Source organism: Monodelphis domestica, chromosome 1 (genome assembly GCF_027887165.1).
Source record: "Monodelphis domestica isolate mMonDom1 chromosome 1, mMonDom1.pri, whole genome shotgun sequence".
NCBI classification, from domain to species: Eukaryota; Metazoa; Chordata; class Mammalia; order Didelphimorphia; family Didelphidae; genus Monodelphis; species Monodelphis domestica.
Genome location: NC_077227.1, coordinates 122,635,114 through 123,174,016, shown reverse-complemented (window position 1 = coordinate 123,174,016; position 538,903 = coordinate 122,635,114). Strand labels below are relative to the sequence as shown.

At 36.8% G+C, this 538,903-nt stretch overlaps 2 protein-coding genes and 1 pseudogene across 5 annotated transcripts; 1 reads left to right on the top strand and 2 right to left on the bottom strand.

Annotated features, from left to right (window-relative positions):
* Nucleotides 1–17,075: 17,075 nt before the first annotated feature.
* CTXND1 (cortexin domain containing 1) lies at nt 17,076–116,318 on the bottom strand. 2 transcript variants are annotated; one of them, XM_056806050.1, is made up of 2 exons: nt 115,920–116,318; nt 17,076–21,208 (listed from the first exon to the last, which is right to left on the bottom strand). In XM_056806050.1, the coding sequence occupies exon 2, from the start codon at nt 21,152–21,154 to the stop codon at nt 20,975–20,977; it is 180 nt and encodes a 59-aa protein (XP_056662028.1). In that variant the 5' UTR covers nt 21,155–21,208; nt 115,920–116,318; the 3' UTR covers nt 17,076–20,974. The 2 variants fall into 2 exon arrangements, with proteins under 2 accessions (XP_056662028.1, XP_056662022.1); XM_056806044.1 differs by lacking the exon at nt 115,920–116,318 and adding an exon at nt 115,633–115,903.
* Nucleotides 116,319–268,072: 151,754 nt separating this feature from the next.
* ARNT2 (aryl hydrocarbon receptor nuclear translocator 2) lies at nt 268,073–536,219 on the top strand. 3 transcript variants are annotated; one of them, XM_056806028.1, is made up of 20 exons: nt 268,250–268,613; nt 269,351–269,393; nt 330,748–330,859; nt 338,573–338,620; nt 361,391–361,604; nt 366,990–367,203; nt 423,396–423,498; nt 433,229–433,294; nt 433,450–433,535; nt 463,070–463,146; nt 470,737–470,871; nt 472,157–472,231; nt 483,223–483,374; nt 502,072–502,144; nt 503,432–503,555; nt 509,843–509,942; nt 517,410–517,548; nt 518,748–518,913; nt 528,362–528,498; nt 530,816–536,219. In XM_056806028.1, exons 3-20 carry the CDS (start codon nt 330,750–330,752, stop codon nt 530,912–530,914), a joined length of 2,118 nt encoding a protein of 705 aa, XP_056662006.1. In that variant the 5' UTR covers nt 268,250–268,613; nt 269,351–269,393; nt 330,748–330,749; the 3' UTR covers nt 530,915–536,219. The 3 variants fall into 3 exon arrangements, with proteins under 3 accessions (XP_001367955.2, XP_056662006.1, XP_056662013.1); XM_001367918.3 differs by lacking the exon at nt 269,351–269,393 and having other exon boundaries at nt 268,073–268,613; XM_056806035.1 differs by lacking the exons at nt 268,250–268,613; nt 269,351–269,393 and adding an exon at nt 318,637–318,722.
* LOC103104828 (proteasome activator complex subunit 1-like) lies at nt 426,904–430,062 on the bottom strand (annotated as a pseudogene).
* Nucleotides 536,220–538,903: the final 2,684 nt, after the last annotated feature.

The window sequence follows — 538,903 nt, the reverse complement described above, 5'->3', positions numbered from 1 at the left end:
CTTTCTTTCTTTCTTTCTTTCTTTCTTTCTTTCTTTCTTTCTTTCTTTCTTTCTTTCTTTCTTTCTCTGTCCCTCCCTCCCTCCCTCCCTTCCTTCCTTCCTTCCTTCACTTTTTAAAAATTTATTTTTCTCTCCCTCCCCCATCCCCAAGAAGGCAAGTACTCTAATCTAGGTTATACATATGTTATATAATACATATTTTCCTGTTCATCATGTTATGAAACAAAACACAAATGGCTTAATATTTGAAAGCCTAGTGTGAGTATAATAAAAAGAAAGTTTCCTGCCTAATGTGGAGGCAGAAAAGGACACCTGTAATACTTTGCACAGCAGATTTCTCCTCCCAGGATACAACTGCCCTGCCATGGGAGCCACCAAATGGAATGGAATCATTGCACTGAAAATTCTATAGGTGGAGTTTATATTATTTCCATTGGAATTTATTAAGTGGAGGCAAGGGAGTGACAGAGTTTGATGCATATTTGAGGAAAATCATTTTTAAATTAATTTACTTAGTCAATTTAGAACATTATGCCTTGGTTACAATAATCATATTATTTTCCTCCCTCCCCTCCCCCCTTCCTGTAGCTGATGCACAGTTTCACTGGGTATTACACGTGTCTTTGATCAGAACCTATTTCCATGCTGTTGGTGTTTGCACTAGGATGATCATTTAGAGTCGACATCCCCAACCATATCCCCATTGAACCATGTGATCAAGCAGTTGTTTTTCTTCTGTGTTTCTGCTTCCACCGCTTTTCTTGAGGAAAATCATTTTTGAAGGTGAATGAAGGATGATATAGAGTGGGAGAGATGAATCAAGGATACTAATTAGAAAATTACTGCAATGATCGCAATGATAGGTGATGAGAGCATGAACTTGGGGCTGGTAGCTGTGTGGAATGGAGAAAAAAGGATATGTACAAGAAGTATTGGGAAGTTAGAAAGGACAAGAAATGGCAGTAAATTAGATATGTTGCAAGAGTGAAGAATTAGGAATGACACCAAAATTATGGAAGTGGGTGCTTGGGAAAGTACAAATTACCTTAACAGTGATAGGGAAGTTTGAAAGAGGCAGAATATGGTTTAGGGGAAAAGACAATGAATGAGATCTGTTTTGCACATGCTGAAATTGAGAAGCCTAGAAGATATCTAGTTTAAGACATCCAAAAGGCAGCTGGTGAAATGGAGACTGGAATTCATAAGAAAATTTAGGGCTGGATCTTATAGATTTGGAAATCATCCAATTCAACATATGAAAGCAAATGAGATTTCAGAACAAGGAGAAAGCCTTGGGGGATACCCATAGTTAGTGAGCATAACATGAATAATGACCCAGCAAAGAAGACAAAGAAGGAGTGGTTAGGAAGGTCGAAAAACTGGAAAAGAATTATATCATGAAAACCTAGAGAAGAAAGAGTATTCAATCAGTCAATGAACACTGAGTAAGCACCTACCATGTGCCAGTCACTATGCTAAGAAAATAAAAAAGAGGCAAGAGACAGTCTTTGACCTCCATTAAATAGAGGCAAAGTTAGTCAAGTGTCAAATGCTGTAGAAAAGTCAAGAAGAGAATTGAGAAAAGGCCATTAGGTTTGGTAACTAAGAGGTCATTTGCAACTTTGCAGAAAGTAGTTTCAGTTGAATGATGCAATTGGAAGAGAAATTGAAGAGGATTTAAGAGTGAATGAGATGAGGAGTGGAATAGGCTTTCTCAAAAGCATAGTTGAGGAGGGGAGAAGAGATATGGGATCATATCTAGCCAGGATGGTAGGATCAAATGAGGATATTTTTTAAGGACAAGAGAAACATTAGGTATTTTTTTTCTTTTTTGGCAGGAAGGAAGGAGCCAGTAGATTGGAAGAGGCTGAAGAAAGAGTAGGGATGATGGTGAGGTATTCTGCTAGAGAAGATAGAAATGCATGGAAAAACCACTAATAAATTTGTTTTATTATTTGTTTTATTAATTAACACAGCACAATTAAATTCAATAGCTTTGTGAGAAAAGGAAAACCAAAAAAATTCATTACAGTTTTTTTTTTATTTTAGAAAAGAAAAATAAGCTATAGTTAAGACTAGAGAGAGGCGAATAGAAAAGTAATTTTAAGTCTGCAACCCCTTGGAAGCCTGAAGACAGTTTAAAAAAACTATATTAAAAGCCCAGGATTAATGATATGGATAATGCTTAAAAGATTTTTAAAAAGCATAGCTAATTGGCAATGACAAAGAGACTATTGCAGGAAAAATGTGTTTTTGAAAAATAGAAAAATAGGCCAGGTGAGAAGTTGGTAGTTATTTATGTTTGGGTCATTTGATGCAAATTAGGTAGACCAAAAATCTCTGAAGACTGACAAGGGATTCCAAAATATATAAAAGATGTCCTGGAAATCCATTTCAAGAAGAAAAGCAGCTTTACCAGAAAATATGAAAAGTATGCGCTCAGAGACAAAAAGAAGACAGAAAGCATAAGGAAGTAAAACATTTCTTTTACTAGGTTAAGAACTGGATAGCTGGAGCTTTTAGGAGCCAGGGGCTTTGTGACAGGGGGCAATTTCCTTTCATGGTGGGCAAGATAAGGAAAAGTTTGAGGCACTAAAGGGACTTTATAAGAATGAGAAGGCAATGTAGGGATTGGGGAAGGACACTGTCATTTTTTTATTCCTCTCTTTGTATCTCTTCTCCTCCTGCACTGCTTGTCTCTGACTCCTTCCTCTGCATATCTTTTTGTCTGTTTGTAAAATGAAATTAAATAATCTTTTTGTGATGAAGTCATCGGATCATGGATTTAGAGCTGGAAAGGACCTTAGTCATCTTTTACAAACCCCCATTTCTATGCCTGAGAAAAGTGAAATGTCAGGGAGGCTAAGTGATTTGCTCAAGGTTACAAACATAGTAGTGGCAGAGCCAAGAGTTAAACCCATCACCTCTGACTTGAAATTCTGCATTCCTTTCACTGTATTTCAGTACTTAGTAAGTTTTTACATTATCTGTTAATTTTTGAAAATGACTATATTGAACCTTTCATGGTTTTTTAGAAATATGCATCTTTCTAAGAAAAAATCTAAAGCATAACAAAGAAAACAATTTAACATGTGCAGTCCTGATATGTTCTTTCCCTTTGTTTTAATGGCTCTTGAGCAAAAAATAAATTTTTTTTAAAGTTGGCCTTCTTCAGGAAACTATCTCATTAATAAGGCATTGATTAGAATAGTGGGAGGACTTAGAAGAAAGACTAATTTGGTTTTTCCTCCCAGCCAAGTTGGGATCATAAATAATGACAGTTTGACAAGTCATCCTAAGTAAAGGTCAGACTGAATGTTCTATTGGCTGCTGACTGATTTAGTGATGTGGGTTGATGCCAAAACCCACCAGTAAGAGCTTATTACTCACTACAGAGCCAAATGCAGGAGATGAGGGCAATAAAACAGAAAAAGTCAAATAATGATTTATTATGCAGCAGATTGGAAACTGAGCTGCCAACCTGAATAGAGTCGTGATTTCAGCAAATATGACCCAAGTGGCCTGTGAGCGTGGTTTTTCTCCTATCTTTCTTGTTAATAGAAATTGATTAGCATTTAGAAAGAACTAATAGGAAATTAATGAGGGGTACTAATGAGTCTGTTGTGACTGATGAGATGGATGGAAAGAGAGAATTCCTTACATGGACCTTTAGTATCCATCATAACTTATACCTTAAGTCCCGAGGGCATCAAGGAAGACTCCATGATGGTACGAAAAAAGGTGAGTAAATGGAGGGAGAAGGTAGGAAAGAGTAAGAATTAGATTGCAAAAGAAAAGAGAAAAACAAAACTGCTGATAAATAGCACTCATTATTTCAGAGGATTCCTCCTGACACAAAGATCCTGGTTTCACTTTGGGAGACATTTTACTTTTCTAGCTTGTCTCTATCCAGATGATCTTTAGTATGTGATATCACAAATCAGGAGGTACAAACAGCTTTTTATTTCTTTTTGAAAATGTTATTTAATTAGTCAATTTAGAACATTATTCCTTGGTTACAAGAATCATATTCTTTCCCTCACCTCCCCCACCCCTTCCCATAGCTGATACGCAATTCCACTGGGTTTTACATCTGGACTTGATCAGAACCCATTTCCATGTTGTTGATGTTTGCACTTGGATGATCATTTTAGAGTCTACATCCCCAATCATATCCCTTCGACCCTTGTAATCAAGCAGTTGTTTTTCTTTGGTGTTTCTGCTCCCACAGTTTTTCCCCTGAATTTGGAGAGTGTTCTTTCTTGTAGATCCCTCCAGGTTGTTCAGGATCACTGCATTACCACTAATGGAGAAGTCCATTACATTGGATTATACCACAGTGGATCAGTCTCTGTGTACAATGTTCTCCTGGTTCTGCTCTTTTCACTCTGCATCACTTCCTGGAGGTTGTTCCAGACTCCATGGAATTCCTCCACTTTATTATTCCTTTTAGCACAATAGTATTCCATCACCAACATATACCACAATTTGTTCAGCCATTCCCCAATTGAAGGGCATCCCCTCATTTTCCAATTTTTTGCCACCACAAAGAGTGCAGCTATGAATATTCTTGTACAAGTCTTTTTCCTTATTATCTCTTTGGGGTACAAACCCAGCTGTGCTATGGCTAATCAAAGGGCAGGCAGTCTTTTGGTGTCCTTTGGACATAACGAACAGTGTTTTTAAAGGCTTAAAATATGAACAGCTTTACTTTGATGTTAAGGAAAATTATTAGGACTCATAACTGGAATCCATAGAAAATAACTGTACCCACCAATTAACAATACTTCCCTCAGAGACCTAAACATTTGCAGTTATTTACTATATTGCCATGTCCACAGCTACAAAGGAGGTACTTGGGATTTTCCCTTCCAAATGATTGTTCTCCATGGTTTCCCTGTTTTCATGGTATTACTCTTTCTAGCAGCCCTCATTCTTAGTCTCTCTCAGGAGACATCACTTATTACTGCTCACCATAATTTCTCCAACTTGCTGTTCCCACAATATTACTTCTTGTAATCTTCACAGCTTCTAACAGGAGGAAGTGTTCTTTATAAACTCCATTGTCTCTCTTTTGCACCTTTCTTCAGATTTCAGCAGTCTTTATGCATATCACTGCAATTATTCCTCTCATTCTTTTCAATCTCCAGCAGGTGGTGCTTATTTTCTTTTTCAGAGGACCATTTCATTAAGAAGTATCACTTAGAAAAGTGCAAGGGACCTTCTGAATTGGCCAGGTCTGTTTACACCTCGAAATTGAACCTCTACCATAATGTTTCCATTCTTCTGATTTTTTTGGGGGGGAGGGCACAATTCCATCAGCCTCAGACCTTGAACTTAAGTGACTTCCCTAGGAACCAGAGACATCTTTTCCTCTTGTACAATGCCTCTACCTAGTTTTATGTAGGCTAATGGGAACTTGTTTCCTTTTGTGTCTTTTCTTCTAGGGGATGAGTCTAGGAGTTCTTGGGTGATGTATCTCCTACTTATCATTTCCTGAGTCTAGAGAATTGGAAGGGAATATTCCACTCTGACTTTGGCTATTCCTCCATCTTTTTTCCTTCATCCTGGGAATCTTGACTGGGTCATTTGAATTATCCAAAACTACTTCTTAAAACATTTCGAAAAGGGAGTGGAAGGGAACTGTGTAGTCTTTCCTAAACTACTGAAAAGTGGTAGTCTCTATTCCAACAAGAAACCACAAGGTAATTGCAGGGAAAAAGTAAAAGAGTAAGAAGATACTAAAGACAACTTTGGCAAAAAAGCCAAGAACCATGGTTCTGACTTGGTGGTGGGCTATAGCCATAGTTCTTCTCTAGAAGATAACTACTTGAATTGGGCTACTAGGTTATGTGATTTTTTGTTTGGAGGTCTCTATCACTGGTGCCTGGATTGTGAAGGGTTTAACAAGGCCTCCTTTATCAGAGTTAAAGTGTTAAAAGTGAAAAGATCTTTCCAAACTGTAGAACTGGGTAAGGATGAATTTTCTACTATATTTATTCCTGCCTATATCTGAGAGTTACTACCTCCTAAGGCTTATTTCAGGCTTCTTCAAACTCAATAAAGAACTACCTCTATTTCAGATTTCTGTATTATCTCAGTAAGCCTGCAGCCATTGAGCTCTTACTATGAAGTACCAATCAATCATTTAAGTCTTTGAACATTACAAGAATGAATGAACTCTGGGGGAAGAGTTAAAAAATGAATGCACAAATTATCCTCCCTCTTTCCCACCAAATAAAGAGGATCAAATGCTGAACCTTGGTACATGTCCACAGACAGGGACAGTAGGAGTTGGAGTCAGTGCTGGAAAAAGAGAAAACATTTGGAGAAATGGAAGGAGAGCTAAGACAAGGTAGTGTCATAGAAACCAAGGGAGGTGAATCCTAAAGAAGGAATCACAGAACTATAGATACAAAGCAGGAAGAAACCATTGAAGCTACCAAGCCAATCCTCATTTTGCAGATGAAAAAAAGTGGGACCTAGAGAAGTTAAGTCACACAGATGAGATCTGAGGTTTAAAAAACAGGTCTTATGACTCAAAATTCAGTGTTTTTTTTTCCTGCCCACAATTACTCAAGGCAGACAATGACTTAAAGTACTTAGCAGTGGTGAAGGAGAATGAAGTTAAAAATTTTTTGGTTTTGGTGATATGGAAGTGGTGATCTTCTAATGAATAGTTTCAACTGATGAATTCATCTGATGATGAGAGACCTCAGCAGTCTGTATGACAATTGGGGGAATAGTGTTGTTGTAATGGTTATGGTTGTGGTTATAGCTTTTACAGAAGTGTCGACATAGAATCTAGAAACTCCAAACTTGTAACCTAGTAAGATCTGATGAACTCCAAGTTTTAGGACTAGCTTGTAAGTTGGAGACCCCAAAGCTTGTACTGGTTCCCTGTTCCTGTGAGAATCCATACTGAAGGGAATCTCAGGCTAGCAGTTTCAGACTAAATAATGGACCTTAAGGTAAAAGATAAACCTTGTCAGGTGAGGCTAAGCATAAGCCAAATGCTTTCTTAGTGCATTAGGCAGCACTTCTGTCTCATAAGCTGAAGTTCCTGAGTTCCATCCTCAGAAGGGGGATGTGGTCTAATGGGAGAAGCTTCTGAGGCAAAAAGAGGCATTTAGCTTATGCTTAGCCCCACCTGACAGGGATTGTCTTTTACTTTAGGGTCCATTATTCAGTCTGAAACTGCTAGGCTGAGATTCCCTTCAGGGTGGACTCTCATAGGAACAGGGAACCAGTACAAGCTTTGGGGTCTCCAACTTACAAGCTAGTCCTAAAACTTGGAGTTCATCAGATCTTACTAGGTTACAAGTTTGGAGTTTCTAGATTCCATGTCAACAGAAGTCAGAGTTGGGGGATATGATAAGGCAGGACCAATTTAGTGACCCAGACATGAGTTAAGGGTATGCATGAAGGTGATGGTTATAGGAAGGGAGGGAAAGGAGAAATGCCAGAGATACTGTGAGGAAACCAATGACATGATACTTCTAATTAAATTTTAAAGTTCATCCAGATACTACCTGTATGACAAGCACATTGTGTCTCAGAAATATCACCCATCTTATTCCTTTTTCTGAGTGTCTCAGAAGAATCACTGATTTTTTTACTCCTGTCTGCCTCGGTATCGACAATGTGCCCACTGAGCGTCTGGCTGATGTATTCGAAAAGATCCCAATTTAGAATATCTGGTAATCAGCCATTGCCCTTGACAAGACCTTGATTTATTTAATATCTTTCTCTCAAGAACAACAAACTGCTGATAGAATCATAATGGTATAAAGACACCCATCCTCTCTCTTGAAGTAAAACTGCTTTGTAACCTTCTCTGAAGGAAGAAAATTTGCCACCTTAATTCTCAAGTTCTCTTCCCTTAGGATCAGAGATTTGAAGGTGGAATAGATCTTACAGGTTATCTAAAGTATGCCCTCATTTAACAAGTGAGAGAAATTAGGGCATAGAGAGATGAAGTGAGCTGCTTGAAGTCACAAAGGTAACAAGTGACAGAGGTGGGATTTGAACCTGGGTCTTTCAATACTCTAATTCTACCCACTCCAGTTAAGGCAGCAGCCTAACTCAGTATTTTGGTGGCCCAAGTTCCTCCCTTTTCATTAGAGCTTGACTTTCTTCAAGCATTATCACATTGTGAATTGGCATGTGTCTTGGATTTTAGAATCATAGATGTGAAGCCAGAAGTGATCTCATCACACATGCACTTTAACAGGCTCTTTTCACCATGGTTAACAGGAATAAGCATTTCTATAGCACTTATATATAGCCAGATCCTTTTTTATAAATCTTATCTCATTTGATCCTCACAACAACCCTGCAAGATAGGTCCTATATTTCCATTTTGCAGTTGAGGAAAATGAGACAAACAAAGGTTAATTGACTTGCCCAGAGTCACAAAGTAGTAAGAATATGAGATCCAATTGGAACTCAGGTTTTCCTGATTCCAGGTCTTTCTACTACACCACTTCACTGGTGTCAAGATCTCTGCTCTTCGCAGTGTAGTGTAAGAGATTTCAGCAGCATGCATGACAATTGGGGAAAGAGTATTATTGTGGTTGTTGCTTTAAGCCAGTAAATGCTGTATATATTTTCATATCTTTTTCAAGTCTTTGCATGTGCTACTTTGGGATTTCCAAGAGTCTGACACTCTGAACCACATCTATCTATGAGATCTGTTTATACTAGATTGTCTTGACAGCAGGAATCATGAACATGACAAGATCTATATGAACTGATGCAAAGTGAAGTGAGAAGAACTGGAAGCATTGTGCACAATAACAGCAATGTCATAATGATGATCAACTGTGAAAGTTATAGCTGCTCTGATCAAAATGATGATCTAAGACCAAATTCCAAAAGCCTCATGTTGAAAAATGATATCCACCTACAGAGAGAGAACTGATAAACTCTTAGTGCAAACTGAAACATAATTTTTTCTTTATTTTTCTTGCTTTTTCTGGAAATATGGCAAATATGGAAATTTGTTTTGCATGATTGCATGTATATAATTTGTATATTGTTAGCTTTCCCAAAGGGTGAGGCAAGGAGGGGGAGAATTTGAAACTCAAAATTTAAAAAGAATGTTCAAAATAAATATATTTTTTAAATTTTATAATATTTTATTTGATCATTTCCAAGCATTATTCATTAAAGACAAAGATAATTTTCTTTTCCTCCCCCCCAACCCCCATAGCCAACACGTGATTCCACTGGGTATCACATGTGTTCTTGATTGCCATGTTGTTGTGTTGTTAGTATCAAAATAAACATTTTTAAAAAGAGAAAAAGTCATCTTAATAATATACTAGGACTTGCATCCAATCATATTCTAAACTCTCTTGATTAATCTCTGATAATCTGAACTGTTTTATATTTTACTAGTGCTCCCCCATGCCTCAGAATGTCTCCTTACATACTAATTTACATTTGAAATGATGCTTCTTGAACTCTGAGTCTTTAAAAGTCTACATCTCTAATCCAGTAAGTTCTCTCTACAGCTATAGCTGCCTACATGCTTCCTGAGTCAAGCCTTTTATCAGTGACAAAGGTAACTGATTCAAAATGGGCTATATAGAATATGAATGTATTTTTCAACCATGAATTAAGAAACCTGGAGGATTCCTCTGTTTTCCAATCTGATGTTAGCTATCATCCTACACTTATATGCTGGGTATGTTTTGGGTAGTGAGGAAAGAGACATTTGGTCTAAAAAGATCAAGTCATGCACCTCATCTCAGCTCCAAGTTGCACTAGAAATTCATAGTAAATTTTCTGTGTGGACTGGAAAACTCTTGGTTGGCTGGTTAATTGATTGTCTTTCTAAGCTAGATTACCTCCCTAAATGTTCTTTTTCACAGTTATTTCCTTATGACAACCCCCTGGGAAGGAAGTGGTGCAGGTCTCACTTTGAGAGCTCTAGCAAAATCTCTGGCTCTCAGCCCAGTCTGCTCTCTGGACCAAGTTAGTCTCTGGAGAATTGCATAGAAGGTGTCTGCTAGCTATTGCTCAGTTATTAATGAGGACTGACCTGATTACACATGGACTAATTATATTTTACAAGAACTAGGGGATATATATATATATATATATATCCTTTGGACTCCAAAGCCACATGAGGGTACACCGTAGATGAAACTGCACAAAGACAATAGTCATTCTCGGTCACCAAGAGACTACCACTACTATATATATAATAGACAGAAACCAACACATTTTTGAAATCTGGTAAAACTAAATGCAGGTACTCTAACAGATTGAAACTTATTTGGGAAGTGGGAGTGACTGGCAAGTGGCATAACAAATATAAATCATTGTACTCCTTCAGTTGGAGTGGAACAAGAGAATTCATTTTCTGACCTCCAGGGGTGTCAATGATGAATAACTAATATGATTTCTAATGTAAATATGTGGCAAATACAACCCTATAAGCTTAGGGCAAACTCCCTTATGTGGTCATAGATTTAGAGCTGGAAAGGACCCCAGAGATCCTGGGGAAACTTAGGTGATTTGCCCAGGGACATGCAAATAGTAAACACTGGAGATAGCATTTAAACCTCGATGAGTTCATGCTCTTTCTACAATACCTTCTTCCATAGTTCCCCAAATAAGGACATATAGGGAAGGGACCTACTAAACATACCAGGAAAAGGAAAGCAGAATCACAAAATTTGGATTACAGAACTCGTCTAATTTTCACATTTTAAAGATGAGGGAGAAGGTGTGATAATAGAATCAGGGATTTTATATATATCACAAAACTATTTTGGCCATCAATTGATACCTATGGACCCTGTCTCAGAAGAATGTTTTAAATGCATAAAATGTAAAGGAGTCCAAAGGAAACCAACTGTGTTGAAATGCATTTATCAAAATATTAATGTTTAAAAACTCTGCTATTAGATGTTGCATAATCATTAGATATCCTTTAAGGCAAGAACTGTCTTTTGCCTCGTTCTTTATTCCCAGTAATTAGCATAGTACCTAGTACATGGCAGGCCTTTAATAAATATTGATTAATTGATTGATATCCAAGGTTCTTTGACCTCTAAATCCCTTGAGAAGAGATAATGAACCAATGTGTTTTAAACTAGGTTAAGTTGGCTCTTGTCTGAAAGGGTAGCTTTGGAGTATTCTATCTCACTCATATCATGTATGAGGAAAAGTATCCTCATGAAGGAAGCTCATTATACTTTTATTGATACTGTTGAGCAAGGAGTTAGGATATATGTTCTCAGCATCCTTAGATTCACGTGCTATTATTGCTTAACTCATAACATATTCCCCCTCCCCTCAGTTACCAAGATGATGCTCTGTAGTGCCATCTGGCTGGCTCACCAACTGAAATATTAAAATATGATTGAAGGGGTTTTAGGGAAGAAACATAGAAGGAATATTTAAATATTTTTATTTTATTAAACAAAGAAAGGGAAGGTAAAAAGGGAAAGAAGGGAAAGAGGGAAATCTTAAACCATAAAATCTTAATGTAAATTCCCAACTAATAATCCTGTATTCCTACACTAAAATCCTAAAGGCCAGTCCAACAGAGTCCTTGATGGGCAGTTGTTGATATCCAGATGGAGGTCTGCTGAGGTCCAGAGAATGGCAGAAGCCTTCCTCAATCTTCCCTTTAGTTCACCTAAAGGTATTGGGAATCTTCTGCTTACTCTTTAAAAAAATTTTTTAAACCCTTCCCTTCTGTCTTGGAACTAATACTGTGTATTACCAAGATCCAATGGAGTCCAGGAGAGAGATGAGATTCTCCACTCTCAGGTTTCCAACTCCAGCTGGGACAAACTGTCTCTCCAACAGCCTTGGAATCTTCCCCTGTCAGCTCTGAAGATTCTGTCTTGAGGACTTGCCAATCATGCTTATTCACTACTTCCATTGAAACAATAGCCAACATCTATAGTACTCAAGGTATTTTTCTGGTAATGGAAATGGATTTATACTGACTCATCCACACTAGCTCATTTGTTAATCTGTGCATTGGCTAACTGGATTGAGATAGATCAACCATGAGGACAGGATAAAGCTCACTGACCCACATGGAATTTGAATTTATGGATTTATCTGCATTAGCACCATACCTGGACTATTCAACAAAGGGATAGTTATTTTTAAACTTACCATGTCCTTTTCTACTTTCATACTGGGGCTCACAAGATCCCATCTACAGGAAATTATTTTTTTCTTTTATTTTTAAGTAGATGGGAAATGTTCAATAATTTATACCCCTCATACATTCAGACTCAGTTGCATTTGCTAGATATTCACAAAAAATGCTGCTGATATTATTCAATTATTGGGTCATCCATTGAGAGTCTTAAAAAAATAATCAGGATATTTGTTTGACTTCCTTCTCTCACTGACCAAAGCAGAGCAAATGACAAATTCTTGGCTCACTTTCTTAATGACTTCATTCTTCAAACTATGGGGGAAACATAGAGAGGAGCTACAAGTCTGGACTTGATTGTCATAAAAACAAAGCTGCTGAAGTAGAAATATTGGGAAAGTTGGGGGAAATGACTGCTTTTTAAAGAATTCATGATAAAGGAGAGATGAAGCTGGACTTCATCTGGCATGCCCCACAGATTTGAGGAAAGCCTATTCCAAAGAGAAAAGACAAGTGGGAGTCTATGGACTAAAATTTTATAAGGTGGTTTGGCCTGGGAAGAATGGGAAATTCTCAGGAATGAAATTCTGAATGTACAAAAAGAAAGAATTCTGATGAGAAGGAAAGGGGGGGAGGTTGTCTAAGGGGCCATGGTAAATGTAAAATAAATATATCCGCTCAGCTTAGTTTTTTTAATGACATGGAAATTCTCTTCTTATTTGGTGTTTGTTATGTTTAGAATGAAAAACTAAAAATTCATATACATAAGACATATAAAATATAAAACCATGAACCAGTACTCTAAGAACAGAGCCAAAAATGTTCTAGAATGATATGTCTGATAAGCACAATAGATAACAAAGGAATTTTTTATAGGAGATAAGGATAAAAGATCTCTTTGAAGTTAAGGATGACAAGAAATAATGGAGAGAAGGCAGGAATATCCAACTTTTATTTAATGATTTTTTCTTTTTCCCTCTTAACAAAGACAAAATGAAAATGATAAACTTTCAGTAGACAACCAAGTCAAAAAGAGAGATAAGAGTTCAGGTCATCAAAGCCCAGCTAAACTACATTCAATGGTACTGCAAAAAAACCTGGCAGAATAGTTGTTGAATGAGTGATGACTGAAAGAAACAGAGCAGATACTCATCTATTGGGAAGTGGCTAAACAAATTGTACTACATGAATAGAATGGAATATCACTCTGCTGTCTGAAATTATGATGAATACAGAGAAGCAAGAAAAAGCTAACATAAATTGATGCAAAGTGAAGTAAGCAGAGCCAAAATATACACACATTGTTTACAAAAATGAAAACTGAAAGAATAACTACAAAATAATAACAATGAATGTTGTAAAATTGTTTTCTTAAAAAAATAACACCTGTTAGACCCCAAAGAAAAAACTATGAGAAGAAATCTCTTCCTTCTCCTTTGCAGAGGTGTATAACATTAAATATAATAAAAGGATTTAACATTTAACAATTTTTTTCTTTTATTGATTTTTTTCTTCTTTCTTTTTTATTTTTGAAAAAAAATGTTAAATGGGTTAGCTTTCTGGGAGAGAATAAGGTAAAGAATACAGAGAGAAATTTAGGAAATTAATGACATTTTTTAGTGTGTGAAAATGAGAAGGGCCCATAGGACTGGAGAACAAGTTTTGACTTAATTCTTTAAAAAAGGAAGAGGGAAATCTAAAAACTGTAGCCCAATGAGCTTGATTTTGCCTCCTAGAAAGATTATGGAACATATTATTAAAGGGATGACTAATAAAAATTTGGGAAAGGAAACTAATCAGTAAAGAATCAGCATATCTTCATCAAGACAAGACCATGCCAAGTCAATTTCATTTCCTTTTTACTAGAGTAGTAAATCAGGGGATAGATACTATAGATCTAGTTTACCTTGATTTTAGCCAAGAATTTGATAATGTTTTTCATGATATTCTTGTGGAAAAGGTGGAAAAATGTGGGCTCCATAATAATAAAGTTACATGGAGTCACCATCAATGGCTCAATGTCGTCTATTCTTGGGCCTTTAGTATTTAAATTTTTGTGTCAATAACTTATATAAAGATATAAACACCACAAATAAGGAAAGGATAGCTAAAATTCTGGATAACATAGTCAGGATCCAGAAATATCTATCAGATTGTTGGGTCAAATATGGCAATATGCTACGCTAATAACATTAAATGTAATTGTACCTGGAGTCAAAAAATCAACTTCACAAGGACAAAAATGGAGTATACTTCATTAGAAAGTATAGAAAGTTAGAAAAAAATAAGGTTGGTTTTTTAAAGTGAATCTCAGTGTGATGTGGCAGTCAAAGTAGCTAATGCAATCTTAAACTATGTTAAGAAAGACATAATATATAGAAAAGAGCAGATCTCCTTGCACTCTGCTCTGGTCAGATCATAATACTCTATCTCCAGATCTGGGCAATAATTTGACAAAGGATAGACTATAAGACATAAGATTTAGAGTTCAAAGAAATTATTTTACAGATGAGGAAACTGAAACCAAATAAGGTTAAGTGACTTGCCCAAGGTCACATGGGTAATAAGCAGAGGAAACATGATCTGAACCCAAGTTCTCTGACTGTCTATCCAATGTTCTTTCTTATGACACATAGCTGTAACAAAAGCAAGACAACCAATATGGTGAAGGACTTCTAGGTTATATTGTTATATGAAGAACAACTGAAGATACTGAAGATTTGGGGCATGGAAAAGCCTTAGGAGGAACATGATACAAACATAAACTTCAATATTTCAGGAAATTGGAAAGAATTCAGGAGATGGCTACTTCATTAGGGAGCTTAAACATCTGAGATAGTAAATTGAGACTGTAGAGTTTAATGTAACCAAGAAAACCATCTTAATTCTTTGGAAGCTTTGATGGGTCATGGGAGGCAAGGCAGAGTCAGTCTAGGTCAGTCATTAGTCTTCCCCTTACCCACAAATTGTCAGATCCACAAACACATAGATTGCCTAGTAAATGGTTCCTCATTCAATTAGCTCCTCTTTGGATTTAATGTGCAGGATTTTCTCAACTAAGGCAACAGACTCATAAATTGATCATATTTTACAAAATTAAAGCTACTGAAATTGGGTAAATGGGCAGTGCTGATGCATATTTGACAGGGGCAGAATTTCTGAAAAGGGAGATTGTCAAATGGTTATTAAAAAAAAAAAACAAGTCCTTGGAAAACCAAGAGAAGCATTCTGGAAAAATCGAAAAATGACCTGGGAAAATCAGAATGTGTGTTTGTCCCATCTCTTCTATTCACTATTCACTGTGTGACTCTAAGCAGTTAAAATTCTGGAACTCAGTTTTCTTATTTAAGTGCAGGAACTAGAGTTCATGATTTATAAGTGAATTACAGATCTGGCATCCTCTGAATCAGTGATTCCTGGTTGTTAATTAAAATTTCATGAAGGAAGGGAGAAAAATTCTCTTGCAGTCAGGTAGTCTTATGACTAGGTTGATGGAAGGCAGAAAACCTCCAAAGTTGAAGATTCTGATTATTTCTGGCACCAAAGAGAGAAGGAAGAAAAGGAGGACTGTGGTAAAGGACAGTAGTCAGAATTGGAGCAGATCATGCTTCAGGACAAGACCTTTGCAATGGTATATGCAGAACTTTGTGATATTAACTCTTCTGGGTAATCAAGGACACAACTGATACATTGTGAGAAAATTAGATTATTAGCTGTATGGAGAGGAGAGGAATTTTGGGGGGCTAGCACTTCCCCTCCATTATACAATCTTGTCTTGCTGTTTGCTCAGATCTTGTCTTAGTTGGATTTGTAGCAGCACCCAAAATAGATGCATAAAGATGAGGAATCTTCAGGTCAGAGAAGTTAAGAGCCTTGCCCAAGGTCACCCAGGTAGTAAGAGGAAAAGGCAGGATTTTATTTCTCTCCTCCATTCTCTATCTATTATCAAAGGAGCCTTTAGAGACATCTGAATCCATGGTAAAAGTAGAACACAGAAAAAAGGGGCTGGGGAACTGAAAATTTAGCTTTTTCATGGTCAACTGTGCCCTGCCTCTCCCAAGCTTTGTGTAATCCTTTACTTGTGTTTTCACTGCAGTAATTTCTTTTATCTTGTGGGTCAAATGGGTGGCTTTGTGAGAATTTGCTGAGACTCTGAATATAGTGTGCTTTCCATTGCCTTGCCTCATGAGTCAAATTCCAATGACTATTAGACTAGGAGCTGCTAGAAGTCATCATTCTATTCTTTACAGGACCCAGTTCAATTGCCAGTTGCTAATGTTGGCTAAATTAATGAATGCATGAAGGTGACTGTGTAGGATCTGGGTTCCAATTTGGCCTCAAATACTTCCTAGCTATGTGATTCTGGGCAAGTCACTTAACCCTCACTACCTAGCCCTTACTGCTCTCCTGCTTTGGAACTAATAAAGAAAGAAGGTAAGGGAGCAGCTAGGTAGCCCAGTAGATTGAGAATCATGCCTAGAGATGGGAGGTCCTAGGTTCAAATCTGGCCTCAGATACTTCCTAACTATGTGACCCTGGGCAAGTCACTTAATCCCCATTGCCTAGCCCTTACCACACTTCTGCCTTGGAACCAACATTAAGTATTGATTCCAATACAGAAGGTAAGCATTAAAAAAGATAGAAAGTAAGGTCTTTATAAAATCCTGTATTACAAATAATTTCAAGATATTTTGTATTTATTCTCATTCCTCCACCCACCTTCTCCCCCCATGCAAAATGTAAGCTTCTTCAGGACAGGGATTGGTTGACTTTTTTTTCCTTATATCCCCAGAGCCTACTTAGCACAATTTCTGGCACTTCATAGACTCTCAAAAAGTGTGTGTTGAATTGAATTAAGCCTTTGAGAAATCAATAAATCAGAACTCAATTGAGAAGGGGTATCAGAGAATCAGGGTTGGGGCTGGGGATTGACAGACCACAGTTTTCCAATTGAAATGGTTAATTTTATTATCTGATGGTACATCTATTGTTCATTTAAATGAGTTACTCAGAATGCATCTCTTTCTGGAACAGAATAACTATTGAAAACCAAAATGACGACTCAGCAGAGGCACTTGCTACATGCACTGAAAATAACAGCAAAAAACAAACAGCTCACATTGGCATCATGTTTCAAGGTTTACAGTGTGCTTTCCCCACAACAACCCTGTGAGGTAGGTTAGCAGTCCATTGTTTCGTAGAAAATGTATCTCTATTGGATATGGGTGAATGAGCATCATGGTAAAATATCAGAAGCATAGAAGGAATAATTTTTTTTATTTTTCTTCTTAATTTTCCTGTTCTTACATAAGTAATCTGTTTGCCTTGGTGGATTTTGGGAAAGGAAGAACTGGAGGAAGACAGGTTAGGATAATAGAAGATAAAACACACTTCTCTGCTTGAAAATCAGATTCATTCCCCATTAGGAAAGAGCTTATGTGAGAGAAGTCTGTAAGGAAAGTATAGACAGAGAATGAAAATGTCAACTTTGTTTTAATCAATGAAAATTCATTCACATAGACCACAATCTTTAAGAAAGAGAGAGGTTCATTCTTTAAAACAAGGAAGTACCACTTAATAGCAATACAATGCCATAAGTTTATAAACGTTGTTAAAGAAGTTTCCATGTTGATCTTCCAAACAGAATTCTGCTCCCCTTCAATTACTACATCCACAGGTATATCTTGCTTTATAGAAATCCCTCTTTTGGAAGTACTCTAGCTGGGAGGTGAAATTCTAAACTCTGCTCATCTCTGGTATCTCCAATCTCCCAGCTCTCTACCCTCCCTTCCATTTTGGGAAACCTTCTCCCTAACTCCCTTCAGGCTCCAAACACTCTTCTGGTCATAATAACACTGCCCTGGGGAATTTGTACTTTCAAAGCTCAAAGCCTTTATCTAAAAAGTTCTGGATGTAATGGTAGAATTTCAGGCAATGGCCAGTAGGTGGAGGAGATGTTGTAGGCTTCACCTGTAGTCAATTTCCTACTCTGTTTAGGACTAAGACCTGCCCAACTTCAGGATGCTTATGCCCATGCCTCTGTTCTGTCATGTCCCTAGCACAGAAGTTGTACTGACTCCTAAGAAATTCATTTTATTTTCATCTGTTAGGACTTCGATTGTACCCTTGGGAAATTCTTGAATACTGCCCACTGGTATGTTCTCTTCTTTTTAAATCAACAATTCATAGTAGATTTTTAGTAATTAGACTTTATTTAGAGTGCTTATTTCACTGAATTTTACCAAGTTGGTGATAACTATTTCATTAATCCCCATAATAGCATGCCAGGTAGGTGGAGGGCAGACATTTATTTATTTATTTATTTATTTTTAATTCAGGCACAGTGAAATCAAGCAAGTTGCTCTCAATTCCACAGAGTGCTATTGAGGGAGATAGTGCTTGAATCCAGGTTTCTGCCTCTGATTTCTATGCTCTAGTACCATGACAAAATGAGAATACTCCTTCTTTCTTAAAAAGATCTCTAGGCACTGAGATATCACTGTTAAATCTAGCAATGCTGTGAAGTTTTTAACAAGTGGAATTATCCAAGATGTCCAGTTAGAGGGATAAATGCCCTAGTTCCAGCAAGGGGAAATGAGGCAGGTCTCAGAATTCCTACCTGCATTTGTTTCTTTTTTCTTTGTTATTATTTACTGCACTTTTGTACACAAATCACCATGGCAAGGGAATCAAGAACAGAATGGAATAATTAAGCCAGCCTTCTTCAGCAGAAAGGCTACCCAGCCAAGAACTTGGCAGGTGTTTCCTCTTTCCTGGAGCACACAGAGCTGAGATTTAGTACCCAATTTCCAGCTTCCATCTCTCTATAAAACTCCCAAATGGATCCCAGTTAGAAAAGCTGCAGGAGAAACTCATCTTACCATCAGCCAGAACTGCATGTGGGTGGGAAGATGAACCCCAAGGGTTCTCCTTTCCTCTCCTCTAATCATGAGAAGATATTTATTTACAATACAAATTCACAAAAAATGGGCCTTTTTTCTTAGAAGGTGCTTTATTTCTCCGAGGTAGACTGCAAACTTGAAGGCTGCTGCATTGGCTAAATAAAGATTTTTTTCAGTGGCAGAGGAGAAGGTCTCCCCCTCTGGAGACCTCCCCCCTCTTCATATGAAGGGTCAAATCTGGAACATTCCCTGGGACTTTGCAGCTAGGTTGACTGCCTTCAGTTTGTTTGTGCTTCCCACAATGGGTGGGTGAATGGCCAGATGTGTGCCCTAGAACCACTGTGTATACAGCTGGGCACCTAGTCAGCTATTGGCAGCTGTCACCAAGTGGTGATGGTGCTCTGGGAGGCTGCTTCCCCCTTGAACCCAGATTCCCAAATTGGTTTGTAAAAGCTAGGGTGGCTAGAATGCACCTTTTCAAGCAGGTGAGAAGCTATGAGCCTATGTTATGATCTTCTGCTTCAGATGATCTCTACAGGTGATGAAGAGAATGAAAGCTGTGACCCCTCCTGGTTAAAGAAAGGGTGCCCAGAAGAGTTGTATATTTTGGCTTGATCCAAAAAAACCCCAAAATAAACAAAAAAATTTGCTAATACTATGGATCATTAGAATGACAGTCACAACTGCACTAATAGGTCCAAGACCCAGAAGTGGCTATAAGTTTACCTGCTGACCCATAGGCAAGCCCCTTGGAATAGCCTGGGGCCATAGACACTTAACTAGTTGTGGGACTGTGGACAAGTTACTTTACTTCTCTGTGCCTTGGTTTCTTAATTTGTAAAATGAGAGATTTGGACCTGATAACCGCTGAGATCCTTTCAAATTCTAAATCTGGGAGGAGTGGTCAAGGCTGATAAAGTCCTATTAGAAGCTATGATAGAAGAAGGCGCAAAGGAAGGCTTTTGATAAACGCCTACCTTCCAATCAGTCCAGACTCCTGGACACCCCTATATTATATAGGTGGGGATGGGAGAGTCCATTCTTGTAGATGGAGGGGCAGACCTGAGCACAATTACTCTTGGGATATCCTTAGCTCCACTGTATTGCCTTTAATTCTAAAGCATTTTTACATTGATGATTTAATTTTATCTTTATATCCTTGAGAGGTGAAAAAGGGTAAGGTGTATTTTCCCCATTTTACAGATGAGGAAACTGAGGCACCAGAAGCAGAAGTGACTTGCCTAAGGTCACACAGTGAATGAGTGGCAGAACCAAGATGGGAACCTCAATCTCTCAGAGTTGTACTTCTTTCAGTAAACCACTCTCCCTCCAAAAGCCTAAAATTGCTGCTTGAAGAAAGCCTTGATTATCATTGTCCCTCGATTATCATTCAGCTATGGTTCTTCCTGTTTGTTTTCATGGAGGGGCTGAGTTCTCACCCTCAAATTCTGAGAAAGAGAAGCTAGTTTCCAGAGGTAATGCCTTCCAGTCAGAGCAGAGCCTAAAAGGTATATTGTAACCTCAATTGACAAAATATTCTACTTCCCTCTACTCCAGCATTAAGAGAAACATCAACCCTATGTAAAAATAGCCAGAAGGAACTTGGGGCTACTAACAAAGGGATTCATAAGATCTCTTAGTGCAACCTGAAAATAAATACAAAACATTTATTGGTCCACCTAAATGCTCCTTTAGTCTACCTACTTGCTAGAAGGTACATGGGGAAAAAAATAATCTTTTTAAGTAACTATTCTAGCTTCTACATTTGGTCCAATCTAGGACTTTCCATCTTATAAGCAGCTATTTGCAAAGGTTTGCATTCCTCTTTGTGCTCAAAGAACTATCACTTGTCAAGGGCTTGTAAAGAGCTGGGACTCTCCCATGGCTTTTTTTTTTTTGAAAGAGGAGGCCTTTGATATGAGGCCCCAGGATGATGCTTTCAGTCATCCAGATGCTGCTCTTCCCAGGTAGATGTGGGGATGGCACTATAGGGGTCCATGATGACTTTGGCACAGCGAATAATCATTACAATGAGGAAGAAACAAAGGAAGACAAAACAGGCCAATGCCAATCCTTTGTCCACATCGACAGGAACAGGCACTGGGGTTGGTTCTTCCATTGTGAGGGGATCTCCTCATCTGGTTTTATTCTGACTGGTAACATCCTTCTATTCCTGCAAAAAAAAAAATCCCAAACATTACACAGTGCTTCCTCTAGCCCAGGGTAAGAGTAATAATTACTGAATAACACTTGGCTCTTAACTAGTTTTAATTATGGGAGAAATTTTCATATATTCACTGTGTAGTTGTCACCTCGTCCTCGGAAACTGGGGTGAGGGAAATTCGCTTTGTTTCACAGATAGGGAAACTGACATTCACTCTAAGCATTATAGATAGATTTAAGATTAGATTATCAGTAAGTGCCTCTAATGCCGACCTATTTTGTTGGACTGGGAACATCAGCCATGAGTGATATCATCAAGTGTTAGAGTACATAAGAAGTTAAATAGTTAATTCTTTCTATTTCCTTCATATTTACCCCTTCCTCTGCCCACCTCCAAAGGGCAAGCAACTCTATATTTAACTTAATGTCTGACTTCTTATATTTGTTGATTGACCTTGCTGATTCTTTTCATTCTTCATCTTTTTAAAGATATGTATTACACAATGATCCAGGACAGTTCTAAGGAACTTATAACAAAGAATGTTATCCATTCTCCAGAGAAAGAACTGTTGGAGTCAGAATGCAGATCAAAGCATATGATTTTTCCATTTTTTTTGGTGGGGTTTGTGTTTTGGGGTTTTGGTTTTATAAGATTACATACAAAAATGAAAAATATGGAAATGTGTTTTACATAATAATACATGTACAACTCAGATCAAATTGCCTGCCAGCCCTGGGAGGGAGCAAGGGAGGGAGGGAGATAAGTTCAATCATATAACTTAGGAAAGCTTGTGTGGAATTTTGTTATTATATGTAATTGGTAATAAATATTTTTAAAATGTATTAAAAAGAGTCACTCTTTGAGAAACAGAAGGTAGAGGGGAAAATATGGGCTTTGTAAATCAAAATGAAATCAATAAAAGTCCATTTTTTAAAAAAGTCTCCAGATGCCCTTGGCAACCAAAGAAAAAAATATTATCCAAAGATGAGACTGAGAGCCTCTACAAAATAGGTGCATGTTTAGTTTGGGGTATTGGAGGGACATCCTGGTGGATATGTGATGATAACACTAGACAAAGATTTCTTATCTTTCAGTAGTCTGATCTTGGAGTAGAATAATCAGTGAACACAGTTTAATTTGTTTTCAAATTCTGCAATTCTCAAACTCTATCCCATTGGTTCATCTTGGAATAGCACAGGAAGGAAATGATTTGCAAGATAGAATAGGTCATTCCTTCATACAGAGCTGTTGCTCCTAACATGCATTTTGAGTCAAACTATACAGTAAGGAGAGATGAAGAATTTGGAGCTCATATCATCTGGATCTCCATCCTTCCCTATCTTATTTAAATGAAAGGAATTAAAGTTTGGTCTGTAACTACCTTTAGCTGACCCATAAAGATGGGACATAAAAAACTGAAAAGAGAATAGGAAAGAAGGAAAGAACTCTGTCTTTTAAAAAAAATTCATGAACTTAACTTGTTTTAGGTACAAACTTGTACATAGGGAATAATAGTATGATAATTTGCATAGTCACGAAGGGGCCATCTCTTATTTTTTAAAAAACTATCACTATAGAAAACTAGGTAAAAAAAGTTGTCTCCATCCACTCTGGCTCTAGTTTTTATTCTTTCAATTCTTTCCTTTTACTTTTTGCTCTTGAAGATCACCAACAATCTCCAAACCCAGTGGCCTTTTTTCACTCTTTGATCCCCTTGAACCATTTGATATTGGAGATCATCCCTTCCTTTGGGACAATCTTTCCTTGACTGTAAAGATAGCATATGGCTAATCTTGGTTATCCTTCTACCTTTTAATCTTTACCTCCATCTTTAATACTTTGTGCCATCTAAGCTTCTACCTCCCCCCCCCTCTCTGTCTCTCTCTCTCTGTCTCTCTCTCCCTCCCTCCCTCTCTCTCTCTCTCTCTCTCTCTCTCTCTCTCTCTCTCTCTCTCTCTCTCTCTCTCTCTCTCTCTCTCTCTCTTTCTCTCCTCTTTTCTCTCTCCCCAGGATCTCTCATTTCCTCTCTACTTTCTCTCCTTTCCTTCCCTCTTTCCTTTTCTCTCTCTTTTTCCCTCTTCTCTCTCTCTCTCTTTACTCCTCTCCCTTTTCCTCTCCTTCCCTGCCTCCCAACTTTATTATTTATACAGATGACCCTCAAATTGTTATCTCTTCTGACCATCAGCACCTGAAACTGAAAAGGCCCCAAACTGGGCTTATCTTTTCACCTAAACCTCTACTTCCTTCTGAATTTACTATTTCTATTAGTGGTACAACCATTTGTCCAGTTTCCTGTCTTCAAAACTTATTATTATCTTTGGGTTAAGGAATAATATACTAAGAAGAGAGAATAATCAACCAGTTAGCAAGTTCTTTTCATTTTATCTCAGCAAAATTGGGTGTTGCATTCTCTATTGCTATTGCCATCACCTTTTCCTTATAGCTCTTCATTACTACCAACCTGGAGTACTATAAAAACTTTCTAAAAGGTCTTCTTACCTCCATTCCCTCTTCCTTCAAAGAATTTCAAATCTGGCAAGTCATTTAATCTTGTTTGCCTCAGTTCCTCATCTGTAAGATGAGCTTGGCAAAGATATTGAAGCTGTTTACATTTATTTCTTCAGTTCATCTTAAGCCTTAAAAGTCCCACCCCCCCAAATTTGCAAAGAGTTGGACATAGTTGTAATGAATGAATAGGAAGAAAATGGTACAATGATAATGGACAATAGAAAAAGGCAGAACTTTTCTCTTGGTTCTGTCCATTCTTCTCATGTGATCTGCACAACAATGCTGTTGTTGATGTTCTGTTGTTTCAGTTGTGTTCAATGATGTCCCCATTTTTAATAGATTAGGAAACTAAAGATGAGAGAAATCAAATGACATGCACAGGATCAGACAGAAAATATACAAATATATACAAGATATATACAAATATACAAGATATGATTACAAATCAAGTCTTATCAACTCTAAGTCCCATGATTTATTCATAATTATTAGCTTTCTAGAATAATAATGATGGTGATAAATAACATTTATATTGTGCCTCTATGTACCAGGGACTATACTAAAACTAGATCTTGTATTACTGGAACAGGACAAGTCTTGATTTCCAAAAAAGGTAGATTCTATAAACTATAGCCTAGCAAGGGTTACCTTCCATTTCTGTCAAAATTCTAGAATGTATTATTATTTTTTAATTTTAATTTTTTCCAAATCTCATATTCTTTCCATCTCCCCCCTCTCCAAGAAGGCAGGAAATATGATATAGTTCACAATATATATTTATACATGTGTTTATTATTAATGGGATTATTCTGAACATCTAGAAAGGGAGATAGCAATCACTAACAGAAAATGCAACATTATAGAGAACAGATTGTACTAGACTAACTTCATTTCTTTTTATGCTAGGGCAATTAGACTGATAGAAAAGGGTAATACCACAGAAAATATACCTAGAAATGGGCATGTATTTCCCATGCCTTTTGTGTAGACAAGATGAAGAGATTGGGTTAGATGATAAAACAGGACCTGAAGTAGTAGACTGGCTTTACCCATAGAGTAATTATTAATGGGTTGAGGTGAACCTGTAAGAAATCTCTAGTGGAGTGACTCAGGGACACATCCTTGTCCCTTGTTATGTAATATTTTAACAATGATTTAGATGATGACATATTCATATTTTCACATGATAAGAAACTGAAGAAGACTAAAAATGGTTTCTAATGATAGTTGCCTTAAATTTTGTGAAGTATTTTGCATATATTATTTCAATTGATCTTTACAATAACTGCATCAGGTAGGTGCTTTTATTGTCTCCATTTTATAGATGAAGAAATGACATTTTAAAGAGTTTAAGTGATTCATCTCTTACCATTAAATGATTGTAAGAGAGACAGGATTTATACTTTCAGTGACAAGCAGTTCTGCCTAATTCTTGAATCTATAAAGCTATTAAAATTTTGTCTTCTAGAGACTTTGAGGATTTGAGGGTTTGGGGGTTTTGCCCTGTTGAGCCATAAAGAGTAAGTGGCAACATGGGAAATCCATTTAAGTTTCATCTTTCTTAAGTTGTATATGATGATAGAGAACAAGGCAACCTCTTCCCAGTCTGCTCTTGTCCCACAGTCAAACATTCTCCTTTCTTTTTTTTAAACAATATTTTATTTGGTCATTTCAAAACATTATTCATTAGAGACAAAGATCATTTTCTTTTCCTCCCCCCCCCCCCATGGCCAACGCTATTCCACTGGGTTTCACATGTGTTCTTGATTCAAACCCATTTCCAAAACATTCTCTTTTCTTATGATCAAGTCTTTCATATAATAGAGCTTTCCTCCATATTTGATCAGCTCCTATCTCCATCCCTCTCAACAGCTTCTATTGGGCTGACCAGATTTTGAGCATTTCAGCTCTGGTGGCATAAGTAGTCTATGTTTTGTCTTGGGATATCTTGGCTTCTGGAAGAAGATTCCCTTCTCAGCCTCTCTCATGTATCTCTGATCTCTCTTCTGAACTTGGTTCCTTGTTTCCTGATTTGATCTGGCTTCAGATTTTGTATCTAATGCCTCATTTCAGTATCTCATCTCACATCTAGTGCCCCATCTCTAGCTTAGATTGAGAAACCCCCAACTCCACATTTCTATCAGATATGACACAAATAGCTATTATACAATGATTCCCAAACAATTCTTTAATGTCATTTTCCAGCAACATCCTCCAAAGTTCTGAAAACAATCATATTCAAATGAGTAAACAATGTGCCTACTGCCATCTCCACCAAATATTGCCTCTGAGTAGCCTGCTTTCACTCTGGTTCTCTCAGAACTCTCCTTGTTTTCTCAAGTACTTTTATTCACTTCAGGGCCTGCTTGTCCTCTCAGGTTTGTTTTTCCAAACTGTTTTTCTCTAATTCATACCATGTCCCTTTTTCTATCCCTTTCAATAAATAAATTGTTCTACTTAGGTTTTTTTATAAGTTATCATAAAAGGTTTATAAGTTATCATAAAAAGGATTCTTTGAAATAGAAAATAGAGTCATGATGCCTGCATTTAGACTCAGGTACGATATTGGAATATAAGAAAGATAGGGAAAAACTCTGTTTTTTAATCAATGACCTTTGAATTTTCCTGTCTGAACTCCCAGAGATTGCTTGCCTGTTTTGTCAGTTTGGTAAATGGTTGATTGCCTGATTCCTTGCTTATGGAAACAATTCATGAATATCCCAGGTATTCATTTCTCACTGCTCAGTTTTTTTAAATGATCACTTCTTTCTTCTAGTTCAGATCTTGTTCTAGTTAAGCACAATGTGTATTTTGAGGGGTTTGGAAATATGTCTGTTCAGTAGTTCAATTCCACCACATAGAAACAAAGGTAGAATTATGGGGATCCAGTGCCTTCTGCGGGACATAAGCTCTCCCTTTTAGTCAACATTTCTCAGCCCTAGCCTTCCACAGCCTCCAGGGAGAAGAAAGGGAGGTGGAGTAGAAAAGGAATTGGAAGACTAGAATTCACACTCCAGCTTTGCCATTTAATTCCTTTGTGGACTTGGACAAAGAATTTTCTCTTGAGATCAATTTCTCAATCTGAAAAGGGACAAATTGGAATCCCTTAACAGTACAACTTGTTTTAATCTGCTGTAACAGAAGATCTAAATTCTTTTGGTCATGAAACACTTCAGGGTTTAAAATATAATGATAGAGCACCAAAATCCAAATCTGAGGATCCTAAGAGTAAAGGGTTGAGGTGGAGTGGTTAGGAAAATCTGGGAGGTAATTCAACTGTATCTAGAGCATTGGGACTCAAGTCAGAAAGACCTGATTACAAACCTAGCCTCAGGCTTTTATAAGCTTTGTGACCCTGGGTAAATCACTTCATTTCTGTTTGCCTCAGTTGTGTGATTAATAGCCCCTACTTATCATGGTTATTGTGAATTTCAAGTGAAATGTTAGTAAAAATGCTTTGTACAATTCCAGGCACATAGTAGGTACTATATAAAACCTTATTCCCTTTCCTCCCCCCCCCCCAAAAAAAAAGCCATCTGTAGAGGGGAGCTATGTAGGTGCTTATTGGCCTGAGAGCTAGGCATAGAGACAAATCTGGCCTCAGACACTTCCTAGCTGTGTGTTCCTAGGCAAGTCACTTAACCTCCATTGCCTAGTCCTTACCACCCTTCTGCCTTGGAATCAATACACAGTATTGATCCCAAGATGGCTGGTGAGGGTTTTTTAAAAAGGCTATCTGTAATAAATGCTTTAAATATATAGTTTCATATCTAGTATTTTAGAGGGAAAAATATTGCTTGCACCAAAGTCTCCTGGAACTTCTAATCCGGTTGTGGAAAATATTGGGCTTCTGAAGTACATCGATTTTCAGAAATTGCTTGCTTGTTATAGTCATGTGATATCAAGAACTGAATGGGACCTCCAAATTCATCTATTTTACCCCCTTCCCCAAATTTTATGGATAAGGAAACTAAAGTATATAAGAAGGTGAAATTAACCCAAATTGCCAGAGGTGGTACTAGAACCCAGGTCTGGTGATGCCCAGAATTGCTTCCCCATCATGCTACTTATATACTTAAATGTGCAAGGGTGCATGTTTTTTTGTTGGCCTTGGGAACTCCCTCCACCCCAGAGATTATAACTCCTCGTATGACTTAGCCATAAAATCTTGGGGAGGTATCTGTGTCATAGAGGTTAAAGGATCTACTCAAGGGCTAGTTGTTTGTCATTCATTTCAAAGAAAATCAATGACATCATGGAGTGATAACTTGATTAGTGCATGAATTGAATTTAAATGAGACAGAGTTGCACAGTCATGAGCCTTCCTCTCTCTTCCAGAGTTTCTTCAAAGACCTGTGGCAATACAAAAGTCAGGATGACTGGGGATGGCCTGGGTTGCAGTGGATGACCTTGGCACCTTTGATTTCTGACTAAGCTCTAAGTGTTTTTTCGCAAATGCTTCAGCCACCTCCATGACTCGAAACATATTGTTTTTATCTGCCCATTCCACCAGGTGAAATCTTCACATGCATGAGGCAGACATCTCTCCCTACCTCATCCAAAGCTCAAGGCCTTTCAGTTGCCCTCAGGCTGAGTTAGCTCATTTGCTAAGAGGGTTTTACTGGGATTTGTCTGCTGTGCATGCTATGTAGGAGCCACAGGTGAGAGTTGAGTGAAAGGTGATGAGCAACCCTGAAAAGGGCTCAGCAAACCCTCACAACACAGGAACTAGTTCTCTTCCAAAGTCACACACTGCTTCCCTGGCCATTGCCAGTCAGCCTGACTTTTGTCTTGCCACTGGACTTTGGTGAAACTTTGGAAGAGAGAGTGAGGCTGGTGACTTTGTCAAACCCTACCTCACTTAAATCCAATTTATGATGAAGTCAAGACATCACCCCATGATGTCACTGATCCTCTTCAGAAAAGGACAGACAACAAGAAGCAATGGCAGTATTGGTTTGATTGTTGTTCTCAGAGTAATCATGAGGTAGAAGGGGAAAGGATAGAGATCAAGCCCAAATTTGACTCTTTCATCTACTGCTCTTGGTTGTGCTCCACTGGAACTGAGCAGAATCCATCTAATCTCTCTTCCCTGTGACAACCCTTCCCCCAAACATTTGAACAGAGCAATCTTGTTCTCTGTAATATCATTTTACTTAAGAAAGGCTTTTAGTTAGACCCTCAATAAGTGAATTTAATTATGAAAAATGACCTATTTTATAAGGTGATAACATCAGAAGCATTGTGAGTGGGATAGAGTGAGATGCCTGCATATTAGTCTAAACCAACCCAGTATTATGATTTTGCCTTGATATACATTCTAATGTGACTAGATCGATCCAAAATATTGATTATGAATTGAGCATATTGAATGCTAGAGTGCCATTAAATATGTAGACACGTCCTACAATTTAAGGGACAGAAGATAGATGCAGTCCTTCAAATCTCCTCTCCCCAACGAATATTTATTCCTTTGTCTCTACGTGCAGGTTTTTTTTTCCTCTTTGGAGACATAATGGATGACAGCAATTAAAGTTTCAGGCTGAATGCACGCAACTCCATGGCCAACAGTGCAAATAACTCATCTTCAAAACTGTACAACCCCTTTCTCTGTGTAACTTCCAAGAATTAAAGAATGTCGGCACTGCCAAGGACCTTCCAGACCTTCTGTTCTAAAGCCCTCACTGTATAGTTGAGGATTGAGACCCATAGAGTTTAAGGGATTTGCCTGAGGTAATGCACATAACTGGAAATCAAAATTGAGTTCTCTGGGATAGGGGGATGACAGTACCATTTGCCTCTGGTAGCAGCATGCTAGTGGAGATGGGCTCAGAGTCCCTAAGATGGAAGCTGCCTCTATCTAGAGGAGACCGTTTTCCCTTGGAACAGGGGTTCATGTTTTCTCTGAGTTGACTCCTTCCTCTTGGCCCAATCTGTCTGCAGTTATTGTTTCTGAGCTGCTGATATAGCTATTATTGTATCATTTTCAGCAGCGCCTTCTTGTGCCCTTGGAGCATTTCTTTTGCTACTGAGTGACCACCCTTTCCAGTGCTGCAGTCAACCAGCCCTGGAAAATTCTCACTTTCCATCTGCCCTATCTGGGAGTAACAGCAGTAGGGACAATCATCCATGCTCCTTCCCCCCTGAGAAATGCACTTCCCTTCTTCCTGAGCCTGGCCATAGAATGATAGAGCCCACTAAACTATAAACTTCTTGAGGGCACATTGTATCTACCTAGGATAGATGGAAGTTATCCCATCATCCTCTGATTAGAAAGCAATTATACTGGATGTATGAATTTTAGATTTACTCCACCATGCTCAGTCTAACAAAACAGGAATGTCTACATCCCTACTTAAGGATGACCTATGACAGACATGTGCTAGCAAATGACAAATCAGAAACAACTGACAGACCCCTGGGCTGTCCTAAGTCAAGCTTAAGCTACTATTGGTACATGTGAGATGCAGGAAAGTGATGTAAAATGGTCTATATATTTGGTGTCACTTCCTCTCTCTGGCCTCTTTGCATGGAGAGGTGGCTGGCGGCAGCATGCTGAGTATCTTGATGTCTTGGTGTGGCAGAAGCTATTGTCTGAGTGTCCTTGATACACTACTGGGGAAGCTTAATAACCTAGTTCAGGTGAGGTGTTTTCTCTGAGCTCTCTCAGAGTTTAGGCTGATTTCTTCCCCCTTTACCTTCCAAAACACTATCCTCTTAGGAAGCCTCTAATCTTCTGAAAAGATCTCATGGCAGAGGTCTTTTAACTTCCCCTGGCACAGGCTAGGCTGGAGAAATCCTATACCCTTTCCCTCTCTCTTCTTCTTAATTCCTTCCCTCTATATTAATTAAACCACCATAAAATTTCCAAACTGACTTGGGTATTTTATTTGGGATATTCCCTGGTGACCAATTAAAATTAGATTAAGTCACAACCCTAAAATTTACACTTACAGATGAGAATTCTACAAGTCCTTCAGTGCAGAGGGCCATCCAACTGGGCAGGAGGTGGACATATTTTCTAAGTGTTCCTCTCTGCCTGTACCAGTGGTGACTGATGCCCCTTAGAGGTCCAGGCACATTCCTTCTGCATACTTATTCAAAAGGCTACATAATAATCCCCTCAATGGATCCCTGCTACAGCAAGGAGAATCCAAATAGAATTCCAAACTTACCTACTAACAGGACAAGTGGATTCAGTTACATTAAACAGCAAAACAAGATCCAATAAGCCCTGAATATCGGAGAGACTCCCATGAAAAAGAATTAAGTACTAAGGATTGATTTCTTAGGATTTCTAGGAAGGTACTTAGCCTATATATTGCATTTAGACCTTTCAATAAAGAAAGGAATGTAGGTCTGTTTAAATACAATAAGAAATATGAACATTTATCAACTAAGCACTATTAATTTATTAATGCAAACTCCATACTTTTCATATGAGATTCAATTAGTATTTAGAAATATAATTATTAATATTTTAAACAATGAATCAATGGATGAAAAACTTTGTAAAATAATCATCTCATCCAGCAAAGGAACACACACACACACACACACACACACACACACACACACACATTCTTCATGTACCATTACAATCTAAAAGAATTTTGCTGGTTTCCATAGAATCCCACAAACAAGATCTCCACAAGTGAAAATCCTCAGTAGACAGGGATGGATAGGTGGCTCAGTGGTTAGATAGCCAAGCCTGGAGAGGGGAGGTTCTGGGTTCAAATTTGACCTGAGGCACTTTCTCACTGTATGACCTTGAAGAAGCCACTTAACCCCAATCACCTAGCCTTTACCTTTACTCTTCCGCCTTGTAACCAAAACTCAGTTTTAAAATAGAAGAGTTTTTTTTTTTTAAGTTTTGGGTAGAAAATACATTTGGAGGTCTAAACAAATATATATATATATATATATGTATATATCCCAATTTTATCCCAGATGAGATTATATATATATATATATATATATATATAAAACAGAGTGCATCTGATATATATATATATATATATATATATATATATATCAGATGCACTCTGTTTTTTACTTCCATTTCCACCTTTATTTCTCAGCATGCTAGGGACTCTGAGAGGCTTGTGAAGTGTTTTTCCTCTACTGTCATTGGCTCTAGCCCCAATCATTTGTGTTTCTCCCATTATTAGAGGCCAGTGACTATCATCCCAGTTCCACATAACCACTTAACATCAATTAGATTTTACAAATTGTTATTTGCTTCAAAGATATGGAAAGAGCAAAAGTGTGACTAGTTGATGCCCAGAACTGGACACAGTACTTGAGATGTGATCTGACTAAGAGTGAATTCAATGCAGAATCCCATCTCCAGAACCGGTTTGATATTTTTAGTCCTGATATATTTTCAAGTAATGATATCCTTCTTAAGTGAACAGTTGATTCCCCTTCGGGCTGTTCCATCAACCTAGAATGCCCTTGCTGTCCTCTCTGCCTTCAAAATCATTCCCACAGTTCTAGGACTTCCTCAAAGATTACCTAAAGGTAAAATTCTATGTCTGGTTAAAAAAATAAACTTTATGAATACAAGATGGTTATGTGTGAGAGTGTGTCTGGAACAGCAGTTTCTATGAGAGACATTGGGGTCTTAGTAGGTTGGAAGTTCAATATGAATGAACTATGAAATATGGCAGATAAGAATACTAATGAGACCATAGGCTGCATTAAGGGAAGCAAAATGTCCAGAAGCTTTCCCAAATGTTCTTGGACAGAAAGATGCTTACCTCTATCCCTATGTTCTGTGACTGCAAAAATGTGGGTTTCAAGACTTTGAATTGCCCAAACTGTAAAGATAATTTTTATTGTCTTGATTTAAATAAAAAATAAATGATCGCCATGGGAAAAATTCCCAAATATGAAATACCCAAGTCAGCTAGGTTTTATGGAGATTTTAATTAATGCAAATGAAGGAATTAAGAAAAAGAGAGAAAGAGAGAGAGACAGAGAGAGAGACACAGAGAGAGAGAGACACACAGAGAGAGAGAGAGGCAGAGAGAGAGAGAGAGAGAGAGAGAGAGAGAGAGAGAGAGAGAGAGAGAGAGAGAGAGAGAGAGAAGGGCAGAGGAAATAGTAGGAAAGGGAGCTTTAAGAGAGACTAGTCAGTCCTTAATCACTCACCACAAGATTTTGTCCCAAGCAAAACTCCAGTTCTTCACTGAAATCCTCAACTCCTGAACTGAGTTCAGAGAGAATCCTGACTCCTGACCTCCAATTCAACTTCCAAAGCTGAAATAACTCCAGAGACCTCAAGCTCCTTCCTTTTAAAGAAAAATTTCTCTTGTGCCACCTCTCCTAAATTTTCACATCTACCAATCACAGTAGACGCTTTTCTTAGGACTGCCCATTCTTACTTTTCACCACTCTTTAGTTCCCACCTTCTCTGGGTAGATTATATCTTCTGAGTACTTCACACCTCTTTGCTAAGCTTGCCCCTTGCAAGTTGCCTGACCTTTTAGTGATTAATTTGATCTTCATAGGTACTTAGCACTCTTTTGTATTAGATCTAAAAATAGACCTAGCTTAAGGGCTTTTGCCTCACTATAAGTATGGGTTGGGGACTTTTTCTCATTGTGCCATCAGGAGTTTACAACTTTATCTTCCCCTAAAGTATGCCTAAGTATGGGTGGAGTAATGTAAAGTTCTCAATAGATTCCTGACCAAGTACCTTCATTATTTAAAATGGGGAATAGCCTTAACCAAATGTTCCAAGGTAGAGTCTGAGAAATTTTAAGATTCACAGTTCCCATAGCATTTTATATTTTTCCCATTATTCTTGCATTGGGTATTTGGGTACATGGTTTAGGACATGTATTAGATTATTCCTCCATGATGGGGACTGTGTTGTAATAAGAATAAGAGTTCCCTGTTGTCCTCAAAGATTTAGAAGTCATTATGTCTTTATAATCAGGCAGCTAGGTGGTACAGTGGGTAAAGTACCGGGCTTAGAAAAGGAAAACTCATATTCATGAGTTCCAATCTGGCCTCAGACATTTACTAGCTATGTGACCTTGGGCAAGTCACTTAACCTTCTTTACCTCAGTTTCCTTATCTATAAAGTGAACTGGAGAAGGAAATGGCAAATCCCTCTGGTATCTTTGCCAAGAAAACCCCAAATGGATATCCATTTGGATGAAGAGTTGGACATGACTGAACAACAATAACAAATTCCTTTTAATCATGTGAGGTAAGTAGTTCAGGTATTATCCATTTAACTTTTCAAATGAAGAACCTGAAGTTCAGTGAGATTATGTTTTTTTCTCCATAATCATACAAGCATCAGAGAAGGATTCAAACCCAGGTATCCCAACTGAGGATAGCACTTTTCCCTATGTGACACTGTGTCTTCCAATATACTTTGTTTAAAAAATATAACACTTGCCCTCTATCTTAGAATTGATACCAAACCCTTCAGTTGGGGAATGGCTGAACACATTGTGGTATATGTTGGTAATGGAATACTATTGTGCTCAAAGGAATAATAAAGTGGAGGAATTCCATGGAGTCTGGAACAACCTCCAGGAATTGATGCAGAGTGAGAGGAGCAGAACTAGGAGAACATTATACACAGAAACTGATACATTGTGGTATAATTGAATGCAATGAACTTCTCCATTAGTGGCAATATAATGACCCTGAACAACTTGAAGGAATCTACGAGAAAAACCACTATCCACATTCAGAGGAAACACTGTGGGAGTAGAAACACTGAAGAAAAACAACTGCTTAATGACATGGATCAAAGGGACATGTTTGGGGATATAGACTCTAAATGAACATCCCAGTGCAAATATCAACAATGTGGAAATGGGTTCTGATCAAGGACACATACAATACCCAGTGAAATTGCACATCAGCTATGGGAGGGGTGGGGGGAGGGGAGGGAGGAATAGAAAATGATTTTTGTAACCAAGGAATAATGTTTGAAATTGACCAAATAAAAAATTATGTAAAAAAAAAAGAATTGATACTAAATGTCAGTTCCAAAGCAGAACAGCAAGGGTTAAGAAACTGGGGTTAAGTAACTTGCCCAGGGTCTCACAGCTAGAAAGTATGTGAGGTCTGATTTGAAACCAGAACCTTCCATTTCCAGGTCTGGCTCTCTTTCCACTGAACCACTGAACCACCTCGCTGCCCCTCAATATGCTTTTCATTGTTGTCTGCCCCACCTAGTCCAGTGTCTTGGTTTAATGGGTGCTCAATGAATATTTTCTGAGTTGAGCCTTAGAGATAAACATACAATTCTAAATCATCTTTTTGCCAGTTCTCTGCTGTCATCGGTCTTGAATTTGGACATATATGAAAAAGGAAAGAGAACAAAGTTGCTAAAACCTCAGGCTAACTCATGAGAGTGACTCCTCGTCCTCTGGGACCGATAACAAGCATCATTAACCGTAATGTGACAAGAAAAAGATTATTAGCATCTTTCTGGACACTTTAGCCAAGGTGAGCTCCATTGTGGCACATGGTAATACCCAGGCTTCAACTGGAAGTCAGAGCTGATAGAAGCCATTTATGTGTCCCGGAGAAGGTTGAAAGATGAAGAAAAAGGATTCTCTGTGTATTCCTGTCTACCAGGGACTAAGAACCTTCACTATGACACACATTCAACTTAACTCATCACAAATAGTTGAAAGCTAAGAAATAGCTTTTATGGAGTTTATGGTTCAGTAGGGGAGTAAGACACGAACACTGATAGCCAGGGAATGATGAGTCAACTCTACGAATTAATGTGGATATGTGAAAAGCCTGAAACTCAGTTCAAAAAAGCAATTTCAAAAGTGGAGAATGGAAAGAGGCTAGAAAACAACTTATGTGAAAAAAAAACCTAACATTTATGGTAATTATGTTCAGGATTGTCCAACTTTTTGTGACTCCATTTGGGGGCTTTCGGGGCAAAACTGAAGTGGTTTGCCATTTCCTTCTCCATCTCATTTTATAGATAAGGAAACTGAGGCAAGCAGGATTAAGTGACTTGCCCAGGATCACACAGCTAATAAGTAGATGAGGCCGAATTTATATGCAGGTCTTCCTGACTCCAGGTTGAGTACTTTATGCATTGTACCACTTACTTGCCTTTGATGATGATGATGAGGAGGAAGAGGATAGCAACAACTAGAATTTACATAGCATTAACAAGTTTGCAAAATGCTATACATATGTTTTCTCAAAATGACTCTGGGAGGTAGATATAATTATTATCACCATTTTTCAGATGAGAAAAATGGAGGCAGATGGATACTAAATGACTTGCTGTGTCACATAGCTAGTAAGTATCTGAGGTTGGATTTGAATTCACCTTCCTAACTCCAGGTTCAGCTTTCTTGGCAGTGTACTTAGCTGTAATGGATTAGTTACTGAATGTGTCAGCAGTGTGACATGGCAGCCCAAAATAAAAGCTAATTCAATTTAAAAATGTATTTAGTTTCATTATATTTATTTATTTCAATAGTTTTATTTATTTTATTTTAATTGTGTATTCTTAATAAAAAGATCATAGTATGAATTGTTTCTTGTGCTCCAGATAGCTAGCTACTACCTACCTCTGTTGCCTAACCACAAGTCAGCCAACAAGCATTTATTGTATTCCTTATGTTCCAGGAACTGTGCTCAGTGCTGGTGATACAAAGAAAGATGACAATATGGTATCTAACCTCAAGGAATCCACATTCCAGTGCTGGCACCAGTGACAGGGAAACAGAATTTTGGTCCCAAGTCTCCCTTTAAAAGGCTATATGACCTTGGACAAGTCATTTCATCTCTTTTGTCTGAGACCTTTTTCTGTCAAATTAGAGGACTGGCCTTGACCATTTTGATATGTACATTATGATAATTCAAAAATGTCTGAGAAAACTTTCTCACTTTCTTCTGGTCCCAGCTGGAATGCACTCATTAAGCTTAATTATTTTGATGGGTAGTAATCAAATCCAGTTTAATTCAAATGGGAGGACACCCAGTGAAAGGCACATTTAAATTCAGCTGATGTTTAGCAGGAAGTGAAAAACTGTCCAGTTCCTGGCCCCTCATTTGGTCAGCGTCCATTCTGTAGAATAATCACTGACTGACATAATTGCAATGTCCTTCAGCAAAAAGGCAATGCGTATCAGAATTCACTTTCTACTTCTTTGGGATCATTTGATCCAGGAAAGATTGTGATTCTGAGGGATTTATTTACTTGGGAGAAATGGTTTGTTTGGGACAGTGTCAGAGAGCAAGTTTTCAGCTAACTAAAAAAAAACAAAACCAAAAACAAACAAAAAAAAAAACTTCTCTAAGTGGCATAGAAAATGGGCCATAGAAGAAAAGCCAAGACTAGGAAGGCATAAAACAAAACAAGTCTTATGTGAATTCAGAGATGCATAAATTAGAGAGCACAGATATTGGAGAAGAATAATGAAGAGCTTAATGTGTCTGGCTCAAAGGGTTCAAAAACAGCATCTTATACTAATAGAACATATTCTGCCCAGGAATCTTTTGATCTATGTAGTTTTTAAGCAATAAGAATATATATATATATATATATATATAAATATATATATATAAATAAATTTTGTTTTCATATACTCATTTTTCAGTCATATCCAGCTCTTTGTGACCTCAAGGATCCTAGAGTGGTTTTCCATTTTCTTCAGGAAACTGAGTTAAATAATTTGCCCAAGGCCAACTAACTAATAATGTCTGAGGCTGGATTTGAACTCAGGTCTTCCTGACTTCAGAACTAGTCCTCTATTCACTGAACTACCTAGTTGTCCAAGAATATATATTAGACATAGAAAAAAAGTTATGGGACAAAAAGGGGAAGGTACCAATGTTAATAATCTTATAGTACTGACAAGAAATTAGAAAAATCTGGGGTTCATTCTTGGCTTTATTACTTTCAATTCAAATCAACAAATATTTATAAATGCCTGCTTTGTACCAAATACTGTGCTAAGTGCTAGGGATACAAAGACAAATATGAATTTGTCTCTGCCCTCAAGAAATGACTTTTACTACTCTCCAAGCTGAACACTGGATGTTTGTTTTCTTCTGCTCCAAAATCATTTTAATTCTGGAAGCTCTCTAAGGTCTTGGATTTCACACAAAGGAAGTACTCCTTTGTTCCATGGTCTCTTGCTCTTATTGGATGGTTCCTCCCCAAACCTCCATTTAAAGAGGGTGTTCATCTCATTCTTCTGCAGGATGCACTTTGGACTTTATTATCCCCCTCCTACTTTTTGGTTTCCACTTGTTGTCTTTCCCTATTAGAAAGTCAACTTCTTAAGATCAGGTAACACCCTTCTTTTTTTATTATATTTGAATTCTCAGTTCTTGACACAATATCTAGCACATATGAGAGGATTTCTTTTTAATATTTACTGAATTATTTATCAATTTGAGTTTTCAGTCCCTCATCCTCTTTACTTGTTCCTTTGTGTCTTACTCAAAGAATTTCTCCCATTGTAGAAGAGACAAGAAAGTAAGGTTATGGGAGAAATTGTGAGATCTGCCTTATTCAGTAAATAGAACCAACTTGTGCTAGATGTATCCACATGGAGCACAACTGAGACCTTGAATCTTTCCTTAAGAATCATTATAGGGGTCAATCTTGACTGGGCAGAATTAGATTTCCACCCCAAGAAATAGGGGGGCATGAGACCTAGATGTGACTATCCTGCCATCACCAGGGGATGAGGACAAGTTGGGAGTTTTGATGGATCACCTCCTCACTGACTATTTAGCAATCAGAGTTGTTTTGGGGTGTCCAATTGAGTGTCTGAACAATGAGCTTCTAAAATTGTCTGTGGGTATGAGAGGAAATTTTCATCTCTTTGATCATTGAGAGAGATCACTGACTATTTATTGGTTAATTCCAGCCTAATCAATAAGTTGGTATTCTTACCCAGAAGCTAATATCTTGGAATTTTTAATTGTCTCACATAGTAGACGCTAGATAAATGAATGCTACTACATTTATTGGCATTCTACTACTGATCAGTTGGTTGCCCACTGGCCATTATTCAATCCCAAAAGCAGAGTTTTTACTGTTGGGCAACACAATTGACATCAATAATGTGGAGACTTTCCAGAGGAAAGCAAGCAAGATGGGGGTGCCTCAATGTTCATTTTTTTGGAAGAACTATCATGGGGAAGAGAAATTAGATTTATTCTAAGTGACCTCATAGGGAAGAACCAAGAGAAATGAGTAGAAGGTATCAAAAGGAAAATCTTTGGAAAAATCACAAAAGTGGTGTTTTAAAAGAGCCTCTTTTTTCTGGTGAGCAAGATGAATACAATTCTGACATTCCATGCATTAGTGAGGATCCACTCCATCTAGCCAGCTCCAGAAATGCACGATTACCTTCCCCTGGCCCTTTCCATCTTTTACCCAGGCCACAGTAAGTCAATACTACCAATGTTTCTGTAAAATGGTGCTTCATCTGATTAATCTATATAGTGCCACTCACCATTCTTGTACCTTTTTTCTTCCCTAACCACAATTCCCCTACAGAAGTTGTCACTCTCTATTAGAATGTTAGCTCTTTGAAGGCAGAGACTCTTTCCTTTGTATTTGTATCTTAACTTCAGTTGTTTTTAGTCATGTCGGACTCTTCATAACCCCATTTGGCATTTTTTTAGCAAAGATACTAGAGTGGTTTGCCAGAAAATATTCCCCAGTTCATTTGATAGATGAAGAAACTGAAGTAAAAAGGGTTAAATGACTTGCCCAGGGTCACACAACTGGTAAATATCTGAGGCCAGATTTGAACTCAGGAAGATGAATCTTCTTGACTCCAGACCCAGGACTTTATCCACTGTGCTGCATTGGTGCCCTGTATCCTCAGTACTTAGCTCAAAGTCTGACACATGGTAAATGCTTAATAAATGCATTTTCATTCATTTTATCCAGGCACAGAAGCATATTAGAAGGTTTTAGAACAAGATGCTAATGAACCTTATGGCATTAATTGGAGCTGTGAAGTGGGGTAGGCAGGGAAACTCCAGGTGGCATTAAGTTCCAGCTGATCCCCTTTAAGGCTATCGTCAATGCTCAACATGAAGAATTGGGTGTAAATGTGAGACTTGCAGACCCATAGTCTAGAACATAGGTTAGTATAAAGAGTTGGTCAATGTGGAAAGTGCTTAGGAACCAAAATGCCCTTGACAAGTCCCTCCCAATCATTCTTTCATACAGTATGTCTCTGTTATTGCCTAGAGCCTACCAACCTTAGCCTTTATCCACACTGCATCAGAATTGCTTTTCCAAGGAAGGAGAAAGTGTTATTAGATTTGTCCTACTCTTAAAGCTATACAAATTGGCAGTCACAAACTTAGACTCTGCTAGGAGGCTGCTTACTTAACTGTCCTTGGCAATACCATAATTAATAGCTCATACCCAATTAATTACCTTCTACCTGATTGGTTTGGGGAGGCAGTAGAGGTCAGCTGAGAACTTTTCTCCACTCCTCTCCTAGAAGTCCTCTCATTGGAGTTTTGGGTCATTATATGATCTTGCACTATTTTTAGATTTTGATTGGAGTAAGGCCTAAGTAATCTGGCCATGGCCCAAAACAATATGGCCCCTGACAACCTTTCCAGCTGGATTTCCCATTATTCTCTTTCTGGAACTATAGGGTCCATTTGAGCTGGTCTTACTCTTCTCACCCAGATTTCCACCCCTTGCTTCTGTTCCTTCTCACTCACTTTTGTATCTTAGAATCCTTTTCTTTCCTCAAGGCTCAGTTCAAGCACCACCTTTGACATCAGGGGTTCCTAACTTGGGGTCCATGGAGAGATTTTGGGGTATGAGGGGTCTATGAATTCAAATAGGAACAATTTACATGTTTAATTTCATTAATATCCAACTGAAACTAATGATTTCCTTTAATTAGGAAGGTAGGTAACAAACACTTTTCTGAGAAGGGGTCCATAGGCTTGACCAACCTGTCAAAGAAAACCACAACACAAAATAAAGGTGAAGAACCCCTGTTCTACACAAAGCTTTTCCTGATTCCCTCCTCTTTCTCCTTCTCCCCATCACCAGGCTTCTAGGGTCTTCCTTCCAAAATCATCTTGTCTCTATTTTTGCACAGTGGTTTTTTTGGTATATATCTAGTTTAGATGATAAACTCCTAGGCAGCTAGATGACTCAGTAGATAGAGAGTCAAGCTTGGAGACAAGAGGTCCTAGTTCCAAATCTTGCCTGCCTCAGATTCTTCCTAGCTGTATGATCCCAAGCAAGGCATTTCATCTCAATTGCCTATGCCTTATCACATTTCTGCCTTCGAACTGATAGTTATCAGTTCCAAGATGGAAGGTAAGGGTTTAAAAAGTAGAAATGCCATTCAACAAATATACATTCTTAGAACATATACAGCTACCATATGAATTGATACTTCATGTTATTATTAGGTATAATTAAGAGCTAAACAGTTTCTCCTATGGTTTGGAGAACAACAGGGATGAAGTATAATATAGTTGATTGATCATTTCTTCACTTAAAAACAATAGAAATGGGGGGGGGGCAGCTGGGTAGCTCAGTGGATTGAGAGCCACACCCAGAGACAGGAGGTCCCAGGTTCAAATCTGGCCTCAGATGCTTCCCAGCTATGTGGCCCTGGGCAAGTCATTATCCCCCATTGCCTAGTTCTTACCACTCTTCTGCCTTGGAACAGTATTGATCAGTATTGATCCCAAGATGGAAAGTAAGGGTTTAAAAAATAGAAATGCTTTCCTTTGAGCAGTGGAGAGTGATAGCTTAAACTAGTTATGCCCCTCTACTTAGAGTCTTTACTCAACTATAATCCCATTTCTTACCTTAATCGTGGAATGGAGATGACTCCAGGTGCTCAAAGACTATGCCAACAGAGTGGAAACCTTGGCAGATCTTGCCAATTTAGAATATAGACCTACCATCTGAGGACCAACCTGGTCAATTCAGAGAGTGTCAAAGGACTGATCCTAGAATGGTGATTGTGACAACCTCTCCAGCTGGACTTCCCATTATTCTCTTTCTAGTACTGTACTTATTTGTTATTATTCTTGGAGACTGCAATGATAACTAGTGTGAAAAATTACTAGTATGTGTGTACATATACACATCCACATTCCCTTAATGTTTGCACAGCTCTTTACATACATGATCTCATTTGAGCCTTACAATGACCTGGAGTGATAGACTACTAGAGGCAACACTGATGTCATTTTTCAGATGAGGAAACTGAGCTTATAGAGCTTGAGTGACTTGCCCATGATCATCCAATAGCAAGTGTAAGAGGTAAGATTGCAACTTAGCTCTTCCTTGCTCCAATTGGGTCCCAGAATGATGCAGCCTCTGAGCCAGGAAGATCTGAGTTCAAGTTCTATCTCTGATATAGAATGTATACGGTATAATGTATGACCCTGGGTAATTCACTTAACCTTTTAGTACTCTTAAGTTGAGAAAATTGCAAGCTGCATGGGGAGAGGAAGTTTCTAACCAGGAGCTCCCTACCCCACTGAAGTCCCTATACTCTTCTGCCACCTGCCACATTATATAGAAATGTATTCTGTCAATGAAGGGATTATTCATACTGATAAAATAATTAATTCCTTAAACATTAAGGTGTTTTTAATCTTTAAAGTTTGTCAATCTCCTAATTCCCCCAGTCTAAAAATTATTGGAAGCCTGAGGCTCTGCCTCATCCAAATTATTCAACTCTAATAGTATTTAATTCAGAATCATGTAGTCTTTCATTCAGTTATTTCAGTTGTGTCTGACTCTCAGTGTCCTCATTTTCAGTTTTCTTGGCAAAGATACTGGAGTAGTTTGCCATTTTCTTCTTTAATTTATTTTACAGATGAGGAAACTGAGGCAAACAAGGTTAAGTGATTTGCCCCTGGTCACATGACAAATATGTGTCTGAGGCTGGATTTGAACTCAGGTATTCCTGACTCCAGGCCCAGCTCTATCCATTGTGCTATCCAGCTGCCACTCATATAGGCCTTAGGAAAACAATAAATACTGGCACATGGTCTTGATTAGTGTTCACCTACACTCATACAAATATTCTACAAAGATAAAGAAAATCAATTTTCAAAAGTAGACCACTTATATTGATAAGCAAAAGTTAGTTCTTGGAACTATAATAACATCCATGTGCACTTGGGGTAAAAAAAATGGGATCATAACTAACCGAAGTTCAGGGAAAGAGAGTATGTGCTTATGAATAGAATTGAATCTATTTTGAATGATGATTTGTCAGAATCCGTTTTCCAGCCTACAAAGGAGTCAAGTGGGTGATGACTTCCAGTGCCACTGATTTACAAATACCATTAATCACACTATCACACAGAATTGAAGATAGCAGCTTTGTATCTCTATGAGAACAATTTTTAAAAGACTGTCAGGTGGAGAATATATATGTTAACATGTTATTAAAAACAATGTCGGCTTCTTTGGCTGGAAAGATTAATGAAGTAGAATGGAGTCTCATTTCCTGCAATCATTGTAACTAAATATTCTGGCTCAATCATTAGTTACTTTCCCCATATTTGAATTGATAACCTTTAAACAACCTTCAAAACTTGCTACTGAGAAGCTAGACAACATTAAACAATATATTTTTAGACATTAGTTATGAAATAAAATGTTTCTATCACCATAATGTAATTTCATTTCAAATTTCTATTATAAATTATTATTCTCAGTACAAGACAAGAATATAATTTTAACAACAGAGCATTTACATGCAGCATTATTTCAAAACAGATGGAGCACTTTCAGAAGGTAACTTTTTATTCAGATGATATGTTCCTATTTCCCTCATTTCCCATCCAATTTGGGGACTTCTTTGGAGAATAAATATTAATCTACTCTTTGCTGATGGTCAGGGAGATACTCCCAATCAGGTTGTTTCAATATAGTAGAAGCAGATGTTCTGAGAAAAAAAAGTAGAAATTGAGAAGAATTTCAGAATTCAGGATCTTGAATACAGTTCCATGAAATGATGAGAACTGAGGGATAACCATGTGGTTGTGTAATTGAGGCTGATCGGAATAAAGGAGGTAAAGGAGGTCAAGTGGAATGTCAGCTTCTTGAGGGGAGGGACAATTTCATTTTGGGGATTGTGTTTCTGACATCCAGTTCAAGAATAAGAACATAGTAAATGCTTATCAAGTGATCATTCAATTGAGTTATTCAATTATTCACTTGAATTAAGGTCATTGAAATTAATGAGGTTGAAGAGTTGACTTGAGATTATAATGTTAACACTTATTGATAAGAATAATGAATCATGATATCTGACAAAGCCAAAGTAAAAATAGATCTAGTTAAAAGAGATAGGGAATGTTATTACATCCTGATAAAAGGTGGTATAGACAATGAGGAAATATCAGTACTCAACATGTGTGCACCAAATGGCATAGCATCCAAATTTTTAAAGGAGAAACTAGTGGAGCTCAAGGATGAAATAGAAAAACTATACTAGTGGGAGACCTGAACCTTCCTCTATCAGAACTAGATGAATCAAACCAAAAAATAAATAAGAAAGAAGTAAGAGAAGTGAATGAAATCTTAGAAAAATTAGAGTTAGTAGATATGTGGAGGAAAATAAATAGGGACAAAAAGGAATACACCTTCTTTTCAGCAGTACATTCACAAAGATTGACAATGTATTAGGGCATAAAAACATTGAAAACAAGTGCAGACGAGAAGAAATAATAAATGCAACCTTCTCAGACCACAATGCAATAAAAATAATAATTAGTAAGGGTATAGGGTGAGGCAAATAAAAAATTAATTGGAAATTACATAATACAATTCTCCAAAATCAGTTAAAGAACAAATTATAGAAACAATAATTTCATTGAAGAAAATGACAGTGAAGAGACATCCTTTCAAAATCTATGGGATGCAGCTAAAGCAGTACTTAGGGGGAAATTTATATCCTTGAGTTCATATATTAATACACTAGAGAGGGCAGAGGTTAAGGAATTGGGCATGCAAATTAAAAATTAGAAAGTGAACAAATTAAAAATCCCCATATAAAAACTAAATTAGAGATCCTAAAAATTAAAGGAGAAATTAATAAAATTGAAAGTAAAAGAACTATTGAATTAATAAACAAGATTAGAACCTGGTACTTTGAAAAAACAAATAAAATAGACAAAGTACTGGTCAGTCTAATAAAAAAAGGAAAGAAGAAAACCAAATTGGCAGTATTCAAAATGAAAAGGGAGACCTCACCTCAAATGAAGAGGAAATTAAGGCAATCATTAAAAACTATTTTTCCCAATTATATGGCAATAAATATGGCAATCGAGGTGATATGGATAAATATTTACAAAAATATAAATTGCCTAGTTTAGCAGAAGAAGAAATATGAATACTTAAATACCCCGTATCAGAAAAAGAAATTGAACAAGCCATCAAAGAATTTCCTAAGAAAAAATCCTCAGGTCCAGATGGATTCACAAATGAATTCTATCAAACATTCAAAGAACAATTGATTCCAATACTATCCAAACTATTTGACATAATAAGCAAAGAAGGAGTTCTACCCAATTCCCTTTATGACACAAATATGGTACTGATTCCAAAGCCAGGCAGGTCAAAAACAGAGAAAGAAAACTTTAGACCAATTTCCTTAGTGAACATAGATGCAAAAATCTCAAAAAGAATATTAGACAAAAGACTCCAGCAAGTGATCAAGAGGGTTATTCAATTATGATCAGGTAGGATTTATATCAGGAATTCATGAATCAGTTTCAATATTAGGAAAACCATTCACATAATTGACCATATCAACAAGCAAACCAACAAAAATCACATGATTATCTCAATAGATGCAGAAAAAGCCTTCGACACACTCATTCCTATTGAAAACACTAGAAAGCATAGGAATAGATGGGTCTTCTCTAAAAATAATAAACAGTATATATTTAAAACCATCAGCAAACATCATCTGTAATGTTATATGTTCTTCTTTTACATTTCTACTCAAATAATTCTTTCTCTCAATGTGGTTTCTTGTTCATTCTTTAATAAATATTCTTGAATAAAAATAATAAATTAAAATAAAAATGAAGAATAGTGAAGTCCCAGGAGAAGATGGGAGTGGATTGAGTAAATCAGTCAATAAATATTGATTAAGTGCCCTCCACATTCCAAGCATTGTGCTAAGTGATTTCAAAGAATAAGACATCACAGTCTAATTGAGTCCAATGACTAACCCACTAAGTTTTTTGTAATTTGTAAGACATATACAAAAGACATATAATTATGAGATAGAGATAAAATAATCAATATCTTAAATAATTTTAATAGCACACAAAACCTTCTTGCACTAGAATTTATTGCTAGTGTTTTCATGTGGGAGCAATATGATTGAATATGCTTTGTTATTTTTGAAAAAAACATATGTTCTGGAGAAAAGGAAGGACTGATAAGCAATTGTTTCTTAGTAGTTATTCATATAATTATATCAATGTAGGTAGACAATCAGATTAAATTTTTAGTAACTTTTGAATTGACAGACACAAACTAGAATGCTTGATAAAATTACAGAACATGAATCTTTGTTCCATGAAGATAAACATGTGTCCTGACATTTCTGAGAAGACAGAGACTGTGAGAAATCATATAGCACTATGGCTGCTTTGAAGAGGATTGGCAGCTAAAGATGACTGGAGACAGACTCTAGTTCAAATTGTTGCCCTTATCCAGTGGTAATAAAAGCTAGCTGGTCACATTCTCATTCTTGGAATTCCAACCTGGGGTTCACCAGAGTAGACCTTTGTTCTGGTGGAAGTCTCTCTCTCTCTCTCTCTCTCTCTCTCTCTCTCTCTCTCTCTCTCTCTCTCTCTCTCTCTCTCTCTCTCCTTTTTCCACCTTTGGGAACAATAATAGCTAACCAGAACAGAAGTACATGGCAATGGTAAACAGAGAGAGTTCAGTGATGTGCTTCTGGACCCTCACTTATTGTTCTGAGAAGAGAGAAGAGTTTTTCCCTCCCCAAAATTCTCAGCATAATTCTTGTAGCTAGACTTCTAGACAGAGAAAAGAGAGAGTCTTTGGCAGTACCTACTATGGAAATTGCCTTGTGGATTGCCTCCTAGAAGATTTTCCACATTAGATTGCATCATGGAGAAGGAAAGATCACCAACATGGTCTCTGAGGTTGGAAGTCAAGAGGCATGTTGTAAGGAAATAGAACACAGGATCTTGACAATCCTCCTTGATGATACAATGGGTTGCTTCATCATTATGGCTCTTATGGGAAAGAGTATTGCTTGATAAGCAGTGCTTATTTCTCCCACCACCAAACTGTTTCTGGCAAGGGATGAGAAAAGTCTAATGGGTTACTTTGCTTTATGGTTTTGTATCTATTCATGAGGTCCTGTGTCTCCTCCATAGGTTTTTTTTTTCCTGTGGAGATGCTCTGTGCCCAATACCCAAAATGAATTATATGTCCATGTTGGAGTTAAGGGTCTAATTACTCATACTTGGGGAAACTGAGATGTTAAATCCAGTTAAACTTTATTTTGGAAATTCCTTAGAAGAAAACTGTGGGGAGCTGGCCCAATACTCTTTCCAGCATAGCATTCTAAGAAAATTATGACTCTATTTTCTGAACTGTGTTTTCTACCATGTCAAACCAATACCAAGAAAGTTAATATGTTCATAAAAATTTGGGAGGTGTGAAGAAAGGAATTGCTTCCCCCCATGTCAACCAAAAATAAATTTTGATCCATGGATTTTGTCCAATGAGGTTCTTAATCTAGGGGGCATGAACTTTTAAAAAAATTATGATTATTTAAAAATATTTCATTTTCTTGGTAATGCTATGTATTTTATTTTATGCATCTAAAATGATTATTCTGGGGGGGGAGGAGTGTTCATATACTTCACCAGACTGTCAATGACATCCATCACACAAAAGCATTTAAGAATTTTTCCATTTAGATTTTCTCATAATCTAAGCTGTCAGTAACAACAGTTTCTTATAGGATTTAGAGATATGGCATAGTACTAGTAGTAGACAAAAGGAAATTCTTAAGAAATACCTGAATCTAAATCCTGCCTCTGACATAGACTAGTTGTGTGACCCTTGGCAAGCATTTAATATGACATTGATGTCAAGAAACTCTCCAAGATGAGAAGTAGCTGATCTAAGAGAATAGAAGGTATTTCTTTGTTATGAATTTTCTGATGAATAACCATGAAATTATAGGTCTAGATTTTTTTAAACATAGGATTTTAAATCTAAGCAATCTTAGAGATTATCTACTTTAACCCTTTCATTTTGTACTTGAGGAAAATGAGGACCAGGAAAGTTGCTCAAATAGGTAGAAATGCAGCAAAGTGAGAGCTTAAACTCATATATTCTGATTCTTAATTTCATGCTTTCCCCACTCACCATATCATTGCATTCTTTATTTTAAATATTTCACAAGCTTCCTGAAATAAAATATTTGTCAAAATTGAGACAAACTTTTCTTTGTCTTTGTATTTCTTGACATGGTGTTTATTTCTTTATGTACACTAAGTATTTCAAAACACAGAGCCATAAAAGTCCAGTCTTTCAGGAAGAGTGATATCGATTGTGGTGAAAAGAAAGAGGATTGAGATGTTCTACTGTATAGAGACCTTACTGCCATGCCTTGAAAGGATGAGTTTGGTTGGTTCCCAGACAACATTCTTGGAGCAAATATAAAATGATACTGTTTATCATGCAACAACACAATGATGGAAAGAATATTGACTTCAGATCCAGTAGCTCCTCTGTCATTACCTGTTTGACATTGGTTAAGTCATTCAACCTCTTGGGTCCTCAGTTTCCTCATCTATAAAGTAACTTCTAACTCTTAATCTATTAGCTAATCGTTTGTGAACCTTTCTAATAATGCTGTGTGCTGCTTGTTGTATAATTGAGTGAAGTACAGTAAACTATACTACCATCTCACTGACATTTCTGTCTCTAATACCAACTGGAGAAATCCAAGTAAAAACTGGTTGATAGCAAATCTCTTCTTGTATCTTCTTGTAGTCTGTCTCTACATTTTTCTTCTCTAATATGAAATAATTTTTCTTCTCTAAGCTTGATTTATTTTTAAAAAGTCAATTGATTTATACCTAGACTATTTGGCAAGAACTGTCCAACTTAATTGATGCAGATGCACTGACAACCATGGAAAGATCTATATCAAAATCTTCCTTTTGAATCATTTAGAAGTAATATTGGGACAGGGATATTGGATAGTATCTGATTATAAATATTCTATCCATCATTTTAAATAAAAATAATATACCCAGGATTTTCATTTCCTATCTCCTCCTTCCCACCCCCACATAATTTTAGAAATGTCCCTCATGAAATGCTCTATTTTTCCTCTCTTAGGAACAATTGTAATAACTTTCTTTTAAAAACACAATGGCAGAAGCATTTCAGAAATGATGCTCTGCCTTTGCTTCATTATATTTTTAAATAAAAATAGTTTGTTAAAAGGAGAAAGAGAATAATGAATGAGGCCAGATTCTTCTTGAGACAGGAGTGAGAATTCAAGAATTACTAGAGCTTTTTGATTCATTATTAAACGAACAGATTCATATGTACTCTCTACTTCCCCCTTCATCTTTACATGTGGAAATAAAAGAAAAATAAAGTACATGCTAGGGGTGTCTCTCTTCCTCTAATGCTTAAAGGCAAATAGACTTCAAGGGATAAAGGTGTATGAGTGCCTTGATAGACAAGGAGACAGGTCATTATTTGGGGATGTAGAGAACATACGCTGCTGAGGCATTATATTTGATGTGGAGAGAGCATTTGTTCAAAGTTGGAGTGAATGCTGCAGAAAGAAACTAGGAAACCAGGAAGTAGAAGGTATCTGTTGTGGATCTTGGATCTCTTCCTATCATACTGCCATTATGTCATATGGAGATGTTTGTCAGTCCAGAACATACCTAGTCGTGTTATTTAGTGGTATGAGTAGTAATAGACTGTATTAATAAAGAGATCAAGTAATAAAGTCAGATTCAGTCTATCTGCTTTCTCTTTGAATTATGCTGGCTAGCCTTGAGGTAGTGTTGAAGTAGAAAGAAAGCTAGTTTATGGAAAACTAAAATTTGGAATTAAAAGACTCTGGTTCAAAAATTGGCTGTCACTTCCTACCTTTGTTACCTTGGGCAGGCAATTTCAGCTCACTGGACTTTAATAATCTTATCTGTAAAAGAAGGGAGTTGGAGTTGAACTAGAAGAGCTCTGAGGTCCCTTCCAATTCCAACATTCCATGCTCCAAGATTTCCAGGTCCTTTCACCAAGACAGAGTGTTAATGATGGCCACTGGACATTTTTGAAAATGAGGTCACTTAACCTAGGAGCCCAGTAGCCCATCTGCTCCAATCCAGAGTTATCAAATCTACTGGCAAGAACCTAGTTGACACAACCAATTTACCAAGATGAGCAGATTAAAGATTCTTCCCTTCTTTCCTCTCCTTCCTTTTATCTTCTTTTATCTGCTGTCTCCCATTCCCAAAATGCACTCTCCTGACCTCTGACTCTTCTTTCTTTCCAAATACTGCTCAAGCACTACCTTCTTCTTAGAGCTGTTCATACTCTATGTCAGATGTAGGTAAAATATTGGACTTGGAGTCAGGAAGCCCTGAGTTCAAATCTGGATTCAGACACTTAGTAACTATGTGACCCTGGGCAAATTACTTAACCTCTCTGTGACTCAATTTTTTCATCTGTAAAATAGGAATAACAGTAGCACTTATGTCTTAGTTACTCCAAAGATAATATGAAATAATATTTATAAAATTCTAAAGTCCTCTATAAATACTAGTAGTATTATTTTCCACCTAGATTCTAATTTCCTACCCTATCCTTCCCATTTTTTTACCTAGTATATATTTTCTACATATTTTTGTGTGTATAGTTATGTAAGCTCCTCAAGGCAGGGGCTATTTAATTTTTGGTTTTGTGTCTGCAATGCCTAATGCAGTGCCTGAGGACAGAAGTTACTAACTGGGTAGTTAGGTGGTACAATGGATAGAATGCTGGGAATTAGTCAGGAAGACCTGAACCTGCTTCAGACATTTTCCAGCTAAATGACAGTGGGGAAATTGTCCAACTTCTCTGGGATTTCATGTGAAAAATGAAGGGGTTGGATTTGAAGGTCTTTTCTAACACTAAATCTATAATCTTATTAAGGGATATTAGCAAAGAAATTGGGTTCCTAGGCTAAAACCTCTCCTCTATGGACCTCAGTTTCCTCATTTGTAAAATGAGGGGACTGGAATGATCTCTGATGCACCTCCTGGCTTTAAAAGTCAATTATTATTCTGTACTCTATTATAATGCCTTTATTTTTTTACTTCAAAAAGAAAACAAGAAATTATTTCTATTGTCTCTTTTATGAGCTCCCACACTCCTCATCCTCAAGGGTTCTGCTGGGAATGAGCATCTGTTAAGTGCCTTGAGTTTCTTGAGGAAAGACATTAGAATCACTCAAAATGATTTATTTTTTGGCTTACACCTGTAATTTCACTGATGTGGGAAACTCCTTGTGAGCCAACTCCAATTCAGATAAGGAACAATTCTTCACCTTAGAGAATGGCTTGGGAGAGCTTAAGCAATTTGCTTGACCTTGAGGTCCCTGAGCCAGAGTGTGTCAGAAAAGGGACTTGAAACTAGATTTTCCTAACTTGGAGGCTGGCTCTTCTTTACTTTGCCAAACTTGCCAATATGAGGTGGTATGGGAATAGCATGCTATTTGACATTATTATTGTTGGATTTTGTTCTGTGGTCATCTAATTGAAAAACAAAAAATGTAAAATTTTTAAATCACTGGAATGGAAGTAAAAATAACTTTTATGAAAATAAACCCTTTTTTCAAGCAGTCGGCACACATTTATCAAAACACCTACTAAACACTAGGCACCGTAATAAATCCGGGGGACACAAAGAATTGCATATACATATTCCCTCCTCTTTAGAAGTTCATATGTTAATGGGAAAAATAATATGTCAATAACTCTATACATACATGACACATACAGCATAAGTAGAAGTCTATTTCAGAGGGAAAGAACTAGCAGTGAAAGGAATCTGAAAAGACCTTGTGCAAAATGTGGGATTTGAGCTGAGGCTTAAAGGAAGCTGAGGAAGCTGAGGAGGAGGAAGAGGAGCTACAGATGAGGGTCAGAACATTCCAGGCCTGGAGATGAGCCAGTGAAAAGACAGAGTTGGAGATTGAAAGTGGTGTGTGGCACAGCAATAGGCAATTTACTTGGATTGTAGACAGTGCTGAGGAGAGTCGTATAAGAAGACTGCAAAGGGAACAGATAATAAAGGGCTTTTTGTTCAGTCTTTTTTTAAAGTTGTGACCCCATTTGGGTTTTTCTTGGCAAAAATATGAGTAGTTTGCCATTTTGGGGGCTGATAAGGAAGCTGAGGCAAATTGGGTTAAATGAATTGCCTAGGGTCACACAGCTAGTGAGTACCTGAAGCTAGATTTGAATTCAAATCTTTCTGATTCCCAGCTTAGAACTCTGTGTACTGCATCATCTAACTGCCCCACAAAAGGCTTTAAAAACTCTTTTTTTTTTCAAACTAGAAATAAAACAGAAAGAACAATATCTTCAACACCATCCAAAATATTTCCATTGTGCATTTTTCTTACTGACTTGGGACGAAGTACACTCATTATAGAGGTTTCCAGGCTTTTTTTAATGGCTATAACCTTGAAATTCTTAGCAACCTGACAAGGAGTTACAGATGGGTTGCGTATATCTGTCTGTCAGACTTGAAAATTAGTAGAACGTTAGCTGAGGAATACAGATTTGATTCTCAGAATCTCCATGGGGCTTAGTACAAAAGAAAGTCAATTCATGGAAATGGCATTTCTCTAATGGTGCATAAAAACAGCTCCTAGAGATTCTAAATTTAGCTTCAATGGCTTCTAATCACAGGGATATTTTTACAGAGGTGCAGCATCATTGTTATCACCACCATCATCATCATCACATGTATGCCAGGCACTGTGCTGGTTTTCCAGTTCTCTTGAAGTTATGAGGAGTGTTCTTGCTAGGCTGTTGGTGTATAACTTTGCATGCCAATAAAACAAAGAAACAAACATCTCTGTACCCCCAGAGTGTCATGGTGAGGTAGAAAGAACAAGAGAGTTTGAAAACCCAGGTTAGAGTTCTAACTCAATGAATTACTAGCTGGGTTATTTTGGGCAAGTTCTTTAACTTCTTAGCCTACTTCCCCCTGCCCCCTCCCCCTTGTTAATTTGTGAGTGAGGATATAGCTCTGGGTCCTTCTCAGGAATGTTATGAAGACCAATGAGATAATATACCTGAATGAACTATGGGAATTGCCAAGGTTGGAGGAACTCAGGACTTTATTAAATAGTTTGATCTATTTTTCTACTCCCTTGGAGGTTAGATTGGGATTCATTGAATAATTTGAGCCCCATGTAGACTTCTTCAAAGTTACTTCTGAGGACATCTCATAGAATTTTCTTTAAGAGACAGCCTTGGAAAAGCATTTTGTTTTCCATTCTAAACTCACACTGAGTAGGTCCACTAACTAGGGAACTTATTTCTTGGGAGGTGGTATAGGACTGAGGAATTACATTGTCATAAAAATATTGTCACATTCTCCTTCCCCCACAAGCCACCAACTACATAGAATCTTCTGGCATCTTTGGCTATACTGAATCAAAGAAACAGTGTCAGAGACCAGGACTATGAAAACAAAGACAAGGCTAGGTCAAAATTGGAAGTAGGCTAGATCCAAGACATAAATGGGACTTGGGCTTTGACACTCAGGATAGCAGATATGAAACCAGAAGCAAGGAGAGTTCTGTCTTGAGTCACTAATGCAAGTAAAACTTTTATATGCCTGCTGATGAGTGAGAAGCCAAGGATAACAGGATTTAGAGCTGAGAAGGAACTGAGGAGATCATCTGGTCCCGTATATGATGAAAATGATCCCCTAGAGGTCAAGTGATTTACCCCAAATTGGGCAGATAATAAGTAAGAGATCTGGAGTTTAAATACTGTTTTTCTGATTCAAATTCTGAGGCACGTTCTCCTGCCTGATGAACAGTAGCGTCTATAAGGTGGGGAAAAGGTGTATTGTATTTCCATAGTGGTAAATAAAGCAACCCAAAAGAAATGGGAAGTGTAGGGCTGGAGATAGAGCAAAAACTAACACTCATTTTTAACTCAGATAAACAAATAAATGTTTATTAACTTCCTGCTATGGGAAAGGCAGCATGACATACTGCTTAGGTTCTGGAGTGACTTGCACTTACTAGTTGTAAGATCCTGGATGAGTTTGTTGTTATTGCAGTCATTTTTCAGACATGACTGATTCTTTGTAATCTCATTTGGGTGTTTGGGTTTTTTTTTTAGATATTGGCTTGCCATCTCATTCTCAAGCTCATTTTACAGATGAGGAAACTGAAGCAAAAAGGGTTAAATGATGTAGGTTCATACTAGCTATTTCTGAGGCTAGATTTGAAATCAGGAAGATGAGTCTTCCTGACTCTAGTGCTAGTGCCTTATCCACCTAATTGGATACTAAATATCCAGTGGGCCTCAAGACATTCTCTAGGATTTATCTACTAAGTCAGAAGTGTTAAACATGCCGCTTACCACCACATGTGGCCCACAACTCTCTACAGCTGCCAGAATCAGATTAAAATTAATTGGGAAGTATTAAACCAAATAAATAAAAATTCAGTAAAACATAGATAAAGTTACCTTTTAAAATTAAATCAATATGTGGCCATCAGGGATGCTTGTGTATGGATTAGTGGCTCCCTTTTCTATTTGAGTTTGACAACACTATATTAAATCATAAATTCCTTAAGATCTATGTAGGTAGAAAGAGCTCTCATACCAGGGGAAGTCTGGGGGAATAGAAATAAGGGTTGATTGTCTGATTGTGTGCCACCTTCATAGACATCTTAAAAATCAGAGGGAATGTTGGTTATGACCCTGTGATAAAAGCCAATTAAAATTATGTTAAATATTTCCTATAACTTTTCCCAATAGCTAAGTAAAATTCTGAGAGAAACTGGCAAAGGTGCAATAGAGTCCTGCAATCTTAGTGCTAGAAGGAAAGCATCATAATGCTACTAACTTTGGACAAGATATTCAAATTGTTCATCTGTAAAATATTCAGATTGTTGATCTGTAAAATAAGGGAGTGGAACTAGATGAATTCTGAGTCTCATATGGCTTTAAATCTATGATGCTTTGACCTTAAAGGTTCTTTAGTTAAGTCAATTAGCAGTTATTAAGCACCCACTATGCGCTAGGCATTGGGCTAGGTATTGGAAATACAAAGACGAGACAATGATCTAACTAACCACTAATCTGAAACAGATAGTTGCCCCATGTCTGCACATTTCAATTAATGGGGAATGGACCATCACAAGTTTTATTGTTAGGCAGCTCTAGTTAGAAAGTTCTAGCTTTTGTTGAGCTGAAATCTGCCTTCATGGGACTAACCCCATTAAACTTGGGTCCTTGCAAGTCTGTGCTGAATATGTAACTTTACTTGTTAAATAATTCTCCTGTCAGCCAGGAAGTTTTACAGTCTAGTTTCTGACAGAGACAGCTTGCCTTTAAAGAAACCAGGCCTGCTTTCAAGAACAGAACATTTTAAAACACATTCCAACGGCCCATAACAAGGTTTTAAAACAAAGATAAAATGCAACGTTTCTTCAAGCATATTATTTCGACAATAGTTTCTGCCCTGATGGAAACTTGGCATCCACAATAGTTATCTAAGAAACAGAAGAAAAAAAATGAAGAGAATCAGAGAAAGCAGTAACAGTAAGGGAGAAAAATAGACATGTGACAGCTTTTAAGATGGCCCAGAGCCTCTGTCCATCTTAGAAATGGTTCTGAATGTTTGACCTATATAATCACAGACTTTGGAAAGGAACCCCCAGGCCTCCTAATCTCACCTCCTACTTTTACAGATGACAAAACTGAGGTCCTGAGACATTAAATGATTTGTCCACAGTCACATAGATAAGTCATGTCACATAGACATGACAAGGATTTGAATACACATCTTCTGATTCCAAATCTTTCTAATCCATAATGCCACAAAGCATCAACAGTAGCCAAGCAAATTCAAGATTTTCTAGGCTAAGTGGTTAAATAGGATTGAATAATATACAGTAAATATAATATAATATAAAAATATAATAATTGACAACATGATTAGTTGACATAAATTTCAATGGGATTGTTTATTCAAGATTCAAAGGTATTATCACTGTTATTATTTGTTTTGCCCTAAGGGAGGGAGCCTGGACTTCAGACAGGAACAAATTGCAGGGCAAATTAGGAAGTGTATATTGTGTTCCCCCTCTATTGTAAGTTCGAGGGCAGGACTGTCTTTTTTTCTCTCTCCTTATTTGTATCCCCAGTGTTTAGCACACTGCCTGGCATATAGTAGATGCTCAATTAATGTTTATTGACCTTGACTGCGACTATGAACCATAGTACTTTTTACCTAAGTCTGGAAGGGACAACAAAGGTTGGGTATTTCCAAGTGCTATGAGGAAGATAAAGGAATAGAGAAGGGTAAGTTGGAAACTGGATTAACAACTCTACCTCAGGACTTGCTCTGTGAATGCTTGGTAGCTTCTGAAGGGGATATTATTCATGTTCAAAAAACACTTATGAAAGTTACTGGACCAGGGTTTTAGGGATAAAGCAGTTTACTTTTTTTAACTTTTGAAAATTTTAATTTAATTAATTAATTTAGAATAATTTTCCATGGTTACAAGATTCATGTCCTTTCCCTCCTCTTCCCCCAAGCCCCCTCCCATAGCCAACATGCAATTCCACTGGGTTTTACATGTGTCATTGATCATGACCTATTTCCATATTATTGATATTAAGCAGTTTACTTTTATAGAAAGAAGGAAGAAAGGAAAGGAGGGAGGGAGGGAGGGAGGAAGAGAGGAAGGAAGAAAACAAGAAAGGAAGAAACCTAAGAAGGAAGGAAGGAAAGAAGATGGAAGGAAGAAAGGGAGGGAGGGAGGAAGAAAGGAAGGAAGGAAGGAAGGAAGGAAGGAAGGAAGGAAGGAAGGAAGGAAGGAAGGAAGGAAAGAAGGAAGGAAGGAAGGAAGGAAGGAAGGAGGAAGGAAGGAAGGAAGGAGGAAGGAAGGAGGAAGGAAGGAAGGAAGGAAGGAAGGAAGGAAGGAAGGAAGGAAGGAAGGAAGGAAGGAAGGAAGGAAGGAAGGAAGGAAGGAAGAAAGGAAGGAAGGAAGGAAGGAAGGAAGGAAGGACTTATTAGGTGCTTACTATAAGCCAGGCACTGTGTTGAGTGCTTCATAAATATCTCACTTAATCCTTAAAACAATCCTGGGAAACTAAATGTCAGTGCTCTGAGTTGATAGCCTGGGACACAAGGTAACAGACGACTATTTCTAACCAGGCAAATGCCAGCAGATCATCTGTGCTGATGAAAGATGGTAGATAACTACCTACATGGCAGCAGGCACTATGGATAAGTAGCATCAAGGTTTCCTCACCACTGATGATTGCATCCATGCCATCTGTCCACCCACAAGGTGGTGGTTAGATATTTTCTACTTTTTGGTTCAGTCATCTCTGACCTGCCACCAATAATTGATTGTGCACAACAAGCTATGCACCTGGCTACTTTCTTTTCTTGAAGCTAATTGGTGCCTTTTCCTGGTTAAACCCTCGGTTCTTGTGTTCTGCCTCAGGTCTTGGTTGGAGATTATATTGCTAAATACTTGCCACTTATGTGAAACATTCAAATAACATGTGTAAAAGGAATTATAATATTTGCACTATCTGCCTTAGAGTATTGCTATGAAGGGAAAGGGTTTTGTAAAACAAATCATGACAAACAGTTGAGCTATTGCTTTTAGTTGCTGGGACTGAGATGAAGCAGGGGAATCTTCCCAAGCTATACCTCCAGCCTGTCATATATCTGGATCTTGCCTTTGCCCCTATAACAAGCTACCTAGTATTATCCCAATTTATGTGCATGCCATACCTCCTTTATTGTTAGAGGGAAAGAATGCTGGCAAAAGACAAATAGCTGTGTGGGAAGCTGTATGTTTCAGGTGCAGTGAAGTATACTTTTAATGCTAGTGTTTTAAGGCTTCAAGGAGGAAAGTAATCTCTGGATATGGTGAGGGAGATTGTGGACAGGGAGCTAATGTTGTTCAGGGGAGTAGAGACAGACAGACAGACAGACAGACAGACAGACAGAAACAAAGAGATAGACAGAGAGGGACACACAGAGAGACAGAAAGACAGAAACAGATAAATACAGAGACACAAAGAGACAGACACAGAATCAGAGACAGTCAGACAGAGAGAGGGAATAAATATTAGATGGCAGCCCCCAGAGTTGTGCCAGGGGAATCAAGTGTGGTTCCTTGTTGAGCGGATTATAAGAACCACACTGGGAGGATTGGTGCTTGTGAAGGTTAAGGTCAGCAGCCCCAGTATGTGCAGATTTGGTTTGAGTTAGGTAGCACGGTTCCAGCTCTATTGAGAGTCCCAGTGTTCCCTCATTGTGTCTATGCTGAGATTGGGCAGACGACTCTCAGATTCTGTATCTGAATGGCAGCCTTTTGGGGTCCCTGGAGCCCCTTTAAGGTAATAGAGTGTGGTTGGTGTGGGTCAGGACATCAGGAGTTTATAGAAGAGATTTATAGCTCAAGGCAGAGACAGTGATGTTGTTGAGGCTAAGAGTTAACTACCTGCTAAGCATCGCCTTCTTGTGTCACAGGCATCTCAAATGCAACACGTTCAAAACAGAACTGATTATCTTTGCCCCAAATCCATTTCTCCCTTCTTTCTTTTTGTTAAGGGCCCTATAATTATTTCAGTCACTGGGGTTTACAGCCTTGATATTGTCCTTCACACTTCCTTCACTCTCTGACTACTTGGTTGTCAAATTTAATAGATTTTACCTCCACAGCACCTCTCAAATCCACCCTGTTCCTCTAATAAAATGGCCATCATCATAGGCCAGATTTGCTCACTTTTGCCATCACCTCCTAACTGGTCCTCTACTTCCATCTTCACTTCTCTCTAACTTATCTTCTAAATGGTATCAGACTCAAGTAGAAACAGATCCTGAGGGCTGCACATCAACTTAGAAAACCATAAGATAACATTATCTATATTGTTTATTATGTTTCTATGTATTTTGTAAAAATACATTTCCCAATTACATTTAAATCTAGTTCTTGTCACACCTGTGTGTTTGTAGCCCATTTGTGGGCTTTGATTTTGACCTGTTTTATACACTTCTGTTTTATACATCTCTGTTCTATATACCTATCATCTATCTATACACCTATATACCTATCAAACTGATAGGCATTCATATCACTCCCTTGCTCTAAAAGCTTCAATGGCTCCCCGTTGGCTTTAGGATAAAATACAAAGTACTTCTGTTTGGCACTTGAAACTCTGTACATCCCTGCTTAAAACTGCTTTCCAAACTTATCTTATGTTACTCTCCTTCAAAAACTCTGTGTTCTAGCCAAACTGACCTCCTTATATACAATGCCCCTCTTCTACCTTGATGTCTTTGCACAGACTATTCCCATAGTTTAGGAATATTCTCCTTCCTCATATTTCCTCTTGGTATTGCTCTAGCTCTCTGTTCTTCCTCCCCCCTCAAACACATTTTCTTGTCTTCTCCTCTGTTGTAGACCATTGTTCAACTGGATAAGCACATCCATCAAGCCAGCAAGAATGTCAAGGACCTCACAGTTACTACCACCTCATTGACACTCATCTCAGAACTGCTTCTGCTCTCCTACCCCAGGCACTCTCTTCTCACTTATGGAAACTGCAGGGAGAGGTACAGAGACCTGAAATTTAAACATTTTAAACCCTTACAGTTGTCTTAGAATCAATACTAACAATCAGTTCCAAGGCACGAGAGAGGTAAGGGATGGGCAACTGAGGCAGGGTCACACAATTAGGAAGTATCTAAGACCACATCTGAACCCAAGACCTCCCATCTCCAGCCCTGGTTCTCTGTCCACTGTCTCACCTATCTGCCTCCACTCCCTGTACATTAGCTCCCTTTCCATAGTTTGGATTAATTTTTTAATAATATTTTATTTGATCATTTCCAAGCATTATTCATTAAAGACAAAGATCATTTTCTTTTCCTCCCCCTCCACCCCCCATAGCCGACGCGTGATTCCACTGGGTATCACATGTGTTCTTGATTCGAACCCATTGCCATGTTGTTAGTATTTGCATTAGAGTGTTCATTTAGTCTCTCCTCTGTCATGTCCCCTCAACCGCTGTAGTCAGGCAGTTGCTTTTCCTCGGTGTTTCTACTCCCACAGTTTGTCCTCTGCTTATGGATAGTGTTTTTCTCCTAGATCCCTGCAGATTGTTCAGGGACATTATGCCGCCACTAATGGAGAAGTCCATTACGTTCGATTATACCACAGTGTATTAGTCTCTGTGTACAATGTTCTCCTGGTTCTGCTCCTTTTGCTCTGCATCACTTCCTGGAGGTTGTTCCAGTCTCCATGGAATTCCTCCACTTTATTATTCCTTTTAGCACAATAGTATTCCATCACCAACATATACCACAATTTGTTCAGCCATTCCCCAATTGATGGGCATCCCCTCGTTTTCCAATTTTTGGCCACCACAAAGAGCGCAGCTATGAATATTCTTGTACAAGTATTTTTCCTTATTATATCTTTAGGGTATAAACCCAGCAGTGCTATGGCTGGGTCAAAGGGTAGACTTTCTTATATTGCCCTTTGGGCATAGTTCCAAATTGCCCTCCAGAATGGTTGGATCAATTCACAACTCCACCAGCAATGAATTAGTGTCCCTACTTTGCCATATCCCCTCCAGCATTCATTACTTTCCTCTGCTGTCATGTTAGCCAATCTGCTAGGTGTGAGGTGATACCTCAGAGTTGTTTTGATTTGCATCTCTCTGATTATAAGAGATTTAGAACACTTCTTCATGTGCTTATTAATAGTTTTGATTTCTTTATCTGAAAACTGCCTATCCATGTCCCTTGCCCATTTATCAATTGGAGAATGACTTGATTTTTTGTACAATTGATTTAGCTCTTTATAAATTTGAGTAATTAAACCTTTGTCAGAGGTTTCTATGAATATTTTCCCCAATTTGTTGTTTCCCTTCTGATTTTAGTTACATTGGTTTTGTTTGTACAGAAGCTTTTTAATTTGATGTAGTCAAAATTATTTATTTTACATTTTGTGATTCTTTCTATATCTTGCTTGGTTTTAAAGTCTTTCCCCTCCCAAAGGTCTGAATGTATACTATTCTGTGTTTACCCAATTTACTTATGGTTTCCTTCTTTATGTTTAAGTCATTCACCCATTTTGAATTTATCTTGGTGTAGGGTGTGAGGTGTTGATCAATTCCTAATCTCTCCCACACTGTCTTCCAATTTTCCCAACAGTTTTTATCGAATAGTGGATTTTTGTCCCAAAAGCTGGGATCTTTGGGTTTATCATATACTGTCTTGCTGAGGTCGCTTTCCCCCAGTCTATTCCACTGATCTTCCTTTCTGTTTCTTAGCCAGTACCAAATTGTTTTGATGACTGCTGCTTTGTAATATAGTTTGAGGTCTGGGACTGCAAGGCCCCCATCATTTGTGTTTTTTTTTTCATCATTTCCCTGGATATCCTTGATCCTTTGTTATTCCAAATGAACTTTGTTATGTTTTTTTCTAAATCAGTAAAGAAATTTTTGGGGAGTTCAAAGGGTATGGCACTAAATAGATAAATAAGTTTGGGTAGGATGTTCATTTTTATTATATTGGCTCGTCCTATCCATGAGCAGTTAATGTTTTTCCAATTGCTCAAGTCTAGTTTTAGTTGTGTGGAGAGTGTTGTGAAGTTGTGTTCATATAGTTCCTGTGTTTGTCTCAGGAGATAGTTTCCTAGGTATTTTATTTTGTCAAAGGTGATTTTGAATGGGATTCTTTTTCTAGTTTTTGCTGCTGAGCTGGATTAATTTTTTTAAAGGGAACTCCTAGAAAAGGAATTTTCTAATTCTGATAAAGGTTGGCACTTTCTTTACAAAGAGAGCTGCCTAGGTCTCTAAGAGGTTAAACTACTTTCTTATATGATCACAGAACAAATATGTATTGGATTCAAGATTTGAACTCTAGTCTTCCTTGCTCCAAGGTCACTTCATTACCTACCACATATTGCCTTTCACAGGTATCTGAAAAATTATCCTTCAGATAAGGCATAATCACCGTGGCTCTCACTATTAGTATGATAATTAAAATTACTGACATTGATAGAGTGCTTGCTTCAAGATGTACAAAATGCCCTATGTATGTTATCTGATTGGTTATTGATGCTTTGGATGAGTGCTAATATGAAAAATGAATAAATAAAAACCATTTATTTAGCTTTGTAATGTACCACATATTATAAGGGACTATATATAAGGAGCACATATGTATATGCATATATATATATGTGTATGTATTACTAAGCACTAGAAGTAAGAATATTTCCTACCCTTATAGTCTTTACATTCTAATGTCACCACCACTACCACCAGCCCCGAATCTCCATTCCCACCTTGGATCATTCATGTGGAATCCTTGTACAGCCACTGGATAATACTTGAAACCAGTCTTCTCCCCATAGTGATTCTTTAAAAAAATTTTAAATTATCATGTATTTATTTATTTCTTACTCTCATCTATCATGGAACCATGGAAAAAGAGAAAAAAAGAAGGAAAAGGAGAAAGAAGGAGAAAGGAAAAAAGGAAGGAAGGAAGGAAGGAAGGAAGGAAGGAAGGAAGGAAGGAAGGAAGGAAGGAAGGAAGGAAGGAAGGAAGGAAGGAAGGAAGGAAGGAAGGAAAGAAGGAAGGAAGGAAGGAAGGAAGGAAGGAAGGAAGGAAGGAAAGAAGGAAGGAAGGAAGGAAAGAAGGAAGGAAGGAAGGAAGGAAGGAAGGAAGGAAGGAAAGAAGGAAGGAAGGAAGGAAAGAAGGAAGGAAGGAAGGAAGGAAGGAAGGAAGGAAGGAAGGAAGGAAGGAAAGAAGGAAGGAAGGAAGGAAGGAAGGAAGGAAGGAAAGAAGGAAGGAAGGAAAGAAGGAAGGAAGGAAGGAAGGAAGGAAGGAAGGAAGGAAGGAAGGAAGGAAGGAAAGAAGGAAGGAAGGAAGGAAGGAAGGAAGGAAAGAAGGAAGGAAGGAAAGAAGGAAGGAAGGAAAGAAGGAAGGAAGGAAGGAAGGAAGGAAGGAAGGAAGGAAGGAAGAAAGGAAGGAAAGAAGGAAGGAAGGAAGGAAGGAAGGAAGGAAGGAAGGAAGGAAGGAAGGAAGGAAGGAAGGAAGGAAGGAAGGAAGGAAGTTTTTTCCAAACCATTCTGTTCACTTCACTTAATGGTGCCTCTTATACCACCACAACACATTCCAAACAAACTATTGACATTTTCCGTCCACAGACCCAGCAGCTAGTTTTCTCCTAGAAACCTACGAACCAACTTCCATGATGCCCATTAAATAACTTAAATCTTTACAGGGTATAATTGATAGTACCAAAAAAGAGGAGTGTGTGGCGGAGAGGGGTTAAATCAGAAGTATAGTCTGGTAGAGTGGTTCATTCAATGAAAGCATCTATAGAGATCTATGAATAGATATAGATATATTGGTAGTTCTCAGTGGATAGTTTGGAGATTAAATAAACACTATAAATATTAAGTGTTTACTATAAACAATTAATAACAAGCATAAATTAAATTCTTAGTCTTTTCTAAGTGTTAAAGGCACTGAAAAGCATCCATGCTAGGTGCTGGAAATGTAAAAACAAACAAATAATGAAGTCCTGCCTTCATGGAGCTTATATTGAAATAAATGGAGCTTATATGATTTCAGGACTCTCAGTTAGAAGAGCAATATAGCCAGCAGCAATTACCCTTTCTGAGACCGATTCTAGAAGGTGGTAGAATACTGGATTTGAAATTAGGTAAAGGCCTAGGTTTGAATCCTGCTTCTAATATTTGTTAAGTGTATGAACACAGGACAAGTAGCCTCTCTGGTCTTCATTTCCTCATCTCTAAAATGGAAATAGTTATACCTGTATTTCAAGGATATTGTGAGAATCAAATTAGAATTCATGTAAAGAGGTAATCTAGGTGGCTCAGTGAATTGAGAGTCAAGCCCAGAGCAAGGAGGTCCTGAATTCATAAACTTCCTAGCTGTGTGCCCCTGGGCAAGTCATTTAACCTCCATTTGCTAGCCTTTACAGAGTATTGATTCTAAGATGGAAGGTAAGGGTTTAAAAAAAAATAAGAAAATGCATGTAAAATGCTAGAGAATTTTAAAAGTTAATATAAATGTTAGCTATTATTGCTGCTCTTGTTTTCCTCAGCATTGGAACTTTAGTTTCAATATGCTGTGTGTCCACGGTTAATTTACTCAGCCTCTGTGAGTGACATTTTCCTCATTTGTAAAATAGGTACTCTAATACTTGTATCAACTGCCTCATTGCTTTGTTGGAGGACAGGACTTTGTAAAACTTTAAAATGTCATATAAATTGTGTTTTTATTCTTATTACTACTAGTCACCCTTCTGCCCCCTCCTCTCCAATCCATCCCAGTCACTCAATAGCTCAGGGGCTTCACTGCCTTCCTTCTCTCCCTCTACAAAAAGGAGCTCTCTCCCCTCGGGGCTTTTAGGATGTAAAATGCAACCAAGTGATGCTCTCACCACCACCACTCCTGCTGCCATACCAAGGCATGGAGACCCTGCCCAGCCCCCTAAGTATCATGGGAATTTCTCAACATGCTGAGCAAGGGCACCAAGCCCCTGAGCTCAAGGAACCAGCCCTCCTCCTGACTCCATCCCAGATGATGCTGCCTATGGCATCTGGATTTCCTCTCCAAATGGGATTGACTTCATGCTACACTAATCATTCACCTGACAAAGGAAATTCCATGAGGCATTTTGGCAGCTGTTGCAGTTTCAGGGCCTTTGGGCAAAGCAGCCTTCTTGCAGAAGATAAAAGTTGCCTGCTTTCCTGCTTAACAACATGAAATTTACATTTTAAAAGATATTTGACAAAACCTCCCCTTTCATTGGAAAGCACAGCCTAGTGTATTCCCCACACCCTAGAGAAGTTGCCCTAACCAAACTTCCCCCTAGCTTTTGTCTTTTGACAGCTACCTTGGAGGAAGATTTATGCTGACAGGTGGCTGGGTGACACTTTTCTTTTCATAATACTTTTCCCCAAATTAATGCAAATTCCATCTGCATTGATATAGCATTCTTCTCTTGTAGCAGAAAGTAAGAGATGAAGAAAAAAAAAGCCCAGATCTGCTGACTATAAAAGCCACTTCATCACAAAAGAATAAAACTTGTTTAAAATATTGGCATTTGCTCTCAGCAATGAATAAAGGTAACATACCAGAACCTATCACGATCATTTCCCAAAGAAGGTTTGCATTTGTTAAAGACCCAACAGGGATCTGAACTCCCAGAGAGAAAGCTGACACATCCAAATTGCTATAATAATAGAGATGAAGTATAACTGCTACCCACTGTAATCCTTAACCTTTTCCTGAGGAAAGGAGAGGAAATAGCTTATATTTTCTTCTTTAAAAAATAATCCCCCCCAGTAGAAATGCAAAAGAAAACATATGATTTATCATTTGTTTGTGGGTATATGATTTGGAGTTTTGGTTTTAAAAGATTACTCAATTTCAAAAATGAATATTATGGAAATTGGTTTTGAGTGATATGTATGTGTCACTCAGTAAAATTGTTTGTGAACTCTGGGAGGGGAGAGAAAAAAGAGGAGGGAGACAACAAGAATTATGTAACCATGGAAAAATTAAATTTAATTTTAAAATGGAAAAATAATTCTCCATAAAAAAAGATCACTCCCCAGCCTTTGTATTTTGTCGGGGGTAGAGGCATAATTGGGTCCCCATTTGGGGGAAAGAGCTGAGAGCGGGAAAACTAAAATAAGGTTGTTGCATACTAGGCTAGAATTGGAAGTCAGGGAGACCTTGGGATTAAAGAATAACAAAGCAGATATAAGTAGGTAGCTCAGTGGATAGATAGCCAGATCTGGAAATGGGAGGACCTTGGTTCAAATATGGCTTCATATATTTCCTAGCTGTGTGACCTTGGGTAAGTCACTTAATCACAATTGCCTATTCCTTACCACTCTTCTGCCTTAGAATAGATACTTAGTATTAATTCCAAGACAAAAGTTTAAGTTAAAAATATGAGAAGACTGTAAGAACCTTGAAGAAGCAAATATTAGAGGGAGTCAGTTAATGAACATCCATTAAGTATGTACTATGTGCCATACACTGTGCCAAGTACTTGGGGTGGGGAGAGAAAGAGAGAGAGAAAGGAGAGAGAGGAAGGGAGAGAGATAGAGACAGAGAGACAGAGACAGAGAGCCAAAGAGGAGGAAGAGGAGGAAGAAGAAGAAAGAGGAGGGGGAGGATGGAAGGAAAGAGGGAAGGAAAGGTAAAGAACAATTCCTGCCCTTAAAGAACTTAAGATCTAATAAGGGAGACAATAAACAAATGTACAAACAGTATGAAACATATATTTGCCAATGGCATAGCATCCAAGATCTTAAAGGAAAAGTCAACTGAATTACAGAAGGAAAAAGACAGTAAAATGATACTAATGGAGGACCTCAACTTTTTTAGAGATAAATAAATCTACCCATAAAATAAATGAAGAACAGTAGGTGGCTCAGTGGACACAGAGAGCCAGGACTGGAGACAGGAGGTCTTGGATTCAAGTTTGGCCTCAGACACTTCCAATCTCTGTGACCCTGGGCAAGTCATTTAACCCTAATTGCCTAGTTCTTACTGGTCTTCCACCTTGGAAATGATACTTAATATTGGTTCTAAGATGGAAGGTAAGGATTTTAAATAAGTAAATAAGAAAATTAGAACATGAAAAGAATTTTTACAAATTAGATATTATAGACCTCTGGAGAAATGGAAAATTGAAAGCAGCATACCTGTTTCTCAGCTGTACATGGCATTCAGTGGCACCTAGAGTGTAATGTGTGTTTCAAGAAAACTAGTACCTGTGGTATGAGGGCTTCCAGAATTCTTTTCAGGGCCTCTCATCCACCTGTGGTGTGTACCTTCACCCAGCTCTCACCTGTGGCTCCAAGAAGCTGTGGCCACACCTGGGTAAAAATATCTAGGCAGAAAGCTAAAGCCAGCTGAGAGCAACTGATGTGAAATGGGTAAGTAGGAAATAATGAACAGGAAATGACCTGGAATTAAGAAGGGTGGGGAAAGGTTTTCTATTGAAGATGAAATTTCAGTTGGGACTTGAAGGAAGCTAGGGAAAGCACATGGCGGATATGAGGAAGGAAAACATTCTTGGAGGCAGCTAGAGAAAATGTCTCAGTGTTAAATGGGAGGTAGACACTAATTTAGATTCCGATGTGGACAACTTCTGTGTGACTGCGAGCAAGTCAACTTCATCTCTCTGAGTTTCCTCCTCTACAAGATGGTGGGGCTGACAGTTGCAATATGTAGTCCTATGTGTGTCTTAGAGGCTACCAACAGGACAACGCTTCATGAATTTTAAACCATTATGCAAATGTGAGGTATTATTTAATCAAAACCATTTAATATGTATAAGGTACTATGCTTTTTCATATGCTCATCTCATTATTTTTAGATGGAGTTAAGATAGAATGGTCCTGATGGAGATCGATTTCCTGTTATTATTCATGTAACATTTTGAACTAAATATTTTTATTGGTATTTTCGGATGCCCATGTATAAGAAGACTTTCTTATGAATAAGAGCTTTCCTATAGCTTGACAACATGCTTACATTTCCACAGGGAGGAGGCAGAAATGGGCATATTACAGAATGAAATGAAAGGTAGTGATTTAAAGGCAGGAAGAAGACGAGCATTTATTAGGCACCTAGTTTGCGCTAGGAACTGTGCTAAGCACTTTACGAATATCTCATTGAATCCTCAGAATCCCTTGGAGTTTGGAGCTATTATCAACTCGTCTAATCATTCACACACGTTGGCCCCATTGCAGAGGGAATAGGATAGAGATAGATAAACAACGAAAGAGCAATCTTTGCCTCATCCTGAGCTGTTTCTTTCCTGGGTGTTGTGGAGAAGAGAGACGTTATAAGAGAATTTACAAGACATGCAGCAAGACAAGAAGCTGTCAGTCAAAAGGAAGATTCCTTTTGGAATGTTACCTGGAGACAGTTGGAGTCAAGCCAACAGCTGAACTGGGCTGAGGGGCTTTTAGGCTTTTGGCTTTTGGCTGATGGTGATGATTGAAGCAGAGGTTTTTGCTGGCTGGCTGATTTGAAGGCAGAAGGAAGAAAAGAAAGACAGTGGTCCTCATTTCTCTCTGACTCTGTTTCACAATAGTGACTGGATTGTCATTTCCCTCAATATCCTCCTAACCATCATTTGCAGAGAATAGGGATATCCCACTCCTCTTACCTTATTCTCTCTATCCTTGTCCTGTCTTCCCCAAATAAACCCTTACTTGAGAAAAGAAGAGAAAAGAGTGATTTGAGGGAGACTGAAGAAAGGGGGGAAGGGGGAAGCTGAAAGGCTTCTGTAGAGGGAGGAAGAGGGAGGAGGGTAAACAACTTGATCCATTAGTTATCTAGTATCAAATCAATATATACACCCTAAATTATCATCTATTACAGAGTCTAACTGGAGGCTAGCATAGGATTCCATAGATTTAGAGATTGCTGGGAGGAATCTTGGACACTGTCTATTCCAACTTCTCATTTCAAAGATGAAGATCAAAGGCATTTATTAAGTGCCTAATGTGTGTCAGAGGATACAAATGAAAACAAAGAAAATGGTCCCTGCCCTCATGGAGCTTGCCTTCTTATAAAAGACAACATATTTGGAATAGTGATGATCAAGGAGTGTTTTGGATGAGGAGGTCAGCAGATGGTGACTAGAGTCATGAAACTATTGATCAACATATATTTTTCAGGTAGAGTAGTATTGATTTGATTACTTTGAAAAGGGAGATGCTCACACATGTTATAAGGATGATGAGGAAATCATGTAGTAAAACATGGCACTAAACTGGAGTCTTTTTCTCCTTCTTAAATCTGTGAAGGTTTTCTCTCCAAATAGATCATCGAAGGAAGAAATTTCTTGCCAAAGAGTTGTTTAATGCTGGAAAAAAACAAGAATAGTTATGGTTTCCATGTCCCTGGAATTTTATATGAATATATATCTGATAACATCATAGAGTTTAGGGTTGAAAGGCATCGTAAAAATCATTTAGTGAAATCCTCTTATTTGACATAGGAAGTAAACTGAGGCTATTTTATAGCAAAGAAAGGGTTTGAATTCAGCTCCTCTGACTACATTTAGTGCTCTTTGTACAAGATATTACCGTAAGACTTGGGAATAGGCCTTAGACCCTGTCTTGGAAAGAAGCCAAGAAATCCTGTAGAGTTCTGATTGGCTCTCTATTATTATTAGTTAAGAAAGTGTGTGTGTGTGTGTGTGTGTGTGTGTGTGTGTGTGTGTGTGTGTGTGTGTGTGTTGAGGTAAAGGGAGCTGACAGAATGGGTCTACATCAATGTTTGATACAAGAAAATGTATTTTTTAATAATGTGATCCAATATTCATTTTGAACAGCCAAAGTAACACCAGCATTCGCTTAAAAAGGCTCTTCATTTTTTAATCAATAGTCCAAGTTGCTAGCCTGGCTTTCTAACTGAATTTAATTTAGCAGTAATAGAATCTATTTTCTGGGTGAGAAAGCAAGCAACATCCATTTCACTTTTTGTATTGTATCCATTGAATAGGTCCCTCTCCAAGTACTTAAAGTAACAGAATTCTTATCCATTTCAGAAAAGTTTCTGAAGTTTTAAATATTTTTTATTGAGCTAATTAGATTTTGCATTAACAGAGCAAAGTAAAGTCTCTGAAATTTCTATATTTCCTTTTGGTTTTTTAAAGAATGAAGCTGTATCTCTAATTAAATGGGTTGTTTTGAGATCCTTGTTTCATGTGCTAATGAAATGACAATCACTCATGCTTTGGCACCATTTCCTACCATAGGCCAAAAGGAAGGAAGGGTTGAGTAACTAGAAATCTGAACAAGATGTCCTCATACCCTGATTGGAATTTTAAATATATTTGTATTATTTAGCTTTTTACTTAAGAAAAGGAAAGGGAATTTACCTTTCCTTTAAAGTTATTTTAAAGTTTATGGTAATTTCATAAATGACATTTTGGAAAATTTCTAAATAATTTTTAGTGACTTTTATCTTAGTCACTTTTAGTGACTTTTAACTTCATAAAAACCCAAACTGCCCACAAATGAAGATCCTTAATGAGTGGGAACTCACTTCCCTGGAAGATAATTGATTTCTTATCATTGGAGTCCTTCCAGCGGGGGGTTAGTCAAATATATATCAGGGATGTTCTGGAAGTTATTCCTGTTTGGAAATGAGTTTAACTGAATTCTGTGAGCCTCTAATTCCTATTATCATTATTCATAAATGTCTCATATCTGTCCTCCTAAAATGTAGGGCTCTGGAGGGATGGAACAACTTTTTCTAGATTCCTGTATTTCCCACAATGCTTTGCAGATAATGTCATCTGGATCAATTTGAGAAAAGCAGTATCTGGAAAAATGAAAGAGGAATGAGTAAAGAGAGGGAGGAAAGGATGCCACTGAGTATGTCATCACTCTAACCCCTCTCCTGTAAATATCACACGTTATTGATGACTAAAAATGAACACAAAGACTGGGAAATAAATTGCAAATATCAAATACTGGGATGGGAATAAATAGCAAAGGGTAAAGCATCTTCAAGGACTTCAGATACTTTGTTAATGCTAATTGTTTTCACTTATGTATCTATTAAGTCTTCTGAAAACATGAACTAAAGAGTCAGGGTCTGAGGGCATTTAGGCAGCTCAATAGATTGAGAGCCAGTCCTGGAGATGAGAGGTTCTAGGTTCAAATTTGACCTCAGACACTGGCCACAGAACACTGTGTAGGGACCCATGCTGAGTGCAAAGACCCTGTTTGACCCTAGGCAACTCACTTGACACTCTTTGCCTAGCCCTTACTGCTCTTCTTCTCTGGAACCAATCCAGAGAATTGATTCTAAGATGAAAGCTAAGGCTTAAAAAAAAGAATCAGGGTCATCTTTATATCAGGTAGAAATAAGCATTTACATATAAGCTGTTTTATGAAGGTCTTTCTCAAGTTTCTTCCCACTCCGAACCATCTTCCATTCCACTGTCGAATTGATCTTTCTAAAATTTAGATCTAACTCTATCACTTTTCTCTTCAATAAAAGTCCACTGGCTCTCCAGTACCTCCAAGATCAACTATAATGTCCTCTGTTTGACTTTTAAAGCCAAATTCAACTGAAGTCCCATCTTCTGCAATAAGTCTTTCCTACTCTTCCTACCTCAATGTCTTCCCACTGAGACTATCTCCAATTTATTCTGCATATATCTTGTTTGTGGCAGCTAGAGAAAGTAGTAGATAGAGTGTTGGGCTTGGAATGAGGAAGAACTGAGTTCAAATTCAGCCTAAACACTTACTAGCTATGTGGCACCAAGCCAGTCACTTAATCCTGTTTGCCTCAGTTTCCTCATATGTAAAACGAGCTGGAGGAGGAAATGGCAAAACACTCTAATATCTTTGCCAAGAAAATCCCCAAATGGGGTCACAGAGAGTCAAACACAACTGAAAATGACTGGACAATAACAAATATCTTGTTTGCACACAATCATTTGTCTCTTATCTCCCTCTTTCTACTATTCCTCTCCCCCACCCATTTCAAGCATTTGGAATGTATTTCTCAATTGTTGTGTTCTTTATTAGTTATCCATAAAGTATGGTATTGACAGGGGCAGGACTAGGTAAATGTCTCCCTCATTAGACTGAGAGCTCCTTGAGAACCAGATTTTTTTTCTCCTTTCTTTGTATCTCCAGCACTCCCCAGGGCTAGTGTCTGGCACATAGTAGGTGACTGATCATTAAAAGGCCTTGCCCCTAAAAGATCTGCCCCACTCAAATGTCCTCCTGACTGAAATTTTACCAGTCATTGTCCCCCTTTTAGATAAGGGATTTTCCTGTTAGAGCTTAGTCCTTTTAAAAAATGTAAATAGCCTGGCAAGGAAGAAATCAACACACATTAATTGAACACTGTGTAGAGCCCCACGCTGAGTTGTGCAGAGAGGAGATAAAGATGAAAAATACAAGGTTGCTGAAAGACAAGGCATGAAAACACAAGAAGTTAAGTAATACTAAGGACAGAAATATGACATTAATTTCCCAAATGAATGGTACAGACGAGTCATGTTCATTCAAATAAGAGAAATCGGTGTAAATTGTATTTGCCTGGGAAGGTATCTTTGAGGAACAGGCACTTGAGCTGTGGTGTTTCTTAAGGAATGGGGAGCATTTTGATGGAAATAGATAAAGAAAAGCATTCTAATGGGAGAGATTTGGCGAAAGTCCAATCAGGGAAGCAGACCTCTTCAGGGAATAGAGAATTGTCCAGATTGACTAGAACACTGTTAGAAAACTAGCCATATGGAGGCAGTTAGGTAGCTCAGTACATTGAGAGCCAAGCCCAGAGGCAGGAGGTCCTGCATTCAAATCTAACCTCAGATACTTCCTCACTGGGTCACCACCAGTAAGGCATTTAACCCCCATTGCCTAGCTCTTACTGCTCTTTTGCCTTGGAACCAATACAAATTATCAATTCTAATATGGAAGGTGAGGGTTAAAAACAAAACAAAATACTAGCCATTTAGAATATTGGGTTTGCTTTCTAATAGACTAGATCTTCCTTCTTCTATTCACTGTCACCCCAAAACTATTCTTCACAATTGAATGAGCTTATTTTCCTTATTCATAGATCAGATCAAGTACCTTCTCTGCCCAAACTTTTCAATGGCTCCCTCATATTCTCAGTGTAACCAAACTCTTTGACTTGCATTAAAAAGTCTCCATAATCTGGAAACATTGTGCCCTTCCAGCCCTATTTAATGTCAGTCATATCCAAGTTCTCTAGTCAAATAAGACCCTTCACTAATTAATATCAAAGTGGACTTCTCAAGGATTGCAGATTCTGGAATAGAATGTTTACAAAACAATGAAGAATGGGCCATGGATCCTGAATTTTCTCCTTTGCAAAACTCAAGGTACTTTATAAAGATATGTAGTGGATATATGAAAGCCAAACAGACTTTGAAGAATTTTCAGAAAAGATAATAGATTATTATTAATTATGGTACATTAGAATAAAGGAAAAGGTCAAAAGACAAAGAGGATTGAGAGTCATCTTTGGCCATAGGAAGCCCTAGAAGCAAGTCCTACTCCTATTAAACTACTGGCAATTTACTTAATGTCTCAGTGCTCCAAGGCAACTAAAGACAAGTTGCAAAGCAGCTGCCAATCTGTATTAGTAGAGAGAGTTTCTTTTTAGGAGTTCTATTTATTTATTTGTTTGTTTATTTTTTTAAATTGTTTAAGAGTTCTTTATACCAATAAAACCACAGGTGTAAGTTAAAAAAGATTTGTGGAATGACTTAAAAAATGATATTCAACAAAATGCTTCTCATAGAAAACAAACTGAATTCAGGAAGATGTAGATTCAAAATGAAAGGCCAGTTTAAAATTTGCTGTATTACTTCCAAATCAGCAAAGATGTAAAAGACAATAATTACTCTGAACAAACCAGAAGTAATTAAAAGGATAAGGAAGGAAATAATATTATAGTAAAATATTCCATACCAAATGAATATATTACACTTAGATATGTATGTGTCTCATTATTTTGTAGCAAAATTACATATTCATGGAAGAAAACCTCATACCCTTCTAAGGAAATGTTTCACAAAATAAGGAACTGACACATAGCTATAAAACTAGAAACACCACCTTCCAACACAGACCCCTCCCATGGTAAAAGGAGACAGTAACAGACCATTTATGAGAAGAAAGTGCAAGCTGCTAATGATATCATAAAAGATGCTCAAACTCTTAAATAATAAGAGAAATAAAGATGATATGAAGATGCTACTCTGTAGCCACTAAGAAAGCATCCCAACCCTTCTACCCTTCCCTCCAGTCTCTATAAACAGATCCACTCTTTATTGGAGTGTGGGGAAACAGGTTCTCTAATATATTATTGGTGGGACCCCAGATGGTAGAAACATTTTGTGAAGCAATATGGCTAGATGCAAAGTTATAAAACTGCTCTGATTCTTCAACATAGTGATTCCATTGCTAGAATTCTATCCCTAAGTCATCCTATCTATATGGAAAATATTCTGGCTACTCTACTTGTAATGGCAAAAAATTGGAATAACCCAACAATGAGAGAATGATTGAATAAATAATGCTATACAAGAGAAGCAACATGGCCAACTGGATGTGGAACTGGTCCTGAAACCATCTTTGATACATACCAAACACTAGGTATGTCATTTAAACTCTGAGTGCTTTTGCATTGTTCTCTATGAATTGCAGAAAAGACATGTCCGGTTTTTTTTGCCTTTCTTTGTGTCTCTAGAATTTTGTATGGAGTTTTGAACACAGTAGGTGCTTAATAAATGCACATTGACTAATGATGTATATAGCTAATAATCCTATATTGACATATAGGGCATTTCTTAGAGCAAAAAAAAAACAATAAAAAAACAGTTCCAGTCCCTATCTCCATTCTATATTCATATAACAAAATATTATTTTGCTATTAAAAGGAAATACATAACATTCATTGAAATATGGAAAAGTATATGACAAAATAAAATTAGCAGAATTAGATGTGTATCCAAATTGACCATAGTATATTAAAAAAAGAGGAAAAAAGAAAGATGTAAGGAAAACAGGGCCAAAAAGTGACTGACCTATGGTCAGGTCTCCTGAGAGACAGAACAAAACACATTTTCTTTATTTTGTTTTGTATTTTTGTAAATTCCTGTGACTTCGTGTTGTTAGAAACTATGGGTTTGGAAGTAAGACTGTGTGTTGTTTATTTGATTGTTTTGGTTGATTTATTAGTTTTTTAAGAATATAGTGTAATTACAATTGTAATTTTAAAAACCTTACCTTCTTAGTAACAACTCTAAGACAGCAGGGCAAGGGCTAAGCAAATTGAGTTAAGTGACTTGTCTGAGATCAAACAGTTAGGAAGTATCTTGGGCTGGATTTCAATCCAGATCCTCTGTAGTTGTATTTTGAAAGAAAGTCTAACTGACAATCTTAACTTGAAACCTGTGAATTTGAAAAAAAAAAGATTTTGATACTGTATTTCCACAAAATTAGCTTCTTTTATATATTTTTGTATATTTTAGCTTTTGTATTTAACACCATTTTTCTGAGAAGGGGTCCATAGTCTTCATCAGACTGCCAAGAGGTGCAGGACACATAAAAGGTTAAGAACCCCTTATAGGGGGGCAAGTAGGTGGCTCAATGGATTGAGAGTGAGGCCTAGAGATGGAAGGTCCTGGGTTCAAATGTGACCTCAGCTACCTCCTAGCTATGTGACCCTAGACAAATCATTTAACTCCCATTGCCTAAGGTCAAGCTCATGCTCTGCTATTTACTAGTTGTATAAACCATCCCTTATTGCTCTTATCCCTTGGACCAGTATTGGAATAAAGTATTGATTCTCATATATAAGGAAACCATAAAAAAAAACAACCCTTATAAAAGCAGTGAATGAGAGGTAGTAGATAGAAAGCTAGGCACAGACTTGGGTTCAAATTCCATCTCTGATTAGATTAACAAGAAGATTCTAAACCAGATATTTAATCTGTGTGTGCTTTAGACCATTCCCCAAATCTTATCTTAAATTCTAAACTCCATCTGCTCTACTGAGGGGAATTCTGGTACCTGGAATTCCCTCTGAAAAGAATTAACAGGATCTGGTGATTGGTAACCCAATAACCCAACAACTAGCACTGCTGTATGAATGACTTTATCAGCAATTTGGGTGACAGTTATAAATGGCACATCTTGAAGGAGCTCTGAAGCCAACACTCTTTCTGCTTCTTTTTTCAGTTTTCCAACCTTACCACTTGGGATTAGTTTACCATAGAGTGAATTTTAAACTCATTTCATTCAAATTTAGAACTGATATATAATCCCTACTCTTTGGGTCAGAAGTCCTGGGGTCAAGCCCATGTTCTGCTATTTACTAGCTGTGTAAACCCCAATGAAACATTGGAATCTCTCTGTGCCTTTTTTTCTCATCTCTAAAATAAAACAAGGAAGCGAGACTAGATGATCTTCAAGGTTTCTAACAGTCTATGATTTCATGATCACGATGATTAGCAAGGGTTGTTTCCTGTCCATTTCTTCATGGAAGTTTGTGTGATTATCTGACGTGTTCTGATATCCTGGAAAGTTAGAATCTTTTGGGGAAGTATGTATTAATTTTTTATAAGTAGATTTGGATGGAATAATGGAATGAGGGACCAAGCCTTCCTTCATCATTGTTCTAATGATTCATAGATTTGATTTTTAGATTTTCATCTATAATTGCTTAAGTTTTTTGGTGTCACTCTGCCTACCCTCTGACTCTCTTATAAAGGAAGTCACTCTCTTTCTTAGAGAGGTGGTCAAATAAATATGACAATCTCCTACCACTTGCTCCAGTTCTTATTCATGATCCAATCTGCTACTATTTTCATCCCTCAGAGCTTTAATCTTCACAATGTTAAACCAACCCCTTCTCAAAAAATAACAGCTCCAGAGAAATGTCTGAATCAAAGAGCACACCTTTCATGTAAAGCTATATCCTTTTCAGTTGGTTAGTTACTAGATAGCTGAATGTTTCTTCTGCCTCCATCTTATAATATTTAAGGTTTAAAATTTCATTCTCTTCTTGATCAATCAATAAACATTTATTAAACATCTACTGTATGCCAGGCACTGTAATAAGTCTTTAACTGACTAACAAAAGGTAATCTATCCTCATTTTCCTAGCCAATACAGTTTGCCCAGCTATTAATAAAATATAGGGGAAATTTCCTGGATCAAACTATCCAATCACTCATGACTCTTTTGCTTCTATAAGACATTTTCCCCAGCAAATTTTTAAAAATAAGAATTCAACTATAAGACTATTACAAAATCACCCTTTCAGAAAAATCTGAATATGCAAATCTGGGCCTAAACTAGACTAGTCTAGCCTGGTGATTCAGTCTTAGGGGTTAAAATGTCATAAGGAATCTGTGGATCACAAAATGAAAAAAAAATAAACTTTACCAATAATGAGAAAAAATTATAAAACAACTTTAAATATTAAAAAAGAATATATAAAATGCTATTCCCTTTCGACTCTACAGAAATCAGGTCTGGTTCTCAGAAAAATAATCCTCTCAGCTATAATCTCCAATGCATTATTCCCAGGGTTGGGCTCCTTATATTTTAGTCAAGAAACCCAATGGCCCTGTCCCATCAAAGACTAGTCCAGATCACCCAGTATAAGTCACTAAGTGAGAATAGCCAAGGAAAAGGGGGAAGGTGATAAAAGGGGTTTGAGGTGAAGGAGAAGCAGAAAGAGGCTCCTGCAAAGGCTGAGCACCATGAACTTCTCACACAAAACAAGCACAACTCCTATTACATAGAGTCATAGCCCATGTTACCCTCCCTTCCAATTCCCTATAGAAGGACAGAAAAGAAAGCTGATCTTAGAAAGAATCCCCAAAGAGGATATTTCACTGGAGGAAGGACTAGATGGTCTGTAAAAATGGCATATGCTGCTCCTTCAGAAGCCTCTTGATCCTGCAATGTTTAGACAGCTCAGAAGAAAGAGATCAAACCTCAGTAAGGACCTTTTAGAGTGATGAGGGCTCTAAAGGAAGAGATTTGTAAGAGATAAACATATTGGAAAAGGAAGTCTTGGGTTTCACTTATTAGTGTCTAGGGTTAACACAATTAAATATCTGAAAAAGGTTACATAGTTACTAGATTTAAATATAGATACATGCATATAATTTTTAAAAAGTCTTACCTTCCATCTTAGAATCAATACTGTATATTGGTTCCAAAGCAGAGGAGCAGTCAGGGTTAGTTTATACAGCTAGTAAATAGCAGAGTATAAGCTTGACCCTAGTCAATGGAGGTTGAGTGACTTGCCCAGGGTCAAACAGCTAGGAAGTGTCTGATGCCAGACTTGAAACCAGGACCTCCCATCTCTTGCCTAGGCTCTCAATCCATTGAGCCACCCAGCTACCCCCAGAAGACAATATGTTTTTATAGCAGTGGATGATGGGGAACAATGAAACAGAAACTATGGAGATCTCTCAAAGATTCTGCCAGTATGAGAAAATTCACTAGTCTGGGAATGTAAATGATCTGTCATTCAACAAGCATTTGTTAAAACTTAGTCCAGGCACTGTTCTAGGCATTGGGAATATAGAGAAAAAATAAAATAAGACCAGTGCTCAAGGAGCTTACATCCTGTAAGTAATTTAGTATGTGCAAAATGTAAATAAAATAGATGCAAGATAATTATTGGAGGGAGGGACAACCTAGAAGCTGGGGAAGACCAGCAAAGGCTTAATGCAGTACTTGAGGAAATGGCCATTGTGACTTCTTTGGGATTTGTGTATCACAGAAGTACAGAATCCCAGAATCATGGAGGTGGAAGGGGCCCAAACTGTTATTTAATTCAACTCATATCTGAATAAGCGTTCCCTATACCAACAGACATAACAAATGATCAAAACTGGAAACTGTTTGTTGTGGGATATATTATGTTTATTGGTTTTCTTTTAATAAGCCTTCCCATTGAAACAAGTAATAGGTAGCATTTATATAGAACTTTAAGGTTTTCAAAGCACTTTATTACTGTTATCCTCATTTTATAAATGAGAAAACTGAAGCAGGTAGAGGTTAAATGACTTATTCTGAGTCAAACAGGGACCTTCATTTCCTAAAGCTGATTTTGAACTCTTCTTTCTCTGACTCAAAGTCTAGCACTATGAAGCTAGTGGTACAAAGGATTGAGCATGAAGCCCAGGATCAAGAGGACCATAGTTCAAATCTGGCCTCAGACATGGACCAGCTGCATGATCCTAGATAAGTCACTTAATCTCTGTTGGTCTTAGTTTCCTCTCTGTAAAATGAGAACTTACCTCTGAAGAAGACCAAATGAGATAATAATTATAAAATATTCATGAAATAAAATTATTATAAAATATAGAATTATAGAATTATTCTACAATTATAATGCCTGGCATATAGGAAATACTATGTAAATATTAACTAGTATTATCATTCTACCACCTAGCTGCTATAATGTATATAAAGTACTTATATGGATTTTCCCCTGCCCAGTCCCATCCTTTAGGAGCTTAAAAGATTGAACAAAGACTTGTTGATAAGTAGATACTTTTCAAGATAATTCAAAGATTTACTAAATACAAAGATTCACTAAAATCATAGAATTGTATTCTTGTAAGTAATTGACTTTAGATATCATAGTACATTTTAAAGATGGGGAAACTGAGTCACAGGGAGAGTAAGTGACTTAACCAAAACTGTACAGTTAGTGTCACAGTGAGAGTTAAAATTCATGTCTCCAGAATTTCACAACATCACACTGGCTCAATAATCATAATTATTAATAATATTAAGACCAATAACATTAATGGCTAGTAATTAGGGTTCAGGAGCTTTCTGAGATTGACTAATAGAACTGGGGAAATGAAAGTAATTATTCTTTATTTTTAAAATTAGGAGACTTATTTGTTAAGCTCCAAGAAGTCATACACAAATAATTTGTTAGCTAAAAAGACAGATTATGTTAAGTGACTAGTTAGGGGCTGATTACACATTCAAGTAGTGTGGTGATGAGACAATAATATAAATCTGTTTCACATGAACATTCTTCAGTAAATAAGGCTTAGCTAATTATTTTCCAGGCTCCTTTGTAGAATAACAATAACAAAAGTGTTTATATGATCAAGAGAAATTTGCTTCATTTGACTGTTTTGTGAGTTTGAACCTTTCGGAAATGAAAAGTCATGAATGAAATGAAAAGAGTGATTTTGACTGTAAACTCTGGTGTGAACAGAGATTTGTCTTCTACTAAGTCAATGTATGCCCAACCATAGCCTGTATAAGGTATGAACTCCTGTGGGACCCTGGGCAAGTCATTTACCCCTAATTTCCTAGCCCTTACCACTCTTCTGCCTTGGAACCAATGCTTTTAGTATCAATCTATGATGGAAAGTAAGGGTTTTAGAAACAAACAAACAAACAAACAACAAAAAGGACAAGATATGAACTCAATAAATAGTTGTTGAACGAATGGATCAAATGAATGACTTGTCACAGCAATGCCCTGGCCATTAGGTTTAACTATGCAGAAGGTATTGAACAGGATAAAGATTGTTATAGAAAATTATTAAAAAGACCCAAAATATGTCATCCCCTTATGCCCTGAATTATAAAAGACCTTTATAGTTATTAAAATCATGGTATGGTAGAATGCAGTTGCTTGGAGTCAGGAAGACTCTTCTTCCTGAATTCAAATCTGACTTCAGATACTTACTGACTGTGTGACCCTGGGCAAGTCACATAATCCTCTTTGCCCTAGTTCCTCACTTGTAAGATGAACTGGAGAAGGAATGTCAAACATTCCAGTATCTTTTCCAAGAAAACTCCAAAGGATCACGAAGAGCCAGACATGACTAAACAACTACTAAACAATAGTAGAATGAACACTCATCTTGGAATAAGAAGATGAGTTTGGTTCACCCTTCACAGGCATGAAACCATGGGCAAGTTATTTAGCATCTAAATGCTTGTTTTGTCATCTGGAAAATGGGGCCAAAATACTCACATTTTCTACGTCTCAGGGTTATTATAAAGAAAGCCCTCTGTAAACTCTAAAATGCATTTTGAACTTGAGATATTATTAGTCACACAAAGCATAACCTGCCCAGGAGTTAAACAACTTAAAGAATTATGTTGAAGATGTCAAAATACAAGAAATGCCTCATCTTGAGCTTCTATAACCAAAGAACATTCTTGCCCTTCCATTCTCAATGAGTACATACATAACAGGGAAAATGAAGGCAAAAGCCTCTTGCTAAGAAGTACTTTTGAGTTGATTCTTCTGTAATCCATGACTAGTGGTAAGAAAATACAGAAAGATTTAGGAGTTCTTTCTACCAGTGATATATTTCCTTCTCTGGGCCACCAAAGAAAGATCTCTGACATGACTTTTGGGAAAATGATACCAAATTTAAGTTTCCCTTTTCCACTTCTCCTTTCAAACTGCTCAAGATTTTCTGTCACATCCAAACATTAATAAACATCCTCTAAGCCCTTAGCTGTGAAAGGGACAAAAACAAAAATAAAAGAATTCACCTCTGTTGGTGGAAATGAGTTTGGGCATAGCTAATTAAGTACAAAAACACAAAGTAAACACAAAATAATTTTGGGGAAGAGAGCCACTGGGAAAGTACAAGAGATACATGATGGTTTCTCATCATTGTGTGTCTTTCTGACCTGTGGTTGGCTATAACCTGTATGAATCCTAGTCCTTCATTGTTGCAGATTGGATGCTTTGAGATCTTTGAACCCATGGCCTTAAGGAAGATTCCCACGTTGTTTGTCATGATCTCATGTGGGTCTGGACATTTTCTTAATTTAAATATATCACATATTCCCTGGGAAGTTTCTCTGTATTTGAGTCAATCCTGAAAGTTCTCAGAACCCCAGAGAAAGTAGGCCATTTTCAACAATAAATTTGGTCATCCTTCCTATGGTGCCTGAAGGAAAAAGAAGTTTTCCTCAATAATCCTCTAAACCAGAGTTAGCACAAAAAGAACTTGGAATGAACCATTTTGGCAACCATGAATTCTTTTGGTCTATTCCTTTTCTCCAGTTCCACAGGGTTATTTGGGATCAATAAGTCCTCAGGAATGTTATTTTATGACATCCTTCCCAAGTTTTATGATGGGGAATGATGACAGAAAATAGCATTACTGAGCACGTCCAAGAGTATACTAGAGCCAGCTCTATGCAACTGAGGAGATTTTATTGTTAAATTTTTAGTGACAACATTTATATCATGGCAAATGCTATAAAACAGGGCTTTCATTTATTGATTTTTAAAATTTCTAGATTAATAAAATAACAGAGAAAATACAATGTGAAAATAATGAAGATTGAAATTAAATGTGTCATGGGTACATTTTGGGGGGGAGAGCTAATTTAATTTATTAAACATTTACTAGCACACTTCCATGTATGTCCAGTTAGGGGCTTGTAGTTTCTTGTGAACTGACTTATTCAAAGATGAGAACTTAGAGATCAGCTAGTCCCCTGTTGGCAAACCTATGGCATGAATGCTGGAGGGGGCTGCTTCCCTCCTCACCTGAGGATGTTTCTCCTATCACCCACACCTCTGCCTAGCAGCCCAATGGGAACACTTCTTCCCTCTCCTGCCTGGGGCAAGGGGGGGGGGCTTACGTGGGGTATGAAGGTTGCAGCTTGGACACTTTGTCTCTAAAAGGTTTGCCATCACTGACAGTCTAATTTCCTCATTTAGAGCTGAGGAATCTGAATTGCAAAAGAAGTGTAACCTATGAAAAGTCATATAGCTATTTAGCAATAGTTCAGTTAGATCCTAGACTTCCAGATTCCTGGTCCAGTTTATTCATTTGTGTCACTTGTGCTTCAAAGCACAAAATCTCCAAAGTCACACCACCATTTGGGGGTATTTCAGAGCTCCCCAATTTGTGCTTTCAGAGTACTCTATTTCCAAATCAGTTTCTGCTGGCTGTAGTCAATTTGATAAATTATAAAATCATGGAATATCATATCTGGATGGATTCTTAAAAATGCAAACTGATGCAAAGTGAAATGAGCAAATCCAGTGGAATATTGTACCCAGTAACAGCAATATTGTAGAGTGAACTGCTGTGAGCGACTTAGCTGTCGTCAGCAATACAATGATCTAAAACAATTCCAAAGGACTTAAGCTGAAAAATGCTATCCATCTCCCAAGAAAGAACTGATGGAATCTGAATGCAAATCAAAGAACACTTATTTTAAAACTTTCTTTTTCTTTTTTGTAGTTGTTGTTCTGTGTTTTCTTTTGAAACTCAGATAATAAGGAAATATGTTTTTCAGGACTGCATGTCTGTAATATATATCAAATTGCTTGCCTTCTCATGGAGAGATAAGTAGGGAGAGGGAGAAATAGAATTTGAAATGCAAAATTTTAAGAATCAACTATTTAAAATTATTTCATGTGAAATTGGAAAAATATATAACAAACTAAAAATAATAGTTCATCAGGTCCAATCCTTTCATCTTAGAGGGGTGTAGTGTAGTGAATAGAATGGTAGTCCTGGAGTTATGAAGATATGAGTTCAAATTCAGTCTTATACATTTATTTACTGTATAATACTAAAAAAATCACTTAATCTCTGTTTGCCTCAGTTACTTCATCTGTAAAATGATGATAATAATAAAACCTACCTCAAAGGGTTGTTGTGAGGATAAGATGAGATAATAGAAAAATTCTTTGAAAACTTTAAGGTGCTATGTAAATGCTAAATATTATTATTACATTAAAGATGAGAAGATTGGCATTAAGAGAAGTGCAAAGTGGTACGCTGAAGTTTACATAGTTTAGTGGTATAGCTAGCGTTTGATCCCAGGTATCCAGTTCCTAGTCATAGGATCACACAGAGAGCTGGAAGTAGCATTATAAATCATCTGAAATAATTTCTGTTTTTATAGATGAGAAAACTGAAACCCAGGGAAGTTAAGTGACTTATACAAGGTCACAAGGGCCATCATATCAGAGCAATGATTTTAATTCATATCCTCTGACTCCAGAGCTAATGAACCTTTCATTCTACCATGCTTCCAGTTTGTTTTCTCTACTTCCTTCTACCTTTTCCCCAACTATAACTTGGTAAAACTCTAGTGGTTGTGGTTGTGTTTATTCATTTGTGTCACTTGTGCTTCTGGTAATAAGTGGCAAAACCAAGATTCAAATGCAGATTTCATATCTGTTATCCCATTTGACCCTCAGAATAGCCTCAGAGTGTAGAGATTATCAAAGATCCCTTTTAGTGGAACAGTCTATATAAAACTATGAAGTTTATTAAAGGCTGACCTTAGATTTGGGGAATCCTGGGTTCAAGTCCTGCCTCTGACACATACTAGTGTGGACAAGAGAAAAATTATAAGAAAATGAACGCAAAGGACAGAATCTGGAGATGGGTCAGCTGTCAATCAAAGGAAAATTCCATTTGGAATGTTACTGGGAAAAGCAGTTTGGATCCAAGCCAACAGTGACTGTTTTTTTTCTGGGCATTGGGCTGATGGTGGTGACTTTGAAGGAAGAAGCTGGGTTTATCTCTGGGACTTGGGATAATCAAGTTGGAGGTAGCCTGGCTGATTTGAAGGCAGAAGAAGGAGGATAATAGTCCATATCTCTCTCTCTGAATGGCTCTGTTTCATGCTAGTGACTGAATTGCCATTTCTCTCAATATCCTTCAACTTAAGTCTAATTGTAAATAATAGGGAAATCCCACCCCTCTTACCTTATCTTCCATATTTCCTGTTTCCCCCAATAAACCCTTACTTGAGATAAAGAGAAAAGAGTATTTCCTCTAAAGCATCATAGCTCAGCCTTAGTGACTTAGAAAGGAGGCTGAAGAAGAAGGGGGAAGGGGAAACTGAAGGGAAGAAAAGGGGAGGAAGGGAGATTGGAAGAGGGGAGGAAGGGAGGTATAGAGGAAGGAGGGTAGGCAAAAGGAAGATAACTACCTGATCCATTATTTATGTAGTATACCATTAAATATACCCTCGAATATCATCTATTACACTAGCTATTTAATCATGGGCAAGTCACTTTTCAGTGCTCTCGGGCAAAGAATATAAGTTATAGGCATTAATTCCCTCATCTGTTCTAGAGAGAAAATCCAGAGAGGGTGTTCCTTTCACTTAGGAAATCACAGATTTGGACCAAAAAATAAAAAAGAAGAACCTATATGTGCCAATTTTACAAAGGAAAAAACTGAAGTTAATACATTTTTAAGCATAGCTAAGTGGCACACTGGCCTTGGAGTCAGGAAGAACAGTTCAAATCCAGCTTCAGACACTTAGTAGCTATGTAACCCTGGACAAAGGACTTAGTAACTCTCTGCTTTAATTTCCTCAACTGGAAAATGGGAATGATAATAGCATCTACTTTGCAGGGGGTTGTTGTGAGGATCAAATAAGGTATTTGTAAAGCACTTAGCCTGCTACATGTCAGGTGCTTGTTAGTTTTGTTTTTTGTGTAATTATTACTTATCCAGACAAAAGCACAAGATGAGTTAACAGAAGAGCTAGGACTAGAACCCAGCTGGGTCTTCTGCCTCCAAGTTCTTTGCTGTCATTATAGCTGTTTATTTCCCAGGGTAGACCATCAGCATAGTTGTCTTTGGCCATATTTAATTGTCAGAATGAAAAAGAGGAGGTCTATTACTGTCCTTGGATTTCCATTTAGTAGTATAGATGAAATGACTAATTCTGACTGTTTTCAGATAGTGCTGAGCGATCAGAGAGCCTGAAATGAAAAATCACATGTTGCAGTTTATCTGATGGGACTCAGGAAGCTGATACAAGCTGTTTGGTGGCCAAAAGGGTGAAGATTTCAGCCTTGTGTGCTCATCCTTCTCTCTATCTTTCTTACCCAAATCTCTACTTGGAAGTGACAAAGAAGAGACATCCAGGTTCCTTCACTGTTTGGGGTATATTTTCCTTATGACCAACTCTGTCTAGTCAGTTGACTTTATAGATTAACTTCAGCTATCTTTTAAACCCATCCTTTGCTTCCTTCTTCCTGCAGAAAATATTCTATTCTGTTCAAAGCTAGGTCTTTGAAATATGGCAGTATAGGAGCACAGATTTAGTATTATAAGAGATTTTTGAGATCATTGAGTCCAACCCTCTCATTTTATTTCATTTTAACTCATTTAAATTAAATTGTATTTTTTCGCCTATGAGCAAGGCATAAATCTGCCTACCACCACCCCCCAACTCAGAAAAGAAAAAAAGAATATCAAAACCCTTATAATAAATATGGATGGTGAAGCAAAACAAATTTCAAACTGGATGTTAACCAAAAATGTATTTCATTCTATATATTGAGTCCACCACCAATCCCTCAGGAGGTAGGTAGACCAACCCTCTCATTTCATAAAATGAGGAAACTTAAGGCATGAAGAATTTAGGTGACAACTAATATCTGAAGCACAATTCAAATCTAGTTTATGACCCCAAGTCCAGCAAACTCCATTATATCATGCTGCCTCTGAAGCCTCTAGTCACTGCAAAGTTCAAAGTAGTAAATTTTGGACAATTATCCACTGCTGTGTTTGTGGACAAAATTAATCCATCCATAGCATCCCAAGACTATAGATTCAAAGCTGAAAGGGATCTCAGAAATTCTCTAGACCAGTGATGACAAACCTTTTAGAGATGAAGCTCCAGGCCCCACCTTCATCCATTCCCTCAAATGGAGTACCGTTCCCACCCCCCAACCCCCGCAGACACTGTGTGCTGTGCCCCTCCCTCCCACCAAGTGCTATGTGTGTCCTGCCCTACCTTACCCCACACAGGGGAGGGAGAAAGTGCTCCCATTGGGCTGCTGGGTGAAGGGGTAGGTGAAGTGAGGAATGTCCTCAGTGAGTGTAAAGAGGGAGAGAGGAGTGATCCTAGTGCTCTGCTCCCCTCTAGCACTGGTGCTGGTGAGCCACCCACCTTACATCCTGTGTGTTCATATAGGGCTGCTGGGCAGAAGGGTGGGGAATGTGAAAAAAATAAATTGTCAGGTGAGGAGGAGAGCAGCTCCACCCAAGTCCCTCTGCCTTTCTAGTAATGAACTCTGGGGGTGGGGAGTGGAGGGATGGTTGTATGTCCACAGAGAGCTCTCTGTGTGCAATCTTTGGCACCTGTGTCATAGGTTTGCCATCACTGTTCTAGTCTATTTCATTTTACAGATGAAGAAATCAAGAAGTAAGTAGGTGAAATGACTTGCTAAAGATCACATAAACATCATAGGTCAGAGCTGACCCCAGTCTCGATAACTCAAGAGCCAATACTTTTCACTATACCATACTGCCTGCCCAATTCCAGAAGCACTGATTAAGTACCATCAGGGTATTACTCTCATTGTTCTCATATTAACTAAATGCTGCAGAGCTAGAAAGCAGGGCTGGAGTAAAGAAGACTCAGCTTCCTAAGTTCAAACATAACTTCAGACAACTTATTAGCTGTGTGGCTCTGGGCAAGTAACTTAATCCTGTTGGCCTCAGTTTCCTCATCTGTCAAATATGCTGGAGAAGGATATGGCATAACTACTCTAGTATCTAAGACAAAAAATAGAGTATTATCCCTCTGCTTGCTAGTGCTTTAGGGTGAGACAGAAGGAGAGCAGTGTGGGTAGCAGGAAGCTGCCATCACCAGACCATATTGCCCCTGTGGTAGCAGTGGATTAAAATACTAACAAGGCATAGGACTGACCTTTCTAGGGAATGATCTTCTCAATCAGGGTCTGGACCATAAATAATCTAACCACCCCTTCTGAAGCCCAAGGCTTAAAATGGTGAGCATGGCAGTTCTTCATTTAAAAAATTGTTGGTAAATTCTAAGTCATTTGGATGCAGTATGAATTCCTACAAGGGTAGCCATACACATAGTGAGTTTCACTTGCCTTTCACAGTGGGATGTGGTAGAAACTGTATAATTTAAGTCCTTGAATGGAGAAGATATAAGTTTGATCACTGTTCTAAACCTGACCTGGCAAATGATGATAATCCCTTAATCTTTGCTCTCAATTTCCTTACCAGTATAATGGGGACAAAAGTACTTATACTAACTGAATTTCAGGGATATTTTGAGGAAAGCATTTTCTATGCTAGAAGAGGTTGTTCAAACATTATTAGTGGCCAAAAGTCAGCAAGTAAGGACTATATTCAAACATAAATGGGTTCAAAAGCCAAATTGAAATGGTTTTTAGAATCTATCTTTTACCACTTTTTTTGGGTAGAGATCAGTAATTCTTAACCCTTTGGAAGTTGTCATACTCTATTATTATCACTGCCAGAAATAATCAATAATTACCTGTAGTTTGTATAGCCTTGAGCTACAGGAAGTTTTTTTCTGGAAACACCTTTTATTAAAAGACTGGAAATATGATCACCAAAGTCCTGAGCACAAGAATGATAGCAGCAAAAATAGTAAATTAGTAGGACATAGGAGGACAAATTTATAATTGGAAAATCTCATTACAATACAAAGACAAGCACATTTATTTTGGGCTATACTGGCTTGGGGATGCAAGGGAGACCAGCTCCTCCTTTTATCTTCCCACCTGCCCCAGCCAATATGTTGCAATATGACCATGGGCAAGTCTCTTCAGCCTTTTTTGTCTCTTTTGCCAGCTAAAAATAATATTGACCCACTTTCTAAAGTAATAATCACTTACATTTATAGCACTTCACAGTTTAAAAAAGCATTTTATTATATTATTTCATTTGTTCAAATATAACAAATATGATTATCTCAATTTACAAGAAACTGTACCTCTAAGAAGTTGTGACTTGCCCCAAGCTGCACTGCTCATGTAGGGCTGACTCATGGGGCTAGATCCCATGTCTCTCTTAGTTTAGTTGCCCAATGTTCTTTCTATCCTATCCAAAGCTCTAGACAAAAGCATGAAATGATGTGCTTCCCTTTGCTACTGTGATAAAAGATCCACATAGGAAGAGATCTGGTGCCCAGAATGGGAAGAAGTATAATACACAGTGGAAAAGATACTGCCCTAGGAGTCAGAAGACCTGTTGGATTCTGGCTTAACCATTTGTCATCTTGTATGACCTTTGGGCAAGTTACTTTGCTTATCTAGGTCTCAATTTCCTCATCTGCAAAATGAGAAACTTAGACTACTTGATCTTTAAGAATTCTTCTAGCTTTAAATACTGTGACTCATGATATCCAGTGTTCCCATAGGAGTGATGTTTGAAATCTTATCACTGCAGTTTTACAATACCAAAAGTCTTGAGTAAACGTTAAACATGACTCTGATTATTTTCTATTAAGGCAAAGAAATCTAGTCAAGCTCTAAGAGATCATGATTTTTATGAATTATGGAATGTCAGAATAGAAATGGCATTTAATGATGATGCAGTCCCCCCCACACACCCAGTTTAACAGATGGGGAAACTAAGGAACATGAGAATTTACCTTATGGAAAACCTCCTAGTTAGATTTTGGACATGTTCTGTTATACATGTATTCTCCTACCCAGCATGTTCTACCTCAGTCTGCTTTCTTTTGTGCCTTGAAATAGTATCTTCTGCCTGGGAAGTATAATGGTTTTTGAATTAGAAGATGAGTTCAAATCTTGTCTCTACCAATCTTTTTTTCTTTATCTTTGTGACCTTGAATGAGTCCCTTTGCTCTCTTTGCCTCAGTTTTCTTATTTGTAAAAATGGGGAATGGCTCTATGATCTAAATCTTACACTCTGCCTCATGGTCAAAACCTGCTCTCAGTTGCCTGCCTTTTGACAAAGTTCTAAGACTCCAACACATTAGGATAGAAATGACTCATAAGGACTTAATAGGTTAATTCTCCCAGGGACAAACCTTAACCCTCAAAGTGAAGGCTTTCTAGTAGCAGAACTTTAGGTTTCTGTGACTGCCTTGTGAGGAATGGAAGGAAGAAGCCATCCTGTAGCTCCTTGAAGCACCCCACATGAGTCGCCATCTATTCAGCTTAGTTACAATGCTCATTTTTCTGCAAATTGCTCAGCTACCAAAAAATCATGGAAGAAAGTGATGTGTATTTCTCTGGGAGTAATTAATCTTTCTGTAATTAACAGCCCCTCAAATTCAGGCTGTAATTGTCTGAGATTCAAGACTAATTTGCATCTCATAAGAGCTACTTCTTATTGATAAAGAAAATGTACTAAGTAGGCTGACCTTTATCCATTGGGATTGAGGGAACAGACCTAAATGATTCTGTAAGTAATCAGGGAACCAATACTCATTTCAGCTGAACTCCAAACTCACTGCTAATCTCATCAGGTCCCAGAAGGGATGGAAGATGTCATTCCTTTAGAAACTGAACCACTCCACCACTAACTAGCTAGGCATGTGACCTTGAGTTAAAAAAAAAAAAAAGCATAAGCTCTATGGACCTGGTTCATCATCTGAAAAATGAGATTTGGATTTGCTCATCTCTAAGGTCCTTTCAAGTTCTGACTGTTCTGGAAAATAAATAATCCTAGGTGATTAGGTGTATCTTTCAGAGCTACTTTTCTTTTTTATTACTGCAACAAAATTCAAGAAACATTTATTAAGCTTTTACAGGTGCAAAGTACCGTAAAAATGGTGTCCTCTAGTAGAAGGGACCTCTCCTTCAAATATCTGATAGTACCTTGCCTGGTTCTCTCCTTTGTCCTTATTCTGTCCGGTCTTTCATTATAGATATATGTTTACATGTTTTTACCCCATTGTATGTAAACTCTTTGGGCAATTTTTTGACTCCTAGTACCCAGTAGTGTTTTGCATCTAGTAGACACATGCTTCCAACCCTCCCCCCAGAATTGTGTTTCCACTTCAAGACTCTAGTAGTGTTCAGAGAAATAACTATGGGCTTTGCCAGAGAAGAAGTGCTCTGACAACTCACTCTTCAAATTAGTATGGGGCCACTCACTCTGGAGCTGAAAGAAATATGGTTTGACTTAAAGCAGTTGTAGACTCAGCATTGGAAAGGACCTTAGAAATCATCTATTCTAATTCAATCACTTGTCCAAAGAAAGAATCTCTGAATGATGATCATCTAGTCTTTGCTAGAATATCTTAGTAAAAAGAAACTCAATTGATGTAAAATTAATCAATTTATTGAGCAAACTTATTATGTACCAGGAATTGTACTAAGAACTGGGAATACAAAAAGGGCAAAAATAAAGCTTGGCCAAGTGGTAGTGGTGTACTGCATTTCCATTGTGTATAGTATGGCATTCAACTGTAAAATCCTACAATATAGCGAAAACTCCACGATAAAGAATTAGATATATTCTTTAAAAAATACACAATACAGTGAAGCTATAATAAGTGAACTGTGATATAACAAGGGATGAGTATATAAATGAATGTCATTATGTCAAGAGTCATTTTAGTAAAAAATTATTGAGTTCAATCCTGTGTTAGATATTTACTAGGTATTTGACCCTGGCTGAGTCACCTACCTTTTTTGAACCTTGATTTCCTCCTCTGTAAAATGGGGATGATAATAATGGTGCTTACAAGGTTGTTATGAGGGTCCAGTGAGGTACTGTGTGTAAAACATTTTGTGAACACATATATTTTCAGTGACTACTTTTTATTAATACTGTATCTATAACAATAAAGGGAGTGGAGAGATCATAAAGAATTGGTCATGAAAGAGCACTAAGGCAAGTATGCCAACTCCCTCTTGCACAACTGAGTACAATTCCACAGGAAGTGCTAATGTGATGGCTTAATTTATGTTAATTGCAACCAGTAGGGTCATTCATGGAAATCTGATGTTAACTTAAGGAAAGAGGGCAGCACATTCATGCGAAATGAGATTTATGCCCTAACTTAACCCAATGTACTCATGGAAACCAGCTGTAAAATCAACTTGGAAAATTTACACTCACAATCCAAGCATAATGGGCTACAAATGTCCTCAGGCACCATTCTGAGTATGATGGCTGGCGTCATTGCTTTTCCATTTCAGAAGGATTTGATCCTAAATTGTGTTCATTTGCATAAGCTAATAGCAAACATAGCTGCATATTTTCTGCTGACAGTTCAACTAGTGACAACATTCATTCCTGGCAAGATGCAGTTAGGAAAATGAAGCCCCGAATTTCTGTCTTCAGCTCTGACCCCTCTTCTGTGCTCTAGTTTCTAGTCTCTATTTCTAACTTTTGGACATCTTAACTCTTAAACATGTCTAAACCCAAACTCATTATTTTTACTTCCTCAACCTGGTTTATCCATTTCTATTTATGATAGGGAGAAAAGAATACTGCATTCAAAGTCAGAAGGACTGCATTTGGGTCCTGACTATTACTTGGTAGTCTTGTGAACTTGGTCAAGCCTTAGTTTCTTGATCTGTAAAGTAGGGTTTGGGATGGGATTTGTAGTATGAGTTGGAAAAGAGAATTCTTTGGTGATTAAAATTGACTTTACCAATGTATATTTGTGTCTTCTCTGCAACTTATAGTCTTAAAAAGCCACCTAGAACAAAGAGAGGTTAAAAGATTTGCCTAGAGTCACAAAGCCATTGTCAAAGGTGGGATCTGTAACCAGGTGTTCCTAGTTTTGAGATCAGTTCTCTAATCCACTATGCTAAGTTCTTTCTCATCTATAATATAGAGATAAAAATTGTATTCTACATAGTACCTACCACAATGCCTTTCTTACTCTTAGAAGATACTAAATAAATATTTGTTGAATGAATATTATTCAGAGAAAGATAAACAATGGAAATATTGGAATTAATAATTTAAATATTGGATTTAAATTATTTAATATTGGATTTAAGTATCATCACTTCTTTATCAAAGTTATTTTGGAAACCATAATAGTAACTAGGTCAAGTTATATGGGACTTGGTGCCAGGTTGCCAAAATTTAGAATGTGTTGGTTGCAATTGTCTTCCTTGAACAATCAAGGGAAAGAAACTAAGCTTAATATCTAATATCAAGAATAATCAGTTTAAATAGGAAACTACCCGATGGCAGCATTTCCTACTTTGCTCACCATACCTTATGTGATCTTCTCTCTAGGATGGCTCCATTTGACTTCCTTTCCCTAGTGTAGTGTAGCTTCCCCAACTATGATCTCAAAGTGTCCTGGAAAACTATTTACAAGAGCCAGTGGTCTGGGATTTGTCTCTGCCCCCATGGGAAATTATCCTAGGAGCTCTCCTACTAAAGGTCCTTCTGTCCTGAGGTCCAGTGTCTTGGCCCTTTTCCCACATTATTTGATATGTCTTTTGTGTCCTTTGCCCTGGGCACCTGAAGTAGCAGTTATAGCTCTTTGGGGAGCTACTATATTAGAGTAGAAAGGAAACCTACATTTTTCTAGAAGAGCAATTCTTAAATTGGGTTCCATGAATTTGGATGGGAAAAAAATAAAATTTTTGTTTTCATGAATAAATTTAGCATTTCCTTCAAGTATGAATGTTGTCAACAAACATTACTCTAAGAAAAGTCATATAGACTTCACCAGCCTTCAAAAGGAGTCCATGACCAAAAATAAATGGTTGAGAGCCTTGTTCTAGGGAATTTAGCCAAGGAGTCAAAGGAAAATCTATTTTTAAAAGTTTCTTGGCCTTAAGATTGCCTTCAGTCTTGCTTCTCTCTTACTGAAGTAGAACTGGAAAACAGGGAAGTTCCTGGACCAGTCTTTGAGAAATAGAGTGAAAATTTTCAGTTTTGAAGATTTGAAGTCAAGAGTCTTGACTTTAAATACTGACTTTCCTTTCACCTAGAGGGCAAGGATAACACAAAATCAATGATTGACTTAAGGGTATCTCTTTCTAGGGGATATTGTATTTCATTAGAAAATAAAACTTTAAATATCACTTGCTTTCCAATCTCCTTCATTTTTCCTCTCTTCCTAGTTACCTCTCCATTCCCCAGAGAAGAATATATTTAGTCTCCTCCCTTCCCAACCTATAGTATCTCTCAGTATTTTTTAAACTGAAAGGAATGTAAAATGGAATTTCTAGTAACAGTGAGTCAATTAATTAGGAGACACTTTTTTGGACTTGGGAAGGGGAGGGAAGTGGCACAGGAGTAGTATGATGTTCTGGAACCCTTAAAATTCTCCCATTAAGTGCCTTGGTTCTCCCCTTTGCTTGAAATTTATAGCTTCAGCCTGGTTTCTGGTAGGCACTCATAAAGGGAACTCTCATCTTGCTTTGTATGGCAGTATGGCAGCAGCTTTCAGTATTAAGGGGATTGAACTGATTCCTAATCACTGTCTCAAATGAAATGTGGTCCTACATCAGTGCCCTTCTGGAAAGGCTGAAGTGATGAGAACATTCCTGATGTTCAATAAGGGGAAAAGGTTTTTAATGTTGATTTATTTCTCTATTTCATTTATTAGGCCTCTTCAAAATGCATCTGCTATACAGAGATTTTAGGTGCAGGATATAAAAATCTACCATAAATATCACAATTTGATGAAAATAAATCCAATGATGAAAAAACTAAAAGTGTGTGTGTGTGTGTGTGTGTGTGTGAGAGAGAGAGAGAGAGAGAGAGAGAGAGAGAGAGAGAGAGAGAGGGGGGGGGGGGGAGAGAGAGAGAGAGAGAGAGAGAGAGAGAGAGAGAGAGAGAGAGAGAGAGAGAGAGAGAGAGAGAGAGAGAGAGAGAGAGAGAGAGAGATTCTAAATTACTCCAAACCATCACTGGGTTCAGGAAAATCAGAGTAGAGAGGAGTGGGTTCTTTATTCTTTTAGTAAATGTTTCCTATTCTTCAGAGTTATGCTAAGTGCTGTGATAGAGACATGAAGAGAGAGAGAGAGGTTTTGTAGGACTTGTGGACCAAGATGCAAGAACCAGGATTCCAACTGAAGGTTCCCAGGAGTGGTAGTTGGGGGTTTGCTGGCCACACTCTGAGAAGAGAAACTTGGGTTTTTGGATTTGGTCTCTGACTGGAAGTCACACTCTTTTCTCTGGAGGTTGGAACCTGGCTGAAAGACCTTTGTGAAGCTGATTAGGTTTTTGGGGGTTTCTCTGACTCTGAGCAGTTGAAGTTGACACTGAGAAGAGAAACTTGGCTTTTGGGACTTGGTATTTGTCTCTCTGGCTCTGAGCAGTGGAAGCTGATCAGGGGAGAAGCTTTTGAGTTGGTGGTCTATAAGAGAGTTGAGCTGGCCAGGAGAAAAGGAGAGATTTTGAACTTTGTTTCTATCTGGGTTTAAGCTGAGAGACTTTACCGATTTGTGAAGATGAATAAAGAAGAGTTTGAACTGTTGTCCTCCATCTCCCTGTCTCAGAGTCATGGTTTGTGATTTGAATACTCCCACAATCCTCCCTAAAATTATCCCCGTATTTTAGGGAAATCCTCATCCCTCTTACCTCAGTTTCCCATCCTGTTATCCCAATAAACCCCTTGACTAAGAAAGCAACTAAAGTATCTTTATAGTTTACTCAGGAGGGGGGGAAGAAGCAAAGGCTTCAAGAAGATTTGGGAGGTGAGGGAGGCAAAAGGGAGAGGTTGGCTAAGGGAGGGAGGGAGGAAAGAAGTTAGGAAATAGATTGATCCATCAGCAATCAGTAGGGATCAATAGACAAACTCCTGAGTAAACCCCAGAGTAAACCCCAGAGCAGTCCCTTATAAGTAGTCCCCTGTGTACTAGTTTCCCTGTGTGTGGCATCCCTCAGCATTTCTCTGATCTACATTCATTACCACCAAGCAGTTTTAAGTCCCTGTAGCAGCTCTCTCAAGTCATAAGCCAGAGAACAACAGTCATTGTAGGAAGAGAACAGCAGTTTCTCCCTCAGTTTATCCTCTCTAGTTCAATCAGTAATAGTTTCCCTTCAGTTTATTCTATTTCAGTGCTGAAATGAATGGATAAGTTTGTAAGAACTGTCTCATCCCCTAGAATCTTACAATCTTGTTGAGAAGCTAAAATATACACTCATGAAACACATAAGTTAGGAGACTATTGGTTAAGTGGCAAAATGAGTGCTCTAGACAACAAGTACCCTAGGAATTAAGAGAAAGGACATGAGTTCTGGCTGGAACGAAAAGAGAAGACTCCCATGGCAATTGAGTTGGAGTTTGAACTGTCCCTTAAAGGAGAGGTAAGATGGGAGTAGAGTCAGAGAAAATAGCCTGTGGAAAAGAATAGTCATATGTAAGTATTGGGGAGGGATGAGGGGAAGTTCTAGGGTTGATGAGTAGACTAAACTAATTGGAGGGGTAGGCTCCTACAAAGAAAAAGTGGGAGACAAGGTAAGAACACAAAGAACCTTAAACACCAGGATGAGGAGCATATCTCTTATTCAGAAGGCAATTGGGAAACTCCATTGAATATTTCTAAGTAGGATAGTGACAGGATGAAATTGATGTTTTAGGAAGATTTGTCTGGAAGCATTCACAAGATAAATTTGTGGGTCAGGCACAGATTAGAGACAAGGAAGATAGTATGGAAAGTCTGGACTAGGGTATGGGCAGTGAATATGAAGAGGAAAGGACTGATTTACAAGGAATTTCAATAGAAAGATCAATAGGATTTGGTGACTGACAACTATAGGGGATAAAAGGGAGGAAGGAATAAAATGCCATGGTTTCAAGCCTGGACAATTTAGACAATGGTGGAGTGAGTGATGGAAAAAAAAGACTAATTGGAAAGCAGCATTGTTGGATGGGGACAATAGGTTCAGTCCTAGATAATGTGTACTGCAAAGTAAAATACTACCATCACTATACTAGAAGGAAAGTAATCTCACTTATTTAATTAAGTAGAATTACACCCTCTTTCAGAATGTCTTGTTCCCTATTTGGGAATTTCCTATTTGGAAAACTTTCCTGGTAAATAGATTCCAGTAGATATAGACAAAAAATCATGGATTTAAATGCAAAAGGTATGACTTTGGGTTTGGACTCTGACACTTGCTAGTTGTGTGACTTTGCAGAAGTAATTTAAATACCTTGAATTTTAATGGCCAAATCTGTATAATGGGACTTATACTATCTACCTAATTGGATTGTGATGAGAAATGCTCATGGTAAACTATAAAGTTCTACATAAATGCAAGCTGATTATGTTTTAATACTATTTTGTTATAGGTTGGTAAGTATGTGTGTGGGGACTTATGATTGCCTTTGTGTAAAACTTCTGGCATATTAATTACCTTTTACCTCAATTAATTTATTAGAATAATTAACAAATTTGGGGGGTTATGCTGTGTACCTCTACTTTTCCTTTTACCATATTCTAAAGCCTCTGTAATCTTCATTTCAATTTCATCATTCAATTGAAACTGCTCTCTCCAAAAGTTACCAATGCTCTCTTAATTGGCATAGCTAATGGTCTTTTATCAAACATCATCCATTTCGAACTTGATCATCTTCTCCTCATGTATTTTCTCTCCTCTCTGGATTTTCATGAACATGGCTGTCTCTTTTTATAGTTATCCCCCTATCCTTCCCACTCTCTTTTGTTACATCTTTATTTTTGTTATACCTCCTAAATGTCCTCCAAATGGCTCTTTCCTGGGCCATCTTTTCCATTCTCTTTATCACACTTGGTAGTCTCATCAGTTCCCATAGGTTTAATTGTCACATCTCTTTGGACAATTTTCAGAACTATATATTTACCCCTAGTTTCTCATCTAAGATCCAGTCCTATATCTCCAGCTGTTTATTAGACTTCATGAAATGGCATCTCAAACAACATTTCCAAAACATATCTCATTATCTTTGCTTTAAAATACTCTTCTGAACCCCCATTACCATTAATGCTGAAGGTATCACTATCCTTCCAGTCACTCACATTAAAAAATTTACCATCATCCTTGACTTCTTACTCCCAGTATCCCTATATATTTGATTAGTTGTCAAATCTTGTCATTTCAACCTTTATGACTTTTCTAGAATTCCTTCCCTTTATCCAAACAGCTACTATTTTAGTTCAGACTCTCATAATCTCACTTCACCTAGATAATGACAGTAGACTTAAAAACAATCCCTTACTTTCTGTCTTAGAATCAATAATGTATATTGGTTCCAGGGCAAAAGAGCAGTAAGGGCTAGGGAGTGATTTGCCCAGGGTCACACAGCCAGGAAGTGTCTGAGCGAAATATGAACCTGGGACCTCCCATTTCTACACCTGGCTCTCAATCCACTAAGCCACCTAGTTGTCCCCTTTAGCCATCTAACTGATTTCCCTGTCTACAAAAATGATTTTCCTAAAGCATAGCCCTATCTCTTCTCTGTTTAATAATCCAAGTGGCTCCTTGTTAGCTCCAGGATCAAATATAAAGTCCCTTGTTCACAACCTGGCCCCTTCCTACTTTTCTAGACATTTTATATTTAATTCCCCTTTATTCCCTGTGATCCAGTGAAATTTACCTACTTTCTGTTCCTCCCACATGATAATCCATTTCCTATCTTCATACCTTTGTAGTGTCTTTCCCCCATGCTTGAAATGGTTTTCTTCTTTAACTTTTCCCCATTAACATTCATGAACCCTAGCTTCCTTTAATGTGAAACTCAGCAAAAATGGCACCTTCCTAGAAGGTCTTTCCCAGGTTTCTAGCCACTTGAGCCAATCCCTTTGCCTTCCTTGTACTCTGTATGTATCTTGCATCTACCTACTTATTTATGTATGTTTATGCTGTTAGAATGTATGCTACCTGAGGACAAGAACTTTTTTGTGGATTTTCCTTTTTCTATAAATCCAATGCTGAGTAAAATGATTGGCCTAAGGAAAGGACAGAGATAAGAAGAGAGAATGGACCTGTGATTTCATTGGAAGAGGAAACTCTCAAGTAAGGGAATTCCTTCTACCAATGAAAATCCAGCAATTACTCATTTTAGAAAGATGCCTCCAATGTTGAAAGATTAAGTGATTTGCCCAGGGTCTCACAGCCAGTATATATCAGGGACAGGACTTGAGCCCAGATTCTGTTAGCACCCCGGCCAGCTATCTATCTACTTTTCCACGCTACCTTTTCATTACATAGTGAATACTTATTGAATTCTTATTGGTTAAATGACTGATTGTCACCAACAAGGATATTAATAACAATAATAATAGTCTTTTTGTGGAAGGCTAGGACTGGCGGTGATACCTAGCATCATTGATCATACTGAATCCTCCCCTCCCCCCCATAAAATTCCTCTCCCTTTCTCTTACAAAGCATATAGCAAGAGTTTATTGAGAGTTTTTGTGTCTGAGTGGAATGGAGTCAGGGTGAGGGGTGGTGTGGGGAATCTTGTCTTAATTCTGTATAAATGAATACAAGTCACTGTGGCCTTTCAAACCTCAGATTTCATTTCTACAATGAAATCATTTGAGAACAGAATATTTCGTCAGTAGTCAATTAACATTTATTAAATGCCTGATGTGAACCAGATACTGCTGAGTACTGAGTATAAAAGAAGAGGGATAAGACAGTCCCTGCCTTCTAAAGCTTAAAACCTAATGGGAGAGAAGACAAACAAATATATACAAACAGTGCAGGAGAAATAAGAAATAATTACGGTAGGGAAGGCACTATAATTAAGAGGCTTTAGGAAAGATTTTTGTGGAAGATTTGATTTTAAGTGGAACTTAAAGGAAGTCAGGGAAGCCAGTAGACAGAGATAAGGAGTCAGAGTATTCCAGACTTGAGGGACAGCTAGAAAAAAATGGCCAGAGCTGAGAGATGGAGTCTTGTTTGTGGGACAGTCAGGAGGCCAGTCACTAGATAGAAAACTACATGAAAGGGAGTAAGGCATAAGAAGACTGGAAAGGTAGGAGGGAGCTAGGATATGAAGGACTTTCAAGCCTTAGCAGAGTATTTTGTATTTGATCCTGGAAGCAATAGGGAGCCACTAGAATTTATTGAATATAAAAGTGGAATGATCACCACTGTGCTTTAGGGAAATCATTTTGGGGGCTGAATGGGGGACAAACTGGAGTAGAAGAGACTTGGGACAGGCAGACCATCCAGCAGACTATTACAATGGTCCAGGTGTTAGGTGATGAGAGTCTGCTTCAGAATGATGGCAGTGGCAAAGGAGAGAAGTGGCATATTTGAGGGATGTTGCAAAGGTAAAAGCAACTGGCCTTAGCAACCACTTGGATATAGTAGGTGAGAGAAATCAAGGAGTTTTTGACTCATAGGTTGTGAGCCTAAGGAACTTGGAGGATGGTGGTGTCCTTTACGTTAATAGGGGACATAAGAGGAGGGGAAGGTTTGAGGGGAAAGATAATGAGTTCTGTTTTAGATATGTTGAATTTAAGATGTTTACTATATATCCATTTTGAGATGTCTGAAAGGCAGTTGAAAATATGAGATTGTTAGGGCAGGACAGGTAGATTTGCAAACATCATTACAGAACTGGTAATTAAATTCATGGGAGCTGATGAGAGCAAATGAAGTAGCATAGGAGAAAGAAGGGGATGCAGGGCAAAACCCTATGTGACACCTCTCAGATCTAACAATCTATAGCGTTCTGATTCTATGTGATACTGTGATAGCAAGCTATACAGACATGGCCCCTGCCCACTCAAAGCATAAAGTTGTCCATTTCATTATAGATCTTAGTCAAAAGTCTGAGAAATAGTACATGTCAAGGCAACATAATGACCTGCAAATTCACATGTCAAAAGTTAATGATACCTAACATTTATATAGTACTTAGTCTGTGACAATTGTTATAACATTTGATCCTTACAACAGCTCTGGGAGGTAGGTGATATTATTACTCCACATTTTATAGATGAAGAAACTGAGGCAAATAGAGGTTAAGTGACTTGCCAAGGGTTACATAGCTAGTAAGGGTCTGAGGCTGGATTTGATTTTAGGGATGGGTTACATAAGTAGTAAAGATCATATAGGACCCATTCTTTCCCCATACTATAATTCCATCAAAGGCTGGGGTTTATGTTGTGGGAGGAACTGGTTTCAGCCTGGAAACAGACTCCTGAAAGGAAACCAAGGCCCTCTCTTTGTGTGTAGGTACATCATCATAGAAATATCAGGTGATAAATATGACTGACAGACCTGGATAAGTCCCATAGGAATGAAATGCCTGTCCAGTTTGGAATGCTGTGCAAATTGGAACATGCTATACCATATGAGGAGGTTCTGTGGAGTAGAATATACCTAGCCCTTGAAATGCTTCAAAAGGAATATTAAATTACATTGTATTTGAATCAACTTGAGTGGAATTGAGTTCCTATGCCTTGGATGTAGGTAAACCCATTGTCAATGAACCCTAAGGAAAATGATGAGTTACTGAATTCTAGATTGGCCATTGTTAATTGTGAGGTAATCACCAGAAAGAAAATTTACTCTAAAGAGAGGAAATTGAAGTTGAGTTCTAGAGTCTAATCTTAGTTCTCTTCCACCCAGTCTTCATTGTCAGAAATGAAAAAAAAAAACAGAGATGACCATCACAACATCACTGAAATGAATCAGATTCTCCCATAATGCCCTGAAGACAAGTTAAATACCTTTTGAAAGTTATGTTATCTATAATAGGCCACCAGAGAATTCTTATTTGAATTAGATATATAGCACAGGAAAAATTCTATCATATTTCAATGAACCTAAAGAGACTAACTCAATTTTTTGGATGTACTGGAATTTTATTATTTTGGGGATGACTTAAAATAAATGGACCATTAGTTAGGTCTTAGGGAATCTTTATACTTTACTCATATTTCCCTTAACATTGTATTTTTTGTAACAAGATTTGACCATTAAATATAAAAACTGTGAATTTGTTCTCCTAACCTCTAAGGGCAGCTACATAGCTTCTGTGTCTTTCTTTCCTTGGCTCCTCTCACTTTAGGACACAGTAGACAGTGCTGCTTTGTTTGTCACCAAATGCAAATGGCAATTAACTGGCCTTATTCCCACTGCCCACTTTATCTTCTGGGTACTTCCTTGGATCTCTGGAGACCTTTAGGCTGTCCCAGAGGTGTGAGTCCAAAGTGTGGCAAGCTTGGCCATTCTGAGTTGGCCTTTTCTAAGTCATGTTGGTGGTACTGTTCCTGAACACCCCTGAGATTCTGATCCTCTTGCAGATGAAGGAGGAATCTAGATGAGCCACTCTACTCAAGGGTATTCAGCAATTCATCTGCTATCACTGTCCTCCACTACAGCCAAATTGGCCTCCTTTTTATTCACCCAAGCCATTGCCTCCTCCTCTATTCATCTGATGAATCGTGATCCATCCTTTAAAACCCATCTCAAATGCCACCTCTTCCCTAAAGAGTTCCATGAACTCCCTTGTTAGAAATGACCTTTTCCTTTGTAACTCATATAATTCTTTGTGCTGTAACTCTCTAAGGCATTTATCACACAATAGTGTGTATTATAGTTTTTCTATTGGTATTTTGTCTAGCTATTAGGAATTATACTCTCCATGGAGACAAGAATGATGACTCAGTTAAAATCTAATATTTTCCCCAGGACTGGGCTTAATAAATGATTGTTGAACTAAACATGGCTCTCACCCATAGGTGATATTAATTGGTGCCAATATCATGGTGTCAGATGGCACCATGTGCTCACATTGAGCAAGTATTAAGTCAGGTGCTCACTCAAGTCATTGCTTTCTTGGCACAAAGTGGCGGTACACCAGGACACTGTGGGACTGCAAGAGAAGGATGTGAGTGGGAAATGGTGGGGAAACAACTCAATAACATAGGAACAAATAAGTGGACCCTCGAAGACCTGAACAAAAACACTTTTCAAAGTCTTACTCTGCAAGAGTACTTTTCACAAAGTAAAAAACATATTCACAGCATAATGCTCATTATTTAATTAAGCTCTTTCTGGTAGGGATGGATGATCTAGTGGATAGGAATGGGATAAGAAAAGAACAAGAGACTACAAGAAGATACCAAGTGCAAAGATTTTGTTTTTCTGGTCACTAAAGGAATATGCCTCCAACTAGTCCTGAGAGGTAATCTTGGAGCAAGAGGCTGCCTGAGCAAGCTAGACTAAAGGAAGTTAGGCTTGTGGTATAGAGTATGTCTCAGATTAAACCGAAGACAAATTCAGAGCTGATTTCATTCATCGGGCTCTGATCACTCCAGGGTCTCCTCCACTGAGGCTCAGATGTCTGAACCAACCAGATGAGATCATTCTCACTCCCTCCTACACTGGGCAATACAAAGTTCTGCCCTGAAATGAAAACTAGGTTGGCTTTCTTCCTAGTTAAAGACCTAGAGTCTCAGAGATAGCAAGAGCTTTAGAAATCTTCTAATCTAGTTCTTTCAGTTTCACAGACTAAGAAACTGAATTTCAAAGAGGATCATAGGAGGGAACAAATGCCACAAAATAGAGAAAAGCCTCTTTGTAACTAGTGTTTATTAAGTAGTCTTCTTTCACACAGATTCCTTGAAAAGGTTTGACTGCTTTTCACTGAATTTAATCCTGTTTATACTCTTATTAAGTAGAAGTTATTAATGTAATGTCCTAGAAGTTTAAAAATATTTTAATAACTGTATTTCAATATAATTGGTTTCCTTTGCAATCCTCTGTATTTTATTTTATACATATAAAAACTATTCCAAGAAGGGGTTTATAGGTTTCAGCAGACTGTCAAAGGGAACCAAGACACAAAAAAGTTTCAGTATCTTTATCTTAAAGCTACTTTCTTTCATGGGAATTTGCCACCATTTTCCAGCAATAGAAAATAGCTAGTTGATCACCCATATTTATAGGTTAAATAATAACTTAAACATTTTTATAAGTTGTGAAAAGCAGTGTGGTACAGTAGGTAGAAAAGTGGCCATAGAAGCAGGAAAACCTGAGTTCAAGTCTTGCCTGTGATATATTAGTTTTGGATAAGTCACTTAACCTCAGGAACTTCTACAAAATTCTTTATGCACTAATGAGAGGATTTCCACACCAGGAGTTCTCTAAATCAAAGAAGTCACAGGATGGTAAAAAAAAAAAAGCCCCAAACATTCATGATATAAAGGATAAGAACAATTCTGTTATATTATAATAATCATAATTATACTAAAATATAAAAATAATACTAATAATATACATTTATATAAGGCAGTGGATATAGAGTTAGGCTGAGAGTTCATGCCTCACTTCTGACACCTACCAACTTTGTAACCTTGGGTGAGTCTTTTTCAAACTCTAAATTTCAGAGATGTCAACGAAGATTGGTAAGAGTTTCCTTAATTAGCAAAATCACAGATCTAATCTCAACCTAGACATTTATATTGCTAATTAAATAGGTCATTTCTTTCATAAATAGGTCATATCAACAACTCTGCGAAGTAGTTACCACAGGCATTATTTTCCTCATTTGGCAAATGAGGAAAATGAGAATTATAAATATCTTTGTCCATTTTCATTCATCCTTTCATATTTTCTTGACACTTGATATAACCCTCTAACCATATGATGTACCATCACTCAAATGACATGGTGTTTTATTCCCTGAAGTACTTTAAAAAAAATCACATCATTGCTTCAGGTAACATCCAATCCCCTCATGTAGAGCTACTTACACATGGGACCATGGGTAAGTCACTTCTCTCTTTTTTTGTTTCAGTTACATCTAACTATTTGTAATCCCATTTGTAGTTTTCTTGGCAAAGATACTGGGGCGGTTTGCTATTTCCTTCTCCAGCTCATTTTACAGATGAGGAAACTGAGGCAAACAGGGTTGAGTGACTTGTCCAGGATCACATAGCAAGTGTCTGAAGCTGGATTTGAGCTCAGGTCCTACTGACCCTAGACCTGGTGTTCTATCTACTGTGCCACCTAGCTGCCCAACCCTGTTCTGGTTTTTAGCTTATCTGTAAAATGATCAGCTTAGACGGATGCAGCACAGTATAGTAGAAAGTGTTCTGAATTTGTAATGAGAGGACCTCTGTTCAAATCCTGACTCTACTTCTTAAAAAGGGAAATAATTGTCCCTCAGGGAAATCATCAAATCTCCCTTGCCCTTAGTTTCTTCATCTGTAAAGTGATAAGGTTGAACTACATAGCCTTTAAGTCTATACTTTTCCAGCTCTAAATCTATGCTATTCTGACAAGATAATCTCTAAGGTCCCTTCTAACTCTAAATTCCATGATATCCATATAGTAGATATTAGAGCTGCCAGAATTTATTAGTTAATGCAACAGAGAAAGTAACATGTCTTGGGCCCAAGTCTCCTTGGTTCTTCTCAAGGATATAAAATGTACACAAATACTCAAAACTAAGCATAGTGGATTCTAATGCTTGCAAATAGGTCATGAGTTAATTTGAAATAAGCCTAAAAGGAAGGACTGAGATACAGAAAGCAATGAGTCCTAAATGATCGATACCATGTTGTCCTTGATCCTTGGGAATTCATCCAGGAGAAAGTAAACTGGCCTTTGGAATGTCTGCATAAGGCAAGTTTGTAGAAACTTTGGGAAACACCAAGTCTTGTTCTCCTCCATTTTCAAGTTGCCCCTACTAGGAATTAGACACAGAAGAGGATTCATTCATCCTTTCAGAATGCTGCTGCATTAATTATTACCAGGATGCCAATATTTTCAATACTTTTCCTAGAATTCCTGAATCTTAGAGCTCTAAGGAAATCTGAGTCATACTGCAATAGAATGTTGATTGAATCCAAGCTCTTCATTTTACACATGGAGAAATTGGGACCCAAGAGGTATAATTTGATCAGTCAAGAAGCATTTATTAAGTGTTCACCATGTATGCAAACTGTGCTAAGCAGTAGAGAGGTTACAAATCTGGAAGACCCGAGTGTCGGGCACTTGCTAGTTGTGAGACTCTGGACAAGTCACTTAACCTGTCTGCCTCAGTTTTCTCAATTACAATATGGAGATAATAGTAGTAGCCACCTTAAAGGGTTCTTATGAGGACCAAAGGAGATAATATTTGAAAAGTACTTAGCACAGTGCCTAGCACATAATAGATGCTTAATAAATACTCATTCTATCACCTTTTTCCCCTACCCAAGAAAGGCAATATATATCTATGTGTGTGTATATATATATATATATACATATGTATATATATTTCTTGTCCTCAGTGTTCACATTCTAATAGGAGAAATAATATGCAAAGAACTATATGTATTTAAGATATAGATAGTATAAAATGGAAAATGATTTCAAAGGGGAGGCACTAGCATCTGGGAGATTGGAAAAAAGCCCCTGCAAGAGGCTAGGGTTTGAGCTGATTTTAGAAGGAAGCCAGTAGTAAGCCAGGAGGCAGAGGTGAGGAGAGAAAACATTCTCAGCATGGGAAACAGCCAATGAAAAGGCACAGAGATTGGAGTTGCAATGTCAAGTGGGAGCAGCAAGTAGGTCATGGTATTGGGATTATACGTGGAAAATGACAAAATTTATTGAAAAGATAGTAAAAGTCTTATGTGAAGGGCTTTAAATATCCAACAGAGCATCTGCATTTGAACCTGAAGGTAATAGGGAGCCACTGGAGTTTACTGAGTTAGAGAGTGGTAATAGTCAGACCTGCATTTTGGGAAAATCACTTTACCAAATGATATAAATCTGTAATCACTTTACCAAATGATATAAATCTGTAAGAATTAATTAATAGAAGAGGTGGGATTCAAAACCAATTTTCCTTACTCCCAGTCCAATATCCTTTCCCATACATCATACCTTGTCTTAGCTGAAGCCCATTTTCTTTTGTTTTTCTTTATCCTTGGAATGTTTCTTTCTCTTTTTCCTGTCACCCCCATTTCACTCTTAAACTTTTCTGATAACCCTTTTGGGATGTTTCTTTAACAATGCTTCTGCTGGGGCTCATCCAAAGTATTTTAAATATTTATTTTATTATCTTTTTATCATTTTATTATCATATTTATTATCTTCTCATTTTTATAATAATAAAAATAATATTATTATATCATATCCATTATATGCTAGGCATTTTACAATTATTATCTCATTTGATCCTCACAATAACCCTGAGTAGGTGCTATTATTTTTCCCGTTTTACAGATGAGAAAATTGAAGCCAACATAGTTTAAATGACTTGTCTAAATCATTTAACTTGTAAAGATCTATAACTGGATTTGAACGCAGGTCTTCCTGATTCCAGGAGATGGATTATATCCACTGTACCACCTGGATTCCTACTTTCCTTTGCTTATGTATGGAATAATCATTAAATCTTCATATGTAAAACTTTTATTTCCAGGTTCTCACAACTTCAGTAGGTTCTATGTCACTCATTTCTTCAAAGTCACTTTCAAAAAACCATTTACTTTAGACCTCCTCTAATCACCATTCTCCCCTATTCCCCCAAATTGGTGTTCCTCCTAACTGGCAGCCCCTATGTTAAGAGACTGTGTGATGAGTTTGACTTGAGGTCACAATAGCTGGCATTAATTCTTGACTTTAATGCTTACAGTTTGTGACCACAGGTGTGTTTCACAATCTCTGAGTCATCGGTTTATCATGTGTAAAATGAGGATGAGAATACTTATAATATTTACTGCATGAAGTTGATGCTAGAAAAGAACTTTACTGGCTTTAAAATGACATATCACTGCCAGTTTTTATTATTATTATTATTATTTTGAGCAAACCAAGCATCCACTATGTGTAAGGCCCATTGCAAGGAGCTATGAAGCATAAACAGATGAAGAAACATATTGTCTATTTTCAGGGTCCTTTTACAACTTAAATAAAGTTTTGTTGTATTTCAGAATGTAAAAGCTATTCTTAGCTCACACACTATATAAAAACAGATGGTCGGATGGAGTTGGATGTTGGATCATCCATAGTTTATGGATCCTTGATCCAGGAGAGTATCTTCTAGCTGGGAGGAGGGGGGAAAGTGTAAATAAATTAATAATAAATTATTTATATATTTATTAAACAAAAAATTAATTAATAAAATTGAAAGCCAAATTAAAATGAGAGAGGTACAGAGTGAAATGATGTGTTCAGGAGTGGAAATAAAAAAGAAAGGATTATCTCTGCTTGGAGATCCAGACCTGAGTTTTTGGAGGGATAAATACCCTGCCCAGAGTCACCTGGGAAGGGGGAAATAGAGAGGAAGGAAAATTTGAGTTAAGCTTTGAATCTTGGATAAGAATGGAAATCATGGAGCATAGCAGGGAAGAACACCCCCACACCCTGATAACATGCTAGATTCTAATATTATAAGAGTTGGTGGTAATTGATTAGGTATTAACACTAATGCCAAATATTTCCCCAGTTGAGGTGCCATAAATGTCTGAAATGACTGAAACTGTATTAATTCCTTTGATTCACTTTTTATTCCTTTCCCTTTAAAGATACAAGTACTCCCAAGTTGGATAACATTGTATTCATTCACAATAAACTGCTAGTGGGGCAGTAGATAAGAGACTGGATATAGAGATAGAAGACTCATTTTCCTGGCTACAAATCTGGTCTCAAATCCTGTGTGATCTTGGGCAAGTCACTTAACCCTGCTGGTTTCAGTTTCCTAATCTATAAAACAAACCGGAGAAGGAAAATGGTAAATCACTCCAGTATCTTTGCCAAAAAAAACAACCAAAATTAGGTCTCAAAGAGTCAGATACAACTGAAATGACTGCACAACAACAACCGAACTGCTAGTAACCAAATAGAATCAGGCTCTTTTCTTCTTTGCAGGAAGGATGCCAACATAAGAGAAAGGGAAGTGGGTAGAGTCCCCTGAAAAGTTACAGAGAGGTGAAATTAATGCCACCAAAAACAAGCTTTATATGTGTCACTATTGCTTAGGGCTAGTCTTGAGTATGGGCAAAAATGACCCCTAATGTTGTATTTATTTTAAGGTTAACACGCTTGTAATGATGCATAAACACTGTTTAACAGCTTGCAGAGAGCGTGTTCATTCTAGCCCTTCCCTTTAATGGATTTATAAATCATAGAATGTTTTTTGCTAGAAGAGACCTCAGGGACCATCTAATCCCACCACCCAATTTTTCACATGAATAAGCCTTACACCTAGATTCCTTTTCTTCTACTTCCCCTTTCCTGCTCATATTTTGAGATGGATTTTCATTTGTATAAAAATATTTTGCCTGTATTACTTTCCTGATGAATATTTCCTTCTAACAGTGCATTTCTATCCCCACTCAACCACACACACACACACACACACACACACACACACACACACACACACACTCAAAACAGCAATTATACTAGGAAGAAAGTATTCACTAAGAGAAACACTCTTTGACTTTGCCAGGAAAGTCAAAGGATCATATTAAATGACTATCTGTATTTTGGTCTTAACTTAGATTGAAAAGGGGGGAAAAGAACCCCTTGAACTTAAAACAGCATCAAACCTAAGAAAAAACAGTACAAACTGAGGCTTCTGTAGCTGTCTCTTCCTCCTCTGGAATGAAGAAAAGTCAGACTTTGCAAACCTGCACTTGAAAAAGAAGGGAAATATTAAATGGAAACACCAAATTCAACTATTTTCAAATCTTTTCCTTCACTCCAGGAGCCTATATTCTCTTACTCTAATCTATTTCCTAAGAAGTTTTGTTTTTGCAATATTTCCCTCCCCACGCAAATAACATTAATAGCTGAAATTAAGTAAAATTTAAGAGATATGCTTCTAATTAATTTTCCTACCAACAATCCTCGTCACTATTTTTCAAGAAGTGGTGATGAAGATATTAGCTACTTTTGCCAAGGGGAGCATTCTGAGTGTTCTCCCCTGGAAATTTTAGGACCAGAATTTGCAAAAGACAGTGATAGAGAGAGGAATGATACAAGATTGAATTATGTAATGGAGAGAGCACTGTACTTGGAGTCAAAAATTATGCCCTAATTTTACCTTTTACTTGCCCTTCATTAGTTTAATTTTCTTCATCTGAAAAATGGGATGATAATTCTCACACAACTAACTAGATGGTTGCAAAAATGACTATATATAAGTATATATATATATAAGCTCTTTGCAGCTTTATAGTCCAATACACCCAATTGGTCCAAATATTGGCTATACTCATGAAATCATATCTCTTTGAAAGAAAAAAGTATAGATATACCTTTTAAAAATTACACTTATAAACTTCATTTAGATCAGATATGGGGGAGGAAAAGTAGGGCTTGTGTTTGGACTAATATAATGCGTGTTGGCTACAATATATTATCTTTTTTTTCCCAAGGAGTGCAGGGATTATTTAATTAAATGCTGTCACCATCAACGACTATTACTACACTAATGTTTAAAAACACTAGAAATTCAGAGATTCCATTTAAGTTCAGTCAGAATGGTTAATTTGCCAAACACTATAAATTAACACTGGGAAGAAGAGAATTCTTTCCAAATATCATCTAGTAAAATAGGGTTATAATTGGATTGTCATCCTTTGAGAGGAAAAATGAAGCCAAGTGATATGAGCACAGTGCTCCTTGTGCATTGCCTTCATTATTAGAAGGTATTTTCTGTTTACCCTTTTTCTGAAGCTACTGTTAAATCCTACCCTTCTTTGTAGGTCATGAGTCATTACTGAATATAATAATGTCCCATTATATTGCTGCTCTTGATGGCATAGTATATTGCAACAATATGGGTCAAATCACATTCCTCAAAACAATTACACACATAAGAACTGCATAACACATGATCACCTTTACAAGAGGTTCTCAATCCTATACCACAATACTATATACCCATCTACAGTATATATACAGTATATAAATATATATGTATATACATTTGTATATGTATGTATGTGTGTATTGTACTAGTATATGTAGCTATATAGTTTCTCCCCCCTCCAAGGTTTCTGATTTTTTTAATAACTGGAAAGATAGTTCACTCTCCTTTTCATTATAGAAAAGAGAGAAAGAGAGATCCCTGTTCTAAAACAAAGAAGTATTTTAAGGTTCTGTCTATACCTCACCCATTCAAAGACCACTTACAAGACACAACCTTAATTGTTCAAAGCAATCAAGATCTAGGTAATAAGCAAAATCTAGGAAATAAGCCTCTAAAGAGTCAAAAGAGATGCTATAGATTCCATACACCAGAGTTCAGACCTTTTTCTCATAGGGGAGCCTCCTGAAAGTCTCTTTATTTCTCTTTTGTATACAGTTATAACAAACTTTTTTTTTTAATCAGAATTCTTATTTCACAAGATGATTGAGGAAGGAAGCATTTGAGGATTCAGGATGTATTCCAAAAGAAGCTAGAAGCAAATGATGGCCTCAAAAAATAAGAAGAGATAGGAGAATTATTTTTTTGAATGGAGATAGGAGAACTCAAATTATAAATAGAGCTCTTTAAGGTAGAGGGCAAATGACCCTATACACAGGTAGGTCAATGAGCTTTCAAGACATTGTGTACTGTGCTCAATATGGAGAGTGCCATTCTTTGTATTTATTAATTATCAAAAGAATTTCTATTAATGCAATATAGTATAAGATTATATGAAATCTTGAATTTATCAAACTGCTTTTCTTTTCTGTTTTAGAACAGATAAATAAGGAAATCTATCCCTTCATTTTATACATGAGGATATTAAGACCCAAATTAGTAAAATGATATGTCCATGGTCACTCAGGTAGCAGGTAGCAATCAGGATTTGAACCCTAATCCTCTGACTTCAAATCAAATCCTTTTTCTACTGTACTTTGTGATAATGTCCCTTGAGCCAATTATGTATATGTGTGTATAGATATAATTAATACTCACAATACACACACATAGATGTATACATTTCTAATGTTTAGCATATATAGCAAAATAGTTGCTATATATAATAATGTATATTTAAAAACCACAGAAATATGTCATATTTTAAAGAAAATTTCCATTGCAAAACACTTTTTAAAAACCTATTTTGGCACTTAAAAGGATAAGCTTCAGTTATTTAGAGCATTCACTCATGTACAGCAGCTCATTCCTCAATCAAGACAGAAAAATGAGGCATTACTATACTTCATTGGCCTCAAATCCTTATTAAAATAATTAAGCGCAGATTCTTGGAAGAATGACAATTTTATAAATAGTGTCCTTTCTATTATGGCAGGGCAGATTAACTAAAGCTCTTTCTTCTCAGAGTTCCCTGCAGTACCCCCAGATTCAAATTTAGTCATGGAAATAATGCTAAACTTGACCATTACTTTGTCAAACATATGGTTCCTATAGATTGAATTATTATTTGTATTCCTTGAATGTTTGAGAGTAGAGATACTGGTTGGAGATAGACTGGGAGCAACAAGCCAGCATGCTCAAAGGGAATGTCTATTTCTATTAACCTTGCTGAAATGCCTCAGGGATGTACGCTTTTTTATTTGCAGTTTTTTGCCTGTGATTTTGTTTGCTTTGATCAGTGTTTCTTTTTCTGAACAATTAAGGTTAAAGCTGGAAATGTTTATTTTTGTCATAATTAGAAGTCTGTACATTTTGTATCATGTCCTTTAAAGCTCAAATTTCAGGATTGTGCCATGATCAGCTGTATTTTGATCTCAGAGAAAAGTCAGTTTTCATTATCTATAGATAATAAAATTTACATCATGTCTAAACTTACTATTTTACCTACTAAATAATGACCTTTCCATATTTAACAATATACAAATGATGTCGGTTGCTCAGCTCCAGGCAAGTCATTTTACTTTTCAATACCCTGTACTATTCACCAAGACTATAAATTGCTGAATTGTTGAAATCTCCTTTAATAGAAGGCATCTCCTCCCTGGGAGTTCCTCACACCAATGAAATCTCAAGTTCAGCTCAACATACAAAAGTCAATGTGGAATTCTGGATAAGGCTTCAGAATTAGTCAGGGAAACTCGAGTTCAAATCCTGCCTCTGACACATACTGGCTATGTGACATTGGGCAAGCATTTAACTTCTCAGCAAAGGACTCTGGGAGTTCCTTACACCAAAGAAATTATAGGTCTAGCTTATATATGCACATATATTTGTATATATTCACACATACATACATATGTGTATAATATTTATATTTATGCACTACACTTGATATATATACTATACATTATATATACATATTAAATATAAATACATGTTACTATATATACATCTTATACATTTATACATGATACATTATACATACAATGATTTCATTGGTTTAGAAAACTATCCATTTAGTTTAGCAACAAATTAGAGTTAGCAGCTCATTTGTAATTTGCCCATGGTCACAGCTAGTATGTGTCAGAGGCTGGACTCAAACCTATGTCTTCCAAAATCCCAGATTAGTCCTCACAGTGCTGTTTCTCTCCTAGTATGCACTGTGCTAGAGTGGAAAGAACACTGAATTGGAGGTTGGAGGACAGTGGCTTAAATCCAGGCTCTGCCAGTTGCTTTTTTTTTTTTGGATATTGGGTTTCCAAATCTGTAAAATGAGGGGCTGGAATGAATATGTGGGTGAAATGATCTCTGAAGTAATTTCTAGCTCCAAATCTCTAATCCTAGATACAATCACATAAAGGTAATAATTAGAGCTAGTTTAGAAATCATAATCAGCCAATTTATAGTTCATTTTAATTCAATACTGATTTGAGCATCACTTGCAATAATGAAAAGATTTAACCAAATTTTTCATCTCAGAGAAAATAAAAATCTATTGGTTCTACAGTGGGTTCCCAATATAATCTTGTCCTGTGTGTAACCCCTAAGGGTCATATGTCTTGAACAATTTCAGTAAGACATCTTTAGAAACAGTCTTAGTCAAAACTAAATTAATAAATCATGTTCATGGCTAAACTTATAATGTTTCAGATGGTAAGTGAAGTTTCCAGGAGGACTAACAAATCACTTTCTGATAGCTTTCCAATGACTGTTTAAATGAGAAAAAAATGATAGGGTGAGGGGAAGAGTAGAAACCTAAGAAAAAAGAAAAAATTCTCTGACAATAGAGTCTAATGAAACTAATGCTATAATAAATCTTTGCTCAAATTAAAAGCAGCAATATTAGATAACTTTGAACTGGAGTCTATCATCAGTTAGTTTATTTAGTGCAGTGGTAAAAACACTGGCCCAGGAATCAGAAGACTTGAGTCCAACTCCTCATTCTTGGGCACTGGGTGACTTGAGGGAAGTTGCTTAATGTTCCTGAGCCTCAGTGTTCTCATTTGTAAAATGGAGCTAGTCATACTTTCCCGTCTTTCTCTCAAGCTGTTGGTTAGAATAAAATGAGAACACATTTGTGAAGCACTTTAAAATTGTAAAACCCTATGTGAATCTGTGATATTACTGTTATTGTTATCATAGCAAATGTAAACCTGAAAAATAAAACTATCCTATGAATGTAGAAAAAAAAAAGATTGTGTTCCCTAGGGAGTAGATCTCTCATATACTCTTAAGATTACTTATGGTTTGTGCCTATGTATAAGTCTTCCCTCAAATTCAAAGCAATAATTCTATCACCCAATAATATCTCTATAAATAATGCAGAAAAGTGGTGGGACCAGCAATGATAATAAATAGCCAATGGTAAATTAGAGAGAAAAAAACAAAGGAAGACTTTTCTCCCCTTCCTTGGTGCTATTAGGATGAATCACTATAACCACTGAGCAGAATGGGAGGCAGGGCCATGAAGGGAAAGTTCAGACTCTCCTGATTTTTTAATTCTCTGCATTTCATGGTTTCATTTTCTTTCCATGACTTAAAATATCATTTTACTTTATTCAGGATACTAGAGAAAACTTATATGCTCAGAGGGTCAATTTCACACCATACCCATAAGAATACCATCATAGACGTGAAACATTTTGGGGTAGGAAGGTATCTCAGAAGACATGTAGAGCAATCCCTACTCAAAGCATGAATCTCTCCCATATTCCCAGGAAATGGTCATCTAGCATCTGTTCAAAGATTTCTCACCTAATGCAGCATCCTACTTCACTTGGTACAGCTGTCCTTGTTAAGAAGTTTTTCCTTATGTTGAGCTGAAATTTGCTTCCTGATCACTTCTACCTACTGGTCTTAATTTTTTTTCTGAGGTCCAGCAGAAGTCTAAAATCATTCTGTCATATGAACTTTCTCACACATAGAACTTGAACCAAAATGTCTATGTTTGGTGTCGATTACAAGGCAACAACAGATTTTCAGCTGAATGAACTTTCCAGTCAGGAAAACACAGTTACACAAATTGTACTCTTTGCTTGAAGTTTATTCCTAGAACTAAAGTAATTCCCACCTTCAGTGGAAACACTGGAGGGAAGAAACCTGCCTGATATTGTTAAAAGCAATAAGGTAGGACAAAATTTCATAACCTCCACTGGTCTTGAAAAATCATTCAACCTTTGTCCAGTTCCACTTGCAAAACCAAAACGGCAGCCAGGTAGACGCATCAAGGCTGGTGGTCAGCCAAGACAATGATGGATCTACATCATTGGATCTACATCATATGGATCTACATCCATAGCACACATTCACTATGCAAATGTAATGACCATTAGCCCTCCCAGCACCTTGCAATCTCCCTTTTAGAAGATGAAGTCATTTATACCAAGGAGTCCACATTCAGAAAACTAAGCAAAATCCACAGATTTTCAAAAGGTTTAAGTGATCTTGTGCCTGTCACAGAGCAAAGCCCAAGTGCCTTAGGTTCATTATAAATAAATGAGAGCTTTAACAAAGTTCCATCTGTGTTTCTAAGCTGTCCAGCCAAAACCACTTACCAAAGTGTCAGAACACAAGGCTGGCGCAAAAAAAAAGTGCCTCTTCCAATGAGGGTTACTGTAGTGTCAGACTAGCCCCTTTCCTACAGAAATCTAGAAAGCTAAAGCTGATCCTGGTCCAGCCAAGTGAACACAGATACTGTTTGTTACCTGTCCAATAGCTATAGCAAGTCATTCATACTACAGACAGCTAAGCTATATGCCTGCTGCTTTTCAGTTGCAGTGTCCAAACTGAGTAGATCTCAGTGCCAGTATGAAGAATAGTTTGCAATGGATTATAACGCATAATAAATAATCAATATTAGTGGGCAGTCTGGTCATCTCATCAGAGCAAACAACCATTCTTCACATGTGTATACACACACACACACACACACACACACAGAGAGAGAGAGAGAGAGAGAGAGAGAGAGAGAGAGAGAGAGAGAGAGAGAGAGAGAGAGAGTTAACTACCAGAAAGACTGAGAGAAATAACTAGAGAGGGCTACCGACCTAATAGTTCTTGTTCAGTACAGGACCAGCCAGCGCAGCCTTTCCTCTGCAATATACAGGCAAATGTAGCTGGAGATGCCCAAGGCTCTCTGAATCTCAGCTTAGTTTCTTCCCACAGATCCAGATCAAGGAGAAAAGCCCAAAGCTCTGGCTGACAATGTCCTCCCCTTGCCCAATCTCACTTTCCTCGAGCCCCTTCCTGGCTCTCTCCACAAAACTGCAAGGCTTCCCTCCCCAGCCAACCCAAAGAAACAGCCCGTGCCTGCTGCAGTATCCCAGTAACTTACTGCAATGCTTTCTTAGCTGTGTGTAAGTGGCTCTTCTCCCAAGCCCCACATGGCTCTGTCAGCTGGCGAGTGGCTGGATCCAGCACAATTCAGCTCCAAAGGATCTGCATGTTGAGTATAATTGCATGCGATCTTGACTGAGAAATTCTGGCTGCAGTGACTGCTCACCCTATCCATAGCCTCTGGTGGATGCTAAGTAAGCAATCCACTGGGTCTTCATAATGAACGAAAGAGAGGAGGCACAGCTTTAGAGACCAGATAAGAGGGTTTTCTATCAATAGACACAGACAGCATCCATAACATTTTAAAGGTAAAGAAGCTATATTCCTCTCACAATGTGTTGCCTGGCTGAATCCCCTAAGAAACAGAAGGGCAGACCTCAACATGAGTGGCAGAAACAATTTTTGAAAAATGTTATCTGGGAATTGCCTGGCAGCATTTTAACAAATCAGCCGAAGAGTTATATGTTAGTACATACTTTCAAAATTTTACCCTTTCGGAAGTGGGACAATAAGTACAAGTCAGTGGAATTTCCCAGAGTTATGACATTTCTACATGGGCTTTCTCTAGCCTCATGCCTGGTGACAATTCTGTGGAGACATCTTTTCCTAACCCTTGTCCGAAATTTCATCAATGAGTTTCATAAACTAAACAATGTGTGCTAAGAGTTACTTCAACTATGGTAAACTTTTTTTTAAAACCTCAAACTAATAGAGAAGGAAAGCAAAGGTTCCCTGAATTTATGCTTTGAATATGACTTCAACTGGAACAGAGGCTTATCTCCCCTGCCCTAAGTAACAGATCCTAAATTCCAGATAATTTGCCATGTGTCGCCAGGGTCTAATGGCAATTGGAGATCAATTGCCCTTAAAAATTAGGGTGACACCTTTTAGCAAAAGATTTCCATTCTGGCGTGGTGGTGGTTCTAAGTCATTAAAGCTAAGCTGTGTTCTTAACAGTGATCTCTTCTTTTTGTTGTTTTTTTTTAAACTTCAGTTCAGAAAAGAAGTAAACTCCATAGCAAAGGAATGTGTCTCATTGTGTGAGGACAACAAAGGTTAGACTATTCAGAATCTGACCACTGACACATGTACCACATGTAATCCTTTTGTATTCATTTATTTCCCTTTGGTGGAATCACTCTGCTGATGACTTAAAAACTCACCCCCCCCCAGTTTCACTCTCTCCCAAGTGTCAAAATCATTTCTAAATCTAAAATTCCAAGTTTATGATTTTCAGCTTCCTGCTGGGTATCTTCATATAGATGTCATGTTGACCCCTGAAATTCAAAATGCCCAAAACAGAACTGAGATTAGCTCCAAAAAAATCCAGTATCTCCTTATGACTCCTCTGTTTCTATGAAAGACACCCAATGAATCAGGCTTAAAACCTTGGAGCTGGCTTTTGATTTCTCCATCTTCCCCACAATACCACATTTAATCAATTTTCAAATTCTGTTAATTTTACCTCAGTAATATCACCAGAACCTGATGCTTCTTTCCATTTCTTCTGCCCTCATCCTTGAGTTTCTCATTACTTCTCAACAGGACAATTATAATAGTTTCTTAGTTAATCTCCTTCAGTTTTTTTCCCTTCTCCCAATCCATTCTATATACCACTGATAGATTAATTGTAGATAATCACACATTTTAGATGCAGAAAGGCCATCTTGTTCTATTTTCTCATATAAGGCCCGGGGAGACTAAGTGACTTATCCAGGAAAATTATCTTTTGACACAGGTAATAAGGGCAGAGCCTGGATTTGAAACTGGGTTCCCTATATTCATGGTCCTCTATATACTGGGTCCTATATATCCATTACTCCTCTACTGTATCACACTATCTCTTCCTAAAGAAGCATAGCTTCAATAGTATGCTTGTCCTTTCCAAACCCTCCAGTACCTCTCTATTTCCTGTAAAATAAAGTTCAAACTCTTAAATCAGTCATATACTATATACTTTGGCCTCAGTCTACTATCCTTGTTTATTCTCTTCTACTGGATTTCAGAAACCATTCTTCTTTGTAGCTCCTATATCACCCAATGAGGTGCCTTATTTGGGGGAAATATTCGTTAAGTATTTCTACATTCAATGTTATAGATGTTGGATAAATAGCAATTGTGGAATGGTTCCCATTGATAGTGCTTGGACCATTACTAGTGCTTTGGTTCATTAGAACTGACATTACAGATTTTGAATCCCAAGCCTTAGAAAATCCACCTATTTTTGATTTTTAAATGCTAAGAATCTAATAGTAAGATAGGAGATTCATCTTGACTTCCATATTCCTAGAGTTCTAGTTACTCCCAATTTTTCTATCTGTAATAAAATACAAAAAAAAAACCCACAAGAATGTTTTACTGGCCCTTATGGTCCCTGTAACTGGAAACTGTGATAAAAATGATGGGTGACTGAACAGGAAGAACCACCCACTCAGTAGGATTTGAAGGAGTAAGATCTTCCTTTTTCTCTCCTTCCTTCTTTTTTCTCCTTTTGAATATACAGTTCAAGACTGTAACAGCCTTTTCTTGGACTTTGGGGGGGGGTGTATTTTTCTTTTCCCCATGCCTAGAAAGACATATGGCATAAATGACAGTGAGAGCATGTATTTGTCTAGATAAGCCTGAGTGAGTCTGGATTTCAAGTCCTTAGCTTTTTCTTCTCATTTGTTCTTTCCTTGCACATAGGTGACTGAACAGACCTAATAGAGATATTCCTAGTCTTGGACCATGTTCTGTCTAGCTCTTAGAACTCTGATTCTTGCTCACCTGGAGCAAAGGGGCTTTACTTAACATCATGATCCCTTTCCACTCAGATCCACTCAAATAACTCATCAGCTCCTCAGAAGGGTAAACTAGAATAAATATAATTTGAAGTTTGGGGTTGTACTCTTGGTCAGAACTGATGGAGTTAGAACTAGAAGAAACCTTAGAGACCATCATTTCAGATGAAGAAATCTGGGAATCCCAGAAAGGTTAAGTGAATCCCTTGGAGTCATTGTTTAATCTTGAGTTTAAAATTGAGATTGAATTACAAAACAACTTTAAGGCAAAATTGAAGTTTGTATTTAGGCCCTCTGATTCCAAATCCAGCACATTTTGCACTGCACTGCAACAACACTTCTTTGCCTACACAAAGAATTGCTTGGATAGTCAATAATTGTAGTTGACTGTCTCATGATAAGGTATAGGAGAAGATTATATATCTATTCAACAAATATTCAATGAGCCCTACTACATGCCTAGCACTATTTTAGGTTATATGAGAATGATACAATATCCCCTACTCCTCACAAATCTTCAAATACAGTGCAACCCTAAGAGAAGCTTAAAGAAATATCTTCAATCAATTAAAAAGAAAATAGGAAGCCTATACCAATTGCATAACAGTGATATGTATTTTAAAAACAACACACAGAATGCAGTCTGCTGTTTTCTGCACCTGATGAATCTTCCGAGTGGTCTCCATAAATCATCTCTGAATAAATAGCAGTAATTCAACACAGTAGAAATGCACTATGTAAAATTGGTTTCTAGTGAGAAAAGTATCTCAGTTATTTACAGTGGGATCTTACTGGGAAAATATTGCAACTAATATTTTAAAATAAGTGTTATTTCAGTGAGTGGAATTTACAAAGGGATAGATTTCAACCCAACATAGGAAACAACTTCCTTATCATTAGAACTGTCCAACAGCAGAATAGGCTGGCTGCCTTAGACAGTGTTCAAACAGAAGCTGGAGGACCATCTGTCAGAGAGGCTTCATAAGAGATTCCAGCATTGAATGGGTAGGAGGGGAGGATTGGAATAAATATCCTCTAAGGTTACTTTGAACTTAAAAATTCTAGGGTTCTCTTGCTCTTTCTCACTCTGTGAGATAAGAATAAAGCTATATTAAATTGGTTATCAATAAAAATGTCAATTTACTCTGACCCACCTATAGAGTCCCCTGAATGAGAGGATATAAAAAGGTGAATTCTGGTATTATCAAATTGTTTTTGGTGGCACCAACTCCACCATGCTGATTAGATTCAATGGTGTTCACATAGACATGACCTTATTCTATAGAAGTACTTCATGGGAGTGGAGAAATTGGTTCTTTATGTATTGATTAAACAGTAAATATTTTGGAAATCTTTATGTCATGCTTTTACTCCTCCTCCTTCCTCTTTCTCCTTCTCCTCTTTCTCCTCCTACTCTTCCTTCTTATCCTCTGGTATTCCTGTATTTACAGGTCCAATGGCACTGTAATCAGCCCAGATGCTTTGATCTGCTCCATTTCCAACTCCTTCTTAGATAACCTGGTGCCCCACCCCTACTCCATACTCCCAAAGGGAGGAGAGGATCACCAGATCACCATATTAATGCTGAATTTAGTAAATATACCTTTTGGCTTAGCCTACTACAACTCTGACCTCTTAAACTCAAGAGATACACCCGCCTGAATCTCCCTGGTAACAGGAATAATAGGAATGCACATCCACACTCAATTTGTCATCCATTCTTGTCACATGTTGTGTCCACTTAAGAGCACTGCAACTTTTGTGCTTATGTTGTGAGAATGCTTTATTCTATCCCAACTGAAAAAATGGAAACCAATTATAAAGTGAAATCTGTTCAGAACAAAACATTGTCCCCCAAGGATGCTGAAAAGGACTTGATATCCCTGGGTAAATTTATAATTTCTCTCTCTCCTTATCTCTCTCTTATTTTCCCTCTCTCTCCTCTTCACCAGCTTTTCTCTTTCCATTTCTTGTCATTCTCTTTTTAAGGAAATATGTAAATATTTTCTTGGAAAATCTCCAAAATATTGAGCTCTTGTTTTCAGCACACTGCTGTTCATTCTTCTTTTTCTGGGCTTCCTGCCTCAGCCCAATGACACAGCATGCCCCATGATGTTAGCACATCAATTTCGTTGTGTTAGCATGGCATATCATTAGTCAGAACTTTGGTCCTGATTCACTTTGTCAGGTAGAAAGTATAAATGTATTACAGACAAAGTTCTGGTTTGAGCCCATTTACTGGTTTTCTCTGATGGTCCATGTTTCATTTGAGATGTAAGAGTTGATGACCATTTCCTAAAGTGAAAAAGTCCAGGGAAAATGGATTTATTCATAGAATGCTCATATTGGAAGAGATCATTCAGACCATTTGTTTCCCTTTACAGAAAAGGAGACTGAGGCTTTGACAGGGGAAATGGCTCACTCAAGGTTACCAAGATAGTTGTGCAGCTAGATGATGCAATGAAAGAGTGCTGGGCTTCAAATCAGGAAGACTCATCTTTATGAATTCAGTTCTGACCTCAGACATTGACTAGTTCTGTGATCGTGGGCAAGTCATGTTTCCCTATTTTCCTCAGTTTTCTCGTCTATAAAATGAGCTGGAGAAGGAATGGCAAATTGCTCCAGTATCTTTGCCAAGAGAGCCCCAAATGAAGTTACAAAGAATGGGACGTGATTGAAAGTGACTGAACAACAACACAGATGTTTAATAGTACCCCCAGGTCTCAAACTTAGACCTCTTGACCCCTATCCATAAAAAAAAATGATTGTAATAATAATAGTTAACTTTTAAGGCTTGCAAAACCATTTATACATATTATGTTGTTTGCTTCACAATAGCCTCCTATTATTATTTCCATTTTACAAATGAGGAAACTATGGCAGAGATTGTGACTTGCCCAGAATCACACAGCTAGTATTTAAGTGCTCTATCTCATTATACGATGTCATTTCATTCATTCTGTCTCAATCAGTCTAATGTCCACACACTGGCATTCATAGCCTCCTTGAAATGATCTACAGTCATCCCTTGCTATATTGCAGTTCACTTATCACAACTTCACTGTATCACGAGTTTTTAAAAAAATCTAATCCTGTATCATGGAGTTTTCAGGATACAGGATTTTATGGATGAATACCATACTGTACACAATAGAAATGCCATATGCCACTACCTCTTGCACAAGTTTGCCAACGTGAGATTGTACATGGCACAGTATTGTCTGATGGAATGAAAGGCAACCAACCACAGTACTATGTTCTGTATCCTGGGCACTGATTGACTCAGTGTTTATAAGAGTGTGAGAAAAGTTAATCAGAGTATGGGAAAGTTTTATATGAGAGTGGGAAGGGTTTATAAAGCCTTAAAACAGATAAATAATTAAATATAACTCTGCTACTTCATGGATTTTCACTGATTGCGGGGTCTCTGGAATATAACTCCCACAATAGGTGAGGGATCACTGTATATACCAAAGCTGAGAACCAACATAGATGTGTATACTTTATTCCTTTACTCTCTTTTTAAATTTTTTGTCAATTTTATTCTAAATTAAATTAAACATTCATTAAATTATGTAATTTAATTCATAGCTTATTTTATAATTATATGATAAGATATGTCACATAATTTTGTATAATATAATAAAGCGAAAATGAAAAGAAATTCATTATATTTAAATTAAATATTTATCTTCTAAAGTTTTGAATTCAAAATACCTCTCTCCAGCCTATCACCTATGGCAAGCAATATGATACTATTAAATATGTGAAGTAATGCAAAACATATTTCCATAATAGCCACATTTTATATCCTTACTCTCAACCCTTAGTACACCATCTGTATGTAAGGAACTTGCCATCCTATGGATTTTAAAGGAGAAAAAGAAGAGCAAAAAATGATAGTCTGCCTATATATATATATATATATATTTCTATCTACTCTAATCTCCTGGTTTGCACTCTCATTCTTAGTGTGGCCCCATCTTCTACCTTCTAATTCTCCACTTTCAGGAAGAAGAAATTTTTGAAACAAAATTTCTGTACAAAGTATCATATTCAACAAAACACTTTGCCCAACATGCAAAAACCAGGAGATATTTGACAAGTGATCAAGATTTAAGGGAATATGAGGATTTATTACTGGGGTGATTTCAGTCCCACTAATAAAAAATGTGAAATTCTTCAATGGAGATAAAGAGAGCATGGTGTTCATAATACAATCAAACATTTTTAAGTCTTTGAACATTATACTTTAACTAGTTGAGGAAGCCAGGACCCTTAGTACTTTCTATTTATAAACTCAATTTAAAATTTGAGCCATCAGGATTGATAATTTTGGGGCAGCTAGATAACACAAGGATAGAGCACCAGGCTTGGAGTTGAGAGCACCTAGGTTCAAATCTTACCTCAGACACTTACTTCCTAGCTGTGTGATCCTGGGCAAGTCACTTAATCCCAATTGCATAGCTCATACTATTCTTCTTAGAACTGATACTAAGTTAGAAGGTAAGTGTTAAAAAAGATTGACAGTGTGTATTATTTACTCTGTGTCCCAAGTTGGAGTCAACTGTCTACCTGTGGGGGTAGGTCTATTCCCCTCTCGGGGTATTAGGTCCCCCATTTCTAAAATAAAAAGGGTTTATTGTAGTTTATTTTTCAGTTCCTTTCTAGCTCTTAAATTCTATGAATCTACAAATCTCCTGCTTTCTCATCTTGAGTCCCAGAACATACTTTTCATAGAGGAATTAGCAAATGTTCAGATTTCTCCCAAATGGAATCAGGAGAATTGAATGAGCTTTGAGAAAGGGGGACATTTGGAGGGGAAATTGACAGCTGTATAGAGACCTTTAAAGCTGTAAGTGAAAGCTCACAAATTTGCCCATACTGGGGTGTCTCTTGAATATAAACTCTCCTTGTCTGAGGAGGATACTAGTCACATTCTGACCAATCTGATCTGAGTAGTTTAATCAATTGGGTACTCAGCCAGAGAAACAATGAAGAAGAATGTTAACTGATAAAGAGGTGATGGACCCAATATGAAGAATGTGACAGGTTTTTGGACCTGGCCAATGAAGGAATTTATTTTGCCTGACTATATACATATTTGTTATGGGAAAGAAGAACATTTTTAGTATTAGCATGGGGAAGGTTAGAGGGAGAAAAGAAATAAATGATTGGTAATTGAAAAAAAAATTTTGTTGTAAAAAAAGCTTCCATTAAGTGTTTACTATGTGCTAAGTGCTGAGAATACAAAGAAAAACAAAAGCAATCCTTTCCCTCTGGGAACTTACATTTTAATGAGAGAGAGAACATATTATAAAAGTGTATATACAAAATACACATGAAGTAGATGGAAAATAACCTTGGAGGAAAAGGCACTATCAGCTGGAGGAACCAGAAATGGTCTTCTACCAGAAACACTGCTTAAGCTGAGACTTAAAGGAAGCCAGAGATTCTAATGGGAAGAGATGAAGAGGAAGGGAACTGGAGGCATGGGGGACAACCAGTGAGAAGGCATGGAGAAGGAGATGGGGTAGGAGATTTCCATATAAAGTATCATATTTAACAAAACATTTTGCCTGTTATACAGAAACCAGGGGATATCTGGTAGATGATTAAGATTTAACTGAATATGAGGATTCATCCCTGAGAATACGTTGTTAGGCCCTCTCATAAAAATATGTGAAATACACAAATGAATAAAGAGAGCACTGAATCTGTAATATAATCAAACAATTTTTATAGTCTCTGAACAATATAGTGTTTATAATTATATAAAAGGAATAGCAGGCAGTTCAAGATTATAAAGCATCTGGAGAAAAGTAAAGAAAGTCAGAAGGAGCGAGGAGTTGCAGGGTTTTAAATGCCAAACAACAGAATTTATATTTGCTCCTACAGGTAATAGGAAGCCACTGTAATTTACCATGACAGTTAGATTTATGGTATAGAATAATAACTTTGACAGCTATATATGAGTTGCAGGGCAGAGATTTCAGGAAGGGAAAACAATTAAGAGATTGTTTTAATAGTCTAGTTGAGAGAGTTGAATTAGAGTGAACCTGTGTGATTAGAGAGAAGGGAGTATATCTGAAAGACATAAAGGTAGAAACAACATTTGGCAACAAAGAGTCAAGGATGACACTGAGATTATAAACCTGAATGAGTGGAATATGGTGGTGCCCTCACCTTGGTAGAGAAGTTCCAAAGAGGGATGGCTTTGTGGGAAAAGATAATTAATTCTGTTTTGGAATTACTGTATTTGAGATGTCATGGAGATATTCACTCTCAGATGTCCAAGAGAATGAATGAGCATATAGCCCAGGAGATAATCTGTAGTTGAATAGATAGATATATAGACAAAGATTCATCTGGGAAACATCTACATTGAAATGACAATTGAATCCACAGTTAATCAAATCACTAAGTGAAATAGTTTAGAAAGAAAAGAGAAGACCCACGGCAGAGCCTTGGGAAACATCCACAGTTATGGACCATGATGGATAGGATCCAGCAAAGGAAGGAAAGAGCAATTAGGTAAATAGGAGAAAAACCAAGAGAGAAATATCAGGAAAGCAAAATGAAGACAGGGAGGAAGTATATAGAGGAGATGGTGTTCAATAGTGTCAAATGTTTTATAAAGTTCAAGGATGATGAGGATTGGGAAGAAGCCATTAAATATGAGTAAAGGATCACTTGTGACTTTGGAGAGTGTAGTTTCTGTTGTGTGGTGAGATCAGAAGCCAGATTTGCAGAGGGTTAATAGGAAAGAAGAGGAGGAGAGGCACCAAGAATAATAGTTATAATTTACTAATTACATTAACAAAATAATTGAGAGGCAGCCTGGCATATTGAGCAAATGGCCAGCCTTGGAGTTGGGAAGACCCATGCAAGATTAGAGCCTTGCCTTTGATACATATTATGTGTCAAACAAGCCACTTAAATTCTTAATGTGTGATACTCTCTAAGACTGTGAGTCAGAGATGATGTGTTAGATTGCATCAGTGAGAAAATTTCCACACCAGGAATTCCACACCCTGGGGAAATTATGAGCTTTTTCAAGGAGGGGAAGAAAATGATTGGCTAAGAGTGAGTATGGTAGGATTGAGTGGTTTTGTTTCTAGGATGGGTGGCATCTGCTTATCTCTTTGGGAAGTAGGGAAAGAACTAGTAGCTATGGTGATACTGAAGATTGGAAAAAGAATGGGAATGAAAATGGGACCACTCTACTAGAGATCAAGTTTATGTGTAGAAAAGAGAATGAAGGCAAGGAGAAAGGATACCTCTTTACTAGAAATTGGCATGAAAGGAGAAATAGAAAGGGAAGATATCAAAGGGATGTGACATAAGAAAGGAAAAAGAAGGAGCTCTCAGCATAGTCTCAGGTTTTTTTCATTAACAAATAAAGTGAGTTGCTCATTAGTAGTAGGAGTGTCATGTACTGCTTGAGGAAGGTAATAAAAGGTTTATAGCAGTCTTTATGATAAGTGCGATAGAGAATCAAATAGGGAAGAACATATATGATGGATTACCTTGTTGCAGTGAAGGCCCACATGTTATTAGACAATATAAGTTTGTAGAATGATCCAGTCAGCATGATTTTGTGACTTTATTCAGCTCTATTTAGCAATGCAGGAATAGGAGGGAAGGAGTCAGATGTTAAGAGTAATCCAAGGAGATAGTTTGACAAGGTATGGTTTATAAGGTAAGGGAATGAAGAACTTGTAAGTTGAGATTATTGTAGAGTTGATTCAAGATTGTGAAGAGAGTGTGGCCAGAGCAGGGATGATGGCCTGGGAAAATATTAAGGAGTAGAGACTTAAAGTCAGAATAAAGACATTGTAGGACTCAAGTATCTAAATTATAACTCAAATAGAGAGTCCCTTTAAGCCTTAAATGGTGGCAATTATATATATATATATGTATACATATAAATATACACATATATATGCATATGTGTATGTATATAAAATACACATCTGGATACAGATGAAAGAGACCTTGAAAAAAATCATTGTTGCCCTTATAATCTTAGTTTTACTGAATTTGCTCAAAATTCTTGAAGTTTCATGTAATAAAAATTATCCATTTTATCTTCTATGATCATCTCTATCCCTTGTTTTATCTTGAACATTTCTCCTACCCATAAACTATAGGTAATTTTCTCCATGTTTCTCTAATCTGTTTATGATATGACCTTTTAGATCTAGGTTACACATTCATTTGGAGCTTATCTTGGCATAAAATATGAAGTGTTGATCAAAATCTAACTTCTTCCATACTGCTGATCAATTTTCCAGGAGTTTTTGTCAAGTAGAGAGTCTTTATCCCAATATTTGGGATCTTGGTATTTATTAAATAGATAGGGCAGCTAGGTGGTACAATTGATAGTGTCAGACCTAAAATCAGGAAGATCTGAGTTCAAATACAGCCTCAGACATTTACTAGCTGTGCAATCCTGGGCAAGTTACTTAACTCTGTTTGCCTCAATTTTCTCTTTTGTAAAGTAAGCTGGAGAAAAAAGCACCCCAAGAAAATCCCGTCCCCAAAGAGTTGAATACAACTGAATGACAACAAATATAACAATCAGTATTCCTTTGTAAACCTTTCTGTAGACTTATATGTGTTCTCCAAAGTCCTAATTATTCCTATATTATTTAGCTCTGCCGTAAATGTCCATTACAGTGTTGATGTAAGATGATAAGGGCAGCAGATTTGTTTTAGACTGTCATTTCCTTGCCCCCTTTTTAGGAAATCTAGGAAAAGTTTCATTTTAAGTCTCAAACTAAGAATAACACTTCTTAATTTTACATGTTACCATGAAAATTATGATTAATGGGAAAATCTGTTGTTAATGTGTCCCACAGAATACTCTGTGCTAGAAGGCAAGAACTAACATGCATTTCAATCATGTATTGTCCATAATATTTCCTGTGTAGGACTATATTTGCATATGATCAGAAAAAAAACATTCTCCTTTTAAAAAAAATCCAATATTGAGGAAAAATGATTCACGAAGTATTGGCTGAACTACAGTTTCTGATCTTGGCCAAGAAACTGACTTCAATAGAGCACAGGAATAAATGATGTTCCTTTAATCACTGCATAAAGAACTTTTACGTGATGGTCACATCTCCTTCTTTAAGCACTAATTCTAATAGCTTAAATTTTTTAACAGAACTGGTAAATAGATCATTAAAATATTCACAGAGGAATGGGGAGCAAGCTGAAGCACTTCTCAATTACTTCTGTCTTTAAAGAAAGTTTTGTCAGCATCTCAGGTTGGGATTTTTGGTCACTAGAATTTTTATCTTTCCTTTTCATCTCTAGAAGTGAAATTTCCCTATTAGCATAGAAAAATGGGCAAGTGAAAACAACTATCCCAGTGTTGGATGTGAATTACATATCGGGGGGACCTCCAAGCCAGCCGAATTCCAGAAGGACTCACCATGAAGGTTGTGGAGTCACATGTCTGGGCTGCTGGAAGGGCAGCCAGATTCTTGACCAGCTAAAGTCCCAGAGGTCATGGAAATCTGACTGTGAAGGTTGTTGGCCAATCAAGGGATCCAGGGAAGGAGCTTGAACAAGATTTAAAAAGCCAGCCAGGGAAGTTTGGTTCACTTGACTTTGGTCCGGCACCTGGTTCCCGAGTCTCACTCTTTCTCTGAGCCATTCTGGCAGTTCTTATCTTGCCTGCCATTTCTGGCAAGCTTCAGCATGGAGGGCATTGTCCCAGGCTGAAATCCTGGACCTGATCTTACTTTAAGTTAGAAAGGCTGGAAACTTTATTTCTTTCTTTTCTTTACTGACAAATACTTATAAATTTAGTATATGGCCTCCAAGATTAATTTTTATTCATAACAAATGCATGCAACATTCTACCCAAGAATTCCTTTCTCTGGGCAGCAAGAGGGAGGTTGCATTTATCTATTTTACAGGACCATTATTGCTTTTTATTTTTAAATTAATCAGTTTCCCTTTTAGTACTCTTTCATTTTACATAGTTGTAATCGTATATTGTTCTTCAGTTCATACTAATCTCATATTTTTCCACTTCTCATCTTTCTCATTTCTTACAAAGCAATTGCATTCCGTTACTTTAGTAGATGATTTTAGCCACTCCCCAAATGATGTTCAACCATATTATTTCTAGATTTTGTCATCACAAAAAAGGGCTATTATCAATATTGTGATGTTTTTGATATTTTGTTTCTTTCTTTAACCCTCTGGGGTTTAAAGAAACTTCTAACTTCTAACTGCCTCTTCACATTGAATGTTGGTTAGCTCTTAGTCATAAATTTTTTAGGATTTTAATAATAAGCCCATAGACTAGAATATAACTTAGAAGTGATTCAGTTCAACCCCATAATTTTACTGATAAGGAGATTGAAGGCATAGAAATGAGGTGACTTCCCCAAGGAGACCCTATGATTTGAAACAGTCATGAGTTCAAAAATTTCCCCTATGCCTCCTCTTCCTATTTGTTTAAATGCCCTCACCCATCAATATACCCAAGCTCCCTACTCAGTTTAAAAAAACTTTTTTTAAAAAATCCCTACATTCCCTCTTAAAATTGAAACTGAATATTGCTTCTGAGCAATTGGGATTAAGTGACTTGCCCAGGGTCACAGAGCTAGAAAGTGTCTGAGGTTAGGTTTGAAACCAGGACCTTCCTCTCTACGCTGACTCTCAGCCCACTGAACAACCTAGCTGTACCTCCCACCCCACTGTATTTTTAAAAGTATATTCCTTGGGGTATCTCAGCTCTAGGTTCAAATCTGGCCTTAGACACTTCCTAGCTGTGTGACCCTGGGCAAATCACTTAACCCCCATTGCCTAGCCCTTACCACTCTTTTGCTTTAGAACCAATTGGTTCTAAGGTGGAAGGTAAGGGTTTTTTTAAAAAAAGTATATTCCTATCCCTTGGGACTAGATCATAATACAGTGTACTATTACATCATCAGGAAAACTATTCAATTTCATAATCATTTAGCAAGAATATATGCAATACTATTGTTACTAGTTGTTAGGATACAATGAAAAAAAGATAGCCCCAAACTGAGAAAAATTAGTTCTTAACTGGTTCATGGAAAGAGGTGCTCGTGCTCTGGGTTTTCATGGAAGAAGTGAGATTTGGCATGATAGATAATGTCAACTCAGTTTTATATCCAAAAGAGTTTTGGGGAAAAGTGGTATGTGTCTCAGATTATACTATCTATTTATTATTTAAGATCAACCCTTCGTTTGCAAAGTATTTCTCAAAGCAGGCATTGAGATAAAATCTCTCTTGAAAGCCTACTTTTGGACTCACACTTGGGATTTGCTTTTTGAAGGTGATTGTGAATTAAGTGAATTAGTGGGCCAGTTTCTCCTTTTCCTGCACCAAAAGCAAGATCTACAAAAGCTAAGAAAATGGAGGCAAATATTCAGATAATTAGGAGTAATCTCCTTTACTCATCTTCCTATCTTTTCTCTACTCCTCTTAACCCATATGCCTTTGTTTTAAGTATGTAGACATTTCAGGAAAAAGTCACTTTTCTCTTTTGTAATTTTCAAATTTTTATTTTCTGTTGTTTTCAGCCTCATTAATCTCTGCTGGTTCTTACTTTATTCCCTAAACTGATTTCCTTCATTGACCTCCCTATTTATACCATCTTTGCAATTCATCTCAATTCAAAATCTTAAAGTCATCTTGATTCCTCCCCTTTTCTCAATTTCATAAGCAAGTCCTGTAGATTCTGTCTTTAAAATGTCACTTAACATCCATTCATTTGACATTTCAAACTGTATGTCCTGTAGGTGTCTCAAACTCAATATGCTCCAAACAGAATTTATCATCTTTTCCCTAAAACACTTTTCTCTTCCAAAGTTCTCTATTACTATTCAGGGGACCTCCTCATTCCAGTCACTAGGTTTTCAACCTTGGGGTCATCCTCAGCTCTTCACTCTAAATTACCCCATATTCTTAATTATTATCAAATGATTTTTTCTATACCTCCATTAACTTCTCCTTTAGCCATCCACTTCTCTCTACTCACATTGGCCACTGCCTTAATTCAGACCCTTATCACCTCTTTTCTGAATTATTGTTGTTTGTCCTTTATTTTTTAAAAGCATCAGTGATATTATGGGGCAATGAATTGGACTCAAGTGTGACAGAGTTGCACAAAATCATTATCTTTACTTTTCCAGAGTCATCAAAGTTAAGTGGTAGGACAAATATCAGGACAACTGGTGATGACTCAGGATGCAATGAATGACCTTGGCATCTTCAGTGCTTGACCAGTCTCTAGGCACTCCATAGCTTTCACTTTAGCCTCCTTTATGACTGTTGGAACAAATTGTTCTGACATGTTTATTCCATTGGAATGAGGTCTTCATGTGCTTAGGGTAGACACCCCCCTAAGTTCTCTTTGGGTTTGAAGCCTCTTTGTTACCCTCAACCTGGTTTAGCCTGTTTGTCAAGACAGTTTTACTAAGGTGTGGCCAGGATACATGCTACTTGGAATCACAAGTGAGAGTTGGGTGAAAGGTGGACACTAAAAGTGGATGAGCAGCCTCTGACTAAGGTTAGGCAAGCCCTCACACCAAAGGTGCTAGTCCTTCTTGAACATCCCATATACCCTTTGACCTCATCAATCTCTTTTACTCAACAAATCCTCAAAACTTCCTATTGCCTTTAGGATCAAATACAGTTTCCTTGATTTTACTTTTAAAATCCTCAACTACCTTTCCAATCTTGATTACACCAATCCTTATAGTAGAGGGTCAAGTCAAGCTGCTTATTGTTGCTCTCTTTCTCTGTCTCTCACTGTTTCTCTCTCTCTGTCTCTTTCTCTCTTTACATACACACACACACACACACACACACACACCCCACTCTATCTCCCCTCTGTAATCTTTGCACAGACCACCCCCCATCCCTGAAATATACTCCTTCTTTACCTCCACTTCTTAGAATTCCGTTTCCTTCACAATTCATCTCAAACCCCACCTTCTCCACAATCCCCCAGATAATAATGCTTCCCTCCCCAATCCCTTGGATTTGTTTTGCATGTTATATATATATATATATATATATATATATATATATATATACACACACATATACATATATATCTGTTATCTCCTCCTATAGAACAGAGGCCCCTATTTCATTTATAATTTTATATTCCCTGTACTTGCCAAACAGTCAGTGCTTAATAAATGCTTATGGACTGCTCCTTGAGTACTGTGAGAGCATCCTACCTGGCTTCCCTGGCTTCAGTCTCTCCTCTACTGAAATATAAGTGTTAGGTGAATCCTCCTGAACTATTACTGTCATTGTGCCACTTCCCCATAGAAAAGCCTTCAGTTATTGTCCACTGCCTACAGATTCTAGGAAAAACTATTTCCAAGTCTTTAGCCTGAAATACAAGGTTCTTCAAGTTTCAATTCAAACTATCTTTCCAACTTTGTTTGCCATCACAAATCCTTCACACCAATTTAACAATGATAAATACAATAAAATTCAGCAAATATTTTTCGTAATATTTTATTTTTCCTCTATTACATGTAAAAACATCAGCAAATACTTATAAAGCACCTATTAGATATATATGTCCTGGTGAAATTACTTAACCCCCTTTGGCCTCCATTTTCTCACCTGCAAAATGAAAAGGTTGAGTGAAAAGTCTATTGCTGTACCTCCTAAATCACTTTGCAATGCCTCACACACTGGTTTTAACCTACTTTTCCAGCCTTACTTCATATTTCTTCCCTTTCATACTCTCCTTGCTTTTCTCAACTCAGTATTACATCTCCTGCTTAGTCCCTTCTGCAAGGTTCTCTGGCCACACTGCCATTCACCACTTCCCAACCCATGTCGGGGTTTCCCATTTCTATGCCTTTGCTTATAACATTCATTCTATGAAATAATCTGCCAAATGAACTACAAAGTCTAATGATTTCTCTTCCCTACTCAGTAAACTTACTTGGATTCCTCTTGATCCTAGAAGAAAATACAAATTCATAGGATCATAGGTTTGGAGCTGGTAAGAAGCTCAGAAGTCATCAAGTCCAGACCATTCATTTATATATAAAGAAAATGAGGCACAGGTTGGTTAAGCAGCTTGAGTGTCATAAAATTCATAAGTATCTGAGTTGGGATTTGAACTATGTCCAGTACTTTATTCATGACTCCAAAACATTGTAGCTTTTCACACCTTCCTTTTGCCTACCTTTCCTGATATTTTTCACTACTCTCTTTCACATATACTCTGTACCAGCAAAACTTGCAGACTCACTGTTGTTCCTCAACTTAGTTTTACATCTCCTTGCAGCTTTTCCTTTGCACAGACTATCCCCAGTGCCTGGAACCACCTCTTTCCTCACTTTCAATTTTTCCTCTTCTTTCAAGGCTCAGCTCAGGTACCTCCTCTTCTTCCAGGAAGCCTTCTCTCATCATCAGAGCTGAGAATATCTCTCTTTATTCAAAGCCTGTAATATATATTGTTGGGATCATTCATTTGCACAACACAATATGTTTACTAGAAAAGAGGATATATTCCCAGGACAAATTTCATTGCTGGATATTTTATTACCCGAGATATAAATAAAACACAGGCAAAGGGATACATTTTCAACACGAATTCTTTCTGTACTACCCAAGTAGGTTGTAATATCTTAGTTATTTTGACTTATTCCCTCATTTCTGGGAATATGGCCTCTTCTGCTGTGGAGGTCATCCATGATTATAACCCAAAAGCATTTATACAATTCCAAGTTGGCAAGACTGTTTGGGTACCAGAGGTCTCGTGGCACACACACACAAAAAAGGTTAGTAACCCTTGACTTAGATGGAGAATCAATTACCATCTTCTTCCTGCATCCCTGCGTGTCCTGCGGATCCTACGCTAAGGAGATTAGCATCCTCTACTTCCCTCCAGTAGACTGACTCTAGGCTTATCTTGTAGGAAGGGACTCAGTTCCTAGAGGATTTATCAAACTAGTTCCCATCATATTGCTTTGTTCCTAATGTTAACTTTCTAGCTTTGTATGTACACATGTGCATATGTTTGTATAAACACACACAAACATATATTTGTATATATTATACACATACATGCCTTCTCTTCCTTATTAGACTCTAAGCTTCTTGAGGGCAGGAACTGTGTCCTACACCTATTTGTCTTCTTGGTTGTGGATACTGTCAAAGGTTTGCGCAGTATAAATGTTTGTTGATTTGATTTGGTTTGAGGGAAACGAAAGGGACTGAGAAGCTAATGGAGCAGGAAACATTAGCACCACTAGCAAAAGCAATAGCAAATTTAGTAAAACTTAACAGCAGGCATCTGAAAACCTTAGGGAATAAGAGACATTTACACAGATAATTCAGAATAAAAACAACCGCATTCAGCCTCAGTTATTCACTTAGATCCTTAGCATGATTCATCTGTGGACCCACCTGGATCCTCAGTGTCACTTTGCATATTGCCACTAAAGGAAAACCTGATCTTTTTAGAGTGGTTCATTATATATATATATATATATATACATATATATATATATGGCATTAATTAATTCCCTCTTATACTTTGAATATGCAAACACAAGCCCAATCTGTTGTAGAGAGGAAGGAAGGTATAAGGCCTCAGTAAGAAAATAATGTTTTGTTAAATGCAGCAAAGCACAACATCTGAGTGAACTATGATGATTGCATTTAACTGAGTCAAGGTTTTTGCCTTTTTCATGGAGTCATTCTATGTCATAGCAGAAAGACCATAGATACCATCTGACCCAACATACTCATATTTTCTTGCTTTAAATCCTTACTTTATAACTGTGAATCAATATTTTTTCTTGGTTCCAAGGCAAAAGAGTATTAAGGGCTAGGCAATGGATATTAAATTACTTCTCCAAGGTCACATAGCTAGGAAATGTCTGAGGTCAGATTTGAATCCAGGATCTCCCATCTCTGGGTCTGGCTTTTAATCCACTGAGCTACTTAGCTGCCTCCCGCCAGCATACACACATTTCCAGCGAAGAAAGCTTAGTCACAGACACTAACTTCAGATCTCATGTTAAGTTGGTCGAAGTCTGGACTGGAACCTATATATCTGGTGTTTTGGTCCTATGCTCTATCAAAACATACATCGGCTCTCCTTGTGGACATATTAGGTGTATAACTGCTATTTTACTGTGGCAGGTTCCTTTAATTCTATGGAACGCAGAAGCGTATAGGGTCCACAGCAGGGAAGACCTCTGCAGTCCTGCCTATGTCCTTCCTTTGCTTTCTTGGCTCTTGGTCCAGCTCAGCTGTCCTTGCCTAGCTTCCATGCTGCTTCTCTATCTTTGTCACTTTGCTCTCTTCCTGGATTGTCTTTCAATGACCTCCTCTTGGTCCCTTCCCACAGTTTCTCTTTTTCCATTTCCTACCATCTGGAGCAACCTCCTGCATCTCTTCCCCTCATCAATTCTCTATGTGCTATTTTTGATGCTTTCAAGAGACACATGGATCCTCTCTTGCCTCCCTATGCTTCTTTCTGTCCTTCTTTCTGTTATATATTTTTTCAAAACTTCTTAAAACATCTTCAAACTTTTAGGAGACTGACACAGTGAGAAAGAAAGGCAGTTCTGTACAGTAAAAAGAGAGGAGATTCTAGCTGGTATATCACATCAAACTCAATTAGAAATGGGAGCCACTAATCCATACATAAAAATTCCTGTGAGTTGCATATTGACTTCCTCTTAAAATGTAACATTATCTTTGTGTTATTGTATTTTTATTTATTTTGTTAAAAATTTCCCAATTACATCTTGAATTTGGTTTGGGCCACATTTAATAGTTTTGTGGGTTTCATGTATTTTATTGACCCCATGTTTGACTAGTATAATAGAGAACTAGCTGTGGTTGTTAGGAAAGCCTATGAGACATTTCCTGTTTCAGTCTCATCAAAAAAGGGATTAATTATACTCGAATCTACCTCACAGTGTTGTTGTGGGGATCAGGTGAAGCAATATATGTAAAGTGCTTTGTATACCTCTCAAAGCTATATGAATGTCATTTAATTTTAGTATTGGAAAGTTCTCTGGACTTGGAGTCTGAAGATCTGGAATCAAGACTGAGTTTTTTGCATTTAGCATCTGTATGACCTTATGTAAGTCACTTTTCTTCTTTGGCACTTAATTTTCTTATCTTTAACCTATTAACTTACATGAAAATGTTGAAAGGTTTGTGAGAATCAAATGTGATAACTGAAGTGAAAGTGCTTTTAAAAGTTCCACAAATGGTGAGGAAGTATAGCTAGGTAGATCAGTGGATTGAGAGCCAGGCCCAGAGATGGAGGTCTTTGCTTCAAATCTGGCCTCTGACACTTCTTACCTATGTGACCCTGGACAAGTCACTTAACCCCAATTGCCTAGCCTTTATTGCTCTTCTGCTTTAGAAAAAAAATACATAGTATTGATTTTAAGACAGAAGGAAGGGTTAAAAAAAAGTTCCACGAATGTAAGGGACTAATATGATTCTCAGGATTATGTTCTTCCCCCCCCCCATTATATTCTAAAAGCAACTCCATCTTCTGTGGTTGGCCACCAGAACAGATTCTTTTTTGCTTGAGCAATTAAGATAAGTGAGCTTATGTGGATGGAGTTAAAATAAATGTTTACCATCACTGGATATTTACATTAACACATATAATTGGATTGACAATTTTTCATTAATTAAATTAGCATGCTTTTTAGTACAGCTGATCCCTCTTCTTCAAATTACATAAGGGAATGAGGTTAAATATAAAACAAATATTGCACTGAACCCCTTTCTAAACTCTCTAATTGTAGCCTCCTTTGCAACCAAATTTCAAAGGTCAATCTGGTTGACCTCTGACAGAATCCACTGCTCAATACTCTCCCCTCATTGATCCTTGGCAGTCTGTCAGTCAATAAGTACATAAACTTTTATTAAATGCTTACTGTGTGCTAGGCACGGTGCTAAATTTTGGGTCTACCAAGAAAGGTGAAAACACAGTCCCTGCCATTAAGGAACTCACATCCTAATGGGAAGACAAATGCAAAAATTTGTTCATTTAAAATGTATATAGTATAGGTGGCTCAGTGAATAGAGAGCCAAACCTGGAGACTGAAAGTCCTATGTTCAAATCTGGCCTCAGACATATCCTAGCTGTGGGACCCTGGATAAGTCACTTAACCCCATTGTCTAGCCCTTACTGCTCTCTTACCTTAGAAGAGATACTTAAAATGTATATAATACGAACAAAAGATCTCTTTCCTCTTCTCAGAGGGAAGGTGCTAGCATCTGAAGGGATCTGAAAAGGCTTCCTGAGTAGGCAGGATTCAAAGTGAGTTTTTAAGACAACCAGGGAATCCAGGAGGTAAAGGTGAGGAGAGAAAATGGAGTATAATGAAGGACAGTCAGAGAAAAAAGCTAATGTTGCTGGCTTGCAGAAAACATTTGTTGTTATTCAGTTGTGTCTGACTCTTCATGACCTAAACTAGAGTTTTCTTGAAAAAAGATACTAGAGTGGTTTGTAATGTTCTTCTCTAGCTCATTTTACAGATGAGGAAAATGAAACAAACAGGGTTAAGTGACTTGTAATATGGCTAGTGTCTAAGGTCAGATTTGACCTCATAAAGATGAGTCTTCCTGATTCCAAACCCAGCACTCCATCCACTATGCCACCTTGCTGCCCCTCCAAAGAATAAAGCCAGAACTAAAATGCAATAAAATGGAAATGTAGGAAGTGGGCTCTTCTTACATCAGGACTACAAATTATGGGAAACAACAGGCTCTTCTCCCCATTTGGTAGCAACATCTGTTTTCTCCCATATTGAATTGCCACTAAGGAATATATGGCATCCCCTTTTAGTCCTTTCCACATACTGTAAAGGGATCATCAGCATCTCTTCCTTTAAAATGGACTTTTAGTACCCTCTTCATATTAGACAAGTAAGCACAAGTTCTCAACTATTATCAGCATTCCTTCTAACTCCCCTTTTTCCTACCACTTAGACTTAAAACCTCTTTTCTTTACATCTTTTTTTGAGATTAACACCCCTCCTCTTTACTCTAAACCCTAACTCAAGTTCTTTGCATGATTTTGAGTGAAGAACTGAATAGCTCCTAAACACAAAAGGTTTTGGGGACTTTTTCCTAACTTCTTTTCCAGACCCTGGATTCAATTAATCAGGAGAGCTTGGTTCAAAATCCAACTCTAGCGCCAATTTGTGTGACACTGAGTGAGTGACTGTCTCTCTGTGTCTCATTTTCTTCAACTGTGAAACAAGAGGCTACAACTAAATGATCTTTAGAGACTTTTTCTAGCTCAAGATTTTATGATTTTGTGATTCTGTGAACAATTCCACTTTGGGTGAGTTTTGTTCTCTTTCTCCCATCCCATTTCCAATTTGGTTCTTACCCTTTAGGAGGTACCCTATGCCCATCTGACTATCCTTCCTGGACCAAATGTTGAGAGGATTCAGAATTGGGAGGGACCTGAGTGATCTTTTAAATCAATCCCCTCATATTTTATTGATGAAGAATTGGAGATCCAGAGAGACTGAAGGACTTGCTAAAGCTTGACCAAAAGTACTCCCTCTGTATGAACTTTAGCAATATGAAATTCTTTAAGATCCTTTGGGGGAGGTCTAAATCTTATCCTATGCTTAGGAGAGAAGGCCCATGCCTATGGCTTCTTTCTCCTCTGTTGGGTAACATTAGTATTTTAAGATTAGCTTTCCTGCTTTTCAGTGTTTTAGTCAATAACCAATCCCTGTACTGGGTACTAGAGGGCCAAATAAAAATAAAATAAATTAATAAACAATCAAATAAATATTTGGCATTAATATGTCAAATAAAAAATCAATTCAAATCAAATCCCTGCTGTCAAGAAGCTTATACTCTTAGACTTGGGAAAGACCTTTTGTTTCTGACCTTGAGATTATAATGGTGAGAATTTCATGTTGGGGGAAAGGAAGAGCAATGTTATGGCCAGTCAGTGGGGTTGATATTCTGCATTCAGTGGGGTCTAGAATCACAACTATTTGCAATTCCTCCCTATGACCACTAAGACATGTTCAGTTTTTGTCCATTGCAGATTCCTTCCTTTTTTTCAATCCATGATCAGTAAGTGCTTACTCATGAGCCCTCTGTGTTCTTCCCCTAATATTTCTTCTCCCTAGGGGTGGTAGTTTACATTTACATAGGAGAGGAAAATTCTATATGCTTTAAGGTTTTAACTAAAAAGTCAATCCTAATAGCTCCCAGGTCAATATCTCTGACCTGTCCTCTGCCATACTATTTAGTCTTACATCATCCCCCAATTTGTTCTGCTGCTGCCTCAAAGTGGACATAGTGAAGATGAAGTTTACTTTCCTTTCAAAACCTTCCCATTGTTTAATTTCCTATCCTCTGTGGCAAAAATACCATTGTGCCTGTCTCTTCAAAATAGTTGCTATTTCTAGAGCAAAATCATATATTAATATTAGCATATGCTGACATTTATAATGGACTCTGACAGGAATTTCTCTTTAAATCAAAAAGTGGAATTTACTCCTGGGTGCAACAGCAACAGTGGTAGGTACTGTGGGCATAAGAACCCAGTGCCAAAATAAGTCCCACCCACTCCCTTAACTTAGCTAGCTGGTTTATCCTTTTGTGTGTCTTAGTTTCCCTTTACCACATCATAGCAGATTGAAAGTACTTAAAAGGAAGAATAATTTGGAATCAGAGGATGTATGTTTGATCCCCAGGTCTACAATGTACTAAGCTTTGTAAAAATTAAATAGTTTCTAGTGATAAAAATATTATGTTTTATGAGGTTTATGAGGTTTATTAAGGATTATTAGAAATCAAGGAATAAAGAAGATACAAAATAAAAACCAGGTGTCCATGGCCGATTAGCCAATTCAGAATCCCCACACTTAGCTTACCACTAACTTCCTACATCATTGCAATGGCAGAGAAGACGTGTGGGAGGTGTTACTGCCAGTTAAAAACCAATTGTGATCTCACCTACAGTGGAGACTCAGGTGTAATTATAGGGAATTCTGGGAAATACCAAGGACTTCTGGGGATTGAAATCTAGGGTTCAAAATCTCCATTTATACTTGGGAATATATATATCCCCATATATATTGGGAAAATCACTAAACTTCTCTGGTCTTATTTCCTCATTAGTAAAATGATGGATTAATCTAAAATATTTCTAAAAGTAGCTTTCCAATCTGAAGCCTCTGTTCTTACCCTTCAGTGGAAGATGTGTGTGTATAAACTGAAGGAGACTGAATCAGGTAGCATAACACATTCTAGTTAGTCATTCTTCAAGAAGTCTTGGGAGGCTGGTTGAGCTATTGGTCATAAGGAATTCATAATTACAGAACAGACTCTTCCTTCATGGGCCATAGTTTCTACTGATCTCCAGGAAGAGACAAATACTTGCACAAAATGCTTAGGCCATCTGCTCCCTCTCTTCCCTTAACTTCAGTGATGATTTACCCTCAGGGAGAAAACTTCAATTAGGCTTTCTAATCTCCATTTTAACAAGGAATGCAGGGGATTCTGGGTACACTACAGCTGCAGTGAGCTGCTTTGGGGTGCAGGTGGAGGTGAGGATAGGTGGAGCCTGAGCCTATATATGGGACAAGAGGCATTGATTGAATATTCAAAATCTAAACTCAGAAGCACAGGAGATGCTGGATCTAGGCAAACAAAAGTTCAGGAACAAAGAGGGATTCTGTTTGTTCTGTTTGGCTCTAGAGTGTAGAACTTGAAGTGTCAGGTGGAAGTTGTAAAGTGGCTCATTGAGGCTTGATGTCAGGAATACTCTCTAACAGAGAGTTCTTGCAAAGTGAAATGAAATGCCTTCAGAGGTGATGAGTTTGTCCTTGAAGGTCTTCAAGCAGAGACTGGATGTCCAGTTATGAAGTATATTATAGTGGGGATTTACTTCAGGTATGAGTAGGACTAGATAGACAATCGAGGCCCCTTCTAGTTCTGAAGTTTGGTAATTCTGTAAAAACTCTTTTTGACAAAATCAGTCTCCAAGTTGAAGATTGGAGGAGTTCCAGTCTCCTCAGTGTTGCTATCTCAGGCACAAGCCTTTGAATGGAATGAAGGACAGAGCTGGGCCCTGGCTGAAGGAAGATTCTCACTTCTGTACCTCCAACAGTCTGGCCAAGAGGAATTAGGAAGTGCCCATAGGATATGACCATCAAAGAAGATATCACAGTTCTGAGAGCAGAACAAAAAATTTAAAGACATTTTGTGTTTAAGAAACAACAAAAAATTCAAAACAATTTTAAAAAATCTATTTATGTACTTATTGTATCTAGAACAGAGAACAAGATGCTAGAGAAGATACCAAGATGAAATAAAGCATAAATCCTTCACCACACTACCAGCTAGGTGGCCATCCAAATAAAGCACCAGCTCTGGATTCTAATAGATGTGAGTATAGTATTCCATCACCAACATATACCACAATTTGTTCAGCCATTCCCCAATTGAAGGGCATCCCCTCATTTTCCAATTTTTTGCCACCACAAAGAGTGCAGCTATGAATATTCTTGTACAGCCTTTTTCCTTATGATAAGAATTCTATTCTTAATGCACAGGCCTTATGATGACCCTTCCCTACTTATTAACCTTTAGTGGTTCCTTATTTGTTCTAGTAAAATACTTAGCACAGTGTCTGGCACATAGTAAATGTATGCAATTATTAACTATGATGATGATAAACTAGTAACTTCTCTATTTTGCACTTAAAATCCTCCACAGTTGGATTCTAGTCTGTCCTTTTTGTCTGATTGCTTAAAGATCGTTTACCCTGAACCTAATTGCTGTTCCCTGGACATGACATTCCCTAACTAGTCTGTGCACCCTGGTATAGGTAGTTCCCCCATGTTTGCAATGATTTCCCTTTTCACTTGAGCCTTTTGGAACCCCTTCAAGGCTCACTTCAGACACCACCTTCTCCAAGAGACCCTTTCTCATTCTCTCAGGTGTTAATATCAACATTACATTGAAATCAATTGGTATTTGTTTTGCATTTAACATGATTATTGATCTGTATGCTATTTTATCTCTCCAGCTGAATATATAAGCTCTTGGAAGATAGGCATTGTTTTACTTTTGTATTTGTATTCCCAATGTTGCCTAACAGCAGGCATGGCATATAGTAGGCATTTAATAAATGTTTATTGATTGGTCATTTGGTTCAAGTTCTAAGGAAGAAAAGTCATCTCTTCCCTTGTGCCTAGAATAAAATTATTGTTTTAGAGTATGGATTCTTAGTCACAGATTAAGACCCTTGAGGCATCCCTAAATAGATTTCATGAGGTCCATGAACTTGAGTGAAAAAAAACAATACATCTTTATTGTTACTAACCCCTAATTGTTATTTAGCATTTCCTTAGATTATGAATGTAGGCAAAAATATATAGTGGTCCATAGACTTCCCTGGATTGCCAGAGGAGTCCATGATACAATAACTGTTAAGAATGTCTGGTTTTGAAGACCATTTAATCTGCACCTCAGGTTCTTACTAGTTATCTAGAACAAACATCCCAAGTTCACTGCACATTTAAGAGATTCTGGGCACATAGGAAGGACTCAATAAATACTAGGTGACATTTAGGCTATTTCCCCCTGAGGACAAAAGGTATCACACTGCATTTCTGCTGGAGCTAAGATTAGATATAAAGGAGGTCTGAATCCCAAGGTAGTGCATGCTGCCACCTGTGGGTATGGAAAATGACAGTAATCCATTTTCTCTGTGGTTGTCAGCGGCAATCACTTATAGACTGGCAATCTGGGTATCTTGTTGACTGAAACCAACAGAAATTGACAGCTATTTCTTGAAGACCTCCATTAATCTTAACTGTTTAGTGCATTAAAGTTTGCAAACTATTTTAGAGTATTTCTTTTGAGTCTCGTAACAACTTGTGAAGTAGCTAGTATATATATATATATATATATATATATATAATCTTCATTTTACAGATGAACAAATTGAGATTCAGGAAAATTAATTTGCTTTCCTATAGCCACATAGGAAACATCTGGGGCAGGATTTGTAGTCAAGTCTTCCTGACTCAACTCTAAGATTTTACTATGAGAGTAACTAGGTGGTTCAGTGGATAGAGTGTCAGGTCTGAATATGGGAGGTCCTAGATTAAAATCTGCCCTCTGACACTTCCTAGATATGTGACCCTGGACAAGTCACTTAACATCAATTGCCTAACCCTTACCATTCTTCTGCCTTATAATAATAAACAATAAGTAGAAGGTAATGGTTTAAAAAAAGATCCTACTATGCCAAGCTGACTCTACAAGAGTATCAAGGAATCATATTTTACCCTGTGAGAGATGGAAAGATACCCAAAACATATATTGCTTAGTCTAGTAGAACATAAAAATATATTAATAGATATTCATAAAAGAACAATGTACATAACAATGCATTTGAGTGGTATGAATTACATGTTGTAGAACTATAGAGAAGGAAGAAATCACATCTGACTGAAGATGATCAGAGTCAGCATTATAAAAATGGTAGCTTTTGAGCTAGGCCTTGGAGGATGAATAGGACTTTGATATATGGGGATGACAATGGGAGCAAAGAAGTTATTTCTGGATGAAAGGAACGGCATGAGCAAAGGTAAGAAGGTAGGAAAGTACAATAAATATTTAGGAAATACCGAGTAGTACAGTCTGATTACAAGTATAGTTTGGGCATGGAAACAAAAGGAAAGAAATACATTGCATATAACTTAAAATATGTTGAATGAAAAAATTATAATTAATGAGGGACAAGATTACCAACAAGGCAAAAATGAGATTTATAGAAGATCACATTTTGTGCTGTTATAGAGAACAAAATTCACTGGAGACAATTAATAATACTAATAATAAATAATATCCTGAACCTCAAGGTATACCTAGATTCATTGCTAGATCTATTATCTCCTCAAAGTGGTCACTCCTTCCACAGAATATAACCCATCTGCAATTTGTCTATGTCTTTCTGTGAGTGCTTCATAGAGGATTCATGTTGAAGGCTTTCCTCTGTTAGTTATGTTTTCCTTCAGTTCTTAGATAACATTTTATTTTATTTTAAATATTAACATATATTTATTCATGTTTTTTAACATCACAGTTCTTTTGAAACATAGTATTACTTCCTTCCCTAATCTACACATTCTCCCTTATACATCTCCACAGGAATTGAACCATTCCTTGCAACAAAGAGAAGCTCTTAAAAAATTCCTTATGTAGCTATCTCATCTGACAATGTATACAATATTCTACTTTAATAACTTCCTATCTCTCTTCTAAGAGAAGTGAGGTAGGTTCCATTATCTATACTCCAGGAATGCTATTATTTTTTCAGTTACTCAGTTTGGCTTCTTTTTCAGGAATCCTTCATTTTCAGTGTGATACAGAGATTCTCTGGTTCTCTTACTCTACATTAGCTCATACAAATCTTCTGATGTTTCTCTGAATTCCTTGTTTCTCATTCCTTTCATCATAATGCTTTTCAGATATGTTCATGAACTATAGTTTGTTCAGTCAGTACCTCCTACTTTATTTCTAGTTCTTTGCTACCACAGACATGATACTGTTATTATTTTAGAATATACTGTAACTTTGTTTTCCTTTTACCTCTTTGGGGTACTTGCCAGTAAGGACTAGGATCACTGGAACAAAGTACATGATTACTTTTATTACATACTACCAAATGGACATACAGAATGGTTAGACCAAGTCATAGCTCCAATCAACAATCTATTAGTCCTCTTATCTTTAGATAATCTCTCCAATATTTATTGGATTTTTCATCATCTTTGTCAATTTGTAGCATGAGAGAGAAAATGCTAAAGTTTTTTCAGTTGCATTTATCTTATTTATGACTTGAAAGAGGTTTTTCATATTGTCATTTATAATTTGCCATCATTCTTTGGAAAATTCTAGTCATATCTTTGGTGGCATTTATGTATGTTTTATTATTCTGTGTACACTAAATCTATCCAGATATTCAAAGAAGTCATAGATTTAAAGGATGAAAAGGACCTCAGAGGTTATCTATTCCAGCTTCTTCATTTTACATGTAAGCAAGCTGCTTGAGGTCACATAGTGAAACTCTGGCTAGAAGCTGCCTCCACCAATTTATCCCCTCTCACTAAATATCCAATCCACTTCATTATTGTCAGATTTGTCTTGATAATGTCTTTGGTGCTACTTCTTTCATGCAAATCATGATTCAAAATGTATATGTGTAGAATTGTCTGCCTACGTTTGGTACTACTTGAAGATCTTCAGAATATAAATTAAGGGTGCATTGATTCTGTAGAAGGAAATTTTTCATAATATTCAAAAAGCAATGGATTGGGAATCTAAAGCCTGGGATTCTAGTCCTGGTTCTACCATCAATTTGTTAACTTGGACAGATCATGGCATTAGTGGATCTCAAGTCTGTGGAATTCTTCAACCCACAGGTCCTAAGATGCTCCTGATAAGTATTTCCTCTCATCTTGGTCCATTTACCTAGAGATTAATATATTAGATATCAAGGTTAGAAGATAAAAATTGGATGGCATGGATAGCAACACAGAACAAAGGGAGATAACACGGATGAGTTTTACACAGTTTTAAAAAGACATACACGAATCAAAAGCTACCTATCTGGTGAGACTGCTCAGCATTTTCCTTATTTGTGAGGTTGAATAATAGGGACAGGATGTCAGGTGATTTGGCAAATACTATGTGTTTACCTTGAGATCTTGAGAGTTGAAGTTGTCAAAAATCAGATTTACTTCATTGGGATGTTTTCTCTATAGTTACTCTTATCAGATATCCTGACAGGAAATCTGTAAAATCATAGCAGCCTTCTTCAAGAGAGAAATCAGAAATGCTCACCCAGTGAGTGTTAGCTTTAGGGACTCTCTTTATTCAACCTTGTAACTCTGTTTCTTTAATTTTTAAGGTTTTTGATTTCCAAGTTTTTCTGGAGTGAAGATGTTTTTTCTAAACACATAGGTGGCAACATTATCTTCAAGGAATTTCCAGATTGATTCTTTCCCACATAACCTCAAAAGACGATGACTGAATTAACTATGAAGTGGATTTGCCTCTTTCCTAGGACTTAAAGAAGAGACTCAAACCTAAAGTACCTTTCCAATCATCCTAGCCCTCTGGCTATTTCTGCTTTCCCATACTTCAGTGACTTTCCCTAGCTTTTGGGAAACTCATGAAACCTTTCATTTGTCCCTACATCAATCCCTCAAAATCTATTTAAACAACCCCTTTTCTTTAGTGGAAGTCCCATTATTAAGTGTTCCATGCATCTTTCCAAATTATAAGCTATTTGTTTAATTAAAGACCCTTTATTATTTACATGGGTAGTTTTACATTGGTAGTTTTGTTATTATATTGGCAGTTTTGTATTTTTTTCATTCCTCCTCTGTAAGTGATCTCTAAAGAGAACCAATCTAATATGGTGGAAAGGCATTTCAGGAAGACTGAGAATTCCAGCTATGCAATTTTGGATAAAGCATTTCTTCTCCCAGAAATTATTTCTTTATCTGTATGATGGAAAGAATAATATTTACTTTAACTACCCTGATAGAATTATTACTCTCAAATGAGATAATGCCTATAAAGGATCTAAATGTGAGTAATCATGAACTAAATTCCCTTTCATTTCTGTGAGCAATGATCTATGGGGTGAGCATAGAAGGTAGAATTGTGCTCAGCATTTTCTTCAAGTTATCCTGAAACTTCTTAACAGCATGAGGGTCAGCTGGATAGTGCATTTCAAACAACCAAATGCTAATGACATTCTTTGGAAAAATGGAGGTGAATTCATTAATAAATCTCTAAAAACAACAAAACCAACCTGCCATGCTCTGAGGAAATAAAAGCCTATTTAGCATTTTAGCTCCATAAATGCTGAATTCATTCCTACACAGTATAGTCATTACCAATGAGCTACAATTGAAATACCTTATACCCACCAGGAGCTGTCAATCCCAATATGTGTGGAGGTAGCATAATGTTTAATGCCTCCATGACTACCCACTGACTAAAAGTGCTTTCTTATATGCAGAGAAAGAACATGTTCTCCCATTCAAACCTTGAGGGAGTTGAGTCATAAATTGTATTACACCCTATTTAGTATACTGTCTTTTATATACAAAGATATTGCCTATAGTCTTGAGGAAATCACCTTCTCCTCAACTTTCTTAATCTATTTTTCTGTGTAGAAGAGTGGCATGGTCAAATCAGTCTTATTTTCTAAAGGAATTTTAATTTTATTCAAATTTGCTAAATGGAGCATTTTCTTTCTTTCAGAGAATTTGCTAATGGAAATGAGTTCACCAGGGAATCATTTTTTTCTTTTTAAATTTTTTTTTTATTTAGTCAATTTAGAACATTTCCCCCTGGTTACAAAAATCATGTTCCTTCCCTCCCCTCCCCCCACCCCTTCCTATTTCAAAACCTATTTCCATGTTGTTGATGTTTGCATTAAGGTGATCATTTGGAGTCTCCATCCCCAATCATATCTCCATTGACCCATGTGATCAAGCAGTTGTTTTTCTTTTGTGTTTCTATTCCCACAGTTCTTCCTCTGAATGTGGATAGTGTTCTTTCTCATAAGTTCCTCAGAATTGTCCTGGATCATTGCTAGTAATAAAGAAGTCCATTACATTCAATTGTATCACATTGTACTAGTTAGTCTATGTATACAATGTTCTCCTGGTTCTGCCTCCTCTCACTCTGCATCAATTCCTGGAGGTTGTTCCAGACTCCATGGAATTCCTCCACTTTATTATTCCTTTGAGCACAATGTATTCCATTACCAACATATACCACAATTTGTTCAGCCATTCCCCAATTGAAGGGCATCCCCTCATTTTTCAATTTTTTACCATCACAAAGAGCGCAGCTATGAATATTCTTGTACAAGTCTTTTTCCTTATTATTTCTTTGTGGTATAAATCCAGCAGTGCTGTGGCTGGTTCAAAGAGCAGACAGTCCCTTTGGGTATAGTTCCAAATTGCCCTCCAGAATGGTTGGATCAATTCACAACTCCACCAGCAATGCATTAATGTCCCAATTTTGCCACATCCCCTCCAGCATTCATTACTTTCATTTGCTATCAAAATCAGTCTTTTAGAAAGACTAATTTGGCAGCAACCTGCAAAACTGGTTAAAGGGTTGGGGTGGGGGAGGTTAAGTAGAGATTCTCAACCTGAATTATGTGAACTTGTTTTTGTTTTTAAATTTGATAACTAAAATTTAATATTGCTTTGCTTTGTAATCACATACTTTATTCATTTTAAAGTATTTTTAAATTACAATTTATAATTAAAAAATTTTATTCTATAAAGGGGTTCATAGACTTCAGCATACTGCCACAAGGGTCTAAGACACAAACAAAAGATTAAAAACCTTGGACTACAAACAGTGAAACCAGTCACTTTATAAAGAGGGCCATACATTTGCAAGCTGACTAGCAAAGGATCAGGGATGAAAAAGAATAGTGAATTATAAGGAAACAAATTAGCCACATAAAGATCATTTTCACTACATTGATCTCAACAGCTTTTGTGCAACAAAATTATGATAGAAAATAACTGAAAAGACTTCCTAAACACTGGAAAAATAATTTGCCAACTTCCCATTCACAGGTCATCCTCCTCTCCTTCACTGTAAGATGGGTTTACAAAGAGCTATAGCCACTTAATTATTTCTTCTCATTGTCCATTGTCAACCCTCTACCTTCTGGTGTCTGATCCCACAGGATCAGAGTTGAGCTGAGTGAGAGAAAGACATCAGAAACAGAGGGAAAGGCAAAGGGCATGCTTATTGTATTGTTCTCAGCAGAACACCAAGAATGTGGGGACTCCTCTGCTAAGGAGAGAAACCCATTAGATACAAGAATTAGCCCATGGGATATCAAATTCTTGACTTGGGTTTGAGGTCCCAGGGAGATAGGCTGATAACAATTATTTTGTCAGACAGAACATATCTGAGGTTGCTCCTACTTGAAATGAGTTGCTAAAGCTACTCCCAGTCCAGGTTCAGTTGGAACAGCCTAATCAGGATTCAGCTGGTAGGTCCCATTTCTTGAGCTTAGTTTTATTGTTAGGTATCAGAAACTCCTGGGGGGGGGGGAGGGAATGAAGGTTTGAGCAAATCCAATTAATTGTTTTAATCAGTATTCCTTTTGCTTTCTTACCATGAAAGCTACAGGATTCTCTTCCCATCATACATGTGAAGAATGACAAGCAGATAGAGGAATGCCAAGGACAGAGATTGGCCCAGAATCACATAGGAACTGGGGAAGAATTTGATCCCCTGGGGTTTTTTTTGTTTGTTTTATTGTTTGTTTTTAGGTGAGGGAAGGCATCTTGTTGGCTAATTACTGGATCTCCCTTTCATGTTATGAAATGTATATGTCTCTGAAACAAATACAAGCTAAGACTTGATTTTTATTATTTCCTCCTCAGAGAAAATGATTCTTAAAATCATGGAATTTTAGTGTTAGCACTTGTAAATTGTTTTACCTAACCCTTTATTATTTTATTATTTTATTTTTTATTTTTTATTTATTTTTTATTTATATTTTTATTTATTTATTTATTATGATAGTCTCTTTAATGAAATCATTCTTATTTGAAAAAGGTACAAGAAATAATCCATACTAAAAAACAAAATGGATAAAAATTACCCATTGTCCTCATTATAATATGCAATTGGACAGACTGTCCATTCATGCATGTATGTATGTATGTATGTACGCATCTGTGCACTTATATACTGCAGTGGCTCTCTATCACCTTCAGAATCAACTATAAAATCTTCTGTTGCTTTTAAAGCCCTTCACCACCAAACTCCTTACTTGTTATGCTTTATCTTCCTCATCATATTCTGTGATCCAGTCACACTGACCTATTTTCTGGTCTTCACAGACAACTCTCCATCTCCCAATTTCATGGCTTTTCAATGGATGTCCTCCATGCCTGGAATACTCTTCATCCCCAACTCTACTTCCTGACTTACCATTATTTCTTTAAGACAAAGCTTAAATCTTACTGTCTACAGGAGACTTTTCTCAATATGATCAGTTAATACTTTTTTTCCTGAAATTACCTTCCATTTATACTATATGTTTTGTATGGAAATAATCATTTGCATGCTGTTTCCCCAATTAGGCTTTGAGATCCTTCAGGACTTGGGATGGTTTTTTGTTTTTGCTTTTACCTTTCCTTGTACTCCTAAAATTCATCTTAGAGCTATGCAAATAGTAGGTGTTTAACAGATGTGTGAATGATTACAGATGTACAGTGAGTGATACTAAAAATTACACTAAAAGGAAATCGTAGATTCAGACCTAAAAGAGACCATAGAGATCATGTAGGTCAATTGTTCTCAAATATTCTGGACTCCCAATTCCTTTATACTTTTAAAAATTATTGAAGACCTTAAAGACCTTTGATTTATGTGGGCTATATCTCTCAGTATTTTAGAGATAAAAATTGATAGACAAAAATAATTATTAATCATTCAAAATAAATCCATTGAATATTAATGTAAATAGTATATTTTAATGAAAGCGCATATTTTCCAAAACAAAAAAATTATGAGGAGATTGTCAGTTTCAATTTTCTTCTTTTTATGGTAAATATCTTTACATTATATAATGGAAAACAGATTTTCATATCTGCTTCTGCATGCAATCCATTGGTATAGGATGTTTTGTTGATGTATAAGAAAAAACCTCAGGCTCTCATAAATATCTAGTTGAAAAAAGGATTCGTATTTTAATATGCAAACAATAGCTCAATATTATTGCAAAAATAGTTTAGACCTCACGAACCTCAGGGGTTCATGGACCACACTTTGAAAACTGTTGATTTAGTCTAGCTACTTTGTTTTACAAATGAAGAAACTAAGACCCTTATTAGAGAAGAAAGTTACTCAAAGTTATGCATAGTAATTGGCCAAGCCAGGTTTTAAACTCAGGTTCTTGGTACTCTAAAATAAGGAGTACAGCAGTCTGATGCTTTTGATGGGGAAATGTAAACTTAGAAGAATTGCACGTAACTGAGAAAGGGTAAAAATGTATGGTGGGAGTTAGTTGACCATGGCATGTGAACAATGATGAATTACTCAGAAATAGTTTTTGAGACTTCATCAACAGCATATATAACTGGAAAAGTAGGTAAGGTGGGCTTAGAACATTAATGATAGATAACAGAGAAGAACTCACTACTATCCATGAAGTACTTAAGGATTTCAAAAGTGTTTCATTGAATGTTTGTTGTATTTACAGAAATGTTTGTGTTAGAACTTTACAGAAGAAGGATGGAGAGGTTATCTCTATTTCTGAGATGAAGAACCATGGAATTATCGAGGATGGTTGCCAGTGATTGTGGCAGAGCTGGGACTAGAACCTAAACCTCTTGATTTCCATTTTAATGTCCTTCCTACTATGCTTCACTGTCTCCCAATATTTGTTGAAAGTTTTAGGGATTCTATGAATCATGTCTTCATAGGGAAGGCACTTTATAGGAGGGCTCTGCTATAAAGTTTCATGTAGTTGATACCCCACCCTTGCCTCTGTTAGTATAGAATCCTTAGAAAGAAATGATGATGACCCTCATTCTCAGGGTCTTAAAAAATATGGCATGGAGTTAAAATCAGCCAGCATACTATTCAATGGAAAAAACCTTTATGCCATTTCAATTGGTTTGTCTTAGGAGATTGTTTTTGAAGTAATTGGAGTGGTCATTTTCTTCCACCTTATTGTACAAAGGTTTTTTATTCTCTGGCCTAGTGGTATAAGCATCAGTAAATAGAATTCAGGCAAGTTAATAGATGTTGTTGGTCAGTGCTTGCGCGCCCAGTGCCAATTTTGCAGATGAGTAGAATTTTGACAAGAAGACTGTTAATGATTTTTAAAGTCCATTCATAACACTGATTTAGATGCTCTGTCCCTTACGAGACAGGGATACTTTTTTCCTGTGGGCAGCTAAGAACTCAGTTCACTCTTAATAATATTACTGTTGCCATTATACTTCATCTTTAATTCATTTTTTTCAAAGCAGAACACCTATCTGAAACTTAAAAAAAGAAAGGAAGGAAGGAAGGAAGAAAGAAAGAAAGAAAGAGAAAGCAAGCAAGGAAGAAACAAACAAAGGAAAAAAAAGAACCAGCCCCTGCTCCCTAAGTCCTTTGTTTGGCTTTCAGGACCTTCTCTCCCTCCAGTATTATTCTACCCTTGATTTCTTATTGATTTCATACCATAATTTTCACGCACGTCCCATCTGGTCATGGTGTTGGCAAAGATATTGGAGTGACTGAAGGTCTATTTATTGCTAATTCAGTAATATGGAGAGAGAGAATAAGACCACAAATATGGCTTAGCCTGATCTAGCCTAAATTAATTGTATGTTAATAATCTCTATTATTTAGAGTTTCAAGATTTGCAAAGAACTTTGCAATGTCATCTCCTCTGAGCTTCAGTATGATCTAAAGTAAATGCCATGGGTATTATCAATTCCATTTTGCAGATGAGGAAAGAGAGGCTGAGTGAGGTTGACTTGTTTATGGTCTCTCGGCTTATCCATATAAGTCTCTGGTCTGTCACTAACAGCCATCCTTTTGATTATTCCATGAATTTCTCATCTCAGCAACACAGATAGCTCTTCCAACCATTTCTTCTTATAAAGGTCTTGCACATATATTTCTGTAAATACAAATAAGCTCAATGAAACATACTAGAGGTCCTTCCAGTATTTCATATATGGCATAGTTTTTTAGTATCAATATCTTAGTACTGTGTATCAGTATCTGAAGTAGGATTTGAACCCATGTTCAATTGATTGCAACTCTAAAATATGCTACCCATTATACTACACTGCCAGTTACACTAATGAGTGAAAAATCTTAGTAAACAATACCCAGAAGAAAGCAATATGGGTCTTAAACTCTACTTGGATTAGTGTTTGACGTTCAGAATTTCCAAAAAAAAAAACTAAAGCATAATAACTTAATTTTATTGGAGTTGGCTGACTGAAATTTGTTTTCTAAATATTTATTGGATGCCTGCTTTTAGGAAATATAAATGAACAAACAGATCATATAGATGAATAGAAATTGTATAGAGCATAAAAATGTCAGAGCTGAAAGGGTTCTTTGAAATTGTCTAACCCTTTCACTTCACAGCTGAAGAGACCAGAACTCAGAAAAGGAAAACAACTTGCCCAAGTTCACACAGTGGATTTTGTGCCAAAACTAGCACTAGAACTGCCTTGACTTCCAATTCAGGCCTCTTTCAATCACCTCACATTGTTGTCTCTTTTGGTGCCATCATTTTTATATATGTCTTTCCTGAAATGAAGCATAAACCTTGAGGATTCTCTCTTGTGGTTCAGCAGATGAATCAAGTAAAAGATTTGGCATGGGCAAGAGACAGAGTTCCTTCCTTCATTTTCTTAAGTGTTTATTCAAGAACCATTTAAGAAGCCTATTGTGTGGAAGATAAAATTCCAGACTTTTGGAGAGAGATTAAGATGAGCAAGAGATGCTTCCGAAGAAATTAAAAGGGGACATGAGACATGAAGAAAAATACTTATAATACAAGGCAGAATATATGTTCATGAGAGAGGTAAGGTACAACAAAGAGGGCTGGCAGAGATTAAAGGAAGGAAAGATACCTCATCACCTTACTAATTTACTAATTTACTTCTTAGGCCACTTACTTTTAGTCTTTCTCTGCTGCAATTTATCTTCCACTTAGCAGCCAAAGTCATTAATTCCTAAGGCAATTGTCACTCCTTTGCTTATATAACTTCAGTGGTTCCCTATTGTCTCTAGGAGAAATACAAACTCCTCACCCCAACATTTAAAATCTCTTTTAATCTGGCTTCCATCTCTGTTTCCAGATTTATTTCATGTCTGTCTCTTTCATAAACTATATTGCCATGCTCTTTCCAGTATTTCATGTTTCATTAAAGTATAGTAAGTATTTGGTGAATGCCTAGATCACCCAGGATGGAAACACCCATATGGGAGAGCCTGGGGACCTGCTCTTGGGAGACAGAAGAACCAGTGCTCATATGTGGACATTCTGTGTTGTCCTACCAGGTCATTGGCATCAACAGCTTCTCTCTACTGACTACATAGTCAATCTGATTAAGCACAATTTCCCTTTTTCCTGAATTCTCAAATTATTTTAGAATCATTCACTCAAAACAGAAGAATAGGGTGGTCAGATCTGAGAGTCACCTCCTTAGCTGCCTATGTGGCCCCAGAAAATGGACTTGGGATTCAGGTCTCTATTGTTTGTCCTTTTCAGTTCTACAAACAAGTCTGGCTTCTCCCTCCTCCATTTTAGGTGATCTGAGCATTCGCCAAATCTTATTTACAAAAGATAACACATATACCCTTTTGAACTCTTACATAAAATCAATGACTTCTAAAATCCCTTCTAACTCTGAATCTATGATCCTCTGGTCAGGAGAACTTGGCCTCTTAGTGTCCTTTGGATTCCAGGATTTCAAAGATAGAATGCTTAATATAAAGGCTTTGAATATCCATAACTCACTAAAGTCACACTCAAAGATTTTTGCATTCTTGACTTGGAGAAAGAAGAAATAGGAGATTCTCAGAGGAAGGCAAGAAAAAAGTAGAAATGATAATATTCAAAATGAATCTCTACCCTGGATCTTGTATAGTTTTATGATTTCCTTCTTTTCTTCCATAGCAATCCAAGCTATATAGGTCTCAGATGCATCAGCAGTCCATATCCCAACTCCTTCTTTAGTGGCCTCCATTAAGCTTCAGAGATCTTGGGTATATCTTCTGTCTTTTTTTTTTTTAAATCTCATCTGCCATCTTCCCCTAGGGCAGCTAGATATATTTATTCAAATTAACTCAAAAGGCTGCTTCACAAAATAAATGCCCCAAAAGATGTCTGAGCAGGAGAGTGGTCCTTGACTGCTTACCTGAGCCTGAGAGAGAGAAATATTTCTTTTGCTACACTCTTGGGTACCCTTTTTGGGAATTTTCCCTTTAAACATTATTCTACCTTCTTAATCCTGTTATTAAGAAGGTAGAATAATGTTTAATCCTGTCATGGGGTGTATGGGGTGCTCAGGGAGGAGTAATATCTTTGGTATGGAGGGCTTGTCGTGCCCTCCTAGGGCAGCTCTCCAGCCTCTGACCCCCACCTGATACCCAGCTCTCACTTGTGGCTCCCAGTAGCTGCTAGCATGCAGCAGTGGCCACACCCCAGGCAATGGCTTCGACAGGCCGGCTAAACCTTGTGAGAGTAGCCATCGGGTCATTGTTGACCCCTGGTGAACCAGGGCTTTGCTCACCCAGCATGTGAAGACTGCTTCGGTGGAACAGACGGAAGAAACCAATAAGAATGTTCAACGGCTGAGATGGCGATGCAGCAAGGCACTGTGCAGTGCTCAGGGCATGGTGGAGCACAAAAGACAACATGGCCATCCAATGCAGCTGAGGAAGTCTCCAGGTGTAACGACCCAGGCTTCCAACACCGAGAGAGTGGGACTGTCTCTGTGCATCGACTTTTCCACTTAAATCTTCATGCACAAGTGTCTTTGTACACAAAAACACATAAAGACAATCGTCATCCTCGGTTATGGAGAGACTACTACCAATCCTGTTATGTTGGGCTTGGAGAGTGCAGAGGCCATGTACAAAAAATGGCTTAAACACACAGAAACATATATTTTTTAAATGGTTTATTCACTCCCTCAAAAAAGTCATAGTTATTTATCTACAAATCCCTTCCTCTTGGGATCCTCCAGCACAAGAAAGAAAATAGTTGAGTAAAATTATTTGTTAAAATAATTAGGCAACCTATGCAACAATATTCTACCCACTGAGAGGAAGAAAATGTATTTCATCCTTTGTACTCCAGGTCTGAGACTGGTCATTGCAATTAATCTGATTTAGTGCTATTTTCATTTACATTATCATATACATGTTTCTACTGGTTCTGCTTTTTTCACTTCAATAGGTCATACAATTCAATTTCTTATTATCATTTTTTCTTAAGGCATATTATTTCATAATATTCACATGCAATATTTTGTTTAATCATTCTGTAATGGCTACTCATTGTTTCCAGGTTTTTGTGGCCACCCCCATACATATATTCACATAAAAATACTGATATGAATTTTTTGGTATATATGGCACCTTTCTGTTTTTAAGCTTGTTGAACATATAGCCCTAATAGTGGGATCACTATGTCAAAGAGTATGAAGAGTATTAATGACTTATCTTGCGTAATTCAAGTGTTTTCCAGAATAGTTGAACCAATTCCCAGGATAACCAGTAGTACCTTACTGAGCCTGTTTTCCTGCAGCTCCGCCAACACTGATTATTTCCATCTTTTATCATCCTTGACAATTTAGTGGGTAGGACACAAGGCCTTGGGATTGCTTTAATTTGCCTTTCATTATTTATGAGGTGGAACATTTTTTTCTGATGACTATTGATTATTTGCATTTCTTCTTTTGAACACTATGTCTTTTACTCTCTGGAGAAATGTCTTTTGGGTTCAATTTATAGGTTCATGCCAGCTTTTTATAAATATTGGATGTTAGACTTTTATCAGATGTATTAATGCAAAGATTTTTTCCTACCAAACATTTTTATTTGTCTAGCTGTAGTATTGTATTCATGTAAAAAGTTATTACTTTTATATAAACAAAATAATCTTTTATTTTTATGATACTTTAATCCTGTTTGGTTGAAATGTTTTCCTTTAGCCATAATAGTAAAAGGTAATTTCTCTGATTTTTCTCTAATTTGTGTGTGTATGTGTGCATGCATGTAACATTTTATTTTTAGGTGATATATTCATTCTAGATCTTAAGATGATAGAATGTTGGTTGGATCTTAATTTCTATCAAGTTGATTTATAGTTCCTCCACTAATTTGTGTCCTTTTTTAGATACTTAGTATTATTGAGTTTAGTAAACAATGGAGTATTGTATCTGGGTACTTCAGCTCTTTGTTTATCTAGTCTGTTCTACTGGTTTACTTTTCTATTTTTTAACCAATACTAATTTTTATTTCAGGCAAGTAAGGAGCACAGTGGAAAGAGTACCAGGTCTGGAATCAGGAAGACTCATCTTCCTGAGTTCAAATCTCACCTTAGATATTTATTATCTATTTGATCTTGGCCAAGTCACTTCAACCTGTTTGCCTCTGTTTCCTCATCTGTAAAATGAGCTGGGGAAGGAAATGGCAAACCACTACATTATCATTGCCAAGAAAACCCCAACTGGAGTCATGAAGAGGCAGACACAACTGAAAGGACCAAACAGCAATTATTGTTTTTATAATATATCTTGAGATCTGGAAATAATATGATTCCTTCATTCCTATTTTTAATTACCTAGAGATTTTGTTATTGCTTCTAGTTCTGGAAGTAAGTTTATAGTAGTTTTTTTTTTTAAATATTATTTTATTTGGTCGTTTTCATACATTATTCACTGGAAACAAAGATTGTTTTCTTTTCCTCCCCTCCCCTCCCCCCCCCCCCCCCCCCCCCCCCCGCCTTTCCCTCTCCCATAGCCGACGCATGATTCCACTGGTTGTCACATGTGTTCTTGACTCGAACCCATTTCCCTGTTGTTGGAGTTTGCATTATAGTGTTCATTTAGAGTCTCTCCTCAGTCTTATCTCCTCCAACCCTGTAGTCAAGCAGTTGCTTTTCAGCGGTGTTTTTACTCCCACAGTTTATCCTCTGCTTGTGGGTAGTATTTTTTTTTTTAGATCCCTGCAGATTGTTCAGGGATTGCATTGATACTAATGGAGAAGTCCATCACCTTCGATTGTACCACAATGTATCAGTCTCTGTGTACAGTGTTTTCCTGGTTCTGCTCCTCTCGCTCTGCATTACTTCCTGGAGGTTGTTCCAGTCTCCATGGAACTTCTCCACTTTATTATTCCTTTTAGCACAATAGTATTCCATCACCAACATATACCACAATTTGTTCAGCCATTCCCCAATTGAAGGGCATCCCCTCATTTTCCAATTTTTGGCCACCACAAAGAGCGCAGCTATGAATATTTTTGTACAAGTCTTTTTGTCCATTATCTCTTTGGGGTACAAGCCCAGCAGTGCTATGGCTGGATCAAAGGGCAGACAGTCTTTTATCGCCCTTTGGACATAGTTCCAAATTGCCCTCCAGAATGGTTGGATCAATTCACAACTCCACCAGCAATGAATCAATGTCCCCACTTTGCCACATCCCCTCCAGCATTCATTACTTTGCATAGCTGTCATGTTAGCCAATCTGCTAGGTGTGAGATGATACCTCAGAGTTGTTTTGATTTGCATCTCTCTGATTATAAGAGATGTAGAGCACTTTTTCATGTGCTTATTAATAGTTTTGATTTCTTTGGCTGAGAATTGCCTGTTCATGTCCCTTGCCCATTTGTCAATTGGAGAATGGCTTGATTTTTTGTACAATTGATTTAGTTCTTTATAAATTTTAGTAATTAAACCCTTGTCAGAGGTTTTTATGAAGATTGTTTCCCAATTTGTTGCTACCCTTCTGATTTTGGTTACATTGGTTTTGTTTGTACAAAAACTTTTTAATTTGATGTAATCCAGATTATTTATTTTGCATTTTGTAACTCTTTCTAATTCTTGCTTGGTTTTGAAGTATTTCCCTTCCCAAAGGTCTGACATGTATACTATTCTGTGTTCGCCTAATTTTCTTATAGTTTCCTTCTTTATGTTCAAGTCATTCATCCATTTTGAATTTATCTTGGTGTAGGGTGTGAGGTGTTGATCTAAGCCTAATCTTTCCCACACTGTCCTCCAATTTTCCCAACAGTTTTTATGAAATAGTGGATTTTTGTCCCAGAAGCTGGGATCTTTGGGTTTGTCATATACTGTCTTGCTGAGGTTGCTTGCCCCCAGTCTATTCCACTGATCCTCCTTTCTGTCTCTTAGCCAGTACCAAATTGTTTTGATGACCGCTGCTTTATAATATAGTCTGAGATCTGGGACTGCAAGACCCCCTTCCTTTGTGTTTTTTTTCATTAATTCCCTGGATATCCTTGATCTTTTGTTCTTCCAAATGAACTTTGTTATGTTTTTTTCTAAATCAGTAAAAAAAATTTTTGGAAGTTCCATGGGTATGGCACTAAATAGATAGATGAGTTTGGGTAGGATGGTCATTTTTATTATATTGGCTCGTCCTACCCATGAGCAGTTAATGTTCTTCCAATTGTTCAAGTCTAGTTTTAGTTGTGTGGAAAGTGTTTTGTAGTTGTGTTCATATAGATCCTGTGTTTGTCTCGGGAGATAGATTCCTAAGTATTTTATTTTGTCTTGGGTAATTTTGAATGGGATTTCTCTTTCTAGTTCTTGCTGCTGAGCTGTGTTGGAATTATATAGAAATGCTGATGACTTATGTGGGTTTATTTTGTATCCTGCAACTTTGCTAAAGTTGTTGATTATTTCAATTAGCTTTTTGGTTGAGTCTCTAGGATTCTTTAAGTAGACCATCATGTCATCTGCAAAGAGTGATAATTTGGTCTCCTCCTTGCCTATTTTGATGCCTTCAATTTCTTTTTCTTCTCTAATTGCTACTGCTAGTGTTTCTAATACAATGTCAAATAATAGAGGTGATAATGGGCATCCTTGTTTCACTCCTGATCTTAATGGGAATGGGTTTAGTTTATCCCCATTGCAGATGATATTAGCTGATGGTTTTAGATATATACTGTTTATTATTTTTAGGAATGACCCTTCTATTCCTATGCTTTCTAGTGTTTTTAGTAGGAATGGGTGTTGTATTTTATCAAAGGCTTTTTCTGCATCTATTGAGATAATCATGTGATTCTTGTTGGTTTGCTTGTTGATGTGGTCAATTATGTGGATAGTTTTCCTAATGTTGAACCAGCCCTGCATCCCTGGTATGAATCCTACTTGATCATGGTGGATGACCCTTCTAATCACTTGCTGGAGTCTTTTTGCTAGTATCCTATTTAAGATTTTTGCATCTATATTCATTAGGGAGATTGGCCTATAGTTTTCTTTCTCTGTTTTTGGCCTGCCTGGCTTTGGAATTAGTACCATGCTTGTGTAATAAAAGGAGTTTGGTAGGACTCCCTCTTTGCTTATTATGTCAAATAGTTTGTGTAATATTGGGGTTAACTGTTCTCTGAATGTTTGATAGAATTCACTGGTGAATCCATCAGGCCCTGGGGATTTTTTCTTAGGCAGTTCTTTGATGGCTTGATGGATTTCAATTTCTGATATGGGATTATTTAAGAAAACTATTTCTTCTTATGTTAGTCTAGGCAATTTATATTTTTGTAAATATTCATCCATATCACCTAGGTTGGTATATTTATTGCCATATAGTTGGGCAAAGTAGTTTTTAATGATTGCCTTAATTTCCTCTTCATTTGAGGTGAGATCCCCCTTTTCATACTTGATGCTATTAATTTGCCTTTCTTCTTTCCTTTTTTTAATTAAATTAACCAGTACTTTGTCTATTTTGTCTGTTTTTTCAAAGTACCAGCTTCTAGTCTTGTTTATTAGCTCAATAGTTCTGTCACTTTCTATTTTATTAATTTCTCCCTTAATTTTTAGGATCTCTAGTATGGTTTTCTTCTGGGGGTTTTTAATTTGTTCATTCTCAAGTTTTTTTATTTGCATTTCCAATTCCTTGGTCTCTGTCCTCCCTAATTTGTTAATATATGCACTCAGGGATATGAATTTTCCTCTAAGTACTGCCTTGGCTGCATCCCATAAGGTTTGAAAGGATGTTTCGCCGTTGTCATTTTCTTCAACGAAATTGTTAATTGTTTCTATGATTTCTTCTCTAACTATCCGATTTTGGAGTATCATGTTATTTAATTTCCAATTAATTTTTGATTTGGGTCTCCATGTACCCTTGCCGATCAATATTTTAATTGCCTTGTGATCTGAAAAGGCTGCAGTTAATATTTCTGCTTTTCTGCATTTAAGTGCCATGTTTCTATGACCTAGTGTATGATCTATTTTTGTGAATGTGCCATGTGGTGCTGAAAAGAAGGTGTATTCTTTTTTGTCCCTATTTATTTTTCTCCATATGTCTATTAATTCTAATTTTTCTAAGATTTCATTCACCTCTTTTACCTCATTCTTATTTATTTTTTGATTTGATTTATCTAAATTTGATAGTGGTTGGTTCAAGTCTCCCACTAATATGGTTTTACTGTCTAATTCCTCCTTCAATTCTCCTAGTTTCTCTATTAAAAATTTGGATGCTATACCATTTGGTGCATACATGTTGATTAGTGATATTTCCTCATTGTCTATATTTCCTTTTAGCAGAATATATTTACCTTCCCTGTCCCTTTTGATCAGGTCTATTTGTACTTTGGCTTTGTCAGATATCATGATTGCAACTCCTGCCTTCTTTCTATCGGTTGAGGCCCAAAAGGTCTTACTCCAACCTTTAATTCTAACCTTGTGAGTGTCAACCCGTCTCATATGTGTTTCTTGAAGACAACATATGGTAGGGTTTTGTGTTCTAATCCAATCTGCTATTTGTCTGCGTTTTATGGGTGAGTTCATCCCATTCACGTTCAAAGTTATGATTGTTATTTGTGGATTCGCTGGCATTTTGATGTCTTCCCCTAGTTCTGACCTTTCTTCTTTAGCTTTCTCCTTTTGAACCAGTGATTTACTTTAGGTCAGTCCCCCTAGTCCCCTCCCTTGAGATGCTTCCCTTTCTAGCCCCTCCCTTTTTATGCTCCCTTCCCCTCCCCCCTCTCCTTCCCTCCCTTTTTGTACTCCCCCCCCCCCCTCCTTGATTTTCCTTTCTTTCTTGCCCTAATGGATAAGATAGAATTCAGGATCCCACTGGATCTAGATGTTCTTCCCTCTCAGATTTGATTTCACTGAGAGTAAGGTTTAAGTAATTCCACTTCACGCTCTCTTCCTCTCCTTCTCATATGAGAGTTCTTCCCCTCCCCTTCCCATGTGTATCTTTATATGGGAAAGTTTATTCTATTGATTCCCCCCCTATTTCTTGAAGTTAATCTTAGTATTATCATGGTTCCCCCCTCCCTTTTCCTTTTTTTGCCCCAACTTTCCCCAAATCTTCTTAATTCCCCAAACTTTCCCTATGCATGTTTCTTCTAACTACTCTTATGATGATACAATTTATAAGAGTTCCACAAAACATTTTCCCCACATATTAATATATATAATTAGATGTAAATGTAGTCCTTATAGAAGGGAGTTTGACTTTAAGAGAAAGATAAGATTTATCTCCTTTTCCCTTTCTTTCATATTTACCTTTTCATGTTTCTCTTGCTTTCTGTGCTTGGATATCGAACTTTCCACAGAGCTCTGGTCTTTTCTTAGCAAATGCTTGGAAATCTTCTATTTTGTTGAATGCCCATACTTTCCCCTGGAAGTATATAGTCAGTTTTGCTGGGTAGTTGATTCTTGGTTGGAGACCCAGCTCTCTTGCCTTTCTAAATATCGTGTTCCATGCTTTGCGGTCTCTTAGTGTATTAGCCGCTAAGTCGTGTGTGATCCTTATGGGAGCCCCCTTATATCTGAAGCTCTTCTTCTTGGCTTCTTGTAGGATTTTCTCCTTTACTTGGAAGCTCTTGAATTTGGCAATTACATTCCTAGGCGTTGTCTTTTGGGGATTTAGTATAGAAGGTGTTCTATGAATCCTTTCTATTTCTATTTTGCCCCCTTGCTCCAGAATGTGGGGGCAATTTTCTTTTATAATCTCCTCTAGAATAAAATCCAATTTGTTGTTTACCTCTGGTTTTTCTGGGAGACCGATGATACGGAGATTTTCTCGTCTTCCTCTGTTCTCCAGGTCCATGACCTTCTCAGTGAGATATTTTCTGTTTTCTTCCAATTCATTAATTATTTGGGTTTGCTTTATTGATTCTTGCTGTTTTATCATCTCACTTTCTTCGAGGTCCTTAATTCTGGTCATTAGGGACTGGATTTGCTTTTCAGCCTTGTCTGCCCTTCTATTGGATGCTTCGAGTTCTTTTTCCAATTGAGCAGTCTTATCTGTCAGACAGCTGATCTCTTTCTCCCATTTTTCTTTCCAGAAGGTTTCCATCTTTTGGATAAGTTCCAGTTTGAGATCTTCCAGAGCTTGTTGATAGTTTCCATTTTGGGAGGCGTGTTCTGAATTTTTTTGGATTTCCTCCTCATTCTCCTCTTTTCCTTGGGTACTTCCACCATAAAAGTTTTCAATAGTCACTTTTTTCCCTTTCTTCCTGGAGGCTTGATTTTGGGCCATGTGAGCCATCCCTTTGGTGGTTTTATTTCCCTTTCCTTTTTGGTCTGGGGTCTGGGTTATAAGAGCGGTTTTTCTGTGAATTTAGGTTGCTTCAGACTAGTTCTTCCCAGCCTCCGAGCCCAGGTATTCAGCTCCGCCCAGATAATCAGCGCGCGTTGTTCAGCGCAGCCCGCACCGAGTCCAGGTCCGCTGGATTCTCCAGTAAAAGCGCCCTGAGACGTTTTTTTCCTGGCAGTCCCCAGATCCCAAGGACCCTGGAGTGCCCCCCCAGACAGAGACGCTCCCCACTCACTCGCTGTCCCGGTGAGCGCTCAGGTAGCTCACTCTGGTTTAGTGGGGGAGGTGGGGTGGGGGAAGGGCGGCTCAGTTCACTTTTCTGTGCAAGCTTTTCCTTCTTGTTTTAGTGTGGAAATGTTCAAGCCCCACATACCTTTGCCTCTGTGGGGTACTGGGGAGTCCTTCTGTTCCTCCAAAGGTGATTTTATGCTCCTTTGATGTAGTCTATTTCGTTCGGTGCTGGGGAGAGGAAGCGTGCCGCGTCTAGATTGCAGCCATGATTACCCGGAAGTCCTCTATAGTAGTTTGATTAGTATAGCAATCTATAAATTAAATCTGTAAATCAAATTAGGAAGTTTTATAATTTTCATTATATTTTTATAGCCCAATTATGAATAATGAACTTTCCAGTTACTTGAGGCCTCCCTTATAAAAGTATTTTGTAGTTATGTTTTATGTAAGTCTTGAATATATTTTTGGTAGGTTAACTCCAAAATATTGGACTAATTTTGCAGTTTCTGTGAATGGAATTTTTCTTTCTTTCTCCTGGGTTTTGTTAGCAGCCCACAGAAAGGCTAATGATTCTGTGGGTTTATTTTGTATTCTGCTAACTTACTGAAGCTGTTAATTGCTTTAATTACTTTTTTCATTGATTCACTGGGGTTCACTAAATAAATCATCATTTTTGATAAGTAATGATCATTCTGCCTCCATTTACTTAGGCTCATTTCTCAATTTACTTCTCAACTTATTAGTAAAAACTAGCATTTCTAACCCACATCAACTATAAAACCAGTAGACAGCTTTTCTTTAGACCTTGATCTTATTGGGAATACATTACAAATAGTATTATCCCTCTGGTTTTATGAAATTATTTTGTTAATACTGAGCTGTGTTTTTGAGCCATCTAACAACGTTAAAGGACCTCTATTGCAGGCCAGGATAGTGACCCCTGGGAAGAACGCTAGAGGAGAAATGAACTAGTGATAGCAGTGAAAATGAACAACAACAAAAAAAGCACAAGCTGTGGATGAGAGACAATCAGAAGACCACCAAATGCTGGGGATGAAGAAGAGCTATGGCAACGTAGGGGAGAATGAACAGAAGTATCAACAGAAGTGATGGCCAGAAGTGCCTCCTGGAAACTTAGTGGAATTGTGGGAGGGAAGTATCATAACTCAATCAGGGTATACATGGAGAGGAGCTCCTGTGTGAAGTAATTAATGCTTCCTCCTAAAGATCCACCTAGGGAAATACTGTTTAAATCATGAAATGTACACGTAGCTAATAGTGATAAGAATAGCTAGCATTTACAGAGTGCTTTAAAATTGGCAACATGCAGGTGATTCCATGGACAGAGTTTAAAGTTAGGAGGTCCTGGGTTCAAATTTGCCTTTGGGCAAGTCACTTAAACCCAGCTGCCTAGTCCTTACTGTAGTTCTGCCTTGGAAATGATATTTAGTATTGATTATAAGATAATAGGTATGGGTTGGGTTTTTTTAAGATTTCCTAAATATTTTACATCTAGTCAATTCAATAAACATTTATTACATGCCTACTATGTGCCAGGAACTGTGCTAAGTGTTGAGGCTAAAAAAGAGGCAAAAGTCATTCTCTGTCCTCAGGGAGCTTACAGTCTAATAGGGGAGACAGAATACAAACAAATATATAGAAAGCAAGCAGAGTACAGAAGAAACATAGAACAATTAAAAGAGAGAAAACACTGGAATTAAAAGAGGTTGGGAAGGGTTCTGGGAGAAAGTGAGATGTTGATTGATTCTCACAGTAGTCCTGGGAGGTAGGTGCTATTATTATCCCCATTTTAAAGATGAGGAAACTGAGGCACAAAGAGGCTAAGTGATTACCATACAACTAGTAACGGTCTGAGGCTATAGTTGAACTCAAGACTTCTTTGACTCCAAGCTCAACCCTGTGGAGAAGGGTTGCTAGGTGCAAGGTATGTTACTTTCTAAGGGCTCATAAATTACTCCTATCTGCTTCTATTAATTTGAAAGCAACACTGTTTGAGTTTTGTGAACTTGTGTGCTTTTTGGATATAGTTACTCTTGGGCAATGCTAGATACAGATATCCCCAGATCATCAGCATGGGGGCATTGAGGCAGAAAAACAGAGAAGTCCATCAAAGTATACTCAAGTTATTTGTGTCAAGAGGTAGCCTCTGATAGAGGGTTATAAAAGGAAAGAGGGTACATTACATTGTAGGAACAGAACAAAGATTTTGTTCCAGGGTGAATTTCTACATAATGCAGAGGAAACTCCATGGGAGGTTGACTAACAGGTGATAAATAGCTTGTTCCTTGATGATGTCTAAGTATAGCCAGAATCCAAGGAGCTAAAGGCCAAGGGGATAAGCTATAAACATCAGCTAGCCTAGAGGAGGAAATCTTAGGCATGCCTATTTGTATCTCAGGTACCCAGCTGTGGGTATCCTGAATGGGGGAAAAACTGTCAGCTGAGGACATTGAAGCCATCAGAGAACAATATAGCTGACTTTGTTTCATAAGAGGAGGGCAGCAGGCTTCTTGTGAGAATGTGACACTGGGAAATACTCATTCTAAATTCTTTGGGTTGCAGAGACAGTTAGCCACTTGTTACAGAAAATAAAGGGCAGCAAGTTGGCTCATTGGATAGAATACTGAACCTAGAATTGGCAAGATTCATCTTCCTCAGATCTGGCCTCAGATACTGACTAGCTCTATGACCCTGGGCAAATCACTTAACCTTGTTGGCCTTAGTTTCCTCATCTATAAAATGAGCTGGAGAAGGAAATGGCAAACCACTCCAGTATCTTTGCCAAGAAAACTCCAAATGAGGTCACAGAGTCAGACATGACTGAAAAAAACAACAACTCAACAACAACAGACAGAAAATATAGCATTCCTTAGCTTATGTTTATTGTAACAAAAACCTTTGTCTTCTTTGTTGTAGTCCAATGATTTGACAATTGTGAGTTGATGCCAGCCTTCTGAAATCTCTATGGGAGATATCTCTCTAAGTTTCTAAGTAGAGAATTGAGTTGAAATAAAATTGACAGGAAGCCCTGGAATATATTTGCAGGGTCTTTGTACTTTGGGTACTCCTGACTAGCACAAGGGGTTCTTTTGTAAGTTTTTTTTAATTTACATTTTACAAAATACTTTAACATTTGGTAACAACCTCATCGTTATCATTTACAAATAAGAATATTAGAACTTGGAGATATTGATTCTTTTCCAAGGTCACATAGCTACTAATTGGTAGAGACAGGATTTGAACCCCGTTCTTTTGAATATGAAACCCATGCTTCTTCTTTACAATAGTGAACTACTAGGATCAAGAAAGACATTAGAGTATAGCTACTCCACTCCCTCATTTTGCAGGTGAATAGAGCCAGGGGATTCAAGCAACTTGTTGATAGTATTAAAATGGTAAATTGGAAAGCCAGATTAAAAACCTTTGATACCATATCCAATATTCTGTTTACCATATTCTGTTTCCTCTTTGTATCCCCAGCATAGTACCTGATTCATAGTATGCATTTAATTGTTGATTGATTGATCTGATTACTTAAAGGAGTTTTAAAATGTTGGTGAGGGTGAAGGACATGATCCCTTTAAAAAAGAGAAGTGGTTTAGGAGCCTTCCAAAGAAATTACTAGGGTGCAAATTGTATACTAATGTAGAATACTTAATAAGAATGAAGGAATCTTGTCCTTTGACTGGATCATTGATTTCTTCTGATTAGAAAAAGCTGATTAAAGTTGCTATCATTTAGAGAATGTGGTTGTGCTATAGTGGAAGGAACTCTGGACTTGGAGAAAGGAGACTTGGAGTTTGTATCATGGCCCCAATAATTTACTAGTCATGTGTGTTGGGTAAAGTTAGTCAATCTCTCTGAGTCTTATGTGTAAAATAGATTGACATACATACAGGAGTCACCTGACTCAGAGACTCAGAGACATCAGTCAGTCCACAATCAATGAGCATATATTAAGTGCCTACTATAGATAAAGGACTGAGGAAAGTATTTTTGTAAACCTTTAAATACTATATTAATGATAGTTATGATTGTTTTTGACTATTTCCAAGTTTAGTGGACTAGAAATTAGGTTTTTCTTCGATGCAGAAATACAAAGAGATAAGAATGTTAGATGGTGACAAATGCTGATCTCCCCCACCCCCACCCCTACTGGGATGGAAAACCAAAAGATTCTCAGTTAAAGTTTCGAGCAGAGGAAAAATTAAGGGATTTTAATGCCTGACTGAGTGGACCATAGAAATTTCCTAGACTAGTGATGGTGAACCTATGGCACGGGTACCAAAGATGGCATTCAGAGTGCTCTCTGTGGGCACATGGCTGCCCTCCCCATACCCCAGAGTTTGTTACTAGAAAGGCAGAGGGACTAGAGAAGAGCAGCTCCCCTCCCCACCTCCACCACACCTGATGACATTTTGCCACATCCCCGCCCCTTTGTCCAGCAGCCTAATGGGAGCACACAGAGTTAAGGTCAGCAGCTCACAGGTGGCAGAGCTAGAGAGGAGCAGAGTACTCAGGCCACTTCCCTCCCAATCTCTATACTTACTGAGGACATTCCTCATTTCACCCACCCCTCCACCCAGCAGCCCGATTAGAGCACTCTCTCTTTTCCCTGTGTGGGGTAAGTGGTGGGGGGAATGTACTTAGCACTCTGGGGGGAAGGGTCACAGCATTCAGTCTAGAAGGTGGGATGGGGGTGGGGACTGGCACTGTATCTAAAATGTTCACCACCACTGCCCTAGACAAATCTATACAAATTCAGAATGAGATAAATATTTCAAAATGAAGATTAATAGAAAAAATACTCCCTTGTATGCAAATGTTTGCCTTTATTTTATAACCTTTTATCATTTTCATATAGATGTTGTTTAGTTCATAATTTTGATTTAAAAATAGTGAGTAGCAGAGCTGGTTATGATTTGTGAATCTCAAGTGGCAATATAGTATAATAGATCAAAGGCCAGCCTTGGAGTCAAGGAGATCTGTATTTGAGTGCAGGTCCTTACATATAAAAGCACTGGTTTCATAGAAAAGTTACTTAAACACTGAATGCCTTAGAGATAACTTTCTGAGACTAGAAATTATAGATGAATTTTACCAAATCTACATCGGTGAAGGGATTTTAGATCTAGAAAATCTCCTACACTGATAAAATCACAGTTTCAAATGAAAACAAAAGTAATCACAAAATCTAAACTCTAGAAGAGACCTCTGAGTTCAACTAGACCAAAGTTGTTTTTGTTTTTAATTTTAACCAAATTATATATAGCAAATAATTCCTTCTGCAACATTCCCTGATGAATGCCTATTGAAACTGCTCTTGAAGACCTCCAGAGAGTAGGAATTCACTCCAACCTGAAGCATCCCATCACACTTTTTGGGAGCTCTAATTATTAAGAAGTGCTGTTTATCATATGTAACCTAAATCTCTACTCATTAGCTGCTACCTAGCTGTTTCTGGTTCTGCTCTTTGGGGTCTGACTGAACAAAGCCTATTTAATCTCTTTTTTGCCAGCAACTCTTCAAAATCTGAAAGACTAATATCATGTAATGTACTCCTGCCTTAAATCTTCTCTTCTTTAGTCTAAATATTATTAATTCTTGTAAAAGATCCTTGGATGACATTTTCAAGTCCTCTCACTGTACTTATTACCCTTTTGGGGGATTTTGTCCGTTTTTTATACCTTTCCTGTTATATGGACTCTAGATTGAAATGTAATATTCCATTTAGCATAATCTAGATAGTGCATAGGAAGACTACCATCTGTCCTTTCCTCCAATAGAACTCTCAAATCAGTCTTGGACATCAGGGTTGTTGTTGTGAGTTGTAAACGTTATTGTTATTTTGGGCATTGATATCACATTGTTGAGTTGTACTAAACTTGCAGTCTATTAAAAACCTAACACTTTTTAAAAAGCAAGATCTTTACCATGTCTTCTTCATCCTCAGCTAGTTTATTGATATTGTAGTATAAATTGTTTTCTTGGTTCTGTTCACTTCATTATGCATCAGTTCAGTTTCTTTCTTACAGCACAATAGTGTTCTATTCTACTCGTGTAGTATGATCTGTTCTTGATGAAACATATGGATTTTGATCACTGCTTCCCTTTCTAAATGCTCATAAATTATTCCTTTATTAATGTGGACTAGTATTTTGCCAGGAGTTGAAGTTAAGCTTGGCTTACAGTTTGCAGAGTATATATCTTCTTTTTTTAAAAAAATTGGGGCAGTATTATCTCTTCTCCAGTCCTGTGTTACTTCTCTTTCATTATCTAAAGCTTCAATGAGACATCCAGTAGATCTAGACTCTATAGTTACAGCACAAATATCACTTCACCTCATGGCTGCTTCTCAAAATTGTAGGTATCATGCTAAGAATAAAAACAATAAATATGGAGATTTTTCTTTATTTCAGAAGATACCCTGCCAATTCTACTGCTTAATGTATCTCATGTGTTATCATCTCCATATTCTCAGAAAATAATAATAATAATAATAATAATGAACACTTTACATGTTAACTCATTTGATCATTTGATCTTTGTGACAACTTTGCAAGATGAGTAATATTATTATTCAGATTTTGCAGTTGAGGAAATTAAGGCTGAGAAAGGTTAAATGATTTGCCTACCATCACATAGCTAGTTAAGTATCTGAAGTTGGATTTGAACTCACATTTTCCTCACGCCAAGTCCTGTGCTCTATATATTGCACCGTTTAGCTGTTCGGTAAATATACAGGATTTCTGTGCTCAGTGCTAGAGATAAAGCATGAAAAACAACAATGCATGCCTTCAAGGAACTTCCAGTTTGGCAGATGGCTTAAAGAGTTAAGAGCATGAAGGCAGGGTGATCAGGGAAGAAGAGCAGGAATGTAGGGCATCTAAACTTAGCATCTTCTCTTCTTGAGCTTTCAGGTTTTCTGATGGTAGTTTTATAACTTCTAGACTTCTTGGGTTCTTCATGATGAGAGGTTGGAGAAAAGGAGGAATATAGGACTATTGAATTAAGAGGACTCCAATTCCTCTGAATCCCCAGGACATTACTAATTCTTCACACTACATAGAGATAGGTATTGAGGAGAATTATGAAGAACTTGGGTAGGGGTTCTTAATATTGAAAGATGAAAATCCATAAGGCCAAAGTCTTTTACTGATTTAACTCCCTGGACATTGCTTGGTCTTAGGACAGCTTTTTAGTAACCAGGTTACCATTATTACTAATTTTTCCTCTTCTTCTTCCTTTTCATCCCCCACCTTCTTCTTTCTGGAATTTAATCAAACACTCCCTTTCTACTGCCACCATCTGTTATTATTGACCCAAGTATATATCTTCCCTAGTTTGCTGTGGAATGAAATGCAAACTCACAGATTTTCCATTAGCTCCCCCTCCCCATCCCTGAAGTAAGGAAAGAGTCTTTCTACAATTTTCTGTGAGTTTTTAATAACTTTAGGGGAAAAGTAGTAAACAATTTCTTCTTGGGCTCCTTGCAGCATTCTCTTTTTTATTTTTTAAAGATATTTTCTTTTCACAATTACATATAATAACAATTTTCCATATACATTTTCTGGAGTTATGAGATACAAATTGTCTTTCTCCCTTCCTCTCCTTCCTTTTCCTGGAGATGGTAAGCAATTTGGTCTGGCATATACATGTATTATCAGCACTCTCTCTTTAAAATTTGGAACTTGTATGAAAAAAATGAAGATGAGAAATCTTTGTATAGACCTGGGTCTGAAATAAGAGTAATTTGGTAAGAAAAGTAAAATTAGACTGTTATGGGTATTAATTTCACCATGAAGTCTATAGCAAAGTGGGAGCTTTCTGAAGAACTGATTGGAGGCTCGTAGTGAGCAATGGGAACAAGGTCTGAGAATGCAGCTGAGAACAGAGATTGAGATGGATTAGCAGCAATGGTGAAGTGAGAAAGGAGGTCTATTTCTTCTCCCTGCCTTCCTCAACCTCTTTGACACAACTTTGTTCAATATCAGATAGTGCTAGATAGATATAGGGGCTGAACCTGTTATTTCATTGATGTAAGAAGCTTTTAATGAAGAATTTCCTCTGACAATGCAGGATCTGCCACATTTTCTGCAACTAATATAGTCTCAGAGAAGTTAGTCACTTGCCTAGAGTCACAGCCAGTTTGTGTCAGAGGCAAGTCTTGAACCATGGATTCTTCCTGACTTTGAAGCCAGCTCTCTATGCATTCCAGAACAATGTTTCTCCACAAATACTAGAACAAGGTGACAAGGATTGAGAGCCATGATGTTCCCAGGCAATACAGGGATCTATTGTTGTTATCATTTGTCCTTCATTTCCAAAAAGAACCAATGGCATCATGGAGTGATGTCTTAACTTGCATACGAATTAGATTTAAGTGAGGCAAAGTTGCACAGTGGTTAGCCTCACTCTCTCTTCCAGAGTCATTAAAGTCTAATAGTAAGATAAAAGTCAAGACTACTGGTGGTGGCCTAGGATGCAGTGGATGACCTTGGTATCTTCATTATCTTACCAAGTTCTAGGATCTCCACAGTGCCTGCTTTAGTTCCCTTCTGAGTTGATAGAACAGTCTATAACTCAAGGAGAAAGGGAAGAAAATGAGAGCAGAGAAGGCTAAGGGACACCAAAATGAGGCTGTAGAAGACCAAGGGAAATAACTTCTTTTCCAGATGACTATTCATATTTTAGGGACATGCATAAGTCAGGGAATGCCTGCATCTCTTAACAAAAAGAACTCTTTAGTGATTTTAATTTGTGCATAGCCTTCAATAGATTTTCTTTTAACCTTGTGGTCTTTAATAGAAAAAATAATTCTATACTCCTAAGTTGTTCTCAGGATGGTGTGGGTCTTGTGCCAAGTATTTTGGAAATTCATTTTCCCCTCCACTGCTTTTCCCCATTTTGCCAGCTGATGTTACTCATCATTTTCTGTCATCTTTCTCTGTGATGGTTTGCAGATGTGCTTGTTTTCGAAACTGATATTGTCCTTGAATGCTATGTCTCTCTGCTTAGTGTGAGGATCACACATTACTGACCAAATTGCTTTCCAGTTTCTTTTTGTCTCCTCATTGTAGTGACTTTTTAGTTTAACTTTTCTAAGAAACCAAGATAACTTGAGAAAATGCCTTTATTTTTTCCATTTCCTTATTTTTCAAAGTTTAAATCTTGTTTGACTAAGCCACATTCAATTATTATAATCACAGTGTCTTCTTATCTTTATCTTTTCTTCTAATTTGATATTGACTTTTACTTTCCCTTTAACCAATTGATGGTCTGATTGCACAGTTGATAGGCAGCTGACTGACAGCGTCTAAGCCTGAAATAACTCCCCTGTTTATAATCAGTCACCTTCTGTCGCAATATATTCAATTTTTTTTTCTTTTGTGCTGTCCATTGTTCTCCATTTCTAGTCACAAATATTTCTGGTAATGTCCTTTATTCTCTTTCTTCTGTGTAATTCTCTCTGGGAAATTTGCTGTAATCTACTCATACTCACCATGCACCCCTTTCATTGCCTATCAGGTGATACATCATTTTTTCATTGGAAAGCAGTTTTGATCTATAACTCCACCATAAAAGAATCACCAGTAGAAAATTGTTAAAAACATGAACCTTTGTTTCAGAGAAAAGCTCAGGGTCATTAAAAGCACTGTACAATTCCCCAAATGCAACAGAGCCTACTCTTCTACTTCTCTTCAATTCTAGGCTCATTTTTTTTTATCACAATTACTGTTAAATCACTTTTACAGGAGCAACTAGGTGGTGTAATGGATAGAGCACCAGACCTGTAGGCAGGAAGATTTGTCTTGAGTTAAAATCTGGCTTCAGACACTTAGTAATGGTTGACACTAGGCAAGTCACTTAACCCTTTTGACTTTAGTTTACTCATCTATAAATAGAATTGAAGAAGGAAATGGCAAACCACCCCAGTTTTTTTTTTGCCAAGAAAATCCCAAAAGGGGTCCCAAAGAGGCTGAGAAGACTGAAAACAATAAAACTACTTCAGTGCATTGCCCATCCAATCACAAATTTTAATCTGGGTAATAGGCATTCTTCATCCACTTAGATTTTTCTGTGTGAATAGATACATTGAATTCTTTTTAGTGATTACGGATGTCATTTTGGAAACTCTGCAGTGTTCCAGAGCTTGCTACAATTATTTCAATATTATGCATAAAGAGAAGCATCTGGAGAATCTAAGCATAGGGATCAATTTTTGATTTGAGCTCTTTGTTGGACATCCTCTATGACAGTGGCAAACATAGTTGATAATTATGTCTCCCTATTTTATACATCATTTGATGTTGGTAATCAGAAATTAATCAAAATAATTTGTTTTTATATCAAAGATATGCATTGCCGATAGTGAAAGGAAGAGATAATGTATGGACATTTTTTATGTTCCATTTTGCCCATCTACTGTCAAAAGATCTGAAAGAATATTCCTAATTGTTGGGTAGATTCTATTAAAGAGTTTTATTCCTGCCTTTCATTTTATAAGCAACTATTAATTCCATATTTTATCCTCACTTATAACAAAGAAAAATAGCTAAGTGAAACTAATCAACAAAAAAGCCATCTGTAATATGCCACTCTCATTGCTACCCACTTTTCTATCAATAGGATGGAAATTCTGTTTTATCATCTGTTCTCTGAGATGGATATTAGTCATTGCATATATAAGAACTAGGCTGCTTTTCTGTCAAATCCCTGCCTGTTCTATAGATGTTATTTTCTTTTATCTTATTCCAGGTGGTCGCAGTGAGGAAGCTGTACTTCTCATCTTCCTGCTTCCCCTTAACTTCCTCTTTGACATTACATTATGCTTTCCAAACTTAGCTCTAGCACCACATACCCAAATATCCATTATGTATATTATCAAAAGGAGCTAGAGAAGAGATTAAAGGAAGGGGCTATGATAGCTGTCTTCAGATATTTTCAGATATTCTCTTGGGGGAAAATGCTTAGATTTCTTCTGCTTGATCCCAGACAACAAAACTAGAAGTAACGGGTTGTAGTTGCAAAGAGGCAAATTTAGAAGTGATATAAGAGGTTTCCTAATAGCATTAATCAATAGTTGAATGACTTCCTCAAGATGTAAGTCCCCTGACTGGATATCTTCAAACCAAAACTGGATGACTAATCACTGGTAGATAAGTAAGCATTAATTAATCTTGTACTATGTGCCAGAAACTATGTAAAGCACTGATGATAAAAAGACAAAAATCTAAAAATTCTTGTCCTCAATGAGCTCATCTTTTATAAGAGGGGGATAACCTGTACATGTATAGTATTTATAAATAAATATATATATATATATATCACTAATGCTTAGGGAAATGCAAAGCAAAATAAATCTGAGATATCATCTCATACCCATCAGAATGACTAAAATGACAAAAGGGCAAATGATAAATGTTGGACAGAATATGGAGAAATAACATTAATACAGTTAGTGAAACTGTGAACTGATCAAAGCATTTTGAATAGAAATTTGAAATCATACTCAGAAAGCTATAAAATAGGTATATCCTTAGACCCAGCAATACCATTGGTAGGTCTATTTCCCAAGGAGATAGGGGAAGAGGGAAATGAGGAAAAGAACTTATTTGTTCCAAAATATTTATATAGCTCTCTTTGTTATGACAAAGAACTGGAAATTGAGAAAATATCCATCAATTGGGAAATAGGTAAACAAATTGTAAGGGTATACTGCTGCTCTATAATAAACAATGAGCAGATTATTTTTTTAAAAGAAACTTGGAAAGAACTATATGAGAGAGTGAAAGGTGAAATGAGCAGAACTAAGAGAACATTATATAGAATATATAGAACATTATGTAGAACCAATTAGTCCCAAGGCAGAAGGTAAGGGTTTGAAAAAAGAGATGAATAAAACCTTAGATAAGTTAGCATGACATATCTGAAGAACCCCCACTCGCCTTCATGGCATTGTTTCTGATGGGACGACAATGACATGGAGAGCATAAATATCATAAATATTCTACAAAAGTCTTACTTTAAAGTTCATCAGACTATCAAGGTATTCTTGCATTTCTGAGGGGTTGTGGCATTGCTATACAAGTTCTACTGGGTGTGACTACCCTGGAAAGACTTGGTTTTGGAAAGAGTATGTGCATACAGACCATCAGAATACAGACCATACAGACTAACTAAATATAGTCCTGTTAGTGTATGTTAAATGAGAATCAGATGAGTTAAAATGTTCAAATTAAATGTTGATAGGTCTATTGTTACATTGCTACAGCAGTTGTCAAATTGTTTTTAGAAAACAAGATGGAAATATACATTAAAAGCTGAAAAGCTGTTCATATTCATTGACATAGGGATCCTATTACTAGGGTTCAGCCCTAAGGGAATCATTGAGATGATAAAAGGCTGTGTAATAGTCATGGAAACTTTGTAATGACAAAATAACTGCAAATAACAAAAATGCAATGAATGGGGGAAATGGCTGAATAGATTGTGGTATTTGAATGTGATATATTATGTTATTAGAAATGAAAAATATTAGGACTTAAAAGAAAATGAGAGAAATATGTGAAGAGATGAAAAGAGAATAAAAATAAAACATACTATAATTACCTTATGAAAAAAGCCACAAAACCTAGAGATAAAAAATTCAAGTAAAATAAATCCAAAGGGAACTCAAAAGCAGAGAATATTTATATTAGCACACATATATAATTTAAACATTTTAAACAAATACTTAAAAATGAAGTTTGAGGTCTTACACATAATTTTTTATGAACTTGTTCAATTAAATTTTTGGTGGTGGTGGTGGTTATTAAGTACATAATAAAAATTAATTAATTTAAAAAATAAGGATGGTGAAAATATCATTATGCTTCTTCTGGAATCTTTATGTATATTTTAGTGGCCCCATTTATATTTCAGCTCAACACAACTTTTTTGGGGAACAGAAGAAGCATGAGCAAAAGGGACTGGATGACCAAGTAAGGCCTCAAGTAGGAGGTATTATGTAAGCTGAGCTTCAAACTTTATGGCTTACTGTTGGGGCATGTCTTTGAATAATAACTTTATTTAATACTCCACTAACTGAAAGTTTTTTCTCTCCTACTTATTATGACTTGACTTTAAAATTCTCTTAATCTCCAATAAATAGTAGGATTTAGAGGTAGAAAAATTATTTAGAGGTCAACTAATTCACCCTCCTCTTTTATTGTTTTACAGTTAAGTAAACTGTGGATAGTTGAAAGACAGTAACTTATCTAAGGTTCCACATTTAATAAGTGACAGAGGCAGGCATGAAATTCATGTCTTTATAAGAATTAATATATTTCCTTCACTCTGCCCTGCTACCCTAAAAGAGAATTCTCATGGCTATGACTTATTTTGGGGAGCATCTTAGCAACATTTATGCACCCTTCCCTTCTCATCGAATTTCAGAGTTCTAGAGGAAATTGGAAAACAGTCATACCAGAAGAAAGAGTCAAAATAAATAAATAAATAATGAATAAATAAATAAATAAGACCAGGATGAAAAGGCTAATGATGCAAAATATTTGCCTAGGAAAGAAAGAAAGCTGATGGTGTTACTTAATCAGCTGCTACACATATAAAGGGTTATAGATGAAGAAGAGTGCAGGACCAGCTGCTTCTACACACAGATGGGGAATGCTCTGAAATTATTGTACAAATGGATATGAGTTAGCTATAAAGCATCACAACAGTTGGGGCCCCAGGAAACTGAAGTCTTCTTTCTCAGAGATTTTACATTTATCATATGATAACCAGAGATTTGGAAGGCACAATAATGATGATCTAGTCTTATCCTCAGGGCCACTGCCCCCACCCCATGTTATAACTGAGGAAATTGAGTCCTGGAGACCAAGGCTATAGAGCTGGCGGTTTAGAGTTGGAACCCAAGTCTTCTTTTTTTCTTAGAGGCAGTAGAGTCTCTTAGGGGAAAGCCTGTGAGACTTGGAGCCAGGGTTTGAATCTTGCTTCCAACCCTTACTAGCTATGTGGATGTGAACAGGGGTGAGTTACTTAACTTTTTTTGAGCCTTGGTCCTTAATTACCCTAATTAATATCTGTAGTAGTACCTAATTCCAGGGTAGTTTTGAAGAGGCGATGTGTGTAAACTATCACAAAAGCTTTAGGTACTATTTTCTTTCTAATAGATCCAATGCTTTTCACTCTACCATACTGCCTGATTTGTCCTGGTGAGGATGACCAAATTATGTTATAATGGCATTTAAAAATCTGCATATATCCTCTTTTATTTAATGAGTTTAATATATATATAAATACATGCATGCATCTGATTTATTTTCTTATATCCAATCCCTCTATTTAAAAATATTTTTACAGAAATAAGTTCTTCCTCATAATGAAATGAGTTTTCCTTCTGTGTTCATTTTTGCTACTGTATTTTTCCCTTATAGCACTTTGTATAAGAAAGTATAGAAAACATTATAACTGCAAAGTGATTTATTTTCTTCTTCCTGTCCATTGTTTATATCTTTAAACCCTTAGCGACACCTTTCATAGAATTTAACTTAGTGTTTTCTTACAACTTTAAAAAAAAATAAATCCTTCCTTTCTATTATACAATATATCACAGTACTCCCTGAGAATGCTCTTTGCAAACATCTTCAATTGCTTGGGTATCTTCTTATTTTTCTTCTTGAAATCCTCTTTGTAAAAGCCCTTTTCTTTCATCAGGAGCTGCCCCCAAGGATCACCTTCTCCACAAAGACTTTTCTGACCCCCCCAACTTATAAAGTGATCACTCCTTTCCTAGTCTCTTAGCCCTCTCTTTTTTTACCTAAATATAATATTTTCCAGCATATTCTAGTCTATTATATATTTGTGTAATTATCTTATTATACTGCTATATTATAAACCCCCCTTGGGGAGGAATTATGCTTTCATCTTTGATCTTTGATTTTCAATATTAATAATTTAAATATATTGTTTCCTTTAAAAATCTAATCTGATGCCTGATGCTGGTGTGAAGAAAGTCCTCAATTTTCTTAGTCTTCAAATAGAGTGAAAATTCTGGCTGATTCTACCAATTTATAGAGATTTCAAGAGTGAGTCTAGAGATGGGCTGTATCATTTTCATCCAAGACCCACTATTGCTAAATTGGAGAGGCCCCATCGCCAGATTAGATGTAGGGTTGAATTTTTCAGCCATAAAACCATTCTGGTAACAAAGCTGTGATCTATATCTGTGGAGAGAATACTAACCTAGAAGAAGTCACAGATCTTTGAGGCACTCATTATTAAAGCATAAGGATGTCGTGTAGAAGCAAATAGATGGTAAAGATTACAGAGTGTGGGACTTGGACTCAAGGAGGTGTGAGTTTAAATTCTTTTTTTTTAGCCTTCATTTCTTTATTTGCTAACTGGGATAACAAAAGCAGCTACTTCACAGGGTTGTTGTGTGGAGCAAAGAGGGTAACATGTCAAGGGTTCTGTAAAACTTAAGAGACTATATACCTGATATCAATTATTATTATGATTATATAACATATACTTATTATATAATATATTCATATGCTTATAATAATTACCTTTGCTAGGTTTAATTTTCTAATGTCTATTTCTTCTATCTTGTCATAAAATCTGAACTTTGGTGGAAATAGTACCAGCTCTGGAGTAAGAGGACCTATGTTTGAATTCTTCCTCTGATACTGCCAAGTTAACTAAACTTCCCAAGTCTCAGTTTCCTCATCTGTAAAATGATGGGCTTGATCTTGATGGCTTCTGGCTTCCCTGCCAGAACTATATCTATGATCTTATCATAGCTTCCATGATGCTATGACTTATTCCCTCTAATTGGTTTTCTCTACTAGTCTCATTCCTTTCTAATATTTAATTCATTGTACTCCTTACCTAAACCAAATCTGCTTCCCTTCACTTTCCTCCTCTCTTTCAGCTTTGTTGCTTCTCTCATTGCTCAATGTGTTTTCCTCCCAATATCACAGGGATTACTGATAATGCTTATTACAGCTTTAAAAAATAGAAATGCATCTTCTTGAATCTCTTTCTATATTAATTTATAACCTGGTTTACTTACTTTATTGCATTGGAAATGAATGACCTTTCCCTCCACATCACCCACCCCCAACTCAGGAGCCATCTTGATTCCTCATATTATCTTGAAAATATACCTTATCTTATATCACCCAAACAAATTCTATTAACCCCAAATAGGACAAAGTCAATAAACATGCTAGTACCTGTGCCAAGCTCTGAGTTGAAATTATTTTAACTTCATTTTTAAAAGGGATGAAAAAAGGGACCCCCTCACTATCTTGTAATTAACAGAAGCTGAAAGAGACCTTAAATACCATCTGCTCCAGCCTCCTCATTTTACAGCTGATGAGCCTGAAATCCAGAAAAGGGAAGTAACTTGATCTAAAGGACATAGCTGATTAAATAATAGACCTCCCAGGTTTCCTCTTCTCATTCCAGGGCTCTCTTCACTATTAGACTGCTTTTAATCTATTAATTCACTGAAAACTAAGTCTATTTTTTCACTTAATTATTTTTGAATTTGGGGGAGGATACAGTTTGTGAGAGGTTAAGTAGATGAATTCAAATGATCATGCTTATTTCTTGGCTCATTTTACAGTTATATACTATTTGGTTCCCTTTGAAATAGTGGTTTTTTTCCAGTACAAGGACAAATTTCCTCCATGTTTTATTACTGGTTATTTGTGGATACTTTATAAAATTTGAACAATAAATTAGAAATTTGTCTTTGAAAAATCTTCATCTCCAAGGGCCATATCTGCCCTTGATCTACAGATGCAGCTTTCATTGATATTAATGAGAATTGTTTCCAAGAACTGAGAGTAGCAAATGCTCCAGAGGTTTCCTGGGAGCAGTCATGTGCTTAATACTGCCTTTATTTCCAAATACCTCTGTGTGCAGCTGCTATCTGGACTTGAGCTTTCATCCCCTTCTCTCCAATTACACCTCTCTTCCTATCATTTCCCTCACTTTTCTTCATCTTCATGCACATCTGAAGTCAATGCATGTCTTTCAGAAACTACAAGAATCTCATAGCAATGACTAGTTTTATGTGGATGATGCAGATGTATGGGAACATAGCAATTAGCCTCAGCCAGCCAGAAAAGCTGATGAAATACAATGAACAATTCTTTTGCTTCGATGCAATATCAGTAATGGATGATTGCATGTCACATTGGCCTGAAAAGAATTCTAATCCTATAGAATTATAAGAAATAATTGCTGATGTCAATTCCTATAGAAAATAGGTGTGTATTTTTATGGATTATTTTCCCCCTTCTCAATAATCTTTTAAATAGCATTGAATTTGCCACATCTGATTTATTGGAAATCATCGATAAATTTCCAAATTTCAAAACAAAATAGATCAAACTAATTTACCAAAGAAATAAGTTTAATGGGCACTTAATTTAAATACAAATTTATTAAATTAAAATACAAAGCTATTAATCTCTACTTTACAGAAATAGCTATTATATTCTAAAAAGCTATTAAATCATTTATATATATATATATATGTTTAAATGGGTGCTTTAGGGGTATTAGACATTTCATAAAGAACATAAAGTGGTGGATTGGTACAATAGAATATCATCCTTGCCTTAAAATATGTGAATAACTGTTATCTAGAGGAAGGAATATATTTATTCTGTACTATATTCCAAGGGACAAATTTTAATTCAATGTTTGGGGTGTGTTTCTTAGGATTAGGAATGCCAAGAAATTCTGAAAAATAGAAGACTTTATGAACTGGCTTGGAATGAAAAAATCAGACCCTAGAGAATTACTTACAGGGGGAAGCTAGGTGGCTTAGTGGATTAAGAGCCAGACCAAGAGACAGGAGGTCCTGGGTTCAAATCTGGACTCATATACTTCCTAGCTGTGTGACCCTGGGCAAGTCACTTAACCCCCATTGCCTAGTTCATACCACTTTTCTGCCTTGGATCCAAAGGATTGGTTCGAAGATAGAAGATAAGGGTTTTTTTTAAGAATAACATACACAATAATAATATAAAGGAAAAGATCACAAAAAGAAGAACTCATAGTAATGGAAAAACCATGAAAAACTCTAGAGAAAATATAATGAATCCTACTTTTCTCTTATGACTTATAGGCGGGAGACTACAAAGATAAAATATTATTAAAATTGTCAGATGCAGCCTTGTATGTTTTTGCATGATTATTTTTATTTATTGAAAGGGAGAGTTAAATTTTGTAGGAGGGGTAAGAAGAGGCTGATATAAAAATAAAAGGTATAAATAAAAAAAATGAAGCATATTTTTAAAAATTAGAGATGCCCCCAAATGGAATATATTTTTTACATTGTATAGTGAGCATCTTTTTCTTGAAGTAACTCAATCTGAGACTAGACAACCATTTAAATAGGTTGTTTTAGTTGGACTTCATCTTTTGGGTAAAGGTTGAAATACATAAAAACTGAACTGCTTGGGAGTCTAACAACCTGTGACTCCAGGTTATCCTTTAATTTCATGGACTTCCAGTTTTGCAGAAATTGCAGATGCTCACATGTTCCCTGTATCAGGCAGAGGGAATATTTGCATCCCCTATATCGTCTGGGTCTATGATCTTCAAAGTCCTTTTGCTAGTCATATTGACTGTGCCACTCCATACAAATGATAAAAAAAGTGTCCCTACCTTCAGGTTTTGTTTATGAGAAAACATCACATTATGTTCCAGAGGATTTTGCTGTTATACTGAGGGTTCAGTTCAATTTAACAAATATTCGTTGAATGTTTACTGTGATTAAGACTGTACCAGAAATTCTGGAGCTTTCAGAGAGGAAAAATACATAGTTCTTGCCTTTAAAGTCCTCTCATTCTTTTAGAGGCATGGAGGAATAGACAAATATACAAAAAAAATCCTCTAAGACAGAAACACAAAGTACCAGGGAAATTGAGAGGAGGGAAAGATCATATACAGCTGGGTGGATCATTGAAGAAGATATTTTAAATGGTCATGAAGAATAAGTAGCAGTAGAGATGTAAGAAGTAAAGCATTCTAGATAGAAGAGATAGTATAATAAAAAATATAAGGTTAAGACAGCATAGGAAACATCCAGGGACCAATCAGTAGTCTAATTAGGAATACTGAAAAAAATAGAAAAGTACTAGAAGAGAGTGAAAAGTGAGGATGGAAACAAGAAATAGAAGTTGATGCCACATTATGATGACCATAAATACAAGGTCGGATAAGTTTAGGTTTAATTTTGTTGGCAATAGGGAAACCATAGATAGATTTAAAAAAATATTTTTATTTCCCCAATTACATGTAACAAAAATATTTAACACGTTTTCTGAAATTGCATGATCCAAATTGTCTCATTACCTCCTTGCCCTCCCCATTTCCTGAGATGGTAAGCAATTTGATTTGGGTCATATGTGTGTCATGAATAGTTTTTGAGCAAAGAAAAATATAATCAAGCTGTTCTTTGGGTAGACTAATTTGCTAAAATTACGAGGTTTGGTTTGAAGGAGTACAAGAAATAAAAGGCAAAGAAGTGAATTAGGAGGTGACTTTCAATAACACTGAAGAGACGGAGAATGGAAAGAAAGCATAGATATAAGAACTGATACATATATTGAATTTGCTTAATTTGTCAGCTAATTAGAAATAAGGGAGAAATGAAAGAGTCATAAATACTGAAAAGGTTTAGAACCTAGGCAACTAGAATGGCAGTGATATCATTAATAAAAATGGAGAACTGAAGAGAGAGAACTCATTGGGGACAAGTTGATGTATTTGGTTTTGGATTGAGAGATACAACTTGGCCATCTAGTATAGTCATATTGTGATCTAATTCTAGACTTCATGCAACCAAACAGACTATCTGTCGCTTGTAAACTAAAAGAGGATGTTTATTAAATGAGGGTGCAACTAAAGGCATGAGTTCCGGGGGTTCTGGAGTCTGATAAAGTCAAAAGAAGACCTGGTTTCATATCTCACCTCTGATCCTTGCTTACCTTTGTGTTTTTGGACAAGTCATTGACTTTAGATAATGTCAAAAGAGGTATATGATTTAGATATAAAAGGTGATAAAAGAAAATTAAAAGAACATGGAAATTTTACCTGTTGAATCCATGGATAAAGAATTTATTACCAAATAAGAGATCGAGATCCTAGAAAATACAATGGCTAATTTTGATTACATTGATTTAAAAAGCATTTACACAAACAAAACCAATACAGCCAAAATTAGAAGGAAAACAGACTACTAAGGAAAAACTTTCAATAAGTTTCTTTGAAAAAGGCCTTATTTCTCAAAAACATAAGGGAACAAATTTTTAAAAATATGAGTCACTCTTCAATTGATAGATGATCAAAGGATATGAATAGACAGTTTTCAGAAGAAGAAATCAAATCTATAGTCATATAAAAATGTTCTAAATCACTATTAATTTAAAAATGCAAATTAAAACTACTCCAAGATATTATCTCATGTTATGTTGGCTAATATGATAAAAATAGAAAGTGACAAATGTTGGAAGAAGATTGGAAAAATTAGAACATTAATGCATTGTTGTTAGAGTTGATAACTGGTTCAACCATTCTGGAGATCAGTTTGGAATTATACCCAAAGGCTATAAAACTGTGCATACCCTTTGACCCAGAATTACCACTACTCGATCTTTAACCCAAAAATATCAAAGAAAAAGAAAAAGAAGCTATATATACAAAAATATTTATAGCATCTCTTTCTGGGGTAGCAAAGAACTGGAAATTGATAGTATGCTCATCAATTGTAGAAATGGATGAACAAGATGTGGTATTTTGTTGTAATAGAACACTGTTGTGCAGATTGTTTTCAGAAAAAAACCTGGGAAGACTTCCATGAACTGATGCAAAGCAAAGTGATCAGAGAACATTGTATATTATAATAGCAATATTATATGATCATCAACTATCAATAACTTAGCTATTCTGATCCAATTCTGAAGGTTTATAATGAAAAATACTATCTACTTCCAGAGAAAGAACTGATGGAGTCTGAGTACAGATTCAAAGATAATTTTTTTCACTTATTTTTTTTGCTTTTTTGAAACATGGCTAATATGGAAATGTTTTACATGATTTCATATATATATATATATATATACATATATATATAACTGGTATTACATTTCTTGCTTTCTCAATGGGTATGGGAATCATAGAGATGAGAGAGAGAATTAAGAACTCGTTTAAAAAAAACATGTTAAAATAATCATTTTATTTTTTAAAAAATTAGAAAAAAGAGTAAAGCATCAAGTTGAAGAAAATTAATTCAAGGCTCTAAGCTTAGCAGTTGCCAAAAGGCCTGGAAGAAGTGGTCATCTTTGAGAAAACTGTGGATGATGGTTGAGAATTCGGAAGATAGGAGCAAGGCATATCAAAATTTTAAAATAGGGTTAAGGATAGATTGAAAAGTTTCAAGCCTAATAAGTTTGAAATTAATCTCTGACAAAATTTTTCAGCAAATTATGAAATAGTTCTTATTAGCATTTAAAAAAAACATTTCAATAGTCAGTAGGGTGATACCTGAATTCACTAAGAAAATTATTCTAAGCCGACTTAATTTCCTTTTTTTTACAAAGCTAGGTAGATCAACAATAATGATACTATCAAAAGACTATACATCAATGCCAGGAAAACATTTCAGCAAAACATTTAATATGGCTCCTAAATAATGTCTATGTATAATTGGATAAAATGTAAGCTTGACATTAGTATTATTAACATACTTGTGCCTTGAATGGTAGTCCTTTGAGACTTTGGAAAAGTATCACAGAACAGAGATTATAGTTTTAAAAAGCACTTAGAGTCTTAGTTTCTATATCTATAAAAAAGAGGATAATAATGCTTGCACTACCAACTTCATAAGGTTGATGTGAGGAAAGTGTTTTTCAAAAATTTTAAGCATCATGGAAATGTGAGTCATTATTTTAATTAAGGATACTTTTGATATAGTATAGATCGTTCTCATAAAAAAAAAACTTTATAGAAATGAGTAAGTAGCCATGTTAGTTGGTATGGCTGTTTTCTTCTTGGACATATTTTAGGATAGTAGTGTAATAATTGTATGCATTATCTCTTTTCCATTGGGGAGGTATCTTTCTTTTCTGAAAAATGTCCTAAAAATCAGTCCCTGAATACCTACAAAATTGCATTATATCTAGCATGGTTTTCTTCTCTGTATTGGTTTGGTCCACCCACTTTTCCTAGTTTTATCTTTTAAAGTTCCATTTCCCTTTCTTAAATAGCTTATTGGGTTCTGAAATATTAGAGTACACATAACTGGGTATTACTTAATCTTTGAGAATGACAAAGGCGCAATATGTAAATTATGGCAAATTCAAATTTTATTTCATTTTTTCATTTTCTTTCCAGTTTTATCCATCAGTGTTCTTGGTGGTGATGTGGCTTTTAAATACATTCTTATGCCATGTTTATTGAGACCGATTGCCCCTTCTATTACTTGAGAAAAGGAATTGTTTCATTCCTTGTATTTGTATTTCCAACATCTAACTCTGTGCCAGGCATGCAATACTTAATAAATGCTTGGTGAAGGCAATTTCTGAGGGACTTATGATAAAGAATGCTATCCACCTCCAGAGAAAGAACTGTAGGAGTATAAATGCAGATGAAAACACATGATTTATCACTTGTTTATTTGGGTATTTGTTTTGGGGTTTTGGTTTTATAAGATTATTCACTTAAAAATGAATGATATGGAAATATATTTTAGCCAGATTAAATTGCTAGTCAGCTCTGGGAGGGGGGAGGGAAGAAGGGAGGAAGACAATATGTATCAAATCACCTCGAGAAACTTATGTGGAAATTTGTTATTAAAATAAATGCTTGGTGATTAATTGAGTTACTACTTTATGAATCAATGTTGCTTGTCATCTTCTATCATCTTTTTTTCTTTCCAATAGCTAATGAAATTGTATGTACTCCAAACCCACATTATCTGGCTATTATGTCTCTCGGCTTGGCTAAGAGATAAAGTCTTTTCTGGCTGATGTCTGGCTGATGTGGTTTCTTGAATATTTTGGCCCCTAAACTGCATAAGACACAAAGTCCTTGCCTATAACTATTTTGCAGTTTACTTAGGGATACAGAACATATGAATATTTTTTAAAATGCTAAATAATGTTTCAGTTTTACAGTGAGATAATAGCCTGGAGGGCACTGGGCAGCTTAGTTTTTTTCAACTTCTGTGAAAGCAATTAAACTGTATTCCATTTTTAAAAGTCTGCAAGTCCCACAAATTTGTGAGTTTTTTCTGTAGTTCTAGGACCCTGGGACTCACAGGGTCATGTAGTCTGGCTTCTGTTTATCAGAATGACTCAGTTTTTCAGTCACTCCTTGAGTCGTGCAAGGTCAGAAAATCAAGGCTCCAAGATCCAGCATTGGGAAATTGATTTGTAAAATCCCTGAGCTAGCAAAACGTGTGTTTACCAGCCTGAGAAATGCTCTTCAGCCTTTTTCTGCTGTTTTCAGTCTAGCAGCCATGATTCAGGGAGGGCTGGAAGTAAGAATGATTCAGAATGGGGGTCCCTGTTTCCATTTTTTCATGGAAACTAGCTACTTGCTGTAGCCTAGTTCTTGTTAGGTAAAACTTAGTTTCTTTGTTTTAGAGTCCATGTTAAACTTGGGTCAAGAAAAGAAAACAAAAATTGCCATGAGAAGGTTCTGTCCTCAACAAAACATCAAAATCAAGATTATGCTTTACATCTGAGTCATACAGCTTCTAGATATGAAGCTTTACAGAGAGAGTCTGTTGAAGGCTTTTCATATCAGTATGAAGAGTATCATTTGGGATCTTAGAACCCTGGAATAGAAAGAAATGTAAATGTTGGAGATTGTCTAGACAAGCTCTTGCACAGAGGAAAAAACTGAGACTCAGAGAGGTTGTGTTGTGCCCAAGCAATAAAGGGGAATTAAATAGAGAGCATTGTATTCAGAATTTTTTCTAGGATATTAGATATACCAAATAAATGAACATACATTTTATTATGTCCTGCCTGCAAAACCCAGAACATGAAAGGTAGACCCAAAAGAGCAATTGTCGACTTAGTGATCTAGTGCTGTATTTTTCTAGTTGTATTTAAGTGGGAGTAGGATGGAGCAATGAGGCTTTCTGCTTTTGTAATTGTTATATTAATTTTATTTCTAAAATTTATAAATTTCATGATATTGATATGTATGAGACTTGCAAACATACCTACTGGGGATACCCACATGCTGGGACAGATTTTAAGAACAATAGTCATGTAAGAAATGTTTCTGGATGGCCTTATCACAAACTCAGGGCTTACTAAACAACTGAGGAAGTATCACATATAGCCACAGCTCAAAAAATGGAGAGCAGGACTAGTAGAAATTCAACAAGCCAGGATACTCCTGAAGGACTTATGAGAAAGAATGCTATCCACATTGAGAGAAAGAACTATGGGAGTAGAAATACAAAAGCAAAAGGAATGACATCACTTATCACATGTATATATGGGGATGTGATTTGGGGTTTAGGCTTTAAAAATTGCTCAATAGCAAAAATGAACAATATGGAAATAGGTATCAAGTGACAACATTTGCACAACCCAGTGGAATTGCTTGTTGGCTCTGGGAAGAGGAGGGAAAGAAAATGAATCATGTCAACATGGAACAATATTCTAAAATTTAAAAAAATTAGATGGGGAGCAGGGAGGTAAACAGAGCTACTAAACATTGTTCCCTCAGCTGCCTTCCTATGGATCAGTATGTTGGGGGAACCCTACAAGGAGGTACACACTTAGGGAAGCGAGACAATGTACTTATGCCCTTTGGAAGCCATGGTGGCTTACTTGGATATGAGTCTTGAACCACAAATAGCCTATTCTGTTCAAAGACATCAGGAAAAATCTACCAACACCAGATATAGACCTTTCTGTCTCCTCAAATGTACAAACTAAATGCCATGTTGGGTGGAATTATTTGTGATTCCGTTTTCCCATTTTATGCACTCCTCCATCCCAGGGCAAATGAAGAGGATACTATTGACCCACCATTGATAGAACATAATTTCTTATCTTTTTTTTCCAGGAGGGGCAAAAGCCTTGCATTGAGTAAACTATATTCTTACCTTCATCATGAATGTGGCCAGGGTTTAAATAAAATAATAGAATAGAAAGAAAACAGATTCATCAAATTCTATTTTTTCTCCCTGAAATATAGTATGATATATTTTTATTGCATAAATGTGACCTGCTTCTTTGCTCTGCACCACACAGGAGCACAAATACAGTAGTTAGAGACCATAGATCAAGACAGATTTCATGTCAGAATGAAAACCAGGCTTTTAGGGACAATTGCTAAGCTATGGCTAGAGTCAGAGACCTGTCATATGGGGCTTGGAGACAGGTACCAGGGAGAGCAGAAGGTCAGAGTCAGATAGGAAATAGAGGAAAGCACTAGAGTTCAGGTTCATAGATGGATCCCCCAGGAAGGCAGTGATCATATTAAGATCATAGAATCATAGCTTTAGAGTACAAAGGAACTATTCCAACTTCTTCATTGTACAGATGAGAAAAATGTAACTCAGAAAACTTCTGACCCAAGATCACACAAATGAAAATTGGAATCCAAGTCCTCTAACACCAGTTAGATAGTGCAAGAGAAAGAATCATAAAGACTTGAGTTGGGATGTGGTATTTTTATTTTATTTTATTTTATTAGACATTTTCTGTATGATCCTGAACAAATCATTAAAATTATGTTTTGGTTTCTTCTGTAAAATGTGTAAAATGGAGGTTATGATAGCATCACCCTCATAGGGCTGCTGTAAGGCTCAGATGAGATAATATATATAAAGCACTCTGAAAACCTTAATTATTGTTATTATATTATAATATATTATTATATGATAATTATTATATCAATATTCTTATTATTGTGTATGGTTCCACATTTGGCCCTATTTCCACCTATATTGTAGCCAATCATCTTACAATCATATTATTGCTACATCTGTCCTTCTATTGTTTCATGACCTTGGGACATAATTTGTAACATGGATGCCTGATCCATCTAGTTGCCCAAAGTTCCTTAAAATAATAAATTTGGGAGTCATCTAGTCTAACCACTCCATTTTATAGCCAAGAAATTGAAAAGGAAAATGATATTTTCTTGATCAAAGTGAACTTGTGGCAGAGCCAGGACTAGAACCTCTGAGGTTTCAACCAAGTTGTCTTTCCATCATATTATGTTCTCAACTCTAATTCCAAGGTATGTTTTGTTGTTGTTGTTGTTGTTCAGTGTTTTCAGTTAGATCCAACTCCTCATGACCCCATTTGGGGTTTTTTGGGCAGAAATACTGCAGTAGTTTGTCATTTCCTTCTCCAGTTCATTTTACAAATGAGAAAATGGAGGCAAACAGGGTTATGTGACTTACTCACCATCATATATCTAGTCGGTATCTGAGGCCAGATTTGAACTCAGACTTTCCTGACTCCAGTCCTGACACTGTACCACTTAATTGCCCAGTTATAAATAATCCTCAATTAAGTAGCATAATTCCTTCACACCAAACTTTGTAACATTAGGTGTAACGTTAACATAAGATACCAGTGCTTGGACCAACCTAAGGGGCTTTATAGCTCACAAGTGATCACTGGACTAAATAACCATTGCTCTAGAGTGCCAATAAGTGTGTGTCCCTACATGGAATCAATGAGAAATGCCTTGGCAGCTTCTTTGCCCACTCTGAAGTCCAAGGAGAAAACCAGACTGGCATTCAGGGGATATGTGCTGACAGAGGGGCAGAGGTGGCTGACTTATTTGTTTTATTGGCTTTCAAAATTGTAGGCTACTGAATATTTTAGAGATCCAACCCCTGGAACATACACTTAAAAAATAATTAAGATGGAATATGTACAAGGAATGGCTTGTGCCAGAAAAGAAGTGATTCACTGAGTTCTATTTAGTCTTTAATTTTTAGCCAGCTTGCCGAATCTCAGACCCTGTACCATCCACTAAAATATTAAATAAAATTGCGTCAAACCTATCCCTGGTGATTTTAAATAAAATAGAAAAACTCAGCAGCACATTAATTGGCTCTCAGGATGTGGTTTGCAGTTTAATAAGCCTAAGTTAAAAGAACACAGACAATGACATTTATCCTTTAATTATGTAAAAGGAGAACTTACAGTATAGAATCTTAGGCAAATAATTTTTCTTGGTCACTTGAAACTTTATGGTCCACTTCAGCTATATCTCATTGAAATCTAGTAGTGGTTTTTATAATCTATCCACTGATGTTTCCTAATCAAGAAAATGGGGGAAAAAAGATTTATGGACTTTGAATGTTACATTGCTCAACTTCCTCATTTTATAGGAAAGGAAAGGAAAGCCCACAGAACTGAAGTGACTTGGCCACATCATGCAGGTAGCAAATAAGTATGGATTCTAACCCCCAGGTTTTCTGTCTCCAAGTCCAGTGGTTTTACACCTCTTCACACTGACCCTCATTTTGAAAAGGAGATGCTCAAACAAGTCAAAAATTAATTAACCCAGAGAATCTTAAGATTTGTATGAAGATATATGCACATGGAAGTAAGATCATGGACCAGCTGATAGTTCCATCACCTCTCAAAGACATGTTGACAAATACCTGACATTCATATATCATTTTATGTTTATAACACACATTACCATTTATTATCTAATTCATTGTTCAAAGCAAATCTGTAGGATAGATGGTCATTGTTCAATAATGTCAGCCTAGTATAACTTCTTGAGCCTGTTTGAGGTTTTCTTAAGAAAGATAATGAAGTGGTTTGCCATTGCCTTCTCTGGTTCACTTTACATATGAGGAAACTGAGGCAAACTATTATGTGACTTGCTCAGGGTCAAACAACTAATAAATATCTGAATCCAGATTTGAACTCGGGTCTTCTTGACTCCAGGTTCAACACTCTATACACTCTGCTATCTAACTGCCCTTTAAAGGATTATTATGGGGGGTAGTGAACTAGGTGCTGCTGATCTATTGTAAACCAGGCCTAGAGACAAAAGATCCTGGGTACAAATTTGGTCTCAGACACTTCCTAGCTGTGTGACTGTGGGTAAGTCATTTAACTCCCATTGCCTAGCCCTTACCACTCTTCTGCCTTAGAACTAATACATAATATTGATTCTGAAAGGGAAGGGAAGGGTTTAAAAAAAAAGAATTATTTTGGCTATTTTATAAATGAGGAAACTGGGAATCAAAAGTAATATAATTTAGAGGTCATCTAATTAAAAACCTTGTTTTATGGTGGGCTGATGGAATAGATTAGGTCCACAATATGTAGGGGGAAATAACTTTGACAACCTAGTGTTTGATAAATGCAAAGATCCTAGTTTGGGGCATAAGAACTTACTATTTAACAAAAACTGCTGGGAAAACGAGAAAAAGTTTTGGCATAAACTAGGTATAGACTAATATCTCACACCCTATTCCAAGATAAGGTCAAAATGGGTATATTATTTAGGTATAAAAAGTGATACCATAAGTAAATTAAGGGAAAATAGAATAGTTTACCTGGCAGATCTGTGGAGAAGGGAAGAATTTATGACCAAACAAGAGATAGAGAGTATTATAAGATATAAAATGAATAATTTTGATTATATTAAATTAAAAACTTTTGTATAAACAAAACCAACATAGCCAAGATTAGGAGGGAAACAACAAACTGGAAAACTATTTTTAAGAAATATCTCTTCTAAAGTTCTAAGTTCTCAAATTTATGGAGAGCTTAGTCAAATTTATAAGAAAACAAGTCATACCCCAATTGACAAATGGTCAAAGGATGTGTACAAGCAATTTTCAGATGAAATCAAAGCTATTCATAATCATATAAAATGTTCTAAATTACTCTTGATTAGAGAAATGCAAATTAAAACAACTCTGAGGTGCCATCTTACACCTATCGGATTGGCCAATATGATAGTAAAGGAAAATGATAAATAGAGGATATGGCAAAATTGCTTCATTCCATTGTTAGTGGAGGTTTGAACTAACCCAACCATTCTGGAAGGCGGTTTGGAACTATGCCAAAAGGGCATAAAACTGTGCATATTCTTTTATCCTGTAATACCAAGAGGGACCAACTTGTATGAAAATATTTATAACACCTCTTTTTTGTTATGTCAAAGAACAGGAAATTGAGGGGATGTCTATCAATTGGGGAATGGCTGAACAAATTGTTGTATACATTGGTGATGGAATGCTATTGTGCTATAAGAAACAATAAGCAGGATGATTTCAGAAAAAGCAGGAAAAACCTACATAAACTGATGCACAGTGAACTAAGCGGAACCAGGAGAGAACATTTTACACAGGAACAGGAATATTGTATGATGTTAAACTGTAAAAGACTTAGCTACTCTCAGCAATTCAAGGATCTGGAATAATACTGAAGGATGTATGACAAAGAATACTATCCACTACCAGAGAAAGAACTTTTGGGAGTCAGAGGAAAATCAAGGTACATTAGTTTATTTACAGTTTAATTTTGGTATTTTGGGTTTTTTTATGAGTATTCACTTACAACAATGACCAATATGGAAGTATGCTTTCCATGATAATAAATGTACAATACAGATCAAATTGCTCACTATCTCCAAAAGGGAGGGAGAAAAGGGAGAAAGAAGACAATTTGGATCTTAGAATTTCAGAAAACATATGCTGATGTTATAACATGTAATTGGAAAAATAAAATATCTTTGAACAAAAAAATAATTTAAATCCCTGTTTTAAAGATTCACAGTGATTCGGTGACTTCTCAAAGGTAATATAACAAGTAGCAAATTTCAGGTCTACTAACTCCAAATTGTATACCCTCTCTAGTCTTCAAAAGTGCTTCAAAAAGATCCTCTAAGACAGCGGTTCTCAACCTCTCAATTTGTAGCAATGAGAATACATCATGCATTTCAGGTATTTACATTCTGAATCATAACTGTAGCAAAATTACAGTTTTGAAGAAGTCACCAAAATAATTTTTTTTGGTTTGGGGTAACTGCAACATGAGGAACTGTATTGCGGGGTCACGGCATTCGAAAGGTTGAGAACCATTACTCTAAGAAAATGGATCTCATATCTAGAGTAATTTTTCTTCTTTCATGTTGTCTTTCTCAACTGTGAGACAAACTCTGCCAGTTTAAGAAAGCATTGCAGTTTGGGTGTTGAAAGAGGCAGAAAATGATCTGTTGAATAAAGAAAAATAATCAAATCAACTTGCAATGAAAAGTTTGGTTGAAAAAAGAACAAAAAAGGATGTTTTTTTTTAAAGAAAGACTGATAAAAATCTATGTGTGAAGCAAGTTTTTTTATTAGAATTTGAAGGCACACTTTGGAGGATTGAGTAGACAACTGAGAAAGAACCTATTCAAGGACAGAGGAATGACTGAGAACTTCATTGCACCTGCAACCCTTTGAAATGCACTGTTTTTAATTATTCACCCCCTGGTGTTACCTAATAAAAAAAATAGAAAATAAAAGATTTAGAGAATTTAAATGTCATCTTGTTCAACCTCTTCACTTTAGAGGAGAGGAAAGTAAAGTCCACAGAGATCAAATGACTGGCCAAGATCTAATCCCCTTGTACTGGCTCTCCAAGTTCCTTGACTCATTTGCATGCACCTGTTTTCAGAGTTTGAGAGGTAAAAACCTCACAAAATGGTGAACTGAATGTTTTGAGAATGTGGGATAATTAAATAATAACTGTTGATTTTATAGGAAAGGTGGATTTTGTGAGTTTTAGTTCATGATGGAAGAATGGCCACTGGTGTCATTGAGCACTATGAAATTTTTTATTTGAACTATTAATAGTGTTAAAAAAGACAAAGCAGGAAAGATAAAAGGAGCAGAAAAGAGACATTAGGATTTGATTGAGAGGAAACCAGCAGAAGTTAGCTGGCAGGAAAGCTTTAGCTGCTGTACTTTGGAGCCTGCTAATCAGAGAAAATCAGTGTTATGAATTAGGGGGTTGGTGAATGGGATTGCAAGCCTGTTAATTGGAGGAAAATTAAACTCTTCTGTAGTCTTATCAAAGTACCTGTCTGCTCTCTGGAAAAGACAGATTTTTATTAGATATTTTATTGCACGTTTAGGATGAAGCTGATTGGATAATAGAACAAATCATTGTTTTTTTCACCTCAAACCCACCTGTCTTAAAATTTTCTCTTTTATTGTTAAAGGAACCACCATATTTGGAGTCACCTAGGTTTGCAACCTTGGTATTACACTCAATTCTTTGTACCTGCTTGCTTCACAAATCCAAACAGCTGCTAAATCTTGTTATTTTTATCACCACCATCGTGCTTCATCTCTACTCCTACAACTTCCATCTTAGTTTAGGCTATCACCTTTGTGATGTATTGTGACTATCATCATCCCTCACCTAGACTGTTGCAAGAATCGCCTATATAGGTCTTCCCATCAATACCCCAATCCATTCTCCTCATGGCTGCCAAAGTGGTTTTCCTAAAATAAAGTTCTGACTGTGTCATGCCATCTAGTCAGTAATCTCCAGTGGCCTCCTATGATCTCTATAGTCAAATTTATAATCATCTGTCAATTAAAGCTCTTCACAACCTGTCTCCATTCTATCTATCCAGTCTTCCAAGGCTATAACAAACATTGATTAGGTGTTTACTGTATGCCAGCCGCTGTGCTATGCAATAGAGTTACAAATACAAGCAAAACAAAAGACAGTCCCTGCCTTCCATGAGTTTATCCTCTAATGGGGAAGATAACTTATAAAGGGGAGCTGAAAAAGGTAGGTGTGGGATAGAGGAAAGAAAGTCAGAAGCACATCTAGGAGGAGAATAAAATTTGGCCAGCTGGAGTCCTTCCCTCAAAATGGAAGCTGCAGAAGGAATTTACCATTGGGCATAAGGGTCAACATGGAAAAGAGATATTTCAGAGTGAGAAAGCTTTAAGGGAAGATGGATGTTCCAGGGTGAACTGCAGTTGATTGCATTAAAATCTAGAAAGTCAAAAGCATTGTCAGGTGGGGAATGAAGGCTGGCCAGACTGTGGTCCTTCTCACTGACATGACAACTCCTTACATATTACTCCCTGCCAATCACTCTCCAATTCCGTTATATTGGCTTAGTTGGTGTTCTACACACAAAACATTACATCTTCTATTTCTGTGTCTTTTATTGGCTATATCTGCCTGACATGCTTTTTCTTCTTCATCTCCCATCTCCACCACATGGAAATAAAATATGTACACACACACACACACACACACACACACACACACACACACACACACACAAAAGCACCATGGAAAGTTGTTATTAGTTAATGGAATCCCCAGATTCTTTTAAGATTGAAAAGTATTGGGAAAAATAGAAATCAGACTGGCAGACCGATATCTTACACCATTTACCAGGATAAGATCAAAATAAATGCATGAGCTAAGCATAAAGGAAGATATCATAAGCAAATTTAAAAACAAGGTATATATTCCCTATCAGATTTATGGATAGGAGAAGAGTTTGTGAATAAACATGAGATAAAAAGCATTGGGAAAGATAAAATGGATAATTTTGAATATATTGCATTGAAATGTTTCTATATAAATAAAACTAATATAGTCAAGATAAACAATAAGTGGGGGATGAATTTTATAGACAGTTTCTTGGATAGAAGTCCTATATCTAAAATATGCAGAGAACTATGTCAAAAATATAAGAATATGAGCCATTCCTCAATCGATAAATGCTCAAAAATATGAATAGACAGTTTTCAGATGGAGAAATATTTATATAACTATGTGGGAAAATGCTCTAAATCATTACTGACTAAAGAATTTCAAAATAAAACAGATCTGAGATATCTCAAGCCTGTTAGATTGGCTAAAATGATTAAAGGATAAATGTTGGAGGAGATATGGAAAAATGAGGTTAGTAATACACTGTTGATGGAACTATAAACAGATTCAACCATTTAGGAGAGAAATCTGGAATTATGCTTAAAGAGTTACAAAACTGTATATATCTTTTGACCCAGATACCACTATTAGATTTATTTCCTAAGGTAAATGAGGAAAAAAAGAACCTATATTTCTAAAATATTTATAGTCCTCTCTTTGTGGTGGCAAAAAACTGAAAATTGAGAGAATGCCCATCAGTTGGGGAATGGCTAAACATGTTGTGGCATATGATTGTGATGGAATACTACTGTGCTATAAGAAATGACAAAGGGATTAATTTTGGAAAAACATAGAAAGACCTATATGAAATTACAAAGACTGGAATGAGCAGAAGCAAGAGAATATTATCTATAGCAACAGAAATATTGTTTGAAGAATGACTTGCATATGAGAAATAAACAAGACAGATTTATATATACCTATATCTTTTTGTCAAATGATGCCTTCTATAATAAGGGGGGAGAGGGAGGAAGGGAGTTAACTGGGTATTTAAATGAATCAAACTAGTTAATTAATTATTTTAAAGTGAGCTTAAGCTCCACTTCTACATGAAGTCTTCTAAGGTCCTTTCTCCCCAAATTACTTCTATTCCTTTTGTACATACCCTGTATATATTTATATATGTATATGCTGTTTCCTCCATTAGAATGTAAGCTTCCTGATGGCAAGGACCATTTCACTTTGTCTTTGTATCCCAGGCGCATAATTGAATGTTTGGCATGTGATATGTGCTTAATAAATATTTATTGAATAATTTATTATGGAGGTGCCAGCTCAGGAGCTATTATTTTATCCTGTAGCAACAGGGTAGCCATGAATGTCAAAAAAATTCTCTGAAATAAGTTTTTGTGGTTTGGGGGGTCAGGGCAGTGCAGATGATATTGGGAAAGGGGAATGGCATGGTTAGATCTATGCCTCAGGAAGCTTGCTTTGGCAGCTGTGTGCAGCAAAGGTTGTAGAGGGTATAGGCTGATAATCTGGAAGCAATTAGTAGGATATTATAATAGTCCAGGTGAGAAGTAATGAGATCGTCAATTATTTGGCTGTTTCTGAGGCGGTTGTCTTTTGAATTAACTGAGACATTGTTAGGTCAATGATATCCAGATTGCCACCATTAATAAGTATAAAGAGGTGCTGACCAACATGATGGTTGTTGGGTGCTCAGTCAAACTGCAGTTTTCACAGCAGGGCAGATAGTTCTCTACAAGACTCTGGATCTCATTAAGAGACCACAAAGTCTCTTAAATCAAGAAGAAATCATTTCTCTACAATTCTACCAATTTCCCCCAATTTATTAGCTCAGCCACTTACAAGATGCTCCTAGAAAAGTCCAACACGGTGGCTGTTGAATGCCCTGTTAAGCAGCGGGTTTCACAAACTGGAATGCCCTTATTTAGAGTTACTAGGCTCCTGGTATTTTGTTTGATTGGGTTTTCCATATTTAAAAGTTTGAAATTAGTATTAGTACTGTGGAAATTTAACACTAGCCTGTACCCCTTTCTTTGGCACCCTTTTAAAGGGAGAGAAGTTTAATTGTAAGATTGAAATTACAATTTTTCTTCTCCCCCCCCCCATCCTCTAGTTGAATAGGAATGCAGACAAAGCTTTTTGTTTATCTTTAAACAAATCTCTTAAGGTAGTGGGTTAGGGGAAAGATAGTTGGGGAGTCAGAGAAAAATGGACATGCATATTCTGCAGTCTTTCTAACATTTTCATTACTTCTGGTTTTTGGAAGACCCTTGTCTCTTGCCTCTCTTGACTGTCTGCTGGTGTCTAGAAGACCTGCCTCTTGCTCTGAGTGAAGTTGGAACCTCCAATTGGAGGGCCTTTGGAAAGGGACATCATGAAGAACATAAACTGGAGTACAAGGAAGAAGTAGGGACCTTTTCCCTGGGAATCCAGAAAGAATAAGTCTGCTTTTCCACCTAGCTCTCAGGAATAGGCTGCTAATGGAACAGTGGGCCACATGTGGCCAGTGTCATCTTTTTTCTCTGGTCTGCTTTTTAGTATTTAATAAATAATTATAAGTTAAAATGCAGTCTCCAGAGAATTTTAATCCTAACAGTACAAGAGGACATGTAAATTAGAAATTGTTCTCCATGAGGTTCAGGATCTCAGCAGGAGGCAACAAATCTCTTAAATCAACATGGAGCTGTTTCTCCATAGTTTGACCAGATACCCTTTATTTATTGGCTCTGCCACTTTACAAGGTGGTCCTAGGGCAGATCTGTGCTGAGGTTTACTTGAGTTACCTTCTTTTAATCTTCCATTGACATCCCAACTCAACTCCTCCATGAAGCTTTCTTTGATTTCTATGTGGAAACAATCTCAGAGCTAATGCAACACTTTCTTTTGTTTTCTATCTCTTTCCTAATGTGTAAGATTGAAATGGTCAAAGACCATATTTTATTTTATTTTATTGTTTTAATATGAAAATTTTTATTTAATTAATTGATTTAGAATATTTTTCCATGGCTACAAGATTCATGTTCTTTCTCTTCCCTCCTCCCAACCCCCTCCCATAGCCAATGAGCAGTTCTACTGGTTGTTACATGTGTCATTGATCAAAACCTATTTCCATATTATTAATAATTTCACTAGAGTGATCATTTAGAATCTACATCCCCCATTAATACATTGCTGGTGGAGTTGTGAATTGATGTGATGTGAATGTAGTATCTGTTGGTGATGGAATACTATTGTGCTCTAAACTCTAAACAATCACTATTGCAAATATTAATAATATGGAAATAGGTCTTGATCAATGACGCATGCAAAACCTAGTAGAATTGCTCATTGGCTATGGAAAGGAGTTGGGGTAAGGGGAAGGAAAGAACATGAATCTTGTAACCATGGAAAAATTCTAAATTAACTAATTAAATAAAATTTTTAAAAAATAATTTAAAAAAAAGAATCTATATCCCCAATCATATCCCCATCGACCCTTGTGATCGAACAGTCATTTTTCTTCTGTATTTCTACTCCCACAGTTCTTCCTCTGACCTTAGATTGCATTCTTTCTCATAAGTCCCTCAAAATTGTCCTGGATTACTGCATTGCTGCCAGTAGAGAAGTCCATTACATTCAATTGTTCAGAGACCATATTTTAAATGACTTTGTATCTCACAGTGTTAGGGCCAACATTTGATCACAGGCCCTTTGACTCCAAATATGATGCTTTTTCCTCACAATGGCAAGCTACTACTCAGTTTGATAGATGTCACTTTACCTTTTTTTGTTGTTGTTGTTTGAGAGGAAATTAATATTTTGTGAAGTTTTATGCTAGGAGTGAGGAAGATCTATGTTCAAATGCTTCCTTTGACACTGACTAAGCCACTTAATGTCTCTAAGCTTCCAACAATTCCCTAGGACTTATCTACAACTCAGATGGATTATGATCTACATTGCTAGAAGGAATCCACTAACAGATTCTTGTTTTTTTGACATGATTTGGAAGAAATCAATTGATTAATTTTTAGCACTTAACACAGTGCCTGGAACAGAATAGCTATTTAATAAATATTTATAGATTGATTGATCTGCAAAATACATGAGTTGGACTCAGACCAAGGATTCCTAACCTTTGGGAATATGTCAGTGCCTTCTTTTATGTAAAAAAGTCAAGGATTCCTACATGTTAATTTTTTTTAAACCCTTACCTTCCATCTTGGAGTCAATACTGTGTATTGGCTCCAAGACAGAAGAGTGGTAAGGGCTAGGCAATGGGGGTCAAGTGACTTGCCCAGGGTCACACAGCTGGGAAGTGTCTAAGGTCAGATTTGAACCTAGGACCTCCCGTCTCTAGGCCTGGCTCTCAATCCACTGAGCCACCCAGCTGCCCCCTCTACGTGTTAATTATTTTGGAATACTATCTAGTAATTAAAAAACATTGACAAAAAACTACCATAAATTCAATAACATTAAACAAATGTGTTTATTGTAAATCATAATAACAGCTAGAGATACTGAAAAATATTAATCTATGTGTGAAATGTTATTTGTTCATTCTATAGAGAGTATCCTTCCTTTTTATGGCTCCATGGATACCTTGGAATAGCTCCTCCTTTCCCCAAGCATCCCTGGCCCACAGACTGAAAACTATTGGACTCAGATGAACTCCAATTTTCTTCCAACTTTAGAATTCTATGGATCTAATTTCTCTGCCAATCAAAAATAAAACTCAATTCAGGTGCAGAGCTCCTCCATAAAAACCTACTCCATCTACTCATAAGTGTGGTGATACTGCTGCTATTATCCATTATTTGAGCTCTTCAGAGCTGGTGAGCAAAGCATTCCAAGCTTTCCTTCCTTTCCCCAATTATTATGCAGATGCTTGTTGATGGGCTGTTTGAAGTGATTTCCCAGATCTTCATGTTTTTAATTTCAAAAGGAAGGGCTACAAAAGAGCAGACTATATATAAATAGAAAATCATCACCATCATCTGCACATGAGCAGCACTTAATCTAGCATCAATGAAAGCATAGATTAAATTTATAGGAATATTTTCTGGTGAATTAAATGTTTATTCATAACATTAGAATTGCACTAAAAAGCATTAGTTTTGCTTTTATGAGGGCTTTTTTGGGCTATGCTAATTTTACTTCATTTGTTGACAGGGTAAAGCTACAGTAACCAGAATTGGATGGTAACAAAAAGCTTTCTGGAGATCCAAGCAAGAAAAGAAAGAAAATTGATGTCCTGGTATCATGGCAGTGGAGATCTTTAAGAATACTGATGCAGTTTTGGAAATGAAAATACATGATTCAGATAGCATATGGCATAGGACTGTCAATGGTGTTTAGGGCAAATTTTGTTACTACAACAAATGATACTGCTGATTTACATCATTTTAGGATGAAAATTTTTAGCTATAATTAAGTATAAAGACTACTCATCAGTTCTCCAACTTAAACGTGCTGCTTTAGGAAGCTAAAGTAACAGCATCTATAGAATTATCATTAATAAATGGGTTTTTTTCTTAAGACCACCAGGATATTATACTTTAACTTGTCACTTCCATATAGTACCTATTGTTTACAACTACCAGCCTCCTCTTTCTTTTTTATCTCAGCTTTTTGAAATTAGTATTTTACATCAGCAATGCATGTATTTGTATCAGGACATCAAGATAAGTCATAGTTCTTTGTTGCTTTTCCTTAACCTTATCCCTCCCTTTAAACATCCTCTTTGGAAAATAGACACATCGGGTTGTGTGTGTGTGTGTGCATGTGTGTGAGCATACATGTGAACATGTACATACACATTTAAACAATGTCACTGAACTTTTGTTTTCTTAAATTTTATTTTATTTTTAAAATTTTATTGTTATTGTCATGCAAAAACACACTTCCATATTGGTCATTGTTGTAAGAGTACACTCACACATAACCCAAACCCCAAAATAAAGCCATGAATACACTGATGTGAAAGAGGATTCCAACAATTCTTTCTCTGGAGGTGGATGACATTCCCTGTCACGTCTTTCTAGATTGTTCCAGATCATTGCATTGCTGAGAGTGTATCCTTCAATTTTAAAAGAGGGAATGATGTATATATAGTGTGGAATGCAATAATGAAAGAAATGGCCTGGACTCGAAATCTGGAGATTTGAGTTCTAGCTGTGGTTTTCCCAGGAGTTAATTTTGTGATTTGGCAAAAACCTTTAACTCCTCTAAACCTTATTTCTTCTCATCTGTTGATTCTGTTGGAAACCTTCTACAGAGGAAAGGATCAAATGTCTATCTGTGTAAGTAAGAAATGTATCCTGGGAAGGAGGTAGCATAAGGGACCCTCAATTAGGAGAGTCAAGAAGTTGGCAATGATACACAAATTCAGAAGGGGTTAGAAGGGAATCTCTTTGAAGGTAGGATTTTTGTTTTGTCTGGTTTTTTGCACATACTGCCCCCATCACAGCTCCTATCCCATAGTATACTCATAATCTTTTTAAATGAAGAGCAGTATAAGAAATGGCGGGGGCCAGTGAACACATGATGTCCGAATGCTGTACATAGTTTGATGTAGACTCAAGTAGAGTTCAGATACACTTGTGAGAAAGCTGAATGATTCCATTTTTAAGGCTATCTTTTAAGAAGACATATTCGACTTAGTCGGTGTTATTCCAGAATGCAGAGCCAGGACCAATGGATGGGAGATAGAAGGAAGGAAATTTAACATCAATAGAAGGAACACCTTCTTAATAATTAACAGACTGTATGCTTACTCTATAGCATCCAATCTCAATGGTTTTACTCAGTTTCTCAGTTCTGCTGACCCATTTTCTATCATTTATTTTCTTACCTGAACAAATGTGACATATTGGTATTGTTTACCTGTGTCTGATTCTTCATGACATTGTATGGGTTTTCTTGGCAAAGATACTAAAAAAGGAGTAGGTTAGGCAAACAAGTTAAGTGACTTCCCCAGGTTGACACAACTATTACATATTTGAGGATGAATTTGAACTCAGGTCTTCCTGACTCCAAGCCCAACACTATCCACTGAACCATCTAGTTAGCTGCCTCTAAATGTGACAAAGAATCTTATAATTTTAAAGGTAGAATGAATCTTAGTAATTATCTAATAGACTCAAATTCCTCATATCACCAATGAGGAAACTGAGGTTCAGAGATATTAAATGAGGTGTTGAGGATCACAGAGCTAGGATATGGTGGCACTAGAATTAGAACCCAGATCTTCTGACATCTGATCCAGTACTATTTCAATTATATCATGCATAAATTTTAATATATACTTCAAGCAGTGAAAAACATATTTAAAAGGTTATGTATGTATCTTGACCACATGTCTAAAGCAATGAATAATATTTACATATAAAAAGATACAAAATCATAAAACTTGGAAATGTTAACCAATAGACAATCTACAATCTTGAATGTGTACCTATTTTATACCATCTACCAATTCAATCCAATAAGCATTTATTAATATTAAACAACCAATATGAATAAGACACTGTCTTGGGGTGATAGGGACAAAAGTCAAAATGGAAAGCAGTTTCCTTAGGAAGGTAGTATTTAATTGGAGGCAAACAATATGATTGTGTTTTCCTTTTGCGTTTAGCACATTAAATGAATCTCATAGCAAAGGATGAAAAAGTAAACTGTGCTCTAATCTCAAGGGTCAGGTTTATGTTATGAAAATAGAATATATACATATTATATAAAAATCTCAGTCTTTCAATTCTTGAAAAAAAATACTGGAGGTCAATAGGAGGATCAGTGGAATAGTCTTGGCATAAATGATCTCAGCAAGACAGTTTATGACAAACCCAAAGACCTCAGCTTTTGGTGCAAAAATCCATTATTTGATAAAAACTGCTGGGAAAATTGGAAGACAGTGTGGGAGAGATTAGGTTTGGATCAACACCTCACACCCTACACCAAGATAAATTCAGAATGGGTGAATGACTTGAACATAAAGAAGGAAACCATAAGTAAATTAGGTGAACACAGAATAGTATACATGTCAGACCTTTGGGAAGGGAAAGATTTTAAAACCAAGCAAGACTTAGAAAGAGTCACAAAATGTAAAATAAATAATTTTGACTACATCAAATTAAAAAGGTTTTGTACAAACAAAACCAATGTAACTAAAATCAGAAAGGAAGCAACAAATTGGGAAACAATCTTCATAAAAACCTCTGACAAAGGTTTAATTACTCAAATTTACAAAGAGCTAAATCAATTGTACAAAAAATCAAGCCATTCTCCAATTGATAAATGGGCAAGGGAGATGAATAGGCAGTTCTCAGCCAAAGAAATCAAAACTATTAATAAGCACATGAAAAAGGGCTCTACATCTCTTATAATCAGAGAGATGCAAATCAAAACAACTCTGAGGTATCACCTCACACCTAGCAGATTGGCTAACATAACAGCTATGGAAAGTAATGAATGCTGGAGGGGATGTGGCAAAGTAGGGACACTAATTCATTGCTGGTGGAGTTGTGAATTGATCCAACCATTCTGGAGGGCAATTTGGAACTATGCCCAAAGGGTGATAAAAGACTGTCTGCCCTTTGATGCAGCCATAGCACTGCTGGGTTTGTACCCCCAAAGAGATAATAAGGAAAAAGACTTGTACAAGAATATTCATAGCAGCGCTCTTTCTGGCCAAAAATTGGAAAATGAGGGGATGCCCTTCAATTGGGGAATGGCTGAACAAATTGTGGTATATGTTGGTGATGGAATACTATTGTGCTTAAAGGAATAATAAAGTGGAGGAATTCCATGGAGACTGGAACCTCCAGGAAGTGATGCAGAGTGAAAGGAGCAGAACCAGGAAAACATTGTTCACAGAGACTGATACATTGTGGTACAATCGAAGGAAATGGACTTCTCCATTGGTGTCAATGCAATGTCCCTGAACAATCTGCAGGGATCTAAAAAACACTATCCACAAACAGAGGATAAACTATGGGAGCAAAAACACTGATGAAAAGCAACTGCTTGACTACAGAGGTTGAGGGGATATGACTGAGGAGAGACTCTAAATGAACACTCTAATGCAAATACCAACAACATGGAAATGGGTTCGAATCAAGGACACATGTGATACCCAGTGGAATCGTGTGTGGGCTATGGGAGAGGTAGTGGGAGGGGGGGAGGGAAGAAAAGAAAATGATCTTTGTTTCCAGTGAATAATGTTTGGAAATGACCAAATAAAATAATGTTTAAAAAAATAAAATAAAATAAAAAAAGACTTCCTGCCCTTTGATCCAGCCATACCACTGCTGGGTTTGTATCCTAAAGAGATAATAGAGAAAAAGACTTGTACAAAAATATTTATAGCCATGTTCTTTGTGGTGGCAAAATATTGGAAAATGAGGGGATGGCCTCTGATTGGGGAATGGCTGAACCAATTTTTCTGATGGTGATGGAATATTATTGTGCTCAAAGGAATAATGAACTGGAGGAATTCCATGTGAACTGGAACGACCTCCAGGAATTGATGCAGAGTGAGAGGAGCAGAACCAGGAGAACTTCATACACAGAGACTGATACACTGTGGTACAATCAAATGTAATGGACTTCTCTATTAGCAGCAATGCAGCAACCCAGGACAATCCAAAATAATTTATGAGAAAGAATGCTATCCACATCCAGAGAAAGAATTGTGGGAACAGAAATGCAGAAAAAACCCATGTGATTAATCACATAGTTCAGTATGGATATGATTAGGGTTTTATGTTAAACGATCTCTCTACTGCAAATATGAATAACATGGAAATAGACTTTGAACAATGATATATATGTAAAACCCAGTGGAACTGCTTGTCAGTTCTGGGAGGGGGTAGGGAAAAGTTTGGGGGGAGGAGGTCATGAATCATGTAATCATAGAAAACTATTTTAATTTTAAAAAAGAAAAAAAGAAAAATACTCATGTTCTTAATATACAAAATAAATAGAAGATAGAGAAGATGACATGAAAATAAAAATATTGTGTTTATACCAAGAATAATTGATCTACTAACAATGTTCTGTCTCTCTGTCTCTCACATCTGAGTCAACAGATAAGTTATGAAGTTTCCACTATGTGCCAGCTACTACACTAAGAGCAAACGCAAAAAATAATCCCTGATCTCAAGAAGCTCACCATCTTAAAGGGGAGAAAACATTCAAACTATATATTTGTTGTTTCCATCTCTGTCTTTTCCTGTCTCTGTCTATTTCTCCATATATTCTGTTATGTGTATATATAACATATATATGAAATACTTAATAATTTTGTTCTCCATTTCATTTTATATTATTACATTAAAATAAAAGGAAATTTTTAAATAATTGATTAATGTCCCTGGCACATTCTGTAATTGATGGAGTAGAATCTTAGGATCCTGAGAATTTCAGAAATGAAAGAACCACAGAAATCACCTAGCTATTTTACAGATGAAAAATAAAAGGCTAGGGGGAAGCTAAGTGGCTCAGTGGATTGAGAGTGACATCTCAAGATGGGAGATCCTGGATTCAAATCTATTCTCAGATGCTTCCTAGCTGTGTGATCCTGGGCAAGTAAGTCACTTAGCCCCATTGCCTAGCCCTTACCACTCTTCTGCCTAGGGACCAATGCATTGTATTGATTCTAAGACAGAAGGTAAGGGTTAAAAAAAATCAAAGGCTATCAATGAATGATTTGTGTATTAGAGGGCTGGTTTGGGTATAATGGAGAAAGAGTTGATGATAAATGCCCAGAAGGTAGGAGGATGAGATGGATTCCCCCCTTCAGTCTTCTACAAAATATGTATCTGCACTAACCCTGCCTTTACTCCCTTCTAATAACTGATTTATTGGTGAATTTCTTCCCTTGGGGAAAGAGAGAAATCAGCTCTCTCTTTCTCTCACTATGACAAGGAAGTTAATTTAGGATAACTGACAACTTTATTCTAACCATTGTGGTTAGGTTAAAATAAGAAAAGATGTCTGAAGGTTGGGGTCTATAGGAAAGAAGGGGAAGAAAATCCCTGTCTGTCTAAAATATCTTTTCTCCCTCCCTCCAAAGTTGAGAGACTCAGGCTTGCCAGCCTGGTCTCTGAGAGGTTCAGGATTTGTGACCCCTGGTCTTTATCACAGCAGAGCCAATGTCCAGACCCAAGTGTCACAGGAGCTGTGTGAGATCTTCTGATGCTGTTCTTATTCTTCTCAGGTTTCCTGCCACACTTCTTGATATCTGGGGGGGGGGGGGGAGATGGTGAATTTAGTTCAATGAGGGATTTGAATAGCTCAGGCGATAATCTCTGTCTCAAGATAGAGAGACCAATTGTCTCCCATCTGGAATCTCTCTTCCCTCAAGATTGCAAGCCTCTTCAAACATCCCCTGCTGTGGATGGAAATCCTTGCCATTTCTTCCAGGCTCTGCCCTTCAAAAGTCTCTGGATTATTCCTCTATCACATTTGCCCAAGATTGGTCCCAGTAGTTGGGGGCAGTCAGCATGAGAAGTCATGCCTTTTGACTCCCCCAAGTTTCCCTATTATGTTTAGTTGCCACTGGTTTCACCTGATTGTTGATGAGGAAAAATTATGACCTGCCCCAAACTTCCTCTTCATTCCCCTTTACTCTCTTGTGTCTATCCCAACCTGCAGCCAAGCCTTCATTTCTAGCCTGTGAAAAACAATTGACTCCACAGCAGGGAATAAAACCCTGCTGTAGGGAGATAAGGAGCTATATTTCACTTCTCATTTTCACCACGTATACAGTGAATTGTAAAAACTTCAGAAGTGAATCTGTGATATCAGTGAAGACTGAAAAGAGATTTTATTTTTGAGCCTTATTCTTATTGGTTTACCATCACGTTCTTTGAGTCACTTGCTCTGCAGCCCTGGGCTGCTATTTTTTTTTTAAACTTAATCAGTATAACACAAAGCATTTTTACTGCTTATGGTAATTGCATTTGAAAAATATTCTTTGAGGATGTATGAGATATTAAATAAAGCCTCTGCCAAGTTACCAGGGTAGGAAGCTTTGTGGAGATTGCATTAAGAATTTATGAAAAAAATTATTCCGTGAGTATCATATATAACCAGTCCTTTTATTGTAACCTCTTTGTTGGATTCTGATGCACTTTAAAATGTTATTTTCTTGGTGTTGCAGCTTACAAAAAAAAAGACTAAAATGCTTTTCCTCGCAGCCCTTAAAACCTACTTCTAAAGCAGGGCAAATCTTTTATACTGGGCTTGATTCTCAGAAGCTTCCTCTGGCCTCTTCCTGTATTCTCTCTTAGAGGTACACTTATTTCCAGTTCAGAGGAGAATAGGCTTCCTCTATAGAACTCTGCCTCCTACATCTTTCTAGACATCTGGAAGTCAGATCAACTTTATCTTCTCCTTTCCCCTGTTATTCAGTCATTTCAGTTATAGCTGACTCTTTGTGGCCCCATTTGGAGTTTTTGCCATTTCCTTCTCCAGCTCATTTTACAGATGAGAAAACCAAGGCAAAGAGGATGAATTGATTTGCTCAGGATAACACAAATAATAAGGGTTTAAAGCCAGATTTGTACTCAGGAAGATGTCTTCTGACTTCAAGCTCTGCATTCTATCCTCTGAGCCACCTAGCTGCTCCTTCCTCTTCCCCTAGCTTTACCTCTAAGAGGGGCTTCAGAACAAGGTGATTGGGTCAGTACGAGTGGAGAAAGAAGTGGTTTTTTTTTTCCTTATATGTACTTGATTCATATAACTAACTCTTAAAATGCCATGATAAGGACAGGGTCATTTATCTTAGAATTGGAGAGAATATTAGAGGCCCTTTGCTGCAGAATTCTTACTCAAATAAGGGTATATAAAATCAGGGAATTAGAGGGACCTCAGAGAGCTTCTAGCTCTACCCTCTCACTTTGCAGATAAGGAAACTGAGACTCGAGAAATTCCAAGATTAGAAACCAGATTTCCTGAAATAGCTGTCGCTATTTTCACTGTGCTCTGATGCTTCCCATTCTTCTATAATGATCCTAACAAGTGTTCTGGAATTCTCTGATTGAAAAATTTCCAGGGACAGAGAGTTCCCCATTTCACAAAACAGTCCATTCTAATTTGGAATGACTGTAATGTTTAGAATGTTATGCTTTGTACTCACCTGACATCTGAATTCTTGTCATTTTCAATCCTTGGAACTCATTCTTCCCCCTCTATAGCTCTCCACTCCCCAAATTACTCCACTCTATCTTCCAATCAATCAATTAATAAAAATTTATTAAGAACCTACTATGTGCCAGGAACTGTACTAAGTGCTAGGGAAGAAAAAAGAGATAATAGATAATTCCTGTCCTCAAGAAGCTTACAAATCTAATGGGAGTGACAATAAGAAAACAAATATATACAAACAAGCTATGTTCAGGATAAACAAGAAATAATTAACAGAAGAAAAGCACTAGAATTTAAAAGGGTTCAGAAAGATTTTCTGTAAAAGATGAGATTTTAGTTGGAACTTAGAGGAGACCTGAGGGCAGAGAGGTGGTGCAGTAGATAAGAGTCTGATGTCAGGAAGATGTAACTTTTGGAATTCAAATCTAGCCTTGGATACTTACTAGCTTTGTAATCCTGGGCAAGTCACTCAACCCTATTTGCCTCATTTTCTACATCTATAAAATAAGTTGGAGAAGGAACCAACGCATTAGCTTTGCCAAGAAAACCCCAAAAGGGGTCAAATGAGTTGGATACAACTGAAACAACTGAACAATAAAAGGAGGTCATAGAAACCAGGAGGCAGAAATGAAAAGGGAAAATGTTCCAGGCATGGGAGAATAGCCAGAGAAAATACTAGGAGTCAAGAAATGAAATGTCTTGTTTGTTCTTTCTGGGCATCCTCAGAAATTACCACAGCCAGGAAACCAGTGTCACTGGATCAAAGAATATGTGGTGGAGAACAAGGTGTAAGAAGACTGGAAATGTAGAAGGGAGCTAGATTATGAAAGACTTGAATGCTAAATGAAGCATTTTGTTTTTGATATATTGGAGGCAATAGGGAGCCACTGGAGCCCATTGAGTAGGGGAATGGAATGATTGGACCCGCGCTTTAGGGATATAATTTTGTCTTCCACAAGACAAATTTTCAGTATTAGAAGACAGAAAATCTAGAGCTAAATGGGAGCTTACAGACAGTCTAATCTAATCTTTTCATTTTAAAGATGAGGAGAGTAAGACCTGGGGTATGGTGGTAGCTAAAAGACTTCTTCAACGACCAACAACCTAGGTCCTCCTTTAAGATTTCTCTAGACTCAAAGACATCTTCCAAGCATGCTTCATATGGCATAGTTCCTAGATTTCTCAACAGCTTGGCTGTCCTCTTTTAACTATTCTCTAGTCTGTCAAATTCCTACATGAAATATGGAGCCCCTAGTTGAACTCTTTACTCAGATGTGAGAGGATCAGTGTAGGACACAATGGAAGTTTCCCTGCGCAACATGGTTTGCACAACTCTGTCTCATGGCTATAGACATATAACAAACCCCAGCCAGGCATTCCTTTTGGCTACTGGTGATATTGGAAACAGAAAAAGAATGTATCCAAGCAGATTTATCTCTACTAATGGGAAAGCAATTCAAAATCTATTAGGCACCCTTGAATATGGAAAGGACTTTACAGTTATAGCACTGTCCTGCACCCTCACTAGATCTAATCTAAATAATCATTATAATTGGCATTATAATTTATATGGTACTTTGTGATTACAAAGACCTTTCCATACCTTATCTCATTTGTCACTCCAAACAGGCTTGTGAGAAGGGTAGCATAGGTTCTACAAATGAGGAAATAGAGTCTCAAAATTGTTACTTGCTTAAGGTCACAGATCTAGTACCTGATGGAGTCAGGAATTGGAACTCAGCTCTTATTTTAAGTCTAGTGATCTTTCCAGGGAATGAGCCTTAAAGACTAGAGGCTAGGTTGTTCTTAAATCATTTGGATGCCCCAAGAAGAAAGTGGCACAAGAAAGAATACAGGAAAAGAGTAAGAGTTGCTGTGTGACCTTGGATAAATATTTTAATGTCAATGAGCCTCAGTTTCTTTATCAGTAAAATGGGGATAGTGATAAGCTAGTCTATGCACCTCATAGAATTGTTGAAAGAAAGTCCTATACAAACTTTAAAAATTCTATGTAAATGTTACAGCTTGTCATAAACTCATAGATCTGAACTGGAAAGAACCCTAGAGATCATCTCATTCAGACTCATTTTGTTGAGGAGGAAATTCAGATCTAGAGACAGAAAATGCTTTCCCCAGGTGCATATCAAGTTTATAGGGATTTGAACTCTTTGAGCTATGTGACTATGAAATAGACTTTGCTACTTCCTAACTTAATAACTTCTAGTGGCTCCTGATTGCCTATAGCATTAAAATATAAGTTCCTATCTATTTTTTAAACCCTTTATTTCCACCTTAGAATCAATCTGTGTACTGGTTCCAAGGCAAAAGAGAGGTAAGGGTTAGACAATGAAGGTTAAGTGACTTGCCCAGGGTCACAGAGCTAGGAATTGTCTGCAACAGGAAATAGAGTCTTACTGAATCTAACCTGGCACTCTCATATGCCATGTGATTTCCCTTAGAATCCTTAATTTTCTTCAAAATGCAACTCTAGGGTAATTTTCTACCTGGAGCCCAACTATCCTGATATACTCCCTTCTAAAAACAAAACCAAAGAACTACATTTTTAAAAATCTTTCTGGGAATCCCCAGAACTTAGCACAGGGTCTAGAACATTAGTAGGTGTTTAATAAATGTTGGGTGCCCAACTTTACTTTGCATGTATACATGCAAGTCTCCCTCAAAAGAATGTAAGGTTCTTTTTTTGAAAAAAATTATTTATTTGGAATATTTTTCCATGGTTACATGATTCATGTTCTTTCCCTCCCCTCTTCCCTCCCTTTTCCCAGAGCTGACAAGCACTTCCACTGGGTTATACATGTATCATTGTTTAAAACCTATTTCCATACTAGAATGTAAGGTTCTTGAGGGCAAGAAATGATTTATGTCTGCCTTTATGTCTCTAGCACATAGCATAGGTCCTGGCATATAGTAAGCCTTAATAAGTAGTTATTGATTTATTGGAACTGGATATAACTGATACATTTGTATATTCCATTTAACTGGGTCTCATTGGTATAGTATAAGAGACCATAAGACAGGTGGATGTATGGTTCTTGCTCCTTGCTGCTTAGCCATATAGACATGCAAGTCAAACAGACTGACCAGTGGCATTGTTCTCCAGTGCAGTTGTAGAGACTTTAATGTCTCATTTCCATTTCCTAGCTTCAGGTGGAGGATTTAATTCCCCATCTGCAATGCTGCTAATGTTCTTGGTGATGATTCATAAAATATGTTACTAGAACATGCAGACATAGATTTGGACTTGACTTAGCATAACACATGTTGAGTTTCACTTATGAACCCAATTCAGAGTAATTTTAAAATCTCAGACACTGGGTTCAAATGCACTGGAGCTAGGTGGAAATCCTTACTTTGGAGACCCTTTTATAATGTCACCTAAAACAAGATCCTTTGATACTCTCAGTAACTAAAACAGATCTAAGACTATTTAGTCTTTTACCATATTTTTTTCTGCATATCATAATTTTGAGAATTTTATTCATCAAATGGCAGACTTTGGTTTCTTCTTCAGGTCAAAATTTAATTGAAAATTTTAATTGAGTTTCTTTAAGAGAGAAGTTAATCAAGGAATTTTATAATTAATCTGATGATTTTAGAGTGTCTGAGTCTTTATTTGATGACCGCCTTTCCATGGAAACTGTGCACATATAGGCTTCACCTTCCTGACCTCCCAGACAACAGATCCACTCTTCTGTGCTCTGAATAGAGAAAGGGTGAAAAGGGAAGACAATGCAATGGCAGTCCATTGGTTTTCATTTATAGACTGGCCCAGGAGAGTGTTTCATCTGACTAGTCAGTCCTTATGAGTCCCAACCAGGTGATTATTTTGGGAGTACTTCTAGGCACTGGGAACCAATCAGAACATGTATCTTGTCCTTTTAACTAGGAACAAGGGGAATGCCTGCACTTTCCAAGGGAGGTACCCATCAGATGTCTCAAACAAAGCTTTGAGCCCTGAAATCTCATCAGACTGATCAGTTCACTCCATTAATCTATCCTCTATAAATCCTGCCCAGGTTGTCCATCCAACTGCTATTCTTTAGGCCTTGAACATTACATGGATACCAGTACCACTTTGGAGACTATTTAGCCCAGGCTTTTCTAACTTTTATGTATTATGAACTTTTTTTTGGCAGGACAATAAAGTCAATAGACATCCTCTTGGAATAATGCTTTTTATATAAAAAAAATATCCAGGAATACAAAGGAAAAAATCATATTGAAATGTAATCATCAATTTTTTAAAATCGAGCTCACAGACTCCAGTTTAAGAACCCCTGATTTAATCCAACCTTCTCATTTTATAATATAATAAACTGAGGACCAGGGACATAGAGTGACATGCCCAGCATCACAAAAAGGAAAAAGAACCAGAGGTAGGGTTTGAACCCCAACTCCTCTGACTCCAGAACCAGAGCTCTTTTCACTATAGCACATTGAAAATGTTATATTCCTCCCTTTCATTGCATGACCAGCCACCCTCCTCTTCTGGTCATATACATCCCTTTAATGATGCATTTGACACCATTTCTTGAGTACTGATCATTGTTGATAAGATGCAATAGACTTTCTTCCCACTGCCATCTTTCCATTACCCTCTTGGTGACCTGAAATCTTGATTCTTTACAGATTATTTTGTCCTGTGAGTGGCAACCAGTCTGTTCCCTGTTTTAAATTCTATTCTTTCATTACAGTTTAGATCTAGTTCTTTGAAAATATGTTGAATGTCAAACCAAGATGTTCATGTTTTTTTTTTTGCTGCTTTATATAGAGAGTAAGGATTAATTCTCAATTCTTTTTCATTGACAGTGACATACTGTTCCTAAACAGGTTGCAAAAGCACATTCAGTTTCTCTGCCACAAAACATAGTCTTGAGGGACAAAAGAGCCTTCTCCCCTTCTCTTAATTGTTAATTTTCCACAACACAAAAGATCACATCTATTGGAGAACTACATTCATGGATCATTAAATAGTAACATGCCAGTAAATCTCACTATGTGAAAACTGTGAAGTACCTGAGTTACCTCGTAGTATAATTGAAGTTTGTTTGTTTTTAGCCTTAATTCTCTTAGGAAAACCATATTCTTTGTCCATAGACTAGACTAGTTAATAATAATAATAATAGCAGCTAACATCTATATAGCAAGTCAAGGTTTTGAAAACACTACCTAATTTATGTCATATCTAAGATCCTCCCAACTACTATGCAAACAGGTACTATTATTATTCCCATTTTACAGATGAGGAAACTGAGGCACAAAGAGGTCAATTGACTTGCATGGGGTCACATGATAAATATCTGAAGCAGGTTTTTAATTTAGGTCTTCTTGATTCCAAATCCAGCACTCTTTCCTAGCAACTCTGTGTGAACTATAACTCATGGCACCTGCCAGTGGAATAAATCCAATTTCTCTGACTATTTATAAAGGTCAAATTTACTTGACATTTTATTTATTCAACAGAAACTTATTAATGTCTGTCCTTTTCTATGTATCAGTTTAATCCTTTCATAGCAATGTACCATATATGGGTATATAAAATACATATATATATATTTATATCTATACACATACACAAATATATTATATATTTTGTGATAAAGGATGGAAAGGTTTCCAATTTGAAAACTGCAAGAACTGAAAAGTGAAAACCTAGGTATGATTGACAGTGGCATGTGACCAAGGGGTCACATGGGAGCCTGAGTGGGAGGATCTGGGTAGACTACATCTTGCCCCAACGGAATTTTCTTCTGGTCTCCTGAGGATGTCAAGAGGAAGGTCTGAAGAGGGATCTGAAGAGGATTTTCCCTGTGTTGAACTGAGGAAGGATTCCTATATCTAGCTGCTGGCAGCATTCAGTCTCACTTGGACATCAGGACTTGCTTGGACATCTAACAACAACAAATATATATATGTATATATATATATATATATGTGTGTGTGTGTGTATATATATATATATATATATATATATAGAGAGAGAGAGAGAGAGAGAGAGAGAGAGAGAGAGAGAAAGTGAGAGAGAGAAAGAAAAGTGTATATAGGTGCATACATAAAAACATACATATCACCGGCACCCCCAGACCATTGCCTCACTGGCATAGGTGACATATATGAGGAAACCTCACCTATCAATGTGGGTGAACAAGTCCTCTTAAGATTTTTAGGGAATTCAAAGACTAAATGACTTGTCCACATAAGCAATATGTCTCAGAGATAAGACTTTGACTTTGAGGCCAGCTCTTCTTTATCCACTATAGTTCACTGCCTCATGTGCATATTTTTTGAGATCTCTGGTAACAAGCCCTCCAACATCAGCTGGTGGGCAAGGGAAGACAAAGAGCCAAGGGCAAGACAAAGAGAAATCGAGTCAGAGAAAGAGAAAGAGACAGAGAGAGAGGAAGAAAGAGTTAGAGATGAAGGAGCTGCCATTAGTGACGCCAGTGTTGCCCTTTGCCCAAGAGCCCCTAGGACACGAATCCTCTCTCTAAACTGTCACCCCACCATTGTCCAGAGATTGACAACTGTCTCTAAAGCCCCCAACTTCCTTAATCACCAGAAGTATTAAAAATTCCCAAAAGAAAATCACTGACAAGTATCTCTGGCACTGTCAAATGGCTCAATGCTAGTAAGGAGATACAGTTTATCTCAAAATACGTTTCAGAAATGCTACTAAAAGCTGGATTTGTTGGGGGTAACTAGCTATTGACTCAGTGGATTGAGAGACAAGCCTAAAGATGGGAGCTCTGGCCTCAGACACTTCTTAGCTGTGGTAATCTTGGGCAAATCACTTAATCTTCATTGCCTATCCCTTTTCATTCTTCTATCTTAGAAACAATACATAGTATTGATTCTAAGAAGGAAGACAAGGGTTTAAAAAAAAAAGATGTATTTGAACAGCAGCTTTGTCTCCTCTCTCCCCTTCAACTACCTTGAATCATTTGCCACTAGATCACTGAACCTTTCCATTTGTCCTACCACTATTACTAAAGGAGCACTGGCTCTTTCATGCCTTCCTATATATGTTGTCTCACTCAATTAGAATATGAGCTCTTAGAGAGGAGAGACTCACTTTTCTATTTATATTCTCAGCCCTTAGAACAGTACTTTGCACACTTAATAAATTTTCTTTCATGCATTCTATAGCCATTAGAGGAAAAGGATGAATAGAATTCTAGAAAAACCACTAGAGTCTGCTTCATATTTTACTTTAAATGAAGAACATATTACTCACACTATTTGTTCTAGCACTTCTTGTGCTCCTGACTAAATGTTCTGAGTGGGCACCAATAATATTTTATTTAAAATTTTTTTAAATGTTTGAGAGTCTCAGAAATTAGGGAGAAGGGACACGAAAGACATAGGTATGTTTTTTTTTTAATCACTTACTAATAAGCTCATTTCATCTGAAACAAAGATGTCAAACCCATGGCCCTGATAGGCAACACTTCAAATGCTGCTGTAACTCAATTAGAATATAATAGGGAAATATTTAACAAAATAAATAAAAACAAAGTAGAACATAGATAAAGTTTTCCAAGTCAATATGTGGCAATCCTTTGGCCTTGTTTCTATTTGAATTTGACATGATTGTTCTTTTTTTAAATAATTTTTTATTTTTACCCAATTACACCTAAAAACAATTTTTAACATTTGTTAGTTTGTTTTTTTACTTTGAGTTCCAAATTCTTTCCTTATTCCCTTTTCACCTTCCCACCCCCCACCCCAGAAGATAAGCACTATGATTTGGATTTTACATATGTAATTACATAAAGCATTTTTCCATATTAGTCATTTTGTAGAAGAGAACTCAACAAAAAATGAAGAAAATGAAATAAAGTTGAGAATAGTTGTCATTCACAATTCTTCATCATACAATATTGCAGTTACTGTGTACAATGTTTTCCTGGTTCTGCTCACTTCACTTTGCATCAGTTCAAGCAGATCTTTCTGGGTTTTTCTGAAATCATTCTGCTCATTATTTCTTATAGCACAACAATATTCCATTACACTAATATACCATAACTTATTCAATCATTTCCCAATTAATGGACATTCCCTCAATTTCCAATTCTTTCAAATACTACAAAAAGAGTTGCTATATGCGTTTCTGTACACTAGGTCCTTCCCCCCATTCTCTTTTTAAAATCTCTTTGGGATACAGACCTGTAGTGACACCACTGTTCTAACACATCTGACCCCAAACAAAATTTATACTAAGCAAGTGATTCTAAGATTAGAGACTTATTTTTAGAAAATGGTTTTTACTCTACTTGAGCATCTGCAGTCATGAATCAGTAGGACTCCTGTCAGCAGGACACTTGCTCCCTTCTCTTATCCATCACCTCCAGTTTTACAGAGGAATTCTGCATGGATCTGGTTAGATATTTCTGATCCTTCTTGAAGACAAGACATGGAAATGTTCATTATCTGGAAGTAAAAGTATAGAGTCTGTAACAGCTCCAACAGTTTTCTACAGTTCTTTAAAGATGAGAAGATATTTTGCAGGAGACTGCAAAAAAGGACATGACCAGATTGTGTGTGAGTTGTATAAACATTTTCAAGCAGCTGATAACAATTTCTGATAGCGTGGTTTACTCTGGGTAGTGAGTATTTCTACAGCTATGTTTCATCTCAGTGTAGGGCCATACTCTCTTCTCCATATCCCACCTCAAAACAAGGGGAAATAGATTAATGAGAGATCTAAGAGTTGAGGGAACTGTATGCAAGCAAATAGACCTTAAAGTTCCAGTCTTCCTTTTCCTTAGTCCTTAAAAGAGACTTCTAACAAATCATTCAGTTTTCCTTGTACCTAGGAGTAGAGAATCAGAGATGGAAAGCCATTTGTTGGAGTAGGAGACCACTATCCTGTCACTTGCTGCTGTTGCCATTGAATTGATGTAGCCCAAGATGAGAGCAATGAAGGTAGATCTAGGGCAGATGCTAGAGAGAAATACCAGCAAAGGGAGATGTGGGGTGGGATTAGATTAGCAAATTCTGAGAAACCTTAGCAGCTAGTAAGACTCCGCTAGATAGAGTGACCTCAGTCTCTGATACTATCCCTCTTTGTCCATTATTTGTAGTATAGATGCCAATTCCTTTCCCCTTATCTTCCCAAGCACTTAAAAACTGTAAGATGTAGGGATAGGGAGAGGCAACTGAATGAAGCACTCTGTAAGAAGGGAGTTGCTTAGCAATGTTAATTTCCTGGTTTTTAATAAACCATGTGGGTCACAGTATAATATTCAAAGGGTCAAAACTCTACATAATGTCAGACTATTTTAATGAATTAGTAGTTTTGCTAAACTTTTTCCTCCTTTTTTCTATTCTTTGCGATAAGGAATGGCTTCTTAGAGGAAGTCCACATTAGGAAATGTAAGTGATATAATGTGATGGAAAAACAAAACCTATCCAAAAAAGAAAAAAAAAAGAATGTTGGGCAGATTAAGCATAGGGCCGACTTGGAGACAATGATTTTCCAATAATTTGCAGCAATGCTTCTTTTCATACTTTCTAGATCAATATTGAAACAAGGCTAGCTTCCAACCATTGAGAACCCAGGGAACTGGAAACAGTGGGAAGGAGAAGCTGGCTAAGTTTATAGGTTGGGTGCCCTCTAGAGAACAGTGGAGATACTGCAGGCCTTTGGGAATACTATGCAAGTCTCTACACCTGATACACTGTTGAAACCACTTGGCTGGTGGTCTTAGCGGTTCGGCGAACAAATTATATATTATTTTCCCTGGCTCAAGAATTAATGTCTACTATTCTGCATGCGTGAAAAAAGAGGGATAGGAGTTGAACATGGCTATGTCAATAAACATAGTCCTTCATTTGGCTAATGCTTTTGGTTACCACGCCTGTGTGTGGCTCTAGTCGGCTTCCTCAAAGCTCGGTTCCCATCGATGCAAAGATACCACTTTTGGTCCTCCGGTAAGCTACGTTGCATTTAGTCTACAGTCTTACTTCCTTCATTGTTTGCTTCTGATGCATTTTCTTTTTCCATTTCCTCCAGACATAATTATCACTTGCCTATGCTTCTCTAATAGTCTTCTAACAGGTTTTTCTGCTTCTGCTCTCTGATCCAATTCATTCTTCATAAAACTGAGCCAACAAATTAATCTTTACTTGTAGATCCGACCATGTCACTCTTCTGCCCCCAATCCGTCAGTGGTTCTCTCTTACCCCAAGTAAAGCTCAAATAGTCTTGCTTCGCATTGAAGGACGTCTACAGTCTGAAGCCACTCTTCTCCAAAAAGTGAAGTCAGAGCAGGGCTGATAGACTACAAAAGCTGGCAAGAGTGGAGAGACCAGACTTTACCATTCTGACAAAGAATGATGAGACACAGAGAGACAAAAGTATAGGCTACCCAGGATGTCGACCTCTTAACTGGTCTTTCAATTCACCAGCCTAATAAAAACCCACTAAATAAAAATTTCCCCCTCTTTCAGCTTCCTTTTGTGTGATCTTTCTCCATTATGTCATAAACTCCAGGAAGGTAGGAACCATCTTTCTTTTCCTTATTTGCATTCCCTGTACTTAGCACAGTACCTGATACATAGTAGACATTTTAAAAAAATGTTTATTGAATTGAATTATTGACATGCCATCTCAGTTGCAACTCCTGCCAGTACCAGCCCCATACCCTCTACCTAATACTATCTTTTATCCTATTGTGCATTTTCCTATAAAGACAGACCTGGCATGAAGACCCAAGTCTCCTGATTTTCTGTCCCATATTATTTTTCATCTACTACAATATTTCTTATTGACTATGTACTTTTCCTAATAATTAGTTAGCCAAAAGGGGAATGGAGGAATTGGATGGATTCATGGTTAATAATAATTTGAACTTATATAATGCTTATGTGCAAAATGCTATATGTCACTTTATTTGATCCAACTGAAGATATTATTATCCCAGTTTTATGGATGAGGAAACTGAGAGAGATTAATGACGTGCCTAGGGTCACATAGCTGATAAGTATCTGAGGCAGGATTTGACCGTAGGTCTTCCTGACTCTAAACCTCACACTCTTACCCATCATGCCCCCTATCTGCCTCATTTGGGTCTATAAAAGGTAAAAGATCTCTTCATTAGAGTATTCAAGAAGATATTAGGGGACGCTTTTCAAGTATATAGTGGAGGAGATTCTTGTAAAGTCAAAGGTTGGAGTAGATGAGAGGTTCTTAACTTTTTGTTTGTTTCATTGACCTCTAATGATCATCTGATGAAGTCTATGGACCCTTTCTTAAAATGTTTTAAATACATAAAATAAAATACTTAGAATTACAAAAGAAACCAATGACATCAAATACAATTATAAAAATGTTTTAAGTATACTGGTTCCAAATTATGAACATCTGGAAATGGTTTCCTTGGGTCCTATGTAACTGAAATTTTGTGGTTTGAGGAAGAATAATGATCTGCTGCTAATGAATTACTTAATTTCTCTGGTCTTCCATATCATCTGTAAAATGGGAGATGTAGGGCCAAACAGCTTAAAATCTGGAAGGTGCTCTCTAGATTTAAAATGCTTCTATCTAATAATTTTTTTAAACTATTCATCTGGAGAAATGGACCAGAGCTTCAATGCTCTGGAATGTAACATTCTCCATCTAGTGGTGACTTGCTCAAAGTGAAGAAACATGATCCCTTTGGCTTGGAAAATGTCTGAAGAACAATGTTCTTTAATGGTTATAAAGAAACACTACAAAATCAGAATATCAAATCCAATAGGTACTAAAATGCTTCTTGGAACTCAACCAAAGTACTAAGATAATTTGCATAGAGGTTGGGTTTATATTTCCCCTAAAATGTTTTGAAAACAATTTTGTATTCCTGTGGTAGTGGCTAGACTTTTAAATCAATGAATGAATAAACATTTATTAAGCATCTACTATGTGCCAGGCTCTGGGTGAAGCTTACAATTGGCAAGAGACAAAGCTATTTAATCTTTCTGAGCTTTAGCTTCCTGTACTTATTTAGATAGCTAAAAAGGACCTGTGATCTCACCATTGTGGATGCAGACTACATTCTCTTCATCCTGGGTGATTCTTGACCATAACTCTTCATAAACTCCCCATAGAAGTTTCACTTGATGTACTAAATTTACCTTTCCCTTTTATTTTAATAGGGATAAAGTGACACAGTGTATATTAGGTCTGTAATCAAGAAGACTCATCTTCTTGAGTTCAAGTCTGACCTTAGACACTTATTTACTATGTGACCCTGGGCAAGTCACTTAACCCTGTTTGCCTTACTTTTCTCATCTATAAAATGAGCTGGAGAAGGAAATGGCAAACCACTCCTGATCTTTACCAAGAAAACCCCAAATGGGGTCACAAATAATTATATGTGACTGAAAACTATTGAACAATGAATATAAAGAAGCATGGGAAGAGTTATATGAACTGATGCAAAGAGAAGTCACTATCACCAGGAAAATATTTATCTACAACAATGTAATTAGAAAGATAAATAAAAAGAAAAAGCTTGAAATTGAATACCCAGAAATTGTAATGGCCAAGTAAGGCCTTAAAGAGGGGAGAAAGGGATCCAGCATTTACTAGATGTAAATTGTGCTAAGTATTTTATAAACATTTTCTCATTTGATTCTCACACAATCTTATGAGTTAAGTGCTATTATTATCCCCATTTTACAATTTGGAAACCTGTGGTGGATAGGGATTAAATGACTTGTCCAAGGTTCTACAGCTAGTAGGTATGGGAGGCTGGATTTGAACATAGATCTTTCTGAATGTAGGACCAGTGCTTTATCTACTTTGCCACCTCGCTGCATCTGGAAGATTTTTTAAAAGGAAGCCCCCCATTATTTTCAGAAATGAGTATAGCATCAATGCAGAGTATTGCATAAAATGTCATTCTTTTTCAATATATTGATTGGCTTTACTGATTTTCTTTCTTCTTGGATTCTTTGTTGTACAGGAGTGGTCTCTGAGAAAAGGAAAGAGAAAGGATATGTAGGTAAATGGGGGAATGAAAAGAAAAATACACCAATAAATGTATTTTTAAAAATCATTCTGGTATACCAATAGAGCACTTGAGTTAATTGTCTCTCATTCTAATTTCCAAGCCACCATGATCCTTTTCATCCTCATGCACATCTTTAATGATGCCTTGTAATACCACTTGTCATGAACTCAGCAGGCTACTTATACCCACCATACATCTTTTCATTATCTTTTAGATCAGATACAGTTTTAGTTCTTTTATGATCATGGTAACCCATGGTCTGCAGGCATGCAACATATGATGAGGAAAATATTTGTTTCTGCAGTGAGCTATTTGGAATTATTGAAAGCCCTGTACTATTTTTCAAATGTGGTGCATTTTCATGTCCTCATACTTTTTAATTCTGAGGCCAACTCATTATCTATCTGTAGTACCTGTCCAAAAATATAAATAAATGTGTGTATTTTTTTAAATGAGGCTGTGATTTCATCAGCTTAGGGAACACTAACTGAGACAGGGAGACTTGGAAGAGGTCCTGAAGGCTTTTCCAGCTACTGGAGCCATAGTAGTCCCACCACCAAGTCCCTGAGTTCTATCCCCACCTGGTGCTTCATATACCTGGTGATTTGAATATAAAAGGATTAAACGGGGTATAGAAGGTAATCAGAAATCTTTTCCCTAGTTTCAACTGTGTGCTGGTCACTTTCTTTCAGTCACTGACTCCATGACTACAGAAGGGAAGCTGAAGTAGGCTTAGCTTTTTGGGTCTGCATTAAAACCTGAACCAATATGATGAGCCTACAGGGACATCATCAGAGATTCCATGCTGCTCATTAGGGGGATTCTATCCATGACTGGCTATTGTATTTTTAGCCTAAGCAAAACAGGTAGACTGTCTTCAGAAAAACAAAAACTAAACAAAGAAAAACAAAGAAATTGATAACAAAGGACAAAAGGAACCAGTAAGGATCTTTCAGAATTTCCTGTTAGTTTTGGATTAGGAAAAAAAAAAGTTAATTTCATGATTGTAATCTTCCAAGACTGATATAGAATAACTTTAGTAGAAAATAAGCTTAATGAGTGCTTAAGAAAACAAAATAGGATATATAGGTCAAACACTCAAAGAGAAAAATCTAAGTAAAAATGACGGATGTCCTTTAAATTTATATATGAATATGTGTGTATATATAACATATCTGACCCATTTATCCTTTAAATATGAAGATACTTAAGATAAAATTATCCTTGTCTTTGGTTCCAGTGATTAAAGTCTTGTAAATTGAAAACGATCACAGTAAATACATCTGACAGCATTTAAACTATCCTTTTCAGTCTAATTATAAACCACAGACATAAAAACACTCGTGTTAATTTATCCAATTTCCTGTTGTCAAGTGTGGTGTCAACAATTGATGTGATTGTGTTAATATGCTAATTAGGTTTGGCCTCTTTCATTATATCCTATAGGTCCTCTAAAGCTAGCAAACACTATTATAAGTAGGTTTTTCTACTAAATTTGCACTGAAATAAATAGAACAGAAGCATTTTTTAGTAGAATTGGTATCCATCATGTTGAGTAGGCAGATAAAATTTAATTTGTTCAAAGCAACCTCAATAGGAGGATGACTGGCAAAAATGGAAAATGGAGATTTTGAGCTGTGTGGTATATAGTGTATTCCATGTTTAGGACCCAAATTAGAGTATACCTATATTTACATATGGGCCAGAATGTTTTCTTAGTGAAGCTACAAGGAGAAAAAACAGAATAAAATTCAATTTATGCATTAGAACAATCATGGAATGCAAGACTTTTTAAATTTAATTGTACATGTAGAAATTTTTCTTGTTAAATCACTTTTTGCAGGGTTTTTTGGTTTCCTTTAAATGTTTAATGTTTGTCTTTATCTTTGAACCTCCAAATTAATTTGAAGTCTAATTTTTTTCACTTTCCTGATACCATCAGTCTTTTATTTATTTTTAAATAATTTATTTACTTAGTCAATTTAGAATATTATTCCTTGGTTACAAGAATCATATTCATTCCCCCACCCTTCCCATAGCTGATATGCAATTCTACTGGGTGTTACATGTGTCCTTGATCAAAGCCTATTTCCATGCTGTTGATGTTTGCACTAGGATGTTCCTTTAGTGTCTATAGCCCCAATCATAGCCCCAATCATATCCCCCGCAACCCAGGTAATCAAGCAGTTGTTTTTTCTTCTGTGTTTCTACTCCCACAGTTATTCCGCTAAATGTGGATAGTGGTCTATCTCATAGATCCCTCCAAGTTGTTCAGGATCACTGCATTGCCACTAATGGAGAAGTTCATTACCTTCGATTGTACCACAGTGTATCATTCCATCACCAACATATACAACAATTTGTTCAGCCATTACCCAATTGGAGGGCTTCCCCTCATTTCCCAATTTTTTTACCACCACAAAGAGCGCAGCTATGAATATTCTTGTACAAGTCTTTTTCCTTATTATTTCTTAGGGGTACAAACCCATCAGTGCTATGGCTGTTTCAAAGAGCAGACAGTCCCTTTGGTCATAGTTCCAAATTGCCCTCCAGAATGGTTGGGTTAATTCACAACTCCACCAGCAATGCATTAATGTCCCCACTTTGCCACATCCCCTCCAGCATTCATTACTTTCCATTGCTGTGAAGTCCAATTTTTGTCCTATATAATGAAGATTTCTTTCAACGAGGTACTAAGAGCATGTATGTACAGAATATTTCCTTTGGATTTTCTCTTGGTGACTTAATCTGCTTAACTTTGTGATTATGTATTGTATGCAGTGGATTGCACCATAATAATAAACCTATCTGACTCTTCAGTAGAATTAGTTTACTTGCTGTTTTTTTTTCTGAATTTGATTATGAATTAAAAAGGGCAAATTGGTTGACTTTTCAAGGTTCCAATTTCCTTACTTAGATTAGAAAGCATTGGAGTAGATTGCTAAAATGACTTTTAACTCAAAAACCAAGATTCTGTGATGCTATAACCTTTGACTAAATTGAACAAGACTAAATAATTTGATGGTTTCAGTTTGCTAAATAACCCCCTTAGTGTCAGGGACTCAGAAATCCCAGACTTGCTCATAAGATGATCTCTTTTGTTCAAATATAATTTTTTAATGTAAAAAACGCCTATTTTCCCATCCTCCACCCCATGAAAAAAAGAAAAACAAAAAGCTTCTAACAAATACGCATAGTAAAGCAAAACAAATCCTTCACTGGCTACACCCCAAATATATATATATATATATATATATATATTTGTGTGTGTGTATATATATATAATTCTTCACACTGAGTCTATGTCAGGAGATGGCATGCTTCATCATTAGGACTTTGGTTAGTGTTCTCAATTTTTCAAAAACTTTTTTTCTGTGTTTTGACTGTCCTTAGTTTGGGTATCAAAACAATGTTTGAATTTCATAGAAAGAAATTGGAAAGATTCCTTCTTTTCCTATTTTTTCAAGCAGTTTATAAAATTTTGGATCAAATTTGCTTGTAAATCTACCTTATTCTATTCTTCAAAAATCTCTTTTGATGTGAAGCACTGCACAAAGTACTAAGGATACAAGCAAATAAGACAGTGTTTGGCCTCAAAGAGTTTAAACTTTAATGGGGAAAAACCACATATACAAAGAAAATGAAAGAGGGGAGATAGCATGATGGGGAATTTGGAAGAATAGTGTGATAGAGACATGAGAGAGAGGGATTTTGCAAGACTTGTGGACCAAGATGCAGGGATGGAGATCTAGCTATAGATGTCTGTCAAGAAAAGATTCCAATGGAATGTCCCCGGTTGTTGCCAGTTTAAGCTGACAGAGGGGAGGGGTTTTTGGACTTTGTCTCTGACTGGGAGACACACTCTCTCCCTGGAGGTTTGAAGCTGGCTGAAAGACTTTTTTGAGGCTGATTTTATTTTTTTGTTGTTTTCTCTGACTCTGAGCAGTTGAAGTTGACACTGAGAAGAAAAACTTGACTTTTGGGACTTGGTCTCTGGTCTCTCTGGCTCTGAGCAGTGGAAGCTGACCAGGGGAGAAGTTTTGAGTTGGTGGTCTATAAGAGAGTTGAGCTGGCCAGGAGAAAAGGAGAGAGTGTCTGTCTCCCAGTCAGAGACAAAGTCCAAAAACCCCTCCCCTCTGTCAGCTTAAACTGGCAACAACTGGGGACATTCCATTGGAATCTTCTCTTGACAGACATCTATAGCTAAATCTCTAGCCCTGCATCTTGGTCCACAACTCCTGCAAAACCCCTCTCTCTCATGTCTCCATCACAATAGCCTCCAAAGAGAGTTGATGAAGATGTCTAAAGATCTCTTTGACTGTGTAGATTTGATAGCTCTCTTCTCCTAGTTATAGTGCTAAAAATTACTTCAGAGAATGAATAGGAAGGAGCTCCTCAGGGACCTCTCTGGAACTGCAGTATAAAGTTCTAGGGACTTCAGGCACCTTGATCCAAAAGTTTGAGAGCTGCTATTGGGTTGTGTTTTAGGAACTAAGATAGCTAGGAACTAAGACTGCTTCTTGCATTCCTATACACACGTGCCAAAAGAAAACAGATCACATCAAAACAAAGGAAAGCTAGCAAACACATCCCCCTGGGGTAAGAGGAGAGTGACCCACATAGCCCAGCATCTGCTAGAACCAGCAAAACTTGAAGCACCCCAAAACACAACAACTCCAATAGAAGTAATGGAGTTGCAGAACTGGAACAAGCCCAGCTGGAGCCACTCTACATGGGCACAGAAGGCAGGAAACCACAATAACCTACTCACTCCCACTTGGCAACAGAACCCTGGGAAGGGAGAAGAGAGCAGGAACTTGAACTATAGTAACTTACTCAATTTCATTTGACAGCAGAGAGCCTAAGGCAGCAGAGCCCAGAGCAGGGGACCTGTCCATCCCAGGCCACATGGCTGGGGCAGGGAAGCAGCAGAGCAGGGACCAGACCAGTCCATGAAACAACAGGGACCATATCAATAACAAACCACATGATTATTTCAATAAATGCAAAAAAAAATCTGACAAAGTACATCATCCATTCCCTATAAAAACATTAGAAAACATTGGAATAAATGGAACCTTCTTCAAAAGGCATTTTTCTCTAAAGCCATCAGTGAGCATTATCTGTAATGGGGATAAACTAAAACCTTTCCCAATAACAACAGGTGTAAAGCAAGGATGTCAATTGTTGTCATTCTTATTTAATTTTGTACTAGAAACGTTTACTATAACAACAAGAACAGAAAATTGAAGGCATTAGAATAGACAATAAAGATACAAAGTCATCATTCTTTGAAGATGATATGATGATCTATCTGGAGAATCCTAGAGAATCAACCAAAAACTGATATAAGTAATTAATAGTGTCAAATAAATCTTCATTTCTATTTTTCACCAACAAAATCCAGCAGCAAGAGATAGAATAGGAAATTTTATTCAAAATAACTCTAGCAATATAAAATACCTGGGGGGTATACCTACCAAAATTAACTCAGCAACTATATGAATACAATTACAAAACACTCTTTGCACAAATTAAGTCAGACCTAAACAATAGGAAAAACACAAATTGCTTGTGGATAGGCTAAGACAATATAGTAAAAATGAAGATCCTCCCTAAATTAATTTACCTTTCAGTGCCATACCAATCAAACTACCCAAAAATTATTTCGTAGAACCAGAAAAAATAACCACAAAGTTCATTGGGAAGAAAAAAAGGCCAAGAATATCAAGGGGATTGATGAAAAGAAAATATTGAAAGAAGGAGGCCTGGCTGTACCAGATATCAAACTATGCAGTGTTAATCATTAAAACTATCTGACACTGGCTAGAAATAGAGTAGTGGATCAATGGACTACAAATATATAATCAACACATGGCAGTTAATATCCATAACAACTTAGTGTTCAAAGACCCAAGCTTTTTGAGAAAGAACTCACTATTTGGCAAAAACTGCTGGGAAACCTTGAAAGCAGTATGGACCAACATCTCACACCATAAACCAGGATAAAGTCAAAATGGAAATGGTGACACCATAAACAAAGTAGGTGAACATGGAAAAGTTTATCTGTCTGAATTTATGATTTAACAATACATAGAAAATGTTTAAAAATGAAAGATAATTTTGATTACATTAAATTAAAAGGTTTTATACAAACAAAACTAATGCAATCAAGATTAGAAAGGAAACAACACATTTTTAGGGAAATTTTTATATCACGTGTCCCTGATGAAAGTCTCATTTCTTAACTATATAGAGAACTGAATCAAATTTATAAGATTACAAAGCATCCCCCAATTGAAAAATGATCAAAGGATATGAACAGGAGTTCTCAGAGACACAAATTAAAACTATCCATAGTCATATGAAAAAATGCTCCAAATCATTATTGATTAGAGAAATGCAAATTAAAACATCTCTGAGATACTATTTCATACCTACCAGATTACCTAACATGATCAAAAGGGAAAATGACAAATGTCGGAGAGAATGTGGGAAAATGTGGATACTAATACACAGTTGGAACTGTAAATTAATATAACCATTCTGGAGAGCAATATGGCACCAGGCTCAAAGGTCCACAAAGCTATGCATACCATTTAACTCTGCAATGCCACTAGGTACTCTGTATCTCAAAGAGATCAGAGATAGGGTAAAAAGATCTACCTACAATGAAATATTTTTAGCAGCTCTTTTTGCAGTGGCAAAGAATTGGAAACTGAGGGAGTAATCCATCACTGGATGAATGGATGCACAAGTTTGGTACATGGTTGCAATAGAATACTATTGTGCTATATAGAATAATGAAAAGATAAGTTCAGAAAAATGTGGAAAGACTTATATGAAATGATGCTAAGTGAATTGAGCAGAACCAGGAGAGCAATGTATAGAGTAACAGAAATATTATACAATGATCAACTGTGAAGGATTAACACATTATCAGCAAGTTTCCAAGATGAATCCAATAAGGGACTCATTATGAAAATGCCATCCACAGCCAAAGAAGGAACTGTTGTAGTCTGAGTGTAGAGCAAAGCATGCCATCTTCCACTATATTTCTCTCATGAGATTTCCATTATATGTGTAATATATGTGTCTTCTCTCATGACATGAGCAATATGGAAATATGTATTATATAAAAGTATAAACTATCAGACTATTCACTGCTTCAGGTAAGGAGATATGGGAGAATGGTAGGGAGGGAGAAAATCTGAATTTTAAAATGTCAAAAATTAATTGTCAAAAAGTATTTCTACATGTAACTGAAAAAAACTAAATTTAAAAATCTCATTTGTGGTCTTTTCAACTTCTTTTCCTGTGGTTGAATTATTAAATTATTTATTTTAGTACCATAATCAAGATATTTCTTATTTTTCTAATTATTCACTTATTTCATTAAAGCAATTGGTTTTGGTGGCATATAATTGGGCAAACTATTTTCTAATGATTTTTTTTATTTCTTCATTTCTTGTGAATTTACTTATTTAACTTTGATAACTGGTAATTGGGCTTTCTCTTTCTTTTAAAAAATCAAATTAGTTAATAATTTATCTTTCTATTAAAAAAAATAGCCTTGGGTAGCTCAGTAGATTGAAAACCAGACCTAGAGAGGGGAGGTCCTATATTTAAATCTGGCCTCAGACACTTCCTAGCTGTGTGACCCTGGGCAAGTCACTTCACCCCCATTGCCTAGCCCTTACCATTATTCTGCCTTGGAACCAATACATAGTGTTGATTCTAAGTAAGGGTTTAAAAAAAACAGCTTTAGGTTTTTGTATAAAAATCAATGGAATATTTTATTGGTTTTTTGTTTCATCTCATCTTTGATTTTTAGAATTTTGCTTTTGATGTTTAATGGCTTTTTAGAAGTTGCAAGGTTGGGTTTTTTGTTGTTCTTTCTTTTTTATATATAAATATCTAATGATTGCTTTATCTGCATTACCTAAATTTTGGAATATTTTCTTATGGTTGTCATGATTTTTGAAATTACTTTTGTTTCTAGTATATGTTCTTTGATTCACTGATTTTTCAGGATTAAGTTATATGGCTTCGAATTAAATTTTTTAATTGTTTCTTCAATGCATTTTATAGATATAATTTTTAATGCCTTTTGGCCAGTAAAAGTTGTGTTCAATATTCCTACATTTCTGCTTTTCTTGTGGAAGTTTTTAGTTCTAATATTTGGTTAATTTTTATAAAAGTGCTATACACAGCTAATAAATACATATATATATATATATACATATTTTCCCAATTCCATTTAATGGTAGCCACATATCTATCATATTTTACTTTTTTAAAAATTCTTTTTAGATCTTTAACTTCTTAATTTTAATTTTTGTTCTGTCCAGATCTGAAAGAGATATAGACACAACTTTCACTATTATAATTTTATTCTCCATAATCTTTGTTTTAAATACAATTCTTGTAAACATATTGATGGATTCTACTTTCTAATCTATGTTGCTATCGTTCGCATCATATTCACATTTATTGTCATGATTATTAATCACCTATTTTCTCCATCCTCTTCTCTCATACTCTCTGCTCCCTCTTCTTTACAAAGAGAGAACTGTAAGAGAGAGAAAAATCTGTGTTTGATGCAGTCTATTTCTGCTCCATCCTATTTTCTTCTCACCCAGCTCCAACCACACATTCTTACCTATTCTTTCTTGACTTTTAAACCCTTTTTGACTATCAGTCTTCTGAGTTTACTTTATTTTGTTTATGACTAATCCATCCCTAATTTTACCCTCATTATTGCTTCCTTTCTCCTTTCCTTCCTGTTTCCCTGTTGAGTTGAATGTATTTCTTTTGAGTGAGCAGTAGAAATTGTAGTAATTACTTTTTAGCACACATGTGAATGTGATTAAAGAAATCTCAATGTAATTTTTCTTTCATTGTTTTTCATTATTATTTTAGGCTCAGCTTGCCACAAGTATCCTCAGCTAGGTTGCTGAGATAAAACAAATAGTGCAAAAACCTTTTGAAGCCACCTAGTAATGAGAATCATATAACCTATATAGAAACTTTATCTTCTACTCACAAAATTTTAGGAATGCAGCTTTAGTAGGTCTCAAAGGAAAAGTTATTTCTCTGATCATTCTTTTTCAGACCTTCCTCAGGAAACTCATAAACTGATTCACCTTTTTAATTGTAAAGACTCTTTATCACAACCCATAGAAAAAGGAATGTTCTCATGTTATTTCTAATTCTAGTTCATCTAATGAATTAAAGACTAATGTCATTTTTCACAGTATTTGATAAACCTTCAAAAGAACACTAGAATTTTCTGATTCTTAATGATAAGCAATTCAATTCTCTCATCACTAAATGCCTGTTAGATTGCTTTTGGAAAGGTCCATTCTCATACTGATCTGACCAAGCTCACATCTTGTTTAGAATTAACTGTGTTGCTCATGGAGTCTGACTTGCTATAATGTTTAAGTGAAAATTCATCACAACCCAGTTTATTAGAAAATTGAATTTTCCACTTTTCTCTATAAAAATTGCTTCTTTTGTTGTTATTGTTTTTGAGAGTCATCTGATTGGCTGTCAGGTAACAAATCTTGATCATGTAGCCAAAGTCATAATTTAAAGCAAAAGTACTGATTATCACATGGTCATACTTTTGTCTTATAAGCCATTTTGGATTAATTTTTCCCAGCATCATTCTCTGAATTTGCTTTGGGAGAACATTTCTGGAAAATATATTGATAATTCAGAAATGCATTTGTGATACTTATTAACAATTTTCTAAAATTACATCACATTTGTTTTCCTTTGGTATCTGGGAATAGAGGAATAAATAGGCTCTCATTTTCCACAAGATTGCAAGAATCTAGAAAATTTAAGTTCTCTTCAATATCCAATGAAGCTACTTTTAAAATATTTCCTTTCCTGTTTTCCATTTTTATGTAATGACCCAATATTGATGATAGTGATCAATCTGGAGAAAATTATACCAGATCCCCAATAGTTAGGTTAAGTCTGTCGTTAATCATCATGTTGCTATAGAACCAAAGTGAGAAACTTGAAATTTTACAATCCAAGTCTTCAAAACCTTTTTTTATTTAGATAGAAAATTTGAAAACTTGGAATTTTAACATGGTCAAAGTTTTTAATCCTTTTTTCACAAGACCATCTTAATAGACCAGAATGAATCTCATATCCATTCAATTATGCCTTGAGGATATGGCCAAAGTCTTATAATTTAATGTTTCTCATTGGACATGACAAGTATAATGAATTTTTCAGCAAAAGAGGTTTAATACTATATTATAATTAATAGATTCTTACAAATATCATGGATCCCACAAGACTTGTATCCTTTCTCTACCTTAGATTTACTATGGAAGATGTTATACAGTCATTATATAATTATTTATTATTCAAATAATCATCTAATGTATTATTTACCGAAGAACAAGAAATATAAATAAAAGAGCAAAGTTTTGCATTAAAACAGAATAGCAAAAGAAATGAGGGGAAATTGAAGAGTAGAACCATTCTCTATTCCTCACACTCAAAGGGACACAGATTTCTGCCAAATTATGAACAATTCATACTTCCAGGATTATAGCCCAGATGAAATACCTTTCATGGCTCTCTTACTCCCCTTTATCTCCTAGTATGCTTCATGGATACTTTACAGTACCTATGAATATGTTGTTGCTCCCTAATTCTTTGCCAAGCTGCTGAGGCTATCATTTGATGGTAAGGCTTCTTCCTTTTCAAAGAGAATGTAACTACTCTTTTGTGAGACTGTCCCTACCACATTAGCCTGGAGCTAATCAATACATTTTCCATTTTGGGGGGGGAGGTTCATGGTTATACCCAGTCAACATAAAAAATATAGTTCTTTCAATGTCTATTAAATGTTTTTCCCTTCTATCCCACTATACTTCCATAATAAGAAAACCCTCAAGCTCCTTGAGATGCTGAAGTAAAATAAAATATTTTCAGCTCTAATCATTTCACCAACCAGTAGGAGTATTAGACTGTGCAAATTGCTGTGAGGTTTTCAGAAACCTCAAGGAAGAACTTAGCAATACAATATAGAGCAGATCTCATCTTTGTTTCTGTGGTCCATGTTCCATCTTATATGTACATAGCTATTACATGCATGTACGTGTAAAAGGACAAAGTATGTGCACAGAATCCAATATTTCTGCTTAATTTTAAGATGGCATCATTTATATAAAATATATAAATAAATAGGATTACTGTGTCTTTTAATCACTGGAATATATTAGAAAATATATATTTTGGCCTGAAAAATGGAGAATTAGGTATAATTTTATGGCATCAATTAGCTGGATTTGGGGAGAGAGATTTTTGAGAGGCAACCTAATATAGTGGAAAGACTAAGGAAAGACTTGGACCCAAATCAAAGCTCTGATGTGTAAGAATTTTAAATTAGGATTGTTATGGGATCCAATCTCAGTCTTTTAATTAGCCTAGCACTGTCCAAGGGGTGGGGATGTGGGGAAGTTACCTTTGGAGGTGTGAGCTTACTCTAATAGGTGACTTGCAAACCCTCTTACACAGTGTCAAGTAGGGGTGCTTTAAGTTCTTGATTTGTTTAGTTAAAAATAGACAAGGGGAGAGTTAATCCTATCTTCTTGATGGTTACTCACTGTGTGAGTGGGGGCAAATCTCCTAACCTTTCTGAGCTTGTTATATCATGTATAAAATGGAGATGATAATACTTGTAATGCCTATTATAATGTTAGAATGCCACATAAATGTGAATTCTTACTTTTGTTGAAATCATTATCAGATTTGTTAGTAGATTGTGATAGACTGAGGAACCCTTAAATGATGAATCAAGGTGGAATGTCCTAATTGGGCAAAAACCACTTGAGCAAGAATTGGATTGGCTATTTGAAGAAAAGACATGCTTCTCATTCCAAATTCTTCATCTTAGTAGAAGCTGCCAAACTGTATATAATCTTGACTGTGGTTTTTGTACTATGTATTTGGCCTGTGTCCCATCAGATGGAGATCAGCAAATAAGAGGGAGGAGTAATTAAGTACCTATTAGTGGCTATCAGGAGCCAGGCACTGTGCTAAGTGTTTTATAAATATTATCTCAGTTGATCCTAATAATGACCCCCATTAGATAGGTGATATTAAAATCCTCTTTTAACAATTGAGAAAATGGAGAAAGAGAGAGGTTAAAGGACTTCCTGGAGATTACACAACTAAGAAGTGTTTGAGATCAGATTTGAACATAAATTCAGGTAAGCCATTGCAAGTCTGAGTAGGAACTACCACCCTCCCCAAAAATACATCAAAGGGTAGAGCTTGTCTCTGATATGAAGCCTCAATTCAGGAATCAAGGTTGGAAAAGTGAAAACACCAAATAAGATGCTCACCAACATTAAAATGTATTATAGATCTAGTAATCTCCCTAAAGGAGGAGAGAATGACTCCATAGTAACTACAAGCAGAGATGCAAAGGAAAAATATATTTTCTATAAGACTATAAAAATAACTAGAAATCAAGTGAGAGATAAAAAATGAAGTTAAAACTCTGAAGGACAGAATTGGAAGGAGGGTAACTTAGAGGCAAACTTTAATTAAGTTATAGATTGCTTGAAAATTTTAATGGATTAAACAAAAATCAATGCATTCATGAGAAATAGTAAAAGAAGAGGTGAACACATATATTCAAATAGTTTGGTGTAGAAATATATCAAATTCAACAGAGAAACAAGTGGGGTTAGGGCTCTAGGGGAGAGGAAATAAATATACTAGAGAGAGAATAGTTACAAGAAAAACTAAATTCCTGATCCTGAAGAAAGGAATAAAGGGGAAATAGGAAAAGGAAAACATGTTACTAGAATCTAAGGGAGGCAGGGTACCTACCAAATGGAAAATGGTTGAACAAAATATGACCTAAGAATATAATAAAATATTATTATACTGTATGAAACTATGATAAATATTATTTCCGAAAAGTCTAAATGGCTTAAATGAGCCAAAAGTCCAGAGCCAGAAGAACAATTCATACACTAACTACAACACTATAAAGAGAAATATCTTTGAAAACAAGAACTCTGATCAATACAATGACCAATCATGTTTCCAAAAGTGATGGACTCAAGATGCAGAAAGAAACTTACATTTTATGACATGATCACTGTGAGGATTTGTATTGTTTGACTCTGCTAATGTATTATTCCACCTCTTTTTTTTAAATGGGGAGAGGAGGAGGAGGATTAACAATAGGGATATTTAAATTTTTTTATAAGGAACGTTGAACATTTTTTAATACAAAAAGGGAACAAAAGGAAGCATAGACAAGCAGGACAGCTTTAAAAGTACTATGGAATTTATTATATTTTTTGAAGCAAGCAGTATGAAATAGATTCAGAGTTTTCTATATAGTGCCTTTTTTTGGCATTCTACTATATATACATACAAACACATATATATGGCAATTCTTTGTTTTAGGAGTTTAAGTTGCTGATGAAACATTTTTCTAAAGCAAACAAGTACACTTATACAATCTCTTATTTATCATTGATCTCCACTCCTTATTAGTTATGGTTGTTTGGTAATTTCTAGTACAAAGATCATTCTCTTTAGCAGAGAAAACAAAAGGAAAATTCAGCAACCCTGCCCCTCTGTTGTTATTTATTATCCCATTCACCCCAAGAAAAAGTTCTTATCCCTTCTTTGATTCTCCTTTTCTTTTCAACATAGCTAAAAATTCATAAAAAAAACCCCTTTCTGATTGTTTTTATTTTCCCTTGCTAGTCTCAGCTTATTCTTTGAGTTAGCACTACTGAAACCATACTCTTACATCCACCTCCTGTAATCTGGAAGCACTATTTCCATCTTCCTTATACCAGCACTGCTATGCCCTAATATGGGGATAAAAGGTCCTCAGACACCAGTAGGAATTTAATTACAAGGAAATGAAGCAGGAGCTCAGGTCCTGGGGTACCAAAATCAGAACAAGTAGTATGATTGACTCAGTAAGCTGCAAAAGCTATTGATCTGGGGCACAAGATGGAAAGAACAGTGGCTTGGGACCCAAGAACCTGAATTATATCACCTTAGTCATAAACTCTGTTGTGAAAGGGTCACACACACACACACACACACACACACATGCCCACCATCAGGGTTTCTATCGTGTTCATTCCTTCTTGCTGATCTAAATCAAGTCCAGAAGAACAGTTCCTTTGATCACAACTTTCACCTTTTGAAGGGTGAAATCAGAAGTACCTCAAGCAGTAAATTTATTAGTAGTTCTGCTTTTGGCAGAGGGAGAGCTCCAGCAAATACCAAGACAGGTAATGTATCCCTTCTCTCTAATATCAGGTGTCCATTCCAGGTCAGTGATCTATTTCCCAAACTCCTTATTTCATTCCTCTTTCTGCCCAAGTGGCCTGTGGAATACTACACCCTCCTTCATCCACTTATACCCATACCCATATACATAATATCACTTGTGTCCTTATGTATCGCTACTGATCCCTCCTGAACTGTTCTCTTTCATATTTCCTCTCATAAGTTCTTATATTTCCTCACATGCTTTTGTCTTCTAAGGGTGTATGCAGCATGCAGGGAGGACTAGCACCTTTGGTGGAAGGACTTGCTGAGTCCTTTTCCAGGCTGCTCATCCACCTTTGGTGCCTGTCTGTCACCCATCTCTGACCAATGGCTCCAAGGAGCTGCAGCACATGCAGCAGCCACACTCCAGTAAAACCATCTTGGCAGATAGGCTGAACAGGTTGAGGGTGATTGATGAGCTTCAAAGCCATCCATGACTTAGGGAGATTTCCACCCCAAGTATGTGAAGACTCCCCTGGTAGAATGGGCAGATAAAGCAGTTTGTTCCTATAGCTGTGAAGATGTTTGAAGCAGGTGCTGTGGAACATCTAGAGCTTGGTCAGACATCGGCCAAGGTCATCGCCAATCTTCTTTGTCTTGCCCCTGGACTTTGATGACTCTGGAAAAGAGAGTGAGGTTGATGACTTTGTGCAAATCTGTCTCACTTGAATACAATTCACATACAAGTTAAGACATTATGCTATGATGTCATTGGTCCTCTTCAAAAATGAAGGATGAATCTATCTTCTCAATAGAGGCAGGGCTTAAAGCGACTGTAGTAACAGAAATAAAAATTACTCTATAGTTACCCAATGAGGTGAGATCCACCATAAGATAGAGGTTTCCTGATCAATTACAGGCTTGAGGGTGAGTTTTTTTGGATTTTCTGTTGGGTTAAAAAAAGTTTCCTTATATTAAAAAAAAAAGAATGCAATACTACTCTAACTCCTTTTTTGTCTTCTCTGTTCCCTTTCTTTTAAACTTTTATCTTTTGTTTTAGGAGAGATATCAGTTCCAAGGAAAAAGAATGGTAAGGGCTAGGCATTTGGGGTTAGGTGACTTACCCAGGGTCACACAGCTAGAAAATGTCTGAGTTCACCAGGACCTCCCAGCTCCAGGCCTGGTTCCCTATCTGTTGAACCACCTACCTACTCCTATCCTGCTCCTTTTGAATAAGGAACTGGTTCTCATTTAGTGATTTCATGAACCCCTTAAGAATTCACAACAATAACCCAAAGATTACATGCTAAATATTATTTAATGGCTTCTAAAGCAGTAAATAATTGCAGAATGTTATAAGTAGTGTATTAAATTACCCTGAGGGTTCCCAATGTATTTTTCTTGATTTTTGTGGTTCAAAGAATGGGAATAAAACATATTTGAAAACACTGGAATAAGATAGTTTACACTTCAAGAACTAAATTCCAGTTTGAGCCTCATTCCATCACATATCTGTGACAGAGGCTGGCACTAAAGAAAAAGTGCCAGACTGAAGAGTATGTGAAATTAATCACCTCGATGGGGGAGGGGCCCCAGGAGTGGAATCCTGAGGAGAGAAGACTGGCTGGGAGAGGAGTTGGTGGTCTCTTGGTTTTGAGAAGCCGAAGAGTGAAGGTAGGAAAAAGACTTTCTCCTGAGGGTTACCCACTTTTCCTGCTGGTGACTGGAAGTCTTTCCCCCCAACATTTCCCAATTGAAGGGAAATGAAGGTTTCTGAAGAGAAACCTGAGCAGACTTTCCCTCAGCTCCTGTTTCCCAGGGGTGAGTCAACCTGACTTTCTCTCAGGGGGCTCAGGCTGCCAAGGCCAGAGTTCCCCCCAAACTCAAGGAGGGAGGGGAAAGGGTTTAGATAGAGACAGGGACCCCCTTCCCCACTTTCCTTTTCCCATTCTTCCCTGCCCGTTATTCTTTTTGTATTACTTGATTGAGTTAACATTAAAAGTTATCTATTCCCCAAGCTGAGTGTGAGTGAATGGATCAAGGGGAGACCTTTTGATCTCGAGTAGTGGAGGGGGGACAAGAGGGACAAGAGCGAATTGGGGAGAGGAGCTTTAGCTAAGAAGGGAAGGCAGAAGGGGGAAAATCTTCAAACCTCCTCTCCTCTCTCTGAGCCAACCCATTACATCTGCTGTCTCCCCTGAATTCCACTTTGAGAAGAGGGTCCTCCTCTCTTTCCATCTCTCCATACCGAAAGGCCAAGCTTCCCTTGGGTACAAAAGCTTCGTCTTTTATCTTTTTTTAATACATATTGATGACACTTTTTTTCTTTCCAAATAATTCTATATTTCATCAATATAGAAATTCCCAGTGAGGAACTTATCTCTCAATGTATCTGGGCATCCTCTATGAGATTTATAATCTGATAGAGTTGTCTATGATACTAAGAGGTTCTAACTCTCTCAGGATCACACAGAGACACTATGTGAATTTGAACCAAAGACTTTTGGATTCCAAAGCCAAGGATCCATCTTCTATTTCACCTTGCCTTTTAGTAATAGTTTTAAGTTCCAGTGTGTTTACTTGCCCTATGTAATAATGAGGGGAACTTAAAAGGAGAAGGGACCAGTGAATGGCTGTTTTGAGGGGACTGAGTTCTATGTGACACTTCCTCTTTCTTTCCACTGAGCCAAGCAGCCACTAATAGAGTCCTCTAGTCAGTCAGACTAGAGGGTAAGTCTACTCCCCACAGTTTTGCTTCTAAATTTGATGGATGGAAATTCCCCTTCTATTAAATAAACTCTGAATCAATTCTGTTATAATTCAAAGTATCTAATTTATTTTGAAAGGAAGAGAAAGGACAGAGGGAAAAGAGGAAAGTCCCTCCTATTTCTTTCCTATGGCAACTTTTGATGGCTTGACCAAAACTCTCTCCAGGAAATATGGCTCTGAGTTTTCCTAAGGAAAAGAAAATATAGTTTCTATTCCAAAGGTTGTCTTCAGTTGGGCATGAAGAACTTCATTCAGTTCAGTTCAGACAAAGGGGTTTGAGATGAGTATTCCTCCCATCCAACTCCCTCAAAGTCCTAGATAAGAAGAAAAAAAATCTTTCTGGCTCCAACAGTTTTTTTGAATGTTCATGGAACTCTCCCATCCCCCGCAGGCCTATGAAGGTTACATTTGCCCCTCCTGAAGCATCTTCTTAAAATTTAAGATTTTCCTTTGCTTTTGGTCATTCCTTTATTCACACTTAGGACAGTGATGGTGTACCTATGGCATACATGCCAAAGTTGGCATGCAGAGTGCTCTCTATGGGTATGCATGTCACCCTCCCCTCCAAGGGTTTGTTACTAGAAAAGCAGAGGGACTCAGGTGAAGCTGCTCTCTTCCCCATCTATACCAAGCCTGATGACATTTTTTCATATCACCTGCCCTTCTGCTCAGCAGCCCAATGGGAGTACAGGAAGTAAGGTGTACAACTCGCAGGCAGCAGAATTGGAGGAAAGAGAGAGAGCTTGGACCACTCCCTTCCCCCCATTTATACTCACTGAGAATGTTCCTCACTTGACCCACTCCTCTGCCCAGAAGCCCAATGGGAGTGCTTTATCCCTCTCCTGTGTGGGGTAAGTAGGGGTAGGGAACATTGGCACTTGGGGGGGGAGGGGGAACATGACATATGGTCTCTAAAAGGTTTGCCATCATTGCCATAGGATGTCTGGTTCACTATTGTGATTCACATTTTGTGCATGGGAAGACAGACCTCTGAGCCCAGAGTTTCATAACTGGTTCTTTGAATCTCCTTGGGTCTCATTTCTCAAATTTCTAATAAAATGACTGGTCAGTCAATAAGCATTTATTAAGCACCTACTGTATGCCAGTCAAATTACTAAATTATGAGGATACAAAGAAAGACAACAAAACAAAAACAATCTCCATTTTTAAGGAAGTAATGGAAGATGACTTAGAATGGGAACTAATGGAGGAGAACACATGCAAACTATGCACAAATGAGATCTATACATGATAAATTGGAGATAATCAGAAGAGGAAAGGCATTAGTATTAAGAAGGATTGAAAAATTCTTGTAGAAGATGGGATTTTAGCAGAAACTTAAGGAAAGCTGGAGAGGGAAGAAGACAGAGATGAAGAGGCATGGGGGACAGCCAATGAAAATGCCTAAAACAGGAGATAGTGTCTTATCTGAGGAACAATAAGGAGATCAGTGTTACTGGATCATGGAGGCTGGTGGATAGGGTGGGGAAGAAAGTAAGATGTGGGTACACTAGCTTGATAAAAGGATACAGTTTATGAAAGACTTTGAAAGTCAAATGGAGGATTTTGTCTTTGATCCTAGAGATGATAGGGAGCTACTAGAGTTTATTGGATGAGTAGACCTGTGCTTTGTGTTTGTTCATTCAATTCAGAAATGATCCCATTTCGAATTTTCTTGGCACAGATACTAAAGTGGTCTGCTCTTCTCTAGGTCTTTTTACAGATGAGGAAAGTAAGGCAAACAGGGTTAAGTCACTTGTCCAGGGTCACCCAGCTTGTAAGTGTTGGAGAGTGAATTTGAACTCAGGTCTTCTTGATAACAGATCTGGAGCTCTACACACTATAAGAGTTAAAATTGGTTTTGGTCAAATTAAGAGTTAAAAAGGTTGTCATTGCCATTTATAATAATTAAAAATTAAATTATGAATATGTTAGTAGCTTTAGTAGCTTTATTACAGCAAAGTAGAGATAGTAAAAAGAGGGAAATGTAGGAAGGAGGTAGAAAATATTGCCTAGCTAAATACCCTAAGTCCAGATCCAAGTGACTCCAGACCACGAATGTGAATCCAAATGTGAATCTCACCAGCCCATGAGAGGGACTCCTGCTAAGTGTTTCATCAACCAAAAGAGAGTCTGAAGCCACAAAAACTGAGCCTCACTGAAGACAGCATCCCACTGAAGACAAGAGAAGAGCCAAAAAGTCAGTGTCTCTGGGAAGGGTATTCTTAACCCAAAGAGTCACTGAAGTTGAACTCTTTGAGCCACCAACACAGAATCCCTCTTTTAACAAGAATCTCCAATGCCAAATCTTTCTTTTAGCAAGAGCCATCAATGCCAAAACTCCATCTCTCTTTCAGTCCCAGTGGCCAACACCAAATGAATCTCAGCTCTTCAGTCTCACTTTTTATAAGCCCTTTTTTTTTGGTAAGCCCATCACTTCCTGTCTCTCTGGTTTCTACTTCCTTTCACTGTGGGCTGGTCATTCACATCTCAGGAACCAATCATAGTTTCTTAATTGGCTTTGCACTGCCCCAAGGGCAGTGCCTGTGGGATCCACTTCCTGTGAGAACTTCCTTTCTTGTAAAAGGATATTCAAATATCTGACTGACTAAGTGCAAAAGGAGGGGCACACCAAGTTAGTTAAAATAAACAAAGGGAGTTTTAAATTCCCTTTTACAACACTCAACTTGACAGATGAGTGGAGGATAGATTGGAGTGGAGAGAGTCTATTGTATTATTCTAGATGTGAGGAGACTAGGGCTACCACAGGATTATGGCAGTGTCAATGGAAAGGAGTTCTATACAAGACATATTACAAAGGTAGAATTAACAGGATTGGTGGCTTTTGGATCCAGGAAATAAGAGAGTGAGGAATCGATGATGACATCTGGGATGGGAGCCTGGCTAGCTGGGAAGATGGTGATGCCTTCAACAGTAATAGAAAAAATTAGGAAGAGTGGAGAGATTTGGTGGGAGGTAGGGAAATAGATTTTAATTTTGAATATTTTGAATCTAAGATGCCTACAGATATTTACTTCAAGATGTCTAAAGGTAGTTGGAGAAATGAGACTGCAGGTCAGGAGAAAAGTTAGAACAGGATAAGTAGATTGGAGAATAATTAGTCAGTCAATAAATATTTATTAAATGCCTACTATGTGCCAGGCTATGCTAAGCACTAGGGAACAAAAGAAAAGCAAAAAGATAGTCCTTGCCCTCCAAGAACTCACAATCTAATTAAGGAGACAACAACAAACAACAATGTACAAACAAGCTAAATGCAAGATAAATAGGAAATAGACAATAGAGAAAAGACCTAAGAATTAAAAGGGATTGGGAAAGGATTTTTGTTAGGGTGTAAAGGAAGCCAGGAGGTAGAAATAAGGAGAGAGTGCATTCCATGAATGAGGGAAAGTTGGTGAAAATGCCCAGGGTCTGGAAATGGAATGTCTTGTTTAAGGGGAACAACAAGGCAGCAATAGCAGCATAGGAATAACAAGACTAGATGCTGGTACTTTGAAAAAAAAAAACAAATAAAATAGACAAACTACTGGTCAGTCTAATAAAAACAAGGAAAGAAGAAAACCAAATTGACAGTATCCAAAATGAAAAGGGAGACCTCACCTCAAATGAAGAGGAAATTAAGGCAATCATTAAAAACTATTATGCCCAATTATATGGCAATAAAAATGGTAATCTAGGTGATATGGATGAATATTTACAAAAATGTAAATTGCCTAGACTAACAGGGGAATAAATAGACTACCTAAACAACCCCATATCAGAAAAAGAAATTGAACAAGTCATCAAAGAACCCCCTAAGAAAAAATCCCCAGGGCCTGATGGATTCACAAGTGAATTCTATTAAACATTCAAAGAACAACTAATTCTAATACTATCCAAACTATATGACATAATAAGCAAAGAAGGAATTCTACAAAATTCCTTTTATGACACAAATATGGTGCTGATTCCAAAGCCAGGTAGGTCAAAAACAGAGAAAGAAAACTATAGACCCATTTCCTTAATGAACAAAGATGCAAAAATCTTAAATAAAATACTAGCCAAAAGACTCCAGCAAGAAATTACAAGGGTTATTCATTATAATCAGGTAGGATTTATACCAGGAATGCAAGGATGGTTCAGTATTAGGAAAAGCATTCAAATAATTGACCATATCAACAAGCAAACCAACAAAAATCACATGATTATCTCAATAGATGCAGAAGAAGCCTTCAACAAAATACAACACTCATTCCTATTGAAAACTAGAAAGCATAGGAATAGATGGGCCTTTTCTAAAAATAACAAACTATATATTTAAAACCATTAGCAAACATCATCTGTAATGGGGATAAATTAGAAGCATTCCCAATAAGATCAGGAGTGAAACAAGGAGGCCCATTATCACCTTTATTATTTAACAATGTGCTAGAAACACTAGCAATAGCAATTAGGGAAGAAAAAGAAATTGAAGGTATTAAAATAGGCAATGAGGAGACCAAGCTATCACTCTTTGCAGATGATATGATGGTCTACTTAAGGAATCCTAGAGAATCAACCAAAAAGCTAGTGAAAATAATCAATAACTTTAGCAAAGTTGCAGGATACAAAATAAGCCCACATAAATCATCAGCATTTCTATATACTTCCAACTCATCCTAGCAGCAAGAGTTAGAAAAAGAAATTCCCTTTAAAATCACCACATACAGTATAAAATACTTAGGAATCTATCTGCCAAAACAAATGCAGGAACTAAATGAACACAACTACAAAACACTCTCCACACAATTAAAACTAGATCTAGATAATTGGAAAAACATTAATTGCTCATGGGTAGGACAAGCTAACATAATAAAAATGACAATACTACCCAAATTAATTTACTTGTTTTTAATTCTATAAAAAAACTTTTTATAGAATTAGAAAAAAACAATAACAAAGTTTATTTGGAAGAACAAAAGATCAAGAATATCAAGGGAAATAATGAAAAAAATGGGAAGGAAGGTGGCCTACCAGTACCGGATCTTAAACCGTACAATAAAGCAGTGATCATCAAAAACATATGGTACTGGCTAAGAGACAGAAGGGAGCATCAATGGAATAGACTTGGGGTAAGTGACCTCAGTAAGACAGTCTATGATAAACCCAAAGATACCAGCTTTTGGGACAAAAATCCACTATTCAACAAAAACTGCTGGGAAAATTGGGAAATAGTATGGGAGAGATTAGGTTTATATCAACATCTCGCACCCTATACCAAGATAAACTCAGAATGGCTGAATGACTTGAAGATAAAGAAGGAAACAATAAGTAAATTAAATGAACACAGAATAGTATACTTGTCAGATATATACTTGGGAAAGGAAAGATTTTAAAACCAAGCAAGAGTCAAAAAAAATTACAAAATGCAAAATAGGTCATTTTTATTATGTTAAATTAAAAAGTTTCTGTACAAACAAAACCAATGAAGTCAAAATTAGAAGGGAAGCAACAAATTGGGAAACAATCTTTATAACAAAAACCTCTGACAAAGGTCTAATCACTCAAATTTATAAGGAACTAAATCAATTATACAAAAAATCAAGCCATTCCCCAGCTGATGAATGGGCAAGGGATACAAATAGACAATTTTCTGATAAAAAATCAAAACTATTAATAAGCACATGAAAAAATGTTCTAAATCTCTTATAATCAGAGAAATGCAAATCAAAATAACTCTGAGGTATCACCTCACACCTAGCAGATTGTTCAACATGACAGCAAAGGAAAAGAATGAATGTTGGAGGGGATGTGACAAAATTGGGACATTAATACATTGATGGTGGAGTTGCGAATTGATTCAACCATTCTGAAAGGCAATTTGGAACGATGTCAAAAGGGTGCTAAAAGACTGTCTGCCCTTTGATCCAGCCATAGCACTGCTGGACTTGTACCCCAAAGTGATAATAAGGAAAAATACTTGTACAAGAATATTCATAGCCACATAGTTTGTGGTGGCAAAAAATTGGAAAATGAGGGGATGCCCTCCAATTGGGGAATGGCTGAACAAATTGTGGTATCTGTTGGTGATGGAATACTATTGTGCTCAAAGGAATAAATAATAAACTGGAGGAATTCCATGTGAACTGGAATGACCTCCAGGAATTGATGCAGAGTGAAAGGAGCAGAACCAGGAGAACATTGTACACAGAGACTGATACACTGTGGTACAATCGAATGTAATTGACTTCTCTGCTAGTAGCAATGCAATGATTCAGAACTAGCATCCAGAGGAAGAACTGTGGGAAAAGAAACACAGAAGAAAAATAACCACTTGGTCACATGGGTGGTGGGGCTATGACTGAGAAAGTGGACTCTAAAAGATCACCCAAGAGCAAATACTAATAATAAGGAAATGGGTCTTGATCGATGGCACATGTTAAACCCAGTGGAATTGTGTGTTATATATGGGAGGGGGTTGGGTGAGGGGAAGGAAGGAACATGAGTCTTGTAACTATGGAAAATTATTCTAAATCATCTAATTAAATAAAATTAAAAAAAACAAGTAATTCCACTGGGTTGTACAAATGTTATCACTTGATAGCTATTTCCATATTATTAATTTTTGTTATACAATGATTTTTTAAAGTCTAAACCCCAAATCACATACCCATATATGCATGTGATAAGTGATGTCATATGTTCTTCTTTTATATTTCTACTTCAATAATTCTTTCTTTCAATGTGGTTTCTTGTTCATTCTTTAATAAACATTCTTGAATAAAAAAATAAAATAAAGTTAGTAGAAATAGTTAGTCTAGGTCTCGGTCCTCTCAATAAATTTTCCTTTTTATTGTCTAGAGCCCCTGTGGGCAATGATTGTGAGAAGTAGGGGGACTGGGGTAGAGGGAAGTACATGCTGAGGTTTTGCTTTCTATGGGCTCTGAAAGGTCTTTAATTTGTCACTATTTACACTATTTAACTCAATTCGATGAACATTTATTAGTTGCCTGCTTTGTGAAAGGCACTGTGGTAGGTGCTAGGAATCTAAGAATACAAAGACAAAAATGAAACAGTCCCTATCTGTAAGAAGTTGGCTTTCTTTATAGAAGAATATAATATATACTCATAATGAGTAAATACATGGTAATTTGAGTAGCATAAAAGTGCTAGCAATTGAGGAGATAAGAAAAATCTTTCATAGAGTAGGTAGTATCTACAATAAATTTTGAGGGAAGGTACAGATACTGGGAAATAAAAATAAGGAGAGTATACTTTCTAGACATGGAAAATAGTTTTACAAATGCACAAGAGAGAATGTAGGGTTCAAATATTAGGGTTAAAAAGAATAAGAAGTGAAAGATGACACCTTTGTTTCAAACCTAATTGGGAGATTGGTGGTACTCTCAAAAGTAATAGGGAAGTTAAAAAAAAGGGTGACTCAGAGAAAAACTTGAAATGTCTATAGAATATATGGTTCAAGATGCCCAAGAGTCAATTAGAGATGTGAGACATTGTTATGGGAGAGCTTTATGGCAAAAACTCAAGGTTCATGGTAGGTTACCCTTTGCAAGAATGAAAAACTCCAAAGCTTAAAAATAAAAAGAGAAATTTATTAATTTGGAATTCATGTTGAAATGGCAGGGGTGGGGGGAGACAGTGTGCAGGTGGAGCATTGCCTCCTACAGGAGATGTGTTCTGGGCTTACTATACCCTTTTGACAACAGGATCTACATGACTAGAGAAAGGATGATGATGACAGCATGTTACTGGGTCTCTGGAACCTGAAATGGGCCATGTGGTTATGTCCTATGCCTCAAAGTCAAAAGGAGGTGAACTGTCCAGTTTAGAGGATGATCAGATATCTGGATGGTTAGCAGGAGCAAGCTAGGAGGTACCTATCTGCACTCATCAAGAATGAAGGGAGAGGCCAGAGAACCTCAAAGTCACCTTCATAAATGCAAGGAAAAATTGAGTCTTTTATGTACTCTAACAATCTGGGATTTCAGGGTATCTGAGAAGGCTGTACCCCCATATCAATTTGAGTCAGGAGAGAGATTAGGTCTGGATAAATAGATTTGAGAATCATCTATATAGAGAAGTTAATTGAATTTATGGTAGCTAGTACAATCACCAAATAAAAGAGTGTGAATATACGTATACACACACACACACACACACACACACACATAAGAGGGTCCAAGACAGAGTTTTGGGAGACAACTAAGAAGGCATGGCTTGCTTGAAGATCTATCAAAGCAGACAGAGAAGGAGAAGTCAGACAGGTAGGAGTACAAGGAGATAAAAATGATCTGAAAACTTAGAGTAGAGAGTATCTAGGAAAAAAAGGGTGATCAATAGTATCAAAAAGGATAGGATTGAACCAAGCAAGAGTTAGAAAAAATTACAAAATTTAAAATAAATCATTTTGATTACATTAAATCAAAAAAGGTTTTTTACCAACAAAACCAATGCAAGCAAAAAGAAGGGAAATAACAAATTGGGAAAAAAATCTTCATAACAAAAAACTCTGACAAAGGTCTAATTACTCAAATTTATAAAGAACTAAATCAATTGTACAAAAAAATCAAGCCATTCCCCCAACTGATAAATGGACAAGGGGCATGAATAGGCAATTTTCAGATAAAGAAATCAAAACTATCAATAAACACATGAAAGTGTTCTAAATCTCTTATAAATAGAGAAATGCAAATCAAAACAACTCTGAGATACCACCTCACCAAAGCAGATTGGCTAACATGACAGCAAAGGAAAGTAATAAATGTTGGAGGGGATGTGGCAAAATTGGGACATTAACACATTGCTGGTGGTGGAGTTGTGAATTGATTCAGCCATTCTGAATGGCAATTTGGAACTATGCCCAAAGGGTGCTTTGATCCAGCCATAGCACTATTGGGTTTGTACCCTAAAGAGATGGTAAGGAAAAAGATTTGTACCAAAATATTCATAGCTGGAATGGCTGAACAAATTGTGATATCTGTTGGTGATGGAATACTATTGTGCTCAAAGAAATAATAAACTGGAGGAATTCCATGTTAGCTGGAATGACCTCCAGGAATTGATAAAGAGTGAAAGGAGCAGAACCAGGAGAACACTGATACACTGTGGTACAATTGAATGTAATGTACTTCTCTCCTAGCAGCAATGCAAAGATCAAGGACAATTCTGAGGGACTTATGAGGAAGAACTGTGGGAGTAGAAATACAGAAGAAAAACAACTGCTCAATCACAAGGGTCAATGGAGATATGATTGGGGATATAGACTCTAAATGATCACCCTAGTGCAAATATTAATGTTATGGAAATGGGGCTTGATCAATGACACATGTAAAACCCAGAGGAATTGCACATTGGCTATGGGAGGGAAGTGAGGAGAAGGGTAGGGAAAGAACATGAATCTGGTAACCATGGAAAAATATTCTAAGTGAATTAATTAACTAAAATTTTTTCATAGGATAGAATTGAGAAAAGATCATTAGATTTGGTAATTAACTGTTAACTTTAAAGAGAGTCATTTCTTTTGAGATGTGGAAAAATGTCAGTGATGTTGATTTTCTCAGTACATGTTGTGGTTAGTCCATCTGTTCAGATGTAGGGGAAAGGGCCTAGTGAGAGGGCTTCAGTAATGGGTGAACCATGATAGATATGGGACCCTATGTTTTGAGATGAGATTCTGTGCTTTTCACCAGTTGGCAAATATTACAAAATAGAATAAAGAAAAGTATATACCAATCCTGTGCTTTCCATCCATGATACATATCACCCCATGTCTCCCTATGGCTTCTACCCAACTGATAAATACTGGTTCTTTCCAATTTAGTCTATGAATGCTATACTATCAAAGGTCTGGGATGATCTCTATGTTACTTCATCTCTTCTGAGCTATCTTCTCAAAAAAGGGATTTCCTTTTTAAATGTCATTCAGAAAAAAATAGAATCAAGCTATGCCTTTTTAAACTTAATATAAAGTATCAACAAACCAAATATAACTTAACTTAATGATCAAAATACTTAACTTGGGTTAAACTCAACAGGTCTAAAACAGAACTCTTAGCTTTTCCTCAAACCCCCCTAGTCTTCCTAATTTCCTTATTACTGCTGAGGGCACCACTATCCACCCAGATACCCTGGGTAGAAACTTAGGTTCAAGAAACTAGATGGGCTTTATTGAATAAATAGTTTTAACTTGGCTTCCTCATTGTGAGAATCTCTTTTAGTTTCAAAAGGATTGGGTGTAATAGACTTCCACTACTCTAGATGAGTTTCTCTCCCTGCTTGGCACCTCTCTCTCTTCTAGAATGTTTTATGAATGTTCTCTCTTCTCTAGAGTTCACAATTTCCTGATTTTTGTTAGACTAAGTAGGGTGAAGTAATCTAAACTTCACAACGTTCTCTGCTAGAAATGTATCTACTCAGTGGAACCTCCCTAATTGCTAATTTATATTTTTGACATCAGAGGGGGCAAACCAAACATACTCCAGAGTGAGACCAAACTCTTCTAAAAACCATTGGTCTTCAAGCAAGTCACTGAACTGTCCTGACATATAAGAGATGAGATGTAGACATTCTTACATAGAATTAGAGGTAGTGAAAAGAACCTGGCATAACCTTACTATAGGTCTGAAAGGTGACCCTTCTCAAGATCACAAGTCTTCCTCCTTTGGGGGTGTCAAGATTATCACACTTGTATCTCAGTGATGCCCTTCCTTACAATGAGACATGGTTGTATATTTATTTCTGTGGTGACTATGATCCATGGTACCCTTTGCCTGAAATATCTCTTCTCCCGTCTTGCCTTCCTCATGCCACTAGGTATCTCAGATTAAGTTTTATGTCTTCCCTTTTTTTTTAAAACTAAAATACTACCCATAATTAATGGCCTTTACTCTTATATTGCTGATCATTATACCAAGTTCTTCTCTGAAAGTCTCTAAGTCTCCAAAGTGTCTGGAAATGCTTAAATATATGTCTGGTACATAGTAGTTGCTTTATAAATGCAATATATGAGGATAATAATACTACCTCATATGACTGTTATAAAAAAGCCTTTTGTTGAACTATAAAAAACTTGGGGGGGGGGGGGGAAGAGCTGCTTAAAAATAGCAACTTCCACCACTATATCACAACTTTTCATTGAAAATGGTCCAAAAGACAAAAAGCAAGACACATCGTGTCAGTGGACTGTAGCACATCAGCAGTAATAATCTTCATTTGAGAAGAGTAGAAAAAGGTATCATCAAGCATATGTATGAACTGAAAGGGAGGCTGAGTCATTCACGTTGTGAAAATAAGAAACAATAGATAGAAAGCCCAAGCACCACAGTGTTACCTTTAAGAGATCAGAACATGAGGAACACTTCTATCATATTAGGTGGCTACTCTCCCTTTAAGCTTCCAACTTTCCTGCCATATTGGATTGTTCACTGCATTTTGACCACACCTTGACCTTCACTGTTTCAGTGTGTTTGCTTGTGCTATTTCCTCTTCCTAAAACCTTCTTTCTCCATATTATTCAAGGCCCAATTAAAATTCCACCTACTTCATTCATTGTGCCTTCCCTGACTGTGTCTACCCTGAATCAGTTTCTTCCTTTATTGGTCTATCAGTTCTATCCACCCAAGTTTCTCTCAAGGAATTACAGAAACTTGGAGTTAAAAGGGATCTTAGAATCCATTTAGTCCAAATGATACCTGGAGCAAGAATGTTGCTTGAACATCCTAGAGAAGTGGGAACTTCTGCTTGTAGACCTCTAATGAGAGAAAACTCATTACCTCGCAAGGCAGTCTACTTCTTTCTAGGATAGCTGATATCTAATGATTACAAAGTTTTTTCCCTACATTGAGTCCAATCTTGCTTTGTAATAACATCTACCCAGTGTCTCCAACTGCCATTCCTAATTCTTCCTTTTGAGGCCAAGTAGAACAACTCTGATTTCTTGTCTATTTGAAAGTCTATGAAACACTTGGGAAAAGTTGCCATGTTGCTTAGTCTGTTCTCCAACTGAATATCCCTGAGCCCTTCAACTAAGAGCCCATAGATCATAAGCTCCAGGTCCTTCCATTGCAATTGTCTTCCTCTGGACCTTCTCCAGTATATCAAAATCCTCCCTAAACAGAATGGAATAAATGGACTTACTTCATTCTATCTGATATTATAGCTATTTACGTCTTACCTCCTTCAGGAGGAGTGGCAATATATCACACAAATATTTCATTTCCATATCTAGCACAGTATTTAACACTCAACATATCCTCAGTGAATGTTTGTTGTGTTAGATAGAATAAGTAATGTCATTTTGAGTATACAGATGATGTATTAGGATCAGTTAAATTTTAAAAAAGTACTATAGGATTTCCCCTTCCCTACCTTCCCCAAATCTGTACAATACTCTCAGTTTAGATATGTATCTTGAAAATGGAGGAGAAAATGGTACAGACTTTATTTTTAAATGTTTTTCTATCTGTCCTCAGCAAAATTAAATATCTGCCACAAAACAGAACTCATACCCTCAAGAATAGAGTTTATTTTTAGAAAATCATTTTACAAAATTAAAAGTAAACAAAGCCCAGCAAATTGATGCTGTTAAATTTTGTGATGGAAAGAACAATTCCAGTCCCCTCAGCATGGGAGTAACTGGGCCTATTTATGTGGACAAAAGCAGCAAACAATATGATGATATTGGCTCATTTAATTGGTTTTTCTGATACTGTCAGAGGAACACAGTCTAAGAACAAAGCAACCTTATTGGGCAGCTGCAGAGCTAGAAATTCCTTTTATTCTACAGCAAGACAATTTTCTAGATACTTATTTATTTTCTTTAAACATTATACAATAAAACCTCATTCTTCCAGATTCTTTAAGGAAGGACCCATTCTATATATTTGAAAATTATAAATTCAACAATTCAGCAAATATTTATTGAGCTTATTAATAAATTTTTTAAATTAACTTTCAGATGGAAATATTTCTAAAGGGGACTATATACTTTCTTAAGTTCTTAAACTGATTCTGAAAATAATTCAATATACACACATAGTATATATACATATAGTCACATATATACATAATATATATATATGTATATATATATGTATATAAATAGTAGTGTCCCCAGAGCCTATTGAGATATAAAGGAGTAGTAGGTTAGTTTTGGGTTTTTTTTAAAGATTGCTATGCTTTCTTTTTAAAATTTCTTGTCTCTACTTTTTCAATTTTACCTGCTTTCTCCTCATGGTCCAGCTGTTGTTATTACTCACTTGCAGCTCTTCCTCCCTTATTATTTTCTGCTTTTAATCAGCTGTAGGGAAGGACACCTCGCAAGCATCCTCCCTTCCTGGATTCTACTTCACATTCCTTTATACCTATCATGTCAGCTCTACTGCTGGATCTCCATCCAACTCTATCCTTCCCAGCTTGATGATGTAGTAGATAGAATGTAGAATCTCGAATCCCTAAGTTCAAATCCAGGCTCAGACACTTACTAGCTGGGTGACTGTGGGCAAGACACAACATTTGCCTGCCTCAAGATTTCTCATCTGTAAAATGGAGATAATAATAGTACTGCTCTAAGTTCTGCTCTCATCTAGTAATCACAACTAACTTTTAGAACAAGATATTAGGGTTTTTAATCTTTGACAATTAATTTTACAAGATTCTGGGGATACCTGTCCTTTGTAAATTTAGTCAGCAATGAAGATAATGTAATAAGTTCTCCGGATTTTTAAATACATTTTACTCTAGAAGCTTAAAAATGTTTTTAATGGAGTTTTGGTTGGTAATCCAAATCTTTCATTCTCTCTTACCAGCTTTCTTCTTTTTCTTTCTGTTTTCTCTATTCACATCTGTAAAGTAAAAGGGTAAAATGGATAGACCATCAACTTGGAGTCAGAAAAACCCAAATTTAAACCAGACAGACATTTATTTATGTTATATGACCATAGACAAGTAACTTAACCTATTTTACCCTCATTTTCTTCATCTATAAAATGGGGATAATAATAGTGCCAACAACTGGGTTGTTGTGAGGCTCAAAGAACATTATATTTGTAAACCTAAAGCACTACAAAGATGTTAGTTGTTGCTGTTGTTATCTACACAATTCTTTCCTTTCTGTAAAAGGCTGTGAATCTATGAGACAAAATCTTTTCAAGTTAAAGAAGCTAAATTATTCCTGAGTATTATCTTTCTCTGTGTATATCATACATGTATACATATATGTATATGTACATTTATACACACATCCAGAGAAACATGCTTTGTTTATTTCTGACAATTTGACCTACAGGAAAGGAGGAAATTCATGACTGCCCTTTCTTTATGGTAATTTGCATGTTAATGATTGAGCAGTTACAGACCAGTCAGTTGAATAATGAACTTCAGTTAGCCGTGTGGTATCAAAGTAACCAGTATGGATAGCAATTGCATACTTAAAATCACATGGAAGAAAGATTAATCATTAGCCAAACCTATTAATCCACTTGGCATTTTAAAGCAAAAATTTCCCATTTATTAATTTTTAAACATGTTGTCTAGACAAATTTAGTGTTTCCTGTTGTAGGAGCTTGAGATTAAGCACCCTGGCTTTGAAAACAAATTATTCACACTTGAGGTTTAATTCTAAAATGTGACTAAAGTGGCAAGTGAGTTTCTTTTTAAACAAACAAACAAAAAAAGATAATTTCACCTGCAAGTATTTGTCACCCAGAAAAGAGCCAAGTGAACCTTCTAAACCACATATAACAATCAATGGGCTAGAAAAGATCCCAAAGACCCACTTTCAATGATTTTTGAGGATCTACAGAAAACAAGAGAAAACTCTAAAGATCTAGAATGGGGCAAATGTAGTCCTCATTTTGAAAAAAAGGGAGAAGAATGTGGCTTTTTATACACTAACATTAAAAATAGCCTCAATAATTTTCTTCACATGTGGAAGAAAATGAAGAATTTTTTAGCATATGTTCTGAAAGGCAATACATTTTTAACTCTGTAAAATATTTTTAGTTAACCTGAAGATTGGCTCCTTTCTTTGTATGTATGTGTGTGGGGGGGGGCAGGTGAGTAGACTGAATAGACTGAAGGGTTGGGAAGGTGGGCAGAGAATGAGAAGAGAATCATTAGGAAGTTTTGAAGAGATAATGGAGGACAATCTGCAAAGATGACAACTAATGACTAAATGCCCCAGTTTTTTCAGTCTTCAGCTGTATTATCTTTCCCAACTAAAGCCATGAGAAGCAATTGTAATTTCAGTAGTACTCTCAGATATTAAAATTTAAATATATATGGCATAATTCATATAAAATATTCTTTTAAATCTAGCCCTCGGCTCAGATGTTGAAATTTATACTCACAAAATCACTTTCCTGGAGAATCTTAGAATTTAAAGCTGGAAGGGACCTTAGAAGCAACTGGAAGACCCATAAATTTTACATATGAGGAATTAAGGGAAATAAAGCCCCAAAAGATAATATAAATAGTGAGTGCCTTTCTGATTCCAAATCTAATACTTTATCTACTATCCAACTGAGAGCTAATTTTAATTTCAGCAAGGATCAAATAAATCTATTTTGTGAAGCGTGTATTTTTTTAACACATTTAGCACTGTGCATAGGCACCATGAGGAATATAATGGAATTATTCCACATCTGTTCCTTGCCCTCAAAGACCTTATAGTTTAAATAGCAGAGAGGGAATATATAGAGATGAAACAGAAAATAATAGATTTGATTATTATTGTCAAAATGAGTGATACTGGAAGAAAGAAAGAGATCAATGTTTTTCTACCACTGATTTTTTGGTAATGATTACTACTACTATTACTACTACTTACTACTTACTAATATTACTATGAGCGATTCTTTACTATTTATCATTTTGTTATTGAAAGAATACTTTCTCAGACTTGTTGATCTCCACAACCATACTGTGAAGTAGGTAAGAACAGATGTTATTTTCTCATCCTTTTCAGCTCTATTTTGTATAAGTTTTATAAAACTCTTAATTATTAGTACATATAATTTATAGAGAAAGAGATGTCCTCTATTAATGCAAATCTATATTTTCTCTCAAACTCATAGTCTCAGTGCAAACATGTTTACCTCAGTTTCCTCATCTGTAAAATAAGAATAATAATAGTACCCATCTCCCAGGGTGGTTGTGAATATAAAGTGATTTAATATTTGTAAAGTTCTTTGCATACCTCAAAGTGCTTCATAAATGCTAACTAACATTATTATTATTATTATTATAAAGGCACTAAGAGATTGATTTTTAAAATAACTTAAAGAGGGGCAGATCCTAAGAAGGTGGGAAAAAGTCATAAACAATATCACTCCCTGTCCAAAGAGTTATAAAACTGAGACTATCGGTATACCCTTTGACCCAGCAATAGAACCAGTAGGTCTCTATCCCCAAAAGGTCAAAGATATGGGGAAAAGATCTATGTGTACAATTATATTTATAACAGCTCTTTTTGTTATGACAAAGAACTGGAAAATGAGGAGATGTCCATCAACTGGGGAATGGCTGAACAAGCTGTGGTATATGCTTGTAATGGAATACTATTGTGCCACAAGAAAGGATAAACAAGATGATCACCAAAAAACCTGGAGAGACTTGTATGAAGTGATACAAAGTGAAATGAGCAGAACCAAGAGAATAGTGTACACAGTAACACCAATAATGTATGATGATCAACTGTAAATGACAATTCTTATCAACTATACAAGGTTCCAGGACAACTCCAAGGGATTCATGAAAAAAGAATATCCACTGCCATAGAAGGAACTAACAGTCTGAATGCAGATTTAAACATGTCGTTCTTCTCTTTCTTTCCTTCATTAATTTTTCTCTAGTATAAGCAATATGTGTCTTGTTTCATAACATGGTGAACATGGAAATATGTATTATATCACAACACATGTACAACCTATTTGATATTATATGCTCTCTCAAGGAAGGGGGAGAGTTGGAACAAAGGGAGGGAAAGAACATGAATTACAAAATGTCAGAAAATATTTATTTATATATTTAAAGATGATGTGCTCTGTAAGGAGCATAATAGATAATACCCATGTCATATATGACTGGAAATGAGACATGCTAGTCATGTTTTCAGGGTGAAGATTAATAGATAGACAGGTCTATAGTTCTCTGGGCATCTATAGTGCATTAAATGATTTGAAGAAAGATTTTCTTTTAGTACATTGGGTAGATACTCTTTAGGAGATATATTGAAAGGCTTGTACAAGAATCACATGAATTAATAAGGCATGATGGATTGCAACCTACCCCTATGGAGATTTCCACATCTCTGTAACCACAGATACATATAAAAATCAAAATAAACTCACTTATGTCAATAAGAACTTAATATAAATTTAAAAACAAGGGCAAATGGTAAATTCTCTTCTACCTATGTTTTTTAATTTTTAAGACAAAATACTTTCATTTCTAGAATTTTATTTTTAGTACAGGGGTATAACATCAGTGTGAATGTAGTTTTTATATATTTCAGATAAATCTTATGAGTCTGAAGTGAAGCATGACTATATACCACACTAGCTCCCAATTGTGGCTTATTTCAATCAGTTTTCTCATAAACATATGCTAACCCAAGCCCTTTAAGCAAAATGAATTATGATTTACAAAGAAAATCTGAAATGGATGGACATAGGAATAAGTCAAGTTGTTGATGATTTCTATTCAAACCCAGATTTCAAGGTAACTGCAAGCCTTCCACTGATGGACTTGTTGGAACACTTTGAATGTATGCTGAAGGTACACGGCCTCCTTTGGTAGTAATGATGTAGAAAACAGATGAAAAGCTATTGTATCAATGATTTAAGAGTTCCTTTTCTTTGGGGACCATTCAAGGACAGAAAGAAATGCTTTTTTGTGCAAAATAAATCTATCACCTTATGTATTTCCATTGTTGAATATAACAGTGATTTTTCTTAGATCTTGGCATTTCTTTTGACAATAATTTACATTATTATGTAAGAGCTTTACACATTTCACTAATCTTTCATAATGAAAAAAGATTTCTATTACCATTGTCGATTGCACATAAAAATAAGAAATTGTTTTTTTTTTTCAGTTTCTTCCTGTTACTTCAAAAGGAGAGAAAACTAAACATTTCTTTCCTTTTCTCCCTTTTTCTAGTTTCATGAAGTAAATACTGCATTCAGCTGATATTAGAGATGCTACCAACAAAAATAATGGAACTGCAATTCAGGTTTATATTTAGTTTTACAGTTACAAAGGTCTTTCACCTATATGATCTCATTTGATTCTCACAACTCTGAAACACAATCAAAATAGTTGATATCTATATCATACTCTAACACATTAGTTAATCTGATTGTCACCATTGTCCTTTGAGTTTAGTACTAGAGATAATATCATTCTTAGGGTATCAAAGAAGAAACTGAAGATAAGTTAAGTCATATCTTGACTGTGGTTATGTAGTGATTCAGTACGTATTCGAGGTGAGATTCTAGATAACTTCAGTGCTTAGAATGCCACAATACTCTCCCTCTCTTTAGATAGGTATTAATTAGTCTTTCCATTTAATAGAAACTGAGGAAACTATCTTAAAGAAATTGTCTTAAAGAAAGTAATACATCCAGTAAGTGGCAGAACCAAGGCTCAAACCTAGTAATTTAGTTTCCTAAAAGTTTAATGACCTTTCCCAATAAAGAATCCAAGAAGAACATCTCTCCAACAAGGACATGTTGTTATTCATGTATCTTTCTTATCTTTCCATTGGACAACTTTAAGAATGTGGGGAACATAGCCTTTTTCTTCTTCTACTTCATAGTTAGTTCTGCCTGGTAAATACTTTATACACATTCATTATGTAAGTCCAAAGAGATATTTCAATAGCAGCATTGGCCATCTAATACTAGCATTCTTTTATACTTGGCTTTGCAGTAATATCTTAATCACAAAATATTTTCATCACACAAATGATCCAACTTTTTTCTTTTCATTCAATAAGAATTTTTCATGATCAGTGGTTACAGTCATATTTGCTTCAAAGATTTTGTTTATAGAGGTATGTTTAAAGAAAAGTAAAAAATTATTGTAATAATGAAGAGCTAAAACAAATCATAAAACTTTTTTTCTGTCATAACCAAAGACTGTATGACAAGGAAACATTAAGATAACAGAGATTATGCAAATAAATAGGTCTCAGATGCCTGGGGTTTTCATCACCCAAGAATGTAAGAGTCCCAAGAACATGAATTAAAGAATTTATGGCTCCCTCTTCCTACAAGGAAGAAGCTGTTTCATAGCTGAAGACCAGTAGATGGTGTCAGAAAGCAGAAACTGCTTAGAAAAGACATACAGAAGAGACCTGAGATACCCACCAGGATATAAGCAAACTTCTCAGTAAAGAAACTTAGGAAAGAACAGCATAATGCCATCACTAGGATTCATCAAGAACACTGTAGCCTTGAAGACATAATTCCTTATGTGCATATACTACCTACCACCACCCTCAAGTGGTCCAGTGTTGCTTAATTATTTTTTAAAATCCTTCCTTCTTTCTTAAATCAATACTGTGTATTGGTTCCAAGGCAGAAGAGTAGTAAGGAATAGGCAGTGGAAGTTGATTGACTTGCTGAGAGCCACAGAGCTAAGAAGTATCTGAAGCCAGATTTGAACCCATCTCTGGCACTCAATATACTGAGCCACCTAGCTAACTCCAATCATGTGCTTTTTACTTTAGGGAGATCCCATCTGATAGCAATGAAGGAGTTGGCAAAATAACACAAGATAGGAGACTATATCCAGTCCACAAACCAAGATTCAGTCATCATAATCACAGGTGGTACATCAAAGTAAGAGGTAAACAGAGTTTACAAAGACAAAGCATGAATTATTTGCTTAGAATTCTAATGCCTAATGCCTCTTTTAAACATGTTCAGCTACCCTGGTCTACATGGGGTTAGCATACCTAGGGCTGGCAATAGATACTTACTGGGAGGTTTCAACTATTCAGCACCTATTGAGTGCTCTCTCTCTCTCTCTCTCTCTCTCTCTCTCTCTCTCTCTCTCTCTCTCTCTCTCTCTCTCTCTCTCTCTCTCTCCTCCTAACTTCAAAGACATCCATATATGTGTACATGTATTTGTATGCATGTACTGTGAAAGAGAATTCTTTATTGTATATCCTGAGTTAACACTAACTTAAGAACCTCACTAGATTTTGAAGACAGGATTAACTCTCTTTTGTCTACCTTTTGATTGAATCAACACAAGCTTGAACTAGGTGGAGGAGTTTGCAGACCACTTAATGAATTCACATCCTCAGAAACTCAATCAGCCAAGATGAGTATTCACCTCACTAGAAGGTGAATTTTAGAAAATTCACACCCTTAGATGAAAACTTAACCTTCAGAAGGTAAGAAGTTGATCCCACAGACATTGTCCCGCCCTCCCGGGCAGTGGTAGACAATTTGGAAACTGTGATTGGCCCCAGTAAAGAGCGGAAGGGACAAGGAGCCACCATAAAAGCCATGGAATCCTTTGGCTTGAGACAGATTGTCTTTGAGAAGATAGTTTGAAGAGAGTGTCTCCTGGAGATAGTCTTCAAGGAAGCTTCGCTGGAGACCGCAGCTTGGATCATGAGCTTGGAGTTCAGCTTCAATTTGGACTCTGACTCCTGGACTACTTTGTTGGCGAGTGAAAGGCTGACTTCTTTCCTAGTTTCTGATGAGACTAGCTTCCGTCTTGGAGGAGACTGTGCCTTCCTGGTTAAGAGCTAATTAATATCTACCTGGAACAAGTAGACCCAGAGCAAAACAATTAGGTTAATAGGATAGATAACTTCTCTATCCCCCTTACATTTCTCTTCACACCTTTACAGTACACATATATGCAGCTAGGTGGCTTGGTGGATAGAGTGCCAGACCTGAAGTCAGGAAGATAAGTCTTCCTGAATTCAAATCTGACCTTAGAAATTTACTATCTGGATATCTATCACTCCATATGTCTATCTGTCTCTATACATAAATATATATGTGTGAATATATGTATATGTCTGTCTCTATATATTTCTATCTGTATCGCTCTCTGTCTATCCATTTCTATATTTTACCTATCTACATATATATACATATATATGTCCATCTCTATATATACATGTCTTATATATATATGCATATATTTTTATCTATCTGTCTCTGTTTCTCTCTGCCCAAAACAGAGCATCTCAATTTTCCTTGCTGATAATTTCATTTGATCAGAAATTAAAAGATGCAATGCAGGGTACTCCTGTTCTTTACTTGATTCTGCCTGACTCAGAAAAAAAAATGTCTGACAAAGTGGAAATGAGAGAAGCTTGTAAAGAAAGTGACCATGGCAGATTAAAGTTCATGAAAAATAAGGAGAAACAGATTGAATATCATCTGATATGTACCATAAATTTGAGGATTATCAGTTGCAAAATATTTCAGAGAAAAAACAAAAGTCCATGAAGTGAAACTATGATAAAGGAAATTAGTTTAAAAGGGATGGATGATTCTTGAGGTTGAAGTTCTGACAATGCAATAATGAAAGATTCCAATTAAGAATAGGAAAAGAGACCTAAAGAGAGTGATGCAGGAAACTCAAGTACCCCATTTTTAACACAACATGTATCCAGAACAATTTGGAGGGACTTATGAGAAAGAACACTATCCACATTCAGAGGAAGAACTGTGGGAGTAGAAACAAAGAAGAAAAACAACTGCTGGATCACAAGGGTTGATGGGGATATGATTGGGGATATAGACTCTACATGATCACCCTGGTGCAAATATCAATAATATGGAAATCTTGATCAATGACACATGTAAAACCCAGTGGAATTCCATGTCAGCTATGGAAGGGGGTTGGGAGGAGGTGAGGGAAAGAACATGAATCTTGTAACCATGGAACAATGTTCTAAATTAACAAATTAAATAAATTTTACTCAAGATAAAGAAAAACCCACAACATGTACATAAGATACAATCTAAAGGATGTAACCAAGGATAAATATAAAATAGTAAACTACAATCTTGGGAATATTTAAAAAAACTTTTTAAAAAATGCATGTTGGAGATAAGAATAAGAAAAGGATAGGTTGACTGGTAATGGTAAACAGGATAGCTTTAATACATAATAGAGAGATAGTAGTACTATTCAAAACATATTTGATTTTTTGTCTTCTTTATCAAGAGGAGTGATCTTCAGGATGCTAGGGGAGAGAAGAAATTTTTTTTACTTTATTTTTATTCTCATTTGCAAATTCTTTCCTTCCCTCTCGACTTTCCTCCATACATTGAGATGGCAAGAAATATGATAACCATTATACATTTGAAGTCATATAAAACATATTCTGCATTAGCCATGTTGCAAAAAAGAAAGAAAAAAAGAAAAAAGCTTCAATATGCTCTCTGAATTCATCAGTTTTCTATCTAAAGGTGGATATATTTTTTCATCATAGGTCCCATGAGATTCTGTTGAATTATTGCACTTGTCAGAGTTGCTAAGTTTTCCATAGTTGATTATCTTTACAACATTGTTCTGTATATTGTTTTTTCTAGTTCTGTTCACTTCACTTGGCATCAGTTCATTTAAGCCTTCCTAAGTTTTTCTGAAACCATCTCCTTCATCATTTTTAAGCCCTTATCATTGGGCTTAGAATCAAAACTGTGTATTGATTCCAAGGCAGAAGAGTGGTAAGGGATATGCAATAAAGATTAAATGCCTTGCCCAGGGTCACACAGCTAGAAAGTGTTTGATGCCATATTTAAACCCAGGACCTCCTGTCTCTAGACCTGGCTCTCAATCCAGTCACCTAGATGACCCCCCTTTCATCATTTCTTATAGCACAACAGTATTCCATCACATTCATATGCCATAATTGAGGACAAATTATTTAAGAAGGAATTGAAACCCAAGACAAGTAAGGAATTGATAATAGAGCACCTAAATGGTTTCCATTAGGTCATTATCTGGCCCATATGGATGTGAAAGTATAATTGCTGAATTACAGTCAGAGATCTTTGAGGAACTGTAGAGAACATAAGAGGTCCTTCTGAGCTAAAGATAAGAAGTTTTGATGCATAAGGATGTGGATTATGGAAACTGTAGCTGGCGTGCTTGACATTGAACCTCAGTAAATTCTAGATAGGATCATAGGTTCCTGGAAATATTAATTCTTTTGAAGTAGCATAGATTCAGTGAGAAAAAAAGGCAAGCTGGTCAATCTCATATCCTTTTTTGAGAACTTTATAAACCTTTAAAGTACCACATAGAGGACAGCTTGGGGACTCAGTGGATAGAGAGCCAGACCTAGAGATGGGAAACTGGGTTCAAATATGGCCTCAGACACTTCATAGCTGTGTAACCCTGGACAAGTCACTTACTTAAGTCCTATGTGGTTTTTAGCAGACCACAATCTCAATATTAGTGTGGCATAGAAGCCCCCCAAAAAGTAATATTAAGGGGCATTAAAGAAGTATAGTATCCCAATGGAGGAGGCAATAGGCTTAATATTGTCCTCTGCCCTGGTAGGACCTGGAGTATTATTTAGTTTTAGATGCTAATTTAGCATGTATTGTAGTCTGGCATATGGGACAGTAAACCAGCTTTGATGCCAGGAAATCCTAGCTATTTTTTAGAGTTGTAATCTTTTTCTAGTTCTAAATGTCTAATCCTAATTTAGGCTAATGAATTAGAGAATTTCAGTGTTGAATGATACCAAAGAAATCTTTTGGCCTGACTCCTTACCAGGGAATGCCTTTTATAATATGGGAGTCTTTTACTGGGTAACTTTATTATTTGAAGCCCAGCTATGGTGAAAAGATAGGTGTTGCTAGTTTCAGCACATAAAAAACAATAGCTAAAGCCAAAAAAAATATATATATATATATAAAGCATAGATCGATATATATATATATATATATATATATATCGATCTATGCTTTTTCTCAGCCTTTTCTTAGTGGAGTTCTGAAAAAAGAAATGTTTAGTGTTATGAACTCAACAAAACTTTTTTTTTTTAACATGGAAATAGCTTTGGAGTTTGTTGAACCTATTTTATAATTTAAAAAGTTCCAGGTTATTTAAAGGTTGAGTGGAATTCCTGAGCCCCTTAACTGGTCACAGTCTATTTGTTCCTATAATTAGCAATAGACCAATGTATTATATAGTGCCATTCTACATTTAACAATGACTAACTTACCCATTTTAAATTGTTTGCTTTAGAGTTAAGTTCTATATGCATGCATATTTCTGGATATCTGATAGTTAAAGCAGAAAGGGAAAGTTATCACCTAAATCACATACTTCTGAACAATTCCTCACCCTTACCCACACCCAGTTCTTGACCTTGGTAAAAACAAAACAAAACTAGACAGCATGTGATATGAGTTCTAGGCTGAAAACCAGGTGATCTGAAAGTCTTAGTTTTTACCATTAAGTAAATCTATGACCTTGGGAAAGCACAGTCTCTCTAAGTTTTAAGTTTTCTTCATCAACTGTTGGATAGAGTTTCCTCTGTGGTTTAACTTTCAAGGAATATGGAATGATTTTGTATTCATGGAAGATACTTGAACTTTGCTAAGATAAATGCTTTAAAAAATTGTTTTTAATGAACACATTTTGTATTTTCAAAAATTTTCTGTTAACTATAGGACTGTGATTATATGTTCTATGAAAATCATTATTTATGAAAGATTGTCTTAAAACTCTTTAAGTAGTTTTTAAATTTTACTATTTACTGTTTGTTATAGTTTGCTGATCACATTCAAAATATGGAAAATTAAATAATTCTACCTTTAATAGGGACTGTATACCTTCTCAATGACAAATCATTGAAAGTTACAGTCTAATTCCATCCCTTTCATTTTACAGATGGGGAGAGAGCAGTTTAGAAAGAGTAAACATTCCCTGGGTCTTTATAATGACCATTAAAAAGGTTGGTTTGCAGAATCCATTTTTGAAAAATACAATATTTCCCAACAATAGAGGTGGCATGTTGAGAAGTACATTGTAAGGCTATTCCTTTTGTTAGTTAGTTTGTTTTTTGTTTTCACTATGGTTCTCAGTATACTTTATTCTCTTGCTATCTACAGCTGAGTAGCCCACACAGGGGACAGAAATGGGTAGCACTGAGGAATGATCAGATTTATCTCCCCATTCCCCCTGCTCCTCCCATATCTTAAGCCCTTTCCCACCCTCCCCTAATTTTCAGGAATGGTTTGTAAGTAACATCACCCCCTCTAATTTGAAAAAAAAAAGGCATTAGGAGCCAGGCCTCTTCTAATCAGGGTTCAGGAGATTATAAACTCTTTTCACAAATGAAGCTTCTCTCCCATAAGGCTATTCCTGATGAACTCCTGCTGGACCTACAGGGTTTGGGTTACATATCCATTTAATGTTCTGTGCCTAAGCATAAGATTTGTAGTAGATTTGGTCTTGGGAAGCTTGTTCTCTAAGTAGAGAGGTTTGGGCTCCCTGTTTTGTCCTTCATTGTCTTTAATTTGTTAAACTCTCATCCTGGTGCTCTGGGGACAATTTCATTTATTACTTGGGTTACTATTGACATCTATGGTTTCTCTAATAAGAGTGGTAGTCAAAGAGAATCCAACATACAATATGAACCAAGTTTGGACAAGTAATTTATTCCTTTAAGCAAAAGGAATGCTAAATACAGGGCATAGGAAGCATGCATTTGAACAAAAACATATAAAACAGGATTCAACAACATATTTGTTATTATAATCTCTTTGGACATCCGTACTTTTATCCTATCAGGACATAAAAGCAATTTGCAGAACTACTTATTAAGGAGTAACATTTCATCTTGGTTCTTTGCTGGCTAAATAAATCCTAGTACTTCGCTGCTGGTAAAATGACCAGACTCTGCCTGATCTTTTTGTTAGTGGCTGAAATTTTAAAGATTGTTAGAGTAATTTCTAGGCATTTATCCCCTACAATCAGTTACCTCTGACCTAGATCTCTAAAACTCAAGAGGTTTTCTCTAAACCCAGGCATGTCCATTTTAGATAGGAACTTATTCACCTAAAATCAGAAAAAAGCAAACATAAAAGAAGTAGCCTAAACTCAGAACCGTTTGCTTAAGAGGGACATGTGCTTTGGAGGCTATGTGCTTGTAGCTTCAAGGGGGATAGTATGGTTTCAGGGCTAAGGACCAGAGAAGAGGGTTGTATGAGGAAGGGAAGTGATACTGCAATTGCCCCTTTTCCCCACTGTACTCAGAAATATTTCCAAATAGTTTTGACATGATTTGCAGTTATAAAGGAAACTGAATGAATCGTCACTTCTTGCAATTCCATAGCCAATAAAATAACTATTTATCATTTCAAAGTATAAGAACTTTAGACTTGCAGCCCCAGAAGGTGGCCCAGAAGCTCCTAGTGGACTGGGTCCAGGAAAGTCAATTTTTAGCATGTTCCATGGAATGGCCTCTGTAGGCCAATTCATCATTACTACATAAGTATATAGTAAAACACAAAATGTTTATCATCAAGTTCTGTTGAATATAGACTTTATTTTACACTATTTCCAACCTTATGCTCTTATTATCTATTCAGTCCTCAGAATTAATATGACTTACTATCTTTCCTTTTTCTGTGCTCTTATCTCTTTTCTAAATCCTATTAATCCTTCAAAGTCCAGTTCAAGTCCTACCCTTTCCATGGAACTTATCTATTTCATCCCACAGCATTTTCCCTTCTCCAAGTTCGTAGTACTTCTATCTACTTGTACTTGGCTCATTCAGTTGTCATTTATATTGCCCAGTTTGATGCCATTTCTTAAAATCATTATTAATACTTTATAAACAAATGCCATTGTAACATTATTCAGGTTATCATTGGAGATAACAGCCTGATGATTGTTGTTGTTTGTCCTTCATTTTTGAAGTGAACTACTAACATCACAGTGTGCTGTCTTCACTTGTATGTGAATTAGATTAAAGGAAGCAGAATTGCACAGTCTTCAGCTACACTCTCTTCAAGAGTCAAGTCCAATGGCAAAAGGTCAGGATGACTAGCAATGGCCTGGGATGCAGTGGATGACTGTGCTATCTTCAATGTCTGACCAAGTTCTAGGTGCTCCAAAGCACCTGTTTCACCCACCTTCATGACCATTGGAATAAATTATCATCTGCCCGTTCCACCAGGGAAGTCTTCATATACTTGGGTTGGACATCCCTATGGCAAGTTTGAGACCTATTGGTTACCTTGGCTTTTCCAGGGTGTCTACAGCTTTTTGAAGCCACAGGTGAAACTTGGATGACAAGTGTACACCAAAGGTGGATGGGCAGCTATTGAAAAGGGCTCAGCAAGCTCTCCCACCAGAAAGTGCTTGCTCTTCTTGATTACCCCATATACACCCTGTTCTCTATAGGTTAATGATTGATCCCAAGAAGCATTAACTTCTCCCAAGTGTCAGTGTACCTGTTTCATTTATTCCATTTTCCTCATGAAACTAATTGCTCCCTGAAAAACTGTTTTATCTCATCATGTTTCTGTAGAAATAATGATTCACTTTAGGGGCTGTGTATCTGTATTGCCAAGTATGAATATTTAATTTAACAATTATGTGCTTTTCCCCTTCCAGCTAGACTGTAAACTCCTTGAAGGCAGAGGCTGTTATATATGATTTTTTTTTCTTTTCTCTTACAGCATCTATCCCAAACAGATCTTATGGGGGGGGGGGGGAGGTGTCAGATTTTTTTCCCCAAAAATCCTATAGACTGATGTCAATGACCCATCCCTCACCTCACTGTGGGCTTCTATTACAAATGATCAGAGTCCCTGATAAATCCATTGAAATTATTTCCAGCAATCAGAATATAGAATTATAGATTTTAGAAATTTAGAATTTAAGAGATTATTTAGCCTAGTCCTATGACTAGATAAATGAGGAAATTGAGGTCTGCAGAAGATAAATGGCTTTTCCAAGGTTGCATGCCTAATTACTGACAGAGTTGGGACAACTACCTAAGTCATCTAAAGCCTTGTCCACGATTATACCTACTTGTATTTTTGAGAGTATGGGCACATTTCATCACATCTTAGCTTCTTGGTATAAATATGACAATTGTAATGATTTTGAACTCCTAAAAGTCAAATTTAGAATTAAAGTTTTAGAACTTTACTGCACTCACTGGTGTGAGAGGAAAAATATCTACTCCATGATGTCAAAGGTCCTTTCCAGTTCTGAAATTCACCGATGTAAAGGGGAGGGTGGGTGGGTTTGGGGAGGGGGCAGTGTGGTAAGAGGAGAACCAGTATGTCTACCATTGCTATAGTCCTTGTGTATTAACTTTGTCTTCTGATTGTGCAAGTGTTGAGTGGCCTTAAATCAGAGCCATGATGTCATTTTAAAGGCTGTTTTCTGGTACTGAATGTGTTCTGATGTGAACTTTATCAGAAGCTTGCAGCATGCTAATTGGGCTAGGACTGTGATGCCATTGTTTCAGCTCTGCCTCTCCCCATCACCAGGTTTCTAAGCACTGTGCCTCCCTTTGAATCCTAATGTCTTTTTTTACCAATGTCGAGAAACACTGTGAAGTCCTACTAGATTGTCGCCTCAGAAATATTCCTTCTTGGGGAAAGAAAGATGACAAAGTCATCTCCAAATTGAAACACTGGTAGATCAGATACTGCTGCTGGGAACTACACATGGAGTCCTCTTATCCTCCTATCATGAAACTCGCTGAAAGGGGTGGCTAAGCCTCTGAGGCCCCAGGGCTCAAAAGGGGCTGGTGGGTTTGGGTCATTTACGCTAGGTACCAGGCAACCCCCTCTTTGTTTCTGTGTGGCCTTTCTACGCCCCCCCCCCCCGGCCCCCTGCTCTACCTTGCCTTCTTCACTCTTGCGCCCCTTCTCTGCCACCAGTATACCAGTGGCAGCAGCGCGCTCGAGCCCCGAGAGAGGCGGCCCGGGATCTTCATCCTTTGCCTCCCGGACAGCTTTCTTAGGGGCAGTTTTCCTAAGCGGTCCCAAACTTTGGGGGTCTTAATACATGCAGCCCCAAGTCTCGCGGTGTTACAGCTCAGACATCTTGGAGAGGCTGGCATTTTTACGCGGGGATCTGAGACGGCTTTCCTTCTTCTCGACAAAAGGCTGAACTAGAAGGGGGTGGGGGGAGAGGAGGAGGAGGAGGAGGAGGAGGAGGAGGAGGAGGAGGAGGAGGAGGAGGAGGAGGAGGAGGAGGAGGAGGAGGAGAAGGAAGAGGAGAGGAGAGGAAAGGAGAGGAGAGACGCGAAGCAGCCTTAGCGCTGGGCCTGGGCGGAGCGCAGCTCTGAGGGGGAGAGGGCGAGGGAGGCAGGCAGGCTGGTGGGTGTGGGGAGCCCTAGCCTGCGCGCTGTGCTGCGCTCTGGTTGCCCTCCTTGTCCCTTTGTGTGGGTGCTAGTCCACAGCCCCTCTGGCCTCGGTCCCTTTACACCCCGGGCTCCCAGTCCGCTCCTCCCCCGCCTTCCTCCCTACCCCGGCCCGCCCCCTCCCCTCCCCTCCCCTCCCCTCGCTCCTTGCATTGCTCTAAATTCTTCTTGGAGACAAGATGGCAACACCGGCAGCGGTCAATCCTTCGGGTGAGTAACCTAAGCCCTAGTCTGTCTTCCGACCCTGCCAACGCAGCCCCTCTACTAGGGGGAGGGGGCGACCAAGGGGGCGCTTCCCTTGGGGCAGGGGACGGGTGGGAAGCATCTGGTACTGTCCCGCTCCCCCTTTCCCGCCGCGCCCCCCCAGTCTCACTCCCCCAGCCTCACAGTGAGCAGAGCCCCGAGCCCCTTTAGAGGTGCTTGTTCCCCTGTGCCCGCTAGCCGCGGCATCATCAGCAACATTCCCAGGATGGGCCCTCAGAAACGGGGAAGGGGCTGAGGACTCTGCAAAGCATCTTTGGCTGGGAGTAGGGCCAAGGTGGTGGTGGTGGGATGATGGTAAAACGCCAGGGACAACTATCAGGTTAAAAGGGGCCCATCCTTTTCTCCTCCCACCCTTAGCTACATTTCAGTCCAAAAGAGAGATAGCTGAGTCTTTAAGATGCCAACCTAATGGGCCTGGGTCATTTGGTCATCAGATTGAGTATTGTACTGTTTGTTGTGGGCTCTGATCCTGGATACCCAAGTTGAGAGCTCATATTCAACTCCTGTGATTCTTCTCTCTCTCCCCGGTAGGCACAGTAAGTTTCCTCAACAGCCAGTGATGGTGATAATAACAGCAAGGAATAGAAACAACAGAAATATTGCTATTATGATCACAATTTAAAAACAAGGCATTGTGTTTTCCCTCAATCCAAATATTTTTTTGTTTGTTTTTGTTTTACCAGAAGAACCAGATCTGAGCTCAGAACCGCCTTCAGAATGATCCTGGTAGATTTTGAAAAAGAAACCCAGTCTTAACATCTGCCTACTTTAGGATTTGAGCTGAGAGAAAATAATTTATTTATAAAAGTACACTACCTGTTGGGAACTGGCTTTTAGACTACTTGCTGAATAGAAAAGTTGTATAATTTAGAATCAGCCTTTTAGCAGAGGCCTGAGAATTGTGTAATGGATTTTGGTTGCTGGACAGCTCAGGAAAACCAGTTTTCTGGTAACTAAAACTTGGAATCCTTGACAATGATTAACTTTTATTATACTTTCAAAGACTATGGTCTTATAAAAACCTATTAGAAATTGGAATTTTTTAAAAAGAGAGGCAGTTTGGGAATTTGTATACTAATACAGGTTCAGGTTTGGAATGAGGATAAAGTCTCATAGACAGTTTATGGTGCATAATTTTATTACTTCATAGTTTTAATAAGTTCAGCAAACATCTTTGTACACTGTAGTACTCTGCAACTATTAGATGCAAACTTTTAATAAATAATCAATGGCAATACTTACTGATGTGTTTGAAAGTAACCATGGTATACAATTTGTAAGCACTTGGTAACTTTGACTTGAAATTATAGAGCTGGGAGAAATCTTAAAAATCATCAATTCCAACTCACTCATTTTTATAGTGAAACTCAAGAGGGTTTAACTGACTTAATTAAGGTCATTCAAACTGGGACTAAAACACAAGTCTTTTTAAGATTCTTCTTCAAATGTCTTTGTGACTGTGGTTCAATTTCTGATATCAGGGGAACTCTGTATCTTGGAATCTATGAGAAATCATGTGTTATTATGTATATGTTACATATGTAACATTGAGAAATTCGGTTTCGACCTCATGTTCATTTTCACTTATTACTTGTTATAACAGACTGAAACCAACCTTCAGAGTATAAAGGTTAATATGTTTATTCAATTGTCTGTTTCCCTCAACTAAATTTCTCAGTTTTTTTTTATAGGAAAAATACATTACCTTAAGTGGTATGTTAAATATGGATTTAAGTAGGAGAAAAACAAATTTCATATCTTACCCTCATCTTGGGACAAAAGGAGGCATAAAACTCTATTGTTTAATCTAGATTGTAACCTCCTTGAGGATAAGGACTATATTTTGTGCATCTTTGTGTCCCTCACAGGGTTTAGCATTGTGCCAGGATTATAACTCAATTTTGGGCACTGTTGATAACCTCTTCATAGATATATTCTCCTATTAGGGTTTTCCAAATGACATTCTCTCCTGGTTCTTCTATCTGTCTGACCATTTCTTCTCAGTTTCCTTTGCTGAATCCTCATCCATATTATGCCCACTAATCATGGCTTGTCCCCACAAAGCTCTGTTTTATGTCCTCTTCTCTTTTCCTTCTCTATTATCTTATTTGGTGATATCACCTCCCATAGATTTAATTATCATGAAGAGAAGTTCCTAATCTATAAATCCAGCCCTAGTCTTTCCCCTCAATAATGATTCTATGCCACCAGTTGTCTTTTGGACATCTTGACTTGGGTATCCCATACTCAATATGTCTAACAATTGTTCATTATCTGCCCCCCTCCTCTGTTTTTTTTTAACTTCTATATTACTATCAGGCGTATTACCATCCTTTCAGTCACCTAAGCTCCCAAACTTCTTGTCATCCTTGACTCTTTACTTTTTTACCCATATTTCCATTCTGTTACCAAATCTTTATTATTTTTACTTTCAAAACATCTCTTGTATATATCCTCTTCTCTTCACTCACATAGTTTCTCACCCTCTCCCCTATTCAGGTGCTTATCACCTTTAACCTGGACTGTGGTGATATTCTTCTAACTGATTTCCTTCCCTCAAACTTCTACCCACTCCAAACTATCCTCCATTCAATTACCAAAATGATCTTCCTGGTGTACAGGACTTACCATGAAACTTTGGGCAGAGCCACCCCAGCCCTAAATGTTCTAAAGGACTGCTTGTGCCCAATCTGTAGTAGTGCCTTCTGAATTCATATTGGACTCATCATCCATAGCCAAACACAGCTTTTCCTGAATCTGACATCATGATATCATTGCTCTTTTTCTAATATAAAGGATGAACAACCAACCAACCAGCCAAGATCAAATAGAAAATCTTCTCTTTGGCATTAAAAACTCTTGATAACCTGACCCTTTTCCTATCTTTCCAGGCTTTTTATACTTTACGGCTCTCTCTGCATTCTAAAGTCTGGCTACCCTAGCCTACTTGTCTTGTACACAGAATTCTATTGCCTCTGCACTGGCTCTTTGCTTCATCTATAATACTCTAGTACCTCACATTCACCTTAGTTTTATTGACTTCCTTCAAGACTTTTCAAATGTAACCTTTCTTAGGTTCCCCTAGCTACTAGTGCTCTTCTCTTCTGAGATTTCCGTCCATTATTTATTCTTTGTATATTGTTCATACCTAGTTATATATTTTTCCCCTGTTTGAATGTGAGCTTCTTGAGAGCAGAGATGGTTTTCACATTTCTACATATCTCTAGTACCTAGTACATACATTTAATAAATACTTTTTGATTGACTGACTAATAGACAATCAATAAATACTGATTGGTTGATTGATTTATAGGTCAATTTTAGTTTTAATTTTTCCTGCTGATTTCAATGGAGAAGACCTATGTGATGACAGGAATTTCTTCATCAAAGACCATAGCCCAGAATCCATTCCTTCCCCCATCTTTCTGGCAAATCATGTAGTATCCTAGCTTTTGACCTGATTGTTGCCCTCCAGAACTCAAATGAATTGAGTGTATAGTGCATACATTGAAGTGCAATCAAATTGTGAACTATAAGCTGTTGATATAGTTGAGGTGAATCCATTTAAGTCTTGCTTACTCACTGTTTGCATCATTGAACAGTCCCTTCTAGGTATTCCTCTTGCCATTTATCTTTGGTCTGAGCCCTAATCCTTGGGTTTTCTCTCCTGTCTATTCTATCCTTCTTTTACCCTTTAGCCCAGGTTGAGCCTTGAACCTTTTAGTCAATGGAGGAGTAAGATCATTTTTCATTTTGGGAACAGGTACTTCTGACTTATGTTTGAGGAAGCCTGCCTTCTTACTATTTCCTCGTCTAACTGTGATGTGTAGCCCTTCCTTGCTATTTATTCAATAAAATACTGAGAGTATATAGGGTATTGAGTAAAAAGGGATCTTAGAATACATTCTAGTCTGACTCTCTCATTTCAAAGATAAGGAACTTGAGGCCTAACGAGGTTAAGTGATTTACTAATAGTTTCTCTAGTAATAAGGGCCAGAGACACTATTCAATAGCTTAATTTTTGACTTCATTATTTTTTCCTACTACTCAGAATGGTTCATTGTAAAGAACACTGGTCGGAGGAGTCAAAAAATCTGGGTTCAAATTTTATGGCTTCTACTTCCTACCTGTATCACTCTAGGCAAGTCATTTAACTTCTCTGGCTTCTATTTAAAGCAGAGTGGAATAAATTAGATGACCTCTGAGATCCTTTCTAGTGTTAAAATAATCATTTTTCTCTCAACATGTTTTCTAGATTGTTTGAGTATATAGTGTGTGCAAAGCATGCATTCCTATGACCTAGTACCCTGGATTAAGCCATTCTGTCCATTGAATAGTTTATTGTTATCTCTTTCCTCTGGCCTGTGATATATCTTCTAGGGGAATATCCCTAGCTTCTCCCTTCTCATTATATCCATCCTATTCCTACCCATCACATGCCAGGCTTCCAACACACACACACACACACACACACACACACACACACACACACACACACACACACACACACACACACAGCCCTTCTCCTTCTTTCCTTCAATAAATACACATTAGTTTTCCCGGCTCTGATAGTAGGTATCACCCTCTCACCTAGCTGAACTGAGGGTCCTCTGCCCTCCAGATCTGAAGAGTAGCCTCTCTGTCTCTTTCTGTGTCTTCCTCCCCATTCTGTGATTCACAATGCACATTTGCATATTAAAAGCAACCCCTGTGGATTTCCCTGAAACACTGAAAATACTTCAGACCTCACATTTACATTTTAGCACTGGCACCTATGACCTTCTTTGGGGGTGACTCCATAATTCAAAGACTTTTTAAGGAGAGGGAGTTTCTCTGCCACACACCTCAATAACAATACTGCATTATCTTAGAGTCTTGCAAAATGTTTAATGATTTCATTTATGAATATGACTTTGATTATATTCTTGTTAATGGGATTAACTGCATTTTCTACAAATTCACTCATTAAAATACAAAACCAGAGCTATTTTATGTTGGTTCTCATGATGTTCTCACCATTATATTTTATAATACATTTGGAAACTCTGTCCCTAATTATTGTTAATAGTAAAGGAACGCCAAGAGCTGGTAAGCCAGTCTAAAAATGAAATGCTTTAATTGACAAGAGGATAGTGTTCAAATGGCCAACATGCATAAATATTTTGGATTATAGAATCATAGATTTAGAGAAAGAAAGGACCCTACAAATCATCTAGTATAATCCCCTAGTTTTACAAATGAGTAAACTGAGACCCAGTGAGGTAGTAATACTTAAAATTCTATGTTCTTTCTATTTTACGGTGCTGAGGAAAATGGTTCAGAATTTTAAAAGTGATAACCTTGGGGGGGGGGGGAGTGATAACCTTAGGTAAAAATGTTATGAGAGCAATTTTATTTTTTATTGCATAATTAAAGGATATATGCATACTTTAACAAAATGACACAAGGTATGTTTTAAGAATATTTGAAATTCTTATTTTTTTAAATCCTTACTTTCTGTCTTAGAATCAATACTAAGTATTGGTTCCAAGCAGAAGAACAGAAAGGACTAAGCAGTTGGGGTTAAGTGACTTGCCCAGGATCACACAGCCAAGACTCTGACATCAGATTTGAATGAAAGACCCCTTGTCTCTAGGTGTGGGTCTCTATCCATTGTGCCACCTCTCTGTCCCAAGCATTTGAAATAACTGTACTTAAGATTAAATCAATGTTAAAATATTTAAATTTTATGTAAATTTATATACATATATACATTTAAAATAAAAATGTTAATATTGCATTAGTTCTACCTGATCTTTAGTATTTTTATTCTGAATTGATTTTTCATCACATATTAGATTTTACAGGGAAATTACTTAGGTGAAAGAATATTAAAAGCATTAAAAACAACATCCAATTAAAAATAAATAATACAAATCTCTTCAGATACCAGTTCCTGATATGGGATGATTTTACGTATGCATTTGCATACATATCAGTGCTCTACCTTGTCTTCTACATGTCTTTTCTGTGCATGTTGTTGAATGTTGTCTTTTCCATTAGAATGTGAGCTTCTTGAGGGCAGGGACTATCTTTTGACTTTCCTTTGTATCCCTAGTGCTTAGCATAGATCCTGGAACATAGTAGGCACTTAATAATGCTTTTTGACTTGACTGTGAAGGAACCCTCCTTTGATGTAGCTTTTAACTTTTTTATTTCATTTATAGTCATACTGTCAAGATAGATGTGATACAATTACTCTTAGAGTAGATCCACACATTGGTTATTAAACAAAGATATCACGGTTAGAGAATAAACAGCTGAGTTAATGTTTTTAGTTCGTCTAATACCCTTGTGATTCTTGGTCCCCTCTGATTCCTTATCGCAACTCTGCCACCATCATTGCTAAAGATGATGGTAGGACAGTGAGGACCTTTGTTTCATGATTTAACATGGCCCTAAAATTAGTCATCAAATGGCCAGCCTGGTCATGAGCCTTTCTAGCCTTATTGAGAATGGTTCTTGGAAAGTAGGTTCATTCTTCCCTTGGAATATGGAAACCTTTCTAGCAAAATAGAACTTATTTCAATTGGCACTTCATTGGCAAGTAAAGCCACGCCACTTCCAATCAATCATTAGTCATTTATTAAACACTTATTGTGTGTGAAATATTGGGAAGGCAAAGAAAAAACCCAGACACTTCTTGCCTTTGGGTAGCTTATATTCCTTTGGGAGAGACATCAACATATGTAAGAATATATAAAATAAAATCAAAGAAATTTTGAGAGTAGGAACTAATAGCTAGGAGATCAGAAAAAGCTTCATGTTAAAGCAAGAGTTCTTAACATTTTGGGAGGTCATAGATCCCTGTGGCAGTTGGTAAAGCCCATAAACCCCTGCTCAGAATAGTGATTGTTGTCTACATTTATAATTGAAGGGAATTCTTTTCAGTTAGAGATGAATAAAAGTAAAGATCTATTTTTCCCCATCCAAGTGCATGAACCACTTGAAATCTACTTTTGTATACCATATGGCTTGTGGATACCAGATTAAGAACTGCCATGTTAGAAGGTAGCATGTGAGCTGAGTTTTGAAGGAAGAATTCTGAGTATTGGAATTGAGGGGGAATGTATTTCAACCATAGAGAGAGACAAAGCAGTCACAGATTTGGGAAATAGAATGTTATAGATGAGTAAAAAACAAGAAGGCCTGGATAGCTGGACTATGGAATGCTTGAAGGAGAATAAGGCTTGAAAGGAAGGTTAGGATAAGGTGATCAAGGTACTTAAAATTCAAAAAGAGGAGTTTATATCCTAGAACCAATAGAGAACCTACTGGAGTTTATTGAATTGGAGAGTGATTTTAGTATATCTGTACTTTAGGAAAATTATTCAAGCAGCTACGTGGAAGATGGAGGGATGTAACTAGAGACTTCAGACAGACTAATTGTGAGGCTAATTTCAGTAGTCAAAGTGAGATGCTAAGTGCAGAGAAAGGGACGAATTTTATGATTTTGAGCAGATAGAAGCAAGATTTGGCGACTTGAATGGATATGTGAATTAATTTGAAGTAACAAAGAGTCAATCTTCAAATCTAAGTGACTTGAAAGATGGTGATGGACAGATGTAGGGAAGTTCATAAGAAGGGTGGGTGTAAGGGGTAAGCATAAAGATAGCAGCTTTGTAGTGCAGCACATAGAGTGCCCAGCCTGAAGTTAGTTTCCCTAAGTTCAAATCTGACCTCAGGCACTTATTAGCCATGTGACTGTTGACACTTAACTCTGTTTGCCTCAGTTTCCTCATCTGTAAAATAAGCTGGAGAAGGAAATGGCAAACAACTCCAGCATTTTTGTGAAATTGGAGTTACAAAGAGTCAGACACAACTAAAAAATGACTAAACAACAAAAATCAAGGCAAAAACATTGCACAGCAGCGTTAGGGTTCTAACTCAAGTTCTCTGACTTCAAATCCAGTGTTTTTTGGACTTTGTCACATTTTTCTAAGCTACATGTATTTCTCCTTCTACTCTACCCTATGACCTAATTAACTCATCTTTATATTTTTTTCTACCATATGCCAATCATTATGCTAAGGCTTGAGATTACAAAGAAAACCAAACAATGGTCCCTATCCTCCTGTCTCCAGGCATGGCTCTCCATCCATAGCTACATGGATTTTGTTGTTCAATTGTTTCAGTCCTATCTGACTCTTCATGACCACCTTAGAGCTTTTCTTGGCAAAGATACTGGAGGGTTTGTCATTTACTTTTCCAACCAACTCATTTACTGATGAGGATCAGAGGCAAATGGGGGTAAACCCATAGTCACACAGTTAGTAAGTGCCTAAGTCTAGATTTGCACTTAGGAAGATGAGTGTTTCTGACTCCAGACCTGGTGCTTTATCCACAAGGCCACATGGTTGCGCCATATATATATATTAATGGCCCCATTTCTCATTGATTCTGACACCATTGCTCTAGTATACTGTTACTATATTTTAAACCCCTTGAGGGCAGAAAATTAATTGTTTCATTGTTTTATCTCCAATAGCATTATAGGTTTCACATAAAAAGGCAGCTTAATGTCTTTAATAAACTAAATTCACTAAAAGAGCAGAAATTTGATCAAGGTATGTCTCTTTTGGAATCTATCCAAGGTGGGTTAGTTACCAAAGCACCCAAATGGAACCCCGGAGCAGGAAGTTTAAAGCAGTCTAATACTAAAGTTCCAATTAAGTAATCATTAGATGAAGTCTAGAAAGCCAAGAGGAAAAAAAAATCTGAGATTTAGCAATGATTTAATAGACTATTTGGGAATGTTGTGCCTTTTCCAGGTCTATTGTAGTTACCTGCTTTGCAAAGAAAAAAATAAAGGAATTGAACTTCATGACTTCTAATTTCCCCTAGCTTTAACACTTTGCGATTCTGTTAAAAGAGGAGAAGACATGTACCTTCCTTGATTCTAATTTAGTTTGGAATACTTGTTGTGTTGATACCTTTTCTCCCAGCAGGGACTCTTGTCCTTAATATGTCCCACAGTATACCCAGTCATTTGTAGAGGGATATGTGTCTGTGGTTGGGGACTGTAGGCTACTTAAGAGAGAACTGATTTCCTTGTCTTTAACTCCCTGATGGATCAGAGAGGTGGCAGGCATTGCAGGAGCACCAACAAGTTTCCAGGCTTCATCGAAAATCTTGCTACCCAAACTCATGAACTGGAAATTCATTTGTGAATTACTATATCTCTTTTCACTGCATTCTCTACTCATTTTCCCCTTCCTTTTCCCTCTCTCTGAACTGTACTTGCTCTTTTAAAAAAGAATTGAGCATATTCTTTTTCAAGTGAAATCAGTCCAGAAAAGAAAATATCACGTCCTTTTGAAAGTATTGGTTTTAGTGAATATTGCAAAGTGAAATTCATTGGAGATTTTCTACCTGATTAACAACATGGTGGGGTGGGATGTCTACTGGAAATGAAATAATTTATTTTAGTCCAGTTATTGACACATCCATCTCCATATTAGATGAAGTAGTTGTGAATAGTAAAGTTCCAATTGGATATTTGTCCAAAAAAAAAGATGACATTTTATTTTTTAATCATTCAGCCCTCCCTTAAGACCACACAGATTATTATTTAATCATGACCATTGCTTTGCTCCTGGTTTGCCATTCATGGTTGCTTGACCCGGGAGATCTGACTATTCTTTGTTCTGAAAAAGGTAAGCTATTCTTGGTAGACTCGCTACTGTTTTCTTCCTTAATAGGCCTCTTCACTCATTACACTCAGAATTGTTATTCTTCAGTGGGAAAAATGTGGGCTTGAAAGTTAAGCCTTTCACAGACCAGTAGAGCACTTTTTTGTTTCCCAGGCTGCTGATCTGACCTTTAAGAAATTTAATTAAAAGTGCAAAACTTTTCCAAATGAAGGAACTCTTATCTATTTCTGTGGATTTCCCCAGAGCTCAGAGTATTCTTTGTTGTTCTGGTTGTACTCTGTAGCAAAAATTGGCTTGGCTTTCTTGAGTTAGCTAACACTTGCATGGCCCAGGATGAGGTGGCTGATTTTTCCTAATTATTGGAGTGTAATCCTGGCCTCCCCTGCGATTTATTAAGCAGTGAATACCCATATTGACCACAACATTGATACATTTTGCCCCAAACACTTTGAGATTTTGAGCAAAGAAACACTGTTGGATTGTGGACATGGTCAGCCCTGTTTGTTACTGTGGTCACTTAGTCACATAAAACTCTTATTATTTGTCAAGTACTGTGTTAAGCACTGGGAATACAAATGTGTACTTGGAAACCATACTGGAAAGCAGAAAAAATGACAATTTTACTCTTATATGGTCACTATAGCCACAGTTATGTTCTTTTACTAATAAATCAGGATTTCCTAATTTTTTCATGTCCTAGACACTTTTAAAATCCTGGTGAAGCTTACGAACCCTCTTTTTTAAATTTGTCTTAAAGCCCTTACCTTCCATCTTAGAATCAATACTGTATATTGGTTCTAAGGTAGAAGAGTGGTAAAGGCTAGGCATTGGAGGTTAAGTGACTTGCCCAGGGTCACCCAGCTAGGAAATGTCTGAGGTCAGATTTGAACCCAAGACCTCCCATCTCTAGACCTGGCTTTCAATCTCCTGAACTGCCTAGCTGGTCCCATATATGTGTTTAATGTATAAAATCCATAGTATTACAAAAGAAATCAATTATACTGATATAGTTTTCAAAGACCTTAAAAAAACCCACAAGTTTATGAACTTTAAGATAAGACCCCTTGCAATAAATAGTGGCACTGAATGTAATAATAATAATAATAATTGTTATTGTTCAGTCATTTTTTAGTCATGTCTGACTTTTGATGACCCCATTTGAGGTTTTCCTGGCAAAGATACAAAAAAACAGCATTTCCTATTCCATCTCATTTTACAGATGAGGAAATTGAGGCAAACAGGGTTAAGTGACTTGCCTAAGGTCACATAGCTAGTAATTATCTGAGGCCAGATTTGAACTTAGGAGGAGGAATCTTCTGACTTCTGGCCTAGTTTTATCTGCTATGCCACCTATAAAGTTTACTATAATGCTTTATATATGTTAAATGTGTTTTAACTTTATCTTCACAACTACCTTATGAGGTAAATGCCATCACTATCCAATTTAATAGATGAAATTCAGAGAAGTTAAGGGATTTGATATTTACTTACTAAATAGCTAGTAAGTAAATGAGGCAGAGTTTGAACTCATGTATTCCGGGCTCCAATTCTAGGGATTTATTAATAATGGACATACTATCATTTGAGTAGACCAAAGTTAAGGCAAAAATATAGGTATTTTTTAGGCATCATTAGATCCACAACAAAACTGGAATAAGCTAAAAGCTGAGACTTCCATTATTCAGTTTCTTCCTTGATTTTCCTCATTTCTGTAGCCAAAAAGCTTTCTACCTACTTGCTTGCCATGTGTAGGGAACTTCATTGGATCAGGTGACTTAAAGTTGTAACAGGAGAATTAGAGATAAAATCTTCTCAAAGATATGACAAGAGAAGATCAAGAACACTCTGGCATGTAACTTAGAGCTATGGCAGCTGAAAAAGAATGAGGCCACTCGGGCAGGAGGTGCTTCAGTAGATACAGAGCTGAGCCTGGAGTCAGGAAGACTCATCTTCCTAAGTTCAAATCTGGTGTCCGACACTTACTAACTATGTGACCTTGGGCAAGTCACTTAACCCTGTTTGTCTCAATTCCTAATCTGAAAAATGAGCTAGAGAATAAAATGACAAACCATTCCAGTGTCTTTGCCAAGATAATCCCAAATGGGGTCACAAAGATTCAGACATGACTAAAACAACTGAAGAGCAATGGGGCCACTGGACTTCTTATTTGCTCTCAGCAAAGGAAAAGAAAATGACAGCCCTTAAAACTGATCTAGTGTTTAGGGGACGGCAGACCCTTGATATAAATTAAACTGACTAAAACTAAAAAAAAAAAAAATCGGAAGAACTTAGCTTATTTTAAGAACAGTACTTATGTTTTCATCACATTAGCAATTTAAAATGATGCCTATTCTGGGATCATTTACCATAACTTGATGTGCTTGGCAGACACTGCAAGCTCCAAAACGAAGAATAATTACTGTGAATAAATGGGATCATGAGTCAGAGCTCTTTTTTGGCTTGGGAAAAGCAGTTCATATCTAAAGACTTTGGGTCCTTCATGTGGTAGATAGTTTGTGAATGACAAGAGTCGTGGAGCTTTCCTGAATGTGTTCTTATTGCCTGCTTTTCCCAGCCTCTCCTTTTCCTTTTGCCTTCCTTTTTCATAGGATCATCTTTGGGGTTCTCGTATTTTGATTTGGAGACCTTGTATCTCCTTGGATTTCTTCTTCTTTTACAGAGAAGGTAACTGAAACCCAGACATTTCTTCCTTGCCAAATCACACATACAATCAATGGAACCAATAGCTTTGTTTCAAACATATTTCTTTTTCCATATACAGTGACCCTTCCATTAGAAAGTAAAATTCAATTCAGTCAATATTTATTAAGCATCTACTATGTGCCAAGCACTGTGCTAAGCCCTAGGATAAAAAAAAAATAAGAATCAAAAGACAGTTGCTGCTTTCATGGAGCTTACAGTCTAATGGAAGAGACAGCTCACAAATAAATATGTAGAGAGCAAGCTGTGATTATGATAAATAGGGTATAATTAACAGAGAGAAGGCCCTGGAATTAAGAGGGGTTAAGGAAGGCTTCCAAAGAATGTGGGATTTTACTTGGGACTTAAAGGAAGCCAGGAGGATTAGTTGTCTCATTGGAGGAAAGAGAACAGCATTCCAGGCACTGGTGAGCCAGAGAAAGTGCTCACCACTGAGAGATGGAGTGTCTTGTTTGTGGAGCAGCCAGAAGACCAGTGACACTAGGTGTAAGAATATTAGAAATGTAGGAGTAGGCTAGCTTCTGAAGGGCTTTGAATGCAAACAGAGCACCTTCTATTTGCTCCTGGAGATAATAGGAAGCCAATGAAGTTTTTTAAATAGACAAGTGAACTGATCAGACTTGCTTTTTAGGAAAATCAGTTTAGTGGCTAAATGGAGAATGGATTGGAATGAAGAGAGATTTGAGGCAGGCAGACTCATCAGCTGGTTATGGCAGTAATCGAGGCATGAAGTGATGAGGACCTGCACTAACATGGTGGCACTTTTTCTTATCTAATAAGATAAGGAGGCAGGGGAGAGAAAGGGACATATTAGATGTTACAAAGGTGAAAGCAGTGGACCTTGGCAACAGCTTAGATTTGGGGGGTTGAGAGATAGTGAAGAATCCAGGGTGACTCAGGTTGTGAGTCTGGGAGACAGGGAAGATGGTGTTGGTCACTACAATAACAAGGAAGGTAGGAAAGGGGCAGACTTTAGGGGGAAAAGATGAGTTCTTTTTTGGACTTAGTGACTTTAAAATATCTACTGCATCTCTGCTTTGAGATATCTGAAAGGCATTTGGAGATAGGAACTTGGAGATTAGCAGAGGGACAGAGGCAGGAAAGATAGGTTTAAGAGTCAGCATTTTAGAAAAGATAATTAAATCCAAGGGAGCTGATAAGATCATCATGTGAAGCAGTAAGGAGAGAGAAGCTAGCCCAGGACAGAACCATGAGAAACATCTATAGTTAGAGACTGTGATCTAGAGGAGGATCTGTAAAGGAGATAGAGAAGGAACTGTCAGATAGGTAGGAGAAAAACCAGGAGACAATGGGGAAAGGAATGCATTCTGGGGACATGTTCTTTATAGCTTTAAAAATCTACAATTTACTTTAGAAAAATAGCTTGTCATCTCCAAATGGTAAAATATAATCAATAAAGGAATATAAAATCCTTGACTAAAAGGAATGTAAAGGCCTTATAACTTTAGATAAATTTATGTTGTTAAATTAAAAATGAAATCAGAGGAATGAACAATCAAATATCTAAATAAAAATTTGATGTGAACAAAAAGTGTAGTATTACATAGTGGGTTAGTGCTAGATATGCAATTAGGAAAACCTAACTTCCTTTCCTAATTCAAATACATAATAGTTATATGACAATGGGTAAGCCACTCAGCCTCTCTAAGAGACTATTAAGTAATAGATGGATGGGATGAAAGAAGCTCCTATGCTGAGGAAATCACAAATCATGGATGTATTGTCATAGGGAAATATAGTTATAGGATCTTTTTTTCAGGTTCCGAAATTCATTTCTGCAAACATTAAACATTTGCTTAGTGGAAAGCACTATGCCTTAAGGTGCTAGAGGGAGCCTTAGAAATCACATAGTCTGGCTTCATTTTACAGATAAGGAAAGAAGCCCAGAAACATGGGGTCTTTGGAAAAGATTATGCAACCCTTGAAGGACTGGACAAATACTGAGTCATCTGACTTACAGGTCAGGGATCTTTTTAACATCCCATATAAGCTACTTTATTCCAAGTGTTTTCCATTTCTTATGTAAACTAACTCTAACATTTGTTGGGAAGTGGAAATGCTACTTGGGTCATGGAATCACAAAATGTTTTATGGTCCACAACCAGGAAAATACTGACAAGTGTTTAACAACCAGCTCTCTGCAAGAGATATTTTTAAAGCATAGCATGCATTATTATAATTTTCTCCATTATATTCATAAGTCTGGACAATCAACAAAGCAATATATCAAGTGTGATCTGTAGCATTTGTGGATTTCTCAGTTTTAAATATTTATAATGAAAATTCAACAATCAGATCTTACTTTTCCAAGATGGCTCTAGCACATCCATTGTAATAATTAAAGGAATTTTGATGGATTGAAGAGGTACAGGGGATAAGGAAGGTTTTGTAACAGGGAATGGAGGAGTTGAAGGGAGAGAGGGAATATGGCTGCTGGTGAGGTAAAAGGAGAGAGATACCCTCTGCTGAGAGGTTTTCTTTGAAAAATGGGGTTCCTGAGAAATGGGCCAACTATGATAGCCTGAGTGGAGGTCTTCTCTATTGACTGACGTTGAAAAACCCGGGGGCAGGTAAGCATGGACCCTCCTGAGGGACAAGCCTCCCCACCCCTACTCCCCACCAAGGTCACCCTGAAGAGGTCTTATAAGGACCTGGTTCTGCTCCCTCTATTTTCGCCTGAAATGCCTACTCTAACACTATAACATTAGAGATACAAAAATAAAACCAAAATTCAATAGCCCTCGCCCTCAAGGAGCTTATATTCTATTTAATAGCTTGTTATCCTATCAATGTGGGTACTCTCTGCCAGTTCAGATCCAAGTCATCTATTCCTTCTCATCCTGTATTTTGGACAGGCTTGAATAGAAATTAATTCAAAGATTCATTGATAAAAATGCCAGACTTGGGACATCAGAAAAGGTTGGTTTTAAGCCTGGCACTCACTGTGACTGTCTAGCTTTTGGCAAATTATTTTACTTCTCTTGGCCTCAGTTTCTGTCAGATGAGATTGGGGGAAATATCATGGTTCTGCTGGTGATGCAGGGATTGGATGAGAAAACCTTTAAGCCTCCTTACAGCTCTCACATTCTACAATTCTCATCCTAGCATAGATGACAGTAGATTGTTAGTGAAGCATTTGAAGTTAACTCTTTCTTCAACCAAATGACAAAGATATATGACAAATAAAGTAATTATAATCAAATCATGTAAAAATTATCATATCTCTAATGAAGTCAATAGGAAACTGAAGAGTTTAATTACCAGCTTTACTAACATACAAATTGAAAAGCTTTTCAGGTAAGTTGCTCATATGGAATATCTGAAACAGATAGTAATTAAGGATCTGGGATCTTCATTCAAATGTTAATTACTGCCTGATTTGTCCCTTTCTTTGCCACTGTTGCATATCCTGCTTTAAAAGATGCTTAGTTTCATTTTTTTTTTTGGTCTAGTTTAAGTTAGTATTTACAGAAGGTTGGTGGTACAGTTGGCCCCAGGATCAAGGACTCCTAGATTGAAATTCCCACCTTGGACTCTTAGTACCTGTTGATCTAGGGCCAAGTCACTTAACCTCTCAGGGTCTCAATTTCCTCATCTGTAAAATGATGGGGGAATGGTTCCTTCCAGCTCTAGATCTGTAAGCTCACACCACCATTCTCCTGCCCCCTAAACCCCAACCAAAAACAAAGTCCTCCATGTTTTCCCAACTTTCAGGCCACATTGAGCCATCCCAAACAAATGTAGGATATTCTCAGTTGCTTGGGTAAATTCAGGCTATTGAAGATAATTGACCCAAGTTAACATGACCTGTAATGAAATAACTGGATGAATAGTTTAGCAGTATCAAAGCAGACCTCATTCAGAGGGTCTGAGGGGAGGGAAAAATGCTTTCTACATAGAGATAGAGCCAAGCAGGACAAGGTGGAAATATTTGGTCTCTTGGATTTGCTGTGACTTGCTTATAGGCTTACTTACATATGCACTTACTTGCCCATATGCTTAAGTAATAGGGGCTTACAAATAATGAACTATCCAAATGAGCATCATAAAGAAGATCCCAGGTGAAATCAGAGAATCTAATAGTTGGAAGGGATATCAGAGGCTACCTAAGTGGGAATCTTTTTTACAACAGTCCTGATAAATGACTACCCTTATATTAAAGATTATTTATTGATAGATTTAAGTATTAGGAAGTTTTTCTTTCCTTTGACCTAAAAATCTGCTTTTTTTTTGCAAATTCTATGATTTCTCTTAGTTCTTTCTTCTACTTGTAGCTAAGCAGACCAAGTCCAATCAGTCTCCCCTAGTGAGTTTTCAGATTTTGAAGATACTCATTATATCCTCCTTATATCTTCTTTTTTCTACAGTAGATATCCTTTAGTTCTTCAATCTATTTTTTTGGTGAGGCATACTTTCAAGGTTCCTTGCTGCCTAGTAGACAGCTTCTAGTTTGGCAGGATCTTCCATTCTAGGTCCTGTACATGAGAGAGAACAGTATTCCAGCTGTGAACTGATCAGGGCAGAATGAAATGGAGCCATTCTCTTCCTTATTTTGAATATCATGCTTCTTGTAATGTAACCTCTAGCTTCTTTGACTGTCATGTAATAACCCTTGAACAAAACTTATATTTTTAAATTAATGGGTATTTTCTTTATAGCTGGCAGAAACATCAAGAGAGCAGGATTGGAAGTGCTATGGTTTTTTTACACTGTGTCTTGAGTGGAGTCTTCACAAGCCTTCTAACATGTTCTAAGATCAATATGTGGGAGTGGCAACACCAAAGATAGCTTCTTAGAGACTCAGACAGAAATCAGTGATATGATTTTTCACCAGTTTTTCTCTCTCTTTGGTATCCTAGAGGAGTGATGGGTACAGAGGCACGTTGTCATCTGTTACATATGCTTTGGGATCTCTGAGCTTTGGAATTGGTTGAGAAGGCAAAGTAGGGACACCCATGACTGGCTTTGTAAATTTATTCAAATTGTTCTATAGGGACCTTCTTTCTTGGTCTTACTTGGATTTCTAAAAACATTTCCAGAGCCCAGGGACTTACTTCTCCAAATAGATAATTATAACTCTAGAAATTTGGATAAGGAACACTATAGCCTCCTAGGAACCAAAGCACCTTTAGTCTTGTTCTTGGCCTGAATTCTTAAATGAGCTCAGCTCTTCTGATTAAGACTCCAGACATTAAAGCTTTGCTATCTCTACAGGCACAGTAAATAGCTTAACATTCACTTGGATCTTTTGCTTGGTCTATGTTTGCTAGCTATGGAAGCAGCTAGATGGTTCAGTGGATGGAGTGCTGGTCCTGAAGTCAAGAAAACCTAACTTCAAATTCAGTCTTAATGTGTAGTCCTTACTCACTTAACTATTTGCTTCAGTGTTCTTAACTGTAAAATGAATATGATAATAGTGCCTACCTCACAGGGATCAAATGAGACAATGCTTGCAAAAGGCTCCTAACACAGTGCTTGGCACAGAGTAGATACTGTAGACATTCTTTTCTTTCCTTCCCCTCCTTCTATTGGGCTAAACAATGGAATTTTCTTTAGATCTCAGTTGCATTGGTCAATATATTAACTGTTCTCACTGACTGAGTAATATGCCACTTTGTTAATCATACCATCTATGTCTTCATCCAAGTTACTGAGAAAAATGTTTGACAGAACAGCGTCAAAGACTGAGCTCATATAGAATTTTGTAGTTACTGGCTTTTAGCCAGCTATGAATTTGCCTCACTGTAAAATCAGCCAGCCCATATCTTGCCATCTTTTCTTCCAAGAATATCTTGAAAGAGGTCTGTGGACATAGTATTCTCCCTTACTGATATCCAGATATATGCCATGCTTACAATTCTTTTCCCTGATCCATTTCTAGTCTAGTGATCTTGTCAACAGATGAAATGTATAACCTTGAGAGAAAGACTAAATATTTTGGCCCCAGGCTTATTCTGCTGTTCTTGTGTAGACCCAGTTTAAGAATTTGTATGCTGCAGCTTAAAAAAGACAACTTCTGTCATGCCCTTTCACTGTTTTAGGAAGAGAATGACTAGAACTGTAAGAATGTTGAAGCACTGATTTTATTGATTTTTTTTGGGGGGGATGTGCTATTGAAATCCATTCATTCAACAAATATATGATAAGTGCTTTTTGTGAGCAGCATATAATGCTAATATAAGGGCTGAATAATACCCAGGTCCTAAGGCACTCAATATTTTTCAAAGAAGAGAGAATATATTTGGGTAAATAACCCAAATATACCTTAGTATTTGATGTGTCATAGGAGAGGTATGGATTTCTATGAGAGTTCATAGGCAAAAGAGCTCATTTCCAATTGGGAGGGCTGACAATATTCTTCACTTAAGGTTGTGGTAATGGGAAGGGAAAAGGGAAGATATAATGGAATAGTCATTTTTAAAAAATCCTTACCTTCCATCTTAGAATAAATAATGTATATTGATTCCAAGGCAGAAAAGCAAGAAGGGCTAGGCAAAGGGAGGTAAGTGCTTTTCCCAAGGTCACACAGCTAAGAAGTGTCTGAGGATGGATTTGAACTCAAATCTTCCTGACTCCACACCCAACCCTCTTTGAACTATAACACTTAGTTGTTAATTGGGATAAAAAGGAGAGGATGAGGGAAATGTTTGATTGGATCTTTCCATTTGGAGTAGTGGAGTAAACTGAGTTTAGCGCTCTGTTTGTTGTCCAATTACTTGATTATAAACAATGTAAAAATCATGGATGGAAGTGGAAAGATGATGAAGAGGGTTAAGGGAAGGGCAAATTTCAATTAAAATTTTTTTAACTTGCCTAAGCTTATGGGGCATGTTCACCTTGGTTGCCTGGTTTTAATCTTCCATTATAACTAAAAGAGAAAATGATCATTTAATCATGGTAGTTAGTAAACTGGAAAGAGCCAGGGCCAGGAGAAAATTAGGGGCTATTATGATTAGTTTCAATAACATAGATCACACTTGCCTGATTCCATTTGCTCCAACAAAGCTTAATTGCTCTGTTGAACCAGAAGCCCTTCAGGGATGTCCTAATGGTCTTCTCTCCTGTTTTCACAATTTTCTCTCTTTGGAAAATCCTGTTAGCAATCTGTGAAATTACTTAACCTCTATTTGCCTCAGTTCCTCATCTGTAAAATGGGAATAATAATAGCACCTACCTCCCAGGGTACTTGTGAGTATCAACTGAGATAATAATTGTAAAGTGTTTAGCCCAGTGCTTGGCACATAGCAAGTTCAGTATGAATGCTAGATAGTAATTATTCTTCTTCTCTGTTGATGAAATAAAATTCTGAATTAGAGTTAGCATTATGCAATGGAGAGGATGCTGGACTTTGAGTCAGAAAGTTCTGGGTTCAGATCCTTCCTCATTTCATCCTTTATGGGACTCACTTTTCTTATAGTTCTTGGAACTCAGTTAATGCTTATTCATTCTTTCATTCAACTGAAAATGAGGTAGTTGGACTTACTGACCTTTAATACTCTTATCTGCCTTGAAATCTATAATCCCTGTGAATTTATTAGATAAATTAATTTTGTAGTTACTTTGCCAGGGTTGGTAAGTATTTATTAAATGCCTGCTATATTCTAGGCACTGTGCTAAGTCCTGGGGATACAGAGAAACATAAAAATCCTTGATGTCAAGAAACTTCTATCTAATGAGGGAGACAACATTCAAATAGTTATGTACAAACAAGCCATGAATAAGATAAATTGAAATTTACAGCAATTAGGAAATGCTTCCTGTAGAAAGTGGAACATTAGCTGGAAATTGAAGGGAGCCAGAGAGAAAGAGGGGGAATACTTCTCTCTTACTCATAGGCGTCTGGTAAAGTCAAATTAAAGAATCATTCTGGAGTTGCACTATAGGCATCCCCTCTTCTTCTCTATAAGATGATGTTGGAAACAATGTAATAAGCAGAACTCAAAAACAGAAAGCTTGGTTAAGGCAAGATACTATTTTATATTTAACTGTTTCATTTGTGTCCTAAAATCAATACTGTGTATTGGTTCTAAGGCAGAAGAGTGGTAAGGGCTAGGCAATGAGGGTTAAGTGACTTGCCCAGGGTCACCCACCTTGGAAGTGATTAAGTCCAGATTTAAACCCAGGACCTCCCATTCTAGACCCGACTCTCAATCCACTGAGCTACCTAGTTGCTCTGACTAGTTTTGATGGCAGGAAGCAGTTGCTAGTGGCTGAGTATAGGAAGTTAAGGAATGAGTGATGAACGTACCTCAGTGAAGAACAAAACTGTTCTTTAGAGAATATAGGACAACCAGTCAGTACAAAAGAGAGAGAGATTTGAGAGAGCACTTATTGTGCATTTTCAGAAACAATGATGAACCACCTAAGAAAAATAAATTTCGTTACTTGTTTTTGACCAGACAAGCCTGTCTGCCCAGATATCTTGACAGTATGTTAACTTCAGTTTGTTGCTCTTCAAGGTTGAGGGGAAGAATACTTTTATACTCCCTCTTCCACTCAGCTTCCATCAGTTTGTGGATCTGAGGAAAGAATGGTCCCTAATGGGGACCTCCATTTGTGAAAGCCTTTCTCTCTGTAGATTGAGAAAGTAATTTTATTCATTTATTCACTTGACCAGTTTTTATGGGTTTCTAAAGATAAAATTAACCTTGGATAAGAAAGATTTGCCATCATTGAACATTTTCACAGGAATATGCTATAGGTTCTGAAGTTTGTTTGGAAAAAACTGTTGTAAAGATGTTCTGAAGAATGGTGGCAGCAATATTAGAATAATTGTCAGCAGTATCAAAGAGACTGTTCTTGAGGTAACATCAACTTATTTGGATGTCAATTTCTAGCATGTGTTAATATGTTAATCTTAAAATTTGATAATTATGTGATATACCTACAGAGAATTAATATGTTTTAAATAGATTATACTGTACAATATAATGGTGTTTCCCTTCTGTATTGTCAGAATGGAGAATCTAGTCAGTTTTATTGGAATTTGTCTATATATATATATATATGTATATATATATATATATATCTTATCTTATTATATAGGTATCTATTTATCTTAAGAGGACATGCCTTGTTTGTGCTAAAAATAGAGTACTTTCTTCTCTACTCTCACACAGTGTATAGTATGTAGATATATTAGGTCATATTTATACAATCTTACAGAACCCAATTCTGTCCACCTTGAAGAGCCAATCTTGATTAAATTGTATGGCACTGTAGTATTCCAACACCATATCGCCTCATCATGCTTTAGAAATGACCCTAGGTCATTGAGGGCTATGCCAGAAGAGAACAAGTATTGGTAGGTTCTGCCAAACAGGAAAGGCAAGTGATAGGTTATCTATAAACCAACTTAAACCTGGATAAATTTGGAGAGGCTCATCCCGGAAAACTGGCTACCATGATATGAATTGTTCTGACCAGAGGAATATATGAAGGCATTTTACTATAGCACAGGGGAGTTCTAAGCCATAATTGGAGGGAAGGTGCTACATCCTGAGGGTGTTAAATTCTTTTAGTTTGGGTATCTTCATTCTTACTTGATCTGACATCATCTAGTTATTTGTCATATTCACTAATATTTATCTGTTGGTGAAAAATAATAATTCAGAAGGAAAGGATTGTATTGATGGTGCCTTCTTGTGAGAAGCATTCCTTATATTTCCTCTGAGTCATTATTTTTCCTTCATTTATTGGCAGAAGGGCTTTAACTGTTTTCTTCAAAAATAGCTGTAAAAGCAAACAGACAGAAAAACAAACTGTATTCAATTTTGTCTCATTAACAAAGCTGCCACCTAATGCAAGGATCTTCTTTTCCTCTTGTTTTCTTTCCTCTCTCTTCTCTCCTCTTTCCTTTCTCTTTTTCTTTTCTGTTTCTTCTTTGCCTTTCCTCCCTCCATCTCTCTTCCCCTTTCTCCCTCCCTCCTGTCTTCCTCCCCCCACCCCCTCCCTATATCACTGATAGTTTCTACTTGAATACCTTTAGCAACCAAAAATTCATAATGGAGCCGATTCCATCATTTGGGAAGCTCTAGTTATTAAAAATTCCTTTGATATGCAAAAAGTGTCTTTGCTTTCTTGTTTTAGTTATATCCCTTGAAGCTAGGGAGCATAAGTCTATTTCCTCACCTACAAATTATACCTTTTATAGAATCATAGAATTTTAGAGTTGGAAGAATTCCTAGACATATTATAACACATACCCAAAAAGAAATCCAACTAGAGCATACTTGACAATTGGTTTTTCATTCTTAAAATATTTGGATATACCCATCATATACCCATTGAGTCTTCTCTTCTCCAGGCTAAAGATACTTAGATCCTTCAATTTGTTCTCACAAAACATGGACTTTTAAATAATCAGTTAATCAGTAAGCATTAATGAATGTCTTACTAAAGGCCCAGAAGATATACTAAGAATAGAAGTATAAAAAATGCTTTCAAGAAACTTATCTGACAGAAGTCAGAGGAGAGAGAGAGAGAGAGAGAGAGAGAGAGAGAGAGAGAGAGAGAGAGAGAGAGAGAGAGAGATTACAGACTGAATGAATAGTATTTAAATGAAAAGGTAGAGAGAAAAAAACCTTAAAAGTTGGGGAGGCAGGAATCAAGAAAAGCTCCATGTGGGTGATGCATAGACCCAGTTTTGAAAGAAGTGAGGGATTCTATGAGGTGGAAGTAAAAAGCAAGTTCATTCTACACTTCGGTAATGGCTAGAGTAAAGGCCAGTTTGACAAGAGGGTAGTGAGGGCAGGACTAATGAAAAATAAGGCTGGGATCAGGTTACAAAGGGCTTTAAAAGCCAAAAGGAAGTTTATATTTTACTTGAGAGGCTGTATAGTCACTGGAACTTGAGCAGGAAGTGACACGGTCAGATCTGCATTTAAAGAAAATCACTGGCAACTCTTGTGAAGGATAAATTGGAGTGGGGATATACTTGAGACAAAGAGACAAATGAGAAAGGCCATTGCAGTAATCAAAACAAAAAGTGATGAAAGCTTGCACTGAGATGGTGTGGAGGCAGAAATGTTTTCAAGACTATCTCCAGTAGATTCAACCATTCTACTCAGGGTATGATTTCTAAACTCCTTACCATTCTTTTTGTTTTCTTCTGGTTATTTCCCCTCTTCACTTCTGTCTTTTGACATTCTTAGCATCTTCCAAAACTTGACTCAAATGATATTTTAATGCAGGAGGCTTTCCTAGTCCTCTCAGCTACTTGAGCCTTTCCCTCTGGGGTTGTCTTCATCAAAATAATCTCCTGGAGGGTAAGGGTTGTCTTTGTATTTTTAAATTTATTAGTATCTCCAGTATTTAGTCCAGTGCCAATGCTTGGCACATACTGTATTCAATAAATGCTTACTTATTGGTTGATTTCTGGATGTTAACATCTAAAACATGCCACGGCAACCTCAAAATCAAGAGAAAAAAAGTATCAAAGTAAAACAAATCCATAGGGAATTCAAAAGCAGAGAATGTTTATATTAGCACACACATATATAATTTATATGGTTTTTAAACAAAATATAAATAATGTGGAGTTTGTGGTTTTGTGCATTTTTTTCATTTGTTTATTTAAATGGTTTTTGGTGGTGGTAGTGGTTACTAAGTAGATAAAATATTTTTTTAAAACCCTTACCTTCTCATGTCTTAGTGGAAAATATGGCACCCAGAATTGAACATGATATGCATGGAATATAAAGGAAGCATATCTAAAAACCTACTATTCTAAGTACCTGCCTGCCTTCAATAAAATCTGCCTCTAAGAGATAAGGCTATTAGGAAATTAATTGCTTCCTGCCCAATGTTTCAGGTTTTGTTTTGTTTTTTTACTAAAGTAATTTCAGTCAACACTAGAAGATCAGTCTCTGTGCCACCTGGTCCTTTAAGTAAGGGAATATTTATCCTAATAGACTCATATTCCTGATAAGACTAACTTAGTGTACCTTAACTTGTACATGCCATCTACTACTTTGTGTGGCAGTCTTGCTGAGGTCTGGCACAATTGTGATAGTTTGCTGACCGTTACATTGTCCAAGAATCTATTAGGTAATATTATAATTCTGGGAAATTAAATTGTGAGGATTGGTAGTGATTCTGCCAAGTCTCCATATATAGGAAGTCTGGATTGGAAAAATTATGTTCCTATGGGTACAATCGCTAGGAATAATCATCTGAAATAAAAAGGAAAACATCTGGTCAAATCCATTTATCAACACAACCTTATAATATCAAGTGGCAGTCACTGGAATGGGTTTTGATTGGAATTAAACATACTCATATATTGAGAATTTTTTATTTTATAATCATTAGTCTAGAGAACTCATAATAAGGAAACTCCCTTTGCCAAGTCATCTCTGTAGCTACTCTGTAACTTACCATTGTGGAGAGCTGTTTGGGATCCCTGAGGGGTTTAAGTGACTTGCCCAGGACCACATAGCCAATATGAATGACAGGAAGGGCTTGACGCTAGTTCATCCTGAAGCCAAGGCTATCTCTATTTACTAAACCACACTGCTTCTCATAGTTATTTAGAATTATAATAACTAATAAGTATATGCAATTACATTTTACAAAGTTTCACATACTTTATCTCACTTGATGCTTGCAACAATCTTGGAAGATAAGCGGTATAGGTATGAATATCCCTATTTTACAAATGAGTTACTGAGCACAGAGAAGTCAGTCATTCAGTCAGTAATCATTTATAACATTCCTACTATGGAAGGGACTGTGCTAAGCTCCGGAGGTACAAAGGAAGGCAAAAGACAGTTGCTGCTCTTAAGGATTTCAGTCTAATTGAAGAGACCACATGCAAGCAAATTATAGAAAGGATAAATTCCCAACAATCAACAGATGTATGTGTCTTATCTCTGAAGTGATAGAGACAAAATCCAGATGAGATCTTCTAACTACAAGTTCAGGATTCTTTGCACTATCCTATGGTCTCTCATCTTAGCTCAGGAGTAGAAGAATTTGTGGCCATGTAATAAGAAGTCATTTCCAAATATCTGTTTTAGACATTAATATTTTTAAAAGGAATAAACATTTTAGATGATGCCAGAAGTGCCCATTTCTTTCTCATTAAAAAAAAAACCTTCAGTGTTGCTCAGCATATACTCAAATAGAAAGTCAAAATTTGAGGAATAAAGTGAAGCTCTTCAATTCCTTAGTTGACTTTAGAATGCTTCAGAGAGTTAAAATTATATCTTATTTTTGTTTCTAACTAGTCCTTTGCAAATAATAGATGTTTTAAAAATCCCAAATTTAATTGATTCTAACCTTAAAAGCCCTTTTGTTTTGAAAATGTCTCCATTAAACTTATTTAAATGCTACTTTTAAAATGTTGGCTAAAAATTTTAGATGTTTAATTTTTTGGAAAATTTAAAGGAAATTTGCAAATAATCAGTTGCTCTAGAATGATTATGTCAACTTATGATAGTAGGATATTAATATTTCTAAGAAAATATTTATTGGATAGCTATTTTTATCATTCTTAGCTATTTTCTGTATACCCCTGCAAGAAAGTAGAAGAAAGCCATTGTTCTCTTATTAAAGTGAGGCAAAGAAACTTCCTGGTAAAATAGCTGCATGAATGGGAGCTAGTCTGCTGACTCCCCAACACAGATTGCATCAAAACCCAAAGTTAGCACCAGACCAAATGATGTCCAAAAAATTCAAAGAAACTATACAAAGTGACATATTCTACCCCAGAACTTTATAAAAAGTCAGCCAGATGCCTACAGGCAATTAGAAAAAGGGCCTCTTAAGCAAACACCACTGTGATAGAGAGTAGACCTGTGTAGTCTATAAGGAGCTATGTTTGTAGGCAGTAAGAGAAGAGAGCTCCTGATAAAGTCCTTTTGGTCAGAAAAAGGACATTGGAAGCCCCAGGAAATGACAGCAGGGAGTATGATACTACAATGTTCAGACTATGACAATTCAAGCCCAGGAATTCTGAGGCAGAGAAGCTGTCCTGAAATGCGGGATAAGGCCTTGAGTAAATAAAAGCAAACAACAATCAATATAAAAAGCTATTGCATATTGACCCAATAACAACTGAAAAATTGAGATTCAAACGAAATTATTTTCCACAAGAACTACATGAATACCTAGAAGAAATGAAGTAAGATTTTAATGAATGAAACTCTGGAGGAAAGAATTGAAAGGAGAATAAATAGTTTAGAAGAAACCAAGAACTGTAATCTCTGAAAATTAGAATAAGCCACATAAAAATCCATGATTCCATGACATACCAAAAACATTCTAGAACAAAATTAAAAGTTTAAAAAGATATTTAAAAGAATTAAAGGAAAGAGAATTTAGGATAAAGGAACTTTCTGAGAAACCATGATAAAGAAATATCAGGATACTTTATTTCAAGAAATCATAAATGAAAAATAAAAGGAATCATAAATGAAAACTTCCCCAATCTATTAGAATCAGAGGATAAAATAAAGAATGAAAGAATCCAGTAATAACCTCCTAAAAATAAAAGAAAAGCCCCAGGAATGTCACTGGAAAAATTTAGAGTTTTCAAAGAAAAATACTTCAATCAGTCATAAAAGAAGCAGCTCAAGTACCACGGTACTAGGATTAGGACTATATAAGACCTAGCAACTCCTGCTGAAAATGAAGGGAGATCTTGTAATTCAGTATTCCAAGATGCAAAAGACATAGGAATATAACTAAGGATAACTTACCCTGTAAAGCTAAAAATGATCTTGTGGGTTGAGGGACAACAAGTAAACAAATATATTCAAATAAGCTATCTATCTGTCTGTCTGTCTATATCTATAGCTATCTATCTGTCTGTCTGTCTATCTATCTATCTAAATATATAATAAGCAGGAAATAATTAACTGAGAGAAAGGAGGGAAACTGGACCTTGAGAGTAACATGTTTAATGCTTAAAAAAAGAAAGGAAGTGGTATGAAGTGAAGATTCATGATTTCATATAGAATCTTTCTGTCTGCTCTGCTCTATGGAAATGCTCTTGTTTTGTGTTTAAGTTAAAAATTAAAAATAAAATAAAGTGAGGCATACATAGGGAGAGAAGAGATTTTTGTAAGGTTATATGGTTAAGGCAGTGGCAAACTGTTTCTTATCTTATACTTTTGTTTTATTCATTGAGTTAAATGATTTAAAAAAATTATAGGGTTGTTCATAGTCTGTTTTAAGCATGTCAAAAACCCTCTTAGAATCTCATTAAATACATTTTTGAAAAAATAAAAGGCACTCTAAATCTGATCTGCTCATCATAATTATATTCATAATCCAAATAATAAAAATGGCATATTTTAGCTGACTTGTTAAGGGAGAGAAATTATTTTATCTAATCAATTCACCTTGGGTCTGCTTTATATTTGATTTGTGTATATATCTCTCTGTTATACATCTTTCTCTGTTAGTGTGCAAGCTCCTGTAAAACACACTTTTACTTCTGTGTTTATAGTACAGTGCCTAATATGTCTTAAATTCTTAATAAAATTTTGTTGATTGATTTTATTTTGAGTTGCATGCATCTAGGAGCATAAATTATGAAGCATGTGCTTTGCTTAGCAAGTTGGCTGGTGCATATCTATGCATTTTTTTTACTTTTAGTCATAATCTTAACAAATAATTACATTAATTCTATTTAGGAGGCTGAGATACTTGAACATTTTCTAGAACTAAAGTAAAGGCTTTTGTCTTCAGTCAGCAAAAGCTAAATAAAAATCATAATAGTATTCATATAAATTGGCCTTGTAAGAAAGCCCAATAAAATAAGGAATCTGACCTATTTATTATCAGTCAATCATTAAACATTTTATTAAATAAACACTATATTCTGAGCAAATGCTAAATACTGGAAATATGAAAAGAGGCAAAAAACAGTGCTTGCCCTCAATAGCTCACAATCAAATGGGGAGAGATAACATGGAAACAAGTATATGCAAATAACCTATATGTATGATAACTAGAAATAATTAACAGAAGTACTAGAATTAGGAGAATAACCATTATCAGGTCCAGTGTTACAGAAGCCAAGGGAGGAAAGAGCTCTTGTGAAGTCCACAATATCAAATATCATAGTAGAGTCAAGGAGGATGAGGACAGAATAGATCACAGAATTTGACAATGAGGAGCTAATGGGTGACCTTGGAAAGAGCTGTTTCAATAGAGTGGTGGGCATGGAAGCCAAATAGTTGAGGAGGGTGGATAGGTAGTGAAAGAAATATTAGTTAGTAGATTCTAGTAGTTTGGCAATGGAGGGGAGGGAGGAGCACATAGCTCTCTTTCTCATCTCTTTCTTTTGAATGGACAGGCCCAAAGAGTGGACATTCCTCAATCAATGGATATCTATCTTCTTTCTAGTTATTTGCTACTACATAAAAGAACCACTATGGATATTTTGGTGTGTTAGAACTTTACTTTTGTCTTTGATTTCTTTGGTATACATATGCCAAGTGGTAGGATTGTTGTAATTACTCTCCATTTACATGGTTGTCATCATTGTGAGTTTAATTATCTTCTTAAATAATTCTCAGTTGATATACAGAATAGTTGATTCATATTGTAGCTTCAACAAGGATGTGCCTGTCTTTCTAGAGCCCCACCAACATTGGTACAATTTTTCATCACCGTTTTCAATTTTCATGGTATAAGGTGAAACTCCAGAGTAGTTTTAATTCATGTTGTCTTTTCAGTGATTTGACTTATGCTTTCATCTGATAAATTTGTAATTTGCAGTTCTTTTAAAAACTCTAGTGGAACTGTCTCTTGGTGTTATATGTTCATGGTAATTGTCTACATATTTTGGTTACCAAATTGCAGTGGTGATAATCTGGTATTATAGTATCTCTTCTAATTGTACCTTTATTGATTTCTTTTCACTCAAAATCATTTGAATTTTATTAATCAGAACTATCTATTTTTATGATCTCCTCCATCCCCAGTCTTGTTAAGTTTTCCTCTAGACAGAGCTGTGAAAAGTAACCAACATATTCCTCTTTTTTAAGCTATAGCTTTCTTTTTTTCTTAGTGAAAATACAAAAATCTCTAATAGTTAAAGGCACTTATTTCTTCAGCCAGTGAGTAGAGCAAAGAGATTTGTTTATTGCCCAGGCTCCCTAATTTTTTTGAATATCTTTTTTTATATCATCTATATTTCTGTAATATAGAGAGGGAGGGAGTCTGAAGAGCCTTAGTGATATGGAGGAATATAAATTAATAAAACTTTATTGATATTCATAGGAGGAAGAAGGGGACAGATCCTAACAGGGAACAGTTTCTGCCTGCAGCCTCCATTAACCTCTGCATGCAAGAGCATGGTTTCAGAATGCAACCTTGCGACAATATTCACACTATGGAAAATAGCCCTGAGGATTCAAACTTACAGAGAGTTTTATTCAAAAATCCCAGCTGGTACTAATAGAAGACTTCCCTCTCTCCATAAGGGAAGATAGGATAATTTCCTCTTCTGCAAAATAGGGATAATAATAGCACCTCCTTCCAATGGTTATTGTGAGGATAAAATGAGATAATAATTATAAACTACTTAGCACAGTGCCTGGAACATAGTAAGTGCTATATAAATGGTAACTAATATTATCATTTCTATTTATATTTCTAAAGTCATTGTTTATACTATTTTCCAGGCTCTAGCATGTTCCTCTGTATTCCTTTAAAACATTGTTTCTTACAATGCAATTCAATATACTCATCTACCCTGATTTGTTTAGTCATTCCTCACTCTATGAGCATCTATTTCCTTTCCAGTTCTTTCCTACTACAAAGAAGTGCTTCTATAAATATATTGTTTCATATAGACCTACCTTCCTATCTCTACCTTTCTTGGATTATATGACTGATACTGGGATTTCTAGATCAAAGAATGATCTCTCTCATAATTCCAAGTTTCTTTCCAGAATGATTTGACCAAATTACAGAGCCATATTAGCATGAAAGGCCAATTTCTTAACATCCATATTCTTGCATATATCCAATGGGATAGTGCCATTTTTGAAGAGGTAAATATTGAGGAGGATGGAAAATTGCCTTATGGTTGTAAGTAAGCTGCTACATATTACCAAAGAAGAATTGGGCAGAAGTATAATAAAGAATATAATCAGAAATTTGTATACTTTGAAGGAGGGTATAGGCCAATCATGTAGCATGATCAAGGGATAATTGATGGACTCTCTGTGTAATCCATTGTTATCCAGACAATTTTAAGAGTTTAAGAGCAGGGCTTCTTAACTTGCAGTTCATGGAATTGTTTTATTTTTTTAATATGTTGGGGGCAGTGTGGTGGTTCAGTGGATAGAGAGCTAGGGTTGGAAATGGGAAGTTCTGAGTTCAAATGTAACTTCAGACACTTCTTAGTTGTATGAACCTTGGGCAAGTCATTTAGCCCCAGTTGTCTAGCTCTTACCACTCTACTGCCTTGGAACCCATACTTAGTATCTATTCTAAGATAAAGGTAAAGGTTTTTATATATATATATATATATATTGCTAATTATATTTCAATATAATCGATTTCCTTTGTAGTTTTATATGTTTCATGTACTGAAAACCCTGCATTTATAGGAGACCAGAGTTCTCCAGAGGGACTATGATAAAAAAAAAAGGTTAAAAATTCCTGGTCTAGTGGGATCTCTCCTCTCTCAGCACATTTGGTAGATATATACTGTGAAGGATTTACAGTCATACAGGATAAGGAAGTATGAATAGGTTATAATCTGCCACACTAAAGAGAGTTTTCTTATTAATAAGATCATAGGTCCACTGAAGTAGCCTAACAGCACCACATCAGGCTAACCATGGAAGAAAGAAACAATAGAGATCAAATAATTGAAAATAAATTAAAATTTACATTAAATGTTATAGATGTGGAAACTGAGGAACAGAAAGATGAACTTTAAGAAAAAATTAGCTAGTGATGCATTGGATAGAGCTCTGGGCCTAGAATCAGAAAGAACTGAGTTTTAATACAGTCTCAGACACTAACTAGCTGTGTTATCCTGGCCAAATCACTTAACCTCTATTTGCCTTGGTTTCTTCAGCTGAAAAATTGGATATATTAATAGCATCTATCTTGCAGGGTTGCTGTAAGGATCAACTAAGGTAATATTTGTAAAAGGCTTATCAAAGTACCTGGTACATTGTAAGCACAATATAAAAGCTTATTTCTTTTCCTTTTTTTCCCTCTCCAAAATGAATTGCTTAGGGTCATATAGATACTGAGTGACAACTCCAGGATAAGAACAAATGCCTTCTGACTTCAAGTCTAACCTTCTTTTTATATGTATTACTTTCCTCCAATGTTGCTATTTCTTCTTAACTTCCGTGCTGCTACTAGCCATATTTTCTCTTTGTTCATTCCATTTTTATATACTGTTATTCTTTTACTAATACAACAAAATATGTATTCCAAACAATCTTTATTAGTAAAATAATGCCAGACTGCCCCAATAGGATTTTTGTGTCACTAGTTTCATTTTACATAATTGCTCACTTAATTTTTAAAATTATTTTGCTCTATAATTTAACAACTTTATCTTTTTATGCTGGAAAACAAAATTTATTTTTGCTGCCAATTCCACAAAACTCAATCCAAGCCTTTTGGAAGAAGAATATTATTGATATTCTACCTAATTTATCATAAAAATAAAGATTCTGGACTCAGAGTTTTCCTGGCAGGTTTTTTGATGGGACAAAATAGAATCCAAATTTTTTCCCCTTCTGTTTGTTTGCTTTTACAGATGTTTTGGAGAAAACATTTAGAGCAGTTCTGCCATCAATTACATAAAAATGACTCAGAGGAACTACAGAGTATTATTCTTTATAATAACTAGTCACCATAAACCCAACTGCAATCATTCTTCAATATCCTATAATTCCATGATCTCCAAATACCTATTGGACACTAACAGCTAGCTATCCCAAGATCACGTCTAAGCTTATAGTCTTATCTTTCTCCTTTTATTTCTTGCCTCCTACTAAGGCAATTAGGTGACATAGTGAAGGCAATTAGGTGACATAGTGAATTACACTGGGTCTACGGTCCTGAAGGCATGAGTTCAAACCAAGTCACTTAACCACTATTTTGTCTGCTTCAGTTTCCAAAACTGCAAAACAGGATGCTAATAGCACCAATTTCCTTGGGTTGTTGTGAGGATCAGAAGAGATAATACTTATAATATGCTTATTATAGTTCCTGGCACAAAATAAACAATTCATAAATGCTTCTTCCCTCCCTTTCAAGCTTTTGATTTTTCCTTTTCCCTCACTAATAATGCCATCCTTCAAGTCATCCAGATTGAACAAAAAGCCTCTGATCTTTTTCAGGTTAACCATGGCTCCATCATTTGTGTCCTTCTGACATTAAAATTTAAAAGTCAAGTGAAAGCTATTTAAATTTCACCGCATTCTGGGCAAGCCAATATTCCAGTTTTCCCAGTATGTGTGTTTGTTTTAATCCTGCTGTCATCCAGTATGTTAGATATCTCTTTAATTTTTTTCTCATTTGGAAATTTGATAAGTTCAAGGATATAATTAAAAATGATGTTCAGCTGCATAACACTGATCTTCTCTGGATATTCACCTTTCTTCCTCAGTTTCTCAAATCTAACATCTACCTTTTCAACTTTATGATATTACTTCCTACCATGTTTTCAGTGCTCAAATCTAACAGGACTAATGTATATACCCTTATAGTTTAGTGACTGGTAAACATAATGATGGTGAAGATAATAACAGCTAGCATTACTATAGTGCTTTATGGTTTGCAAAATACATAAATCTCACATGATCCTCATGAAAAAGCTATGAGATAGGACCTTTTATTACCCCCATTTTTTAGAAAAGGAATTTGAGAGAGATCAAGTGACTTACTTGTTCAGGATCCCATAGCTAGTAAATATTTTAGGTGGTATTTTTACCTGGACATTCTCACTCCAAGTATGAGGCTCTTACCTCTTGTGCTTTCATTTAAGTCCTTCATTTTTTGGTCCAGTCCTGTGATTTTAATAGTTTGGAGAAGCTCTGGAGAAAAAATTCCTTCTACCAATGTATATTAACAATTGTTCTGAAACTCTCTTTGGATATTTATTTGGGGCATTAACAGGCTAAATGACAACCAGGATTACACTGATAATATGTATCAGAGAGAGGAAACTAGGTCTTTCTGATTACATATCCACTATGCCATATAATTTTATTAAAAGTCTAAGTTAGCATATAGCCAAGTCCAGATTTTTGGAATTCACTACTGGGTATCTCGTTTCAGGTTAATAGCAAACTATCACCGACTCTGAATGATCAATAAACCAGTTTCAAATAATTATATCTGTATTCTCATATTAAAATAATTTCTTCATCTTTTCCACAACTATAGAATTAGAGAATTTGACAGATGTCTTACTCAAATTTATCTAAATGATTATCTATAGTAGCCTCCCAATCTACCAATCTAATAACTTAGCCAAACTGGGAATTGAGGCTGGTCTGGCATGAGCTGTTCTTGATGAAGTCATACTAGATTTTCATCCATACTACCTCTTTAAAAAAAAAAAAAGTTCACTAATCATCTTTTAGTTAAAGGTATAGAATTTTCCCAGATCCTAGTCAAGATTGCTCATCTGTGGGCTGCAGATTTTGTTTTCTTCTTTTTTTTGGACATATGGACAACATGTGAATTAACATGTGAAAATGAAATCTGTTCAATTTCTTAAAGACCTTTTTTGCCCCCTTTTTTTTAGGGTGTGTGCATATGTGCATAGGGGTGGGTGGGAATTGAGTCCATAAGCTTTGGTTTCTAATATGGGACAATTCATGCAGACAGTCCTAGCTTATTGGGGTTTTATTACCTCTAGTATATATATATGTAAACATATATATATATATACACACAGTTAGATAGATAGATATAGATATAGATATATGGATATATATAGATATATATATATAAATATATATATGGATACAATTCACCTACTGCCATTTATTTCCATCATTGCTTTTTTAGTGACTATGAAGTAGAATTGATGAGTAATTAAGTATCAGAGTGGATAGAATGCTAGACCTGGAGTTAGGAATACTTGAGTTTAAATGTGGCCTCAGATACTTAGTAGCTCTGTAACCCTGGGCAAGTCACTTAACCCTGTTTGCCTCAGACTCCTCATCTATAAAATAAACTAGAGAAAAAAATGGGAAACCGCTCCATTTTCTTTGCCAAGAAAGCCCCAAATGGGGTCATAGAGTCAGACCTGACTGAAAATGACAAAACAACAACAAACAAAAAAAGTATAATTTGGAATGCTATAATCAAAAAGATCACTGACTTCATATTCATGAAACTTGAGTTTCTTGTCCTTAGCTCTATCCTTAACTAGCTGTATGACTTTTGGTAAGTTATTTTTTCCTTCTTGGACTTCATTTTCTTCATGTATCAAATGGGGTTGATGGAATAAATGAGTTCTAAGCTCTCTCCTAGCTCTAAATCCTGTCCTTTTTGTAGACAAAGCAGATGCTGAGCCAGCACTGGTAGGACACAAGTTTTTCCTCATTAATAGTGATGAATATGCACAAACCCATCCCTACTTTCTTGCTTAATTCCCCCTAGTGATTAATAGCACTCATATGCAAGGTGTCCAGCCAGGGTTGGAATATGGTTTTTGGCTGTGGAACAGAGTAAAGCCAATGAATTTATACTGGGATCCAGTCATTGCCACTGACTTCATTGAAATCACACTGAAAGCAGCTGAGCTGACGTGTAATGGTCATTTCAAAAAATAAATAAAACATGTTGTGTTGGGTGAAGTTCTCAGGTGATGAGTTTGCTTGGTGACGAGTTGGGGTGGGCTAGGAAAGGAGAGGTGCTTATACAGGAGTTGGCATTTAAGTTGGGCTTTAAAGATTGAGTGGTAATTCAGCCCCCTGAGGCTGAATTTGCCTGAGGCAAAGAGGATATAGAAATGAGAATGGAGGTAGAGAAGGAGTTGAGATCAATCATGTTTGGCTGGAACCTGAAATCTTGTATTGAGTAACATGAGATAGAAAAAAACATGAAAAAAAAACCATGAAAAGGTAGGTGTTTTAGTTGAAAGTCCTAGGAGAAAGCAGACATATGCCAGGAAGACTTAGCATGTGCAGTTCGCTGTCATTGTTAATTATATCTTTGGGCCTGAAATGTCTTGGGATAATTCTTCTGATGCTGTGCTTTATTAGAGTTGGGCCTTATATTAAAATATGGTCCCAAAATATATGATTTTGTTGGTAAGTGAGGTGGTTATTGGTATGAGACTAAGAGGGAATAGAACATAGAGGACATTAAATGTGTATAGAATGGGCTTTGAATACTGGTTAAGTGGTAATGACCTTGATGGATTGGCATGGAGAGAGTTTGATATGTGGGAAACCTACTAGGAAGCTATTTAGTAGTCCAAGAAGCTGTAAATGGGAACCTGTAGAAGAGTAGTGGTAGTAGGATTAGAAGAAGAAAGGGGAAAACCTGAGAGGAATTGTGGAGGTAGATCCATGGCTTCAGTAACTAATTGGACATGAGAGATAGAGCAAAGGAAGTGTAGAAGAATGCACTAAAATTCTGAACATGGAAGAATGGGTGAATGGGATTACCAGTAATCATCAAGGCAGAAGAAGACATGGGATGTGCATCAATATCTAAAACATAACCTTGAAGAGTCTAAGTACCATAATTTGCAATGAAAATGCAGAGCAAGGAGAGGTAAGGGTGTGGAGGCAGTTTAGAAGAGGAAGGTCAAGAGGGCTTCTGGTAGGAGAGTACTTTTGAGCTATGTCTTAAAATTTAGGTAGGGTTTCATTAGGCAGAGATTATGTTTATTTTTAGGCATAATGTATGAAAAATGGAGAGATAGGAAATCAGGAGATGGATTCTTTTTTCTTAATAACCTTTACCTTCCACCTTAGAACCAATTGGTTCTAAGGTAAAAGAGTGGTAAAGGGCTAGGCAATGAGGGTTAAATGACTTGCCCAGGGTCACACAGCTAGGAAGTATCTAAGGTCACATTTGAACCTAGGACCTTATGTCTCTGGGCCCCACAAGAGATGGATTCTGTGGTTCAATTTTCCTACCACAGTGAATAGTGGTTAGAGGTATCTCAATGCCTTGATTAGTGGTTAAGAAATTTTCTTAGTCTGGCAAAAGTTTAGGTAGAAATACTTCTGAACAGAAACAGTTTCCATTTTAGACTGGTTTTAATTCTTGAGACTAAAATAAAGACAAACCAACAAAAAGAAGGGGGGAAGCGCATACACACCCAAAAAACCCTTAATTTAAATCCTTCCTTTAAACCAGAAATAATAGAGTTCTTAGCTGGAGAAATGACAGCTAATAAATGTTAGCTTTGAATTTTAAAAGGTGGAAATACAAATACTTTTTCCCTTTTCTTCCTGCTAACCCCACTTCCCAAATCCTTTAAAATATCTGATCTTCCCAAGAGGATACTGGAAATGCAAGGTTATTTATTCTCTTTAAAATCTCTGGCCTAAAGCAATATTAATTTTGATAATAACCTCAAGAGGAGAGCTTGTTTCACTCTTTGTACAGGATATCTCAAAAATCTTAATGCAGTTTTAGGCATTAATAGCAAGGATACTCTGTATTTGTTGTCCCAGCACCTAGTATGCTGCCTGGCACCAACCAGGCATTTAATAAATACTTGCTGTTTGACATAACTTGAATGCTACACATTAATTATAGTTCTGCACCAAATACATTGCTTTTCAAGAAGAATAGGTGACTCTTTAGCCTCCAGAGTGATAAATAAATTCATAAATAAAGTCAAATTAGTCCTGTTGGCCTCAGGCACAACAATAAATATATCTCTGGGAAAAATTGTGAAACAGGCAGGGTATGACTTTGATGACATTTCCCCTCTACATCCCCCTTTTTTGCTTTCCTGTTTATCCTTTGAGTTTTTCTCCATTACCCCTCTTTGTATCTAGTCTTCCTTCCCTCTCCCTGCCCAGCCCCCAACTATTTTGCCTCCAGACTTTCTAAGATTTCCTTTCTGCAGTGTCTTAGCCTTTTACCTACCCTGAGATGGTCGCTACCACTTATCCCTTGTTATCCATTCCTATCATCTCCTGGACCCTTAGAAATTAGGTCATAAATAAGGTTTGGTTTGGGTCTTTTTTGTTTGTTGTTTGTTTGTTTTGGTTTTGGTCCAGACTACCTAGGAACTCCAGATCTAGAAATCCTCTTTACTAATGCAGATAAGCACCTCTTCTGCACCTGAAAATGTTTGTTGAGGCACTAATAAGTTGAGTAATTTGCTCCGAGTCACAACCAGTGTGTGTCAGAGATGGTCCTTGAACCCTTAACTTCCTAACTTCACAAATGCATATCCCCTATGCTGCTATATTAAAATGAGAGGATTTTAGTTGGAGAGTTGAGAAGAAATTTTTATAAGCTATCCAGGTTAGGGGGCAGTTAGGTGGCTCAGTGTATTGAGAGCCAGGCAAAGACAGAAGGCCCTGGGTTCAAATTTGACTTTAGATGCTTCCTAGTTATTTGATCCTAGGTAAGTCACTTGCGCTCCATTGCCTAACTATTTTTGCTCTTCTGCCTTGGATCCAATACATGGTATTGATTCCAAGATGGAAGATAAAGGTTTAAAAAAAACTTTCCAATTTAGCCCCTTTCTTCATTTTTTAGTCAAGGAAACTGAAGAAGTCCCAAGAAGTTAGGTGACTTGACCCAAGGACACAGATAGCACATAGTAAAGGCAAAATTTGAACATAAGTCCTTTAACTGCAAAAATCTGCATCCTTTCAACTGTACCACTCTTAGTACCAAAAAATTCTGTTGAAATAATCTCTTTTAACAATGTTAATTAGATGTCAGTGGGTTGTATTAGCCATAACTTATGCCATATTTCCAAGGGCCTTTTTTGGACATTTACATAACTCAAAAGGATGAATGATTTTGCTTTTGGAAATTTTTTTCCGAGATCTCCAGGCAAGATATCTTAGGGCATGTGTTTCTTTGAATACCCATTAAATTATATTCCCTAGGTAGACACTCCTCAGTCTTCTCAGAAAATTGGCCTTTCTGACATCTCTCTTCCTTTGTTGTGGTGGAAGGATAACTCAATTGTAAGGCAGAAGATATGGGTTCTTGTCCTGCCTCTGCTACATAATTGTAATGCCAGCAAGCATTTATTAATTGCTTACTATGTGCTAGGCACTGGGCTAAGCTCTAGACCAGCTATCTCACCCTGAATAAGCCATTTGCTTGACCTTTTAAGGTAGATCTTCTTATCTTCAAAATGAGAGGGTACCAGAGAAAGATTATGACTTTGGAATTAGACTTGTATTCACATTTTGCCTCTTTATACTGGGCAAATCATTCAACTTTCCTGATTCTCATTTTCCTTTTTCATAAAATAAAGAGCCTAAACCTGATGGCTTCTGAATTTCCTACCAACTGTAGAGCTATCATGCTCTGATTTCTTTCACCATTAAGGTCTTTTTAATAAATTTTTCTTTTAAAATGTAATTTTTTTGCGTGTCAGTATACTTTTTAATAATCATTTTTCTGACATTTTGCAATCCACGTTCTCTCCCTCCCACCCTTTCCACCTCCAGAAGACAGCAGGTAATATGAAATAGGTTATACATGTGTTTTCATATAATCCATATTTTCATGCTCATCAAGCTACAAAAGAAGACAAGTTTACCCTGGAGAAAAATTCATGAAGGAAATAAAGTGAAAAATGGTATGCTTCAATTGGCATTCAGACTGTCAATTCCTTCTATGGTGGTGGAAATCCTTTTTTTTTTCTACCCTTAAGGTCATAACAGTTCCCCAACTCTGTGACTGCTTTAATGAGGTCAGAATTAAACTATAAAGAAATTCATTCCTCTTTATTCAAGATTCATGAGAACTGCCAGTTATGTAAAATGTAAGCTCCATGTACTTTTGTCAGCAAGGTGCTACTGTTCTAGGTAGTGTGTGCTTATGTTTGTGGTAGGTGTTGGATTCTGAAAGCATGTCATTCAAAAGGGTTTCTGGACCTGCTACCTTGGCATTAATGTTAGGTGGTAATTGGCATTCTACTCAAACTATTGTATAGCTGGTGGCTGAATCATCTGTAGAAGGAGAAGGGGGTGGGATGGGCAAGAGACCAAGCAAATGTAATGACTGCAGTATTTGGACTGCATTGCCAGTTGCTGTAATGATTTAATAAGGCACCCACGCAGTGTGATTTATTCCCCTGCCTGAAGTTAGGGTTTTAATATACAAAGGAAAGAGAACATTGTACTTTTTGAGACTGAACTAACTTGTAGTGCATTTTTATTTTCTTTTTTGGTGGAGGCTTTTATTTAAGCACTAGAGTTTTATAGCTTTTTTTTTTGTTTTCCTATTACCTAGGTTTCTCCTTAAATCCCCTAGTTCCTCCCTTCAGAGGACTATACCATATAATAAAGAATTTTTAAGAAGAGAGAGTAAAGGAGAAAAGTCAGCAAAACTGATCAATACATTAAAAAAATGTGATATTCTGTGCAATGTTCCACACCTGTGGAACCCCCATCCCTACAAAGTAGAATCTGTCTTCTGATAGCTCTTTTTTGGGCACCAAAGTGGCTCATACTTATTTTTTTATCCTTCACTACAATCGTTGTAAATACAAGCCAGTCTTCTGTTCCGAATGATGCAAAGAAATATCATGAATTAAGGAAAGACAAGACAAAAATTTTTTTTAAAAAGGTTATTTTATTCCTTCCCACAAAATCTCACTTCTTATAATCTAAACTTTAAAAACATTCATTAAGATTGCCTGACTGGGGACTGATTTGTATTAGTGTATCCCCATTAGACTTGGCCTTTGTAGCCATCAACACAGGTATTCTTTTTTTTATTTTTAAAGTTACATAGCCACTGTATACCTTTGTGAATGCGCTATGCCACCTTCGTGAATAAGGACCTGTAGCAAGAAGAATTTATAAGTAAGATATGGTTTGTGGTAATAGATAGGTGACTCAGTGGATAGAGAGCCAGGTCTAGAGACAGGAGGTCCTGGGCTCAAATTTGGCCTCTCATACTTCCTAGCTGTGTGACCTCAGGCAAGTCACATAACTCCCATTGTCTACCCCTTACTACTCTTCTGCCTTGGCACCAATATACAATATTGATTCTAAAGTGGCAAGGAAGGGTTTGTTTTTAAAAAGAGAGTTTAACAAAATAGGAGTTGAATAAGACTTTCTCTAGGCTTTGAATTGGGGGGGGGGTTACTATTCAGGTATAGTAAATGGGTAGGGATACGGTGAAGACACTTATTCCTCTTTATATCCACCTTTCAGAATTCTTAGCTCCAGTACCAGTTTCTCTTTGAAGACTTTCTTGTTTCACATAGCTGTTGAATAGACTTTAGTTTCTTTATCCTTGCCTAATGTTCTACCCTTTAAATATAGGACTTTGGGCTATATTCATGTTTTTTTATTGGTATCTTTTATTATTTTCTTAATTCTGTAGTTTTGTGCTATTATGCTAATGGAACTGTTCAAAATTATAGTTTTAAAAAAGTAAAATTCAGTGACTATTAGAAATATGGCAGGAGCTTTTGGTGTGGAGGTATCAAACATTTTAAGGATCATTCAAGACCACAGTAAAACAGGAAATGGGAAAACTGAAGCAAACAATTGAAAATAGAAAACAAAGCCAAGATCTTATAATTTTGCTATGAAATAGCCTAATTAATCCTGAGAAAATAGGCAAAGACTGTCAGTCAGACTCAGTAACTAAAACAGATATAGGATTCTTGAAATCAGCAGAACAGTGAGAAGAGTTAAAAAAACAAACAAATATGTTGCTAACCATCATTAAAAAGAAAACTACTTCTGATGGGCAAGATGGAGTACTATAAACTGGGGAAAGGTTTTTTTACTTATAACACTTTCTTTTTTATTCAAGGCTAAATGTAGGAATCATTATCAAACTATAAAACATCTACCCCAAAAAATGTTTTGGAAATTTTTTTACTTCCATTTGGATCTGGATTTTTTCCCATCTAGAGAATGATGAACTTTGATAAACCTGACATATAGTTAAACAGAATTCTTCCAGATTTGCAGAAACTTGCAAATTGACATGTAATAGGGGCAGCTAGGTGGCCAGACCTGGAAAGGATCCAGAGTTCAAATATGACCTCAAACACTTTCTAGCTGTGTGATGCCAGGCAAGTCTCTTAATCCCAACCGCCAAGCCCTTGCTGCTTTTCTGCCTTGGAACTAATACATAGTATTGCGTCCAAGACAGAAGATAAAGGTTTAAAAAATTTGACATACAGTACCATCACACAGTTTAAGAAAATTATCTAAGAAATGCTACTTAATATGCTTCAGTGGCCTGAAAACTTTCCTCATCTAAATTCCATTGAAAACCTATGGGTTATCATTAAAGTTAGACTTAGAAAAATGGATTATTCATCAAAGGTATGCTTATATTCAATCAACCAGTGGGATAAAAGTGTAGCTTCATGTTGAAGATTTGAAGACTATATATTAAAATATTCCCAACTCAATGCCAAAAATATGTAAAGTAAGTGATTATACAATGAATACATTCAATTATTTTATTCCAGTTAATTCATACACCCCTGTAAATGCCTTGAGAGTAGGGACTATTTTTCTTCATTTGTTCTTGTATCCAAATGGTCTAACAAATATAGAAGACACTTGATATATATACTTGTAGAATTTATCTTTTTTTTTAAGAAGGAACTTGTTTATTTTTTAAATTGCTATTTCTCTATGGGTTGATTCTTTCACCCAAGATATTTCAAAGCTGCCTTCAAAGGTAATTAATCAGCAAGCATTTAGTAAACACTAGACAGGAGATCAGTAAGACCTGAGTTCAAATTTGACTTCAAACATATTAGCTGTGTGCCTTAGACAAGCCACTTAACCTCTGTCTACCTTAATTTCCCCAACTGCAAAATGAGCTGGAAAAGGAAATGGTAAACTACTCTAGGATCTTTGCCTAGAAAACCCCATGTGGGGCCATCAAGAGTGAACACCTCTCCCTTCAAGGGGATTCTAGGTAGTACCACAGTGCATGGAATGCTGGTCCTGGAATCAAGAAGATGTTAGCTTAAATCCAGTATCAGGTCCTTACTGTGTGGCCCCTGCAAGTCATTTAACCTTTACTTACCTCAATTTCCTCAACTGTAAAATGGAGATAATAGCTTCCTACTTCCCAAAGTTGTGAGGATCAAATGAGATATTTGGAAAGTGCTTAGAACAGTGCATGACACATAGTAGGATGCTGTACAAATGCTAGCTGTCATCATAATCATCATTATTAAAAGATCTTATAATTATTTCACTGTGCATGGCATTTACCTGTAGGTTGAAGAAATTATTTCTTTTCTGTTCATGAGTGAACAAAAGAGGAAATGTCACAAGCTAATAAATACAGCCATCAAAAACTTTTGAAACAAGATTTCTCTTTGCTGACTTTAAGGAAAGGGAAGTCCAGGAAGACCAAGGACCAGTTGACTTAGGATACTTTATTTGTATATGTTCTTATCTGGTGTTTATTGATCTAAACAACCTTCCTGTGGTTTCCAGTTGGATGTTGAGCTTCTTCTTTGCTTGATCTTCATTAAAGTCAGAGTGGGTATCCCTCAAAACTATCCTGGCCACATTTCTCTTTTCCCTCTATACTAGCTTGCTTGATGATCTCATATTATCATTTAAAAATTCACAACTTCTCTCGTATGTCCCTTTCTCTCTACTTACACAGTCACTCTTGTATAGACCATCATTGTTTTTTTTCTGGACTATTGCAAAATATATTGAGGCAGATAGTTGGCACAATGAATAAACCACTGAACATAGAGTCAAGAAGATCCAAATTCAAATCCAGTCTCTGATAGTAGCTATGTGACTTTAGACAAGTCATTAACCGCTATCTGCTTCAATTTCCTTACTTGTAAAATTAGAATAATAATAGCATCTTTCTCCAAGAGATGTGAGGATAAAGTGAGATAATATTTGTAGAGTACTTGCAAAACTTAAAGCACTACATAAATGCTATTATTGTTGCTATTTTGTTGTTGCAATTAATTTTATAATAATAAATGTTTTATGACTAGTTTCACTAAATCAAGGCTCTTTTCACTATAATCCATCCTAAGGTCATCTGTCAATGCGATCTTCCCAATGTGTAGAAGTGACCATGTCCTCCTCCCCAATAATTCAAGTGATTCCCTATTAGCTTGAGAACCAAATATAAAATCTTCTTTTGGGTATTTAAAGCCCTTTAGAGCATGCCTCTTCCTACTTTTCCATTCTCTTTATACTTACTTTCTGAGAAATTACATTTAAAATCACTCTAAATATAAAATACCTAGGAATCTACTTGCCAAGGCAAACACAGGAACTATATGAACACAATTATATTTACTTTCTTCTATGCACTCTATAATCTAGATACATTGGAAGTGTTGCTGTTTCTCATAGAGGATATTCCATCTCCATACTCTCTGAGTTTGCACTGCCCTTCTCCTTTCATGGAATGCTTCTTTCCCTTACTTCAGACTTCTACTTCTGACTTAGTACCAATGCCACCTGCTGTAAAAAGCTCTTCCTACTTCCTCTGCTGCTAGTCCCTTTCCCTATTGTGTCTTTTGTTAGAATTTGAACACCTAACTTTAGAAAGAGAAGGATGGGTAATGATCTAGGAAAAGAGGCGGTCAGACACATAGTAGGGAGAGAGAGAGAGAGAGAGAGAGAGAGAGAGAGAGAGAGAGAGAGAGAGAGAGAGAGAGAGAGAGAGAGAGAAAGAGAGAGAGAGAGAGAGAGAGAGAGAGAGAGAGAGAGAGAGAGAGAGAGAGAGAGAGAGAGAGAGAGAGAGAGAAATAGGAAGGAAAGAGAATCCAGAAGGGAATGGAAATTATGTTGAAAGATGAAGACTGAAGAAGTATAGAAGAAAAGAAGCATTTATTAAGCATTAAAGCATTGAAAGCTGATTCTGTATTTTTTATTGATCCTTTTTACATTAATTGATCTTGTCTACAATTGCCTAAGTCATGATTCTTTTGGATCTGAACTTAATTCAGAAATTCAGCTGGTTTGTAATGAGTTAAGTTTAGAAATACAGTTCTCCTGTTAATCACTATTCTATTCTTGTGTCAAGGAAATCTGTTACCCTTAAAGGATGCAGGTGGACACCAGGGAGTATAGTCTAGTATCCTTTATCACAGAGCCATCCTTCAAGGATGTCTAGTTTGTTATGCAAAGAAATCTGGTTTGCTATCACTGTTCTTGCAGATGCAGCTAAATGCAAACAATGAATACTGACTCTGGAAGCAGCACCACATCTAGAAACAGATCCTTAGAACTGCTATAATAATAATAACTAATAATTACATAGTACTTTAAGGTTCACAAAGAGCTTTTCACAGATTATCTTATTTGACCCTAAGAAGGGCCCTTAAAAGCCGTTGCTGTATCTTCCCAAAGGAATGGAAGAATGGTGGTTCTCCCTAGAGGATTCTTATGAAAACATATATGAATAGTATCCAGAGAAGGGGACCTCAGATGTAATCTCAACCTCACTCATTTTTTGGGTGAGGAAACAGAATCCTGATAACATTGTCATGTTTTAAAGTGGAGCCGGACATAGTAGAGGCATTAGTTGATTTCCTGAGGGCAGAGACAATAGCTATGACTCAAAAACTGTGTATAGAGTGAAGCCCAGAACTTCATTTTGGGGAGAGGGGAGAATCACACTATTTCATATTTTAAAGTCCTATTGGATTACTTAAAGTGTATTTAGCATACAGTTCTCTTGATTTCTTTTTATGTCACACCTTTACAATCATATATAATGATACTTTGAGTTAAGCTTTATATGTATTCTTAGACTACATTATAAATTAACTCTATAAATGTGTATTTTATAGGCAAATATAAAATTGTTCAAGGAAATTGATGTCAGTAGTATTGGAATGATGAGAGACAGGGAGAAAAAGAAGGAAAAAAGGAGAAAAGACTATTATATTTTATAAATTAGGATTTTTTTGTCCAGACCAATAGTTTTTTTAATCAAAAGTATTTATACTTAAATCTGATAAAAAAAGAAGTATATCAATTCCTGTCATAGCAGGGCGTATATGCTTTCAATTGTTCCATCTACCTCAACTTCCTCCTTTCATAAATGAGGATACTGAGGCTCTAACAAGTTAAATGACATATTTGCAGTTAATAAGTAAGTGAGGAAGTCAGAACTTGAACCTAAGACTTCTGATGACAAATCTGGTTTCTTTTTATTATGCCACTACTCTGATGGTCAACCTGTTTGGTAATCTGTCGATTGTGATTAATTTGTCAGAAAACCAGATTTGCCTTTCTCTGAAATTGTCATGAAGTTCAAAAGAGATTATGGATATTAGAGTGTTTTATAATTTAAATGGCATTGTATAAATATTTTAATATTTTAATAATTTTATAATTTAAAAAGTACTATATAAATAAGCATGAATATTGTTTCTTTCTGTTATTAAAATATTTAAATAAATTTATCTTGTAGTGTCAGAATAGAATCATCAAGGTATGCCAATAGTTGTTCCTGACTCTGTTTTGGAGAAGGGAGAATGATGTGGTTTTCTTAGAGGCATATATAAAGGAAAAAAGTTATATTCATCCAAATCTTAGGAATATAGTGTATGTTGGTACCTGCTTCACAGAGTCATAGAATCTTTAAGTTGGAAGGGACCCAGAAGATCATCTTCTTCAACCTGTGACTGACTAGGAATCCTGTCTACCATCTTCTTTCTTTCTTTTTTTTTTTTAATCCCATAACTTCCATCTTGGAACCAATACTGTATATTGATCCCAAGGCAAAAGAGTGGTAAGGGCTAAAAATTGGTGATTAAGTAACTTTGGATGTGTAACATCTGGGATGTGTCTGAGGCCAGATTTGAACCCAGGACCTCAAGTTTCTAGACCTGGTTCTCAATCCACTGAGCCAGCTAGCTGCCCCCATCACCTTCTTAAGAAGAAAAATCAGGAGATTCAACCAGAGGCCTCTCTGACATTAAAATCTAGAGACCTATAGGTAGCCTCTATTTGAAGACTTTCAGTGATGAGGAATCCATTTGGAGAAAGGATGGGGCTGGTGCATTAGTAAGTAGTGATAAATATGTCCTTTGCCCACAAAGATAATCAATAAAACATTTTTAAATGCTTGAAAGAAAACAAAAAACATAGTAAGGGTCACAACCAAATACAGAAGTTTTGTTACTACTTTAAAATTTTTCATATATATATGTGTGAGTATATATACATATATATTCATATACAATATATAATTCTTTTACATATGTATAAAATACATAATTTAAAAAATATAGTATATAACAGAAATTCCATTTTATAGAAGTTTCTTATTCATTGTGTTTTAAAACATGTGTTGATTATTTTTATGCTCACATTAAAAAGAAAATTAAAAATAAAAGATGATTTCTAGGAAATATCTTTATCTGCTTTCTTTCCTATGGCAAAAGGCAGCTATGTGGAACAGTGAATAGAGCACTGGACCAGGAGTTAGGAAGATTTGACTTCAGATAGATCCTCAGACACCTGTGTGACCCTGGGCAAGTCACTTAACTTCTATTTGCCTCAGTTTCCCCATCTGTTAAATGGAAACAATAATAGTACCTACTTCCCAGGGTTGTTACAAGGATTGAATGAGATAATATTTGTAAAGAGTTTTGCAAAACTTAAAGTGCTGTATAAATGCTATTATTATTATTATTTTGGTGGTAGTTGCTATTTTTATTGTTATTGCCCAATCTTTTTAGCATCTCCATTTCTTAACTAGTACCAAATCATTTTGATGCATAATATAATATAATCTAATATATGTAATATAATCTCATATTGCTAATCTTCCTACCCATTTAAAAAATTATTTCTCTTGACATTTCTTTTTCTTCCTCTAGATGAATTTCATTATTTTTTCCCCTAGTTTTGTAAAGAAATCCTTTGGTGGTTTGATATGACACTGAATAAGTAAATTAACTTAGAGGCCTGGTCTTTTAAAAAAATACTGGCTTGTCCTATGACTGGATAATTAATATTTCTCCATTTATTTATATCTATTTTTGCTTATGTAAAGAATGGTTTGTAGTTACATTTATATGGTTTGTATTTGTATTTTAAAAAGTAAACTCAAGTATTTTACACATTCTGTAGTTTTTTTTAAGTGAATTTCTATTTTTCTCTTCCTATTAAGTTTTGTTAGTATACACAAATAGTAGTGATTTATGTAGATTTATTTTATATTCTGTTACTTTGCTGGTTATTTCATTTCCTTTCTAAGTTGACTCCCTAGAGGTCTCTAAGTGAATCTTCATAACGTCTGCAAAAAGTTACATTTTTCTCTTTTTGCTTATATTTATTCCCTTAATTTATTTTTCTTGTCATAGTGCTATGACTAGCATTTTGAGCATTATATCAAATAATAGTGATGATTTTTGGAGGAGTTGAGGTAGAGACTAGGTCTCTGTACCTTGCCCAGGTTAGGAGTGAAGCAACCACTCCCAGATCTATCCACACAGCTGATTAGAAATGGAAGCTTTGACCTACTCTCTTTCTAACTTGGACTGCTTTGCTCTGCCTGAGGGAGCCTGATATCCTTGCTCCCCCTTCTTGTGGCTTACCATATTGGTGTCAATTTTAGTTAGTGTGGCCACCCAATTAGCTCTAACTTACTTCAGTTTAGAATTCAAACAATCCACCAACTTCAGCTTCTTCTAATTTCAACAGGGATTAGCGACATGCAAAACCATACCTAAAAATAGCTGTGATAATAGACACCCCTGCTTCACCCCTGAGCTTATTGGAAATTTTTTCTTGCCTCAACTCTGTCCATGCCTTTCCTATATCATGAATGTTCTTTATGCGTTCTCATCCTGCAAGGCTAGACTCAGCCCAAGTCTCATTTCCTCCTTGAAACATTTCCTGATAATACCCAGTTAGAAGTGATCAGACCCTCCTCTGAACTGAAGTCAATTCAATAAACATTTATTAATTGCTATCAAAGCTATGTGTTAAATATTCTGCTAGGAGCTGGCAAGGAAAATGTTGGAAATGTCAATCCTTTCCCTCTAGAAAATTTGTGGGGTGCAATAACACTATGCTAACAACTACAATATGTTTTTAAAAAGCATAATTATTTGCATTCATGAATTCAAAATATATGGCCTGCGAGATTCAAGAAAGTAAGGGATAATTTCTAGTTGGAGGCTATCTCGGGAAAGTCAACAACATCCTCCTTGAAGAATGTTCAGAGACAGTGATTGTTCCAGCTATCATGGATGACTTGCTCAAAGACATGAAGGCTCTTAGAGAAGGTAGGATTAAATTGGCAAAAAAAAAAAAGTAAATAGTCCAGTTTGTCTTGGAGTATTTATTGTCTATACCAATGGTTTGACAATCATATACTAAATTGTATTTATAATTTAATTTAATCAAATTAATTTAAATAATTATTATTCAATCAATTTAAATGAATCATTATCAAATTAGTTAAATTTTATCTCCCTGATAAGATTAATTTACAAATACAGGGGCTATGGAGCATTTGTGTCATGCCGCTTTAAAAAATTCAGACTTTTTCAAGGTAGATTGTCATTTCAGTAGGCAGTCTAAGGTATTGGTGCCAATGAATGGTGCTTTACTTTTTTCCCTTTGCTGTCCTTTCCTTCTCTACTTTTCCACTTTCTTTCCTCTCACTCTTTTTTCCTTGTTAATGTAATAGATTTCATGATGGCAACATTGGGCACTTTTTAGATATCTGTAGCAGTTAAAGTTTAAGAATTATACACTGTCAATTGGAAAAGAGTAAGGAATATAACCACTGGCTTAAGAGCGTTTCAAATATTTCACTCATTGGAATGTTCAGTAGTTCTTATATTCCATTAGCACCTGAGCAGGTATTTGCATGATGGATACTCCCCTCTTAAAAGACAACTGGTCCTCATCCCAAGTGTCATAATTTTGCCCAAATGTCTTTAACTGCCTTAAATGCATTGCCCAAAGATACAGAGTTGGCAGTTTGGCCCTGGGCATTTGACAAGTTGGCCCCTATGGCCTGATGGGAAAAAAAGACAGCAAAACAAACAAACAAAAAAAACCAAAAACCATGCCATGTTTCCCATCCATATTCTGAAGGAAAATCTATACATGGAGTTGGGGTGAGTGGGAGGGAGAGAATTGTTTATATGCTCTGTTGAAATATTCTCTTGAGAAGACTATTCTTTAATAATTTTGATTTTCTGAAATGAATTCATGTTGCCAAAAAAAAAATTCCAAGCAGCTACTTTTCAGAACCTAAACGGTTAATGTTAGAAAAATTTGCTGCAAATAAATTGATCAGTATGCAAGACGGTTGTCACTGGCTGAATCATGGTCCACAGTTAAGGTAAACAGATCTGTGATGACATTTTCTGAGCAGAATACAAATGGGGCTACGTTTCCTCCCAGAGGTTTCTGACATTTCCACTACACGGATAACATAGTCTCACAAGAAGGTATTGGTCAGAAGGAAGAATTATTACCTTGGTTTAATTCCTCTGAAAAAGGTAGGGCTATAATATTTGATTATCTTTCTGTGAGAATAATTGTCCTAAGACTTAGAGAGAGACAGGAAAATGATGTGCTTTGGTAAAAAGCACTATTTCCTGGGGAGCTTTTGGGTTGTAGCTGGCTTTTGCTGTTGTCAAAATAACCTGTCTAGTTCTGCTGTTCAAGTTGTCATATAATTTAAAAATAATTTGAACTGCTAATATAGGGAGTTAGCATTTTTCTTCTTATTAACACAAAGGAGTAATTGAATAGACATCTTATTCCAATTTTCACATTTGTTTCATCTGCAAAGCATTCAACTTTCATTTTTTTCCCAAGTGGACTATCTCAGTATGTCAGTGTTTAGAATAGGAATGGATCTGTTGCTAAATGTGGCACTTTTGACAAAGATTTTTTCATGAAATAAAGAAGCTTTCAAAGTCCTTGGCTTATTCTGTTTAAAAAATATGAGCACAAAATCCAACTTTCTGTTCAAGAACAAAGGAGTCTTTAAGATGTTGGTTTTGTTTTTGTTAGTTCTAAAATAAAACATGAAATCTCTCATAGGGATCATAGGCATCTCAGCCATTCTGCTGTTGATGGTCAGATAGATCTTTTCTGCCTTGGTTTGTACACTTGGCATATGATAAAAGACATATAGTAACCAGGTAGCTTATGTTAGAACAGAGAGCAAATCCAAAAAGAAGTAATAGATGCAGTGTGAAGGGAAGCTGTGACCTTGACACTTCCTTAAGGCTTGTGCAAATGGAACCATATTTAAGTCACTCTGGTGACTTAAATCTCTCTGAAAATAGGGAGAATGAACTTTCTTGTGACCAGTTACTCCCAGAAGCTCCTTAGCCCCTTCAAAAGCAATTTAGGAAAGATCGCTTTACCTTAACATTGTCAGGTGTGTTATGTTTTTCAAATCATTTTCATAATATGTGATCTCATTCATCCTCATGGCAGTTCTGTGAAGTTGTTAGGTATTATTCCCATTTTCCAGAGGAAGATAAGTGACTTCACCAAGATGATTAAGTAATTTTGTTGTTATTCAATCATTTCTGTTGTATGTCTTTTTGTGTCACAATTTGGGGTTTTCTTGGCAAAGATATTGTTTGCTACTTTCTTCCCCAGCTCATTTTACAAATGAGGAAACTAAGGCAGACATGGTTAAGTAACTTGCTCAGGATCACATAGATAAGAAATGTCTGAGGCTGGTTTTGAACTGAGTTCTTTCCAACTAATCCTGGTGCTTTATCCACTGCATTATCTAGCTATATGACATGACAAAACCACTACTAGAGTCCAAGTCTTTTTTATTAATAATTGTGTGTTCTTGTTGAATACCTTCACTCTATAGAGTTTATGCAATATAGAAAAATTAAAGTTCTAATATGTTAGGAAATAGCTAATGCTTATAGTTTCCTATTTCACATTTTTTTGTTAATAGAAATGTTAGGATTCTGACTCTCCTCATTAAGAGATTTAGATTCCCTTTCTGTCTTTTGTTACTAGTAGACTGTGAGACCTGGGTAAATTGTTTATCATCTCACCATCCCAGCTCTGTCCTTTCGAGATTTTCTAAGTTTAATATTTGTCTTTCTATCCCTAGCTTCTAGAACAGTCTGTGCACATGGTGGATGCTGTTTGAATTTAATTAGGTTGAATTCTGAGTATTTCTGAAACATGTCTTTAAAGAACAGTATTTTTTCAAGTCTAGCAGAATGATCTAACAGTCTTTTTATTAGGAGAAGGCAATTTTCACTTCACTAGTGTTATCATGTTCACTGCCATCCCTTTGACCAACCCCATCCCACCTGCCATTCTTAGCTCCTTCCTCCTACTTCAAGATCACTGAAGTGGGATGAAGGAACTGAGAATGGTGAGTAGGTTGGAGATAGGCTTGGAGATAGAATGCTAACTGTGTTGTTTCTGACCTGAACGTACCATTATCAATTACATTCCTCTCCTTCCTGAGAATCACAGCAAACCTTGGAGAGGATGCCGTGGCAACAGCAGCTGACTTGGAGATCTGCCATGTAAAGCATAACTATCTACTAGTAAAATCTAATCTTTAGATTTTGGAGGTCTTGGTTTTTAGCAAGTGAATAGATCCTTAAATAAAAAGCTAGGAAATCCAATTTGCGTTTCTGATTGTGTTACCTACTTGTAAAATGGAATTTAAGACTCGATTTTTTCAGGATGTAAGCTACATATTGGAAGTATGCTGAGCCCCTTTCAGACAATAAAAATAATAACTTCTCACATATATTTTATAAATAATTAATTTTTCTTAATTAAATAAGCATATCCTCAGATAATTAGCTTGAGCTAATTTGGAGTTGGCTATTGAGATAATTTAAAAATTCTTTCTCTATAAAGGTAAATAACACTACCTCACTTTACATTATAGGTAAATATAGAGAATGACTAGAAAATGGGACAATATGATTTGATAGTGAATCAGGGGTCCGTATAGATGCAGAACCCAGATTTGCTTGTTCTTACTGTTGAGTGGCAGTGACTGGGTATTTTTTTTTTCATATTAGGCCATTTCAGCACTATATATTAAGTCCTGGAGAATGCTTATGACCAAGATATATATCTGCATATAGCTACTTTTATTATTTTTTTACCAGCTTCTATCAGATTCCACTCTCTCCTCCACTGAATGAGTAATAGAATTATAAAAGTTATTTTATTACTCACATTAGGTAAATGACTAGTGATAGGGGGAGTGAAGTAGGCAGGAATCGTGATAGGAATGTTTCTGTAATGGCAGTTCTGCCAAAAAAAATGACTATTTTGAATGATTTTCATTTTTTTTACAGAGACTATCTTTGTAAGTAATTTCACTTACATAATGAAACAGACCTTAATCCAACCTTTTAAGCAATGTGCAAGAATCCTTTCTATAGTTTAGAATATGAGGGCTTTTGTATCATTCACTTGCCCTTCCAGTGATGGGGAGATCAGGGTTCCATGTTGAAATTCATTCTATTGTTGGATAGCTTTGGTTGCTAGCATGTTCTTTGCTATGTTGAAATGAGATCTACCTCTCTGGGATTGTTACTTCTTTGTCTAAGTTTTCATCTCTATAGCTGGTTTTAGGGTATGTAGACCTAATGTATCTTCCACAAGATAACCTTTCAAATGTTTGAAGAATGCTTCTTCTTTGTGAAATGTTGCTTGATCTTCTCTTCCTTTGTTTCATTGGGAAACACTTGAACTCTGGAATAGATCCATGAAGGTTGTCATGGCCTGGGGCTATGCTAGTTCCAAAAGAAATCACTGAACTATGGTTTTAAGAGTGACATTTGGTGCTCTGGCTTATCCTTTTATCTGTCCATCTGTATTTTATTTTCTGTGCAGGTATAGGCAACTCAAAATAAAGTTCTTTGGGAGGCCATTTTACTTTTACTTTTATTTCACTTTATCTCTGATACAAAGGCTCAATAACTTTATCTGCCTAGAATTAGCTTGCCTAACAAGCCCCGAACTGGCTGTTTTATGGAGAAGAATCATAGAAACACAGATGTAGAGTTGGAAGAGACCTTAAATTTTATTTCATTTACAACTCATTTTTTCAAATGAGGAAACTCAGGTCTAGAGAATTATCCAAAGTCATATAGCTTGTAAATGAATTTCAATTGCTCTTGTTGGTTGTGTTAGGAGTTATTAAAGAGAAAAAAAATTGTTTTGAGTTTGATTTTGTTTCAGTTTTTTGTGGGTTCACCCTTAAAGGGTATTAAAGAGAAAATATATAGAAAAGTGTTTACTTCTGCCCATGATACTTAATACCTGTATGACTTTAAATGGGCAAGTAATTGGGTAAAATGAGATATTTGGATTAGAAGATCTCTAACATCCCTTTCAGCTTTGCTCCAGAACTATAATCTTTCCCTTTTAAGTGAATTAACTTTTCACCAGTGGAGTGGTCTTTTTTTTATTTGAGGGGATTTAAAAATATATAATTTTAGTCATTTTTGAGATCTGTCTTTGTTCCTGAGCTCCAAGACATGGAAGTGTCTTAGAGCTTGTAAACTCACAAAGGACAGAATCTTTGATTCTGTATATTTAAATTTTAAAATCCTGCACTGGTAAAACTAAAGAATTTCAGAGTTGAAATAAATTTTGGAAGCATCATATTCATCTCAAACTTGAGCATCCATGTCCTCTATAGCATCCCTCACAAGAATTCATCTGGCCTTCATTGATGAGGAACTCTATACCTGTTAAGAGAAGCCATTCCACTTTTGGACAGCTTTAATTGCTCAGGTATCATTTCTTGTCTAGCCTAAACCTGCATCTGGGCAATTTTCACTCATATTCCCTCAGGAGCCAAGAAAAGCAAACCTAATTTCTCTACCACATGAAAGCCCTTTGAATACTCACAGACATGACAGCTAAATTTAGAGAAATTTGTCACAAAAGGTTTAGCCACCAGGTAGATTTTTTTAAGCTCTAGAAATGCATGAATAATATCTAACGCATGGCCTAATGGAAAGAGGGCCAGATGTAAAGTAAAGAATGACTATATATGAAGCCTGTCTTTGTTACTAATATCTTTAAACTTTGGGAAGTAATTTAAATTTTCCAAGCCTCAATTTTCTCATCTATAAAATAAAAACACTGGACCAGATGACCTCTGAGAGCTCTTTGAATTCTAAATCATTAAATAATTTGGTCTATGGTCCTATGAAAATCTAGGGTGAGTATCATACTATGTCTGCTTGTGTGCCTTTGACTCCCCTTAATCTACCCTCTCTTTTATCACTACTCCCCTTTTTTCTTAATCCCTTCCCCTCCTGTTTCCCTGTTGGGTAAAATGAGTTTTTATACCTAAATGTGTATATGTATATCTTGAACCAGTTCAGATGAAAGTGAGGTTCAAGCACTGCCTACTTCCTTATTTTATACCTTTCCCCTCTCCATTGTTAAAACTCTTCCGTGTGTGTCCCTTTTATATTAATTAATTTCCTCTCCCTTTTCCTTTCTCCCTCTCTTACCTTTTCATTCTTCTTTTGAGATCATCCCAGCATAATAGACTCATACTCCTGTCCTTTGTCTAAGAATACACCTTCTAAATGCCCTAATAATAAAGTCCTTAAAGGTTACATGTATCATTCTCTGAGGGAGTAATGTAAACAGTTTACTTTGATAAATTCCTTGATTTCTCTTGCATAAATTCATTATTTTCTCTTCCATGTTGGTCTTTTTATTTCTTAAGTCTTATGTTTGAATGTCAGGTTTTTTCTATTTAACTCTTAGTCAGGAATTCTTGGAAGTCCTCTATTGATTAAATATCCACTTTTTATTCTTCCTGCAGGATTACATACTCAGCCAGATAGGTTATTTTTTATTGTAGTCCTAACTCCTTTGCCTTGTTGGAAAATCATTTTGCAAGCTTTATGCTCCTTTACAGTGGTAGCTACTAAATCTTGTATGATCCTGACTATAGCCCCATGCATGATATTTGAATTATTTCTTTCCGACTGTTTACAATATTTTCTCTTTGACCTGGTAACTCTGGATTTTGGCTATCATATTCCTGGAATTTTTCCTTTTGGGATTTCTTTCAGGAAGTGACTTTAATTCTTTCCATTTCTATTTCAGCCTCTGGTTCTATGATATCTGGATAATTTTCCTTATTAATTTCTCAAAATTTGACATCTAGGGTATTTTTTAAATTATGGCTTTCAGGTAGTCTGATAGTCTCTAATATTCTCTCACCAATCTATTTTCTAGGCCAATTGTTTAGCCCAATAGATAGTTCATATTTTCTCTTTTTTTCATTCTTTTGACTTTGTTTTATTGATACTTGATGTCTCACAGAGTCATTAGCTTCCATTTGACTGATTCTGATTTTTAAGGAGGTTTTGTACCTCTTTTACCATTTGGTCAATTCTGATTTGTAAGTAGTTATCTTTAATATTTTTTATGACTCATGTCAGATTGTCAAATCTTTTTTCATACTTTTCCTGTGTAACTCACTTATTTTCTCAATTACCCTGCTACTGATTTTACTTGGTTTTCAAATTTTTCCTTCTTTTTAGAAATCTCTTTCTTTATTTCTTCCAAGAATTCTTGCTGGGCTTGTGTCTAATCTACATTTTTTCTTTGAGGCCTTGCTTGTAGATATTTTCAAGTCATTGTCTTCTGAATCTGTGTCTTGAATTGCCCTGTCACCATTGTAGATTTTTATGGTCAGTTTCTTTTTGTTTGTTTGCTGATTTTTTCCCCCCAGCCTATTTCTTGACTTTGAACTTTATGTTGGGTTGGGCTCTGCTCACTTCTGAGGGTGATGAGTGGCATAGCTTAATCTTAGGACCTAGAGGTTTTTGCTATATCCAATGTGGTGTGATCAGCATAAAAGTATAGTCACTGTTCTGATGGTCTTCACTTACAGGTAGACCTCTGTTCCCTATGATTCTGACTGCTCTTTTCTTCCCTGAAATTGCAACCTTGAATGTGATATTTTCTTGGCTTCCCTGCTCAGAATTCTGTCTGATGTTTTCTGTGGTAATTTTGTAGGAGATTTTAGGGGACATTTGGCTGTTGTGGCATTTCATTCCACTATCTTTACTATACCCTTGACTCCACCTCCATGTCTTCTTATCCTCCAGGAACTGTAAAATGGCATTACAAATTCCCATTCATGTTCCCAGCATTTCTTCTTCAGCATCTTATTCCTTCTAATTTGTCAGAACTTTAACTGATTTGAGTTGAGAGTTTTCAAGCAGATATCCACAAATCTTTTTATGACTACAATATCATCATGATCTACTTCTAAAACTCATTATTCATTTTGTCCTATACCTGGGTGTGCTATAATGGAGAGAGAGAGCTGACCTGACATCCACAATGGCCTGAATTCAAATACTGCTTCTGATATGTGCTGGCTGTGTGACCCTGGACAAACTTTTCGTCTTTCATTGCTTTAAGCAACTTTCTTTTCTTTTCTTTTTTTAAACCATTACTTCCTCTCTTAGAATCAATACTATATTGATTTCCATGACAGAAGAGCAATAAGGGCTAGGCATTGGGGGTTAAGTGACTTGCCCAGGGTCACACAGCTATGAAGCAACTTTTTAAGACTATAAGTCGCAGGCTGTGCTGACCTACATTGGTGGAGAGAATTTCCTCCCCTGAGAGCTATGAATCTTAAATTTTCTCAGACTCTGTCTTGGAACATTATCTTAAGGTTATGGTTAAGGTTATTTCCCATTTAAACAAAGAGGTACTTGGTCAGGAATGTATTAGGAACTCTAATATTACTCCACCCATACTTAGGCATACTTTAGGGGAAGATAAAGTTGTAAACTCCTTACTGAACAATGAAAAAGTACTTAACCCATACTTATAGTGAGACCAAAGCCCTTAAGCTAGGTCTATTTTTAGATCTAATACAAAAGGGTGCTAAGTACCTATGAAGGTCAAATTAATCACTAAAAGGTCAGGCAACTTGCAAGGGACAAGCTTAACAAAGAGGTGTGAAGTAATCAGAAGATATAATCTACCCAGAGAAGGTGAGAACTAAAAACTAAGAATGGGCTGTCCAAGGGAAATCGTCTACTGTGATTGGTAGACGTGAAAATTTAGGGGAGGTGACACAAGAATAATTTCTCTTTAAAAGGAGCTGTCTGAACCAGTTCAAGGAAGTTGTATTTAATTCAGCTTTGGAAGCTGAATTGGAGGTCAGGAGTCAGAGGAGGCTGCTGGGTCTCTGAACACTAGAGTTTTGCTTGGAAAGATCTTGTGGTGAGTGATTAAAGACTGACTTAGTTTCTCTCTTAAAGAGAAAAGGCCTAGGCCATTGGCCTAGGCCCTAGCCTTCCTATTATTTCCTCTTACTCTGTCTCTTTCCCTTCCCTTAATTCCTTCATTTGTACTAATTAAAATCTCCATAAAACCCAGCTGAGTTGGGTATTTCATATTTGGGAATTTTACCACTTATTTTTGATATAAAATCAAGACACTAAAATTATCTTTACAGTTTTGGCAATTCAAAGTCTTGAACCCATATTTTCATGGTCACAGAGCTCCCTACACTAATAAAAGTCACAGTCCAGGTCCTAGCTCTACTCAAAGTTCTAGAATGAAGTTCCCTTTGAAGAATGAAATTATAGTTTTTACATCTTCTCTAGTTGACTTTTTCCTGCCAGATATTTTTGGGTGAAGGAAACTGTAGGCTACAACCTTGTGAGTTTTGAAAGATCATGAGAATAAGCCATCAAGAGCAATTTAGAGGCTCAATGGGTAAAGTACTCGGCTTAGAATCAGGAAGATCTGAGTTCAGATTTGACCTCAGATATTTCCTAGCCGTGTTACTCTGGACAAGTCACTTAATCCTTTTGCCTGTTTCCTTAACTGTAAAACGGAGCTAATGCCAGCACCTACCTCACAGAATTGTTATGAGCATCAAATGAGGTAACATTTTAAAGTGTTTAACATAGTGCCTGGCACATTGTAGATACCTTATAAATTCTTCATCCCTTCCCATTCCCTATCTGAGAGATGAATCTGTACAGGTTTTCAGCCAGCCTTGCATTAATACCCCTTTGAGACTTAACATTGCTCTAGCTAAAAGAATTCATTCAGGAAAGATGCCAAATTTGACTATTATCTTGTGGGATTAAATGCTATGTAGGAATGGAATTAAAGATATACCCACTCTCTCCAGAATCTGAGATAGCATAGTGGAGAGTATTCCCCAGAGGTGTAGTGGGGAATTATTTTTATTTTTGGTATTGCTATAACTCAAAGAAATAACACTTTGCAAAAACTAGGAATATGAAATTGTTAGCAAAAAACAAGTCTAAAATTTATTAACTGTGCAATTTATCTCTATGCTTTTAGCAAAAAAGATACCTAGTTTTATCAGATACCTAGTTAGATGAAGGTTTTCATGGCATCTATGCCATATCTTTTTATCAACTTCATGATTTACTTCTGGAACTCATCTTCAGTTTCTACTTATAGTTGTGTGGTTTCTGCTAAAACCTTATCTACAACCTTTCTTTTGTTTCTCTTTCTCCCTACTCCCCCATATATCTGAACCTTTTTCTGTTCATTGCCCAAATATTTCCCATCATACTTTTCCCTCTAATTTGTAGTTGTTGATGTCATCTCAGGAGTATATATTTTTACTTCTAATGATATTCCAGGTCTCCTTTTATCTAACCTCTTCCTTCTTTATAAATTCTACCATTCTATTGCCATATTTCAGGTATCAGACACCCTACCAATTCTCAGTGATACCTTTGCTGTCAGGTTGATCTTTTTGCACTAACAATTCTATACTGGTTACTGAGATCATGTCCTTTTTTTACTTTCCTTTTTCCTACATAGATATTGCCTCCTGTAAATCATTGGGCTTCTCTACTGCAGTTCTTAACTTTGTTACATCTGCTGGTTTTTTGTCTTTGCTGTGCTATCTTAGTATATAATCAGGCCCACATATCTTTGGGCAAATACATCATTCATTTGTCAAATATGCTATAATATCAATCAAGAGCTTTTTATTGCTATCGCATAACCAATAGTCCATAAATCCAAATACCATTCTTTAATATCATATTCAAAAACTAAGTGAATATATGTATGACCCAGTGAAATTGCTCGTCAACTCTGGGAGGGGAAGAGAAGAGGGGTGGGAGATAACAAGAATCATGTAGTCATGGAAAAAATAAAAATAATAAAATTTAAAAAACTAAGTGTTAGTGTTAAGGATATATTTGTAAAAGTGCTTATTGATGGCAATGATGAACCACTGGTTTGCTGATTTCACTTGTTAAGCCACTTACAACTAAAATGAAAAACTTATCAATCGCAAAAATCCTCTTGATTGGCTTAACATTTGAATGATCTTGGGATGGTGGTGAGGGAATATGATTACAGACTACTTGGGTTAATAATAGATTTGCTCCAGATAGGTAGATCCAACCCAGTAGTTTGATTTAATATTACCATCTTTGGGTTTGCAAGCAATAGATTTCATTCTATCTTTTAGAAAATAAAACATGTTCAACAGATGCATGTTCAAGTAACAAAACTGTTAGATTATTTGTTAGTTTTACCTTGGCTCTCTAGAGCTAGTAATAGACAAAATAAAGCAAATTTATGAGAAAATAAAGAAAGCTATTTTAAAGAAGAAATTATTTGAACATAAAATTTGTTGTATATTTATAATGCATTAAAGTACTACAAATAATGAATAGCATAGAACAGAGAGTTGGTCTGAGTCAGAGAGGGCTGAGTGAAAATATAAACTTTAGCGCATACTGATTGTATGACCTTGAAATTAGCCTTTGAGTGCTCTAGGCAACTCTCTAAAACTCATTAAGTTTCCGAACAGGTATTCATTCACCTGTATGGGTAGAGGAAGTTCCTCACTAGAGGCACTTTGGATCAATGCACTTGTAGGTTTAGTAAAAAAAAAAAAGGTAAAATAGGAATCTTCATACTTCTTATAACCTATGGGAACATTTATATTAAGAATGCACTTGTTAAGGTTTTAAATTCTTTTATAACAAACTCCAATAAAACAGTTCTAGTTGAACTTCCGTCATACATTAATTACAAAATGTTATGCATTTTGACATGATTAAGTGATGACAGTTGCACGGCTCATTTTCAGATTGCTTGCTGTTTGGGAAGGAAACATGACATGTGAGAATGAAACAGATCTCGTACACATGATGAGTGTACACATTTTCCAGGACTTCTTGTATTGTGCTGTCAATATACCATGGCATTATTCTTCTATTACCTTGAGCACTGATTCCTTTGTTTAAACTTGAATGCCTTTCTGAAGTGGATTGTTTTAAGCTATCACTTCTGTTATATCCCTGAGTGAGAGTCGAACTAATACAAGTAGATTCTCTGGAAGTCATTCTCAAGAACAATGAGCAGAACAATTGTACTGCTTACAATATACATGTTCCCATACGGGGAAATGTGTGAAGTAAGTCAGAACTGCATAGCACCACTAGAATTTATTTTGAAAATTTTTTTCAATTCTTTGCATTCACTAAGTAGTAAACCAAGTCCTCCTTGGGATTCCTTTATTTGTCGGATCTAAATTAAAGATTTGCATGATTAATTAATTTACAATTATCCCTTCCACTTTATGGTGGTTAGGAAGGGCAGTGTCCCTGAAATCTAGAAAATCCACACAAAGTTTTTTAGTCTTCCCTTCATACCAGAGGAAAAGTATGAATTTTTTATTTTTATTTTATTTGATGTTTACAAAATCTTATTATAAATTTTGGGTTAAGTACACATTTCTGAGTTTCTAAGTTTTATCTTCGTTATTATGCTGATGTTTGCATGTTATTTGTGGTTTCTGCAAAATTCCCCAAAATTTCTCATTTAATTTCTTATGCCAATGTGCAATGTACCAAAACCACAATGGGGAAAGTCATGATGTGGAAGGGGTAACTATAGTTGAAAATATACCTTGCCATTTTCAGGGAACTCCATGGGATTATTGAGGTCTTTGATCACTGATAGGAAAACCCCCCTCAAAGGAAGATGAATCTCCCCTCAAAGAGGAGCCAGATGTGTTGAAGAATTATGATGTTATGGTGTCACAACACACTGATCAATGTTTGTACAGCTATAAACAACAAAAGATGATTCTTCTTCATTTGGCAACAGCCATACTGCTCAGGAAAGCCAGATTTTCCCATTTACTCTCTGAGTTGAACATGAGGTCCCTTTGGAAGTGACATTTCCTATTTAAAACCACTTTCTTGGGGCAGCTAGGTTCAGTCCTGGGTTCAAATTTGGCCTCAGTCTCTTCCTAGCTGTGTTACTCTGGGCAAGTCACTTAACCCTAATTGCCTACCCTTCTTCTGCCTTTCTATTCTAAAATAGAAGGTAAGAGTTTAAGGGGGGGAAAAAAACCAACATTTTCTCAGTAAATTCTTAGTCTCTTCGCTTGAAAAAGTTAATTCTCCTTCCAGAGAGACCTGCATGCTTATTTTGGGGTCTTGCTGGCCTAGGTAACCGATGGAATTTTGTCTCAATTTACAGAAATGGCTTCTGACATCCCTGGATCGGTGTCTTTGCCAGTTGCCCCCATGGCAACAGGGCAGGTGAGAATGGCAGGAGCCATGCCTGCTAGAGGAGGAAAGAGGCGTTCAGGGTAAGTAATTTCAGTATTTCATGGTTGAATTCAAACTGGCAAATGTCACTCACCTATGATAGCCTTCTTGCTGAAGGTCTGCCCAGGACATCAATTTTCTACTCTTTTCTTCTAGAATGGGAACTCAGCAGTTTGTCTTGGGAATGCTGAGATTTTTCTAAGTTAAAGCAACATGCACATGACTTTGCCAGTAAATGACGGAGAATTCTATACCAAACAGATGAAAACTCTGTCCTTGGGAAAATCTGCTTCTGTTTCCTGCTGGACTATAATTAAGCCATTTAATAGGCACTCACTCATCTGTGGTGATCTCACTAAGGATGAGCAGTCTTGGTCATAAACCCAGAAGGGAAGGCAGTGACTAATTTACATTTCTTAGCCATGGTTTGTGGTGGGTTGAACAAGAAAAAAGCTTCTGATGCAAATACCTGCCCTTCCTTTTGAAAACAAGCTTTGTTGGCATTTCCTTTCAGGAAGGGAAAGTTAAAGCTGATCACCTCTATTTTATAGGGTTTGCTGGTTTTAAAGATTCTTTTGGGTTCCCAGGACCCTAGGCTTAATTCCTAGCTCTTCTCTTTACTTGAGTAAATATCTTCTCTTCTCTTGGCATCAGTTTCCTTGTATGTAAAAAGAGAGAGCTGTAATAGATAACTTCTTGGGCCTATTTCTGGTCAGAATCTATGTTTCCATGTTCTCAGTCAAAAGAATGTAAAAGACATTTGCTAAACAACTAAAGCATTATCAAGCTTGATGCTTCAAACACATCATGGACCTTAGTTCCGTTGAAAAGTTATTATATTAATCAGATGAGCTGGATGATGAATAATGAGTAGGATCAACTCTCCATTATTCACAATTCACTTGTGGCTACTGCAGAAGAATTGTTGTTTTTCTCTTTTTTGCTCAGTCTCTAGTCAGACTTATTAAGTTATAATAATCATAACTAATAATTATTATATTTATTAACTATTAATAGTTGTTATTATAATTATAACTAATAAATACTTATTAAGTGCCTACTCTGAGGATATAAACCAAAAAAAAAAGAAAAAGCATCTTTGCCCAAAAGGAATTTAGGATTGAGCAGTTGGGGGACAATTCCCTCTGGCAAGTGGGCTTAATTAAAAGAAAAACAAATAAATAAATAAAGATGTACAGTCTAATAAGGGACAATAATACACAGATGTTGAAAAGAGTGAGGAGGGGAGGTACCCAGTACTGGTCCCATGATGGCTACAGCCAACAAAATCTAGCCAAATGGGATATGGAGAGATAGTCTGGGCATACTCCCTAATTAGAGGTGGGGAAGAGCTCTTTGCATTGCCCTCTAGTCAGAGGGGCAGAGGATATACAACATTTTTTTTTATCAAACTGGGTTAAGTGACCTGCTGAAGGTCATACAACAATTAAGTGGCTGAGGCCAGATTTGAACTCAGGAAGAGAGTCTCCCTGATCACTGGCCATTCAATCTATGTCCTACATCACTTAGCTGTACCTGGGACATTTTCAGTGAAGATCCTTTCAAAGAATCTCCTATCAGAGAAGTAGGAAGATTGTGCTCAGTTAACCTGCAAACAAGAGTCAGTGAAGGGTGCAGCTAGGTGTCTCAGTGGATTGAGAGACAGACTTAGAGATGGTAGATTGAAATCTGGCCTTAGACACTTCCTAGCTGTGTGACCTTGGGCAAGTCACTTAACTCCCATTGCCTAGCCCTTACCACTCCTTTGCCTTGGAACCAATACATAGTATTGATTCTAAGATGGAAGGTAAGGGATTAAAAAAAATAAAACCCTGAACCCTTCTACCTCATTGGGTCACATAAAATTCTTTTCAAGGGGACAGTGGTCAAGAGACCTAACATCTGTCTTTTTTTTCCTTAAAGCCACCAAAAATTAAAAGATAAAGAGAAAAACAGAGAGAAAAGACAAAGGGAAACAAGGGAAGGATCAGTTCAAGATAATGAAGATAAAGTCCAGGATGGAACTAGCTTATAGGATAATGGTAGATCCTGATTGCCTCATTTTTATCACATTGTAGTTTAAGTGACATGATAAATTTTCCCCTAGGAATAAATATTTTCCTATGACTCTTGTTGTATTTGCCCACCTATTTTCCATCTCAGGCCAGAATTCTGTGATGAAAAGGCTTTTAAAATTTCTGTTTCAATTAATTTTCCATAGCCTCATAAATCTAATAGGGAAATTTCCCCAAACTATCACCCTTATATGAGTTTATCTTTAGCAATTTTTTTAAAACCTTACTTTCCATCTTAGAATCGATGCTAAGTATTGGTTCCAAGGCAGAAGAGTGATGGCAATTGTAATTAAGTGGCTTGCCTTAAATCATGCAGTTAAGAAGTGTTTGAGGTCAGATTTGAACCCAGGACTTCCTATTTCTAAGTCTGGCTTTCCTTCTATTGAGTCACCTAGCTGCCCTGTTGAGTTTGCTTGTTTTTTTTAACTTACTCTGATTTTTCAAACCCTTTATTGACATCATTACATGTTGACAAAGTCTTATCCTAACACTACTCACCAGGAAATGGAATGTGGCTTAAGCATATTGGTCAATATCTAATGATGTTAGCTGTTTTATTTTTAATCAGACCTATTATTTCATCAACATATGGAGCTTTCATTAAGGAAATTTCTTCTGTTAGTGCAATTTGCAACTGTGCTTGGGGCACTGAGGTTAGCCTCCTTGCTTAGGATCATACAGCCATATGTGTCAAAGATGGGCTTTTGTACCCAAGTCATTCTAGCTATAATCTTTTGTAGCTACTACACTTCACTGCTTTTCTTGAATACTTAACAAATCTTGTTATGAGATGGTCTCAGGTAAAAGACAGTCTATGACTGAGCTCAGGCTAGTTCTATGGGAATACTTCAGTGTATTTGTGTTTATATATAGTGCTTAATATATGAGTTAAAATTATGAAATATCAGAGATAGGAGTCTTAGACACATTAAAGCTTTTTGTTTAACAGATAAAGAAACTGAGCCTCAGAAACATGAAGTTTTCCAAGTGATATAGTTAATTGGCAATTCTGCAACTAGAATCCAAAATTCCTTATTCTCTGTCACCTGCTTTTCCATTTTCATTCCAGGGAAACATAAGAGAGGGAAAAGAAAAGTCTTGTATGCTTAATTAATGTTTTGCATTAGACTGAAGAGATAGTATATACCTCCATCTTGAAAAGGAGGAATAAGAAAAAGCTGAGCTACAGACAGTATAAAGAATTCTACTTATTCTTCTGCCAACTCATCATAGCATGGCTTAGTTATTTATATATGGATTTCAGGGGCAAATAGAAATGTTTATTCTCTTTGGGATTACCCATGCTACTACTTAAGGCTGATTCCAACAGAACTTTGACTATGATAAGAGTCTTGTGTAAACTATTGTCATACCCATATTTGCCATTTAGAAGACATAGTGAAGGTAGAGAAATTTTAGACTCCTCATAGACTTATTAGAATGGTATTGCTGCAAGTCACTTAAAATACCCTTTATGAAATCATCTTTCTGCTGTCAATGGATGATGCCAATGTTGGAGATAGCTTTAATGCAATTTGGTGTCAAATGAATTGCTAGACATTTCAAATAATTATTAATTTCCTTATAGTTATGTCTATGATTATGACCCTTTCCTTTTGGTGGCTTGAAGATTTTTGTCCTTAAATTTAAGCACTAATTTGCTGAAACAAATATTTTATTTTATTTGTGTTTGCAAATGAACTCATTCAAACATTGAAATCCTATAGCTAAAGCATTTTGCCATTGTTTTAAAGAAACATCAATCTTATATTTGGTTTTTCCTTTGCCTAAGAATGAGAACTACAGTTGTTGCTGATATTACTTGAAATTAAACATCTCTGACTGCATGTTCTTTGTTTGTTTGTTTGTTTTTGTCTAGGACATCAGTAGAAACTCTTTTCCCTGGACATAATTGATGAGACATTATTTCACAGTCGTTATATTCTTATCCATCATATCTCTCCAGACTCATTTTCTTTTTTTGTTAATTTTTTCCAATTTCATGCAGAAAGAATTTTTGACATTTTTTTTGGACATTTTGTGATTCAGATTCTTTCTTTCCTTCCCCACAATGGCAGTAAATAGTCCAGACCTATTTTCAATCCAGAAGTGCCTTACCCAGCCTTTTGGGGTGGGGAGGAGAGGGGAGAAGAGTTCATCATCACTAAAAGTGAAGTGAGGGAAAACATTTTCAGCCAACTTCATCCATTAATTATATTAAAATTTTAAGGTGAATAAAATAAAACTTAAAAGTCACATTTTAATTTGTTGCCTTTATTATCTAAGTTCAGTCTGAATTATAAAGCCATAGAAAAAACAGAAGGATGGTTTATCAGAATCTTTTAGCACCAAGGAAATGAGCAAAACTCATTTTTGCTGTATTTTAATTAAGAATTTAAAGTGGAGGCAGAAGACATTATCTGAGTCAACAGATTTCTGAAACATCCTTTGTCCTATTGTGTGAGCTACTTCTGCTGTATTGCTGACATGCATTCTGCCCTGAATGAATAGGCAATTTTGTGTTTTGGTTATAGGTGAGTTATTTGGAGGATTTAATAACTCTGTATTATCTCTTGAATCCAGCCTCCACCCTGAACTCATTAGGAAGGTAAAGGGACTGCATTCTCTTTTCCCATTGACAGTTGAATCTGACTAAGGCTCAAGTTGTAACATTTCTTTCCAATGCCAATGTAAACAGCTCCATTTTTCTCATTTAGAAGGATATGGAGTTGCCTTTGCATTTCAAAAAACCTATGTGGTTATGCAATTGAGGATAAATCAGACTAAGCTCTAAAAACAATTCTAACAGGAATCATTAAAAATTTACATTATTATTCCTTAACAGCATATGTATTCTCCAGATATTATATGATATTTTGATAATAGCACAATTATACAGCACTTTAAGCTTCACAAAATATTTTCATCACAACCTAATTAATGCAAATATTGTTATTTTCCTTTTACAAATGAGGAAAAAGGCAAGGGAAGCCCAGGGGTCACTCAGCTATTAAATGTTAAACCTGAAACTCAAATGCAGATCTCTTGATTTGCAAGTCCAAAGATTTTTCCCACTGTAACATGGTATATCTTATAAAATTTTATATCTCACATTTATAAATGTTTAGACATTTGAGTTTATAATAAAACACAATTTTAAAAGTTAATTTACTTTTCACCCCCATACCAAAGGTAAGTACTTTCAAAAACAACTGTTCCTAGAGTTTAATAATACCATATTGATTTTGGTACATTTTTGCTAGCTTATAGAAATTTAGGTATCCTTGAAGCCTCTGTTTTCCATAATGGCCACTGGAGGGCAGTTTAACTCTACATATTTTTGTTTAAAGGCAGGTAATTTTTTTGTTATTGATATATTTAAGTGAAGTATAATTTTCAGAAACACACTGAAGATAACAGTGATAAAAATCATCATGTGTAGTGTACACTATTTTTAATATGGATTCACTTTCAAAGAAATCCTGGCTGGCCACATTTTAAAACAAGTAACTACTTCACAGTTCTTTTTCTTTTTTCTTTTTCTTTTTTTAACTTGGGCCTCTTCTAGCTCTTCTTTGTTAGCTCGTACTCTGTCATAAGTCCTTGTTCTGATGTTTTGTAGAGCACTGACACTAAGTAACAATATGTGGTATTTCTGTTTCAAACTGTTTGTAGTACATTTTCTTTCTTCTCATTTCCTTCTCTTTCTTCCCATTTCCTCCCCTTACTCCTTTATCACTATACATAGATATTATTTGTATTGTTACTATTGTCTATACCCAGTTATCTAACTCTTTTTGTTCTTATCTCTTCATACGAATGTGATCCTTGTTTCACAGTTAGTTACCCATAGTAACTAAAGCCAGAGTTTATTTGAACAAAGTTGGCCATGATATAGAAGGCAAACTTCAAAAGAACAACAGCTGGAAACTGCTTGACAGCAAATTTAATGATAATTCAGCACTGCCCTTTCACCAAGATTTCAAGTTTATTTCTTTAGTTCTTTAGAGGAGAACGTTAATTTCTTACACCTATCTCCCATCTTTTTCATTGTCCTGTGCTAGAAAGGCTCTTCTCACGTGATCCCTCTGTAGTGAAAATCTTCTTCAGATTTCCATTGTTTTCTTCAGGCACCCTGGATTTTAGAAAGGACGGAGCCCGAAAGTTCTCCTCCAGATTTAGCGGGAGATTGTCACATTTTCAGCATGGCTGTTTTTATAAAGCCTCTGCTTTACCCCAAGAGGGAGTATCTCTTGATCTTGTCCTTCTTCCCTAATGATACGTGGTATATGGGGGAGGAGAGGGGTATTGATTACATTCACATGGGTTCTCAGTGTTCCATAAAAGGACCCTTCCTTTTCGTTTGGAGCAGGCTGAGCTGGGAAGTAGGGAAGAGAATGAGAATAGAAAGAACTCAATGTTAATAACTGTGTGCTCAGGGTGACTTGTGCCTCACTCTTAGTGATACCTGTGATGTCCCTCCCTACCCAGTCCCTATCAGAAACCAGGTGAGAGGGCAGCTAGGTATTTCACTGGATAGAGAGACAGGCTTAGAGAAGGAAGGTCCTAGTTTCAAATCTGGCCTTGGATATTGCCTAGCTGTGTGACCCTGGGCAGGTCCCTTAACCCCCATTGTCTAGCACTTACCACTCTTCTGCCTTTGAACCAACACTTAATATCTATTCTCGGACAGAAAATAAGGAAAGAAAGTAGAAAGAGAGAGAGACAGAGAGACAGAGAGAAAGAAACAAACCAGGTGAGGTTCAGAGGCACCTTGAATTAAAATTCATTTAACTTTCTTAAGACATTGGATGTGTGCATTATGCAAATTAAGCCAAACATTTATGTATTGTTAGCAGCTAAAAAAAAATCAGAAACCTACAGATTTTAGTGTGCCTTTTTATCCTAAAGAATTAAGTGAAAGTCTAGGCAAATCAACTTAGTAACTGATTAAATTTAGTAAGCAGACAGTTTGGGTTACTCAAGTAAAAAAAGATGATTCTTTTTTCTCAATAGTTTGGCTCATCCTAATCTAATTGTTGCTTTAAATCTCTTTTTTTTTTTACTTTGACTTTAGGTACTGCCTGAGGATTTTCATGCAATGGATGCACATTTATTTTAAGCAATTATTTTCAAATTTTCCCCTTTTTTAAGAAAAAAATTGAAGTTCTATAAATTATAAAACATCGTACCCAAATAATATTACATATGCATATGTATAATGTGTCCAGATTATATGCACATTCAATTGTCCAAATGGTCTAGAGCACATATTTTCCAAATATGTTGAGATGAAGAAAATACTCCAAAGTCTCCAAAACCTCTTACATGGATGCTACTGAAAACCATCAATGGTCTGGTTGCAGGGATCTCCTTAGGAGATGCTTAGAGTCTTCAGTTTTTCATTGAAAACTCATGCTTGTGAGTCCAGTGTGACTTGAGCCAGAAAATGACCTCTTCTCACCTGAGTGAGCCTCCCTGGCAGGCAGTGCCCCTGGCCAGTACCATGGCAAGGTGGCAAAGCTTCATTTTCTTTGCCTCTTTAGTGATGACCCAGAGACTATTTTCAACATCAAAAGGACTCAGTTTGGATTACTCGCTCTGGTACAAAAATAGAATCCTACCCAGTTAGTACATACCCCCTTAGATAAAGGCTCACCAGAGGTCTTGCTTTTTCAGAATGGACTTCGATGATGAAGATGGTGAAGGCCCCAGCAAATTTTCAAGGTGAGTTGTTTTGTTTGCTTTTTTAATACTTAAAATGAACCTCTCTTCTAAGGTAGGACAGACACACCGTTCTGCAATATATGAAGATATAAGCCCACCTTATATAATAGCATTCGATTTTCTACATCTTGGACCTATTACTCTTTTTGAATTCTTCTTTCAGTCTATCTTTCCATGGGAATATTTGCATAACTCAATACATAGTCATGTGGCTGCTAAATGAATGGTTGACACATCTCTTATGTCTTACAACCTATATTATTTTAAAAGATGAAGTGACATAAATAATTAGCTGTTTTCCATTTTAATTGAAAAATTCCATTCAGTAGACTCATTTTTTTCTATATTTTAGAAAGGTCAAGAATTATAGTTAAAATATCTCAGGAGGAGGTATGTTTTTCTACCCTTAAAAATGAGGAAAATGTTAGACACAGAACTTTCTTCCAACAAATAAAACATCAGGCTGTCAAGTTACTCATGACTGTTTTGGGGATTGCCTTTTCTAAACAGAACTCTTTTTGAAATTAGTAGCAGTTTGTCTTGAAAATGGGCTTTTTAAATGAATGTTATGCCCTGTTTTAGCCTAGGCTTTAGTATACCAAAACTGTGTTTTGGTATTTTTAGTTCAGCTTTGGTAGGATTCTATGTATTCCTTGAAATACATGATTTCATTTAGGAGGGACAGCATGGTGCAGCAGACAGAGAACCAGCTTTGGACCTCGAGTTCAAGTCTGCTCTGATGCCTATTGCCTGTGTGGTCCTACACAAGTCAGTGCCCCAGGCAGCTTTCTTAAGACTTTAAGCTGTGGAGAGGGTGATAATCCACCTAAGCAGAGGATGTTTCTCACCAAGAGGTCCATATTTCAGTTAAATCACAAATAGGATTTAAAAAAAAATACTCATTTCTGCAGAGATAGAAAAAAAGGAAAAGATGGAAACTAACTTGCTAGTTCATGTATTTTCATGGAAACTAGGTGGTACAATGGAGAAAGTACAGGTTAAAAAGAGTTTGTCACAATTTCCTCATCTGTAAAATGGAGTTATATAAAAGTACCTATTTTTCAAGGTTGTGAAGATATATTTAGATAACCATTTGTAAAGTATTTAACAAAATGCCCGGCAAATGGTATTTTTTGTTGTTGTTTAGTCATTTCAGTCAAGCCCAGAGAGTCCAACTCTGAGGCCCTTTAGGGTTTTCTTGGCAGAGATACTGAAGTGGTTTGCCATTTCCTTATCTAGCTCATTTTAAAGATGAGGAAACTGAGGCAAACAGGGTTAAGTGACTTGCCCCAGGGCACATAGTAGTAAGTATCTGAGACCAAATTCAAACTTGGGAAAATTTGAATTCCAGACCCAGAATTCACTATTCACTATACTACCTAGCTGCCCATTGAACCACTTAGTTTTGATTAGCACTATAAATGCTATTATTATTATTGCTACTACTATTTAAATTCTAGTAGCAAATTTAGGAGTTTTGAAAAACAATTTTGTTAAGGTTTGAGAATTTTCACTTTATACTTATATGGCCCTGAAAGACTGTGGTAAGATATTTTGCCACCTTCTCTTCCTCTCCACCCCATTTCAATGATAGACAGTGTCAGCCATTTACAGACTCAAGAAATGTATGAGTTAAATGAAAAAAACAATTAACAGTGACAAAAAACCAACATCGTCATAAACAAGTATTCTGTGTATTCTTCTCTACTCAGGTGTCCTAATTTAGAACAATTTCTTCCTTCATTTAAAAAATCAATTTTAGAAATGTAATTTAGAGTACTAAGCATGTTTTATTCCAAATGCTAAACTACTACCACTATCACCACCACCACTACTACTACTAGCCAACATTTATAGAGTGCTTTCAAGGTTGCTTGTGATCATACACATTGTTTCATTTCATTCCCACAAAAATATTATGAGATAGGCAGAGTAAATACTATTACCTCAAATTTATTAAAATTAAATGCTATTACCTCCAATTTACCGAGAGTGAGTGATTTGCCAGAGGGCACATAGCTAGGGAATGCCTGGCAGGATCTCAAACAGTCTATCTTCTGACTACATATCCAGTGTCCATCCCTCTATGCCACAGTTGTTTTGTTGACCTGCCTGAGTATTGGGAGTTTTGCTCGTGGTAATCTCAAGAGCATTATTCTCATTCTAGTTCCATAAAGAAATTAGGAGTATCTCAGTACTGAGATTATGAACATTCAGTGGGCTTTGTTATGGCAGCCTTCATATCCGGATATTAATCCGTAGCCCAATTTGTTCATTTTTACCCAAGGCAGCAGGCCACTGTCCTGGAAGGAACTGAAGCTCCCCCTCATCCCCTTTTACCAATGGCACAGATTTCATTTCACAGGTGTTTAAAATAGAATAGGAAGACAAATCTAATAGAATGAGCCTAAAATAATGAGCCTGCTATTTATGTTTGACTTACGGAAATAAATGCCGTTATGCCTCTTAGAACAGATCATCTAAGGATGCCTTTAGAGCATTTATCTTTCTTTACATAGTGTCCTTGATTGGTAAAGTCTCTTTAGTCTTACCTTTAGATTTATGTTTGAGTGAGAGATCTCATTCTTAGGTCACTGGAGTACAATCTCAGATTTGTGTGAAATAATAGGTATGAAAAAAACCCAAACCCTTGAACATCTACTCTAAAGATTTTGTAGTTGCCTGTCAAAAGAAATGCATAATTTTTCAACAACAAAAGGTTCTTAAAATTTCAATGAAATTTGTGTATATGCATGTTTAATTTTTTATAACATGTAACTTCACTTTAGGGGTGGATCTTTTTTATCACTATATACAAATTAACCTTGAAAATGAGAGTCCATTTATATATGCCTAGTTTTGTTTTTTTGTTGTATCTTTTTTGAGAGAAAATTCTTACCTAAAGTAACTATGTACCAATTCCTTTTTGACATGATTTCCCTTCAGATAATGCCAACTCATTAATCCCAGGAGATCATGATGCTGAAGCCTAAGAATATATGCTTTTTCCCCTACAAAGAGAGAGGATCAGAGAAAGGGAGAATGACATTTAGCAATAAGGGCCAATGTCAGCAGGAAAATGACACTGTAGTAATATCTTTAAGCTGATAAAAATAATTTAATAATGAAAGTAAAAAATCTCATAAATTTCTTTAGTCTGCTCATGAAGTTAGTCTGTCTTTAAATATATTTGTCCTACATTTAAAGTTGAATTTGTGAATTACATCTAATTAAAAATTGCTTGCAGGGTTTTCTGTTTTATAAGTTTGAATTTGCAAGGTTAGAAAGTATAAGATTTTTTTTCAAAGATGGAAAAATATTTATGGAAAGTAGGCAGTTTTTATTTTTTCTATATCTTATTTCTCATTTCACCTTCCCCACTCCAACCCAGAACCTTCCTTGCACAGTCACCTGCACAAGGCAATCAGTAAATGTTTGTGGAATAAATGAATGTCAGAAACTAGGCATTTCTGTGTTATGCAGAATCACAGAATTTGAAACTGGAACAAATGCCAGAGATCCAAGTTCTTCTTTTTAAAGAAGAAGAAACTGATACCCAAGGAAGTTAAGTGACTTATCTAAGTCATACAGGTTTTAAATAGTAGAATCAAATAGAAGACTTGAACCCAGTTCCTTTGACTTCAGGATATTGCTCTTTCCATGACACGAGGTGCTTCTAGGAGAAAGTTTCCTAAACTGGGAAACATCTGTGTCTCTAGAGCCCAAGAAACCAGTAGCAACCTATTATATACTTGCTCAAGCTGACCAAGGGAATTCTGGTGTGGCCCTCAGTAGCAGTAGTTTAGAAAGACAAATCTGTATTTTATTGACATAAAAGGCCAAACAGCAAACTGCCATTGAGAGAAGAGCGATACTTCTTTGGAGATTCCTTGATGACTGCCAATATTGACTCTTGAGGAACCATTTTTAAACTCCAATGGAGCCAGCTTTGATTTTTTTTAAAACTGGGTGATCTGCCAAATGGTGCATTCTTCACTTGTTGAAGATCCAACACTATTCCTTGAATTGTCTCTATTTTAGTCTTCCAGAGTATCTCCTACTCGTCCTCTGGGAACCCTTGAGCACTTAGTATTGAGTCAAGGGGGAGCAACTAGGTGCCTCAGTGGATTGAAAGCCAGGCCTAGAGATGGGAGGTCCTAGATTCAAATCTGGATTCAGACGCTTCCTGGCTGTATGATGCTGGGCAAGTCATTTAACCCCAATTGCCTAGCCCCTTGCCACTCTTCTGCCTTGGAATCAATATATACTATTGATTTTAAGGTAGAAGGTAAGGATTTATTTTTTTAAAAGCTGAGGAACACAGGAATGCATATCCTAATAGCTATCAAGGAAGAAATAACTTCAGAGAAACAAATTTAATGGTAATTACTAAAATATTTCCCCAAGTCATTTAGATAACCTGCCACCAGATAAGATAGTATCTAAGCTTTGCCCATTTAATCAAATCCTGTTGTCCATAGGTATAGTCAATTTAGTTCATAACTGTGACATTTTAACTACTTATTATTTTTCTTTAAAAGTATGATTTGCTACAATAATAGAGCAAGAAGTACAGCTAGTTAGGACAGTGGATAGAGGCTTGGAATTGGAAGGTCCTGGGTTCAAATTTGGCATCAGATAATTTCCTAGCTGTGTTACCCTGGGTGTCACTTAATCCTGATTGCCACTCCTTTGTCTAAGAACAGATACTAAAACAGAAATTAAAGGTTTTAGCAAACAAACTAAAAACAAAAAAAGCAAGACTTTTAACCCTATTAATTATGGTATTTTAAAGAAGATTACAAGCGTATCACAAGATTGAAAGATTCTTGGCTAAAATAAGGTTATTATATATTGTCTTGTAAAATTAATCACAGTTAATCATTCACCACTAATCTAATGCTTGGTTTCTCTCCAGATTTGAGTAGAAAACACTTTTTAACTAATTTTGGATTTTTCTTAAAGCCCATTTGGGCACATAAATGTGACTTTTTGATCCACTCTGGCCAATCTTTGCCTATCATTTCTGCACTAGCTATTTAGACTTTCTTTTTTATTATTACTATTATTATTTAACTCCAATAATATTCCCCTAGCTTAATAAGAAAAAAAGAATATTAATAGTCTTCTTATTGTCCACAACTCTTCTTTGGCTTCTTTCTGTCTGTCTTTTTGTTTATGGTGAAGTTGAAAAAAATAAAAGAAAAAGAAATCACATTTCAATTTAGTGACACTGATCTGTGGAAAACCCACAAGGTTTTTGCATTTGGATGTATCATATTCATAGCTGGCTTCTCAATCTTAATTTGTCTCTTTGAGGGGAAATTCCCCAGTTCATCTTCTCTTTTTTTTTTTATCAAAGCCCTGTATCTGTTTAGACTTCGCAAAAGCAAAACAAAACAAAACAACAACAAAACAACTGGCTGTAACACTGACCACTTCTTATAGGCTGAATGAGATGGAGATTCAAGAGTTAGAAAAATTGTCATCCTGTTCCAGAGCTTACTGTATTAAAACACATTGAAACTAAACAGAATACTTTTTAAGATCAGAACTATCAAGTGACTTCTTTATAGTGTTCATGACCTCTCTCTGATCATTACAGTTTTAGAATCAAAATCTCAGTGAAAATCATGCCCAATAGCTATTACTTCCTAGCCTAAGATGGGTATTTTAAAGATGTGCAAGTATGCATATGTATTCATAGAATCCTAGATTTTTAGGAGTAATTCCTGGAGATCCCCTTGTCCAGCCCACAGATATAGAAAATATATGTCTATATGTATGTATATTTATAACTAAAGCATCTCTTTAAAAAGCTACTGAACATTTCTCCATTTGGCAGTGGACTTACATTTAGTTGATTGTGTGTTAACACAAATGAGGTTTTTTTGGAACTATTTAATACATTTCCAAGAAAAAAACCCAATCTACTAATGATCCAAGTTTCAACAACTTAACTTTTCTTTTTCTCCCTTTTACTTATGTCTTATAGAAGTTTCCCCCCTTCATTTCAGCTAGTATTGAGAGTCAGCCTAGATACCAGGAAGACCTAAGTCTCAAGACCTTCTTCTGACGCATTAACTGTGAAACCCTGGACAAGTGACTTAACCATTCTGTGCTCCAGGCAACTCTAAGACTAAAACTTAAAGAGAATGTGTCGATCTGTATTAGTAAAGGAAATTTCCTCACAAGGCAATTCCATATACCAATGAAATCATAAGTTCAGTCCTTAGCCTTCTCCCATTTCTACTTAAAAGTTTTTTTCATGCTGAGAAATGTCATATTTGCACACAAACATTTTTTAACTTTCTACTTTGCGATAGCATTCTAGTTTTGTTCTATTTCTTTGAATTTACCACCCTATTTTGTTTGTAGGTATGGTAATGTTCAAAACTCTGGGGATAAGGAAAAATTTTCAAGGTAGGAGTGTTTGGCAGAGATCTGCTATGGGAGGACTTGTCTTATCCTAGAATAATCAGTCTATGGAACTTTCCTGAGATAGCTGCTTCTCTTCTTTCTAGGTAGGAACATGCCCCAAGGACTTCAGATGCAGAGAGGATGGTGAGATAGGTAAAAAGGAAAATAAAACATGGTGACCTTTCTTATTTGGCTTGAACCAATTGCTATCCCTTTAGCAGGAAGATAACCTTACAAGGGCCTTTTGAAAAGGGGCAGTTTGGGGAATAGCAAGGTGGCTCAGTGGATAGAGAACCAAGACCTGGAGTCAGGTGGACCTGAGTTCAAATGTGATCTTAGACACTTCTTAGCTGTGTGACCCAGAGTAAGTCACAAATCCATTAGCTTACCCTTTGCCCTTCTGTCCTAGAGATGTTAGTAGGAGAGGAAGTAAAAATTTAAAAGGGAGGTGGGAACAATGCCATTCTGGGGCTATTTCTTGTAAAAATAGACTTGAATCCAGGACTTCAATCCCCAGAAATCCTTGCTCCAGAATGCCCTCTAATCTCACTGAATTCTCACCTGGGCCAAGAGCAAGATGGGATATTTAAACCTGGTTGTGAATAAGCTTGGCCTCTTTTGGACTTCCGTTTTGGAGCAGACGCGTCTCTTTCATGATGTGAGGTTATTTTGTCTAGGCCTCTCTGGCCTAGACATGTGCTTTCTTATTCTGTATTTTCTTTAATCCTTAACCTTTAATAAATCTCATAAAAATATAATACTCCTTGCAGTGAGAAACTAATTTCTATCCGCTTCAGCTTCCCCAAAATTTTTATCTTTACATTCTACATCATGTGGCATCATATACAGCATGAGGCAATAACTTTTCAAGATTTTCTGAAGACCCTATATTCTTAAGTCTGTACTGTTTCTTAGCTCATGTTAGGACATACTAAGAATAATATAAATAATTAGACGGAGTGGAACCTTCAGAAGAATTCTGAGCAACCAAATCACTAAGTACTTGACTTACAGATCTGCCCATAGGACAGCAGATGGTATCCATCTGAGTACCTGGGGGAGAAATACTTTAATGGAAAAATCATTTTATTTTAGGAAACCATCTCTTACGTTATGCCCACATACTCTTGCTGCTTTTTACCTAAAATAGTTGACTCTCTTCCATTCTAATGCACTCATTTACATGGCAACAAATGGATATTCAGATCTGGCCTCCTGTACTTACTACTGGTCTGTACTTGGACAAGTCATTTGAACTCTCTGTGCCTCAAGTTTCCTAATCTGTAAAATAAGGGAGTTGGAATAAATGAGAGTAGATAGCAGGAATATTATTATCCCCCTTTTATAAATAAGGTAGCTAAGACTCTGCAGTTGTGACTTGTTAAATGAGTCTTATTCTACACTCTGTCTCATGAGATTATGTGAGAACCTGACTGTAGTAAGGTATGCCCTCATCATCTCTTCCAAATGTCATTCTGTGAAATTTCGCTGTCACCAGATTTATGAAAGTTTTTACTGTTTTTGCTATATTCCCTCTTCCCGGGGGCTGGGGACAGTATGTCAACAGTTTTAACAAATGACCACTAGATGGTGACCTTGCTCATTTTTTAAAAACCACTTGATCTGTCCAGCTTGAAGTCTATTTAAAAGAGCTTGGACAAACTCCCTTTTTATCAAGATATATTCATTACTTGAGTTATGACAGAGTGCTGAGCTTGGAGTAAGGCCTCAGACACTAGCTGTGTGACCCTGGGCAAGTCACTTAACTAACTGTTTGCCTCAGTTTCCTCCCCTATAAAATGACAGTGTGTTGGACTAGATTGCCTCTAAGGTCCTGTTCAATTCTAAATCTGGATCCTGTGCACTTAATGACCAAAGCCATTATGTGGCTGCTGCCTGCTTTCTAAACCTGTATTAATAGACAAGGACTTGAGTCACTAATGATGATATTTAAATCATAACCAATAATGAGCAATTTTTATTCCTTATGGGTACTAAAAACTCAGCTTATTCTTGCAGCTTTTCCTTTTCATTACCTCATTACAGTGTGATATCTCTCAGCATCCTGGTATGTTTGCTTGAATCAAATGTCTCATCAGCACTTTAACCTTATTGTGACGAAGAGTGTAGTTTACATTGGCTTTTCCTGTTGACCCATTCTCACCTTCCATAATTACAGGATCAACTCTCAATGTCTTTTTTTTCCTATAAAGCACAAAAATGCTAAGTCTCTTGGCCTTAGTGTGGGATAGTGGAAAGAGGGCTGGATTTGTCATTGGAAAACCTAGCTTCAAGTTCTAAACACTAACATTTATTAGCTGTTATGACCATGTAGATGATTTTCTTTCTAAGCTTCATTTCCTTCCTTCTTCCCTCTCTCTCTCTCTCTCTCTCTCTCTCTCTCTCTCTCTCTCTCTCTCTCTCTCTCTCTCTCTCTCTCTCTCTCTCTCTCTCTCTCTCTCTCTCTCTCTCATTTTCCTTATCTCTAAGGATAACATATTATCTGCCTCATAAAATGGTTGTAAGAATCAAAGGAAAGACTAGCAAGTAGTTTGTTAAACTGTAAAAAGTTGTCCAGATACCTTCTTAGACTTTAGGGATCTTTGTTTTCTTTAGTGGACAACTCCCACTGCATTGGCAGACTACTGTGTATGATTTGGTGTTTGTATCTAACCTAATGCTGACGGGCTCCTCTGCACCTAGCCAGACTAATCCTTAGACAATAGATGTGCAGACCATTATATTCAAATCCTTTCTGGCTTGGAGATAGGATCTGTTAGCTTGTGTACCTGTGGCATAGCTTTTGAGAACCCAGAGCCCAATGCTGCAGTAAAGCTCAGACTAGGATGTTAGTAGAGGTACACCAATGTATGTTTCCACTGTGTGTTTGTATAATGAATAGAGGATTGGCTTAAGAGCCAGGAAGACCCAACTTCATTTCCTGCCTCTGACATGTACTGGCTAATTTAACCTGATCAAAATGCTTAATCTCTCAAATGACAACTCTTAAGACTATAGATTGCAGAGATGTTGTTTAGTTGTTTCAGTCATGTCTGACTCTTTGTAACCTTATTTGGAGTTTTCTTAGCAAAGATACTAGAGTAGTTTGTCATTCCCTTCTCCAGCTTATTTTTACAGATGAGGGGATTGAGGGAAACAAAGTTAAGTGATTTGCTCAGGATCACATCACTAGTAATTGTGCGAGTCTAGATTTGAACCCAGGTCCTTCTGATTCCAGGGCTGGGTCTCTATCCATTGTGCCACCTAACTGTCCTTGTTGAAAGGATACAAACATGATTTGAAAGAGATTTCCTTACCCAGGAGTTTACTACACTAATATAACAAATCCAATCCATATTTCTATACTAGTAAGCTGTTATTATTATTAAATGATATTTCATTATGATCTAGATAAGTTTTTCCACCAAAAGTACCACCTTTCCTTTGAAAATTGCTCTGCTATTTTCCATTTCCACAATCAAATTTCCAGTACTATACACTACTTCACTCAGATACCAATGCTATTATAACCTATTCTTTTGAAAAATCCTATTGTTTGTCTTGTCATACTTTAGTTAATTCATAATGCTGCTGTTCTAATCATCTTTCTTAGCTTCTGCTTAAGTTTGACCCTAACACTGCTTCTCTATTAGCCACTGCATAAACTTTCCTCTCATCCCTAAATTTCTCACCACTATTCAAAGCTTCAGTCTTCCATTCCATCATATTTCTGTTTTCTTTACTGAAATGTACTTTCTTTAAGATCCTGCTTCCTCCTCCACTTGTCTTTTTTCTTCCCTGAAACAACTCTGTCTACTTCTCTGTCTCCATTAAAAACCACCTTAAATTTTCTTTTTCATGACTTCTTACCTCAGTAAGTGAAAATGGATCATGGATTTCTAATCTGTAACAAATTCAACCAAGAAACCATTCCTGCTATGACTGAAGGGTAAAAGATTAAGGGCACACCGAACTTTAAGCTTATTAAAAGATGCCAGTAAATATTTGTCTTATTTCTTTAGAAAGGAAGCTTCATGATTATAGACATCACACTTTTCCCATGCATATTTTTATTGCCCAGACTACTTGGTACACTCCATTCTAATTGGTAACTTGTATTCCTTCAAAAATTGCAATTTGTGTGAGAAATTCAAGAGAATTCTGAGATCTGGGGGTTTCACCAAAAATTGAAGATTTAGAATTCTAGGTCCAGAAATCCTGAATTCTGTTCTTTGTGGCATAATAATAATAGTGTTAATAACATACACTTATAAGATACTATGTCACCTTATAGCTTACAAAGTACTTTATTCATACCAGCTTTGCTAGATAGGTAGAAGGGGTATTATTATCTCTATTTTACAAATGAGGAATCAGTTTCATACTGTTGAAGTGACTTGTCCAAGGTCACCTAGATGAGCAGATGAAAATGGAACTTAAAATGCAGTTTAAAAATGACAAAAAAAGAATGCTTAAGTACATGCTATGTATGAGGCACTGTTCTAAGGTCTGAGGCTGAAAAGATGAAATAAGATACTATGTTTGCCCTCAAGGAGCCAAGCATCTAATGGGGAAGATCCATCATGGCTGCAGAAATAAATATAATAAATGGTAGAAAAAATAAAGTCAAAAGTGAGATGCCAAATATGAAGGAGGAAAAATCACTCTTTCTTGAAGGAAAACAGGAAAAGTTTGGTGGTAGTGCTAACATAATTCAAATGATTTTAGGAGGTAGAGTTATAAACTAATGCATAGAAGACATGGGAGATAGCCTACACAAATGACTATATCCTGGAGAAAATAGAATGAGGTCAGAAGACAACTGGCAGTCCAGTTTGAATGGGATATAGACTGTATGACAGGAATTGTAGCAAAAATAAATCTGGGAAGGTAGGTGGCATAGAGTGAGTGCTAGGCCTAGAATCAGGAAGACTGAGTTCAAATCCAGCTTATGATATGTATATGACTCTGGATAAGTCACTTTAGCTCTATCTTCCTCAATTTCTTCATCTATAAAATGGGGATAATAATAGCATCTCCCAGGCTTGTTATGAGGATCAAATGCAATAATAATTGTAAAGCACTTAGCACAATGCCTAGCATATAGTAAACACTATATAAATGTTAGCTATCCTCATCTTCATTATTAGAAACCAGTTTGTAGAGGATCCTAAATTTGTAGGTTTCTAATATATAAGTAGATTTAATACTTATGGCAAGGCCAGACATAGACAAGTTATGTCATGGATGAAGTAGAAAACTGAGAGATTGAGGGACATGAAATTAGTAGTCTATTATATGAGTTCAGGAAAAAGGTGATGAGGGTGGTAATATGAGTGGAGATGTGACATGTAGGAGGTAGCATGGAAATAGAATCAATAGTTCTTGGCAACTGATGAGTTATAGAAAATAAAGGATGATGTGAGCTTTTGAGTATGAAGGGAAAGGAGATTTTTTTGTTTTTTTTTTAATTTACCTTCCATCTTAGAATCAATACTGTGTATTGTTTCCAAAACAGAAGAGCAGTAAGGGCTAGGCAATGTGGACTAAGTGGCTTGCCCAGAGTCACATAGCTAGGAAGCATCTGAGGTCACATTTGAACCTAGGACCTCTCATCCCTAGCCCTAGTTCTCAATCCACTGAGCCACGAAGCTGCTCCACAAAAGGGATATTTTCAAGGAAGGAATACTGGGAGCAAGAAGATAAATTTAGTTTGGGGCATGTTTTTGGCATAAGATGCTAGAATTACATGAAGGTAAAGATGCTCAGCAGGCAGTTGGAATTAAAGGGATGGAACTGAAGTGAATGATCACACTCGTCCATATAGATTTGTGAACCATCTGGGCAAGTGATAACAAAGCTCTGGGAATAGAGGAGAACAAGGAAAGAGTAGAGAGCAGGAGAAAGGACCTAAGACAGAGTCCTGGGGGGATAAACTACATTCAGTAGGATGAGGAGAAAAACAAAGAAGAAAAGTCAGATTTGGTAAGAAAAGAACCAGGAGAGGGCAGTGTCACAAAAGCCCAGGGAAGAAAGGAAATCCAGAAGGAGGGGTTAATTAGTCCACAATGACAAGTCTTGCAGATGGTCAAAAAGTACAGAGAATGAGAAATGTTTGTTGGGTTTGGGAATGAATGAAAGACCCTTTGGTGAACTCAGAGATAGCACTTTTAGCGTGAGAGAGCCAGAAGTGTGATCACAGATACTTAAATGAGTGGGCAGTGAAGAAGTGGCAGCATTATAGTAGAATATTCCTATAGAAATGTCACAGTTTAGAAAAATTTAGAATTATAGCTTGAAGGGAAGGTAGCAGAGACCTTAGCTTATTTATAAGCAAAGGGAAAGTACCTAGTAGAGAAGGAGAGATTCATGGAACATGGTCCTAGAAGAAACTCAAGGGAGTGGAATCAAGGGTATAAGTAGAGACTAGCTCAGAGGGGTTAACTTCTGTGGATCAATAGGCAATACAATGACATTGAAGCAAATTGGGATTGAATGGCGTCTTACATTTGTAACATTTCCCCTCTCTACTCATACAGTGACCACCCTTATATAGGTCCACCTCGCCTTACCTGGACTATTACAATGGCTTTCCTCCCTCAAGTCTCTCTTCACTCCAATCCATCCTCAGCTAAGCTGCCAAAGTGATTTTCTCAAAGCACAAGTCTGACTGTGTCAGTCTTCAACTCAATAAACTTCCATCATTTTCTATTACCTCCAGGATCAAATATAAAGCACTGGGCCATTTCTTGGCCCCATCTTACATTTCCAAACTTCTTAGACTTGATTTCTTACTACACACTCTATGAGCCAACAACATTATTCTGATTGTGTTTGGTCCCAAATGACACTTGGTATCCCAACTCTGTTTATTTGTATTGTTTATTCTCCATGCTTGGATTGCTCTATCTCCTCACCTGGACCTCCTTGATTCCTTGGTCTTCTTTAATATCCAGTTCAAATCCTATCTTCTGCAAAAGGCCATTGTGGGGGTTAGTGTGGTAGCTCAGTGGATTGAGAGCCAGACCCAGAAATGGGATGTCTGAGTCTTCTTAGATACTTACAATCTGTGACACCCTGGCCAAGTCACTTAACCCCCATTGCCTAGCCCTTATCACTCTTTTGCCTTGGAACCAATCAATGCACAGTATTGATTCTAAGATGGAAGGTAAGGGTTTAAGAAAAGAAAAAAGGTCATTATGATCTTTTCCCTACCCTTCCTTCATGATTACTTTTCACTTTCTATACACACATACACACATAGAGGTATATATCTATATATGTATATCACTTATATATACTTATATGAATATATGATATATATAGTATATTTTGAATGTTTATAGTTATTTTCATGATGTTTCTCTTAGAATATAAACTCCTTGAGAGCATGGATGGCATTGAATTGCCTTTCTTGGTATCATTAAGGACTTAGCATAGAATGTGGCACATATTAAGTGCTTGATAAATTCTGTTTATTTAGTGAAATAGGTTTGAAGGTGTGGAGAAAGGGAGTTAAAGTATCACCTGGTGGTCAGGGATGTAGGTGGATTAATGGATAGAGAGCCAGGCCTGGAGACAGGAGGTTTTGGGTTAAAATCTGATCTCAGACACTTCCTAGCTATGTGACCCTGGTCAAGTCACTTAACCCCCATTGCCTAGCCCTGATCACTCTTCTACCTTAGAACCAAAACACAGCACTGATTCTAAGACAGCAGATATGTTGTGGTTTTTAAAGTAGAACCTACAGTATCCCTAATTGAGACTTCACTGCTATCTTCTCCTGACTTTGATGGGTGAGCCTTTTGACTTACCTAGCTAAGTGCAGGACACCAAGACACTTTCTCCTAACTACTCTCTCAATCTCTTTTTATCTCCCTCTTTTGCAGTCCTTCCTCTCACTTTCCAGCACTTCTTTTTCATGTTAACTTCTTTAATTAGCATGTAAACTCCTTGAAGGCAGGGATTGTCATGATTGTTTTTATATGTATCCGCAGTTTAGCAGAGTGCCTGGAACATAGTAAGCTCCGTCTGCTGTCCATTTAATTTGTTTATTTTTCATCTATATCCATCCATCCATCCATTTGTCTAACCTGTGGCAGGTGACTGTAATCTCAGCAAAGTAGTCATCATCTGTTTCTTGAGAAAATACAAGCTGGGGTTTATAAAAGAAAGAATTTGGAAGAAGTACCATGTGGCATGGGATCGGGAAGCAGATCTGAATAAAAAGATTAGTGTAGCAGGAGATACTCAGTTCAGATCAGATAGCATTAATGTGTAGCTCTCGTGGTCAGCATGGTTTTGTGACTTCTCCAGCAGCTTTCTGAGTCTCAGAGGTAAGTCTGGAAAAGGCAGATGGTAGGGGTGAATCCAGGTGGAAGATTAACAAGATGCAAGGAGGAAAACAGCAGGACAGAGCAACATGAGATTCTTGACATACCATGCCTGTCTCTGTGCCTTTGCATAGGTTGTCACTCATTAATGGAAATCTCTTCCTCCTCAATTCTGGTTTTTGTTTTTGTTTTTGTTTTTGTTTTTTTAGTCTCATTCTACTCTTCATGATCCCATTTGGGGTTTTGTTGGCAAAGATACTGGAGTGGCTTGCCATTTGCTTCTCCAATTGATTTTACAAATGAGGAAACTGAGGTAAACAGTTGGCTTGTCCAGGATCAGACAGTTAGTAAGGATCTGAGGCTAGATTTGAACTCAAGATGAGTCTTCCTGACTTCAGGATCAACACTTTATCCACTGTGCTACCTAACCTCCTTAATACCACAAAAACTCTGTAGATTTTTTTTCAACCTTGGCTTAAATGCCATCTCCCACGTGAGGCTTTTGTGCCTGTTTATCCCCCGCCTCAGCTGCTAGTTCCTATCCCTTGAATTACCTTTTTTTACTTACATATGTTTTGTACATACTCATAAGGGTTCATTTTGTTTCCTCCAATGAAATGTCAGGTTTTTGAGGGTAGCTATTGTTTCATCTTTTATCTTTGTATCTACTCATAGTCGGTATTTGTATTGAAATTGTTTCTCTTATTGTCCCCTAACAACCCCAGCACTTAAGAAGTAGATATATAAGTAGCCTGAATAAAGTAACAATATAAGGGAATTAAGAATGTAAAAGGGAACATAGAAACCACTTGCAAAAAAGTACATCCTATATTAATTAAGGCCACATTTAGAGATTATGTATTAAATTAGGAGAAGCCAGCTAGGTCCCATTATAACTCTGTCCTAATAATGGCCCCTCAATGTAAAACCTACAGATAAGCTCCAGGCCTGGGCAGCAAAACCAGAGAAACATTATGCTAATAAAGTTTTTAAGATAATTTTGAGGAGAAATTGATAAGTTAATAATTAACCCTACAGTGAGGCAGATAAGAGTTGTTACACCCCCTGCCAGAATGAGATCCCAAAAGCCTGTCCTTCAAGCACTCTTCCACTATATTGTGCAAGTGGTCCCAACTCTAATCCAAAGTTATGTAGATGACTATATTCCATTCTTTTCCTCATTGTCCCTGGCTCTCTCTACCTTCTTTCCTTTCTCTTGGAGGAAATGGAATACTCTTCCTTCCCCATACTTCTAAGCTAATCCTCTATGACTCAGTAATTTCTTCCCTTTTAAGGTTCATTCAATCTATTTTTATAACTCAATAGAGATTTTGATAAACAACTGTCCCCTAGAATACTCTCCTTCTTCCCAACTTAAATGAAATGCCTGGTTCACAGGTTTTTTTTTTTCTGCCCTCACTGGGGGACTTCAACATATATAGCAATATCCTTTCAGACATCTTAACTGCTGAGAGCCATCAGACCACGACACCTTGACAGAGTCACACATGGTAGCTGGGGAGACTACAGAGTGGTCCTTGGCAAGATGTGATTGCCTACCCAACCACCTTTACATGACCTCTTTCATCAATGCCCCTTACCTATGAATTGGCATATTATTAATTAATTAGTTAATTAATTATTATTCCCCCTAGTCTCAGAAGAAATAATGTAAGAGCAAAACACCTGTACCCTAATTCTCCAAAACATCACCAAAAGATCAGACCCTTAAACCCAATCCCAATAAGACTATCATGGGTTAACTTTTACTTAGCTAATTCACAGCAAAACTGCAGCTACAGGCCAAGCCCAAGAACTTTCTCACTCACAGAAGCCTATTCTCATGAAGTCAGCACACAAATCAATCATAGAGGCCTAAGCGATAAGTATATCAAGCTTCAGTATGCCTCAGTGACTCAGGAACTCCCTAGTAAAGAACCTGAGAAATGACCAGTCTAAATTTGAATTGTGTTCCCAGATCCCTCAGCCTCAATGATATGATTGTTGAACTGTCTTCTAACAACTGCTGATTAATTATTCCATTTTATTAAAAGCAATACATAATTTTCCTTGATTGTTTGTAAGCTCAAAACTTCTCACAGGGTAATGAGAAAATTAAGCCACCTGTGACAAAATCATTTATCTTGTGTGCAACCTTTATTCTGTCTGTAATCACAATACAAAAATATAGAATGTTAATCAAGTGATTTGTTAAAAGTTAATGTATCACTTTTCCAATTATCTCTCTTTGATTTTGTGTATCTGCATGCCAAGAAAATGGTATAAAAATCAAGATCAGACATCAAGATAGTGGAGCAGCTGTTAGATGCAAGGCAATCCCATGGCTGTTATGATTAAGCTGTCTTCCGTTTGTTATTTTTGTTGATTTATCGTTAGCCACCAGTAAGGATACCCTGGAGTTGTGGGCAAAGGTGGACTTTGCCCATGGCACTTAACTTCCTAATTCCTCATTTTACCCATTTCCCATGGCCTACTCCTCCATTCTACCACTATACACAGTGATGACAGTACCATTATCCACAAGTGTTCTACTTATATGTTCATGAATTTTATATAATCTTTTATCATTCCATCTCTCTCTGCCTTATGACTTCTAACTCTATAATTTATCCTCACCATAACTTCTAGTCCCTTTACCTCTCAGTTCTTCCCTAGTTTATCAACCCTACACTGGCTACATTCTCCTCCTTTCTCCATCTTGACCCCTTAGTCAACCAATTCAACTCACTGCTTCTCTCCACTCTTGAATCCCTTGCCATCTTATCCTATTATTTATCAAGCTCTTCCAAGTCCTAACCTTATATTACTGTTACCATCCACTGACTTTGCTATTATTTAAATGCTGCTGAATAGAGCTGGAGAAAATCAAGAAATTGTGCTGAAGGGATCCACCACAAAACTATATTATATAAACTTAGCTGGGCTCTCACTATAGCAAGGCAATCTTCTTATACTTTCCTAATAGTTTATCCTACTCACCATAGTGACTTTTCCAAATCTTTTCATTTCTTTTTAGACTTCTCATGACTACCCCTACCCATCCTCTCAGCTGAGAACTTTGTTTCAGGCTTCACAAAAAAAAAAAAAACAATAAAAACTGAGGCCTTTCACTGGGAGCTTTTTTCTCCTTAACTCACATCACTCAAATGCTTTCTCTTATTATCTTCTCCTTCACCCAGGTTTCAGAGGAAGAGATGGACCTTCTTTCCAAAACAATCCCCTGTACATCATATAATCCTATCCTATCCTGTCTTCTCTAAAAGATTACACCTCTTTCATCCCTACCCTCTCACTAATCTTCAACCTGTCCTTGTCTCATTATCTATTGTTTGCTTTTTCCTGCCTACAAATATGCCTATTTCTCCCCCATTTTCAAAAAACCCTCACTTGATCCATCCATCCCAACTAGCTATCATTTATTTCTCTTTTCATTTTTGTAGCAAACCTTTTTGAGAAAGCCACCTACAATTAGTACCTTTGCTTCTTTTCCCTCTCACTCTCTTTTAACCCTAGCTTCTGGCCTTATCATCCCACTTCTCTCTCAGAAGTTATGAGTGATCTTTTAGGTGCCAAATTGAGTTGCTTTTTTGTTAATTTTCATTCTTTTTGACTAATATGTAGCCCTTTGCATTGTAGATCATCCTTCTCTCTAGGTTTTTCTGACATTTCCCTCTCCTTGTTCTCCTCTTTCCTGTCTGTTTCTTCTCAGTCTCCTTTGCTGAATTGTTACCCCAGGTCATACCTATTGACCAAGGCTCTGGACTCTCTTCACTTCTCCTTCTAAGCTATTTCTTTGGGTGATCTCATTAGCTCCCATGCATTCCATTATTATCTCTATGTAGATTCTCATATCGTTTTATCCAGCCTCTTTCCAAACTTCCCATCTCACACTTCTAAATTTCTGTTGGATTCTTTCAACTTCTCCTATAGGCATCTCAAATTTAGTATATTAAATACAGAATGTATTATCTGTCTCCTTAAACCATCTCTTCCTCCAAACATTTCATTACTGTCAAGAGCACCCAAGCTCAGAACTTAGGTATCACCCTCAACTCCTCAGCTCCTTAACTTCTCCCTCTCCCCATCCATAGTCAGCCTGGTAAAACTTAATTTAAATCTTATTTAAAGTGCAGACTTTCATCATCTCTCTCTTGGACTACTTGTAATAGCCTACTGATTATTAGCCTTCTCACCTCAAGTCTCTGCACATCAGTTTGTCCTTCATTCAATTATTAAAATGATTCCAATTTCAGCACTCCACTGTTTTACCTAGCTGCCAGAATTCTAGTTACTTTATGCTGGATTAGATTTCTCTTTTCCAAAGTACTCTTGATTTCCTTGCTTCTCCTCTTCAACTCTACTTCAACTCGACAGTGCCATAGTATTCCTGACAGCCCAAGACCTAGTGCTGTATATGGTTGACTGCTCAGCATCAAGGACCAGTCTGTTTTGTAAAGAAGTAGGAGACCTGTTCATATACAAACCAATTTTCCAAACTCCTTAGGTAGTAATTTTATTTCACTAGCATCAAAGTATAATTGTTCCCTTTACTTTATTTAAGCTTTTTGAATGATTTTCAAGCTTAAATTAAAATTTTAGGATTTGAGTACTTTTATTTTTTTCTTTATTTATTGGAAGATGTTGAGTAGGGCATCTAACAAGAATAACCATGTTCTGGTTGGAATTTTTTAGGTCCATTGAGGTTAGAGCAGTTCAAAGTAGGCAATACCCTAAGGAAAACTACTTGCTTTTACTGTATAAGTTGATTTCAAAAATTTTCTGATTATATTGATGGGTGGCACACATGTTATAAATATCCTCTAATCTAGTTCGTTAGTTAATTGACACCCTTCTTGGTCTCCATCCACTTAGGTCCTACTCCAATAACCAAAAAAAATTAATAATTGCCTATGCATACACACAGAAGTTTGTTTTATTCTTGAATTCAATACCAAGAATACTGAGGTTTTTAAACACATGTGATTCCAATTTTATCTAAGCTTTATTTAGATACTCTGGAGAAAAATAAAGAAACTCTTTCCCCAGCTTCCTTCCTTGCAACACTTATTAAGCAACTACAGATTTCTAAGGTGCTGTGCTGGACAGTTTGTTTCAAACATACAATTGTAGACTTTTATAGTAATGGCCCCACCTTAACCAAAAGATGGTATTTTAGTCCAGCCTCCTAACCCACATAGTCTCTGATTCCCTATCTTCACATACCTAATCCTCAGGTACTCCCCTCAAAAAATGGTCAAAATTAGTTTATCGAAATACTTGTCCATATATTAAAATTTGCCAATGCCTTCCATTTCCCCCAGAAAGAATCCTAGACCTGAGAGTCAAGATATATGGGCTTTGATCCTGTCCCTGCCACTACTTAACAGTGTGGTCTTCCATAATTCTTTTAACTTTTCTAGCTCTCAATTTCCTCAAGTATAAAATGTGGGGAAGGAGAAATTAAAATCCCTATCTATATCTAATATTCCATACTAGTTAACTCAGAAAACAAAATAACAAACACCAAACACTAATTTTTATTAAAATGATTTTGAAAGTACAAAAAGTAAATCAGTAAGCAAATCCATCTTGATTCTTACAAAATTAAACCTGACTGGGAAATGATAGGACCTCATTTGAATTTACCTCATCTCTTCTTCCCATTTGTAAGTGAATATTGGGCCAAAAATGGACCATATCATATTCCTGACAAAACAAACCATTTGTGGAAAAGTCTGTTGCATGACTTTCCCTTGGATACCTTACCAAATGGCATAGATTTTCAGGGGCTTGATATTCTGTCAGCCCCATCACCCAGAATAAAACCTGAAAATCATTAATGGCCATCCTTTTATCCTAAGTATTCCATTCTTCAGTAACTCTAAAACTCTGTTCAGGATCTCTAGTAAATCTTGAAAATTAAAGCCAAATTCCTCAACTATACATTCAAAGCTCCCCAAAGTTACAGGTATTACTTTACCTTTTTAACTTTATCTCCCAATATTCTCCTACAGATATCTTTCTCTCTAGCCAGATCAGGCTCCTTACTTATCTCTCAATTCAGCCTGCCTTATTTCCCACTCTAACCTTTTGCTCATTCTCTTACCTGGCCTTAATCATTCTTCTCCTCCTCTCTGCCTATCATGATCTTTTTCTATCCTTCAAGGTTATTCTCATGTATCATTACATCTTCTCCATGAGATATTCCCTATCTACCACAAACTGGACTGATCTTTCCTTTCACTGATCCCTTAGAGTACTTAATGTCTATAAGTCATAGTTAATCATAATTGCTTCACATCATTACTTAATTGCTCCATATGTGCCTGCTTTGTCTTCTGAGATAGACTGTAGGTTACACAGAAGGAAGGATTTATATCTAAAATTTCTCCTCTTTGTGACTTACCTGGTATGATGTATATAATAGGAGCTCAAAAAATGTTTGTCTTGTAGAGATAAAATTGGCCAGGCACTAGCTAATCCTTTCTTGAGATCTTTTGGTTTGAACATTTAAAATGGACCTCAGGTTATGACAGCTTATAAAAAGTATAATCAGCAAAAAAAGTTCCCCAATTTGATAAAAGATGGAGTGTTAAGCCAAACTAATATAGGCAGTGTTTGGAGAAAGCCTTGTTTAAAGATTATTAGTAGTCGTACTGGCAACAAACACTAGTCCTTGAATATCTCATTATGTCCTGTTCTAGTTATATACAAAACGTTTCTAGGCAGGGCCTTTTTGCCCTGTCAACTTTGTATTGTTGGTAGTTTAACTTTGAACATTGGTTAGTTTTCTCTGACTATGAAGTTAATTGTCATGACAAGGATATTGAGTATAAACACTTCTGCTAATTTTATATGGAAATTTGTTAGAAGGAAAACTCATTATAGAGATATTAGTAACTGCTTTAGGAGGATTTTCTTTTTTTCCCTTAAATTTTTTTCCAGATGAAATGTAAATACAATTTTTAAAAATAATTTCCTGACATTATATAGTCTATGTTCTCTCCTTTCCTCTCACCCTTTCTCCCTTCCCAATAGTAGGAAATATGACATAGGTGTACATTTTTCATCATACAATACATATTTCTATATTATATTGTGAAACAAAACACATATTGCTTACACTCAAGAAAAATTTGTGGAGGAAATTACCTGAAAAATGGTATGCTTCAATTTGCATTTAGACTCTGTCAGTTCCATCTATGGCAATGGATAGCCTTTTTTGTCATGAGTTACTCAGAGATGTCCTAGAGCCTTGTCTTGTTGATAATAGTTAAGTCATTCATAGTTGATCATGTATACTATTGTTTTTCCTCAGTACAACATTCTTCTGGATCTGCTCACTTCACTTTGCAGCACTTCATATAAGTTTTTCCAGGAGAATATTTTCTTTAATTGATCATTTTAGTAAATTAAGTATGACTTCTATACCTTCATTTTGGCACTAATGAGATCAATAATACCAAGACCACAATCTACAAATTTTGTAATTCTTTGTTCCAGGCCCAGAAGATTTCCTACCTTAGCAGAACAGCTGTGTAGTTGGCCTCTCAGTATAAAATAGATCATTGTGGTTTCTTTGTATTTGCTCCCATTGGTGGGACATTTTTGCATACATATGTTGTTATACATGCTTGATTAATTTGGGGATAATGAAATGTAATGTTATCACTAAAGATTACTAAATAGGGACACTGGAGCAATTAGAGAATGAAAAATAAAAATTCAGAGATCCAAGACCAAAATATTTATAGACAGTCCACATTGTACACAGAATTAAGCATGCTAAAGTTTTACAACTGCCATGCTGCACAATGTTTCTTTTTTTTTTCTCGCAAAAAAAAACCCAAATCAAAAAATAAAAACCTACATTGTTTATTAGTCCCTGCTTACTTAATTGATACATTGCCTAGGTGGGCTTTAAAGATATATTATATACCAATACCCAGACTAATGCTTCTTTTTTTCCCTCTCTGATTTCCTTTTTCTCTTGTAGAGAGAATCACAGCGAGATTGAAAGGCGTAGAAGGAACAAGATGACCCAGTACATCACAGAGCTGTCAGACATGGTTCCCACATGCAGTGCTCTAGCTCGAAAACCAGATAAGTTAACCATACTACGCATGGCAGTCTCACACATGAAATCCATGAGGGGTACTGGAAACAAATCTACCGATGGAGCCTATAAACCTTCATTTTTAACAGAGCAGGTAACACTCCCCTTTCCACCATTATTTAATTTATCATCTTATTTTCTTTTCCAAGTAATTCTTGTATGTTGGAGAAACAAAAGCAAAAAAAAATGATGTTGAAACAATATACCTGAGCCCTTGGGAGATGTCCATAGTTGTAGGGAGAGATGATGGTGGAGAGGTGAGACAGGGTGTATAAAGAAGACAATCCATAGAAAAACATAAAAGAACTGATGAGAGAAAGGAGAAGAACCATGATGGAGCAATCTAAAAATGTAAGGGAAGAGAGAATGTAAGAAGACAGTTTCAAAGGCTACTGAAAAGTCATTAAGAATTAGAATTTAGAAAAGGTCATGGGATTTGACATTTAGTCAGTAACAGGTAACTTTCCAGGGAACAATTGAAGGGATTCACATCAATTTAGAGGGTCTTATGGATGTTTTTAGGTTGATAACATATGAATTATTGTATTTCATGTAGGCACAGTATTTTAGTATTAGATATTTAACATTAGATGTTATGAATAAACATCTTTATTCTTTGATTTGATCAGTACAAAATAAAGACAGTCTGTGAACATCTAGTAGACAGAACTTTTGTGTTCCTTATATAGCTTAGCATATTAAAGCATTCAATCAATAATGAATATTTTAATAAATATTTAAGGAGTAACTTGATTCTCTCCTTGACCAGCATTTTAAGTTTCTCCCTGTAGATTAGCTTTTGTATTCAAACATGCTCAGATCTCTACTATTTTTAAAAAAACCTTAAACAGTTTCATGTGACTTTATTGTTCCTTTGTTTATCTACCTCATATGGGCAGCTAGGTAGCAGAGTGCAGCACCAAACCTGGAATCAGGAAGACATCTTCCAGAGTTCAAATCCATCCTCAGACACTTAACTAGCTGTGTGATGCTAGGCAAGTTAGTTAACCCTGCTTGCCTTAGTTTCCTCATCTGTAAAATAAGCTAGAGAAGAAAATGACAAATCACTCTAGTATCTTGCCAAGAAAACCCCAAAGGAGAGTTCAAAGAGGGCCACAAAGAGTTGGAATGAGTAAAATCACTGAACAACAACAAAACTTAAAATAGCTTTACTTTCAAATGCTTCAAAGTGATCTACCTACACTCTTCATTTTTTCACTATCTAATGGAAGAAATTTGGGGCCTGGAAGCAAAAGACCTGGTCTCATATTCTCATTCTACGACTTAATAATTAGGTAATTATCCTACTGAACCACCGTTCCTTTTGAGACCCCAGTTTTTCCATCTGTAAAATAAGGGGGTTGGACTATTATGTTCTTTCCAACTTTCTTGTTTCTATTCCTTTTTTACCTTTCTAAAATCTGCTTTAGAATTTTGTTAAAACTACCAGATTCCTCAAACAAGTAATTTAATCATCCACAGACACAATCAAACTATAATTACTAAATGAAGAGTTGACTTCATGTTAGTGGGAAAATTTATGCTTTGTTGAGTTCTAAATTAAGATGGCTCATATGAGTAGAAATGTCCAATACGCAGTTGAAAATGGGATGTTCTGGTGAAAGACTGAGGTTAGAGATTAATGAAATTCTGTCTCATGAGATCTCTTTTTTGGATGGCAGTGTGGGATTCTGAACTAGGCAATGAGACCTGATTTTAAGTCCTTTTATTTGCTTAGTTACCTAAGTGACTTTGGGTGAGTCGCTTTAATGTCTTGCCCTTCCATTTCCTTATCTGTAATATTAAGAATGTTTGAAATTGATTATTTCCAGTGTCCATTTTAACTTTTTAAAAAACCCATAATTCTATTGCCCTTTTGAGCCATCTATTTAAATGTATACTGTTAATTTAATGATCTTTTCCATATTGATGTTCCAAAACTAAACCACGGAAGATTAATTGACCAAATTCATAAAATACAAACTTGCTTGAAGCCATAGACCTGGTCTTTAATGGAGCTGGTCTGAACCCAGGCCTTCTGTCTTCAGTTCTTTGATCTATATGACCATCCTTTTGAGATGGACTTTGGGAACACACAGTGAGAATCCAAAAGAATCTTGATAGACTAGAATGTAAGACCAAATCTAATAAATTGACATTTTATAAAGAAAAATATAAAATCTTATTCTTGGGTTCCAAGAATCATCTTCACAAGTACAAGATGAAGGGAGTTCTGGCCAGATAGCAATTTGTCTTTAAGAAGATCTTAATGTTATAATGGACTGGCAGCTCAGTGTGAGTCAACAGTGTGAGCTAAGAAAGCTAATCCATTGTAGGCTGTATCAAGAGAGGAATTTTGCCCAGGATTAGGGAAGTGATAATCCCTCTTATCAGACCACATCTGGGATATTGTGTTCTGTCTGGGCTTCACATTTTAGAAAGGATGTTTATATACTTCAGAGACAGAGAGGGAGTGTATGTAGACACATATCTATATGTATATATATATATATACATATATATATATATATTACACACACATTATTTTAATTTACATTATGTTGTGCTATGCTATTGTTATATATTTATGCTGGCATTTATATGTTACTTTAAGATTTGCAAAATGACTTACATATATCATCTCACTTTATCCTCACAACAACTTGAGAGATAGGTGCAGTTATTCCTATTCATTGAGGAAACTGAGGCATAGAGGTTAAGTGACTTGTCCATAGTCACATCTAAATAAATATCTAAAACTATATTTGAACTCATTTCTTCCTTACTCCAAGTTGTGAGGTCTATATATTGTACTACCTAGCTGCCAATATAAGATGAAGGAATTCCTTGGCGGGGGGTGGGGTGTTTGTTTTTTTTAAGATGGAGAAAAGAAGACATAGAAAGGACATGATAACTCTTTTCAGACATTTGAAGGTTGCGTTTTGGAAAGGGAGTATATTTTTTCTGCTTGGTTTTAGAGAAAAGAACTAGGAGCAATGCATGGATATTCCCAAGGGACTGACAGGTTCTATGTGAAGAAATATTTCCTCACAATTGGATCCATCTAGAAGTGAAATGCACTGTTTCAGGAAGTCATTGATTCTCCCTTATTAAAAAAGCTTCAAGCATTGGCTCAGTGACCACTTGTCAGGTCTGTTGTTGGCCTCTAAAATTCCTCCTAGGATTCTATGATTCTGATTTATGAACTTGAAGCTTGAGTCAAGGGGAGGAGATTATCTGAAATATTTCTTTTCTGGTTGGTAAATTGTTGGTAACTGAGAGCTTCAAAAATAATGATGAAATGGTCCTTTGCTCCTCAGAAGCTTATAAAACTTCCCTTTTATGGAGGACCTATTGATTAAACTCAATCATCAAAGTGTTCCAGCTTTAAATATGTTTTCCTATGAGGTTTGCTGCTACCTCAGACATGCAAACCTCTGATCTCTATTTCTTCAATAAATGATCATTTAACCAGAGAATTCCTCAAAAGAATAACTAGTATCTATATTGCCTCTTCTTATATATCTTTTGACCCGTACAAGATTTAAAATACAGCCAAATGGCTATTTGTTAAAATAATAAATCTCCTTAAGTAGTCTCATTGTTTGAATTAATATAGCTTATCACCATGGAATGAGAAGCAATTACTTTATTTTACATAATTATAACTTCAATTAGTGCAAATGAGAATACAACCTACACTTTACAGTGATTCATTATTCTCACTATCTGGGACCTGGCAGAAAATCTGTAAACAATACTTATATGGAGTAGGAACCTAGTCACTTTGAAGCCCATAATAGTATTCCAGATATAGTATCTGTCTATATGTAGAAAAGCTAATCAAGTTCATTCACATATATTGTCAGAATTTTTTAAATTTAATTTAATTTTTATTTTAATATTTTTATTGTTTACCAATTGTGTGTCATATCGATTTTCCACCCAAGTTTCCTCAACTTATATGATCTGTTGTCTGAACTTCTTAAACCGGGTAACAGTAACTTCTTTACCTTTCATTAAAAAGGAAACTACACCTCACTCCTCTACTGTTTAGACAGGATAAATTGATTTTGGTGAAATTGATTTAGTGCCACTCAACCCTCCCTAAGATGACATGGTTTCACACAGCTTCCTGCTTTCAGCTAAAAGTAGCTCTGCAACTAAGACCTAAAAATAGCTACTAAACTACTAAGACTAAGAGGCATTTTAAGGCATATATTCCCTTTTTCCAGATTTTGGGTTGGCAGTGTGGTATAGTGGTGATACAAGCTGTATCCTCAAAATCAGAAAAGCCAGTAGAAGCAGTGACCTTCCAGTCCTTCAATTTCTCTTACAAAAATTGGGGGCCATGCAACCTATTCTGCTCATTGTATAAGGACAAAAGTAAAAAATCACATGAATCTTGGTATGTCAGAAGTGGGATAGAACTTAGAGATCAGTGAATTTAATCAGTCCTTGCATTTAATAACTAGGATAGGGAGAGAGACAGAAATAGAAAGAGAGAGAGAGAGAGAGAGAGAGAGAGAGAGAGAGAGAGAGAGAGAGAGAGAGAGAGAGAAGAGGAGATGACTTATCCCAGTTTCTATAACTAGTCAGTGGCAAAGCCAGGCCCTGGGTCTTAAGATCAGAAAGTGAGAGCTGGAAAGAATCTGAGAAGTCAAAATGTCTAACCCTGTCATTTTCCAGATGAGGAAAAAGAAGTCCTCTTCATTCTAAATCCTATTCTCTATCCCCTCTGCTTCAGTACCTCTCAATGAAACAAAAGGTTCTTGAGTATCAGTACAGCATCCCTTCTGCTGCAATACAGAGATAATATATGTAAAGAGAGCCTTGTAAAAGAATAGGTACCCTACAATCACAGGGGGTTGTTTTTAAATTGGTATGGTTATTTATCATGAAGACAAAAGATTCAGCTTGGAGAGAACAGGAAGAGGATATAAAATGAAGGTGCAAACCGTAGTGAGAAACAGCATGGCCAACAGTTGGCAGGCAGACATACATATGGGCCCTCCTTCCTCAATTGCTCTTGGCATATGCTGTTCTTGTAACACTGATGCTATTTGAATATTCACAAAAAGACAGTGTTGCTATTATGAGCAGAATCCGTCTCAGTAGTGGTCCTGTAATACAGGATGAGCCCATTTCATACCAGTCAATCATTGGGGGACCAATAAGCAACTATGAAATGCTTACTACATGCCAGGCACTGACTTGAGTATTGCGTCCTAAGTTTCTAAGATAACTTTGCCAAAAAGAGAATCATAGCATATTGGGGGGAGGGGGAGAGGGCGGAAGGGATCCACTGTCTCCTTTTCTAAACTAATTGAGTGTTGGTATTCTTTCTAAGTTATCCATCTTTTGGTGGCCATACAATAACCCTCAGATAAGCAGGAACAATGAGAAAATGAGCTTGCATTTGTGTTTGCTTTTTTGAGTTTCCTCATTTTAATTCCTAATTTTAATCTCTTCTTCCAAGGAACTAAAACATCTCATTCTCGAGGCTGCTGATGGATTTCTGTTTGTAGTTGCGGCTGAAACTGGAAGAGTCATCTACGTGTCTGATTCAGTCACGCCAGTTCTGAATCAACCCCAGTCTGAGTGGTTTGGTAGCACCCTTTATGAACAGGTTCATCCAGATGATGTGGAGAAACTGAGAGAACAGCTATGCACTTCTGAAAACTCAATGACAGGTTAGTGATCTATAAAATGTCTTTGTTTTTTAAACAAATAATAATCCCTTCCACATGAAGCTTATTTTATCATTTAGAACTAGTTTCAAAAAAGGTCAGAATAACTCAAAGCTGCTTATAGCTTATGGACTGACTTAGATTAGATGGCTTTGCCATAACTTGGGTTTGTGAATTCCATGCTCGGTAGACTACTTTCCCACTTACCAGGATTTTTTTTTCTGAATACTGACATCAATTAGTGGTTAAATTGTAATAACAGCATCCCTGTTATTCAGTAGTTTTTCAGTTGTGTTCAACTCTTTGTGACCCTATTTGGAGTTTTGTGGCAGAAATACTGAAGTGATTTGTCATTTCCTTCTCCAACTCATTTTACAAATGAAGAAATTGAGATAAACAGAGTTAAGTGACTTGCCTAGGGTCACACAGCTAGTAAGTATCTGAGACTAAATTTTAACTTAGGAAGTTGAGTCTTCTTGACTCCAAGCCTGACCCTCTATCTACTATGCAATTTTGCTGGTGTAGTATGAAGTAAAAAATCAGTGTCATAGATTTAGAGTAAGAAAGGATCTTAAAGGTTATAGTGTCCACACTTTTATTTTGCAGATGAGTAAACTGGAGGCATGAAGTAATTCAGTGCCTTGTCTAATTATGTGGCTAGTAAATAGGTAGAATTTGAATTCAGGTCTTTTCTAATTATATTTCTGGTACTTTATCCACTACTCTAACTAGCTGCTTTTTTTTATGTAGTAGGTTCGTATTTGATCTGTGATATAGCAGTAATGCCATAGTCAGAGCTTAGTTGTAGGAATAAATAAAAATAGAGCATCATCACAGATAGTAAACAGTAAAATATTTACCTTACTATGTTAGGTTTCTTAAGGAAACAAAAAACTTTTATGAAAAAAGTTCGCATATATGCAAAAATAATTATAGCAGTATTTTTGTGATAAATCATTTGAAAGAAAGTCAATTCTCAATGATGGGGAAAAGAAGAATAAACTTTAGTGCATAAATATAATGGAATATTTCTGTGCCATAATACATGATTAATATATATCCAGAGAAGCATAGAAAAATTTGTAGGACCTGATTCAGAATAAAGTAATAAGGACCAATAAAACAATATATACAATGACAACAGTTTAAAAAGAAAGAGCAATCAAAAGCAAATATTGCAAAATTACAAAGAACAAACATTCTGCAAAGAAGAGATATGAGAAGACATCTTCATAACTTTATAAAGGTGGGAGGTTCAGACTTTGATATATTAATCAATCAGACTTTGATACATTAATCAATCAGCTTTACTGATTTTTCTCTTTTTATTTCTTTAAATGTATTATTTGTTATATTAGACAGCTTCTTGGACTAGCAATCCTCTCTAGCCATTGACTTGATACTTGAGAGGTATGTGGTGAAGAATGATAAGACTATAATTAAGAATTAGTTTTATTTGTTATCTTTTGAGGGCATTAAAAATCATATATTTTCATGGACACCATCATCTGTGGAATATGCATCACTTATTAAGCTTTCTTTGGTAATTATCAATCAGTATAATCCATAGCAGTCACTTGAATAGATGAAGGATTCTAAATATAAGATAGTATATCATAATAGCAATAATTTCAAAACTGAAAGATTTTGTTGTTGTTGTTCAGTCGTTTTAGTTATATCTGAGTCTTTGTGACCCCATTTGGTGTATACATGGCAAAAATACTGGAGTGGTTTGCCATTTCCTTTTCCAGCTCATTTTACAGATGAAGAGCTAAGGCAGATAAGATTAAGTGACTTGCCCAGGGTTATACTACCTAGCAAGTGTGTGAGACTAGATTTGAACCCAGGAAGATTAGTCATTCCTGACTTTAGGCCTAGCATTCTACTGACTGTTCCATCTAGCTGACCCAAAGAGATTTTAGAGGTCTTCTAATCCAACTCCCTCATTTTACAGCTGAAGAAATCAATATCCATATTGATTGAATTTCTTGTCTAAGATCATATAGCTATTTAGGGACAAAACCAGCATTAGAACTTTAGCTCTTTTATGTCAAACTAGCCAATTAGGTTAGTTTAGATTAGACAAATGAAGATCTTAGAATATTATACTGAAGTATTTTGTGATTTGATTTCCTGTTGCTCAATCTAATTGTTTTTTTTTAATTCCAAGGTCAGTGCTTTTAAAAATTATACCATGCTGTTCCCTATATTAACAGTTACATAAAAGAGATGTATTTGATAGTCTCGGGACAGAAAATAAGACACTTTAGGAATAAGGTGGTTATAGTCCCACATCTAAAATATTCTGTTCAGATCTGATCTCAAATCTTAAGGAGGGCATTAGAACAGAGGTATCAGTTTCATAGCCCAGGCTACACAACTCCCTAGAAAAATGTATTTGGGAAATGTTTAACAAATTAAATAAAAATACACTACAGCATAGATTTTCTAAGTCTCTATGCAGCCCATTGAATCTGTTTCTATTTGAGTTTGACACCACTGCTGTAGAGCATTTAGAAGAAGGCATTTAGGAGATTGGAGGACCTTCAATTCATTGCATATGGCCTTAATATTTAATTTGACTCTGCCCGAACATTTGGAGAGTGATTGCGGGATCCCTGCTTGGCAGAATCTGAAACATTCTGACATATGGTTGAATACCAGTGTACATGTTAAATAATAACTATATGATGATCAGTTGAATAAACTGGAGGTGTTTAGCCTAAAGAAGGGAAGACTCTATGGTGACTTGGTACATCTTTTCAGATATTTGAAGGGCTATCATGAAGAAGATGAAATAGATTTCTTGTGTTTTGTCCAAGAGGGAAGAACCAGGAATAATGAATAGAAGTTGCAAAGAGGCAAATTTAAGCTTTATGTCGCCAAAAACTCCCTAATAATTGGAGCTGTCCAAATGTTGTATGGACTGCCTTGGAAAATGATGAGTACAACTCCCTGGAGGGCTTCAAGAAGATTCTGGCTCACTACTTATTGGGCAAACAATCAAAAAGATTTCTTCCAGGTATGGTTTGAATTAGATGACTGATGTGGTCCCTTCTCATGAAATTTCTGTAATTCTGTCAATATTTAGCACATTGCTTGCTAGTGAGTAGCATTCCATTCCTGAAAACTGGTGAGACATTTTTCCAAATGTATGTTTGGAAATATACAAAAATGTACATTTAACTGAAGAAAGACCTTCATATTTAAAGTCTACTTCATTATTTATCATAACCTATTACCCTTTCCACCAGGACAGTGGATAGAGCACTGGGCTTGGAATTAAGAAGACTCATCTTCATAAGCTCAAATCTGACCTCAGACACTTACTAGTTATGTACCCTGAGCAATTCACTTAACCCTATTTGTCTCAATTCCTTATCTGTAAAATGTTCTGGCAAAGGAAATGGCAAACCACTCCAGTCTCTTTGCCAAAACAAACAAACAAACAAACAAAAAAAAAAACCACAAGCATGGTAATGAAGAGTCAACACAACAGAACTATAGCAAAATTTCCCTTCCCCTTTCGGTTGAATGGTAGCCATTTATATCAGTAAACTCCATAGCCTTCTAAAAGATATCTCTTTCTTTACAACAGTAGTATCTATGGAATCCTGAAAAAGAACTGCTCCATGAAACTCCTACTGTGGGATATGTTGAGAAAATATAGAATGGTGTGTGCAAGGCAGTATGAGATAAAATATCCAAGTGATTGGTACAGACATTAAGTTTTCCAGGAGTTCCAAATGCTTTCTTGGTTATAAAACAGCCAAGACTAAATTTTACTCATTTTAAATCTTGGGGGAAAATAAATACGGGTTTTTATAGACAAAGGGCTACTTGTGGCATAAGATGCCTCCATAATATTAACATTTTGTAAATGATACCTGGGAAGCTCCTTATCAGACTTTGCTCCCTTTTTCCCCTGGTTTTTGATTTTCATTCTATTGAAATGTGAGAATATTGCATAGGAAAGAGAAGTTGGCACCCACAGAATCAGAACTGAAGCCATATTATGTAAATGCCTTCAACACATACATTGACATTCAACCCTATGTCAAAATGTTCTGATTTCTGCCAAAATGGGGATCTCACACCCGTTCTCCAGATGTTCAGGCAGAGTCAAATTAAATATTACCAATGAAAACACCAGCAGAATAAATAATGGCAAGACTGAATTGGGAAAGCATGTGGAGTTCCAGTAAAGAATATGTGAGAGCAAAATGCCCCCAGGACTGTCATCTTTTCAATAAAACAATATCCTTTGTATTCTTGAGGCTGGCATCAGTCAGCTTAACAGTAGTTCAATTTCTCCATTATATTAAGACTGTACTAGACTGTGTTTTGATTATTCAATGTTGATTTTCAAAATACCTATCAAACTCAGGAAAATGGCATTATGTTAGATGTTTGAGTGAAGAAAAGGAGAGAAAGGGTTGAAAAGTTAAGATAACACATAATCCTTGACCTCTTGGAGGTTATAGTCTTATATTCAGAATGATAAATAATGATTTAGGAGAGGTCAAACAGTCAAAATTCTCAATACCAAAGGGTTTCAGAATTCTCACTTGCTCAATTCATATGCATGACCCTGTTGTGATTGGCAGACTTGATCTTCCTGTGAGTTGTGAGGCCATAGTACAGAGATGCTTTTAGCATTGAATCAGAGTCTTAGACTGAGACAAATTCCAGTCTCTGATAACAGTTAGGAGTAGGAAACTGGTGAGAAATTTTAAGCTGACTTGCAGTTCTGCTCATTGAAATTTCAACAGCCTCTATATTTCTCTAACACTGATTTGATTTTCCTCCTACACAAGTGTAAGAGAAAACCCAAATGGGGCTGTGGATAGTTGTTGCTACTGCTACATTTTTCAGTAATCATTACAATATAAGACGGTACATTTGTATAAATCTTGCAGTTAAAGCATTTTCACATGCATTTATCTCATTCAATATTCATAACAATCCTTTGAGTTATCATCACAGGTTTCTCATTTCATACACATCTCTCTCCTAAATACTTGTTTAAAAAATCAAATGAGGAGCCAGAGGCTTGGAAAGATTAATGGACTGCCTTGAGCTCACACAGCTTGTAGATAGAAGAGGCCGAATTAGAATTCAAGTCTTCTTACTTCTAGATCAGTGTCTCTCAGTGATCTACTACGCCTTCTGCATCTAGGTTTCACAAAAAGTCCTATTTCTCTTTCTGCTGGTTGGATTGTTTTAACAAATTCTGGAAAATGATATTTAACAATCTTTATCATATTGCCTTTTTTAGGTTTTTCTTCTCTTTCTGGAGAGCCCATCTATTTTCACAGTTTGAATTTTCTGGAATTCATATCTCTTCTTTACATCTTATCTAAGATCCACTTCAATATTTCTAACACTTAGGCATTTCTTCGCAAATCTACTTATCTAAAATTGACTCATCACTTATCCTTCTACTTTCCATTCTCCTCCCCCACCCAAAAATAATGCCATCTTCCAACTTTCTTTTCAACGATTGGAATTATTATGCTTTTCATAATTCTCTTTGCCAATCTAAATCCTATTCATACTTTAAAGTCCATGCCAAGCTTCAGCTCTGTGAAGCCTTTTGGGATCATGCTAGTCTAACATATTCTTTTCCTTCTAAAAATTACTGTGGCATTTATTATCTATACTTTTCAATTGGCATTTAATTATAGACTATATTGTAAACTTATCTAACTTTATTGTGTTCTTACCATATCATTCCAGAGTTTTCTTTTTACTCAATCAGTCAACATTTTAGGTGTCTGCTACATGCTGGGAAAGAGCATTATGTGACTGAGGCACAGGAGCAATGGGGGAAAGATGAAAGTTTGGTCTTGGTTCCTGCAATTAGTGAGGGCAGGGAACACATCTTTGATTTCTCTGTGCCCTGAAATATCTAGCACATCTAACATTTCAGAAATAATTCTTTCTTGATTAAATTACTTACTAGTTTTCCCAATTAATGAATTCCTCTCTTCAACATGCTGACTATGGTGGGGGGAATACTACTTTTCTGATGAGTTTTTAATCTTAACACTAAATGTTTTTCGTTTTACTCTATAAGCAAAGCAAGTAAGACTGTTCTATGAAACAGTTGGTTTGGGTACCAATATATAGTTCTTATGTTCACCGTTGTCTCCATGTAGCTGCAGTAGGAATTCTAGTCAGGTATTTCTGATTTTAATAAGACTGATCTTGAAATTCACCTGCAATAACAAATGAACCTGAAGATTATCATTTGTTTCAACCCACAGGCCCTCTTTAGATCAGGCATACCAATAAACTCTTCTGTATTCCTAAGTACTCTAGCTCTAATCAAGAGGTTTGTGCTTCCTTTTGAATTTGGTTTATAGAATTTGGTTGGCTAGAGCCATAGAAAAAAGGGTTCTAGATTTTTTTCCTCCTTTGTGACACTGCATCAATATAGTTGTGTTGGATTTGAAAGTCCCAAGAAAAGAAGGCACCTAGCAGACAGGGAATTCTGTTCAGTGAAACATTTGGGATGTGCTACTTGAAAATAGGAAAGCCAAACTGAAGAGGAGTTGTAAGTTCAGATGAAACATTTGTGCTGCTTCATATGACATTGTGTACCTCAGGAGTGGTGTTCACCAGTGTGATGGAGGCTAGTACCAATGAGTAATTTTGTTTCTAGTGGCAATGGAGCTGAATTCTTTGTTTTTTTGTTTTTGTTTTGTTTTCTTTTTCTCCTTCTGGTCTCTGTGCCTGACTGTTGTTCTGAGGTTCCCTTCTGTGTTTACCATTTTCTATTTCTCTGACAATCTGGAAATCAGTATTCCTCTATGAAAAAAGAAAACTAAGTCTTTTCTTTCTTAAGCCCAACTGTATAGAAAGCTCTTGACCTAGAACCCAATTTTCTTGTTCTTACTTTAATTTTTCTCTTAGTCTTAGCTTCTCTATTTACTAACCATGGGATCTTAGGCAAATCATTTAACCTCCTGAATCACTGTGCTTTGCATTCAAATACTTTGGTAGTTCTTTGATTTCATTGATGTGGGTACTATCCCCAACAGTTCAGAGTGTAACCCAGCCTTGCTGTCTCATCCTGTGCAGTTTATTACAAACTATTCTTAACTTGGGTCAGGCCAGGCAAAGCTGATAGCTCAGGTTCAAGAATATAATGAAATAAAACATTTATAGGTCATTCATCAATTTGCAAATAAAGGTTTATTTAGCCATTGCATTTAAAGGGTATTTAGTAAGTATGAAGCAATTGTTCAGGAAGGCATAGTCCTTTCATGTCTATGTAAAAACACAGCTGGTCAACAGAACAGTGTGTGGTGTGTCATGGAGCCAATTCTAAGAGCTCTGACTCCATGTGGGCTGGCCATTTCTATTCCCTTAGGTGACCAGAAAGGCAGTCAATAGTATTGGGACTTAGGCTTAGCCTCTTGAATAAACTAAGTCTTGGGACAACTTCCTGATCTTTTAGGGGGAAAATTAGCCTACTCTACATGGCAAGGAGTGTTGGTAAATATGGTCCTTACCATCTAACCTTATCCATGCTCTTCCCATATGTCCTCCTTAAGAAGGTCCACTTTCCAGGTTGAAGGTCTTCCTTTAGATTGCTTGGCATTGGGTAAATACCAAAGGAATTTGTACATTGTTCATTCTTTCCTGCCACATGATTCCCACTTAGGAGACAATAAATGATCAGACAGCTAGGTAGCTCAGTAGGTTGTTGAGCCTCAAGTTAGGAAGACTCATCTTCCTGAATTGAAATCTGGCCTCAGTCACTTGCTAGGTAGTGCGACCCTATGCAAGTCATATAGCCCTATTTACCTCAGATTCCTTATCTATAAAATGAGCTGGAGAAGGAGATGCCAAACCACTCCAGTACCTTTGCCAAGAAACGTAAAAAGGGGCCAAGAAGATATGACTGAATAATAAAAACAATAAATGATTGTCAAATGACTAGTTTTGTTTTCCTCTTTTATAACACAGAGACATTACTAATAGCTTTGCTCTCAATCACATGATTGTTGGGAAGATGAAATGAACTTAGGTACTATTAAGTTAGAATGTGGTTGGGTGGCTCAGTGGATTGAGAGGTTTTAAAAAGAGAAAACTGTAAAGTATATAGATTAAGATATTATTCTTATCATTTTAAATGATATATTAACAACTAGGTACTTTCAAAGAGAACTCCCATTGCCTGACATAAATTAATGGTTCTCATACTTTTGAGTGAAAAGTTGTACAAAAACTTCTGGGGCCAAAACAGCTACATTTGAAGGGCACACCTTGACTGGGGAATGGTTACTTTGCCAGTACTTTTGTAGTTCTACAAAACTCGGAAAGGGCCTTTGTATAGATGTATAGATGCAAAACTGAAATACGTGGAATTTACTATGACCTGCAGGCATCCTCAGATTTTTACTTCAGGACTAGAATGAACTCTAGAATTCTGGGAACTTTCCATGGAAAAGAATGCAGTTTGGGTCCCCCAGGGAAATATTGAACCATTTGAACTACATCAGGACAGAACTTAGACTCCACAGAAATCTCATAGAGCTGTTGGGAAACCCTAAAGGTTATAGATGGTAAAGATAAAGCATTGAAATGTGACTTTGCATTCAGATCCAGAGATGGTCTTGGTACAGTGTCTTATGTCATCTGTGATATATCAATTATTAGGTAACTTTTCCATCTAGTAGGGAATTGAGCTTAGTCATAAAGGGACAGATTCCTCAGTCTTAGGCTAAATCCATAGGATTTCCCCAAGGGCTCATAGATTTACAGAATCTAGATTTAGAAAGGATGTCAGAGGCTGTCTAGTCTAATTCATTTTACATTGAAACTAAATCCTGTGAGATTAAATGACTTTCCCTCAGTTGTACATCTAGCAAATATCAAAGGCAGAATTCAAATCCCAGTGCTCTAACTTTATGATTCAGGATGTTTTACACTGCATCAACATACTTATATACAACAAGGACCTCACTAAACAAATGCAGAAACCAACATAAAGAAATTCTAGACTTTCAAAATTGAGCTACTCTGATAATCAGAAGATCCAAGGTTTTCATAGATTGGAGGTTTTCATAGACAAACAGTTTGGTTTCAAGAATATCTAAAAGTCATGATTTTTTTCAAATAGGGTGGAAAAATATAGAGCCTTTATTATGAAATTGGGGCTTCTGGGGCTGATAAAGCTATCTAAATAAGAACATTATGTATATGCAGATGGACTCTTGATACCAAAAATGTATATGGCCACTGCTCAAAGTAAAAGTCTTCAGAGCAGAATTGGTAGGAAAAATGTACCTTAGAGAGTTTAGTCATCCTTGTACTACCACTCTTCTATCTGATTGTTGACTTACTCATTGGGGATTGCACAGATGGAGAATTTGCAACACCTGAGCTACATTCCCAGCATCCTTTTAAATGATGTCCTCATTTTACATAAGGATGCTAAGGAGATAAATTTGGCTGAGACCCATGCTACGGATCTCTTTTTTTTCGGAGCTTGTCCTTTTGGTTAAGTGCTGCAGGTGTGAGTCTCTCTCTTTGCTCTGCTCACTTAACTGAAAGAACTTTTTTTCTTTCCCCTCTCTTTTAATTTAGTATTAAAAATCCTATATATTTTTAAATACTAATAGTATTTATTCAAAAAAACCTATCTGGATCAGTCAGTAATTCAACAGGCATTTAAAAAATACTATGTGCCAGAAACTGTGACAAACATAAAGAATATAGAGACAAAAAAGATAGTTCATTATTTAATAGTACTTGCATTCTACTAAGAGAAACAATATGTCATTTATCATATAAAATACATAAAATTAGATAAAAGGTAATTTTATTACCTTTTCTCTTAGAATTGATACTAAATATCAGTTCTAAGAGAGCCAACTGATAGGCAATTGGACTTATCCTGGATCACACAGCTGGAAAGTGTCTGAGGCCAGATTTGAACCTAGGATGTCCCAACTCCAGGCCTGGCACTTTATTCACTGAGCCAACTAGCTGCCTCTTAGAAGGTAATTTTAGAGAAGGTTCTAGCAGCCAGAGAAATTGGGAAATGCTCCTTGCTGAAGTGGAAAGTTAAGCCTTGAAGAAAGATAAGTATTCCAAGAGATGGAGGTAAGGAGGGAGAGCTAAATGCTTATATCCTTTGAGTTTACTATGGATACTATTATTGAATGGTTCTTACTACACTGGATGACAGGTAGAGAAACTAGAGTATGTTCCAGAACCAGTAAACATTGATTAGGCACAATACTAGCCACTAGGGATACAAATATAAAGATGAAACAATCAGAATCATTGCTCAAGAGAATTAATAATAACCCCCAGGATGAACAGTTAAAAACATAGTTGGGGTGCAAAGGATGGGTTTGGGCTTCCTGTAACACTTGGCAGAAGAGGATTTAAAGAAAGCCTCACTGATATCTAGGGATATTTATGAACACTGTCTTGGTAGAAAGATTTAGTTAACCACCCTGATGCCCAGTGATGCATGAAGATCTGGAGAAGATTGATTTGTTTCCAAAATGTTGGTAATGAAAATAATTAGGTGGTAGAATACATAGAGTACTGAATCTGAAGTCAGGTGACCCAGACTCATAACCTTTAGTTCCAGAAAACCTGAGTTCAAATTCTGCCTCCGATACTTTTGACTTACAGTGTCACTCTAGGCAAGTTAGTTCATCTCATTCTAAGTCAGTTTCCTTATTTGTAAATAGAGATAATTATATCATTTGTAAGATATGGATAATTATAGCACTTACCTTCCAGTGTTGTGAGGACAAAAAAATAATATTTGCACTTGGCAAATCTTAAAGAGCTACCTAAGTACAAGGTAGCTAGTAATAGTACTAGTTATTATGAATATTGTTGTTACTATTGAGGCGGCTTCCCACACCCAATTATATAACTTATTATTTTGTTAATTTAAGTGAAATTAACAATTTTAAATGTTAATATCAGAAAATAAAATCTGAACTTTCTAGCAATATTAGGTAACCTAGATAAATATAGCAAATTCTTCCCAGTTAATGATTCAATAAATCAGTCAATAAACAGGCAATACCTACTCTGTTTCAGTCACATTTCTAAGAACCGGGGATACAAAAGGGGCAAATGACAGTCGCTGCCATTATAGAACTTCTAATCTAAAGGGAGTCATTTTTAAGAGTCAGGTTTTGAATGCTGTTTTCTGCTTATTTTGTGGTCTCTGCAAAATGTTGCTTGAAATGGTAATAGAGTATTTTAATGAAAGAAAAACATCTATTTGATTTTGGGAAGCTGCCCAATTATGTAGTAACACTTAAGTGACAGATAATTTTATTTAACATTGGTTTACAGAAGGGGCTTGGAATGTGCATATGAAATGGAATTTAAATTGCTATCATCTTGGTAACCTTCCTGCTGATTTTTCTCACTAGAAGTTGTAGCCTACTTAGTTCTGTTATCCCAGATGTTTGCTGGAGCCGGTTCCTTTTCATTCTTAAATATTTACACAACTTGCTTTGTTTTGCTTTACTGCATACAAAGCATGCTAACATTGTGGAACCGTTTATGTTTTTCTCTCATATTTTACATCTAAAAATATTTCATGAATTCTAGATGCAGATTGCCAGCCAAGGCTGCTATTTCCATTATCGTTCTAGTATCAGAGCAGATAAAGGAGGCAGAACAGTGTTTGCACAAACACTGCCAGGTTCAAGGAGAGCTCTCTCTCTTTGCACGTCTGGAGAACTGGCACAAATCAGAGGATTGATGTCTTAAACAGAGAACTGCTTTTTCTTCCTTCATTTTAATCAAAGATAGTTTTTTTAATTGTTTTTTTTCAACTTTGAAATTCCCAAAGGATCTATTTTTCTCATCACCAGGAGGTGGTAAAGGAGGGGAAGAACTGAGGTAGTGTATATGAAGATGCAACACTCTTGAAAAGAAAATAGATAAATTGCTTTCTTCCCTGAAGAAAGCCATGGTGGCTTTGGGGAAATATCTGTGGGTCCCCATGGATTCTGGTTCAGCTAGCTACTCCTTCTCTGTGTGACTTTAGTGTGAGGTGCTTTTTGCCTTTCTGAGAAGCAACTAGAGCCCCAAACCAGAAGTCAGAAAGACCTGAGTTCAAATTTGACCTTAGACACTTAATAGCTATATGTTACTGGGCAAGTTACTTAATTTCTGTCTGGCCCAGTTTCCTTATCTGTAACACGGGAATAATAATAGAGCTTTCCTCATAGGAGTGTTGGGATGATAAAATGATTAGCATAGTGTCTGACAGAAAGTAAGTACTAAATAAATGTTAGCAATTATTATGACTATTTAGTGAGATAATCAAGTGCTTAGCATAAGACTTGGCACATTGTTTTTTATCAGTCATTTCTGTCATGTCCAACTCTTTATGATCTCATTTGGGATTTTCTTGGTAAAGGTACTGCAGTGGTTTGCATTTCCTTCTCCAGCTCACTTCACAGATAAGAAAACTGAGGCAGATAGGGTGTTGATTTGCCTAGAGTCAAATAACTAGTAAGTGTCAGAGACCATATTTGAACTTAGGAAGATGAATCTTCCTGATTCACAACCCAATGCTCCTAGCTGCCCTGCCTGGCATATGCTAAGTGCTATATAAATGTTAGCTGTCTTCTTTTAAATGAGCAGATTGGACTAAATTAGCTCTAAGTCCCTACCCACTGCTAAATTCCAAAAGATTTGTTTTGTATAATATACAAAAGAAGCTCTCATTTATACTATATGCTCTTGGATAGAACAGTAGGGTAGAAATAAGGAAACCTGAGTTGAAGTCCTGGCTTGGTCTTTGACTACTTTTATGACCTTATAATATAACCTATTTCAAGGCCCCTTAGGAGGATCAAAAGGGGTAATATATGAGATAAGAATATTCTAGGATTTAAAGCTGGAAAGGACGTCAGACCTCATCTATTCCAAGTTTTTTATTTTAGAAATGAAGAAAATGAGGTCCAGAGAGGTCAAAGATGACACAGATGGCAAATAGCCAAGTTGGGATTTGAGGTCAGGTCTTCTGACTCTTTCCAATACAGTATGCCCTTTGTCACTTTGATATGCTATTGTAATGTGAATAGTTGCTCTAATATTTGTCATATTTTTTATTTAACTATGGAAGGGAGAGATGAGAGCACATTTACTTTTGAATGAGGTTATTATTATGTTTTTTCAGTATCAAAAGAACAGAATCTCCTGATTCTGGTAACTCTTTGAGTCTTTGGTGACATGTGTGGCAACCAAGTACTGTAGCTGAACTTTGTAGAATTCACTGGGTTGAATGATTTCAATGGCTATAGACCATATTGGCTACTTCTGTGTGGTCCTTTGATGGTCCTAGCTTGACCTGTTGAATTAAGCTTGCCTAATTTCCCTTGGTTGTGTGGGTTTTAAAATTAATATATAACTAAAGTATTATATTTTAAGAGTTTTATTAATAAGTACTTGAAATAAAAAGCTAGAGTAAAACCTGCCTAACTAGCGAAGAATAAAAGAGAGAGGGATGTGTCACAGAAAACTTTAAAAAATCACATAAACTTGAGGACACAGGAAAAGGAAAAGCATTCTAGGTAATGCAGAAAGGAATTTTGGATAATGTAGTATTTAGGGGTTCAAGAATTTCCAACTATACAGTTGGCTTTTATTCTCTTCAGCCATATTCTATCACATTAGCCATATATGGGTACCATAAATGCAAATTTTCATTGGTCATTTTGTTTTTACCATGTAGTTACATTGATTCAATTTATACTGTAGCTTTTGAAATACCCACAATGGAAAATATTTAATGGAAAGGAAGGGCAGCCTGATTTAGAGAAAGAACCTTTGGTTAGGAGTCAAGGATACCATGTATGAATTCCAATTTCTTTGTTCACTAGTGAATCACTTAATTTTCCTGAATCAATTATTTCATCTGTAAGATGAAGATAATTATGCATAGTCTCTCTCATCACAAAGACTTTATTGTTAGGATCACATGTAAGTCAATTAGTATAAAGTTGTTACTATAAAGAGTTTTATAAATATAAATTATTATTATTTGGGGGGGATAAGCATACATAATATTGTTGGGCGTGAAAACACATTGTCTTAGGGACCTTAGAGAAAATATACTATAGGAATTCTTAACCTGGGGCCCATAATTTATTGTTTTTACAATAAAACATTGCTATATAATTAGTTTTGTTGTAATCTTATGTTTCACTTTATGCATTTAAGAACATCGTTCTGAGAAGAAATTGTTAACTTTGCCAAAATTGACTGTCAAAGGAGTCTGATGACCTAAAAGGTTAAGAACCCCTGAACCAGCTTAATCCCCTCCCTTAAGTTTGAATCAATACATGCGTACCAATCATAGTGTGCTCTTTTAAAAATTATTCTTTATCTTTATGAAGATTTCATTACTACTAGCATCATAATCTAGAAAATGAATATTCCAGACATAGAGTTGTAAGCCCTTTGTTATCCTTTCCTGTCTCTTGATCACAAATGTGCCCCACCAACTCTTGGTCACCCTGTAGATTTGTTTGGTTGTTGTTCTTCATACTTGAAGAGACTAAAATGACCTCACTATGTTGGGATCAATGTATAATGTGTCTGATTATGGCTGATCAGCTCAGAACATAGGTCAGGCAAAAATAGTCCATATGAACATCTGTGGTGGAAATATCTCTAAATTTGTGCATCTCGTATTTCTTTTGAACTACTGCAGTTCTGATTTCATGCTGTCCATAAATGTATGCACATTCCATATACAAATGGTGAGTAGAATCATCTTCAGAAAAGTTTGGGTACATTTTTTTGTGTGTGTTTTGGCCATAAGATAAGCTCTCTACTTGCTGCAGAAAACAGGCCAGGTGTAGGTACAGCAGGCTGCTTCAGGCAGACAATTTTTATGGAACCTTTTCTAGCCACTTCCTCACACCAGGAGGTAAGCAATTCAGTATTTTTTAAAAGCTACTTAGATATCCAGGAGGCTGCTGAATCCCACTGCAGCTTCCAGTGAGAAGGTGACTCTGTGCCTTGGGCTGTCTTTGTGTTGAGTTGTGACTCCAGCTACCAGAGTATCTGCACTTGTTGCTTCATCATTTGCCTGTCACCACAGGACTTTTGGGGCAGGAATAAAATAATAAAATGATAAAATAGTAAAATGGTAAAAGGTAAAATGGTATGGGTGGTGTCTTTTGATTTGTGCATAAATAATAAATAAATAAATTTGTGCAAAGTCCCTCTTTCAAAGTTGTCAAAGTCTAGTGGCAAAGCAAAAGTCAAGATGACTAGTGATAGCTCACTAGATGACCTTGCTTCTTTGCTGTCCAATTAATCTCTAAGGCCTTCACAGGGCATGTCTCTGCTGCCTTCATGGCCATTGGAAAAAATTGTTCTCATCTTCCCCTGCTGCTGGGGGCACCCTTCTGACTCACCAATGGCTTTGAGGCACTTGAGTTACCCTTGTTCAGCCCACATGCTGAGGCAGTTTTACCAAGATATGACCACTTTACATGCTATAGCTTCTTGGAGCCACAGGTGAGAACTAGGTGACAGGTAGACACCAAAGGAAGGAAGAAGTCCTGAAAAGGAGTTCAGCAAGCCAGAGATACCAGTCTTTCCTGAATACCCTGTACATCTCAACCTTGAAGAATAGCAGTTAAGAAAAGAGTATCTGCACAAATTTAGGTGAGTCAGTGGTTAATAGATACTAACTTTAGTAAGCTTCCTACTGAGAGCCCATATAATAAGAATGGCACCTTAGCTGGAGCAGATTCTAGCCTTGAAATTCATGGATAATAATGACTATCACATCCCAGAGAACAAATGTTTATCTAAGTTACCTACAAGTGAAAAACTTAGTTTATGAATATAGTAACATTTTGTTGATCCAGAACCTTTGCAGAGGTAACAAATTGCTCTGGATACCAGTTATTCCCAATCCTGAGATTTCCTGATTAATCACCCCTTTAAGACACAAACCCTTTTAATTTTAAACATCTTGGATGAAAATCTTTCCAAAATATATTACATACTTCCTTCCATTCCTAAACATAGGATATTGAACTTGATTTCACCTTTTCTTATTTATTCAATCATCTTTATGAACATTAAATATTGTCCTGTGTAATAATATAATATTCAAGGCCAACTAAATGATCTCAAACAGCTGTTTAATTCTCACGCCTGCTTCTATCTTCTACCTTGCTGTTAATTGTCACTTCCATTTCCCTCTCTCTCCTTTTAGATTGGAACATCTAATCTACTATGGGCTAGAAACCAAAAGCCATGTTTATCAGAATTCTGTGTAAAATGAGGGTTTTTTCTTTCCAAAAACATTTACTAAGAATCTTTACTATAAAGTATGCACGCTTTAGGGAGTAGAGTTTCTGATATTTTGTTTGGCTCAACCAGGACTAAAATCTAAGTCTTCTTATTCCTCCCAGATTCAGTGATTTTCCATTGCAAAATGTTGACTCCTTATTGTACTCAGCTATCTGACCAGTCTTTTATTCAGCAAGCATTTATTGGGTACCAGCTGTATGCTATACATTTGCATATACAAAGATAAAATGAAGTCCCTACCTGCAAAAAAATTATATTCAATCAGGGGGAGAGGAGGATAACAGGTACCTGTGCTCAGAAAATTAAATACAAAGTAAATATACAAAGTACTTTCTAGAAAGAAGCCAATTAGTTACAGTTTCCTATTAATTCTCACAGCTTTTTGGTTTATCTTTTATAATATGTTTTGAGTATAGTCCCATGCCAGATAAGTATAAACTTGGGGCAGGATTTTTTTTAATAAAACCCTTTCCTTCCATCTTAGAATCAATACTGGGCATTGGCTCCAAGGCAGACCAGTGATAAGGGCTAGGCAATGGGGTTTAAGTAACTTGCCCAGGGTCACATAGCTAAGAAGTATCTGAGATCAAATTTGAACCCAGGACTTCCCATCTCTGGGTGTGGCTCTCAATCCACTGAGCCACCCAGCTGTCCCCTTAGAAATCTTTTCATAAAGATTTCTGACTTTTCCTTTGCAAATTGCAGAATTGAGAAAGGCAGTTGCTTTGTTCACCTGTGCATTGCAAAGAATGAGTTGATCTCCAAATACTTTGGTTCTTAAGAATTTACTCTCCTTAAAAGGTTATCACAGTGTTTTCCATACAGCCAGTGTCCTCCTCAGGTCACTGCAGACACCCAATGTAGTTCTCTTCCAGTGATTCTAAAAGATTTTGATGAGTTGTCAAAGTACAGTGGATAGGATAGGATTCTAGTAAGAAGGGGCATTTGAGCTAAGCTTTGGGAAAAATTAGGAATCCTTTGAGATAAAAGGAGGTAGAATACTATAGACAAGGGAGATAATTTGGATAGTCATAGACATGAGAATACACTGAGAGCACATTTCTACTTTGGCTAGAACTTAAAGCATTTAGAGGAAAGTAATAGAAGTCAATCCTGAAAAGATGGCTAGAGCCAGATTACAAAGGGTTTTTAAATCCAGGCAGAAAAGCTTATATTTTACACAAGAGGTCTTGGGAGCTGCTAAAACTTTTTGAACACAAGAGTAATGTATTTCTACTTATGCTTTTGAAATAACAATTTGGTAATAGGGTAGATTATAGGTTAGATGAGGATGAGATCAGAGGCAAGGAGACCAATTGCTGATAACAAGAGTCCAGGTAAGAAGAAATAAGCTTTGAACTAAGACCATGGCTGAGTGATTTGAGAGAAGAGGATAAAAATAAAGGATGAAGAGGAGTAGAAATAACAATATCTGGCAAATGTTTGAACGTGATGGATGAAGGAAAAGGAAGAGTTGAAAATGACTGAGGTTATAAACCTGGTTGATTAGGAAATGAGAGGATTTGGGGGAAAAGCTAGTGATTTGGTTTGAACTTGGTGAATTTGAGCTGCCTAATGGAACATCTTGTCATTATTCTGGTGATATACTGTTGTCCTGGAAATCATCTGCATAGAAATTATCATCAAACTCATGGGAGTAGGTGAGAGTACAGAGAATGTGTAGAGAGAACAAAAGAAAGTGACAAGGTCTGAAGCTAGATTGCAAAGAGTTGGTAGTTGAATTGGAGGTGAGAAAGTGGAGGAAAGGAGTATAGAAAGTTCCTCCCCTAGGAATCTGGCTGTGAAAAGAAGAAATATACAATTATAACCTTAGTAGGTGGTAGAATCAAGTGGATTCCCTTTACCTCTACCTTCTAGTTTCTTTGACTTTACCCACTTCAAGAAGCTTTTCTCAGGCCCCTCAACTGCTAATGAATTCCCCTCTCAGAATGTATTCCATTTCCTCTGTATATAGTCTATATACATACCTATTTGTTTACATGTTGCATTCCCATTAAATTATGATACAGGTACTTTTTTGCCTTTCTTTTCATCATTGACATAAAGCACCTGATACAGAGTAAATATTTAAGTGTTTGTTGACTGATGGAAGATTTTTAAAGGATTAAGGAGATATGGGCATTAGGGAAGGAGCCAGTGGTTAAAGAGGGAATTCAGGATGAGGGTGGGAGGATAATCAAAGAAACAAACTTCCAGAGGAGACAGGAGGGGATAGGATCAACAAAGCTTTGTAAAAGGGGCAGCTGAGTGCCTCGGTGGATTGACAGCCAGACCTAGAGATGGGAGGTCCTAGGTTCAAATTTGACCTCAGACTCTTCCTAGCTGTGTGATCCTGGGCAAGTCACTTAACCCTCATTGCCTAGCCCTTACTGCTCTTCTGCCTTGGAATCAATATACATTATTGATTCTAAGATGGAAAGTTGGGTTTAAAAAAAACAAACAAACAAGGCTTTGTAAAGAAGGATGATCATTTTATTCTCAGACACTGGAGAAAAGCAGGAGAGATTAGGGAAGAGAGGATTAAAACCAAAGAATTGAAGGTTGGAGGGACTCAGAAGAGTTGTCTTCAGTTTCCATGATAGAGGATAAGACAAGATTTTTTGCTGAGAAGAAAGGAAAATGGGTAGTGTAGGTGGTTTGAAAAGGAAAGAGAAAGTTTAGAACAATTCATAAAGAGATTTTGAGTAGGGCTACTTCTTCCAAAGGTACTGCTGATTTCCTCATCAAAATAGTAAAACAAGAGCTCTGGAAACAGAAACATCATCCAGACCACTAGACCATGCTTCATGAAAAGGTTTACAACCACTTCCCTAGAGAAGAAATCTTGTGTAAAGACAACCTGGAATTACTTTCATAGGCGATGCAGTTCTTGTCTCCTCAGCTGACAAGGGGTGCTATAAAGTGCTGTGTATGACACAGGCAAATAATTTGTATAAAACAGTCATGTATGGCATAGATATGTCAGGCACACCACAGTATGACATAGGTATGTTGTACAGTGTTGTATGATGTGATGTGTCAACATGTCACCTTATGACAGGTTGTTGAAATGTCATATGACAAAAGCATATACTGTACTATGTTGTGTGACAAGGTATGTTGGATTGTGCTGTGTGACATAGACATGTTATAGGCATATCCTTGTGTGACACAGTGTGTCTTGGACATATTGAGTATGACAAGGCATGTCCCAGAATTAATGTGTTGTAGTATGGCATGGTGTGTCATAGTGTACTGCTGTGTGATGCAGGCATTTCATTTGTGTGGTATGTAACCACATGACACATTGTGTGTCATTGGTATGTCATCACAAATGGTGTGCATGCCATTGTATGATAAGGTGTATTGTATTGTGCCATTTATGACATAGAAGTATTGTGTGACAAAGCATTATGACAAGGTTGGAGCCTATTGAAGCATGACATATATATATTAGGCATGTAACTGCATAAGACATGTCATTGTGTGATGAGGCATGTCTGTCATATAAAAAGGCTCATCATAGTATGATAAATTTGTGACATCTGCATGTTGTTTTATGACAGCTCGTTGTAGTATGCTAAGGAGGGTCATTGTATGACAATGTGTCTTAATGTGTCCTTGTATGATACCATAGAATTGCATTAAAAGGTGTGTTGTATCAAGGTATGTTTTAGTGTGTCCTTTCATGGCACCTGCATGTCATTGTATGGCAGGCTGGCATGTGGTGTGGTGTTGCATGACACTGGTATGACATGCCCCATGGCTGTCTTTTATGACCAGGCATGACATGTGAATCAGCATGTCACAAGCATGTCATAGTATGACAGCCACATCACATCATGTCATTGTTTGACTAGGCTGGTCATTGCATAATAAGGCATATTGTTGCATCTCACCAATGTATCATGGCATGATGTTTTATGGCACAGGCGTGTCATGGATATAGTTAGTGATTTTTTAAAAAGTCATTAATATTATAGAAACTTGTCCACATAGATTCTGATTTTAAATATAGTAGGACTAACAGTAAAATATGAAAAAACAAAAATTTAGTTCACTTATCTGAAGGCAATACCAATACTTTGTATGAATTTCTTTGCCTAATTACTATGCTTATACAATAACATATAAAATATATATTTCCTATATATATCATATATTCATATATATAAATAAAATGTATTTGACAACAAAACACATCATTGCCACGTGGTAAACCCAAATTCAGTGAAAGAAACATTTTTTGATCCATCCAAGCAGAAGAATTTTCTTTTTTTTTTTCCTATAAAAAAATAGGAGACTCATGCTCAGTGTATTTTAATGATTTATTTTACACAAGATATGTATGCAGGTGGAGTCCAGAGAGTGGCTTAGGAGCAGATAAAGCCAAAACTTCTCTGACTATCCTTCTATAACAATCTTTAAAAAGTGCTTAAAAAAAAAAAGACAGAAATCCAAACAAGCAGCAGACTGGTGAAGTTTTGGCATCAGGGTAGACCAGCATGGCAGGTCAGCTCAAGTGTTCTAATTCAGTATACCAGCAGAAGAGAGAAAACACTGAAGATTCTCTCTAGGGCAGAGCAGCTCAAATGCCCTGTTCCAGTAAACCAACAGAGGGAGTTAACAATCCACAGGGTGGGAAAATGAGTAAAAAAAAAGAAGGAGCCAATAATCAAAAGCTCCTACAGGGATAAACACAAAAGAACAGAACTAACAGAGGTTGATGGGATCTAAAGAACCTCAAATAAAACATTAAAAAATCCAGGGAATTGGACTTAGGCTCTGGAAAAGCTCAAAAAGGAATTCCAAAATCAAATAAGACAAGTTGAAGAAACATGGGAAAAGGAAAACAACGGTTTAAAAAGCAAAATACATCATCTAGAAATAGAAGCATATGAATTGAAACAAGAAAATGCTTTCCTAAAAGCCAGAATTAACCAACTGGAAGGTGAGGCAAAGAAGTCAAAGAATGAAAAGAATTACTTGAAAAGAAGAATGGACCAATTAGAAAAGGAGAATCAAAAGATCATGGAAGAAATTCCATCTTTAAAAATGAGAACTGGGCAATTACAAGCAAATGACTTCACAAGACATTAAGAAACAATAAAACAAAATCAAAAGAATGAAAAAATAGAACACAAGATGTGTTCCTGAAAAGCTGTATATAAATAAATTGATTTATTAAAATTAGGTAGTTAGTGAATTATGGCGTGAATTCAAAACGTAAAGGAAATAGTGAATTACTGTGTCAAGTAACCAACTCTATAGTTCAAAAATTTTAAGACAAAGAATACATGTATTTATCCAATAATATGCCCTGTAAATAAATTTAGAAGAAAATAACTAATTTACTCTTTGGGAAACTTCCATCAGTCAACTCTTTTCCTTATGACACATTGGAAGCAGCATAATTGAACTCAGAAACACTCTTTAATTATCAATAAAAAATATTTATCTTAAATCAAGCCAACAAGTATTTTTACTTGGGTAAATGTTTATTTGCAAACCTGCTTTAATATGTAATTAAATAACCCAACATATAGTTAGGCTACATTGTAAGCTCCATGAGGGCAATGCTCTTTGTGTCTCCTCTTGATTCTAGAAGAAATCTCTGGAAATAGAAAGCACTTAACAATTTGCTGAGTGAATGATGTTAAGACATTCTCTTTTGGGGATTCTTGACCCCATATTGACTTGATTCATGACTGTAACTGATAACCAGAAGGCTCACATTAATAGCAAAAAAAAAAACAGCAACCTAGACAAAGTGTTTTTACATGTGAAAAAAAAAGCCATTCATTGCCAACATTGCTTAGGAGTTATCTTATTTTTTTTAATCCACGTGTATTTTTTTTGGAACCTTAAAGAGATTAATTGGAACATTCTTTCCTGTTGGTGTGATTCTGATTTCAGGAAGTCACATGTGATGTTGGTCATATTTTGTAATGCCCATGTTAAAAATAACTTTATTGCAAGATTTAGAAAAATTAAAATAGTTTCTCTTAGCTTTGCTGAAGAAAGACTTGTTTCTTCCAAAATAGCAAACATTATATGACTCAGACTGATGAGTTAAATTTATTTTCTTAGAGAGTCACAACAGGGGCATTTTGGTTTTATTGTTTTTAAATAGAAGTAAACAGAGAAAAACATCAATGTAAGATTTTGCCTGTATTCCTATACTTGAAATCAGAGCACACTCTAGCCAATAGTTTTTACACAGGAAGCTAAAAAAAAAGGTTAGATTTCAGTTATCTTCATTTAGTTGTTAAAATGAATCACATAGTCCTTCTGCTATAAAAATGTCATCTTTTTGCCTTAAATTGAGTGCATGCACCAAGTATCATATTTTTAAACATTGCATTTTGTGTTATTTAAAGAGATTGGACATGTGAGATGGTTGCCAAGAACTGTGTAGTGTACCATAAAAAATACTGGACTTGGTATCACAGATTCTGGCACCAGCATTTGCTGACAGTATAATTATTTGTTGTTGTTCAGTCGTTTCCATGCCCTTCTCTCTGTGACCCCATTTGGTTGCCTTTTTTTTTTTTTTGGCAAGGGACTACAGTGGTTTGCCATTTCTACAGATGAGGAAACTAAAGCAGACAGGATTAAGTGACTTACCCAGGGTCACACAATTAGTGTTTGAGGCCAAATTTGAACTTTAGAAGGATGAGCCTTCCTGACTCCAGGACCAACATTCTTTCCACTGTGCCACCTAACTGCTCCACAGTGTAACCATGGGCAAGTTAGTAATTAAATACTTGTTAATTGACAACCTGACCTCTTTGTGTCTTAGCATCTTCATGTGGACAAAAAATCATTGTACTGTAAGCTTATATGTATATAGATCTTTAAAGGTGTCTGAGACAATGTGGAATAGTGGAAAAGAGAACCTGCTATGCACAGAGAATTTGCATAAGTCTTATGAACAAAATGCATTGTAAATCTTGGAGCATTACAGACATGTAATGAGTAAAAAGTAACTGCCATTATAATTTTTTCTTAACAATCTTGTTAGAAACATAGTTCTAGACTCTGAAAGGATAAGCCATTTAGGAATTATGGAGTTAGACAATGGAAAGAGTATTGGCTTTTTGGTCACCAGATCCCAGTATTCCCAATTCTATCCAATTCTCACCAGAACCTTCCCTTCCTAAAGTGTACCCCAGAATTGCCATTGATCCCTGCCACTGCACCCTAAGTGGGCCTTTCAGTATGCCCTGAAACTGAATTGTCCTATTTGTATTATCTTCACCAATTAGAATGTGGACTCCTAATGAGTCCACATTCTATGTGCATTCCTATCACTTATGCTTGCAACATAGTAAGTACTTCATAGATCCTTTCCCATTTCATTCTGATTCTAGTTCTTCAACTTACTTGTTTCTTTAGGAAAATCATTTACCTTTTCTGAGTCTCCATTTCCTCATCTGTAAAATAAAGATATTGGATGAGAAGACCTCAGAGGTCCCTTCTGACTAAATCTAAGATTCTATGATTTGTCTAAGCACAAAGCCAGATTTTCTAACACTAGATTCAGGATTCTTACTGTGCAGTATGCTGCCTTTCTAGACAAGTCACTCTTTCAGAGCCTTGGTGGCTCTTAGTTGATGCCTCACATATGAGCTACAGTGTCAGGTCTTCCTTCTGGAACCCAGGGTAGCGATGAGCCTTAGAAAACTCTTTTTGCTCCATCTCAGAGTGAGGAAAGCTGGTACTGATGATAGAGAGCAGGAAAGGAGCAAAGCTGAGGACAACTCTCTAGTCATTAGTTGTCCAGAAGCCTTAGGCAAGTGTTCTTCCCCATGTCCCTAAGTTAACTATCCATATTTGTACAAGTTGACCAATTAGTACTCCATGCTGATATATGTAGAATAATGTCCTACCTTTGTCTTCGTAGCAGTCCCTACTCCTAAAAAGCTATCTCTATCCCTTTTCTACTTATTCATCAAAATCCTACTAATCCTTCAAGGCCAAGCTTTCATGGTACCTCCTGAATGATGCATTATCTAAGAAGTACACCAGGAGTTTCTTTTCTTTCCTTCCTCCCTCCCTTCCTTCCTCCTTGCTCTATTACTCCCTTCCTTCCTTCTTTCCCCCCTTCCTCCCTCCCTTTCCATCCCTCCCCTTCTCCGTCTCTCCTACTCCCTCTCCCATCCCTCTCTCTATCCCTCTTTCTTTCTTCCTTTCTTTCATCTCTGAGAATCAGGGTCACACAGCTAGGAAGTGTCAGAGGGCAGATTTGAACCCAGGGTCTCCCATCTCTGGGCCTGACTCTCAATCCACAGAGACATCTAGCTTTCTTTCTTTCTTCTTTCCCCCAAACCCCTGTATCTCTCTCTTTTTTTTTAAGTTCTTGTCTTTTATCTTTGAATTGATCTTGGTATCAGTTCCAAGGCAGAAGAGCATTAAACACTAGATAATTGGTGTCAAGTGACTTGTCCAGGGTCACACAGCTAGAAATGTCTGAGGTTAGACTTGAACCCACGACTTCCTACCTGGCTCTCTATCCTCTGAGCTACTTAGCTGCCCTTGAGCAAATTCTTTCTTTTTTTAACTCCTATAGCATTATGTAGGTCTTATATTTAGTATATATTGCTCTGTATTATAGTTATTTGTACATTTATCTCCCTTATTAGACTGTACTACTGCTACTACTACTACTAGTGTTAATTAATGTTATATTGATAACATTGATATTTCACTTTGAGATTTGCAAAACACCTTTATATTCATGTAATACTTTTAAGATTTGAAAGTCACTTTACTCACAATAACTCTTCAAGTTAATTAATTTGACTATATCGTAGGTGTAGTATGTATATATGCATATATACATATATATGTATATTTATAGCTATGTAATGTAGCAGGTAGAGAGCCAGAGCTTTAATTAGAAGATTTCAGTTCAAGTTTTGACTAAGACTTACTAACTGAAACATCGCTTTGAAAAATAGGTTGGAACTATATATGGAAGACAATAGATGTCAAACAGAGGAGTTTGCATTATGTCTTATAGGTAGTTCAGAATCTCTGAAACTTCTTGAATGGGTGAGCAATATTGCCAAACTTGTCCTTAGAAATATCAACATGGCAGCTGTTTGAATGATAGACTATAGAGGAGAGAGAGGAAAGTAGGGAAGCCAGTCTGTTAATATAGTCCAAGTGAGAGGTGGTAAGGATCTGAATGAAACTGGTGGTCATGTGAGTAGAGAGAAATGAGAGCAATGGTGTGAAGATAGTATCATATTTTGGCAATCGATTGTATATTGGTAAGAGGGTGAGGGAAAGTCAAGATTCAAGGACGGTTTATGAAAACAGTTTTCAGCAGAAGATATCCAAGATATCAACAGCCATATTGGGGAAAAACAACACCTCCCAATAGCTAATCAAAGAAATGCAAATTAAAACAATTCTTAAATTCCACATCACAACTATTAGATTGGCAAAGATGACAAAAAAATAAAATTTGTTTGAAGGACTGCAAGAAAATAGACATATCCCTGTACAAGTAATTGGGCTCTGAGTGGTTCTAACTATTCTGGAAAGCAATTTGGATTTATACCCCCAGAGTTACTGAACTATATATATGTTTTAACTTGGCAATCCTACTACTAGGTCTGTACCCTTAAAGATGTATAAGAAAGGTAAAAAAGGACCCATATGTTCAAAAAATATTTATAGAAGTACTTTTTGTATTGACAAAGACCTGGTAACTAAGGGTCTTTGTCAATAATGCCCATAAATTGTGTAATGCTGAAAAATTATGATATATGGATATAATGGAATATCATATTGGGGTCCAAAAAAATGATAATTTTTAGAGGAACCTGGGGAGACTTGTATGGTCAAATTCTGAGTAAAGTGAGCAGAACTAGGAGAATAATTATTATGATATTAACAGCATTGTAAAGACAAACTACTTTGAAAGACATGGGAATTCTGCTCAATGCTTCGTGACCAAGTGATGAAGTATAGTACCTAGCATAGAGTTGATGGACTCAATGCAAATTGAGACATATTTTTATGGACATGGCCAATGCAGGATTTTTTTTTTGCTTGATTGTGCATATTTTTATAAGAACTTTGTTTTTCTTTTCCATTGAAGCAGGAGGTAGGGTATGGATCAATTTTTTAAATAATTGAAAATTCTAAATTAATATTATTTTTAATTTTGATTTGTTTAATTTTATTTTAATTTTGATTAAATCAAAATAAATTTGATTTAAATTTGATTTGAGGTTGCAAACCTGATTGAATAGAAAGATATTGGAACCTTCACATAAAAACAGGAAATTAGAAAGAGCAGGGGCAGGCAAAATTTTTGGGAAAGGATTTTGTTTTGGACATATCTGGTTTGAGATGGCTATGGGGCATCCAGTTGGAGAAAACATAATTTCTCTTCTTGAGCGTAGAGACTGTCTTATTCATCTTCATATCTACATCCCAGTTCTTAGCTTTATGCTTTGTATATAGTAGATATTTCATATTTGTTGAATGAATATTTTAAGAAAGGGCCTTTCTGCAGTATTTGTGGTAGAACAGTGCAGCAAAGAGTTAACTATTGACTGTTAAAAATCAAAGTCCAAGCCATTGCATTTCTGGCATTTTTCTAGCATGATAGCTGGAGAAGGATGTGTTTTTTCATAGTCCCCTAGTGTATTTTAAACAGGATGAAGAATTTGTACTTTTATGTACAGATTAAATACCAGAGGAGGTGCTGGCTGCAAAGAGACAGAATAGTGGCAATTTTCTAATGGAGAACAGAGCAGCAGGATGCAGTGAGCTTTGGTCTCATGATACTGGATCATGTTTTGAACATGAAGACTGTTAAAAAAATGAAATGATCATGTGTTTTGCAAAGTTCAAGAAGAATGATTTGATGAAATAGCTTTGTAGACAGTGGGTAATTCCACATATTGGTTGTAATTACATTGGGTGCAATATAATAATCAATGCTTGATTATTCAGAGAATGATTATCTAGTTTCCAAATTGCTCAGATCTTTTATTTTACTTTTTTTTTCTTACTCCTGTCTCTCTATTGGCCATCTGATGTCTAATTAGCACCTTTACCAGACAGTAGGGAGGAGAAATAAAAGGAGTGAAACTCAAACCAGTCTGCCTTACTACTTGGCTAAATCAGTTGTTTAGATTATCTGTAGGTATCAGTTATCCATGATATCCTGTTCTCCCTTGCCACACATAATCAAGACTTCCCCCATGTGGGCCAGTTAGCTTCACTGTATCCTGTGGCCATAGACTGTAACTTGAACCCCAGCCAGCCATCTGGAACATTCATGCTATTGGTCACAAGTGTAACCAGGCTGGAGAGATTGTATAGATCAGGATATATCCATACCCAATCCCTAGAAAAACAATATAACTATTGTGCCCCACTGTTTTGGGGTCAGCAATATCACCATCAGGCAAACCTTTATTATTAAGATTTGCCAGAATGTACTATGGCTGAAAAGAGTTTTCATGCCATTAGTCAATTGATAAAGCACCCTAGGTGTGAAGTCTTTCACCAAGCAACTAATCAAATAGCACAGCATACCTTAACATGATGGTTTCTTCTGTATCTAAACATTTGAGATTTTTACATGTAAAATAAATATAGATTCTTTTCCTAACTAGTCAGTCTTTTGATAAGCATCATTAGGTGCTTACCATTACAAGACACAGTGTTAAGACTTGGAAATTACAAAGACCAAAACAGTCCCTGTCTTCAAGGAGCTTATATATCGATGGAGGAATAACTTGGAAATGACTTTGTAAATAGAAGATATATACAAATAATTCATCTCTAAGGGAAAGCACTAGAAGGGGGATATGGGGAAATCCCTCCTATAAAAGTTTGGATTTGAGCTGAATCTTGAAGGTAACCAGGAAAGCCAAGAAGCAAGAGTGAAGTGGGAGAGGATTCCAGGTTGTTTATGGGGAAAGACAGTGAAAAAACACTATTCTGGGGAGATGGAATGTCTGGGTGTGGAAGAACAGCAAATAGGCCAGGGTAGCTGTATTATAGCAAGATGATATGCTACAGAGAGGTTAGAGGATATAAGGACTGAGAAAAAGCCATTAAATTTGGCAATTAAGAAATCACTGAAGAAGAGGAGGAGGAATGAGAGTATTTGTAAAGAGATTATCATAGTGCCTAGCAAACAGTAGGTTCTATGTAGATGTTAGCTAGTAGTAACAGTAGCTGCAGCAGTAGCAGTAGTAGTAGCAATTGTAGCAGTAGCAGTAATGAGATAATACTTGTAAAGAACATAGCATAGTGTCTGGCATACAATAAGTAGGTCCTATTCATAAGTGTTAGATGTAGTGGTGGTGGTGGTGGTAGGAAGAAGAGGAAGAGGAAGAGGAGGGGGAGGAGGAGGAGAAGAATTGTTAAAGTAGTAGTAGCAGCAGCAGTAATGAGATAATATTTGTAAAGAACTAAGCATAGTGTCTAGTACATGGTAGGCTCTATAAAAATGTTAGCTAGTAGTAGTTGTAGTAGTAATAGTAAAGATAAACTGGAAATTTAAATTTCTTTTGGAGTTATATATTCCATATGCAAAGTGATATCATTAAGTGCAAATATGTGAATAGATTTAACTAAGAAGATATGGGCCATTCAGAAATAGTTTATATTAACTTTCTGAGTATTCCAGGTTTTCTTGTGCAGTTTATAGAAATGGTGAGAAGAGAGGAAAGTAAGGGTTTTGAGTCTGTGCTTCCCTGATATTTTTAGCCCTACACTGTATGAAATAATAATAATTTTTCAATGCTTAGAGACTATGTGCTATTGAGCTGACTCTGAGGCCAGAAAAACTTCAATTCAAGTCCTACTTCTGACTCATACTGACCATATGACCCTAGGAAAGTCATTTCATTTTTCAGTGCTCTAAGGCCTAGAGTCTAGATCACCATGTTAGTCTCTAACCTGCTTTTGTAAAGAAAGTTTTTTACCTGGGAGATTACCAAGGAAATCAAAGATCTAATCCCTAACCCTATTCTTTTTAAGGTTTCCCAAGTACTTTCCCAATATACAAATTCAAGCCAGGTATTTATTGGACATCTCCCTTGTGCTTGCTACTTTGTCAGAGGATATAAAAATGAATAAATCATGGTCAAAGAACCTACCGCCCATCAGGTAATCTCATGTCACCCTTATGAAATCCTTGACTTAGTGAAAGTGTTCTTAACATTTTACAGAGTAAGAAGCTAAGACTCAGAGAGGATGTGGGACTTGCCAACAGCTAGCAAATGACAAAGCTGAGTCTGACTTCAAACCCAGTTCTTGCTTTTAATTTCAAATGGAAATTCTTTCCCCTACATCTTACTGAAATATTCTAGTGCAGTATTTCCCAATTGCCAGTCAGCAAATGTTTTACTACCAAAGATCTTTTCTTTTTTAAAAACTAGGAACTTAAAAAGCTATGTCCTCTTTATATCCTGTCCTTTTCACTCCCATCTATTTCCCCTTCCCTGTTCTTTTCCTTTCCCTCATCCTTCAGAGCTGCCATCATGCTATACCTCCAGGAAAGAAATTGGTTGCTTTACTAGTTTGCAGTGTTGGGGAACACCCATACACAGCATCTTCCCCCTCATATATCCTTGAAGTCAGTAAAGTGTATTGATTAAAAAAGAAAAACAATAGCCAAGCACCTCAGGATATAAGTATAAGCTAATTCATCAAAAAATATTTTAAATGCCTGTGACACACATGTGTATATAAACCAAAACAATTTGAAAAGCTTGGAGCCTTGCCAAAATGTCCACATTTGGATCCTTGCCAAAGGAACTAGATCTTTAACCAGTTTTGTAACTGAGACCATGATGCCATGAGAATAGGTTTTTGAGTGCATTCAGGAACACTAGTGAGAGAGAGGAATCTGTCTTAATTTTTCATGGTTACATAGAAGATAGATGGAAAGTAAAAAGTTATGTTAATTCCAGAAGTATTTAAGATCTCTTCTTGCTCCAAATCAATGATAATTCTCTTTCTGGAATTTGGTCAATATTTCCTAAAATTTTAATAGTTAGGATAAAAAGGAGAGTGTTCTAGAAGTCTACTAGGCTAACTCCTTTATTTTACACATGAGGAGACAGGCCTGGCACCTTAGACTTAAAATGACCAGAACTGAACCTTATCCCTCAAAACCTGTTCCTTTTCCCAGATTCCCTATTTTTGTCAGTGGCACTATAATCCTCCCAATCATCCATATTTGGAACTTCATCTTTCTCTTTGATTCTCTATCATTTATCCCCTATATCCATTCATTTCCCAAATCCTGTTGATTGTGTCTCCAGAACATCTCTCATACATGATTTTTCTTTTTATATACCACCATGCTCTATCACTTTTTCCTTTTAAAAATGATACCATTTGTTTTTATATGTCCTTTTTAGAAATTACCTTCTTTCCTTACCTACCTAACCATTTCAGGTACTAAAAACTTAAAAAGGAAGAGAAGAATAAAAAAAAAGGTGTTCAGTAAATTTCTTTAAATTTTTTTTATTTTAAATAATAAATTTTCATATGAGTTTTCCAAAGTTATATGATCCATATTGTCTCCTTCCATTCCTCTCTTCCTCCTCCCATAGCTGACAAGCATTTCATTCTGGGTTATACATGTATTATTACAAAAAACAGATTTCATTTTTGTAAGTGAATAATCTTATAGTATTCAGAAAAATTAACCAACATATCAACCAACTCTGATGATATGCAATGTTCCATATCCACAGTCCCCCACTTCTATGAATTTATCCAGTCATTTTGGAAACCAACTTGGATTTCTTCATTATCCCTTGCTGATTCTGTTCTAAAAGGCTATTAACAGATCCCTTTCTGCTCCTCTCTAAATCTTCTTCTTCATACAACCTGTACAGTTATCTTAACACAGGGCCTAGCATAAAGTAATTGGTGCTTAATAAATATTGATTGGTTGATTAATGGCTATCTCCAGTGATCTCACTTCCTTCTCAAACTATTCAGTGGCTATTGGGGGGGGGAATGCTACAGTGGAAAGAATGCAGAATTTGGAGTCAAAGAATCTGGGTTCAAATTCCAATTCTATTACCATGCAGTGACTTTTAGCCAATCCTTAGGTAGTGCCAGACTCATTTTCCCCATCTATAAAGTGAGAGTTAGACTATATGAAACTATAACTATAACTTTGTGTCCATGGTGACAAACTTATGGCATGTGTGCCAGATGCCCTCTCTGTGGGTATTTGCTGTTGCCAGAGCACAGAGTTCACCAGAATTTGTTACTAGAAAGTCAAAGGGAGGTAAGGGCAGGCTCCTCTCCTTCCTCTGGCCTGAGGACATTCCTCATATCACCCATACCTCTAAAAGGTTCAACATCACTGCCCTATGTCTTTATTTTCTGATTCAAAGTTTTAACTGGCAAGCCTCTACACTGACTAGTATATTGAGGGCAAGGATCATGCTTTAGCTTAACTTTGTATGTCTCTTAGTACCTAGGGCTAGAGCACAGTTCTCTATATAGATGTTAATAAATGTTTATTGGCTTGAATTGGCAAGAAATGAATTACTCTGATTCTTTGGGGACTTAATACAAAATGACAGAATTTGGTATCTAAACATGTTTGCTTTGTGCCTTGGTGTTCAGATTGGAATTAACAAACTTTTATTAAGTGCTTATATTATGTAAGAGACTGTGCTAAACACTGGAAATACAGAAAGATAAGCTGACTTCAAAGTATTATTGGCAATGTACATGAAGTTAACATAATATTGAATGTGATAGAAGCAGGTAAAAAATCAAGATGAAATTGTTGAGAAAAATTTTAGAAAAGAGAGTATGGTTTCATTTGGGGTGACCAAGGAAAGCTTCATGGAAAGGGTGACACAATCTGAATTATGAAAGCAACTAATGATAGGAATAAATGCTGGTGCTATGATTTCATGGGTATAGAGAACTCTCTAGTAGTATCAGATTTGAGAAATAAAGATTCTAAACCTTGAGATGAGTAGGGAGTGCATTCCCAGAATAGAAATGAACTATAGAAAAGCATGGAGGCAGATGATTTCATGTTAGTTTTGGAAATAGTAAACAGTCCAGATTTGGTAGAATGTAGAGTATGTGAAGGGATAGATCAGAGATGGATTATTAATGCCAGAGTAAAAAGTTTGTATTATAGCCTAGAGAAATAAAGAGTCACTGAAAGTTTTTGAGTAGAGGAAAATTTGAACAACAATGTGAAGAATAAATTAGAGGAGAGGATAGACAGGACTCAGAGAGATCAGTTCTGAGACCATTTGAACTGTCCCGACAAGAGGTGGTAAAGATCTGAACTAAGCTTCTGACATGCACTCAGAAGAACATGTGAGGAGTTGTAGAAGGGAAAGTTAACAAAATTTACCAACTTTGGATGGGAGGAAAGAAAGAAGGAAAGAGTCAAAGATAATTATGAGGTTTTAAGACCAAGTGATTGGGAGGATGGCCATGTTATGACCATAATAACTAAGGAAGGTATGAGTATAAGCAGAGGATGAATTCAGTTCAGGGCATATTTACTTTAAGGCACCATTGGGACATTTAGGTAGAGATATACAAATATGCCCATCACTTTAGAATTAATATTACCTGATGATGCTACATGGATGCAAATTAAGAAATACCGTGTCCTCTTAGGAGAGGCAGTATAATATGGTGCTTAGAAAGCTCATTTCAGAGCCAATAATACCTGTGTCTAAGACCCACTTCTGATGCCATTTTATGCCCCTCTGTGGCGCTGTAAGGGTCATCATGATCCTAAAATAAAATACTTACCTTTTATTTTTAAATGAGCACACACACAACTTAGTATAGGTCAAGGCAGTGTTAGAGACTAACTATGTAATCCATTATTCTCTGATACATTTTTTCCTTAAAAACCAAGCTCTCTAACTTTTGTCCCGCTAGGTCAACCAATTAACCATAAGTTGCCTTTAAAAGAATCAACTTCCAGCTGTGTCACCTCTTCCTCAGGAGAAGCTGCCTGTTTAAGATGCTCTTTTAGGGGTACATAATTTTATTTTGGAACACATGCTGCATATTTCATGAATTCTGTGTCCTTGCAAGAGTAAGCTTCCCCAAATTTTGATGGATGCTTTTCCTAGTATCAAGTTTTTTCAAGGTCAACTTCATGTACACATCTGTTAAAGTCACTGTGTTCTACCTTTTGAGAATAAGAACATTTTGTCATGGCAATGAATATGATTTTTTTTATCCCTCTATCCCTTCATTTCAGGGGGCCGCACATATTTGGAACCACTTCAGATATTATCTGTAACTTGACCATTGCTTTGCTTTTATTTTTAATCATTTCCTCTTGTTCTCTCCTTCCTCCTCCCCCTTGCTATCTTGGTTTTCCTCTGTATAACCAAGATAAGATGTTTTCAGTTTTCTTAAGAATTCTTTTGGTGAAATATTTCTATTTTATATTTGTCTTCCTCTTCTAGCCTGTGGAGTATTTTTTTCTGTGTACAAAATCTTCTTTTGTGATCTTATCCAAGGCAAACTTCTAATTTGTCTCTTTTCTTGTCAGTATTGGCCAAAAGACTGTTTGAAACCCATCTGGCTGACAGCAATTAGGGAAAGATCCTCTTCCTTTAGAAAATAGACTGTCCCTATCCTAGGGCTATGAGATCTTTAGGATACTGGAATGGATAGCCCTCCATAAAGAAGACCCAGCAAAACAACCTGCTCTAAACCTGGAGCACTGGTGTCAGCAGAGATCTGCCCCTAAAATTCCTATCTGACTTCCCTGTAATTGTGACCCAATCTGTCATCCTCTTCTAGTTTCACCTTTCATCTCTCCCAACTGAATTATCTCTTTTTTAATGACACACCCAAGGTTGCATCAAGTCAGACTGATAGCTGATTCTGTGTGTCTGCCTCCTTGGATCTGATGCCTCTATCACTCCTGTCTTCCCTAAACTTACACAGACTTTCATTAAATGGCAAGAGCCGACAGGATTGGTTCTCCCAGAGTATTTTACATTCCCACCAATTTTCCAGTGGACCAATGACTTGCAGTGGATCATAGTTGCCAGAACATGGCTAAATTCTTGATCCTATTTGCCATTGTTCCAAGCAAGGTTAATAACTCTTTTCTCCCAGTGTCCTATATCAGTGCTGAGATTAATATCATTACTTGATCCTTCAGAGGAAATGGAAAAAGAGAGAACTGTCTTCTGGGGCCTTTTAGAGAGCTAAGGTCCAGTTACCCTAATAATATATACAGTCAGAATGTTACCACTGTGCTGACACCTCTCTCTCTCTCTCTCTCTCTCTCTCTGGATTTATTTCTATGTTTTTGAGAAATTAGATTTTTGTCAGCAAATAAGATAGCAGAATCATTGGGAAGTTTCATGAGAATTGTAACTGATCAGAGCTATAAAAACAAGTTGAAAAGTTATCTGACTTAATAGTTTGAAAATTAAGTTTATTCTTGAAGAACAAAATTCATTGTATTAAGAAAGCAGAGTTATATCCAACCCCAGTCTCTTACTTTTGTTCAATATAATCAGAGGGTTTAATTTAAAAAGGAAAAATCTATCAACCTTGTTAAGTTGTATTCATATACTGTTTGTTCTCTTTTTCTTTGAAGAATTCTGAATTGCATCCTGCTACCAAAGCCTATCACTTTAGAATTCATATTACCTGATGATGCTACATGGATGCAGATTAAGAAATGCCATGTCCTCTAGGAGAGTATGGTGCCTAGAAAGCTCGTTTCAGAGCCAGTAATACCTGGGTCCAAGACCCACTTCTGATGCCATCTGTTTGACCTTGGCCAAGTCACCTATCTCTCAGTGCTATAAGCAACTCCATGAGACTATAAATTGCAGAGAAGGTCTCTATTAATAAAGAAATTAGAAAGAAATCTCTATTAGTAAAGAAAGTTTGCTCACCAAGGTGTTCCAAAGAGAAATTAAATCACAAGTCTAGTCCAGTGTTCTCTGAACAATCAAAATGGCAGGGGTTCAGTTCAGGAAGCCAAAGATGCATGCAGCAAGCATATTACCAATGATGATTGTCATGCAAGAAGTGGTATAAAAAAGCACTATCAAATATATATTTAACTAGGAAAATCAAGAGTTGGGAGAATAACAGATTGACAGCTTAAATGTTGCAAGAGTATCCATTAAATATTAGAAGACTTTGAGGAAAGCCTCTGGTGCATTATATAAAATATTTCATGAAAAAATTATGGGAGAATGTGAAGAAGAAGCATACAGGATGAGAATGTATGGAATATGTTGAGATCTCACCGCCAACAAGGGGAATTCCACATCAATAAAATCACAGACACATTGGGAGTAATATCATTATATGTGTTCTCTCCATCAAGAAAACCTGATCTAGAGATTTTCATCTCACATTTCCCATTATGCCATTCCATTTTTAAACATCTGTAGCACCTTTTTTTTTTATTGCCCATCAAATCAACTCCACTCCCTACTCTGGCATTTAAATCCCTCTAGTTTCTGACCCTGCTGCATTTATCCAACTTGACTTCCCATTTTTTCTTAGCATCAATTCTCCACTGCAATCAAGTCAGGACTACTTTTATCCCTCTCTCATCATACTTACAGGTACCTTAAGGACCTCTACTATAACTATTGCCCTGAGGAAAAGGAAATACAACCATAGTGTGCACCCTCAAGCTAAATTTTGTAGAATAGATTAGAGATAGTTTGGTGGCATAGTAGAAGAATGCCACAACTAGATTCAAGAAGATCTGAGATAAAATCTGGCCTTAGATATTAATGGTGTGATCCTGGACAAGTCAGATAGCTTCTGGTTACCTTAGTTTCTTCACCTTCACCTATAAAATGAGGATAATGATCGCACCTACCTCCCAGAATTGTTGTACGGATAAACTGAGATAATACTTACAAAACATTTTGCAAATATTGACATGTTTTATAAATGCAAGTTGTTGTTATTGTTATTTATTCCAAGGCAGATTATCTTTGGGAGATATTATTTCCCAAGTCTCTATGCCAACAATATCTGCAACCCTGTATAGCTACAATGAGGGGCAACCCATGACTCCCATCCTCTGCAAGGAACACAGATCTAGACATGCCCCCTGGGTGTCCAATTGAATCCATCTGGTAAGACGTGGAAAACATTTATATGAAGATGGGAAAACCCAGACTTCCCAAGATGAAATGTGTGCTTCTACAACACATGGGTAGAATCTATTCTTCTTTCTCTCATTTGCTCAAACAATTGAAATTTGTCTTCTGCTGCCACAGGATGAGAGAGTACTTTAAAACAAAACAAAAACTTCAATTGCTCCCTTCTTCTGGCTCCCCTGTTATATAGCCTGCAAGCAGTCTGCAACACCGTGGAGAATAATTACTTATTAAGCCCTGTGCTCCTGCATACTTCCCCCATCCCAAGCTGCACCACCATAATATTGTGGACATCTAAAGCTTTGCGACTACCAATAAATGCTTTCCCTTTCTCATCTCCATTCCTTTGTTCATTTTACTCTTCCTTTCTATAAAACTCTCTCACAGTCCCCTCTACCTATCCAATCATCTCCATGCTTAAGGCCAAAGTTCCATAAAACTTTGAGTGCTACTGTCTCTCTTGACTTCTAGCTTCCCTTTGCTGAAACCCTCATAGCGTGTGCTGTGCCCCACCATCTCATTTTCTAATTGCATGTGTATGTCTTACCTTCTTAATTAGATTTTGATGCTCTCTGAGGACAGGGTCCCATGAAATACCTCATCTGTGCATTCCTTGCGAATATTATGAATGTATTAATGAATATATTTTTCACAATGTCATTTTGCTTTTCCTTTAAAGAGATTCTGACCGGTGATACCTTCTCCCTGCAGAGCCCTCCCTCTGGTTATTTTAATGATAATAATAATATAACATTTGGGCTATCCATTTCTGATCCCTATAGAGTCCTTCCTCTGTCTATTTTAATGAAAACGCCAACCAAACACTTGGAATATCCATTTCTAATCTTACTACACATTAGTCCAGCAATTTCTTAGTCCTACATATGTACATACTCTTGACAAAACTCAACTTCTATTTAATTGACCTTGAGAGGAAGTCATTACATTATCAATTTGAGTATTGGTATGCTTTGGAGTTACACTATAATATAGAAAATTACTAAAAAGTTCTGCATTACATTCCCAACCTAATATAGCATTTACTTCCTCAGGCTCTCCCTATGATCAGTGATTTATATGGCTTCTTCAGCAAAACTTAACTGTCCTGTAATTTGAGCTGTGGAGTTGCTATGGTGACAAAGTACCAAGGTCATGCAGAGATAATTCATCTTTAGGCAGCAAGCTTTGAGTTGATCTTAATCATAGTGTTTGAAAATGAATGGTAGTGAAACAGAACACAGCTCCTCCCCTAGTAAAGGGCATGAATCAGTGTAGTCATTTGCATTTTACTGTCACAAGTCACAATAATCACAATTAGATTTTCAGAAGCAGGGAAAGATGCTAGTTATATACGGCCAACACAGACACATGGAGAGCTGCATCCTTGAATTTGGGTATAAATGCTACACTTTGGGATTTGGGTAGAAGAGCAATTTTTTTTTCCAAACTTTCATGGACTGATGATGTAATGGTATGGGCACTCCCTCCACCAGTGTCAGTCTCACCCATAATTTCTCATCCTGCATGACTCTTGTCTATGCCTTTCCATAAATAATTGAAGAGATCTACCAAGTGCCCTTGAGACCTTCCTTTGGCTATTTAAATAATAACTGCAATGTAATGCTTACACTATTCATCACTGATCTCTCTATCTTAACTATTTAATGGGTCTGTCTATTTTTTCGATCATGCATATCTTTGAGGTATAATAGAAAAAACACTGACTCTGACAGCAGAATAACTGGTTTCAGGCTCACTTCCTGGACAACTCACTTAACTTTCCTATATCTCAGTTTCCTCATCTGTAAATGAGGATTTTAAGTAAGATGACATCTGTGAGGCCTCTCAATTCTATGAAAAATTGAAGGAGCTGAGATTTTTTTAACCAGAAGAAGAAATGATCTTATAATCATGAAGATTTTCCATTAATAGATGAATTTTTTCTGCCACTCATGAATATGATCTACTCGTGTACTAATGGGTAGTATGTGATATATATCAGTGGAGGATAGGCTTCTACTGCTGAAGTAATTAATATTTGGAGTATTTAAATGGCTGTCATACAGAAGAGTCAGGGAAGGAGGTAGTCTGGTCTTCTGTTGTTCCAAGAGCTGAGATGGGGAAAGATATGGTGCATTTAAGATAAAATAAGAAAGAACAGAACTATTCAATAATGCAGTGAATTTCCTCAGTAGGCACCAGTTGTGACGTATTACAAATACCATCAAGTTTTGAATATATATATATTTAAGCATCAACCTTTCTGCTAACTAACCATGTCTTTATCAAATTGTTGAGAATTAATTTCTTTATTTGTAGAATGAGAATAAAAATTATGTTATTTACCACGGGGGATTAAAGTGAGATAATGTTGGCAATGGGTTTAGTAAATCATAAAATTAAATAATTGTTACATATGTCGATTTACTAGAACGTTAGCTCCTTGAGGGCAATGACTATCGTTTTCATCTTTTTTCATCTGCCAATTCCCTGCTCAAAAGTTTGTTGAACTGACTTTTTATTATTATTATGTAGTGAGCACTCCATTTTTTAAGTTATTCATGCAGAACCTTAATGAACATCTGTGAAGGTTGTTTTCCCATCTGCCTTTGGAGAACTGGACTAGGTGGTGTCCTCTAAAGTCTGTTCTACTTCTAAAATTCTGTGAGGGATTAGAATTCATTATAATCCTGTCTTGCCTCCATATGTCTCTGGGTTTTCTAAATAGACAAATGAAATTCATATGGACCTCACAAGGATCTCATGGGTCCCATAGTCAATAGCCAACAAAGTAAATAAGAGAATGTTATATAATACTGAAAGAAATTGAATGTTACTTTGAGAGTGAGGTTCTGAAGATTCATACATGTGTTATTTGCATTTTAAAATGCTTTACTTGTATATCAATTATCACATATTGCTTTTAGGTTTGTTTTTTATGTCCCTTTCTCCCTCTTATACCTTACTTCTTCTACACCATTCCTGCTTTGCCAGTTAATTAATCAAAAAGCATTAAAACACCTAGGATGCATGGAATGTTCAGGGAAAAGCCTTTTCAAGACTGCCCGTCCTTCTTTGGTGACTACCTATTCTCTCTTGTGGCTCCAAGAAGCTATAGCATGCATGACAGCCACATCCTGATAAACCATCTCAATAGGTAGTTGAGGGTAAACAATAGGCCTCAAACTCCTTGGTTAGTTAGTGGAGTGTCTTATCTCAGTCATGCTCCCTGGTAGAAAGGGCAATGAGAACAATTTGTTCCAGTGGCCATGAGAGCAGGCTTTGTGAAGTGCTTAGAGCTTGGTTAGATATCAAAGAAGCCAAGGTTATCCATTGCATTCCAAGGCATGCCAGTCATCTTGACTTTTGTCTTGCCACTGGACTTCCATGACTGTAAAAGAGAGTGAAGCTGACATCTTTGTTTACAATGTATGCAACAAACCAAGACATCACTCTATGATATTATTGGTGCTCTTCAAAAATGAAGAATGAACAATACCAACAAAGCACCTGTTATGTCACAGGCATTGAAGGAACCCACCCTTATGCTTCCTTATGGATATGGACATTTTACCATATGGCTATGGAGTAGTTCCACCATCACTGCAGTCCCTCAGGACTATCCAAGACTCTAGCTTCCCTCACCTCCTCTAGCTAATTAGTTACCAAGTTTTCTAGATTCTTCCTTCACAGTACCTTTGAAATCATTCTCTTTAACCAATCTCCTTTCCACCACCTTTTATTCAGGTCCTTATCCACTAGATGAGTTATTCAAGGCCCCTTCTCTCCTGAACTATTTATTATAATAGCCTTCTCTTCCTGCCTCTATTCTATCCTCTCTCAAATCCATTCTCCTAACTAATATTTCTAAAAAGTCCAACTCAAGCAATATTACTCCTTTGCAAAAGAAATTTAAGTAGTTCCCTGTCACTTCTAAATTACAAACTCCAGAGATAATTAGATGACTCAGGCCTAGAGACGTGTGGTACTGGGTTCAAATGTGGCCTCAAATACTTCCTAGCTATGTGACCCTGGGTAAGGCCCCAATTGCCTAGTCCTCATTGCTCTTCTACTTTGGAACCAATACTTTGTATTTATTCTAAGACCAAAAATATGTTTTTTTTTAAATTACAAACTCCTCTGTTTTGCTTTTAAAACCTTTTATAACCAGGTTCCAATCTATTTTTTATTATTTCTCTTCACACATTCTATATTCCAGGCAAAGTGGCCTACTTGCTATTCACCAAATACAACATTCCATCTTTCTCCTTTAGCCATTGCACATTCCATAGCTGGAATATTTATTATGCACCATTGTGTCTTGAAATTCCCCTCACTCCCTTCAAAGTTCATATCAAGTAGTACCTCTTAAACAAGACTTCCTGATCTCTTCAGTTGTTAATATTCTACTCCTCTCCTAGAGTATTTTATGTTTCTATAGTATAAATCCACAAATATTAAATTTTTATTTTAGTATTTTATTTTTATAGAATTTATAAAATTTAACATTTTTACTTTGGCATTTAAAATTTTTCATTTATATTCAAGTTTTTAGGTACCCATCTATTTTAGTATGTAAGTAAAATTGGCATTTTGAAGGAGGTTTGCAAAGGACTCCATTGTTCCTACTGAAACCGGAGTATAACATGGAGAAATAAACATTGAAACAGTTGTCTTATAGAGTCGTGGCAGAAATATCATGAAAATATGTTTTCTGATCTCCTTGTGTTCAGCAGACCATGTGGCACACAGCTGTGATTTATTTTCAGAGGACTGGATTGGAATTTGACAGACTGCAAGGTTTGCCTTCCTCACAGCTGAAACCATTTGCCGTTGGGGTGATGATAAAGCAAGTGACAATTTACACTTAAAATGCTGTTAAAAAAACACACAGAAGAAAAAAAACCCAGAACCCTTGAGTGAGAACAGACAAGCACCAAACTGTGTTTGTAACCCAAATTATACAAATGACAGCTACTCATTTATTGGGAATTAATTGGGAATGTATTCAGTAGCAGGAAAGCTAGATAATTGTCAGAACTTATAGCTAACCTGCTAACTGAATCATGTTCAAATGTATACATCCAAAGCAATTGTTTCTAAATTGAAATTTTAAAAACTGTAACACCTACCCTGAAATCCTACTCTGTTGGCTCATTGTGGATCAAAGGTAAATATGAGTTCATGAAGAGGCTTTATAGTACACTGGAAAGAATGTTGAAATCAGAATCAAAGGACCTGCACTTAAAATCCTGGCTCTGCCACTGGGCAAATCTCTCACTGACTTGGTCCCTGGTTTCCTTTTTTTGTAAAATGAAGGGAGTAGTTTAGGTGACTACTGTATTAACACCCAAAATAATTTTATGTGAATGTAATGGAATATTATTGAGCTATGAGAAATTGTGAAGGGAGCAGTTTCAAATGAACCTGGGGTACTTGTCTCAACGAAGGCAAAATAACAAGCAGAACTAGGAGACAGAGAGAAAAGGGGATGGGGTGGGGAGGGAGGGAGAACAAAAGAGAGGGAGAGCAGGAGAGAAGGACAGAGGAAGAAAAAAAGAGAGCAGAAAGAAAGAGGAAAGGAAGAGAAAGAAAGAAAAGGAGACAGAAGAGAGAGGAAGGAAGGAATTAATTATGAACCTATTTTATTCTAAGCACTGTTTTAAACACTTTTACAAATTTCTCATTTGATCCTCACAACCCTGGTATATGGGTATTATAAATAAATTGAGGCAGATAGTGGTCAAGTAACTTGCCCTTGGTCACATAGTGTCTGAATCAGGATTTGAATGCATCTTTTAAATTTTAGGTTCAGTGCTCTATGAAGGTAATGATCAACTGTGATTTCAGAGGCCCCAGACTAGCCCACTTCCTGTTGAATATGTGATAGACTGGTCTAGATTGAGACATAAATTTTTTTAACATGGTTAATGTGGAAAGTGGTTTTGCTAACTATGCATATTTGTGACAAGGGTATTTTTTCCCACTTTTTTCTTTTTCCAGTGAAGGCAGGGAGGCAGAAGGGAAAGAAAATACATTTTTTTGTTCATTAAAAAATTAATTTAGGGAAAGGATTTCACTTTCAACTCAAAATATGATCCTTTATCAATGGAACACATGCCTTTATAAACTCCACTAAAGTGAAATCCTTTAAGAATTATCCAAGTGATAAACTATATGTGTGTCATTCAAGAGCCAGTCTAGCAAAGTTTGGAGAAGTTTGTCATCAGAGCAGTTACCCAATAAATGAGGATTTTTTTTTTTTGCTAAAGCATTGCATTAATTAGGGCCATAAGGCATAGAGGGGTTTCAGTTCATCTTAGCGAGGGGATGAAATCGCAAGATGCCTCAAGTATTAATTACTACTTTACCTTGCTAGATGCCTAAATGAAATAGAGAATGACCTGTTTCTTCCCTAATTGATGTCTAAGGGCTATGCTTTAAACCTTACAATTTCTATAAAATGTTAAGAGGTAAACAATTATGTCTTACCCTGACATAACACTTGCCTTTAGGGTGCTCTTATTGTACACATTGGTGACAGCTTAAACAAACTGTTCACAGGTACTGTAAGTGTTAGGACATGTCTGTTGATTGTAAATTTCTTCACGAGATATTAGAGTGAGGCACTCAAGATTCTTTAAAAAAAAAATAAAAGAATTCTAAATAGCTGTCTTTGTCAAGACACCATCTGCCTGTCTGAGATAGGGTTGGGTTTGACTAAAGCTTAACAAGATGGATTCTGGAGTTCAGGACTAATTTGTCTCTGGAATATGCAATGATAATTGAACTGGAGTGTGTGTTGAAGTGCCTTACTAATCAGGGAGGGGCCGGGCAGATACTTGGCTAGGTGACATGCATATAAATACCAGCTCTGAATTGAGACAGGTATGGTCTTAGAATATAACATGGGCTAGTGAATAAGACTAAAATAATAATAAATGCCCCTCCCCTTGAGGCAGGGGTTATTAACCTGAGTTCTATGATTTTTTTGACAAATTATATTTTGATAACAATTGGAAGTTATGATGCAGTGGAGAGAGTGCCAGGCTTGGAGTCAGAAAGACTTTTTCAGTCCCCCAAAGAAAGCAGGTACCAAAGTAGCCCTTCCCCTTGTTTCAGGGCACAGAGAAAGGAAGGCAGGAAGACACCCAATGCAGGGGGTAGTGGTGGATGGGGGGATGAGGACTACCAGGGGTCACACCCTCTCAGCCTCCTGGGAATACAGCCCTGACATCAACTGCAAAGTAGGGCCAACAGACCAAAGGTGTGAACTGAGGTAGCAAGACCCGTTTGGTGTGAACCAAGGTATTAAGGCCCTCTTGGTGTGAACTCAGGTGTCAAAGCCCCTCTTGGTGTGAACCCAAGTGTCAAGCCCCCTTTGGTGTGAACTCAGGTGTCAAGCCCTTCTTGGTGTGAACCCAGGTGTCAAGCCCCTCTTGGTGTGAACCCAGGTGTCAAAGCCCCTCTTGGTGTGAACTCGGGGGCTATAAAAAGGGATGCAGGCCAAGGTACTACTTACCTGAGAGCTGCTCATTTAGGAGCTGGAGCCTCTGAAGAGAGAGTCTTGCCAAGTCAGGGAGAAATCAAGTTCCAGAGAGATGGATGTCAGTGAGATGACTGAGAAGCTCAGGTCAGAAGTGACCTGTTCCATTTGCTTGGATTTCTTCAGCCAGCCAGTGACCCTTGACTGTGGGCACAGCTTCTGCCGAGAGTGTGTCCTTCAGAGCTGGCAGGAAGCCCGAGTCACATGGATGTGCCCACTGTGCAGGGCAAGCAGTAAGCCCAGAGACTTAGAACCCACCTGGGTCCTGGAGGTGCTGGCCTCCAGCATCAGCAGGCAGCTGAGACTTCCTGGAGACATGGGTGGCCAGGCCAGGTGTGGCCAACACCAAGCCGTTCAGAAGCTCTTCTGTGAAGATGACTTCAGCCCCCTCTGTGTCTCCTGCTTACTTCCCCACCAGCACGAAGGTCATCGTGTGTATCCCCTGGAAGAGTCTGCGGAGACCTTCAAGGGCCAGCTGCAGGAGGCCCTTGACCAGGCCTGGGCCCAGGAGAGAGAGGCCCACGTGTTGCTAGAGCAGGAGAGAGCCAGGATGCTGAGGTGCCAGAGGGAGGCCACCATTCTGAAGTGGGTCATCCTGCCAGAATACATCAAGACCCACGTTGGCTGGACAGAGAAGAAACAACAGGATCTCCTGAACGAGGAAAAGAGAAGGAATATGAATCAATTAAGGGCCAGCGAGGCCAGAATCTCCTGCTATGTGTGCAGCCTCGAGAAGATCACTGAGGAGCTCGAGAAGACTTTGGAGCAGCCTCTGGTGGACATGCTCCTGGATGGGAGGAGCACTTTGCAAAGGAGTCGGGAGCTGCTGCTTCGCTGTCCAGAGCCTGCTGCCCTACGCTGGACTCTGTGTGGAAACACTGGAATGAGGGAGCTGCTACTGGCCTTCCAGAGCCACATCAGTCTGGATCCGAGAACAGCCCATTCCAGTGTCATCGTTTCTGAAGATCTTAAGAGCTTGAGGCTTGCCAGCCATTGGTGGGATCTACTGGACAACCAGCAAGAAGAGGTGGAATGTCTTCTTTGTGTGCTGGGTGCTCAGAGCTTCACCTCAGGGAGCCATTATTGGGAGGTGGAGGTAGGAAGCAAGACCGAGTGGGAAGTCGGTATCTGTACAGGGCCAGGAAACGACCAGGGCAGATTCCACGGGGACGTGCTCTCCCTTGCCTGCTTCAACATGGGAGACCAAATCGACCTGTGGATCTCTCATACCATGGAAAACCCTGAAGACACAGGACCCCTGAACAGACTGGGCATTTTCCTCCACTATGAAGGGGGACACCTCTCATTTTACAATGTGACCCAGGGCTGCCTGATCTACGCCTTTCCCCCAGTCACCTTCCAAGGTCCTCTCAGGCCTTTCTTCTCTCCTGGCCTTATCCACGAAGACAACCAGCCCAGTGCAGTCACCATCTGTCCACTGAGCCCTCATTCCTGAGGGAGCTCATTCCCTTCCAACATACCTAAGTTCCGGGGCTCCATTCAGGGAGAGGATCCATCGTGTGGAGAATTTATGACTGAGAAGCTTGGGGACCAGAGGGTGACACTCAGAGACTGAAATAGGAAGGGAATGAACCAGAGAGCTACTAATAGAAAAGGAAGAACATAGCAAAAGAAAAAGAAAAAAAACACACACACACAACAACAAAAAAAGAAGAAAAGGTCTGGAGAGCAATTTTGGGAATGGATTGTGACAGAGGCTGGCACATAAGAAAAGTGCCAGGCTGAATCTTTCTCCTCATTGGGGGAGGGGCCCCAGGAGGCTGGAATCTGGAGATGCCAGAAGGTTCCTTCTGAAGAGCAGTTGTTCTCTCAGTTTTGAGAAGCTGAAGAGAGAGGGCTGGTTAAGACTTTTTCCTGAGGGTTACTCACCTTTTTCCTGCTAGTGACTGGAAACCCTTCTTCCCAATATTTCCCAATTGAAAAGACTACTGAAGAGAAACTGGAGGAAAGACATTTTGAGTCTGTCAGACTTTACCTCAGCTCCTGTTGCCCTGGGTCTGAACTGTGGCCAAGGAGCCAAACCCAGGGTCAGTCAATCTGATTACCTCTCAGGGGGCTCAGGCTGCCAAAGACCAAGTTCCTCCCCAAACTCAAGGAGGAAGGGAAAAGGGGTTAGTTAGAGAAAGGGGCTCCCCATTCCCCCCAGTTTCCTTTCCCATTCTTTTCCCTGCCAGCCATTTCTTTGTATTACTCTAATTGAATTGATTTACATTAAAGTGACTATCCTTTCCCAAATTTGAATCAAGTGTGAGTGGAACAGTTTAAAGAGGGAGGGAAACATTTTGACTTTAGTAGTGGAGGGGGACAAGAGGTATGCTTTGAGAGCAGCGATAGCTGAGGTGGGAAGGTTGAAGGGGGAAATTTTTCTGAGCCAACCTTAAACATCAAGTGTCTCTCCTAGATCCTGTTTCTTTTACCACCCAGGAATCTTCTCCATTACATCTGTCATCCCAAGATTTAATAGAACCCCCATTTTAAGGAAAGTTTTAATGACCAACTTTTACCAACTGACAGTTGTAACTCCTCATGCTAGTAGCCATTGTTACTGGATCTGCCTAGGGGTTTCCACACAGGATCAAAGACATCTTGATTTCTGGTAGAGAGGAGTAGAAGTCTGTCACCAACTGGCACTCAGGTCAGTTGGAATAATGGGGAAGTGAAGTCATTGTAAAAGGGAGTCTGTATCAAGGCTGTCAGCTTATAGGATCTAGCCATCTTGGATCCTCTTTAGAAGCAAAGCTTCTGGGGACAACAACCATTTCTAACTATTAGATCCTGGCAGTTAAAGCCCAGGAAAGATTAGACATCTAGAAATAAGATCCATATAATTAAAAGAACTATAGAAAGGGAGAAGGATCTAATAGGAAACATTTTCCAATTAATACTGTGGTCTGTTGTGGTGGGAGTAATTGCCATTTATTGGACTTACACTATAATATATAATATAGGGGCAGGGATGCTGGATAATGTTCTGGGGACATTAACCAATATGACTATGGGTTGTCATGACTACCTATGTATGACTACCTAGATATGAATAGGGAAAGATAAATGGGTCAGAGGACTTCCGGTCAAGATGGTGGCTTAGAGGCAGCGAAAGTTCAGACCTCTGAAAACCCTTCCTTACCGATCATAAACTGAATGCTCCTAAGGCACCGAAATTCAAACTGAACAACAGGACAGACCCAGGGAACCCTCCTTCTGGACTTGGATAAAAAGGTACACCCCCCAAAAGCCAAAATCCTAGATCACTCGGATCTAAGGGGAAGGCAGAAGGAAGGTCCCAGGACCCCTCCCCCCCAACCCAGAGCGCGGCAGCAGCGGAAACCTCAGGGCCAGCTATGCTGAAGGGTGCATCTTGAAAGCAACCTGAGCCAGTCTCAGGGGTGCCCAATACAGATGGCAGGGAAACAGAGAGAAGGGGGAAGCCTATAGCCCCCTGGCTTGGTCCTTCCATCTGAGTCTCAAGGGAGGTTCCAGCTTCAGGGCACCAGCTAAACCTAATCCCATCAGGATCCCTCAGAGCTTCTGAAAGGACAGAAACCTCAGGGCTGGCAAAGGGGTTACTCCAAAGGGCGAAGGGATTACCTTGAAAGTAACTTGGACCAGTCTCAGGGCATCCAACACAGACTACCGAGGAGGGTTTTTTTTTGCTTCGGGGCTTATTCTGCCCAAACCAGCTGAACTTAATCCCTTCAGGAGCCCTCAGAACCCAGGGAGGCCACGACCCCTCCCCCTTTAGAGTGCAGGGTCTTCTGAAAGAGCAGAAACCTCAGGGCCAGCAAAGGCACTGAGATACTTGTGGACAGTGCTGTGCCAGGCCCTGAGCGTGGAAGTAAGGCAGCGGAGAAGCAACTAGAGGTAACTGAGAGCAGTAATACCCAAAATTCAGGCAGGCAGGGGAGGACAGACCCTGGGCCTCCCCGGAAAGACAGCGCAGCTGTGGAGAACGGACAATTTGCCAGGGGATAAAGCTACTGACCATCAGACAGATACACTAAGAGCCAGTCCTCCTAACTCAGATAGAGATGGCAAACAGTACAGAAGTACAAAAACCTCCAAACACCAAGAAAAGCAAGAAGGGGATGGCTTTGGACATATTTTATGGAGCAAAAATACAAAATACAGAGGAGATAAAAGAGGAAACACAAGCAAATGCTCCAAAACCCTCCAAAGGAAATGGAAACTCTCCACAAACTCTTGAAGAATTTAAATTGGAAATGATCAAAAAGATGGAAGCCTTCTGGCAGGAAAAGTGGGAAATAATGCAAAAAGAACTCAACAATACAAAGCACGAAAAAATGCAACTACAGAAACAACTTGATCAAACTGAAAAGGAAAACCAGGCTTTAAAGGTCAGAATCAGGAAACTGGAAGACAATGATCTTGCAAAAGAGCAAGAATCAATAAAGCAAAGCCAAAAGACCAAGAAATTATAAGAGAACATAAAATATCTCACTGACAAGGTGATAGACTTGGAAAATGGAGGAAGGAGAGACAATCTTAGAATAATTGGCCTACCAGAAAAACCAGAAATAAATAATAATCTCGACATTATAATACAAGATATCATCAAAGAAAACTGCCCAAAGATTCTAGAACAAGGGGGAAATACAGGCATTGAAAGAGTTCAAAGAACACCCTCTACACTAAATCCCCAAAAGACAACTCCCAGGAATATAATTGCCAAATTCCAAAGCTTTCAAGCAAAAGAAAAAATCTTATAAGAAGCCAAAAAAGGCCAATTTAGATATAAAGGAATGCCAATCAGGGTCACACAATACCTTTCAAGTGCCACTCTGAATGACTGTAAAGCATGGAACATGATTTTTAGAAAGGCAAGAGAGCTGGGTCTTCAACCAAGAATCAGCTATCCATCAAAATTGACTATATATTTCCAGGGGAAAGCATGGGCATTCAACAAAATAGAAGATTTCCAAGATTTTGCAAAGAAAATACCAGAGCTCTTTGGAAAGTTCGATATAAAAAAACAAAGAGCATGAAATACCTGAAAAGGTAAATATGAAGGAAAGGGAAAAGGAGAAAAATGTTATCTTTTTCTTTTATTCAAACTCTCTTCTATAAGGACTACATTTATATCAATTTATATATATTAATATGTGGGGAAAATGTATTGTGTAACTCTCAAAAATTATATGCATCATTAGAGTAGTAAGAAGAATCACTCATAGGGAATGTTTGGGGCATCAAGATGATATGGAGAAAGGGGGGATAGAAAGGAAAAGGGAGGGGGGAATCGTTGATGGTACTAAGATATAATCCAAGAAATAGGGGGAAAAAACTAAATAGAATAATCTTTCTCACACAAAGATACACATGGGAAGGGGAAGGGAAGAAAACTCCTATAAGAAGGAGAGGAAGAGAGTTTTGACTTAAACCTTACTCTCAGTAAACTCAACTCTGAAAGGGAAGAGCATCCAGATCCATTGGGATCTTGAATTCTATCTTATCCAACAGGGGTAGGAAACCAAGGGGGGTAGAGGGGGAGGGAACACAAAAAGGGGGGTAAGGAGAGGGGGGAGGGGGAGGGAACCAAAAGGGAGGGGCTAGAAAGGGAAACCTATCAAGGGAGGGGACTAGGGGGACTGATTTAAAGTAAATCACTGGCTTAAAAGGTTATAGCTAAAGAAGAAAGGTCAGAGTTAGGGGAGCATATCAAAATGCCAGGGAGTCCACAAGTGACAATCATAACTTGGAACGTGAATGGGATGAACTCACCCATAAAACATAGGCAAATAGTAGAATGGATTAGAATCCCAAACCCTACCATATGTTGTCTTCAAGAAACACACATGAGGCGGGTTGACACCCACAAGGTCAGAATTAAAGGATGGAGTAAGACCTTCTGGGCCTCAACTGATAGAAAGAAGGCAGGAGTAGCAATCATGATATCTGATAAAGCCAAAGCAAAAATAGACCTGATCAAAAGGGATAGGGAAGGTAATTATATTTTGTTAAAAGGAACATTTGATAATGAGGAAATATCATTAATCAACATGTATGCACCAAATAGTATAGCACCCAAATTTCTAATGGAAAAACTAGGAGAATTGAAGGAAGAAATAGACAGTAAAACCATATTAGTGGGAGATTTAAACCAACCACTATCAAATTTAGATAAATCAAATAAAAAAATAAATAAGAAAGAGGTAAAAGAAGTGAATGACATCTTAGAAAAATTAGAGTTAATAGACATATGGAGAAAAATAAATAGGGACAAAAAGGGATACACCTTCTTCTCAGCACCACATGGCACATTCACAAAGATTGACCATACACTAGGTCACAGAAACATGGTATACAAATGCAGAAAAGCAGAAATAATAAATGCAGCCTTTTCAGATCACAAGGCAATAAAAATAATGATCAGTAATGGTACGTGGAAAACCAAATCAAAAATTAATTGGAAATTAAATAATATGATACTCCAAAATTGGTTAGAGAACAAATCATAGAAACAATTAATAATTTCATCGAGGAAAATGACAATGGCGAGCCATCCTTTCAAACCTTTTGGGATGTAGCCAAAGCAGTAATCAGAGGTAAATTCATATCCCTGAGTGCATATATTAACAAACTAGGGAGGGCAGAGATTAATGAATTGGAAATGCAAATAAAAAAACTTGAAAGCGAACAAATTAAAAACCCCCAGAAGAAAACCAAACTAGAGATCCTAAAAATTAAGGGTGAAATTAATAATATCGAAAATGATAGAACTATTAAACTAATAAATAAGACTAGAAGCTGATACTTTGAAAAAACAAACAAAATAGACAAAGTACTGGTCAATCTAATTAAAAAAGGGAAAGAAGAAAAGCAAATTAACAGCATCATCACCTCCAATGAAGAGGAAATTAAGGCAATCATTAAAAATTACTTTGCCCAATTATATGGTAATAAATATACCAATCTAGGCGATGTGGACGAATATATACAAAAATATAAATTGCCTAGACTAACAGAAGAAGAAATAGAATTCTTAAATAATCCCATATCAGAAAAAGAAATCCAACAGGCCATCAAAGAACTCCCTAAGAAAAAATCCCCAGGGCCTGATGGATTCACAAGTGAATTCTATCAAACATTCAAAGAACAGTTAATCCAAATATTATACAAACTATTTGACATAATAAGCAAAGAGGGAGTCCTACCAAACTCCTGTTATGACACAAACTTGGTACTGATTCCAAAACCAGGCAGGTCAAAAACAGAGAAAGAAAATTATAGACCAATCTCCCTAATGAATATAGATGCAAAATTCTTAAATAAGATACTAGCAAAAAGACTCCAGCAAGTGATCAGAAGTGTCATCCACCATGATCAATAGGATTTATACCAGGGATACAGGGCTGGTTCAATATTAGGAAAACCATCCACATAATTGACCATATCAAGAAGCAAACTAACAAAAATCACATTATTATTTCAATAGATGCAGAAAAATCCTTTGATAAAATACAACACCCATTCCTATTAAGAACAATAGAAAGCATAGGAATAGAAGGGTCATTCCTAAAAATAATAAACAGTACATATCTAAAAACATCAGCTAATATCACCTGCAGTGGGGATTAACTAGATGCATTCCCAATAAGATCAGGAGTGAAACAAGGATGCCCATTATCACCTCTATTATTTGACATTGTACTAGAAACACTAGCAGTAGCAATTAGAGAAGAAAAAGAATTGAAGGCATCAAAATAGGCAAGGAGGAGACTAAACTATTGCTCTTTGCAGATGACATGATGGTCTACTTAAAGAATCCTAGAGATTCAACCAAAAAGCTAATTGAAATAATCAACAACTTTAGTAAAGTTGCAGGATACAAAATAAACCCACATAAGTCATCAGCATTTTTATATATTTCCAACACAGCTCAGCAGCAAAAACTAGAAAGAGAAATCCTATTCAAAATCACCTTAGACAAAATAAAATACCTAGGAATCTATCTCCCAAGACAAACAAAGGAACAATATGAACACAACTACAAAACACTCTCCACACAACTAAAACTAGACTTGAGCAATTGGAAAAACATTAACTGCTCATGGGTAGGACGAGCCAATATAATAAAAATGAACATCCTACCCAAACTTATTTATCTATTTAGTGCCATACCCATTGAACTTCCAAAAAATTTCTTTACTGATTTAGAAAAAAACATAACAAAGTTCATTTGGAAGAACAAAAGATCAAGGATATCCAGGAAAATAATGGAAAAAAAATACAAAGGAAGGGGGCCTTGCAGTCCCAGATCTCAAACTATATTACAAAACAGCAGTCATCAAAACAATTTGGTACTGGCTAAGAGACAGAAAGGAGGATCAGTGGAATAGACTTGGGGCAAGTGACCTCAGCAAGACAGTATATGATAAACCCAAAGATTCCAGCTTTTGGGACAAAAATCCACTATTCGATAAAAACTGCTGGGAAAACTGGAAGACAGTGTGGGAGAGATTAGCTTTGGATCAACACCTCACACCCTACACCAAAATAAATTCAAAATGGGTGAGTGACTTGAACATAAAGAAGGAAACTATAAGTAAACTAGGCAAACACAGAATAGTATACCTGTCAGACCTTTGGGAAGGGATAGACTTTAAAACCAAGCAAGACATAGAAAGAGTCACAAAATGTAAAATAAATAATTTTGACTACATCAAATTAAAAAGCTTTTGTACAAACAAAACCAATGTAACTAAAATCAGAAGGGAAGCAACAAATTGGGAAACAATCTTCATAAAAACCTCTAAAAAAGTTTAATTACTTAAATTTACAAATAGCTCAATCAATTGTACAAAAATTCAAGCCATTCTCCAATTGATAAATGGGCAAGGGACATGAATAGGCAGTTTTCAGATAAAGAAATCAAAACTATTAATAAGCACATGAAAAAGTGCTCTAAATCTCTTATAATCAGAGAGATGCAAATGAAAACAACTCTGAGGTATCACCTCACACCTAGCAGATTGGCTAACATGAAAAAAAAGGAAAGAAATGAATGCTGGAGGGGATGTGGCAAAGTGGGGGCACTAATTCATTACTTGTGGAGTTGTGAATTGATACAAGCATTCTGGAGGGCAATTTGGAACTATGCCCAAAGGGCAATAAAAGACTTTCTGTCCTTTGATCCAGCCATAGCACTGCTGGGTTTGTACCCCAAAGAGATAATAAGGGAAAAGACTTGTACAGAATATTCATAGCTGCGCTCTTTGTGGTGGCCAAAAATTGGAAAATGAGGGGATGCCCTTCAATTGGGGAATGGCTGAACAAATTGTGGTATATGTTGGGGATGGAATACTATTGTGCAAAAAAGAATAATAAAGTGGAGGAATTCCATGGAGACTGGAACAACCTCCAGGAAGTGATACAGAGTGAGAGGATTAGAACCAGGAAAACATTTTACAGACTGATACACTGTGGTACCATCGAACATAATGGATTCCTCCATTAGTGGCAATGCAATGTCCCTGAACAATCTGCAGGGATCTAGGAGAAAAACTCTATCCACAAGCAGAGGCCAAACTGTGGGAGTAAAAAACTGAGGAAAAGCAACTGCTTGACTACAGGGATTGAGGGGACATGTCTGAGGAGAGATGCTAAATGAACACTCTAATGCAAATACCAACAACATAGAAATGGGTTCGAATCAAGAACACATGTGATACCCAGTGGAATCGCGCATTGGCTATTGAGGGGGGAGGGGGGTGAGGAAAAGAAAATGATCTTTGTCTCTAATGAATACTGTTTGGAAATTATCAAATAAAATATTGTTAAAAAAAGAAGAAGATAAATTGATCAATATTCACACAGATTCCCGGTATGCATACTCAGTAATTCATGCCACAGCAGAAATTTGGAGACAGAGGATTTTTGACAAGTGCAAGCAAAGAAATTGCATTTGCCAAAGTCATAATGCAACTTCTTGAGGCCATACAATTGCCCAAGGAAGTGGCAGTAATCTACTGCAGATCACAGAAGGGGTCTAAAGATAATGTGTCCTTAGGAAACCATAGAGCTGAGATTACAGCAACATTTAGAGGTATAGAAGGACCTCTACATGTATTGAATTTCTCAATAGTTGAACAGGGCAATCTGATGCCTACAATGAACAGGAAATTCAATCATGGATAAAAAACTTAGGGGAAAAACAAATAAGAGGTATATGGTTTTTGCAACTAGGCAAACCCATCCTGCCTAGAACATTATTCTACCAAAAACAAAAAAAGCAAAAAAAAAATATGAGCAGAGATCTTGAGAGCAATTTTGGGAATTGTACGGGTGATATTAGAAAATAAGTATTGTTTTATTAGTTTTGGGATAAGAAGTAAAGTGGCTGGCTTAAGAAAAGAACTGGAGTTTGAAGCAGAGCTGAGAGAGCTTGTTCATTTCAACTGCTGACAGTTATAACCCTTTTTCTGTGTCAATTACTCTTTCTGGCAGTTGGCAGAAACAGAGACTCTCTCAGGGCTGGAGGAGGTAACATCTTTGCTTCTCTCTCTGTCTGAGGGAAAGACCTGAAGGAACTCAGTATTTTCCTTTTCCAACTTGGGAAACACTACTGAATATCTATTGTGGTTTTTGTAGATTGTTTAACTGAGAAAATCAAAGAAAAACCTGGTCTTTGGTTTGGACTCTGAGTGTTAAGGCTCAGAGTCCAACTTGATTCTTGTTGAGACTCAACCAACTAGCCTTTACTATTTCATCATCTGCAGGTGAAGTTAAGATTTAGAAAGATAATAGCTGTAGATTTTATTTACATAGTATAAATTTGGGTTAGTCAGATCAGGGAGGATTAGGGTAGCCTGTGAAACACAAGAGAAGCAGTTCAGGGAGGATTAGTGTAACCTGTGAAACACAGGAGAAGTGGTTCCTTACAGAACCTGGGAGTTCATTTGGGTGGATTTAGAATCCCTTAGAATTAGAAATCCTTGATTTATCCTTACATATTTCTAGAAATATTTTATGTTCATAATAAGAGTCTCCTTAGCGTCCTTGAGCCTGGCCTTTTAAGGGAAGTTCACATTTGAGCTTCACTTCATCACTGAAGATACTTTTGATGACCTCTATTGAAAGTATATAAACTGTTTGAACCTGATTGGTGAGTTAAACCATTTTGAAAAATTTTAAGCCTATATTGGAATAGTTTTTCCATCTAAATGTTTCATTTTTGTAAGTTGCCAAGATTTATTTTTACAGAATAGACCCAAAGGGCTTTAAAATTGTGCTTGCCCACTGATTCAGCAACACCACGCCTAGGTCCCAATGCCAAAGGGATCACAAGAAGGGGTAGGAGGGTGGGGATAGAGGAGGCACCTATTTCTTCAAAAACTTTAGGGGCAGCTCTGGTGGTGATAGGAAAACTACAATTGGAAATGGAAAGCCACTTTGGAGAATGGTGGAACTGGGTGGTGCCACATCATTGTGCCAGGACTGGCCAAACAGTGCTCAAAGAAATGGAGGTTAAGAGTATAATTGATCCATCCAGCACTTGATTGACATGCCTTTTCCAACAGCAGTTGATTTGCTTTGATTCTTGGGCAATGAGGAAATCAAATGAAAAGAGTTTGTACTTTGCAGAGTTTCAGGAACTATATAAATGCTATCATTGTCTTCATCATCCCAGAAGAAAATGATTACTTTTGCTAGGAGGAAATAAGGGTGTGCCATTGTGTTACATCAAGAACTGAAATTTTTTCTAGGATTACCCTACTACTGGAAATCTAGAAGGAGTTGTGTATTCAATCATTGTCAGCCTGTTGAATCTCTTTTGTTCTGTATTAACAACTCTGGAGAAGGCTTTTTTTTCTTTTCTCAGGAAAGGAAAGAGAATAGAAACTATTTACTGCAGTATACTGCATATATACTGTATATATGTGTGTGTGTGTATATATATATACATATATCCTGCAGTATAGTATTTGTATTATGGGTAGATTTAGTTGACCTCTGTTCTTCGTGCCAAAACACTCAAGACTTGACTTTAGCAAGAAATGAACAATGTTTACAGTTCTCTTTTTTCTTGGTATCCAGAACAAAGGAAGGAAATTGTCCTCAGTTGTTGTCAGAGGTTTTAGACCAATTTTGTTCTCTTTCTTTTTTAGGTCGGATTTTGGATCTGAAGACAGGGACCGTCAAGAAGGAAGGTCAGCAGTCGTCTATGAGAATGTGCATGGGATCCAGACGCTCTTTCATTTGTAGGATGAGGTTTGTAAAAATAACACTTTGTCTCAAGCTACTATTTGCCATTAATGTCACTTATGAGAAGGGCTGAATACTCAGTACTTCTCCATTACTTTCATGGCAATAATAGTTCACTTTTTATGGTATTTTCCTCACTATTATCATCTCCATTTTAGTTCTAAGGTAACTGAAGTGAAGAGAAATTAAGTGATTTGCTTAAGGCCACACAGGATATGTGGTAGATTTTGGAGTCAATCTCATTTTCTGATTCTAAATCTAGTGTTTCTTCCATAGTCTGTAATGCCTCTATTTCCTGCAGAGCAGCATAGTGTTTTGTACCTAGTGTTTTCTGAGATTTATCTTAAAAGTATAAACATAGAATCTCAGCATTGGAAAAGACTATAGAGACAAATTAACTAACAGTTGACGACTAATAGTCTCAACAATATCTTTAACAATTAACCATAAGATCCATAATGATGGGAAAACCATTACCTCTAGGCCATTCCACTTTTTTATTATTATTATTTGTTTGGTTTGGATTTTCTGTTTTGATAACAAATATCCACATAAAGTTTCCTAAGTTATATGATCCACATTATCTTTCCACCTTCTCTACCCCCAACTGACAAACAATTCAGTCTGGGTTATACCTGTATTACTGCACAAAACATATTTCCAAATTATTTATATTTGTAAGCAAATGATCCTAAAAAAACAAAATCCCAAAACATATACAAATATAAAAAATAAACAATTGATAAATCATATATTTTCATCTGTATTCAAACTGTAATATTTAAAGGGATTGAAGGGGGTACAGAGGGTAAGGAAGGCTTTGTAATGTAATGGAGGGGTTGAAGGGAGAGAGGGAATATGGGTGCTGGTGAGGTAAAAGGAGAGAGATACCCCTGCTGAGAGGCTATCTTTGAATATTGGGGTTCCCGAGAAGTGGTCCACCAATGATAGCCTGAGAGGTGTCTTCTTTATTGACTGATATTGAAGATATCCCAGAACAGGAAAGCATGGATCCCCCTGAGGGACAAGCCTCCCCTCGACCAAGGTCGCCCCGCAGGGATCCGATAAAGGACTGTTTAGGTTTGAATGGCTGTCCTTGGGTTCAGCTCCCTCTATGTCCCCTGAAATGACTGTCGTCTTCTTCTTTGACTGCGGTTTATTTAAATAAAGATGAATTTAAAAACAAGTTTGGATTGGGGAGGTGTCAGGGAAGAGGGAATCGGGATTTCCCTAGATTGAGTTGAGTCTTTCTCAGCTTTTGAGCTAAGGCCAGGCCTCGCAGGCTGATGGAGGGTTTCTTTTATTCCTGTCTAAGCTAATCTGTGCTAGTTTTCTTAAGTTCAAAATCTTTAGCTATAGACAGCAAGAGGAAGAAAAGTTCTGACTTTCAGAGCTGGTTGAGCCTGTCTCTTTGGACTGACTCCCCTAAAGACCAACCTTACAGTTCAAACCACTCCCCTTCAATCCTTTTGTTCAATGACAAAATCACAGGAATCCAGGTAGAGTACACAGTTGGGAAAGATCCAAGAATAGAGGGACTTCTTTCCTGAGACAAGAAGAGAAGCTTCTTCCAGTCTGAGGGCCAGGAAGAGAGAGTCACCAGACCAATTGACACTCCTATTTTCCCCTCCCCCCACCAACTGCCATTCTTGTCAATATCTTCTCTCTAACATTTCAATTGCTATTTGTTCCACCTAAGTCAGTTTTCCTTTCCACACTATTCCAACAGTTCTTTCTCTGGAGATAGATGGCATTCTTTTTCATGAGTCCTTCAGAATCATCCTGGGTCATTATGTTGCTGGTAGTATCAAAGTCTGTCACATTTGATCATTCTACAATATTGCAGTTACTGTGTTTAATGCTCTCCTGTTTCTGCTTATTTCACTCTGCATCAGTACACATGGGTCTTTTCAGTTCTTTCTGAGATCAACCTGTTCATCATTCCTTATAACACAATAATAATACATCACCATCATATATCACAATTTGTTCAGCCATTCCCCAATTGAGGCACATTCCTTTAGTTTCCAATTCTTTGTCATCACAAAAAGAGCAACTATAAATATTTTTGTACAAACAGGTCCTTTCCCATTTTAAAAAATCTCTTTTGGATACAGAACCAGTAGTGGTATTGCTAGACCAAAATGTGTATATTCCTTTATAGTCCTTTGGACATAATTCCAAATTGATCTCCAGAATGGTTAGGTTATTCCACCATGAATGGCTTTAATTGTGAGGATTTTATCCTTATATTTAGCCTAAACCTGCCTCCTTACAACTTCTAGTTTTGCTCTTTAGAGCCAAACTGACCCTCCCTCTAAATTGACATAGTGCCATTAATGACTGAAACTGTGAATTCATCCAGTTTCTAATTCCATCTAAATGTACTATTGGCCAACACACATCTCTTATCTTGCCCCAAAGAATGAGCCAAATGTTTTACTGAAATCTAAGAAATTTTCTCTATAGCATTCCCCTGGCATTCAGAATCTTCCTTAATCTTCCCCCAGCTTACCTTTCTAACCTTTTATTTTGCTAATGTCTATATAAACCATCCTCTTGAGCCAGAATGGTTTATTTACCATCTTCCAAGATAGACTGTGCCATTGTCTTACCATCTTGCTTATGTTCAGCCTCCACCAAGAATTCTCTGTCCTTTCCTTTTTGTTTACCCAAGTGATGTCCATCCTTCAAGGCCTACTTCCATGAAGACTATCTTGACTGCTTCTATGCAGAGTAAAATTCTTCTCCCTCTGAAATCAGAGTACTTATTGCCCTCCAGCACTCATTTAGCACTTAATTATCCAAAGACTTGTACTATCTCATCACAAATATTATTTGACTATTCTTGTTCATTTCTTGTGTCTTCTATTAAGTTATAAGTTCTTGAGAATAAAGGCAGCTAGTTGGTACAGTGAATAGAGGGCCTGGCCTAGAGAAAGGCGGTCCTAGGTTCAAATGTGGCCTCAGATACTTCCTAGCTGTGTGACCCTGGGCAAGTCACTTAACCCCCATTGTCTCTCCCTTACCACTCTTCTGCCTTGGAACCAATACATAGTATTGATTCTAAGACAGAAGGTAAGGTTTTGTTGTTGTTGTTGTTTTAAAAGAAAGAAAACTCTACTGATATAATCTGAAAAAAATTATTTATTTATTTTTGGTGTGGCAAAATTTATTGATGCTTAGAAGGCAAGGCATGGATAAAATGGGAAGTTCTAGATGGAAGCTGGACTTTGGCAAGACAAATAATCCTAATGAAAGGGTGGAATCTTATTCTATATCCTTCATATTGATAGAGAAGAAAGGCAGGCTGTTTTTCAGTAGATCATTTGTATCTTTGTATCTTCCCTGAGGCTTCTTGATCTTCTCAAAATTCTTCAGGATGATGTAATATAACATAGAATAAGTATTTCAGATCTCTGTGACCATCAGTCTTGTATCTCCATACTGTGCTTCATCCAGTTCATGAACCAGCTGTCGTTGCTGCTTTAGCTACTGGGTGTTGAAGCCCTCCAGCTTAGTTCAGAGTGTATTCATCAGCTCAAATACCTTCTCCTGCACAGTTACTCCAAAGTTGTTTCCATCCTCAATTCAGAGAACCTGAAGCTGCAGCCACATGGAGATCAGGTGAAGCTGTTCCTTGACATCTTTGATATCAGGCTTTAGCCTCACCAGAAGGTCCACAATCTTCTCTTTGCAGCTTACAGGACCGCAAGGAGGATGTTTATCTTCATCTTCACTTTTTCCCTTCCATCCTTCTCCTTGTCCTCTTGCTTCTGACACTCTTCAATCTCTTTTTCTTTAGCTGGGTCAGGAACTGGGATATCAAGCCTCATTCAGAGATGGGTCCTTCAAGAAGTCATCCAGCTTTGAAATCTTGGGGAAATAGCTTCTGAGCAGGATCTCTGCCTGAGAGCATAACTCCTTTCAGAACAAATCTACCTTGGCTTGGGCTTCAGGATTGATGCTGAGGGTGGCCAGAGTAGGGGAGGCTAAGGGACCAGATGGAGCAGCGAGGCAGGAGCCTTTTTTTTTAATTTTTAAAAGCTCTACTGAGTTGAAGTACTAAAATAAATAAATTAATTAAAATAAAATCAAGGGTTTTGATCAAATGGCTTCTAAAATCCCTTCTAGCTCTAATATTATATGATTCTATATAAGGCCTTCTGATTTCCATATGAAATTTGTACATGTTTCTATTACCATACACCTGTTACCTCCAAAGCATAGCAGCAAAAAATACACTGGACCAATTATTCCAAAACAATAGAGGCCAGTCTAAGCCTATCCATATGGCTACTGGTACCTAAAATGCCTTACCTGATAGCTGATATACTCTAAAACTATAAGCAATCAAGCCATATTCTATAAGCTAAACAATAAAGACTATTTAAGATAATGCAAATTTTTATTATTTTTATTATTATAGGCATATTATTTTATTTTTATTTTATTATTATGGTCTTAGTGAACTTTTAATGTGAATATAAAGTCATTCTAGTAGAATATAGGACTTTTATAGAGCCTATTAATGGTATTCTTAGCTTTGAGCACAAACCCCTAATTCATTCATTCAGTTCAATTCACTATCTCTTGAGTTTCTACCACTTAAAAGGAGTGGCACCAAAGGAGACTGAGAGAGATGTCCAAATCCTAGACCTTATGCTGTCAAAGACACATTCTCCATCATCAAGGAGCTTACTATCTTGCAGGACTGAACATGGAACATAGATAACCATGGAATCTTATGTGTGAAGAGCATGGACTGTACAGTCAGAAGTCTAAGAGATTCCAGAGAGGGAATGACCAGTTTTTGACTGGGAGAATCAAAAATAGACAGATGGACCTTGCAAGGAGTAGGATTTCCTGGCAGAGAAGTGGGACGAGGTTACATGTGTATTTTTTCCTGTCAAATATTAATACAACAAATGCAGTAGGCTGAGTACAGACTATTGTGGAGCTTTTATTTAACCCTGCTTTCACATCTCTTTTCTCCCTCTCAGTACTCTATTTCTATCTGTATTCCTGAAATATCCACTAATCTGAAGTGAAAACATTAGTAGGGCTAGGGATGATTAGAGTTAGATTAGATTAGGCTCATGATTAGAGAAAGGGAAGATAACTCAAGTTGGTAAAGCACAAAGTTGGGTTTAATGAGTTAGTAGAGAATAGAAAATGCTCAAATCTGGAGTTTTCTGCAGAGCCTGAAAGCTTCAGAAGCTCATAGAATGAGAATAATAAAAGGAATAAATATTCATTATTTATGTACCACTTTATGATATGAAGAATATTTAATGTGTTATTTTATTTTCATAATGGCCCTGTGAAATAGGTTCTGTTTTTGTATCCCCATTCCCTAGATGAGAAACCTCAGAGCAGATGATGTGAAATGATTTGCCCAGAGTCACATAGCTCCAAAGTGTCTGAGTCAGGATCTGAGTGCAGGTGGTGTCAATTCTAAGTCAGATGCTCTAACTCCTACACCACCCAGAAGCCTCTGCATCCAAAGCCCACCTGTCAATAAGTGTATTTATGAGCAATTTGCTAAACCTGTTTCCTTCTGTATGGATTAAAAGTGATCTGAATCAAGGAATACAGAGACTACCTAGCAGTTTGCTACACCCAGAATCCTTTACTTTTTTACACTTAATTACTTTACCTCTCCTAATTTACCTAGCTATGTGAATTTAGGAGTAAGTGGCATAGAAGTTGCTTATGGAAGGTAGGAATGAAGGCAGTGGATAAAGAGCTGAACTTGGAGTTAGAAAAACTTGGGCTCAGATTCTGCTTCAGACACCTATATCACCCTGGATAAGTCACTTTACCATTTTAGATCATACTTTCCTTTTCTGCAAAATGAGGGAGTGAAAGCATCCACAGAGTGGATAGAGAATTAGGCATGGGGTTGGGAGGGCCTGATTCAAATCTGACCTCAAACATTTCCTGGCTGTGTGACCCTGGTAAAGTCATTTAACCCTATTTGCCTAGTCCTTACCCTTCAGTCTTAGAGTTTTTACTAAGACAGAAAGTAAGAATGGTAGAAAAAAATTAGGGGGTGGGACTGGATTTAATGGCCTCTAAGGTCCCTTCCAGCTCTTAAGTCTTATTATCCTATAATTCTTCCCCACAGTGGACATCATAGTCAACTAACATAACTACTGCTATCCTGTTCAGCATTTGTTCTCTCTTATCTTTCTAAGTTTCTAGCAAAACTACCGTAGCAATCCTCAGTTCTCCTGCTTTCGCACCGCCTGTGCCTGGGCCACAGGATACTGAAAAAGAAAATTCAGAACTGTGCAGACCTAGCCAGTTCCATAGTTATACTAGCTAACCGACCTGGCCCTCACTGGCATTCAATTATCCTTTAATTCCTCCTTCTTAGCCTTCCTAGTATATAGACTCCACAGTGGCTTCTTCGGACCTTCTCTCTGTAAAGCCATCTTGTTTCTCCACATTTCGTTTCTGTTTTCGTGAAACAATCTTGTTTCTAACTCTACAGAGCAAACTGACTCCAGAAAACTCCAGTAGGAGTTTCTTCATAAAACCTCTTCTTTGTTCTTGTTCAGTCATTTTTCAGTTATGTCTAACTTTCTTCATGACACCATTTGGATTTTCTTGGCAAAGATACTGGAGTGGAACATAATTACAAAACACTTTTCACACAAATAAAGTTAGAACTAAACAATTGGAAAAACATTAATTGCTCATGGGTAGGCTGAGCTAATATAATAAAATAATAAAATAAAATAATAAAAATGACAATCCTACCTAAATTAATTTACTTATTCAGTACCATATCAGTCAAACAACCAAAAAACTACATTTTTAGAACTAGAGAAATAATAACAAGCGGGGCAGCTGGATAGCTCAGTGGATTGAGAGCTAGACCTAGAGATGGGAGGTCCTAGGTCCAAATCTGGCCTCAGGCACTTCCCAGCTGTGTGATCCTGGGCAAGTCACTTGACTCCCATTGCCTAGCCCTTACCACTTTTCTGCCTTGGAGCCAATACACAGTATTGACTCCAAGATGGAAGGTAAGGGTTTAAAAAAAAAAAGAAATAATAACAAAATTCATCTGGAAGAAAAAAAGTCAAGAATATCAAAGGGACTAATGAAAAAAAAAGGTGACAGATGGTTGCCTAGAGGTACTAGATCTAAACTGTACTATAAAACAGTAATCATCAAAACAATCTGGTACTGACTAAGAAACAGAAGGGTGAATCAGTGAAATAGATTAGGGGTAAATGAGCTCAGCAATCTATTTGATAAACTGAAAGATTCAAGCTTTTAGGACAAGAACTCACTATTTAACAGAAACTACTGAGAAATTTAAAAAGAGTATAGCACAAAATAGGTTTAGATCAATATCTCATACCCTATACCAAGATAAGGTCAAAATGAGTATATGATTTAAATATAAAAAGTTATAAGTAAATCAGGGGAACATAGCATAATTTGTAGAGAAGGGAAGAATTTATAACCAAACAAGAGATAGAGAACATTACAAGATGAATAATTTTGATTATATTAAATTTAAAAGGGTTTGTACAAATAAAGCCAATGCAACCAAAATTAGAAGGGAAGTAACAAACGAGGAAAAAATTTTATAACAGTTTTTTCTGATAAAGGTCTCATTTCTCAAATATATAAGTAATTAAGTCAATTTTATAAGAATCCAAGTCATTCTCCACTTGATAAATGGTCAAAGGATATGAATAGGTAGTTTCCAGATGACAAAATCAAAGCTATTAATAATCATATGAAAAAATATTCTAAATCCCTCTTGATTAGAAAAATGCAAATTAAAACAACCCTGATGTATCAACTCATACCTATCAAATTGGCTACTATGACAGTCAAGGAAAATGATAAATGTTGGAGGGGATGTGGAAAAATTGGGATGCTACCGCATTGCCGTGGAGTTGTGAACTGATCCAACCATTCTGGAAGGCAATAAGGAATTATGCCCTAAGGACTATAAAAGAATGTATACTTTTTGATCCAGTAGTACCACTCATAAAGAGATTTATAAAAAAAAAAAGGAAAGAACTTATTTGGACAAAAATATTTATAGCTGCTCTTTTTGTGGTGGCAAAGAATTGGAAACTAAAAGAGTGTCCCTGAATGGAGGAATAGCTGAACAAATTGTGGTATATGATGGTGATGGAGTAGTTTACTATGTCCTTCTCCAGCTCATCTAACAGTTGAGAAGCTGAAGTAAACAGGGTTAAATGACTTGCCCAGGGTCACACAGCTAGTAAGCACCTGAGGCCAGATTTGAATTCAGGAAATTCCAACTCCAGATTGGGCACCCTATCCATTATACCACCAAACTGTCCCCTCTTCTTTCCTTAATATAATACCCATTCTTTTCTTAGACCCAAAGAAGGTATTCCTGATTTCTTATGAAGCTAACCCTTGTACTCTGAATCACCCTTTCTGTTACTGTTCCCTCTCTCCTATTACTTCTGAATCTCTAACATCTTCAGGAATTGTTAGTAAACATGCTCTGGTATCCTCTTTTCAGGAAAAATAAAAGTTTTATTTAGCCTGTTACTTGGAATCTAACTGTCGTCCAGTCTCCTTTTTAATAAATGATAGTCATAATCACACTGCTTTGTAGTCTTAGGATTTAGATGAGGGTTTTTTTTCCTATTAAGATTTTCTTTACTGCAGTGAGGAAGGTTTGGGGCTATTGGGGGGGATGGGACTGCAAGTGGTTCAGGTAGTTTTTGGTTTTATCCAAGATAAAAATTACTCCAGTTTTTTAATGGATCCATTCTCTCATTGATGCAATTGAGGTTAGATGTATAAATTTTCCAGGGGATCCCTGTCCTCCAAATATTCCTTTAATTAAATAACTAAATTTAATTCAATTTAAGTGAACAATTATTTTTTTAAACTACTCTTCTGCAAAGCATTAAGCTTTTATAGAACAATATTTTAAAATAGTCATGAATTTGGGACCTTAATTTACTATTCTTTAACTCTTGCAAATTATAGTCTAATCCAATCCTGTGTTTATCCCTAAGTTCTAAATAGGAGATTTATATTTAATGTTTTGGAGTCCTGTTTTGGAGTCAAGTATCTTTCAGGGCCAATATCCAAGTTTTGAATTTTAACTTCAGGATTTCAGCCCAATTTCATTAAAAACAAAACAAAACAAAACAAAACAAAACAAAAAAACAAAACCTTACCTTCTGTCTTAGAATCAATACTATATATTGGTTCCAAGGCAGAAGAGCAGAAAGGGTTAGGCAATGGGTGTTAAGTGACTTGCCCAGGGTCACACAGCTAGGAAGTATCAATTCACTGAGCCACCCAAGCTTCCCCCTCAATTTCAGATTTACAGGTAGCTGGTGGCATAGTAGATAGAGCTTTGACCTTATCCTTCCTGGTCACCCTTTCATGGTGACTATCCTTGTTTCCTTTCATGTAAGTATCAAAAAATAGTATCACAGAGCAAATGTAAACCTCTAGAGTTCAACGGATCAAAGTTAGCACCATTTTTGCCAGCTGATTGTTTTAACTATTAAGGAAAAGAAGTGAAAATAAAGAAATTGAAAATTATATATTGCTAAAAAGTTTGGAGGTATTGTGCTGAAGTAATTAGCTAATCAGCTATTTCTGTTTTATTTCTAGGTATCAGTGAGCCAAGAATTTGCACCAAATTTGTGAATGATATTTTGTGGCATTTGTGTGGGTAATAATTATTGATGAATTGATTTATTCTTAGGTGTGGAAACGCCCCTTTGGATCACCTTCCCCTAAACAGGATAACCACCATGAGGAAAAGATATAGGTCAGTTCAATATGTTTCTCGTTTGTAATACGTTATCAAGAGTTCTTTTGGTTTGGCCCTTACTCTATTAGGACTGTCATAGGACAAGGCATGAGAGTTGGGGTGGAGATAGGGTGGTCCGGATGCAAATTGTTTCACAAATGCCTTTTCTTTAGGAATGGTCTAGGCCCGGTTAAGGAAGGAGAGGCACAATATGCTGTAGTCCATTGCACAGGATACATCAAAGCCTGGCCTCCAGCAGGTAAGAAAAGTCTGAGTTCCCATTTTAAAATGAATAATAAGAGAATTTAAAATTTAAAATAAGATGCATTTAGAAATAACCACAGCCTGTGATGAACTAAATCAGAAATCAGTCTGTCATTTCACGAGTAACCTGTGGAACAGGAGTCCCTATTTGTAACTTCTTAGAGACCAGGAGAGGAAGCCACAATGACTGGCCTGAAAAAAACTGAAAAATATGAATTGTTGGTCTTGCCTTAAGGCATTTCCTCAGTCCTTTGTTTTATAGACATAATTTTCTTATGCCTTTGACTCTAGTTCTTGGATTCCTGAAATTGTTATTGATGATTAATCATTTAAAGAAGAGATTCCTAACTTTTTTTGTGTCATGGACTCTCTTTTGGTCATCTGGTGAGACCCTTCTCAGGATAATAATTTTAAATGCATAAAATAAAATACACAGGATTACAAAGGAAATCAAATCTACCAAAGTAAAGTTATTGTAATTTTTCTAACAGTTCATGATTACCACATTATAATTCTTGATTTAAAGCAATCTGGATATTCTAGAAAGCATGTTAAGCTATATGCATTTATGAAGCACTTCATGGGTAGAAGACACCATGATGCCCATGAGAGATACAAAGAAAGGCAAAAACACACCCAGACCCTCAAGGAGCTTACATTCTAATAGGGGAGATGACCTACGTACAACTGCGGACATATATACAAGATATAAAGTGTGACTCTCAGGAGGAGGAGAAAAAGGAAAGAGAGAAGTAATCTCAGAAGGAAGTGGTGTAGTACACTGAGAGACCAGGAAAGGCTTCCTGCAGAAGGAAGAATTTAAGCTCTTTTGGGTTTTTTAACCCTTATCTTCCAACTTAGAATCAGTATTGTTGTACTGGTTTCAAGGCAAAAGATCCATACAGGCTAAAAAATGGGGGTTAAGTAATTTGCCCAGGGTCACCCAGCTAGGAAGTGTCTGAGACTAGATTTGAACCCAGGACTTCCAGTCTCTAGGTTTGGCTTTCCATCCACTGAGCCACCTGACTTGAAAAAATCCAGGGAAGCCAGCCAGTAAAGGTAAGTAGGGAGAATATTTCAGAAATGGAGAGAACCAGTGCAAAAGGATGGAGTTGAGAGGTGAGCAAGTAAGACAATGTAGCTAGACTGTAGAGTGGGGAGAAGGAGGGAATGAGTGAGAGGGCTGGACATGTAGAAAGGAGGGACCAGGCTACAAAGAGATTTAAATACAGAACAGAACATTTCCTATTGGATTGTGGAAGTAATAGCAAGAGACATTTCAGTAATAACCAACATTTGTAAAACACTTTATAATTTCCAAAGTAGTTTCCAGGTAACTTTTGTATTAAAAAAAAAAAAACAAGCTATAAGATTTAGAGGTATAAAAACACTTAGAACATCTAGTCTAATCCCTTCATTTTACAGATAAGAAAATTGAAACCCCTGGAAGTATAAGTAGTAAAGCTAGCAGAGGTGACTAAAAACCCAGTGCTATTTCTACTGGGCTACAGAACCTCACAAGGAAAATCTTATCATATCTGGTAACTTATGGTACCTTCCAAGTACTAGTTATATCTGACTCTGCTCAGCTTCTAAAATCCAATTAATTCCTTTTGAGGTTTTTTTTCCAACTTATACATCTGATATCTATCTGTCTGTCTGTCTGTCTGTCTGTCTATCCATCTATCCATCTATCCATCTATTTATCTGTCTGTCTATCCAGCTGTCCATCTATTTATCTGTCTATCTGTCTGTCTATCCAGCTGTCCATCCACCTACCTGTTTGTCTGTCTGTCTGTCTATCTGGTTCTCTGTCTGTCTATCCATCTATCTATCTATATGTTTATATATTATATATATAACCTATTTTATATATAGTTGTTTGTATGTTGTTCTCTCCATTAGATTGCAAGTTCTTTGAGGGCAGGAATTGTTTGTTTTTGTTCTTTGTATTTGCAGTGTGTGACACAGTGACTGACACATTGTAAACACTTAATAAATATTTGTTTCCTTGACCTGCCTTGATCTGAATGTATTTTTACCTGCATTATACATGTAAAAACACTACAGGTGAAGTTGGGTAGCTCAATGGATAGAGAGCCAGGCCTAGAGATGGGAGGTCCTATTTTCAAATCTGACCTTAGATATTTCCTAGCTGTGTGACTCTGGGCAAGTCACTTAACCCTAATTAACTTGCCCTTAAGAGGAAAAAAAAAACAGCAATCACTAGAACTTAGCATGATCTGCTAAAGATTAAGTTATGCCCAAGTAAACTCATTTCCTTTTTTTTATAGGGTCAGGAGAATGCTGTAGATATAATGTATTACTCTTTTTTCGAAGTATTTGCCTGTCATTCCTGATATCTTCAGGATAGATAAGCATAGATAAGACAAGCAAGATATTTTTCTGGATATATTCCCAACAACCACATACCCCCAACGTGTTAATTAGCCACTTAGAATCAACCCAAGGTGTCAATGTTAGTAAACTGCCATAGTTCGATAACCCTGAATTCTTCAACTTTTTGTCAGAGATTTCAGTTATAACCTAGTAAGTATGCATTTATCAAATCTATTAATAATATTGAGCTAGGAGAGATAACTAACTTTTTGGAGACAAAATCATTTCAAAATGATCTTTACATCCAGAAAGATAAAGTTTACCAGAAAGTAATGAATTTTTAAAAAGAGAATAATTTAAATTTAAAAATGTTTAAAATCTAATTTAAAAAGTACAAGATACAAGGATAAATGCTTTTGTTTTGTTAACTCCTTTAAATTATTTTAATGTATGCTTTAAAAAAGTTATATTTACAGCTTCTTAGTATTTTGAATTGTCCATATTTTTTACATTTAAGTTCATAAAAATGAGAAAAATTAAAATAAAAAAGTAGAGGGTTTTTTCAACCAGTTGCTTAATTACTGATTGGGAGAAACCTGGTTTTATGTGAAAAAAAAAAGATGGAATTATTTCACATGCACATTTAACACAAGCCATAAATGTGATAAAGCTGACAAAACAACTGAAATAACTTTAAGTGACATTACTAGAAGAATATCAAAGATATAAAAGAAAAATAGTGCTACTATAGTCTGCACTGATCAGCCCACTTTTGAAGAACAGTGTCTTATTCTGAGTGCCACCATTTTCAAATTGTATTTTGTTGAATGATGAGAGGTCTCAAAATCATATCCTCTGAGATATGTTTGAAATAGTATGGAATGTTTAGCCTGAGAAAGATTATTCTTGGGAGAGATAGGGTAAATTTATACTGAAAGAAGAAATAAATGTGTTCCAGGGGGCCTTTGGAACTAGAGCTTTTATGTGGATCTATAGAGAATGAGATTCTGGCTCCATTAGAAAAAAAAAAACAACTTTCTGAATAAATATGATAATTGGACAGTAAGATGGGTTAACCTATAAGCTACTGGAGTCTCCATCACTAGAAATATTCAAGCATAGGCTGGTTGGCAATCTGTTAGGGAATATATAGAAAAGATTCCTGGGGTTCTAGCTGAGGTGTAAACTTGAAAGATTTCTAGCTGAATCTGGGCCCCTTGGGAGAGCGTGTTAAGATACCAAGCCAAGACCAGTTCAATAAAGTATTTGTAGAAATCCTGGAAGACTAACCTGAAGCCAATACTACCTCTCCTGGCACTGTTTCAGGGGCTGAGGTCTGAAACCAGGGAGCCCCAGGTGGGTGCTACTACTACTACTACTACTACTACTACTACTACTACTACTACTACTACTACTACTACTACAACAACTACACTTACCAGCTAACATTAATATAGTGCTCACCATGTACCAGGGGCTGTGTTGGGCTACAACTGTTATCTCATTTGATCCTTTTAACCCTGAAAAATGCTATTATTTTTCCTATTTTAAAGATGAGGAAATCAATACCCTCCCTCCACCCACTTTCCCCCCCCAAAAAAAAGAAACCCCAAGATCAGATGAATTTTCTCAAATATTCAGACAAGTAACCAAAATATGGCATAAATTATTGCAATAATAGAGAAAGAAGGCACTTTCTAAGTTTTTTTTAATCAAAGGAATATGGTTCTGATTCCTAAATGTGTGAGAGACAAAACAGAAAAAGAGAACTATAGGCCAATATCTCTAATAAATATTGATGTAAAAATGTTTTAAAATATAATTGGTAAATACTTATGTCAATAAATTAGGGGAAGAGCAAGTTAGTGAATTGGTTATGCAACTAAAAAAACTAGAAAAAGAATGAATTTTAAACCCTAAGAAGATATCAGATTGTAAATCTTGAAGATCAAGGAGGAGAATAAAAAATATAAAGTAAGAAAATCACTGAACTAATAAATGACAAAGAGATAGTTTTGTGAAAATATATTAACAAAGAACAACATGTAAAAAGTTATTCAGTATCATCAGGCTAGATTTATTTCAAACATGTGGGATTGGTTCCATAGATTATAAATAAATAAATAAGACAATAAAAACTAAAATCTATATTAGTACAGAAAATATTTTTGACAATTTATAAAATTCATTTGTTTTTAAACCCTTGAAAGCACAGGAATAAACATATCTTTTTCTTAAAATGATTAACAATGTCTGTCAAAAAAAACCCAAGAATTATAATAATTTGTAATGGAGAAACACTTAGAAAGAAGCCTTTCCAACATGATCAGGGGGCACCAAGCACAGATGTACATTGTTATCTCTATTATTTAATCTAGTTTTAGAAATAGTAACTTGCAGTAAGGTAAGAGGAATAAACATAAAAAAGAAACAAATTATCACTATTTACATACAATATAATTTATAAGCAATATGATTTACTTAGAGAACCCTAAAGATTTAACTGGGACAGCCAGATTATGCAGTGAATGGAGGACCAGTCCTATAGATGACATCTGCCATTGCCTCTGGATCTTGGCCAAATGGGACAGTTCTGGAAGTCACATGAAAGAGACTATTACCTTTCCTGGTACAGGGAAAGAATCCCAAACTCCTAGCCTATTTGTTAGAGTTTTGGCTCTCTAATTAGGGGCATTATCACATGCTAGTCATATTTCATAACTATAATTCCAAGGGCAGAATTACTATGAACTTGGGGCCTTTCATTTCATTACATCATGATCCAAGCCAAGTTATTACAAAACCTAGCAGAAAGTGATAGAAAATGAAATCTAATTCAAAGTAACTCCCAAATATATAAAATAATATCTGGTAATCTACTCAATAAGTCATATGCAGAGCAACTGAAAACATTTTTACAAGAAATAAATAAAAGCATATAATTTGAGAATTATTAGTAGCTCATTTTTTGGCCATGCCAACATAATAAAAATGTATAATACAGGGGGCAGCTGGGTAGCTCAGTGGATTGAGAGCCAGTCCTAGAGACGGGAGGTCCTAGGTTCAAATCTGGCCTCAGACCCTTCCCAGCTGTGTGACCCTGGGCAAGTCACTTGACCCCCATTGCCTAGCCCTTACCACTCTTCTGCCTTGGAGCCAATATACAGTATTGACTCCAAGACGGAAGGTAAGGGTTTAAAAAAAAATGTATTATACTTAGCCAAAATTATTACAGACAGTGCAATGCCAGTCAAACTATCAAGACTCTCATAGAAATGTAAAAAATAGTAACAAAATGAATTGAAGGAACAAAAAGCCAAGAATTTCAAAGAAAATGGTGGATGGGCAGGGAAGGTAGAAATGAAGAGGGCATAATAATATCGCTCTCTCATTGCTATGACGAAGCCTATAAAATAGTAATCATCAAAACTCTTTGGTACAGGTTAAAGAATAGGAAAATGAATTTATGGAATAGCAATCATATAATAGCATAATGTTTGATAAGCTCAAGATCTCCAACTACTGAATAAGGACTCTCTATCTAACAAGAACTTCTGGGAAAACTGTAAAGCAATCTGGCAGAAATTAGATTTAGAGAACAACATCCTCCACAAATTCTACGTGGGTAGATAAAACTTAAATATAATGGAAATTAGAGGTTAAAGGAGCTCCAGGTCTTAAATGTTATTATTCTTTGAGACATTAACTAGTTCAAGAGATGAAGGTGAAAGCCTTCAGAAGTATATTTGTGAATACTCTTTTATTCTGGTGCCACATTCCTTTCAGAATTCAGATGCATATGCAGAGCTACAATATTATGTTATAGAAATATTGTTCCTGTATGTTTGGCATTTTGGAAAAAAATAGACTTTGCATAAACATTACGAATATCTGTTATGTGCTTATAACAGTCTGATCCCTCTGTGTATAAAAAGAAACACACAACTTTTTGAATTATGGATTTTAACTGCATAATTCTGTTGGGAGGTTTTTTCCTGTAATAATGTTAATCAACTATAATATGCATTTCCCAATTAAATTCCGTAGGCATTTGGCCTCTCTAATTGGCATTACAGTATCACTGCAAGCTGAAGTTCAGTATTTCCAGTTTGTTTTCAATTTTGCAGTAGTAGTATCCTTTGATATGTTAACCACACGTGGCTTAAATATTGAGGAAATTTAATCTGTTAACCTCTCAATTTCTTCATGACATTTCTAACAATTAGAGTTCTCCAGCAATGAAACAGACAGCCATGCAAGGCATTTTTTCTGCTTGCCATATTTCCATGATAGGAACAATGTGGAGGGTGGGGGAAGAGGGAGGCCAAATAATTGATGGTTTTTCCACTTTATGCAGCTTGAAGAAGAGATTGAATGAAAGGGAGCTGGCAGCTAGGTTGCTCAGTGTAGATAGAGAGCAGAGGCCCTGGGTTCCAATCACTCCCTAGCTACATGACTCTGGGCAAGTCACTTAATTCCCACTGTCTAAAGCCCTTAATGCTCTTCTGTCTTGGAACCAATACACCATACTGATTCTAAAACAGAAGATAAAAGTTTTTTAAAAATTAATAAATAAAGAGTAGACTGAGTAGATAAGGTTAGGGATAGAAACTAGATCTAGGATTTTCATTTGGTATAGGAAATTCCCAGACAAATAAACTGTCTACTAATTCAGGTTGCACCTTTTCTGCACTGTCATTCTAAAGAACTATCTCTAGAACATTGAGAGGCAAAATGATATTGCAGGGGAACACAACTAATAAATATGTCAGAAGTAGGACTTGAACTAGTCTTCCTACATTGTCTCTAAGCTAAGTAGAATTCAATCAGATTCAATTAAGTAAATATTAAATATCTACTGTGTGCAAATCATTTTGTTGTCGGAGGGGGGCAGAGAAGCTGGTAATAGTCCTGAGGGCAAAACCAGTCTGCTATGAATAATTTTAATATTTTAAAATAAAACAAAATTTTATTTTGAAAAGTAAAAACTATTCCTAAGGACTACCAAAAAAAAAAAGCTGGCCAAATTTGGTCCCCAGGACCAATTTGCCAAAGCATGCTAAGCATACAAAGTCAAAAACAAAACAATCTTATCCCTATCCTCGATAAGTCTACATTCTACTTATCAGAACCATAGTCTGATAATCATTGAATCTCAGAATTGAAAGATTCCTCAGAGACTATCTCTTCCAACTTCTACCTAAGAATTCCCTCTCTAGCCTTTCTAACAAATGGTTTCCTAGACTGTGCTTAAATATTTCCAGCATGTACTGGAAGTTTTTACTTTACTTTCTGGTGTTTACTTTCCAACTATCTTTCCAGGAAACCTATTGCATTTTTGATAGTACTTAGTATCTGAAAAATTTATTCTATATATTATTGCTGTTGTAATTTTTCAGTCATGTCTAGCTCTTTGTGATCCCATTTGGGGTTTTCTTGGCAGAAATAATAGAGTGGTTTGCTATTTCCTTCTCCCACTCATTTTGCAGATGAGGAAACTGAGGCAGATAGGGTTAAGTGACTTGTCCAGGGTCACACAGCTAATAAGAATCTGAGGACAGATTTGAACTCAGGAAGATGTCTTTCTGACTTAGTCTCAGCACTCTACCCACTGTCACCTAGTTTCTCTTTTATACCATCTGATGATCCTTTAGATGCTTAGAGTCTATCAGTAATTTTTATCTTTCCCAAGCTATATATTCCCAGTTCATTCAACCCATCCATCATTGTTATAGCTTGACAGAATTAGCTGTAGAGCTGTAGAACTGTAGAGAAAACCTGCTTTCCTAGAATTCTTGAAAAAAACAGAAGTGTTACTCTGGCCTGGCAGTTTTAGTCAGAAGGAGACCAACTTAGCAGAGCTTTTATTCAGCTGACTGTAGTAAATTTAAATGTCAATGATCAAAATTGTTGGCTTTGAAAATTTTCTTCAAAAGATGAAAGGATTGTTTTCATCAGGTATTATTGCAAAGGAAAAAAGAACTCACTCTTCCAAAATCTACTCCTCATGATATAGGAACCTGAATGGAACCATTTCTTTTCATAAAAACTAGCATTGCTTTGGGTGCCAGTTATCCTCAAAGTAACTCAGCTCTGGTATGCCACAGGAGACAGCAAGGTGGTGCAATGGACCTGGCCAGACTCAGGAAGACTCATCTTCCTTAGTTCAAATCTGACCTCAGACACTCACTAATTGCATGATCTTTGGTAAATCACTTTACCCTGTTTGCCTCTGTTTCATCTTCTGCAAAATGAGTTGGAGAAGGAAATGGAAAACCACTCCAGTGTCTCTGCCAAAAAAAAAAAACCCAAATTGGGGACATGACTGAAAGATCTGAACAATAACCTTTCTATTTCTAACAGACTTGAGTAATATGGAAATAGGATTTGAATGATAATATATGTGTAACCCAGTGAAATAGCTTGTCAGCTCCAGGAGGGGAGAGGGAAGAGGGAGGGAACAATAAGAATTATGTAACTATGGAAAATATTTTAAAAATAAAATAAAATTATATTTCTAACAACTTATTTTGTGGTGGTAGGCTTCTTCTGCTTCTCTAACTGGACGACTTATTCAGAGGCTCCCAGATTTAACCTCATAAAGTAGAAATCTCCATTCCCTTCTCTCCTTTTAGGTTCCTTTTTGCCTTCATGTTGTCTACACTAATTAACTTCCCATTGGATGGATACCATTCTTTTGTCATTTTCTCGTCTCCCAGATCAGACTAGGTACAGAAAATATAACTTTGGAGGGAGACGGGGATGAACTTCTTGGTAAATAACTAGGCTTTTCTTTCTTTTCATTGAATCAGGCTCCTTGGTATTGTAGCTTCTCACCAATATAGAAGAAAATGATAATATTACAATTTTCTTGGAATGAAGGCATAATTGTCGACCACATTCAGAAGTGTCAAGCCTAAGTGTTTTGAAAAATTATCTGTAGTAATATCCATAAAGTCAAAGATTCAAAGGTAGTTTTGATCTTGGGGCTTCTCTTGTCTAACTCTCTTTTTTTACAAATTAAAAAACTGGGACTAGGATTTAAAATTTTTTTGTCCAAGGTCACAGACATCACTGTATTATATATAGGCCTGGAGTAGGAAAGGGCTTTGAAGGTTATTAAGTCAACTCCCTCATCTTAGGAAACTGAGACCCAGAGAGATTATTTTATTTCCCCAAATTAACACAGCTGGTAAATGTCTGAGGCAAATTTGAAACCCCAGAGTTTTGTGGGTTCCAGAACACTATCCAATAACCCTATCCCTTCTGCTCTCCAACATAGAATCTTAGAGAGTTTCCTAAAGCACTGAGACAAAGTTACATGATGTCTAGAGACCCTTAGCCAGTATAAATCAGAGGCAAAACTTGAACTCAGATCTTCTTGGCTCCAATACCAACCCTTTATTCTTTTCTCCACACTTACTCTCAGAAATAGAGTGATCTCTTATCTGATGGAGATGGACTTTGACTCAAGTTCTCTTATTCTAAATTTAGTACCCTCTCTGCTGTATACTACTACTTAGTCATTTTGGAAAGTTGAAAACTTGTTTCCTCTCATTCCCAAAGAACTTAGTAATAGCACTAATATTTTTGGTCCCTGTTGACTCCATATTAGAAAAAAAGAAATTTAAGGTAGTTCTAATACTTACCAGGTGGTGCTTTTATTATACAATAACTTTCTATATTACTTCTATTTTCATATGCCTTGGCATATTACATATATGTCTCATAAAAAAACATTTTAGGGGGAAAAATGAAAAAAGTAGGTTTACTTGTCCTTGGTATATACCATTGTCCAGTCTTCCATTTGTTTAGTCTGTCATAAACCAGCCATAAGAACCTGTGTTTCTCATTTTCTAGGACATGTTTTAAATCATAAGAAACTTCGAAAATATGTAGATCCTAATTCCCTCATCCCCCAAATATATCATAATGTTAGTTCCTTCACCACAATTCTACCTAGGATTTCATAGACATTCATTATTGGAAAAAAGTTTCTTAATCTGTAAAATGAGGGAGTTAGACAAGAGAAGCCCCAAAGTCCATTCATTAATTTGGGGAATAAAAGGATCCTTTTCCAGGAAAAGGTTCATGTGATGTTTTTCTGGTTCATCACATAAAAATCTATGGAAAATATTTGGTTAACTATAGTGCATCAACACTTTAGCAGTGTTGCAAGTACCAAAATAAAGCCAAATAAAGACAATTGAGGGAAAAATACCCCCTAGTGCTGGCTTCATTGTCATCATGCCCAGTGAGACAATCCAGGTCACTAAGGGTTTTCAGAGTCATTTGGAGCTCCCATCTTTATCTCGGTTTTAAAGACTGCAATAGTTTTGTTTTTAGACTTGAAACTTCCACACTGGACTTTCAGTAACTACTTAACCACAACATGCCAAAGTAGTTATGTTATTTTGGGGTTTTGGCATGATTCTGGAATTATTACTTTGACACAGTTCCACTTTACTAGGCAGAACATAATCCTGCTGTTAGCCTATCATTAAAAGCACTGTCATTCTTGAGAACTTTGTAATTGTTTTTTTTCTTTCCTTTTAAAAATCTCATTAAGATAGTTTTCTATGTTCAACACGTTTATATAAACTCACAAGACTATAAGATGATGGTTGGATTCTTCTTGTAAGAAATCTAATGCCATTTGTTTTATGCTCGTGCTATTAAAAAGGACTCTGCGTTATGGCAACCGTGACCTTGGATCATAGAATTGAAGGGGTGAAATGAACCAGAGAAATATAATATCATAGAATCCTAGAGCTGGAAAAGGAATTTGCTTTAGATATCATCCAACTCGACCCCTTCATAAATGAGGTAGTTGAGGCTGCAAGAGGTGATAAGGTCTTACAGGGAACAAGTTATAGTCTGATTTGAAACGCGACCTTCTGACTCCCAAGTCCAGTACCCTGTGCCCAAACACAACACCTTGACACAACAGGTTATCAAGAGCAAAGGAAAGTGGAAGAAACTTCAGCTGGAAAATAGTGATGCCTTTTTAAATCCAAATGAACTTGGCAGGCAGGGTAGTGCTGAGCAGAAAGACCCAAATTGTTCTGAATTAAAATCAACAGATGTTCCTAGGCTTTTGCTACATGCTTTCAAGCTCTCTAGATTCCTACTCTGCCAGGCTCCAGAGATCTGTCACTGTTAGCCCTTCTACTACAGCCATTATTGTTACTGAGGATACTACAAGGATTCTACCCCAGATTACCAAATTCATAGACGGGTTTTTATTTCCTGCCTTTCACTTTTGTTGCCTGGTGACCTCCAGCCCAGCTATTTAATCTGGCACTTGGAGCTTCATAGGCTCAGGTCAAGAGTAGGTCTGGAGCAGTTAAGCATAAAATAGTAAGAGTATCACTAGACTAGACTGAATTAAACACAAAGTGATCATTTCCCCTTTGAATCACTCATTAAAAGTTTCAAGAGCTTATAAGTAATATAGCATTGGAATGAATGTATGAACTTATCACTTATTATTGTTATAGGTATTTGTGTGCATTGCCTAATCTCCTAAGAGAATATAAGATCCATGAAGGCAGTGACAGCCTCCTCTAAATTTTATATCTTTCCCAGACCCCAGTAAGGGTTTTTTTCTGTTTGTTTGTTTGGGGTGGGAGGGAGTTAAGAGATTTTTGTTCTTTTTTAAAATTGTATGTTGATTCATATCCAATAGTTGTTAAGTAAATGCCTAATCATTTGAATTGAACGGAGGATTGTGTTGGATTTTTTTAAAAGGCTATGTATAATAGAATTCCAACAATTTTACAAGTAGAATTTTAAATATGGAAGAATAAAAATGTGTCCCTGGTTCTGATATAATACTTAGGCTACATGACAGTTGAGTACAGTCATATCTTCTCCTCTATCATTGGTAAGAATAAGTGAGGCTCATAGAAAAATCACATGGCAGATGTGGACTGTTAGTGTTTAATTTTGATGAAGTCAAGAAATGAAAATTCTCCTTGACGTGGCCACTCTAATGTGGAGTGAGTTACTGTTCTTAAATGGCTTTTCCCTTGGTTTCTCCATGTTGAAAACTGTGGGTTATAGTCCTGCCCTCTTTTTAACCTTTCCATAAGTTGATCTGTATTCATCTTAGAGAACAGAATCACCAAAGTATGCTATATGATTATGATATATGATTTTCAATTAGTGGTGTGCCACTTGACTCATAACTCTGTGATTTGTCATCATTTATTCATCTGAAAATTCACATCCTTAATGTTCCTTATGTTGATTCTCAATAATTTGTAGTTTGGATGAAGTCAACCATAATTGGTTGCATATTTATGAAGTGGAAATTTTTCCTTGGTTTGATAAGTTTTCCAGGTCATTCTTGAGATCTCCTAATCTTTTGTAAAACTAAAGGATTTCATTTGAAAAGATAATTTTTAAAATTATAATTGTTATTGATAATTTTGGTTTTAATATCACCTTCTTCCCCAATATTTTCCTTCCTATTCCTCTTCCCAGAAAACCACTCTTCATAACTTAGAAAATAAAGAGGAAAATAATTTAGCAAAATTAATCCAGATATCAACCAAATCCAACATTGTATTCTATATTACAAATTTATTCCACTTATTCCACTTCTGCAAAAAAAAAAAAAAAGGGACACAGGTACCTTCTCATCTCTATCCTTTGACCTAGGCTTGATCATTAAAACTTAACAGCATTATTTAAAGTGTTGTTGTTATATTTGGATTGTCATCATTATGTATATTGTTTTCTTAGTTCTGTATACTTTTGCATCAATTCATATGTCTTCCCATACTTCTCTGTATTCATTATATTCATCATTTCTTACAACATAGCAATAATCCATTGCATGCAGGTATCATAATTGGTTTAGCTGTTCTTCTATGAATGGATATCTACTTTTTTTTAGTTCTTAGCTATTCAGAAAGTTGTTAAATATTTTGATACTTTTCTTTTTATCATTGTCTTTCTTAAGGTACATGTATGTGTCTAACAGTGCAATGTCTGGGTCAAATATATTGACTTTGTAGACTTAAATTAATTCTAAATTTAATAAATTAATTCTAAATAAATAAATCCTAAATTCTAAATTGCTTTCTGGAATGGTTAGGCCAGTTCACAATTCAAACAACTATATGTTAGTATGCCTATTTGAAATGCCATTTTAAAAGGCTTTAATTCTTAAGTTTTAAGAAACTTTAAGTTTTAAGTTAAAGTTAAAACTTTAAGTTTTAAGTGAATATGATCATCCCAAGTTGGTAAAAGATTGAAATAAAGGCTTAAAAATCATTTGGGACTGGCAAATATGAAAGAGACATTCTATTCTCAGCATTTTTGGTACTCTTTGAATGTTTGTAAGTGACTTCACCTTTCTGTTCCTTAGTATTCACATCCTTAAAATGTATTAAACAGCCTTTTCTCCAATTTATTTTAAAGAGTTATGGAAGATCTTCATGGCGGATTTTTGGGACTGTATTATTAGTTTGCTGAGCTTGTTTTCTTGGTCTTCTGTTTCTAGGGATTGCTTGTTGGGTAGGAGAGATGGAGAGTTATGTTTGCAAATGATTATTTTAGAAAAACAAAAGATAAATAAAACAAGATCAAATTTTTATGAGTTATGAGAAGTCATATAGGATCATAAGGTGATTTCTGGTGTGTTTTTTAAGCAAGTACTATAATGAAAACCATTAGTCATGGTGGAGAAAGCAGAAAAAGTATAAGACTTGATGCGTCTCTCTAATATTTTACAGTATGTTTGAGGAGATTAGACTAACACATGGAAAACTGCATTTGGCTACATAAAACAGAATATAAGTGCTATACTATGTGATAGAGAAAGTGCTGCAGAACTTGGGGAGAGAAGAAGTACAATAAGGGCTAGAGTCATCATGGAAAATATGGGCCAGAGCTGGTCTTTTAAGAATGAATTAGAGGGGGCATCTGGGTGGCTCAGTGGATTGAGAGCCAGGCCTAGAGACAGGAGGTCCTGGGTTCAAATTTGGCCTCAGACACTTCCCAGTTGTGTGACCCTGGGCAAGTCACTTGACCCCCATTGCCTAGCCCTTACCACTCTTCTGCCTTGGAGCCAGTACACAGTATTGACTCCAAGACGGAAGGTGAGGGTTTAAAAAAAAAAAGAATGAATTAGATTAGGGGCATCGAGGTGGCTCAGTGAATAGAGAGACCTAGAGATGGAAGGTTCTGAGTCCAAATCTGGCCTCAGACATTTCTGATTGCTTGATCCAAGTCATTCATTTAACACCAGTTGACCAGCTCTTACCACTTTTCTGCTTTGAAACAAGTACTTATAATTGATTCTAAGACAAAAGGAAAAGGTTTTTAAAACACTTCCTAGCTCTGTGTCCCTGAGCAAGTCATTTAACCCCATTGCCTAGCCCTTCCTAGTTTTCTGCCTTAGTACCAATAATGTGGAAAGTTAGGGTTCCAAAAAGAATAAATGAATAGGATTGGGACAAGTGGAAGGGAGAGTAGAGGCCATTCTAATAAAGCTACCCAATATATATGTAGACTTGGGGGAAGGAATGGGTATGGCCTATTGGTGGGCCAATTGGAGGATCAGCCTAAATGGAGCAGAGAGTACATATTTTGGGAGGAATGGGAATCAACTATCATCAGACCAAATCATGGGAGACTTAAAAGACAGGCAGAGGAGTTTAAACTGCATAAAATAGACTGAAAGGAGTCCCTGAAGAGTTCTGAGCAGAAGAATAATGGAATGAAGGTCATACTTAAGAAAGAAAGACATGTCTGACCACAGCACATGTGACAGATTGGGAGGAAAATAAAAGAAATTGGAATTATGCGGCCAACTAAGAAGCAATGGAGATATTCCAGGTGTGAAGTGATGCGTGTTTATAGTAGGGCAGAAGCCTTAGAAAGAGAGGAAAGGAAACATTTTGAAGATCAAATCAGTAGGATTTGCACTGACTCTGGGTAATGAATAATGAATTTTTTTAATAATTGGATCTTGATTTATTGGATATTTCAATTTTAGCAGATAACAAAATATTGAACCAAATAACTAGCTCACACGTGCTAGTGGGTTACCATTACTCTATCTAAACTAAACTACAGAAGCTCTTCTGTAGTTATTTTATTACATTAGGGGTTAGCACACAACTTATGATAACACAAGACAAATTAAAAGCAAGGTAACCATTGGAAATTTTATTTCAGTGCACAGAAGGAGGAAATGAAAACTTAAAAAAAATCAGCTCATATTTTATCTGTTTTATCTAACCTTACTTCAAAGTCAGGCTTCTTTGACTTACGCCACTGAAGTTCTGGGCCCTCAAAGCACAGTGTGTCCAAAGTCCATCTCATCCTTATCTCCTACAAAAAATACAATCCCTGTTTCTATCAGAGATCATGTAGATGAAGTTCACTGAACCCTGGAGGAACGTTTAGTGGATCTTTCCAAGTCTTTGTTCTTCTTGACCTCTCAATTCCATGAGCATTAATTACTGGCCTTCTCTATAAAAGGCCAGTACTGGGGGGTGAAAAGCCAGAGTAGGTTCAGAACCTGCTCCCAGTCTTAAGAGGAGGAGGCGGGAGGAAGACCATATCAGAAGTTGTAGCATGTGCAGCAACCAGTGGGCTAAAGCAGGTCAAGGATAACCCAGGCCTCAGCCCTGTCCGTGAGGGAGCGAAGTGACTACCCAAGCATGGAGGGAAGAGAACAGTTTGCTCCAGTGGGCCATGAAGGCAGCTGAAGTTGGTGCTATGGAGTGTTTAGAGCTTGGTCAGACACTGAAGATGCCAAAGTCATCCGCTGCGTCCTGGGCCATTGCCCGCCATTTTGACTTTTGTCTTGCCACTGGGTGTCCATGACTCTAGCAGAGAAGGTCAAGGCCGACAACTCTACACAGTTCTGCCTCACGTAAATCCAATTCATGTATAAGTGAAGACATCTCCCGTGATGTCCCTGAGATACAAAAGCAGGAAGTTAAGCATCAATGAGAAGTCCAGACAAAGTGAGATGTAGATTGAGAGATCTCTAGGAGAAATTTGGGGTCCTGAGCATGGGCAAAAGGACATTAGGAAATCATCAGGAGAGAGAGAACACCCTAATTGGGCATCAGTGCAGGAAAGGACTTGGACAAAGCAGCGATGGGATATGTGTGGGGAGGCTATTCCAGACTTTGAAAATTACATGAACAAATACACAGAAATGGAGACAAATACATGATCGATCAGTGTATATTTGTTAAGTGTCTACTGTGTCCCAGGCGATGCTAAACCCCGGGGCATATAAGTACAGAGAATAAAACAATATCTACTTGCAATGAGCTTATGTGAGAATTGTGGGTGAAGAATAATCCTATTTGGCCAAAAAACATAAAGTGGGGATGGGGAAAGGGTGGGAGCTAGGTGGCTAAATGAATGGAGAGCCGGACCTAGAGACAGGAGGTCCTAGGTGCAAGTCTACCTCAGACACTTCCTAGGTTTGTGTCTCTGGGCCAGTCACTGGACCCCCATTGCCTAGTCCTTACCACTCTTCTGCCTTGGAACCAATACACAGTATTGACTTCAAGATGGAAGGTAGGGGTTTAAAAAAAAAACTGCTCTTCTGCCTGGGAACCAATACTTAGTATCAATTCTGACTTAAGGGAAAAGTTTGAAAACAAAACAAAACATAAAGTGGAATCATAAGAGATAGAAACTAGGAAGGTAGGTTGAAGAAAGAAATATTAAGTACTCATGCCCTAAAATTACAAATAGTTATTTATTTATTTATGGCACAGTTCCTGCCCTCAAAGAAATTACAATGAGGTAGGAAAGATACTATATGTACTTGTTACTCTATTATAGATATTTATTTATATGTATATGTCTATAATGTATGTTTATATGTATATGATATTAATTTCATATATGAATCTGTCATATAGATATATATAAACAAATGACTCTGTTAGAGTAATTTTGTGGGAAAAATAGAAACAAAATGAGAATTGAGAGGATGGAGAAATGGCTTAAGGGTTCGGCCTTATGAAGAAGATCACGTCAGTGTTGGGACTTGAAGCATGGATGGGGGTAGATTTATCCTGGCTTTTAGAGCTTGATAAACTTTAGAGATCACCAACTCTTTCAATCCCTTCATTATTTGAACAGACACAATTGGGAGGAGAGGTCATTCCAGGCATAGGGGTTGTTACACTGAAATACCAAGAAGCACAAGGTGTGATCAAAGTATTGGTAATAGTCCAGTTTGACATGAATGTGAATAATATAATGTAAACTTGGAAAATAGAGTAAATCCATATTGGGAAGGTCCTAAATACCAGGTTATATTTTCTTGTAAGGTAGAATAATGGTTAGAGTGTTAATCTTCGAGTAGCAATACCTGAATTAAAATCTTGCTTCAAACATTTTGCTATTTGACCTGGGACTGGTCCCTTCATTTCTCTGAGTCTCAGTTCCCTCATCTGTAAAATGAGGATAACAACAAATAACTAATAATTAGGATTAAATGAGATAACATTTAACAAGGTCCTTAATCAATGATAGCTATTTGTAGTAGTAGTAGCAGCAGCAGCAGCAGTAGTAGTAGGTAGTGGTGGCGGGTACAGTGGATTGAGTGCTGAGACTGAAGTCAGAAAGACTCATCTTCCTTAGTTCAAATCTAGTCTCAGACATGTACTAGCTGTATGATCCTAGGCAAGTCACTGAACTCTGCCTCAGTTTCTTTATCTGTAAAATAAACTGGAGAAGAAAATGGCAAACCACTCTTGTATATCTGCCAAGAAAAATGGCATCATAAAGAAGCCAGACATGACTGAAAACAACTGAACAAGCAATAGTACAAGTAGTAATAGTGGTAAAAGTGGTGGTGGTGATGGTGGTAGTAGTAAAGAGCTATATGAAAAAGCTCTGCATTAGGAAGATGAATCTGGAAGCAGGTAAAGAATAGATCAGAAGAGAATAGAGAAAGAGAAGCTAAATATAAGACTGATAGCTAGGTTGATTACAGTGATAATGGACAAAGATCTATAGATCAAAGGTTTCAAACTTGAAGGAACCTTAATGATCATGTCATGTCGTTCAGCCCTTTCCTTTTAGAGATGAGGAAAATCTAATTTATTAGTCAACATCTAGAAAAGCATTTATGGAACATTCTTTTATACAGGAAAACAACACGGTGAGCAATTTTCCAAAAGGGCTTCACAGTGTTAATAGGATCCATATAAAGAGAAGGGGGGGAAATCTTGCCTATATTATGTTCCATCAGAAACAGCAGTTTTAAGTTATATTTAATTTGGATGTTTATATTGTTTTAAATTTACTTAGACCTGGCATGACTCATGTTTCGTAAGAGGAAAATATAATTTATTGCAGAAACTGCAGAAAAAAATGATCTCGTGAAACAATTATGGAATAGCTGAAATCAGTTAAAATATCACCAGTCATCCTCTTCAAACTCAAAGCCACTTCAAGGAAGTTGAAGGTTTCTATAATTCTCATCCCAGAAAGTGTCTAAACTACTTCTGCTTATTGATGGATTACCATGTAGTGCATATAATGATAATAATGATATTGGTGATGATGATAATGATGACGATATTAATAGAATGGTCCATAGTGCTTTGTTTTACAAAGTTGGTTACACACATTATCTCATTTGATCCTCACAGTAGCCCTCAGAAGTGGGTGTTTTGATTATCTCCATTTTTCAGGTGAATAAGCAGAGGCTGGAGGGTCTAAGTGTTTTGCCAGGGTCAGACAACTAGCTGGTTGGAGTCTGAAGTCGAATTTGAGTTCAGATCTCCCAGGCTCTAAGTCTAGAATTCTGCCCACTCATCCCTGCTCAGGAGTAGTATTATCAATTAAACTTTGTGAATATGCAACACAATAGGCTCCTTCCAACTTGTAAGAATGAATTAAGAGGCAGCATATTGTCTAGTATTTTGACTTACTGCATTTTGCCAGTGGCTCAGTTTATTAGTGGATGCTGTTTACGAGTCTTTCCTTTAAATTAGTCATCCTTAGTGGCCACCCATCTCCAGCACACAGAAAGGACTGAGTAAAAGGATATGGATGATTTTTCATACTCATTACAGGAAAAACAACTCAAAGTGTTTGCTATGCAGATGGTAAATAGTTTCCTTCATTTACAAAACATAGAACATTTGGGCAGTCAAGCATTTGAACAAAATATTTTCAAGTGCAGTTAGGTGGTGCAATGGATAGAGCACTCAGCTTCATGAATTCAAATGTGGTCTCAGACACATCAATCCCAGTTGTGTGACGCTGGACAAGTCACTTAACCTTGTTTGCCTCAGTTTACTCATCTGGAAAAGGAAATGTCTGACCATTCCAGTTTTCTTTCCCAAGAAAACTCCAAATGGATCACAAAGAATTGGACATGACTGAAACTGTGAAAGTTTTCAAGGTACTGTTGTTAGCTTTTATCATAGTAATTAACTCACCCTTGCATTTTATCTTAGTAGTTAGCATTGGTAGGTATCTAGATGAAAAGGTTCTAAAAACTTTGCACAAATATCAATAGTATAGAAATAGGTCTTGATCACTGACACAAATAAAACCCAGTGGAATTGAGCATTGGCTATGGAGGGGGGAGGATGAGAGGAGGGCAGGGAAAGAACATGAATCATGTAACAATGGAAATTTTTCTTAATTAATCAATTAAATAAAATTTTATAAAAATAAATAAAAACCTTGCACATTCAAAGTCATTTTCTAAAATCCATTGCTTTTACCAGCAGATAATGTTAAAACCAGACTCAAGGTTGGAAATCTAAAAACTTTCCTTGTGATAATTTGTTTTGCCACATTTGGCATAGACTATTAAACTATTGCTAAAGGTAATGGAGAATGCTCGCAAGGCTAGGGGCAGGGGAGGTCAGGAATGGGGGGGGTGGAGTCAGTTAGACTCATTTGCCTTTTGAGATTTGAGAGAATTTTAATGAGAAGGATCTGGGATTGGTCAGGTGTATCTCATTTGGGCTAAAAGGAAACCTGAGGATCTGGTTTCTTAGAGTGAGAGATAATTTATGAGCTGCTCGATCCATTCCATCTAAGGAGTTAAAAGGCTTAAAATGTGACAAGCCAGAACTATAGATTGATTTTAATCTGTAGTTGGAGAGAATGAAATGAGATGAGGGTCATCATAAGTAACAGAACTGTCAACTGAAAACAAGCAAAAAAATTTCATGGAAAGACAGGATGATGAGTTTTACTAGATGATAAGAGTAAGCCATGATTCCCAATCAGGTGAACACAGGGGGAAATTTGACAGAGGGACAGATTGATTGGGAATTCCAAGAGATAAGAATACTGCTAGGATTACTGTCAAGTGCTAAGCCCAGCATGTCAAACATTGTTTTGAATATCTCAAGCCTACCCATGATGACCTCCTGCTTTATTCCCAAAGAGATGTGCAAAGAAGTTCAGAAAGTTTTTTTTTCCAACTAGCTCCTGATAATCAAGAAATCCTTTCATTAAAAGTTTGGACCCTGGTTTATTACAAGTGTCCTATCAAAGGACTTATTGAGAGGCTCAGGAATTCTAATTAACTATAACAATAAACATTCATATTCATGTAGCACATTCAAAGTGATCAAGTACTTTCTTTGTAATAACCAAGTAAATAGTAGTATAAGTATTATTGGGCCCATTTTACAGATGGGAAATACCAAAGTTAAAGAGATTAATGACTTGCCCTAAATCACACAGTTGTGAGTGTGGAAAACTATACTCAAACCCAAGCCAGTTCTTCTGTTTCTAAGACCAGTGGATGATCTTACAACTACACTATTCCACTTTTCTCCATTGGTTCGAATATATTTGAACTCCATCAGTTAAAAAGTGGTGGGGTTAAGCCATCATGGGTACAACATGCTTGGTTAGAAAGACCCTCTTGGAAATTATTTCAGCAACAACTAACTTCTCCTTTGTTTTCCTGGAACCAGGAGAGGGACTTGGGGAACATTGAATGATAAAAGCATCTTTTGTATCCCCAGGACTTAGCACAGTACCTGGCACATAGTTGTTGAGTCATTTTCAATCATGTCCAACTCTTCATGAAGCTACTTGGGGTTTTCATGGCAAAGATACTGGAGTGGTTGGCCATTTTCCTGATCTATTCCATTTGTGCAGATGAGGAAACTGAGGCAGACAAAGTTAAGTGAATTTCCCAGGGTCACATAGCTAGTAAGTATCTGAGGCCAAAATTGAATTCAGGAAGATGAGTTTCCTGACTCTAGACCCAGTACTGTATCTATTGCACTATCTAACTGTCCCTGGCACATAGTAGTTACTTAACAAATGCTTATTAATTGAACTTTTAAAATCTCACTCTGATAGTAAATAGATCAGCAATGTCAGATCTCTTCTAGAGGCAGGCCAGTCCTGTATTATGAGATGAGATCAACCCTTTGTCCAAGTGTCACGAGAAAATAATAATAATTGAGATCCATGGAAATAAATGTTGAGTAAAAAAAAAAAGACAAATTCTAGCCATTCTTCTTTGCCCCATGGAACAGAAGTAGAAATTCTGTTTGTCTTTTAATATTATCTGATCTACTACTTTCCCACTGCTAGGCCTTCTGAGTCATCTATCAGTGATATTAAAGTACCATTGAGTTGGATGTACCTTAGAAAAAATCTAGACTACACTTTTATTTTACAGGCGAAGTAACAAGCTCAGGTAGATTAAGAGAATTGCAGGAAGGGGCAGGAAGGGGGCTAAGTAGTTAGAGAGCCAGGCCTAGAGCTGAGAAGCCCTGGATTCAAGTGTAGCTTCAGATACTTCCTAGCTGTGTGACCTTGGACCAATCACTAAACCTCAATTGCTCAGCCCTTACTGATCTTCTAGCTTAGAATGCATACTTAGTATCAGTGCTAAGACAGAAGGCAAAAGGAGAGAGAGAGAGAGACAGAGAGACAGAGAGACAGAGAGAGAATGAGAGAATTGTGTGAAGTTGCAAAGTTGATTAGTGGCTGAGCTTCTAACTCCCAGTCCTCTATTTGTTTTTTTTTTTGTTTTTTTTACCATGCTGCTTCTCAATGATCATAACCCTTAGTTAATTTCTTTTTTAAATAGACAATATTTAGTGAAGGCAAAATAGTCTCAGCAAGTCCAGATACGTATTTTTTTAATTTATAATTTTTCCTCTATGAAGAAGCTAAAACAAATAGAATAATTTGGTTCATATATGTACATTTGGAGAGCTATGTCCAAGTGGAATATGCCAAATGTTTTCAATTTGAGATTCTATTGTTAGCAACATTTCACCATCATTTTGCAATAATAATCAAGAGACATGCCTTGACTATGACTATGAATCATTGGACAACACAATCCCAGAGGATCCAAAGTATAACTAACAAAGGGCAATGGAAAGACACATGGTGGATATGTGGAAGGCTGCAGTGTATCGATGGAATTATTTATACATGAAAATTGCAGTAAGGGGCATTAGGAAGGACATGTGCTATAGAAAAGAAAATCAGTAAGTCAGATGGGCTACCCAAGTGGTGTACTAATTGATACCAAAAATAACAAAAGAAACAGGGAAACTACTTCAGACTGTTGAAATTATTCTGTTGTAGATTGAAAGAAAAGGTATATGGAAAATAATCATACATTATAGGAAGGCATGTGATCTATACAAGATGGGATGGGGAGAAGGAATGTACTCAACCAAGGATCCATCAAAGTAATGTATTCAGAGGGAATAGTTCTGAAAACTGATTTTAAGCACATTCCACTTTTCTGGCACCGTTTAGGAATGTGATGTTCCACATAAGCAAATTTTTCAAATAACTTTGTCAAGAAATTTTGAAACTTTAATCATTTTAAATGGAAATCTTTCAAAAACATGATACACATTCATGGCTTCTTAAATAATATATGAACTTAATTTAACCTTTTCTTATTATAAATGTTCAATGTTGTAATGGACTGAAGTATAGCTATAGATAGATAGATTCATACATGCATACTTATATAATAGATGGATAGACAGATCCCTTATTGTATTTATTTGTTTATTGTTAATAATACTTTCTGTCTTAGAATCAATACTAAGTATCAATTTCAAGGCAGAAGAGTAATAACAGTTAGGTAACTGGTATTAAATGACGTGTCCAGAATCACACAGTTAGGAAGTGCCTGAGGCTAGATTTGAACCTAGGACCCTCCAGTCTCTAGACCTGGCTCTTTATCCACTAAGCTACCTAACTGCCCTGTAAGTGTTTATTAAGTGCCAGGCATTACACATACTAGCATACAAATACAAGAAAGAAAAAATGGTCTCTGTCTTCAAAGAACTTATGTTATAATGGAGGAAGACAATATAGAAAGATGATCTAGAAAGATTTGCCCTGGGTCATCCATGCATCCAGAATGTCAATTCTATCCACTGAGCCACCTAGCTATCCCCCTCTTTTAAAAAAATTAACAAATGTATTATTTATTGGAAACTGGGGATACAAATAAAATGGTTTCCTGCCCTTTATAGGCTTATATTCCAGAAAGAGAAATCAGAAATACACACAAATAAATAAATGCCAAGAGAAAGGTCTATGCAAAGTACAATGTGACATGAGTGAAAGTAGAAGAGGTGATAATGACATTTACCAAAGGATAAAGGGAGAGAGAGACTGCAGAAGTGATATGGAGGGTTAGACCTCAGCAAGGTAAAGTAAAAATTCACTTATCAGGGCCATACACCTAAAGTTAGAATATTGTTTTAGGGGTCTTTGTTGTCTTTTCTGAAGTGTTTACTCCTAAAACAACTGGCCTCAGATTATTGTATTTTGTGTGTTGTTTTTTCTACTTTTTTCCCCCTGCTACCACTCTTGTTCTTATTTTCAGGCTATCATCCATCACTTTTTGGATCTTTTACTTTGAATACATAACTTGTTCCACTAGTAAGCTTCCCCCTATCCCTTGATTTTTAATTTGATATTCCTAATCTGTTGTAGATTTTGAAAAGGACATCAACCTTGTGTGGCTCCCCAGAGTTATATTGCTTGTTCATTAGATGCTTGAGAGTAAAAGTGCATTAGAGATTTTTTTAAAAGCTATGGCCTTTGCAGGACTAAACTACTGTGGCTCTACAGTGACAATTTTATCCCTTTGTACTTCTTTTAATCTATTGCAGATAATATAAGAAAGTCTTCCCACCCATCCCCAGAAAGCTTTTCTTTTTAAATATATAGTCAGGAGAGAGTTTATCAAATTATACCTGTAATAGCATGCAATTAAAAGCTCTCCAACATGACCTACTTAAACAAGCTATTGAAAGCCAAAGAAAGGGAGGAGGGTAGATAAAGGAACAGAAATTGACAATCATAATTTCCTGTGGAATTTTAGCCAATCTTGATCAGGACTTGAACCCAGTCCCTCTAATTCTAGTGCTTGAGCTTTTTTCTCTACTTTTGCTATTCATCATTTCCTACTAGTATGTATCTGCACAGTAATTTTTAGTTGATGTTGATTAGCTATTCAGACTTAATTAACTTTTAGAATGACCTGCCATTGGAGTTCTTAAAGAAGTGGCCAAATTGCCAGTTATTGAAAGTATTGGAAAAGGGATTCCTAATTACCAATTGAAGAACTTTGAGATTCTAGCTCTGAGGCTTTGAGGTACTACTGGAAAGTTGAAGTAGTAAGTATAATCCAATCAGGGTAGCAAAGGACTATATGAAAAGAATCTTACTGCCTGAGAAAATGTTTGCTAGATACAAAGTAGAGTTGAAACAGGGTTATTGAACCAAAGATTAATTTTTCCCATCTGAGTTCATGTCCTCTCCCTAAAATCTATCTGCAGACACCTTGGGGTATTTATGGCCCCAGGTTAAGAATTCCTGATCTAGAGCTCTTTCACCTACTGTACTTTGTGATATGAAAATTCTTCTCATATTTTCCTAGGCTGTGAGATTTGGGGTCAGATATATGTTTATTTGAAATTGGATTTAAAAAAAGATAAGACTGAGGTAGGTAATAGATCTGTAATATAAACATCACCTGCCTCTTATTGAAAAGAATACCAGAAGAAGAAAAAATGCAACTAGAGTTGAAAAGACATGAATTCAAATCCTTAGAACTTCATTTAACTAGCTGGTGGTTCTCTAGGATCTTCAGTGACCATATCAGTAAAATGGGAAGATAACACTATCACCTGCTGTAAGGGATTTTTGTAAGGGAAGTTCTTTGCAGTCCATAAAGCATTCCATAAAATGTGAGCTATTATTTAAAATGAAATAACCAAAATGGTTTCATCTGAAGTGATCTGATCAAACAGCAAACACTTTATTCTAAACTAAGAGCATTGGGAGACATGAAGTTTTTAATTCTTATTTCTGTGATTCTGAACATTTATGAATTACTTTATCTTGAGAATACTATTCCTGGGGTACGTAGGTGGCTCAATGGATAAAGAGCCAGCTTTTTAGATAGGGGGTAATGGGTTCAAATATGGCTGCAGATACTTTCTAGCTATATTAACCTGGGTGAGTCACTTAATTCCAATTGGCTAGCCCTTAGCACTCTTCTGCCTTGGAAATGATACTTAATATTGATCCTAATACAGAAGGAAAGGGTTTTAGAAAAAAGAAAATACTATTTTGACTTTTTAAAAGTTGAGATATTGACAATAATGATGGAAAAGGGGGGATTGCTGGTTGTAACTGAAACTTGGAAAGATGACTTTAAGTGCAGAATATATGGATTCTATTGCCACTAGTTTAGGTTAGGAGGGAAGTTGATGGCATATTTGAGGCAAAACCTGGTATCAACCAATGGAAACACAAGCAACTACCAATCCTATACAACAGACACTATGCTAGGTCACAGGGAAAGAAAGAAAAATTGAGCCAATGTTTACTGCAAAGTAGTTTATAATCTGTCAGGAAGACAGCCTATATTAAAATAGTTGATCCTCTGAAGGCAATTTGAAAAACAGAATCATAGAATGAACCAGAGGGTTGCTGTATTCCAACCCCCTTGTTTTTCTTCTGATGATGTCAAGAGAGTGAGTGATGTACCTAGAATCCCAGACCAAGCCAGTTGCAAGGCTAGGATGAGAACACATTTTTTTCCTGACTCTTCAGTCTTATATTTTAGTAAAAAAAAAAGATTATCATAAGACTATACTATAGACCCAACCAGACTATGGATACTAGGACAGAAGTATTAAACAAGATTAAAGAAGCTGTGAAATTAGACCAGGTAATCAATGAATAGTCATCATTGAGGACCCTATATGATGAAAAAGTTTGAACCTAAATGTCCAACAGTGGAATGAAAGGGCTGCCTTATGAATGATGGAGTCTTCAAACTGAATAGATCCAATTGAGAATATTTTGCATTAGGTGGGAGATTAGAATTTGTTACTCCTTTGAGACTACTAGAATTCTAATAATAGCTAACTTTTTGATAGTGATTTATAGTTTACATTGTTCAGTTATTTTATATCTAACCAAAGCTTGATGATCCCATTTGGGGTTTTCTTGGCAAAGATAATAAAGTAATTTGCCATTTCCTTCTTCATTTCTACAGATGAGGAACTGAGGCCAACAGGGTTAAGTGAATTGCTCAAGGTCATATATCTAGTAAATATCTGAGACCAGATTTGAACTCACAGAAATGAGTTTTCCTGACTCCAGACCCAGCATTCTATCTACTCCCTTACCTAGCTGAGTGTTTGTTATTAATACAAGTCAGAGTGAACTTGTGGAAAAATCACTGAATATGGAGTCAAGGGACTTGAATTCAAATCCCAGCTATTCCTGTGACATTGAACAAGTTATTTCACTTTATCTATATCTCAGTGTTCCCATCTATAAAATGAGGCATATGGACTAGAAGATTTCAAAGGGCTCTATCTACTTTAAAGCTTTGATGTCCTGAAGTGTATGAGGTAGGCAGCATGATATTATTAAACCCATTTTACACATGAAGAAACTGAGATTCTGGAAGGCTTAGTTACTCGAGCCCAAGGACACTAGTTGTTAAATACCAAGATGAGACCTGAACCTATGTTTCCCAAATCTTTCTACCATGCCAAAGAGTGTATTTTATTGAACTTTCTAGTAAGAGAGAAATATCTCAGTGAATAATTTAGGTTTAAGAAAAGAAAATATAACAAAATACAAAAGGTAAATATAAAACTTTTTTTTAAAAACTGAGGATTAAGGAAAAATGGAAAGGGAATTGTTTGAAAAAAAACTTCAAAAAACCCCTGTAATCTGTTTAAAATGTGCCTCTTTGGAAGCCTGTAATAACTTTTTTGCCAAAGTCCAAAAACAATAGGTTCTGAGAGAAGAGGGGAAAAAATTATACTCCTTGCTATATATGTGGAAAGACATGGAACTCATTTTATAGATGATAACACTGAGACAAAGATAGATGAAATAACATCTAAAGTCACATGAGTTGAATAGCTGGCCCCACAGGAACTTGTTCTGTGTAGAATCACTGAAATATTTTCCACTATCCAGCAGTTCTTTCATTCATCTTTTAATTTTATATTTCCCCCAGTGGTTAGCACTGTGTGTATGTATTTTTTTAAACTTTTACTTTCTGTTTTAGTAACAGAAAAATGGGCAAAGACTAGGCAAATGGGATTAAGTGACTTTCCCAGGGTGACACAGCTAGGAAGCATGTGAGATCAGATTTGAACCTCGGTCCTCCCAATTCTAGAGCTGGCACTCTATCCATTGTATTACCTACCTGCCCCATGCACTGTGTTTTGTACGTAATAGGTGATTAATAAATAGTTGCTGGATGGAAAAATTAAACTCTTAAATGATAAAATTTACATTTACATAAATATTTTAAGATTTACCAGGCAACTAGGTGGTACAGTGGACAGAGCACCTCGCCTGGAGTCAAGAAGACTCATTTTCCTTAGTTCAAATTTGGCCTCAGATACTTAATGGGCAAATGTGACCCTGTTGGCCTCAGTTTCCTCATCTGTAAAATGAGCCAGAGAAGGAAATAGTGAACCACTCCATCATCTTTGCCAAGAAAATCTCAAATGGGATCAGAAAGAGTCAGGCACAACTGAAATGATTGAACATAAAAATTTTAAGGTTTTCAAAACTTTTTCTTCATAACACCCATGTAAGGTCATGCCATCATTCTCACTGTGATGTAGTAGAAAGGGTACTAGGTTTGGAATCAACAGATCTACGTTTGAGTTCTGCCTTAGCAATTTTATAAAATTAGGCATGTCATTTCCTGTTATTGGGCTCTAATTTCCTCTTCAGTAACATGAAAGTCAGACTAAATTACTTCTAAGGTTCCTTCTAAATGAATTCCATTTTGACAGCCCCAGAAATTAACTTGCCTAAGGTCATTTTGCTAGAAACTAACAGAAGAAGCCTGGACTTGAACTAGGTTTTTTGACTCCAAATTTAATGCCCTCTCCATACCCCTAGGACGATGTCCTCCATTAGATGACAGAAGACCTCCAACCTTTTTTCTTGGTCTTGACTCTACCCACCTAGTATCAGCTGCTAGTCTCTCCCCACACACCCCTTCTAGACTCTTGTAGCTTTTCCTCAGGGGCCCAGCATGGACATAAAATTCTTTGAGCAGGTAACATATGTATGTGCAAAATGGGATTTATTTATTTAAACTTTTGAAAGCCCCTGTCAAGATTCCACACCAAACATTTTTATTTAATGGAATCATCACAGAGTTAAATTGAATGTTTTTTCTGGACAGGAAACTAGTATTTAGAGACAGGAAACAAAGAGTAAGAGATGAATGGGTATTTCTTCATGTGGAGAAGTGTAAACAGCGGGCTCCTCCAGGTCATGTGGCAGCCAGTCATCTTTAACTCTCTTATAAATGACCTGGAGGAGTCTCCATACATAATCCAAAAAGTGTGTGGTGAATGATAGCTTCAGTGTCCTGTTCACAATGCATATTACTCAAGCCGTTAATAAACAGCAACGATGACTGATGTGAATTTTGTTTTGTGCAATTTCCTTTGGCTAGCCACAGATAAAGTTTTGTGAAATAAGAGTCATGACCAAAAGGCTAGAAGCAGAAGGGCTGATTAATTCACATTAATTCAGATAATTAGACCCTGGGTAATTGAGATTATATTTGTAATTGAGTAAATCAAGTCGCTAGTCCATTTTTCCTATGGATCTCACACCCATTGGTGATGGTGGTGGTGTTCCTCATTTCAGGAATGACTATACCTGAAGAAGATGCTGATGTGGGACAAGGCAGTAAATATTGCCTTGTGGCAATTGGGAGGCTTCAGGTAAGACCAGTTCCTGTCTTCTTATTTCCATCACATCTTCAACCACATTGCAGCAGTATTTGGGTTTTCTAGCAAGCTTGGTATCATCTTTTGTAGATAATGTAAAAGGTTCCTGGGTAGAATTTCATTTATATAATCGGTCATTCTAAGCCACCTCCATCAAAGAGCAATATGTTTGGTGCCTTTTAGATTTGTAATGAGAAATCCATGCCTCCTTTTATCAGTACACAAGCCCAGAACTTGGTTCCTTGATCTAGTCAGCTAACTGCTCTTTTTCTTGATATCTCCACATGCAAGACAGAAATGTTTTACTTTCTATGGCCTTAGCCATTATTTGCAGCTAGATTAGAAATAACAGAGCATCTACTCAGAATGTAAATTGTGATTAAAATGGATTTTGTTTGATCATGTATCTTCTGCTTTATTCAGGCTGGCCTTAACCTACCTGGGAAACATGCAGTACTCATTTCCCCTCGTGCCTTTATTCTCATGTTGGCATATATGGACATGTGTATAATGTTTTAAAGTTATAAAAGTACCTAATTTTACTGATGAGAAAACAGAAGCTCAGAGAATCTGAGGGATTTCCCCAAGATCATAGAGCTCATGAGTGTCAGAGGAGAATTTGAACAGAGATTGTTTTGATTCCAAGTTCCATGCCTAAGACCATGCCACACTCCCTGTTGTTGCCTTGGAATGTCCTCCTCTCACACCTTTACCTATCCAAATTCTGCCCATCCATCAAGACTCAGATTAAATCCCAGTCCATACTCCTCTCTGTGAACCGCTGTAGTAAGTGTGATCCATCTCCAAATCGTCAATAACTTTCTTGTGAGTATATTACATATAAGACATTGTGCTAGATAGACTAGGGAGCAATTTTCCATGACTATTACCCTGGTGGAGACCCTCCTTACCTATCTAGTCTATGCTAGTAGTGACCCTTAGAATGTAATCTTAAAGGGAGGGATTGTTTCTCCATCCTCTTTGCATTCCTATCACCTAGCAGTACATACAAGGACTTAGTAAATGCTCATTGAATGATCCCTGGAACCTATTGCTTTACTATTGCTAGATCAATCATCCTAAAACAAACTTCTGAATGTTTCAGGGCCCCTTCTATAGAAACTTCTGTGGCTCCACATTGACTATAAAATAAATTCCAAACTTCTTGGAGTATCATTTAGGGACTTCTGTAAGGCCTTGAGCTGAAATATTTGCCATTCTTAAAATATATTCTATTCTTTGCCATTTCCTTTGTTTATAAGAATAATCATCTTTTGCACAGAATTCATTTTCTCTCCCCGTTGCTATCTGTGAATGCTATACACCATCTTCTCCAGGAAGGCATCTCTGATTACTCCTACCCTCCAAGCTGAAAGTAATTCTGTTTATCCCGTGATTCCCCTAATTCTTCCCTTATTCTTCTCCTAGAGTGTTTAGTACGGCCTCCTCTACAGTATCGTTATTAGACCGTAAGCTCTTTAAAGGCAGGGGCTGTGAATTTTTTATCTCTTTAATTGGACCAGGTTCACGTGGCTCAAAGATGTCAGAGAAGAATTTGAACCTAGGTCTTGAGTATAGGTATATTCAATAAATATTTGTTGAGCTGTTAAGGTAAATTGAGTCTATTTAGGGAACATATGGATATTTGAAAAATTAAATAACAACAAAGGATTTAAGTAACAGTTAAGGGCAATTGAAGACAGTAATTGATTAATGGCCAAGAGGATAATCCAGAGGCTAATTGCTGTTAGGAATTCAAAGAATAGAGAGATCACTATAATTAACACTTAATAATACATTACCTCATCTCCCAGCATGGTGCTGAGTCTTAAAGTAAGCTAGTAATTAATGTGTAAAGGTTGATTTACTCATCTACCCTCTAATTCTTTGAGGGAAGGGGATGTCTGTGTCCTTGGGTAAGGCAATTAACCTCTCTTGGCCCATATCTAGTCTCTAAAATGAGATGACCTCTAAGGTTTCTTCCATCTCCAAGTCTATGATTCTTTGTAATATGACCCATTTCTCCTTTGGTGATATGTGTTTGAGAGGTTCGGCAGATTTCTTTTCTCAAACTATGAGGAAAAAAATACATTTTAGGAGTCCTGCACTCTCTCACAGCCTGGATACACATCCTCATTCAAACTTTTCGATTAAAATTTCTCTTCCTTTCAAACTGCTATGAGACTGAGTGTCTCTTTTCCCAGTTTCCATCTCCTTTGCACCACAATGGAATTCCCAAGCTATATGACTCAAAGAAGCCAGGGAAACTGTAGTACAAACAGGTTGTTCCATTTAACTGTACATTCTTCAGAAACCCACAGTAAAGTCACAAGACATGTTAAAACATCAGCTCTGAAGGAGAACATATTGATTGTAGCATAGAGTAGCATCAGAGGTCAGACAAATTTAATCTCAGAGGAGTTCAGGTGCCCAGATTACAACTCGTCTTCCCTGCCAAAAAGAAATTTGCCCTAAGTGAACTATTCCACTGTTCCAATACCTGGTGGTTTGGATCCTCGTGTGTCTCAAAATAATTTATAAAACTCTGTGTAAAAAGGAAAAGGCACAGAACTGAAGATCAAAGATTTCTTCATAAGCTATATTCACATGTTAAACCTCGTTTCACAATCAGTCCTATTGTTCTTGCTTCCTTCACTCCAACCATAGTTTAATTTTTAATTTGAATTAAACAAAGGAATATATCACATACAGTATCAACATGCACACAGATTAACTGCAAGGCAATTCACCTTGCCAGATTCTTGCAATACTCAAACTAATTCTGGGTTGAAAGTCAGAGTTTATCATCTGGAAGTAGATTTAGTCATGAGAGAACTGGGATCCTGGGGGTGCATGCATTATGAGGGTTACCCCACAAAGTACACTTAGTTTTATAGTGCCAGAGGAGACCATGTCTCTGGGTCTGTGCGAGTTCAAATCCTGACTGTGGCCAGTTTCTCCTTTATAGGAATTAAGAGGTAGGAGCAAGGAAGTCACTGGCACACTTCAGAGTACCATGACCATAGCATATGAAGAAGATACATCCTAAAAGTAATAGGAATGGTATAGGTTTAAGACCTGGAGGACAAAGTAAGCTTAAGAGTGAGTGCCTTGATGGAAAAAAAAAGCAAAGAAAAGGTAAGAAAGTGATCAAGAGTATTTTTAAACCAATGAGATAATATGTAGAGATATTAAGGATACATAGTGAGGGTGGGAAGTTAGACAGACAGACAGAAAACTAGATAGATAGATAGATAGATAGATAGATAGATAGATAGATAGATAGATAGATAGATAAATAGATAGATAGATAGATAGATAGATAGATAGATAGATAGATAGATAGATAGATAGATAGATAGATGGATGGATGGATGGATGGATGGATGGATGGATGGATGGATGGACGGATGGACGGACAGGCAGGCAGGCAGACAGACAGACAGACAGTAAGAGGAAAGAATACTTTTTTATTGGTCTTTTGTCCTGACTTGTAATCCATTGGTGTAAGGAGTTCCCACTTTGATCAGCAACTGTTCTGCATCTTAACTCTTTAGAAAGCACATTGGGCCAATTGCTCAGTGTCATATAGCTACAATATGATCAAGTCTACCTGAAACTATACTATGTAGCTTCTCAGGGGATGGCTGACAAAATGGTATTCTAGCATGTAGTGGCATGAAAGGCCATGCCTTTGAAAACATTTTCTCTTTTCTCTCATTTTCCACAATCCATTAATGACCCACTCATTGTCATGATTTTGCCTTCTATGACAGTTCTGTATCTAAAGATTGTGTACCTCAGACCAGCCATTAGTAGGCCAGCCACAGAGAAGGGACTAGAAATAGAATTTTTTTTTCTTTAGCTTTTAAGTTAGGCTGTACACTCCAAGCCTAGTAGGTCTTCAGAGCCCAACTTCCTATCTTGGTATTTGGGATTCTCTACTTACTTCTAGGTGGCTCAGTGGATAGAGCAGCAGACAAGGAACATGAGAAGACTCATATTCCTCAATTCAGATCTGGTCTCAGACACTGTTACCTCAGTTTCCTCATTCATAAAATGAACTGGAGAAGGAAATTGAAAACCACTCCAGTATCTTTGCCAAGAAAACTCCAAATGGAGTCACAGAACTAAGACATGACTGAAACAACTAAACAACTACTTACTCCCTAACCTCCCTTTTCACAGACCACAGTGCTAGTGGGAAGGTCAAAGACTAAATTTCTGAGGGAAATTACTTTCCAAGTTCTGTCTTTCATATCCCTTCCAAGCTCAGCATCTCCTGTGTAAAACGAGCCATGTGAAAAGGCTTGGTCACTCCTCCAGCTGTGACTTTGACCCTTTTTTCCTCTTGATCTCCCCTCTGTTCTCTGTATGGAGGGAGACACCAACCTGAGCTGCCTGCAGAGATTATGGGAAGGGTGGAGAAAACCATTTTGTCCCATTCTTAGAGCAGAAAGAGACTGAACCACAGTTCATTGTGGGAAGCTTTGGATATGGCCCTGGCTCCTTTATTTCCAAGGAAGCCAAGGGTGGGGGTGGGAAGAAGAAAATTATTTTGCTTCACTAGCTACAGATCAGTTGCACCTGCTGGTACTCTGCTAGGAAGACAATATCCACAGTGGCATGTCTGGGAACAGTAAATATAGAGTCCTATTCACCGAGTCTTTGACTTAGGACCACACCTATCTGACTCTAGAACTCAATAGGAAAAGAACATCCCTAATTCAAATACCTTAAGAACAGAGACTGGTGTGTATAATTTCTATCTTTGCATCTGAGAACAGGGCATTGAACAGAGTAGAAATTTAACAAATACTTATTTAAATTGAAATGAATAATGAAATTATAATTATGCATTTTCCTGGATCTAAAAATTTTCCTTGATTTCCTTCATTCACCTCTTTCCCTTAGCCAAGATTTTGTTTTCCCCAAATGAACCATTTGCGTTCTGCTCTCTTTCCAGATTTTACTTTCTTCTATTCCCCTTCCCACAATCTCCTGATCAGCCACCTGACTCTTGTATTCAAGAACAATCCATGCCGTGTCTTTATATTACCATCTCCAAATATTCATTGCTATTGTACTGCCAACATTGCTCAAATTCCTTTATCTATGTATATGTGTATATTGCCAAAACAGTAGGCAAGATTAGGACTGAATTTGAGGGAGAGGAGAAGAATGAGACTCCTTGTCCTTTAAACTCTAAGCACTGAGATTCTTGATTCCTTGAAGCATCATAATTTTCCCCCTGGAGACAACTGAACTCTAGATTGTCTATGTAATCCAAGAGATTGGCTTTGCTCTTATGAGAGCTGAAAGGTAAAGTCAAAACTCCTTGGGAAATAAAGTGTCGTAATTCCTTTACAATCATGTATTTGGTGCCACAGGGATAACAATAACAACAACAACAATAATAATTACCAAATTATGCAGTGCTTTAAGATTTGTAAAATGCTTTTCAAGTATTATTTTATCCTCATAATAACTCTGGAACATAGGTGCTATCCCTGTTTTACAAATGAGGAGGCTGAGGCAGACAAATTAAGCAATTTGCCCAAAGACACACAATGAGTATCTGAGTCACATTTGAACTTGGGTCTTTATGACTCTAACTGGCATTCAATCCACTGTGACACCAAGCTACCCTTTTTAGATAAAAGATGAAAGATTTTAATAGACACTCTTCAAAGGAAAAAATGCAAGCTTTCAAGTATATAAAAATATTTCAGGCCATTAATAATTGAAGAAATGCATATTACAAATAATTCTAAAGTTCAACCTTATTTGCATTAGATGAGCAAAGATGACCCAAAAAGGAAAATGACAATTGATGGAGTCAAAAGAAGATAGGCACTCGGATGCATTGTAGGTAGAACTGCAATTTGATCCAAAAAGAATGTCAATGAAATTTTGTCTTTTTAATGCAGAGAAGAGGATAGAAAGAATTTCAGAAGGGAGCCCAGATTTATATATTTATGTGTTTTATATATACACACACACAATATGTGTGTATACATATAAATTTAAAACAGACTATATAAATGATGAACAGTTTCGCATACAGTCTCCTTTGTATTTGAAAATGTACATTCTTCTTTATATTCTAGTTCATTTTTTTTTTTAAATCCTTCTAGGCTACCTTATTTTATACTCCTTTACTATCCTCATTTATTGTGCCTTTCTTTTTCATTTCTGTGTGTCCCTAGTGCCTAGCACCATGTGTTGTATGTAGTAAATAAGGAATAAATCCTGATTGTCTTGAATTATAGAATCAGGTTATCATTCCACTATTAGTTAAACTCCCACCCCTTTCACTCTATATTTTACTTCCCTGTTCTATTTCATTGGCTTAGCCAAGACTGACTTTGCTCAGGTTGACCCTTTGCCTTCTGCTCTCTCCCGTGGAGGCTTCACTTTCTACCATGTCCCCAAAACCCTACTATATATGAGAAGAGAAGAGTCTACTTATTCTTTTATCCAGGAACTACTTACATATCATTACAGCCAACCACCATCATTCCTTTGTTGGTACCCTTTTGTTGAGGTCCTTATCCGTGCCCTGCCTTTAGATTGCCATCACCAAATCTTTATTGCTAGCATTTATGTCAGCCTCCCTCTACTCATCTTCTCCACTGCCCCCAGCCAGCTTCCAGGCCTCATTGGCTCTTTAGTCTGGGTTATTGTGATAACCTCCCAAGTGGCCTTCTCCTCATGTCCCACCTTTCTTCAATCCACATTTCCTACCACTTTCAAAGTATTCTTCCTAAAACACAGCCAGATGCTTCTGTTCCTCTGAGGGGAAAAAAAAAAAGAAAGCAAAACTTCGGACACCTCCACCAAGTAAAGCTCATTACCTTTCCTAACCTGGCTTTATGCTACCTTTTCAGCCTTATTTCATTTACTCCCAATCACCATTCTAGCCAAAGTAGGCTACTTACCATTCGGTAATCTTATTCCCTGTTTTCTTCCAGTCCTTTTTATTTATGCCATCCCACGTGGCTAGAATAGGTTTTACCCTTCCTCTTCACTCTATTTTTGACTGTTTAAATCATTCTCATCATCAAACCATCATACCAATCATACCATCCCCTCCATGAAGCCTTCTTTAACTTCCTTCCTCCTTCTCTTAACTGGAAAGGGATCCTTCTCTTCTTGAAATGCTCTCATCACTTTCTTTGGAATTCTGTGATGTAGCAAAGTACCTAGATTTGAGACCTGACTTTGATATTTTCTAGCATTGTGACTATGTATAAATGAGTCTCCCAAATCCATCCAAGCTCTAAGAGCCTTCATTTTTTTTTCATCTGTAAAATGAGCATAAAAATGTTGTCATTGGTGTTTTCTTCCTGTGCTTTTAGGCTCAATTTTTAAGTTGAATATCCTTTCCCAAAAATATCTTCAATTCAGAGAGTTGTTTCTTTTCTTATAGGTTTACCACTGCCTAGTCCAGTGATTCCTGGCATGAGGGAATCAAAATAAACCATGTTTTAACATTTGTTTGTTAACTGAAGTACATCTTTGATTTCTTTTTTCATTTTTTCCTGAAATTCAAATGATTGCTGCTAATTCTTTTGTTCTCAGGTAACTAGCTCTCCTGTATGCATGGACATGAATGGGATGTCTGTCCCTGCTGAGTTCTTATCTCGACACAACTCTGAAGGAATCATCACGTTTGTGGATCCAAGATGCATCAGTGTTATTGGCTACCAACCACAGGTTGGTAGATGATTTGGTACTCATGAGTCTTGGCTAGCACAATTTATAAAATCTGTCTTCCCTAATGGATAATACAAAGTGCTTGGGCTTTGCTAGCAACAATGTAAACACAGTGTTGAGAAGCAAGGATCCTTAAACAACATGCTCAATCTAGGGAAAGTATTTTGCTAGGTGCACCTTGAGGTCTTAAGCAACTCTAAATTAAAAACTCTTCCTACACATGGAATGGCATTACACATAATAGCTTATTATTATATGATGCCTAAAATATCTGGTGGGTTTTTTTTTAGCAATTACAAATCCACATTACTCATACGGATATTTTATTGCTATTGTCTTTTCAGCTAAAATCTTGGCTCAAAACATCACAATATCCAAGTGAATTTATAAGCCAGAGTTGATGGGCAATTAGTTTTATATCCCATATGCTATATCATGTGGGTAGAATGCTGCCTTTAAAGCCATGATATTAATCCATTTGTTCAACTTCACTGGCCATAAAAGATGCCTATTTTGGGGTGGGAGAAGTTTGCTTTTGGCTACTGTTTTCATAGTTATGCCAACGTAGAATCAAGTTTGACCCCTTTGAATTCTGTGGTTTTGACCAAGGAGTCAATCTAGCTGCTTTACTGTTTTGTATTCTCCAGGTAATAATGTCTCTCTGTGCATGCATTTAAATTCAGTGTTTGGCTTTAGAATGGTTGATTCCTGTGCACAAATACTCATCCATTACATTAAATATTTTCTTTTAGGATCATGCTTGCTCTTTTGACTAAAACATCAAATAATGGAACTAGGTAGTAAATGTTCCCTTAACTACAAGATTGTTTCATGTAGAATGGCATCTTTTCATCCCCAAGAGAACTGCAGTTTCCACATTTAAACAATTACAGTTTTCATAAGCAACACATCCTGTCTTCACTTGGTCATTTTGCTTTCTTTTAATGTTTATTGGAAACATGCTTATTATATTGTGTTCCTCCAAAGCAAACAGAATGTAAAAATCCCATCTCCCTAGGGAAGAAAAAGTTCTTTGGGCTATTAATGTATTGCTTTATACAAGCACTGATCTTGCCATCAAATATGTCTGGTTAACATAGTATTGTTAACAGGAAGTTTCATATAGACACCAAGTCAAAATTCTCAGCTATAATTTTAGAGGGTGTCTGAGGGGGACTGGTAGGTATGGAAAAGACTGAACAAACAACATTTCCTTACAACAAAGAAATGAAATGTGAATAGTGGAAGTTGAAATTAAGTACTGGGGCTTTTCTTTTATGTCTAGGATCTTCTGGGAAAGGACATTTTGGAATTTTGCCATCCTGAAGATCAGAGCCATCTAAGGGAGAGTTTTCAGCAGGTACTGTCCTAAAATAAGTCATAAAATGTGCATAAATCTGAATACTTTTTCATATGGTCAAGAGGATATTTTTGGTTGTATAATAATGTCTATGTCCCTGTCTAGTACATAGCTGTCCCCTATTAAACCTGTATTAACAGTAGAGAAAATTCAAGTCCATTTAACATTTATGAAAATACATATAACAGAGCTGTACTGGTTGATAAATGATAAAGTTGATTAAACAACTGGCTCTCTTGATGGGAGCGGGGGAGAAGTATATGTGACCTACTTTTCAGTTTAATCTATGTTAACATTTTCTCCATCATTTTCTTTAGACCAGACAATCGGCAAAGCATTATAAGCCTTGATTTATGATGTTTGCTCATTTCCAGGGAGTAAAATGTTCCCACTAAAAATTTAACAATCAGCTCTCATGAGCCAGCTCCATCTGGCTCTAGCATGCTTCTGAATTTTATGATTGCTTAGAGTTGGAAGGGACCTTAGAAATTATCTAGTTAACCTTTCTTACTTTACTTTTCTGGGTACATATTGTAGTCCACAAATAGAATGTAAGCTCCTCAAGGGTAGGCTCTATTTTCCATTTGGGGGAAATTATTCTGCCAATTCCTACCGTAATGCTTTTTATGAAGCTAAGTAAACATCTGTTGAATTAGATTGGACTGGACTGGACTAGATCAGATGCATTAAATTTAACCAGGGGGAAAATCTGATTTAGAGTGTATATTCTGAGTCCCTCAACCCTTCATTATAGATCTCTGCATTTAAAGCTATGCTGTAATTCATAGCCTCCCAATATAGTAAACTTCTTCAACAGTTAATGTTTTCAAGAATGTTTCTGCCTACCCATTGAGGTGTTTCCTACACATCAATGATTTATATATAGAAATGCCTTTTAGGAGAGTCCAAGTCCAGAGTTCCTCTGCCTCCATAGAGACCATCGCCGTTTATTCTCCAGATTAGAACACCTGGGGAAAATTGACATAGAGAAACTGCTTTCTAGTAGGTAGTTCATATAATTTAAGATTAAAGGCCACCTAAAGGCCTCTTTAATTAGAGGACATTAGAGGCTATTTTTAGTTCAATCTTCCCCAATCCTATTTTTCAGATTAAGAAAACTGATGCCCAGAGGAGCAAAGTGACAAAAACTAAGTTTTCTGAAGCCATTTGCTCTTTTTTATTAAGGTTTATTGATATCTCTTGCTTTTCCGTGACTTTCATTCTTTTATATATCCCCTATTTTCCTACCCAGTCAGCCCTCCCTTGTGATGAACAATGAAAGAGGGAAAATAAATTCAGAGAAAACAATGCATCACACAAGACTTCCCCCCCCCACCTCTGCAAAGATGGGAGGGAGGTGTCATTTTTCATCTCTTCTGAAACCAAATTCAGTGTTCTTTCTACTACACCAAAATAGATGTTTTATGAAAATGTGCAAGTACTGACAGATTCCTTCTAAAAGTTTCAAGGGTTCTCAATGTGCAGGGCACCTAGGAGTATCTGCTCTGAGTCAGGAGACTAAGGCTCCTTCCACCAGGATTCTTTCCCTGCCATTGCAATTATCATCTGTATGAACTTGAACTCACATTCCCCTAGGATAATGTAGCCCATTTAAACTTTGGGAACCCTTAATTAACCCAGCCTCTCCTCACACGGACACTCTGGCTCCTAGAGAATTCATGGGTGGTTACACCGCTCCTTCTAGAGGTACCTCTTAGAGATTGAAGATATATGTATAATGTTTTGGCTTGATGTCCCATTCCAGTGGCTTCTTACCAATATTATTTGCCAGATTACTTTAGTATCAGCTATCCAGTGACTGTCTCATCCATATTTCAATGTCATCCATATCTTTAATTCTCACCTTAATGATATTTAACAATTAACTTGCAATTTCAATTCGCTTAACCAACTTGCTTTCACTAGGAGTTATATATAGTGAGAAATGAACTTTAAATACTACCACCCAACCGGGAGAACTGGGAGCATCTTCTCCCCTAAATCAGGCCCTAAGAAGATTAGGCTCAGACAAAGCTTTCACTCCAACAACGTCATTTCCTAATGTGGCTTAGCTAAGGGAAACGAACCTTCTCTTAGTGGTCTTCAATCCCATGCTAAATTGGATCAGTTAGATCACTCCTTGCCAGCTCTAGCTTGGACTCTAGTTCCTGAACTTCTGATGCTTTCCCAACCTTTGAAAGCATATAGGGTCATAGTCTTTTCTGTTCCATCTCCAATAACTCCTTCGGAAAGAGCAGACAGATACAACAGACAGAAGGAACGTCAGAGCTGTTAGCTCATGGTTTCACGTTCATTGATGCTGGTGGGGAGAGTAAACCATTGGTACTCTCTCTATCTGGAAGCTTAGAGCAGTAGTTTTTCCCTCGTTTAAATATAACCAAGAAAAGAAAGAACAATTTGGCCAATTGATTTCATTTTTCATGCACCTTTCGTTCCAGTTCAGCAGTCAGCCAAAAAGTTTTTCTTCACTACATAGTAAGTGGACAGGAAGCAGTCAAATAATTTATGTTTATGCTCCAAAGTCCATGTGAAGGATTGCATCAAGGAGAATGCACAGCACATGCTCATAACAACTGGGCTCCCATTAGCCAGTCCTCCATTACTGTAAATGAAGAAATTGGACTCTTGAGGTCTTCTAAGCCAAATGTTAGTTCTGTGGTCCCTATTCATTGAGGGAGCCCCTGCCCTACTACAACCCTAGTCAGAAGAGGTACTGCCACTGAGCCAGGAGCTCAAACAGACACTGCCAGCAGTGACAGAGAGCTAGGCTCAAGAGTCAGGAAGACCTGGGTTCAAATCCAGCCTCAGACATTTAATAGCTGTGGACAAGTCACTTAATCACTGACTGCCTCAGTTTCCTCAAATGCAAATTTGGATAATAGCACCTACATCACTGGGTTGGTATGAGGATAAAATTCTATAATATTTATAAAATGCTTAGCATAGAATTTAATTAGACAGTAGATACTTAATATATATACATATATATATGCATATTTCCTTCCTTTCTAGCTGAGGTCAAACATGGACCACATTTTTTCATAGAGACAGAATTATAAAAATGGTCATTACCCTATAATTGAAAGAGAAAAAATATTAAATTTTTTAAATGGCCATTGCCTATACTCTTCATCCTGGAAAGAGCAATGGAACGGGAATTAGGGATCTAAATTCTAGCCTCTATTTTGCCACTACCTCAGTAAGTCTGTCACTTTATTTTCCCAGGCTTTGGTTGCTCCTTTCTGAGATCAGTTAGCTGAGTATGATGATTTCCAGTCTTCCAGCTCCAAATTCTCTGATTATAATAGATATATAAAATGGGACTTGAAAATTGTTCTAATCATCATTTGTAACATAGTTTCTATTGGGAAATGAGTTTTGAGTTCCAAACAGCTGACTTAGAAACTTGAAATAACCTAGTGGTAAATGGAGGACTGCCTGAGTTAGTTTTTAACCCAAAAGCTTTACCAGCCATTACTTAATTTCTGTTCATGAGCTCTTTTATATTTTTTATGAATTCCTACAGAAGTTTGCTTATGCTCCCTCTGTGATGTTTTGTTCTGTGCCCAAGACAGAGCTGTTCTTATTTTTAAAAACTTCAAGAAAAAAAAAAACTTTTTAAAAAATGAATTTTCTAACATCATTTTGGAGGCTTATGTGGCGTGTAAAGAGCAGTGAGTTTGGACTTAAGGGAATTACTTTTGGAACCTGGAGATGCCTTCAATTAACATGCTTAGGAAGTGATGGGCCGTATTAACGTCCCCAAACTGCCAATTTAGAGAATTGTTGGCGGGAGTTGGAGCTGAATGGAAATGTCTGGTATGTTTCATCATGCTTAAATATAGGGCAACATAACCATAGACTGAGATTTTTGGAAATTTTTATTCTTTCTGGGTTATGGTTCATTCTTGACACTGATGGAGCTACCATGCTCCTTCCCCAAACAAAAAAAAGTACAAGAAACATTGAATGGAATTGGAAATGGATCCACTTAGTACCTTTGTCCTACCCCTATTTTGAGGGAACTTTCTTGCCATTTCCTTTTAGTTTTTTCTTCTTGCTCCTCCCCCACTCTCTCTGCAGCTAATCTGTCAAAGACTGCTCTCTTACTCAAAGTGGATTATCTCTCCTCCTACCTTACACTATGTGGACTATATTTTATCTCTCGACTTTTCTGTCTTATTTTCTTACCTCTGTTTCCTACTCACTCTTCCTCTCTTCACCATCTACTCTTTTCATGATCTCCTAGTTTCCCTCTGGTAGTTCTTCCTCCCCCCCCATTTCCTTTTTCTCATATTCTTTCTCCATCTTTCCTTAATATTTTTCCCTATCTTTCTTCCCCTTTGTCTTTCCTTCCCTTTCTTTTTTCCCTTTACATTTTCCTTCAATTTCCCTTTACATTTTCCTTCAATTTCTCTCCTATTTTCTTTTTCTCTCTCTTTCCTTTTTGTATTTTTCTTCTCTTTTCTCTACCCATTTCCTTTTAACACTCCATGTCTTTGCCTTCTCTTCCACTCTTTTCTTTTCCCTCTTTATTTTCTTGTCTTTTGTCTTTCTTGTCTTTCTTGCCTCATACTTCAAAACAGCATGACATTGTGAAAACAGTGCTGGATTTGGAATCAGAGGACCTGGGTTCAAATCAGAGGTCTGCCATTTACTATATATGACTTTGAGCAAGCCATTTAATTTCTCTGGCACAGTTATCTCATCTGTAAAAATGGGGAGGGGTCATACTCAGCAATAACTAGCATCCCTTCTAGATTTAAATTGATTATTATCCTATAATCTCAGAACATAATAATAATTCCTATTAATGTTTAATGTTTGCAAAAATAATTTACTCTTTTGTAATTGTATGACTTCTTATATTTGACATAATTTAAGTTCATAAATAGTTCATCTAAAACCTAACATGGCCAGTTATTTAGACTATAATATTAATTATGATGAAATATAATCCTCTCATAGCCTAGCTAACTGACTTTGTGGCCACCGGTTCTACCCCTAACCCTTTCAATAATGCATACCATTGGCCTCAAGAAGAATGAATGAAAAAATGTGAGAGAATAAATACAAAGATGAATCAAAACCTAGGAACTGCTAATCTTGAGTCAGCATAAATTCTGTACACAAATAATACTATCTAAAATCATGTTGATATCTAAAGAGCCAGCAAGTAAATAAACTGAAATTCTTGAAAGATAGCACATTAGAGAAGGAAAGGACCTTTTAAATTATCTATTCCAACCTCACCATCATGATACAAGGGAAAGAACAATGGATTTGGAGTCAGACGTTTTTGAATTATGGCTTTGCTACTTATTATAATTCTGTGAACATGAGCGAGTTATTTCCAGAATTCTTTCCTTTCCCATCTTCTGTCTTGGCTCTCCCTCACCTTTCCAATTAATAGATCTTTTGCAGATGGTATTTTTATGTTTTTATATAAACCCATTTGATATGTAATATTCAGTTTTGCACAAGTGATCAGTTTTTGAGGATTTTATTCAAGAGCCCAAAATGTGTTAAAGGTTAAGTTTTATAGAGCTGAGTTTCTGTGTGTTTTCCTGTTTAATGTATTTCAATATTTTTCTCAAAAAAATCCTCCCATGTTTTAAAAAATATTATAAAATTCATCTTAGCTTTACAAAGTCAATGAAAACTAACCAAAAAGGAAGGTTTATTTTAATATTGGTGCATCAGATTTAAGAAAATAATAAATTAAATGGTAAGCATGTATTCAAGGGCTATCTCCATTTTACAGAGATTGTAAACTGCTGAGGTTTTCAGAAGTTGGTTGGTTACAAAAAAGAGAAAAAAAGAGGAATTTAGCATCTGATTCCTTGCCAGTACCCAGCTCATGTAGCATCAGTTCCTCAAGAAGGAAAATTTATTCATATGGTGAGAAAATTAAGCTAGGACAGTAATATCTTTTGGCCAACAATAATAAATATAGACCAGAATCAAAGAGTCCACTGATCAGCTATCTAATATGCACTAGGAAATCCTTGGGCTGGACATTGACACAGCCTTTGTATTCTTTGGGATTTTGCCACTGGGCGTGGTTGGTTAGAAATTGTTGAAGGGAAATGCCTTATTCATTTGAAACTGCATAGAGTTGGTTTCAAATAAAAGTGAACTTTTCCATTTTAAATGTATTTGTATATCCCATACTTAATACTTTATTTGAACTGATCATGAAATCTTTTCTTGGCACATGATTTCACAAACTTGCATGTAACAGAAAACTGAGAATAAGATTTAAAAAATTAAAAATATAAATATTTCTTGACTGGCTAGAATATCTTTAATTAAAGAAGATGAAATTTAATAGACATAAATATAAAGTCTTGAATTTGGATTAAAAGAATCACCTTCATAAATATTATATGGTGGCATAGCTAGTTGGCTCAGTGGATTGAGAGCCAGGTCCAGAGATGGTGGGACTCGGTTCAAATATTGCTCAGATACTTCCTAGCTGTGTAACCCTGAGCAAGTCAACCCCAGTAACCTAGTCTTTACCACTCTTATGTCTTGGAACCAAAATTTACTATGAATTCTAAGACAGAAGGTAAGGGTTTAAAAAAATACTAGATGGAGGGCAGTGTGACTAAATAAAAGTATATCAGGAAAAGGTTTGGAGTTTCAGTGTATTCAACAGAAACCAGCAGGGTACTAATACCAACAAGAATGTTAATGCAATTCTTTAGACTACATCTAAAGAAGAAGAGTGCTGTGACTAGGAAGGTGATCATTTTGCCCATGTTTAAGGACATTTCTAAGCTGGAAGGTATATAAAGAAATTGAAAAATCCTGAGATCTTGCCATACGAGGACCAAAAAACAAAATGGAGATTTCAAGATTACTTCATTAAAGAAATTATAGGGAGGACAGAATTCTTCTCTGTATATATTTGAAAAACTGCCTTGTAAAACAGGATTGGGTTTGCCCTCTTGGGTTTCCAGAAGGAAGAGCTAGAAAAAGCAGTGGATGGAAGTTAAAAAGAAGCAAACTGATACTTGATATAATGGAAAACTTCATAATAACCAGAGTTATCCCAAATTGCAATGGGCTGACTTTGGAGGTTGGGGGTTTTCCTTCCCAGGATATCTTCAGTTAAAAGTTTGGATGATCACTTGTCAGGTATGTTGTAGAGAGAGAGCATTCATAGTCTGGCCCTGCTGGACCAGATCATCTCTGAGGTACTTTCTAATTCTGACGTTCTATGATTCTGTGAAATTTATCTAGGCATTATAAGAGTAAAAGAAAGTGTTAGCCCATTAGTCAGGAAACCTGAGTTCTCTTTGTCTTTAATTCACTGAATGCCTTTGGGAAAGTCAGTTTCTCTCAATGGACCTCCATTTTCTCAACAGTAAAATGAGAAGACTAGTGAATTATCAAATATTAAGAGGTTGTTTTGTGACCTAGTTATTCTACGTAATACAGTGATCTATGACAATCCCAAAGATTCATGAGGAAAAATGCTATCCACTTCCAGAAAAAAAAACCAAACTCATGGAGTCTGTATGTAAGCTAAAACATACTGTATTCACTTTCTTTCTTCTTTTTTTTATTCAGGTCTCATCCACAAAATTACCAATATGAAATAATGTTTTATATGACTCCACATGTACATTCTATATTGGATTGCTCACCATCTCAGAGAAGGGAGAATGAGAGGGAGATGGAAAAGAGAGAGAGAATTTGGAACTCAAATTTAAAAAACAAAAAAAGAATGTTAAAGTTGCTTTTACATATAAGTGGGGGGAAAATGAAATATTATTTTAAAAAGAAGATATTTTGTGGGGAGATAAAGACTTTTAGAAACATAAAGGAATATATCATAAGAGAACCTAGCAGAAGGCTTACTTTGAGAAGGATTGAAGAGGAGGAAGAGAAGAACCTTTTTTTCTTTTAGTACTTATAAGAGAAGGGCATTGGCTCTGTATGTTTGCCAAATGTTTACAATTTTAAAAATTATCCTTCTTCTCTTAGGCCTTTTAGTATATTTATCCTTGGAGAACCCAGAGGAAGGAAACAGTCAGTATGGAGGAAAAACCCCAAATATTCATTCAAGTAAAAGAATTAGGAACTGGGAATTGAGAAAACTGGTTTACATCTATCTCAACAAGGCAAATCTGACCATGTAATATTCATTCAAATCTAGGGGCTCCCTATTGCTTCCAGGATTAAATATAAAATCCTTTGTTTGGTTTATAAAGCCTTCTATAATCTGGTCCTTTCCAACCTTTCCAGCCCTCTTACACCCTAGACATCCCTTTTCTCCTCTACCCTCTGATTCTGTGATACTGTCTTCATTGCTGTTTTTCATCACTCCATCTCTCAGTTCTGAATGTTGCCCCTGGCTGTCCCTCCATTCCTGTAATTCTTTCCCTCTTCATCTCTGCTGCCTGGCTTCCCTTGCTTCCTTCAAGTCTCAGCTAAAGTCCCACTCTCCCTCAGAAGCTTTTCTCATTCCCCCTTAATGCTTGTGTTTTCCCCATATAGATTACCCATATCTTGTTTGCACATATTTGTTTGCCTGTTATTTCTCCCATTAAACTATGAATTTCTTATGAGCAGGAACTGTCTTCATCTTTCTTTGTAACTCCATCATTTGGCCCAATACCTGGCACATAGTAGGTACTTAATAAACATTAGTTGACCAGCTGAATGATAGTTAGGGCTATATTACTAAGAGGATGACTAGGAGCTTCCCAAATAGGTTTAATTATTTCACAAAAATCATCTGAGAGTTAGAAGAGCCCTAAGAGCCTAAGATTGCTACTTAGTACTGCTGATTTAAAATAAGCTTTGCCTACATTTATCTATTCTCTTTTGTCCTGTTCTCAGAGGGAAAAGATAACTACTATTTAACATCACACACCCTGGTCTCTGAGCTTCTCCTTTCTATGTTAGGTAACCTAGACTGCCTCTTCAGCTGTTGGACACTTTCCAAGCTTATCTCAAACCACAGTTATGGGTCCACCAAGTGAATATGATATAATGTCATCAAATGAAGACAGCTGTAATCCTGAAGACAGATGGTTCTTTTGCAAAATGTACATTGTGGGCAGTGCAGAGAACTGGAAAATGCACTGGCCTGGGTTCTAGTATGGTTTTTGCCATTAAATATCTTTGTGTCTCCAAACAAGAGATGCCCGGCTTCTAAGGTGTCATGGACAGAGTGCTGAGTTCCATTTGTCCTCACTAACTATTGGACTCTGGGAAAGTTACTTAATCTCTCTCAGCCTCTGTTAAATCAACTATAAAATGGAGATAGTGATAGCATCTGCTTCCATGAGCTGTTGTTTGAACCAAAGATAATATACGTAAAGTGCTTTGTAAACCTTAAAAGTGCTATATAAATGCTAGCTGACAGTAGTAGTAGCAATAGCAGTAATGGTCATTAGCAATAGTATTGGTAGTAATAATCATGGTAGTGGTGGTGGTGGTGGTGGTGTTGATGATGGTAGGAAGAGTAATAGTAAGAGTAGGAGTAAAATTAATGGTAGTAATAGTAGGAGTGGTGGTAATAGTGTTAGTAATATGTTAGTTATAGTTAGTTATAATAGTTAGTAATAATAGTAATAATGGTGGTGGTGGTAGTAGTGATGGTGGGGTTGGTGTTATTAGTAGTAATAATAATGGTGGTGGTAGTGGTGGTGGTAGGAGGAAGAGTAATAGTAAGAGTAGGAGTAAAATTAATGGTAGTAATAGTAGGAGTAATGGTGGTGGTGGTGGTAGTGATGGTGGGATTGGTGTTATTAGTAGTAATAATAATGGTGGTGGTGGTGGTGATAATGATGGTAGAAGGAGTAATAGTAAGAGTAGGAGTAAAATTAAAAGTAGTAATAGTAGGAGTGGTGGTAATAGTGTTAGTAATATGTTAGTTATAGTTAGTTATAATAGTAATAATGGTGGTGGTGGTAGTAGTGATGGTGGGGTTGGTGTTATTAGTAGTAATAATAATGGTGGTGGTAGTGGTGGTGGTAAGAGGAAGAGTAATAGTAAGAGTAGGAGTAAAATTAATAGTAGTAATAGTAGGAGTAATGGTGGTTATGGTAGTAGTATTGATGGTGGGGTTGGTGTTATTAGTAGTAATAATAATGGTGGTGGTGGTGGTGGTAGGAGGAAGAGTAATAGTAAGAGTAGGAGTAAAATTAATGGTAGCAATAGTAGGAGTAGTGGTGGTGGTGGTGGTAGTAGTGATGGTGGGGTTGGTGGTGATAGTAGTAATAGTAATGGTAGGAATAATAGTAGTGGTGGTAGTGGTGGGGGGAGGAGGAGGAGGAGGAGGAGGAAGAAGAGTAGTTACGGGAGTAATGGTGGTGGTTCTGGTGGTAGTACTAGTAGTGTGTAAAATTTTCTGTTTCCTGTTCTATAAATCAGAAGGTTTGCCCAGTGATTTTTAAGGTACATCCAACTCTGTGGTTCTGTTCTCTTCGTTACCTGTGTCATATGAGTCATATGAGTCAGCCACTCAACCTTACTAAACCTTGTTTTATCTCATCTGTAATATGAAGATACTGAAAACTATAATCTCTAAAGTTCCTTTCATGTCTAAATTCTTCTATTTTTCTTTTTTCTATATTTTAGTATCATGTTTGATTTTGGGGGTGAAATCACTTCCTTATGGCTTTCTTATGTTCCCAGGCACAAAGTTGATGCATTGGATAAAAGACTGGGCCAGGAGTCAGGAAGACCTGAATTCTAATCTAGCCTTAGACACTAGTTGTGTGACCCTGGACAAGTTACTTAACCCTGTTTGCCTCAATTTACTCCTATGTAAAATGGAGACCATAATAGTATCTACCTCCCAGGGTCATTAATGAAGAACAAATGAAATAATTATTTGTAAAGCACTTAACGTGGTGCCTGGCATGTAGCAGATACTACATAAGTGCTCATCCCCCTTCCCACCTAATTCCACTCTTTTACCTATCTGTCTCTATAAATTGTTTCCTCAGGTTGTTAAGCTGAAAGGCCAAGTACTCTCAGTCATGTATCGATTTCGGACCAAAAACCGGGAATGGATGTTGATCAGGACCAGCAGCTTCACTTTTCAGAATCCTTATTCTGATGAGATTGAATACATCATCTGCACCAACACGAATGTCAAGTATGTGTCCCCCCTTCCCCTAGGTTTTGTTCCAAATGGAAATGATTTTTCATAAAATAACACTTCTTGGTTTTAGATGGAATATTGAGCACCATTCCATTGTTATTGCTTTGTAAAAAAAATTTGCCTTTCTGTAGGATTCATCTGTGGAAAGTTTTCCTCCACAGCAACTGGTGTGTCTATAAGGGGGAATGAGGAGGAGGAAGGGCAGAATGCCAAATCAGGTTGGCAGCTCTACTCTGGTTTCCTCCACTATCTAGCATGAAGGAACAAAGAAGGCTGGTAGTCATGGTTCCCTGCCTTCTACTCTCTAATACTCTTTCAAAGCAGTTCCTATGCCTTTTTCCCCCCTCTTCTTCCCCCCACATGCCCCACTAAATTGTTCATGCATTGGAATGAAATCCTTCTCCCTGCTGTTCTGACTGCAGTTGCCCAGATTCCTCATCCTGCTGGGATGTTGGGATGGGGAGATTGTGCTACTCAGAGAAGAACTGCTTTGGAGAATGGGGCTAAAACACAAGGGCACTCAGCTTGAAACCCATTTTCCCCTATCCCATCCACGCATGGGCTGCTGGAATTCCTTCCTCCCATGCTGGGCTTTTTAGGTCCTCTACAATTCTATCTTTGGATGGGATCTCTAATCTCTCTCTATTTTTTTTCCTCCTTGTCTGAAAGGACTTTTCCTTCTGTCTTGGCTTCCCCCCTTCCCTCTTCTTTCCCATGGTCTTCTTTTCTATTTCTATTTCCCAGCATCCTCCTCTCTTCATGTTGCTCTCCTCCCCAGATCTGTTTTTCTGCTTTTTACCTTCCTTTTCCTTCCTCATTCTACATCCTTCCGATCCTTGACAGACTGTCATCATAAAGGAAAGGGAGCTAGATTTAGAGCCAGGAGAATGAAATGAATGAATGAGTAGGAAAAAAAATATTAATTCCTTAGTTTTTGTAGGCTAAAGATTGGATTTAAATTCTGCCTCAGGCACTTGACTATGGGAATGTCCTATAACTTCTTAGAATATCAGGTTTTTTTTAATCTGTAAAATGGAGATAATAATTATACTAAATACCTGACTGAGCTATTGTGAAGAAAATAATTCTCAAATCTTATAGGGCTGATAAATGTGCATCATTTCTTTTTCCATTTCTGTCCTTTTTCTCAACGTTATTTCTCTTCCATCCCTCCATGACACTCAAGCATTTGTCTTTTGTGAGGCATAGTTGGATCACTCCCTGTATATATGTTATGTCACAAGAGGCAGGTCCTGGCATAAGACAAAGTCTTACTTCTAAATCCTGTCTCTACCACTTACCACCCACATGACCTTGGCTATGTCACTTATCCTCAGTTTCCTTAACTATGAAATAGAGATAATATTACTTTTATTTCCTGATCATGTCACAGACTGTTGTCAAAAATCAAATGAAACAAAATAGGTAAAACAATACACAGATAGGACTTTATCGATATACTACATAGAACTAGGCTACTCAGCTTCTCCCAGTATAGTATCAAGGAAAACTCACTGCTAAACCAGACAATAGCTGCCACCATGCCAAGATGCCAAGACGTTCAGCAAGCTGCTGCCAGCCACCTCTCCACCGCCAAAGAGGCCAGAGAGAGGAAGTGACATGAAATATATAGACCATTTTTACATCACTTTTCTGCATCTTACATGCACCAATGGTAGCTTAAACTTGATAGGACAGCCCAGGGGTCTGTCAGTTGTTTCTGATTTGTCATTTGCTAGCACGTCTGTTGAAGGCCATCCTCCTAAATACTTAATCCTTAAGTATGGGTGTAAACATTCCTGATTTTGCTAGACTAAGTAGAGTGGAGTAATCTAAAGTTCACAATATAATAGTATCATATTTCACATACACCACATATATATATACCTATATAGCATATACACATACATATATATAAATCAATAAAGGAATGAATGAAAACCATTTATTGCTTACTTGCCATGTGTGATATAAGCTATTATTATTATCTGTCTATCAATGCCTATATATCTTCTGAGCTTGCATCTGCATGGAGAAGGTCAAGGAAAGTTGTAATGGAGAGAGTGGAAGTGGAGATAACCTAGTCAAAAGGCTTCCCTGTATTATCATGAAATTGTGTTTACTCAGTGCTTGCCTATATGCGGTATCCTAAAAGATAATGGGAAGCCCAAGCTAGGGATGGAATAAAAACAAGCAATTTTTGTGCTCCAGAGTGAGCAATAGACCAAGGAATCCTTGTGGCTCCTTATCAAATGTGAGGTATTTGAGGGATGAATCTGGTTTGCCCTTTTGGTGGTCAAACATAATATGAGAGTCCATTTAACTCCATGTCCTACAACGTGGGAACCATTCATAAGAAGTGGCAACATCCATCTGATCTGCCAAAGAATGGGAATCTATGCTCTCCTGCTAATTGGGTTCCCCTTTGGCCATATATTAGAGCTGACATCCAAACGTTGACCCTTCCACATCCCTCTGATTCCCAGTAGCTCATAAGGAGTGGGCTCCTCCGACCCCTGGCCATGGGGTAGAAGATCTAAGGCCACTGCTTCTATAAGGGCCTATGCTGGGGGCCTGGGGGAAGTGGGAGGGGATAGAAGAAAGTATTGTCCACTAGTGAGTCCTACCAATTTCTGGCTCATTCCCCTTCCTGATGTTCATTTTAAAAGATCCCCAAGAGCAAGGTATATATGTAAGGACATCTCTCTGTATCCCTCAAAATCTGGAAATATTTTTTTAAGTATGATAACATTTCTATAAGGGCTGAATGGATAAAGAGTAGAAGTCCTATTTCTACAGAGTATAAAAATGGAATGTGTTATAGCAGTGTATGGTTCTCCATAAGACAGACCTATGATCAAGAAACTAATTGCTACCCATTGAAGAGAAGGGCTATGGTGATCAAAATCATGCCATACACCAGGCATAGATATGCTTGGTTTATTTCTAAAACTCATCTATACTTTTTAAATTTTAATTGGACTGGCTAATTTTCACAGAATGATCCTAGACTATTTTTAGGTTAACATAAGAATTAAACAAGCAAAAAAGATTTTGTCCCAACTATTTGAACAAGATAACCCTAGAGAATTGTCCATATGAACTCTCAAGGAAAATCAGATTTTTTCCTTTTTAAAAATAATTTTAGTTAACTACTTAATCTTGAGGTTATAATGTGGAATTAGTACATCGTTAGAAATTTTCTAAGCATATCTGCATGCATGACCACATTCCTTTTCCCTCTTTCTCTATCATGTCAGGTCAAAAAGTGAAGGAATGAACTAGATGAGGAACCCCTGGAAAAAGAAAGACTTGCAATGTTATGGTTGATTCACTTGAAAGAATGAGCAATTTTTATGCCTTTAAGCCCTTTATAGGAGCATTCTCTTAAAGGAAGTGTATTTTCTTTCCTCTGCTTTTATTTTTCTCCTTGGTCTCCCTTCCTTTTTTCTTTTTCTTTCTACTTCTTCTTTTCTCCTTCATCCCTCTTACTATCTCCTTTCTTCCATTCTTCACCTGGCTTATCTCCCCTTTTTTTCATATTTGTTTGGATGTGTTTTGGACATAATAACTTCAGTAAATATTTATAAATTAATCATTTGAATTGAGAAGAGGTTTTTTTTTTTTAATAATCTGTCTTAGACTGGCATTTTCTGAAATGTTATTGACTTCCAAGTCACATTTTTCTTTCTAAAGCTCCTTGGAGAATAAGCCTGGGCATTACATTCTTCAGTCCACACAATAGTACAAGTGTTTAGAGCCTAACAGAGTCCTCTAGACTTGACTCAAAGAATTAAGTAGATTGGGTCACTCACTTTTCCCTAGTGTGCAGTAGAAGGCTAGCTGCCATTTGTTTATTTATTTAATTATTTTGCTGAGAAATAATAGAATGCATCTGTGGGTCTGTAAAGAGTTTAGGAAGCAGATTTTCAAAATCTTAGTTAAATTGTTCCTGAGAATATGTGCTGTCTGCACTTCATTTGTCAGCATAATGTCATAGGTAAATTCTGAATTAATCTCTGGGTGAAGAATACAAAAGTGTTTGCATAAATAGGGAATGGGCATGAAAATAGTGAGGGCCACTGTTTTCGTATCTGAAGAAATGGAAACTGGAAACCTTGTTGCAAATCCTGGCTTGGGAACAGTCTGATGTTGATGAGAACAGATATCTCCATTTTTTGTGTGTCTCTCTAAATCGGGGGTTCTTAACCATGACAGAGACAGAGACAAAGTTAGAGAGATACAGAGAGAAAGAGATACTCTTTTGTCAGTCTGAAAAATGTCTATGGATATTTTCTCAGAATACTTTAAGTGGTTAAATAAAATGATAAAATTCAGTTAGGGGTTGGTGAAAATAAAGATTTAATGGCAGCTAGGTAGCCCAGTGGATAAAGCACCAGACCTGGAGTTGAGAGAACCCAGATTTGAATCTGACCTAGCTGTGTGGCCCTGGCCAAGTCACTTAACCTTAATTGCCTAGACCTTGCTATTCTTCTGTATTAAAATTGATACTAAGACAGAAAGTAGGGATATTAGGAATTTTTTTTAAGAAAAGGGGGGAAAAAAGGAATTTTTTTTTCCATCCAAGTTCATAATCCCTTGAAATCTAGGACCAAGTCATTGGACCTCAGGTTACAGACCCTTGCCATATATGATATTCTGTTTAGATTGTAATGACAATTGCAGCTGTTATTGTTGTGTTAACTTCTATTACTATGAATAACTGGTTGCCAATATTGCCTTAATGATCATTATTTATTGTAATAATAGCTAAAGATATTATTCTGAAGTATATAGAAGACACTCTTTCAGAAAAACTTAGACAAAAATTAATCAAAGAAATTAGAGATTTTTTTGCATGGCAAAATGGTTCTCAGTAAGATTTCTGAAAATAAGAGCCTGGAGGAAGTGTGCGGTACTCATAGTTCTGTGATTTTGGAGTCATGTTTATATTCACCACTTTCCAAAAGAAACACATGACCACCATGTGCCCTGGGAAGTTCAAGGTAATGGAATATATTCAAATATAGAAATGTGGGGCTAAAAAAGTTACAGGTAGGTCACATGTAAAAGTTCCATCTACCATTTAAAGGAAATACCTAATTATCTTGGCCCATTATAAGTGTTTAATAACTGTTTTTTTTCATTCATTCAAAATATATTTTGATTCACCAAAATAAAACAAAGTTTTCTAGAATTAATCTCTTTATTTTAAGCAGGGTATCTATTTTGTATAGAAACCTATATATGCACATATTGCCTCCTCTAATAGACTATAAGCTCCTTGAGGGAAAGACCTGCCTCACTTTTATCTTTTTATCCCCAGCACCTAGCACAGAGCCTGGCACAATGCAGGAGATTTATAAATGTTGTCGACTGATTGATCTAAATAACTTCCAAAGTGGGTGATTCCCATATAATTGATGAGGTGATCTTTTGAGGGTGGCTTAGACAAAATTTGCTACAAAAAGTCAGTATCTTAAATAGTTTTCCCTTTCCATTGTTCAGTGAAAGCAATTTCAAAGTTTGCTTCTGCCTGTAGTGGGCAGTTCTGACATGTGAACAATGTCATCTTTGAGCCTGTGGACTAATCTTTAATGGTATATTTGGTATAGAAATATCATTAAACTCTGTACCCAAATGTTCACCAAGTGCCTTGCAGGGAGAGAGGGAGGATGGGAGAGAAAGTAGCTTAGTTACTTTCAGTCATGGTCATCCAAAAGAAACTTCCTGGAAAAACAGAGCATTTAATGTTTACTATTGGTGTGGAGGTGCTGAGGAAGAGCTCTTCATCTCCTCACTATTTTTTTCTTGTCAATTCTGATCAACTTCCAAAGCCTGAAGGGAAAAAAAAAGGGGGGGGGGAAACAGGCAATACTTATTTAACCTGTTAGCTGAGCTACTTTTCAAACAAACCCATCTATCCGGTGTCTTGTGGTCAACTCATATTTTTATGAAGACGGGTCATGGGGTTATTTTCTCAGTATTCAACATTTCAGTATTTTTCCATTTCTACAACCTAGCTGGTGTGTGGCCCTCATTTCTAGAGCTACTTTAGGACAGCGACCTGATGTCAACTCAGCCTCTATCCCCTGCTACTGCCCCAGGCTCAAGGCTAGTTCTTATTCTACAGTTACAGTTCCAAAGAAATATATTGGCTTTTTTGTAGTAGAAAGATCTCAAAATTGTTTGTTATTTTTTTCCTCAAAATTTTCCCCTACATAATCAGTTTTATTGTCTCAAAAAGTCAACAAATGTTAGAGGTATTTATTGAATGCTTGCTATCAGCCAAGCAATATTTCCCAGCAATGGGAAATATTTTTTTTTTAATGAGGGACAGCTAGATGGCTCAGTGGATAGATTGCTAAGCCTGGACCATGGAGGACCTGGGTTCAAATATGACCTCAGACACTTCCTAGTTGTGTGGCCCTGGGCAAGTCACTTAACCTCCATTGCCTCACCCTTATCACATTACTGCCTTAGAACTGATACTTAGTATTGATTCTGAAAAGAGAGACAGAGACAGAGACACAGAGAGAGAGACACTGAGAGCACGCAAAAGAAGGCAGGAAAGGAAGGAGGAGGAAAATGGGACCAGGGGATACCCAAAGCAGAAATCTTGTTCTGTGGAGTTGAAACCAAACAAGGAAGCAGAGTGCAAAGTGGGATGGTTTCTACCCTCTATAAAAGTAGGCACAGGGAGGAGTTTGGTAACATGCCCTCCATTCCTCCAAGAGGAGAGGGAAGTGGTATGAATCAAGGCTGGAATTAGCATATTGGTGGTGATTTTAGAAGTGATGAGCTTATCCTGGGAAGGTCATATTGTTCCCTGGAGCTGATGCCATGCAGGGAGGGCAGCAGATGCAAAGCAGAGAATCTCATGAGTACAAAGATTGGGGAAGATGAAAGATGTTGGCACTGGATTGTATCCCATGTGGAAAATCAGAAGTCACTTTGGACTTTATGTTTAAATATGAAGACCATGTGGTGTTAAATTAGGTGGGACATTTTAAACTCATTTCTTCAAGGCTTTACAGTTAGGAAAGCCATTTAGCACATTATTCCATTTTAGCCTTTCAGGAATCCTGTAACATAAAGAAACAGCCTCAGAAATGAAATGATGTGGTCAGAGTTACCCAGCTCATAATTGATCATAGTCTTTTGGTCCCATTCTTCTGATATATCTGGGCTTGAATTCAAATCCTGCATCAGACATTTACTGGCTTCTTGACCACCAGTAAGCCATTTTGCTTCTCAGTGTCCGTTTCCTCATTTCTAAAGAGGATCTAATAATGCCTGTGCACCTACCCTACACTATCTAAATGTGGGTGGCTATTATTAATATTATGCCTAACTTGACACTGTTGGTACAACCAAAAACTAGTTAAAGGAGAGATTATATAAATGACTTTAAAGCAGAAGAAGGAGGTGACTTTGAAGAAGAATTTGGAAATAAATAAATGGAAAGTGAGAGGAAGAAGCCTCCTGGTAAGCAGAGTAGCATGAGCAAAAGTAAGGATAATACATAATAATATTTCTACAACACTGTGTGCAGGCCCTATGCTAAGCACTTAATAAATTATATCTCAGTTGATCCTTACAAGAACCCTGAGATACAGGTGCTATTATTATCCCCATTTTACAATTGAGTAACCTGACAAACAGAAGTTAAGGGACTTGTCCAAGGTCACATAGCTAATAAGTGTCTGAAGCCAGGGTTTTCTTGACTCCAGGCTCAGCACTCTACCCACTGTGCTACCTAACTGACTCCTTGGAGGCAGGAAGATGCATGATCCACAGGGAAAGAATGATGAGACTTGCCAGGTCAAAATGAAGACTGCAGGTTGGAGAGTAATAGGGAAATTTGGTGGAATTAGATAATACAGACCTAGGTTATAAAGGATCCTTAGGGCCAGTCATGTTGGCATATACATGGTGAAGATGCACAGAGGATCAGAACAGACCAGACTTAGAGAGGCCAATCAAGAAGGAAAGATCTGGGAGCTATTGTGGTTCTGGGCAGTCAGGCAGGAGTTCACAGAGTCAGTCAGGGAAACAGTAAGAATAGCACTAGTAAGATCAACCTTCTGTTTCACATTATTTTATATTGGTTTCTATGTGGAAATCCCAGGACCTAAAGATGTTGATTGTAGCTAAGAGTCAGAGGTCTAAAAAGAGATCCTACCTCAATTGTGACAAGGATAGAAAGGCTGGAATCATCCTATAACATTTCTCATGTAAGAAAATATACTAATGGAGGCATCTAGGTGGCTTAGTGGATAGAGAGCCAGATCTAGAGATGGGAGGTTCTGGGTACAAATCTAGTCTCAGGCACTTCCTAGCTGTATGACCCTGGGCAAGTCACTTAACCCCCATTGCCTAGCCCTTACCACTCTTCTGCCATGGTACCAAAATATAGTATTAATTCTAAGATGGAAGATATGGGTTTTTTTTAAAGAGTGTACAAACCCTCATTATTATAAAGTTTCAGAAAAAAATTCTTGGTACCAATGTTTTTGGCAGTGGCAAATGGGTCAATATCAGAAATTGATATTTTTATCAATAGAAATAACATAAAATAAGAGGCATCATTGTCTACTTTATTCCTGCACCCTAAGGACATGGGACTTTTCCATCTGACCTGCAACTGAAACCTTCCATTTATGTTGTCTTCTCCATTTGAATAAACTTCTTGAGAGCAAGGACTATTCCTGCTTTTTCCATTTGTATCCCCAGCATTCAGCCCAGTGCTTCACCTATAGTAAGTGTTTAATTAATGCATTATTCATTATATCAGATTAACTATAGGGCATGTTCCAGATTTTTTAATGACTGAATAATGGAGGTGTCCTTACATCTACTTGGGATCAGTATACTGTATCCCACATAGTTACCAAAGGGGGAGAATGAAATAAACCAATCCATGGCAATGATTATTTCAATACAGCTTAAAGAGGGAAATATGGAACATTAGAAAAATCAGAAAGGAAGTTCCATAAAAGAACTTTTAGGGATCTTCTACCTCTTAGATGCCGTGATTCTAAAACATGAAACCCACTGGACTTTGTTTGGAGGTGGGTTTATGGAGAGGTGGTATCGACTGATGATCAGTCAAACTGCAGTAATAGAGCTTTCAAAAGTATCTTAGAACTAGGTTGCAGGAAAATATACCAGTTGATAAGCAGCCACTTTGAGAGTACTCATTCTTCAATGTTGAGCATTTTTGCTGAAGTATATTCTGGCTAGACAGGTTCATGATGTCCTTAACTGAGGCCAAGAGAGAAGCTTTTAAAATACTGTCACAATAGAGCCCTTATAAGACTGAGAGTCTGGCTAAGTCGGAGGAATGGTCAAGTGATGGTCAAGTTATTTCTAGGGCAATCAGATAAAACATGAAAGAAGAGACAGCAGTACCAGATCTCAAACTGTATGACAAAGTGGTATTCATCAAAACAATCTGGTACTGGCAAAGAAATAGAGTGGTGGATCAGTGGAGTAGATTAGGTACATAATTCCTAGTAAATTTTATGTTTAATAAATCAAAAGATCTAAGCTTTTGGGACAAGAACTCACTATTTGACCAAAAAATGTTAGAAAAATTGGAAAATAATATGGCAGAGACTGTGGACTGACCAACATCTCACATTGTATAGCAGAACAACATGTATCCATGATTTAGACATAAGGAGTCATACCATAAACAAATTAGGGGACCATTGAAATTTTACCTGTCAGATCTATGGATAAGAGAAGATTTTAGGACCAACAAGAAATAGAAAGAATATAGAATATAAAATGGATAATTTTAATTATATTAAATTAAAGAGTCTGTATAAACAAAATCAAAACCAAGATTATAAGGAAAGCAAGAAGTGGGGGGAAATTTTTACAGCAATTATCTTTGATAAAGGTCTCATTTCTCAAATACGTAGAGAACTAAATCAAATTTATTTTAAAAACATGTTATTCTCTAATTGATAAATGGTCAAAGAATGTGAATAGGCATTTTTTGATAGAGAAATGAAAGCACTATGTATAGTTATATTTTTTAAATGCTCCAAATCACTGTTGATTAGAGAAATGCAAATTAAAACAACTCTCAAGATACAACCTCACTCTTATTAGATTGGCTAAATGGTTAAAGGATATGAATAGGTAGTTTTCAGAGGAAGAGATCAAAGCCATCTGTAATCATATGAAAAAATGCTCTAATCATTCTTCATTACATAAATACACATTAAAACAACTCTGAGGTACCACTTCACACCTATCAGATTGGCCAATCTGAGAGAAAAAGAAATGATAAATATTGGAGTAGAGTAGGAAAATTGGGACACTAATGAACTGTTGGTGGAGTTTTGATTTGATTTAGCCATGTAGGAGAATAATATTGAACTATGCCCAAAGGCTCTATAACTGTGCATGCCTTTGATCCCACAATGCCACTACAAGACCTGTATCCCAAAGAGATTTTTAAAAGGCATAGTGGAGAGAATCTATTGGCACAAAAATATTTATGGCAACTCTTTTTGTGGTAGCAAAGGATTGAAAATTGTAGGGTTGTCCAGCAACTGGGAATGGCTGAACAAGTTGTGATTTATGATTGTGGTGGAATACAATTGTGCTAGAGAAATGATGAGTAGGATGATTTCAAAATAAATCTGGAAAGACTTACATGACTTAATGCAAAATGAAATTAGCAGAACTAGAAGAACGTTGTACAGTGACAGCAATATTTTTGATGAACAACTCTGAAGGAACTAAGACAGTCCCAGAAACTCATGACAAAACATGCCATCTGCCTTCTGAGAAATAACTGATAGAGTCTAAATGCACAACAAAACATAGTATATTTCTCGTTCTTCCTTTCATTTTTCGTTCTCTCCCTCATCCTCCTGCTTCTCCCCCTTCTCCGTCGTCTTCTTCTCTTTCTCCTTCCTCAGTTAAGATCTCTTCCACAAAATAACTAAAGTGGAAAAATGTTTTAGATGATTGCACATTGTAAAATCTGTATGAGATTTCTTAATGTCTCAGGGAAGAAGGAGAAAGAGGGAAGGAAGGAAAGAAAGAATAGAATTTGGAACTCAAATTTTTAAAAAATAAATGTTAAAAAGTTGTTTTTACATCTAATTGGAGGGGAGAATAAAATATTTTTAGAAGAGTAGGCAGGTACCATAAGAGACTAAGTACGCATAAGGTCAACTCCCAGAAAGTAAAACAAAGCAAATAAATCCATGTGGTCAATGAGAAACCAAGAGAAGTTACTATAGAATGGAATGGGGTTTATGATAATAAGGGAATGGATGGGTGAATGAATTAATGAAAATACACTTGTTTACCATGTGCTAAGTGCTGTGATAGGAATTAAGGGTACAAATGATATTGAGGGAGAAGTATTTTGGTTTGGAAAGTCACAGTAGGATGGTTAAATGGAGCCATTACTGAAGTGATTGACATGCCTTTCTAGTACAAAGGTAGGGTCCAACAGTGTGGCAAACAAAATATCAGAAGATGGCTAGGATGTAAGTCAAGACATAACTTGGAACAGTTAGAATAGTGGACCATGTCATGCACTTGCCTGTCAAGACAGTGTGAACCTCAGGATAGTAGTTCCAGGGCTAAAAGTGTTATCCCTCCAACCCCCTGTGGAATTGTCTGTTGAGAGGGTTCAGTGACAGAATAGATGGCAAAAACATGGCCAGAGTTTGAAGGACATCAGTTTCACTTGACAACACAATTGTCTACATGGTTTTCAAAGATCCTAATACATAATCATAGGCTTTTGCATCAACTACAATTCATTCATTCATGTCCCTATCTTCTAGTTTTATGACTTTAAACCAACAAAAACTGGGTTTGGATTTAGAGGACAATGATTTGAAGTCTAATTGTGCTAGTTATTTCCTATGTGACCTCGGAAAAATCACCCCATCTCTCCAGGCCTCCATTTCTTCATCTTTAAAATGAGAAATTGTGTTTGGTGATCTCTTAAGTCCCATACAGCTTGAAATGACATCTATTGTTTGTTTTTTAACCCTTACTTTCTGTTCTAGTAATAACTCTAAGATAGAAAGGTAAGCAAATGGGGTTAAGTGGCTTGCCCAGGGTCACACAACTAGAAAGTGTCTCAGGCCAGATTTAAACTCAGATCCTCCTCAATCCAAGCCTGGTGCTGTACCTACTGTCCCCATAGCTGCCCCATAACATCTTTTTGTAAACTATTTTTAAAATACCTTTTGTCGTATATGTTTGATTTAAGTGACACTAGAATCTTATTGGCAATCAGTAAGTTATGAATTCTAAATAAACTGTGTCAAACATGTCTTAGTCTATTCCTGATTCAATATTAAGGCTAGAATAAAACATTTTCATTTGCACTGAACTTTTCTGGCATTCCTGAAGTTTACTGAGATCTGTCCATGGTTCTGAGATCACTAGTCATCTTGGCATCAAAATTCTTTGCATTTCCTTTCATTAAAGGATGGCCTTGCCTTACACTCTGGCTCCTTGAATTTTTCTTTTCCTGCTTTAAAATCCTTGTCTTAGTATCATTCTTAAAACAGAAGAGCAGCAAGGGCTAGGCAGTTGGAGTTAAGTGACTTACCCAGAGGGGTCCTACAGGAAGGAAGGATCTGAGGTCGGATTTGAACCCAGGTCCTCCCAATTCCAGATCTGGCATTCTATCCATTTTACTACCTACCTGTCCCTCCACTGGACTTCCTGATTCAACCCTTGAACTTCATTAGTTTACTTTGTAGCTGAGCCATTTCCCAGAAAGGCCTTAGATTGTATCATTTTCATTCTATAGGCAGAATAATAAATCAGTTGTGTCTACATATCACCTACATTTGACACTGCAATTTCTAATCATTATTATCATTTTCTTCATATGAGAGCTATTTTTGAGCAGCTTTCAAAAAAAGAAAAACAAAAATGAGTGCTCTTTTTAATTTTACTAGGATTTAACTACATGCAATAAAGCCATGTACTAGTATCTAGCCCACAAGTCACTGTTAATAGAATTAAAGCATTATATTAACATCAAAGCACAGATCTATTTGTCTGACCCAAAGGCCTTATCCAAAAAAGGAAACAAGGTTAATTTAAATGACTAATCCCTAACCCATGTTGGGTCCTAGTGATCATTTCATTCTTTTCTAAATGTTCTCAGCCCTATATTCAGTAGTGTGTTATAGTAATTTAGAAATTAAATACAAACGTGTCATTCTGATGTTCTGCTCTTTTCTACTTATTAGAAATCACAATATTATTTTCCCATTCCCAAAGGCAGCTCATGGCACAGTGAATGAAGTGTTGGCTGTGGAGTCAGGAAGACCTGAGTTTAAATCTAACCTGAGACACTTCTAATTGTATGACCCAAGGCAAATCGTTTAATCTCTGTCTGCTTCCTCATCTGGGAAATGCTAAATAACAACAACAATAATAGCACCTCCCTAGCAGAGTTGTTGTGAGAATCAAATGAGATAATCCTTGTAAAAACACCACAGAGTGCCTGACTAGTAGGCACTGTATGAATGCTAATTCCATTCTCCTCCCCTTTCCATTTCTAATATTTTGCTACTTTTTCTGCTAGCCAACTCTTTCTAGGGTTCTAGAAATACCATCAGTGGGTGCCCTGATATGACATTTGCAATGTCTGCCAGTCCTTAGAATCTAATTCTTGGCTCTCTAAGAATTTCCCTTAAGGTCTTCTTCTTGTTTTGTCCTCTGAAGTTGATGCTTTTACTATTCCTAATTTTATGTTTAAATTTATTAATTAAGCATTAATGCTTCTTGTTCTCTGACTTTTGTGGAATTAATGTGTGTCAAGTGAGTATTAAAGAATATTGATTTCATTTAAAACTCCTAGAACAGGGAGGACAGGTTGACAAGTTGGCAGGGGGAAAGTTGAGGGGCCCAAGGTGGGCAGGGATAATGATAAATGTTTAGCACTTACTCACAATCAAGAGTGATTAGTTAATGTAAAATACCAGAGCAGCCTGGTCTGTTCTCTTTATTCTATAGTTCTTTTGCAACTGCTGTCAGTAAACCCGTCAATGTTAGCTATGCATGGTTTCTCTTGCTTAGGAATGTACTGGCATTCCATGGTTTATTTTTTTTTATAACATTGCAATAAAAAAAATTTAAGGAGCCTCCTACTGTGCTCTTCCCAGCATGAGGAAACCTCCTAGAACAGTGCCTTATGTTGCATGGCCATTCAACAAAAGAAGCGCAAACAAATGGACTCTGGTCCCAGGAAACTAGTGTCCTTACTGTGGTGAGGGTCAGTTTCTTGCAGTTTGACAAGGTGGTTCAGCTGGAGAGGTGGAGGACCTTGTTTCCCTCAGTGTCAACTCAACACAGAACCAGAGCCAAGAACAAAAATCTTTTCAAGTTCATATTGTTGGATGGAAAACAATTTCTGAGCTTTGTGAAGTTTGAGTTGTTTTCAATTCCTTTGGTTGTCCTAGAAGCGTAAAAGAAGCCCTCCTTGTGTCTTATAAGCTTACTAGGAGCTAGAAAAACATTTTAAATTAAATTTTTCCCCTAAAATAACTGGTTAAAATTAAGGAAAGCAGATGGAGTGGTTTAAAATGTTAATAAATAGTAATCAAGACCATCACAAGCAGGTTTCTCAATTAACTTTTTACTGGTTCTTTGAATAGTGAATATCCACAAATGAATGATTCAATTATTTAATTTAAAAACCATTATTATTCAGAATTTACTTTGTGCCAATTACTGTGCTAAGCCCTCAGAATATAAACACAAAAATGAAGAGAGTTTCTATCACCCTCTAAGAATTTGAATCATAATAGGAGAGGATACACAGGAGTTGGCTGTGGCCAGGGAGGGATGTTTTGATTTAGAAAATTAGGGGGGATAATGAGCGGAACCATATGGAAGTAAACTGACATGTACTTTTCAGTAGAAATGGCAGTACTAATTTGATTATAGTTCCAAAATTAGAAAAAGAGGTATCAGAGAAGAGAATAAGGTGTCTGGCCAAAAGAGGTCTGAAGAGTGAAATTAGCCTCTCTGTGGGTCAACAAGATACTCCCTAATGCACGTTCTATTGGTGGGGCCTTCCATTGGTGGGGCCCCAGTGCTAGTGTTTCAAGTCTTAAGTCTTCTAAAGTATCATCTTAAAGTTATAATTTGAAGGAGTTTTAAGGAAATATCAAGATTATCTGACCTGAAGACTAGAGATTGGATATTATAAAGCTTCATAAAGCAACTCTCCATGGGTTCCCAGAATTACATGTTAGAAATGGAAGGAATCTTCAAAATCTTACCATGTAATCCCTTAAATTTATAGAGTAAAGGCCAAAGGAGGGAAAGTGACTTGCTTAAAGTCATGTGGCTGGTTAGTGACAGACTTGAGAAAAGAACCCAGGTGTCCTAACGCAATATCCAGTGTTCTTTCCACTGTATCAAGCTACCTAGATGGTGTGGAGGATTTGTTTCTCTAATCCTAAGAAATCATAAAATTGTTTTCTTTGTGTAGCTGTAAAGTCTATATTAATGTAGCAGCTAGGCTGCTGAGTAGATAGAGAGTTAGACTTGGAAATAGGAGGTTCTGAGTTCAAATATAGCCTCAGATACTTCCTAGCTATGTGACCCTAGTAGTCATTTAACCCCAAATGCCTAGCTGCTATTGTCTTAGAATCAATACTAAGATAAAGGTTTAGGATTTAAAATAAAAAAGACTATGTTGATATGCCTACAGATTGGGAATGGGAAAATTATCATGACAGCCTGTACAAAGTTAAAGTTAAACTTCATTCTTAATATATTTGAGCTAAAAATATTCAATATTATTTATAGTCTTGAATATAACATTAATCTAGAATATTTTCTTGAAAAGTTGAATTTATAAAAATCTTTTTTGAAGTGAGAACACCTTAAGATGCTGAAAAAATTGTTAAAGGATTCTATATAATCAACAAAGCTTTGTATTTCATGGAATGGATAGAAAGTGCTGTCTTTTCATTGTCCTGGTTTTTAACTACATTTCATTCAGATTATATAAGGAACAGGAAGACCACAAAAGGTTTGGTTTGCAATGCACACCAAAACTTGGCATATGATGTATCCTTTAGAGGAAAATTCAACAACAAAAACCTTATTTATGCTATTTCAGCACATCTTTGTTGTTGTTTTCTTGCTCTAGAAATTTGATATGTCTTAAAGATAGCCTTGATATTTTCCCAAGTAGGACAATGAAAGGATTTAACTTCTTAAGGACTTGCTCATGTTTTGAATGGGGTCAGGTGAAGAGGGAAGAGGAGAGGGCAAACTGTGTAGGCAAACCCTATTCTGCATAGAAGACATATAGTCCTTGCCTTCAGATAGCTTACCTTCTAACAGCAGAGATACCACATAAAGGAGAGTGATAGCCAAGAAGTGTTTGGGTTTGGAAAGGCATCGTGATGATAAATGAAGCCATAGGAAAATCGCATGACATGCCCTTTCCAAGGCAAATCATTGTTCTGGGTTCCTGGGAAACTAACCGGACAAATGTCAAGAAGATGACTCGGACCAGATAGGTGTGCCTCTTTTCAGTTCCCTCTTTTTGCAAGCTTCCAAATGGCACAGTTGATAGAACACTGGGTCTGCAATTAAGAAAACCAGAGTAGAGAATCAGCCTTATAAATGTATAAGCCCTGTGACCCTGGGTGAGTTACTTTACCTCTATTTGCCTTAGTTTCCTTATGTGCAAAATAGGCATAATAATACTATCTCCCTCAAAGGATTCTCAATGATGTGTGAATTGGAGGACAGAATAAGTCTACGGGGCCATCTCAAAAACTTGGTTGGAAATTATGTTGACAATTATAAAGGTTAGATTTCTCTTTTTTGGTTTTTGGATCAGAAAAGGAGATTTTTGTTGTTGTTGTCATCATTCAGTTATTTTTCAGTCATGTCCAAATCTTTGTAACCCCATTTGGTTTCCTTTTTTTTTTAAACCCTTGCCTTCCATCTTAGAATCAATACTACATATTGGTTCCAAGGCAGAAGAGTGGGAAGGGCTGGACAATGGGGGTTAAGTGACTTGCCCAGGGTCACACAGGTAGGCTGTGTCTGAGGCCAGATTTGAACCTAGGACCTCCCATCTCTGGGCCTGGCTCTCAAATCACTGAGCCACCTAGCTGCTACCCTGTAGTTTTATTGGCAAGGATACTAGAGTGCTTTGCCATTTCATTTCCTAGTTCATTTGATAGATAAGGAAACTGAGGCAAACAGGGTTAAGTTCCTTGTCCAGAGTCACACAGCTAGCATGTATCTGAGGTTAGATTTGAACTCAGTACCTTCTGACTCCAAGCCTGGCACAGCTATCCACTGTACCACCTAGCTACCCCTGAAAAGGCAATTAGGCAATAGTAATTATTAAGATAATCCTTTTGTAATCCTGTTTTGATGAGTAAATGGACCAAGTCTCTTTTAAGAGGCAAGCTGGTTGTAAACTGTTCTAGTAACCTGAGTAATGATCTTCCATCTGTATCTAGCCTTATCTCTAGTAACTTTGCCACAGAGGCTCTTAATCTTTTCGGATATGATATTCATTCACCCTTTCAGCAGTCTAAGGAATTCCAGAAATTCCTTCTCAGAAGAATGGTTTTAAATGTATAAAACAAAATACATAAGTTTATAAAGAAAATAAATTATATGAAAATAATTGTCAAGTATATTTTTAAGTTCACAGACCTCAACTTAAAGATCTCTGACTTAACAGAGGGACTATTGACCACCTTATCCTGAATTTAATTTAGTTTTAAGAAGAGCTTTTTTTTTTTCCCAGAGGCTTCCAAGGGTATATATTCCTATTCACTTCCTTCTCAACTCTTAACTTATATTGTTCAGAGGACTTTCAGGTTGGAAGATTGTATAAATTAAACCACATTTTTTAAATGTCAGGTATCTTCTTTCATAGAAGGACTATATCAGAGACCATATAAAGTCTCTGTCAATTAATCTATCTGTGAAATGTAGGAGTCGGGATTACATGACCTCTGAGGTTCCTTCTGGGACAACTAGGACCTAGAATGAGGCACACTGCTCTTCTAGAGTTTCAAGTCTGGCCTCAATAGCTAAGATACCCTGGGAAAGCCATTTAACCTTGCTTGCCTCAGTTTCCTCATCTATAAAGTGTGCTAGAGAAGAGAATCACAAAACACTCCAATATCTTTGCCAAGAAAACTTCAAATGGAATCATGAAGAGTCAGAGATGACTAAAACAGCTGAATAACAACAAAAGATCCCTTGAAAATCTGAATGTATAATCATATGATTTTTTAAAACAGTAATGATTCTCAATATAGTTTTATGGAAATGAATGCATAATTCAGAATACATGTCTTTAAGAAATGTCTCGTTGTAGTAAAAAAGACTTAATTTTTGTATATCTTTTGTTGTCTATTTGTTATTTATTGTTGGGAAGAAAGAAAAAGGTCAGAATTTAGAAAATACTTATTCTTTGATTTCTTGTAAGAAAAATAAAGTCCTAACATGTACTTGAGAAACAGAACAAACTCGAATCAACTTGTACTTTTTCTAATAATAATAATATAGCAGATAGCATATATGCGTGTATATGTACATATATATATACTTTCAATGTTAATGAAACACTGTATATGTTATCTCATCTTATATTCTTCATAACTCTCATTTCCCTCCATGCTTACAGGCAACTTCAGCAACAACAGGCTGAACTGGAAGTACACCAGAGAGATGGATTGTCATCATATGACTTATCTCAGGTGAATTTCAACATAGCCCTTTATCCTTTTTATTTATCTTTAAAGCAGCAATGGAACATCTCCGAGCTAAATGGCAGAATCATTTCTACACTTCATTTTATCTTTCAAAGGCATGTTATTGCTTTGGCCACCCTTTATTTGGCCAAACAATGATTTCCTTCTAATGGGCAGCTCAGGCTATCCCATTCAGGACAGAGCCACCAAAGATTTCAGGATTGGAGCAGATGAAGAATTGTGAAGAGTAGTGATCGCCTCATTTATGCTTCAGACAACAAAAGGCACAACTAGTTACCTAGTTAGAAATCTAAACAATGTGTTACAAAAGAATTTATTAATATACACTCATTAGAACCTAACTTAGCTTCTCACTGTGTCCCTTTATTTCTCCTGTCTTCCCTTTTTTGTATGTCTCTCCCTAATGTATTCCTTTTCCCTCTTCTCTCTCTTTCTGTCTTTCCTCCTTCTCTCTCAAATACCCCCATCTTCATTTTTTAACTTGTACATAAAAGAAGTAACTGAAGTATCACTTTTAGTATCTTTTGTGTATAACTTTGTTTTCCTACTTCATAATTTTAAAAGTAAATAAACTGAGTATTTTGTCTTTCTCTCCCTCTGAGAGAAAAATATACACAAAGTTGTTGGTTTTTTGTTAATTCTTTATTGCCATTAATTGACTGTTGGCTTTTCCTGTGAGTCAGTAGCCCTCATGGAGGAAAAAAATGGTTTCTGACAATTGTTTAAAGAATAAAACAATTGTATGATGGCCCATGTATTTAACCAATATCAAATTGCTTACTTTCTTAGAGATGGGAAGGGTAGAAAGGAAGGGAGAGAAGTGGGAACTCAAAATTTTAGAAAACAAATACCGGGAGAACTAGGTGGCTCAGTGGAAAGAGAGCCAGGGCTGAAGATGGGAGATCCTGGGTTCAAATGTGGCCTCAGACTCTTCCTAGTTATGGGGCTCAACCCCAGTTAATTACATATCTTGTACTTAACCCCAATTGCCTAGCTTTTACCGTCCTTCTGCCTTGGAACTGATACTCAGCTTTGATTCTAAGATGAAGGAAAAGAGAGAGGAAGAAAGGAGGAAGGAAGGAAGAAAATTAATGCCAAAAATTGTTTTTACATGTCACTGAGAAAAAATAAAAGATTACTGAAGAAAAATAGAAAATAAACCAATACCAGGAGAAACTGAAGAACAAAGAACTAATAGTTATTAGGAGTCTCTAAAGAGAGACCATCTGTGTCAAGTGGCTGAAGTGTTGTCATTTTCTTATGTTTTAATAGGTACCTGTCCCAAATATACCAGCTAATGTTCATGAGACTGGAAAACCAGTAGAAAAAGCAGATACAATATTTTCCCAGGAAAGAGATCCTCGTTTTGCTGAGATGTTTGCAGGAATAACTGCATGTAAGTGGCCTTTAAAATTGTTTTTATTTTTATTTTTAAGCAATAACTATTAGAAGAGAGCTATCACTTGTGATTCAGAATTCTACTCCTAGAAAGCCTGACTTGTGATTAAAAAGCTCATTCTAAACTTAAACAGTAAGATGACCAGATGACCATAATTTTTTATTATGAATGGGAAAGAAAAAAAACCAAAAAATTTGAATCTCTTACAATTGGAACTTTTTGTTGTTGCTGAAAGTTACAATCTTCATGGACAGATATACAAATTACTGAGGTTTTCAAAAAAAAGTTACCAGGGATGGCTTATTCTTCAATCTGTCTGACCAGTATTCACAACTTTGTTGGGTACCTTGCATACTGCAGGGAAAATAATTCAAATGGTTAGAATCTCCCCTGGCTTTAAAGTCCCTTGAAGTGAGAACAGTTATTCTGATAGGAGCAGCTGTGAAGCAAAGATTTACAATACCTTGACTGCTCTGGCAAAGATTTTAGGAAACTCCAAATTCTTCAGTTCCGTGGACATCTGCAAAGACTTGCTCAGAGGCAAGGAAGAAAGCTGTCCTCTGCTTCTGCCCTGGAGATCTTGTGACATGTGAATAAAATTAGTGTTGCCTCTTTACCAATTTAGTTTTCCAAAGACCGTGCCACATTTCTTTTTTTTTTTAAAGAAAAAAAAAATTAAAGGTGGTTTTACATGTTGTTGTTTGTTGTGGGAGTTTGGTGGGATTTGGGGGAGGGATATGCTTCTTTTGTTCCATTTTAACACCAAATTCTCTGTCTTTTTTTCTATCTCTTTTAGTTCCTTTCTTTCCTCCTTTCTTCCTTCCCTTCTCTGTTGCTTTTTTCTTTCTTTCTCTTTCTTTCTTTCCTACTTCCCTCCCTCTCTCCCTCCTTTCTTCCTTCCTTCCTCCCTTCCTCCCAATCTTTCTTTTTTAAAAAATAAGCTGCTAAATAGATTGGAATGAAGGAAAAGATTCCCCACTGGTTCTCCCAGCAGGGGGCAAAGTTCCAGCCTACAAGACATCCATACAGCTTAACCTTTCCTTGCTGCCTGATCCCAATCACGTTTGTTATGTTTATTTGCTTGAAAGATTGGATGTTCTGGGACTTCTCCTGCTATGAGACAGGAACCCAAGCAGGGCAACTCAATTCCCACTCCAGGCTCCGGAGCCTGAAACTACAGGAGCCCACGCACAGTGCTTCAGTTCTCTCCCCAGGCCCTGGAGCTTGAACCCAGGACAGTCCTGCTTTAATGGGGCTTCCAGAAATTCTAATGCTTGAAGAAAATGGGTGAGGTCTCAAAGCCCAGCAGGCTCTGAGTTCAGCTGAAGGACAAATCCCAAGTTCTGAAGAATGCCAGTGTTCTTATATTCTACCCCAGTACATACTACAGTTCCTAACACTGGTGCTGAGGGAACAGCTCATGAAACCTAATCAGGTATTCTTAATTATTTGTTTAAGGCTAAGAAGAGAAGGTTCCCAGAAGACCTGTAATAAAATATCAAATGAAAACAAGAGGGAAGCTTTGAGTGTATATAGCTTCAGCCCTTCTAATCTTAAACTTTTCCTTGTAGTTTTATTTTTTTATTGGAAAAAATTGGAAAAATTCTAGAAAAGAAAACTAGAATGCAATAAAAGACTAAAATCTTATTTCAAATCTTGGATTTAAAACATGAAGGGCTTTTGATATTATTTGCCTCAAACCTTCTTCTCACTTGTTTTACAGATTCGAACATTAATGGTCTAGGAGAAACAAATTTCTTTCTTGACAATAGACACTCTGATTCCACGTCCAGGGCTCAGTCTGAAAACTAGCATCATATAAAGGAAAGATTCACAAATGCTTAATACTCCAACATGCACAGAATATACCACATGACCACAGACTTGGTCTAGTTACAAGAAATTTGGAGTGAAAGCACCAGCATTCCACGATGAGATCTTAGACAAATTGTAAAAATGGTGGTTGATAATTGTGGTAATAATGAGATAACATTTGCAAAATGCTTATCTTATGATCCAGGACAATTCTAAGGTACTTATGAAAAAGAATTTACCTCCAGAGAAAGGGTTGTTGGAGTAGAAATGCAGATGAAAACTAATGTTTTTTCACTTGTTTATTTGGGTTTTTGTTTTGGGGGGTTGATTTTATAAGATTATTCACTTTAAAAAATGAATAATATGGAAATCTGGTTTTTTGTAATAATACATATGAAACCCAGATTGAATTGCTTGTCAGCTCCTGGAGCAGGGAGGAAAGAAGGATGGGAGACAATATGGATCATATAACTTCAGAAAACTTATGTGGAAAATAAAAAACTTTAATACTTATCATAGTGCCTGGCATATCATAAATGCTACAGAAATGTTAGGTAGTTGTAGTAGTAGTAGTAGTAGTAGTAGTAGTAGTAGTAGTAGTAGTAGTAGTAGTAGTGGCAGTAGTAGTGGTGGTAGTAGTGGTAGTAGCAGTAGAAGCAGTAGCTGCAGCAGCAATATTGTTTTGCAGTCATTTCATTCATGTCTGACTCTGTGACCCCATTTGCGGTTTTCTCTGAAATGGTTTGCCATTTCCTTCTCTAGCTCATTTTACAGATGAGGAAACTGAGGCAAGCAGGCTTAAGAGGCATGCCCAGGGTCACATAGCTAGTAAATAAGTGTCTGAAGTGTGATTTTTAACTTGGGTCTTTCTGACTGCAGTGACCCTACCCCACAAGAATTTAGGACCATACAAAAATCATCAGCACTTCTATATATTTCCAATAAAACTCAGCAGCAGGAGTTAGAAAGAGAAATTCCATTTAAAATCACCAGACAATATAATTTAGGAATCTATTACCAAAACAAACACAGGAATTATATGAACACAACTAAAAAACACTTTTCACACAATTAAAAATAGATCTAAATGATTGGAAAAAAATATTAACTGCTCCTGGGTAGGATAAGCTAATATAATAAAAATGACAATCTTACCCAAATTAATCTACTTATTCAGTGCCATGCCTATTGAGCTACCAAAAAAGTTTTTTTTTATAGAATTAGAACATAAGATCAAGAATATCAAGGGAAATAATGGAAAAAAAATGTGAAGGATGGGGGCTTAGCAGTATCAGATCTTAAACTGTACTATAAAGCAGTGTTCATCAAAACAATGTGGCTAAGAGACAGAAGAGAGCATCAATGGAATAGATGAGGTAAATGTCTTTAGCAAGACAGTGTATGATAAACCCCAAAATCCTAGCTTTTGGGACAAGAGCCCACTATTTGACAAAAACTGCTGGGAAAATTGGAAAATAGTATGGGGGAAATTAGGTTTAGATCAACATCTCACACCCTTCACCAAGATAAATTCAAAATGGGTGAATGACTTAAATATAAAGCATGAAATCATAAATAAATTAGGTGAACATAGATTAGAATACCTGTCAGATTTGTGGAAAAGGAAGGAATTAAAGTCCAACCAAGAGATAGAGAACATTGCAAAATGTAAAATGAATGACTGATTATATCAAATTAAAAAGGTTTTGTACAAATAAAACCAATGCAACCAAAATTAGAAGAAAAGCAACAAACTGGGAGAACATTTTTATAGCAAAAAAATCTCTGAAAAAGGTTTAATTTCCCAAATATATAAGGAATTAAGTCAAATCTACAAAAAAAAAAAATCAAGCCATTCACCAATCAACAAATCATCAAGGGACATGAATAAGCAGTTTTCACAGGATGAAATCAAAACTATCAATAAACACATGGAAAAAGTGTTCTAAATCACTCCTGATTAGAGAAATGCAAATTAAAACAACTCTGAGGTACCATCTCACACCTAGCAGACTGGCCAATATGAAAGCAAAGGGAAGCAATAAATGTTGGAGGGGACATGGCAAAATTGGGACACTAATACACTGCTGGTGAAGTTGTAAATTGGTCCAACCATTCTGGAGGGCAATTTGGAACTATGTACAAAGAGGTTTAAATGAATGCCTGCCCTTTGATCCAGCTATACCACTGCTGAGTTTGTATCCCAAAGAGATAGTAAGGAAAAAGATTTGTACAAAAATATTCATAGCCTCACTTTTTGTGGTGGCAAAAAATTGGAAAATGAGGGGATGCCCTTCAATTAGGAAATGACTGAACAAGTTGTGGTATGTGATGGTGATGGGATATTATTGTGTTGAAAGGAATAATAAAGTGGAGGAATTCCATGGAGACTGGAACAACCTCCAGGAATGGATACAGAGTGAGAGGAGCAGAACCAGGAGAACATTGTACACAGAGACTGATATATTATGGCAAAATTGAATGTAATGGACTTTTCTACCAGTAGCAATGTAATGACCCAGGACAATTCAGAGGAATTCATGAGAAAAGAACACTATCTACATCTAGAGAAAGAACTGTGGAACCAGAAATACATTAGAAAAATATGTGATCAACCACATAGTGCAATAGGGGTGTGATTAGGGTTTTGATGTTAAAGAATCACTCTACTGCATATATAAATAACATGGAAAAAGGTTTTGAACAATGATACATGTATAACCCAGTGGGGGGAGGAGGAAGCAGGGGGGATCATGAATCATGTAACCATGGAAAAATATTCTAAATAAAAATTTTAAAAAACCAATAGTAATTTAAAAAAAAAAGAATTTAGGACCATAGAATTTAGAGCCAGGAGGCACCTAAGAGATCATTTAGTTAAGCCCTTTCATTTTCTATATTGAGAAACCTAGGACCACAGAGTTTAAGTAATTTGACCAATGCCACCCAGGTGGTAAGTAGCAGAGATAGAATTCTCCCTTCAGGAATATCCCAAAGCAAACTTCTGCTTGGAACTTTGAGAATAGGAGTCAGCCAAGATCCAGCTAAGGCATCTGGAGAAGCTGTGCTTCATGATACAGAGGAGCAGACTGGGGAGACTCAGTTTCCAGAAATACCTTAGGGTTTGAGTTGTGGGCCTGAGGATGAAGCACAATGGCTCACAGGTACATCAAACCTCTCATTAATAAGAAGAGGGGGAATAAAACAGGGCAGCATTTGCCCTGGTTCTCTCATGATCATTTTGCTTTTTTCTTAATATTTTTTTCCTTATAACTGATTTAAATCCTTGTTGCTACAATGGGCAAATTTTCCTTGGTTCTTATTTTGATTGGGACCATTGAGAACCCTCTTTTCTCTATAAGGTTATTTATGGACTTAAAGAAAACTATTAAAGAACCATATCCCTATATTTCTTTTCCTTTTTCTGGGCAAAATTGATGAGTATTTATAAGTACTAATAAGAATCCTATTCATGTACATATGTGAGATCCCTATTTTATTAATATAAGTTCTCTCTGTATTGACACTGACCTGTGACCTAGGAGATATTTTTGACAGTTTCTTTAGCCAAAAAAAAAAATCATGCTATGGCAGTACGATGATGAGCCTTGTTGAAACTTAGACAAGTTGGTTCTCAGATGACAGTCTTACTGTTCATGACTGACCCATAAACAAACTCTTTCCTGTTTGGTGGGACTTCACACTACAATGCCATGGACTTTAGAAAATAATAACTTAGAATCACTTTCACACCACAGTAAAGCATTGGATTGGGGCTTCAATGGAGACTGAATAATTCATGTGGGATTTTTAGTCAAAGGAACTGGATTCAATTCCAAGGCTCTGTGTCATTTTGGACAAAATCAAGTCACTTCTTTCCATAGGAGTTTCCTGATCTATTAAAGGAAGGACTTGAATTAGATGATGGCAAAAACTGTTTCTAGCTCTAAATCTGTGTACTGGTGATCATATGTAATTAAGGAAAGAACAATATGAAGACAAAAAAGCAATTGGTCAAGATAGTCCCTATTTGTGGTACTCTTGGGTCAGCTCTTCCCATCTCTACCATTGGTTGAGTGCTTATAGAGTGTAAAGCCTTAAACTAGATGCCATGAATGAAAATAGGAGATACTATCCCTCTCATCAGGGATTTTCTAGTATGTCTTAGAAGGTAGAACACCCACTAAATAATATGAAAGAGTATAGGGGTGAAGGAGAGATGAGACTCCTTAGACAGGGCAGTGAGTGGGAAGATGGAAGAAGGAGAGAAGGATCTTCTATCACCGAGCCTTTAAAAGCAGAGGCAATATTGGGTGAAAATGCTCACCTCTCAGGCTAAGTACATCCTGTATATTCTTGATACTGATTTTCACTAATCCCCATCCTCAGCTGTGAGGAGCTTCTTTACCCACCTGGCAATAGTTTCCATTTCTCCGCTTTCCTATAACAGTCTTTTTTTATTTTCCTAGCGGAGAAAAAAATGATGGCCTCTGCCTCTGCCCCTGGGAACCAGCAACTTTACTCGCAAGGAAGCCCATTCCAGCCAGGACACTCGGGAAAGGCATTCAGGTATAGTACTAGGGCAAAGACTAAGACTATGGATCAGATGCCATTTTTTTTCCTTAGAAATTTGACAAGGATTGCTAACTGACCCACAGTAAGGACAAGTGGCTTCTTTCTAAGGGCTCGAGGTGGGTTTTTTGGTTTCCTTGGTTTTTATTGTTGTGTGTTTTTGTTTTTGTTTTTAAAGCCTGAGGTTCTGACCTATGAGTACAAATAGGTATGTGGTAATGAGTGATTTCTTTGTAGATGTTGGATATTTTCTTTTGTTGCTCATTTGTTTCAGCCATGTCTGACTCTTCAAGGCCCAATTAGGGGTTTTCTTGACAAGGATACTGGAGCGATTTGCCATTTCCTTCTTCCGCTCATTTAATAGATGAGGAACTGAAGCAAACAGTATTAAATGACTTGCCCAGAGTCACACTGCTAATAAGTGTCCGGGGCCAGATTTGAACCCAGGAAGAGGAGTCTTCCTGACTTCAGGCACTCTGCTCTATCCCTGAGCCACCTAGATGTTTCTCATCATTCTTTTTCCTTCTGTTTGAAAGCAATCTGTTAAGAGACTGTACCATTACTTACTCGGGACGCATGATAGAAGGAGGTCAATATTATTAGGCCTTGTTTTTGCAGCTAATGATATGTTTCTGTGTATTTCACAGTTTAATACCACTAAAGACTATAATTAGTGCCATGTTTGAGCAGAGTCTGTGACACTGGATAGTGACAAAGCCGGAAATCCTGTAGGCAAACCTTACAAAATTGCAGGTGTTAATATGTCTCTTCAACTCCTCCTAAAGATCTCCAGGTCACTAATTACTGCCAACTTCTTTATTACCAACAAACTTTATCATCAAAAAAAAAATTGAGCACCTACAATTCACTACTCAGTGGAATACAGAAAGAGGCTTTTTTGTTTCATTTTGGATTTTTACAGAGAGTTTTAAAGCATGATCCCTAATCTCTAAAAGCTTACAAACTAATTGAGGATACAAAACAAGCACAAAAAGATGAATAAAAAAACGCAAAGTAACATCTCACTCACTTATCAGTGCTTGTAATCTGGCTTCTAAATCTACCACTGCACTAAAATTACTATCTAAAATTACTTGTAATCCCTTAATTGCTAAACTCAATGCCCTTTTTTTGGTCACCATCTTTTAAAATATTTTTAGATTGTTGTACAAGGGGCAGCTAGGTGGTACAGTGAATGGAGAGCCAGGTCTGGAGTCCGGAAGACCTGAGTTCAAATCTAACCAAAAAACCTGTCCTAGCTTTGTGACTTTGGTTAAATCACTTAGCCCAAATTACCAAGCCTTTGCCTTTGTTACTAAGAGAAAATAAGAGTTTAAAAATAAAATAAAATGTCTGACACTGACCAACCACTATTCTTCCTCCCTACATTTCTGTGCCATTCCCCTCTCTTGGTTCTCCTACATGTCTTATCCCTCCTCAGTCTCCTTTTCTGGATCATTTGACCCACTCCTTATCCATGGGTGTATCTCGGAGGCTCTGGCCTCTGTTCTCTCAGCAATCTCACCAGCTCCCAAATTTAATTTCTTTCTCTGCCAACTGACTTGTATATCTCCATATCCAGCCTTCATCTCTCTCTTGAGCTCCAGACCTATTTAACCAACCACCTGTTAGACTCCCATACCTACATGTTCCACGAGACACTCAACATATCCCCCCAAAATAACTCATTATCGTCCCTCCCCAAATCCAACTGCTGTTTCTAACTTCCCTGCTCTGGTCATTAAGTTACAGTGTGTAGATATATATATAAAGAGACTGTATATAGTCTCTATAGATGTACAAACAGAATAATTCCATTACTACAACTTCCCTTGGCTTGTACATACATATGTGTTATGGTTTTACATATAGGTACTCTATATGGTTATAAATGTGTACATTTATATGCATTTATACATATGGAAATATAGTGTCTATAGGTGTATAATTGAGATTTGCTTGGAATTTGCTGGAATCATTCTTGACCTTCACTGGCTCCCCTCCCTCCCCCCAAATCTCTCTGTTCAGTTGCTAAGTTTTGTCCATTCCATCTCCACAACACATCTCATATCTATTCTTTTCTCTCCACCCACAGGGTCATTCATTGTGCTCAGTCTTTAAATTCCTCCTTCTATACTACTTTAATAGTCCCCATTCTCCATTCTAAAGTAAAAGTCTAATTGTGTCACTTTCCTTCTCAAGAAACTTGTGGCTTCTTCAACCAACAGATTAATTCCGCTATTTTTGACATTAAAAGCCCCTCACTATCTGACTCCAATCTATCATTCTAGACTGATTTCCCATTACTCCCCCATGTTCCAGGCTAATTGACCTGCTTACTCTTCATCCTGTGTAAGTGTCCATCTGCCACTTCCATGCCTTTTTTACTGGCTGACCCCCTTGTTTAAAATGTCCTTCAGGTTCCCCGTTTTGAAATCCCCAAAATACCTTCAACATCAGCAAAAATGAAACCTCCTCAAAATTCACTTCTATCTCTTGTTGCTCCCATCTCCCCTTCTCTCCCCGAAAAGGAAGCCTGTTTTATATATATTTGGTGCCTATTTATCTGTATACATATACATTGTTCCCTTGCAGTAGAATTCTAAGCTCCCTACAGCCAGATCCTGTTTAATTTTTATCTTTGTGTCTCCAGAGTCAGTCATAAAATCTTCTGTGTAATAGACACTTAATAGATGTTTACTGAATTGAATAATATAAGCCAAACACACCCAAAAAAGTGTTACGGCCACTGAGAGTTCAGGGGAGAGTTATTATCATCAAAGACTGGGGTCATTGGGAAAGGATTGATGAAATAAATGAGACTTAAGCAGGACTTACAGGAAGGGCAAGACTTAGACGAGTAGAGGGGTAAGAAAGGGGGGCTATTGAGGTAAGAGGAACCATGTAAAGCAACATGTATGTAGAGGAAGATACAAAGAGTGTTCAGGGAATAGTGAACAGACCACCGTGCCTAGAGTATAGAATAAATTCTCTGGGGAATCAGGAGAGATGAGATTGGAAGACAGAGGGAATCAGATTATAAAGAATTTTGAAAACCAAGCTAAGGAATTTGAGATTGACCTAGATGGAAATGGGGAAGTGTTGAAATTTCTAAGCCAGGAGGTAACTTCTAGAGGGCGATTTAGAAAGAACAATCTGGTAATGATGTGCAAGATGAATTGCATAGAATGGAAACCAAAAGAAAAGTTAATTAGGACACATAGTCATAAGATCATTTTTATTGTTTTTTTAGTCATTTCAGTCTTGTCTGGTTCTGTGTGACCTATTGGGGGTTTTTTGGGCAAAGATACTAGAGTGGTTTGCCATTTCCTTCTCCAGCTCATTTTATAGATGAGGAAAATGAAACACACGAGGTTAAATGACTTGCCCAGGGTCACACTGCTAATAAGTGTCTGAGGTCAGGTTTGAACTTAGATCTTCCGGACTCCAGGTTCAGTTCTCTATCTGCTATGCCACTGAGCTTTCCCCATAGAATCCCCATAGAATCCCCATAGCGCTAGAAGAAACCTCAGAAGCCATTTAAGCCAATCCTTTCATTTTACATATAGATGAAAAAACTGAGTTTGAGAGTGATTGAATATTCATCTAAGTTCACAAAGATAATATCAGAAGTGACCCAGCTCCGGACAGCTAACAAGAAGGTGATGAGGTTGACAAATGGCAGTGAAAAAGAAGGAATAAAAAGAAGATTCATTGTGAAATCAGAATCCAAGAGACTTGATAACTGACAAAACCAGGGAAAACAAGGAGGATGCTCCAAGATTTCCAGTCTGAATGAATGGAAAAATAGAAGTATCCTTAATAGGCATAGAGAAGAGTAGGAGGAGGGGAAAAAACAGAGTAAAAAATGTGGCTTGAAGGGAAATATGGGTTTTAAACCTTCATCTTTCATTGCAAAAGCCCTTTAAAAATACAGGCCTATTTGCCTAGAGGATAGACATAAAAGCATTCTTCAAAAAGATTAAAGCATCATAGGGATTCATGGTAGCATTATATCCTAGAAAACATGCTTTTGATATAGTACAGAGCATTTGCTCTTAGCTGAGTCTGTTCTGAACTAGGCATGTTGCAATAGAGCAATCAGAAACCAGAACTGGGTCAAAGAGAAACATCCTCTGGGCTCTTGACATTCCTCATTTCCTTTAGCAAATGGCTAATCTTTGTGTCCTCTATAAAAGAAAAAAAGCAGCCCTGGCTCTCCTCCCAGTGGCCATGCAGTAAGAAATGAATGAGAGTGAAACCAAAAGGCCCCAACCAGACAGAGTAAAAGCTGGGAGAATCTTCTTTAATCAGGCTTTCTCACATACAATAGAGCCGCCACATAATGGGACAAGAGGCTCACAGTTCCATTGGATTTTTATGTGGAAGAAAAGAAAAAAGAAAATATGGAGGGAAGGATCTAGCATATTTGATGTAGAATCCATGAATTTGAATATTAGAATTATGCTTTGCCCTGGTAAAAGAAGGAAGCATTTTTAATTAATTATTGCAAAAATGTTCTTTTTCAGTCATTTTTTCAGTTATGTTCAACTCTCCTTGACCCTATTTAGGATCTTCTTGGCAACAATACTGGAATAGTGGGGGCAGCTAGCTGGCTCTGTGGATTGAAAGTCAGTCTCAGAAATCGGAGGTCCTGGGTTCAAATCTGCCATCAGATACTTCCTAGCTGTGTGACTCAGGGCAAGTCACTTGACCCCCCATTGCCTATCCCTTACTCTGCCTCGGAACCAATTCACAGTATTGTAAGGGTTTTAAAAACAATTACTGGAATAGTTTCCTTCTCCAGCTCATTTTACAAAAGAAGAAACTGAGGCCAAGAGGGTTAAATGACATGTGCAGGGTCACACATATAGAAAGTGTCTAAGGCCAAATTTAAACCCAGGATTTACTGTCTCCAGGACTCTCTATCCACAGAGCCACCTATCAGCACCTGTATAGCATTTCTTGATTTTTTTTCAAACACTTAATTATTTTGTTTACAAAGTTACTAAATAAACATTTATTAAGCACTTACTGTATACCAGTACTAGATTTATTTTGTATATATTCTAAATATTTGTATATGTGTTGTCTTTCCTTTAAATGCAAATTCCTTGAAGAGGGCAGGAATTGTCTTGCTTTTACCTTTTTTTTTTTTAACCAAGCACAGTGATTGGCATATAGTGGCCACTTACAACCACTCTTCTGCCTTGGAACCAATACTTGGTATTGATTCTAAAACAAGACACAGAAGGAAAGAAGAAAGGAAGGGAGGGAGGGAGGGAAGGAGGGAAAAGGGAGGGAATGAGAAAGGAAGGAAGAAAGAGAAAGAAAGAAAGAAAGAAAGAAAGAAAGAAAGAAAGAAAGAAAGAAAGAAAGAAAGAAAGAAAGAAAGAAAGAAAGAAAGAAAGAAAGAAAGAAAGAAAGAAAGAAAGAAAGAAAGAAAGAAAGAAAGAAAGAAAGAAAGAGAAAGGAAGGGAGGGAGGGAGGGAGGAAGGAAGGAAGGAAGGAAGGAAGGAAGGAAGGAAGGAAGGAAGGAAGGAAGGAAGGAAGGAAGGAAGGAAGGAAGGAAGGAAGGAAGGAAGGAAGGAAGGAAGGAAGGACAAAAAAGAAAGAGAAATGCTTCATGTAGAAGTTAATGATTGAGCTAAGTCTTGAAATAAGAGATTCTTAGAGGAGAAAGTGAGCAGACAGGGTCTTCCATTCATGGGGATAGTCAGCAGTAAGGCATGAATATGAAAAAATGGGATTTCTTATATGAGAAATAATAATAGCTAACATTTATATAATACTTACTATGTTCCAGGCACTGTGCTAAGTGCCCTACAATTATTATGTTACTGGAACATAGGTGGTATAATCATCCCCATTTCACAAAGGAGGAAGTGGAGGCAAACAGAGATTAAGTGACTTGCCCAGAGTCACACAACTATGTTCCTATGATCAGATTTTAACTCAGTTCCTGCCTCCAGGCCTAGTGCTCTATCTACTACCCCATCTACCAGGGGATAGCAACTAATTTGGTAGCACCATAAGTATACAGAAAGGGGCTTATATCTAAAATAAAGAGGAAAGGTAGAAATAAAGAAATAAAGGAAGCTGGGTTATAAAAAACTTTTATTTATTTTTTAATCCTTTCTTTTTTCTTAATAACAACTCTACAATAGAAAGGCGAGAGCTAGGCAAACAGTGTTAAGTGACTTGCCCAGGATCACACAGCTAAGAAGTTTCTGAGGCCATATTTGAAGCCAGGTCTTTCTGACTCCAGGCCTGGCACTCTTTCCACTGTGCCATGTAGCTGCCCATATATAAGACTTCTAATATTTAATGGAAGGGGCATCTAAGTAGTTACACTTCCTAGTTACATGAACCTGGACAAGTCACTAAACTTCAGTTGCCTAACCCTTGCTGCTTTTCTGCCTTGGAACTTATTCTTATTATTGATACCAAGGCAGAAGGGAAGGGAAGGAGTTTTTTTAAAAAAATTGAGAAGTTTATAGTTGATCCTAGAAGAAAGTGGGGGCTTTTGAAATGTATTGATCAGATGAATTATATGGTCAGATGTATTTTTCATATCTTGATAAATGTTTTCAGAATTATACTTGGAGCCACCCAGAAAAGAAGGAAAAGGGAGGAGTTAGATCAACAAAAAACCATGCAAAGATTTGCCCTCAACAAGTACATTTAATCAGGAAGGATACTCAGAAAACAGACAATAACACAAGCAGTATCTGATTAAGATATCAAAGGAGTAATACAGATATTAAACCCTATGGAAATTAAATTAGAGAATTAGTGTAAGCTGGGGAGTTAGGTAGAGCTCAAGCTGAACCTTAAAGGACTGGTAGGATTTGGCCAAGAGTTGAGGTATATTCATACAAGTATATGCAGAAGCAGAGGGATCTATACTCTTAAGAGATTGTGAGTGCATTAGATGGTTCTGGTTTGAGCAAGAATTGGAATATGGGATTAAGAACTGCTGACTTTCTTTAAGGTTCATCATTGAACTTTAGTCTTCTCTCTTTGCAGTTAAAGAGCTGGCCTCTTCTCAGGGCTTCAGCTAGCTTTCTTTTGGATATGGTTAGAGGCCAAATTAAGAGTTTCCCCCTAATATAAAGAAACTGATGGCGTATTGGTAGGCTGAAGAGAGGAAACCGGTGAAAAGAGGGAAATTGAAGATGCCAGAGAAGGTGGGGATGAGTTCACAGATCAAGTCAAAAAACATTTAATAAGTGCCTTTTTTGTCCTCAGACTGGGAACACAAAGATAGAGGGACAGGGCATTAGAACATCTTGCTTCCAGGTCCTCTGTGGTCCAAGAAAAGAGAAAATGGAATCTGGATATGATCATACATTAGGGATTGTCAAGATGGGCTACTCACTGGATGGTTTTGAAATAATGTTACTGGCATTATCAGTCATGATATTTCCTATACATGAGTTTGCTTGTTTTTTTCTGTTCTAGTTCTTCAGTGGTTCATGTGCCTGGAGTCAATGATATTCAGTCCTCTTCTTCAACAGGACAAAATATGACACAGATTTCTCGTCAGATAAATCAGAGTCAAGTTGCCTGGACTGGAAGTCGTCCGCCATTTCCTGGACAGGTATGGTGATTCATAAGAGAATTGGTATGGTGAGCCAAGAGCCTATGTCCTTTATAACTGACATTGTTCCTGAGGGTTGAATATGGTCTGACTCACTCCCTCTCCTTTTGAAACTTGGCTGGCTAGATTGCCATTATTATTGATCATGATATCTGTCCTTTTCTCCATAATGAAATCAACTGATTCCAAGGTTAAGTGATCAGAACATAAAATGCTTTGAGTCAGATGGCTCCTTTTCCCAAACTAAAGGCAACAATTTACTGTCTTATTTTAGAACATTTCATCATCTGGTTATCTGCCAGACTTTGCCTGGAGATTAGTTCCAATTCAGTATGTAGCTTCTCAACACCATCATTTTTTTTTTACAGTACCTAAGGACAGCTACTGCTTTAACCTTCAGCAGCTATTCTGACATTATGTTATCTTGGGGAATTTAAAGAAGCAAGTCTGTATTGCAGATGCATTAGCATGCTATAAAAAATCTCTACACCTCAGTTTAGTCCTCTGAACCTTCTAGATGTAAAAATGCCTGTCTCTTCTTAGGTATGAAGTAAGGACTAATTAGCCCTGTTGACCTTTCTTACTGATAAGTCTTCTCCTTTAGATGGCTGTGAGATTTGTAAGTAATTATATTATTAAGCACTTTGAGCTTTTAGGAGGAAAAAAGCACCAGAGTCACTGCAACCAAGGTAAATATAATATTAAAGCATTTACCCAAGCCATAATGGCTTCTTTATTGTTCTTTGGCCATGAAGATTTGCCCTTGCTGGGTGTTCCCATTGTTCTTGCAAAGTGACAGTAATAGGAAGGCAAACAGTCAGTATCAACTTGTGAGACACTGAGCAAAGAAAGACATCTTCTACAGCTGGCTGAACTAAGTCTTTATGATGCCTTGCCTAGATATTAAATAGATGCCACTCATCTGAGCTGGTACCTCCTGGAAAGAGCATTCATTTTCCTATTCTGCTCAGGCAGTGTATGTTCACATATTACCGTCTCTTTCCTTAAATGCCTGTGGCAGGAAGTGCAGGTCTCTGGATGTCAAACATTATGTTTAGAGTTGACAGAATCCATGGAGCATTATTCTGCCAACCCATGCAGCACACTTGCTGGTTCCTGGTGGTGTGAGTCTACCAGGAGGTATAAAATAAGGAGAACTTTGTGATGTTGTTTGTTTGTTTTCTTTGTGGGGGGGTTAGCAAATCCCAACGCAGTCCAGCAAGACTCAGTCTTCTCCCTTTGGGATTGGGACCAGCCACACCTACCCAGCCGACCCATCCTCCTACAGTCCTCTCTCCAGTCCAGCTACTTCTTCACCTAGTGGGAACGCCTACTCCAGCCTCGCAAACAGGACCTCGGGGTTTGGTAGGTTTGAAATGATTTGCTGTGAGGGGCCACAATGCATAATCTTTCCTGAATATGTTCTGTCTAGAACCTTAGCCCCTCTCATGTCAGTGGGGTGTGGAATATTCCCCTCAATTTTGGAAGAAGCTTCTAATGAAGCTACTTTTTGACCTGTGGTATTATTTAGAAATTTGGTCCTGGTCACTTGAGCTCTCTTCAGGAGGTTGCAAAATGTCTCCTTGTGTGATAGTGGGCTTTGTTTATCAGGGTCTTGCAAACAACTAACTGCCCATTTTGGTGCATTTCCCAGAGGCCCTTGCCACATAGATCACATTTCATTTTAAAATTAATTTCTTCAGTGTCTTTCCCAAGGAAAGACTTAGCCATTGCTAGCAGTGAGAAAGTAGGAAGGAATCAGTTCATCTGTTGCTGAGAAGCCCAAGGTGATGCCCAAGCTTCTTAAATATTATAGATACCTTCTAGAGAAGACATTTATCTAATGAAATGATTATCCTAAGGCAGTGTGGCATATAAGATAAAGTCAAGAAGACCTGGGTTCAGGACACATGTGAGCTCATCTGAGCAAGTCACTTAACATCTCAGTGCCCTGGGTAACTCTCTTAAGATACTAAGTTACAGGCAAGGTGTTGTTCTGAATCTGTGGAGGCATTTTCTATACAAGGAGGTCCCTACACCAATGAATTTATGGGAAGCTATGGGGTAAAACTGTAAAAATCTGCCTGACATAAAATTGCAGAAACTCTGAGCCTGTATCGGGCATTTTGAAAGTTTACATTTGGACTTGATTTCATTGTCATCTGATTAAAAACAGTCTAATTCCTTTAAGAGAAAATGTTTACTTATCAGTAGTAACCCCATTATTGCTTTTAATGGAAACGCTTCTTGATAGCACAATGCAATATCATTGAGTGCAGCATCTCTTGACGCTAATCCAATAGCAGCTGGTTTGTTTATTTGGTTGATTTTTACCCTTGTGAATTCAGATGCTTATCCAACTATTAATCTTATTTACTTGTAATATGAGACTCACATATAATTTCAATCCATTGGAGCATGTAGAACAAAATAAACAACCCTCATCTTAATATGAAACTCAACAAAGTTCAGGAAAACAGCCGTGCCCCTCTGGAGAGGCTATGAGGATAGTACCTCCCTGAGAATTTCAAGTGTATCAGTCTGTGGGCATTTTTTAAGCTTGAATTCACGTCATAGTTTGAATTCCAGAAGCCATCCTGTGCTAGGGATGGGAGTTATTACTGCATTTGCTTCTGTCCTATAGTAACTTTGCATATTCTTACTTTATTTAATACATGCTGGGATCCATCTTGGTTTACCACTTGTTGGGGGAAAAGGTCCATTGGGTAAGTGAAAAGCTTCAGGGGCCATTTTACCTACTGCTAAAATGGAGGTTGACATGGGTTCAGTAGGTTTTCCTTTAAAGTCCAGGGGTAGAAGCAGGTGAGGCAGCTCTTCTTACATTTTATCCCAGGACTAGCTACAGTTTACTTCCTATTAGTGCATGCAGGCCAAAATGGAAAGTTAGGGGGCAGAACACTAGTGCATGTCCCACTGTCTTGGGAGGTTTTTTATATCTGCCTGTTATCTTATCATTGAATAAATGGCAAAAAGCAAAATGGAAACAAAGAGGAAATGAATATGAACATAACTTTGCCAATATAGGAAAGGCATCATGGGAGGTAATCTAGCATGGTGCATAGAGAGCCAGAAAATGTGGGGTCAAACCCCACCTCTGAGGCATACTTTGTGGGTTGCTTTGGGCAAGGTCACTTGGCCTGTCACTGCCTGATGCAACTTTTTAGGACTATAAGTAACCAAGAAGCTATCAACCTACCCTTATAAAGGAAGTTATATCATTGACATCTGAGGTTCTTTCCCTATCCCTACCCCTCTCTCTCTCTCTCTCTCTCTCTCTCTCTCTCTCTCTCTCTCTCTCTCTCTCTCTCTCTCTCTCTCTCTCTCTCTCTCTCTCTCTCTCTCCCTCTTTCTCTCTCTCTCTCTCTCTCTCTCTCTCTCTCTCTCTCTCTCTCTCTCTCTCTCTCTCTCTCTCCTCTTTCTCTCTCTCTCTCTCTGTCTGTCTGTCTGTCTCTCTGTGTGAGTCTCTTTCTCTCTATGCCTCTGTCTCTGTCTCCCTCCTCTCTCTCCCCCTCTGTCTCTTCCCACCCCCACTATCTCTCTCCCTCCCCACCTCTCTGAGCATCAATTGGACCAAAGCTCTGATAGCCAAAGCTAGCATGGAAATTGTTCACTATGACTAGCTTTCTTACATGCACATGCACACACACATATACACACACCAATAAAGCAGACTTCAACAGACATTTTAAATGCAACTGTTTTGTAAGTGTTAAACATTCTGAAAAACCACCATTCTTATTTTCAGGATGTCTTATATTTTACAGAAAAAAAAAATATGGGAAGCTGTACTATCTCAAAGAGCTTCTGTTGATGAATAAATAATACTTACAAGTATCCCCCTGACACAGGCATGATGTACATGTACAATATGCATCCAAACTGAATTGACCAGTGATAACTCTGAAGAAATGTGGTCAGCTGTGGGAATGATTGCCCATGGTTCATGTGATGAAGAATGCCATGGTCCACCAGCTTTACCCTCCCACCACCAATAACCTACATGATTATCCAGTAGCAAAGTCAAAGATGTCAAAAGATATCAAAAACAAAATCTAAAGGGAGAAAAAGATGATTCCATTCTCTCTAGCTAAGAATTATGCAGAATTTTTCTCTGGCTCAGTAAGCCAAGGATTTGAATTTCACATGACAACTGCCCAGACACCATCTAATAAGCAGTTAATCCAGTAAGTTAAAAAGAAAGCAAAATGAATATTCACTAGACTCTTCGGGACAGTTTTTGTGGCTGGTAAAAATTATACTTTGAAAGGAAAGATGACTTGACCTGTAGCATCTTTGATTAATGAAATTAAAACTGGGTTTTTGTAACCCCAATATATTTCTTAACCTTTCAAGACTTAGCTCTGGACTCTTTATAGCCAAATTTCCTCTCTTAGTTTTATGTCGGGCTGTGTTGACTTAAGCTTATAACTCTTCATAGTGAGGCCTCACAGCCAGTCCCATTTTGCTTGAATGTGAGATTTCTGCAGAAACAGAGTACTACTATACCAAGTGGCCGATCCAATCCCCAAAGAACTAAATTTTTGTTGGAATAGATCCATGAAAGAGTTTGCCATTGTAACTAAGTCTAAAAAGAGTAGCAAAGCCAAATGTGAGGCTAAATAATGTGAATAACTGTTTTCAGAAATCCAATGAGTTCTAAACAGCCTGAATAATATAAGGTATAAATGTCTTGGTGAATTATTTAACCGAGTGAGATAATAAGCTATTTACATTAAATGGGCCTTTGGGGTCTAGGATGTGTGTGTGTTGGGGGGGTGGAGTGATTAAGGCCTCGCCATAGATTATAAATATTTAATGCAATCTTACATTTTTTATATATCTCTTAGGAAGTTTCGAATCTTTATTGAAAACACCACTTTTTGCCCTATGCTTACTCTGAGTTTTTAATTCAAAGTGAGTGATCATAGAGAGGCAACAAGACAGAGTAGATAAAGAACTGGTCTGGGAATCTGGAGGACTTGGATTTAAGTTGTAACTGATGCTTATTAGCTTTGTGATTCTAGAAGACAAATCACAACTTCTCGGGGTTCCCAGGCCACTATCCAGGACTCTTAAGTTACAGAGCAAGGGCTGATCGTCACTGGAGGTTCCATATACCAATAAAAAGACAATTCTAAAAAAATTAAGTGAGCAGTAGTCCCTGCCCACCATATCTCTCTTTTGTAGTGTACTGCCACTGCTATTCCACATGGTGACCTCATCCAATTAGGTATAACCAGATGGGATCTCTGAGGGTGAGCCTCAGACATGTGAGCCTTTTAAGAAAGCATTTTTTAAAAATCTCCTTGCCATTAGTGGTCATCAGCAGGATGCCTGAATCAGCTGAATATCTTGAAAGGGAAACTGTCAGCAAGGGTAAAGTTGCAGTGATTGATCCCAGATGAAAAAGGAGCATGCCATCCCACTGCCTCAGCTCCCTGGGATGCCACAAGCCTCCAATAGGATACATTTCACTCAGTGGGGGTTTACTCTTACCACAGTCTGGTGGAGACACCCAAGATCTGGTGTGTTGTTAGGAAATGGCACTCCAAGCTCCATTACAACTCCCAGCTGTCTTTCTTTCCATTTTTGCTGATAGAGAAAATGACTGCTGATTCTTGGCGCCAAAATGGCAAGTCTGTATATGCAGCAGCTCTAGGATGGCACAATTCTGATTTTGATATTCTAGGAGCAACCTAAGCCAGCTAGCCCAGGAAGGCTGTAGAGCTGAATGGCAGAAAGAAAGGGAGACTGAAGAGTAAGGATGAGATACAGATAGGATGCCTTAAGAAATGAGAAGTCAACTAATGAGAACTTTTCATCAGAATTTTTTCTCTCCATTTAGTTTTCAGGAAGAGGCAATTCTTTTGTTTTTTTTAAATGTTAAATTTTATTTTTCTCTCAATATTTACTTTATTTCTTCCTTTACATAGTTTCTTGGAATTCACAGCTTTGTACCAAAATGAAAGGTGGTATTTGCTTATTAAATATATCAGAACTTTCTCACCCATTTTCATTCTTCTAAATCTACATACTGTGTTTTGGTTTGGCTTTTGTTTTGTTTTGTTTTGTTCTTATCTTCTGTCTTAGTATCATCTGTAAAATATAATAGTGGCAAGGGTTAGACAATTGGAGATCAGTGACTTGCCCGGAATTACACACCTTGGAAGTGTCTGAGGCCAGAGTTGAACCCAGGACTTTCCATCTCCAGGCTAGAATAGTTTATCTAGGCCTGGAGTCAGGAGGACCTAGATTCAAATCTGGTCTTAGATATGTCCTAGCTATGAGACCCTGGGGAAATCACTTAGCCCCAATTGCCTAGTCCTTACCATTCTTCTTCCTTAGAATAGATATTTACTGCGGCAGTTAGGTGGCTCAGTTGATTGAGAGACAGACCTAGAGATGGAAAACTCTGAGTTTAAATCTGGCCTCAGATACTTCCTAGCTGTGTGCCCCTGGGCAAGTCACTTATTCCCCATTGCCTAGCTCTTACCACTCTTCTTCTTAGAACCAATACACAGTATTGATTCCAAGACAGAGGATAAGGGTTTAAAAAAAAACTAAAACTATTCTAAAACAAAGAACATTGAAGTAACTCTAGTGTGTATAAGGGGAAAACGTTTTTGGTGTTTGTTTTTTTCCGGCATCATTTAGGCTATTATCTAGGATGTGGTGTAATGTACAGGGTGTCCCAAAGGTCTTTGTGCAGTTTGAAGCCTTAGCCAAGACTTTTGGGGCACCCAGTATATCTAGGAAAGTTTTAAAAGTTTGATGACTAAATGAAATCATGAGATACAGGTAAAAGACCTTCTATAATAGGGAAGTTTGTTAAAATTATAGCTCTATTTTTGCTAAGGGATATCTTAGATGTGTTTATACATCCAAACTTAGTATAGACTTTATCCAAGGATGGCTTCTATTTACTGTTTGCCATTTACTATTTGCTAAACCAGCATAACTGATCAGGAGAAGGCAAACTGGAGGGGAGAACCTCTCCACAGCCCAGAAAGGCAGTTATGCAAATATATCCTCACTACCCTAAGCCTGTGGGACAAGAGCAGGAAGCAAGTGAGGTAATTTGCTTCAGAAGAAGCAAATTCTAAGCAAAAAATACCTCGTATCAGTTATTTCCTGCCCTCCCCAGAAAACTTCCAGGGCACATTCACCTGAATCTTTTACATTTTACATATTAGAAATAGTTGAGTTTCAGAATAATGGCCCTGGAGTACCTAATAATATTCCAGAATCAGATTATTTTTGCTCTTCTGTACTTAATAATTTTTAATAAGGATTAAAACCAAAAGGGTTTTCTTGCTTTAGTAAGAACTTGGAAGTCCTTTGTTGACCTTTAAGTGAAATAAATGATATTATTGATAGCTAGAACACCTCCATGCCTCTGGTGGTCATAGTTAATTGAGAGATAAATAGACAGACAGACAGATAGACAAATATATAGAGAGATGGACAAGTAGACAGACAGACAGATAGATAGATAGATAGATAGATAGATAGATAGATAGATAGATAGAGAATATGTATGTGTGCTTACACACACACACACACACACACACACACACACACACACACATATATGTTCATAGCCGCACATATTTCACAAAGATCTAAAGGAAGGCCATTTGGGACAAGAAAATGATGCTTTCCAGAAACCATGAATGTTCTGATTTGTGCTCTAAAATTCTTAAGTATTTCAGCTGATCTATGATTTTGTCGAAGCTCACATTCCCTTGGCTGACAAAGAGAATAACCCTCTGAGTCTCAATAGACTATCTTTCAAGATACTTTAGCCAAAGAAAGTCATCATCTGCAGCCATGGTCTATTGATATTCTTACACCTAATGATCATCAAGTGTTAATACACTCACAATTCCCCCTGAGCACTTAACTCTATTGAAATTACTGACACTGAACTATTGTGAAATGAACAAGCCGTATCTGACACATCCTTGGTCTTGGACTATCTGTCCCAGCATACCTAAGTGACGCCAATTCTACACATATAAAAAGGAGAATTACTAGTGAGTATTGACAGCGTTGCCCAGATCTCTTTGGGCCAAATTCCCACTACTTGGTATCCATTTACCTTGAATATGCGCTATCTGTATTCAAAGTCCAAATTTGGTTCTTACCATTAAAAAATAGCTCAGTAAAGATACAGGTTGGGGCATCCTGAATTCTGGAAACATCTTCAAACTCCACAATAACCAAGTGCTATTTTCTATGGCATAAGACCCTCCCACTAGCAAACAGCAACAAAGGGGCTGATTTTGCCACAATTAGGACCTGATTTGTAGGAATAATGAACCCTGTGAGAGGTTCACATGTATTCAAATTATCACTATTCCAAATTATAACTGCATCACATATGGTCACTAATTTGAGCCCAGTAGATAAATGCAGTAGGAATTCAAATAATAAGACCACTTAAGGATATTATTCATACTGAATGGTGTACTTTATTTTTCCCTCCCCACAATGTGGCCAAACCCAAATTCTGGGGAAATCAAAGGCCTATTAAAAACATATAATTCTCTGAAAGAGTGAGCAGGAAGGTTTATGGATATGACAATATTGTGGAAAAATCATTAGAGCTTGCCTTATACTTTTTCATGAAAATTCCTTTTGTCTAAATGACAGTAGAGTTCTATTAGAGTAAATGAATGGCCATGAATTCGTCTGGATAAAGTGCAGCTAGCCTCTCTTGCTTTTGAAAATGCTATTAATACTATAGTTACCACTTAATATTCTGTAAACACTGGTGATAGGCTCAGTAATAAATACAAAAGTTGCTATAGTAAATGATAGTTTATCAAGGTATTTCTTCTTCCTGAACATATCCCAAGGTCCAAGACTGACATAACATCCATGCTTCAGATGGTGTATGCATTTCCCATTGATATCAACTGGAGCAATGCACTGGACATATTTGGCTGTGTGCCCACTGAGAGGCAACCTAATGTCTCAAAATCATTATTATGATGCTTTGAATTGGAAATAAAAAAGTCATATTTGATGTGGTTGAAAGGAGGAAAATAAACCAATAATTCCTGGTGGAATAAAAAAAAGCATTTTAACCTAAAAATCTGCTTGTTATACTATTTTGCATATTTTCTCCATTAGGTGTTCTTTAAAAATAATACAAGAATGGCACAGCTAACAAAAAAATTTTAATTAAAAAAAATGGAGCAGCTAGGGAGCATAGGAGGGAGTGTATCAGGTCACTTAGCCCATTTGCCTAGCTCTTACAACTCTTCTGCCTTGGAACTGACACTTAATATTGATTCTAAGACAGAAGAGGAGGGTTGTTAAAAAATAATAATAATGTATAAGAGCTGAGTTACCTTTAAGTAGTTCTTAGAGATCTCAGAGTCCCTTTCAAATGCCCTCAAAAGTTCTCTTCCTCTTTTTAATAGACTGAACTTCTGGTCTATGTAATGGTAAAATTAGCCTCCTAAAGCGAAACAAATAGGGGCCAGGTCAGATAAATGCTATATTTGTGCCTCACTTGTTATTTGAAAAGATCTTAGATCATTTAGAATGACATATATGGGCATGCACATACACATACACCCCCCATATCAAATTGACTAAGAGTATTAAAAAGAAAAGAAAGAAAAGGACTATTCCAAGGAAGCATGGGAAATGAGTTAAGATATTATAAGACACTGGAGAAAAGGGTAATTTCTACATTTGGATGTGAAACTTACCTCTAAACATCCTGGAAGCCAGGGCAGAAAGGGAAACATGGGGTTTCATCATTTTCACTGTTGAACAAGAGAAACTCAAAGATGAATTTGCCAAGTAGATCTTTATTGAGGGGACATTGGGTAACATAGTGGTCAGTTTTATCAACTATGAGACACAAAGAAATGCTCCTGGAATTGATTTTGCTCACATTAAGTATCCTTAAAAGGTAAGAGGAAATTATTATCTTATCAGAAGTAATAGCTGATTCAAGACAGTATGATCTGTGATTGAGTTTGTTTTTCAATCAGAGCCCAAAAATCCAGGTCTGATTGAGGATGCTTACAACCCTACAAGCATCTTGGAATCCAGTTTTGTTTTGTTTTGTTTTGTTCCAACTTGATCTATTTAGTTAGTTTGCCATGAGAACCCAGTTTAAAAGTGAATCTTTTAGGGGTGGCCAGGTTGCTCAGTGGATAGAGAGCCAAGCCTTGAGATGGGAGGTCCTGGGTTCAAATCTGACTTCAGACACTTTCTAGATGTGTGACCCTGAACAAGGCACTTAACCCCCATTGCCTAGCCCATACTGCTCTTCTGCCTTAGAACTAATATTTGGTAGTGATTCTAAGATGGAAGGGAAGCATTTTTTTAAAAAGTGAATCTTTTTACAACTTGTGATAAATACATTGTCACAGACAGTACTAATGAACGTGCCTGGCAGATGTTATATCAGATGATCATTTATGACAAAATGTAAACCATTCTATTAGACGAACAGGTGGTCTCCAGAGCAGGAATATGACAGGGGACCAGGAAGAAGCATTGCCTTTCTCATCACATGAACCCAAAGGCATAGAGGATTTCTCTTTCTCCTCAGTCCATCTGCCATATGGGTGCTTGATTTCATTTTTTTTTCTTAACCAGAGGGAAAGAGAAAGACTCTCCTTTATGTGACAAGTACATAAGCTGAATTCTAGGTGAAATATTTTTTTTCAGATTTATCAGAGACACTAGAACTGAAATAGTTCTTAGAGATCTCAGATCTTTAGTATCCGTTTTAAAGAAACTGTCCTGCATCGGAATCTTTCAGCTGAAAGTGGACAAAGTAGCGGGCAGTTTCAAGGGAGGCCTTCAGAGGTCTGGTCGCAGTGGCAAAACCAGCATCATAATCAGCAGAGCAGTGACCAACATTCACATCAGCAGCCCAATCAGACTGAAGTATTCCAGGTAAATAGAGTACCTTCTCATAGGTACCGAATACTTTTATCTGCTTCCTATTCTCTTCTTCCCTGCTGCAGCATTCCAAGTTTTTGCTTGTCCTCATTCAAGACCATAACTATGCCCCTTGATTAAAAGGGAATTAGGATGGGTGACCTGGGCAGGTCACTTAACCCCCATTGCCTAACCCTGACCACTCTTCTGCCTTAGAACTAATACACAGTATTAAATTCTAAGACAGAAAGTAAGGGTTTTTTCTTTTTTTTTTAAGGGAACTGGGTGCTTGTTTCAGCAGCGCATATACTAAAGGGGAATTGGAGGGAGAGGGGAGAGGAAAGTAAACATATTTCCAGCTATTTTGTATTTAACATGAATTCATTAAACATTTATATAACAAGGGGGCAGCTCAGCAAATTGAGAACCAAGCCTAGAGATGAGAAGACCTGGGTTCAGATTTGACTGACTTTGTATACTTTCTATCTGTGTGACCCTGAGCAAGTCACTTAACCCCCATTTCCTAGCCCTTACCACTCTTCTGCCTTGGAAACAATACTTAATATTGATTCTAAGCAGGGAGCTAAGGGTTATGTTTTTGTAATTGATGTAACATAGTAAAATCTTTAAACTTATTCAATATCAAAAGAGAAAATTTCATAAGGACAGATCTGATATCCCATTTAAACCATATTTCCCCAGCAAACTGAATATAGTAGATCCTTAAGGAATGCTTATTATGATTGAGAATATGCCCAGAATCTCAGAATTCCCCCAATATGAAAAATTCTAGCATATAAAAATAAATGTCAGCCATATCCCATCCACAATGTTGCCTGACTTCTGCAGACTTCTTTGGGCTTTAAACACCTCCAGCAGCTAGGGCCTGTCCACCCTGGGAGGAGCTCATATTTCTTGTCTCTTCACTAGAGAGGGAGAGTTCCAGCGCCACCCAGTCTTTTACCTTGTCTCTAATCCAGTTAATCATACTGCAGTCTGATTAGTTTGTCATGGAGGCATCTTTCCCATGGGATGTTTCACTCTCTGCTGTGATGTTGGCTGCCCCATCACTTGTGCTCAGGGTGGACTGGACCTGGCTTTCTGGATATTGCCCCCACTGTCTTGCAGTATAACCCAGTAAGTGGTGATTTCTCCTTTCTGATTGCAATGACTCTAATAACAACAACAAAAATCTCACCTCCAGAAGGTTCAAGCAGGTAAGATGAACTCTGTATCTTTTCCTAAGCCATTCAAATAGCACTCAACCCTACCCTGCCATCCCTAATATTAGGGCCAAAGCTGTTCATTTCCCGTTTCATCTCTTAGCCTCCTTTTGGCCTGGGCTAGCCTTGGTTGGATGAGATGTCCTGTCCATAGTGGTACCCTGGACAGCAGTGAAAAGGAAACTTTGAGCTGGGACATCCCGCCTATTCAAATCTCTTTCTCTTTCTTTTTTAAATCTTTTATAGACTGTAGTAAAAAATCATTTGTATACTGATGAGGCCATGGCTTTCCAGAACTATATACCTTCCTCTGTCAACTACTCAGGTTCCCTTTTTCATTATTAGCTTGCTACTCAGTGTCCCTATGGATGAATGTTTAGAGATACAGTTGCTTTTACTGTCATTAAAAGGCAACCGTTTCATCTTACACGTACAGAGTATCCAGGTTTTATATCAGGTCTTTTGTGTGAGCATTTCCTTAGCCATCAAAAAGGGTAATCTTTTGTGCTTCCAAAATAATTTTCCTTACAATGGATCTCGAAGCACTTAACCAACATGAAACCTCCCCATAGCCCTGTGAGGAATGTACATGTTTCTGTCCCCATTTTCTACATGGGTAAACTGAGGCACAGAGAAGTTAACTGATTTGTTAAAACTAAAGACATTTATGCTGGAAGCAAAACTTGCCCACTGAAATCATTATTTTTCACATAAATAAAATATAAATTCTATGATCTACTAGCTGTTCCCCCTTTACATGTCTGTTGCTTTATAGGTGTCCATAACGTACAGTATACACAGACTAACCTGCATTTTGTGCCTTCCTCTCAATGTAAAATTCAATTTGTTCACATAGACTAGTTTGTGTATACTTACCCCTAGTAATGCTCTTAAGGAGAAAAATTGTTGCCAGTGGAAGGAGAATCCATAGCAATCCTTAGAAAACCATAGTCTGATCTGAATTTTTCAGAGGCTTGTGGAGCAATTCCAGGTTGTGCCACTTAGAAAAATGAATCTGAGCCTATCTGGCAGGCTGGCCTCCTGGGATCTGCCCAGTTCTTTACCAAGTAACCCAGCTTTCTTTTTGGCTTTTTTCCCTTCTTCTACAGGACATGCTACCGATGCCAGGAGACCCAACCCAGGGAACAGGCAATTATAATATTGAAGACTTTGCTGATCTAGGCATGTTCCCACCATTTTCTGAGTAACATCTAAGAGGAAACAAAAGAAGAAATCTCCCTCTACCCAGCGCCATTCTGTGAAACCATTCCCATTATGCTTGGGGCCTGGCTTTGTCAGTGTTGTATTACCATATGACCCACCAAGGAAGGGATCCAATTTCTTGTAGAAATTCCCTCATCTTTATTGTTCATATGTAATGTACATTACGAGTGCCTGGGCTTTTCTATGGCTATCAGATATGGTACTCTGGGGAGTGGTAGAAATATTTTTATTTCATCTTACTTTATTTTGCCTCAGAAGTGAGTTTCAAGGGGTCCTTCCTATCGGAATGTGAGCCACCTCTGAATAGACACTTTGGGTCTTTTTAAAAACAATCAGTGACAAATTTAGTCAGCACCCAAGGGAGAGGTCAGATAACACCCAGGGCTAAGACCTACTAAAATGAAAGTAAAAACCGTGTTAACATATTGCTTTTTTAACTTCTGTTTGGCAAGGGGGGTGGGGGTGGGGGATGGGAAAGAGCAGGGATTCCATTTCTTTTTGCCTACTGCCATGTTGTTTTAGTTCATATTGAAGATGAGAGGCAAAAGCCGTTAACCTGGGCCAGAGGAAGCCCAAGAGCCTTTTCCTTTGCCTTGCTCAACAGAACTAAATCTGAATGTGTGTACATCTTAGTGCCATTTGTATATTTTGTGCTGTGTGAAGTGAATTTCCTGTTCTGGTAGATTCATTTTTATCTTGTGTCTGTCATGTGAGACCAAAGTGGGGTAGGGGGAGGGGGGAGAAGGGGAAGGGGCGAAAGGGAATGGAAAAGAAGATGGTCCACTGGGAAGCACAGCCATGGTGGTGGATTCTACATTCCCTGAGCTCAGAAATGTTCTTGCAGATTGATAGTTCACATTCAGTGGGATGGAAACGGCATACTTGCAAATGCTTACGTTCCTGGTTTTGCACTGATTGTATGACCAAGACTAAGACTTCAATAGTAACTAACTAGAAATCAAAGACAAGTGTTAATTGTTCACTAAAGTTACCTCAATATGGAACTTCTAGCGTCTGATCATCTGATAACAGGGGGAGGTATTTTCTTTTTCTATCAGTTTATCCCATCTCCTAATATAAGTGACAACTGCAGGCCATTTGAGGTTCTCATAAACTCTGTCAGATCCAAATTTGTCCATAATGAGAATTTTTGCCATTTCTCATGCTTAAAGGCAGTCTATAGTAAGTCTCTTGTCCCTATCTTGCAATGAGTCCCAAAGGAATAGCTCTGCGCTGAGCACAGCTTCCTTCTGTAAACTGGAAAGCACTGAGTGATGTCACTGACACAGCCTCAAGCAAAAGGCCTTCCTGAAAATACAATTGTTGGAACTTAGGTTGTCTGGGACACTTGGGACCTTTTTAGTGAACATTTCAAGAGAAGGTAATGCTCCTAAGAATATGCTGTGAACCTGACCGTGATTCTCTGGTCTGAAGCGACCAGTATCCATACAAATCTGCTCCAAATATGCAAGCTTTAACTTTTGTCAGGATTAGCAATCCAAAGGGGACAGTGTTCCCACCCATTTTTGCCACTAGAATCAGAAATTTCTAATATCCAAAACAATTTAGCCTCTGCTGCATCACCTCTAGAAGGGATTTTCTTTATTCTCCTAGCCAGTGTATTCCTACAAAATTGCTCTGTTTTTCATCATCTAATTATGTACTGTATATAATTAATACCTGGAGCAATAGAAAATTACGTATAAGTGATCATCTCCCCTGATTTTCAGCTTGTTCTTTCTTCAAGGTTGTTTATATATTCACAGAGAGTTTATTTTTTACCTTTGATTTAAGAAAGGATTCAAAGAAATTATTTCAGCTTTTCACATTCTAGTTATTGATATATATCTCATCACCACTGCATCCCTGATATGTAAGAATGAAAGAAATACATTAATTTATTTGGCAAATGGTTAAGACAAAAGGGTTACCATCCAGCAAGGGGGGAAGGGGGGAACAACACTTCGTTAAGCCTTCCATGGAAATATGTGTGTTCTCCTTGAAGGCTATGAAGACTGAATGAACCAATGATTGTTTAATGAGTCAGGCAAGAAATAGCCTGTGCTTCCCTTCCCCATCCATTCCAATGAGCATAAAAAATTCATGCTTTCTAGGGCTGTCTGAATGCAGAGTGGGCTGAGCTCATAGTTTAGAGGTAAGGTGGAGACGTGTTCCTGATCCTCCCATTGTATTGCATTATAGAACACTGAGACCTTGTCATTTCCAACTCTAAATCATTTGCTTCTCGGATTAACTTTGGGGTTGAGATCAGTATATTCAGAAATGCTGAAGGTTTTCCTCTCTTAAGGTCTCATACGAATGATGATCTATAGGAAATGTTTCTCAGAACACTTTCATACCATTACCAGCCTGAAGTTCTGAATTCATATTCTGAAAACTAATACTGGTTCTACATTTATATATGTAAATACACATATAAATAAAGGGAAAGGGGGGAAATTCATGATACACATATACATATATGTGTACATATAGTGAGATTTTTAACTTAATGCATCTAATTCTTTCATCACAGTCTGACATCAGAAGTCATTATGCTTCTAGGAGAAATGGCAAGCAATTCAGATTACTTCCTCTGAACTTCCTGAATGTCTTACATTCTGACAGCCAGAATATCCTGAAACAGCTTCTGCTTGGCTGCCAATGCACCTGCCCCTTTCCACTCTTGGTAATTACAAATACATAGCTAGCCATTGACACAATACCTTTCAAATGAGGCCAAGGAACTTTTAAATTAAAATGAGATCCCTAGTAAAATGAGAAATAAAATGAAACCAAATTGCATTGATGGGTTTGACATGAAAGGCAAGACAGGTTAATGTTAAAGTGTAATCAGTAGACCAGTAAAAGTTGTTCTTGAGCTACCTGCTGTGTGCCTAAAGAATATGAAATAAGTATCAGACAGGGTCCTGTCCTTAAGGAGCTTCCATCTTTCCCTGTCTTACAAAGGTTTTTGTTCAGGGTGCAGACAATTTCATTATTCTTTGGGCCCAAAGACTGGGATTGAATAGGTAATTGAAATCTAGAAGTATACAAAGAATTCCAGAAATCTAACATTCTTCCAGTAAAACATTTTATGAAGATTACTAACAAGTCCTGTAATATCCCCAAATCTTCGGTTCTATGATAAGGAGTCAAACTGACTCCTCTGAGCTATATTATTTTCCATTTTTTCCTGCTTACCTGCAGAATAAGGAAATGGCTAGAAAGCCCTCTATTTTTTTTCTTAAGAGGAGAGGCAACAAATCTAGAATAACTCACAAGCTAGATAATCAATTCTCACTGTTTTCCTAATTAAGGAGCTGAGTGTGGAAAAATTATTTTCTGTAATCCCACACTCATCTCTGTGACTATAGAGGAGAATAGAAATAAAAATCAATGTCCGTGCATGTAAAGGAAAAGTACTTACTGCACCGTGGTATGTGATCATTTAGTTTTGAATAGGAAAAAATGTAGTTTATCTTTTCTGTGGCATATTATGTATTTGGAGCAGGAATTCCCCTAGAATCTATTTGGGCAGTCCCAATGTTCCCCAACCAATCCTCCTCTGTCTGGGCAGTGGAGTTGATGTTGGGTTTGGTAAAATGGGTGACATTTAGTCTTCTTGTAGAGCACAAAGTAAAATTTCCCCCCTTATTCTGTAATCTTGATAGTTTCCATGTTTTCCTTCTCTTTTCCTGCCCCTCCTACTTTGTCTTGACTGCTCAATTTTGAATGACTTCCCTTGAGGTAAATAGGATCAGAAGCAATCGCTTTCCTTTCTCTTTAGTGGAAAGAGAACCCTGTGGGTGGCAGTCTGCCTGTTGAGAATCAGCAAAAACACCTGAAAGGAAATTCCATAGGGGCCATGCTCACTGGAATGAGCTTGGGAGATATGATTATTCCATCAATAAAGGCTATTTAGTGTAAGCATTGACTTTTATCCCTGGTTCTCTGTTCTATCTATATATTACCAAGGACTGAAAATGCTGCCTCAATCTCCCTTTTGCTTATGCCTACATAGCATCTAGAACTGGAAGAAACCTTACAGATCACCTGGTCCAGACACTGTAATTTATAGGTGAGGAAACTTAGACTCGGAGAAATTAAGCGATGTGTCCAAAGTCAGAAAGAGAGTGGTGGAGCCAGAATTCAAACTAAGGTTTTGTGACCTCCAAATCAGCACTCTCATGGAGTCATCTGGGACCTTTCAGTTATTCCAGTTGTTTTCCTCAGGAATTGCTATCGACAAAGCCCACAAAATTTACATTTGGAATTTTTTCTTTTTCCTGATGAGTTAGTTATCAAGTTGTAAGAGGAAAACAGGGGCCCAACTTTGCTTATAACTCTGCACCCACTCACCAAAGGGGAACACATTGAAGGCTGCTCATCCAGCAGTAAAGTAGAATGAATTCATTCATTTTCTTTTGGTATCTCTTGCCAGGAGAAAAGACTAATGGAAAATGTGCTGGGCTAGTGAATGCGTTCAGCTTGTGGCAAAGCCACTTTACAATTATTATAATGTTTACCATGAAATGAGCATGAACCAATAACTTAACACATTGGCTTTGCAGAGTTACTATGTCAAATAGGTGTCTAGGGGCAGAGACCACTTTTAATTTTCCCAGGTAATGATTTTTATTAGAGACAGAATCCTGTTTCCTGATGTGGCTTCATAAGCAAAGAGAATAACATGATTTGCCAAGCCATGACTTCCCACACTATAGAATTAAGCTTGCAGAAGTGATATGCCCATCATTCCCACTCCCACCAGAAACACACTGCAGTACTTACTGCCTTTGACAGCAGTTGTTTGGGGGGCATAGTGCCACATGGTATAGGATTTACCAAATTACTCTCACATATATTTTTATACATAAGGGTAGGCTTTTTGGAAAGTAAAGACAGCTCCTGAATTATAAATGCCTTATCAATGTTTTGCTGCCTTTGCAATGGTCAAGCTTGGGTTGATTTCTAAGGATTTGGGTAAATCTCATTTTCTAAGTCATCGAGTTATGGTTTCATGGACTGCATGGACATGGGACATCTCTTTATTCCCTTTAAAAAAAATCAAAGAAGTCCTAGACTGACTTCAGGGGACAAGTTAAGCACTTAATTCTCTGGTTAAATTCTTCATGTGGATGTGAATTGTGCTGTGGATGAAATGTACTTTGTACTTCCTGAATGTTCTATATTTATGACTAACAGTTATAAAGTCATTTGTGTAAATGTATAACTAATAACTGACTTTTTAAAAGTTCAATACAATAAAAAAATCATCAGCTGTGATTATTTGATTGACCTTGATTCTAGAATTGTCCAATACTTATTCCATCTCCTTTGGGGTTAAGGATATATATTCCAGTGATCATATCATATTACAGTTAACACTATTAGATATAGCTGATATTCAGGGGAGAGACGCACATTCACAGACCCATAGCACAATACTAATATTTGCCTAGAATGATAAAATACTAGAGTAGAGAGTGCTGGAAGATCATCTAGTCCAAACCACAACCACCCATGGAGGAGTTCCTCCTGTAACATTCCTAAGAAGTGGCCCTCTATGATCTAGCCTCTGCTCAGAATCTTCCATGGATAGGAAAGTCATTACCTTACAAGGCAGTCCTTTCCATTACTAGATGTATCATTCCTAATATTGAACTGAAATCTGTCTCTCTATAGCTTCTATACATGTTGGTTCTCCCTTTAAGACTGTTATACTTTTAAGTCCCCCCAAGTTAACATTTTGATATGTCAGAACACAATTACTAAAGACCAAGAAACTTAGGCAGACCTGAGTTTAAATATAGCCTTGGAAACAGTTGTGTAACCTTAGCAAATCACTTGTTTGCCTCAGTTTCCTCAACTATAAAATAGGGATAAAAATAGTACCTGCCTCTTTAGATTGTTATGAGGATCAAATGAGATAATATTTGTAAAGCACAGGGCACAATGCCTGGCATGTAGTAAGTATTTTTTAAAAACCTTTACCTTCTGTCTTTGAATCAATATTATGTGTTGGTTCCAAGGCAGAAGAGTGTTAAGGGCCAGGCAAAGGGGGTTAGGGTCACACTTGTCCAGGGTCACACAGCTAAGAAGTGTCTGAGGCCAGATTTGAACCTAGAACCTCCCATCTCTTGGCCTGGCTCTCAATTCCCTGAGCCACCTAGCTGCCCTTTGTTTTTTTTTGTTGTTGTTGTTTTGTTTTTTGTTTTTTAAGCCTTTACCTTCCTCTTAAAATCAATGCTGTGTGTTGGTCCTAAGGCAAAAGAGTAGTAAGAGCTAGACAATGCAGGTTAAATGACTTGCCCAAGGTCACACAGTTAGGAAATGGGGTTTTTGGTAGGCACTTTTTAAATACTCATTTCCTTCCTATTTGTTCATATTCAATAGGGCCACATATCTTGTATCTTTAAAGATCCAGTGAGATAATCAGTGAATTTTATTGAATATCATCTACACATGCTGTGTTAGGCATTATGGGAAATTATAAAAATGAATAAATTCAAGTTCCTACCCTTAAAGAGTCAGTCTAATTGGAGAGACAAGGTATATGGGAAAATTATATAATATGAGGTTTATTTATTAATTCATTTCACCAAGGAGAAGGTAGGTGACTCAATGGATTTGGAGACAGGAGATCTGGGGATCAACTCTGATCTCAGATGCTTCCTAACTGTGTGACCCTAGACAAGTTTCTTCACCCCCAGTGTCTAGTCCTGACCACTCTTCTGCCTTGGAACCAATATACAGTATTAATTCTAAGACAAAAGACAATGTTTTGTTTTTTTAAATAATTATTCATTGCACCAGTAAGTGGTGCCTCTAGACTGTACACTGAAATGCCAAAGAAATGATGGAGACTGTGGGTATTTAAAAGGTTATTCTAAACTGGTATGACTTCTTGAACTTACTGGGATATGATCAAAGTCTTAATGGATAGGCTGGACATATATAAGGAGCTCCAAAATTTACTAAAGTTTAGAAAGGCACTAAGATTTTTGGAGCACCCAATATAGAGAAGAGAGGGCATTCTAAACAAATAGAATGGTGACTAAAAATCAAACTAAAGAAAAGTATATTCAATGTTCATGGAATATTAAATAATTAATTTGAGCTGGAATAGAAGTTTTATATAGGTTGTTACACTACTGAGCAGCTTAGTAGGTAGACCCTACACAAGTCACCTTTTGAGGTTTTTAAAAGGAGAGATTATGTAGAATTTAGAGGTAGAAAGAACCTTTGAGATCACCTAATCCATTGATGGCAAACCTTTTAGAGACTGAGTGCCCAAACTGTACCCTCACCCCAGACAGGAGAGTGAAGAAGTTCTCCCATTGGGCTTCTGGGCAGAGGGGTAGATGATGTGAAAATATGTCCTCAGGCATGGTGGAGAGTGGGAAGGGAACTGTTCCCTCTGGCATGTGTGCCATAGGTTCACCAACTCAAATGCCTTCATCCTTAAAAATGAGTCTCAGACGGGTTCTGTAACTCTTAAATGGCCACATAAGTAGAGTTTTAGACCTGAAGGGACCTCAGGGGCCATGTATTTATTTACCAACCTTTTTCATTTTAGTAATGAAGAAACAGACCTAGAGAAATAAAATGATGAAATGTCCTAGTAATAAGTATCAAAGCTTCCACCAAAATGCTGGTCATTTGATTCCAAATCCATTGTGTCAATATACAATGTCTGAAGTGCTAACATCCTTTGCATCTTAAGAGATAAATAGTGCATGTTAAAGCTCCAAGGTTTCACTGAATGAATGACTAAAAACCCATATATTAATTTCTCACTTCAAACAAAGCACTATGCTAAATTCCAGGAATATAAATCAAAAAGAAATATAGTCTTTCTCTAGGTTAAGGAGGCTTGGACTGCAGCTTTTTGAGGGAGAGAGTTACATGGCAAAAGTAATCTTTCAGGAAGATTTTTTTTTAATTCAGACCTAAATTTCATCAATGTA

Bases quoted from the DNA above. Each gene is read 5' to 3' on its own strand.
- CTXND1 (XM_056806050.1), bottom strand. From the start codon at position 21,154: ATGGAAGAACCAACCCCAGTGCCTGTTCCTGTCGATGTGGACAAAGGA.
- ARNT2 (XM_001367918.3), top strand. From the start codon at position 268,583: ATGGCAACACCGGCAGCGGTCAATCCTTCGG. The intron at 433,295-433,449 runs GTCAGTTCAATA...CCTTTTCTTTAG, and splicing joins ACCATGAGGAAAAGATATAG to GAATGGTCTAGGCCCGGTTA. The intron at 503,556-509,842 runs GTAAGTGGCCTT...TTATTTTCCTAG, and splicing joins GTTTGCAGGAATAACTGCAT to CGGAGAAAAAAATGATGGCC.